The 518,457-nt window shown below is 41.7% G+C and overlaps 6 protein-coding genes and 10 non-coding genes across 25 annotated transcripts; 11 read left to right on the forward strand and 5 right to left on the reverse strand.

The window, feature by feature from the left end:
• Positions 1–58,160: 58,160 nt before the first annotated feature.
• LOC117754004 (partitioning defective 3 homolog) lies at positions 58,161–400,980 on the reverse strand. Of its 5 annotated transcripts, XM_034572611.1 has the most exons (25): positions 400,486–400,979; positions 363,598–363,699; positions 291,711–291,882; positions 266,293–266,465; positions 262,282–262,419; positions 241,505–241,614; positions 240,315–240,398; positions 235,784–235,909; positions 233,056–233,277; positions 231,560–231,729; positions 227,219–227,358; positions 226,603–226,731; positions 213,516–213,704; positions 212,469–212,639; positions 199,994–200,141; positions 188,218–188,404; positions 178,550–178,698; positions 174,893–174,931; positions 168,480–168,713; positions 164,698–164,932; positions 145,297–145,425; positions 136,060–136,362; positions 77,806–77,923; positions 69,691–69,812; positions 58,161–61,537 (listed from the first exon to the last, which is right to left on the reverse strand). In XM_034572611.1, exons 1-25 carry the CDS (start codon positions 400,603–400,605, stop codon positions 61,108–61,110), a joined length of 4,140 nt encoding a protein of 1,379 aa, XP_034428502.1. In that variant the 5' UTR covers positions 400,606–400,979; the 3' UTR covers positions 58,161–61,107. The 5 variants fall into 5 exon arrangements, with proteins under 5 accessions (XP_034428502.1, XP_034428504.1, XP_034428506.1 ...); XM_034572613.1 differs by lacking the exon at positions 174,893–174,931 and having other exon boundaries at positions 77,806–77,920; XM_034572615.1 differs by lacking the exon at positions 174,893–174,931 and having other exon boundaries at positions 241,505–241,611; positions 400,486–400,978.
• trnaw-cca lies at positions 359,242–359,313 on the forward strand. The gene has a single exon. It is a non-coding gene; the product is annotated as a tRNA-Trp (tRNA).
• trnaw-cca lies at positions 362,323–362,394 on the forward strand. Its single transcript has one exon. It is a non-coding gene; the product is annotated as a tRNA-Trp (tRNA).
• Positions 367,671–367,742, forward strand: trnaw-cca. Its single transcript has one exon. It is a non-coding gene; the product is annotated as a tRNA-Trp (tRNA).
• Positions 376,536–376,607, forward strand: trnaw-cca. The gene has a single exon. It is a non-coding gene; the product is annotated as a tRNA-Trp (tRNA).
• On the forward strand, positions 391,690–391,761 carry trnaw-cca. The gene has a single exon. It is a non-coding gene; the product is annotated as a tRNA-Trp (tRNA).
• Positions 391,928–391,999, reverse strand: trnaw-cca. The gene has a single exon. It is a non-coding gene; the product is annotated as a tRNA-Trp (tRNA).
• Positions 400,981–405,020: 4,040 nt separating the features above from the next.
• On the forward strand, positions 405,021–405,092 carry trnaw-cca. Its single transcript has one exon. It is a non-coding gene; the product is annotated as a tRNA-Trp (tRNA).
• A 1,827-nt stretch (positions 405,093–406,919) lies between these two features.
• Positions 406,920–406,991, forward strand: trnaw-cca. The gene has a single exon. It is a non-coding gene; the product is annotated as a tRNA-Trp (tRNA).
• A 1,005-nt stretch (positions 406,992–407,996) lies between these two features.
• On the reverse strand, positions 407,997–408,068 carry trnaw-cca. Its single transcript has one exon. It is a non-coding gene; the product is annotated as a tRNA-Trp (tRNA).
• A 1,682-nt stretch (positions 408,069–409,750) lies between these two features.
• cul2 (cullin 2) lies at positions 409,751–423,992 on the reverse strand. Of its 2 annotated transcripts, none has more exons than XM_034572598.1 (21): positions 423,804–423,992; positions 422,746–422,878; positions 422,288–422,390; positions 422,107–422,201; positions 418,962–419,067; positions 418,660–418,742; positions 418,248–418,344; positions 417,431–417,541; positions 416,118–416,280; positions 415,871–415,995; positions 415,461–415,568; positions 414,622–414,681; positions 414,376–414,504; positions 414,190–414,276; positions 413,800–413,952; positions 413,203–413,280; positions 413,044–413,110; positions 412,184–412,386; positions 411,908–412,009; positions 411,690–411,806; positions 409,751–410,578 (listed from the first exon to the last, which is right to left on the reverse strand). In XM_034572598.1, exons 2-21 carry the CDS (start codon positions 422,862–422,864, stop codon positions 410,447–410,449), a joined length of 2,238 nt encoding a protein of 745 aa, XP_034428489.1. In that variant the 5' UTR covers positions 422,865–422,878; positions 423,804–423,992; the 3' UTR covers positions 409,751–410,446. The 2 variants fall into 2 exon arrangements, with proteins under 2 accessions (XP_034428489.1, XP_034428490.1); XM_034572599.1 differs by having other exon boundaries at positions 409,754–410,578; positions 423,433–423,906.
• A 509-nt stretch (positions 423,993–424,501) lies between these two features.
• LOC117753994 (cAMP-responsive element modulator-like) lies at positions 424,502–432,471 on the forward strand. Of its 2 annotated transcripts, XM_034572600.1 has the most exons (4): positions 424,502–424,631; positions 426,103–426,189; positions 429,673–429,817; positions 431,382–432,471. In XM_034572600.1, the coding sequence occupies exons 1-4, from the start codon at positions 424,589–424,591 to the stop codon at positions 431,524–431,526; spliced, it is 420 nt and encodes a 139-aa protein (XP_034428491.1). In that variant the 5' UTR covers positions 424,502–424,588; the 3' UTR covers positions 431,527–432,471. The 2 variants fall into 2 exon arrangements, with proteins under 2 accessions (XP_034428491.1, XP_034428492.1); XM_034572601.1 differs by lacking the exons at positions 424,502–424,631; positions 426,103–426,189 and adding an exon at positions 427,218–427,394.
• A 4,293-nt stretch (positions 432,472–436,764) lies between these two features.
• On the forward strand, positions 436,765–476,722 carry ccny (cyclin Y). Of its 4 annotated transcripts, XM_034572482.1 has the most exons (12): positions 436,765–437,466; positions 461,134–461,208; positions 463,085–463,105; positions 464,843–464,877; positions 465,022–465,045; positions 465,685–465,785; positions 465,926–465,961; positions 467,370–467,427; positions 467,787–467,906; positions 471,658–471,824; positions 475,109–475,271; positions 476,460–476,722. In XM_034572482.1, exons 1-12 carry the CDS (start codon positions 437,313–437,315, stop codon positions 476,574–476,576), a joined length of 1,071 nt encoding a protein of 356 aa, XP_034428373.1. In that variant the 5' UTR covers positions 436,765–437,312; the 3' UTR covers positions 476,577–476,722. The 4 variants fall into 4 exon arrangements, with proteins under 4 accessions (XP_034428373.1, XP_034428375.1, XP_034428374.1 ...); XM_034572484.1 differs by lacking the exon at positions 465,022–465,045; XM_034572483.1 differs by lacking the exon at positions 463,085–463,105.
• Positions 473,394–473,465, forward strand: trnag-ucc. Its single transcript has one exon. It is a non-coding gene; the product is annotated as a tRNA-Gly (tRNA).
• Positions 476,723–483,253: 6,531 nt separating the features above from the next.
• LOC117753934 (gap junction delta-4 protein) lies at positions 483,254–486,758 on the forward strand. The gene is made up of 2 exons (XM_034572481.1): positions 483,254–484,039; positions 484,216–486,758. The coding sequence occupies exons 1-2, from the start codon at positions 483,976–483,978 to the stop codon at positions 485,412–485,414; spliced, it is 1,263 nt and encodes a 420-aa protein (XP_034428372.1). The 5' UTR covers positions 483,254–483,975; the 3' UTR covers positions 485,415–486,758.
• A 7,815-nt stretch (positions 486,759–494,573) lies between these two features.
• On the reverse strand, positions 494,574–497,423 carry fzd8a (frizzled class receptor 8a). The gene has a single exon (XM_034572745.1). It carries the CDS (start codon positions 496,949–496,951, stop codon positions 495,206–495,208), a length of 1,746 nt encoding a protein of 581 aa, XP_034428636.1. The 5' UTR covers positions 496,952–497,423; the 3' UTR covers positions 494,574–495,205.
• Positions 497,424–518,457: the final 21,034 nt, after the last annotated feature.

Here is a 518,457-nt window from a genome sequence, read left to right on the forward strand (position 1 = left end):
TGGTTTATAAAATATGTATGCCAGTACCCAGTGGTACAGAAACCTTTTGCCAGCACAGTCTAAATTATGACAATACAAGGAAGCTGAGAGGGATCATAGCAGCCAGGAGAAATGAATTTGAGAAAAATAAAGTCGGAAATTTCTTGGCACACAAGAGGTTTATTCATCATTCAATGGCATCAAGCATTTATATAACACAGTGTAAAGAACATTTTGTTGAGAAACACATAACACCGCAAAATTACATTGTCCAGACTTTCATATTAGAAATAATGTGTTAATAAGATATGATGACATAGGTATCTCTTTGGACAGAGCTAAGGTCATTGCTTTCCTTTTCTCGTATTTATATTAAGCTAGACTATACTTCTTCTTCTTAGTTTGGTTTATTGTCGGGTGGAAACCAACGTCAAGGTGCATTACCGTCCGAACTATACCTTACACATCTCGACTTTAAAGGAAAGGTGTAACATTTAGAAAAATATGCTAATCCACTTTCTGGCTGCTAGTTAAATGTGAGATCTGTCACAGCCTCATGTCTGTATGTGAACCATGTAGCAGCTGGTTAGTCTAGCTGTGCAAAAAAGACACTTCACGTCATCCCAGGTTCAATTTAGCCCATGTATGTTATTTTAACCAGCGGCAGTGATGCTCAACACAGGTTAAAATGAACACTGTATTACAAATGCTAATGATATTAAGTGAGGATGATTAGCATCTGAGCTCAGTAAACCTGTACACCCCCCACTCCCAGACCCCCAAACCACCGATAGCATTTTCCATTCCATGTTCGCAATTCAATAGACATCCCCCATCCCTAATGTTAATTACCACTGATGAACATGTCAGAGGTAAGTCAGTTTTACATGCCTTTGTAAAATTTTGACAGAGGCACGACAGCTGTTTTAAACCATGAAAATAATGGAAAATAAAAACGACAATCTATCTGCCTGTTCTACACATCCTCAAACTTCCTGAAACCATCTGTAAATCAAGTGTAAATTGATGATTATTTATTACCTCTGCCAAGGAGGTTATGTTTTCATTGGCTTTGTTTGTGTGATGTTTAGCAGCATTACACAACTACAGAGCTGATTACCATGAAACTTGGTGGAAGGATGCAGTATGATCCACATCCCGTTTTTACCACTTTCTTTAACGTAATAGAAAGTGTTTTTGATGTTTTCCTCAAATTCCCAGGGAATAATCTATGGATCTAGATGAAATGAATCAGGCATGTTTAGGGGACTGATATATATAAGTATGTACAATTTTGTGCCGTTTGATCAATTTAAGGGGACTTTTGGGTCTTGGCGATGGTATGAGCTCCTCTCAGTGCTATTCTAGCTGCAAATTTGGAGCAGGACAGTGTTTGTGAGATTATGACCTGGCTCACATGGTCATAACAAAAGGGAGAGAAATGAAGTCTAAAAAATTATAAAAAAATATTTTATTAAGTTGAATCAAATGTTGAAGTCTGCAAGTAAGTAAAGTCAATGGCATGTGCAGTATAATAATAGCTCAACCCTAGTTTCCCTGTGGCTTGCGGCAGGTAATTATGCACAGCAAACCAGCTGACTTGTAAGGCGATGACACAAAATCACACGGATGTGCCCCTGAGACAGTTGGCCGCAAACAACTGACACTAACTCCGTCACCATAACACTCCAAAAAAAGTGGAAACATCACTACAGCCAAACAGGGAAGAGTCTGATGCCAGGTCACCAGCTATTTTTACCAGAGGGCAAAACATGTTGAATCTCCAAAAAACCCAAACCTGGCAAACAGAACCCGCAGCCAACACCAGCACAAAGCTTGAGTAATTCACCTAATCAGCATGCACAATCAACACCAGGGGCCTGCTCCTGCCCAAGGCACAAACAAACTTTGAAACAAAGCAACCTCAATGGTAGAGCCTTCATTTGTTATGTCCTGGCTGAAGTGGCCAAAACAAAACGGAGACACACCAAGGGTAACAATCAATGAAGGATTAATTCAGACGAATTAAATACCCAATTAAATGTTTACAGGATTGTGTGTGGAAATGGTTTAAATTAGTGGTGTGTGCAGAGCGCATGAGTGTGGGTGTTGGAAGGTGAAAAACAAAACATACGACAACGTAAGGCTATGGTTACACTTATACTTTTTACTTTAAAAACTACATTTTAAAAATGAAAACAATCCCCATCCACACAAGCATTTTAGCTCCACATCAGAAATAATCTGTCTGTATGAACACACCTGAAAACACACACGACTGTTAGCATACACCCAAAATGCCCATACATACGTTCCATCTAGACTCAAATATTTATCTTTTTTTTTATGCATCAATGCAGTGACAGACCATAATCCATTCAAATTTTTCGCCACCTTTTTTGTTTTAGCATGTTCCACCGCTAAATAATCCTAACCACCGCTGCTTCAGGATCAGGACATATGCAGATTAAAAGGTGTGGTCGTCTTTTGCTGTGTCAGAGTTTCCTGTCTGACTGTCCCTCCACACTCCCACTGACCTGCGCTCACTTTACACTTAAATAACATAAATATGAATTTAGCGGTTTTGAAAAAAGTTCTTAGAGTGAGTGATTAGAAAAGAACAGAGGGGCAGAATCTCATGTTGACCAGCGGAGTAATGTTCCTCGATGCTGCCAAGGGGGACCAGGCGGGGCCACCCTGATACAGTAAAGGCTAAAGATGCAGAACACAAGTCTAAACTGAACGAATGTGAAATCAATGTGGAGAGCACTGACCACTGTTTTGGACCGACTGTTGTAGTCTGATTTTTTAATTGACAACCTTATTTTGTAAATTACAGCACACTTGTAATAACAGTAGCAGTGTAAAATACTTTTTTAAAGCACAAAACATGAGGCTAGTGAAGATGCACACTACTCTAGTAGTCACACAGTTATGTAAGAATAAATCATGTATAGAAATAAAATTCTTTGATGCATCAGGTTGGACTGATATTCATTTTATCATCGGATCATAGCCCTTTGAATCAGAATTGAATTGAATCGTGAGTTGCCTAGAGTTTCCCACCCATAGCTAGTGTTTTTGTTAGCTTTAGGAAACAGTTGAATGACCAACTTACACGAAAACTAAATGGGTCTACAGTCACATGGCTACCAGTTAATATATCATTCTGTGTTGGCGTGGGAATTTGTCCCTCTACTTTTAAAGTGCCTCTCTAAGGACCAGTGCTCTTTTAAACAGCAGGACACTGACAGAAGAGTTTTTTGTTGGGAGAAATAAATTACAACCTCTAATTAGTCATACCCTGTTGATGGAAAGCCTTGTTTCTGGAAAGTTCCTCGTGAAAGAATGAATGAATGGACTACTGTAAACATCAACCCTCTCTGTACATGTACATTTCTGCCATAGAAGTAATGAGGGTAGGTGCAAGATAAACATATTTTATCTATATTATTATATTTTGTCTTCTGTCTACATCAGTGTACTTGCTGTGAGACCTTGATGCGGAGAGGAATAACAACCAAACTTCTTTATCAGATTCCACTGGGATATAAAATTAACATTACAAACAGTAGCTCCACAGCACCTCCTCCCTGTGCAGCCTCTCTGTGGAGTTGGCAGAAAAATAAGTACAGTCTAAGAAAAGAGAAGAATTTTCACCTTTGGGCCATATGGTAATTTGAATGATCCAACTCGTATCAGATCTGGAAGTGCATGCAGAAAGTGAAGTGAATAAAAGGGAGTGCCGGATCACAGACGATGTGAGAACGTGACACGGACTCTAATTATCATAAGCCATATGCCTACAGCCTGTGGAGTGGCCGCAAGTTAAAGAAAGATGATGACAAACAACACTGCACATACAAGCAGTGCCACCCCCTCACTCCTCTCCTTTCTCATTGGAACAACCCAGGCTGCCAACCAAATTAGCATCAGCTGGCTGATACATTTGTAATCTAGTCTGAGCATAGCAAACAATACAAATTGGATTTCTAATTCATCCTGACTCAGTTATGCAAAGTAAGAGTAATGGAGTGTCGCTATAGTAACGACTTTCATACATGGCAACTTTAATCAGAGAGGACAAAAATACCTTCATGTTCAGGCCTCAGCAGGAAGCGATATCAAAGTGGTTCACTTATTTGAAACTAGTTTCTTGTCTTAACTCAACAAAGCACGTCTGAACACAGGCTCACAACTTCATTCCCGCAAAAATCAAACCTCAGTTCGGCTTCTTGATGGGGAAAATACACTCGGCTATATCGGAGAAAATATTGGAAGAACGTCTACTGTCACTACTTACGACATTTAAGTTGTAAAAAAAAAAAAAGAAGCAAGAATTCGTCATAAGAATAGAGATATAAGTATTTGTGACATCATGCACCACAAGATGCTTCATGGCTATCACTATCGTGGAGCGTCAGCAGCTACTACATCAACCAGATTATCATTTGGTTGTCAAACATGACGATCCTCTTGGTCCTCCTTTAGATGATCATTCCACTTCATTCTCTTTCCTTAGACTGAGTGCCATAGAGGAAGGTGTCCTGTTGCAAATCCTTAACTAGCATGTATTAGCAGAACACTGGCATGATAAGGTAAAAATCGCTTTCCCTGTATGAAAAATAAAGAGACACTTGTATTTTGTATCTCTCTTCTGATATAAAACAGATAACCTATTAGTCAAAAATAAAATACAATACAAACTTTTGTAGAAAAGCAGATGAAAAAAACATTTTGCTGTTTCATGCTATTAACTCAAATTCATTGAGCACTCTTGTGACTGCCCTCTGGGTGAAATGCAGCTGATTTCACCACAACATAATAGGAAGTGGAAAGGCTCGAAACGGGCTCTGTCGATATGTACTAACACACAAAGAAAGTGACCATCTATAGAAAGACAACAAGTGATTGTCAAACAGCTGACTCCTTACATGTGCCCAAGGCATCAAACATTGATTAGTCAGATTAATTACATGATAACTTCTAGACTCTACCTTTCTGCAGCCAGGAAATGAAAACAAAAATCTGCTCCTGAGGCAAATTCACAATAACACACACACACACACACACACACACACACACAGACACAGACACACACACACACACACACACACACACAAGAAAGGAAAAAAAATCAATGTCAAGGCCTCACGATGCACACAAAACTAGAGGCCTCACTCTTTTGGTTATCTAACTCCCAAGAACAACAAACCCAATTAATGATCGGGTTTCTGGCTCCATTGAGCCATTTTCTCTGCCCGAGATAACCTAGAGACACCAAACATGCTGATAAATGGGCCATAAACTCCAATCCGCTAAAATAACAACACTGCCTAATGTGTCCGCTAGGATGCTTATCACAATGTAATCATTATTGTGTTTGCACTGAGCTTACAATGTAGGTCAGAACTCTGTATATCGTGTATTATGTTCATTATTCAGCTTTGCCTTGACATTGAAAGTGTTATATGGGTTCTCACTATAGCATTGCTGCAGCAGACTGCTGGTACGGTGCAGGTTCAAACATAATTTTCTTACTATTACTATTATCATTTTTATGGCATTTTGCCTTAAATGACATTCAGTGGAGAGAGACAGGAGAGGAGGGGGCAGTGAGAGGGAGTGGCATGCAGGAAAAGAGCCTGGGCTGAATTTCAATTTCAATTGCCTCAAGCCTTGTTATACCACGTACCTGGGGCCTCATTTATAACTGTTTGGTACGATTTTGTGCGTACGCCACTTCCAACGCAATCATTTGGATTTATAAAAACGGGCTATTTGTGCTCACATGACATAATTGTTCCATAAGAACCTTCAATTGATATAGATAGATAAAACAAATAAAGCAAGTTAAGGTAAAATAGCATAAAATAACAGAGTGAGTAATAGTTTTTAATAATACATGACACTGCAACTCTATCACCAAGTACGACTTAAGTTTTCATATAATGTGAGCGCAGTAAACGTGTCTGTGGTGTCAGGCACATCGAGCGCACAGGAGACCAAAAATAAATAAACTGTGTTCACCTTCAAACTTTCATTTCCAAAATGATGTCCCACACTGGAGGTCAGGATCCCACTGCCATGTGAAGTAATTGATCCGATTGCTGTAAACAGAAATACTGCGGTGACACTAAGAAGGATTAGTAGGAAACGAGTGGTCAGCGACTACGATGATTTCCTGGCCCATGAGGATGACTGATCAGCTGATATAGATCCTATAGAGCTGTGATCTTGGATCTTTGTGCTGAACTGACTCCAGTATTACACAGACCGACCGAAGGAACCAAACCATCACAGTTGTTAAAGCACCTTTTGGCAATAAACTATTTTTGTTCAATTTTATAATTTGTGGACATCACAGCTGTCTCAGAATGTATTAATCCTGCAGTTTTGGATGATTCAAATACATACAAACAAGAGAACATGTTCCCTCACATTCTGATGATAAATGAAATTATTTTTTGCCTCCACCTTTAAATCTGACCACTTTTTTTAATTTGAGCACTGTCATCTCTGTCTTACTCTCACTCACTGCATTAACAGCAGCAGCAACACTTTATCAGTGTATTTCATGAATGATATCAATGCTGTAGCCAAGCTCCTCGATTTTAGTGTCAGAAAGTTGCGCTTCTTCTTCTCATCGCTTGATGCCATGATTCACCGTAGAAACCCATTGTTCAGAAGGTCGATTTAATATTCATGAGGTGCTTTGCATCGAATGTGGGTGTGTAGAGGGTGGACTTTGATGCAGATCCGCGCACGGACATTTCCAGGTGGACCGTGATTTATAAGGGGAACATTTCCTTCAGGTGGACGCCATTTTCGGCCTTTGTGCACACTAACACTTTTAGTATGAATCCTACGCACTGTTTTATAAATGAGGGCCCAGGAAAGTCACGCCCCCAGACTTTTTGATCAAATGAATATCATAAATTTCAAGTGATGAAACGTTCTAAGATTTTTCATATACAGTTTTAAAATCAGTGTAAATAATGCAGCTACAGTGGTAATCTGATTTAACTTTCTATTGCTCATCATGTATTCCTTATGATTAGACCAGAGTGACCACTGCTCTGTGCATTAACAGGAATGTGTTGGGCTTTCATTTATTTGGCTTCTAAATGTTTTTTCCACGGTATCAAATTTACTAATATTATATGTTCCTGCATCACATCGTGGCACTTGATAAAAGAAGGGATTTCACAAGCAGCATAAACACACAGTAAACAGTACTAAAGACCAAACTTTAAAATTAAAATCGTAACTTTTACTGATATCAAATTTGCGCAACAATCGTGCATGTGATATTTTCCGTTTAAATTCGTTTTTTTCTCCGATATCAGTAATAAGCAAATGTAGATGGTATTATAATTATACTACTGTGCTATATTGTGAAACAAGGATAACCCTGCAACTCTAGTTGGTAAACTATGAATTACGAATATTTAATTAATAGCAAATGGTTAATTTTGTGGACACCTTCATCCATTTCGTTAAAAATCATGTATTATCCTACACAAATATTTGTATAAACCAAAACTAGCAATACGTGATACAGCCTTAGGACCTGAGACATTGGCAGTGCTTACATGGAGTAAACACACTGGTTAGGGAGAAGAGGTACAATCGTAATCAACAGGATATCCCTGCGGAGTTTGTTTAACCTAAAATGTTCCACTTGCCCAAACTCTCACAACTGATTCAGGCCATTCAGGCAATTTATTCAGCCCTGTCTCTCTGCCTTATCTCCTTTTCTCTGTAAACAAGACAGACCAACAAACCGTTGCTGACGCATGATTTTCTTTTTTGCCATTTCCTTTTTTTTGTCTCCTGTATCTTGGTTACATTTGTATACCCTTTTGATGAACACTGAAATTTGGGAGAATAACGATATGTTTTTGTGCATTTATTTAGAAGGCATCACTTTCTTTTTCAGTTACAACACACATAGCACTTTCTGATATCTGTCTTTGCTCCCACCTGTGGGACACACTGACAATGTGGTTCATGCTTCAGTGGCTTTAAGTAGTTTTTTCATCAGGCAGCGATACAAGCTACTGCTTCCACTCAGGCTTAGATCACCACAGACTGGTACCGTATGCGCTGCTCAGGGATTTTGAGTCTACATCATATTTCTCTATATTGCTTGTAGCCTTCCTCTCATTTTGTCGTGGGATTAATTCCTCCACATTGACCTCCCATTGACCTCCTGTACCTCGTAAAGATTCATGAACTGTAATGCTGATGACAACACCACATCCCTGCTGCCTAATCCCCTGATAGAGGTTCTTTCTCATTCCTTCTCTGACCTGATCTCACCCACACATATCATATTCATACACTCACAGATACAGACAGAGACTAAAGACAATACCACATACGGCACTGCCGGGACGGGAGGCTTAGCAATAGACTTGTTGTTTTGGTACACTTCAATTGGCAGCACTAAAAAATAGTTTTTAAAACTTGTTGATGTTGAGGATCATTAAAACCACTCTGTATAAAGTCAGTAGAGGTCAACCAATTAATCGGTTAATCAGCCAAATCATCTGCCACAGTTGGAATCAGCCAAGAAAGAACCTTGGGGCAATGGCTTTGGAGCCTCAACGAATCACAAGGGGAGGCTCCATTCACAAAGTCAACACCATTTTGAACCTGATATAAATTAATTAAAATTTCCTTTATATAAAACAGCTTTTTTGGGTAAATGATTTACAGCATTGCTGACAAGTGGCATTCATGTTATATCTGACCTTGTTTTTAGTTTATTTCTTCATACTGAAGTTGTCTCTCAAATAGAACCCTACAAATATAAATATTAAAACTGATACTTTACCCACAAATTTGGCATTCTCTCTTCCAAATAACCCATTCATTTATGATACAGATTCGCAGACTTTGGGATCCTCCTTTACCCCAGGAATATGCACCTGTAATGGTTTGTTAGAGTGGCATTTACCAATGTAACTGGACTAGCAACAGAGGACAACATATTTCACACTCCAGAATGTTCTGTTGAAATTATGAAAAAAATAAAAATGTATACAAGTTCTAATTATGCGTCTATGTATTTGTTCAATTACATATTCGTATGTGGACGTAAAAAGTAAAAAACTAAAAACATTGTGAAATAAAAATCCAGTCCTTTTCCTATTCCTGTAAAGAATCCTGATATTTTTGATGACTCATCAACACCAGGACTGAACCCTGCCTAACACATAAAACAGCATTTAACAGTAAGTAAGTGGTTAGCTCATAGTAGAATGTTTACTTGATTAACTTTTCCCCTTTCTGATCTAACAAAGCAATTGATGGAGGTATGGGTGGAGGCTAATGGTGCGCCACAGCTCCGTATTCCTCCATTCAATCTGCCATGCCTGTATTTGAGTAATCCAGTCAGGGAACCATTTGTTCAAATTCCTTTCATAGGTACACCTCTCCCACATATTCAGTTTCAACCAGAAAAAAAACACACCTCACATTACTGAAGGTTAAAAGGCAATGATCAACATGTCAGTATTAAACCTTTAAGACTCAGGGAATGTGGGTTTGATTGAATGGTGTGTCAGGCAAAATTAAATTAAAAACTACTTCAAATAAATGCTTTGACCCACAGTTACGCTAATATAGACATCTGCAGTGGTGAAATCTGTTTAATCGGTAAGACGTCAGAAGTCAAATGACTAAAAAACATGACTGGAACACTACCGGTGTAGAAGCCTTACCATATAAAATTTGATCTTTGTTAACAAGAAGACCTTCTAAATGCAAATTTACCACACCCGCCTTTAGGTAATCATACATGCAGTACATCCATACATTATTCTCACTGATTACACTATGTATGCATATATACATACATAATGTAGCTAGCTGGAATGCTGGTTTACTAACATGATGATTGACATGGTTAAGAGTCAGCCATATTATTATAATTATTATTCTTTTTAAATTAAATATTTCCCTTACCTGTTGAATCATTTGGACAGCTAAAACTGCAAATCAGTGTAATATGTCAATGATGAATCAACTGTCAAATGTCTGTGTCTACGATGATGACGCACACAAACAGGCTATTGATTCACTTTCATCACAGAAACAAGCATGGTGTGTGTGTTTGATTATAGTTTGCAATTACTGATGTGTATCAAGCATCCGCTGCTGCAGGCTTCTTGTGGCAACGGTCATGGCTGACGTTTGGTGCCTTGCTTATTCATGGCATTTATCCTTTTTACTGTCACTTAGGATCACACATGCACAATGCCATGATAGGTTATCCATACCATTAACGAACGATACGGAGACAACAGCTGAGAAAGACGCGGCTGTCTGAATGGTGAGACAGTAATGTGTTTAAGGGGAAGAGAAGAAGAAGAAAGGAAGGGAAGGGATCATGAAATGACAGCATGAGAATTGAGGCTCAGCGCTGGGATTTGTCTTACATTTCCCTGATCTTGTCCCCGAGCGCTCCCCGTTATCACCCTCAGAGGGGAGAATGTATTTTCTATTTATTTCATTTTTATTTGGGACTCTAGCTGGATATTTATATATTCATTTGTGCCACCATTGCTGTCTGAGAGGCGAGCCGTGAAGTGCATCACATTAAATGTATTGACATAAACAGCTCGGCGGGCGCATTGCCTCAGCCTTTGATGAGAGTTTAAGTAGGAAGCCATTGAGAGACTTATGGAGAAACGTTCCCATGGGATCAATAGATTAGAGACCTAACTAATCTCAGTGAGCTAGATAGCAGAGCTCATAAGGAAAAATGACAGTCATATCTGCAACACATGGTATGCCATCACTCCTCGCTGCCCTCAAACTGTAATTATTCCCCACGCTAATATGGGTCATGAACGAGTAAGCACAAGAAATAGCGTCTTGTTGTTTTCCATGTGTTTTAGTCGTGCTCTGTGCTCCCCTTATAGAATAAAAGCATATGTACTGACTTCTTGTTGCGTTTTTCTGTCCATGTCTTCATTTTGATACTTATCTTTTAAATGAGTAAAGTTCTTATGGAATTGAATAATATATAGCTTCTCTACTGTGCCAATATAAGATCCTGTAACAGAACACAAGGCTGGTAAACAGTAGAAAGCAGCACGGAGGCCAGTTACTATGTTTTGGTCATCTATAATATAATTCTCAAACAACGCAGACTGAACAATGTTTGAGTTCTGGTTGAACCACTTCCTCTACTGCCTCCTTGACATGCAATGATATCATCACCTAGGATATGGGGTTGAAATTAGCACGTCGATTCGCCATATTTTTTCCACCCAATGGAGGGGGGGGGGGCCGCAATAACCCTGGATTTCATTAGCACTCATTGCTGTCATTGGTTATGTTGAGGTATGAATACTGATGATTAATGGTTAGGGTAAGAGTATCAGGAAAGACAAATCTGAGGCATGGAAGGGGCAGATCTTCATAATCTTCAAAATACATAACGCTCTCCTTACTATGTAAAGTGCCTTGAGATAATATAATTTGGGGCTATACAAATAAGATTGAATTGATTGGAATTGATTGTCCCCTTTCGCACTAAAGACAAAGCCAGATGTTGTTGTTGCTCCTGAATGAGAGCTTCCACAAAATAGTGAGATATTACTAGTGAGACTGTACATCAATGATGCCATCCTGAAACGGTTACAAATGTCATTCCTGCATTATATCTTTGTGACATTTTTGCTATATTTAGACAAACAGCTCAAATCTCATATGAAGTGGATATTCATTTTTCAAAACTGAGAGCAGAGGAAAACAAGATAAAAAGGTAAAAAAAAAAACTGTACCACACAAGCTATGTACATACTGATTTGCCACAACAAAAAATTTAGAAAAAAACATAATGCCTTTTCATCAACACAATCAGGAAATGCTGTGAATTACGATTAGTTAGGGGTCACAATCATAGTTAAATACTGAGAAAATAAACAGCCACTTGAAACCATGAACCATGAACCATGAACATAGAGCAGTACACATAGAACTCTGGGGGCAAGCTCCAACTCCCAGTATCAAAGTCCTTTACTTTGCACGTCCATCATCTGCCATGATGATTGTGTGGCACAATGGTTTCCTAGAACTTGCATGCCTCATTACACAGAATCTAACTAAGGTGAGTTAGTCTCTAGAAGACCCTGGCATTCCTAAAAAAGTTTGGTTCTTTGTGTCTTTTTGTCTCTTTTATCCGGACGTGTCCTTTCCCCACACTGTCCTACCCCTCTCCTCTAACTGAAGTGGCACTTGGCTGACAGATCCAAGGTGAGGTGCCCAGGACAGAAGCCCAATTAGACCTATCTGTGGGGAGAGAACCTCTGCAGCATTCATCATACCATTTCAATTAAAGCCATCTAAGAAATGATTAAATAATCAGTTGCAGGCTAATGGAGCCGTATATCCTTGTTATGGGAGAACATTGGTCATCGGCATGGGAATGTCTGGCCACTGCCAGATGTCACACAGCAGTGCCAAACGAGTAAGACAGATGATAGAAAGGAGGGAGGATGGTAATGAGAGGTGAACAAAATGGAGTGCTTATTAAGCCAGGAGGGAACGTAAATGTGAATTAATTGCAGGAAAAAGTTCTCCATACATGATTTTGGCCACATCGTTAAACCCTGCGTGCATGCAAAGGCAAAATGATGAGGCCAACAGTTGAACATGCATCAGCGGACAGTGAGTGGTGACACAGAAAATGCTATGATAGTTAGTTTGTCTGCAGTTACGCAGAGCCCTGTCGCTGTCAGCCTGCTAGCTAGGGTACACAGCTCCAGTATACAGCTATTTAGCCAGAGGCGCTAAAGAGAAAGAGTCTGGTCTGTTGAAGATGGTGACAGACAGAAAGCGACAGATTAAAATACCTTTCTGCTTCCTGAAACACAAAATCTTGTAAATAACCATCTCAGTGTGTTTAATATTTTCCATCACCAAGGCTTAACTCTTAACTTGATTCTGAAAATAATTACAAGAATTTATTTTTTAGAGTGTGGCACATGATGCTCACGAGGGCCCAATATTCCACGGTTAATCTTCTTATGCTGAGTTTTATTGCAAAAACATCCTTCATTCACACACACACACACACACACACACACACACACACACACACACACACACACACACACACACACACACAGGACTGCTTTAAGAGGGGTTGGGTTAAATAGCCGTCATTATCAAGCAGGGTGGCTGTAGAATGGATGTGACCCTGGACAGCTTTCCATCTTCCTGCTCTACGACTGCACATTAATGGTTAATTGATGTCACAGGGGACTGCTGATCAAAGGCTTTCTAACCAAGCCCCCTTTTCAAGCATGCTCCACTGCTATTCTATTAGCAAGGCAGGCTTGCCAGACTAATGTGGGGGGCTGGGGTAGGGGTGGCTGTGGCTGGGGGTATGTGCGGGATTGGGAGGAGGTGGTGGTGGGGCTGAGGGGATGTTGTTTCCCGTACTTCTCTTCTCACCCATCTCCCTACACCCCTCCACACACCACCACCCTCACTCCCTCCTCCATGATAATTAGCCCCTGCCATACACGGACCAAAACACACAAGTATGCACACACACGCCCCGAAGCTGCCACTGTATCTGCAGCTTAAAATGCTTGTGTTCTGACAGCCATCAGCAGAAATAGAGGAAAATCTTATTTACCTTGCTGGTTTTGTCGGTCCCAACCTCCACTTCTCCCCCCTTCCATATTTATGCCACTTTCGTGATTTCTCTCCCCGCTACTGTCTGTTCATCCAGTGATGCTAATGCAGTAATCAGGTCCCTTTTAGGTGCTTGGCTACAATGATTGTTGTAGATGAATAATGCAAAATTAGAGGGATGGAGAAAAATTGTCAGTCAATCAAAAAAGATGCAGGGAATCCTCATTTTGAATCCACATTAAATAATTTAATATACATATGATGCTAAATATCAATACTGTATATGGGCTGCTTTGGCTCAGGAGGTAGAGCGGGTTGTCAGCTAACCAGAGGGTATGAGGTTCACTCCCTGGTTCCTCCAGTCTGCGTGACGACGTGTCCTTGGGCAAGACACTGAACCCTCAAAACTGCACCTGAAAGCTGTGTTGGCAGCATATGAACGACGTGTGATATAAAAAGCACTGTATATAGAAATGTTGTGTGAGTGGGTTAAAGTGACTTGTACAGTGCTTTGAGTGGTTAATAAGTCAAGAATACAGTCCAGTCATATGACACAATTTTGTTCTAAGCCTTTAGTTTTGGGTGGTTTATTATCAGTTCATGATTTAGTTTTTGGGTAACAAGAGCATGTGTCTCGTCAAAATAAGTGAGTGATGCCATGTTTGTTTTTTGCATTTGGACACCTCTCCACCATCTACAAAATAGATGAACTAATATGTTGGTGGAGGGGTCAACATCAGCATCTGTGAATTCTGTTACTGTTTGGATTGCAGTTCATTTGCATCTGCTTTTCCTACTCATCTCGCCATCGTCCAGTGTAGATTGAAAAATGTAAAAAGCCAGTTATCTGTGAAAACATTTAGTCATACCTAAAACTCTGCTCAAACTTCTAATTACACAAACACAGTGTGCATCGGCAAATTTCCATTTTTCACCTGGTGTCTGGGAAGATTGGTCTTCTCCTGGACAATTAATCCCTGAATCAGAATCCCTGCAACACCATACAACACAGAGGAAGATGGGTTTCTGAAGATGTAATAGTGTGAGTTTGGCAGGCAGCCTGGAATAATTAGTGTTGCCCTGGGTCTGAGTTACTCTTTGCTGGGCTCGCAGAACATTCCCACTCAGGCTCTTTGACTGCCAATTAACTCACACTCACACAAATGATCTTGCATGTGCCCCAAGCTATAATCTCTTCACAGATTGGAATGTACACGCCTCATTTCTGTGACTCTTACAGTGGTTCACCTTCTGATTTCCACAGTGTTTCACAAACACAGGTTTTTCTGTGATTATAGTTGGGAAGTGTGTCACATCACACCAAGGGCAGATTATGCTGACAACTTTTATTTGGTGCAGAGAAACATTATGAAATATTTGTAACATACTGACAAAGAAAGAAAGGGCTCACTGTGGATACACTCAATCAGCACACTTTTGTTTGCTTAAACCAGAGCCAAAACTCCTGCAGTATGTCAAGTGAGTAAGAAGCATCTAATGTTTGATGCATCCGAGCTTCTGGTTTGAAGGCATACTGTGCACTGTGAGAGCAAGGCCAGCAGAACCAGTTATGCATCACAGAGGAAGCAAGATAAACGCATCATCCTCATCGCTCTCGCACAGCGATTTCCCAGTAGTGGGTCTACTTGATGAAGTGCCAGATCCCCTCCCTGTTATTCTCTGTGCGCCAGCAAAGTGTCCACATGCATGAGTGTATTCATCAGTCAGGTGGCACAAGCCTGGCTTTTTTTCCTCTCCTCCTATTCTTCCCTCTTGCAGTTCCCAGGTGTGAATGAGATTGGGCTGATTTATATCTTTTGTTGCTGCTTATCAGTAAATTGTAGTGATAACCAAATGAACTCAGGTAATGCAAAAGTGCAGACACTCGGTGATTAAATATGTTGTTAGCATGCAATTATGTTCTGTATCACATTTGCAGGGCATACTGTACTAACTATAATACTAAGTCTCTACATGATTAATGAGTCACCCAGGATATCCTGGCCTGCAATTGAGTGACGTGACAGCCAAGAAAAAAGTAAAATATATTCATGGTGTGGACTACAAGAGCAAAAAGTAACTGCAGTAATCAAAACAAAGCTTGGAGCCACTGGCACAGACTGACATTTCTCTGTCTCCGAATCTACATAAACCTTGTTACTGATCTGTTTCTTTTGTTTTGGGGCCAAAGTGATTATGTCAACAAAGTCAGGTCCTCACATGCACCATACCACTGTGAGGTAAAGTGTTCTCTCTCTGTTTTTATCTGTCACATCCAAATCCATCCAAAATACCTATAATTACGCTAATTCCTCGAAACTGCAGAGATTATGAAAACATCTGATCCAGCCTCCATCCTGCCATTTTAGCCCACAATACCTCACATCTCCTTACATCCACATCAGCCACCATATCAACTGTGAACCCATAGTGCTGGTCACTTCTTAAAAAAGATTTATTTTCCTCGTACACGCCACATCGATCATTTTTTCATTCAGGGGCTACTCAGAAAGCCATCCAGGGTTGATTGAAAATGTTGAATGAAGGGGCCCTGGGATGAGAAACCTTGGAGTTCCTCTTACAGCACTTCAAAGAAGGAATTAACCAAATTAACTGGTCAATAGATGGGGACTGACTGCATACAGTATGTCAGATGGAGCTAATCATCAGCTAGAATAACATTTGCTGAGACAATGAGTCATTGCATAACCATTGGACTTTGTTGGAGAGTTTCTGCCTGTCAGTGCACGGTGACAGCCAGACAGAGCCTGACATCATGGCTGGGTGCTTTGTGGACCGTGTCACAAATGCACTCAGCCCTTTGTTCATACGGTGTAATGTACTGGGGAATGAGCAGCGTTTAGAAATATAACTGTAGGTTATGCTACATATATTTAGAACAGGACTATAGGTGTAATGTAGGGGTAAAACCATAGACAAAATAATAGGAACACTTCACAATACAAAGTACAGCATCTTGACAGGGAAGAGGCAGGTCAGCAAAGAATGTGTGTTGAAAAAGTGGTGCTGAAACCTGGTTCTATAAACCCTGGGATCCTGAAGTTGGTTTGGATTGTTTGTGGCAGAATTGATGCTAATAGGAAAGGTCTATGGTGCAGGACTGCTACTTTTCACCTTTACGATCAACTGTCAGATTAGATATAGGGGGTCTGTTGTTCCCTCTATTATTCAATGATTGATTCTCTGCACTGACACAGGGAGACTTATTCATGCAAAACAAGATAGCAACATGCACGCTATACATTGTTGCATTACTTGATTGCACCAAGCAATTCTATGTACAGTACATAAACTGTTTTTACAATTATTGCATAGTTTACAGCACATTCATGCCAAATTGATTTGAACTCTCTTGGTCCGTGCTGGAGTCGTATTTGATTTCCCACTACAAACAAACTCCACCGGAGTTCAGTTGGAACCAGACCAAGATTCACTTCCTCAGGCAGTCTCGGTGCATTGTTTAGTTCACAGGAGAATTTGATTAACACCCGACTAAAAGGAACCAAGCTAAAGACACAGATGCATTCCTAAGAAAATGCCATGGGTACATTATTTTTCTGTGCAAGAAAAGGAGCTTTGACGGTCCCACCACTACATTTTGAGGTCCTCTTCGTGAATGGTTCTCACCATTGTGCTAAAAGTCCTGCACTACTAAGACCATTTGCAGTTGATATTAAAATTCACCCATGGTAGTCAATGCGAAATACTTTTTTAACTAAGCAAATCCACCAATGGAAGTAAATACCCTGAAATGAACTTGATCAAAGTCTGGAATGTTGGTGGTTTTAATATGATTGAATGTAATGACTTGCAGCTTGGAGTGCATTTTAGCAACAAATATATGCACATAGTTTGGTGTTCGCTGTGGCTTTGTTGTGCCCTGAGGTCACAACAGAGTAGCACCTCAGCTACTCAAAAGGACCCTTGAACTGAACATATGCTCGATGCATATTCTTTCTTCACATTTCTATATCCCACAGCATCGTGATTATCTGTATCCTTACGAGTGTTCACTGTCTGTTAATCTGTTGCATCAATTACAGTATGTGCTTTAAATCAAGGGCAGCTCATTTAAAGTCGGTATAAATCATTGATTGCGTAAAGTACAAGTGTAGAGAAAGTACAGCTGAAATATTAGAGCGGGGAATGTACATTTCTGCAGCAATGACACCCTACTACCAACCCTTGTACAGTAATGTCTGCCTTTTGTGAGGTTTAATTAGACATGATATCTTAATTTGCACACAGATGTACCACAAAGTAATTATAGACTATTTTCCAAAGACTAAGCAGAACATAGAGAAATCCCCCAACTGCCTGTTGACTGGTAGAGTAAAAATAGCTCATTTGAAGACAGTGGAAGGCTGTCGTCTTTGAGTAAGACTTCTAGTGTGGCCTCTTGGGATGAGGCTCACTGCAATTTATCACAGCCACTAATTATTCATGTTTTAAGCCACTTTCTCTTACAGAAAGAAAAAAAGGAAAGGAAAAAACAGTAACAGGCAAACACAACAATGAAATCACCACTTGCTTGAGCGCTGACACGAGAGCAGAGCAATGAAAGCAGCATATGGCCAGATTCTGTGCTGCTCGCTGATTATAAGACATGTGTCTCATCCAGAGGAAAGAGAAGTCTTTTGCTAGTTAAGTGGAGTGTCGGCTTCCAAGTCTTGGTTATTCAAAAAGAGAAAAATATGTCATTGTGTGATTACTAATCCCCTTCTACTCATCATGCCGTCCCCGATTGTGGGCAATTCCAACTGTTTGCTAGAAGAAATGTCTTTTCAAATTGTATTAAGATGACCTCCACTTTGTGATAACAAAGCACTTTACTTTATCACAAATTTAGCTCAAAGGAAAATAAAAGAAGCAGAATGTGTTATTCTCTGTAGGAGCTTAACCAAGGGAAAAATAAGTAGCCGCTCTCAGATCCTATACTTCAAATATAGTGTTGTCAGTGTTTTCACCTTCATTATGTTGCAGCACATTCACATTATTCTAGGTCAATGGCTCAATTGAAGACCTATCTTACAGAGAGATCAGCAGAGGAGCTAATTACACTAATAGGCTCTGGCAAATGTTTGATACCGTACCACTATCTATAATCTAAGAGCTAATAGGAGACCACAAGCTTCATGTGTTTTCTTTTACTTTCATCTTTAACATTTTCTTCTACTAATTGTATGCAGCTCTAGTGTTTAGAATGCAGTTCCAGTTTTGAATAATAACCGTCTCTATTTCACTTAACAGCTAATCAGGAATCAAATTATAGCCTGCAGAAAATGTGCGCACAATGAGGTCCGGACATTCTTCTGAGTTTGCCTTTCACATATAAAGAACACAGCAGGAGATTCTCCGGTGCAGCATGTATAAAAGGTAATATAAAGGAAAATAAGAGTTTAAAACATTGTCGCTGCTCTTGGTGAGGAGGGAAGTGAATTAGATGCTGAACTCGCATTGTTTCTATTACAGCGGTTCCTTCTAACATTAGTTTAGGCAGAAAAAGCTCAAACTCTCTAAAGAGCATTACCATGTTTATATCATTAAACATTTTTCAAACTAAACCTGGAGAATGAACAATATTTCAGTGAATTGAGCTTCTGAATGATTTACTCACTCAGAAGCTCATAATGTGCAGCACTAGCTCTAATAATGCTAAGTGACCGAGGATGACAGCATCTGAGTGCGTTTCCACAGCCAGAGTTGACAGCTTACTGAAGAGTCAGTTTGTTGTATTACCATAGAGCAGAGTGACACAGGCAAGATAAAGTATAAACAAGGAAACATTGTCTTTCCCAATAACCTTATGATAGAGGAGGGCAGTGATGGACCTGTACATAATAAAAATGATAACAGGGGCGACACCAAGCTTGGAAGGAAAGAAAAATATCCATATTATAATGAGGCTAAAATTTCAGTCATAAAAATACAAAAAAAGGTCCAATTTTGTTTGACTTAGGTTAGACAACGATACACAAATCATGTTAGGTCTCTGCATTAATGCACATACAGAATGGCCTACGGCGTTAATGACTGAAGAACAATAACCTCAACTGTTGTTTCTGACAAAACAAAATGCAAAGTAGCTTTTTGAGGTCATCTCTGATATTACACATGCAAGAAAATCATTATGAATGTTTATCTAATGCCTCAAGGTAATAATTTTACTTTCATTGACATTTTTCATATATACATTACCTTTCTGGGGTTTTTTTTCATATTCAAGATTAGGTAAGAGCAAGAACCGTACTGTCGTTAAAGCCGTTACCCTGGCACCCACCTCCTGTTTCAACATAAACCTGCTTCTATAATTTTTTTAAAGAAATACAGTCTACCTATTCAGCTTTGCCTCTGCACACAGCAAACTATCTTGGCTTTCTTTCACAAGCTCACAATCCCAAGATTACAGGAACTGTATTTCACGAAATAGAAGCTGGTGCATGTGATAGCATGAGGTTTGTCAGGAGAAATAAACAGAGAGGCATATAGAAGAAGCCTGAAATCTATAAAAAAAATTAATTTTGGTACCTCTGTAGACAAACGTGGTAGTGTTTCCACTGTCACCTGTCGTAAAAACATCAGTCCAGACATCATGTGCATTTGTTTTTGAAAGAGTGAAAAAAAGACACACATGTAGTGAGTTCAGAACAAACAGCAAGAATACACTGCAACACCGCAGCTCTCTTTAGATTGTTTTTACTGTAATAAACATGAAACCAGGACTGTATCAGTTTACATGCTCTTGTCAGATCACTGTCTTTATCTGCTCCAAATACAAACTGAGAGAGCGATTCCTTGGTGCATGTATCAAAGTATTGTTTTGCATTTAATGGTTATTGTGCTGCAACATTGCTTCACTGTTGGCTGGACCAAAGTATAGAGGAAATGATTTGTTGATCATCAAAAAATTTGAATTTAATTTAAAAAAATTAAAATAAAATCGAATTACCTCAATCAAGAAGGTTATTTTTTACTCCTGTCTGTTTGTTTGTTTGTTTGTTTGTTTGTTTGAAAGCAAGATGCAAACTACTTTACTGATTTTCATGAAACTTGGTGGAAGGATGCAGTGTGTGCCAGGGAACAAATTTTGGTGCCAAACCTGGTCAACTTGTTCATGTTCCCTGTTAAAAGTTCCCTAAAACCTTAATTTCAGTAACAAGGACATCTAAACTGAGAACCCTCTGCTCACAGTAAGTCCTGCTCTCTATCACTGTGATTATTATGGAAACTGAACACTTAAATTAAGTATTGAAACAATATGAAACTTCCAATCATCTCTGAATATCTTAAAATGAATCACAGAATGTTGACACAACTACTATGTTGAGTATAAATAAACCATGACACAACCTAAACAAAAATGATATATCTAGTTAGTGTTGCAGCCAATAACAAAAATCTAAATCTACTTTAGGTATCTGGCATGACTGTAACTCGTTAACTGCTTGCATCAAGTATCCTCACATATGGAGGACCAGCATATTCATTTCAATACATTTCATTTGTTGCACCTACAATTTCAAAATTTGACCACTTAAGCACTATTAATATTTATATAAACCATCCATGTGACCTTTGTACAGAATCAAAATCTCCTGTTCCTCAATGTTGCCTATTAACTTAACCCAGTAGAATTATGGTGTTTTATTATCGGTGATCGGGTTGCACATGTGCAATCTGAATAGGATTCAACAGGTCCCTCTGAACAACCACGATCTCAAACCAATGTCATGGCTGCTGCACAACTATGGCACCTCAAACCCTAATGCAATAACCAGAACAAAATGTGATTATTTTTATTACATTGTGGAAAATGTTTAATGTTTTTATAACAATATTCACGGTTATTAGACGTTTCCGCAGGCCAGTTCCTGTCTAACCAACAGTCAATAAATAACTGTCGCAGCATGTAGAAAAATGCTTTATCTATCCCCTCTGTGCTGCATGTGTGGGAGTCCATCTGTTCATTTCAATAGCAGGCATCATAGACGCAGTGCTAGGATTATTGTACACAGTGACGGACAAACTACATTTCCAGCTTATCTTCCCAGTAGCCATTCATATTGGCTATTTGGCCAAGTATCCTGCATCATACCCAAGGAAATGATTAACCAAGAGGCCCAGTGATTGCCACTGAGATTCAAGCCAAATCTCACAAACCCACATTCATTTTAATTTTATCCACAAGCGTCACATGAGCATGGCTCCACATTAAAATTCAGCAATATCAACACCATTCATTCACTGAGTTTAACAATAAGTCAACAATGAGAATGTGGGGTGAATGTGCTTGATAGTGCACATATTCAATTATGATGGATTGAATGATGGCTTACTGAGCATAATGCTGTTGCTCTTCCCTATTGGGTTGTTTATTTTTGGCTTATTGTTTGCCGCCTGCGAGTAAATTGTTAAAGTGGTCTAATAAGCAAGATGCCATTCTCTCCTCAGCTTCAAAAACAGCCCCACAGCATGTCTTCATACAGTTGAAGTAATCAAGTGGGCAGATGGATTACAGATAAAACCCTGTTCAACACCCAGTATGTTTAATCACGTTCTATTTATCCTTCGATTGGATCTCTTGACCAGAAAAACAAAGAGTCCAATGCTCTCGATACCTGGGATGCACATGCCTTTAGCCTACATGTGCTGGTATGCAAAAATGTGGTCTTAAAAGTTTAAAAGCACCATCAGGAAGGCGTGAAGGAAGTTGTCTAATGGAGAAAAGACATGAGGGAGTGGAGGGGTGAAATTGCTTGCTAATGGCCTCTTTCTCCCAGCTGTAAGAGCTGCAGCTGTCTGGGGTTGCTGAGACAAATAGGGGTGGCTCATGTGGGGACCGCAGCATCCAGACAACAGCTCACATTTTTCCCCTGCACACTATTTGGCCACAACAAATTAATTCTGGACCGCTTGGGGAGGAGCGGCAGCCAGCTGGGTGTTGGCTAACAAACATGTAATGCATTTTCAGTGTGCCGAGCCTGCTCTATCAAGGAGATGCATGCATGATTGAAAAGTTGAGCAAGTTGAAAATACATTTGCTCCAGTTACATGAGATTCACCACAATGTGACCTAGAAATTATAGCTGTATAGCATAGAAGGAGAGGGGGGGGGGATTTGTGGGTGATTGGAATGAAAATGACTAGCATCCATCCAAACTGGTTAGAGAGACAAAATCACCCCTAGATGAACAAAATTAAATAACTAATCTCCGACCATTGCTAGCAGCACTGTCTCCAACTCATCCTTATAACCAGAGTGCTTGGATTGAATCTAGACAGACTTTGAAATGTGGCTCACTGGCAAGAAGTAAAAGAACAAATGATATGGAGGAAATCTACTTGGCAGACACAGAGCATAGGGCTATTTCTAGTGCAAAAATATATGGTTATTTAAAGTTCACAGTGGAAATTCCATACCCCAGGATGTACATTCAGTCCTACTGTTTTGTGATAAGTACTGCCACATGTGATTAGAGGTGGAAAATAAGAGTGAGAAGATTTTGTGATGGGGTGAATTTTTGTCATATGTAAAAAAGATCATAACCATGGTCTTATATACCCAGAGGCCTTTTTTGTCTTTTCATGTTGTTTCTTGCAAAACCAACATTATTAATCTAAACAAATTTTTTTTAAGATTCTCAAAGGCCTGAACGAAATGCCTTGCATTCAATTTTCAATTACTTTGATTTTGAAACTTCCAATATTGACTTTGATGGTGAATGTGATTAATTAATAACAAACGCAGACTTTGTCTGGCAGCTCTCACAGCTGACAATGGTTCTTTCATTTTTGACAGTTTACGGAAGACTGTGGAAAGTACTTATTGAGATGAATATTTTTGTACCTACGAGGTATTTTGCCCTCTCCAGCACCACTTCCTTGACCACAGAAATTTGACCTCAGTGGGTTTGGGCCTGGTGAAACTGTCATAACCTGTGTCTGTGTGCCGTCTCCAAAATATTTCTGTTTTGTTCAAGTAACTCAAGTATTTGAGTCAGCTGTTTTGCTTTCTCCGCAGAGTCACATAACTTAACATTTGGAGACTCAGCAGTGCCATCCACCACTATGTTGTTGCACCTGCACTGGGCGTTTGAGTTGCCTTTTCCATCAGGGACCAGAACAGATTCAGCCTGTTTCTGCATTTCATTTATATCTGAATTGCAATAAATCGAGAGCTCACTACAGTTAACATTTAATTTATCCACCTCCTTCTTAGTTAATTGTTTTCAAGTCTTGTAACGCTTTAATGAGCTAATCCACCTTTCTGCTGTGTTTTAAGCTGTTCTCCCTGCTATTCTTGCTGTGACCTTAGTGTGGTATGCTTGACTTAGTGGTTAGCTAGCCGCTAACTGCTGTCTGTCTGCCATTTGGGGAGAAGTAGCTAGTGTACAGTCAGCTCATCAAAGCACCTTTGCTGAAAACAGCTGCTGTAAAGAGGCGGATTAGACTGAATCAAAACCTTAAAGTTCTGTGCAATAAAAAACTAAACAAGCTCAAAGACATAATAGCTCTCCACATGAACGGTACAAACTGAAGAGATGAGTGATAATTCCCTGTTCATCAGAGGTGGTTAAAATGAAACAATTATTACTGCAGCTTCAACTATATTTTGTTTGTCTTACCCACAATCTTTCATGATTTTTCTAAACCATAACCACAGCCATATGGTTATTATACGTATATGCATAGATCTATCAAGAGCAGGGGTCCTAGACTGCATTGTGTAGTACAGAATAGAAATATACTTTTGTATTATTATATAGTAATATATCATTGTTCATCACATCACATGCCATGAAAGTCTCCAAAGCTGCTGTGTGTTCTTATCATATGTCAATACCTCCGCCACGTTTACTACCAGCCAGGAATTAAATACAAAATAACCTACTTAAAACACTGATAGAGTACCCCAAGGAATCATGGGATTCCAGGAGGTATATGCTATTCTTCTTGCTGCCTGCACAGACTCAATTATATTTGCTGTACACAAGAACAATCAACCTACATGCTTCCTCCTGCCAGTCATAAATGTGTTGTTGCCAATTTGTGAAACGTGAATCACAGCTATTGAATGTTGACTCCGGTCTGAATATCTTCTGTTGTGTTGTTTTCTGTTTGTTTCAAGACTGCAAAAATATCTGTATTTATTCACTAACAAACTGCTCGTGACCTAAATTAATCATGCTTCCTCTCATTTGGAAGAGAAGCTATACGAGCTATGACGGCCTTTGAACTATTCCTCCCAGACCAATGACTGGTTATTTATTCATCCATTCTTTTGAAAAGAGAGCTTCATTATCATCCCCACATCAGCCCGTCCCGCGAGAAGTTGCGGAGCCAAGCCGTCAGGATTTTGCTCTCCAGCTTCACAGGCTTGTCAAATTAAAGGGGTCTGCCAGTGACACTTTGAGGATGGCTCCCCAAAAACAGAGGAAAATGAATGAATTATGTAAGATCTTTTTGAATATTGCATTGCAGAGGAGGGCAACCCCATATGCCCACAGTTTTCAGTCTCAGAGAAGACATCAATTTGGCATCCCACCGGCACAATACAGCAGAGGTAAACTCATCCACCTCTTTTCTATTGCCTGTTATCACTGTGAGCAGTGTAGAGTTGGCCCCTGCGGCTTTTCTAAGACAAAGACTTTGGGAGATAAGCAGAAAGATGACGACACAGGGTGATTGAATGAAATCAGCATTTGGCAAGTGGATTTGGATAACATCAGAGGTCTATGGAAGATGACCTGGGTTCTGGGAAGTGTTAAAGAAAAATAAGATAAAGTGCCTTTCTGTTTTCTAACAACTTCTACTCCTTGTCCTGCTTCATTTGAGATGAGTGCAAATTCAATATTTGTTCCTGTTATTGAAACAGATGTGCTAAATAAGTCAGATTCGGTAAAGGTGTTCTAAAGACAAAAGGATCAGGGGCTAATTTAAAAAAGAATGGGGGAAAGCACAGTGATGTGGAACATCAAAATGCAGCAAACACAGCAGGGAAACCATAGTTTCCCATTAGAAATGAATAGAGGTAGCTTCCTTGAGACAGTAGTAAAGAAATACCCTAAAAACTCCCATTTCTGACTGAAACAAAGCAACTCAAATGGCTCCCTCAGTACAATATTCCACAATCTATTAGTTTTACTGCTAATCACTTTTCTCTTTCACGCTGTTGCCTTTATTGACCTTATATCGGTACCAGCAGTCTCCTGCTATTTCACTGTGTGTTGCGTTTCCATCTACTCCCTTCAATCCCTGCAGCAAAACAAAGAGATAATTGAATTGCACCCAACAGGCCACCTGATAAGTCAATCTCATATTCAGAATTCGTCATGAAGTCTCGCCGTATGGCCTGCATCCTTATTTTCTGCCCGGTAAGCCTGTGTCTAATTGTTATTATTATAATTACTAGAATGGTAACAGTTGATTTGCAGGGGACTGTGAGGAATGTGATGCAGCTGTTTTAACACCACTGGATTAAACGCTGAGACACGTTGGTGGTGAATGGTGCCAGTGATAGATGGTACCACCAGAATGGAGCTGGAGAAGCAGAACAGTGGGGTTTACGATTGGAATTTTGATTTCTTAATTATAGCAATTATACTTGTGTAATTATAATTAGTATTATGTGAATCTGGAGATGTTTTCAAAAGTAAAATAAATAACCCCGAGAGAAAAGTGAAGCTATCCATACCCTGCATAAGGACTTCAAGGAAGATGAGATTTATCTTCATTCTGACTTTATATCATAATGTATTCAAATATGGGATGCCATAATCCTATAATGGGCGTATAGTGGTGGAGTAGATAAAGTCAAACTGATGGGCGAGCTGAAAATGTGGTGGTGACAACTGCCAGCTATTTGAAAATCGTGCCTCTTTTTCAGTAAAGAGCTTAACTCCAGCCTTTGTTGTGATAAGGAAAAATTCAAAGTTAAATCTCAAAACAAGCTTTGTGGTCCAGGAGTCACCATGAAGAATGTCAGCCTGATTGTCTCAGAGGAGAATACGGCCCCCACATCATCCTTCATCTGAGAACCACAAAAAAGGCTCTCCAGACCTTTTCTTAATTATTTGAGGCTCTCTAATCAGCTGAGAAACTCTCTGCAGGATGTACAGTAATGGTAACCTGAGGTGAAGTGCATGCTGGGTCGCCAGAGGAAGAGACATGTCAAACAGAAGTTGGAGCAATGGATGGCAAACAATGAATATAAGATGTCTGGGGATGCAATAAATCTTAACTAACGCAGAGAGTTACAACCCTCTATCATTTAACAAACACTGAACTGGTGACAAGGAAGTCCTGAGCAATTAGTCATAAAGTGAGCACGTATTGAAAAACCAGGGAAGATTCTGAGGCTGAGTTGTCACACATGTCCACCATCTGCTGAGGACCCCTACGAGGTGCATTTAGACAGCTCCTGGCAGTTCCAGAGACACGCATGGAACTGGGCCTCTGCTGAGTGGCCATCAGTTCCCAACACATCTCTCTGGAAGTGCACACGCTCCGCTGTTTGCTTAAGTTCTCATTTGTTATGAATCCATCATCCCTTCTGCACCAGTTGCATGCTGGCTGGTCATGAACACGGCCCTTTAGTGCCAAGAGGGCAGAAACTCAGTTTGAGTCACACTGTGTGAGGCAGTGTGGATGTATGGATGCACTCCAGGACAATGGCAACAAATAAGTCTGCACAAAACCCAACACAAACACCAGCGCCAAAGCTGAGTGACTATTTGGAAACTGATAAGATTGATAAGCTATTTCATCATACATCTGCGAATCTAATCTTTTTTTTTCCCAAAATCTTTTTTGCGATGGATATTTTTCTAGCACAAACAGAAGTCAACAACTACAACTGCTTGAATCTGCCACTACAACTCACAACTGCTGTTTTTCAGTCACAAGTTCCACACACTCTCACTGTTGCACCAAAAGGCCAATAAAACGGGTTCTTCTTTGACTTTTAATTGTGGTTCTATGGAAATGCTGCTGTAGTTAAACATATTTCAAATTTTTATTATTGTCCAAATTTTGTCCATTATTCCCACCAGTAATAACAACATTGCACTTGTAAAGTTAATAGCTAAAGTCTGTGTACACCTTTAACCTACAGTTGTGCATGTAGACAATTAGGGTTATTCCTTATTTTCTGTGCACTCACCTTAGATTGTACCTAATCAGTTGTTTTCAACCAGTCTGATCGTCATCAAGTTTAAATAAACCGAAAATATCTTTCACCATATTGTAGATTAAAAAAAACTGCAGCCAATAAATAAAACATAATCTTGACTTTCATGTCATTTTCTGTGAGCCAATACTGACATTTATAATTTGCATATGAGTAATCAGGTCACTGTCCTATTAGCAGTATGTGCCAAACTGTTATGCTGTTGCAATCATAGCTGTGACTTCGCCTGTATTGTATTTAACAGGGATCTAGACCTCTTTCATTTTTTTTGTTCAGTAGCCTTGCCCACAAGGAAATCACTGGCGTAGCAAATCAGAGCTCACAGCATTAACACATTAAAGTCACAGTCAAAAAAATTAAAGGTTTCAAAACAGATGGTCTCATTTTATGCAAATGTTATTATGCAAAACTAAGCCTAGAGGCTTGGCTATTTTTTTCAGCCTTTTAATTGGCTAAGAGGAGAGAGAAGTGCCAGACGTTGCAGGTGGCAAGGTTGTCCCGCTTTTCTTTTGTCACATCCTGAGAGAGAATTGTCAGAGAATTTTATTTAGTGGTTTTTCCACCAGGGCCTCACCACAGCCATCTGTACGCTAAGAGGGGAGCCCATGGAGCTCTGTGTGATGCTGCAGCTTCTCAGAGCCGGGTGAACTGGTAATGTAGCACGTTTCAGCTCACGGCGGGGGCTGGCTCACCAAGGCAACAACGGCTGAGAATAAACCTTTGGTTAAGAAGGTGAGCATTATCCACCGTGCTCTTTTCCCTCCCCTTTGAGCCATGAACACTCTGAGCTGCTGATTAGCACCATGTCGTCTGGAGTATGTCAGGATAATTAGGAAATAAGATCTGAATAGTTCTTCACACGGAAAGGTCTGCTCAAGTTGCCCTCTTACAGACGTCACAAACATTTAGCTTGTGACATTGGCCGGCCTCTGGAAGAAAAAAAAAATTCTATTTAATTCAAATTTTATTTTACCACAAAGAAACTGTGCCTCACAGACATGGTTTACGATACACATACACACACAGTAAAAACACAATAAAAACACTTTTAAACACATAATTATTTGCCGCAACACATACAAGTGAGGAGTGACATCAGCTGATAAAACCGATCTTTCTTACTGGTATAAAGTGGGCTCATATGTAGGCATCAAAACACAACGTTGTGTAATGTGCAAATGAAGTAATCTAATTCAACAGAGGCTTGAGTTGTGGATTATTTTATTTTTGTTTTGAAGCCCACAGAATCAAACGATTTTGCCTCAGACTTACCTCCTAAGTGTAACTCTCGGGCAAAACAAACTAAGCAGCTTGCACAATACTACCTCATCAATACCTGATGAAATCCATTTGGTTGGGACAGTGATAAGATAAATATATTCAGAGGACATATGGAACTTTGAAGTCCTTAAATATATCACTCCTCCTATAATATTAAGAAAAGCTTTTGATGTTGGGTCGTCTTCCCGGCATCAATCTTGCTGAAAATGTGCTCTTCATCAATGGGAATAGGATATTGTGCATCACTTATCTTTTTTTTTCTCCATTCTTTGAAAAGTGTGCTGTTTGGGTATCAGTCATCTGCTCACCATGGGACCAGAATTACAGGAAATAGTGCGATTAACTGTTGGCACGCACTGTACACATAGGGACCATATGTTGAAACTGCTATGTCTGTGGTGGTAACTTCTTAAATGTGTTAGCACAGCACTCAGATTTTGGCAGTGCTAATATGCTTTTGGCTCTTGTAGATACACTTCTATTAGGTTTGGTTTTTCCAATAATGAAATCTGACTCTCCCAAAAATTTGCTCTTTAAACAAGTTTTCTTGAAATATCTTAGATGTTTTCAATATAAACACTTTTATGTTCAACATGGGAGAGAATGTAACAGAAGACATGAGCTGCTCACATGAGTCTGACTCTCAGCGCTTGCAACAAAGAATACATGAGGTGACACTAGATGCCATGATCTGTCTGTAGCAGGACCTGTGGGGCTGCACAAACAGGCCAGCAACACCTCTGACTATAAATATGTAAAATCCCTGGCATGTTCCAGTGTCCCTGTTGAGCTCTGTGAATCGTTCAGCCATCCCCACCTCCTCCACTCATGCCCCTGCTTGGCCTCTTTGGGGAACAGCCAGAGTAAACAATGTAAATAAGTCATGATGACTACAACTTGTTGGCATACACTCGCACAACCTGCAGCAGTTTTACATGTGGTGCAGGCCTACAGTCTAGCAATAGAGGCTGATCAGTTGAAAGCTGGTGCTTGGTAATGGATGCAGTGATTGAGTGCTTGACAGATTTTGGTATTTCTTGCCAACATTTCAGCCAATTTAGGGTTCTTGCTTTAAAGGTAAACTTTTAAGGTTTTAAAATCCTTTTATCAACAATAAATATTTGGACTGCAAGCTATAAAGGTTAGATTTAGGCCCCTTCTACACTACCATGGATTTTTTTGATATTTTACTCTGTTTATGTCAAGACAATGTCTGTCGCTTTGACCTTTTTATAAAATATCTCCATCAAGACGAGAACAGGTACTGCATACACAGAATTTTTGTTGTTTTTGAAAATCTGCACTTTGGAAAGATGAAAAAATCCTCTTTAGTGTTTTAGTGCCCACAAAGAGAGAGTGACCGTTTTCTCTGCTCAGGACACCAACACTCCACTCTACTCAGTTAACATGTTGAGATTTAGCTGTTGATGGACCCATGTATTCAAGGCACTCCTTCATTATGCGGTAGGGAGGGAAAGAATGACTTGAATGGTCGCAGTAGAGGGTTCATTTGAGGTTTTTAAGAATGGAACGAAGACACAAAGCGGACATGCGAGGGGGGATGATTAATAGTGAACTCCATTATTGAAAGGCTTCACTCATAAGATGTTCACATCTCCCTGAGGAGCCCGCTCAGGACTCCAGGCTAGGTTCACACTGTTCTGTTGTTTTTTTTCATTACCAGAAATTTCCTCATAACACCACGGCAGAGAAAACAACACCCCAGGGGCTGAGACGCAGGAGAACAGATGCTTTAAAACACCTATATGGCCTCCAATTAATCCTGAGAGCATGTTACTGATTCTGTTTTTGTTCTCTCAATAAAAACATGTCCAACCTAAAAGCAGGCCACTGACTATGATGATGGGAGCTGAATTTATTGTCACATTATTGCCCTTGTCATTGAGGTTTTCAAAGCAGTTCAGGCACAATAGCATATTTATAGTTTATTTTCAGTTGTGATAAGAACGCTCATACTAGTGTTTAAAACTTCAGCAATTAGTCAATTTCTAGTCAATCAAGATATTTCAACCAAGTCTAACTGTCCAGATGGTTGTTTTATTTTCCAATCTTGAATCTGAATTCAAATTACCCTTTTTAAAGACTGTTGGCACAATCATGAATAGGCTATTGGTTAAGTATACTGAGCGCTTAAACGACATTTTGAAAGCTTTTTGGAGCCAATGATGGATTGGGATGGATGTGGAGTCGACATGAACATAGCTCATTAAACACTGGGGTGAAAAGCTCTCAGCAGGCTCTCGACAGCATGGCTGAGCGGTTGCAGTCACCCCCGGCGAACCACTGGCTAGAAGCTCTGGTTAAAAGGAGCTACTCCAGTCAAAAGGTGCTTTATGTTATTGTATAGAATAACAAGTTAGTGCTTGCCGCAAGGTCAGGGGAAACAGCAGTGGATGTCTCCAGTGACAAATCACTCTCTTCACAGAGCTAAGAAAGGACTTTTTGTCTCCATCAATTCTTAACTCTGTGGCAGTATACAGATTTTTTAAATAATACTTATTTTACAGCTGAAGTCTTGTTCATAAAATGAGCCTATATTTAGAGGTCTTAAATGACTTCTTAAGTGTAAACGTGCAGCCCCCAAGGAGTGATTTTGCTTGTCCTAAATGCCAAAGTAACAAGTGATTTTGGCATTTAGCACTGACCATAAAAACATTTGTCTGTAAGTCATGTTGGCTTCAGCTCGCCGTAGTTTCTATTTGGCTTATTGTGCATGCACTAATGCACCAAGACAAAAGACAGCTGGTTTTTATTTCACTAACCTTTCTGCCTCCCAGTGGGTCTTATTAACCACATACTTACTGGTTCCCACATGACTTGTTATCAGGGTTTACATTAAAAATGAATTTGCAGGTTCTATCGGCTGATAATTTGTCATTAGGTTGTTGTAAACCCTGCTTTATCATCTGTTTAATTCTTTATGCAGATTGCAGGGTCACTGACCTTACAGGATGTGTCTGGCTGCGGTGAGTTAAAGTGACGTTCTTGGTAATTATGCGGTAAAGGCGCTAAGGTCAATTAGAGAGGAAATTCTCTGAGTGCAATTAAATTAATGTTAATATGTATTCTTTGCTGCCTCAATTAAGTGCCTCAGCTGTCGGATTATTCTGTTAGGAATGTTTCCGAGTGGTTAAAGGAGGGCCATTTCTACCTTTACAGAGTTAATGAACACTTCAGCTCTGCATCAGTTAAAAGAAAACTGGTCTTTTTAAATCTGAAATCTGTGTCTGCATCGTTTAAAAAAAATACGATGATAGAAAAAAGGATCAAATTTGACCCAGATGGACCAATAAGTGACACATTCTAATGGGCAGCAGGAAATGGGCAGACCATCAGTCAGCCAGAGACAGATAAGTGAGGAGCAGGTAATGGGAGGAAGCCCGCGGCAGCTGCCGTTGGTGGTGATATCTCTATGGAGCAGACGTAAAGCTTGAGAGGATTTGGGAGACAGTGCTGGCTGGCAGGAAGGATCCACACTGAGGGGATAGATACTGTAGCTGTCTCAGTGGCTAACAAATGTCTACTGTAAGCAGTTTTTAAGTGTTTGTAAATGAGATGGATTGAGTTTTTGGGAGATTTTGATTTTATTGCACATGACAAAAATCTGTTCCTCCACCTAACAAATGCTTACGGTGTTTCCAATCCAGACTGATATCTTACTTTAATCCACTACGACACATATTAAGGACATATCGACAAAAATGCAGTCAAGTCTTGAAAGGCAAAAAATACAACCCACCTTCCTTGATGACTGACTGTGACTGCCCTTTCTCTGACAATGTGTACCACGAAAAGTCAGCCAAAGCTCCAGACGGAGGGAGGAAGAGCTGTCACCGTATCCCTTATCATCAGCCACAGCATTGTGCACGTCAGGTCTCACGCTCTTTTCATTTCTTCCACCCTTTTTTTTTTTTTTCCTTCCTTCCTTCCACCTTTGCTGTTTTCCCCTGGTATTCAAGTCGTTTAAGCAACGCACATAATCTTCAACCACCCAGCCAGCCCTAAGCCTCAAAGAGCCACCCAGATATGTGCAGATGGAGGTGAGCTAACCTGTAACCGTGGGCCTAAGGCGATAATCATTTCAAAACTGTGAGGGGAAATGGTTTTATTAGTTCTGTAAAGGTAACGTTTGCCTTATCACGCCTAGCAGATGCATCAGAGAGAGGGACGGGGGAAAGGAAAACAGGGGCAGGGGGAGAAAGAAAGAATCAGCTGATAACAGTCCCTCCCCAGGGAAGGATAAGTAAGGAATTAAAAAAGTGCTTCCTTCAGGAGAAAGTTTAGGGGATTAAGGTTAGGCGCTTTTCCCCTCTGTTCCCCCTGCACCTCATCCTCACCTCAACTCAGCCTTCCTCCTGCACCAGCCAGCTGTTAACCCCTGGAATGAGCTTTTACAAGCCTCACAATATGATTGACAGACACCTCAGGGTCTAACAATTTTCCTTATATTTCGATACATGTGACTGGATGGTATCATGTTTTCCTCATTATCTCTTGTCCTCTGTCTGTTTTACTGACCAGTGGCAGCAGTTCATGACACTCCACCTGCCTTCAACCAAAGCCCCTTTCATGTTGGAAAGGTTTCCATGATAGCTGGCCTAAATTGAAACACCACACCCACAGTTTCAAAGGCCGGTCTCAGCCGGTTTATAGTTGACCTGTGGGGTGATTCAGAAAGCTTCAATTGATGTTTTATGGGGAGCATGGCCCTCTGTGCAGTGTTACAGCATAACTGCAATATTCCACTCTGGAGACCTGGATTCAATCTCTGACTGCAGCTCTTGGCATTTGACAGTTTTTTTTCTCTGCTGTTTCAGTCTCTTACATCAGTCCTGTGTGCACTGGTTCGAATTTATGTGCGACTCAAAATTGTTGACTTCTGCTTTCATGTAAAAAGTTTTATGAAGTGGTTATGGAACATTTTATTGTTTTGTTTATTGTTTCCATGCTTAGAGTGAACCAGCTATGGAAAGGAACATTTTGAGGTCACAGTTCTGAATGTCTTTAATATAAATGCAACAACAGTAAAAGATAGAACTTTTTTTTATTTAATCAATATCTGTCAAATAGCCATTTATTTTTCAACTGCCCCTTAGCAAGGATAGTCAGATGGCTACTATGAATGGGTTGAGCTGTAATTGCAGGAGGAAAACCAACCAATATGTAAAACAGGAAAGGCAGTGGACAGTGATATCTATGAAAAACTGGGCCTCAGGCCTCTGTTTCCTGACACACGTGTAGAGCTGTAACATTACACAAAGCAAAGAATGTTTGAAAGTAACTGCAAATGTACTCAAGTGTGGTACGTCAGGGCTACAGCACTTGCACAGTTCATTAAACGCATGCGCAATAATTAAAAGAAAGAGACATTCTTAGTATGATAACACAGAACATCTGGGAACACACAACATGACGTCTTAACACTTTTCAGCTTCATGAATCCCAACAGGCATATAAGTAAAGTGTTCAAAAGAAAAAATGATTAACTAACGATTCATACTGGGGTTTTTTCCCCCTTACAGTCATTCCCAGCCTGGAGGTCCGGAATAGTGTAAATATGCCTGGTTAGATTTAAAGAGGTTCTTGGACTGATTTACATTACATTTTCTTTGGAATTAAGTGTTCAATAGAAAGTTTGCCTAATGTTACTGCCCAACACAAAGTAATGGTGATTTGTATTTGATGTACGAGAAAATGTATGAATGCCAACCAATTTGATTTAGACGTAGCATGAGGTCATCTGATTATTGTGACCCAGTGCAGATGGAGGTGAACACAGACCTGGTGTCACCTATTCTACCGACAGTCCTCCACTCCTCCCACATACTGAAGGAGAAGACTACACGGGACAGACACAATGATCTAAAATTAACGAGGTTGTTGTCACAGGTCATACAGGAACCTCCATCATGATGGGAGGAAACCATATGATTGGCTAATATCCAATATTTCATATAAGACCAATACGCTTACTGCACATCAGAAAAACTCATACACTTGTCAAACCTCCAACCACAAACTTTTTTTGCAATCACTTTGAGTACAATTGGAACTATGAGCCTGCTCCCTGTGATGACTGATTGTCAGTAGCCATGTACCACTGACAGTGATTTCACTTTAATGGCTGATTGAGCATGTCACCAGTCACACTATAACCTGCAGTTTGAGATGCTGCAGGCCGAGTCGTTTGACAAGCGCGACAGCTGCTGTCACCCTCAGTCAGAGCAAGAACATCCAAGCAATCAGTTGGAGATGAAAAAGCATCGGTTTCCTGTGCACCTGCACATGTAGAAACAGAAGAATTCAAAGTCTACAACTTTGCTGAGGTTGGAAACAAGTGAAAGAAAGATGGGGGGGGGCAAGTTCAGGTGATCTATAAAATGTATTCACAGCCAGACATAAAGCAGAGGTTATTCTCCTGAGCCCCCCTCCCTGCACGGAATCCCACCTTTAGTGTTTAGCTATGTTTAACATTCCCATTATGCTGCAGGGGGAAGATAACTTTCGACCCACCAATCTCTCTTTTTCGCTTTCTTCCTCTCAGTCTCTGTTTTCGTCTCTCAGAGGCATAGAGACTGTTGCTATCTGCAGCTTTAATGTCATAATTAATTCCCTGACACCCTTGTCATCTCAGTAGTGTAAATTATTCTGCTGCATGCCTCTAGGTATTAGTTAACACTCTTAAATTAGTAAAGAAATAAGGTGAAAATTAAAGGTCTTTTAGCGAGGCAATAATTGGCAGAAGAAGAGTAAAGTCACTGACAGATGAAGTTGGTTTGTAAGATTTGTTATCAAGATGTTCTCTAATGTATACCTAACTCTTTGATAACAATATATAGGCCTACCCTGCATTTAAGACTTGTTGCATGAGAAGTCACGAACATGATATTGTGTTTCTTATTAAAAGGGATGAACTCAGATTGGACTGTAACCTGTCCACTTTCTGAGATGCTATTATTGCAATTTCCAAACAAGAAACATGGTCATGGATCATGTCTCAGCTACACTTGCTTTCATATGGAAAACATTTGTGATCGGCACATTTCAAGGATGTGCTAAATATTAAAATGATAAATCCAGCATGTGTGAGATGCCACTTTGTTATGCCAAAGGACAGAGAGGGTCAGTGTTCCGCATCGTGGTGCCCTGACACTAATACCCTGAGGTTGACAGCGAAGTCTGGAGATTCAGCAAATCTTTTGTAAAGTCCAAGAGGCCTGTCAGATTGAAACTAAATACATAAAGAGTTCCAGTGGGTGTTTTCGCTTCTTGATCTTTATGTGCATGGCAGCACAGATTCAATAAAATGTTTTCAATGCTAGTTTGTTTAAATGCACAAAGTGAAGTCTCTACACAGACTCTCAAATGCACATCCCAAAGTGAACCCCGGTCGTGCTCAGTGGGCAGACATATTAATTAAATCAGAGGCAAATTATTTCTTTGCTTTGCTGTAGCCATGGACACTCCTGACTAGGAGCAAATTGAATGAGAACTGAATGTACTCAAGGGTTGGATTGTAAGAGAATCCTGGAGGGAACATCACTGGTAATCTGAAAGGAATTCCTCCAATTTTCCACTCCCAGTCGATAAAGGACTTCATTTCAGCAAATGTTGAAGCATGTTGTGTTATGTGGGGGTTTGAGAGTCGTCTACCTACCACTCAGGCACACAGGGCCCCAGCTGGACCATGTTTTATGGCCCACCATCCAGCACAAGACTGCTGAATCTCGCTTGCCATGATAAGGCTTACTGCTCAACTGTTTTCCCTTAATTCTCACCATTTGGATACCCTTCACCAGCATCCAAATCCATCTTCCTAATCCTACCCCACTTCCCGTCACCAACACCCCCCTTTGTCTCTCTTTGCTCATTTATTTGTGTGGCTGTCTGGTTGCTCTCAGATCAGCAGTGGTGGAAGCTTAGCAGCAGCAGCTAACCTTAAGCCCTCCACATGACTCCTAGTCTGGAGGAAGTGGGGCTCTGCATCAGTGGTGGAGGAGTTTCATTGGCTCTGGTTCTTCCAACTTTCAGTCACAATCCCTCTTCTGTCTCACATGATTGTTAGCGTGACAGATTTAGCAACATTCTTTGCTGTGATTCCCCTTTTTAAATTTTCCCTCATTTTGTACTAAACTGATAAAACATAAATGATTACAACTTGTGTTTTGGGTTGCATCTTGTAGCTGTCTTGGATTACCTTATCAATAACATCACTGTTCTCTTCAAGAAATACTGGAACACATTTCATGTATCGTGCTGGAGTTATCGGCTGCCACCCAAATGTTGTCAGCTTCATATTCAAACTGAACGGAGAAGGAGCTTTTCCTGTTTAAATATGCCAGTTTAGATATACTGCCCAAAATATTGCTGTTAGGAGGACCCTTCATACCCTGTGTTCTAGAATCAGTGGAGTATCCAAGTGATGTCGGCTCCTCATTTTCCACCTGGCTCTGACTACCTATGCTGCCGACATAAAGGTGGAGCAGCAATGAACCTCCCGATTCAGTAGTCTTGTGATTTATAAAGAACAGCGAAGTGGAAAGAGGACTAAACAATCCCGTCCTGAACAGGCTGTGAAAAAGTTCCTATTGTGAGCATTTCAGCATGCAGACATAGGCATTATGTACAAAGTATTACTGTGACTCAGTACAGCCTCACAGCAAGGTCCTTAGTCTTGTTTCTCTGGATTAATAAAGTATCTTCTTCTAATGTATTGGTGGAAGTGTGGAAAAACATTGCTCACACCACAGGTATATGCGTAGGGAAGTATTTTGTAGGGTTTAGCATTGATTGACCCAAGGTGTCATTCTTAAGTGAGGTGTGAAAGTCTTCATTTCAATCCTATATTTCTACTCTGTTAAAAAATATAATGCCATATTCACTATAATCTACGCTCCACAAAAACACATTGACTGCCCAATGTCAATACTTGTTCTCCGACACCGAATGAGTTCCCCAGACATTTCACTAATCAGTCCACTCACCTACCTACCTATTCTGTGATGATAAGATACTTTCTGGGTGCCGTTTATTTTGTATTTAAATGCATACACAGAATGTGACTAATAAACTGATCATGATAAATAGTGGCAGAAATGTCACAGCACTTCTGAGCTCTGGACCGACATTACATTTTCGCTTGGATATGTTTTCACAGCATAGCATATGCTTGGCAGTGGATGGAGACTTGGCTCTGTTGCATCTTATTCTGTGTCAGTGTCTGTCACAACGTCTTTGTGTTCCCTCTTTCATTTTTCTGCTCTTGTACTAGATGTTGTGGACACGACAGCTGTCAGGGGTGTGGGGCGTCTTAAGGGAAGACGTTCACCGCCCACTCCTTCCATCACTGATGATAAGCACTTAGAATCCTGGAGTGAAATCAAATCAGATAGCTGATTCCCTGATAATCCTCATATGTCTATGTACATGTCTGTGTGTACAGTCTGTACACTTGCTCTTCTGTGTCAGTTGAGTCTGTTCGTTGCTCTCTCTCTCTCTGATACATTCTGCTCAGTGTAATAGAGAATAGCAGGTGGATTGGTGGCCCACGCTTCTCGCTCTAAGTTTAACCTGTGAGATTCAACACCCCCTGAGGTGGTGTGACATGTCTCTCCCAATGGGTGCCTGCTTAGTATTAATAAACTTTGGTGGAAACTAAACTTGTGTCAGTAACTGCTGCCATCAGCGATATGACTGAAGTCAGCGTTCTTGTTCTCTTGCAATTCTCTTGATATTGTGGCATGGCATTTTCTCATATTTTTGTTCCATTTTAATGATTTATTTGGTTGTTTTTTCATCTATTTTTGCTCCGTCTTCATTTTCTTCACAAAGTAAAACAATTTGCTTCTCTAGAGCAGAGCTCTATGGAACCGCGGCTTACAAAGCCACAATAGCACATTTTTAAACAAAAAGGCCTTTCATTATATGCCATTCATAAAAGACAAATATACCATGAGGGAAATATAACATTAGAACATGACTCATTTTTATTCATACAATTTTTATGAATCTTAAGTCACTAAAAAGTTAACTTAAATCTACATGATTGTGATATTACAAAGGTCTTCATATTTTTAAATTAGTTTTAAAGTTTGAAAAAGTTGAAGGTGTGTCTGCATGTGACACTGACCATGTGCGATGCCACCAGTTCAAGGTATATGTTGGAGACCTTTGTTGCATGCTATCTTGTACAGACAGAGATTGTGCATAGCACAAAAAGCATTGGTATAATTCTTAACGTTAGAAACAAGTGAATTCCATTTAGCTGAACTCATTGCAGGGTTCTGCTATTCTGGCTCACAAGTGCCAGATGAGCCTCGTAGAGAAGACAATACCCAACTTATCTATACTGTGAGATAAGGTTATTTTAGCAAATGTTGAAGCATGTGGCTCTTAATTTAATAAAAGAAAATGGGTTATATAGACCATATCCATGAAAACATTACTTACAGTTTCCAAAACACAGCAGACACAGCAAAACACAGCAGACACAATCAATACTATATTACATTATTGTAATTAACTATAACAATATTGCCAATAATAGCATAAATTACAGATCTGCTTATGCTATAAACTGCAAACGCATTGTTATGTGTATTTACACATTATAACTCTGATCTGGATAAAAGCAGCTGTATGACAAGGTGATCATCAGTTGTTGGTGGACACAGATCACTTTCAGGTCTTTACTATGCCCCCCACTAATTTAAGGAGTGTACTAGTCGTTATGTTCAGTAACCTGGCCTGCAAACTTAAATATTATTCTCTGAATTATAATTTTTTTTATTACTTGTTTCTAGTACCTAAAGAAGCATTTTTTATTTGCTCATCCAAATAAATTTTTCATATTAATCCAAATCTTTCTGGAACAAGTTGACCTCGACAAATTGATATATTTAAAGGCACTGACAGACTTTAGGAGCCAATTTTTCTGGAGGTAAATACCTTGAGACATTACCCACAGCTCATTGTTGTTTATAAATGCTTTCTGTGCGGCAATGGCACAATTGCATATGTTTTCCAGAAAGCCAATTAACTGTTCAGCGTATCATCTGTATGAAATATGAGGCCAGCTCATCAACCAGTGAGAGAGAAATAGACACAGTTCACATTTAAATGAGAGAGAGAGTGTGATGCACAATGGCCTGGAAGTCCTGCACTGAGCCATTTCCTTCCCATTTCCTTCCACCTCAGTGGGCTTCCTGACGTCTGACTCAGCCATCTCTTCGAATAATGGCAAGGAAATCATCTCTATTCCACTCAGGAGAGACAATTGAAAATACAAACAGACTCCGTAGCTTAAACTGTGTCCGCGTCACATTCCCTCAATGCTTAGACAGAAGGTTTGACACTGAAAGAAAATGTGTGTGCATCTGATTTTTTTTTTTAACTCATTTAACTAATTCAGGTAAAATCATGACACACAAACACAGCAGTAGGATCTGCTGCATGACTGTAATGGTAAGATGTTAAGACATGTCTAATCTTCTGAATCAACATTCCAATGTTCGTAGACTCAGCACTGAGTATGTAATTCATCAGTAAGGACTTTGATTTAGCTCCTTCAAATACTGATCTCACTTCATTCGCTGGAGTGAAATGCAACACTGTGTGGTCGTGCAGCTGAGAAAACACAAGAGAAGGAAAAAAAAGTTCAGCTGTTGAAATTAAAGGCTGAGATGCACATAAAAAAGTCCATGACATGCTGTCTTCATGGAATATTGCTATACTTAAAAGTAAATTATCACACCTAGGTGGTTTAATGTCTTAATCACATGGGGCAATAAAACCTTTATAGGCCTCATTAATCTAAGACATTCAGCTTCTACGTTGAAAGTCCTGTTAAATATCACTGTTTCCACATACTGTACCCCCAAGCCAAGACAGTAAGGCCATTTAAAACAGATTTCTTGTATAAGATGTACCTGCTGAACAACACTTCACAACAAGCACTTATCTCCACTGCTTCTTCCCATTTCACTTTCCATCTGATCCCCATTTCCTTTGGTCATCCCTAATGTTCCAGTACTTGTCCTCGCAAAATAATTACAAAAAGCCCAATGTCACCTGTCAGGGTGGTCAGGCCCTTTGCTGAGAGTATGACAGCCATCTTGTCCCCTCACTCCTCTATTTCCATTAGCGTTACTGGTCGTTGTCACTGTGGGTCCACTCCAGGGTCAGGGCCCTAAACTATGGGCTGTAATTGCAGAGTGTCAAGCACTTCAGTGCTGCTGCACCCACCTAATGAATTGTCACCCAGTTTAATATGAAATTACATTAGGGTGAGCCGTAATAGATTAACAGGGTTTGTAAGGTTAGTCTCAAAAGATAATCCATTTGAAATTGCTGATTACCTGCCTGAAATTATTATAAGGAACATATGAAGTGGATTACTCTGCCTGTGTGATACAATCTGATCAGCTATCACTGGATTACTCTGTGTTAAGAAGAAACGAATGCTAATCTTCATCCTCCTTTAAAATGTATTATCATTAGTTTAGCCACATACAGTGGCTACAGAGGACATTGGATCTAAGTTTGATAAATATTCTTAATAATATTCAGGAAAAACTCTGTCTTGTCTTTTAGCATGTGTAAAGTATTCCTATATATTATTTTTCCCCACTCACATTCTGTGAATATATATATATATATAGACAGACAGAGGACAATGAAACTTTGTATCCTGATGATGTTGGGTATAATAATCCTAATCAATCTAATACACCACGGCTCTAATTCATGTAAGTATCCCTTCAACACTGATTCACTCACTAATGTGACAGCCCAAGGCCAAAAGGATGACCTGCCTTTATTTAAAGCCATTACATTAATAAGACCTTGCTTCAATTAAAGGATAACACCAATTAACATCTGAGCCAACAGTTTGTCCAGATTATATAAACCACTTTAGTCAGGACCACCTTAGTCCAATTTAATATGGTTTCAATGATTGCAATAGTTATATTTGGTGGTATAGCTCTGTTCTGAGACCACCCTACCTTCCACGAGCATGAGTGGATCCACGTGCATACGTGGATCACCTAAAATAGGGAGAGAGCACTTCCAAACCCTTAAATGAGCCTTTATGGAACGTGAGGCAGCGGGAGCGGCAGCTAAAAGACCCCGGGACAGAACAGAGCCGGCATCAATGACAACACATAATGCTCAATTAATTAGAAAGGTGAAGAGCAAAGTCCGTGCACCCGAACAATGACTTCTTTTGTAAATCACCAACAACCATGGTGAGAAATTCTGATTGGTGGAACAACTCCACGATATATTGCGCCAAATAAATTAAAGTTTACTTACCAATTTTGTTCAGATAAAAATGAAACCATGCACATTTTAGAGACACATGATGTAGCATTTTAGCTAAATATATATTCTGCATTTGAATGGTCATCTAGAAAAACACGATATAAATACAGACCATTTAGCATTACATCAGCAAGTCTCTGGCAGGCTTCAGACACATGAATTATTTACTGTTGTTTTTGTCAAGTTCATGACAAACACACGTCAACCTACAAATCTGACAAGAACCCTGTTATCAACCCTAAACAAAATGAAAGTGAAGAAATTCACACATGCAAATATGCAGCAGACCAACAGCTGACTGAACAAGCAGCAAATATAAAACAAGAGAAATGTCATATCAACACACAGCTTCAGTGTCCAGGCAGAACTCAACATCAACAGCATCCTCACAGCAGGGAGGTGAACACTCAGGGACGTTCAGCCATGAAGAGACAAACAGATGAAGAATATATCTGACTCACGTGTTTATGCTGAAGTGCTTCTCCTCTCTTCTCCTGGACATGAAGAGCCCACTTCACTTAATGTGCCTCCACGTGTTGCTGGTGTTGTTGTGTCATCACTCCCTCAGTGCTCCACACCTGCTCTGCTAGCTGCTAGCATTAGCAACAATAGCCTGTTAGCAACAACCGACCATATAACTCTCTACACATTTTTCTACACATTATTTGTTGTGAGGCTAAAAATCCACAAGCTTCTCTACTCGCCTCAGTTTGTTTCCCATCGTCCTGACTCATCATGGAGACGCTTCCTGACTCACCCACTGACTAACTGGTTCACCTGTGTGCACCTGGAGAGAGGGCAGCTGCAAAACCACGTCTGACCACAAACACTGAGCAACATGGATTTGTCATTACAGCCCAGAGGGGCGCTGTTTCACTCGTGTGCAAGATTCTTCTGGGCTTTTGCATTTAATCTCTTTTGTGTTTTATCTGATCAGGAACCTGAGTCTGCATCATCATCATCATCATCATCATCATCATCATCATCACCATTATCACCATCATCATCATCATCATCATCATCATCACATCATCATCACCATCACATCATCATCACCAACATCATCATCATCATCACCATCATCATCATCTTCATCTTCATCTTCATCACCATCATCATCACCATCATCATCACCATCATCTTCATCTTCATCACCATCATCACCATCACCATCATCATCATCATCATCATCACCATCATCATCATCATCATCTTCTTCGTCATCATCATCATCAGCATCATCACCATCATCATCATCATCATCATCATCATCTTCTTCATCATCATCATCATCATCTTCTTCATCATCATCATCATCATCATCATCTTCATCATCATCATCATCATCATCATCATCTTCATCATCATCTTCATCATCACCATCATCATCACCATCATCATCATCATCTTCTTCATCATCATCATCACCATCATCATCATCTTCTTCATCATCATCATCATCATCACCACCATCTTGCTCTCCACTCTCCACTCCAGCTTTCCTTACTAATTCTTTTAAATCAATATCACTTTTTACTGAGTACAAAGTTTTTTTACTGAGCCCATAGTTCAGTAAAAGTCAAAACTAATAGAACTGATGACAAAATCTAACAAAATGAGATCCTCGAAGAATGAAAGACATCCAGCCTGAAAGTTTGTTTGACACACAGTTGAGGCGGGTCGTTCAAAATGTGAAAAATGAGTCGTAATAACTGCTTTGCTTCCTCATCTTCACAGAGCTTCCACCATAAATAATTCTGAGTACGGAGGCCTGTGTTTCACCCCCTCCCCAGTGAATCAGCTGATGCATTTTTCATTGACCAGGGGCTCCATTAGACATGCTGATAGATGTGTCTGACACTTGAGGCGTACATTTTCATTCATCCACGCGGGGATGATTATTAACAGAGATAAGCAGAGTGAAATGACACACAATTATGCTATCGAACCCCCCCTCCCACACACACACACACACACAACCAGGTTTTGACGGCAACCATATAGCATTCTGCACCTCGAAAGCCAAGCAGACAAGCCAGCTCTGTCAGGAGCGCTGACCTAAAATCAGAGATACATTTCCGATATGAATAATAGCAGGCTTAGTCATATGTCTGGCGACGTAACCCATCATTATTCGAGCCCTCGACCAGTAAATATAGGAAAGTGAGCAGCACTTATCATTGTGACAACACCTCAGCTTGTGTACTCCTAATTTATCAAACAGCGGGATCTAAAAGACGGTTATCTATTGACTGCCTTAGAACAAAACAATTTTCTTTTGTGTGAGGCAGGGAAAACAAGTAGTAGAAGGGAAATTACAGACGTTATTGAGTTTTCAGTTATCCCTATCATTCTCTGTGATTTCCCTTTGTTCAGTAAACACAGTAAGAATGTGTAAGTTCAGAGTTGTTGTTCTGTGTTGTTCCCGAAGGAACCCATTCAGGTCTGGGCCCAATCAGTCAGTCCAAAGCCTTATTGTACATTTTTGTAACACTGCCTTCATGGCGCCAGTGTTTTATTTACTTTACTTGTTTCTCCACTGATACAATATCCTTGTGTTTGCAAGTAATAGCTCCAACAATTTAAAGTAAGCAGTAATAACTGAATCTGTGCGTGCAGCAGCTAAACGTCTTTGCAGATACATTTTCTAAATGACTCCGCTGTGAATGCATCAGTAAATAAGTACCTGAGTGATGGTCCACGTTCAATATGTGGAATGGACGGAGAGTTTATCATCATCCACACCGAACAACAATCATCACATCTTACACTTAACTCTCCGTCCCCCGATGTTTACAAAACTGCATGAATGAACTCCATTTGAAAAGCCATTCCAAATAGATGCTCTTATTGATCTGTTGTTTTGCCACATAATTATCTGAGATGTGTTGTTTTAATGGACCTTGTCCAAGCGTGTGGGTCTGTACTTACAGATGACAACATTATTGTGTAATTATTCCAGCACAATAAGTCGGACATAAAGCACAGTGCTCCCATGTTGCCATGTGTAAAAACACTGAATTGTAAATTTTCGAATCGATTGTTGTTTTTTTTAAATCCAAACACTAATTTCTGTTTCCAGTGATAACATGTTTCCATTTACGACTTACATGTTAGGCTTTATCTCTGCTGCGCTCAACGAGTTCTATTCCACTCAACTTTCTGTGTATGTGCCCGGATCGACACGCCAATCAAACGGTCCCCACTGACTCTCAATCTCCCAGCCTCCCTGCCCCGGGCTCTGAAAACGGAGAAAAGCCGTCCCGGGGTCACGCCGCTCCGTGTTCTCATTCACGGAAACCCCACTGCTGTTCTTTTCTCATTACCCACGAGCCCCGTGTCTGGGCAAACCCCCCCCTCCCCCTCCCCACAGCGGCATGCCTCAGCCTCGGGTCAGAGGTCAGGTATTATTGAAGTTATTTTTATTTCCTTTTTTTTTCTCTCTCCTTCACATCCGTGTGTCACTGCTACTGTAACCGTGGATAATGTTGTTTGGTTGTGCTGTGGTAAATTCTTCAGTGACAACAAGACTTCATACATTTCTGATTTGTATGCCCATCTTCAAGAAGCTGGAGCCGGGTGTCATGTCCTGTGACTGCTTGAAAAGAAAGTCTTATTTATTCAGAAAGAAAAAAACTTGTGCAGAAGGAGGGATTAATACCAACCATGCAGAGAGGGAGAATGAATAGGCTTTTGTCAGAACCCAAGTTCACCCAAACATCTGCAGGGAAGAAAAGAAGTGCTGCCATTTCACAAATTAATAACATGCACTACAGTACAAACATGGAAACCTACAGTATATTCTCTAATGATTTTCAAATGGACATTCAGGGTGACACATTTTTCTGCACTGAAGTCACAGGCACAGATGATAAATGGAAAAACTACACTGCAAAAAGAATTTAAGAGTCACACTTTACTTGGAAACAGATAAAACAGACAGAGCGTACGCTCACGAGCTGAGACAATCAAACTGAGCACCACTTAAACAACAGTTTGCATTCATTGTCAGTCTTGCATCACAATCTATGCATTCAGCACGCCCGCCCTGAGGCTACGAACAACTGAGGGGCCTTCAAGGTCTGGTTTCTTCAGGAGATTTAAATAAGTGCACTTTTTGCACTGGCACTGAGCATAACAGCTGGTTTTGAACATTTCCAGTCTACAGCTTCCAGAAATGCTGGATTCCAACATGAGCTGTCATCATGTCACCTCTCATCTATGCTGCTTTTAAACTGTCAGCCACGGCAAAATGAAAACTTTTCGTGGATAAAGAAACAGTGCACTGGTCACTGCATGCACATAAACACCATGCTGATGGTTTGATTAATACCACTTCATTTACACCTACCAGATCATGTGTAGAAGATATATCACCTCATGAGGCTGCTTATATCAGTGCTATTACCCAAGACAAGCATTCACACAAAAATAATAGTGTCACTTGGCTACAGAAATCCTAAAATCTGCATCTTCTCCAACTTGGTCATGTGAGAGGAAACAGAATTATAACAATCACTCATGTCAATCGTTGTGTTGCCAAAGAGCTATCTATTGTTATTGTTTTGACAAGAAAATGCAATTAGACTGGTAGAAATTATTTTCAAATATTTTCCTCATGTTGAGGGAAAGGGGGGGGGGCACATATCAGAAGAATGTGGAGCATCTTGTTAAGTTATTCCTTAGTTTACGTTTTACAAACAATGACGTACTTAATCTTCTGGCACATCCCCATCACATTATCATGAGCACTGGGAAGATTGTCTAAGAAACAGTTCCCAAGAAAGAACTACCGACTTGGAGGAAATCGCCTGTTTTGTGGACGAGGAAAAGTGGGCGACTTCATATAGTTGGTTGCATCTGTGATATTCAAAGGTGTTCTACAAGAAACAATGAGAATCATCAAGGTTTTGGATCCAGAAGAAGTGTAACCCCGGCGAACATAGGTTCTCCTTGCTGGATATTTCCCAATATTTTTGTTTCTTTTTCGCTAAACATTATGTCTTTCTCATTAAGTTACGAGTTTATTCTTGTAATATTATGATTTTCTCCTTAATCATGACATAATTCACAATATGTCAGAAATTGTATTTCTTCAATATGCACCTAATTCTCCATCATAGGCTGAACATCTTGAACCTCAGATCGATTGTTTTCTGCTTGGATACTGTACATTCTTCATATCTTGTGAATACAATAGCATTGTCATTAACAGATGTTATACCTTATCAACAATACCACCTCCATCTGACTGTACATTAAATGCACTTGTTTACTTTTCTCATGTTATTTTCCGCCGTCACATTGGTTAGCAAAGTGAGCAATTCTTTATATTTGGACAACAGAGACCTGTGAGATTTAATTTAACAAATGTAAACATTCATGTTTATGAGGTTAAGATTGGTTTATACTGTGTAGTCGTAAAGCTAAAGTAAGCATCTATAGTTTTATTGTATATTACACAATAAAGAATATTTATCGGCATGTATTTGTCTCTAACTCCAATATCCTGCACCGAACACACAAGGATTTAACACAGGATGTGTGAGGTGGACCAGCCTTGGGCGACGGCCCCCCCTCGCAGCATCTGTTGGTGCAGATGTAAGGTGACAGTAATCAATACTGATTATTAAAGTGGGAACACCATCTCTAGTGTGTGATTAATCTTCATTCCCCCATGTTTACAGAGCCTCTTCTGGCCCATTCGCCTCAGAGGGGGAGCGTTTCCCATTATCTCTCCCCAGAGACGGGAAAAACAAAACAGCGTCACCATTAAAAATACTCACTGTCACTGTGGAGGGAGGCAGGAGCAGGTCGCCAGTGGGATGGAGCCCACGTGTGATATCAAAGCACAATGTCTGCAAAATATCAGGAAACGGGAAGATAAAGAACGTGTGGTGAAGATCTAAAACATACAACTGGGAAAAACCTCCCTCAACAGTGTGTACACAAGGATGGATCGCACGAGAGTGCACCACAATGACTGCTCTGCTGTTTAAAGCAAACTGGTTTGTATGATGTATCATCTGACCACGTCTGCAGGCCGTGTTTAAATCTGTTCTGAATGGAGAGACTGGCTTTGTGCCCTGCCTGCTAGAAGAGACACACACAATGTTCTGCAAGTGAAGATGACACCATTAACATGACAGTTTTGCCTCAAAGACAATTACAGCGTTGCCTTTGTTTGCATATACAAAAAAGTAATGGAGTTATGTGTAGAATAACAACAAGTTTACATCTCCAAACAGGTGGTCAATGGCTGTGTAAAGCTGGGGTTAATGTTGGATTGAAAGTTACAACCCTCCTGACAATGGAAAGGTGTATCAGCAGCTGTTTGATGGTCTGACAAGCAATTTGGCACCAACTTGTCAGGTTCAAGGAGAATTACAGGAAACCTCAGGTGATACAGTTCTGTTACTGAGCAGCTTCAGCTGAAGCGCTTGGGAGACGGGAGGTACAGGTTGTGCCACGACCAAGTTCTGCACTTGGATCATTAACAGCACTGGCATATCATCCCCTTTGTGCAGGTGGGGCTGAAGGCCCAGTCGGATCTAAAGACCCAGGGTGGGCTGCTTGCAACAGCGAGGGATTGGCTTCCCGAGATCGAGCAGCAGCTGAAATTCTCGGACATCACTGCAGTTACCACACAGGTAAATGAAGGAAGTGGTGTTGCTAGTGCAGATTGTACCTTAGAAAGACTGGATGAGGAAAACTAAGGAAAGAAAACGAGCAAAATATCCTGACAGGGGTAACAGAGTGCCGGAGGAGCTCGCTGTGAGCTGGTGGAAGTGGGATGTAGGAGCTTCACATCCCAGTCTCTATACATCAGGTCCTGGCTCCTTTGTGTCTGTGGGCTGCACAGGAAGCCACAGAGAGGTCTTTCTCTGGCCCTGGGTGAAGAGGGGGGGTGAGTGGTGGAGTGAGATACTTGGACACAGGTTGTCCAAGTATCAGTACAACTGACATTAACAAAAAAATTGCACTTTGAACAGAGAGAGGAACAAGAAAAAAAAAGCACAATAAGAAAAAAAGACAATAAGATAGCAACAACGAAAAGTAAATCAGTTAATTAGAAAGAAACACCTACATATATTGGTATGAATGTTTATTATTCAACCAGAAAAAAACAGTACAGTCCAGAATCTTATGTATACAAGCTCTGGGCCTTTTTAAGAATGAGTGATGTTCTCAGCTCCATTCAAGAAGTTGAAGAAGAAGAGAAAAAGAAAAGGAAAAAATGTGAAAGAGTGTATTTATATGTTACTCTTGAATTGTGGAGAAACCCAGTTATCCAGCTTAAGAAAAAAAGGGAGTCCACCTTGCCCAAGAATTTGTGCTTGTAGGAAATAATACCAATGCTGCATTTCATGTAAAACAACAAAACCACAGACGTAACATCCAGCCAATAACCTTGCTCTTAACGAACTAACGTGTGTCTCTGTACAGTATGTTCCTCCCTGAAGTTAAATCCTGTAACCTTGCCGTGTAGCAGCTACTGTGAAACAAACAATTCATCATCCGTGCTCCACTGCATCCACAATCAAATTCAGATTAATGTTTAAAACCAACACAAAACAAAAATCAAATTAGAGTCACTTAGAGTATGGATTGTTTGGTTTGGGGGCATTTATGCTACCAGGTCAATTAAAGGAAGAATCAATAATACAATAATGAAACAATAATGGAAGTTTGGCATCGCGTGGAGGAGAAAGTAAAACAACCACAGGCTGATGATGCTAATCAGGGATATACAACAAACACTCTGAGCAGGTATGAATCATGTATTTACAGTGAGGAGGTGGGGGGTGGGGGGTGGCTGTGTGCAGATGTGCGTTTGATATGCATCACTGGCACAACATTAACATTTCTGGACCGGGTTGAAGGCTCCCGGTGCCTCTTGTCTCCATCGCCTGTGACTGCAACAGATGGTCACCCCCTCTCTCGCAGGCTCCACCCCCCCCCCCCCCCCCCCTCCCTCAGTGCTCCCCCACAGGTGTCACACTCCCACTCCCCCCCACCCTCCTTCCTCCATCGTTAAATAATCACCAGGAGCAGCCTCACCCCCCCACCACCCCTCCTTCCCTTGTGGTTGTCAAAAAAGGAATGGCATCCTTCCTCGGTTTAATCCGCTCTTACTCCTCCTCTCCTCCGTCTTCCTGTTGAGGGGCCTCCCCCCCCACCCTCCCGTCACTCAGCACCTGCGAGGATCCCACCGAGAGCAGATAAGGCCTCCGCGTATAGCTCCCTCTCGCTCCCTGTAAGTGGGGGGGGGGTGGGTGATGAGGAGGCGTGGGGAGGGGTCAGGTAGAACAAAGAAGGGGAGAGGGCGCACGGAGACATTGGGAATTCTTGACAGCTGTTTCATTCGAAAGGCAATCTCCTCTCCTGGGTGCCATATCTGAGAAAGACAGGTGGGGTAGAAAAAAAAGGAAAGAGAGTGGCTGCATTCTCAGGAAGGAGGAAAAAAGAAAATAGACGAAGATCTTTAAAAAAGTTCAGAGGATTAATTTGACACAAGGCAGAGAGGGTGGCAGGAGCCAAAGAGGAGGGGAAGAAAAGGAGGAGAAAAAAGTGCTTTCTTTTGTCAGAGTAATTGCTCTCAGCCAGTCTAGTGTGCAAACTGGGGGAGAGATTATGGGATTTATTCCCATGTAGATTTTCAATGGAAACGCTTTGCTGGAGCCTTTCAGTTTCCTTCAGCAGAACGTGTGGCCCTGGATGTTCTGTATAAATACATAAATACATAAATACTGTGGAGCACCATCTCTTTTATTCCCAGGGACGGTGAGGCGGCGAGAACACACGGGTCAGACGTGCGTGTGTCAAGGCAAACAAACGACATCAATGAAATGTCAACATGTCAGCACAGTATTTATATTTATATATGTATAGAAATAAATATATACATATATATATATATATATATATATATATATATATATACTGTATATAAGAAACAAGCCTTTGCCTATAGCTTCACAGAATCCTAATCATCTTTACAGTTAAAGGTGGATGAAGCCGGCGCCTGCGAGAACGATGGAAACACCAATTACAGATGTTATCACAGCAGCAGAGGAATTCATTCATATTTGATGTGGAAAACACAGAAACAAGTTGAATTTGGGCGTAAAGCTGAGTGCGGCATCAGAACGGCTGCACATATTTGCATTTGCTGCGCTACTTTGTTTACCAGCAAAACTTCAAACAATGCATTACCATTTCAAAGCCGGTCAAGTGTGTGTAATTCCTTGTCCACACATAGAAAACAAGATGAAACTGTGTTTGTCGATTGGATTTGTTTATATATTTACATGCTAGCCAGCGATCTGAGAGTGCAGCTATAAACTATCAGGTTATCGTTGCAGTGAACTTGTGGTGACTCTCACACGACTTGTATAATGTGATGGAAGTAAATAGTGTTGTGGTAGAGGAGTATGAGGAGCGGCCCCATGTGGGACAGATGCAGGCCATTCTTTTTTTTTTTTGAAGAATCAAAGGCTCCCGGAGCTAGAAAAGAAACTTGTGTGATTCCTGACGGTTTCCTTCAGCATGTGTCACCAATCAAACAGCCCTCAGAACACCTTCTGTTTTCAATCTGGCTCTCTGATGGGCTGCTTGAAAAGTAGAGGGTCCTGGGTGTGTGTGTGTGTGTGTGTGTGTGTGTGTGTGTGTGTGTGTGTGTGTGTGTGTGTGTGTGTGTGTGTGTGTGTGTGTGTGTGTGTGTGTCAGCGTAGAATGTTACAGGTCCCATTACCTTCAATAGTTTAAGCTTCTGTTTGCGCAACATTATCTCTAACAGCAGCGTATCTGTACATCCCCTCAGTTACCAGCAATAAGAACGAGAAGATGGCCGAGAGCCTTGTTCCTGATTTGCCAGTCGCCGACAAGTTGAGCAAGTTGCCTACAAACCCTGACCAATCTGAATTTACCGTCAGTCGCCAGTTACTATGTATGAACTCCTCAAAGACGCGATTAAAGAGGGTTACAGACGAGTCGCAGACACATCACAGAATCCGATCTGATTTTCAACCTGCGGGAAATCTAGTTGGAGTTGGCACAACACAAGTCAATCAGAGAATCGGACGGGGTGAAGGTGGTGAAGGTTCACATAGCGGTGAGGAGCCGTCGAGTGTAAAGGACAAAGTATTACAAAGTGCAGCTTACATTAACTTGACATGGAGCTCGGATCAGGTTCGGACACAACAAACAGAATGTCTGTCAGGCTCGGTTAGTTTTCTAGTGGACGCGGACGGATTTAGACAAAAAGAGAGTCTGGCCCGAGCAGCTTTCTATTCTTCTAATGTCCACCAAAGAGTTTCACCTCCCCCACCCTGATCTGTAGCAGGATGACAAAGAAGAGGATCAGTCCGACTCACTTTCTCTTCTTGTGTGTATGTTCGGGATTAATCATAGTTTGGGGACATGTCAGGGTTCTCCTGGTGAAAGACGGTGTACTGTGAGACCCTCTGTCACCAGTCAGTCATGTAGCGTGAACTTAGGACTGTAAGACTCCAGGTCAGGAAGTCGTGTAGTGTGACCTGCAGTGATGACTGACTTTGAAAGTCGTGGGGAGAAAGAGTTTAATGGAACATTTTTATTGATTTAATGAAGTTACATCATAACCGAAGCAGAAACCCAAAGACTGCTTCATGTGCCGTGACAAAGGTTTCATGGCGACCTCAAATCCCACTGGAGTGTAAATAAAATGTTCATGTAAAACATCAAGCCCGAGCTTTCACGAGGCGGTGACTCCTGGCACATGTGTAGACTTGTTATCTTGATTGTTCCTCCTCGTTTGTGGGGAAGTCTTCTCCTCCCGACGCCTTCGGGGCTGTGGCTGGTCCCAGGCAGTGTGTGACACTCCATGGGTGGCATGATGGGAAATGGCCTCGGGTTAAATTGGCGCAGGAAGAGGAAGTCTATCTGGGGACTATACTGCAGCCCGGTTTGGGCCAATTTTGGCCCTGAGAGAGGTAATTTCACGGTGTGCATTGGGATCAGTAGCTGCTGGGCTGAATGACCTTCAGGTTGGTGATTAACATGGGCCACAAATAGACACACACACATCATGGACTTTACACAAGTAGGTCACCGGGTGGCTCACTATCACTGGAGGTACAAGAAATATGTGTTTTTATTATGTTTGTTTAGTTATAAACACTAAATATTCACTTGATCAGTTCTTTAGTCAATAAAATGTTTTAAAAATGTGAACATTCATGATGTTGTTGGAGCGCATGGTGATGATATTATCCAGGACTTCAGAATATTCAGTGAACTGTTTTTCAATGAGTGTTTACACCGAACGCAGATTTCACACGTGATGTGTTTACATACAAAGTAGAATAGATGCAAATTTGCGTCATTTGCGACACAACAGACGTGAAGTTTGCGTCATTAGCTTCACTTGCTCAAGTTAAAATATTTGAAAACTTTGCCAATCAAAAGCCGATCAGCATTTGGAATGAAACTCACAGATCCTGACACCATCAGCAGGTCATCAACCAGCCACTGGTCAGCCTCGGGTAGCGCTGGAAACAACAGTCCTCCAGATGCAGCTCCTGGAGCAGACGGTGAAATTCCCCGAGCTGTGTGCACCTCCTGATGAGGAGGAGGACCCACACACGACAGCCCTGACTTCTCTGCTGTTTCCACAACAGGAACAACAAAGCACCTGTAATCACTTCAGCCAGTCGTCCTCCTCTCCTCTTTTCAGAAATAGAACGGGTGAATATTCCCGAGTCGGGTGAACTCACATTGCTTACAGTAAACACAAAGGATCCTCCAGCCGAACACAACGCAGACATTCACTTCACGTTCTGTGTGAATGCACCATAAGAGTGAATTTTCTTGACCCTACATATTTTTTCTTTAAGCTTTAGGAGTCAGTGAGACTCTGCCTCTTAGAACCTGACAGGGAAGAGCTTGACCTGCAGACCTGGAGTAACCTCATCCCCAACAGGGGCTGGAGTTCGGTTTATACATCAAGTGTTTGCATATGTTCTGTTTGTTCAGCAGGGACAGTGTTCATACATTTTGACCCTCACCACTGGAATGTGCAAATTCCAACACTCTCATCACGTGCACGCTCACAGCGATGCAGACAAAGAAAGCACATTGTGGTCACAGATGTTCACTTCATCGCCTGTCTTTCCATCACTCGTCCGTGGTCCGTCTCCAGTGTAGCAGCTTAACATCTGGGAAGGCAGCCGGAAACGGTCTGGCCCATAAAATCCTAAAGAATATGGCTAAATATGAACTTCTAAAAAAAGCTGACACTATATGTGAGAGCGAATACCTTTGCCAGAGCCCAACTGTACCTATCTGTGTCTATGAAACCACATTCAATTCCACTAGATCTGGATTTTTATTTGGACCTGCACTTCATAAAAATCTGTCTCCTAAACATGTCTGGTTTTTCTCATCAAATCCATGAATCACTCTCTGAGAAATTAACGAAAATGTAGAAAAACATCACATAATGTTGAAGGAGGTGAAAAGGAATCTGCAGCTGATACGGATCCACATCAAACATTATGTCCTGATCCAGATGATCCTTGGCCAAGGCTTAAATGCTGTGTTGCTTTTGTCTTGACTGGATGAAAGATGAGCATGAATCTTGAAATATGTTAAGTTTCTCCCAACAGATGTTTAAATGTGTCAGAGGGCCCGACACAACAGAAATGTCAAAGTCCAGATATAATCTAATACAAATGGTTATGACAAGATAATACGTTCTGTCTTGAGTCAACTCTCTTGGAGATGGACCTTCTCTCTTCCTGAGACAGTAAAATCATGCAGCTTGAATCAGTTTGATATATTTTCCATGTTGTAGATAAAGGAAAAAATCTGAATTATCCATCCATATGCAACAGATTAAAGTCTGAAAAGTTTACTCAGCTCAGTTCTGGATGACTCCAGTAAACTTGACTGTGTCACAGGTCAACGTACAGGACGACAGCCTGAAAACCTTCCTCCAAATTCTAGTAATATGTGGCCATAAAAACAAATTCCAGTGGAGACAAAATGTCTTACTATGAAGGAGGTGAAGCCATCTTTTATTCTGGTTAACACACAGTATAACCTCCCTCTGTTCCTTATCATCTGGTTGACTTTTGTATTCCATCACACACACACACACACACACACACACACACACACACACACACACACACACACACAGCACGAGAGTGAAAGACATTAGCCCATTACAAAGACCGGCCTCTCTTCAGACACACGCACTCACCAGATGTTGCCCAGAGCTTTAGGGAAGAACCTCCAGGTGTGTGTGCGTATCTCTGTCTGTGTGTGTGTATGTGTGTATGTGTATGTGTGTATGTGTGTGTGTGTGTGTGTGTGTGTGTGTGTGTGTGTGTGTGTGTGTGTGTGTGTGTGTGTGTGTGCGCGTGTGCGCGTGTTCATGTCAGCCCTCCACAATTGGCTTCCCCGTGCATCTGCCAAGATTTATGACCAGAGTTTTTCCGACAACAAAGTCGGCTTCCTCTTTTGAAATCCCAGTGGGGCAGCGGATCGTGGATCAGAGGAAGAAGCAGGTTCTTCAACCTAAAACAGGTGAGTCCCACTCTTGCCTCACCAGCTGAGCAGAGTGTAAAAAATGATTTCCCAAATCCCCGGGCTCCAGCGTTTTTTTTATCTCCGGGCAGTTCACACGGATCCCATCTGTTCCTCATATCAACATACTTGCACTTGCCAACGCAGGGGTCTACTGGTCTGGCCTGCAGGGGTCAAGCGGCTAAAGTTGAGTAATAAAATCAAACTGGGCCCACTGACGGTGTCTGCTGTTGATCACTGGGAATCTCTGAAGGTTTTCATTATGGAATATTATGATGGCGGTAAAGCAGGAGGGGGAAGTTAAAGAGGCAGCAGAGCTCTTTGGGTGTGAGTAATGATCGGACGGAGCCGGGCCAGAGACAGCTTTACTGTTCCCCGCGGCCTCAAAGGGTTCAGGGCAGAGTACCCACTCAGTTACAGGCTGCGTTGTGTATCATGCTGGAATGAAACCTATTGTGTTTTGATGGGTTTAGATCACCTCCATGAATATGATGACGGAGGTTACATCTGTGATGTCATCATTTGACATCACGAGGAACTCACTTCTCCAGACGAACACATTTTATTGTCTATAAATATATTCTCACTGACCTGTTGAATGGCATTATAATGCTCCTCAGTTAATACCTTGTATAGCTTGAAACACTCCCATATCTTCCAATGAACCATACAAACCTGGTACTGACCAGATGAGGAAACCAATCACTCACATAATGAAATCCTATATTCTATATCCACACAAACAAATGTGTTCAAATCAAGAAAGCCAGAGATCAAACGAGAAACTCCCTCAGTAGAGCACAAACCTCTGCCGAGGCCCAGCCGTCCTCTTATGAAACCTCATTTAACCTCATCACTAGATCCAGATTTTTGTTTGGATCTGCACAAACGCATAAATATCAGTCCGTTTTTCTTTTTTATTATTCGCCGACAAATCAACAAAATGTTGAAAAACGCCCTATTTCACAATGTTAAGGCCGTGAAGAAAGAATCCTGGATCCGCCCCCTGATGAACAAACAAACAGACTAAAACAGAACCTCCGTGGCAGAGGTCATACGAGTGACAAAGGCACAATCCTGACTTTGTGTGGAATGACAACACGACATCATTTTCAAATACGTCATTTCCAAAATAAATGACAGGGCCCTGTGGTTTTTGCAGTGTGACTCAAACAGGAAGACGCAGAGCAGTCACCAGGGACTATTTTTAGTGGCAGATTAACACACATTTGGTGCTCAATTGAGTGTGTGGGGCAGAGTCACAGTGTGTGTTGGGGTGAGTCAGAAATAGACACCCCCTGTGTTCATGGTAACGAAGGGCAAGTGTAGCTCATCCATGTGTTCACAACTATGATGCTAAATAATTACTAATGTTCTAAACGTATAATAATATATTATTATTAGAGGCAAAATGTCCCCCCCTCTCCCTTCACCTTAATTTCACCCTCACCCTTGAAGGTGAGACACATGAGTGAAGGTCCGCATGTGTTGACTCGTACATTTCCCCTCTGACCAGACAGATTCTTTCAAAGACCTCTCCCTTCCTCTGGGTGAGGAGCGATTTGGCAGCAGTTCTGTGATTCAGGCCGAGCGCCTTCTAAAATCGTCCGTTCCCCTGGAGTTCCACATCACTAAGTGAACTATTGTCTTTATCACCATCACAGGACGTGATTAGGAGTCGAGCCACGGCCTCCTGAGCAGCTGTTAGGGACCTGTCAGGCACAGAGATAACAGCGATGGAGGGACAGGGAGGATGTGTGTCTTCTCGCGGAGGTTCGACTTGTTTTTACATTCTTGAAGCTGTGAGATGACACATTCATAAAATCCTCACTCATCTTATTTCAGTTTTTTTTTGCTTTAAGCAGCTGTAGCCGTGAGGAATGAGCTGTCGATCGCAGATGACTCAACGGTTTTGAATTCTTCTCGTTCAAACACGAACCTCAGAAAGAAAATAGCCAACTTTAGTGATCAGGATGGAAAAAAATAATGAAATGAGTCATGCAGGAAACGAAGCAGCAAGATTTTCATTACTTGCCTTCAATTATGCATCTGCTGGTTTGGTGTCACGCAGAGAAACTCTTAATGATTCTTAAAGCAACACAATCAAGGGAAGTTATTGTATCAAGGATTGAAAGCACCCTGGATTTATTCATTGAAAAAAGTTCATATTGTATGTACAGAGAACAGCAGACACGGCTCTTAATGATGCACTGTTGTAAAAATGGAAATTGCACTATGCTTACATATTAGTCCTCTTTTACCACCATAATACTATACTGTGGATGATAAAAAAACAATGAGGGATGGTCATAAAAATGTAATGAAACAATAACAATATATTTCTCATTCCTCCCAGGATTAAAAAACAAAAGATTCTCTGAAACAATAACTTTACGGGAGGAATCCATGTGTCACAGAAGTGCCACGCAAACATTAATTACACAATACAAATAATAAACGTGTATTATGGGATATGAACACATTTGCATATGTGGAGGAAAAAACTCATTAGATGTTGCAGACGGTTGAAGGACCCCCCCCCCCCCCCCCAAACACAGGCTACATCCATTCTACTACGTTTTCATTTGAAAATGGCGTTTTCAGACTAAAACAAACAGTCCACACAAGCTGGACATGCACGTGCCCGTGTTTGCTGGAATACCAGCTCGTCTCCCACACATGTAAACAGTTGTATCATTGTATCAAACACAGAATCTAACTGCACAACAGCTTTCAGGAGAAACAACAGGGTCAGTAATGCTTGTAATTTATTGTCCATGTTGTGTTCTACATTGGTAGCTGAGGTTAATGCCGGTCGGGGGGGTCATGTGATAGGAGCCTGACGAATCAGCGAAGGCTTTGTCATGATCAAAAAGACCCAATCAGCAAACAGCGCTGAGTGTCTATGTCATCGTTTCCAACCATCTCAGTTTCTGAGCATCCAGACTCAAACACAGTCCTACTGTTTTTATGCTCGTGTTGACGTCACCTGCAGCAGCGGTGATGCATTTTCAAACACAAAGCAGCAGTACGGATGTAGCCAGTGATAAAAATACACATTCAAGTTCATCCACACAAACAGAAAAAGCCAAACATGACGGATCTGACAGTCAGAGGAAAAAGCAGCCTTGTCGGTGACCTCCTGTTTGTGGAGCAGACTCAGAGGAATAGTTGTGATTACTCCATTGACTGAATCATCTGGAAGGTCAGGCCTCCCATCTCCGCTCCCTCCCACTCCTCTGCTCCACTCCCACTCAGCAGCCAAGTGGTTAATACGGCTGCCAAGACATATTCAGAGACATATTGGAGCATCCAGTTACTGGCAGCGTGCACAGACACTTAAACACATGTCCACCTACATGAACACACACACACACAGTGGAAAATTGGGAGCTGAGCAAACACACTGCTACTGTAGATTACTTACACTTGTAAGTGTGAGGAAGCACATACACAAATGCACACTCTTTTTTCAGCACTTGTGAAAAGCAAAGCTCCTCCGTCATAACAGTTCTATCATTTCTATCAAGTTTTATTTCCTAATTATGATCTTTATCCTGAGCCTACTAGGATTCATTTACAGTATATTATCCTGGTTACTACGACAACAGCATTCTCCATTCACCTGCCTCTAAGCAGGCTTCTCTGATAAAACAGTTTTCTTGGCTTTGTGTAAACATACTGAAGGGAAGCATTGCACCAAAACTCAAAGTGAAAATGTCGCCAGACGAATTAAACCCAATTTTGACAATTACCCCAAATTTTAACATTACCTTTGCTTTTCACACACACACACACACACACACACACAGGGTCGTACACATACACTCTCACCCACACTTTGAAAACTGCACCAATCCCTATTGATTGAATGATGAGTGGTTCCTTATCAATGGACATCATCAGGAATGGAAAACAAAATCAGCTCCATTGTACCCGGCCTGTGGCTAGGCTGCCCCACACTGAGGCCCCCGACTGCAGAGCCCATGTGGTCCCCCCACCCCCCCCCCCCCCCCCCCACCCCATGTAACCACCATGATGAAATATTCAGTGAGAAACCGCTCAGACACCTATGAGTCCAACAAGGCTTCTGTTACAGCCAAGTCAGACTGGGGCCAGAGCCCTGCCAGCAAGGTCGCTGTTCCTTACCCCTCGCCGCACATGACAACAAACAAACACAAAGGGCTGCATTCATTTTTAATGAGGTACGTTAACTAATAACCCAGACCTGACCCCATTTATCCTGCTGGATTCCCTAGGTCGGGGGGGGCAGAGATCTTAAGCTGTTTTCCTCCACTGAGAGTCTGGTCTGGTGGTGGTGACGATACAACGAGAGAGAAGAGCAGAGATAAAGCAGCGAGCGGAGAGGAACAGAGGATTCAGGATTATCATATTAAACACGGGTTGGATGGGAAACCAAAAGGGACGTTTCTCCGAACAGAGGGGGGTTGAGTGGTCATGGCCGAAGCCCAAGCTCTGAGTCCGCGGTTCACACAAGCTGCGCTAACCTCCACACTGTGTTACTGCATGCTAACTCCTGCCAGCATGTACACCCACATACACATGTACAGTAGAGGCAGACAAAGTCCCCGTGAACAGCAGAAATAAGCCTGACTCACACAAGCAGGTTTCCCACTGGTTAGAACACTTGGCTGGGCTGCGTCATGTGTTCAGAGTCATGATGTGGTTCTGTAACCAGTTGCCCTCAGCTGTTATATCTGTTCTATTGGGTGTGTGATGGATGAGTCAGAGCTGCAGATCACGAGCCCAGACATGGGGTCTGTGCCTAAAGAAGGTGAACAATCAACGATCAATGGGTTAAAAGGCACTTATACACATATATGATCTTTGTGGACAATAAAACATCTCAACTCATTGGATACAGCCAAAAAGGATTCTTAGAATAAAAAACATCTTTTTTTAAATATCAACATTATTTATCAACAATCCCATGAAAGTCTCAGCATTATATATAAAAAAATCATGTATTGCCCTCTTTGCATTTTTCCCTGTTGATGTTCTCTAGAATCAGTCCTAATCTTGTAAGTACTGTTACGGGCTCAGGAGTAAAACGGCCTCCCTTTCTCCGAACCCTGAAGCCGGCTGAGTTTGGCGAGCTGAGAAGGCGACGGGGGCACGTCCTGTCTGTAGGGGCCCTTGGATTGAGGTGGGGGCTGCACTGGGGCAGAGCCAGGGGTCTGAGCGTGGTCCCTGTTGTGGTCATAGGTGCTGCCGCCGCGCGGTTCTTGTGCGGGAGGCGGCCTGGCCTTGCTGGCCTCCTGCTCTCTGCGTCGCTGCTCCTGCCTCAGCAGCTCCTGAGTCTCTAGGAGGACGCGGGCGTTGAAGCTGGACGTTCCCAGGTAGCCGTTATGGGATCCCTGCACAAGGGAGTTGCGAGGGTTCTCCTTGGACGTGGGAGATTTCTCAGCTGGCAGGTACACCTTGTCCCTTGAATCCTGGGACACCGTGCTGGGGTTCTTACGAGGCGGCCTAAACACACAGAGACAGGGAAAGAGTCAGTCTCCCTGTTGAGAGAGTCACCTAAACAGCACCTGATTCCAAACGGAGAAGAGGAGGGCAGCAGTTACCTCCGCTCAGAAAAGATTGCTTTTTTTCCTGCTTTGCCCCTGGGTCAGCACTATTGAAGGGGATTTCAAAGGAAACTGCACTTCAGCAGAGAATGTGACCAATTTCCACATTTTGTGAGATTAAAAAGGGTTGTGGTACCGGCACTGAGCTAAAATCCTGAAAGCAACATGGTCGGAGAGAAGCTGTAGCCCGCACACTGAATCCAGTGACATAAAGAGCCAGACATGAAAGAAGAAGGAACAAATGGAGGAAACCTGAAACACCCACAGGGCTATTAGTTCCACATTGTAAACAATCACAAATGTTAAACTAACGCTGAGAAAAATGGCTGCTCTCATTCATTGAACTTCTTTATGGAGATGCAGACGGCTGCACTTACAGCACAGACAGAGTGATGGCAGGCCTCGTGGCGTTGTCTGCCTTCTACGCAACATCAGTCTGCCTGCCCCGGCCCGGGGGGCATCGAGATTTGTCCAAGGGCCAGAAAGGCTGTGCTTACAATAAATATATAACTAAACAAAATAAAAAATTGGCAAATTAATTTAGTCTGAAATGGCCTATTATTGCTTGAATATGTTCACTTTTTTACAAATCTTTTTAATCTTAAAACCAAGAAGGCACTTCACCGAGGAGTGATGATTTGAATTTGTAACTCAGGAAACGTAATTGCCGACTGCAGACCTGATTGAAAATGTTGCAGGAAGCAGGAAGAAGCTGTTTGTTGTTTGTCAGGCAAGAAAAAGTGTCACTCTCAAAGAGCCTAAAGCAGAAAGACATGAAAAACCACTGCTATAAGGACGAATGATCTGGTAAACACAGATTTATCATGTCCACTAAAGCAGTTTGCCTTGTGTGCATTCAAACAATTACTGTTGGAAAAGGAGACAATATCACAAAGAGTATTTTACGCCACCCTTGAAGTTTTAAAGTTTTAAAATGCTGTTGGCCCTGTTTTTGTGTGAAAACTGCAGGGCTGGGCTTCACGACTCGAATACCAGCGGTAAATGTAAAATTGTAAAACTGGCAGGCACATGCCAAGTGTACATGAATATCCAAATTTAGGTGTAAATAGCATGAATGGGGATTGTATCTGATCTAGCGTTAAAACGCTTGTGTGGACGGAGATCGTTTTCGTTTGAAAATGCAGACAAAGAGTCATATGTAGACAAAGAGTCATGTAGACAAAGAGTCATACCATGAGCAGTCAGAGGCTCATTGCACTTTAGGAGCTGGATGTTCCGATGCCAGCGTAATTATTCATCTACTTTAACTGAACAAAAGAGGGCAACAAGTGCATCTCTTCAGTCTGTCTGGTTTCTCACCAAAATAACAAACCATTTACCGCTGGGGAATTTGAAGGAGTGCATGGTCACTGTTCTGTAGGAACCTGCTAGCAGCATATCTATGGACAGGATAATTGCCCCTGTTAAGCAAATACCTCTGTCTGCTTCAAGTACCTCCGGCTGGTACCACGTCAGACAACACCCGGCGACTTGCACTCGATGGGTTCAAGGAAGCGCAACACATATCCCTGGCTACTGACGAGTCCACTGACCACACTGAATTTCCCAGTTGTCTCTTTTTGTCTAAACTTTAATGGATACGATTTCAAAGGGGAGCTGTTGGCTTTGATCCAGCAGTAAGGTATCACCTCTGGGGACATTTTCTTTGGAAAACTGAAGGTGTTAGTTAAAAAGCAACGTCATTAGAAAAAGTCAACCCCAATCGTTGTAGATGGTGATCCGGCCTTGGTCGGCAAAAACAGGGTGAGTTAAGAATCACAAAACTAAGGCACTTCATCATCTCATTCACCAAAGTGTGCTGCATGTCAAACTTAGTGGGGATCTCAAAAGAGGTTATGAGCAAAATAATAGAAATAATTAACCTCAACAGAGGATATTAAAGTGTGCAGCATCGACTGTTCAGCAAATATGTGCCTGAATCTTAAGCTTCTAGTGACCTCTCATTCCACGATGCCGCAGCTGGCTGAGTAAGAGCGAGGCCTTGGAGGCTTCATGGGACTCAGGGATAAAGTTATGGATTTATTTGGAGCAAAGAAATTCAAATGAGCAGCTGAGCACCTGCGCATTGTGCAAGACAGAGAATACACGTGCAGTGCTGCATTTTTCAGCAGACATTTTTCCATTTGAATTCAATTAATCAAAATGCAGGAATGTAGCAGAGGGTTGATCCCTTTGAGTTGGGTTAGGGAAACGTTATCCATTGGATTGGAAACGTTAGCCATCTTCATTTGTTGAAACCAGAAAACAACATATTTGGAGCTCAAGGACACAACACACCGCCTTCACCTGCCACCTGCCCCAATGCACATCATGCTCTCTCGTCCATTTGACTCTAAATGGGTCTATAATTTACTAAATTAACATCATGCTGCATTGAGGAAGACTTGGAAGTAATGATTGAGACCATAACATCAGTAAGACAATGTTTGCTGAGAGACTAAATCAAGTGAAAAAAAATGTCTCATTCTCTCATAGACTATGATAGAAACAGACTTATTTTTGCAACCAGTGAGATATTATTTGATAAAATACAGGTTTCAAGCCCAAGTCTATGGAAGAGACGGAAATAAAAGGTGCTCTCCAAGGCGATGGAAGCTTGAGAACTTTTTTTAGTTGGTTGGCGTAGTCTTCAAAGTCACTGAAGACAGTGGCCATGTATGTGCTCACCAGGTCAACTTGTATGAAAACTACCAATTAGCATGAGAGGGACTCACTGTTAACAGCTCATTCAATTGATTTTAAACTAGGTTTGTGTTTAGTGTGAAGTTTGTACCTATATGCTTTCTTCTGAATTAAGAAACAACAACTTGACAATATCATCACTGACATTTTCATATGGGTCAAACTTCAGCATGACGGACACATTTCCGCCTCAGGATTTTGTTCATGGGATTCATTATTAAATGTTATGGTCTATTTAACGTTGTATTTGATGTGCAGATGTCTTGCAGGAAGCCCGCAGTGAACTATTCCATTCGACTGACTCTTGAAAGAAACGTTTTTGGCAACTAAGTCCTGTCTCTTTAATTTATTTATCTTCAGAGCATGTTGTCACACAAGGATGGAATTTGCTCTGATCTTTTGATTTTTAAGAGCTGTTAATTAAATCAATTCCTTCTTTCTCTTTCTTTTAGTTTTGGTTGTTTATTATGAGTCATGGTTATGGTGCATGTGAAAGAAATAAAACAAAAAGTTAAAAACAAGCATATGAGAAAAAACTTATAGAAGAAAATGATACATCAGAGCTTGTGGAAAATATAAAGGAAATGTTAACTACAAGCAGATGAAAAATATAAAACTAAATGTTAAATCAAAGAATGTAAAAAAAAAACGTGAACAATGAGAGCTAGTTGACAGCCACTACCCCACACTGACACAAGATTTCACATATTGTCTCTCCTACAAAAAACTAACCCCCATGCTTCCCTTCTCAGAAACTAGCCCTGGATAGCTGTCAATGAAAACTGCCAGTTTTGGGGCTACAGTGTTAATGTTGTTCCTGCAGTTTTAGGATCCATTTAGGATCCATTAAGGCCGACCTGTGACAGTGTCTTCTGCGTCAAGGGTGCTAAAAGAAATCCCATTCACACCTCACTGCTCCATTGTGCGCTCAAGAAGCTTTTGAGTTCACGGTGCACAAGGCGGCAGATGGAGACAGGGGCCCAGCATGCTCTTAGACCGAAACACCTGCATCTCTTCTCTGACCGAGTCTCATTCCAGAGACGCTGAGGGGAACCAAAGACAAAAGAGGCTTCTTCTCGTGAAAAAAAATGTTTTCTTTGAAACTGAAACCTTAAAATTGTATACTTTACGACTGGGCCAAAAATAAAAATAAAATAAAAGACGCAAATAGTTTTACCGTAGCAGAGACGATGCAAACAAACACTAAAGGTGAGCAAAATGTAAATATACGTTTAGTTCTTCAACGGGAGGGATACCGAAGCACATTGCAGCAGAGTTTTACAGACAAAATCCTCAACGAAAATAACAATTAAGATGATTCAGACCCAGACGATGTTCCCGCTGACCCCCCGACCAAGCCTCAGTCTGGAAGAGGGACTAGGGAAACGATTTACAATGACATCCAGATGTTAGAGCTATCTGATGTTTTTATTTCATGTCTCTATGTACTTCAGAAGTTTTTGTGAAAGATGAAAAATCTGTCGCCTCTTCAGAAAACCCTCAGGTTTTAGGGATCCGTATTTAAACAACAGGTAGGATTTACAATGCGTTTCTATTTGGCACCATAGGTCTCAATGCAGGCAAAGCATGCTTCAGTTGCATTGTGGAAAAAGTAGACGTCTCTATTTTCTTCTTTATTGATACTTCAACAATTCCACTTAAAACATTTTCTCTCTATGTCTGATTTAAGTCATTCTGATCGAGCATTTGAGGGTGTTTTTTTCTCTCCAGTCTTCAACCTTCTTGCTCATTGTGGGAACTGTTTTTCTAGAATGTTCAAGGTCTCGACCTTACTATGTGAAGTGTTTTCAAGATAATGTAAGTTGTGATATGGTGCTATACAAATGAAAGTGAATCGAATTGAACTAAAAGAAGGCCTTCTGACAGGAAGGGAATTGTATGCAATTATCTACTGTACATGTGTTGCACAAATACATTAGGTTGTTAAACTCTTTATGTGTGTGTGTGTGTGTGTGTGTGTGTGTGTGTGTGTGTGTGTGTGTGCATGAGGGTAATTGGCAGAGGGGCAGCTGTAGGGCCAGACTGCAGAGAGAGCCCCACCACATGCTCCATATCTGGGTTTTGCTGTCTGGGCGAGCCGCCACACTTTTACACCCCGGTTTGGCGTACAGCAGCCAGCGCCGCTCACGAGGGAGCCGCTCATTTAGAAGCGCTGGACGACTGTTGCACAGGACTGCGATCTGCACTTCCACAGTGAACTTTTAGATTTCAGAGTAGATAAGAGAAGAAGGGGGATTCAAGGGGAAATTCTATGGCGGCAATGAGGAAAGAGCAGAAATGGCATTGTTCCACAGGAATGTAACAGTGATTGATGCGTCAGGGGAGCTAGTTCTCTTATCACCTCCACTCCTGCGCCAGAATATGTCACAAAGTAGATTAGTTACATTTACAGAGGGAGGGGATGGGAAAATACATCATGCCAAGGAGTGGGGTAAATTTAGAATGACAGAACATAACAAACAAAGCCAGGAAGTTGGCTCGCAGAGAAATTTTGTGGCTGCTGTGTTTCTTTAAAACAGCTGGGAAGAATCAGAGTTCATGAGAAGGGGGAGAAAGCAAGCGCACACACACACACACACACACACACACACACACACACACACACACACACACACACACGCTCAGATACAAATTGATTAGAGGAAAAAAACAAATGCATGCATTGGCCAATGGAAAAATCATTTCGATATTATACAAATAAATTGTTAACAAACCTGGAATAATGTTTGCTTTACCAGCGTGGAACACTTTTGTTTTGGCTGAGGAATGCAAGAGCTGCACGGATATACGCGAGAAATCCTGGCAGTTGGGGCCACAGTTAAGAGTCTTATCTTGACCACATTCGTGCGTGTGTTTGTGTGCTAGTGCGCCTCTTTCAGGCTAATCAGTGGTCTCTCTTTCCTACTAACACGCTCATTCCTCTCCCAGCCCCTCTCGCCATCCGCTGCCTGTCTCCGCTAATCCTGCTCCAACAACAAGCCTTCATTAGTGCTCTTCCAGTCCTCACATCCCAGACAGCGAGCTAAGCCTGGCCGTCATCAGATAACCAGCCACCATGGCTTCTTCTGGAACTCTTTGGGAAGAAGATATTTTTGTGAGTGTTTGAGTGTGTGTGTGTATGGTGGGGTTGGCGGTGGTGGTGGTGGTGGGGGGTCCCATTTTGGCTGAACGGCTCACTGGTTAGGCTTCCTGTTTTGGAAGAGAACGACAGGATGAAGGGGTTCCAAAAGAGAGGTGGTTGGCGTTTGAGAGAATTGTGGTTATTAATCTGTGGATGTAGACTCCAGCTCCTAAATGAGCAGCCGTGTTAGACACAAGATCTATAAAGCCTTAGCCAGGGTCAAAGGTCAAGCCAGAGCTCATGCGAGTCCTCGCTAAAAGACGCTATGAGATTATGAGAGGAATGTATATCAAAGGCCACCCTCGCCCGGCTTTTTGGCCAGCGAGACGAACTTTCCCAAGAGAAGCGACCCGCGGGGAGGTGGGGGGGGGCTGGAGGCAACTGTCACATCACATGAGATGCCAGCAGATAACACCTATGAAGGGAATGCATAGATCGGTCTGGCTCATACAGACCACATTGATTACGAGTCTATGTGGATCACAAATCCATAGCTTTAGACAGGAACATGCTTTAATCGACCCGACTGGGACTGCTCAGAGAGAGCAGAGCAGCTAAGAAGAAGTGACTGCTGTTAGTGGAGGGAAAGATTGAAATCACAGGGGAAAAGACTCACTCCGGCCAAGAGATTGAAAAGACCACACACGTGTGCTGTATATACACACATTAAGTGTCCTGTCTTTGTTTAAACTGGCAAAGCAGCCAGCTAAAAATAAATATGACTTCACTTTAGAACATACTGTATATTTCAAAACACAAAAAACTCACACTGGACTTTTTTCAGTGTGGAAATGTTTAATGAGAAAAGGAAATGTTTGTTTTATTACTAAAATTAAATCTCTTTGTTTGTCAGTCAAAGTATAAAATCTAAGACTTCCCCCTGAAAGTCGAACAATCCAATCAAAAGCTGGTGACCCCTCAGTCTATTCTTTAAGTCAAGCATAGTTTTCTTTTCTTCTTTCTTACGACTTCATGAGGACATTTCTGTCCCCAGACGTCCACTGCAGGGTGAGCGCTCCTCACTTTCATGCTGCTCTCTCGGGTAAAATCATTCCACTACGTCAAGTCATCCTTTCCGCTTGGTGAAGATGTCTGCGTCTGGACCCAGGGTCAGTCTGAGAGAGACGGAGGCAGCTGCCCAGTCGGGCTCAGAGATAACGTTATTTTCTACCTTCTGCTAAGAGGTGCTGGATTTACAGCTCACAACTCCATACACTATAGTGTCTGGCTTTTGTTTGATATATAGTGTCGACAAACTGTCACTGTGAGTGTCCCACCAAATCAGGTTCCAAGATATGGCCGTTCAAAAAACTATTGCCTGATGTTTTACATGAAAAAAGGACGATTCAATGAATATTCATATTGAACAGCCTCATGATATTTGACTGACACATTTTACAGCCTTAATAGAATCAGCACCTTCGCAACTCTCTCTTTAAACATGTAAAGCTTTAAATATGGAGATGTTTCACCAGCAGTGGTTGGTTTTGCAATTTGCATCGACTAAAGTGCTTCAGAGGATCTTTGCAGACACTTTACAGAGCGATGGTAGGAAATGCAAATACGGCTACTAAACTCCTTCTCCCCGCAAGGCCTCCAGACGTAAGATATTGGATATAAGCTTTCTTGGCATCTCTTTGACTAATATGCAAAGGAATCGAAACAGGAAGATGGAGAAGATAAAGAGCAGCAGTTGTAGCTCTGAAATCATCAAGCTGATTTAAGGCGAGAGATTGCCAAGAGAAAAACCCTTTTAAAAACAGGATTTTAGAGCTGGTGATCATAAAGGGAGTGTTGGAAAGAGAGAGGAGGGGGTGGGGGTTTGATGCCTGTGACAAAGTCATCACTCCCTCAGGGTCAACATCGACTTAATGAAGTTTGAATATCAGTCAAATAATTCCAAGCAATCACATTAAATGATTGAATTCAAAGAGTTTTGCTTAGAATAATTTAAATGAGTTGAAAGTGGCTTTGTGGCGATTTACTTTGTAGCCAAAGACATAAGATAAAGCACGTGTCCAGGAACAAAAGAGGTAAAAGGCACAAATATGAGGAAAGGAAATTGATGGAAATCGAAAAAGTCAAATGAAGAGGTTGAGAAAGGGCAGGGAGAACGTGATAAGTCAAAGACTGGGCAGGGAGAGAGAGAGAGACGGAGGCTGACAGGCAGGCGGTGACAAGGAGGCAGAGGAGGAGGGATGTCTCACCGCGGCAGGGAGCTGTACTGTCTCTGCGCCTGTTGGAAACCGTCTCTGTCCTCTTGCTGCTCTTTCTGAGTCTCCAATTTCACAGAATGACGTCCGCTCTGCATCTCTGTCCCATTGCTCACCTGCAACATCAAATCAAACAAGACAATGCACAGTTAAGACACAGAGAGACATAAAGCCAAACATTTCACTCTGTGGACACACTCATTACATCCAAACCACAGCAGGCTTGTTTGCACACTCATATACACACACATTCTTAAATGGTGGAATATATGTCCCTCGGCACAGCAGGTGGTTTGACAGTGTGAGGCCTCCTGTTGTTTCTGGCTGCCCTCAGGGAACATGTTGTTAGTGGCTGTGAATCCATGATGACAATGACACTGAGGAAAGCACCTGAGCTGGTGGAGGGAAAACTGCCTCGTAATCCTGTTGAAGGCCTAATTTATAGAGAGTTTTTATCATTCTATCAATTATAAATCCTTGGTTTATTAGAATGCCAGACAACACACTTTGTACTTAAATTCTTTATGGGGAAGAGGAATCTTTCAGTACTGTCAAAGAGTCATAAATAATTAACATTTAAAAAATTGGAAAAACCTTAGAAAAAAGTGTGATTGACTTTGAGAACTACAGAAGGACTTGGGTTATCATGGAGGGTCATCCAAGAATAAGGTGCAGTGTTCATATCTCAAATTCTTTATATTAGCAAGAAGGTTCCAGGTGAAAATCCTGGTTGGGCCGGGGTCTTTCTGTGGGGAGTTTGCATGTTCTCTTTGCCTGGGGTTTCTCCAGATACTCCGTCTTCCACCCACAGTCCAAAGACATGCAGACTGGAGTAAGACCTCTCGCCAATTGTCAGATTAATCATTACTGTACCACACAATCAAACTATTGTCTATCCTATTCTGTTCTTTTCAAATGAAAAGAAGCAAGTGGCATTGTTGTTTCTCAGAAGGAAATGGGTGCTAAGAAAAGCAGCTGTCAAAGCGAAATTAAAATCTATGTAATCCATCTTTTAATCAACACTGCAGCACTGAAGATACATCTATAACTATAGATGAGTATAACCATAGTCTCTGCCTCATTCCACAGATCTGAGTGAGATGTGCCTTGATCACACATCACAAACCTGCACCAGCATGTGTGCGTGTGCGTGCTTGTGTGTGTTTGTTATCTGATCATCGGCTTGGTTGACATGGAGATATCATCTCCCTCAACGCAGTGAACTGCTAACGAGCTGCCTGATGAAAGAACATGACAAGCCAATTAAATGGAGGCGAGATGAGTAGGTGTCGTGAGCGTGGCTTGACCGAGCAGCAGTTTTTAAGGCTCGAGTGGTAATGTGGTCGGCAGGTGGGGGTGCGGATGTTTATTCAAATATTATGTAGTATTTCTCACTACTTTACTGGTCAGCTGAGTTTTGACAACGTTCAAAAAATCAAGTGTTTTGTATCTTGGTTGGAGACCTTTGTACATTTTGAAAACTTTGTGTTACTATGTGTTTGTGGGGTAGAATAAGGGTAATGGTGCATGTTAGAATGGATCGATGGGGTAGAGGTGTGTGGGCGTAGGGAAAGGCTGTCAGCCAAAGTGTCTTTGGAAACATCTTGTGTTGTTCAAATGGCTGTTTTTCTCCTCTCACGGACAGCTGTAATAACAGTGCAATTACATTTCACTCAGCGTCAATAGCAAGTCCTCTCTCGAGCCCTCCAAGACGTAAAAACATAATAGTATTCCATGTGGGTGAAGTGAATTGGACTCATATGTTTCAGGTTTCTGCAGCAACAACACGTTTCCCCCCCAGTTCAGAGAGTGTGGCGCACGTAAAAATCAGATGAAGTGGAAGGGAATCGGAGAAATTGTTTTACTGCGGCCAAATGGGGTGGTGAGAAAATAATTAGTCACGAACGCTGAAAGTTTTTAAATGTGATCTGAAAAAGAAGTGGTGAGGAGTCCGGGGGGGGCGCTTGATGCTTCGGTTGAGGTGGGTGACACCAAGCCAGAGAGAAATGCATGAGAAATATCCAGGAGAGAAAATCTGTCAGTGTAATGGTATTATCCAGGGAAGCAGAATCAGATTATTCCATGTTAGGCCTGGAATACAATGCCACATAAAACATGACATTTGGTGAAATCAAATCAAAGTGACGTCCCTGTTCGTTTTTATCCAATAACGTGAAAAATGATGTCTATACAGCTCGCTTTTATCCCCCTCCCCCCTTGTTTCCTCGCTGGTGTCACCGACAAAGCAGGGACAGGTAGGAAAAAAATCTCCACCTGTTAAAACATGGGAGCATTCGCAGACGGTGAGCCAGGAGGGGACATAATTATGAAAATTATTTGCAGCTATCAAAAATCCGGGAGCAGGAAAGCAGCTGGCAGGGAGCTGAGCTTAGAAAAGTTCAAAACATAAGCAAGACGGCCAAGGTGACATATTTCTTTGCTCTGACCTTTGAGATATCAAACCAGGTTGCTGTGATGGGTCAGCACTGGTTTTACCGCCCACATTCCTCATGATGCTGTTTGTAGGCCACCACAGAGGAACTGTTTTTTTTTTTTGTTTTTTTTTTAATAGAGCAGCCGTGCTTTTTACCAACAGGCATATGGAACACATTTATGTTGCTAATGGGCAGAGAGAATGAGAAGAAAGTGAGAGAATGTTAGTGAAACACCACATCCTGACGAAGGCCCAGCTGGATACTGATTCTCTCTTAAAGTCCTTGTTTTGGCCCAATTCCGCCAATTTATTATGAGCAAGCCCCGTCCATTTGTGGTTGCGAGGGTGTGTAGCTCTGGGCAGAGAATCCATCTGAGAGCAAGCAGTGTGGTCCCTGGCCCAGGAAACTGAGCTGAATTGGTTGTTGGACGGGCTATCGCCACATCACTGAAGGACTCACACAACACAACACAGCACGACAAAATGTTGTGGTCTCATTTTTTGCAGGGGAGATATCTGTGTGGATGAATGTGTGAGGTAAAAATGCTTCTCCCTCCATTATCTCTTATCTGCTAACACAGTTTTGTATCGCTTATAAATCGACTGCGTTAGAAATGCTGGATGTGTTTGCATGTGTACATATATGTGACTGAAGGTGTGTATTTTCCCTGTGAATTGGCAGCAGGGTTGAACAGTGAATCATATTTTTTTTTATGAGGTGTTGTTCAAATGTTTTGGCAAGAGCTGTAGCTCATGGCAGGTGCAATCATGAGATCAGTGCACCACCACACCTGCTACTTGGACAACACTGACCAGCACTTATCTGGAATTTACTCATGCAGCCTCGACAGATGGTAAACTAGAGGAAGCCTGACAAAGGTTTGAATGAAATCAAGAAGATTAACATAAGTAGCAGAATAATACAGTAATGAATCACAAGAGTAACAAGACTGCTGGATTTTACATTAAGTTATGGTCCAGATTCACTTCAATTATAAGAAACATTTACTTTGTAATAATATCTGTAAAAAATGTGTGTCCTTGTTTCAGTCTTGTAAGTACATTACAGAAAAAAACTATTAAAGCTCGGGTTGGTAATCACGGAAAAACTAGCAAGAGCAGGCTACAGTTTAAAATACGCAATATGTACATCCCATCCCCTCAGATCAGCACTCTGAGCTACGCCCAGCAAAACACGTGAAAGGTTGGCTTGTGATGACTCAGGTCATGCGCAGTCAGAGCATGAGCACAGTGTGTGACCAATCGTTTCATTAGGACCATTTGTGTTTGCTACAGTCTTTTGAAGGCCACAGACACCTGCTTTTCTTCTTCTTTTTTAAACAACTTTATTTATTGATGGCGATTGCGACATGTCGAGGATTTCAACAAATTTGTTTCAACAACTTACCAACCCTACCTCTATTTTAAAATATCTTTAAATTAGCCTAAGTGCTTTGTGCTAAACCTCTCTAGCTCTGTGCCACCTCTTGAAAAGCTGTTCACTTGTGATCAGATCACCCAAGACAGATGTTAGTACCAGGTCTGATCAGGGCCCTGTTCAGACCTGAAAGACCTCAAATGCGTCAGTGTGTCTTGGTGAGTTCGCACCTGTACTTAGATCAGTCCACTTGTTATCAGATCAGTGAGGATGGATTGATAGAGCTCTATCAGCAGCTAGTATCTCACAAGACACTACATGTATTACGTTGCTGCTCACAGCCAGGAGCTCACACTAATTCAAACCCGTTGCCCCTTTGGAAAGTCAAGTGACTGCGGCTAAAAGTGGCTTATTCTTCACATGATCACATAGGAAAGATTACACAATCTCAACAAAACAACCACCAACTTAAAAGCACCAGATTCAGAGTGACCGGAGTTTGTGCAAACAGAGCAAATGCTTGTAGAAGCACGTATCCTGGTAGCAGGAGATAGAGCGATAATAAAATCAAAGGAATTCGTATAAATAAGGGCTTTATGAGCTGCTGTTGGTGTGTTTGATCCAAGGTACCAGCATGGCGCTCCCACTCGTCTGTGTGGTCATGCTTGTCGGCCCTCCAACGCAACAGCACAAATTGATTTTATTGCCTCAGTCAAAGAGTGAGAGAGAGAAAGCCAACTCTTTGGAAAAATACATCCAGTTTTATGATGAACATCTGGAAATCCCTGCTCACAGAGCAGCAGTTAGGGAGGGAGAGAAAACATGCCAGCTCTAATTGTGTACTTGGGGCGACATGATAGACAGGGCTTCCTGTGTCCCACTCATTATTCCATTAAGGAGGAGCTGGGGCTCGAAGGCTGACCCCAGCATTGTCATTACAGGCGTTCACAGCAGACATACCTGAGCTCAGTCTCCAACACCCCAGAGACAAGCCATTTCAATATCCAGATTTTTCTTCTTTTAAAAAAACAACAAAAGTGAAACATATTTAAAGGGGAATCTGTAGATGGTGACCATTAAAGTGAATCAAAATATTACTCTTTATATTGTATTATTTCACCACCAGGTCCATTTAGTAGCTGTTTTGCAGCTCTCCAGAATTATTAGCTCAGCCAAGGAGGTTATGTTTTCACCGGCTATAGTTTAAACGTTGATTTGTTTGAAATGACGCCACATTATCAACACTGATCATCACATAATGATCGATCAGACATATGTGTAAACTCAGTCTGGGTAAAAACAACAGAATGTGTAAACTTGTATGTAGAGCCGGAGGAGATGGCAGCTGGCTCGATTTGGCCCACTTCGGTTGGCACAGTGCACGGTGCGAATGATAAAGACACAGAGAGGAGCAGTACATCACTGACAGAGCCAGTAAAAACTGTAAAAACATAACTTTTTTACGGTTCAAACATGTATGAAAAGACCACTGAAAATGATCACTGTAAGTGGACTTAGAGGAGCTGTGCATGGCTCCCTGGGTATCTACATCGGACTAGGTGGCGCTGTGGCCGGGCTGTGCACCTTCTCCCTTGGGCTGTGGAGCTGTCCGTGGTCCCTGCATCCATAGACAGGTGGAATTTTTTTTTAAATAAAACCATGTTGTTGGAATGGAAATAATGCATTTCATTTTTTTCAGTGTCTGCATAGGCTACTCACTGTATGGGGTCTATGTTAGCAGCGAACCCGAAGCGTTTTTTAATTTATCGCAGGTCATATCGTCATCGCAATATTCAACGTTATTGCATATAACATATTTTCCTAATATTGTGCAGCGCTGAGGCAACATTGTTTTCTCTGTAATGTTTTAATTCTCAGCATCTAGAAAAGTGATCAGGTGATTTTTTGGAGAGAAAAATATACAGAACAAATAATACAACATTAAAATACTTAATTTCTGTGTGAAGGCCATAACATGGTGACCTTCAGTGCAGGGACAACCTGCGCACAAGTGCAGATATGCAGATATTAATGTGGAAGACATTAAACTGCCGTCAGGAACATCTTGCCCGAAACACTTTTCACTCAGTTTACAAAAACTGGAGGTCACGGAGATGTTTTCGTCACAAAGGACAACATTTTGCAATGATGAAGAGTGAATCCACAGTTTGACTGACATCATATTCTACACAAAACATATCTGTAATAGGCAAGAAGAGAAAACAGCTACAAGGTTTGTAGAGTCGCTCAAAACTCTTTTTAAAAATGAAACTGATGTCACAAATGCCTCCACCTACACTTATGAAACCAACATTTGAAAGGTTCACTCTCGAAGTTTTAACGAGTTTTCAATTTCATAATCACTAAAAATATACAGACTATAGGTGAAGAATAGTTTGTTCCTCTGATGTATTTTTATCTCTTCTTCCTGCTCTTACACACACTGTATCTGTATAATTTTTCCCCTCCTAAATCTTTTGAAATCCAACATAAATGTGTCACCTCATATTTTCCCGCCTTCTTTTCTTTTCATACTTTCCCTATTAAATGATTGCCCGTCTGTCTAAAATAGATTCATATCCGTTTTGCTTTTGGATGACACTAAGACAGGATTTCCCTTGAATTCATCTAATCAGTGTCAACACATAACATGGGTACGGCTGTATCTTTCCTAACAAGCTCTGCCATTGTGAATCCTTGTTCAGGACTAAAATAACATGAAAGAGGGCTAATAAAACAGACTTCAATACTCCAGGGCTGGCCCTATATCTTCTTACCCGTGGAATAGCAGGGGTACGCTCAACAATGTCAACAATCACAAGCAATTAGGAGCTCAGTGGCTCAGAGAGACTGTGGAGTACTGAGCAAACAGTTAACATCTCAGTCTGACAGCAAGAGAGAGAGAGAGATTAAGAAAACAGTGCAGTAAGATATTCGTCTTTCAGTGGTTTTCAACCATGGGTAGGACTAACACTGAAGCTAATCCAGAGCAAATAAGGTATTTCTCTGTGTGAGAACTTGGAAGGAGGGAACGTGGTGGGGAAATATGCTGTTATGTCTGAAATAAACTCATTTAGACAAGAGGTAAAACAGCAGAAAACGCCTGCCACTCCAGAAACCCATTCAATTGGCCAACTGACACCAATAATTCTACGGGAAATTTGATGCCAAATATTTTTTTACTTTCAAGGTCTGACATTTTGACCCATAATTTAGAAAACAGCTCTACTTTTAACCATTTTACTTCTGTAACCAGATGTGAAATGTCAAAACACAAAAAAGCAAACCCTTTCTCAAGCCATTAGAACAAAAAAATATATACAATACCTACCTACCTTTAATTTGTTCCTGCTTGACTATATGAGTATAAAAAAATAATAAAGTGGAAATTAAGTTTCAACTAATAAGTTTACTTTGAACAAACCACTGTTTGCTAAACAGTAGGACTGCATGTTACAATAATCTGGGAAATCACTGGGTAAAAGGATAAAATAAAGTGTTTCTTTACTTAAACTCCAGGCACAGCTAAAGTTTTCATGCTCAGCAGGGAAGGATACCAGATCAACTCTGAATTAATTAACAAAGGAATTAACTTGATTACATTTTTCCAATTATGAGGAGTAAATCCCATTGTTCCTACAGATCAATCATGGGAGAGGAGAATGGCTTAAAAAATTTTAATTCAAAATTTTTTAATTTAAAAATCCCTTTAATGGAGTCTGATGAAAATTAAAAAGAAAGAGTGCCTGAGTGTCATCAAATTCTGTCGCCTTACTTTGCAACAGAGTCCCAAATAGTCACTTGTTTCCCTTGTTCATCTCCTCTCTGCCTTCCTGCCGTAAGTGAGTCATATTTTATTTTTTACAAATTACCATTTTGTTCCCAAGGTTGGATCCCGAAGAGAAGAAAAAAGAAACTGCTTGAGTGATATGAGCCAGATACAGTCAAACGATTGTGGCACTTTCCACAACGAATGAATGCTGAGTTTGTTGTTATATCAATTATTATTAAATTTCACAAAGTAACATTGTCATTATAGTTTGTCCCTGGATGCAGGAATGTCACTGATGTCTGTAGAGATGTATAACTAAACACTGTATCTTTTCTTGACAATGCAAGAAACTCATTTTCCCTCAATTTTTAACATTAACATTGCTCAGAAAGTACAAATTGACTGGAATGTTTTCTATTGCTGTGTATTTGATTAAATTAACATGGTAACAGTGATAATCATCAAGAACCAATCAATCAAATACCAATAAAAGTTTTCTAGCACTGAAATGTGTTGGACACTCACCCAAGATGGGTCGATACTATAGGTGTGCTCATGGTCCTCAAGGTCCTCATGTATGGCCTGCTGGAACTCGTGCCTCAGCCTTCGTATCCGGTCATGGTTACTGGGAGCCATCTGACTGCTGTGGAAGAGAGAAACAGGAAGTAAGTTAGCGGGACTAGTCATTTCGAATCCAGATGAAACACTGAGCGGTTATTTAGAGGGTAATTTTCCAGCAAACTTCCACTCGGAAATAACACCTGGCACACCACTCTTGCCAGCATGCTGCTACAGATGCTTGTTCATTTTTTGAATAATTCACTTGACCACCCGAACACCCCTCTAAATTGTGTAGAGGATCCCCTTGATCTGACAGTCATTATTCCCTTTTGCATACCCGGCTGACATCACTTTATGCTTTTCTTCCTACACTCCCTCTCACCATCTATTGCTCCTTAACATCCCGATAACTGAAAGTGTCCCTTGTGCACCATTGTGAATGATGCATATCCCTTTTAGACTGCAGGAGAATATTGGCCTTTTATGGTACACAGTCATTAAACACTGTGGAAAACCCTCATTTACATCCCCTTCATTAAAGGGCTTTGAGGGGCCTGTCAATAGGAATCAATAGCCTTCCTTCAGCTTCATCAGGCTCTCCTTTTATCAGCAGCTACAGAGGCAGCACATGACAAAATGCATAATTATGATCAGACAACTGGCTTGATAATGGGCCTGCATTTATGCATACCACAGGGATGAAAGTGACCAAAGGTTAGGAATTTGTGCTGGGAGGGGATGGGAGCGTGGGGATGTAGGGAGTGGGATAGAAGGAAAAGGAGATAAAGGTAGGAGGGGTGTTCTTGGGTTTGGTGCTGAGGGAAAAAAGGGAAAGGTTAATCAAGAGCATGTGAGACAAGGGGAAGAAAGGAACTCAGCCGGTGTGAAGAAACCAAAATCGCCAGAAAGACAAAGAGCAGAGAAGCCCTGGTGGGTAAAATAAGGGGATAGGGAGAGATATAAAGCTAAAAACATTGTCAAAATGGACACTTGACTCGAGGACCTGTCACCCTGTCATTGTGCGTGTCCTCGGGAGTCGCACTTACAGGTGGCATGCCAGCAGTGGAAATGATTGCTTGCTTGGGCCCAGTGGATTCTGGGCACAATTACGGTGATAATTGCAGATTAGAATGAGCACATCCTTCTGATGATAATGGGCACGAAGACATGCTGCCAATCAAGCTTCATTAAAAGCCACAATAAATAGCAGCTCATAAATGACGCGAGGATCTCAGAGCATCCCCCTGAGTAGCACTTGGTGAAGTGTAGTTATCTTGTTATTCGTATTGCCTGAACAAAATCAATTGTATTAGTTATACTCCATTTGATTCCTATAGCTTTATATGTGTGGGAGTGCATTAGGCCTTTTATGTGGATGTGGGCAATTAAGTGGCTCACTGGGGTGTGAGGTGCCTTCTGCTTTTAGGCTGTGGGGTGATGGTGGAGTCCGTCTATTACTGTTCGTAATGTTGGTAAAAGAAGAGCTTCTGTGCATAGACTATATGTACAAATCTATGACAGCACTTATAGGCTAATAAAAGAAGAAATTTCCCTTTAAAATGTTGTAACTAATTGATAGACTAAGAAATAGCAGTTTCAGAAAGAGCTCTACATCTATTTGGTTTCATCTGTTTGTTATTGTCATCACCCGACTGCAGGTTTCTCTTAATATGTTTGCCTAAGCTTTACTGTGCACACACACAGCCATGCAATTGAGAAGGAAAAATTAAAAAGTATCAGCAATTCTGAGTTGATTCTGTTTATGTTTTCTCCTGCTAATGCATATTCTGAAATACAGGTCACCATCATCCCTGCTTGCTGAGAGAGAGAGAGAGGTCTGGTGGAAAAAGACCAAATATAGAACTGGAAAGCCCAATACATGCAATTAGCTTAATCCCTGAGGCTGGTCAAAGAGAAGACGAGGCTGACTCCGAACAAACAACCTCGTAAATTTTTAACTTTGACCCTCCAGGGAGGGTCATTGCTAGCATCAGCATCTCAAGCAGTCACGACCCGGCTAGAGGAATCAGGGGGTGCAGTGAGAGCCAGCTGGGGATCCAGACAAAGACATTCAACCCAGGCTATAAACAAGACTACGTGAGTCCATATACACTCACAACATTAGATGACCTATTGCCCTTCTCTCACCCACTAAAGCATCAAGAAAGAGGAATGGCCTTCATCGCTCCAGTATGTGGTGGATAAGTGGTGGGGTGTGCACTGCAACAAGATCAGCTGAGACAAGATCTCCAGAAAATTAAAGAAATAGCAGCACAGCACTTCATATTATTTCCCCAAGAGCTACAAATGGAAATTGCATCAAATATGGGTTGGGAGTGGGGGTGGGATTTAACTTGGGGTGAATTTGTCATGGTAGTTCAAAGGAGGCCTGTGCAATATCTAGATTATCTTTAGGGGTGTCCTCCATCCAGCATGGGGGGAGTTGATGGGATTCTTGGAAAGCACTCCATGTAATTATCCAGTGTAAATATATTCATATGGAAAGAAAAAAGAGCTGTAAGATAAGCAGTGACGAAGGGCAGGAATCTACCACAAAGTGGCATCAGAAGCTGCGCTATCACAGCAATAGTCGACAGAAGGCCTGTCTTCATTCATAAAGAAGATGGATTCTGCTGCCTTCCCTGAGAGCTCCTCAGAGCTGGGGTCCCTCAATGCATAATTAGTCAGCATGATCGTTGCTGATGCATCAGGTGTCACTTCTTTCCAGTTCCCCCATGAATACATCAGTGTCTGTAATAGGCCTGAAGAACAAGAAGTGTGAGAAAAGATTGGGGGGAAAACCTGGTAGCAGTTTATGTTTGAAGATCACCTCAGCAGTTAGGATGGATGTGTCCATGATACCAGCAGTATAAGGCTATGAAGGGATAGGAATGAGCACTGCTCATCACTTTGCTATAAGCCATGTCATGTTTATGCTTAAGGGAAAATGTCTGCATCATGATCGTATGAGTTTACAGGGCTTAATCCCGCTGCAGTTTTTTTCTTATGAAAGTCCTCTTTTTAAAATGTAATTCAATGGAAAATAGGATACTGCCCGTAAAGCAATTAAAAAACATGGGGGAGATAAAGTATCCATATGCCACAGAATTTTCACAGCCAGCATCTTCATTCGGGCCTGCATAATGAGGTCTGTTCAAAATTCATTTGTGTGTTTGCAGACTGAAATGTCAGCACATGGCCTCTCAGGGTGGCAATGCTGCTCCCATATGCATGCAAACATGCCCACGCAACGCAGGCTGCAACACACAGACGTAGAAAGAGACACAAAGACGACGACACACACTCACTATCTCACTTTCCCCGTCTCCTCACTTTACAGACACTCATATTCAGTAAAGTCACACTACTGCTGTATTTACAGATTGGGTGAGAGCTTATTCTGAGGGCTTACCGGGTGAGGTGAACCTGTGAATTCACAGGCATGCAGAGTCATGTCAAACAACAAGGATTCAGGCCTGTTTGAACAACAACAGACTCTCCACTGATCTCCTCCCCCTCCTCCCGCTGCTGCTCCAACTCATCCTTGTCTTATTTAGAAAGGATTAAAAGTAGCTGAAGTTGGGAAATACCATATAATACAAAAAAAAAAAAGAGGCAAGCTCCCTGAACTTGTTATGAATGTAGCTTTGTGACAGAATCAAATGTTAAGGTTTTATTCATACCCCCTTGCAGGGTTACAAGCTATAAAGCAACTCCTTTATTTGGGCATTTGTTTAGTAAAAGGCTATGAAAGGGCAGTTGTATGAATATCTCTATATGCGGACATATGTGTGACCTCCATCCCACCTGTGTTTTCAAACCTGACCTGTGGACAGGGGTCATGAGCCCTCTGAGGCAGCAGTTTGAGGTATGTGGATGCCTGTCTGTGTAATAGTCATCCCTTGATCCGGGAGGATTTGGCAGATGTCTCACACACCACAAGGCTTAGGCCAAGGATGCATAGTATGCCACAGTCCCCCTCTTCGCTTCTGTTGGTGGATCAAAGCCACAGAAAGTCTCGGCATGTCCTATAAACATGCAACTGGCCAATAAAGGAGTAATCCAATCACTGAGAGTGCAACATGGGTCATATGAGCATACCTAAGGCCAGGGGCCAATCCCAGCCAATCAGAATGGAAAACACAGAATGTTATAATCCTGGAGATAATATTTCATGATATGAAGTTTGACAGGAGTTGTCACAGACTTGTTCATTTCTGACTAAAGTAAAAAAGGCTGAACTGTTAAGGCTCCGGTCTGACTTTTAAATCAGGCGGTCTGTTATTTCTTATCTGATCACTGTTGATTGAAATTCTATCAGATTGTCTGGTTTCTTGCTCTGGCCCCAGTATCTCAATGCAGCAGATGAGGGGGCAAGCTTCTTAAGTTTGGGCCCTTTGGCAATCTCGCATCAAGTCAAAGGCTTAGCTCATCTTTATTCCATCGCCCTGTGGACTTTCATTTATTTCAAAGACACAGAGATGGGGCATTTTTTTGGGGAGATGGACAGCCTTTGGGACCTACTGCGATGATTGAAAAAGATTAGATATGCATTACCGCAGGTCATTTTTGAGGCGGGAAAGGGACAAAGATAAAACATTTTTTTAGATCCTTCAGAGGAAATCGGCATACATCGGCCAATCGGCTGTGATTTCTGCTGCAATCAAATGAAAACAGTTAAAGCATATATTTCCTTCCACTTTCTGCTCTCTATATCCCAGCTTAATAAAAATATCCCAGTTCATTCTTGCCTCTCCTTCATTTTTTCCCTTTTCGTTCCCATGTGTTTTATCTCTGAATGCCTCGGTCCTCCTCTGTGGTAACAAGGATAGGTCATGAATTCCCTTCTGTCTTCCTCATCCTCTCCCACTAGCCTGGTAAGTGACAGCTGCAGGCCGGACAAAGGCCTGATAAAACCATGGATTTGTCAGGCTCTGACTTCACCCATGTCCTCCTGTGACTGATGCACTGACATTGGCGTCTCGCCAGCTGAAATCCCCACTTCTAGATGGGGGCTCTTTCTGTGAATGTGTGTGCATGCATGTCTATCTATGGTTCCTTTCAGACTCCATATGGAGTTCTCGGGGGTCCTCAGAGGCCATCATCTGGGCTGACTGCCTAGACCATGTTAGTGACGTGACTGGGTAGCATGGAGCTCTGATTAGCAGGGGAAAGAAGCAATTTGTGTTGAGCTGCTCCCTCCTCCAGACTGTCCAACATGACTGGCCTCTGGTGGGCCGTTCATCTCCCACTTCCCTGGAGTGAGAATGGAGATATAGCTCTGCCCTGAAGGGAACCACAGAGGATTGTCCTCTAGGAAATGCAGCTCATAGAAAACCAAGAAAAGGGGCAGGCCTGTGGTTATCCCTTGGTCCCTTTAGAAATACACACCCTTCTGTATTTCAAAAGGCCAATTTTCCCCAGCTCACATATCCCCTGCCACCCGGCCTGGCTCAACTTCACCCCAGTTTGCTTTATTACCACAAAGACATGTGCTCCAACCACTCCTTCCTACATGTCATATATATCTTTCTCACTTTCATTCTTCTGTTTAAGGGAATTGTCAAACTACAGGTGCAAGAGAGCAATCGGCCTGACAGCTGTCTACATGTGAGACACCATCAATGCCTTCTGCCCTGCCTTCTCTCTGGCAAGTTTTACGGCTTTGGTTCCAAAGTAAACGCACTTTAGATGAGTAACAGTATTTTTGTTTCTGTGCTGGGCAGTGCGATTGGTTTATTCATATTCGGAAGAAAAAGAGGTGTGACTTAAAAAACAAAAAAAGGAACTGAAAATAGTTTTTGTTGTTTTAAGACATGCAGAATGTGGTCTTTGGATTTAATGCTGAAGCGAAAGAGGCCTGGATGGCAATCTACAGACAAATGAAATGACAGGAGGCAATGTCGTGGCAGAGCCAGCTTGATGGCCAGAAGATTCTAGTAAATAAAAGTTAAAAAATTAAAAATGTTAATGCTCAGGTGCAGTTCAGAAATGAACCAATTATTCAACTGATCTTGTGAGGCAGATTGCAGCTGCTCTAGCTCAGAGTGAAGAACAGTGACAAGGTCAGGGTGGCTGTCCATTAGAAGTGAATGCAATTTACAGAGGTTGAAAAATATATTTTACTGTAAAATAAAAAGGCTTGAAATGTTTGACTGTAAAAATGTGGTCATGTGTGTTGCTTGTATTATCATTTATCTTTAAAGGTAAGAGCAAACCCAGTAAATGCTGTATAATACATTCTATGAAAACTCCCCACAAGATTAATTTAGCTATTGCATCAAATTCAATCGAGGGCAAACCAGTTTACATCCAGCGGTACCAGTGTTATTTTCTGAGTGGCTTCTTCTGAGTGACACTGAGACGCTTTCATACAGCTAACACGTTGTACAAAGGGGGAGGCCCAACATTAACATGGAGTGCATGATAAGAACTTCATCCACCTCTATTGCTGGCAACTTATCTATATGTTATTTTCTGGGAAGAGAGGAGCGAGGCGGCTCCTAACTGACAGCTGCGTCCATGAAGAAAGAGATGAACTTTGAAGTTAAAGCCCCTAATCCTAGTCCATTGATTCAGAGGCACTTGCTCACTCTGAGAGAGAGAGTTGGGTTTGGAGTATGGCTCGGACTGTGTAATGCATTCACACAGTCAGAAACACACACACACACTCACACATGCATGCACACACATCAGAGTAAGTGCCACTTTGTAATGAGACAAAGCTGCACTGCATGCTGATGATTAAAGCTAATCATGTGTTCACAAGTTGCAAAGACAGACAAAATTAATTTGCTGGATCGTGCCCCAGACCCTTTAATGCTGCAAATCTTTGATTTTCAAAGAACCATATAAACAGCAAGATAAAACACATGTGACAGCCCAAGTTTCATAACAGGGTGAATAATTATCTTCAAATAAAAAAAATTGTCCCCTCACTGCAGTGTTACAGTGGTTTATGTTGTTCAGAGACATCTGATGAGTCTACATTCTTCTGCAGGGTAAGCAGAGTGACGAGTCAGTCTTAAATAAGGTGTGAAGGCCACAGGATAAAGTATCCGTCTAAACAGGTTAGCTCAGCTTTTATGAGCCCATCAGGCTTTAAAGACAGCTTTTACGAGATATCAGCTAGCTAGACACTAAGAGGGGAAAAGCGAAGTGAGCTGGGGGTATACTATATTACTTAGGTTTCCAGTATACTCATTTATGGACCCTGACACCAAAATACTTGGTCTAAGTATAGGTTGGCGCCGTGAAATATGAAATATATGGTTGCTGCATTTTGCATTATGTGACCTCAAATGAATTCCCCGTGAGACTGATATGTTCCAGTGACAAGTCACCTTTGCAGGTTTCTCTTTTGAGTAACACTCCAAAACCCAGAGAGGGAGAGACGAGACTTTGGAAAAAGCACAAATTATTGTCAGCACTTGGAAAGAGAAGCCAAGTAGATCCTGTGACAAGTTTGTCAAAGCAAGTGTTGATACTGTAAATGCTGATGCCACATTTGAAGCTAATAAACTGCAGAAGGAAAGTGAGTCAACTGTTGTAAAATTAACGAGAAAGAAAAAATAATAAAAAACCTGAAACCAATTAATTCTCTGAACTGTGACGTATAAAAAGAGAAAACTGGGACACTTCCTGTTGTTCATGTTTCTCAGTCTTGGTGCACTGCCACAGATACAGTCTCACAATCATCTCCAACCTGCTAAACCAGGTCCAGCTGAGCTCATCACAGCTGTGAGATCCCACAACCCCCACCCCCCCATCCCCCGCCAGACCTCTCCTTCCCACTTGACTTACTTTTTTCACTTTGCATTTCTGACGCTGCCTCATCCCTCAGCCTCTCCCGTTCTGGAATTGTTAGTGTGGCACAAACCGGCACATTTCTTTTTTTTTTAAAGTGCAGTGTACCAGTGCCTCGGCAGGAAAACAGACAGTGTGGAGGGATGCGATTCAAAGAAGTGAGTTCCTGCTAAAAAGCTGAAATGGGGTGAGATTTCACTCAAATAAAAATAGTTGAGGAAATCAGCAGACAAACAAATATTATCAAGTGCACTTTTCAAAACAACTCATATTTTAAGTGGTGGTAAATTGACCTTCACGCTTAGTAAAAATGTCATCACACACAACACTGTAATTACACAGTACGTTGCCTCTGGTCAACTTTTTACGAGTTTCAGATCATTTCCAAATTAATGATTTACTCACTATTTTTTTTTTTTTTATATCAACCTGCAGGGAGTTGAAACTGACAAAGAAAATAGAAAGAAATAATCAGTTAGAATTCGTCTCTTGAATGTCTGAGCCTTTCAAAACCAATTGGACGTATCCACACAATCCCTATTTGCATCTGTGTGGTGATGTAATGATATTGTGCTGTGGTTATTTCCAAGAATAAAAGCCAGCATGATATTCATTGTGTTTGAACAGTATTCCACAACTTTACTGTTTATTCTCTGTTAACTGATAACACTATTGTGTGATGACTGAATATCAGTGGTTGCCTGCAGAGCTGGAGAAACGCATGATGTTGAAATGTGACGCTACATTATAAGCTTTTAAACACTGTTATGCTCCTTTAATATTCAAAGACATCAGCATGTGAATGAGCAGGGAATCAAGAAGGTGATGAAGGTGTTCACTGACCCTCTCTTTGCTTTTCTTGCACGTTGCTTGAGTGACACGTGATATTTAATGAACGGCTAATATTAGATTTCAGTTGGGCCTGGGCAGAGCTGATGCATTGACCATATATTACATATGTGCTCAGAAATGTATTATTAACATCTGGTGCATCATTTTCAGGAGGACTGCATGGCTGATGTGGAAGGTTCACTTCTTCACTGCTGCATTCAGTGGTCACACATGCATACATTTAAAAAAATATATATATCTTTTTTTCCGCATCTAACAAGCAGAGCAGATATCCTGTCTTTTATTAGGGCACTGAGGTCTCCCAGGTTCACTCTCCAAGGCCTGCACCACAAAGTATCCCCGTTTTACGCCAGCACGACATCACACAGGGCTGAATGCTGACAATCGCTCCCCTCTCCAAATGTCAGAGGATGACGCTCAGCGGGCAAGCTGTGATGCATGGGTAAATAATTCACGCCAGGCCTTGGTCGCTCTACTCGCCATCCCGTACTCAAGCAGCCCACAAGTCCTCTCCTCCATGACCCCCCGTGCAGCTGCTACTTCCTCTATACATAATTAACGAGGAGGCACAGTGTGATGCCCGTCAGTCAGAGTGGTGCTAGGGCCAGGGCCACTTTAAACAATAACAATATTGATAGTGGGTGTAATAAAGCAGAATTAAAAAGATGGGCTACTGTGATTTTTTTGCTCCTGGCGCAGCTGGTCCCTGCTTTAAGTGGCGAGGAGAAAGGAAGGGGGGGGGGGGGGGGTGGTTTTACTTCTAGGGAAGGGATACATGTACAGAAAAAAAGAGGGGAGGGAATAGAAGTAGAAGAGGGGAACTGTTACCCCCCTCCCTCCCGTCCTCAATGGCTGCTCTTCTGTACTCTCCATTACTGGATTAGGTCCTGGAGTCCTCCTCTGAAAGCCATCGGGAGGGAAGAGGTAGGAGGTCAGGGGTTATGACCTTTAGTAATGGCCACGCACACAGACAAGCGTAAAGAAGAAAAGATGGAGATGGCAACATCGTTTCAATTTAGGCCATCAGTGTTGTGTAATAATCAATATGTCGGTCAAGAGGTTGGCAGTCACTGACAGATGGAGAGACAAAAAGAGGAAGAGTGAAAGGACAATAATGAGAGAATATGAGGTAAAAACACTAATTAGTGTTCATATAAGAGTAATTTGTCTCCTGTCTTAATACATAGATGAATCATAAACATCAATAAGTGATTAACATAATTAGTTTAACACAAATAAAATCTACTTTTGAACAAGACAAAATATGCTAAAAGTAGAAATTCTTATTCATGTGAAAATCAGTTGGAGGCTGTTGCACAGACATGAATGTGACCCATTGCAGTCATTCCTGTTTGTTTTCATGCTTTTCAAACTTAGTTTGAACACCTCTCAAAACATGCTAGAGAGATCTGTTGTGTTTTTTTTTCACAGTGAAATCACTTCCTCAGCTATTTCCTTTACACAAGGGACCAGCTGATCACCCTGGAGACCAGGACAAAAGACATGCAACCGAGATCTGAGGATGAGGAGGAAGAATGATGCGACAAGGAAAGAGAGCTGGTTCCAGACAACAGAGACTGATGGAGAACAGTGTATCTTCCTTCTCTCATCATGGGCAATGCAAAGATCACTGGACAACAAGATGGACGAGCTGACGGCCCTTGTTCAGAATCAGATTGTAGTGTTGTGTGTTTCACAGAAACATGGCTACAAGGAGATGTTACAGATCCCATTACTGTCATAGACCGTTTTCAGATGGTTCTGGAGGACAGGATCTGCAGCTCTGCAGTTCTGCAGCCCAGACCATGAACTGTAGCTGTGGGGCTACATGCACAATACATATCTCACATCAACACCTCAGTTAACCTGGCAACCGTGTGTGGCGTCATCTGCCCTGTTACTACGTCATGATCTCAGGGGACTTAGACAAGACCCTCCCCACTTTCACTCAGTTTGTGGAAAAGAGTAGTCAGCATCCTGAGCCAGCTGAGGCACATTACTTTTTGCACATTTGTATTTGAACATTTTCCTACTCACTTTATTCTATATATGGTGGTTTTTAATTTCCCTAATTGTGTGTTATCGCAGTGGTAACAATGCAATTTGCTGTCAGGATCATTAAAGTTTATGTGACTCTGGCTAGAAATTGTTTTCAGTCTTTATGCACGTGAGACACATTCACATATCAAACCCACTGGTCTTCCTGACAGGTGCTTTACAATGCTGTAATGCATTTGTATCAGCCCATAAATTCACAAAGTCAAATCAGTGAAGAAGAAACTCTGCCATTACTGCTATCACCCATCAACCTCCAGGAGCCTTACATATGTTAATGCCCCTTCAACCTGTGACCCTCACATTCATGACATCATTATCAGCCCAGCCAGACATAATGTTGGCCTGTCACCGCTATGATCTATGGTCACAGTGGCTCTCCCTCTTAATGAAGCCATTGCGCTGCCTTAAACTGCTGAAGCCGCGACGAGCCTGGCATAGCCGTCGCTCAGCTTAATGTGAGTACACATCCATCATCTTACATCAGGCATCAATCAATCAAAAGCCCCCATGACAGCTGGTAGCCCTGCACCCCCCTCACAATGACCACCGTACACACACACACACACACACACACACACACACACACACACACACACACACACACACACACACACACACACACACACACACACACACACACAACTCATTGGCTGTGATTATGATCTCAATTATCATCATGACCGCAGGCCAACACTTCCCCTGTGACCGACATGCTAATCAGGAGCACTGGCAGTCAATAATCAAGGCTCGGAAAAGGCCATTGGGTACAGAACTGGTCAAGTATAATTATATCTCTTAATGTTAATTGGCCTAAATGAATAAGCTTGGACCTCAGGAGAAACTGACAAGATCTGGAGGGGACTAAAGTCAACTTACAACACTACACGGTAAGTGGTTCGATTTTTATTAAACATGCGCATGTATTCAAAAAGCCAATCCTGTGACATGGCAGCGAAGCCATGATCCTAAAGTGTCTTTGTCCTCCCCAGAGATTTAGAGGGTCATAACTTACCATGTCCAGTCTTACCAAAAGCTATGAGGTCAGCTGTGACAGGCTTTTAGTCAACAAGACGGTAACAATGGCGGAGTTCTCCGTGCACCCACATTCTTATGCACAAACAACCCCTCCCCCAAGTAGCAGAGGCAGCAGCTGAGGTGGGTCCCAGTGGTCTCCTGTCCTGTTGTTTCTTTTCAGCAACATGGATTTGAATCTAACTTGACTGGGCTTTAGTTTCTTCATGTCTGTCAACAGACAGCTAGTGTGGATGATATTGCATCTGTCTCTTCTGTGCAGGCGATTATTGGACTTCCCCAAATATGAGCAGTTATCACAAACCAGATCACAGTGTAATCTCTTTTAATCCTCTGACTAAACTGCTTCTGAGGCAGAAAAAACAAGAGCTGCAAAGAGAGGGAGGGGGTAGAGATGAGAGAAGGGCAGCAAAAAGAAAGAGAACTGCACAGAAGCAGAGTCTGTGTCCTCAATAACAGACATCTATCTAATTAACCTCCTCCACTGAGAGGAACTCCTGTCTGGCATTTTAGGAGTCATGAAAGGATACTGCAGTTTCATGAGAGGGATCAGAGTGGACATCACAGCGATAAGAAAAAATAGATAGAGCACCTCTTATGTTATTCTATCTCATAACCCACTTCCTCCCTTTGGCAAGGCTATATGTTCATGGGTAAAAACCCTATAAGGAGCCACATTTTAAATGTGACAGCAAAGCACTCAGCCAAGCTCCTAATGCACCTTGTAATGTCCAAGAGAATTATTCAGGCCTGGTTAGGTGGCTGACTTTGGTGCTGGGGTTTAAGGTTAGACTGCAGTTTCAGTGAGGGGAGCTGAGAGACACTGATGACAGAACACTGTCACCTTCAGGTGGTTTAAGGAATGGGTGACAGGGACGACTTCTTGTGACGGCGCTCCCAGAGTCCCAGACGAGTCAGGGAGGATTAGCCACAAAGCGGTCATGGGTTCGCCCACAGATGGTGACCGTGGTGGCTGATGTGTGAATGAACGCACCAGCGAGTCAAAACTACATCTGCTTGAATACACACACATGTATGCGTGCACACTCGGACACACAAAATGCTCATTATCCCTAAACTCCAGCTTGGGTTGGAGGGTGGGAGGTGGGGGGCATCAGAACAAAAGCATTAAGTAGGAGTGAGCCCTTTAATTATGGGCCAGTGTTCGCAGAACTCTCAATGGAGCTGAGAACAATAGAGGTCTTTGGTAATGCTCAACCTGCTGAGTTAACACATATTCTCCAGGTATGACAAAACACACACATACACTCACACACACACACAAAGCCACTGGCCATGCCATGGAAATGAAGCAATAATTGCCTCGTTGGTAACTGAGAAGTGAGTGGCCAGTCTGAGCGGAGACAGAAATATCTGAAGCACATTAATTTAGCTTTCCTCTCACACGAGAGCCAGTGAATATCCTATTATTTACCATCATCTCCAGCGTTTGATTTAAACCTACTACTGTATGTGTACAGTACTTACCTGAATATATGATTACTAAATGAATTTTGAGTGAGTGCAGAAAACAAGAGGAAATTAGTTTATTTCACATCATTTTTCCTTTTACTTTTTGTATTCCTCTGTGATTTCTTGTGAATTGCTAAAGACCATAAACGCCTCATATAATGCGAGGCCATTAAAACGCACAATTCCCAACAGCTGTACGCTCTGTAATAAAATGTTCTTCATGGCTTAAAGGATGGTAAAGACATGATACTAAGTGAGTAAATTGGCTCTCCTATGGCCTCCCAGTGTGGCAAGGTGTCCGGGAATGTGGGTCCGTGTACTGAATGTGTGAAGGATGAGACCTATAAATAAATGGAGTGCTGATGGTGACCATATGACCGTATGAGAAGTGACAGCTTTCCCTGTCAGTACATTTGACAGGCTTAGGGATAACTCCACATGCCTGGCAAATTGGATTGGAGCTCTGGTGGCTTTGCAAAGGGAAAAAAAAAGATGAATCCCTCCCTGCCTCCTTCTTATCCCCCCCCTCTATCTTTTTCTCCCGCTCACTTTTACCCCCCATTTTCGGGAATTCAAAGAAGTGAGAAATGAGCTGGTAATGGGTAACAGTTTCTATTTCATGTTTTAAAGTCTGAGCGGGAGGCCGGCAGGGGAGCTGATAAATCATCACTGGTGCAGATTGAAAAACATTATCACCTATAAACAGTCCAGCTCCCTCCCCTTATTCCATGAGAGCACTGGCAAGGTGATCTTCTGAAGAAGACGGGGAGAAGGACAAGAGAGCAGGCTTTTGAAACTTCTGACAGCACGACAGCGTCTCAAGGACACCATTGGGTCAACTGAGAAAAACAACATTAAAGAGACTCAAAATGGATACCTTCAACAACACCTAACATCCCAAGAGTCAGGCGTCTGCACACTTCACACTAGAGCCCAATTCAACAACAACAGGAGACACTTACTGAGAAAAAGAATGAAATCAGCCCGACAAGTGGTATCAAAATGTTCTCAAAATAGCTTTAACAGGCCAGTCAATATGGCAAAGCTTAACTTATGCCATACACGGGGATCTTGTAAAGATTAATAAGATGGGAGAAGAGAGAGAAAAAAGTACATTGATGTGTAAAAGAGAAGCAAAAACTTCAATGAGCAAAAGCAGCTGGTGGCAGTAAACAGTGGTTGCCAATTGGCCAGCGCTCACACAACGCTAATCTCCAAAGCAGGGCATGGTTACCGTGTTAAAAATGTAACAAGTCAATTTAGCTTCCAAAAGTCACTTTAACATAAGTAACAGGAGGGACTGGGTACTTTTTTTCTGGCACTTTTGGATCTGATATTAGAACATTTTATAGGGATTGAATGAATGTTGTATCTACAACCAAGAATGTATTGGCTTAACCAGGGAGAATAAAAAAACATTGACAAATTTGTCTCGATAAATGACTAAATATCAAGATTTACTCAGGAATCAAAAGGAAAATCTTTAAAAATCCATTCACAGCCCACAAGGATAATGGTGTTTATGTGCTTGTATGTGTCTGGCCCATCATGCCGCTTTCTTTTGAGAGCGGATGAAGCTGGGTGACGTTTCTGCTCCTCATATTGTAGCTGTGTTTATTGTAATATTTCTTTAGAAACTGAAACCCTGACATTTTACGTCTGGTAGGTTAGTTTCCTTAGCAGAAAGACATATTTGCACAAGGTTATCACAATATTCCCCAAGTGGGTGATTTCCAAACTTAAAAAACATGAATTGGCTATTGCTCCAGTAAATCCAATATTCTTGACTGCCTGTGTAATTTCAGTAACAGCAACATTGCACAACAAGTGCTAATAGCTTCACATGGCAACTCCTCTAAAGACACATTCAGATTAATTTCCTGTGTTGAATGGGGATAGATACACACGGCAGGCTCACTCCAGACATGTGAGGTACCAGGATATAAAGCCAAGTTTATGTGGCCACGTTTAGAGGAATGAGAGCTTGCCACATGCTCTGGCCATTGTGCTCCTTCAAGAGTAAAATGTATGATAATGGACTCGAGACCTTTACTTTGCTCGTCAACAGCGCAGACGGAGTCATCATATAGTCAGGCTGCCTCCCACACTCATGTGCACACATGTGCAGAAATATGAGCATGTGGATGGAAATGTGTTCTCAGAAATAGCTTTTGACAAACACAGAAACATAAAATGTTCAACTCATGCATTCATGCACAAGATTCCATAATCTCCAATGCTCCTGTCCAAGAATAAATGGTCTGTATTTCTCTAGAGCTTTTCTAGTCTTGACCACTCAAAGCACTTTACAGTACAGTTTTGTTATTCACCCATTCACACACATATTCATCCAGTGCATCAATGTGTAGCTTTCTCTGTCACACATCTCTCACACTCTGCCAGCAGACCTGTCAGGAGCAATTTGGGGTTCAGTATCTTAAGGACACTTCAGCAAGAGGCAGCCTGGGATCAAACCACCGACCTTCTGTTTAGTGGACGACCCTCTCTATCTTCTGTGTCATAGCCAGCCACAAATGAATAGACAAGCACTTATGCCCAAATTGTCTATTTTACACGTTGATTACAACATATCTTATTTGTTAAATCTGTACAAAAATCTGTGGACTTTAGAGGTGCTGGTCAGTTCATTTGATTACATTAAAAAGGTGAAGCTGTTTCCTCTGCTTCCAGTCTCTATGCTAAGCTATGCTAACTGGCTGCAGGTTTACATTGAAGTGGCGGACACAAGGGTGGTTTCGATGTTCTCACCTTACTTGCAGCAAGTGGCAGGAGGAAAAAAGTTTCCAAAAAGTCAAACTCTTCCTTTTAAGTTAAATGCATGAAACACGTTAGGAGGCGTTTAACACATAGCACACACACAAACATGCTCTCACTAAACCAGGCTGGATTAATTTATATGAACAAAGTATAAAAGAAAAACACAAGGACAACATTGTCTCCTCCAGGCAGACACATGTCTACCCAACCTCAGCGTCTGATTTCACATGGCCGTCTCAACGATCACACGTTACAACGTCTGAGATTGACAGCTGCTATCGAGAGCCAGAGATTCCTGCCATTACAGAGCCATCTCATCCATTTACTTGCAGATCAATGGGGCAGTTACTGAAATGGCCCTCGGAGCAGTGTGTCATCCAGCCCAGACGCTTTAACCGCTTCGGTCGTGCACTAACTCGCTCACCTGAACCCTTCTGTCTCATCAGGGCTGTCCTCTCTCAACTGAGCTGTTTGTTTTGGGAGATGGATTCTGAGACAAGACCCCGACCCGGACCAGTGAGTCGCTTTACAGTCTGATGGCAGCGGCCAGACGGGCTTTTGTTAGCTGGTGTCTCTTTACAGCTGATTAACAGGTCGCACGGAAACAAAGTCACATCATGAATAAGTGATGAATCCGTGTGGACACTGCCAAGTTCCCTTTTAATTAAATTAAGTCACAATTCAAAATTAGAAAAAAAGAGAGAAGAGGGGAGAAAAAATTGACTCCCCTCCTCATTTGGACAGGAAAGTTAGGTACGATTGCAGCCTGGATTAACGACTCATAATAAATATCAGTGATGATTCTTGCTGAGGCTTCATTTCAAAGTCACCACACATCGAAGGAGACTCAAACTGACTGAAACAACCACACAGGGTTCAAAGGAGCCTTGGACAACACTGTTTTTTGCATAGCTCTTTTCTCACATGCACACAAACACACACATACACACACCCATTCTTTTCAGGATGGACTTACTGAACGCCCTCCAAAGAGAAGGAATCAAATAAAGCCGTCAGTAGATGGAGATTAAAAGAAGTGCTACACAGTAAAAATCTGATTTATGGAGCTCAGGCCAGGTTGCTACGGGGGTTTTGGAGCCATGGTAACCCAGTGAACGGGGAGGTCGAAGGGGCGCTTGAATAAAGAGCCGTAGAATTGGGAGAAAAGAAAGGAGACTTTTAACCTCTCACTGTTCACATCTTTTCGTCAAGACTGGAGCCTTTACCAGGCTAATGCATAAAGGTAGAGTTTCAATAGAGGGGTCAAAGTCCTCTTCATAAATTACGAAAGCCTTTCTTTTTGTTTCCATTCAGGCCAGAACAGATGAGACAAAGACTTAAATGCAACAAGTTCATGATTTTAACTCCATGGAAATGGCTCCTTTAATCGACATCTTCATTTCTGTTGCTCTCTTTCCATTCCCTCCACCTCTCTCCACCTCCTTCCCTCCTCCATCTCTCCACAGTCCTTTATTGTCAGTCCACTGCAGCCAGTCTCAGGCCAACCGGCCTGTGAGGCAGTCCTGAGACCCACCGTGGTTCGTGGTGTGTTGTTGTGTTCTGTCTGTGGGGGCAGTCCTGTGCCATGCTGCTGTTTCCGGGGCCAAGGCCCTTTACTATTGTCTGCTGCCATATGGAAGCCAGCACCAACATGGAGATAAGCCTGTCCTCATGCTGTTCCCTGACCTTCTCAGGCACCCAGCTGGCACTAAATGCAGAAATAATTATTATCCCAATTACCCAGGCCAACTCTGTCGCCTCTTCTCTTTGTGTGCTTATAGGGTGTGGGGTGGGGATGGGTGGGGGGTCCTCTGTGGAGTGCCGGGGCTTACGCTGGAGGAAGGTCCCTCACTAAAACTAAGAGGTTTATTCTCATGTTAGCCTTATACAATGAATATTAGCTTATTACAACATTACTACACGAGCAATCATGGGCCGGACCACACCCATCTTCATACTCTGGCTGAATTTTGATCTAAACTACACACTTTTATTGTTTTTTTTGGTACTATCTTGTATGTATGTGATGCTATACTGGTGATAAAATCTGTCCACATACATATAAACACCTGCCAAAGTACTCTTAACCACTTGTGTTGTAGACAGACACACACACGTGCATGCACATGCCCACACACACGCACGCGCGCACACACACACACACACGCAGACTCAAAGTGGATACATTTAAAAAACAATCACGAAGTACTCAAATATATTAGCATTTAAATTATGCAATTAAAATGTTGCAAGAGTGTTACAGTTTCTGTTTAATAATACTATTTCATTTAAAAAACTCTTTTTAAGACTTTTACACTTGGTTATTCCAGTATGAAGCCCTAAACCACAGTAAGAGTACCTAATTTGGCACGGTGAATAATGCTTCAGGAGTAGATTAGTAGTTAGGTGTCCTTTGACAACTCTATATACAATGATAATTGCTTTTTCCTCAGCACCTTCTTCTTGCAGTTTGGCTCAAAGGTGACTCAAAGTCCACATGTTTTGTTTCATTTTCCTAATTTTTTGTTTAGTTTAGTCATTTGGGTGGAACAGGTGTAGTTCTTAGTAAGAAAAGAGCAAAGTGTCCATATTTTTAATTGTGACATGTTGATTACACACTGAATTTCGTCCATAAACCTGAAACAGAGACATGGTAAATAAAGTTGGCACCAGCCTTTAAAACCTGCTACTTTCACCTCCCCACCTGCCTTTAATCAGTTCCTGGTGCTCACTGGGGCTCGGGACACCAGGGTCCGAACAAGAATGCTCCACAGATGTGCCAGACGTCCAACTGCTGGAGCATCGGTGTCATGAACCCTGTCGGGCATGCTGAAAGATGGATGGACAGACATGACGACAAGTGCAGAGCTTCAAAGACTGCACGGGCAGGAAAAGGGGGGAAACTCTAGTGGATTTTGCTCTCTCACAATAGATGTGTTCACTGGATGTGGAAAAAGCCCCCTCTCCCCCAAACTACCAGGGTAAACAAGCCCTCAGAGAAAGTGATGAGGATGAGGAGCCCTCAGTGGCAAAGCAATGTGTAGCATGATGTGTATAAAGAGTAGTGTCTTCCCCTGTGGTGAATACTTACACCAAAAATGAAAGATGTGAGTTGCTGCTGCAGATCCATACATGAAACCATAAATATGTGATGCATCCATTAACCCTCAGCTCTGTAGCAAAAGCCAGTACATAATAAAAGCTGTAGAAAATGGTAGGTGAAGCATACAACAAAAACATTGAAGGCATCATTACTGCCAAAACAGCCTGAACCATCAGCTCATCTTATCTCTGCACTTTTATTGCTTTCCCTCCCTGCGGTGAAACGCTAAAGCTGCTGAGGATGTTGCTGATTCCTCCCTGAAGATTTTTATCCGTACTGAATGTCATGGGAACTTTGGGTGCTCAGATCACTTTAGAAAACTGTATTTTATTGTGTTGTTTTGCTTCAGGCTGAAAGCTCCACAGAAGGAGGGTGTGGGGACAGGGGGGTGTAATAACCATGCCAGAAGAAATGATCTCACTTATCCTGTTGGGATCTCAGTAATGTTTCCAGTTGATAGATAAATAATAAGGAAAATATCACAATTTGGGGAAAAAAGAAAGGGAGGGATTGGCTATGACTGCAGACGAGGGACCAGCAGCAAGGTAAAGTGAGTGCACGGAAGGGAAGATTACCAGTGGAAGCATCATGGCGGCATATACTCCACAACATAAGTCCCATTGACAAGAGATGAAACCACATGGGCATACATGCCAGAGCAGCGGTAGTCCAGTTCGACTCCCAGTATTCAGATGTTTTACTGGATGTTATTCCCCGATATTTCCTGTGTCTCTCCACTCTCTCTTATATATACAAATAAATACTGTTAAAAACAGAGGGACACGAAATGAGTGAAAAACAACCAATGAGGGGAAACATCAGGCAAGCATTGCGTGAACATCGGTGGGACTGTCCAATGGTGGGTACAGGGTTGCATGGTCAGACTGGGAAAAAAATCTGCCGTGAACTTATCTTCCTGCACTCCGAATGACAGGCACACAGAGAGACCTGGTACAAACTGACATGGTTGGTCAAACCCTTAAAACATCATGGGGAACAGGGCCTGCCCAATGCAGTGGATGCAAGGGATCACTTGCCCTTTGGGGAGTATCTGCAGATGGTGCAAGTCCTTTCTCTGCATGTTTGCTGTCATTTTTCAGCACAAGGGATTTATTTGGATCGATGTATACTTCGAAATGATGTGTCATGTAATGATACCTTCCTTTTAGCTTAGCTGCAAACCCAAGGTCCTCTCCTCTATCACTCTAGTTTCAAGAAAAAATATATAAACAACAAAGTCTCGCTGTTTTTTGCTCTCTTGTGTTTTGGATGTTGTGTTTGTTTAATAACATGTTATATTATATGGTTGGTTTTACACCAGCTATTAGAAAGTGAACCCACTTCCACCCTGTATAAGCCCCTCTAGATTCTGTGATTGTGTTGTCGCCTTGGCAATGCAGGACCATGAATCTAGGGGTGGAGCTTCTGAAGGACCACTGAATAAAGGGGTGGAGTTCAAATATCTGCGGTCTTTCTCCAGAACCACTTACTCCATCTTTAAACAATTTCAGTGCTGAAACTGGGACCAATACTTTCCCATTGTGAGAAATCACTTTCTGACTTGTCGTATCAAAGGGAATGACATGAAAGAAAAGAAAACAACGCACACTTCGGTGGAGTAATGAAAGTAACGGCACGTGGATTTGAAGAGATTAGCCTGCCAGCACTTACATTTAAATGCCTCTATCTGGCCTTGCCTCACTCCATCACATAGAAAATGTTAAGAATGAAGAAGGGAACAGCGGGGTTGATTAGTTTGGGGTTGGGGATTAGGTCTAAGCAAAGGAGCTTTGAGTTATTTAAATCTGCCCCCTTCGTCAAGGTGCAAAGCCACCGGCGGGAAGGTGCATCATGACTTATTCCAGTGGAGTGAATGAAAAGGCAGGAATAAAAAGCACCAGATAAGAGACTCTAACCTGCTACTCGGCAGCATTTATTAATGCGGTTCAGGTAACAGCTTCAGAACAAGGAGAGATGGATTAGATTGTCCTGTGTTGGCAGTTGTGGAGCTAAAGCAGAGGCTCCATCCAACCAGGAAAGCCGACGGTCCACTTTTAATTTGGGGGCATCTCTGTGAGAGGCCACTCAGTCCGGGGTGGTAAGGTGGAGAGGATTTGCGATGACATAAAGTCACCTTGAGTGAAAAGAACAGCGCTAAACTGCAAATCATGAGCACTGCTTTGATTTTAAAGTTAAAGAAAAAAAAAATACAATATGAGCCAATTGTTTGCCAATCACTTGTCACGTTAAACATTAAAGAGTCTTAAGAGTCTAGGCCTGTAGCTTTTCATCTACTCCCACCCTTAGTGACTGCACACTAGGGCTTTCTTGTCTCTCTTGCTTTGCCAAGACTGTGATCTTCTCCCTGCGTGTGTACGTTTGACTAGCACTGCCGCGGGAGAAGATGGGAACACTGACCTCTTCACCATTACATCCCCCACAAAAGATGAAAATGGCTCCTATGTTTCTGATTGCCACATTCTCTTATTAGTATATCAGGGACGGATGGAGAGATGGTGTTAAGTGTGTGTGTGAAGGGAGAGTGGTGAGACGGAGATGGGAGATGGCTCGGCGTCTCAGCAGGGGTAGCAGCAGAGCCATCAAAGAGAATCCCAAAACCACTCATCTCCCGACACTGACGAGACACTGCAATAACATTCACTAACGCTTAGAAATGCGTGTGTGCATGAGCCTGTTAATTCTAAAATCCATCGCACAAAATTACTTCTCAGAGCGTCTGACCTCCATCTGTCGGGTGCTGCCGGTGCCATATTTGTTTTTGTTTCATCTGCTAAGAATCAAAGACCGTAATCCTGCTGAAATGGGCGGCATGACAGACCGTCTCAAAAGAAGAAATATGCAAGAATCATTCTGTGTCTGTGTGAGAGAGACTTTTATGGGTGAGTGTTTAATGCAAGAAGAACATCCGGGACCTGACTTGACCCCCAACAGCTGGCTGCCCCACTTTCTGTCTGCTTATACACACACACATAGTCACAGTTACACATTCCTAGTATCTTACACTGACGTCCCAACAGCCCCTCAGCAGACAATGCCACAGTCTGTCTACAGTACTTTGATCTGAGTCTATAATGCTCAGCGTGTGTACGCCAATGTTGGTCTCTGCCTTTAGGGGACGCGCCTAGTTCAGACAGAGTTCATATACAGTAATGCCTTTGCTGTCATCACCTCCTCCTGTCTGCCGAATCGTACCCTGGAGAGACTGAAGTCACTAAACGATCCAAACATCTCCCAACACTTGCTGACGGCACTTTCTGGCCTTACCATAAAAGCATTCAGCATCACCTGCTGATCAGTTAACACATTGAAACTGAGCGCTTGTATGAGTGCCAGAAAAAGAAAACACAGTATCAACTTAATATACCCAAGCTAACACATACGGTGTCAGGCATCACAATAAGTGTTGGCTATAACAAATTTAGTCTGTTTATCCATGTGAGGTGAGTCATAGCAGGACACAACCGATTCTATTTACCAATCAATAGTATATTTAAACCCTCACCTATTGTCATGAGAGTGAGATTACGACCACAAGCACTGGAGCGGAGCCGCTGCTCCTTCACATTGTGAGGAGCAAGTTGAGGTGGTTTAGATATCTGATCAGGATGTCTGCTTTGTGCCTTCCAATGTGGACACATCCAACTTTGAGATTGTGCTGGGGTAGACTTCGAACACACTAGAGAGATTATATACATCTGGCCTGGGAATTCCTCTGAGTCGACCCCAGGAGGGACACGGAGAGTAGAGTCCTGCACAGGTCCATTTTTGCAATCCCGGATCCCCTAATATATCAAAGAATTTCTAGAATGTGCCGAAAACTGCTCTGTTCACACCAACAGTACTCATACTTTCAGGTGAGGATCAGAGGGTGTGGTCAAGTCTAACAAACATTGTTTTACTCTCATGCCCAGTTTTACCTCCTTATTGGCTGTCAGGAGTGGAGCGATGGCTTGACTGACCTTTCACACTTCTGTGTGACAGTGATTGCAGCAGCATAGGATGAATGAGCTGAAATTCGAAGGGCTTAGACAGGTGGAATGCTTCGAGTCTGATTCAAAGAGAGCTGGCTTTTCTGTCTGCCAAAATGTCAAATGGCAAATCTATGTGGGCATACACACACACACACACATTGGATGTACGCACGCATGCACACACCCACATCCACACACACACATACACATATTTTGTCTGAGTGAAGAATACTGCATGATATTTCACTGGCCCTGACAGGGCCAGAGAGTGAAAAGATTAGTGTGTTAGCCTGCGAATGTCAAGACCGGGCAAACAAATGATTTTGATATGAACGCCTTGCCGAGTCATTTTTAGAATCTGAGTTTGATGGCTTTAGAGAGCAGTTTTCGATCTTATTGCAGAGGTTTGCACCGGCAATATTAAAGTGTAGAGTCTTTTAAGTTTGGACAGTTTAATTTGTGCTGCAATGAACTGCATGGATATATTTCAATCTTCTTATCAATAATGGGGCAAAAAAACAATTTTTTTGTAACTACTGTGGCAAAACACATGACAAAGTCCTGTCATGACTTATTGGTGAACAAACATGGATCCAATGTGGTGTGTATTTTCTGTCGCTGAACAGACAGTCACAACAAAGGGCCACTGGAGTTACACAAAAAGCACAATTTCTTTCATTCAGCAGCTACAATTGAATGTCTTTAGCTGATTGCTTCGATTGATCACGCAGAGCTTTAAGGAAGTCTGCCACAGAACAGGCCTCCATTGACTACTGCACATGGGAGGGACTGTGCAGCATTGGTGGAAATAAATCATGTGTTAAAATTATATTCTGATGTGGGGCCTTGAGTGCATATTGATTCGCAATTATTTGTACTAACAGTGGCGGGGGAGGGACAATGCCATCCATTACTGTGTGAAAATAGGCAGGGGGATCAATGCGAGTGGAATAAGGATTGTGGTGAAAAGCGTGGCGGCCATTCCTCTGTCGAAGGCGATCATTAGCCCAAGCAGAGGAGCGAACGCTCTCTGCCATGACCATGGCTTGCCTTCACAAAGCTGACGGTAAATTACATTCCATTCAGAGACGAAAAATTGACCTCACTACTCTTGTGATGGCACAGGCAGCTTCTCCGTGTAATAACAGCGTCTCTGGACTCAGCGCAATCATCCATTGTTTTCTGCATTTTTTCATTTTGATGTGCCTCTTTCTGTGCCACAGATATATTGTCACTTTAAGAGAAAAAAGGCAATGGGTGATGTTCTCACAGACACATGAATGAGGTGATGTCAAGATGACCTGACATTGGAGTTGCAATTTCAAGGTAGAAATTAGACAGAAATTAGGTCACACACACACACACAGAGCCATGGAGGAAGAGCCGGTCGGTTCAATCCCTGGCTCCTCTAGTCGGCAAGATGAAGTGAAAAGGTGAATATGACTTGTAGCGTAAAGTGCTTTGTGTGGCAGCTAAGACTAGAAAAGCGCTATATAAATGCAGTCCATTTACCATCACCATGGCAGCCAGGTGTTTAGGGTGTTCATGGTGGTCTGATGTTGTAAGAAACACATTTAGTGTCTTATATGCAAAGATAACATTTCCCATCACTTAGACCAATGTGCTGCATATTGAACTGCACTGGCGAAGATGTCAAGGTAACAAATAAATAGCACTAATAGTAAAACTTGACTGTAAACTGAGTGAGATGCAGATTAAGGGACAAGCAATCATCTGACATCTCATTCTTTCCAGTTTCTACAAATTAAGTTGGGGGTTCTGCAGAGCAAAAAACAGTAAAACAACCAAGAAAAATTACCTTCCCCTTAGTTACAAAATAGGAGAACAAATGTGAACTATCTAAACACATTAACCAAAGCCTACGGGCCCAGGAAATATAAACTTGCTTAGCTACCCGCCGTGGACACATTCACCCACACACACACATAAACACACACACACACACAAACGCACCAAGCAAAGAAAGGCAATCTCATCCTCCCATTATAATTTGATAGCTCAAATTGTAGCAATGATTCAAGTGTGGTCCTGTGGGTTTTGTGGATGAGCCCACAGCCTGTTATTTCACCACTGGGCACCAGGGGATGGGAAAGGATGCTATTGCAGCCAACAAAATGACCATTAAATCACAGGCTATGAAGCTACTCTAGACTGTGAAAAAGCATGCACCTCCAGCTTGATGTGTCAGGTGCGTGTATGTGTGTGCATGCAGTGCTATCCCACCAATGTGCAATGTTACCTGCGTGTCTGTGTGAACAGGTGGAAATTGTTTGTATAAAAATTGTGTGGAGACGCACCTGCCTTCCTGAGGTGTGCACTGTGTCAGTGCAAATTGTGTGGCATTGTATGACAGCTGAAGTGCAAATTGTGTGTATACAAATTAAATGGATGTGCATGAAGTGGAGCCGGTGTTCTTTGTTCATCTCCTCCTCAGATGGTAGAGGTCATGAGTATAAGCATGGTCCACATGCCTCACATCATTATATGAGACACATTGTGTGTACATGGTTGAGAAGGTGGTTCCAGGTAGTTCAGGGGCTATGTGATGAAATCCATATGTTTACAGAGTAACTGTGTGCAATCCAATACATAATGTATGTATCTATTGGCCATTGGAATGCGGATTTCTGTGCATGCCTGTACATTTGTATGTGTTTGACAACATGACTTTATCTTGCGTCACACCCTGACACGACTAATAAAACCACCAAGTGTTTGTGAGATTGGGCTTCTGGCTATACAGTGGGAGCATCTACACAAGTTATTATGTCCCTGAATGGATTCATTCAACTAACATGTCTCTATTGCACTGTGTGTAAATATTTACTATTCTACACTACAGGGTACTATAAAAACTGAGTACCAAATGTTACCGATGCTGTAAATGACTCAGGGGTCCAGAGCTGGACATGGGCCTGAGAACATGATAGATATTATAGATATTTGCTCAGACTGAGCTGTAGTCCAGGGGCCTTGCTGTGAGTGAGAGCTACTCCAATGATCAAAGTGCCAATTATTACCCATGTTCACAAGTAACTTTGAGCACACCAGGTCCTGGAGAAGCGATATTTGAATTCATATTGAGCCTCTGCCTTGATGTGCAACGACAGATATATTGAGTCAAAGAGCAATGTGACATGTCAAGTGTTTTGGCTGAAAGGTTAAAGATGATGCAGTTCCTCCATGACAGCCTAATTTCAACTGCCTTTGTACCCTAAAGTAGGAAGACGCTCCAACTGTGCAAAGGCCGTCCCTCCCTCTGCTTCAGGAGCTACATGGACTGACTGTAGGAGGGCAGCTCTTTCTGTGATGGGAATGTTTTGAGTCGTTACCATTCTACTACAGAGCTAAGCACCCTGCTAGGAGCTGACATATTGGGGATGCAAGACTTCCCCTGTGCTCAGCTGTGCAGAGCACTTTCCCAATGTGTGGCTTTGTAGAGTAGTATTGCCTAGGCACATTACAAACACAGGATCGGGGGGTATGGCCTGTGATGTCAGTTGCAGCACTTATGGAGGACAACACAAGTAAACAACTAAGCCACAGGTAAACTACTGGGGGAAAATACATATAAATAAAGTCCACTGAGTTATTTCAGCCTTACCAAGGAAACAAAAAAATAAAGATGTGAGGAGTCAACTCAACAAGCAACAACAAATATGCTGAGAGCAGGAGCAGCTGATGGCTACAATCTACCACCTGTGCCGTTCATGATAGCTACCAGAGGCCAGGCATTTTACTCAGCAGCAGAAAAGAAATACCTGGATGCATCAACAACCCCTGCTTCCCTTCAAAAACAACATGGTGTGAATGCAACAGCTTGTACTGAAGAACACCATCTAAAACAAACATTTTGTACCCTCATCTCCAAGACATATGTTTTTTTAAAAACGACTATTGAAACTTTACATAAAATATGTATGGTGTATGATTAGAATAAAATAATCATACTTGAAGCATTCAAATCAAACAACTCCACTATAGACTGTAAGTAAAGATGGACGACATGACAACTGACCAAAAGTGAAACCGAAGCGTATTGTTTTATCCACATGGTGACTGGCTGCAGAATAGGTAATAAGTTAATAAATAGGAAAATGCCAATCTATGAGGTGAAAGGACACGTTAAATACTTTTTTCCCCTGAAGATGTTTTCTGTTGTTTCAGGTAGTTTGCTAGTGGTTTGTTTAATTGCAAATTTTTCCTCCAAGTTTGGTTTTAATTAGTTATTTGATGCTTAAAAAAAAGGGTAAAACATCCTGATTGAAAGCGAAGACTGACTCACGATTGGTCAAGCGATCAATCTATTGATGGGACCTCACTACTGCTCTTCAATCCTCCGATACTGCGCAGACACTCGCTCCAAATGCGCAAGATAGCAGCATTAGTATCCAAGATGTTTCTAGATTGTGGGAGGATCTGGAGACGCGTCGTCCATCTTTGTAAACAGTCTATGGACTCAACCATCGACTACAGTTGAAACTTGAATACTGCTTAAAGGTTGAAAGAGTCAAACCACACAGTGTAATGAATGGCAGATCTCGACTGTAACTTTCACATCAAAGGCTCACAATAGGACATTTGAACTGTGGATATATCTCGACCCCCCCCCCTGACTCTGCTTTTTGGAAAGGAAAAGCTTAGGGAGCACAGGAGAGGAAGAAGGGAAGGGAAATATAGAGAGGTAGAAGCTTGGCCTTATCTCCTACATGCCTGCCTACCTCCAGAGGAATGAGCTTGAGCGTTTTCAAAGTGCTGGGGTTTGGCGCTTGTTGCTGCATTACTGTGTTTCCAATAGACCTGTGTGGTAAAGCTGAGGGAGAGGGTTCGTCTGAACCAAGATGTGTCAGTGGCTAAAGGAGTTGTTCAAGTATAGCCCGTCAAAGACGTAATTTGTCAGTTCCAAGGCAAGTCCAGCTGTTTGAGGGCGATTTCAAATAAAAAAAATTAAAATAAATGTTCAAGACCTCAAGTATGACTAGAGATATAATTCTACAGACAACAAACCCTTCAGATATATCACTTAGCATCTTTATCACTATAGCATCTTGATTTAAGCATAGATTATTGACAGATTCAGACCTGCAACTAATTGTTCAATGAGGACAAGAAAAAGTATTTTCAAATATCTTCATAACACTGAATTGTTGAGTCAGCATCCAGTAGAAGGGGGGACAAAAATAGCTCACAAATGCAGTGAGAGAGTATATATAATGACCATTAGATACACAGCAACCCCTTTGCACAGGCACACACAGTCACACGGACACAAACCAGAACTGTGCACAAACCTGTTTAGCTTTTCCACCCATTTTGACAGGGCTGCCATAACCTTTTCCCACACTCTTAATTTTCTTCCCTTGAGTCACGAGATGAGTTTACTCCAATCTCTTAAATCCCGGAGTGTTAGCTCAGGAGAAAGAGGGGCTGTCTCTTAAAGTCCAGCTTTAAATGACATGTGTGTAAACAAGGAGACTTCTGGCTTTTCTCCAACAAGAGATGTGATGCCATAATTTCTCCTGACAAGCAAGGCTTCCAATAGGCATTTATCTAAACAGGCTGGGGGAACAGCACACCAGTGAAAGTGACACATGTTAAGACTCAGCATAACAAAGGCAGCCGCGCTTTGGGAGGGGGGTGTAGGGGTTGACAAGTCAAAGGTCTCCCTCTGTGAGAGCTGACATGGTAAGGATTAAAAAAAGAAAATTGCATTAATTAAGCTATTATGGGGGGGCTCGGGCTGTGACTTTTGACTTTGGAAAAGAGGGAAAGTGAATCAGCAGCCCATATTTGGGAATGTCCATGTGTTAGCCTGTCAGGAAAGAAATATGCTACAGGTGGGAGCCATTCGGCCATTCTGCTGGTTAAACTGGTTTTGTCATTTTCTGGGATCAGATGTTGAACGAAAGGGAGTCATGTTCCAGACATAATTTGTCCAAACACAAGATTAAAAGTCAGTCTTAGTTGTGGCCGGGCTGATGATGGAAGCAAAACGAACACAATACACATAAAAAAAAAAACAAAGAAACAAAAAAGAAAAGTTAGACACTTGAATCCCTATTACCCCCGGACCACCTATGCAGGAAGCGTAATTCAAATGTCGGCTTTTGTTTCTATCACTGCCACCCATTCATATGGGATTTAATTCCCATAAACAGAAACCCCTCTAGTTGGAATAAATTTTCATTACAGAGATGAGAGGAAAAATAACAATCTTTGACTCACAGTTATAGAAAATGAAAGATTGTATCTCCTGGTGCTAATATTCTCCTCACAGTTATTATATCGAAAATGAAAGCTGGAATGTTGGAGAATACAAAACAACTGTATTTGCTGGTGAGTTTGAGTTACCAGGGGCAATTGTCTTCAAAGACGCCCAGTCACAAACAACAACAACAGAAACAAATACAAACTGTATTATTATTCACAATTGGCAAAATCTCTATTTTGATATAATCTCAAATGAGATGACATTCATGGTAACGTTAACTCTTGAAGTAGATCTACAGTAACTGACCAAATAAACTCAACTTCATGTGTACGTAGGTATTTTAAAAATTCTTCTGTTTACTAATACCTATACGTTGAAAGCAGTGACGATGGTGTGATCAATTTTCACTTGACCAGAACTTTCCGTGCGTGTGCATCAGTCTGACAGCAAAATGTGTGTCTGTGTCCCTGGGTGCCGGCTTCTGCTGCATCCCCACGTCCCCGGGGAGTCGCCACAGATGCATAAACCTGTCGGCTTTCATGATCGGCAGGGCGATGCTTGGAGACTCACAGTGACAAGGCTCACCTAGATTCATTAGACCTCCTAGGGACCAGATCCATACAGCACTGCAGGCTGGTGTCACTGCTGGTTACCCTGACACACACACACACACACACACACACACACACACACACACACACACACACACACACACACACACACACACACAGAACAACTGCTCCAGATGGGCAGAGGACCTAAATCAATCTTGATTTGCAGACCACCTAGCACTCAATATCAGTCAATGCATGTCAAAGAATGTGACAGGAATTGTCTTTGACTTCTTAAAGTCTGTTAGGGTTGATATTGTCACAGCTGGTAAAGGTAAATGAGAAAACACCAAAGCGACAGGGAATAAAATGGCAGCAGTGATGACATACTTGCAAGAAAACTAGTTTTGTTTTCCGGAGGTAAAGGCAGACTTGTGCAAAGTGGGGCTGTTTAGCCCAGAGGGCAGAGAAGAAGGCTGCTAAAAGTCTTCTGACGAGCGGTGGAAATTTGGGTGATGAAAAAAACAGCAGGAGGATCATCAGCCAGTACCTTGAAGATACCCATAAGCAAAGCATGTAAACTGTGCCATTAGTAGTTAGTATACAAGGCAGCATAAAACTAAGTATGAAACTGTACCAGTGTAAAGCAAAGGGCATGCCTGCACAGTACAGTTTCTTTGCATAAATAAAAAAAATACGGAATAAACAAAAAACAACCAGAGATAAGATATGTGTAATGACAGAACTTTGAAAAAATACAGCAAAAATATTTTCCCTTCTCTGGATGAGTCTATGTAAGTCTCTCTCTCTCTCTCTATCTTTCTCTGTGTGTATCCTGGTGCCAGGGTTGAGGCAGGATGGGCAACAGAGCTGGCAGCCATGCTAACCAACCCCCGACGTGTGTCTGCTCTGATTAGATGGGGCTTCTTACTACGGTGTGCCAGGAGCTCTGCCAAAGATAAAGACAGTCTAACAGATGTTCCCCTTATCTCATGACCAACCTCAAGCCCATCAACTCCTCAACACTCACAGGCTCACACAGACAAAGATACACACAACAACAACACACACACATCGAGACTGTGTGCTATTGTTGAATCTCATTCTGGAAGAAATCGGGCCTTGCACAAAAATCTTTTTTCAATTGCGGACTCTAATTTAATGCAGGGAAAGACACGCACGCACGCACGCACGCACGCACGCACGCACGCACGCACGCACGCACGCACGCACGCACGCACACACACACACACACCTCCAGACTGGTAGCTCCCCTTGGCAGAGGAAGGATTTCAGCTCCGCCATCCCTCTGCCTTCCTCCAGCCGCATGCAGTTAGAGCTGAAGTGGAATGTTAAGGTGGCTTTGAAGAGGTGTCTGCTTCATGTCAACCCGACACGACACACTTATTGTTCTCACCATGCATGGCTGACTATATTATCTCTCTCTTCCACACGCCACGGACAAGAGAGAGTTTAGGAGACGGGGGTGAGGTGTGGGTGCAGAGAGAAAAAGAGACAGAAAAACAGTAGCAGACGAAAAGAGGGGTAAAAGAGTGGAGGAGGCTCTAAATCAGGAGACAGAGAGATCATGGCACAAAGACAAGAAGCACAGCACCGGGGCCCCCAGGGTTTGGGGTCTATGTGTAGGCATAATGAGCGCAGCCAAACATATCCAGCCTCATTAATTTCTTCTATCAAAGCCACCTTCTACGTGCACCATGCTGCCTGTTTCTTCTCCTATCTGAGAAAGTTCTCACTTGTCAGCTAAGATCAAAGGAGTGCTGGCTCGTCGAAGCGTAAGCTGCAAAAGACACTTTTCTTTTTCCGAGCATTGGGAGAAAAAAAAAAAAGGATTTCTGATCGTACATTTTGCTTTCTGCAGGCAGAGTCTGGATTTACGAACGACGGCTAAGAATATTCCCAAACATGCGGCGGGGAACGAGACTGGAGTGAGACTGTGCATCGCAATGCAATATTTATGAAGGGCATCTCCATATGATGGTAACAAGGAGAACCAGTTAGAAAAAATAGTACCAAGGGTCTCAAATGGAAAAGCATAATCAGACTGGAAGAAAACAACACCGTCCTCCATGATGTGAAAAGTCAATATGCCAATTACTCTCTGTAATGAAAGTAAAAACATTCAAACCGTCAGTGCAGCAATATACAGCAGGGAAGTAATAACTGAATGAATGAATGAGAATGTGTTGAATCCTGTGCAAGGAGAATTTAAACTCAAATTCATTTGAGACAAGTTGCTCAGGGTCTTGTAGCTCCTTTCACCCATTTGCATCAGTGTTTTGCCTTTTCTCAGCAATTAAACACATGCCTCATTATAAGATATTTCTCAGCTGAACATCAACAAGCCACAGCCAGTCCTTTAACGCAGTTACATTTCATAGTTTGCTCTGCAACGCTTTTTAACTCTTTATTGTGGCCTCCGTTTGTAAAAGTGGACGGGTACACGTCTCAGGGCATCTTAATTCTTTGGTTACATGCTTCTCCACACTCTTCCCACAGTGGCCGGACAAGGTGGTCATTGTAGCGCTATCTCCATCGTGTGCTGAGGACAGGCCCGGGGACATCCATAACCACCAAAACCTCCAGACCTTGGCATTTGGTCTGCCCTCATGTCCTCTGTTTGTGCTGGCCAAACAAAGCCAGCATTGATTAAAGAAGAAAAAAAATATTCCCCTGCTCTGATAACGCTCGATGTTTCACATGTCAAGCACAGTCAGAAGTTTCATAATGTCAAGCACAGAGGCAGCTTTTGTGGCTCGAAGCTAAACAAATAAACAGAAGTTCCCAAAAGCAGAGGAAAGAAAGACATGCTTTGTGTAGCAATCATTCACAATGCACATGCTGTTCATTTGACACATAACTTTGACTGGTTGATAACTTCACTCATTAGCAGACAATGCCAGCCAATAATTTTCAAAAACATGGAAACCAGTGGGGTTGTACTGCGTGCCATCTACAGACAATCAGGGATTCTTACACCACTGATCTTATCACCGGGGCTCGATTCAACTTCTGCTGTTATAAAAGGTCCCAGTGGAGAATGTGGCGTATCGCTACTTGCTCGTGTTCCACGCTAATGAAGAAAAATAAAGAAAACATTCCCTGAATGTGAGGGTGAAAAGTGGAGAGGCCGGTGAGTGGTTGCCAAGTTTGTGTCATGTCCTATCTCGGTCTGCGTGGCATTTTATCGCCTTCTCGGAAAGAGGAGAGTGTATGATAAACAACGCTCTTCTTCTTGATATCTCCCTTAACCAACTTTTTTTTTGCCTTCACTTTATCTTTTCCTTCATCTGGACGCTCACACACACCAGCAAACACACACACACACACACACACACACACAGGCACGTACACACACAGTTGCTAACTTGTACAATTAATACATAGTAAATAAACAGTGAAAACTTTTCCATTGCAAAAGTTATTGAGAGCCAACTGATACTTTCAGGTAATGCAACCACAGAGAGAAAAAATGAATAAAGACAGAATAGTGTTATATAAGAATCTAGGTTAAAGTCAAAAAGTGATCTGCCTATAATTTGACACTGCTGATGGCAAAGCAGGTACGAATAGGAAAAGCACAAAGGAACAAAGCCTCATTCTCTTTGGTCTCTGCCTGCTAGACTTTCACTTTCATAAAGGTAGAGCTGTGAATTCTGCAGACAGACGTAAAGTTTTTCTTTTACACAGTGGGGGCATGAAACAAAGAATTCACAATGGGGGCTGCCAGATATGAGAATGTCAATGTGTGGGCGGGGAGGTAACTGGGGAAACTTGCCATACCGCACTTTTATCAGGGTTTCATAATGAATCAAATGTGACGGTCTTAAACAGGGAACTAGGGTGGAAGAGAAGGTCATTTCTTTCTTTTTTTAAGTTTGTAGGGTTGTCATTTAAAAGGTGAGCAGGGGCCCACAGCTGCACAAATTAAATTATTTTATTTATTATTTTACTAATAAGAAATTAATTAGAGGATTCATTATTTTTAAATCTGATTTTGGTTTCTTCGATGCTTTTTAATAAATATAATTTGGGAATGTTATATTCTTATGTCAAGAAGATTGTTTTACACAATGCATGTATTAACTAAATTTTTCACACATATTTGCAGAGTATGTCCTCATTTAAAAGTAATAACCAAGTCAACTCCAACTTATGTGGTGGTGTGTTTCTGGCTGTGGAACATTAGGGTTCCTTATTCAACAAGTCCAATTAGCAATAATTCAATTTCTGCTCAACTTCATAGAATCTCCTTACTTTGAATTACAGTAGTCAAGCCGGCTGTTGTACTTTGAGCTTTAACTGATTAATTGTTTTTAACCCAATCTAACAGGAACAAAAACAAACTGTTCAGCTGTTGACATGAAAATTCAACTTTCAAAACACTTAATGTTGTCCAAAAATTTTGATAATCATCAATTAGATCGGTGTCGGTCAAGCCTTGTCATGTGCTCAGCATAAGCATTTTTTGCATGTGTAGGGGTCATTCCAGTAGCTCTCAGACACAGATCAGTCAGTGAGGTTCTAAGCTGGGGCGGGTCACTCTCAACATGCTCACTTTCATTGAGCCGTGGACCCTCTAAGCAGCCGTCTCAGTGTGGCTAGTGACAGAAAATGTCAGCAAGCCACTAATCCCTGTTTAGCCTGCGAAAACAGAGACAAAGGCCTCTGCGTCCCTCTCACTCACTCTTGTTATCCCCCTCGCTGCCAGTCCCTCTCTCACCCACCCAGTCAGCCTGTTGCCTCCTCACCGCTTAGCAGTCCTCACACACACACACACAGACGCACACACGCGCGCGCACACACACACGCGCACGCACGCACGCACACACACACACACACACACACACACACACACACACACACACACACACACACACACACACACACACACACACACACTAAGGCCCATATGGAGAGCCCTGTCCATTGCCATTGTCTCTCAGATTATCTTCTCTCTCAGCACCTGGTAGGGGAGGAGGGATTAGTGCGCCTCCTAACCGCTTTAAGAATGCTCTCTACTCTTTGACTCTGCCCTGCCACACTTCCTGTTTTGTTCTCCCTCCATCGTGGTCAAGCACCATATGTCGGACTGAATGAGGCTTATCCTTGAGGGGCAGCCTTTGCATGTAGCACTGTTCAGCTCGATGCTGGCATGTGTCGAGATGAACGGAGCAGGAGGCAGAGATGAATGGGTCTTGGGCTCGGCTACTTGACATTCTCACACACAGGGCCAAATGTTACAAAGTTGCACCCGAGCCCTCTGCTTGCGATTGTGCCAACAGTGGCACGTTTACCCCCATGATAAGATTACACTGCGACAATAGGCTTAGTGATGTAGTGGTTCAAATAAGGGATTCTCATCCATTGCAAAGTTCTGTCTCATAGTTTGTTAAAAATGACTTATGCATAACAAACTATTCTTTAAGTTGTCGTTTAAGACACTAACATTTAGTTTAGGTGTATATTTATTTTAATTCATTTATAATTTTATAAGAAAACAAAAGGTTGTAACTTGTCTTTATATTTACCTAATGATACAATTTTAGTTGCTGAAAATGACCCAAACTTTACACCTTCATAGGGTTTGCATGCGGAGAGTGACAGTGGTGATTTAGTATGTGCGTATTACATTTACCACAGTTTGTTTACCCTTTGTGACTAAACCCACAACCAAGGACGATATTCAATACACGCACAGATGCTGTTTTGTAAATCACTTGCTTTCTGATAAGACGGCCTGGCAAACAAACACTGGAGCCATTGTGTTACTGAGGTGAAGCCACCAAGGTCTCCAGATAACCTTGTTTATTCCACTGTATGTATGTTCCATATAATATGAAACTCTGCTACCATGACAGCCCTGTGAGCTTCACAAACTGGAAATAAACATCACTCTAAAGTTACAATCCTGCTTTGCCAATGCTTCCAGTCATTACCTTCTATCTACCCAGAAATCAGGGCCCTATTTTACAGAGCGCTATCTGGGCCGTAAATTACGTGGAGGCAAAACAAAAATCAATAATTACTTTAATTGTGTTAGGCTAATGTGCAGGAAAGCCATCTACGCTCACATCAGCTGGCCTAGCCAGCACGCAGGCGGGTATGAGTCAGATAACGGAGGATGGCTGTGTTATACCTACGGGCTAATTACGAGCAATTCATCAGACAGATGCTGCGATGACACTTAATTGATTTGAGAATTAATAACAAGGGATAAAATAATTCTGCTGCCAATGTGATTCTGCCGTCATGGTGCGTGGCCAACACTGAGACGCTCCACATGCTGCGGGGTGTTTCTCCTGATCAGATTGATACTGTGGAATAAAACCCCGGTAGAAGACTAAACACTTGATCTCACAACTTTGTTTTTGTAATTTTGTTGTTGTTTTGTTGTTCAGTTGCCATGTAAAATGCACAGGCAATACTGCTGTCACATGACATTCCTGAAAAAATGTCCCAGTTGCCCGCTGCCAAAGCTTTTAGCATCTAATAACCATGTTATTTTGCTGTCTCTCTGCCACTTAAAGAGAGAGAAGGCAGTGGGCACCATGCAGAGCACATTGTGAGAAAACACTACTGCGAGGACCCTTGTCAAGCACTTCTCTCACAAGCTCCTCAGGGCCTTTTGGAAGGGAAAAAGAACTAGGTGAGGGAGGGAAGGGAACTAACAAAGAAAGAGTGTTAAAATAGAACTAGTTAGAGGCATGAGTGGATTCAGAGGCAGCAGCATGCAGGGCCGGGGCCAGCAGGGAAACATGGTTATGCCACTGCAGTTGGTTAAAGGTTGTAGCCAGGTATGGAGGGGGGTGGCTATGCTGAAGAGCAGAGAGAGCACGAGGAGGTTACGGGGTCATGGGGGACTGGAAATAATGAAGAGGAAAGCCTCATTCACTTCCTTGGTTTAGCCTTTGGCCTATAATGAGGGCTCTTGACACCGGGGAGCCCACTGATAGGACACATTTGGCAGCCTGGCAAATTGACCTGGGAGCCTGATGGGTGAGTGACAGCTACTCCTCAGGGCTCCTGAGTTTCCCTGCATGCATGTGTGTGTGTTTATGTGAGGGAGTCACACTGACAGTGACGGAAAAAGAAAGTAAGATGGAGCGAGATGGAGGACGAGGTGACAAGGAGCTGCTGCTGATGAAGAGAAAAATGCACTAACCTGCTCTGGGAAGGTAATTGTGGGTAATTTGGTGCAGGACCAAATTAGAATTGAGGTTCAAACATCGAGATGGTCTGGACCAAAAGTGTTTACCAGACAGGGTAATTCGATATTGGTGTGGCCACTGATGCGTGTGTGTGTGTGTTTCTGTGAGTTTGTGCATGCCTGTGTGTTGCTGTGTCTCAATCCATAAATGTATTTTAACCAGGGCTCTGCCTCTGCTGCTTGATAGCTGTTTTCTGAGAATATGAAAATAGTTTTGTGCAAAAATACCACAGATCTTGGCCACAGATTCAAGATGTTGTATTTTCTGCCTAATGCAGAGATGCAGGTAACATAAACAAATACATTTACCATCCTTGTTTTTAAACTTTGGCTTTTACATTTCAATCCACATTGTTTTTACTATAGATTCAAATTTTAAAGAAAACATTTTAAGGTATAAAGTTGTGGTGTCATTTTTTGATTTATAATAAAAAGTGATCAACATAGTTCTATAGAGGAAGTTACTGGCTACAGATATATGGTCATACAGTTTAATCATGTTGTCATTCAGTGCTGATTTCCTCTTAAACTGTACATTTCACTTTTGAGATGAGATTTATATTTCAGTTGAAGACAGGGAAGATTGTGAGGTATCATTTATGTTTTCTAGTTCACTGAATTCCAATGAGTTGTACTGTAATAATTGCAGTAAGAAAATGAATGGTAATTATACAAATAGCGATACACTACATCAATCCATTGTCTTAGTTCAACCCAAAACTTGATCTTTTCCAAAGGTGAATTTTATTTTGTGTTCAAACCTGACGAAACCGTGACCTTTCAGTAGCCACATGTTTTTTACTGTAACCATGACGACAAGGGTCTGGCCTGCCCGCCGAAGACACTTTTATGGTTTGTATCAGAGATTAAGGACAAACAGTCCATGTCAGTATAGGTTGGAGGACTTGGTAAACTTTTTTTGTACAAGTTATAAAAGAGCTATAATGTGAATAATAATCATGAAATTTGGTCTTCTTGTTTAAATACTTTGCAATTATGGGGACATGATTATTTCAAATAGTCCAAAATTGGATATAAGAAACAACACTTAAAGAAAAATCTGTAATTTAAACCTCACAAGTTCCTGTCTATGAGTCATTCTGTTTGTCCTGCATCCTCCTCTGTCCAGAATGCATCACACCTTCAGCCCACACGACCCCAGACTGATGAGCTGTGATGTTTGACTAGTGGATCAAGATGAAAAGGAGAAGGAGATTTTTATTTTCTCTGTCTTTACCAAGGGGACATACATCAGTCCGACCCAGGTGTAAACACTGACTAACAGTCTATTTATCTCACAAGCCAGAGAGACCCTAACCTCGCTGTTACTCAGCTCATAAAATAGACTTCCAAACCTGCAGGGCAGACTTGTACCTGATGTGAAGTATTTAGATACTGTCACGACACAGTACCCTGAACGGAAAAACTATATTTTAGAGCGAGACCAGCCTGAGTTCTTTAAAAAGCTGGCAAGGCAAGATTGCATGTTCGAAAAATTTGCTTGTCTTATCAAACTAAATCACACACTGGCACTGCAACAAAGCATCCACTCCCGAAAAGTGAAACACTGTAAATCCAATCTACGCAATATAAATTATGTTCTAAGGTAACGTTCACTATCTGTAAATATATAAACTCCTCCTAATCCCACAAACAATCTGAACATCAACAGGCTGTTCATGGAAATGTTGGCCTTCCTGGTTTCTTTACAGTAGGTGGAAACATTGCAGTTCATCTAGTCTAAGACCATATAAACCATCTTAATGGACAGTTTAGTAAAATAATTATAAGCTGGTGTTCCCTGGTGGTGTAGAGGATAAGGTGCCAACCATAAACTACAGCATTAGTGGTTAGCATCCAGCCAGGGAACCCCCCACCAGTGAGTTCAGACTCTGTGACTCTAAAGCTCCTAATGATCCACAGAATCTGACACTAACCACAGGTTTAGCAAAGTACAGCTTCGAACAACTAACCTGATCTTTAAGAGTAAAACCGGTGGAGTTCCTCCATTTGTTTCATCTGTGTTTGTTGGTGGAAGAACCCAGTACATTTTTGTGCGGATCTGGATCAGGGGAAAATGTTTTCACTTTCTTCAAGATTGTGAGATGGGTATTTTAAACTTTTTCGTTGATTTCTCAGAGAATAATATGGATTTTGATGAAAAATGTGTAGAGGACTGATATTTATGAATGTGTGCAACGTAGTGCAGATCCAAATACAAATCTGGATCTAGTGAATTTAAATGTGGTTTTATAAGGGGACTGTTAGGACTTGGTGGAGCGATGTGCTCGCTAGCCCCTTATCCACTAGTCAAAAAACCCACTAAGACCCGCTAATATCTGGCTTTTGTCTGCAACTGGAATGGATTCAATCAGCATTCACTCCTGGGTCAAATTACTCTGTAGTAGACACAGGTTTTTAGTAGTCTCCGATCGGCAGTGATGGCAACATGAAACCCGGGCGAATGCGCTACTTTGGCAAGACAGCGAGGTGAGAGAGCGCATCAGTTGTCAGTGCATCTGTGACGTTGAACATGACGCACTGGGGGATAATAACAGAGCGGCAAACTCCTCTACTTGCAATGGGAGAGAAGTCAATGGCTTTATCCATGTTTCAAAAACCCACGTATACCTGCTAATTTTGGTGTAAAAGATGCCATTCTAGTGTCTTTATTAATCCCTTTTATATTGTTTGATGCTAAGAATCACAGGCTCGCTAAACATGAAAAGTGTTGGGTGAACTGACAGCCCTTTGAAATGCTGTCTAGAAATATCAGAAGTACAAAAGGTAACCTTGGATTGTAAAAAGTAGCTGCCAGCTGATATTTAATCATTAGGATCAGTGAGACGTATGATGCTATGAGCAGTAGTGACGCAGCCAACCTGTAGAGAAGACGACACATGAAAGCTCCTCTGCTGTGTTTACTTGCTGTCATCACGCTGCAGGCACACAGCCACCTCATTAACATCTTCTGCATGTCCTGTTAATGTGCCAACGTGTGTGTTTTTAATCTCGCTCAGATAGTGGGAAAACAAAGCAAAATCTCAAGAAAAGGGAAGCACAGGTATTTTTCTTTTCTTCTTTTTTTTGCCAGAGGCATCGATTCAAATGCCAGGACACAAAAAAAGAGCAATAAGCGATAAGCAAATAAAAAAGAAAGAGGATAGTCTCACATGTATGTGAGCAATAATGACACAGTGGCAGCTCTAGTTTATATGGCCAATAACTGTGTCACAGCATCATTGAGTCAGCCGCGGGTGAATTATAGCCCCTGTAGACTCTATTGCTGCCATTTTTCCTGAAGTCTCCCCGAGGAGCAGCACTGTCCACATGTCGACCACATTCTTCTGCCCCTGGCCTACATGACTGTGGCTGGTGGACGTGTGGAGAGTTACGGTGATGGTCGCGGGCTGTTGCTCCTCATATCTCCAATGGTTGTTTTAAAGACAGACTGATGGGAGTGATGAGAGCGGAGGGGGAGAGGTGGAGGGAGGCGGTGTTTAAGGAGCGTCTCGGTGGAGAAGAAGGGTTGAGTTATAGAGCGTGGTGGAGACTGGAAACACCTTGCACCACTCCGCTGAGGTTGGATGAATGATGGCATGGGAGTCTACCGCTGTGGCCCCGACAGGGAGGTGTGGGAGGGTGAATCGCTCTTCACTTCCATCACTCTTGCTCTGGTGGAAGGTGGAGATGCACTCGCCCGTGTGTGTATTCACTTCTCCTGGGTTAATCTTTGTCTTTTTGTCTCGTTCACTTCTTCTCTGGTCACTTTTATTTTTCGCTCACCTGCTGGTTGTAGTTATTCTTGCATTTTTCATTCACTCATCAGCTCTATTTGTGTTCGTATCTCTCCAGCTGTCTCTCTTCTCAAGTGACCACCCATTATTTTCCTTTACTCCATCGCAATACTGGTGAATAAAATAGTGATTACATAATAAAATTTAGCCTTCAACTGCCTTTAAGTCTTTGAACTCAGGTGACATGACTGTCTATTCGGTTCAGACACAAATAGAATATCCCCCATCTGCTGATACAGTCGGGTAGTCTCTCCAATAAATGTGAAAAAAAACAACAATAAATACACTTTTAAATATAATTAGTTCTTTATAAGAACCATATAAATTAGACGCAAACCAGTGGCTTCGCCCTTGATGCTGCTTTAGCTCTTTTAGATTTCCCCTGAATGAAAGCTAACTGCTATACGGTTAAGTTTGTATAGATATTTCAAATAGTCACTTCCTTTATGTAAAGGTGCCTCCCATGACTCAATGAATTTTTAATGAAAATGCATATTTTAACTTTGCACCACATTTCTGAAAGTACATGTTACTTATATCAGTCTGTGTGGCACTGGTCTATTGTAGACATGTACAATAAGCAAAAAAAAAAAACTACACAACTTCAAATGGCTTAAAACCAAACCAGAGGTGTTTCAATACTGATACCAACATCACAAATACCTCCAATACTGATGCTGAAAACTACGGTGGGGCATTGATGAGTATGCAAATGTATGAGATTCTAGAAATCACATCTCCAAAACAGCAATTGCACAATACTCCCATTGTTTTTTAGAGTGGCAAAGAAGAAGTGATTTCTGGAAGTGTAGCATTAGCTGAGTTAGCTAATATATCAGCAATTTGGCAATATTTCACGCCGGAAAGTCCCACAAGTAAACCAGCAACGTGAACCAAATGCAGTTTCAAGCTATTTAAAGCAAGTAATTGTTGTGTAATCCTATTTATTTGTGTTCTTGAATGAAATATGGTTTAACCTGAGACAGGCCATACAACAATAATAACAATCATCACTTCCACTAGGGTTTGCATATAGCTATTAAGAGACTTTACATGTTGTTAAATGCACTGGTATCAGAACATCTCTAAACCAAACTGGCCAAATGATTGGGTTTCTGAGGAGCCTCACGCAATATAAATAATAATATATGGCACGTCTCACTCTGACATGTGATTATTATACCATAAGCTTGTAAGGAAGAGGAAGAGAAAACAGCCAGGAGTTTAAAGGGTTTAACTCGATTCCACAAAAATGAGGTGGCTAACTTTAAGCTGGTCCACCATCTTATCCCTGCCTCTATTTGATGTCTATTCGTCCACTCACTCTCCTCCACTCATCTGTCCTTTGCTCTCAGCCCTCTCTCTGCCCGTGCGAGGAAGTGACAATGACACAGCACGCCATCCTGATTACAAGGTTAAGAGACACAGACGTAGAAGTCACACAAACCGTGGCAGCGCTAAAATGGAGATGACGTCTGTCAGATGCGGCCGTAATCCAGTTTATAATGTGTGTGCTCGCTGACAAAAGCATGAGCAGGTCCAAAAAATACACACACACACACAATATGCTTTTTCACACACATAAAGACATGCTGGAAACAATTTCATTAGCCAGGACATTTTGCTGTCTGTCTGCATTGGCCACCTCCAGATCAGCACATCGAATAAGACAAGACATGCGTGGGTGTGTGATTAGGTAGGGGGTTCATCCCATCTCCCTGAAGTCCACGATAAGATGTCGACTCTGTGTGTGTGTGTGTGTGTGTGTGTGTGTGTGTGTGGGGAGGGCTGCTCACCATTGGGCCACCAACCCAATCAAGTAGCAAAAAACACTACTTTCTCTTTTCTCTTCCCCTGTCATCCTTCTCTTTTTCTCATCTCCATCCTTTAAACTAAGCTGATTAAAAGCCTCCCCAACACCACCGCCGCTGACGCCACTTCCAGCCCCCCTACTAACCCACAACCCAAACCACAGCCCTACGGCAGCGCGGGACAGCGAGGGGCCCTCACTGCTTTTCTGCATGAATATTAAGTGCGGGATTTGTGTCACGGGTTTGAAATTGGAAATCACAAGTTTGACTAATCAGCTTTGGAGGTTCCACATTCAGGGGTTCGTGTGCGTCTGAGTGTGCGTGCGTATGCATCTCTTCCCTCGTCTCCAGTGGCAACAGAGAGCCATCCACACACACACACACACACACACACACACAGGCTCACCACCACCACCCCTGATCCTGCTGCGAGTCAGAGTGCTTATTCATTATTGGGGCCAAATACACCCCCCGGCACACACAGACTCCCCTCCATCCCCTTCTACCCCTTCAGTGCATTCACTCCCACCCACCTCTCATTTAAAAGGGACCCAGAAATAGCCCAAGAGGCTATTAAGAAAAATACAGCCACAGGAGGAGGAAGCTGTAGGGGTTTACAATCCAAAGCCATTCAAGGGTACACTCCAGCATCTCTCTCTCTCTCTCTCATTCTCTGTCTCCCCCTTGTCATCCATCCTTCTCCCTCGCTCTCTCTGCCTCCCTTTGTTCTGATGATTCAGTGCTTTAGTGAACATGCTCATTATGGCTTGATAGCTCGGGCTCGTTCTCTATCCCTTGCATTGGTGGAAAATGGGGAAGAAAGACGGAGATAAATAGAGAGAGATGAGGAAATGGAGGGTGCGGAGTGAAAGAGCGCAGCAGGAAAAAAGGAGAAGAAGAAGAAAAGGTGAATTCAGTCCGAGAGAAAGGAGCATTAATGAAGCAAAATTAAAGAAGTGGAAAAGTATACATTCTTAACAGTCTCACAATGGAAGATAGATTCAATTGGAGGGACATGACCGGAAAGATGTTACAACTAATGATAGAATCCTCATTTTCTATTTCTTTCCACTGAAGGTACCATGACCTTTTCTATACTCTGCTCATACTTTCAACATATTGCTCATGTTGTAGAAAGACATGTTATTTTCAAGAGCAACATGTAATCCATTCATCTTAATTCCCTTCCTTCGCTTCAAGAATGGAACCGTTTTTATGGTCTGCCTGTTCTTGCACAGTTTTGTAAGAGATGCAAATTATAGAGAACATTCAGAGGCATTATTGATAATTGGAATTGTATCAAATTGAAATCATTTACATGCTTTTACCAAATGTCAAACTGCTCTAAAGAACAGACATGTTTTATATAATGTGGGTTTTCAAATGCTCAAAGTCTGCTGAATGACTCACTGACTATATGCCTTCCTGAGTAAGTTGAATGTAGCGATGGGCCATGATGTAAGGGAGAGCTGCTTTAAGAAATACTTCAGGTACCTCGGCCAGTGACGAGATGTCTAACCTCTTTATGACCTCACAGGACTGGATGAATGATTCCACGGCTCTAGTGATATATGCATTGATATGTATGACTCAGGCTCGACTGTGAAACATATGTCTGTTGAGATTTACTGTCATGATGCAGACACATAGTGAGACAACAGGCATAACGATAGATTACCCATGAGAACCGTGTGTGTCTGCCTACACAGCAGACATGTTTGATATGCTCCAAGTGCTATTGTGTCCGTTTTTATCAGTATAATCAGGTTATATCCTCCACATCTGATCACTCAGACCACATTGGGAGGTGTTCTGGGACGCATGTGGCTACATTCATTTAGCTGTGTGAATGCGAATGCGTCCTGGGCCACATGTGAAGGACCTTCTAAGCTGACATCCTCTGATCCACTACAGTTTCATAATGAATCAAATGTATTTACGTGCTTCTCAGGGCTCATACATTGATTTGTTTGTGGTCACCGCTGCATTATCAACTATGATCACCACATGATTGATACTTTTCTCAAATTGATAAAATCTTTCTCCCAGGAGGGCTCAACCTCTCTCTCTCTTTGTCGCTTGTGCCTACACACACACACACACACACACACAGTGACATTGGTCACATCTGTAAACTCAAAAAACAAGCTGGGTCTTCTGGAACCAAAATTATGTACGTGATTATTTGTGTCTAGAGCGCGGAAGTAAGATCCGACCACAAGGGATCTAAGGAGACACATTCAGGACGAATTTTACTGCCAGGTGTGAACAGACAAAATTAACTGTGTCTACTTGTGATCAGATCTTTTAGGGCAGATGTTAGTACCAGGTCGGAACAGGGCGTTATTTAAATCTATTAGGAGATTGTCATTGCAGCAGTCCAAAAATGTAACTTTGACGAATAGGTAAAGGTGGCGAAATCTGAACTGTGATAAATAAACAAACAAACTAAATCAAGCTCATGTAAACTGGTTTTCTTATGTAAACTGAAGTGTACATATCTGGTAAACTTCTCCAATCGGTTGGCTGACAGGAATATAAGGTACAGGCCACAGATCTTCTATCCATGATCTTATCTCAGGGGGAAGAGGTCCCTGATTCCCCTGATCCCTGATCCTCTAACTCACTACAACATTAACGACCAAATTGACCATGTTTAAATCCCCGTCAGCTGTTGCTCACGATGGTGAAGTCGTACATCTTTAAAATGACATTAGCTCAATACACCAAGGAGTAATTCTATAAACGTAACTTGCTCCAGTCAGCTTCATCATCTGAGAACCACTTTGTTTCCAGTCAGAACCCAAGGCCCCACTATCCACCACTCCATTAAAGTCGTTCTGCACAATCGTCTCTCATCCTGTTGTGATACATTATGAATAAATGAAAGACACTGACTCACTGAGAATGGTAACACAAACGCCTGCTCTTAGATTTGACTTTGTCCACAAACACACACACACACGAAAAAAACTAATACAATGCTCAGCCATAAACACATAAACACAAAACCATAAACTGATTTGAAATAATAGGCTTTATCACCTATAGTCAGCTCTCGCTGCCATAAAGAGGATGAACCACGACTTATGAGAAAAGGTCATAAAACCAGCGTGGATTTTAATTGACATCCTTGACTAGCACTAAAACATGGCCATTATCCAGGGTAAAACTGACTGCAGGTCAGGCTGGCAGTGAGCTTTTAATGATTGCCATATAGCTGCAGGATGGGGATTATTCTTTATGTTTAATCACGGCAGACAAGACAAGTGTTTCTGGGATGGCGTCTCTCACCGGGACACTTACACACATTCAGCCTTTGAAGCAGTAAAGCTAAAGGATGGTGGAGGGAGCTCACGGCCACACAGGTGTTTTTAAATGGTAATATCCAACAATATCACAGATAGCTCACATGTATAGTCATGCAGAGATCTGAAAACGGCCCATTATGAGTAACTATCATATTATATTTTATTCAAATTCATACAGTAATGAGGGTTGCGTCAAACTTTGAAAGCACTACAAGTACTGGTATTTAACAAGAGAATATTAACTGTTCAGTTCCAGGCAGGATAAAAATTGGAAAGAGCAAGGCAGACGAAAAGTAGAGCTTATTACCAGGGACGTAAATGGCATTTGGTCGAATCAGTAAACCAATTAAATAGGGCTGACTAGGTTAAAATGCCTGTGGTTATTAACTTTCCCAGTAATTTCTTCTGGCATAAACAAACTCTACCGACAACAGTGGGCAGACTGTAAACTGGAGGATGCTTGTGCGATTTCCCTGAACACGACTATTTTTCTTTGAGAACAAGCCCGACTCAAAGACCTTTGGCTCCATGATGATCCTTGATGACATCATGTGCCCATTACAGTGCACGGACAAGACCATGTGCAGCCATTACTCTATTGCAAGGGGCTAAGAGCCTTTTTACTGGCATGCTGATGGCATTAGAAAATGTGTGGTGGCCCTCATAGAGTTTTATTAGGTCCCACAATGAGCTCAAACAGTACTGGCTCAAATGACCTGACAAAGGACATGTCCCATTTTGCCAGAGGGGTCCTAAAGTCGAGTCTAGGCATCAAGCGTAGCCTGTAGCCCCAAGCCTTTCACTGGCATATTCTGGTTTAATTCCAACCTACCTGCGTGGAATGAGGTGGTAGAAATCAGGAAATAAGCTAAGTTCACTGTTTGACCCCAGGTTACACTCTACTGACATGCATGGAATCAGAAACTGTAATGTAAGAAAAGGTTGTGGCTGTCAAACAACATGAATACGGCGGTAGAAATATTTCCTTTTATGGAATCTAAAAGCATAAACATGGCTTTATTTCAAATTATGATATATCCCACACTTCTCGAGCAGCATGGCAGCTAAGCTGTCAAATGCACCCCCACAACCGATATACATCCGCATGCAATGTTATCACCGTGTTGAATTTACAATGGACTGCCGTTATACCAGACAAATTACTGTTCCAGATTTATTGTGAGAGGCTTACTTTTTTCCGGGACAAATTTTGTCGGAAACGTTCAATAGAATTCACAAAATGTTCACACAAAAAGCAGAAAAAAATCATGCATGTAGTGTGCACTATTTCAGTACCTCCACACGAGTCAATCTCAAATGTTGGAAGGAGGCTTAATACAGATGGAATGTGTCACTGGCTGGTCTTGTGGATTTGGGATGTATTCACCCATTCAGCTCCCTGTAATTACAAAGGCTCTTGCTGAGATCCGATTTGCCGCCGGGAGCTTGTTCAAGGCACAGGGATTGGAACGACAAAGGCGTAGTCTGACAAAGGAATATGGATACTGCTCTTAAAACAGAGAGAACTAATTCTTTTCTGTGCTGAGTGCACAGGCTCGCTGGCTCAGATGTGGGCAAGGTAAATTTAATTATGTGCCCTGTACACACTGGCTGGCTTTAGATTAGAATGGAGCAATGTCTTGTTACAGTTGTACCCCAGCGACCAGTTACAAACGAATGTTCAGGACACAGATTGGTCATTTATGCAGGAGCCACTGGTCAGTCTGAAAGTTTGGGCCCCAAGTCTACTCTCTATACTGTATAGTGGCCTCCTCCAGTTAAAATGTTTCTGTCAGTCCTGTGTTAAGGGAATGACAGTCATGATTTAACACCATAACTGCCAATAGCAGATATTTTGTGCTGTTCAAAATTGTTGTTTCTAAAGCGTAGTTAACAAAATTTTGAACGGCCCAGAAAACATGCAGGGAGTAATAACAGAGATCTGAGGGTTGGCAAGCTGCTTGATGTTTGGTGGTCCCTGATTGGTCCTTAGACAGCATGCCGCTTAGGGTGCAGGCAAAGAAATGAAGCGTGAGGATGAAATTGACTTCATGGAGCGGAGACTTGTGCACGTTTATTTTTGGAGCAGCTCATATGGTGGTAACATGGTGCGGTTTTGGGGATTTGCAAGTGTATTGAACAAAAGTGTCTTCAGTTATCAGATTATAACCTTCATTTCAACTGTGTTTAATGACACTATTTTTTAGCATGTATCTCGGCTCTTTGGGATGGCCTGAACATAATTGTGGCAAAATTAGATAAAAGTAGAATTTGCTACACATATTACAGCGTTATAATGCAGCTGTTTCAAGTGAGGCATCACTGAATGAGGGCTTTATTCCATCTGCCTAAAATCTGTAGTGGTTTATAGCATTGAAGATAACATCTAATTTTACATTGTATTTTCTAGCCCTAGGGGGAACTGACACTAACTGTCTATCTTTAATAATGATTCAGGCTAATGTTAACTTGATACAACAACAAATCCTTTCTTTTTGTATTCAAGTTATTTTCCTACTTTTTTTTTCTTGGTCGACCACAACTACTTTGCCTTAAGCCGTTTTCAGACATTGGGTCAATGGGTCCGGACATTTTCTGGACTTTGCCTTTCACATATGAAAAATGCAGCATGCGATTGTCCACATCTGATGTGTTCACAAAAACAGGAAAATGCCCAGGGCGTTCAGGTGAGAGTATATTGAATATTGAATAGTTGAGTATTGTTGTCTTTTTAAGTTGACATCCTCTTCAGTGTTCCCTATGTGTATAGGACCTCTTTTCCATCCAAAGATATTTGTATTCTTTTTAAAAAATATGCACTTTTGCGGACATTTTCCTGCTTTAGACGCACGTGGGCTCACTCTGAAATTGTTGGGACATTTCACTCGGGGGCAAGCACGAAAAGATTTAGAAAATGTTCGTATTCTGTTAATGTCTAAAAGCATGTCCTCTGCTTTGTAGTTGCATTTAGTTCTTCTTTGGGCCAGTTTGTGCTCTCAAGTCAGACTCACAGTGAGAGGGGAAACCCCAAACACTCCCTTTTGGCTCTACCAGCTTTCACTTAATAGTAAACAATGACCTTCCTGGGCTCACTTCACTTGCTTTCAAACGTCGATTAGCATCCCTGCCTGACACGCTGAGGCCTCTTTCATGTGTATGTTTGTGTTTACATTTGCCGTGACGGAAGAGTGTGATGGAAGCACGGTGAGCCCGATAAGGAGGCATGAGAGTCATCTGCTTGCCGACACGGTTCATAGTGCAAACTCACGCTCTGCAGTCACCTGCCTCTCAATCACATTCCTCACCTGATCTATTTCTGGAGCACCTGTGTGAGAGTGACGACTAGCAGCAATGAATGCTGGGATGCTGTGTTAGTGGAGAGCACCCGTGATTAGCTCATGAAATTAGGTTATCTATCATGTGAAAATCAAGTTTCTAACAGAGAAAACCTCATAGTCAAGTAACAGTCACACTACAGTGTGTGTTATTCAATCAAAATGGATTTCTCAGTAGATGAATTTGGAGAAAAGTATACATCCCCAGTTTGCTAACGGCATGTTCTCTGTTTGCTTTCTCCCAATTAGTTGCTGTGACATTTTCAAAACAAATAACCAAATTCATTATAAATTGTAGAGGAAAACTTGCCATGCTTGTCTATTTGGTTAATCTCTCTTTAGCGCAGTAGTCTTTTACCCTGTCAGACATCAGCAGCCTTCAGGAGAGTTGAGGCGGGGATTATTTTGCAGATGCTGATTACGAGGAATTGGATGCCCTCTGGTGCTGATCAACGAACGAGGCTTCAGCAGCCCCATCGGCTTTGTCAGTGTTGGGCTTACGATCTGTTTTGCTCCTCTGGATTTGAAAACCACCGGTTTATCGACTAATGTTGGCAAATAACTGCTGCTGATATTGGCTGCTGGACATTTTTACCAGAGAATGTGGCTAAGCTAACGTTACTGATTGTCCACCCACTACATGGCAGTGTATGTTCCTATTGATTGATGTAGATTTCCCAAAGTGATTTAAAAGAATGAATGCTGTATTTGAAGATATCCTCCAAATTGTCATAGGCTATAACCCATAAAGTAACACTTTGTATTAGGGCAGTGATATTGACCATTAACTAGTTGCTTGTTTTGCATAGTATGAGCATATAGACACTTTATCTTTCATTTTAAAGGACGTATTCATGATGTATGGGTCATTGACGTGATGCCTATATTGACGTGACTGCCTGACCCTATTCTACATCCAATGGGCGATTACAATTAAAGGTTTTCCCTCAATAACCTCCCAATTACTGCTTATTGATATTAAGTATGTAAGCTGTTGTTTAGGAATCACAATGCTCACTATTGGTCTTATAAATTAGTAGTACCACAGGAATACTACTTCTCCCTTAATAAATATGGTCTATTCTTATGAAACAAAACCCAAATAAAAAGTATTTATAATGTCCAAAAAATGTACCTTAAAATAAAGAGTTATAATTTATTTGTTCAACCTTTGTGCTAGTTGATTTTATCTGTACTCAAATCTCCTGCATTTCCACTTCCCATTTTGTTTGCAGGGGCAGGCCTGCCCTAAATAGCATGCTTCCCTCCTTACCTTTCATCTTCACAGAAACATTCCTTGGGCAACTGGTTGCATGTCTACAAGCCTTCCAAATTGAAGGACATTGATGAAATACATAGGCTACTGTACATGCAACCTTAATCAGTTTGATCCACTTGATGTAGAGTTGAAGGTGAGGTGGGTCTATATTTCCCTCTCTCTCTCTCTCTCTCTCTCTCTCTCTCTCTCTCTCTCGATCTCTCTCTCTCTCGATCTGCTTTCAGGCTGTTTGCTTTCTTAAATGAACGTAATGGTACAAACGGAGGATAAATTGCCTTCTTGTGCTCCATCTCATCACATCCATCCCAGAGGGCCCTCTCCGAAGCGGGAGGGTATAAAAAAATGAAAACAGACCAGGAAAATAATTCACTTGCTTTGCCTGGGAGATACACATTGCTATCTGTGTAGAACCCCAGCGATAAGGCTGATGTGCATTTGGTGCATTAGGCTGCCTGCACTATCGCCACAGCACAGAACGGGATGCGAGTAGAGGTCAGAAGTCAGTGCACAAATGAGTGTATTGGACTTACACCCTCATTTTGTAACCCATCTACAGGGTTTACATGGGGGCTTTACAAAGCTGTATGGGGACTGAAACACAATCTACACAGGTTTACCAGGCGCAGGATATGTCCTGCAGACACCGGTAACAGCAGCTGACCTGAAGACTCACCCCAGCTCATTTATTACACCGACAGCTCTCTCAACAGGGGTGAACATGAACTCTTCCCATTACCTCAGTGTCCCTTTTTTATTCTCAATTAGAGCCGAGGAAGGCTCTGCTCCAGACATTGACTGTGACACTAATTTCACACCCACACAAGGATACTCAGAGGGAGTAATGGAAAACGCTGGTGGATGTCAAAGACAAACAAAAGGCAGCACCAAGACATGCTGCCATGGCTCCGGGAATAAAATGGGATGTCAGCATCTAAATCTTGTTTAGCTTGGTATCCCACAAGCGGTAAAGGAACTGGATTCACCAGACAAAACACCCTGGAATAACAGAGATCCTGATAAGTAAGTAAAATGTAATTAGTTACCACTAATGTATGTGTCTCATTAAAGCAAGCAGTTCCTTGATGATAGACGTATCAGTTTTATTCCCTTGGGAACTACGTAAAAATGTTATTAGGGACTTACGATATGTTATTAAAGTCTTAACGCAGATGCGGGGGTCATAAAAGACTCATTTGTTTACCAATGAATTATTGAGAGATAGCATTTAATCAAAGCTACAGATGTTGCAGTCAGAAAATGTTGCTAATCTCACTTTGATTGCATTCAAATGAAAATAGAGACAATAAAAATCACAGAGACTGATTGTTGATTGCAGAGTTAATTACACATGCCAAACAAGAGACAGCAAACAATAAAAAAGTGATTACTTCAGATTGGCTCTGTGATCATCTGATTGAGGTGGAATTGTTGTTCATAAGAACTTGCTCTCCATCTGCATTACTTTAATGGAGTCATCCAGTGGTCCATTCAGACAATACAGCTCAGAACTAAACCAAATGATTATGCAACTGTTTTGTTTTCTAAAAAAACATGATGAGGATAATAAGAAACAAGACAAAATGAATTGTTCTTTGTGATGATGAACCAGACAACTGTGTGAGAGCGAGCAGAGGGGTGTGTGTGGGTTGTTAACTGCAGCGGACAGCTGTAAAAGACTCTTCATCTGAGGTGTGAAGTATGTGTCTCTACATATTCCCATCTTCCAGCCTCAAGCCCGTTTACACAGCTTGTTCTCAAAGGAAATGTAGCAACTTCATTCCACCTCATCATTCTGTACAAAAACTACAAACATAATAAAATGAAATAAAAATACAAACAATGAATTGAATAGTGGGCACAGGAGCATTGTTCTTTGATGTTGGCAGAAGAGACAGTCGCAGAATCAGACTTGACATTTTTCCTCCAGGGCAGTTCAAGAGCCGGTTTGTAGCCAGTGATAATCTCGAAACAGTTCCCTTTGTTTTGACAGCCAAAGAGCCGTCTCTCTTACAGATAAAACTGGTTGGACTCTGGCACCAACAATTAAAAGCTTAGAAGGATGGACTGCTGGGGGCGGGATTATCATGACCAACAAGACTAATAACACTGACCGAAACATAATTATGATAGTTGTTTAAAAAACAAGGCTCTTGTGCGTAGTCTGATCGAAGATAGAATATTTTTAATTAGGATCCGTCGTGTTTGGATGCCAATGTACATCTGCAAAGCCAGCAAGACTTGAAAAGAGACGCTGTAAGATGACGTATAGAGTGACATGTACAGTGACGTAATGATTTGGCTTTATGGTGGCTCAAGCCCCTGAAAAAACAAACTAAAAAGGTTTGCAAGTTTAACGTATCTGAACCAGCCCAAGCAGCAGCTGGCGCTAGATGACAGAGACGCTGCTGTATGACATGTCACACCTCAGATTCTGGAATGTCTAAAATCACACAGTGGGGGGCAATATGCTGGCTTGTTTGGTTCAGAGTAAAGAAGTAAAAGCAGCAAAAATGTGGTCCCTCTAAAAGGCAATATAGTGGTATCTCTCTATATAAGGGGCCTCAGAGTGGTGAGATGACAACAGCCAGGGTAAAAATCCACACAAACTGTCTGACCTTCCATTACCACTGGAAATAACCTTATATTCAAATTTCAAGACAATGCAAACTGGATGTTTTGACTGAGTTTTGGTGCAGCTGGAGCAAGGGGTGGGGGGGAATACCCCAGTGGGTGTTTCTTTGGGTGTTGGGTTCTTTTTCTCTCCCTGCTCTCTGTCTGTCAGGCTCTCTGGAGCTGCTGAATTGCACAGGACTTCAAGGACTTTGCACTGCTGAGCTCCGTGAGCTCCATATCTTTTCCCCGCTTCCACCCCTGCTTCCCCCACAACGCTTCCTCTCTGTGTCTCTCTGACTCTTTCTCATGCCCATGCTCTAAGGAGCTTTAGAGACTCGGCTGGGTAATGGGAGCAGCAGTCAATCAAATTGCTGTTTCAAAGGTGATGCTTTGTTTCATGCTTGCTTCCCACAAATCCCATCGAGCCTGGCACCTGTCAGGTTGTCGTGGTGAAACCCAGCATCCAACGCCAGTCACCCAAACCCCACGGTCTCTGGGCAGATGGAGGGTTCGACTTGTCAGGTGCCTGTCAAGAAAGGAGGTCATTCCATTTTGCTAGGCCTACCTTTTTTTAATAAGGTGAAACCAGCAAAATAAAAAAAAACCTGAAAAAGAAAACACTGAGCTAAGTTGTTTACGTCTAGCGCACTTTCAAGTAAACTCTGTAACAGGCAGCGCTACAGACAGAGCACAATTCATGCTACAGGTTTTAGTCTGTTTACTTTTGCTTCATAAAAGGTTTAACAAAACTGAACATGAATAAATCCTAGGTTTCCATTGGTGCCCTTCTGTTTTACTGGGTCTGACGGCACTGTCAAAACACAGCTGGTGCTGCCAGCTCTAATAACGTGGAGGTTGTTAATAAATTGTCAAATAAAGTTCTCGTTCTACCGTGATCACAGTAAAACCTGATATGGAAAATGGACAGGATCTCTGGCCGCCCAGAGTAACCAGGGGTCCTCGTATCTCCGATGGTTTATAAGCTCAGGTCTGACTCATTCCAGCTTTACAGTCCCAGTGACCTTCCCATTAGGGCTCCATTATCAAAGATCTATTACAGGAAGGGGAATATATTTTGCCAGCTGCAGCCTCTTCATATAAACTGTAGTGGACAAACAAAAGTGCGGCTTTGAAACCCTATGCAAGTCATGGGTAGGTGCCTTTATAATGGCATAAAATGAATGCACATGTGCATAAACACAATAAAAATAGTCCAAGATGCAAAACTATAATGTACAGTTACTGGCAAATGCAGGCATTTGGACCCCACCTCCTCTGAAAAGAAACACCTCCCCACATCAACTGAGGGGCCCCTAAGTATCTCTAATTACGTGACTGGATCAACAGAACCTTCTGCTGTTTGACTTAAATGTTGTGTTTTAATGACGGCACCAAGGACATATAATAAACAAACCAATGGGATTCCAGACTTGTGGGTGCACAAGCATTGTCTGATGTCTTTCCAGCTATGCTAATGTTTGACTAGATGGCTTTTAGATGAAAGACTGATTAGTTCAAGCGTCGTCCTCCTCCAACACACTCCCTGTCTCTGTTCAGCGTTTGGTGTTTTTCCCAGCAAAGACTGAAAAATAAAGGAAGGCTGTCAGCTAATTTCAACTCAATTTACTTCCATTTACTTGGTCCCTGGAACCAATTTTACATGATAAGATTTGTGAAGTTGCGCCATGCTTCTAGAAGTCATATGATAATCAGGAGATGGCTTCCACCATGGCAATACCCCCATATAACATTATTTACTATGCTGTAGTGGAGACTAGCCAGCAACAGAGAGCTGGGTATTTTCTATAAGTGTGTTTTTTTAATAATATACAGAATACTAACAAATCACGTAATACAATGGTTCCACTCACGTAATATCTTCTTAAAGTCCTTTTGGAACTATTCTATCTGTTGGCCATTGTGTATCAAGACACATATTGATACATTACAGATAATAGAGTATTGACAATCAGATCATAGTCTGACGACTGTCTGTCATATTTGGTTTCGCATGTTAAGTACTATCAGGTCTGTTAGAGGGTAATAGATGCTGTCAGATCTCTAACTCTACTAGAAAATAGCTTAAACATCCCTTGATGGGACCATTAAACTGACCCTTTGATCAGAGAGTGATCCTCTGGGGAAAGTTTTCAGAAGCAGTGTCCAGGTCAGAGGTAAATGCTTCTCTTTCATAGTGAAGACTGACTGACAGCCAGGAATGAGCAGCCTTCCCCGAACAATCCTCGTCTATTTCCTTTTCCTGAACCTTTAACCGGGACGTTCGTGCTATCTGTACGCTCAGGAATATTAGGTTCAGGAGAGGCAGCAGCACAAAAAAGTCATGGGTCTCTACATGGAAATCAAAAGTTCTGCCACCAATTTGCTGTCTTGTTAAATAGACCAGTCAGAAATGTTTGAAAATTCTATTGTGTTGGCGCTTTATAGTAAGAAAGTTCCATTACGTTTAATTTATAAATGCAAATTATTGTTTGTATTTGTTATGATAGACAAGTGATGGGAGTCTTGAATCTGAATGTTTTTCAAGCTCTTTTTTTGCTAATCGTAAATAGAAAGCCTCTGAGCTAAATAAGAACCAGTGCATATTATTATACCTCAAAGGCAGCAAGACAAATATTACAGGCATACAGCCGGGCTGGTATACAAGAGATATGCAAAGCAGCGAGAGGTGCAAAACAAAAATGCAATGTTGAACATGCAGTGCATATTTCAAATCAAATAACCCTCGCAACAGCTAATCCTGTCTCTGAAAGTAAAACTCACTGCGCACTGCGCTATCAATACTAAAGGCTCAGACTCCAAACTAAATTTAAGCTTGTATGTATAATTAAAATGCAACACTAAGCTTTTTATACTGAAATAAAACCAGTGAAGGTGAGAACTCACTATTACCAAGGAACTGCAAAAACAAGAGGGGGAAGAATACAAAATAATTACAATTTTTTTTTTTCATGTTATGTTATTTGTGTTTTGATACCATTGGTTTTCAGAGACAGCCTCATGAATAGTATAATGAACCTCCAAAAGTCCCAAAATATATGTTAGAGGTAAAACAAAAAACAACAGAAATATGAAACTGCTTTCAAATGGTCAAAGGGAATTTGAATAAACCCCAGCAACCAAAACCATCTGATGTTATATTTTAGAAAGTTATACCTAAAGAAACAAAGCATCTGTTTAAAATCAGAACTTTGCATAACTCTTGCTTTTCCCTTCATTTCTCCTAGACAGCCTCGAGCAGCCTGCTATTAATATTCACTGTTAGGGTAAGGCTTTTATATAGTATCCCCGCACAGTGCTTATTGACATTCCCAGTGAGAATCAATAACACTCTGTCTATCACTGACCAACATCTTAGGGTTTTTTTGATCTAAATATACAGGCTGAGTGTATCAGCTTGACTTATTTTTTCAACTAGCTGCCAGAAGTCTCACCAACTCCTGCTTTGGACGTGGGATAGTTTACAGATAGTTTATAGAGTTGCTATGATACAACCAGGCCATCCTGAGGAAACACGTGAAGGTATAATCTTTGACATATGGATCAGTGACCTTCACTAAGCCCCAGCTGTATTGGCACATGGATTTAGCCAACATTCAGAGAAGCCAGATAACCTTGTCATTACTGTCATGGGCGAGCTACAGGATGGGGATTTTACATTTGTAAATCCTTCTAAAAACAGACACGCGCTCTCATGGAGCCGCTCTGTCTTCATCGCATAGAGTAACTCATAAACTCCACCCCACTGGAGCCTAGCAGTAAAAGGTCATGAGCCCCCTAGTGACAGCTGTCAATCACAGGAGATAGGTATTAAGCGAAACATTAAAAATAAACACCCTGAAAGGTTCTGGTAACTATGGGGATTGTGGTCTCCTGGCATCTCACCACTAAATATGACCTATATAAATTACATGCAAAAACAACATGGATTTGTGAAACCAAGATGTGCAGCGTGTTATTGATAATGATTTAAGAAAGATGAATTGTTAGAGATGGATAAAAAGCATATTAAAGTTGACATATGAAGAGACTGTAGGTATAGTAATATTAAATAATACTCTCTAATACTGTTCGAGTTTCTTGTACCTAGATAAGTACAGAAAACACAAGGAGCCTTGTTTGCTGAAGACAAGTCGTGACAATTAGAGTCTTTTCACACCTGAAAATCTGGACCATGGTGTGAAATAAGGTTTGTGTCTTTGATATTTTAGTTCGGAGTGAACTATAAATGAATATTTTGTGGAGTTTTGTTAGACTTGTTGCAAAGTTGCAGAAGTTTTATGAGGTGAATTGTAAGTTGTAATGCTGTAGTCTGAATTTGAGAATTTAACAGTTGGCAAAGCATGTAATAGGCTAAGTGACTCCTACTCACACCACAAGAAACCCTGTTTGCTGAAGCTAAAAAATAGTGAATAAATAAAAACATACAAGATGACTTCTCATGCTCTGTGTGGTGTTGTTGTCACATCAAATATGTTCGTGTCGACATGGAGGTTATGAGCGATGCAACCCCGCAGCGACAAGGAAGCTGAACTCAGAGATGCAACGTGACTCTCTGAAAAAGAGGTCTGTTATAGGCTGGGGAGGATCACCTGTGATCCAAGGATAATGAAAAAATACGCTGCCTGATATTAAATTCTAACAGATGGAGAATTACTGAGAGGCTTGGGGTGTTGTTTTACCTTGTCTGTGGATTCTGCCCGCTTGTCTTGTGGGAGAAGGCAGTGATAACATGGTGTAAAGTTCATTGTTTTGAATTTGACATGTAAAAGTAAACAAATACTGTAATGTCACACTACGGCTTCTATAATATAGATGTGGTGTAAAGGAACATGAATGCTGCAAAGCACAAGCATCAGGGACCTTTGTTGTATGGATGAATGGAGAACATAGTCAATATTCTTCAACAACGCCTGTATATTAACTATTTGTTGGCTGCTCCTCACCTGTCTGGAGCTGCAGGGCGTCCATTGCGAGGTTTGTTGACTGTGGCATAGAGAGCTTCCAGGGGTGGGCCGTTGTTCTGAGGGATCAAGGGAAGTTGTGGGCCCTGGGGACTTTGAGGGAGATGGTAGGGGTGACTGTAAGGGTCCATGCTGCTGCTATCTACCGACGAGTCTAATGATCCGATGCCAGCGTAGGTAGGATCTTCATCTGAGCTGAAGGTGCGACTGACGACATCTTGGATCTCGGCATATTCCCTCTCTTTGGCCTGCTTCTCCCGAAATTCCCGCGTCTTGGCCTGTATTCTGTGATAAGCACAAGGAAGAGAAAAAGTGTGATAAAGGTTTTCTTCAATGGTGAATCATCTGGCAAAGGAAAATACACAGACACCAAATCAATTTCCTCACTGGAACGAGCGAGGGATTTTAAACTCAAAACCTCTAACAAGGATATTATCCTTTTGCTTTTCGATGCCTTTGTCTTTGCCAACTTAAATTAGTGCAAAGTATATAAAATAGGCCAGAATTAATCTGTTCTTCAACACATCTATGATTTTTAGGCAGTGAGTTGTTTAGTGTGATGCTCACAAAGTGTATCTACAACTATTGTTCCAGCTCTGTGGATGGAAAAACATTCATATATTTCTTTTATAAGACTGGAAACATTTTCATAACGTTTTCACAGGTAACAGACAAATATGATAACTTACAAACTGCATGCATTAGATTGTGGCGAATAAATGTATCTATTAGGAGAAACAAAGAGATATTTAATGGTATTTGAGGTATTAACTTGTAAGTGAATAAGATACACAGCCAAAAGAGATAGGGCAAAAAAACCAAAAGGTCGTAGCATAATATTCCATTCAAGACTCAGAGAGGCTCAAAGCAGCTATAAGTTTAATCTTAGATTTAGATCAGTCCAGACTTGAGAGAGGCTCACTTAAACTTCTAAAGTAGCTTTCATGTCTGGTAATAGGTAATAAGGATAGAGAAAATGAACTGCCCCTGTAGTTACAGACACCATTTATCCTGCTTTTCCATCTATATGGAAAGAGTTTGTTGGTTCCTTTTCGCACACCTCATTTTGAGCCCTTGGAACATTTTGAACATGTATAAGTTAGTTCAGAACCAAAAACATTGGTTCCCAGCTGGAACCACGAAGTAGAATGTTTGTGAACAGTGATGACATCAATGTGCGCGTCATATTCCACAGTTTGAAAAGCGCTTCATTGTGCTTTGTGCAATGCCCTAAGTTGATGACACGTCCTTGATTACAATGGTTCCACTCAAAACTGTTGGAAATGTGAGCTTGTTCACTCGATAGCACCAGGGTTCCAAGAATCCTGAATGTAGCTGGTCCAAGAACCAGATCTAATTAGGTGCAACAGAGCATGCAATATTATTCAAATATGCAGCTTTCCATGAGCCATTAGAGGGCTGAGATATGTGCACTGATCTTATTCCACAGGTCCTCGAACAAGAGGAGGTGGGAGGGAGACAGTTAGCTCTCCTCATCCTCCATCCCACGCCTTCCTCTCCCCAGGACCACTTCCACACAACAGAGCCTTTCACAGGACCTTTCTCGTCTCAGAGAACGGTTCCATGTGAATGCCCATCTGTCCGCAGCTAACAAGACTCAGTCATGGTCTTGCATGTGCTGGCATTGTAGGAGACGGGAGGTGGACATTGGGGAGTGGGGAGAAGGGCTGAGGACAGGCGGAGAGGGGGGAGTTGACCTCCTACTGCGGTGACCCTGGCAGCAGCCATCAGACTGCTCACTGGTTCCAGATGTTGTAGTACCGCTGTAGGGTAACACACATCCACACACATCCATACAAGCACGCCACCTCCCACTATTCCTAGACTTCCCGATTACCTCAGGTCATAGCTGACCTCTGACCCCCTGCTGCTCTTCACAGATGACTGACAGGCTTAGAACAGAACTAGAATCCCCCCTAGCCTCATTTTCTCCCCCATGTCTGTGTATTTTAATAACAGTAATCACATTTCAAACAATCACCATTTTTCAGTGCCGGATTAACCCGATTCCCACATCTTACCCATAGACCGCCTTGTTTATTTTTAGCCGTCCAAAATCCCATTTTCTCAGCATTATCTCCACAATGAGATTCTGATGGAGGCCTGATGCAATGTTACATTATATGCAGTCATCCATAAAGCCTCTTAGCCTTTTTCCTGTATTTCTGCATTGTTTCAGACCAGGTACAGTATGGAAATGATCAAATCACATCACAGCTGTGCACACCCGGTGTGGTCTTACTTTAGCTTGTGCGGTCAAGAAAGAGAACACAGGCCACACAAGGAGGAAAAATCTAATTCCCAGAAGCCCTTTCACCTGCCATCTGGCTAAAGTGATGTCAGATCTCTGCCAGAAAGGACCAGACAATGATGTTACCACAGGTTCACAGAAGTCCACTGGGATCTCAAGACCCTCTGGCGTTTTATGGACTAATCTAATTCATAAGAACGCCGATATTGACATTTGGGATGAGATAATGGCCTCGGCTAGACTGGCGACATGAGGCTAAAAGAGAGAGAGACTTCTCTTTCAGGGCTCAAGAGTCCGACATGGATAAAGCTAATAGGTGCATTTCAATAAAAGGGTATTAACAAGCAAATGCCACAGATGTGACTCATGCTTTTGTCATTAGTGTTGTTACAGTCAGAGCCATCCTGTGTTGTAACTAATTTGCTTTTATACATGCATCAACTTTCAAAATAAGCTTGCATTTCCTCGCAATGACACCCATCACATTTTCAGGGGAGAGGTCATGGCCCTTTTGTAAAACAAACCTTTCTGTCCGTGTGTTTGTGGAGAAAACATATCCACAATCCTAACCTGTCAATCTGCTGTGAGGCCTATGTTCTGGCTGTCAGACAGAAATGCTGTATCATACAGTGTTAAATTCCAGCCTCGGCCAGGTAGCAGCGGGTCTCTGTGGCAAACTGCCATTGGAACGCTACATTCAAGAGCACGTTTTATGCTGCAAGTGTCATGATGTGTCAAGAATGAAACAATAAATCAAAATGTGTCTTTACATTTAACAAAGAAAACCAGCATTTTCTGTTGGTAAACGGTGAATCCAACTGACTTTGGTGATCCGGTTACCTTTCATCCAGATGTCCCATTATGAAAAGGGGAGCTATAAACTACCATAAGATCCACGATAAGGACTGTAAACAAATGTTTGTCTCAGGTACTTGTTTTTGTCAACCGATTTATTTGGTTTTCCTTTTTGATAATTATCCAAAACCATGATCTTTTCACAACCTTTACCATCTGTTTTAAAAGCTGAAACCTAAAAACACCTGTGATAAAACACTCCCACTGTGTCCAACAATCCCCCCCTCCCCCCTACGACTTTTCTGTGCTGTAATATGCTTATTAGCTCAAAACTTTCACACCAGCTAACTGCTTTCTTCTTGGGCAACCTGCAACTGCTGCTCCATGTCCAACTCCTCTCCTTCCCCCACTTTCTCCTGAGAGACCACCCCCGCACTGTACCATATATATACTCCATTAGCCAATTAATGGCCCAGCATGTTAACACCGAGGAAAGTGCTGCCCACACTAAACACATTATTACTCTACAGCCCCAATTACTAGCCATTTTCCTCTCCTCTTTTCTAACCAGACACTACAAGAAGAAGGGACACTGCAATTTTGAATGCCGTAAACTTGGGACAATTATATTTCAAAAAGGTGATAAGCAGCCCCGCTGTGGATATCATTTTTTTATTTTATAAATGGAACAACATCTGTCTATCTATTTATTTCAATTTTCTTGACAAATGCTCATCAATTTGACATCAAAAGTGGCGGGTTTACCACAGAGGTGCATTGTGAACTGCAAAAGTATTTGATGAGCTGTTCTCAACAAAGCTTCAAACATCGCTTTGCTATATAGTTACTGATGTGAAATATATATAGTATAACACTGTATCTGTACATTAATCCTCGCAAACCAAGTTGTCTACATGCAAGATTTAAGGGCACTTTTATTTTCTATTCCATTGTCATTTTCACCCCTTTTCACTAACATCGTATTTGGTGCTAAAAGCAACGCCTAGGATGAGAGACGCTAATTTCATGTCTGTCTTTGCATTGACTTTGTATGTAATTTAGACACAAACGAAACATTTGCGTCGCATCATTACACATTGACCCCACCACATGTTTCTGTAACAGTTGATTTAAGTGAAGTTGTTTGGATGATGCTCTAAAGAAATCTACCAGTGAGATTAATGCAGGCCAAGCAGTCAGACTTTGAACAGACCCTGCAGTACTTACACAGATGTCAGGATGAAAGATACTTCCAGTATTACATAAATAATTACTTGGTTTCTTTTGTGTCTTTTTGTATTGTCAGTGCTTCACTCTATATCCGTACAAAAAAAATTAACCTCACATCTACCTTTAATTAAAAGATGAATAAAAAAATACAATGCTTACTCACTCCTTCATAACAGTGCAGTGGAAAGGCATTTCCTCCTGGCCGGAGAGTCTAGACAGACTAATGATGAGGTTTTCAGGGCAGTAGAAGTTCAACGACTAATTCAGCGACTGACCATGTCTTCAAGAAATTCATGTGTCTGCCAGATGACATTATTCTTTCTTTATCCTCCAAATCCCTATTCCTTTTATGTTGTATTTGTAATTATACTCTTGCAGGGTTCTTTTCAATGAGTGAACGTGAAAGCAACTGCTTTAACTCATTCTAATGGTAGAATGTGGGGCCTGGTGTAAACTGGTAACAACATGTCAATCTAACCTCAAGCCCTTCTGAATAAATCTCACTGTTTATCCAACAGAGCCGTTGTTTTGGACCAATGAAACCAACAGACTCCTCCATATGTTTGTCAATGTTTAATCTACCCAAAGGAAGGCCGGGGGGGGGGGGCTGTCTGTATTCTCAGACACTCATTTTGAAGTCAGCACACTTAGAGGTTTGAAAGCCTGCCTCCTCAATATGCATTGTTACCATGGTGGATGAAACAGAATGTATTTGCACTCTTACTTTCTCATCCAGACGCCTTGAATAGATTTTTCTTTTCAATACCCCCTCATCAAAACATGGTCTATTGTTCTGAAGTGCAGATGGAGGGCAGAATGATTCTGAATCTAATCAAAGTGCAGTAAATGACTGCGCGCAGCTGTCTGGGCAGAATCACAAACCTCCAATAGCCCATCTTTTGTGTTGACACTTGGCCCATAACAGCATAATGTAATCACAAAGATAATTGTGCATGTTTCATGGTTTCAATTCACACTATTAATATTCACATTAACTTGCTGTAGGTATCCATGTAATTACAAATGTAATTACACTTCCAAATAAGCCAGTAGTAAGTTCCTTTGAACTCACTATGCAAATGAGAATGAAATAGGATACTGAAATAATGAGATGGTTTGACAAAGAGGATTGATAATGTTGGTGCCATGATCACATGGGACAGAAAAAAAGAAAGGAAAGGATCTGCTTTTTAGCCCTTTTTACAATGAACATGGTATGAGAATCCAAGTATCCTCGGCACAAGGTCAAACATGATCCCTGTGGGTGTTGGACTCCCCTAGGATTGCCCTTTGTCACCAATTCTGTTCTGTGATTTTCATTTGCAGGATTTCAAGGTGCAGCCATGGTGAGTGTGCTGGCTTGGGAACCTCAAAACTGTGTCCCTGCTTTTTCTAAATAATGCGATTCTGTTGGCTTCATCAGACCGTGACCTCCAATGTGCACTGGCGCAGTTCGCAGCCGAGTGTGAAGTGGTCGGGACAAGCAGCAGCACCTCCAAGTCCAAAGGCATGATTCTCTGCCAGACAGTGGATTGCACTGGGGTGAGTTGTTGCCGCAACTGAAGACATTTAAGTACCTCTGAGTCTTTTTCGTGAGTGAGGAGAAGGTGAAGCATGAGATGGGCAGGTGGGTCGGTGCAGTGTCCGAGGTAACATGGGTGTTGTACTGGACTGTGGTGAAGAAAAAACAAAAGCGAAAGCCTTCAATTTACCAGTCGATCTACATTCCAACCCTCACCAATGGTCATAAGCTCTGGGTAGTGACTGATTGGGAATACAAGCGGCCGAAATGAGTTTCATCAGTCGGGTGCCTGGGCTCAGCTTAGAGAAGAACTGCTGCTCCTTCATGTCAAAAAGAGACACTTAGGGTACTTCGAGCATCTAATCAGGATGCCTCGTGGGTGCCTTCCATTGGAGGTTTACTCGCCCATCTGGGAACAGACCTAGGAGTAGACGTGGAACTCGCTGGAGGGATTACATATCCCATCTGGCCTTGGAATGCCTCAGAATCCCCCAGGAGGAGCAGGAAAGTGTGGCTGGAGAAAGACTGCCTTTGTGACCTCGAATATGTGTAAGAAAATGAATGAAAGAATGGTATACGAAAACAACTTCAATAAAAGACCCAATTCTCGATCCATGTTTGTCAAAAAGGAATTGTGCTGACCGATCTTTGAAATACTGTTCAGGTTTTGTTTGTCTGGAGTCAGCAAGAAGTCAAACAACAAACAACAGGAAGCGGGTCACTGTCGAGGGAAAACAGGCAGTAATGTGTTCTACTGTGGTCTGGGAAATGGGAACAAGGAGAGTGGCAGTGGAGTGCTGGCCGCTGATTAGAAGCCAACCAGAGCCATGCAGATAAGAGAGAATGGACATCATAATCAGCTGCCACAGAGACATACAGAGAGAATGAAGTACAGTTCAGGCCGAAAATGAGGAGGGAACATTGTTAGGTTGTCTTTGTGTGCTCCCCACTTTGGCCGGAAAATATAGTTTCAGGGCTAACATGTGCAGAGATAAGTCAGAGAACGATAGAAGCTCCACCAACACCACCTGCCCTGTGTTTCTTTCTTTCCCTCTCCTCTCCCCAATGGCCCTGCATGAATGAGGCAACAGCCAAAGAGAGGGCTTCACTCCAACCACCCAGGGTCCAATCAGAGAGCTTGTTGTCTTCTCAGTCCTCTCAACATGAGCCAATCAGGCAGGGCTGTCTTGGGTGCTGTCCACAGGCATAAAGAACCCAGAGTAAAGGCTGCCACTGCTGGGCTGAACAGTGATTAAGATCAGCCTAACCACGGGCTCTAATGCTGCTTTGATGAGACATGAATCAACCAATCAGAAGAGCTGTATACAATCTGCCAACAAAACAAATGCCTCTGATAACCACTACATCAGGTCGATGAACTGCACTGTGCAGTGGTAATTAAGTCAAAGTTTTATGCACTCAATTCTCTATCATCTTTAATGCTGCCTCCATAAGCAGCTGACAAGATATGAATTAGAAGAACATTTTCATTAATAATAAACAGGTCAGGTCTGTAAGGACTAAAAATGGCCAAACCATAAATTGCATGAATCATATCAAGGTCACAGTTTTAAATATATGACTATAGCTCCCTTATTGCAGGGCAAAAATGGCAGGTTTTATGAATTAATTTGCCTCACCTCTTCCCTGACTCCTATTTTGAATCACTAAAAGCCCCTGTCAAACCGTCTGCATTAATTAATGATCGCTAATGTCAGCCGAGCTGGGGGTTTGGCTGCGGCCCATCCCATATCGTGCTGACACATTGTGCTGGCTTGACGATTGCCAGCTTCGGGAAACCCGTAACGGACCGATCCATAATTTCATAAACGCACTCTGAAATGGTCCCGTCTCCGTGGCAGCAATGCAATCAATCTGAGTGTGTACCTAAAGCGGAGACCTACGACAATTAAATGTAGCACCCTGGGAGTGTAATATAGTAGCGCAACCAAAAAATACAAGACGTAATGGATTTCTGAGCTGTCGTCCTGCTGAACTCTAATGCTTTGAATATCGACTTGGCTTCATGGCAGGTTGGTTTATTATTACCCACCAGCATTTCCCTCAGGATTCACTTTCCATTAACTGAGGGACAATCCTGGCCTGACTGAGTGATGGGATTTTGGAGCAGGTACAAAAGGAAAGAATTAGGTTGCCCTGGTTGGGACTGGAGCTCACACATGCAGAACGGACACAAACAAGACAAGGAATGAGAATGTGCTGTAAGACAAAGTAGTGCACAAAGAAATTGGTTGACAGCGGTGAAAGAAGAAAAGTATGAGCAAGATTTAAATTGTATGTGTGTGTCTGTGTGGGGAGGGGGGAGTTGAGGGCATGTACTCTACATATCTCATGCCCACCATGCATCTGTGTTGATTCTGCTGCTTAGGATGACAGTCGTCTGGGAGCTGCTCAAAGGGGAGAGATCTGGATGGAGAGCCAGGCGCACTGGTCTCCAGGGTGCACTGAGGGAAATATGTTGGGCCCTCAGCCAGAGGGGTCTGCACCCACATTTTGAGAGGACCTTCATTGCAAGTCATAGTTGAATACTGAAACGAAATGTGCTACAGCTTTTTGAGCGAGGCCTCCAGATGTTCTATTCAGCAGGGAAGAGGCCCTTTCTGAGTGTTTTTTTTTGTGTGTGTGTGTGTGTGTGTTCACACTTGTTTGTGTTTGTGGTACCGTGCATTTTCAACAGCCATCCATCCTTCTCTCTCTCTTCGCCGTAAGAGGGAACGGTATCAAGCCCTATTGTTTCTATTCAATTAGCTGTCATTACCAACGGCAGTTTGATTACTGAGTTCATTTGGCTGGTAGAGAACAATGGCAGCAGCAAGCTGTCTTTTTATTCAGCCTGCCACCAATATTGTCTTGCCTGCTGGAGAATTAAATGGGGCTTGTCTTTGAGGGATGAGGTGCACGCGGCAAAACCAAAGCTTTTGCCTTTTTCTTGTGGACGTCCTGATGTCCGCAAACACTAGAGGACACAGAGCCAAGAGGGCTGGATAAAAAGGAACAGCATATTCTTGAACGATTAACAACCTGGTAGAGCTGCAGGAGAAGACAAATGCAGAGCTACATCGATTTCGCTATTATAATGAGCACCATTCAATCATGCCAAATCCACAGGGGCCTACGAGCACCATTAGGAGGTCAGTGCCTCTGAATGGCACAGGCAACAACAATCCATAAATGATCTATTTAATGTACTGATATAAAAGAACGGGACATTTCACAAATTGACATCTGAGTGCTTTCCCAGAATTTCTCGACCTTGCGCCACCATTTTGTTAATTAGGTAGTTTGCTAATTTTCCAGTCAGCAGTGTCTTTTTCCCCCCTTTGTTCGGCCGGGAATTGTTTCGGCTTTTAGCGAGCCAAGGCTCTGTCTGAGCACTCACCTCTCCTGTTCCAGTCTCATCCGCAGGGTCTCATCCTCTGACGCCTGCATGTCCTCCGCTTTAGATTTACTGGAGCTCTTCCTCTCCATCCTGTCTCCTGGTCGCTCATCCTTCCGGTGCTTTCCAAACCTGAGTAAAAGAGGAGGGCACACTGGATTTAATTGAGGCCCAGGCTTTAATAATTTCAAACGCAATATCGATTATTTAATTTTTTTTCACAACTGCATTTCTTGTCCTTTGTCCAGGTTTTTTATTTGAAATACTCAGTAGGAAATTAAAGTGTCAAACTGTCACATCCTCAGTTTGGGTTTGTATTGGCGTGACAGCTCAGGAGGAGTCTCCATGGGCACCCATTTGTTATCTAATGAATAACTTGGCCTTTTTCAGATAAATGCAATCAAAATGCAGCAAGCCATATAAAAAGATAACTCCATATAGCAAGTTCCCTCCCAGACAAGACTCAATCTAGCATGGCATGCAGTGTTAAAAGAAAGTCTGAAGCAGACTTTTTTTTAGAGATGGGGCAGGCTCCCCATTCCGTCCCTCAGCTGCAGAGTTTACTGAGTGAGAGGAGCAGTGACAGCTCATGATTTAGTTTTGAGCGTGGAGGGAACAAACTACCTGCAAACGGGTGGAATGTAATGTAATGTAAAAGTGGAGGAAACCACCAAACTGGCGGCATCATTTGTAAGTTTCTAGGCGGTGTCACCAACTTCTACATTTTAATGACAGGAGTGACACGCCGGTTGCGGTAAATCCGTGACAGCCTTACTGGAGGTGAGAATAAGTCAAGCCGGTGATCGCAAATTCCTCTGGTCAGCCAAGCCTGCCGCTCGGCAAATGAATGAGTGGAGTCCCTGGCTGTGTGAGGGGTGTGAGGAAATGATGATGATGAGGAATGAAAATAGAGGGGAGGCATGCAGTTGACAGGAGTATGGTGCATTTACAGGGCTGCACACTCACAAACACACGGATAATAAATGGACAACTCCATAGTCTGACTCCACAATATTACTCACAACAATGTGCTTGTGGGTAACACTAAAATCAGATGCCAACTTTATACATGTGCACAGAATTTAGGGATAAAGGTTAAAATCTCTGATGATACAGAACAGGAAAGGCAATATCGTGAAAGTGTGATGTCATTTCCTGCTGCTCCACAATGGGGCCAGCTGTGGAGGAAGTCCAAAATGGCAGGATACAGAAAAAGGATGTATTAAAGACAGATATCCAGGAAGTGCACACGGCGGTCATTTTGCACATGCAGAAGCACATCTGCACACCATATACAGTAGACTCAATGTCACTGTATCCACTAAAATTCATGGTGAGCGGTTCTCAATATATATATATGGGTTTATCTGATCACTATATCTTTATATGTTGATAACCTATGAAAAGTGACATTTGAGGGATTTTTATATGAAAGAGGCAAGAGTAGACATGATTGTTGCACTTAAGGTTATTGTGGATGCTTACAAACTGAGTAAGGTTCAACACATCTTTTCATCACTTTGGTTGGATTAAGCACAAGAGGTTCAACCAAATCCGACTTGGAGTAAAGTAAGTCGAAATCTTAGAAGAAGGAATGTGTGCAACATCATTGTTCAGGTTCAACATCCCCAACCGATGGGTTTGGAAAAGCTTTTCTCAGTATTTCATTACATCTCAAATGAAAAGCAGAGAACGAGACACTCAGCCACAGTTGGAGAATATGAGGTAACCTGGAGAAAAAACAATATATAAATCCTACTTGGGAAAATATTAACATAAATGGCAAAATACTGCCTTTGGAAAAGCTGAGAATGTTTGGTTAGAAATTGGTAAAGGTCAAATATTTACATGAACTGAAATGCTGAGCAAGAAACCTAGCATTCTGAATGTGGAACTACTTAAAGTGTGCACTTTAACTGGCTCCAAATGTGAAAACTCAATTTTAAAAATGTGAGGACTGCAAACCTTGTGCTTTTGATTGTTGACTTATGATTGTCAGGTTTGTGGAAACCAGGCCACCTATATGAACAAATGTGATGATTGTAAAGACAGGGCAATAAGAGAACGTGTACGGGCACAGGGGCATGAGGCCGCAAGTGAAGGAAATTCAATAAATCTAATCACAGCAAAGGGCTGGATGTTTATTGAGTGTTCATATTGCATAAGGTAACGCTGTGTACTCGCACTGCACATAGATGTCGATTACGATGTTCCACATGGGATTTTTTATTTTTTGCGGTCCCGTTCAATTCCAGGCAGCGGCACAGGAGAAAGCATTAAGCTCTGCAGTCTCCCAGCCCCACGCTGCTTCACTTTGAGTTTATTTATACCTTCCTCGTAGCTGAGCTTTATTTGACAGTTTGAAAACTTTCTCTGAAAGCAGGAAAAAATCACATCAGACAAGGTTGACTTTGGGCCAGTGGAAGTGAATAAATTCACGAAATGGGAGACTGTTTCCCTCATAGATGTTTATTATTCTACTTTACATTAAAAGCAACCAGGAGCTTTGTGGAATTGGCTTCTCTGTGGTAGGGGCTGCTTTGGAATTGTAATCTTTTGAATGGGCTGTGGCCTGGTGGGATATCCGACTTTGTGGTTGTGCAGGGAGCCCAGGAGAGGCAGAGGGAGTGATATGTGGGTTCCTTTGTAGCACAGATAGCATACATTACCTGATTAATTAATCAACAAATGGCTCTACTAAGGCATAAAACTCCAGGCTCGGGCTGAGAATGCTAATAATAGTGAACCTGCTATCTATCACCAGGGCAGGTGACAGCTTCCCTCACCTCACTTCAAAGACTTTCATTAACTTCCTAAGGAAAATTCACCTCCTTCTATTCTTCTTCCAATTTTTACTCAGTCTCTTCTTATGCCAACCCACCGAAAAACACAAGATAACCTTAGGGGAGACAAACTTCTGCCCTAAGCACTTTTTGTCCTCATTCTGGATCGACATCAGTACGGTTAGAGATTTGTCATAGTGAAACATATTGGCGGATTAGACTGAGCAGGATCCTGGGCAACTCCCGTATGAAAGGCTATTCCCCCATCGCCGGTGGCTTGAGTAGCAGGTTCCACATCAAAGCAGAGGAGGAAAGGGACAATCCTACCAGGGCTATTAGACGGCTCTGGGACACGTGCCGGTTTACCAACATGGCTCTGCCCTTCCTGTTGAAACCCCTAGTCCTGCCAGTGGGGACTACAGGGGAGCACAGGATTATCCACCACACCTTCAATGATGCACAAACCGCAATGTAATATTCCTACACTCAACACTTTCTTGGCAGAAAGAGATCGGAGATCAGAAATCAGGGGCATCAGTGTTTGTATCAAGTACAAACTACTGACTTTCAACCCTGTCTCTGAGAGATAAGTGTCTCGTTAGAGAAATGAAGGGAATCGGATTGAAAACAGGAATGATTTTTTGGTTCACCTCGGTCAGGAGGGAGGAAATAAACTCAGCTGTTTCTATGGCAACTCTTGAGCCAGTATTGGCACCTTGGCATTAATTAGGACTGGCATCAGGATCCTTGTATTGAGAGTGAGGTTGTTGAGGCTTGATAATAAGATATTGATTGGCAGCAGCAAGTCCTGGATAGAATGACAATGGAGTAACTACACTGCAGTTTGGCAAAGAGAACTTCATTTGACCTAAAAGACTGACCAGCCAGTTTTATTGCAATGTGGCTGCACAGCATTAAAACTACAACCCAGAAGTCTGGATGCCATTGTTTCAAATCATTTTTCATTGTGAAGTGCAACAGCTAAGTGAATTAAGTATATTATGAGTATACAACTTGTAACTTTGGGTGCAAGGCGTCTCTCAATCAGAACAATATAACAACAGACCTCGTTTGATGACATCGTGAAGCAACACTGAACAATGGGAGTTGTTTTCTTCAACACCATTGCCAGGAAAACCAAAGAAAAGACTGACTAACTGGTTCACAGTGTGTTTTTCCTTTGTCATTCATAACATAGGTCTAGTAATTTTTAGACAATCTACTCAATAATTGTTACATATCATATCATTGATCTCAATCGTCCACATATTAGCTCTTTCCAGAAGAAAGTGGATCTTTGAATCAAGATTATTAACATGAATGACTATTTGACTTGCATTAGTAACTATTTAAGCAACAGCTGGACTTCCCCATTCAAGCAGGTGAACAATGATACGCCATTTACCTCCTCAAAAAGCTCTGATCTTTTTCTGCCTCAGTCCCCCGGACCAAAGCTCTGTTTAATGATCCGTTCCTAAGCATCTATCTCACTGTGGCGGACAGCAGGTAAGAGTGATGAATACAGAAATGCAGAGGGGCCCCTCAAAAGACAAAGAACAGAGGTGCAGAGAGATGGAGATCGCAGAACCACCTGGGTAGAGAGATGTTTAGTTAAGATTAAATGAGTGCAAACACACAACAGCTGAGTAAGATGCTGTGTTGATCAGAAGCATTGTGATATTCACACAGAAACCAGATATGATCTTTAGGCTTCTTTCCCAGCTCCAGCTGATTTGTGCTATTCATCATTGTTTGGTCTTGATAATGTCTGATTGGTCATTAAACCTCATTTAGACACTCGAACACGTGTCAGCCATATATAATATATGCTTTATTAATGCTGTGATGGCCACTGATGCGATGAAACATTGAGAGTGAAATTGAAGTGTTCAATCAAAGTGTCCTGGGTCACACATCAGCTGACAGCATCTCATAAAACTAAATGTTTTTATATACTGATGCACATTCGGCATACTGTGTTATATCTGGTTATACTGCATGTATTCTAGCTTTACCTGAAAAGAAGTCAGTAAATATGTACTCCATTCAATATGATACATCATCTTATATCACTGAAAACAGAAGGGTTTATACTACTAGCAGTCGGTGCCTCATACATCATCTTCATTGATTTTACAGGGTAATAATACTTCAAGGCTGCCGCACAACAGTGTAGAGTAAAAAAAAAGTCCAGGACAGAATTTCCAAACAGTGAGAAAAATAAAATTATGCAAAGCCTCAAAGCCTGTTTGATTGTTACAATCATTTAATCTGGGAAGCAGATTTGAGAGAAGCAAATCTGTTTTGACATCTTCTGAGGGGAATTTTGTGGTTTGCTCACAGGAAGTTTCTGACTTAGGGAGCAGGAGCTGTCTATTCTTTTCTCTTATCTGTGGTTCTTAAAAAGTAAATCCATTGATGCCAGGGACCGAATGGTTTAACCCTCACATGATGCACTCCTCATATGAGCTGTTAAATCTTCTGGCATTATTCAAACCTGCAAATGGAACAGGTGAGCCAGAGAGGAGGGAAAAAAAAGACTGCATCTATCAATTTGAGTAAGTGATGAGAGGATAATTTCAAGGGCAGACAAAAAAGAATCATTATCGTTTCTGCTCAGCGGACCTGAAAGTTAATCCAAATCTCCCAGGGCGATGTCCCCTGCAGAGGCCTGATGTGGTGTCTGAGCCCCCATCCCTCCAAACCGTATTGGTTGCTGTGGGGAAGTAAATAAATAACCATGCCTCCACCCGCTGCATTTCATTGTGACCATCCGTAAAGCGCCGCAGAAAATACACTTTTATTCAGAGCCGAGAGACAATATTATCCTCTTATTGATAGCAAAAAGTACACAGCAGAAAGTTAAGATGAGCACAAACACACACACACACACACACACACACAATGCTCCTTTTCTATCTTCTCACCTCCCTGTCAAAGGCAAGGCCATGCCAATATGAAGAAGTGCATGATTTCTACACAGTGCAGCACCGAGGGCAAAACCCTGACAGTGGCATGTAATTTTAATAGCTCCTTGTTAGAAAAGGTGAGGCTGTCGGATTTGTCTGTCCTCCTCGCCAGCTAAGTGTTGTTGCAGCTGTGGCGAGTAAACATTCTCTTCCCGGGGTGACACACACAGACGCCTTGTAAAAAAATCCAATAAGACAGTCAGAGAAAGAAAAAGGGAGCAAGAGTGTTTTTTTCCCCCCCTCTTCCTTACAAATCGCATTGTGACCCAGCGATCGTTAACAGGCATTAAAGGGACATTCGTTATCGTCGAGTGGCCTCTGCGTAACGTTGCCACCACCGGTTTCCAGGGACACCGACCCCAGAGAGGTATGGGAGGATATTCTCCCGTCATTCCTCCAGCTTCAAGCTCAACGCCAGCCGATTATCTCCTTCCCCGCGGAACTCATTATCTGCAACCTGTAATGTCAGTCAGCGCATTCCCTGCTCAGCCAGACCTCTTTTGAACCAGAATCTACAATTTGATGCATCTCTTAAGGAAAGGAAAAGGGTTTTAAGAGTTTTAAGAGAAAGTCTGCAACCCGAGGTTCATCAGAGAATGCGTAAGATCTGAGGATTCACCACCGTGGGGGGGAATGTGTCTTCAGAATAACACAACTCTTAATGCAGTTGCACATCTCACTGCCTTTTAGAGGGACTCTGCCTCTTACAGGTCACAGCAAGATATGACATCTCTGTGCTTTCACTCCATTGGTCAAGGGCTTGCACACACAGAACCAATTGATTTCCACCCGGGGGGGTTGGGTTGTTGATTGGCTGCAGCTCTGGAGGGAGGCCAGCCCTAATTCTGCCACCGACGGTGTGAAAACAGTGGGTAGAGGTGCAGGAGGAGGGAGGATGGGAGTCAAGATGGTTCATGCCGGGTGGAAGAGTGGCGTGTCCCGCATTGTGGAGGCATGACATGCATTTATGCATGACATCAGGCCGTGCCCCAGGAGGGGGACAGCGCCACGGGCGAGATGGAGATAAAATGATTCTCACCAGAAACTTCTATGACTCTTCGGTCTCCCAGCTGAGCAAAGAAGACACCGTCACGTTGGAGAATTCTCTGTTTCAGTGTCGCTCTATGTGTTCTTCCACCATGTCAAAACATTGAAAATGAAAAACAATTTCTGGGCGTACGAATTGCGAGACAGATTATTGTATTTAAATGACTCTTTAAATTATTCTTTTCAACCAATATCACTGTCCCATCCTGTTTACCATAAAGAGGTTATTGTATGGAAATGAAGATTTTCTGCCTGATATACAGATGCATAGAAATTGCTGTATCGCCCTTTCAAAAGAATTGTTTTCATCCTTACATATATATTTTTTCCCTGCTCTGTCAGTCTGAATTTTCTTATATTTCTGTTATTCTACAGCTAGGTATTCTCCGATCAGTTTTTCCCCTCTCTTCACACTTCTCTTTCAGAATTTATCTTTCTGGCTTACTTTCGTTGGAGCCAGTATGTGTGTCCAATCGCCTGATCAACAACTGCATTCCACCACTTGTCTAGTTGTAAGTAGACATAGATAACCGAAGACAAACAGAGTCTTTTTACACCACCACCAACCCCCCCCCCGCAGGAGGAAGAAAAAGGTTTGGACTAAAATAAATGTATGCGTGTGAAGAATGGTCAGTCACAGAGAGCCACAGGGCTATTTAAGGGTGGTATCCCATCCTACAGATACTTCATTGTACTTCCATACTGTTTTTATGTGTGTGTGTGTGTGTGTGTGTGTGTGTGTGTGTGTTTCTGTGTCTGTGTTTGTGCGTGTGTGTGTGTGTGGAGGAGGGCATGGTAGATTTTCAAAATCAGACTTAATCCGCTCTTATTGAAAAAGGTTCTTTATAGCCACACGGACCAGACAGAACACAGACACAGAGCTGCAGCGACATCCAAGATGATAGAATTACATCAGAGTGAATGGCTAAAGATGTTCTTCGCCTTTAGACTAACAACTTTCAATATCAAAGCAATGTTCGATGTATGAGTGTGAGTATGAGTGTCTATAAATGTCCATCTATCTATGAAAAAGTACTTGCACGTGAGTGAGGCTTATGTGCTGGGAGAAAATAAGCATTAATCACTATGTGTTGCCAATTATTCATATTTAAGCAAAAGCAGGTGCACACAAGGATATGCATGTGTGTTTTATCTATATGTGTGTGTGCTTGTATATCAAGGGACAGCTTGGCTTGTCCATATTTCATAACAGCCTGTGCAATACAAAGGAGGAGGCCCAGCCCAACATGATTGCCTTTAATGTTTCACATAAATCACAGAGTTGTGTGTGTGTGTGTGCATATGAGAGTGGGGGGGTGGGGGGGTTGCACACACTCAGAGGAACGCTTCAAATGCCTGACACCACTGATTAAAGCCTCTCATTACAACACAAATAAACAGTCCAAACACATTCATGCATCCATCTGTTAAAGTGTATGAGTGTGCAGCGACTTTCTGTAGGACAATTTACATAGAAACACTTCAGTGGCTCTGAGGGAAGTTCAGGTGAACTTTGTTGGTGTGTGTGTGTGTGTGTGTGTGTGTGTGTGTGTGTGTGTGTGTGTGTGTGTGTGTGTGTGTGTGTGTGTGTGTGTGCATTCCAATTATTCAAAGTATTTAGCGATGCACGATTCATGAAAAAAACGATTTCCACGATTTCCTCGCTTAGAGATGAAATCACGATTAACTCTCAAAGTTTTTTTTTTCTTTTTTCAAAATGAATGTTAATTGCACTCAATTGACCTTGCAAACAATATGATTGAGCCTGACCCGTTATTATGGATTTTCAGCTGATGTTTTCTTGGCCTTTACAGCTTCCTCACATTGCAGTTTGTGATGACGTTTAGGGTGATTGTATAAATTTGTAGTGTTGTGGTGTGTTCCTGCCACGATGGCAAAACACAACTGGCAGTGTACGTGGTTTTGACTTTCATTGTCTTCTCGGTCGAATTTGTTCGTGGCCGCTGACACAATATCAAAACACACCACCACATAATGATTTTGTTTTGAAATGTATCTTTCTGCAACTCCTCCTGAAACCGCTCGCTCTCTCACTTTACCTTTTACTCTGGTCGACACACACAGTCACAGACACACACAAACATTGTCATCGCACACATCAAATCCTCAGACTGGTTTAAAACGTAATTTGGTCTTCGTGAACATAAATGAGGTTCAGGTTTATATGCATACAGAGCGAGGACATGAGCTCCGATCACTATTTTTCACAGTTAAATTCAGGTTGAAAATTACTACTTGGTCTGAGCAGGGCCAGATTATTTTTCTGTATGAGCACAGTTGGGTTGTTTATCTTATTCCCAATGCATTCGGAGGTGTTTTCTTTGAATTTAATTTCATTGATTTTTTTTGTCCTCAAAGAAACTTTTCTCTGCTTCTCCATCACTCGCTCTCTCTCTCTTACTGGTGGCTTTCTGCTGCTGTCGTTGGATAATGCCACATTGTGATTGGTTAAGGGATAAACTAAGGGCTCTAAAAGGCAAATGAGATCGCATATGGATGTGAACCGAGATCAGGATTTTATTAATCATGCAGCCCTAAAAGTTCTGTTCTGTTATTTTAGTTGCTGATGTTTTGTCCTTAATAATTCTGTGCACTCTCTGTCTCTGACTTCTCAAAAACAGACGTACACAAAAGCCTTGAATAGCTACAACCCATGAATAGTCAAACACACACATTTGTTCTCTCAAGGCCATATGCAGTGCATGTACACTCACAGTTGGATAAAGCCTAACCAAACTGGCAATCCCCCACTTCACCCCGCCCTCCAAGTAGGGGTGCAGGAATATTGATGGGTGGGGGACGACAGCGCTGTGGTTTCTCAGTGGAAGCAGTGGCTCAGGCTGTGACCTAGATACAGTATGGCACACTGCATTCCTAATGGGCCATTTTGATCACTGCCACTCAGCGAGGCTCCTGCTGCACGCCGCAAACACAAAGATCTCAGCATTCAGCAGACACAGCAGCCAAAGTCTGCTCAACTTTCAACAATGGCAGCAACTGTGGATGTTAAGGTACCACAGCAAGAAAAAAAAAAGGAACTTGAATTTGAGGGATCGCTGAAAAATTCCCACTGATGCGTGGAAAATCTACAGGATAAGAATTCCACTGAAAATATATTTGGTGTGTATTTCGAGCTCCTCTCACCTGCTAGAACTTAAAACCACCAGGAGATGATGGTGAGAGGAAATAGCTTATGATTATTGTCATGACACAAGATTACCTAATAAACATAATAAATTAATCGTATTCATCAAGCCCCTCTCCTTGTCTTTTCTGTTTTGATTATCCTTGCGTCTTACAGTTGTCTCCCAACTAATTTACATGCTGATGAGTTTGGAGACAGATGTGATGTGCAACACTCAAATGCCTGATTTCCGAGATTTCCTGCCTGAGGACAGGGGAGGGGAGAAGTGAGGCAGATTTTCTTTCTCGTAAACGTCAGACTTTGAAATACAAGCATGGACACGCAGCGGCCCAAGCGTTGTACTGGAGTCCATCGGCGAAAGGAGACAGGGGAACTGCTGATCCGTGATATACATCCCTCCCAGCATTCAGAGAGCGAGACGGGAGAGGTCTTTCTGTCAATGCCACAATGAATCTCCAGGGCGGCTGAGAAAGAAGAGGGGCGAGGGATATGGGTGGATATATGGAAAGAAAGACGGAGGGAGTGACAGTAATTGTGAAAAAAGTGAGGATGAGCGAGAGCAGGGATCCCAAAGGAATCGAAGGGATAGCGACCGTATATCACGAGCAGGATTAGATAAATAATGCTGCACACTCCTCATCTGTCTACTGGCCTTGTACAGTTGGATGATTTTACAAAGCAAAATAAATCAAAATAAATATGAGAATGAGTCCATAAGTACGTCAAATTAAACATGCAGCATACAGCAATTTCCAAGTGAAGAAATCATTTATAAAACCTTTGTGCAATGACTGTAAAGAAAAGAGACAGCAAGTTCAATAGGAGGATTTGCAGCCTCTACTCAAACACAAGGAGCGTTTTACCTGATTTAAGTGTTAATGATTTACAGCACAAAAGGAAGTTGCTTTAAATCACAGGAAGAACATGTGGTTTTGGGAAAGGTTCAAACGAGTGAGTTTATGATCAATTTACTACAGTATAAAATACCGCTGGTTTAAGATTGAAACAACAAATCAACTATGGTGTCATCAAAAATACAACCACAATGATACTGATATACCAAGAGAATGTAAGGACGGGTCTTTACGTTCCACATGTCTCCACGTAGCAATGTCTTTAACATTCTCGCTTTGTACAATATCCACAGATGACAACTGTGAAATATGGTTGAAGAATGGTTGATTAGGCAACAAATATACTGGCACTGTGTTCCAAGCATCACATTAGGACCCAGAGTTACAATCTATTATTAGCTGACCTCTTGTGGCCGTAGAAAGAAAGAAGGACGTCAGGTGGTGTCGTACATGGAGCGAAGTCCACGTTAAGAGGAGGTTGCCGAGGAGGCTGCAGTTGATTTCCCATGCGAAAGCACCAGTCATTGTTGTTTCTTTTCTAACCCTAACCCCTAACCACGAACATTCAACACATTTAATTGCATGTTTATTATCGAATCCATGATGATGAGGTCCAGTAACCTGAGGGAGGATTTATGTTATCCCAAACCACAATCTATTTATAAACACAACCGTAACTTCTGTGCTTACACCTAACCACACTATCACAGTTCCACAACTTTAATCGCTTGTTTGTTATTACCATGACAACATACGCTTGTCATGGTAATAATTTTTTAGGTTTGGTGGATGGTTAGGATTAGACAATCATTCAATTAAAGAGAAAAGGATCACGGTAAGAGTTAAAGCCTATTTTATAATTTTTTACATCACTCCATAAAGGACAAGCGAATTCTGCTATAGTCACTCAAAGTTGGGGTTGGATGTAAATCAGAAGGGGCAGGAATAAACAATATGGATGCTATTCCTCTGTAAATTGGTACAAACAACAGCTCACACATCTTGTTGTGGCGAGGAGTGTCCAATTAGGAATCCTTTACGACAAACATCGGGAGCAATGAAATCCTGATGCAGCCATGAAAAGAATCTCAATGTCTCTGACACGCTCACTAAAGACAGAAAAAAAGATCAGAGTAGGAGTGAGAGGTGGAAAACCGGGAGAGAAAAAACAGACAATTTCACTTTACATGCCGAACACATGTCGGAGACGCTGACAGAACAAGAGGAGTATGGTTGGTAGCTTTAATTGGTTGTCTTTGATGGAAATCAGAAGTGTGATTCAACATCGATTGATATTACCTTTGTAATTCAAAAGCAATTTTCCCAGCTTATTTTCATCCTGGTCCTCACTGTGATTGTCTCTCTCCCACTACCCATCCTCTCACTCACAGGTTGGGGGTATGCACACATCAGCAGGTGAGAACTCAGTGGATAGGAAAGGTCATTTCAGCCAAAGGCCTCCATTTCATTACATGCTAAGCCTGAGAAATGGGTGAGCAGACTAGCAATGAGTCCTACTGTAGCGGGCAGCACGCTTCATTTGCATAGCACATGGGGGGAAATAAATAGGTTCTCCCATGTGCATTTCTCACCTCTGTCTCTGTAATATCAAGCATGCTTTGCATCTCAAAGTCAGCTTATACTTTACTTCCCTCCCTTCCTTGGACCAAAACATACATTTACTGTGATATTGTTTATTACAAGACGGCATTAGTGATTCATTTGCACTATTTAGAAAGACAAAATGGGATTTTGCCATTCTTGGATCCTTGTACGTGCTCTTAATATTTTCTCATTATGGTTCGCCTGCACCTGTCCTCTGAGAGTTGACTCGCATTGGAACAGTCTTCTCTCAAATTGATCAAAGCGATCCGCGCAGGAGCGAAAAAATAACATCAAAGTGGATTCAAAGTGTCTCAAAGTGTGAAAGACAAATATCAAACAGAGAGGGAGGAAGTTTAGAAACAGAAGACGGTTTCTGTTTGGAACATCAAGGTTGATAAAAGGAAGAAGGATGGAGACAGAGGGAGGGGGTTTAGTAAGGGAGTGAAAAGAGAAGAATGAGGAGAGGAGAGGAGACAAGGACAAACAAGGATAGACGAGGAGAGACGAGAAGAGGAGAGGAGAGGAGAGAAGAAATGAAAAGAAAAGAGGAGAGGAGAGACGAGAAGCGAGGAGAGAAGAGACTAGAAGAGGAGATAATAGACTAGAAGAGGACAGAGGAGACGAGGAGAGGAGAGAAGTGAAGGGAAGAGAAGAAGAGAAGAGAAGAGAAGAGAAGAGAAGAGAAGTGAAGAGAAGAGAAGAGAAGAGAAGAGAAGAGAAGAGACGAGGAGAGATGAGAAGAAGATAAGAGACAAGGAAAGAAGAGAAGCGACAAGAAGAGTAAAGAAGAGACGAGGAGAGAAGAAGAGAAGAGAAGAAGAGAAGAGAAGAGAAGAGAAGAGAAGAGAAGAGGAGTTTGCAGGGTTTCCATGGGTTGGTGTTGGTGTGATTCCACTGGGGTTGGATCATTAGTAGTCATGGGCCTGGTAGAGTATGGAGGGCTGCACTGCTACACTTAATTTGAGCTCTTTAATAACACACTTTATGAATTCAGTCATGTTTGCAGCCCTCTGCCTGAGACACAGCGTGAGAGACATCGGTGGATCTCATTTCAGGCCAACAGGATTTCAGATTCAATTAACTACACCGTGCAACACCACCTCTTCACACGCGCACACACACACGCACGCGTACACACAGCAGCCTCCCCACGCTTCAAGGTCTATCTCAGAGCACTGCGTGATCATTCTAAATATAATTACTCTGGGGCTGTCTGATGGGGGCCCAGCGCTGCCCAATCACATTTACATCGAGTGGCCAAAAGCAGAGGAAGTGCGGCCGGACAGCCAGACCCCCTCAGCCAGACCCCCTCAACCCCCCCCCCCCCGTCGGTCATGTCTCATTCGTGCATGGTGGTTAAAGTCACAGAGCAGCCTCACCTCCCCCTCCTTACTCCCATCACTCAGCCTCACCCCACCAGAAATTGATGATGACATCTTATTTTTTGACACCACACACAAAGCTGTACCTGGTGCACAGAAAGAGTTTTGTTGTTTGCTGTTTTCCTCTCCCCACGCGGCGCTCTGTGACGGTGACGCTAATCTTCTCAGCAGGGCGCTCTGTTGCTAGTTGTTTGGCCCCCAGCTGGGCCTCTTTGGTACATGATTGGCATGGGAGTAATGGGATGTCACAGTCAGAGGACATTTTGTGCTCTTTTGTTTTTCCTGAGAAGTTAGAAAAGATGACCCTCTCTCTGCAGCGCGCCCTCAGTGACATGATATTTCTTTTTGCCGTGCAGCCATCTAAAGGTGACACTGAGGTACGACTGCACTCGGCAGAGCTGCCAAAGTTCATGATTGAGGTCTCACTGAAATATTCAGCCATGACAGGAAAAACTTGCAGCTCACATTCATGTCACCTTCTCCACTTTGATGTCAAATGGTCAGTAGCACATAAGTGACTCTAAAGCCGACAGGAAGCCACTGTGTTGTTCACAGGTACTTAAAAGGAGCGACTCCTTTCCCACATGAAGACGAGAAAAGCAATTTCTGGAGCTGATGTTTTTTTTTCGTCACAATCCAACGTCCATGATACGTTCCATTGTTATTTTCTTTTTAATGTAATTATCTCATTACTCCGATTCTTCTCATCACCTCAGCTGCCAGTCAGTCTCGTTGTCAGGCTCCAGCTTGACGCTGTGCCCCACGCTTGCCTTTACTACCTCAGCACAGACATGATGATGAGTGAGGCAGAGCAAAGGAAGAACAATTATCATTTTCTCTCAGATTACATTCAGCAGATGTCAGAGCCCACATGTGGAGGCGGCTAATTGCTGTCTCCAAATCAACTGTGGTATAATGCTGCAAGCATATGTGAGGGTGTGTTGGAGGAGGTGGAGGGGACGAGGGGTGTATTATATAGAGGAACGGTGTATGTTGATCCATCAGGCAGCACGCTCTTGGCTCTGAGTGAGTGTGTGTGTGTGAGTATAAAAAGCCAGGCTAATACGTGTGTCATGTCGGTGTACTAATGATCAAACCGGCTTACCCGCCATCAGCTGTTCACACCCACACGAGCAGAAAGAATCACATGGCATGAAGACACGGAGCGGCATGGAAACACGCTCACTACCTTCTCTCGTGCTACACCCAGATGAGCTCCATGGTTTGGTATCCATTTTTTAAGGCATAGTCATGCAACCATGCAAACACACACACACAAGTGCTCCTAGCATGCTTCCACACTGCCCAAGAATAATAAAGATTGAAAGATAGAAAGCATCCCCACACTTCATCTTTCACTGCCACTGCTACTTTCCTTTCCAGTCCACACCCCCCCCTCATGCATCGCTCCATGTAGCCTTGAGTGGGGCTGCATCCGCAGGGAGGAGCAGGCAGATGAGGTCCCAGAGCAGTGATGTAGGGTTGAAGGGTGGAGGGTGGGGGTTGCAAGGCTGTCACACCGAGCTCCAGTGTCGGTTGATGGCTCGGCGTGAGGCATGCCACTTATCAGATTGGTGGCGGGGGGAGTAAGAGTACGTGTGTGTGTGTGAGGACCACTGAGGAGCAAGGGTGAGATGCCGGAGCCCAATAACAGATCTAAACAACACAACTCGTTTTATTTATACATGTGCACGCAACTATGCATTACACACTCACGCATGTGCTCATTTACATGCTCCTTGAATCCGCTCACGCTAACACACACACCCAAAAGGTAAAAAACTATAAAAGAAAATCAGTATAGATGCTCAGTCCCCCTCCAGGCGGACAGTAGCACGATGCCGTGACTGCCGCTGTGAAAAGCTCCCTTCTCTTCTCATTCTCCCTTTCCCTTCCCTTCCCTTCGCATCCTCCTTTCCCACTCTCCCTTGGTGCCCCAGTTCACTCCAGTGCACACGGCTTCTCACCCAATCCACCCCCTCCTCCTATCTGGCCCCCGTTCCCTGTCCCAACCATGCTTAGCATTTTTTGCAGCCTTTACACTACTGTTTTTCCTTCATGCTACTGTTCGCTTTTCCTACTATATATTGCATTTTCCTCACTCTTGTCAAATACACATTTATACACACATAAAAATAATTTAGACATAGAAATATGAACATGCAAACACACGCACGCACGCACGCATGCACACACACACACACACACACACACACACACACACACACACACACGCACACAGTATATCAACATTCTGAAGACAGAGATCTAATGAGCCTATTTAACTCATAATTATATCAATTTTCACATTGTTCTAACAATTGAATACTCAGACATTTAATACATGATCTGGAGTGTGTGATTTTTATGTCCTTACACACACATCAACACATCCAGAGATGGGAGATGGTCATTGATGGAGGAGGTCAGTCAGTCACGAGCAGATAAACAACACCTCATTAGGCATTTTGAAGGGAGTCTCGCAGGCTGAGGCTGAGACATCATTGTCTGCTAGCATGCTAACAGCGCCCTGGGCAAAGCTCCCAACCTCTAAATAAAACTGATAGAATCAGAAAGTAATGATCACATGTTTTCCACTAGAAAGGAGATGAATAATCACATATAGTGGTTCAGGGGATTATATCCCTGCAAAGGCAGACATGGACGCACACTAATAGATGCATCTAACATACATCCCTGAAATAACAGTCAGTTGCCGAGGGCAAAATTTTTATCCTATGGATGCACGCACATATCCATTCATAAGATTATACGTAATCCATTAGTGGATGGTACAGGACTGTGTACCAGGCTGCCTGCCATCCTAGAGGCAGTGCACTGTGAATCCAGAGACGCATTGAAGCCAGGCTTGTACACTGCAGTGTCTTTAGCTCTGGGCTTTAGGCAGTCAATTTTCTTTCCATCATGCACTTGCACACTTTCAGTCATTCTTGCACTCACAGTATTTATCTCACTCTCTCCATCTATCCTCACTCTCTATATTAGGCCATCCTCCTTTCCCCTGGCTCTAATGTTAATGCACTCCCAATCAGACTGTCCATTAAGCGGACGTGCACTACACGTTCATCAGGCCATCCAAAGGCCTGCATGCAAATGAGCTCAAATTGCAGCGCGCTGCAAACTCTTTGAAATCTCCTCAGAGAGAGAAGGTGAGTGTTGAGACATGCCTGTGTGAGAAATGCAGGAAAAAGAGGGAGCCTGCCTTTCCATTTTATGCAAATGAAACCCTCGGAGACAAGCATTACAAATGATTAACCCAATCAGCTGTCCTTTTGATGTTTCCATGCAATGGTGAGACAGGTGAAACTTGCTATAATGTAAATTCTTTCAGTTGTGTGTTCAGTCAGTCAGCCAAACTCTTTGTGATGAACAGGAAGCCTTCTGCTTTTCCAAAATCATCATCAAAACTTCTGCAAGCATTTCTAAATAAAGATCTTTCACTTTCACCTTCTCCTCCGTTTTGACCGCTAAGCATTTCAAAATGCTCCACTTTGTTCTTTGGAAAAAAGTTTGTTTATTTATCCAGTGCGACACATTCACACTCACCTCAGTTATTTGCCAGGGAACGGAGAGAGAAGTGAGAAAGACACATTAGATGTGTGGGTGTGAGAGCTGTCATAGATTTAAGTAGAAAATTGTTTCAGGTATCAACAAGGAGAATGAGTAAGAGAGAGAAGCAGAGACAAAGCTTGAGAGTCGGAGAGACACCCCGGTACAGGAGGCTACCTCTTTGCATTCAGGAGGCACAGGTCCTGGTGGTAAATGCACGGAGAAGGAGGTGAGTGTCAGCGAGGCCTGCCACATGCCAACTCTTAAGTGGCAGTGGCACTCAAAGATAATGAAGAACGATGATGAGGCACAGGGCCCACGTGCACAGCTAAAATCATCAAGCAGACGGCCATCGGGCTGAGCACACAGCCCCTCAAAAAGGTTTGCCAAAGGTGCAGATTGCATGTCGCAGAGTGTCAAACCCGTGGCTCAGATTTCCTCTTTTGTTCATTAATGCAGAACATTTCTGTGCATGCACTCCTGTGAACATATGTGACCTGGTGTGCAACAGCATGTAGGAGCCATTATGCATTTACACCACAGGATGCAAAGACAGTCGGGTAAAAAAAAAAACACGTGTGAAAATAATAGAAGATAAGCAAGCACCCCACATTCCTCAATCGTGACCTCAAAACACACTTGTCGTCTTTATTGTTCATTACCGAGCCGTGCGCCGCGATACGCTAACTAATCCCATTAAACTAATCCACATGAAAACAACTTACGGCACGATAAAGGCCCGCACTGCCTCCACCATTAATTTATTCCATATTCAAATGTGCACGGCATTGAAATAATTAATGTGACTCCCACTAATTTTCCTTGTGGCAGAGATACTGAATGGATACCCGCAGGATGTTTATTTGTATCTTGAGTCGTTTTGCATGTTTCTCTTCCTATTGTCTTTGTACTTTGTATGGTCCAAAGCCACGTAGGATCATTACTGTTGGGTAAAGGTCTGTTTTTACCCATCAGTGCTCTGTGGCAGTTGTTTTATAACACAGGCTGGAAGATAGCAAACACAACATTAAGCACAGCCAGGAGTTTCTTTAGTCGGACGCATTCACAACAACACAGCAAGCTCTGGAGCATTGACGTTTCTGCGGAGATCATGTGTTTTTGTTTACAGCACATCGAAACCGGCATTGATGTGCTGCTTGAATCTCGTCTTACCGAGTTGGCATCTTCGTTTATTTCATCTCATGGTATTTATTTTCTTTCTGGTTTTTTTTTGTTTTTGTTTTGAATCTGTCATGGGCTAGAAATGTCATCAACATGCCCATTCACTCAGGGTGAATCCTTCGTATGTGTATTCTCACATTGACTCATTCAGACATTATCCAAAGTTTTTACTATGGGGGCTGTCAGGAGCAACTGACATGGACGTTTGCCTTCTCACATACAGCCCCTCCGGATAATTTCTGGAGTTCAGTGCATGTCTGAAAGCATCTTAAATTTAATGACTTCCAAGTAATAAATATTACAATCTGGAGGAATCTCTCTTTGCCTCTGAAGGTAGTCGGCCTCTACAATTTTCCAAAGCATGATGAGAAAGGTGCTGAGAATACCGATCACAGGCAAAAATCCCAACCTGCAGTGGATTCTATCGTTTCCAAAGGTCTTTTATCCCCAGAACCGTGTCACAGCTCCCACATTAGCACCCATATGGGCCCCAATACATTGTCTGATGCTTTACAAATGGCTGAGCGTGTTTGGATAGCAGTGCTGCTTATGTGGGCTTATGAATAAAACATGTCGCTCCTATTAAAAATAATCTGGTTCAAAAGTGCCAGAGGCCCTTGAGGTCAATAACCCCCTCCTCCCCCCACCCTCTCTCTCTGTCTCACAGGGTTCAAGGAGAGGGGTCCCTGATTAGCACCAGCAACATCCTGAGAATGCATTCAAATTCTGTATGATCCAGTTGCGAATGCGTTGAGTGGAATTAAATAGAGAGATAGCGGTTGGCGCTCGAGGCACGACAGGGGCGACTTGTTTAGCAATTTGAGGCGAGCGCCGTCTCGTCCTTACCTGAACATCTCACCCAGGCCCTTCAGCATCCCTTTCTTCGCTTTAATCTTGTCCTTGTCTTTCTCCTCTTTATCCCTCTCTGGTTTCTTCTTCTCCTTCCCACCAGCCATGTCCCAATCTTTCCGTCTGTCGTCTTTGGATTGGCTGCCGTTCAACCCGGGACCCACGATGAGGTCACCGCTGGTGGACATCGACTCGCGACCAGATCGGGAACTTCCCTCTGTGTCCTCGTCCACTGGATGGGAGAAATAAGAGGGTTGAGGGGGAGTTGAATAAATAAATTGGAGGAGAGAGAGAATAGCACCAACAAACAGAGGGAGAGAAAGAAAAAGAAAAAGTCAATAAAGTCAGACAGAAACTTTAACTTTAACAGCCTCATTTGAAATCAGCACACAACAACACCACTCAATGTTATAAAGATACACTTCTTTCCTCTTGTAATATCACATAACCCATTCAAAGAAGTGGCGTCTCCCACAAGGTATAGCAGCTTTGAACAAAACAAGCAGAATTCATCCGTCTCATTAGAGCGGAATATATTTACATTGCGCACCCTTTGAGAATAGTATTCAGTTGAACATATTTTCACTTAGCTGAGAGCCTCAAGTTATTTTAAGTGTGTACTTTTCACACAGCTCACAAGAGACTTCTTTTTCCCCCCTTTTCTGCTGCTTTTCATACAAGAATGATAACGGAAGCTGTGATGTATCGCAGGAATCTGGTTCCTAATTTACATGTCTGGAATTGCATCTCATTTCAACCCAGACATAAAATTGAGATTAAAATCCTTAGGAGATGTAAGGTTGATTAAACTCAAAGTTTCCATCACATCTAATCAGAACTGATGTGCAAAATGTAATTAATCTGTCAGTAATTATACATTTAAATAATCTTGAAAAAAGGCTCCTGGGGATCTTAATTGCAAATGTGGTGCGCTCCACAATCGGCATAGCTCCTGTCTGCACTGTATCTCTGACTCCGAGGCACGAGGTAGATGTCCTTCAGATTACAACTTATTACAGTCTTGCATGTCGCTGTCTAAGTTCTGCCTTTGATGGAGGAGAGAAACACGCTTATCGTGAGGGAAGAAGAGGGAGGGGAGACCGTGATGGATTTTCAGCATACAGGATGAGGCAGACTACGGGAAGGAGGAGCCGCTGGATTCACATTTCAAGGATGAACAGCGGGGTTTGTTTTCTCTTGTGATCTGTGGCGCTATCAGCTATTTCTTTCAGCCGCCATCTCACAGGGAATTACTGAAATGGAATCTCAACATGAGGCAGTGTGTTGCAGGAATAGAGAAGAGAAACTTGCAGCTTAAACCTGCTCAACTATGCAGCTCACCGCCACACGTAGCCCCTCCCTCCCTTCTCTCTCCACCTCCACAAATTTGTGAGCAGGTTCTGGATGAGGATCCGTGTTATCACTCAATCTGCTGCCTGCTTATCATCCACTTAAGAACAACGGCAGCGAATAGCAGCTGTGAGCTTTGTCTCGCTATGTAAATGAGGGCTAATGTTGCTACTGCTGAACGATGCCAATCTGCAGATAACATGCTAAACATTGTAATCCAGACCCACCCAGAGGGCAGCAGCCAAATGTGCTTGTATATCTCTATGTATGTGTGTATACATTTGTTTGTGACTATATAACAGGTGGGCTGAAAGGAGCGCAAATAAAAGGGAATACTCTATTTTTACACTTCAATGCTGTATTTGACATTTTCCATTTAATTCAATTCTTTCAGACACAATGAGACAGAAAAATAAGCGACGTCCTTAAAAAAAACAGAAAAGCCTTTATCACTGGACATCAAATGTGAGGCCATCTGCAGCAATTTAATGGAACTGAGAAGAAAACGAATTGGCTTACAATTTCAAATGACAGCGGGAGCATTTACGAAAGCGACAGGAGACAAAGATAATTTGAAAAGACAGACGACTGCAGGAAATATTTAGTTACCTTTGTGAAACTTTCCTGCTTTAATAATCATGGGCCTAAGCTGGCCTATCAGTGAAGGTGACGGGGGACAGGTGAAATACAAAAGAAGGGATTTTTTTTTTGCCCTATGCGGCAGCGTTTCCTTTTCTGTTTCCTCCAACGATGCAACACAACACAGCACAAGGGGAAGCGCATTTTGCCCAGCAGGATATCTTAAGGGACACATTTTCTTTAGGTGATGCCACATTCTTATTTTATGTAAATAAAGTCTGGGAGCAGAGGAAGGCAGAGGCTTATCTGTCAACTTTGACTATTAACCTCAGTGACGAGCACAGACTGGCTGCTTTTATCTAAATTGAAAAACAGAGTTATTTGAATATCATGAGGGAGAATGCAATATACCGCGGCAAGGGAAATCGGCTGCTTTCCCCATTTTTCTTTGCCGAGATAAGACTGTATTTAGTGGCACGCTGACAGAGCTTATGAGAACAAAGCGTTTCAGGCAAATAATTCTCTCTTTCTCAAATGTCCCCCAGCTCTTTTAATGGAATCCTTTAATGGTGAATGGAAATTTATATCTGGTGATTACTCTTGTGGTGTTGCAGTATTATTACCTGTCGCAGGACATAAGACGGCTGTCTCTCAATATCCAATGCATGTCTTTTTGTCATCAAACACCAAGTGGGAATGGATATAAACACTCAAACAGAAGGTGGCATTTGTTTTCTTCTTCTTCTCTTGCTAAGGATAAAGTAAGGTAATTTTGGTTTCAGTCCCAGGGAAGAAACGCAGGAAAACAAACGTGGCAAAGTTGTGAGGTATGACTTGCCAAAACTAACTGGCACACACTGACAGAAGTTAATTTAATTTCCAATAATAGTTAATGTAACTACACATACACATCACGTGTGAAATAGATATGCTAGGGCACTATTGTGTGTGAGTGAGCAGAAGGAATTTTTCCTTGCATGCACTATGTTGAAAAACATGGCAATGCACTAAGATGATCTAGGCTCCAGGGAAAACATGTTGCCACATTCTCTCACTATTGCACTAAACATGAACTACAGTACGTGAATATTAATGAGTGTGTGATGTTGATGCTCATTGCAAATGTGCTTTGTGACACACACACAACTCTCCAGCAAGGTGGGATCCCTAACCCAGTTTGCTTGAAGGGTGAATCCATTCTGAACAGACTCTGGTGAAGCATTATTGAGCCCCCCTATATTAAGAAAATCTGTCTTTAATTATCTACTATTCTACAATATATAAAACAACGTTTTCAACTGAAAATGATTTCTGTCAAAGCGTTTTTGATCTGTATTATTTTGAATCACCATGCATACTAAAATGCCTGGAAATGCATATCACGTGACCACAAATCTACAGATGAATGGATCTATAGGCCTGAATAATACCTTGTCTCCTAAGCATGTAAAATGCAGAATTAACTACACAACAGCTATTAGCAAAGACAACAGGGGTGCAACAGGGATCATCAATGCTTATAATTGATTATCCAAGTTAGGTTCTACACTGGAAGGTGAGGCTAATGCCGGCTTTCTTCCAGAAGTGGATCATGTATAAGAGCCTGACAAATCAGCCTCACCGAAAAGACCCAATCAGCAAGCAGTCGTGTCTATGTGATTGTTTCCAAACATCTCACTTTCTGCCCGTCCAAAACGCAGCCCCGGAGTTTTCAAACTGAAACGGGGGGTTTCCAGCCTTCTCTGTTTGAGCGGCACTGAAACTCCAGAGTAGTTTGGATGTATGGAGTTGATGTGCTTTCAAATGAAAATGTAGCAGTGTGGCTGTAACCTCAGTGTCTGAACACTCACGTGTCTCCATGCTGTTCTCTTCTTCTGTGCTCGGGGCACCAGGATTCTCATAGGATTTGTCAATTGCAGCTCGAAAGCTCTCGTTGCAGCCGCGGCTCCTGATGATCCGAGAGCGCGGCCGATTGACGTTGATCTCGCTCTTCATCGACAACTCAGCAACGGCCGTCTGGAGACTTTCGAGGGAGCTGGACTTTTTCAGGCCCAGTGCGGGTCCGACCTCTTGTTCCGCAGTGCCTATGGAAAGAGGACATTGTGTCACTGAGGCCGACAGACTAATGGTGTGTGACTCCAACTCTCCCACAATGGCAGCCTAAACCCTATCATAACAGAGCTCATTGCATGTCAATGAATCATTTACGTTTTGCTAGTTTTGTATGGGATGATGTTATGTGCCGTACTTGGCAGGCAAAGAGAAAAGTGTGAGTCTGGCAATTAACATGAAAAACAAATGATGCCATTGCCTGGCCAATGAAGTGTGTGAAATGAGAACAGAGTATTACATCTTCACTGAGACATTTTCCTGTGAGACTTATAATTTAGCCTTTGTTCTTAAGTCTTCCAGAGTGAAATCTTATGGCTGAAACATAATACATATAAATGACACCTCAAATACAGTAATATACCAAAGTGATTATAGTGTTATACTAAAATATTCCCAAAATGTTTATATAGACTGTGAACCTGACAAAGCTCACATGGGTGGTCCTCGCTCGGATTTCTCTCTATGAGAGAGGAGGGAGAAACAGGGAAGGCACGTAGACTAAACAAATCCAAGTGCATTCATTTCTAACACTATTCTTTTGTATTCACTGGCTCGTCTTAGCACAAACAACATCTTACAGCTGTAATGTTTGGCTCTCTTTCTAAGGCCTTTGTGTGAAGAGGATTTCAGAGACCAAAACAGGAAGAAAGTACCATTAAAAAAATTACATCCAGATCTGCTAACAGTTTTGTTTTAATAAGCCTGACGGGAGAAAACAACAAAAACAGTGCTGACACAGGTCACCTACAGAACAAACTACAGCGTGGAGCCTTTCCACTGCATTGTCATCATATGTGTATTGCCCATAGAAACACACAACACACCTTAGTATCAGCATTGGAATATGATTTATGTATATTTTAAACCAGACTAGTGGTACACACACTGATAAAGTATAACACAAAAATGTATAAGTATAACCATTCAGAAGCAATTGACAGGTAAATTGTTCCCGTGATACAAATGAAGAGCTGTTATTACCGAAAATATTTGTAAATGAGCTGATTAGAGAAGCTCATACTTGTCATATGTCATCGAGACAAAGTATATTTTTTAAGAGGGCCAGCATAATGCTGCTATACAAGCTGGTGGGCCAACTGTGTAGAAAGCAAAGTGAATGTTCATCAGTCAACCTTTTCAGCTCTGCAGCCAGGCCCTGAAAAGCTGTAATTATTTTCCCAATGCTTGCCAGGGGTTTGTTTAGGGTATGTCAGTGGAGCGCGACTCAGGTATTGGTATTTCATTTTGTTAGGGAGCGTCTGTCAGTTCCCCGGAGCTCTTACCTTACCTGCCAGTTGGTAAACAAACAGCCCGGTTGATTTTCTGTCCCCTTAATTCTACCTTGACTCAGCGTGCCGCGCGGCACTGTCAGACATGACAAGATGGTTTTCAGAATAAGTGCAAGTGAAGCCTTGTTAGAATACAAACTTCTGCGCAGGAAAGTATCTGTAATAACGGATAAGCCCTTGATTCAATTACTTTAGCAGGCTCACTGACTCTCTGAGGACGCAGCACATGTCAATGAAGTCTGGACAGAGCAGCATTGTTTCTTTACGACTCCCCGTGGAACACATAGACCCTCCACTTGTAATGAGTGCGTGCTGCTGTTTCCTCTGTGGCTTCATGTGGTGTAAATTAATGTCTCCGACAGCTCTTCCTGTTGGTTTTCAATAGCAAATGTTGTTCTGAGGCCTTGTCTCTACCCCCACTGAATAGAACACACACATGCAAACATTGATTGTATATGTTTGTATGACTTTGCCCCATGCAGGGACTTCTCAATAGGCAGAAGAACACAAACCCAGGACATACGCACACACTAACATCAACAAGATCCTCGACATGTTTAAAGTGGCCTAAATGAGGCATGACCCACTGCTGCTAGGTGATCACAGTGGATCTTCAGATGGAGGGCTGCATGGCCAAACACAGATTAGGCAAAGAAAATAAACCCCCATCACTGAAAGGAAACAATTTGCTGCCGCAGTAGAGAGTTGGTTTCAGTGCATGAGAGATTGAGACAGGAAGAGAGGCCATGAATACCCAAAGGTTACAAAAGCAGGGTATGATGAGTGAAGAGCTAAAGAAAGAAAGAAGAGCGTATACTGGCAGCACTGCGCAGAAATGTATACATGCTGCCACTGTTATCCTAATTTTACTGATGGCAGCTTGTCTCTGTTGTTGGCTGAACGCCTTTGCTGTTTTCTTCTTGATCCCTTAACCAAGCAAACCTGCAGCAGCATGCTCATGAATAGCCAGCTAATTCAAACATTCATGAGAAAAAGCAGTTCTGACTAATTCCCCAATTCAGTCCTGTCCTTTTAAAGAAACATAGTATCCACACTACTTTTGGGACCCTTCTGGTCAAAAAGGCATCTGTCTTTTAATGCGTTTGCTACTTATGCAACCTTATTGTTACAACTACAGATACCACTGGCGTCAACACTACTCTGGAATTTTACAGCGCAAAATTGAGACGTTTGGAAACGCTGTGGACTCTGTTTTAGTATCAAAACTCCGGGGCAGCATTTATGTTTGATTCTGCATTTTACAAAGTTTACATGGGTAGGAGACAATTTATTATTTTGATCAATCTGTGTACACCAGCATACAAATGCTCAGAGTATGTGAGTGGTCATGTGATATGTGCTATGAGGTGTGTTAGTATGGGCGAGGATGAGAACTGATACAGAGTCAAAATGCTTGGTGGACAGAGATAATTTGAAAACGTAGTAGTATGGATATAGCCTAAGGGTGTTCCTCTGTCATATATAGATCTGGTGTCAAAGAAGTCAGATGGGCTGAAAGGTCAGCTGTTAGTCTGTGGTGTTGGGTTCCAGGGCTGGTTAACGTATTGTTATTTATTTAACACACCATTTTCTCTTCCTTTTTGTCAATGTTAATACAAGTGTGCAATCCCCAGAGAGCCTGGACGGAATCCTGAAAGTACCATTCAAAATGAATGAACACCAATCCAATAACATTGCATGCCATTTAGTAGTAAGAGCATGTGTGTGCCTTCAGGCTGCATTAAACTGTAAAATGAAACTTAACTGTATACTACAAATGTCTGAGGGGGTCAAAAGTTCTCTGTTTGCAGGACGAGAAGATTCATTTTACTGCTTAGCTCCACAGAGGAGGCGGACCATTTCTGATTACTATGACAAATTTTAATGCCAGGGAAATATAAAAAGCCTTACGAGAGCAAGAGAACGCAAGTAAAAAATAATGTAATTCATTTGTTCAGAGGGAGTAATCTCATCATGTGAAGGACAAGAGAGGACAGTCTAAAGACAAAATATATTACAACGATACATGGGCACAGAGGAAAATGCTGTAATTTTTCATACTTTGTGGATAAAACTCGATCAACCCAGTACAAATGCCATGTAAATTTGGGTTTTTTTAAGCTTATGCATTAATCCTGCCAACAGCAGACGAGCAGAAGCCAGGGTACATGTTTGACACAATGGGATTGCAAGTTAGAGGCGCACAGGATGCAACAGTTCAAGGGAACACAAATGACATCTGCTGTACTCGGAAACAGGGAATTATTCTCCCGCTTGGTATTCCGCACCATGATCCCCCTTTGCCATTGTTTCTAGTCGTGGTGGTGAATGACTGAGAGAAGCAGAGAGACAAAGAGAATGGCAGAGCGAAGCAAAGAGAGAGAGTTTGCCCACAGACCCCGGCTGCCTCAAACCTGCCTTTGTTTTCATCAGAGGCAGCCCTGGCTCTCCTGGGAGAGTTTGACGGACAGCTCTCTGTATGCCAGTCTATTATGCGATTCCTATCACACAACAGAAGCCTCGGTGCTGTGCTCCTCATCTCCCTCTTATTCAGAGGGCTGAAAATACACATTCCCCCACTGCATACAGACATGAGCTTGTCTCTCCCCATATGTCTGGAGGAGAAATGAAAATCATCATAATGAAATACAAAAAAGAGAGACAATTAAACCAAATATGGGGGAAGTGCACGTGGAACTTTGCCATGGCCAAAGACAGAAATAGCCAACGCGCTGGGTTCTTTAGCCAGATTAAGGGCAAGGACAGTTAATTGCAAAAGATCCATTGCCATTAAACGTTAGAGAGGAGGTATGGCAAACTCGATGAATAAATCAGCAGCAGTTATTACAGGGACAGGAGCCCATAGTATAATTAGAGCAGCTAAAACTATGCTCCCCAGCCATTATTCACCACAGGGCCTTGCATGTAAAGATCTGTGTACAGACAGGGGCTCCATTACACATAATTTATTCAGAGAGTAAGGCCTTTAAGCAGGGCGGTAAAAGGGTAATTATGTTAAAAATAGCCTCCAAGGTGGTCGAAGGAAGGCCACGTCCAGGTATCCTACTGGAAGTGAGGCGTCACTGGGTCGACCGGGCTCCTATGTCTCTGCCAGCTGTGGATCATTAACCTGACAGAGGACGTCCTCCGTACGCTGAACATGTGTCACAAAGGAATCATCCTCACCCGGACTTGTGGCTAATATCTTAATTATGGATGTTGGACACTGTCCAATGGTTGGGTGCTTTTGTCAACCCAATACTTTTACTTTTCCCTTACTTATCACTCTCCAAGTAAGTCTAGTGGCTTAATTAGCCAAGCAATGATTATGCAGGGGTGGTAACTTTCATGCCAAGAATGGCAACGCACTGGATGAGCAGCTAGATTTGAAAGTAGGGTGAGCTTGAAGTGCCCGTCCCTCATTTAACACTGTTGGCCTATCAAGCTGTTTTCAGACGTGCACTGATTTTTGGGACATTTTCACAAAATATCAGTTACTCAAGGTCTTTTCTGGAACTTCTCTTGCCAGCCCACTAGTGAAATGTTTGAAACATTTCTGAGTGAGTCTATGTGAGAATAGAGCAGGGAAATATCTGGAAAATGGGTCAACTGGTCAAAAAAAAAAACACAAACACCCACTAACTTCTGGCTTTTGTCTGCAATGGGAATGGATAGTCGACATTCACTCCTGGTCAATGACTCTGCAGTAGACACAGGTTTTCGGCAGTGATGGACAGGTGACACCCAGGTGAATTTGCTAATTTGGCAAGACAGTAAGGTGAGAGAGCACCTCAGCTTTTGGTGCACTTGTGACGTTGAACATACTGGCAATGGGAAAAGAGTCCATCGCTTTTTTAACAGCTTTTTACCTGCATTTAAAAATCCTGCATATACCTGCTAATTTTGGTGTACAAGAGGGTTAGTGAGTTAGAAAGTAAGAGGGCGTGTTGTAAGACGTGACATGAAACTGGAGGAATACAGATATCTCAGGATGAGCTGCCATACACGGTGAAGACGCCGTCGAAGATGTCAACTCGGAAAGACAAGCAGATTTGAGAGGCTTTGGCAATAAGTGCCAAAATTCTCAGTTCTGATGGAGTTCAGCCTTCACCAGTCTCTTAATATTTGTCTTCAGCACTTTTCCAGCCTCTTATAGAACGTTTAGGATTTCTTAAGATATAGAGAAAGTTGTTGTAGGTTTGCATGTAAGTAATGACATATCTAATATGGGCACAAATATGATTTTACGTATCCCTGAAGACAACAGTTGATAAGTATGCTAGTTTCATAATTAGTGCTCTCAGGGAAATCACTCAAAAATGTCACCTCATGACCCAACTATCAGCTCATTCTGTGTTAATTTAATGGATTGGATGTCCTCTAATGTGCTGAAAACTAAGCTCAAACCTGCCTGACTATGATGGATCAAATGCAGTGAGCTGAAGAGGCCAACTGGCAATGGATGTCTCTCTTTTGCAAATGCCACTCCACTGCCTGGTTTCCTCCAGCCCTGCACAACTCCTGCAGTAATGGGTGTTTTCTTCATCACCTGCACTGCAGAACGAGCACAATGGCACAGGTTCCCACATTAGTTGCCAAGTCTCTATTCAAAGCCATGCGACTCCCTCTCAGCAAAATGAAAACCGTCTTTTGATCAAGCTGCAATTATCTGGAAACAACTCTCTCCTCCATATGCATCTACAGGTGCCAAGATCACACAGCCAATAATGGTTGGTTATGTGCAGGTTATGAAGACAGAGTGGGACTGTTTTATCTCTATTATTGACCTAGCTGAACAATCATAATGGTCCATTGTAATGATGGGGAAAATGTATTGAGCTTGTCCCTACATGGTTGCTTACCTCCGCTGGAACTCCTGCTGCAGTTAATCTCATCTGCTACTGTTAAAGAGCATAAACAAGCGAGAGTGGTTAGAGGCTTCTGCGCCAAGTCATTTAACACATGCAAAGCACAGACAGAATCAGAAAGTGCAGGCCGATACAGAACATTTTGAGAATAGGAATATAAGTGGAGAAGATATTACATCCCATGCACAGGCCTGTCAATCATGAGGGCTTACAAGGCTGGAATGTGCTAACCTATTACTGCCAGCCGCAGCACCTCACGTCTCTTTCTTCCCTCACTCAGTTTAGTTCCCACGTCAAAATGGGATTGAACTGCGGGATGTCTGACTAGTTTAGCATATTTCGACAACGATGGGCTTCAGTCACGAAATCCATCTGCTGATGTAATTTGGGAGCACCTGGAACTGGATTAGAAGGAGGGACAAAGATACCTAGTGACAGGATAAAATGAGTCTGTCGGGGATGGCACTGTTGAGCATGTTAACATCTTAGTGAGGTTGGCTTTGAAAGGAAGGGACAGCTTTATTAGTGTGTTAATGAAAAGCAGGGGAGAATGCTTACACCTTCTACTTCACAGAACTTCCAAAGACAAACTTCTCAATGACCAACAGTGAGGCAAAGATGAGGCTTAAGAGAAAACGTTGGCAATATGTTCTTTGGCTCATTTCATTTTTTTGCTCTAGTATACATTATCTATAGGCCATTTTTCATTGTGGGGCTTTGATGTAATAATTTCATTAAAATAACACTACAGCAGTGTGCGCCTATGAGATTAATTAAATGTATATTCTATTAGATACAATCCATAATTTGTAGATTTCACTTTGAACACAGACTGCAGAGCCTGTGTCACACTGCTTTCTCAGTTTGCCTCAGTCCCCGTCTCCAACTGTTCATTTTTGTCCTCGTCCATTGACTTACCAATCACCTTCAACCCACAGATGTCCCCAGACATTTGCTCTGCTCTACTTATTGTTTAGCTGTAATCACCTGAGTGATTTTCCTTTTTTCTGCTGCTTGTGTTTGGATTCCTGTGGCCTGTAAGTGTCTGCCTGTGATCGTTTATATTCGCCCTCCAGTGAAAATCAAGTTTTCACCATGTCCCCCTTGTTCATTTTATATGACAAAAGAGAGAGAGAAAGAGAAAGAGAGAAATATCTATATTTGATATCTATATTTTATATTATAATATATATTTAAGGAGTCAACGTATTAACAGCATGACTGCAGAGTTACCCTAACTGGAATATAGCAGTGCCAAACATTTGCCTCCCAAATAAAACACTGCTTCCTGTGGCAAATAAAATCTGCAGTGTGGCAAGTTCAACTTTGGTGAACTTTAACCCACGATATTAGATTTGCATTTCTGTATTTGTGTCTGTTCCCTAACGCTGCAGTAAACAAATGCCAGTCTGAACAAAGCTGATTCAGACAGCGAGGGATTGTGATGTCACAAACCTAAGAAACCAAACTTGTGAACTAGCGGGTGCGGCTCAGGAACTGGAAAATGCTCCTCAACTGCAAGTAGCGCTGTGAGGGTCGGGATACTGGGGGGACCATATCAGCATATTCATAGTTCCCAATCACAAAATGAAAGAAGAAAGGTGTAGTTACATTTAAGTCATTTTAAGGCAATTAGGGGAGTTGTTTAAGACAAACCTTTTTAGTATTTAAATTTGAGGAACAAAGAAGAGTTTTAGGGGGTGTAAGTGGAGTAGCATTTTAACTTTACTGCAGCAGCCTGTGTTGTGTTTCTGGTTTGGATCCTCCTTGCCTGTGTTGCACCAGCAACCCAAACAGTTTGTGGTGAATGTAGTGACTGAAACATTTTTCTCCTCTGGGAACTCATGTCAGTTACTCAGAGTTATTATGTGAGGAACAAGTGAGTTATTTCCTTGCACCATCTGAACACTGTGATATTCTCAATGATGGATTATGATTTTTTTTATTGGGAGGGAATTCTGTCGGCAGGATATTTCACAATTCAATTGAGCCTCAACAGAAGTGAAAGGGAATGTGATTTTGAATTGCGTCTAACAACACACACACTAATCTGGAGATCTGAGATGTAATAGGGTAATAATAGAGATGTGTAAAACATCAATAACACTGGTCATCCCAGGAGCGAGGTATTGCCTCATGAGCAAATAAACGAGTCTCCTTTGTAAATTCAAACGCTGTTTTCTCGAACTAATCAAATTCAAAAATAAATGCTGAGGCCACTTTGGCTCGATTAAGAAGCTTTTTTGATTAAACTTGATGATAAAATGTGCATTTGCAGTAATGAAAACTATCATGGAGTGATCTCTGCTTCCTGCCCATTCTACTCACTTCCTGCCCTCAGTAATACCCAATTATATTTCAACACTAAGAACATAATGGTCTTTTTTTGGTCAACTAATTTCTCAGTGAAATCTATCCCATGACCAGTTATCCTCTTTCTCCAAAGAGCACTTTCCGGGAGAAGTTTGTTTTGGCTGGTTTCATTTAGAAGTAGAGAAGTTCTGGAGAAGCAAACAGAGGCTATAGCTAATGCAGGAAAGGTGGAACCCACAGAGTGCAGTGGCCCGGACCTACACGAGTCTGGCGGAGAGTCAAAGGTTTCTACAGGTCTCTGGGCACCTTGTGGAAGAGAGGTAGTTGTTATCTGTTATGATTAGCCAGTGATCCGAGAGAAGGCAGCGGCTGCTTCAGCCACAGTGGGAGAGGCTCAGACAGCATTTTCTTCCCAAGATACAGGCTGTTTTTGAATGTGTGTGTGTGTGTGTGTGTGTGCGTGTGTGTGTGCGTGTGTGTGTGCGCGCGCGCGCGTGTGTGTGTGTGTGTGTGTGTGTCTCGCCAGCCTTCCCATCCCCAAACAGTCACTAAAAAGGCTATTGTTATTTTTTCTTGTGTTTTCAACCATGCTCTGCTGGACAAAAGGCCATGGGATGTGGAAGCCAAACGAGGACAGGTGGACAGGTGATGGCTGGACTTGTCACACCAAAGGTAACAAAACCCGAGATATTGTGTTCACTCGTTGGTGTGGGACTGTTTGTATTGATGGTGTTTATTGTTGTAACAATTTCTTATGTTGGTCTTTTGTACGGGTCACTATTAGGATATCAATGAAGATTTTTACCCAGTTAAATAATGTATATTAAAAAAATATCATTAAAATAAACATTACAAGAATAAACTGATGTGCCTGCAGACACTTACTTTGCAGTAAGAGTTAGCACCCAAAATTTAAGGTGCATATATTTTCGGGAGATTAGATGCTAGGACTTTGTCGTAGCAATGTCGTAGAAAATTGATGATGGTTTTGTGATATAAAAAAAAGACCCAAACTTTGACGATAAGAAAAGGAATACCTCTCTCATCTCTGTATACTACTACTAATAATAAGAATCAGCCACCTAACTCGGCACACTGAGCTCTAGAAAACAGGAAACAGATAGCCCTGTCTATCCTTATGTCACAGATTCTGAATAGCAGCACCTTTAAAAGGTGGCATGCCCCAAACTATTGCTTCATTAGCCTTTAGCTAGTGGTTAAATAATAAAACCCTAACCCAAACTGGTGAGAAAGAAAATAAGAATGTTTGATTCAATTTTGAACAGACTCTTGAGTCATGTGTTAGATGTGTTTAGCATAGCGTAGCGTAGCATTTACCTAGATCCATGCTCTTCGACTTGCGGGTCTTCATGATCTCCAGCTGATTCGCATTTTCATACTGTTTGATGCGTTTTTCGGACATACTCTGCCGGCCAAAGCCCTCCCTCTGGAACGAAGCGTCAGCGTCTGCATCCACACTGAGCGAGCTGCCGTCCGTAGTGAAGAAAAGAGAGAGAGGGAGTGACAGACACAAAAATTAATATTATCACGTTTCCAAGAGTCAAACAAAAAGCATACCTTTTAATCCACTGATTATCCTAACAAAGAATATTTTATAATAAAGTAGGGGGTATCTATTAATATCAAAACACACACGCACGCACGCACGCACGCACGCACGCACACACACACACACACACACACACACACATTCTAGTATATTCAAGGACACCTGCATCTCTTGCAGGGGAGAGGAGGCCTGGCTAAGATGTGTGATATTCCAGTGAGGTGAGGGATCTCCGGGGTCATGGCCACTCAATAACCCCCCTCCTCCAATACGTCTGGAGCGATGGCAGGGCCCGGCCCACCAAAGCACACTCTCTATGAGATCCTCTATCTCTGTCTGGATCTTAATTGAAAATCCAAGGGGAGCGCGCGTAAAGGAGATTCAGAGGTGGGGGGGGGGGGGGGGGGGGGGGGGGGGGGGGGGGGGGGGGGGGGACACGGGTATCTGAATGCAGAGGAGTGCATTTACAATTAAGGTGCGAACATCTTGCCATTCGAGGGGAGACAGAGGGGAGGAGAGGCGGTGCGCTGCAGCGTCTAATAAATGTTAAACGCATGAGAGGACGCTGTCGCTGTTTCTTTTGTTCTGTTGACGATCATACATTATAATCATTAAAAGGATCATTGTGTTGTCACCTCGAGAGATCCTGAATTCCTGCTTCTTACAACAGAAGCTTCATCAAGTAATCTGATCTTCCATGATACTGTTTACAGCTTGACGATGTGAATATGCATGTAAATGTGGAGTAGAAGGGAGGGGATCCGTTTTTTTTTTCAGTGTATCCTTTCTGCTGGCACTTGTTTGCATGCAAACAATTCTTATTTGGGACGTCAACCCCATTTAACGAAAGAGCTGCTTCATGTGTCACCAAGGAGCTGGCGTCAACGTGTCACTTTGCTGTCGACCACACCTGACAATCCCAACTAGGATCAGACTGCCTCAAAGGATCAACTCCAGCTGACACAGGATGAGAGGGAGGTGGAGCAGGAAGAGGGGAATGACAGCACAGATGTATTATTCATTTATTCATCATCCCTCACTTTTCTCCTCTCATCATTCCAAGCCCACAAAAAACAGCCTGCCCTCTCTCTCCCTTTTTCTGTTTCCGCAAATGTCATCTGTCGGAGCGTGACTGAGACGATGCAGACGAGAAAGGACGTATTTTCAGCCTGAATTTAGATTTCCCTCGCTCTCGCCAAGATTATGTTCCTGGGGAAACTGAACACACATAGAACATAGAAAAAGTGAGAGGCCAGCAGGTGGGATCATGCCTAACCCTGTCACGCAGATACAGTTAGTTGGCGAAGGTGTGAGAGCAATTACAGTTGGGATGAATCAGAAACCAGCTTGTCTGAGCAGCAGTGGTGAGAAGTCTGTGGGCAGTAAGAGTGACATTTAGAGGGACGGCCCAGCAGAGGTGCAAATTCACTTGGTAGGACATCAGATTTGCCGGTTTACGTTAAGCAGCCATTTTGACATTGCCTCTGTTTTACTTTGGTTCACACAGAGAAACATCCAAACACCCAGGTTGGGATCCAAGGTAACCTGGGGGGGTCTGAACTAAGGTCGGAGTAAGCATGAATAACCATGTAGCCATGACTATAATATGCATGAGTAACTATGTGTATTTGAAGAGGTGGCAGTCACCCTCTACACCACTGCTTCCTACCCTGTACTTGTCCCTTTAGATATAAGCCAATTCTACCTTTCTTAGAATATAATTACTACTTACTAAATTTAAAGCTATTTAACACAAATGTGGACACATGTTGTGCTACTTACTCTACCAAAGCATTGAAAGGCTGGTATTAATCTTCTAATCTACTCAAAGCTGGCACACAGATTCACAGCTTGTACAGTCCGTTAATAGAAATCCAGCACTCAGTTGCAGACCCTGTATATTCATTCTCAACTGGCAATTAATTTTCCAATAGAAATGCTTGTTTTAATGACCCTGCTTTGAAACTCTCTGCTCTGATCCACATGTTCCTTAAATTCAAACACGCAGAAAGAAAATCCATCTTAAATAACCATGGATCTATGAAGTTGTCCCCCATGCTGGACTTAGATGACCACTGAATTGTTCACTCTGGTCATATACTTAATGAAAAATGTATTGGACGGATGGAAATGAGAAGTATCTTGACCATGTGACTGCCCAGACAAGTTAGATAATCTGCAGAGTGGCACAATTTCTTCCTCAGACCATCCATCTTTGTCCAAGCCTCTGGGGTATTTTTAATAGTGGGCCCAATCCATTTGGATAATACATTCTCTCATCTCTGCTTCTTTAAACAGTGTTTAAAAGCAATTTTCACCATTCCGAGCAGATGCGTTCCTCCGCGTTCCAATTCCTCCCATCATCTAAAATTAACTAGCCTGAGGATTGCTCACAGGCAAAGCCACAGCTTTAACTTGCATTTTACATCAACTTGTTCCTGTCTCCCTCGCAGGAAGCTAAATGTGTCAAACTGCACATCGGCCTTGTTGCTAAGTGGTGTGTGCTAAAAGCCGTCTGCGCTCACAATTTACCCTGGTGACTTGTGTTTTTCAAATTCCTTTTCTTCTTTTTTACTTGCTCTCCATGCTTCTTACCCTCATTTAAAAGTGACCCCGAAGAGGTAAGTCTCAAAGCATCTTAGAAAAGTGCAGCCCAGTTTGATCGACTAGCGGGGGGGCTCCGTGCATCCGTCTCAACGCTTCAGAGTGGGGCCAAGAGGTGCAGAGTAATGCTCGGTAAGGTGCTTCTGAATTGGTCCTTCTGAGGTTTGGAAAGGGGCAGTTCAGCATGAATGCATAGCTGGGCCACGGAGCTTGAGGGTGCCTTCAATCATTGCATAAAGCCCTGCATGAGAAGTTGGTGCAGAGCTCTGTATTGCTGGCAGGTGCACCAGCGCACACGAAGCAGTGGAACTATTTCATATGTTTTGGAGGGAAAAGAGGCGAATGGAGAGTTTTCTTTAACCCCTTTCAAAATGTGCGTAAACATGAAATTCATGTCAGATTTTTATTTCACTTGCTTAATTGCAGCCATAAAAGATTAAAGACTGTAAAATAAAATTGTTCCATCAGTGCCACACAGACGAGCAGCTGCACCTGCGATTTGCTCTAATTCCCTTTTAACTGTGATGAAGTTGAAGAGAGAGAGAGAGAGGGAGAGAACGAGATCAATTAAGACTGACTCCTGTGTCGACCCCTCATTCATTTCCTGCCTTGAGTTTCGCTGACGTCTTATCCAGACTCCTGGAAACAACTGCGAGCAACCAGGCAGTGAGATACTCTGTGTGGCAAGAGTGTGTGTGGAGGTTACTATGGCATCATTCATGCTGAGATTCACCTGCACCCTGTCACAGTGAGGCGATGTAGGGCAGACACACACGCGTAGTACACAACCTGAGAAGGTGCAGATAAACACGCTCAAGGTGAGCACAGAAACGAGCGCATGTATGACACGCTTGTAGCAAGGAAGCACCACTGAGACATAGTAAATATTCATAAAGCAGGCGATTAGCATTTAAGGAATGCCTGCAATTTCCGCGCGCGTGTGTGTGTGTACTACATTGTGTTAAAGTCACTGCAAACTTAAATGGACATTTGAGATTAGCCAAATGATGTGTGTGTGCATGCACTACATGCCTGTTTGCATTCATATGTACTTATGCTGATAGCTTGATGGGAAAAACACATGTTTAATAGAGCACTTGTGATTCTTAGTTACATTACTGATGATAGAGACTATTAGGGAGTCAACTGAAGTAGGCAATCTGCCTGCAGTGTTGGTTTGCAAGTTTGTTTGTTCGTGTCTATGTGGACCTTTTCCACTTTATATGTTAATTTGTGAAATTGTTTACCAGCCAATATGTATCTAAACACTCGTGAGACCAAGTCTGTCTGTGCAGCATGAACAATGTGTGTGTGCTTGTACTTCAATCTTGGATTCAGTTTTACAGAATGGGATTGAGGACATTTGTTGCTGGTCCTGGGGTTATTTGAGATGGTTAAAGGGCTAAGGGGTGTCCACATAAAGATGGAAGTGTGTGTGTGTGTGTGTGTGTGTGTGTGTGTGTGTGTGTGTGTGTGTGTGTGTGTGTTCGCCTGGAGTCCTGTTCCATCTCCGCTGGTTGACAGACTGTGTCATAGCTGCATGGGAAATTATTTTTCCACCTGTGACACCTCACAAAGACAGAGAAGGACTAGTTCTCTCTCTCTCTTTCTCACTGTCTCCCTCACTGTCCGTTTCACTTCTCTCTCACCTCAATGACAATTGGCACTTATCCTCTGTCAGCCTCGCTCAGATTGACAGTGCCCCCAGTGGTGCAAGTGGGGTAGTAACTTTTCTTTTTTAAGGAGGTTACTTTTCCTTTCCAAGCTCATTTGTTGTTCTCTGTCCATCACACCTACTAAAGTCAGAAATAGACATTAGATAGATGTTACAACATTTAACTCACTAGATGTTAGGATGTTGTGCAGTGTTGTGTTAAGTGTTTTTAGCATTTGTGTTGAAAAATCTTTGGGAATGGGGTATTGTGAGTTTATAAATTGCATGGTATTTTGTGATGATTATTTTTTTGTAAGTTCTTTTATATTAAAAGTCTAAAAATCATTACAATTCTGGGCTTACCCCCGTAATTTAATTCTAGGTAGATTTAAAAACCTTCAAAAAACCCAAAGGGCTTCCAACAGGGGGTCGGGCAATTAAACCAATCAAACAATCAATATATAATTGAGCAAGTTGCGCTGAATTAATTGTAATTTAAGTAGCATTTATCCAATTTTAACTGTACTTGTCTCCTTTCCTCCTGCACTTAGTAAAACATTGAGGTGGTCTGCGGGGCAGCTATGATAACAGTGGTTGGTATGGTAATAGTAGCCTGTGTGCCACGGGCGATCTGTTAGTAGTTAGTTCCCGACTCTCAGGGATGTTGTGTATCATTTCCTAAACCTCAGACTGATGAGCAAGCTGCGGACACCCCCTGGCTTATTTTCTGCACATCAGTGCCAACTGACTCACTGCACACTCTCACCCCCCATCCTCGTATAAGTGAGAAAACGGTGCGTTCATGACTTAGACAGACACAGACTGCTACGAGAAGGTGCGCTAACAGCAGAAACAAGCCCTTGCAGGTTTTTCCTTGTATGATCAATGATAGAGCCCAAGCCTTCTACACTGTACAGTGATTATGTGGGGGAAACTGTAAACCTCTCTGTATATAGCACTGTGTATAATTAAATAAGCAAACAGGGATCAGGCTAGCAGTGCTACCATGTATTATGTATTTATTATAAGTTATAGGACATTGTAGATAAACACTCCCAAGTGTTTTGGTCTTTAGAAGCCTGAGAACACAGAAAGCTGATGGGAGCATCTCTGCAGAACAGAACATATTTAAATGATAGTTTTGAGGATTAGAATCTCTGATTTCTGACGTCCCTATTTGAACTGTTTATATAAGACAAAGAGTTCATTATTTGCATACGAGGCGTAAGTAAAGCTTGAAATGGGCTTGGACCCAGGTTAGTGAGAACAAACACACCCTGCAACTGCACTTCATCAACATCTGGCACGAAAACCCGCTGAATCTCTGATGAACCTGCATGTGTTGCAGTGTAGGAGCTGTGCACTAAATTGTGTTTCGGACACTGCACATTGCATTACTGAGGGGAAAAAAGCCCTTTCATCTTCTTATTCATCCAAATCATTCTGCAAAGCCACTATATCTGCCAGTGTGTCTTATCTGTTTCATTGTAAATCATTTAGACACGGCCCTTCCTGTTTGGCTTGAGATTCAAACTTATGAGGGAGGAGGTAAGACACGGCAGAGAGAATTAATGTGACGGGTCAGGACCCACCGCTGCAATGAACTAAGTGCAGATATGCAAAGTAATAATTTACAGTCTTTATTTATCCAGTGGAACCTGACGTAAGACACATGCTGGTTTACATCACTACACTGGTCCACATTCACACAGCCTTTGACCCTACACACTGACACCCTGGACCTAAACCAGTATCATCTTTTACAGCTGCCTGACAAAGAGCCACAGCAGTGCAATCAATTCAAAGGCATCTCAAAAGTATCTCCGAAGGGTTGGAGGTAGAAACGGCCTCATATCAAAAAAACACTTTCAATAAGCTCCACAAAACCAACACCTTGCTGATAAAAAGTCTATAAGATTAATAATACTAATAAAACAGTCTGTAATACAGCAGCAGTAAATAAAAGCTTGGGTATCCTAACATTACCATTTTAACAGAGGTATAAAAGTATTTGTTTACATAATTTATAGTCCCTTTTTATATTCACTTGAGACCTGTAGAGCTGATATGGTGCAACTGTGGTTCATAACAAAGGAACAGCTTGTAGTGCCTACAAGAGAAGGCAGAACAGGCACATGCCTTCTCACAATAAAACTAAAAGGCAAAGGTATACAGATCACACACCCATTAGATATTGTCTAGGGATGTCAAGGAAAAAAGTAGGTCAAGTTATGTCTTGTGAGAAATGGGATCCATGCATTCAACAACCATTCTTCTTGGGGGCCTACACATTAACACAGCAACACACGGGCTGTGTCATTCGCTATAGAAACGTGCTGAGAAAAAGAGGAGAATCTCCTTAGCTGTTTAACAAACATGAACTCCGGAGAATGTACGTATTTGGCACCTAATTTTCATCCTGAGATATTTGCATTGTTTTTAGTTTTTAGTTTTGCGTCTGTTGTGTGTTAGATACATCATCAACACGCGCTTGCGATGAATCCTCCGAAGAAATAATCTCCTGCTGTATTCCCACACAGACCTACTTGGATATTCAGTTCGTTACATGAGATTATTTGGAGTTGCAGGTCTGAAAGCAGTTTTCTCGAGGAAGCATATTTAGAGATGTATATTTCTAACTTTGTATGATATTGAATGAGATGAAATCGGATGAGAAAAAAAGCAAAGGAAGATGAGTATATTAAAAAATACAAGCCCCTTAATAGATTTTTGTTGATTTTTGTTGAACTACATTAGTAGTTCTTTACCTTTATCATAACCACTACCAGATGCTGGAATGACCTTTTATTACCCCTACATTTATAGAGAGATGTAAGGCAAATGAAATTAATTTAAACAGCGAACTGGGCCGCTATTCAAAGCGTGAACAAAGTCACATACATCACTGGTGCCAAAGAAAATAAATAAATAAGGGAAGTAAAAGCGAAGAGAAAGGAAATCTAAGTTTTTTAAACTCCACTGGGTCAAAAAAGGACAAGAAGATAGAGAGAGCCTGAATAAGAATTATTTTACAAGCCAGCCGGCCATTTTTTTTTGTGTTTTGTGTATGCACTGTAGGTGTATAGCTGTGGCCTTGGCGAGGCGCCTCCCAGGAGGGAGTCTGTATAATACTGGAGGCCAGAGGTGAGACTTTCATAGCTCTGCACAATACATATTCAACACGTACAGGGCCCTGGCTGCACTGTTGCAAGAGCTTAATTAAAAAGTAACAGTTCCAATACATTGGAGGCTGGCTGACCCACATCCCCTGCTGGCTCGGTATACTTGTTAATGCTAGTGTGTGTGTGTGTGTGTGTGTGTGTGTGTGTGTGTGTGTGTGTGTGTGTGTGTGTGTGTGTGTGTGTGTGTGTGTGTGTGTGTGTGTGTGGAGGGATGTTTGGGGGAACTTGAAAAGGAAAATGAGAAACAGTATAACGGTATAATTTAGTCCGAATGTGGATACACACCACTTGATGTGTTTAAGCAACTGTTAGAATTGGTGATCTTTTGATATTATGTGTGTGTTTTTGTGTGTGTGACTTTGAGGCCATGAAATATTTACATAACCCAAGGCGGAGGTATGTAGCACACTTCGGCTTGCTGTGGCACAAGGTATGCATGCATATGTGTATGTGTGTGTGTGTGTGTGTGTGTGTGTGTGTGTGTGTGTGTGTGTGTGTGTGTGTGTGTGTGTGTGTGTGTGTGAGGAGGCCTGAGTGTGGTTCAGCCATATGCTGTAAACCTAATCCACTATGACAAACCTCTGACATCATATGAACAATGAGCAAATCTACTCATTCATAATAAATAAGAGAGAGAGAGAGAGAGAGAGAGAGAGAGAGAGAGAGAGAGAGAGAGAGAGTGTCTCCAGGGAAAAAGAAATAAAAATACTAGAAAGAAATAAATAAAGAATCTAAGCATCTCGTGGCACCCGTCATTCCACCTTGAAAACACAACACAACCAAAACGTCAGGTCGTGGTTGTGTTGCTGCGTGACTCACCCAGCCAATCACAAGAGAGGATGGCAACCTTCATATAAAAAGATATGACTCATTCTGAATAGAATCAAAAAATGAGAGCTAGAAACCAGTAGGTGAAAAAGCAGTCATTCAGATGAGAAAAAGAGGACATGATTGGATGTCTTGCCCTGTGATTTCCTGTACCTGAACACTGCAATTATACAGGAAATGCCACATGTAATTTTAGAGTGGGTGATTGTACCTGAGAGTGTGGCCAGCTATAACTTCCTGTCTTAAAGGCAGCCTTTCACTGACAGAAATACAGAGTTTTTGAAAATCACATTTTTAAACATAAGCAGAAAATGGCTATGTGCTGATTGCACAGTGCTAAAATTTTAAACCCTCCTCCTGCAAACTGTCGGGGTTCCTCTGCTTAAACGGGTCCCTAAAGAGACTCTTCGTTTCCCGACAGGGTTGATGAGCGCTGGCTCCACATTTTATTATGAGGTACAGATATAGACTGAGTGGGGCACTGAAATCCCATAGGTGGTTGGGGTCTGGGAGTTGAAAGTCGAGTCCCAGAGAGTTTTTTTACTCATAGTCTGACTGCTGCTGCTAAGTCATCCATTATTTAACACACACACACGTTTGTACATCTATCTTAGTGAGGACACTCATTGGCATAATGCATACCCTAGCCCCTTACCCTAACCTTAACCATCAAAACTAAATGCCTAACCTAAACCTAATTCTAACCTCACTCTGTAGGTTGTAACTCAAAATGGTCCTCACAAAGACATCTCTACAAGTACAAACACACACACACACACACACACACACACACACACACACACACACACACACAGTGTTACACAACTGCGATAGATGTGTACCCACATCTTGTGATTCCAAATACAGCCCTAAAGCAACATTTCTTAACTTTCTCATAAAAAACCTAGTGTGTGATGTAAAAATAATATTTGCTGGTTTGTAGTCAGGTAGTCTGGTTTGTACTTTCCTACTAAGAAAGGCTGTCACTCGTAAATCTGGGAAATAACTTGGAATAACTGAAAATGTATTATACTTAATGTTTCTCATTTCTGGAGAATATTGAATCAAGAGATGTTTTTTTAGTTTTCTGGATTAGAACGAGAAACACAGTGACAGTCCTGAAAGTCAAACCTCATATACAAACGTGTCATAAATAATTCAGCCCGCTCACCATTCATTCTGACTGGGCAGCTCGTGGATCCAGGACACCGGGTTCTCTCCCACAAAGCCCATATCATCGTGGGAGCTGGAGGATGATTGGTCGGAGAGGTGGGCCGGCAGTAGGGGCGGCCTATCGTCTTCGATCATCACTATGTCGTCCTGTGGCATGTTCACAGTGGGAGAGAGCTGGTAGTTACCTGAGAGAGAGAGAGGGGGGAAGAGAGCGATTCAAGATATGCTACAGATGATTGATTAAGTTTCTTTATCAGACAACATGGCATCAATGGTCAAGAGTTTTTAAGCCACAGAATGAGAAAATTATGTCCACATGCTGAAGCAAACTCCTCCACAGACATAACAACTTTATCTTACTTTATTAATTAGCAAGATAATACTGTAAACAGAGATAATTGTGCTGTGGAGTTTTCCTATCAGGACAAGCCTGAAGGACAGAGAAAGTTTTCAAACAGGAAAAGGTGCTTATCAGGTGCATTTTTGTAACGCTGCATGCATACAAAGATGTTGCATGACAAGACCAAACGATAGCTGGTACATTAAACTCATTAAACACACACAGGTTGTCAAGGCTGGTGCAAATTAGGACAAAGTGACCATGAAGACTCACTATAACATGACCTAATGTTTCCTGTCTGGAGTCCAGTCTCTTAACGCGGCAGCCAAAAGTTGGAAGAGTTAGAAGTTGGTAATCTATTCTCCTTCTCTCCTCTCCAAGGACAAATATGAGCAGGAGAAGAGCTGGCCTGATCTGTATTCTGTCTCGGCCGACCCTCCCCACTGAGGGCTTCTTTGAATCGCTCCTTCGCTGCTCCTCAGGAGTCAAAGTCAATGGGGAATGAGTTGAGGGCGGCTGGCGCTCGGCAGCACCAAGGGCATGAGAAGGGTTGTTCAACGGCATGAGAAGTGGCATTACAATACAGAGGTGGAGGATTCACTCTGCAAATGAGTGATGAGCGCATGTAGTGTGGATATACAGGCAAGGAAAAAAGGGGGGGAATCAAAGTCAACATGAGTAATGAGGTCTCAGCCCCATCACACACCTGCTTACGATTAGACAAAGGTTTTCAGAACCGCTGAACTTCCTATGGTCTTTGCTTTTGTTTGCATTATAGCGAGAGTCATTTTGCAAATTTAATAGCTCAGGAACAATTGTGTGTAATCACTAACAGCAGACAACAATATTTACCCTGGCAGGATCCCAACTCTGAGAGGCATTTAATTTCACGGAGGCCCCGACGAATGATAAATGCTTTTGTGGAAGTAAATCAGAGCAGCAATCAACACAGCAATGAGGTATAAAGTTTAGTTATTTGCAGATAAAAAATAATTTAAAGGAAAAACACTCGACTCGAGGCGAGGACACACGGGGGTGGGCTTATAAAGATTGTCTCCAACAACAAACAACAAAAATCAAATAGATAATTTGCATTTTCTTGGTTGTTTGTCATAATAGTCAAGAGTCTTATCACTGGCATAGAGCAAAAGAGATTTATTACACCTATTACTTTAGGGAAATATGTGTACTGTATCAAATGCAGCGTTACAGTGGATAGATTGAATAACATCACCAAGACATTGGTTTACTAAATGTTTATTTTTCTTTAATCCTAATGAAATAAAGCTCTTCTTCAGGGTAGGTTAAACTCTTTTACACCTGATTGTCTGGTGCCTTCTTGCTTTGCCGCCCCCTGACTACAAACCTTTACCAAAACCTGTCCTTGTACTTATGTATCTATCTTTTAATTAACTCTGGAAGCCTCATCCCTTTGTCCATGGACAGCCTCATCTTATCCAGTTAACATGGCTGCCAACACTGTACAGGTGGAATGAAGGCTATTTCTCACTTGGGCCGCTTGACAGAGAAACAACCGTTAATTGAATTCTCCCTGTACTGTAAATCAGCAGGACTGGAGTCGTGACGGTGAGAAACTCCAGCACGTGGGTGCGACTGAGCGAGATCTTTCACTTTCACCTTCAGACACAGGCAGATCAATTGGTTGGAAGTTAAATCAGAGCTCTGTGACAGTATTCATTATTTATCTTAAATCACATAGTATTATTATATCATTATTTCTGAAATGCAATTTGGCGTGTAAGAAAAACAGTAAACAGCAACGGTTTGATCTGTACGACGAATATTAGGACAATATTAAAAAACTAATCAGATAAACTTGTAATATTACGAGAATAAAGTTGTAATTTAATGAGAAAATCCAATTACAAGAATAAAGAAAAAAGATTTTGGATTTGGAAGCTTTTAATAGCATGCAGAATCAACCAACAATAGTCGTACAGCCGCCCACTCCCAAACAATTCCTCCCCCGTTAAAGAGACTAGTTCCTCTAGGTCTGTGTTATCCTTCAGAAGAAACTCAGTTTCTTGCACACTCTTTACGAAGTCCTGATAATATGCTGCTGATGTGCCAAAAGATGAAGTATTACGTTCTTTGTGAAACCTAAAGAAGCCTATAACTCAACAAGATACTCCACATCCCTCATTCTAACGCAGGTGACAGACTGATTTTCTGATAGTCCCCGTCTAAAATGACAAGTAGCCTAAAATTATGACTTAATTCTTGTAAAATCAAATCCTTATTCTCAAAATATCATGTCATGAGGCCCAAATACACCGTGATTGAACTAAAATTGATTGAATGTTTACTTAAACATAAGAGGTAATTTTCTATGTCCCAACAGACATTATGATGTACTGTGTAGAAGTTTGTTAAGCAATTGTGACCCTTTTTTCTTCTTTTCCCATTTATACAGAAAAACTAATTATGATGATATCTACACCTGGGTAAAAGAGATATTTACCTGTGCAGTATAATAATTACTATGTCTGTATGAATAATGTCTATGTGGTTTTTAGAATCTTCATTCTGTTCTATACTGTATATTCAGTGAATGTTCTTGCTCTGTGTGCTTCAGCTCTATGCAGTGGTTTAGGTTTGACCTCGGAGTCTTTTTGCACATCTCCTCTAAGTCAGTCCCCAAACTCTACACTTGTCGTCATTGTTTCTGTTTTACAGTCAGTTTGGGAACAGTGCGGCGAGTGTGTCAATAAGAGATGCCCTGCGGTTGTGTGTCCACAGGGGCCGTCCTCATACCAGCCTTTCACTTTTCTTCAGCTCTCAGTTAGAGTTACCTTTCAATTGCATCAGCCACACTGAGAATGCCACTACAGGAGAGACCTCAGTGCAGTGGTAACATGACAGGATCTTTGTACGAGGATTAGTTTGTGTTTCAGATGCACAACACAAGGACAAATAATTTCCTTGCATTCCAAATGTGCACTCTTAAAGACAATGCATTTGCACATAATCACCTTGCATTGACTTACGTCAGCAGAGCACTTTTGTTAGAGGACATAGTTTTAATTAGAAAGTCTGAAAGCTTCCTTCTGCCAGCTTTATGAAATATTTCCAGTCAGGACCTTTCGACCCAAGTGGCCAGCACAGCAGATGAAGAGCTGCTAAGAGCGTTTCACTTCCCTCTTTACTAAGTAGCTAAAGGACACACGCGCGCTCGCACACACACACAATAAATGGCCAGTGGACAGGTATGGTCAGGGCCATAATGAGGCTTTGGGAGGTGAAAATAATTAGAGAAGCCGCAGCACTTGCTTTTCTGCAGTTGTTAGCATAATAAGCAGCAAAGGAAACCACCCACCCTCAAGACATGTTGTTGAATTCAGCAATTTAACTCTGAAAATGAATGTCCAGCTAAACTGGGACAATAAAGCAGGCAAACCTTAGACTGAGTGGACGAGACCGAAAGAAGGGGACTCGGTCTTTGTTTCATGAGGGTGGGCTGAGGAAGATGGAAAGCAAAAGGCAGAGTGGAGAGGAAGGAGACTTTTCAGCACCTTTGGTGGTGTTATGGCTCAGTGAGGTGCAGATGGAACTGCTCACTCGCTGCACCAATGTCTTACTGGCCCTGCACAGTCGGCAATGAAAGGAAAAGGCCATAATAGTACCAGCAGAGACACTCCAATTCACATCGCCAGCCAAATCGACAGACAGCGTGTGTGTGTGTGTGTGTGTGTGTGTGTGTGTGTGTGTGTGTGTGTTTGACCTAGACATGGTGACTTGGCTGGTGAAAAAGCTGACAGTCAAGTCTGTACATCCTCAGTGCCTTGTTTGTAGTCTTACTTTACATGCTTTGAGTGTTGTCTCTGTTGGTTACATAATTACACTAAGAGAAAATCATCTGAGCATATTGTCGCTGGTAAGTTGGAAGCAACTTTTCCCTTCTCCTGCCAGAGCAAAATAACCACAAACATCTAAACCTGAGCAGAGTGAATGCAATTACTGTTTTCTGCAAACCCCAGAACCACTATCTTGGCTGGAATCAAAATCCTGTTATTAAGTCTTTGATGACTTGGCCATTCTAAAAACACTGGGGCTTTTCATGCGCCCAGTTTGTAGGGAATGAAAACAAATGAAAAGAGATACGTGAAAATCACATTGCCATCACAAATGGATCAGCAGTCACACACATATCTTTGAGACATGTAGGAGAGGTCACTCGAGGACACATTTCACTTGGGTTAAGATTAACTGTTCACGGAATCTGGTTCTTCCACAAAGGGGCTTTTTGGTGTTTTTTTAAGAGATCGTGATTCATGCTTCCCATCAATGCAGCAAGAGTTCTCGAGCAACATGATTAGGCCACTAAAATAACTGATATTTTGGATATGGATTTTTTGTGGCACAAATGTAACCCTATGTCACGTTAAGCATTGTTGAGCATGCACATGACAACATTTACATGGACACTAATATTCCATGATAACCCCATTAAGCCAAAAGTCTGAATAACACACTGCCACATTGTCTGATTTCCTGTACCCGAATAAGGTCATACTCAGAATAACCAATAATGGCATTATGACATGGGGAGTATTCCGACCTTTGTTGCTTTTGTAGACATGGATACTCATACCAGTAAAACAGTTTGAAAGGGGTCATAATTTGACATTAATATGGATAATGGTTAACATGTGAATACATTAATTCAACACAAAGTAGATTTTAATTTGCTCAAGCTAAATACGTTTTTGCTAAAATATACTTTAACTTTAAAATAGACTTTTCTGTGCTCCAAATCTGTAATTGCTCAGTCAGGAATGAGGAACCAATATAACACCTAACACTAAGGCCTTTGTGACACTGTTATGAATTATTACCCATTACCTTGGTATCCACAGCTATAAGAGCAAGAAGCATTTGTTAGATGGGGTCTGTAATGTAGCTATACTATTGTAATGTGAATGATTAACATATCAGAGTTAACAGCTGAAACGTGTTGTCATGTAAATTGCATTATTTTTAATATTAGTACATCGTCCAAACCAGAAAAACTAGCAAAGAAATGATTTTGCATCGTTTGACACTTACATCGACTGAGTTGGGAATTTATTATCCCATCATGGTGTTTCCATCCTATCTGTCTACTCGATGCATATAACTTTGATAAGTGCAATCACTACAGTGGAAATCCCATTACTACCACTGTACTGGAGCACACGCATCCCCCCCCCCCCGGCAAGCCGTGCTTAGCGTGTGGAAGCTATTTCATGATATTGAAGCAGAGATGTTCCTCCTCCCTCTGGCAGAGGGTGAAGACAGAGACAGATGGGATCTTTGGCTCGAAAGGCCACCTGGCTGCATCCATCCAACCAGATCAGAGCTTCACTCTCTTCTCTCTCTGCCCTCTGACCAAGCGTTGCCCGTTGAAACATTGAGCCGTAAGGGGAGAGGTCACACTAATAGCCCCACTCCATCTTCTTTCTCCTACATGAGTTTCCTCAATCTTGGCCCATCATACACTCTCAGTATTTCTTTTCCTCTCTCTTCTCCGTCTTTCTCCCTGCTTTGGTGACACTTTGGCCTATTGATCTGCCTGGAGAAGGGATCATTAGTTGATCCACGCTGCCACAGCAATCAGACCCATGCATGGGTTGCAGCAGGTAATCACCATAAGTACACACTGGTGGAAACAAAAGCCTTATGCTCAACAGGGGACACTGGTGCCATTTTTTAACAGTCTCCCAGGGAATGTCCTAATCAATGCAATTGATCAGGACATTTAGTTGATTGGGTTGATGACAGTGTCTCACTTCCTTGTTGAGAAACTCAATGGCTACAATCAGATGTCTATGAATGAGGACGCCAAACACTGAGACTAACAAGAGACGGAGTTAATCATTTCCCTGAGCCCAGGAGCAGAGCATTCACCAACACTCTGTGACTGTGTGCTGTCATATATAACGGTCCCTGTGACCACATATCGACAAAATGTGGCTATTCTTACCGTACGCTTGGAAAACTGATTTGGTGGCAATTTGCAGCAAAAATATCTCTATATAATGTATGGAGGCCACTAATATACCTAAGATAGCATTGCTTCCGGCAAAGATGATCTCCAGTACGGCATCAAACTAAACGAACCACTTCTCTGGCATATATTAGCATAACGAGGCTAAAAGTTTTTCTCTTCCAGAGATCAAGTCAGTGTTGAAGGAAGATATGCCCTCCTGTCCAACTCGGTTATTAAGCATTTAAATGCCATTTCAGGGAATTTGAAAAACCACCTCAACCTTTCAACACAAGCACCAGCTGCATGTGCTATAAATCCACACTAAAGGGAAATATACTGTTCACTTGATGTATTATTGATCAAGATACATTGACGCTAGAAGCACTTAAACACTTATGTAATCTGGTAAAAAATACTGGAGCAATAAAGTGAGCAATTGCAAAGTTGTTATATTACTGCTATATTTATTCTTAAATAAAATTGCTGTTCAAATTACTTAGACCATTGTACTTTATTGCGCAAGTTCAGTATAGAGATTAAGACCCTGTCAACACATTTTAACCAACCCCTTCCACAGGGACATTTTGAAAACATTGGGGAACGTGTATCCATGATTACATGTAAAACAGAGCTTTTTGGAAATGATGAAGTCAATGCTTCTTTCGCGCATGGTGCTTTGTGTAATGAGCATGTGCCAGAAACAACAACAACAATGGTGACTATATACCAGTTTCTCTAAGTTTGGTTGGTTAGTTTGCAGCTAAATTAGCATCACTGCTCAACATTACAAGTGTACACAAGCGTCTGCCCACTTATACCAAAGCTCACTGAGCATGATCGCAATGTTCTTTTCTTTTAAATAACAGATCATTGATGCAGACTATATCGCCACCTAATGGTCAGGCATACTTGTGAACATTTGTCGTTGTTTTTATGTTCTTGTCTGGATGGAGATATTTCTATAAAAACAAAGGTCATGTGGAGTTTCTTTTTTTAAAAGGAGGGGAAATATCCATTAAAAAATTATCCCCAATACTGTCAACAAGGCATTAGAAAAGACAACGAAATACCAAATATGGAACATAATCATTGTCAAATAAGTCAAAATTCTGTCCTATAACAATATTACATTGATCAATTTTAAATACAGCATTGCAGACCTGAGTCCTATTTTCTGGTTAGTCAGAATTCTGTTCTTGTATATTTCAGAGCTATGTTGGAATTATGTGAGGTGACAGTGAAATATGGGTAAGGGAAGGTTCCTGTGTAACATTGATGCCATTTTTCATACTGAGGCATGCTAATAGCACTCTGCACATCGAGTTAAGAGCGGTCACTCTGCCTCATCTCCTGCATCGATGGCTGAGTGCACAGAGAGGATGAGTCTGCAGACTGAGAAATACTGAAGGTGAGAAGACAACAGGGTCAATTCCTGGGAACACGGCCCCACTTTAACACCATTAGGGAAGACTACAGCATCTGGGGACACCCTGGAGTTGCTCTGTCTATGTGAGGGTTTTCTCTTGTATTTACATCCTATTTGAAAAATATCTTTCTATGCATGCATCCATCCATCTTTACTGCATATTGTTTGAAGGTTGCACAGGGAGGACTGGAACCAATCCCAGGTCAAGAGGTGGCCAGCATCTTGTAATAAGCAAAATACATAAAACAGATTCAATAATTATACCTATAAAGAATGTGTTGTTTCTTCTAGGTGACAAATTTGGGATTTGGGTTCGGCTGTGTCAACAGGATTTTGCACCTTAACGTGCACTGCATGCGTTGCATCCTATGAACATCTACTTTCCTGTGTGACAACAGCATGAGTGTGCTTGGCTGGTTCCCACTTCCAGCCTCGCATCCCACACCTCCTTCACTCCTGTGCCAGTCCTGGGTGAGCATTCTTAGTCAGGCCAATAAGTCACATCCACAGAAAGCGTCAGTCTGCGGGCCTCAATTTTCACCCCAGCGTGTAGACCCCGCATCCAGTGGCACTTTTCAATTAAACAGGACGGAAGGCGAAGCCGGGTGTGATGCTAACGACCTTTGTGTCAAACCTCGGCTGTCACTGACACACTGTGTGCACGCAGGAGATTTCACTCATAGTTCCTTTTATTTACCTCTTCTCTCTGTTTTTCCTGCCTTAAAAGAGAAATTTCTTTATTCTTCCCCCACAAAATGGTCAAAAGGAGTCTGGGGCTGGAAGGAAAATAAGCTTCAGGAGCTTGTTTCATTTGAGGAGGGATTCAAGCAGAGTGTACTGTACTCTTCACCACCTTTGAGTTGAGGATTCAGCCTGTGGCCATGATGCTACACCTCATGGTGTGTGCATGTGCGAAGTTAAAGCTGACAATATCACAGCATTTCATGGCTTACTGAAGCAAATGGGGGATGGAATTGACTCAGACTATTGATTCGGTGAATGTGTTCGCCAACAAAACACACAAACAACAGATATTTCTGAATGACAGCCCAAAACACTACAGGGAAGATCAAGTGCCCTTACAGTCAATGTGATGGTACTTTACCAACATAATAACACCTGTCTCCTTTTTTTTATGAGATTTTGCCATGGTTGTTGCCATGGTAATTATAATAATTTCCCGAACAGGCGAGCAGATGTAAAGTGAGATCAGGTATTCATAGGACACAGCGGCAATTTGCTATATTTTAACAGAAAACAGAGAGTGTAGCAATAACAATCATAGTTTGGCAGGAATATGGAGTTTACAATTTCATTATATTGACTTGCTGCCACATGAAATGACTCAAAATCAAAGTCAGGCGTTAATTCTACAGCAGAGAAACCACTCCATTACATTTACCTCTGTGTAGTGGTCCATTTACAACAGCACAGGTAGTATAATGAAAAACAGACTCAGAGGAGAGGGGCTGATTTGGTTAGAGAGTTCCTTCATTGTCTTTAAAGAGGTAAAAAGCCTGAGAGTTCTATAAGTAAACACTATTTGCTCTGAGGAAAATATACATCCCACATCAGTGGGAATTGTGTATAACCTGATGGAGAGGTTGTACGTGAGTGTGCATGTGTATGTGCACACAACTATGTGTGCGTACTGCAGCATGTGTGTCTCAGAGTGTCCCAAACTCCACACGTCTGGCCTTCATGATTCAGTAATTTAGCTGGTCTCGATACTCTCGACATCAAGCTGTCAGTCAGGCCCTGCTGGCTGTGTGCTTCCTGACCTTGCAGAGCCGATCTCAGCATCTGTCCTCTAACCACAACTGTCACATCTCACACACCAGGCAATATGTCTGAGCCCATCTGAAATAATATATAGACGGAGATATAGAGGGGAAACAGCTACTGTCAGTCGAGGCTGCAGGAATTTACCATCAACACTAGTGGAGGATAAGTGAATGGTATATTATTACTGTCTCAATTCTTATTATTTATGTATTGCCCTGATTAAAAGTAAATGCAGTAAATGTAGTACACAGACATTTTGGTTTGAAGTGGAAAGTTAGATGTGTCATGCACAGCGATGCTCTTTGCTTTCAAAGTGAATTTTGTGACATTTGATCAAGGTTAACAAAATCTTAGCTCAACGTTGTCAGTGAACAAGGTCACTTTGTTATAAAAAAACAGACAGAGACACTACTTTTTTCTTCCAATTTGTCTTGAGATTTATCTGCTATGATTTAATACATTTTAGGAATAAAACAAAATGCATCTTCATCTTCAGTAAATCAAGGATGTAAGAGAAGAAAAGGAGGACCAGATACACAGATACTGGAAAAAGCCAAAATTTGACTGTGTCTGAGCAGCAGTGTCCTGGATTTGACTTCATAGGTGCAAAATTCTACCTCAGTGCGGCACTGTTGTGTTGCTGTGATGAATACAAACTCATCCCTGGTTGCATCAGAAATTGAAATAAAAGAATTTGTGTCGGTTTAAAAAGATGAGGACCTGTCACAAAATATCAGGCGGGTTAATGAGGGCGCGACTCGGAGACAGCCTGAAGACATAGAGGAAAAGGAACTGACATTTTCTTGCTGCAAGACAATCCGAGTCAAAGATCTGAGGCTCCTCTGAGCTTCGGCTGTGATAACTTAGTACTTTAGCACCCACTCCACCCCCACCCCTAAAACTTTTCCGCTTGGCTCATTTGACTCCCACTCCGCAGGATGAGATGAGCGCTGGGTACCCTTGAAGTTTCAATGCCAAGAAACTTTTCCATCAGTGCGCCCACAGTTGCCGCTTATGATCACAGCAGCATTCTAAAAAGCCTGCATCGGAAAAGCAAGTGGAGTAAATAGGCCAAACTGAGAGGAAAACCCAACCAATTCCAGAACATTTGATTTGGGATTGAGGACTAACACATGATGAAAGGGCAAAAAAAGAGAAGGGGAGACAGGGAGACAGAGGGAGCGAGTGTGTCAGGGGCAAGCCCTATTGATCTGGAGGCTTAATTAACCATCAGATGCCTCTGACACAGGCTCTGATCTTCTATGATCAGTAGCAGAGTGGCACCACACTGGGGGGAATGGTTGGGAGAGGATGGGAGAGAAACAGGAGAACGAATGGGAGAAGGGTGGAAAGGGACAAAGTGTGGATCATTGACAGATTACAAATGTACTCCATCCATGTGGAGGAGGTGGAAGTGGTAACAGGGTGGGAGGTGAAAGGCGAGAAAGACTGATGACATGGAGATCATGGGGAAACATTGTGAAAGGCGGAGTTGGGAGAAAGGAAAATGGGGGAATTGGGTAAAAACCTCAAGAGGAAGACGAGAGACGGAGGAGAAAAAGAGAGGCAAGGAAGGTTAAGATAAGAAAACAAGCATCTGAAAACCTACTGTGTGTGCGTGTGCTTGGAAAAAGGAGTGGCTACATGCGACAACGCTGCATCATCCTTAACAAAGACTACCCTCCCTACAATGATGCAATTACCTTCGCTGTCTTTGTGTATGCATATGTGAAAGGTCTGTCGATGTTGAGATGACAGCGGCGACAGGCCGAGGATTGAATTGCCAATTCTAATACACTTAGAGAGCCGAGATCTTAGCCCGCTGATGTCAACTGGGTAGAATGGGAATTGACCCGAGTGCAGCCAGTTGGGAGAGGATTGAAGGTGGGGAGGATTGGGGATGACGTTAATCCCTGAGAGGTTTGGGTAGGGAAATAGCATAACCTGGGATGCAGAGGGCGATGAGGCGAGATGAGGCTTTGAAGGTGATGCTGACTGAGGGGTTTAGTGGAACAAATGTAGCAGAGGCACTGCACAAGGGATTGGGTGGATGTTAAAATTAATCATCAAACGTTAAGTTTCAGACAGCACCGATTCATAAGGAAAATATACCCACTGACCATGAGGTTAGCAGGTTAAAAACACTTCCCAACTTGTTGAGTCATCTTATCTAGCAGTAGTTCAAAGAGACACAGTGGGAGAATGAAAAGAATCCCTGCTAATAAATGACTCACCAATACGTCCCATCACATTAGTGCGTGGTGTCGAGATGTTGTCAAAGTCCTCGATGGTTTCGTACAGTGAGTGGGAGATTCGGCGCTCGTGGTTGTCCAGTAGCGAGTTCATAGATTGTTCTAAAACTGGAGGGCTGCCGGGGGCTTCCTACAGAGACCAGGAGAGAGATTAAGAGAAGATATTAGCGTTCGTTAGTAGGTGCCAAACAATGATGAAGCATTTCAACCCATTTCGACCAGCTCCAACATATATGCATGTACTGTATATACCTTTATCCCATTTGTGTGTTTCTCTTTTAAGACAAATGTCATAGGTTTCAAGAGATGCAACATATGAAATACATTGTGGTTTGCTGAAATACTCCCTGGAGAGGAAAAATGCATTATGGGAAATGTAGCTTGGTGGTTTTTAGCGATCGTAGCATGCAAACAAATTTTAAAGGTACGTTTGGCTGACAATCTAACGAACAAAGCTGAGGTTTCTAAGCATTAGATCTTAATAGGTTCAAGAAAATTCATAATTCATGAACATATTAATCCATGTGGAATAAACTAAGACTAATACGAGGATCCAGTCGTGTTTTGATCATTCCTGGAACATGTGTTGTATCACTGTAATAATCATTACAATTGTCACACAGAGAGTCCAGAAGTAAAATAAAGTTAAGCTATATAAAATACTTTTTTTTTATCTTGCTCCACTGTGAGATTTTAACAGTCACTTACAGATTATGTTTGCAGTGTATGGCACCATCTATACTGGAATGTAGCCACACAATCACATTCACACACAAAAGAAGACATGGTGTCTGCTACAGTATGGCTCCTAATGTGATGCCATCGATACTCTGAAAACATGGAACAGGGACTTCAGCATCCGACTTGGCTTACATCGGAATTTTCTGGTTCACCAGTGTGAAACGGCTCCGGCAGAAGTCTGAGCTGGATAAAGCTCCATAGATTTCCCATAGGCCAATAGACAGCTGTCTCTAACAATGAGACCAAGTAAATGGACCAGTGACATTTGCCATGTGGTCGATGTGCTGGTTATTGAGCCCACTGTACACTCGGTGCACGTGTCAGTCTTGACAAGGGGACATGGTTTGCTGTTAGTCTTTGGGTTTGGGACCACTGGGTCCCAAGTACAGTGTCCAGGTTTCAAGAATCAATAGTCTGTAAAATGTGATATTTTGTGGTAGAGACGATGGCGCTACCACAGAATGAGTCAGGGAATGGAGAGGAAAAAATATCTCAAATCCACGTGCGGAGAGTTAAAGAATAAAGCTTGGGCCGTGGCCTTATTTCCCATAATGCTTTACAGCAGCCTTTGGGCAGCCGGGGAATCCACTGGAGAAGAACTCCCTATACATGACCTATTACAGACAGCTCCCTCACAGCTAGATAGTCTTTTGTAGTTCAACTCTGTATCTCAAGCATAGTTTAAACTAGGAGGCCCTGGCTAATATTGATCTCACAACACTCCACTGGCTCCTGGCCAAGAGAAAGGGGAGTAAACAGCAGGAAGACAGGAGCACAGGAGGAAGACGAAGAGAGAAGAGACTTCCCGCAACCATTGTGAGGAGTGTTTGGTTAACGAATGTAAAGAAGAAAAAGAAGAATTGTGGGGGTGTGCGAGCTGAGGCCAGGGTGCAGTGTGGGTGCTGTCAAGTCGCCTTCTTGTGGGAGTAATGCGTCCTGGGAGATGCATACCAAGCTAGAAGGACTTGCTGCCTGTTTAATATAAATGAGAGGTTTAATGAGGTTGGGAGCGCAGGACTTTATCTGGACGGTGTGCTGATAAGAGCGAGGGGTGAGAAGGGAAAGAAACGACGTGTGTGTGTGAGAGAGCGTGCATGTGTGTGAGTGAGCGTGCATGTGAAACGGGGGGGCTGGGTCAATTACAATCACAGGCACAGCCACTGGCAGCCTTATAATAAAAAGCATGTCCCTGGATGATTCTGACTCAACAAGGTTCAAATTGTTTAAATGAAGATTTATTTTACTCACTTCTCTCTCGTCTACTCAACTCGCCGGACTTCAGATCTGCTTCAGATCTGTGCGGCGACTTGTCATGAGCTAACAAGAAGTAAGATGGAGGGTTTCAGATAAGAGGTAGGGAAATGTATGGACACGGTGGAACAGAAGGCAAGCGGCTGAGAAACCAAATGATATGAAAACTACATACAGGGCGCGTCAAGTGGAGTAGATCTCTGAGAGACACTTGTGTCACCGTCTGCCTCTATCTCTGACAGCCGAACAGGCTTATTCTAAAAGTATTCATTGGATTCTATAGCAAATAGACTTTGGGAGCACTTTACATACAGGCAAAATGGCAGCAATTTAATCTTTGTGTATCCAGTATTAATTAAGTCTGCTTCTATGCATGCTAATGCTTTAGCACACTGTGAATGTTTACTGACGTGTTAATGTTTACTGACTGGCCCAACATTGCATGACGAGCTGTGACATTTTTATGAAAAATGTGCACCCGTTGCTGTCACCCGTTAATCAGTCTTCAACACATACCTCTCTTTTTTCATAGGGTAAAATATTCAGATGCTCAAGAACATTATGGTAACCTGCAACAGAGGCAGCAGGTTAATAAAAGGGAATGCAGAAGAAAACAATGGTGGGAAGCGTTAGCCATAGCCTCGATTAACCACAGCATGTCATGAGGTTATTTATACCACATGATGAGAAATGACTGGTTAATCGAAGAAGGCTGTAGATTGTGTCTCTGCTCATGTTGGGTGCAAACGTTAATGCACTACAGTACTCTATGACTTCATAATAACATCAGGATGATGTCACTGCTACCATATGATCCTATAATTATTTTTCAATATGTAAAAGCTTCAGGTCATGTCTATAGTCCCATGAGATCCAGAGAAAACAGAAATAATGTATTTTTGAACTATGTATGATCTAATTTTCTGACTTCATGATGTCACTTATCATGTGACACTGTATGAGGAGGAATCATTGTCTGATCAATATAGAATTAAGATTATGAAGTTATTTGTGGATGTGTATATTGGAAAACGTGTCCCTCTAATATAATGCTTTTGGCTGACCTAAATTTATGACCCACCAAGTCAGAAAGTTGATTATCTGGATAATAAGTAATATTCCCACCAAATTTTGTGAAAATATGTATTTATGAGTTATTTGGTCCACATGCAAAAACACGGGGTGCAAACAATACCCTGCTTGTGTTGTATTGACGCACTGGGTAATAAATCAACAAACCCATAAAAGAAAAAATAAACCGCCTTGTGTTATCAAAGTGTTTAAACTGCTGCGGTTTCAATCCCTAAACAAAAGTAGCACAGAGTAAAATCGAGGATCATATTTGTCCAAAAGTGGATGTGTTCCTTTGAATCTAGTGTCAATGATGAGATTTGAGTCCTTTCTTAGCCCACTTCTCATCACCTCATCATGTGCTTAATCTGTCTTAATCTAGTCATTTTCAGAGTGGATTATTCTGTTGACTGAGGGAGAGGGCAGAGCACTGTGACTCACACTGAGCCCAGTCGAGATCAGCTGCTGCTCAGTGAGTATAGACTCGTGAGGCATCACTGTGTGTGTGTGTTCAAGATGCTTTTACATTATGTGTGAATGTAGCAAGAGGATGTGTGTGTGTGCATAACTGTATTTATATGCATGTGTGTGTCTCTGTAAATGCACTTGTGGTAAGTGCAGACTTGTGCACAAATGTTTTTGTTTTTTTTGCCAGTGCATCAGCATCTCCCTGACCTTGGAAAGTCAGTGAAGGAGAAGAAGCTGCGCGTTGACAGGGTTGGTCTTAAGCTGTCAACTAAGGCTAATAATATATAGTCCATGGCCATTTCCTGGCCTTCTATCCTGGTCTCAGCCTGTTGCTCTGGCCCTAATCCAGTCAACCTCCACTATAATGCTGTAATTACAATCCTTAAGCTGCTGCATCCTGCCACAGGCACAACTCACCTCTCTGCTGGCTAGATTCCCCACTTTTATTAGCTTCTCACATCCACCTAGAGCCTCGTCTAATGCGAGGGCTTCCCTCACAGGTGGACTCCCAGGTGTATTAGGAGTTCTTGGCAAAACTTCAACTTTGAACAAGCAGGAAATGGGAGAATAACTCATATTTTAATGTTCCACCAGCTAACGAGTACAACAAACCATGTTGAAGCAAGACTTATAATCTACAGCCAGGCTATCAGCTCTGTAGAGGAGCACAACTGTGAGGCAAAGGCTAATATAACCACCCTTATGTGATAATATCGCTAAGATGTTGATTGGCTCTGGCTTTCTGCCTAACCCTGTGCTGTTATGATCTGCCCCTTCTTGTTAACTTCCTGTCATTATCGGAGGATTCAGACGTACAACAACGTCGGCCGGTGGAAAATCCCACAGTAAATGTTTATTTCACACTTAATATTAATACTTTGTAGAAATAAACTTGTTTGCCGCAGTTTGGGATGTGCTGCTCTGCTCGTATTTACATTTTTAAGACAGGTCGGGCTGTTCCTGCTGCCCTCTCTGCTCTGCAAGCACAATGCATGATGGTAGATATTGCTCAGTTAGTGACAATCGGTTGTACACTATTTTTCATGATGCATAATGAGAAACAATGAGTGCACTATATACGGTATAAAAAAATTAAACACTAAAAAATGCCGAACTCACCATATAGTGAACTATATAATGATTAGTGAGTGATTTCGGACACAGCCTGTTTTTTTCCCCCTATCAGATTTCCATTCACCTGTGTCTCATTAGTTAATTTGTCCACAGTGAATTTGTAGCCTTGAGTTTCCTCTTTTCAGTTGCCAGAACGTTATGTTTAGTCACAACTCCCTTGACGATCTGATTCCACATGTTTTCCACAAAGGGCAGAGGTAAAATCCAAGAGCAGACGAAGCAGCTAGAGAAGAAGATCTGAAGCTGGTGCGCACACAGGAAATGTGTCAGAGTGCAAGTGCACAGTTTGAGCACAAGCAGAGCAAACCGAAGCACAAGCAGAGGCTATTTGAGTTGGAGCGCAGGGTTTTGCTGTCTGCTGCTCTCAAACTGAAAGACTCGCTCTTGAATAAAGATAGGAAAACAGCCCATGTCTGTCCATATTGACCATTTTTGGCACATAAGTATTGCAATAGCATCATATACCACATTACATATACTATGTAGAGAGGTGAAAGGGATATGAATGTGTATGATCATTCACATACAAGTTTTATTTTGCATAACAACACGTCTTCAGACACTAAAGCACACACTTCACCTTTGCAGTCCTCCACCGAGCTGAAGCAGCCCACTCAACCACCAGATTCAATATATTATTCTCTCAATTGGTCCCATTGAGTTTCCCCTGCTGCTCCTAAACGAGTTAGTCCTCAGAGAGTCGGCCGGGAATGAGGGCCCGGCAGCACTGGAATTGCATTTCTGTTGCTCTGCGATCTACTCTCCGCAATTTAGTCACTGCTTTATGACAAACTGCATTTCCCAGAGTGCACTGCTCCCTGCCCTGGCGCTATCCTCTTTTTCATGAATCACTCCCATTCACTATGACAACAGGGGAATTGCAGCTTTTCGTGGTCCTGATCAGACTGGACTTGTGTTCGTATTATGCTGAAGGGGTGGGGTCACCATAGATTCCCATCCCTGTCTCGTGCCTCTGTTGTGGGCCAGCAGAAGCTCAATGTTTTAAGGTCTCTCCCAGCAGTGGTCAGCTCAATACTAATAAAACCATAATTTACTCGGCTGGGACTCTGATTGATAGCTCTCTCAAGGCTCTATCGATCAGCCTTTCTCTCATGCGAGTGAGTGTCTTTTGTTAGGGCCGGCCACTTCCTTCCCCCTTGTCTCTTTGCATAAACATTCTCTTAGTGACTAACGGCAACAGTATTGGAATGAATCACAAACACAGGCCATTGGCATGCTGAGCAGACTGTCTGCTCCTTTAGAAACACAATAAGCTGTTATATCTACTCACTGCACAGAGTTAACTAAGCTACTGTGACTGAGAGCCTCGATGAAGGAATAATATTGGGGTAAAAGCATGGGATAGCATCTCTGCTGCTTTGATCATCCTGCTGTACCCCCTGCTGCTCCTCATCAATAATAAAACAGCGTTCTAGCTTACCCATTACCTGACCATGTTCCATAATGGTGCAGCTGTAAAACACAAGAGAGTAAGGTAAATTATGACCTGTAGTCCACCGTCATTACGAAGCAAATGGCCACACATAAAACAGCACTTTTAAAGGAATTGCTTTTCTACTTCTTTCTACCTCATTATATGTAAATTGCATTATTTTGTTTCCACTTGCTGCTTTGTGTTAATATTAACTCATGTCATTGTGAAAACCTAAAAATGTGTGTTAGCCCCCCCACCTCCCCCTTCACGCTGACCTGTCATCCTTGCGCATCATGCTGTTATAAGCCTGTCACATTCCTTCAATTTAAAGTACTGACGCTAATTAGCTGTCATATATCAAAACCTCAGCAGTGTCATCAGTGATTGACGTATTTGTGGTGGATTTGATGAGGAACAACAAGACACCAGTGGACATTCCTGTTAATGTGGTACCATACAGTGGCTTGAGGAAATGAGAAAACAGGAAACCAGAAACCTGTTCCTCAGGTGACTAAATGCACTGGAACACTCTGTGGTTTCCTGTCCCACATGGCATTTACATAATTGGGGTTGCTGGACTGGAAAGTCTTTCAAGTGGTCAAATGAGGGCAAATTTCTTTACATAAAAGCTTTACATTTATGTCTTGGGGTGTTCTTGACGGAGAGCTCTGCTGAGACAAGCAAAAATGAAAATACCGAATGTGGAAGTTAGATATATCTTTATTTCAATAAATGGAATCAAACAAATGGGGAGGATCACTGGTGAAGCGGAGAACATCCTTAGGCAGAAGCTCTGTCTCATGAATTATCATGAGAACTCTAGGGCTGTGTAACACCATGTAAAAATAGTACCCCGAGAAATTCGATGTGTAGTATGAGCGAGGTAGTTTGCTGGCAAACGCAACACACCGAGGATGAGACAGGTTTTGTGGTGAAAGTGTGTTTTTGTTGCTCTGATTAATGCAGTGTTTCGCTGGCAAGCTGCAGTAACACTGTCAGGAAGGACCAAAAAATAAGAAAAACACAGTCGATGTCTGCAGAAGATCTCTGTCATGAATAACATCAATTTCAATTTCAAATGAGAGATGAAACCCAGCCAAACATGCTTATCATCAGCCTGTCTGCTTTTAGATGCCGCTGTGATAAATACTGCTTCTTAGAAATGTCATGAACTGCTGCGGCTGCTGCAAATACAAACATTCACTGATCCTAAAAGTTCATAAACAGGAGAGATGAGAGGGGATGCATGTTTTATGAGCTCAGACTTATTTATTCTAATTGGAAAAACATTACCTTGAATTTCCCACTCATTAGCTGCAATTTAAGTTCTCTGATCATCACCTTTTATATTGAAATAAGTTTTGATGATGTCTCACAGTATGCCAATGTCTTTTCTTTCACCCTAACAAGTGCAGTGCCCGTTCTAAACATGCCTGTTTAGAATGGGCTGTTTACTCAGGTAATGGTGGTTCCATATTTCTTTCTGAAACAGTAAAGGTGATGAGCAGCAATTGAAACATGCTAAGAAAAGACCGACTGCAGGACTCAGTCCACAGAATTCTGAAGCCGCGCCTCCACTGCTGCACAAAGTGCTGTGCTGTGATGCTCTGCTCTAATGATCGACAAAGTCACTTGTGTTGATGAGTTTCAACCACTGCTGCTACAGAGCACTGGTCACACGTTTATTTACTGTAAATCTTATTTTTATTGAACGTATCACTCGTCCAAAATCGCACCAAATTCCACATGGCACTTCCTTGGGCTCTTAACCGTACACATGCCAAGTGTGAGGCTTTGAGATGAACAGGTCTTGAGATATGCGTTGCACATGCAGACGGACAGATTTCTGGAATAACTAGATAGATGATAGTTCATTTTTCGATGGATGGAAATGTTTTAAACTAAAGAAGTGAGGGGAAGAAATTTGAATAATCTGTATTTTTTAATAACCTACATCAGGGTAATAAATGAAAATACATTGAAAGACTAAGGCCACATAAAAAAAAAATAATGGAAGTGAAATTACTTTTCATAAATTTAATTGCTTAAACACATGTGCGCGTACATTAGTGGAACTCAGATACAGATGAGAAATTATACAGTCTCTGAAGCAGCCATGCAATTACAACACTTCAAATGAATTGGCAGTGACCAATCAAATCGCCTGATTATCTGGGGCAGAATGGTGGTTTTTCAAATGAGGGGTGGGGGGGACGGTGGCAAAATTAATTGTTCTGGTACAGAGTGTGTGTGTGTGTGTGTGTGTGTGTGTGTGTGTGTGTGTGTGTGTGTGTGTGTGTGTGTGTGTGTCTATCTGTGTATGTGTATTGACCATATTCAAATATTATTAACTGTACCTATCTTTGTTCCCTGTTGGATTCATTATTAACTGTAATACAAGGTGTTGGCATCAGGGCTAGTTTCTAAAAGCAGTTTTTAATCATCTCTTCTGACTTTGGATCTTGTTGCATTTGACTTGCCACATCCTCACTCACTTTTATGCAGTGGTTGGGTCAGAGTCTTCCTCGACAAAATAAGATTCGTACTTTAAAACTTGAATTGGGGCAATGAGTGTAAGCACTAGTCAGATTTTGCAACAGGCTCATGAGACCTTCTTGGTTTTTGCTACCTTCAAAATATCCTCGAGCTAAATCTGAAACGCTGCTGTGTTAGGCTTGAATACATCCTTGGTAAAGCCAAAGGATTTTTATACATTTTTTATTCCAAGGTCAGCGAAATTCCTAATTTTTACCTGAGGCTGCTCATTGCCGCTGCTTTAATGGCAGCAACAATAGACAAGTTACTCCAACTCAGATGTGGGGTTAATCATGGGCCGTCAGCAGCATGAGCCAGAGTATTGAAACACCTGTCTCTGCCACTGTATGAGGATGGATATCACTACAAGTTCTGCTGAAAGCAAATGGGCTTCTGGGAGACCTTGGTCTGTGTGTGTGTGTGTGTGTGTGTGTGTGTGTGTGTGTGTGTGTGTGTGTGTGTGTGTGTGTGTGTGTGTGTGTGTGTGCGTGAGTGCGTGCGTGCGTGCGTGCGTGCGTGCGTGCGTATGAAAGTGTTACAGTGCATTTCACATTTACGTTAAGGTGTTTTATGTTTGTATGAATATATTTCAGGATCCTTTTTGTCAAAAACATTTTCAATTAAATAGAAGAAACAAAATGTCAGTTAAGCTCCTTTTCCACAGGTAAAAAAACCCACCAACACCCACTAACTACTGGCTTTTGTCTGCAATGGGACTGGATACAATCCAGTAAGCTGTGATGTCAAATTACTTTGTAGACACAGGATTTTATCAGCTCCGTCTTCGATAATGGAAACGAGACACGCAGGTAAATGCGCTAATTTGGCAAGATATCTGCTGTGCAGTTTTGCAGACATCCACCCAACCAATCTAGAGTTTAAACTACCAAGAAGCATCCAGCTGCTATGCTCTAACAGAGATGATCACACTTTAGCCCACAGGACCAAGCGATGATGAAATCAATGCAATTTTCATGGAGTATGGTGGCCTGGATATGCTGCACCCATCTAAGTCCTCGCCTCTGATGCATTAGGCTGTACTGCTCGGCTCCTCTCCCCCCCCCGAAGACAGTGATGGATCTGATTCATTTCAATGGTGGCCTCCAGTGCTCACTCCCATTCGGCTGGGTGACAGTGGCAAACTGAGGCTGGCTCCCCACAAATCTGCCTGCTGCCTGGTCAACACAGCAGGGCAGGGGGGGGGAGGGGGGTGGATGTAGCTGCCGGGAGCTGGCGTCGACATTTAACTCCTGCTTTTCTTATTTGAGGTTTACAACTGACCTCGAATTATTACAGTCTTATCTTTTCTTGACTTTTAGTTTTCAAATTCTCACTCTCACAACCGTTTCAACGCTTCCTGAAGACACTGCAGCTTAAGTAATGATTGCCTGTAATGGGACTTTAATGGATGAAATCCAAAATGCACTATTACATCTCACTTCTCCTTTTGTTTCACATACCCTCAATCTTTTTCTGCAACATCATCAATTAGCCGTCTCATAGCAACTGATTTTGAAATAAATGTCACCTTATATACAAACCTGTCAAAATTTCTCTCTAAATCATCTCATCAAATAGATCAAAATTGCAATAAACTTTAATGTAAAAGTGTCATTCTTCATCCGTCTACCTACAGAGCGATAATGCAATGATGAAAAATATATATTTTCAGTGTTTCTCGAGACGTGTTTGTCTGTGACCCTAGCTGTCTGCTCAGTGTCAGTCTGTCTACCTGTCTGCCGACTGGTGAGGGATTAATGAGGACAGGAGAGTGACTGGACCCAAGTGATAGAACTCACTGAACCTTGGGGCTAAATTTTCCCCGGAGGGACATGTATCTTCTCCCCTAGTGTGGAGATGGGGAAGGAGGGGAGAAGGGATTAAGGCAGAATGAAAAACGGGGGCTGCGTTGGAGGGACGAGTTGCTTTAAGTACCACTGAGACAACAAAATATAATCCAGGAAGTCTGATTTATGGAAAAAAAATGTCATGGATTTGAAGGATTATAGGATGCCACAACAACAATGCACAGTGATTTATAATACCGGAGCCGTAAAATCCTATAAAAGTGAAGGATTTTACGGCGACAATTATTTCAGCTTGCGTCGAGATGATCTTAAGGTAAACATTAAATATGACAATACAAGGGAATCGAACTGTGAGTGTGATGTTACTGCCGAAGTTAAACTTTAATGAAGGTTTGTTTTGTGTGTTTTTGTTTCCCTGTGCTTTTTGCTGTATCTCTCTCTCTCTGCACCATTGCTTTGACAACACAGTAGTCTCATTCGAATGAATAATGGGGCAACATTTTCTCTTTCACGCCGGACTTTTGTGTTTCTAAAAGCAGCCTAAAACACAAGCCCTGGGATGGAGGGTTCATGGCCATGAAATTAAAATGACAGACCTGGAAAGGAGGGCTTGACTGTATGGATTAAAGTTAACAGAGAACAAAGCAGTGAGAACAATTCTTTTTTTTATTTTTAAGCTTATTTTTATAGCACTTTCTTGACAAGGTCACAAAGTGCTTCATAGGGGGATAAAAATAAAATAAAATAAATACAAATAAAAATACAAATTGAAAAATGTGAATAATTGTTTTTAAATCTACACAGAGGTCAAAGGTTGTTTTTTTAAAAGATAAATTATAAGAGCAGCCCAGAAGCTGTACAACGTCAATTTGAGTGATACCTGTGGAAATTCAACCTGAGTCCCTGGTTGTGTTTATCCCAAGTTCTACCTGGTACAATGTGGGGCACAACAAGTTGAGGGGAAAGGAGGTGAAGATTAGCATTGAAACAAATAGAAAAACAAGCCGACGGGGCACCGGGGGGAATGATGTGGTGAAGAAGAGAGAGACACAGCGCTCGGAGGATGAGGGTTAGCGGGGAGGGTGAAGGGCAGAGTGGGAGAACGGGTCTCAGCGTGGTGCTCCACACTGACACACAGCCACAGGACACACGCTCCAATTAGAGTCACAGCAACACTAATCAAACCTGATCTACAACCTCTGGCTGCAGGCGGACTGGACGTGTGTTGAAGTATTTACACTTGAATCCACACTCCTGAAATACAGTCACACTGCACTTGGCATTTTACATTCAGCTAAATCATGTTTGCGTTCGCTCGAGAACGTGAAAGAGTTTAGTTTTTCTTCAAAATTAAATAAATAAACTAGGCTGGGATTATTTCTGTGTCACAAAGGATATTTCATAAAGTTGAAATCCCCTGGCTTTCAATATTCTTCACTGTTGCCTCATGACAAATATCCACCTAAACGCAATACATATTCCTTTATCTGCCTATCTGACAGTGTTATTTTGCAGGCCTGTCAATCACAACTCAGTGAAGTGCTTCTTAGATATCATATCAAGGCCCACCGTGGGAAATATGAGACATATCACCTATCTCACACAGGAAATGGGACTGTTTGAAGATTTGCATGGTGGTGTGGTCGTTTCGTAAAGGTCCCCCTGTAGCTATCTCAAAGCTCTAAAAAAAAAACTATGGGGGACAGATTATGGCTCGTGGCAAGGTAGAAGAAAGCCACTCTCATTTATCATTCAGTGCAGCTGAATGTAGTCATCCCTCTTCTTCATTCTATATGTCTTCTACTTATACACGCACAGGATTTAAATTAAAGTATGCATGTGCATGTTTGTTGAGTGTGTATAAAGAATATGTACGATATACTGAATGCATGTATAGGAAGAGTGAATTGTATTAACAGCCTTTTAAAAATCAAACAAAGGCAGACCAAAAGTCCTTGTGAGGGGAAATGGTCCCTAGCACCTTAGTGTGAATCCTCCCTCTCTGTTCGGTTACCTCATTGTTTGTGGCCACCCGCCGAGCCACGATGAGCTGGATCATCCCTCGCTTGTTGCCCTCGACAGACATGGATGTCCGCAGCGTCTCCATGGCCTCCTGGTTGGTCTTCCCGAGCAAAGACTCTGCGTTCACTGCAATGAGCTGGTCATTGACATGTAAACGCCCATCCTGCAGAAAAACACACAGGGGAGAGTTAGATCTTTTTGTTAGTTGTTTATGTTAACATGAATATTCTGAAGCAGCTCTCGGGATCACACAGACCTTTTAATTCAATAATATCCCAAAAGACTCTGGGGCAAAACAATAATCTTGTATCCCCATTAATCCCTAACGATGATGTATTTTTTATGGTTTCAGAACCATATAAAGATAAAGTGTATGAAACCACCGGTATTTATGAACACTTGAATTAATCACCTGATTCAAATCTAATATAATTTTTCAAGGCAAAAGTGAAATATTACAGAATGGTGTAGGGCAATAAAACAATATCAATAAATATCACAATATAATTTTCATCAATAGCAATATAACAAATGTCTCAATACTTATACATTGTGTAAGCACAGAGAGGAGGTTTAACATATAATTGATCCACCTCGAATTTGTAAAATGTTTAGCTTTTTGTGTGTTTGTCATTTTCTGCTAATAAAGATGAGTTTAAAACCACATCCTCTACTCATACGAAAAACTTAAAGAAATGAAATAAATAATTATGATTTTGACATTTATCGTGATGATTATCAATATTGACTGAATTTAAGATTTTATCCTTGGCCATGTCGCCCAGCCCTTTTAACAGAACATTGCTGCCCCAAGGTAAATATTCACAACATGAGTCTAATGCCACTTATAAACATCATGTGACCACTTAAATATCACAAAGACACTGACTTTGATATGTTTACATGCAGCAGCAGCAGCTCTACAGCACAGTGACCCATCTGTGTACTTACCTGTAGGTCCTTGTCAAAACCATGAATGAAATCAATAAAATCCATCAAGGAATGGTCAGAAGATAAGTGAGTGGGAGTAGTTACTTGCCTTGCTAGCAGCCCCTCCGTTTATAATGGACTTCACAAAGATGCCCAAGTCGGCGTGGTTCTCCTTGGAGCGATTGCCTTTGACGCTGACACCTAGGCCTGCAGAGCCTGAGTCGTTCAGTGGGATCTCAAAGGTCATGAACTCTCTCGAACCGTCAGGGGTTAACACCATGTCGTCTTCCTCTGGCTGCTGAGGGTAGTGAAGAAAGAGAGAGATGTCTCTATCAGATCTGTTTTTATTCTAAATCAGTTGGGCATCAAAAAGACCAATCATCTCTGCTGATGATGTGCTAATCAATTATTCAAGTTACATAGAATGGACAATGAGGTTTTTAGGCTGTGATCGTTAAGCTTTATAATCAAGCTATAGCAAACTGTTGCTGAGCCCCACTTTTACATTTGAATGCCTGTGAGAAGTATCTAACCTTAACTTTGGTGAAGAGACAGAGAAACAAAGAGACTTAAAAAAAAAGAGGATAGTGGAACAAAAGTTGAAAAAAGAGCAGGGATGGGAAATGACAAGAAAATGGAAAGCGAGCGGGAGACAAGATAAAGAGGCGTAAGATGAGGGGAGCGGGAGAAGAAAGCAAATGGGTGGCAAGCATGTCACATACTGTATCTCAGGGCTGTCATCGTCAATTGGCCATACTGTCTAGCCAAGCGCTGGTAATTCCTCCACCGTCATGAGCTCGGTTTATTAACAGTGGGGACGGCGGAGAACTTTTGAAACCGCCAGAAAGCAATTTGATACTCAAACAACGGCAGCTTCCTTTGAACAACAGCCCTTTGAAGGATCATTTGTGACACGTTAAGAATGTGACCTTCTTTCCTTGTGCAATCCTTTATGGAAAATCACCATAGTTGCCTTTTGTTGCAGGGGTGTGCTGCAGATCCTCAGTACACAAAATATATTTTTTTTATTTCAGCTGCCAGAGAGGTGTGAGAGAGAGTGTCTAATAGGCAAGGAGATCAACTGAGCTGGAAAATAGTCCATCAAACATCCGCTGCAATCTCTTCTCTAACTATTTTCACTGGTGTCTAACAAAGAACGTCTGGAACAAGTAACCAAAAGAATAGTATTTTATGTCTCACTTGCAGCGGTACAGAGGTGGGAGAGAAAGCTAATAGTGTAGGGAAAACACAGGGGGACTAGTATTTTCTTTCTTAGGTAGAAACAAGGACAAAACCTGGAAAGGACTTAAGGATTTAAAAATATTTTCTATTTAAAGATTGTTGCTGCTCACGCACACTGAACATACGCCTGCCGGTGTAAACAAGCATGCGCATGCTGGTGTAGAAAGAAGCATTTGCTGTTGGTTGCAGAAAGAGCATAGGGCTACAAATGAGAAGCAGCAATGGTGAAAGGTAAAATGTTAAATTTAACTGCACAACAGCTGTTAGCAAAGACAACAGGGCGAGCCCCTCTTTGAAGTGATTACTCCTGTTGCGTTCTACACTGGTAACCGAGGCTAATGCCAGTTGTTTTCTTCCGGACGGAATAGGAGCCTGACAAATCAGCAAAGGCTATATTGAGACAGAAAAGACCCAATCAGAAAGCCTTTCTGAGTGTCTATCATTTAAAACATCTCAGTTTCTGCTCGTCAAGTCTAAAACACAGCCCCAGAGTTTTCAAACCAAAACAGGGCTTCCGAGCTTTTTTTATTCAGCAGGAAATTCTGAAGTAGTGGGGACGCCAGGTGTGTCCACAGGACAGGAAGTCTCAGAGCTCGGCTGTACTACTGTGATTGGCCAGATTGGTTTACTGTACATGAGTATTTATTGCCATGGCAGCCAAATCCACATGATTGGAAATTAACCCCAGGAACCCACTGCAAGAGCTTTAAATAGACTCAAATCAATACATGCGGTTGCACACGCACGCACACACACACACACACACGGAACCAGATGGATGGCAGCCAGGTGTGTGCCCTTCACAGCTGCTCGGATAAAGAGTGAAGCCGAGGAATAAGGGAAAGATACAGAGAATAATATGTGTTTTTTTCTTTTTTGGAGGATGAGGAGTTATTAGGATGCAGTGGTGCGTTCAGGTGAAGGCTCTTTTCAACACCCTCTGACTGAGCCCCTATTCTCCAGACGGACCTTCTATCTGCCCCCTTTTTCTTTTTCTCTGTTTTTCTTTCAGACTGGGAGTACACCTGTCTGTACAATCTGCCAAGTGGGCTTTGTCCCTGAATGGACTATTAGTGAATTCAGACCGCTGGAATTCATTTAATTGTGCTGCATTTCAACAACTGTAGCGGCTTTATTCGAGAAATCACTGGCTATAGTTAGGAAATAACCCGTTCCTTTCCCTCAGACAACAAAATGGAACAAGGGGGATAGAAAAAACAACTGTTGAAAAACTGTTGTTAGGGGTAAATATAATGCATCTTAAACTTCCTATTCCTGTCTAGAACTTGTAAATATATGTAAGAATTTATATCTATACAATCTATGAGCGTTTATATTGGAGCACTCTTAACTAATGGGTTGTGATAATTTGGTTTCCAATGCAGGCCCCCTAGCAACACAGCACAAACATACACTGAAAGGAACTCCTGTGGATGAATAGCCTCATGCGTCATTGGCAGGATCAGTCTTTCTCTTTAATGAAGATGTTTTTATCAAAATAAAAGGTAAATATTGGCTCTGAGTTAGCTCACTGGAGAGGCTTTTAGCCCTACAGCGGAAGATGCCGTACACCGGATAAAAAAGAGTACTTTGGATGGACCCCATCTAAGCCTGTGTGTGCGCGCGTACTTTTGCACACACTCTCTTCCAAAATTATGACAGAATAACCACCCACTCAGAGCTGTGTTCCGGGAGTAGCGGGCCGAGGCACAGAATGAGAGAGCAGTGTAACATTTCCATCAGACAGGACCAAGCGCTTCTAGCTAAGAATGAGTTTGTCAGGCTGCTTGACAGGCCTTGTTGCAGCGATTCAGCTCTGGCAGAGCTGGATTCAACTGCCGCTGTGCTGAAGAAAAAAGGCAGTCAGCTCATTGTTCCGTGCTCAGTCCCATACATGTACCTGAGACAGAGGGCTGACAGTAGATGAAGTGATGCAAAAAAACTGAAAAGGTTGCATGCTTAAATCAACTTCAAAAACACCAGGAAAAAGTTCCATATGAACTGATAACTGGAAGATTTGGTGTTAAACATTTTTCACAGGTACGGTCACTGGAAGAAAACCTTTTAGGAATTCCAATTGTCTCATAAACAGAAAGGACAACATCCTCCCCAGAGAAGGAGCACTCACTAATGATGGCTGAGTGTCTCTCACCTCCACCACTACGAGCAGCTGAGCCAGGAGCACACTTCACCTGATCCAAGTGGGTTTGGACACATACACAGGGCAGTAAATGTTTCTACAGCATCATTAAACATAAGTTTGGAGTGGTGGACTCGAGTGGTGAAGGAGCCTGTGCCATTGTCCATCTTCTACCTTTCAGGAAACAGACTCATCTGCCCTCTGCCTGAACTCTTTGTTTTGTGATTGCAAAGTAATTCTTCAATCACATTCAGCTTGTTTATGGCCATGGCTGCTTCATAGTGAGGACGTTTACCAACATCCATGAGCTTCACCATATTTACTTCTGTTTATGTTTTGCTAAATCATTCTTCAGAAGACATTGTATTCTGGTGTCAGCCTGAGATGATTCACCCTATTTGACTATTGTCAGGTCATCTGTTCCCTACATGAGCTTGTAGTAGGGACCTACTAAACCTACTAGAAGCTTCAGCAGGCTGTTAGCACCCATTTATTTCATTGATCCAGTTCATGGAGCCCAGTAGGTGCAGAGGGTCTGTTTTCACACATGCTCATGAAACAGTTCATGTGAAATCTTCCAAAAAGTTTTGCACACATTTTCGTGCATAATCCTATGAATCGCCCTCACAAACCTCTGCAATGACACTGATATTCTCAAACAAAATGGCAGAGATCTCTGTGTTCTTGATGGAAAAGTTAATATTTTAAGAAACTTTCTGCACTAAAATATGTTTTGATAACATTTATCAAAATAAAGAAATGTCAATTTTTTTTCACAATCTTTGTTTAGTGAATGTTTGTGATCTTTAATTTGTTAGTTCTTTATGTCATGTCTATGCTGGTTGCTATGCATGTGTCTGTTGCTATGAAAAGGCCCCGATGCTTTTAAATCCATCAGTTATTGCGTGCTTTGCGTGTAGCTATACACAAACATAGTAAGTGCAACAGTTGTCGTAATGTATGCAGTGTGAGATTTGTAAGTACTCTTACAGTGCTGCATGACAACCTGCATCCTAAGAAGCGACCAGGAGAGTATGTAGTTCACATTCCATCATAGAATTTAAAGTTTTTAAAAAGATAAAACTAAATCTAAAAGATGCCCATATGTAACTAAAACGGTCCAATAATAATTTCTAGGGAATAAACTGGTGCACTGCTGTAATCATTAAGGTCAAACTTATTACTACCACTTTTGAGTGGAGTGCCTGTAAGAAGCCAAGAACGTCTCCTTTCTGCTCTCTCTGACTCAGCCATGCAGTCACAGTCCATTATGCGATGAAGTCCTTTATTAATTAACACTGTGATGGGGTAGCTCCCATTCATTACAGTCCATTGTCTGGGCAGGGGACAGTGATAGAGGCAGCATTGGAGCAGAGACACAAGCAGGTGAACCGAAGAGGGTAGAGAGAAAACATTGCTCATTACTCTTGCAAAAATATCCCGCCTGCTTAATCTGCCTTTTTGTTTTGTTTCTACCTCACTAAACTTGTCACGCACTAACAAGGAAGGTGTGTTAAATGTGTTCAAGTGTGTGTCGGAGAAACATTGCAACAGAAAAAGCTAGAGTGAGATACAAGAGGGAGAAAGACAGAGAGAGGGAGAGAGAGAGCGCAAATGAATCACAATTAGTTCTATTCACACAAAACTCGGAGTTCTCCGCACATCACTGCCTAAAACAATTAACACTGCTGGAAACTTCTTTCCACACTTGGCCCAATTTGGCGACATTAAAGGTCATTGGAAATGAATTAAAAAAGGCTAAAAGAAATCAGCCATGTATGTAATTGCAAAAGGGGCGTACGCGTGATAAGTATTGTAACACAAATTTCTTTGGGTGCTGTTTCTTCTCATAACATTTTCTGACAAAGGGATGGAATATTAAACACCTCTCAGCCTAAAGCAAAACGCAGGCTTTTTCAGGTAAAATCACACAAAACTGAAGGTCACAGCGAGCAGTGGAGGATCTGAAGTATTTGTGAACTAACAACATGTGTTCTTCAAGATTTAGATTTAGAGTCAGCTCTGACAATCTTGAAGTGAAATCCACTGGGGATGTTCTAATGAGAAAGCTCATGTGGCTCATTAGCAGAGTAATTTCAGTTTCTATGAGGGCATCTGAGGCAAGATATGTCTATATCACTGCAAATGTTTTGAAGTTATCAGACCCTGAGTGGAGCAACCGAACGGAAGCTCGTAGGGGGGTTGACTTGATGCTTCTGTAGGCGATTTAGGAAACAATTACATCCAATCAAGATGAACATGAAAAACAAAAGGTGACTGTTTAAGTCTACTTGGCAACTGGAAATGTTTGCAAAGGCTTTTCAGTGGATCCAACCTACAGACGCACATCATGAACCAGATGCCTCTCATTTCACGCTAATGGCGGATAAAAAGTACTTTGCTATGTCCAACCGCACACGCACACTTCAACCCATTATGTGTTCTGGAATTAGATGCTGGATCCCCCTAGGGAGAGTAACTGTGTCGCCATAAGTGGCCTTTAACTACCTTGTTTATCGGCATAGCACAAGGCTGCGGTGTGCCCTCCCGTTCTCCGCCGTGACAGCAAGCATAATTATGGGAACAGCTGCTGAAAAGTGCTCGACGGAAAACAGGTGGTGTAGAGAAGACGCGCTCGGAAATCGTTAACCAGGCTGGCATTGTCTTCAACCACACTTGGCAGCGTTCACTTTAATCACGACAGAGCATGTTTCTGAACTCTGCACTTTGATCAAAAAACCCTCTTCTCCCGCAGCCAAATTAATAATGTAGGAATTCAACTCATCAGCATCCTTGAAATGGAAAATAAGATGCAGAGAAAAACAAGAGAAAACCGAATAAGGAAAATGAAAGAGAAAAGGAGGAGGAAAGTACAATGTGTGTGTTTCTCTACTAAAAATCAAAGAGTAAAGCAAAGTATGCATTTTATAAAGCTTTCATGGATAATTTGCCCCCAAGAGGATGCTCTCTGTAGATGTGGAAGACATATTTATGTGCCATGGTAACACATTGGAGTCCAGATCACCATGTTCTCTCATTTCAGTCATTTCTAAGCAGCGAGTGGAAGAGAAAGTGACCTCCAAGATGCATCTGCCGCTGCCAAACTGTTCTGAAGAGCTTTGCAAAGTCACAGATGCGATCACTGATTGCAGGTTGCCAAACCTCAATCCTACACAACTCCTTCCAAAGGCTTTTAGAGCAATTCCTGTAATTTGACTTCACCTGAGTTCCAACTGTATTTTCAGAACAAATTTACCAAGTAGGGGTCAGCCAACACTCGACGTTTGTAATAGCAGAGCAATTTCCTGATTACATCCAATTACATTTGAGCAGCTGGTTTGTTTTTTAAGTTGTATCATAGGGTACAACTGGGAATTCATTATTGAAGAAGTGTGAATACTGGAAAAAGGTTGAAACATCTTAAATTATCAGATCCACACGTAAGAAATTACTCATCTCCTCGAGTTGTTTGCCAAGTTTTACTAAGGTAAAATATCTGGCTCAGCCACCTGCTGTTACATAAATAAACTCCTTAAGAGACAGAGCAGAAAATGTCTTTCTGCAGAACTTTATTAGCAAAAAGTTGCAATGCATTACATCATCTTTATAGTGAGGCTAAAGAGCATTACTCTAAGAGACATCTAATTATATTAACACCAGAGATGTAATTCTTTGGCATGACAGCCGATACCACGTAGCTTAAGATAGCACTGTTTATCACCACTTCAATGTAATACCCTCAAAGTGTTATCTGTGCAGTTATATATCTGAGAAGGCTACCGCTTTGTGGGGAAGGAGTTCAAGAAGATGTAGGCCATCTTATCTCATCTCTTGTATTGTTTTCAGAGATTCCATATAATATCAAAGCAAAGGGTTGAAGCTCTGATCCTAGACGAACTTTATTAAGAGCAAGGACCAACATGAATCGATGAACGGCGCTTACTGAGAATATTATAAAGGAATTCTGATGTATTTTGTGACACTCTTTTGAAGCAGGTTGTGTATCCGTTAAGACTCATGCAGTGCCCGTACTAAAAATCCCTGTTTGCCTGTCCTGTGTTAATGCTACAGAGCTAGTTCAAAAGTTCACTTGTCATAAGTGAGTCCTCAAGTGAGTCCTCCTCAAGCAGTTCTACAATATACTGTCACTCAGTTATTGTTTGCGTGCTGCACGTTGTGTGCAGAGCTTTTTATGTACAGTCTATGGTGCAGAGTGAAGTTTGTATTCATCCTGCCTGGTTTATCTGCAATGAAGATTTTATTTGTTTAGTTTGTTTTTTGTAAAATGAAACTGAATTTGCTTTATTAATGGTCACATATGATCTGGCGGCGAGTTTGACTCGTGGTTTTACCGAGTTGCCGATCACTGGTGTAGTTTATCCGAGGATTTAGAAGAAGACATTTTCAGCTCGGTCCACAGAGTGAAGGCACACTGCCCCGCCCCCACTGACTGCTACAGAGCGCTGGTTGCCTGTTTATTCATTTTTGTATTAATATTGAACATTAACAATATACAAGCCAAGTGTGAAGCGGATAAGATGAAAGGTTCTTCAGATATGTGTTCCACATACATACAGACCGACGGCTGTTTGTGGAATTAGTAGGTCGATGCATCCAGTTTCAGACATGCTTGATAGTATTTCAGTTTGGATTTAGTTTTTCCATATTCTGCTTAAAGTTTTTACTAAACTGTCAATAACAAAGTTGAATTCTACGTTAAGGAGTAAGCGGAAGAAGGAGGGGATGTGAACTTGGCTCGGACTCAACTAAAATGTGTATCATTTAGTTGCTTCCAAAGACAGGGGATCGTGTTTTGTTTGCCTGGTATCAATTCATTTCTCCCTCTACCGACTCGGCAAATGGATCTCAGCAGCGAGAAAATCAATACGGCGTCCTAAGTCTGTTCCTGTCTTTAATATGGGCACAATCTTGAATGACAACCTCACTGTACTGCCGGTGGCACATCAAGAACCAGCTGTGTAACACTGTTAGAAGTATGATTAAGAAAAAAGAAACCAAGATATCATCTGCTGTGAATAATTGTGCAGAAGCTACGCAACGCTGACATTGATTGCTTCAACTTGGAGGAGAAAAACAATGGAGAGCTTGTTTGGACTGAACCATTTCGGAGAACCAAATGCTTTTATTTGCACTGTATATAACTATTTCAAGATCTTGTATAAATAGCAGTATTTTAGCTTAAACAAATCTGGAGTAGTTCTGAATGCCTCAGTTGCATTCAGCTGGTAAAAACGGGGCAGGGAGGATTTAAAACCAGGCCACCGGGGTTGGCACTTATGAAACAGGCCATTAGTCTGCTATAATTGTCAGCAATATTGTCACGCATTTGTCCTCAGCATTCGCACGAGCCATAAATTTGGCTGTCACATCAATCAGAGTCCGGAATTAATTGCACAATTAAGATTCTTATTGCTTGGCAGATATAGCTACTAATGGATCAGTGACAAGTGTGATATGATCATAAAGAGGGGTTTTAATGTACTGTTTGATTGCTCTTATGTAGTCTGCAGTGTTACAACATGAAGCTTCACGAGTCCATTTGTTCCCGACAGTGCATAGTCCTATTGGATATAAAAAATACTGTTTATGTGGGGGTCACAGAATGATGTAAGGGTGAGCACTGACAACGTTATTATGGTACAAGAGCATATGTGACTAATCAAAACCCATATTGTGTGTCATGTTTTACTTGGGGTGGTTCAGTATTTCTGCTGTTATTTAAAATATGATTAAAGCATGACTGAGAATACGTGTGTGAGTGTGTGTGTGTGTGTCCGTAAGACAAGGAGTGAAACCTGTGTCAGCAGCGATACTTACAGGCTAATTCACTTATGCCGCAGCAAGGGTTTTACAGTGAATTAAAATGATTTGTCATGAGTGGGGACGTGGCAGTATATCTCCCTCCACTTATTGTTTATGTCACAACAAACTGGTAGTCGCAGATTATATTTCTCTGCCTTTGTCTCTAAATGGCACCACAACAGGTGAATGGATGTGGCACTCCACCACTGACGGCAGCGTGTGGATGGACATCATTCTTTGGACTCTTGCCACGGCTTGTTGCACAGTGACTCGTGACATTTGACTTAGTTATTACAGGAAAAAGGGAGCTATGAGAACTCAATCTCCCCGCCACAAAGCCGGTGAAACGTGGACCAAAGGCACAGCTTTGCTCGCAGCTGTAAGCACAAACAGCGCTGCACGCTGGGAGATAAATGTCTACAATAAATAACATCCGCTGGCTATGCGTAGGAAGTGTGCACTACATACCATGTGTGTTTTTAAATGTTGTGCTTGTTTACGAGCAAGAATGAGAATGTGTGTGTGAGTTGTAAGGCGTATGAGGTCATGAAGAGAGAGAATGGTGCTTTGGGAGACAAATGCTTTTTAATTTAGGTGCGAGCTACACCTCACTCCAAACAGCCCATATTCTAATTATCTCCACAATGATTACTTTTGGATTACAGCCACAATTTCTATTTATTATCCATGTATATTTTTTGTCTTGCTACCTCTTATGTGTCCTGTTGGACCATGTTCAAACTACATTGATCTAAAAAAAGAGGAAAGGTATGGATCACTACAAAGGTTTGACGCAGAGATCATTTATGTAGATGTTATCTCAAGACCACAAAGTCACCACGTATCTTCATGAGTTTCCCCCAAGACTTCCTACTCACTCATACCGGCCCCTCTGATGATACAAGTTTCTGTCTCCAAACAATTACTTCACAGCGATTCTTCTGACATCTCTTCAGTCTGTTGTAATCCTGCATTGCAATCGCTGATTCGACATCCCAGAGCTGTCAAGTAATGGAACAGCACTTCAATAGACAGGTGACTTTGTTCACATGGCCATTGATCAGAGCCTCCTACCGAGTCTTCAGGTTTCATGTTAAGTTCTAAGAGAGAACGCTGTACTTTATGTCCCTACTCGTCTCGTCTCAACCTCTTTGAATGAACATGTCTTACTGTCTGAAGGTCACAGGATGTATAATACAACAGAAAACCAAATATATGCACAATTCCCTCACTCCCTCTAGTTATATTATAGAATAGACGGCGTGAGATCAAGAGAGAAGAAAGAGGTTTTAAAAAACAGGCCTATTAGGGAAGATTACAGAGTTCGGTAAAGGTTAAAGCTGTACTACTTCTCTGAAACTACATACGTACGTCTCCAAATGGATATTGATATCCTTGGAGTAGAGCGGTGTGCAGTTGCCACACAGACAAAGACAGGGGGAAATCACAGAGACAACGCCCCACTTCACTCTATTGCCATTTAACCTTTTTCTCTTCCCAGCGAGTACATGTTTATTGACAGGTATTGAGAGCTAGTGGGATTGCTGCTGAAAGCATGTCAAAATACACCCCGACCGTGGTAATTAAAGACGCAGCGCAAACACGTTGGGGGGGTAAATTAATTCCTCTGGGGGTTCGTGCTCTCCGCCTGGCACACAATAAAACATCTAAACAAAGGGAAATTTTCAGCTCTGACATTAAACATCAGCAGGCAAATGTCAACTAGACAGGAAAAAAATCAACAACGCTCCTTTCTATTCTCATCTATACAGCTGCCAGTGTGCGTGTGTGTGGATGTGTGTGTGTGTGTGTGTGTGTGTGTGTGTGTGTGTGTGCATGAAGACAATACTTCTTTGACAGATACCGACAGTTCTCTGGCACGTCACTCAGGCTGCATTTCAAAACGTCATCGTCACATTATCATTCAGGGAATTAGATGAATGACGACATGTAAACAGTCACCTATACATGTGTGGTGATGTGTGTCCTTGCACGAGAAGATTGTGTAGCATACATGCACACACACACACACACACACCGACAGTGTGACTGAGGAGGCAATTACCAAGCATGCTTTTCCACCATGCTTTATTTGCAATAACTGTCATCGGCAGAGTCTTGGCCTCCTTATCTGATTTTTATGAACATACTTGCAGGGATTATTGAGATTTGTGAGAGCACCGCGATGAAATGTGAAAGTGAGAAAAAAAGAAACAGTAAGGGAGAGCAAAATGCTAATATTCGGTGGAACGTGATGAAATATTAACTATCTCTCACAGCATGTAGAAGTTGGTCGGGAGAAGAAAAAAAGAAAAACACAGAGAGAAAGAGATTATTAGACGATGTTTCCATGATGAGCTTTTTTCTAATCCCGTCATGCCTGAGGAGCTCAGAGAGTGAAGCCGTCAAACTCTCACACCGCACAACTCAAGAGTCGACAGGCCAGGGGCAGCTGCGCATTTTTTAACACTCCTCACAGCATCATTCAGCAGCTGTGGAGCATGAATCAGATCACTGCTTCTCTCCAGTTAGCATTTGAGTGTCGGCTGTGCTGGTTAAAGATCAGTTTCAGTGAGTTTACGGTCACATGTCAGAAGAGGTCAGTGTACAGTCGGGAAGAAAAACCCTTTTATCAATAACAATAACATCTTATAAGATTGTGCAAGATTCCTGAATTCAATGATAAGAATTCTGGAGACTTCTTTAATATGATTGGGAATCGTAAATGTGATGATTAGTGTAAAGCTTCAGACCAGTTCTAGTGTATCTAAGTTTAGGGGGCGGTGCTTTTCTTACAGCACATTAGCGGAGTAGAAAGTGTCTCAGAGGGCCATTACTCTGCACCCTGAACAGCTCCAACAGCGGGGTTAACAGCGCAGGTGCCAGGCTGAGTAGTATAGTGTAGCAGTGAGGTTGGCATCGGGGGCCTCTGGTCTGCCAAGGTGCAGTGACGCCCGAGCCTGCTGTCAGAGCCGCGGAGCGCGGGCCGGACGAGGGCAGTCGCCTCACCATCTGTTGCACGACAGCCAAAGTCACCCTGTATGTAGGCTGTGTGTCTGAGTACGGAGTGTGTGTACGGGGGAACGTGTTCATGTCAGTGTGTGTGTGTGTGTGTGTGTGTGTGTGTGTGTGTGTGTGTGTGTGTGTGAATATGTACAAAGCTCAATTGGTTTCTGTCAATACACATAATTTGAGTTTGGTGTGTGTGTATTACTCATGTTGTGGGGACCTCAATCTGGGGACATTACGGGGACTTGTCTTGACAAAAAGCAATTCCACAAAATTGTAATAATTCAATTCTAAATTAAAGACATGTTTTAAAGTTAGGTTTAGTGGTAGGCTTTGTTGGTTAATCAGAGTCTCCAGGAAATCAATATAAGTCAATGTAATGTCCTCTGAAGTCATGGAGACGCGTCTGTGTATGGGTCTATGGGTCAGTGTGTGTGTTTGTGTGCACGTGTGTGTGTGTGTGTGAGAGAGTAATTTCATATTGTGAGAGCTATGTCTGCTTTTGTACATCACTTGCTCTTGTTTGTGAATGTGTAATTTGACTATAGTCTGTTTTTCTATGCACTTGTACAAGAGTGCGCAGTGCACAGCTGCACAAAGAGTGTGAATGTGTGTGATTATGCCCACAACTGTGTTCTCTTACTTCACACTTTTCTTTTAAAAAAATTTTACAGAACAAAGGAGAAAAGAATATAAAAAATATCTGTGCAGAGGTGATGGACTGACGGAGCAATGGCACATCAGTGTTGCCACCATGATAAAGAACTCAGTCCATGGACTGACCACATTTTCATGATCCTGGAAATTTGCAGGTGTGTGTATTAAGCCAGATACTTAAATTATAGTTCTCCTCCAGTATCAAATACATCGCGTGTTAAGAAATGTAGAAATACCATCATCCTGTAATGTAATAAGATATCCTTGTTTTTCTTCATGGGACAGCAGTAGTGAAAGCACAAGATTATAAGGTGATTGAACTGACCACTTCTCTGGGCAGCTGGGAGTCCTCCTGGCGCGTCACCAGCAGGTTCACAGTCCCGCCCATGGGTGTTGCTCGTAGCAGGGCCACCACCTCTTCCTGAGTCTTACCATTAAGGTCCACTCCGCTAACCTGCACACACACACACACACACACACACACACACACACACACACACACACACACACACACACACACACACACACACACACACACTTAGGCAAAACTAAAATCAAAAAGCTCTCAGACTTTAACGGGGGAGAATCTGTGGCCTCCTCATAACCTTTATGCAGATGACTGTCTGAGCCAGTTAGAGTTGGAATTAAACGTGGGTTATTGCCCCCTAAAGTCAGCGGTAGCTGATTTTCATGTCAGTCTGATTGAAGTATAATCAAAATATTGTTCCATCTAACCAATTTTCCTCTACAGTTCAAAGCTGTGTTATAGCCATAGGGAACGCAGTGTATTTGACTTATTTCAACAAAGCTCAGTTAGATTGAATTTTGGAACAAAGCCACATCATCAAAGAAGTAATTAGTGTCTGAAATTACATACAATCTCAAAGAGCCCACTCGCTCAACACTGCGTAATGGTTAGAGGTTAAAGAGCGCCGCCTCACCTCCAGCAGCCGATCTGCAGCTTTCAGTCGGCCATCTTGGATGGCAGCGCCGCGAGGAAGGATGTTTTTGACGTAAATGGGAGCACTGCCGCCGATGGGGACGTCTCTGGATGTGATGCTGAAGCCCAGACCCTCTGGACCTGGGAGAAAAACAATCACTATTAAAGTAAAAAAATGAAATGTGATATTTTACTGACCACTGTTAACAGTTTTGGTCTCGCCACATAGGAGTGAAAGGTCAGAGGTTCAGAGACTGCTTTCAGTGTTTTACTCTTTTTCGCAGAAGTGCTTGAACCTGGGCAGCAAAATTGAGATTGTCAGTCTACATGCTCTCACACCCTGCAACCCCAAAAATATACAGGTGAAAAGGGTGAAATAAATAAAGTGCTTGTGGTTATGTTTGGCAAAGTGTTACAGCAGCTTCATCTGAGTTTGTAACTGTCAACAACAGATGATTTGTTTCTCCTAAAAAGCCACAAAAACCTAAATGTGGCTACTGTTTTTTCTCAGTCTGCAGATGAACAACTTTATCCAGTAATCATTATTGCTCATCAAAGTCACAGGGGAGCCTTATAAAATGTACCAAGCTATATATTACGTGACTCAGAGAAACAGAGTAGGCTCTTAAAACCATTTCTGTAAGATCCTTTTCATTTCATGTCACTGCAACATGAACAACCACTGCACAGGGATTAAATTATGGTTCTCCTCCTCTTTTCCATCCTCAAATTTGTCACTGGTTTGCCATCAGGGCGTGTCTCGCTCAGGTTTTTCAGGAAGTAAAAATGAAAACATGTCCCCGACTCTAAATATAGTGTTGACGCTATGAACCAAAATTGAGTGTTTGTGATACGTGCATGTGGACTGTAAAGCCACTCGTGTACATTATGGTCAGATTAAAGAGCAGTTATTGACCAGAATAAACAGAGAAATGAATGAGTATGGATCAAAGAATGCATCAAAATGCTGTTCAGTATCCTCTTGAAATGTAGAGCGTTTCACCTAAATAGCACAAATACTGTTTTCTAAATCATCTGTGTAGCATGTACTCGATAGTTTAACCAAAAGCTTCAGACTCTTCGGTACAATGACAAACCAAGAGGCTGCGTTCGAATCGTATCTGGGTCAAGACAATCTTTCATACGTATGCAGAAGTTTGCATAATGTAGACAGAAGTGATCTTTACATTTACATTATAGTTGTTTCTTATTGATGCATCCTTGAGCAAGAGCTACAAGCCTTTTTTTAAAGTGCATTGAGTGGTGAGGCTGAATCTGAGAAAACACTTCAGGTATCAGCTGTGCAAAGCCATTTGCCGTAAGGTTTTAAGACTGACCTTTAAGGTTCATCAAATGAATATGAATAGCTGGTCTGGAGGAAGTAAGCAAATACAATAAAGGATAAATAAGAGGATCTCAGGGCTGACCTTTTCTGCTGACCAGACCCAAATTTGTCAAATAAAAGCAAGAAATGGTTTCAAATGTCAATCGGGGAATGAGGTAAACCACATAAATTGTGTTTGTCTGTTATCTTTGATGGAATATTAACAAATTCAACAGCCTTGCTCCTTAATGTTAATAGATGGACATAAGGAGCAGTGTTGCAGAGATGAATTCCACCGTGCATAACCCAGCTGCTGGTGTTTTTCGCAGTGGAGCGGGGAAGTGGTGTTACGTGGTTCAGTCGAGGCTGTTCTGATGGTAACAACAGTGATTAGTATTCATGTCAAAGTAGCTGCTCATTTCACAGAGCTGTCAGCACCTCTGACGGTTCATCATGACCTACTTTTCCCAGTGTGTCTCTCCAGCAGTCTGTCGAACTTGTCTGTCGTCTCGCTGACAGTGATGGCGTTGATGAGCGAGAAAAGGGAGAGAGAAGTGCGGATGGCAACTTTCTCATGGCTTCTGCACACAAACAAACTCGCGGGAAAGGTGATGAAGAGGTTGCTTATAAAGTCAGAAAGTTGAGCTGTTGAAAGTTGATGACATGCTCTGATCTCTCCGTCAATGCAGCGATGCAGCATGATAACTATGCAGACCAAAATAGCTGCCGTCGTTAGTGTTGAATGTTAAATCTGTCTCTATGAGCGACTAACTTTTATTACAAGGTCACATAGGCTGCCATGACAATCAGTACTCTTCTCTCTGGAGTGATACTCAAAATGAAACCACAGAGTAAAGGCCCTTTCAGACAGGACGTGTCTCTGAAACCCATCCTGTTCAATGGCGTACGTGGCACAAGGAGGGTTTATTCGCAGCAGCGAGGGAAGCACAAACGCAGGTCACCAATGTTGAACTTTGACCTCTGCACAATATGACAAAGATGTGCGTCCAATAGAAATGAAGCATCCAACCAGGCACAATGGAGGAAAGGCTGAGTTTTTGAATGCGGCTCGAGAGGAAACTAACCAGAATGCAGCACCATGCAGATATGGAAAGCTGCACTGAGTTTGTGTTACACTGGTTATTGCTTTTTTCCCCCTGATTACAAAAAGCTGAATTATATTAATTAAAAAAATTATTAAAAACCAGTACAGCCAACATGACTGACCCGACTATCTTAATATATATTGTCTGATCCCGGCCTGGCTCATTTGGTATAACCACATTCTAGTGTGTGTCAGAGGAATTATAATTATATAAGTTTGAGACACATAGAGATTTTGAGTCAAGTGGGCACATCAGGTGTGTTTCAACAGTCAGGTAGCTTGTTGTTGGTACACGCACACAGCCTAATGAACAGAATCAAACTCCCGCCCATTGTATGATCCTGTAGTTAACTGTCTCCGATCAGGTAATTAGCAGAATGCAGCTCTAATATGCCGGTAGTAATTAACCACTGGCATCTTTATTTTGGGTAATAGAAGAGCAGGATAAAAGTAATTGTATCCCTTTCTGGATTAGTTGGAATCTTGGCTCCAATAAGGCAATTAAATAGCAAACATGAGGAGAGGCTGAGGCACATTAGAATGAGTTAATGGGCTGCGTATGTCCTTTTCAACTGTAGACATTTGATTAAGGCACTCTTGTTAATTCGCCATGTGAGATGTGCTCCTGCCACTCGGAACTCAGAACCATTTAGGCCGAATCACAACAGTTACAAAGTGGATCAACAACAAAAACAGCTGAACCCTGTCTAAAAGTACATTAGTAGTGATAGTAATCAAATGGAACTGTCAAGATGAATTTCAGAAACACATTTAGAGCCTCTCAGATTTTAGTGCTCAGATGAATTTCCGATTCAACATTTTGGAAAATAATTCATATCCTGTTAACGTTTACGAATGGATTGAAGTTTACAAGTGAGGCACATCCGTTCCAGTAAGCACCATTTAAATCACGAGCAACAATCTCAGCAACAACTTTGAAGAATTATGAGTAGTTCTGAAGTAGATCGTGATGCAGTGTGGCTAGTGAAAAGACAATAAACTACCGGCACAGGTCTCTTGCTGGAGCTTCACCAACATCTTGGCTTGGTTTTCTCTGGAACCAGAGACTGGTGTGCAGACAAAAAGAGAGGAATTCTATCGCATTAAAAACAAATAAATAGAACTTGCACTGGAGTGCTTGGGGACCTTTGCCAAAGATATTAGAGTAGCTTGTGACTGCTTCTCCCGTGAGGTATGTTGCATTTAGCCTCTGCTGCTGCCCTCACTTGCCGTTCTTTTCCCCGAAGCTCAGAGCTGAGGCCTCAGAGTCAGCTTTCAACTAAACATCTGCTCCCTCCGACAGGAAAAAGAACCAAAAAAAAGGAGAGAGATAGAGGCGTCCCCTCTGCCCTGGTTCATTTCACAACCAACTGCTCGTCAATATGTGTGAAGATAGTGAAGTGATGGAAATGAGATGGGGCCTGGCAGTAAATCCATCACAATGGCTGGCGAAGATATACAAATGCTCCAGTATCACAGGCCTGTCCACAAACAAACCGACCTCAGCCGGAGGAAGACTGATTTCTGAATATCAGTAGTTCAATTTTCATTCCACAAGACCACGGTGATCCAGCCCTGTGCAAGAAGCTCAGTCTTTCAAGATGCGGTTGATCTGTGTTTGCATTGGGTTTGCACTGTTAAATAAAACCCTGAGGCATGAAGAGATTTCTGAATATTTTCGGGGAGATTAACAGTATTCTTTATTCTCCCTGAATATGTTGTTTACTCTAGAGAAAATAAAGGCATACGTATGATGAGACGGCCCTTTGTCCCCCTTCACTCAGGGAGGGGTGGGGGAGTAGGAGGAGAGACAAACCTCTGTTAATCTTTCCATTCGATGACTCTTGCTACTTGCTGCAGATAATCACATTGTTTATTTGTAACCATGCATTCCTGTTACTGCTGGTTCTTACCTTTCTTCAGCTGGATGTTGAATCTGTGGCCTTTGTTCTTCAGGTATGAGCTGTTGGCGGTGTTTGTGCTTATTCTGCGCTGCAGGGAGGGGGAGGGGGCTGACGAGGTCCTAGAGATGGTGTACCGTCGGCCTGGCTCAGGGGTGCTTCCTGACAGGGGGCCCTGGTGGCTGCAGGAGACAAATATCAGGGTTTGAGGAGTTTTTTACCAAAAATAAAAAATGTCTAATATGATGGAAAAGAAAACACAAGCTTTGATCCTTTGACATTTCCAGCATGATGTTTTGGTATTTTTTGCATTAATATTATATTTACTAATAGTAGGTCATTTAATTTCAATAAAAAACAAAACAAGAACAGATGTTATCATCATATTATGGCAAAATGTGATATGCAGAATTTTGTTTTTACAATAAATATTAGGAGAACTTCAAGCCCCTATTTGGAATAGTAGTGGTGGTCGACGCAGTTAATGAAAACTGCAAACATTTAGCCTGGATGAAAGTTGTCCAGACAAATGTTTATTGGATGACAGTGGTTATTTTGTGACAGTTCTGATAGCATACTCTGCTAATGGGATTCAACCATTAATGTCTGTGTAATGTCACTGGAAGATAACGGTCCGGATATAGCCATTATCTGTCAGGCTGCTATAATATCCAGGACTATAAACGTATAGACCTATTAGACAAACACCACATGTTTATCTTTCTGGAATTTGTCCAGAGGCATTAGAGAAATTAGTTGTGACTACAGGTATATAAATGCACTTTTAACAAGATGATCGTTGGTGTGGGCTCGGAGGTCTCAGGTAGAAATTCTTATTAAACTGCTCTCTTGGCTTTTAATGTGTAGCTTTTAAACTATGATGGATTCACAGTGAAGATATTATGGAGAAGTCCTTGACTGGTGTAATTAAGAAAAAAATTGGCAGGCATAAGTGTGGCAGCCTGAGACTGTTTAGATTTAAATGAATGTTTTTTTATTCATCCAATCAGTGGGACTACTTTCTGGACCATGCAGATCTAAATTCAGGAAAGAACGGGACAGCTGCGGACAATGCCTCTGGATTTGAGACTTTTCACATAAACACACTAGAAAAAAACATGATTGCAACCTTCTGACAGCAAGAAGAACAGCTTCTTTGTTTCTTGTGTTTGGCTGTATAACATGAAAAAGTGAACAAAAATGTCCGTGTAACTGCTTAAAAAGAACAGCTTACATGAAGGACTTGGAAATAGTGCATATATCATGACATACAAACAGTGCAAAGTGCTCAATTTACTTTCCTGGTGCATACACATTTTTTGGCTAAACATGGACATGTGGTTCATTCAGACCCTGTGGATTTGGACAGTAATGAATTGGCCTTTACTTTCATTTTGGTGGTGTGTGATGTGTCTTTCAGCATCAGTGCAGGCTGTCTTAACATCTTAACAACAACAAAATGTTTTCTGAGGACAGCAAACACATAAGGCAACAAAGGTCAAACATACTTGTGGTTATGTCCAGGGTGTGGCCCCGGTCTGGACGCCGGCCCTCCGACTAGACTGGACCTTTCGCCTGGCCTCTGAGAGCCTTGGATAAAGTAGACTCTGCTGGATGGACTGAGTGCGCTCTGTGCTGACAACAGCTCATACTGCCTCTTCATCACTGCCGGAACCACATGGAAGAGGATGAGCGGGGCGCGCATCGCTTGCTTGAAGATGTTCTGGGCACTGGAGGTGATACACAGAAAGTGTGGAGGTCACGCAGAGAGAAATAAATTAGCTTTAACATGATAAGAGATACAAGTATAATAATGTACTATCATAGCTTGGCAGATGGTGGGATAAGGAAAGGCTGTGATGTACTGTATGTTGAGAGGTGATAGAGGGAGTTGAGGTTAGCATAGCTAATCGCAGGGCTACTCACTGTGCAGCAGCAGAGAACAGAAAGTACATTATCTGTAATTACCAGCATCAAGACAGGAAGGAGATAAGGATGGTGGATGGAGAGTCGGTAATGAAATATTATATATAGTGCATCCCTGTATGTAAGTCTGTCTGCAGTGTAGTAGTATGTGTGTCTGTTTGAGTTTAGAGATGAGTGTACATAAGTTGACTCAACAATCACAACAGACATGATGAATCATGCAACAGGGAAGCTTTCCAGACAACGAGGTTCCAAAGTGAGCAGACAGATGCTTCATTCCCTTCACACTAAATGAGAAAGAAAAACCAAAACACACACTGTTGGTCTCGTGCGAGCTTTAGGGGCTGACTAAGCCAAGACAAGGGCTCAACACCACTCCCAGACATACAAATTGTTTAGTCTGGGTTGCCGGCGGCACTTAGCATATAGATAGGCTTGCCATGAGCAAGCCAGGCAGCAGCATAAGAGGTGTGGTAGATGTCTGGAATCCAACAATCCCAACGCCTGCTTCCAGACCCCCATTACCACACCAGTAATACCGAGCTGATTCTATCCAAATGATAGCCGCTAAGTTGCTTTCGCTACGACAGGCGGCGCTTCATTCAAGAGGTGTCACAGAGGCGAGACCTGAATGTCGTATCAAGGCACTTCTGAGGGATTTGGTTTCTCCTTTCTTTATTCTTATGCTAATTGACTAAAATCACTCACATGTGCACACTGAGATGTGATGACTGAGTGACTATGTGTGTTTGTACACAAAATGTTCCCACATGCACATATACACTGCCATCACTCCAATAATCAGCCTCCATGCGAGCCTGATTGAATAATAAATTACCCCATCAATGCATCATTACATTCAGTTAGATTAAGCGCCTCAAAATATTTACCCATGCAAAACAATCCAAGGAGATTAGACTATCACTTTAAAATGTTGCTCTCTGCGGCACACAATCAAGTCGAGGGGGGGGGGGTGATGATGATGAGGGTGCGATGCTGGGAGGGGTGTAGAGGAAAGTTTAGCTCCTTCACCTAATTTTCATGCAGAATTACAAACATCGTTTGCGTCTGGGTGCTGGTGAGGAGTTTGTGTTTGACAGAGGAGGGTAAGTGCGGAACGCTACAAAACATCACTCCCCAGTGGATTTGGTTTGAAAGCCTCTTTCACAGTAGAAAAGGCTCGGTAGGGAAATTGGAATGTTTACTAATGACAATAGCATCGTATTGAGGAGAAGAAAAAAAAATCTTTGAGCCTGAGCGGCTTTGTGCACAGTCTGGTGAACACATTAGCATAATGCGGAAAGGTTACCGGGGTTTTACAAGCCGATGGAGTCGGTTATATGATGTTAGGCGTGCAATGACAATGATATGAGTAGTTGAGGACAAAGTTGGTAGTTTCTGACTCCACTTCTGAAAGCAGAGGATTTCCAAACTAGATTTCTGTCAGTCATTGAGCAAGGTGTCCAGCCCAGTGTGATTTAAGGCTGGACCTTCATTAGAAGGAGGCCAGGACTTTTCTTCCAGCCGAGGAGTGAACGATAAGAGAGAGAGCCAGGGAGACCACCTCCATATACTGCCTCCAGAACACTGCCTGGAGGACAAGCAATCTATTTCTCTGCCTGGCGCACGCGCACGCACACACACACACACACACACACACACACACACACACACACACACACACACACACACACACACACACACACACACACACACACACAGGGGTGTAGATAAGACTATATAGCTCAGCGTCACCGCATGCGTGTGTCAGAGGATGTCCAAGAATGTGTGAGGGTGGCTTTGGATAAATTGGGGTGGGGGTTGTCCCAGGATTATATCTTCATTCCACTTTAGGAAATGAAGGGGAGCAATGAATCGATACAAATGAATCGTGAGAAGCGTGTAGGTGGTTTTAGATCAGAGGGCGAAGTGGTGATGAAGGACTGCAGGTCACTGAGACCTATTTCAGGAAGGCCAACGAGTCGGTAATATTTCTGCTTTATTGTGGCGGCTGTGTGGGTGTCACGTCTCTCTGCAGTTTGGGTTGCACTTATCAACAGCAACACTATTTACTGTCACTGCACTTTATGTCCAACACAGCTCCTTTAGTGTGAACTGTATCACGCTGTGAACAGTGGTTCGAAATAATAGTGTGTGTACATCAAATGGAAATCAAATGGTTTCCAGTGCACTGTAAAGTTTCTACTATAGGAAGAAGTTCACTTCACAAAATGCAAATAAAACGTGCAGGATAATATAGTAGGGAAAATATGTTACAATCGACTATGCAGGACCAACTTTGAGGCTTACTGTTCAAAGCGAAGGTTGCGAATGTCTCCCTGATTTATCTTGACGATGCAGTCGTTCTCCTGAAAGAGACGCTCCTGTTCAGCTTTTCCTCCGTGCTCCAGGCGTTTCACCAGCAAACCCTGAGTCCTGCAAATGATTACCCAACAGGTTACAGATAAAACATCATCTGGAAGCATGTCAATCACTTCACAGTCCACAGTCACATATCAATACAACGAACAGCAGGGATCAAGTTGCAAGCTTTGTCTCCTGCATAAAATACAGTGGGAAGCGACAGTATAGAAAAGAAGGTGTGAGGGAGGGATACATTAATATTACTATGAATGTGTCAGTTCTTACGATGTTTTATACATTTATAACTAGTGAAACAAGCATTGCAGTATTTCCCACATAATTAATTCAGTCTATGACTGTAACCTGCACAAAGGTCACTCCCACATGCAGCAGATTCTGAATGACAAGTTCACAGACTAAAGAGTAAAATATATTCTAGCATGAGAGAAAGAACTGCACTGCATGCCTCAACTGCAGCTGAAAATATGATGTGTGACTGCGTGGACGGTAATAATGTTATGGACCAGGCAAGCACGCGGTAGCTCATGATAGCTATAGGTCGAGGAAAATAGTGCACTCACCAAGTTAGAGATCTCGTGTTATCATGAGAAGTGTAAAAATAATTTTGTCCATTATGAAACTTTGGCAGGACAAATGAAAATATGGTGGGCTGCCACAGTCGAGATAATTATTGGAAAACACTGCAGTGGAAGCATTTTTTTCGTATTCCATCAGTGAACAAGTCATGAAAAATAATCAGTTCTACAGTTGTGATACTTTAAAAGTTCCCCACCAGTGAGTGAGTTTGCAAAGTAAGTTTAGCACATTTGTCGTGTGCCGTACTTTTTGTGCTCCACTGTCAACAAAAGTTAACTTTCAAAACTGTAAGCTTGGATAAGAACCTGCATTTTCCTGCGGCCTGGAGAGTTGATGTATTATTAACTTAATTTTAAGCCGCTGTCCGGCCCTCTGTCCTCCGCTCTCTATGTCGATCTGGGCAGGTCTGAGAGAATGACAGCATGGGTTGTCTCAGGTAATCCCGACCAACAGCTAAGAGACCATCTTATGCCTTCGGAGGAAACACTGCAGTAGCCTTCACTAAGACGAGAGCCGGCAGTGCTGCAATAAATACCTAAGCAGTAGCGCAGCAGTGCTATCTCAGCAATCCCTTAAAAAACGGCAACCTTTACCTTCAAATGTGCCGTCCCTCTCTCCCGCCTCTAAATAAATACATCAGTGAGCTCTTTGGGGCTTTAAGTTAGACCCTGAGGATAAACACATGAAGAGATCCGATGAGCACTCGAACAGCAGAACTACAAACTCCATGGTTCTCTAAGGCGCCAGACGCATGAGGATGCAGGTTGACTCAATGCGTGCAAACTTTTGATTTCCTTCTATAAACTGACAAAAGGTGTAGAGGCTTACTTTTGAGAAATAAAAAATAATGATGGAATATATCAGAGCCAAAATCATTAAGAAGCCAGGAAGACGATACAGATATTTACACTGCAATCAACAGTTTTGCTGCGGCAAGGACATCAGCTGCTAGCTCTCAGTTATTTCCTCTCAAGTCAGTGGCCACATAAACAACAGCACATTTAAATTGTGACCCTGTTTACCATAGACGTCAAGGGCAGATCTGCGGAGCTCTTTAGCATCTCAGCCAAACAGGGCCACTCTCAGAACATTGCTCTAATTGGCTGCATAATGTGGACATCCACGCTCACGCCGCAGACTCGGCTCGGCTCCTCAATGGGGGTAAATGGTTCAGCATTAAGTTGAAATTAAAGATCACAATAGGCCCTTTCCTCTTCCTCCATGTCTGAGCCAGTGTTGCCAGGTCGGCTTAAGTGTGTTGAACAGAGAGTAATTGCGAATCGGTGGAAGTGGACATGATTGTGCTTTATCTTCATAAGTGTTGGCAGCTTGAAAACAAAGTATAGCGCGTTTAGATTACAGCATGGACACACTCTAATGAGTTTTGATATGGTAGCAGGCCAGAGACAGCGGATAAGGGAGTTACTGTTGATCCCTAATCAGTATTCAAAGCAGCAGTAGGGAGGATTGTTGTAAAGCAGCATCTTTTAGGGATTTCAGGAAGATGATGATTTCATAAAAGCACCATTATTGTGATGACTGTAATGCACTGCCACCCTCTCAATTCACTCCTGCCTCACTGATGGGATTTTTTTTGTAGATGCTTATCAGCTACTTGGGGAGAGCAAAAGAGCTAAAGCAGAAATCTAAATGGCATTTCTCATAGGCTGCAAGTCAGTGAATTCATTAGGCATCTGTTATAAGCACAGAGTTTGTAGTTGAAGGACTCTCTGCAGACTCTGGAGGAAAATACTGTGAGCGTTCTACATTTCACAATAATGGCTCTACTCCATCTTGTGGCTGGGCAGCAGTGCTGAAAAGAGGATTCGAAGGAGGCCACCTGATCTCATCTACTGCCTATAATCAAACGCAGTAATAATCCAATCATGATCCATTTATGTACGGCAATTATGTCCCTAGTTTGTTTACAATTGAAACTGGTCATGGAATGAGAAGTTCATTAAGGAGCGAAGAATGCATCTGCGAGCGCTGTGTACGTGTGTGTGTTGTGTGTGTGTGTGTGTGTGTGTGTGTGTGTGTGTGTGTGTGTGTGTGTGTGTGTGTGTGTGTGTGTGTGTGTGTGTGTGTGTGTGTGTGTGTGTGTGTGCAGTATGTCTGCACTCAGCCCTCGGAGTAGATTAGCACTGCTCACTAACCATTTGCATGTGTGCAATAAGAATAGAAAAGCTCCAGGAGTCTATATTGGAAAAGAGTTGTACGGTAGAAGTTCATCTCCAGTTGCCTGTGTATGTTTGTGTTAAACTGCTTTCAAACATGCACTGAACTCCGGATAATCTCCTGATATTATCCAGAGGGGCTGTATATCACAACGCAAATGTCCGAGTCAGTTGCTGCGGACATTCTCCGGAGTTCTCCTGCTAGCCCCTTAGTAGAATCTCAGAATGAGCCCATGTGAGAATACAGCAAGAAATCCTTATGAGGAGAATTCATTTCACGTCCTGCCTCTGCATGCTGCACCACCCCTCACCTGAACGCATCGGATATTTCTGTGTTGTCAAAGCGTCTGACCAGACAATCTCCTAATTTCTAGTCTCTAAGCTCCCTCCTGCAGTTGTCTTCCCCACCTGCTTGGACCTAACTTGATGTCTGAGCAGTGAAGCAAAATGCAGACGGCCGCTGCTGGAGCGCCTGCAGTTGCTTGTTTGTTGGCTGTCTGACCCCTGTGTCCCTGGTCTAGACACTAATGACAGCTCGCTGAGCCAAATGCCTCTTGTCCTAGTGCACAGGAAAGAGCTGGGCCAGGCCATTAGCATCATCCCACTGACCAGACGCTGTGTCTTATCATGTCTGAAGTTAATTGAAGGCTCTGATAGCTATTAGTGCCGGTCTTAGCTGATGGTGAAGAAATCTACTAGCCATGCAGCATCACCGCTATTTCAAAATGTATTCTGATTTTGTGGGAATATGGAGTAGCTAAAGGATAATAGCATGTCTAATAAATTGTTGCATTTGAACTTTATCTAAGCAATGTTGCTCACTGGAGTTTAATAAACGCTTCATTTAGTTTCTCCTCTGACTCAGGATAACTCACAGCTGCTGAGAGAGTCATTCACACAGGGTCAGAGCTAAATATAGTTTCATGACACTTGCTTATAAACAGCAATGGGATTAGTGTCCCCAAAGAAATGACATGCGGCAGTCTTCAATGACAGCCATCCTCACTCCCTGAAATGTCATCCCATTTCATCTCCTCACTCTGTCTTTTCACCTCAGTCCCCTGCCTCCCTCTTCTAGCACCGAGCAGTTGCGTTCACCTTGGTGGCGTGCCAGTCCCTTGGCTTGAAGCAGGGATCCGTGTCATACACAAGCTTTTAGTTTGATTACATCGGGCCACTTCCTCTGTCCCTTTTTATTCTTGAATAACCATAAACTAGGACAGAAGCTCACGAGCTCAAAAAGGCACAAGGAAGCAGCTTGAATCACCTTGAAGGCAGAGTGGACACTGACATTCGTTAAAATAAAAGAAAAGCATAATAATAAGTCTTGGAAAAACGGTGCAGTCAGGAGCAAAACTACTTTCATCTGTTCTCCTTCCCACTGGGAGCTGTGGGATGTGAGCAGCGGTGGGTATTGCTGTGTCGTTACAGCAGCAGGACTCACAAAAATAAAAATAAATAGCGAGAAGAATTGGAGTCAATGAAAAATACAGCCTAGAGTAAAACATAGAAAGAGATGAATAAGACAGAGTTAGAGAAAGTTTGAAAAAAATGTGTAAAATGATGAGTAAAAGCAAAAAAGAGAGCAACATCCACTGGGCTTCAATACAAAAGCTGCAGGAGACATATTGGCTGGAGGAACGAACTGGCTATTGTTGTACACTAAGCTGCATTGATTTCCAGATTCCTCTTCTTTCTCTTACCTGACATCCTGCGTACTGAAAGGCACGACGTGGATCCCCAGGGGCCCTCCCTCATTGGACACCTCGACCGGCTTGAGCATGCCTCTGCAGGACGATGATGGATGTGGCCGAGAGGACAAGGGGAGAGAGACGTGCATGAATAAAAAATAACAAGAATGACAAGAAAATGCAGAGAAGCAGCGTATAAAAGACGAAACAGTCAAACATGACAAGGCTGATGGGGTGTGTGTGTGTTTGTGTGTGTGTGTGTGTGTGTGTGTGTGTGTGTGTGTGTGTGTGCGTGTGTGGGGGGGTGCAGCCGTATCGGTGGAGCTGCATTGTGTTGCCTATACAAAGTCATCCATTACAAAGTCGGGCTGTTGGACCTCAGGGTCGATTGGGGACCCAAATGGAGACTCCAATTAAGTGATTAAGATCAGACTCGTGCTAAAAGAGAACAAATTAATTGAAAAGGTGTTGAGAAGGGAGGGAGGAGGAGGAGGAGAAGGTTTGTTTGTGTAAAGACAAAAGAACGGTTGATGCAGATGTGTGTGATGACTTTGATAGGAAAAGGCCTCGATGTATGCTTCTGTTTAGGAATTTAATAATGGTGTTCTCACATATATTATAAGATGAATCAAAGATAGGTTAGGTCATTTCCTTTTGAATAAATACTTTAAACATTAATACAACTCTCCTTTTATGTTGTTGACGTGCTCAGTTACCCGCAGGATTTATTGCACTTCTGTGAGAGGGAACCCTAACTTGTGACTCTCTGTGGTTTCTGTGTTTCTTCCCCCAGCTAACATTTTTCTTCTATTAAAAGTTTTATTTCCCTCTAGTCGAGGGTTAAGAGCCGAATATGTAACACCTTGTTAAGCCCTGTGAGGCAAATTATGATTTGTGCATATTAGCTAAATTAGTTTGCTTGATTGAAATACTTTTAAAAAATCCTCCCTGACCTTTTAAACATTTACAGCTGTACGGAAAATTTTCAGATTTATTAGTTTCTAGAAAAACAAAAATGTGTAGGCATCTGCAAAAAGACAAACAAATAAATAATCTTGCTGTGGGGGATGATGAAGACCAGTACAATCTGCATGGCTGAATATCAGAAGCTGTATGTATACAAATAAATGTTTTATGGGTATTTTTTGTGGAATTCCCCAAAATATGGTTGATAGATCGTTGGTGGAAGGTGGGATACTCACTCTAGACTTATCCCTTGTGACCTCTCCAATGACGAGTCAGCCCTCCCTACTGGCTCTATCCGCTCAATCCTCCTTTCCTGTTTCCTTTGCTCCTCTTCCTCCTCCTCCTCCTAAAAGAAAAAAAAGAGACAGGATAAATCATTAAAACAAAAGTAAAAAAGCTCACACTCTCTGTGATTATTTCAATTTGGCTGTGCTTGCATCCCCTCCTCTCCTGCCTGTGTCTCTCCACTGGCTTTTAATCCAATTACCTGCAGGAACAAGTAACAGTCTCTATTTTAAATTAAAAGAGACGTTCAGCTCAGGACAGACTGGGGCCCTGGCGCTGCGGCTGAGGCCCCCTTACCAAGCCAAAAACCTCAGTGACTGTCGTGACAAAAGTGGCACTGATGAATTGCTCTTGCTCGATCAATCAGGTCTGGCCCGGGGCGTGGCACAGCAACTGTGTATTCGCTGTGATGCGATGAGGTCCTGAGTGAAGTGTTCGGCACTTGCTGCCATTTTTTCTCTCACTCTCTTCATTTAATTTACTCATCTTCCTTCAGGGCCATTAGGCAGCGGGGCTGGAGTGCCACGGTTTTTACAGGCAAGCCAGACGTCTGACGACTTAACTAGGCTCCGGGATGAGACAGCAGAATCATGCTTTCCTTAATGGGGGATAGAAATCTTTATCTGAGCTGGCTTTAAGGGGAGGGTACAGCCTGAGCAGGGCACTTACATGTAGTGATGACATGCTATTTGTAGAATAGGGGGAGACATATTTAATATGTCACAAGGTTCATTTCCAACTAATCATCATCTGTTGAGGGTTAGTTAGAGAAAGAGCATCAACAAGTGAGAAGCACGCTGAACATCCGAGTATATTCATTTAGGAAAGAGAAAGAAATTTCAATTGTTGCTTCTACTCCTGTTAGTAGCTGCTGATCCGTGTGTTTTTCTGCATGTGTGTGTATGTGCTTGTCACCATCCAGACAGCGCATCATCTCCTTAGGAGGGTCTGCCGAAACGCTTTGTTACACACTGCGATTTCCTCCACCCTCACCCCTCCCCTTTCTCTTTCTCCCTCTTTTACTTAAATGTCAAGCACATCCAGATAGGTCTTGTGCCTTCCTGCTTTCTTTATGGAAATGGATTCAATCCTTTTCAGAGGCCAGGTTATCTTTGGCGACACGCAGTAGTGGGGCAGAGAGACTCCGTCCCCCTATTTATTTATTAGAGAAGGGGGGTAAGGTGCAGTGGGAGCATGGAAATTTCATCAGCGTTCTGCCTTAGGAGACCTCGACTCACCCCACCTGTCTGTTTCCCTTCTCTAACTGTCCCGTATGAAAATGAGTCAGTCAACCAGCCACCCCACCTTTAATTACATGTCAGTTGGGGTCCTGGGCTCCCTGCAGAGAACTTCTTCTTATAATGCTCTTTATGAAAACCCCTCAGGTTGGTTGGCTGAAATTTCTCCATACATATATATATATATATATATATATATATATGCTCAGTACAAAGGGCCCAGCCACATGCGGGAATCCATAAATAAAGACGGGAGAGCAAGGAGTGGAGAAGGCAGGTGAAATTGGAAACGCAGAATAAATATAAGACCTTATAATTATATGTCATAAGACAAGATTGGCAGAAGCAGAGGTATGAAAGCTGCAGGAATATGTAGACTTTGGTAAAGGGGTGTTGGTGCTGAACATCTTCGTCTCATTAGAAAACAGAGTGATCAGAGAGGCGAGCTGTCTCACAGTGTATCATCAATGAAAGTGACACATAATTAACTTTGGTGACAGATGCTCCCAGCAACAGTCTCCTGTTAATTTGCTCCTGTAGGTGGTTGTTTATGTGACTGTACATTGCTTCCTCTTTAAGCATCTTTCATTGCATTTGTGATTATTACCATATTCCCACTAATTACACAAACGCCTGTCCGTCTGTATTTGGAACGCATATCTCAAAAAACGTTCATATTATCAGCTTCACACTTGGTATGTGTATTGCAAAGAAAGTGCAGTGCACAGTAAGGTGAGATTGGGACATGCGATATGTTCAATATAAATAAAAACAGGCAATCAGCGCTCTAAAGCAGTCAGTGGGGTCAGAGCAGTGGGCCTTTAGTCTGTGGACCGAGTTGAACGGGTCTACGTCCTCGGATGAACCACAGCAGTGGTCAGTAACTCAGTCAAACTGTGGGTAAAAATGACTGACAGATAGATTTGATAATCAGATTTGATAATTAGATTTGATAATTAGATTAGATGATTAATTATATTTATATTACCATACCAGACTGGCAAAGACATTCACGGATGGCAACAACAAACATTTGCTTCGTTGCTGTGATACTTCAAATCAAGTTGAATTACAGAGCTTTAATTTTAGAAGTTGTGAACTTGTGAAGATTGTGTCGTCTGCTTACCAGATCTCTGAAACATGCAATGTATGAAAAAGTTACAGCAGTTATGTAAATCATTCAAACATAACAGACAACAAAGTTGTATAACTTCACTCTGCACCATAGACTGTTCATAAAAAGATCTGCACACAACGTCCAGCACAGAAACAATAAAAAGTGACAGTATATTGTAACTGTTTGAGGAGGACTCACTAATGACAAGGAATAATTCTGAAGTAGCTCCGCAGCATTAGCACAGGCCTGTTTGCAATGGGCACTCCTCTAGTTAGAGCAGTGAGGTGAAGGGATCCATCAGTTGCACCAGGCCAAAAGCACAGTGCAAACAGGTGGAGTGTGTGGATGTGACAGGTAATAACCCGACGGAACAGCAAAAGAAGGTATGAGAGCTGCACAAGAACAAGGTGATATTTCTATTCAGGTTTGAAAAACTGGGGAGAAACTGTAAAAAAGAAAAGAGGGACGTGGTGATAAAAAAAACATGAGTGAGCAAGTCACAGTGAGCTGGCAATGGAGCAGGGAAAAGACAAAAGGAAATTGGGCAGAAAAAACAAACAAGGGGGAGAACTGCAAAGCCTCATGGTTAATATCTTTGCATTTTCAAAAACAAGCGGAAAAATCGGCAGGGTGCGATTTTCACTCAAATTTATCCTAAAGTGTTTTCTCCTTGAAAGATGTGCAGTGATCCGTGTTACAAACCCCTAACTCAGATATTGACTTTAGTTCCAAGGACGTCTGTGGAGCAGTTGAATGATGTTGGGTACTGGAGCAGAATCATCTCAGGGCTTTAGGAGGATTTGTAGAGTTTTTATGAAAAATGTGCTGAAGTAACAGAAACATATCGTTATATTGTCTCGCTAAAACAAATAACACTCATCTTACACTGTACTGGCTTTGGTGGCGCTTGTGTTTATTTCTCGGGAATGTGCTCAGTCTCTGAACAACATGTTTCAACTGCCAATCGGGTTCCAGCGCCAACAGAAGCACACGGTCCACACATGACACTGGATTCACGCGGCAGTGCTTCAGTGGCCACTGGGGTTCGTTAGAGTCACAGTGGGGATATTCACCCAGCAAGGGCACAGCGGCTTCATTATTTCATACTGTGTGGTCTCAAATGTCTGAGCTTTCACCAGGCTAACACATCCCACCTCTACAGAAATATGATTAGAAATGACTTGTTAAGACTGACATTTCTTGCAGGGAAGTCCTGACGAGTAGCTACCGACTTCCCAACAGACTGACTGTCGAGTCAGTATCGCAGGGGTCAGTGTCTCCTTGTGACCAGGAGTGGAAGAAGTCATCTCTCCTTATATTCACTGCCAACTCACTTATTGACTGTGACCAAGCAGAGCACACAGTGACAGCAGAGGAGAAACAGCCTCCAATTCTCTGGGCTCCTTCACTCCCTCTCTTCTCTCTTTCTTTATCCCTCCATCACTCTGAATCTCTCCCTTTCTCCTTCTCTAAAAACCCTCCATTCCTTCCTCCCCTGAGTGCTTTTAGCACCCTGTTGATCCCTTGGTAACCGGTGGAGTGGGGAAGCAACACAGCGTTTTAACTCCCGAAGGCACTCAATTCTAGCTTTCTCTCTCTCACTTTCTCCCTCTGCCTCCCTCCCTTCCTCTTCTCTGCCCCACCTTCCATGTCATAGGGAGGGCTCGGAGTCCTGATCTGTGTCCAGAAACCTACCAGCCTGACAATGAAAGGAAGCAAAAGTAAGGGTTTGAGGCTTGGCCATCTGACAGCTGTTGCATTAGATTATTGAGGATCATATAAGAGAGAGAGAAGGGGGAGGGATGGCTGCAAAGTGCAGAGTCTTGTTACCTTCAGATGGACAGAGGGGTTAGAGTAGTGAGAGAAGTAGAAGAGGAGGAGGGAGGGAGGTAGCAGCTGTCTGCTCAAGAGAGATGCTGTATGTACACACACACACTCACACTGTAACCCATTGCTCAGCTCGAGGGTTGGGGCAAAGGGTGTGTGTTGAGGAGCTGTCAACCTCCATCAACCACTGTCCTTAAGGACACCTACTGTGTGTGTGTGTGTGTGTGTGTGTGTGTGTGTGTGTGTGTGTGTGTGTGTGTGTGTGTGTGTGTGTGTGTGTGTGTGTGTGTGCGTGCGTGCGTGCGTGTGCGTGTGTGTGCCTGTGTGTGTCATGCCATTAGCCATGGGCGAGTACAACATGTAGCTGCTTGGGGATACGAGGGAGTGAAAGGAGTAGGGGGGTTCCCTCCTGAGCGTATCTGTGGCGTCAAGGGCTTAACAAGGACAGGTTCAAAGGTCACAGCAAATGGTGTGTTACTGGCCTCAACCCCTCCTCTAGAGCCGAGGTCCACATCTGTGTGACGGCTTCATGTGTGGAACGGGCCTCCCTGTTAGACGATGTCACATGCTGAGCTACAATGAGCTGTCTGTGGCGAGCTGAACAATGGTGGCAAAAGAACAGAGTATAGAAAAGTCTCCAAATCAACAAGGGTGCATGCGAGGGTAAAGGAAACAAGGAATTCAACACTATTTGTCAAAATGGTTGCTGAAATATTTACAAAGACTGCCCTCCCTCTTGAATTGGCCAGCTATAAATATAAAACATGAATTATGCGATGTGACGTACGCCTCTTTTGAATATATATAAAACAGGCCAAAGGTAACAAACCTGGCTACAAACATGTAAAAATATTCTGCTTTCAGTGAACAGAGGTGTAAGTGAGAGAAAAAAGCAGGAGTGGAGGATTTTCTCCTCCGTCACAAAAGGTTAAGGAGCCATAATTGTACCCTCATTACCTCGAGTTAATGCAGTTCGACTAAACACTGTACAACAAGACCGAACAGGACTTCACAGCACTGCTGCATTACACAATGGCATTGACATACAGACAAGCTGCAGGTAATAACTTCTAATAGTCCCATTAAAGTTCCGTTGACCTCACAAAGCAATTATCAATACTTAACCGGGGCCAGAAACTCGCTGTTTTCAATCAGCTGTTAAAAGAAGCTTTATGGCTTTGGACACAATGTGAACAGCAGATGATCCCAACGAGTGTATGTCAAAATATAGAGCAGCAGCTGCTGATGGATGGCGTATCCACGATGTAGGCTGACCTGGTCATACATGTGTCACAATTTGCCATACATGGATTATTCTTCATGTTACAATAGGCCTTCTATCCCTCCAATCCATCCCCTTAGAGAAAACTGTCATTAGGAACAAATTAGGCCCCAAAATGGCCTCAGTGATTAGATTGGACATGACTGTTGCACCCAGACGACTCAGCCCCACCCTCTGTGCAATCCTTAACCCTTGATTCCCCAGCAGCCCATCGGACTCCGTGGCCATTACAGCAACTAATATGTCACAATCACTAAGACTGTGAGACACTTATTTACATTTATGTTGGGGATAGACAAACAGTGTAAAAGGCTGGGCGAAGAGTTAATCAGTTAAAGGATGATGAATGTCATAACGACCTCTTTTATCCTACCCACAAGTTCTCCAAATGGCACTAAGTGGCTGTCAGCAGAGGCAAAAACTGTTTCAGCATCCTTCATTATCTTCTTTATATTGTTATGATCTCAAGGAACACGATGATGTAAGCTAATAGTTATTTCAATATGTAGCAATCCGGATTTATTGTGTTGAAATGAAGGGAGTCACATGGAATATGCAGCGTACCTACTGTATTAGGCCTCCTTTCTTTGAATGTTTTATCTATTTGGCAAACTATTAGCTCCACGGTGCAGCACAAACTGTAGATGTGGAAGAGAATCAAAGCAGTGACCTGGTGACTCCCATCTCTTGCTTTATGCGTACGTAAGGGAGAGAAGGAGCGAAATATAGAGGGAGGTTATGATACTACAGCTCTGTGTTTGTTTGCCAAAGAGAGGAGACGGAGCGGCGCCTGTCCTCTGATGAGGACATGTGTTGTCTTTCATATTTCACACCCCACACCCATGGGCTCCAGCCTCGTTCAAAGGAGAGCACTTGCATTCCAGATTAGATGTACCATTCCTTTTGATAATGAGGAGAGGGAGTCAAATTTGTGTGTAAATTGTGCACGGCGAAGACAGAGGAGTGGGAGCTGGGTATTAGGAACCTGTTTTGAATTGAGAGCATTTCCATGAATGCAGCTTTACAGAATCAAATTAATGCTTCCACTTTATTGTATATAACAGGAAACATTCATCTTCTAGATGGCAACACAGAAAAAAAATATTCTTATGTTTTGACCTTACCTGAAGAATAAATGAGAAAAGTAGAAATCTATTACTATTAAAAACACATTTATGAGCCTACTGTTTTATATAAGAATAAAATGAGGCTTCATCTTTTTATTCATTGAAATATCTGCATTCTAATATCACCAAACACCTTCTAATCAACAAAAATGTCCAGCCTCCAAATCTGTCCCTCTTTGTTTTCTTTTTGGAAAGATATGGTTTCTGGCTCGTAAAACTTTAGGCTCTGATGTGGATTCACTTGAAGCAAATTACAGGGACAGACAGGTTCCTGATGCTGTTAAGCAAATTAGATCAGAGACGTGAGGCTGCATTTGTCCACATCAGGACAGAGGGCGGCAAGACGTGGAGGGGTGGGGGTGGGAGATGGACAGCGCTGTTTGTTTGACAGGCTGACATTTGAAAAAACGAAAAAACCCACCTCTTTATTTTTACTCCTCTCATCGTCCCTTTTTTTCTCTTGTCTACAATATTTTGTCTCTTCTTCTGTCAGTGGGAGACTCGCTGTGTGTGGAATACATCATCTGTGAGCGCCTGCTTCATATCAGTCCTGGACTGATCTATCAATGACACAGCTGCCTATGCCTTTGCCCACTGCATCGTTAAATTGCACTTTAATTAAATTAGGCCTGCTAATTATGAGGGCTTAAATCAATCACCAGGTCAATAACACAGGCCCAAGGCGGACGGAGGGGCCCAAGACTTTTTCCAAGCCTCATCAATAACAGCGGCAACTGGAGCAGACCGCTCCTGTACCAGAGAGCCGGAGGTTCAAACGGGTAGGAATTACTGTGAATTGAGTTATCGTCACCGGCTTTTGTCCAGAGCACTTCTTACTCTTACAAGCTCTGTGAATAATGTTGTTTGAATACAGTGGACGTGTTTCAAAGAGTTGTGAATCTGCGTAGCTTTTTTTTGCATTAGAAAAGCCCTTCAAAGGGGACATTTGAAGCAGATTTAGAGTTTCTGGTGCATAAAATATAGTTCAAAAGGGATATTATGACTTTCCAGACACCTGGCTCAAGAGTGGGGACGTGATTCTGAACAGATAATCCAGGGCGGTGAGTGCGCAGCCCAGCTGAATCCTGGGTCTTTACCCATGCATTAAAAGGAGCTCTGTGGTGCTTTTCACAGATTAATCATCATTTTCAGCTTATTAAGTGGGAGGACAGTCTGCTTTCCACTACTCACAATGTTTAATCCATCTTTCAAACTGTGAAGGTCAGTGAGTGAATGTTACCCCCGTTGAAATAATAGCGGCTGTTTGAATTTCAACAAGAGCCCCTGTGGTTCGGGTCTGTATTGTAATTAAATACATTTTCTTTTTTTTTCATTATTTTAAGTCGCCCCCGCCTGCAATTGTGTGAGTCAAAATCAAACTGACTTATTGAGTAGCACGGTGGCTGCCAATAAACTACACGTGCTGCACTGCCAAGTTGTCATATCAACTATTTAATACGATATTTACTGTGATGCAAATGTATCAGCGAGTAATCACTGGGGAGGCGCTGGGAAAGAAAATAGGAGAGCAGCTCTCCACTCTAGAACCTCATTCGTCTCCGGTTGTTTTAACACACTGTGACCTCAAAACCTAAATACACTGAACATGAAGGAGGAAGAAATGATGACGAGGGAATGAGGGTGAATGATGTTGAACAATGAATAATTTAGTGGAAAGTAAAGCTTTGGTACACATTGCAGCAAGTTATTAGAGGGGGCGAACGGCCCATTCCACAGATCAGCGCTTGTTTGCTGCCTTGTTTGAGCAGGTGGGGGTGGATGGAGTGTGGGGCGTTCATCGGTATAGCGTCGTGGGAGCGGTGTGGGGCGAGGTGGGATTGGAGGGGGGGGGCACTTTCCATTTCATTTTAATTGGAAGTTGAAATCCTCGGATAAGGGGGAGACAGAAAGCCATTTGGAGGAGACCTTGTTCTCAGCTGGGGCTAAATGAAGAGGGCCGTGCGGAGATGGGGGGGCCTGTGGAGGGCCAGTAATGAGGAGAGGTCCCAAAAGACTCCAGCACGGCCACGGTAATCTAGTGGACGCGGGACAGGTGGGGCAGGGTGTCGGAAGGAGGCAGGGGTGGGTGCTTTTGTGGAGAGGGAGGGAGAAGAGGAAGGCAAAAGAAGGGGTGGGGGGGGGGGGGGTCATTAAATTAATTATATAAAAGAGACATTTTTGGGGTTTGTGTTTGAGAGTACCCAAGACGGTCGGGTCTCGTCAGGCTGGGTTCGGACAAAAAATCTGAAATGATATTCAGGGTGGGTTTGGTCACATTGGCTGGGCTATGTAGGACAACATCAGGTCAGGTTCGGACAAACAAACCTAAATACTGGTGCGGGTCAGGCTCATACAGGTGCTGACAGACAATTGCGTCCAGAGTTTGTGTGTGTTGAGGCTCTGAATGCGATGAGTGTAGCTTACAATTATTCAAGGCATTGATTGATCAGAAGAGTTGGCTGATAGGAGTTGATGATAATTTACTAGCTAAATACAACAAGTGATTGCAATCACTGATGAGATAAGGACATGGGGAAATCTTCAGTGTTTTGACAAACAAGATAGATCGGAGCATTGATTGTAAATTTGTAACACAAATATTGTACATGTGTAGACAACCACTCCAATACGCACACCAAACACACTAAGGGTAGATAATGTAGGCGCCCTTACATGTCAGAGCATCTGTTCGTATTTCAGCCAATCACATAACAACATCAGCAGGAGTCTCACCTTCCAACCCCACAGACACATAAACCAATTCATGTTTCTGCGCTGCACCGTTTTCTAAATGGGAAAGGCTGTCAGCGTGGTACTGGTTGAAATCATGAATACATGAGAATATCAGGGTATGTTGTGATGGAGCTCAGCAGGGGTGCTATTCTATGCAACAGCTCCCATAGCTGGAGCATGAAGAAGAGAGTGAAAGAGAAAATTCCAATACAGTGGTGCTCCTTGCTAAAACGACACCATTAACATGATCTAGGCTGTTTCAAATTCAATGGGATTTTACCTGTTACTTTTACGTGTTTTCCTGCAGACGATCTTCATAAATGTACAATAGGTTTTCAAATTATTTTCCTTAGATATTGCAGACAGTCGTTGGTGGCCATTTATTTCACTGAAACATGAGGAATTTAAGTAGCTTGAGATACAGGAGGAAATCTATCACTGGCAACATCATGTTACCTTTATGAAAGTTTCTGTCAAGCATAATATGATTTGTCTTCCAAGGTGCTGGATTATTATGTTGCTGAGAAGCTCCAACATCCAAGATTTTAGCTTTAGGTGGCAGAGAAGGAAAAAAAACTAAAAAACATTTCCCTCATTCTTGTCTTTGGGTCGTTCCATATGCAACATTTAACTCTGAGGTGTCACAGCCACCTGACACCAGGCATTTTAAACTATTTTGTATTTTCCGGAAACTGCAGAATAATACTAATTTACATTTGGGGAGAAAAATGTGACACAAATTTAAGGCTTACTTTCATATAGATGCTGTCTGAACTCTCCATCATACTTCATACATCAGTCATTTACTTTTCTCAACCTAAACTTACAGGGATATTTTTCCAAAGTACAATAATGATGGTGGATATAATGATCAAGACAATTTTCCAGAACATTTGACAGGTGATGGACACACTTGCTTTACTGGGTAAAATTACAACTATTATGCTTCTTTACAATTCGCAAGCTTAAATATTGATATTAAACTAGCTAGAAATGGTTCAGAATCCAAAACAGAGCAATATCTATGAATCCAAATAATACCTCTTAGCAGAGTGGCAATAAGTGGCTGGCTACCATGGCTACATCTTTATGGAAGAAACAGAAATGGACTGATTGGCCCGCAACCATCTCTCTCCTCCTCGCCCTTTCTCTTCAGAAGGTTTCTATTCTTCCGTCTCTTTGGCTCTGAAATGAAACCACCCCATTCCTCTCCACTCGTATCCGACTGTGACCGCTTTTGTTCTCCAGCCAATGCAAATTAAACGGGTCCTTTCGTCCGAGATAGCAAAGCAGCCCATCTCATGTTTCTCTCTTGCCGCCGAGATGTGGATGTTTACTGTCGGTCGGGGCCTTATTACATTCCTGCAGCAACTTAAAAGCATTGCCCCCCCACCAATGGGACCTATAAAACAGTGAGAAAAGCCTATTGTGACAATGGAGCTCATTGTGTCGGAGTGAACTCATTTGGCACTCAGTGGAAAGGGGAATTGTGAGGCATATTTTAGAGAAAGCAGGGAAGGAAGGAGAGGGTGAGAAAGTAGGGAGAAATCAAATAAATAGGAGTGAATGGCTTTACTCTGTGGGAAACGGGGCTCTGTCAATCACCAAAGTCCATCTGGAATAAAAAGAGCTTCGCTTTTCGATGTGGCTGTTGCAGAATATATTAATCGATGGCTTTGTCACTCTCTTGTCTTTTGAGTTGGAGAAAGGTTTTGGTGTTGATCGTCTTAAAATTATATTTTTAAGGAAAATGATCTCCCCTAGCTGAGAACCAGAGTTAACTCGACAAGAAACACTGTCCCTGAATATTGACCAGGCTCCTCCTACAACATGACTCAGCACTTCCCTCCAAAGCCACTGACACTGACTCCTCTGAGGAAGGCACATTGATTCAACTTAAAACATGCAGGAAGATAAGAACAAAATGTTTTCACCTTCAGAGACAGTGATAACCTTTCCCATCTTTGTTCTTTGCTACCCGAGCTGCTTGGATTCCACGCCGACAGCCCGGCTTTATTCCCCGAAATCATTATTGTCTTCAGCTAAGGTGCCCCTGCTCCCTGTGATTTGTGGGTAATGAGCTGGCACCCCCCTGCCCGTGTTCAATTATTCTCATTGAGAAAGTGATTTCTCACTCCACAGAGCAAATCGGAGAAGGCAAATGCGTGAACGCTAATCAAGAATTAACACATTCATAACCAGCAGTGCAGAGAGCGATTGCCGCACTGATAGTGTAGAGGTGCTGGACAAAAATAGGGGGGAATAGGAAAGAGGAGGGTAAAGGGACAGTTGAGAAACAGTGACGGACGTTTCCACTGTCCATGGAAAATCCTCCTCTTCTAAACTGTTTTGAAGTGGGAAGTAAATTAGAATTGAACAAAACTTCAATTAAGTAATTAACCACAGAGAAAAGGAACCTAAGACCTTTCATATTCATATTATTTAAACTACTGAATAGCATGAGGACGTCTTGATTACGTTACTCTAACTTCTGTTGCTCTAACTCTTTTTCAGATGCCTGGAAAGAATACAATTCTGAAGATAAAAGTCCCAGGTTTCTTATCTCTGAGTGAATTTTTTGCATATAAATAATCAAATTTGAAAGATGGCATAAAAATCTCCTTTCAAAAACAACGCTATAAGCCTTCTGAAGCTTGTATTCGCTCAACTTTGACAGTCTAGTCACACACACAGCCTGCAGAGCAAGACAGGTTAAACATTTTCAGGCAAGTACAGCTGATAGAGAAGAAGTGCTGGCAACTTCCAAAAATGTCTACCGCCTTCTCTCCTGTTCAAACGAGATAAGAAGAGAGACGTAATTTGCACGATTTTCAATAAAGAGTCAGAACAAACAAGACACGTCTTGTTTCAAGGGTAAGGCAAGGGCCAACGTGACAACAAACTTTGTTGTGGGACAAAAGAAGAGGCTGATTCCCATTTTTGAGGTAAAGCAGCATTTTCAGCCTTGTCTCTGTCTGTTAGTCCCTTGCCCACAGCCTTTTCACTTACTGTCCTTGGGAATTTGTTTGCTGTGCTATGTGTTATGTTTTGAAAGTTGTTCTGAATCGCTAAACACTTATTTATATCATTCTCTGTCACTACCCTGTGTGTGTGTGTGTGTGTGTGTGTGTGTGTGTGTGTGTGTGTGTGTGTGTGTGTGTGTGTGTGTGTGTGTGTGTGTGTGTGTGTGTGTGTGTGAAGGTGAGAGCAGAGCCTCTGAATGCTATGGACACTGAGTCAAGAGAGAAAAGCTTTTGGGCAGAAAATCTGGTGGATGGTTAACTGTTGTGGCCTCAATATGAATCTCTCCCTCACACGCACGCACGCACGCACGCACGCACGCACGCACACACACACACACACACACACACACACACACACACACACACACACACACACACACACACACCATGGCCCATTGTGATTATCACGGTTATGAAACAAAGATGTTAAGTTAATAATGAGATGTTAAATTGCCTTATTTTCGTAATTGCTCGTTTACAATCTATTTTCCCTGCTGGGGAATGAATCAACTAAATGATGCCACCAACAGTGTGTGTTACCTGCTCACTCACTCACACACACACACACACACACACACACACACACACACACACACACACACACACACACACACACACACACACACACACACACACACACACACACACACACTTATCTAATGACAGAATGACACTAAATCTGGATTGCATTTTGTTGCTGTGGGCTCTTTGCAGGGTTCTACACGCAGCTGGTGGCAGAACACATCTTTATTTTTTTTATTTAAGTAAAGTTGTCAAATATATACTTTGCTGTAAATGAAAATCCAACGTATGCTCAGTCCCAATATTTTCGGAACAGTTTTGGGTTTTTACATCGCCTAACATTTAGAATTGTGGCAACTGACTTGACTTCTACATTACTGTAGAAAAATATCATGAGTGCTAACAGGTGGATGCTACAGGACAATATGAGCAAAGTTGCTGCTCTGTCCTTGCATAACATAAAAAGCATCAAAATCATGAAAACAGAGAGTTTGATTTTAGAAAATAAAAAAAATAAAGAAATATGGCAAGCACAGTAGTGGATGAAGTATTCATATGCATGCAGTACTTGCAGACTGAATGCGGCAAGTTGCATGAACAAACAGCTTGTCAAAAGTGTGAGACCAGAGAACCTCGACATATGCAGCACAACCCATCTTTTTGACTTATTTATGAGAAAGATTTGCATTAAATTTATTCATATAATTAAAATAATTTTTGAAATACACATTTTTTGCAGTGAATAGAAAGAGAAATGCAAAGAAGAATACAAATAGAGAAAATACTTAATAGAGAAAACACACTGCTGTGTGCTTGGAGTCATTGTTGAATACACAGCAGCTCCTACTGGTCAGGTTCACAGAGCTGCAATTAGACCAGACATGTTGCGTATATCTTGCATGTATGCAGTTTTAAGTGATTTTTTATAGACTAAACAGGCACACGAGCCCTTTCATGTAGGCCTCTGACTGTTTTTGGAGCTGAATGTGCTTCCTGTGTGTTTCAGGGAGAACTGAGAGCGTCTGGAGAAATGCAAAGTCCTCTCTGCAGACACGAGACACCACGACGGGCCTGACTGCACTGCTCTGGAATGTGGGTTTCTGTTTTTCTGTGCACTCTCCTGCACACGGCAAAACCCCTCTACCTGCTCTTCGTCAAACCCTGACACAGATCTACCCGAACATAATGCACGGACACATACAGTATGAACACTTCACCGCACAGCACTGCACGGCGAGGGAAAGGCGGAGGATGAGTGAGGATGGAGAGGTGAGCTCATGTGTTTCTAAGTCATTCAGAGAGACAGTAAAAGACAGGAAGAGAGACAGAACGAGAGAGACCTATAGGGAGGGTTCGGAGGTTGTTGCTGTTTTCTCTCCACGTTCAACTGCTCTAACTTTGCCTGCAGCTTGCCTCAGTGTCTGCACACTGTGTGGGCTTCACCAACAGGTTAGTCAGCAGAGTAAACTCATTCACTAAACTCACTCACCAACCACAGCTGAGAATTAAATGCTAACTTTTGTGCAGATGTGACTTGCTCAATGATTTTCCAAAGTATTCTAATTTATACAGCTAGTGCAGTGCCCATAATAAACCTGCCTGTTTGAAATGGGCTGTTTTCATTGCCTGCATTAATGTGCCAACGCTACCTCACATTTAGTGAGTCCTCCTCAAACAGTTCCACAATATACTGTAACTTTTTATTGTGTGCAGAGCTTTTTATAAACAGTCTATGGTGCAGAGTGAAGTTAGAAAACGTTGTGTTCATCCTATCTGGTTTATCTGCAATGACAATTGCTCTGGGGGGCTGTTTTTTTTTTTTTTAACTAAACAAAATATGATCATCTGTTCAAGTTTGAATTTTTGACGAAACTGTTTTTTTTTTATTCATATACTGCATGTCGGCTATTTCAGAAGTCTGACGAGCAACCGTCAATCCTCAGATCTTAGTTCACAAGTTTTCAGACAGAGAGACAGACAACCATTTGGGGAATTAATATGTAGATATATTTAGTCTTTTTGTAGAGCTCCTACACTTCAAGACTTCAGTTAAGTAATAATAAGCTTGTTTTTGTTTTCACATTTTTTTATCTGAATCTTGAAATAAGGCCGTTTAGTCATGAACAAGCAAAGAAGCTGATTTGTATGCAAAGGGGAATTCCTGTATTTGTCAATGTGTGTTTTTCTGTTATTTTTGTTCATTCTGACTATTATGCAAACATTGGAGATTTTGTTCAAGACTTTATTTTATGCATAACCTAGAGTTCAATTGAAAATCTATACAGAGAGTCGTCCTTTGGAAATACTCATTAACTGCTATAGCCAACGTAGCAAAGAGAATCTGAGATCAAGTGGCTGCTGCGCTACACAAACAAACCAGACAACAAAATGTGAATAACTAAGGTTGACAAATACTGGGATTAAACTTTAAAGCTTGAGACATTTCTCTGAAAGATTTACAAATTTAAAACATTTAATACATATTCATAAACCTGGGCTTCCTTTGTAACAGCCACTAACTGTGCAATAGTAATGCTGCTCTGTGCAACTGCTGGCTTCTGACTGAAGTGACAGAGGCAGAAAAAAGGACAGAAAACTAACATTTTGTTGACAAGCTCACAAATGGCAATCTGTGTTTGTTTGCTGAGAAGCGTTTGATGTGGGAATATAAAAGCAAAGGCGTGTGTTCACACTGCTCCTCGCTCTCGCCTACCGGCTTGAAGTCAAACGGACTCATCTTCTTTCAACATGTTGCCTCTGTGATTTAGCCGGGCACCTCGCCACTTTGGGTTTCCTTTAAAACTCGCCAGACAAGGTGTCTCATTTAGACAACAAAAAGAAGGAGGCACTCCGACAGCTGGAGTCTTGATCAAAGATGTCTGATCAGAGCTGTTTCTACTCAGATATGTTTTTGACTCTGTTATGTAATAGTTTGTTTTTCTTTCTTTCTGTGTCAGTATATCTCTCTCTCTTTAAATAAAAAACAGTTTGGAACTAAATTTTCAAAGCAGATTACTAATAAATTAATAAATGAATTCAGACCATATTAGGATACTTATTAGTTATATTTATAAAACCCCAAAACTGAGCTTTCAGGATAAACTTCAAACATTTCTGTGTCCCTTGTGTGAGCCATTCTGACTGGGTTGAATCTAGGGCTGCACAACATTGTAAAGAAAATGATATATTATACTTTTTCCACAATACTTCAATTTATGCAGGATGAAAAAAGAGGAATTTTCTCCAGATGACTTGAATACCTGTTTTTGGTCAACATAATCTTTTCTGTAGCCAAAGAAAACCATTAAACTACAGTTGCTTTTCTTTTTGGCAACTAAATCTTCAGTTTGTCTCCTGTTGCAGGGGCTGCTGTGGTTGTTTGATGAACTGATCAGGAGTGAATTGTGATTGGTTGTTGGCTGTCACTCACTATAGCAACAAGCACTGTGTATACCCCTTATATCGGAGTACATTTTGTTATATCAGACACACTTCTCTTGTAGATTAATCATGGAAAATTAGAACTGTAGGACTGTTGTTTTTGTATTGAGCACCTAAAAAGGTGTATAATGACACGTTGAAGTTAATTTGACGTTGCACGTACTAATTTGGCAGTCCTAGGTAAATTCCTCTGTGACTGGTGTCAGTCCTTCCTCTGGTGCAGCTCATGATAACGGCCTGTGGTCCCTCTTCAAGGCTGCAAAATAATAGTGTGGAGAAGCACTCAGCCAGATCCAAATGTGTGTAAGCATGTGTGTGTGTGTGTGTGTGTGTGTGTGTGTGTGTGTGTGTGTGTGTGTGTGTGTGTGTGTGTGTGTGTGTGTGTGTGTGTGTGTGTGTGTGTGTGAGGCTGAGTGGGAAGGCTCATTAGCATTCATCAGTAGGATAACAGGCTGGTTAATGTCAGCTGTTTATGTAAACAATAACTCATAAGGCCTTGGCATTCATGGGCTGATAGAGCATGCTTTTCTCCATGGCACAGTTGGCAGGGTGCGGTGTGTGTGTGTGTGTGTGTGTGTGTGTGTGTGTGTGTGTGTGTGTGTGTGTGTGTGTGTGTGTGTGTGTGGCTGCTGAAGCTCCTTAGAGAGAACTGTTTGACACCAAAGGGAATTTATTAAATGGGTGAGCTAAACATAAGACACTGACTAGAACAAGATGGCCTTGTGATCGGTGTGTGTGCTGAACATATGAGAATACTGCATCCTACAAAGAAAGCACGCTGTGTAATCGGAAATAAATCCTGAGAGAACCACTACTGCAGCTACAGTTGCCATTCTGCAAACCACTCTGACTTTATTACCTCTGGGTTGTTGCGGTGACGACTGAATCACAGATTGTGCGGTGTCGTGCATCCAACTTCCCCAGGAAGTCTCTGGTATTTTAAGAATAGACATCACATTCCTAATTTATAGCAGGGGGTGGGAAGGTCTGCTTAAATATAAATGCTGAACTAAAGCACTTTAAGAGTGCACCAAATGGTACCTGGCAGAACAACCATTAATGGAAAAGATTTGATGAGGGAGTGTTTAAAATCCAGGTCCAGTAAGAGTGAAGAGAGAAAATACACATCCTAACACATTTAAACTGTTTTCAGACATGAACTCCGAATATCTGCACAATTGGGACTTTCTCTGGTGTTTTTCTTTCTTATATGAAGAACTCAGCAGAAGATTCTCTGCTCAGACACGTTCACAACAAGCACATAGGGAACGGGTCAATGTGCTGTTTGAATGTCATTTACTTCTTCGGCATCTTTTATGTGTATGGCTCCTCTTTTTCATCCTGACATATTTGTATTATTTTTGTTTCTTTTAAGTTTTGTGTCGATCGTGTGTTAGAAACATCATCAAGACACCCACTCGCTCGCAGTAAATCCTCTGGAGAACATGGGCTCTCGGACATTATCCAGAGTCTTTACTAGGGGCTGACATGAGAAACTCTGGAGAATGTCCGCAGCAACTGACTCGGACACTTGCATTCTCACATACAGCCCCTCTGGATAAATTCATGAGATTACCAGGATTTCAGTGCATGTCTGACAGCAGCTATATTAAGTAGTGTGTGCTTCATTTGTTCCAGTGAAGCGAGAGAAATGAGTGTGATGCCCGTTTTCTTTGCTTTTGCATTTAACTCATAAAGAAGAACAATGAAGTACAGCAGATACATGATCCATGATAAATAAACAAGTCCTAATTGATGTGATTTTCCCTAAAACCTTGGCATATACAGTGTGAGCGTGTGTGTGCGCGTGGAAACTCATTATCTCCGTCTGCGTTTTAGCAGTGATCTCAGTTCTTTATAATTAACCCACTCTGTGTATTTTTATCTTACAATCTAACAATCCGATGCTGCTGTGCTGCCTGTCCATCAAAAAGACAAAGGAAGCAAAATATCAAAGTGTCATGTGTGGGAGGGAAAAGCAGCGATCAAGGCTGATATACAGTGAGTGACAGAAAAAGAAACAACGGGGCAATTAAGTGGCCCTTTGAAACCTACACTGTGTCACGTCTAATGAACGGATTTGTGTTTTTGTGAATCATCTTGTTCATATAGCTTTCACAGTACAAAGACTTAGGTAATTGCCATCCATAAATTCTCATACAGAGATTCTCCTGCGGTTATTCATCAAATTTTACAGGCTGATGCTTCTTTTCCTACTCTTCAGATTTTTGTACTAAAAATTTGTAATTTGAGCATTAATCTGTAAAATCTATTAAATAAATTATAAAAAATAAAAGTAATATTCTAAGTGTTTAACAAAAATAATGTTCATAGTGTTCAAGTGTGTTCTCTTACATCTAATTAATACTTTTCTTGGTAAATACACTTTATATTGCTTGCAAAATAAATTTGTTAAATGAAAAGATCAATACAAATTTCTCAGCATATGAATGTGTGTACATTTGTATCAGGTTCTGAGATGTTACGACAAATACCCTCTCTTATTGTGGCTGGATGTACAATAATGTTTATTAAAAGGCAGATATCTTGAATAAGAAAGGTGTGTTGGAGGACACTCATCTGGATTTATGATGGACGAGCTTCAGCTACTAAAGTTTTATGACCACTACAAACTAACTACTGTTAATTTTCTTAGTCTTCCATTATTTCAACTACCAATGTGTGAGAAGATGCTACAGATGCACGATGAGGCAAGGGGGTGTAATAACAAGAAGCTGGTAGAGAAAGTGTCTCAGGACCCTAGAAATTTGTTTGTATTTTGTGGCTTCCTGTTCAAGCAATACTGCATTCTTATGTTGCACTAAAAAGCTTCTTTCTAATTGTATTATTATGATTTGTCTCATCTGCAAAGAAAAACTGGGGAATCAAAATATTTCCTCAAAAAACATCAGGAAGAGGAAGGCAGTCAAAACTCCTAGAGACAGATATTACTGTAACCTTGACTTTTAAGTGACAAGCCGGGCAAGAAAAAAGAAAGGAATCCATTTTCGGAGATTTGTCTGTGAAACAAGCCATCGGACAAAGGTTCACTAACTTGAATCTCAATAAAGTTTTTTATATTTGAACTCTTTTATTACTTACTTGCTGCTACAGTTGCTCTTGCATTCACTGAACTCTAAATCTTTCACGCCTTTGCTCTTTCCTTATTCCGTGGCATGAAAGAGAGATCAATTAAACACCTCCTACATGGGTCAGATCCAGTGGCTGAGGGAGCGATCGGCGAAAGGCAAACTCCTCACGTCGAGCTCAGCGTCTCTGACACCTCCCAAGGTCATTCCTGTTCTCCCAGCAGAGAGCCTCTGTCACTTTTAATAACTTTTAAAGGGAACTTTTTTTTCGCTCCTCTGACAGGCTGACGAGCAGAGGGACCAGTCACGGAGTGAGACAATCACAAAGTGCCGACGGAGCGAGGAGGTGTAAAGCAAGGAGACAAGCTGCCAATGACTAAGACTGTACAATGTTACTTTATAAAAAAGTACTGCGACATACAACAGAATTACACTTGTAGCATGAAATCTGATATCAGTCAGTGTTTTAGTTTCTCGTTGGCTTAGGCAGTGAGGAGTGAGTGTCGCTGTAATCACTGCTCTGTCATCTGTCTTTACTGTGGTTACCTTGTTGTGACACTATAATAGGATATGATACAATATGACACAATGGAGGATGGTATGAAACATACCAAAATAGATGATCTGCAGATAGATGGTATAAATACAGGTGCCAGACAAGTCTACTCATGCTGCCTTAGGGCATATGTTAAATGTTGCTGACACTCAGTAAGATATTTCATAACAGGAACATGGCTGCTGAGTGGCTGAGAACTATTCTTGTATCCATATAATAACTGCCTGACTTGGTACTCTACCTCCACAGGAATTCACAGATCCAACTTTTTTCTCCAAAGACCAAAACCAGTAAATCTTCCAAGACTGACTAATGATTAAGTAGCAGTGCTCTGTTCTATCTCTGTGTAGAACTCACAGGAATAGTTGCTATGCTAGAGAGCATGAAGCTATGGACTGCTGTGGCAGGTCGACAAGAATATTTTAACCTTTTTTACATATTTAACCCATTATGACCAGATGCTTGAGGAGGAGGACAAAGAATGGGGTGGGGGGGATCTAGGCAAGTTTTCCAGCTTTGTTGGTTTGAGCATATAAGTGTTTTTAGTTCATGTCCTATCTGCTTCAGAGGCCCCAAGACATGTACATTTTCTAAACGTTGGCAATTCCGTCAGCCCTCCTCAGAAAACTCTCAGGTTTTAGGTGGTTGTTTTCACATAATTCTTATGTTTTAAAGTGAATTTCTCCTCGGTGCCTTAGGTCTTAATGGGTTTATACCAAGATAATATATGTTGTGATTTGGCACTGTGAAAATAAAATGTAATTGAACTGTACCTGGTCCTGTCTGTCTAGCCACTGGTCGACCATTGGATGGTTGGCGCTCAGGGAGGATCTCGTCATCTCTCTCTGGAACTGAGTGGACCAGCCGCTCGCATCCCGTGGAAGACTCCGATAGGCATGAGCTTCTCTGCCCTGCGGAGGAACAGAAGGTGTTGGAGAGATTAACATCACTGTTTGAGTATGACACAGAAACTATTGTCAGGAGAAGATTGACTCACACTTACATTGATCATACCACTGCTGCAACAAAGAAATGACTAAGTGCATAATCGCCTTTTGGAAAAAATCCTTTATCAGCAATTTCAAAGACTGATCCATCCTCTGTATTTTTGGCCTGACAGTTTTTTGGATTAGCGCTGTCTATCCCAGCTATGTGACAGATGCTTTGTGGTGGATGTTGGTTAGTTTGTCTTGGAGCGGTGCCACACACCGATACTGCGTTGTTAATACAAGGCTCACTCCATTCCACCCTCACCCCTAACCCCTCCCCACAGCTAAACCTGAGCCTCTAATAAGAGGCCTTTTATAATGAGACAGACACAGCTGAGCTCTTACATTACACAAAAAGCACCTTCTAAAAGGCTCCAGCCAAGGTAGTGTCAAACACCAGCTGACTTATTATAATGGCCATAAGCACAAAAACACACACAAGTACACTCGATTACACTCCAGGCCTGATGGCCTTGGCTTTGAAATCACGGTGATTAAAGGTCAAGGTGGCTAAAGATGTGTGAATATAAATAAAAGCAAATGAATACTTAAAATCACAGCAGAGACATTCACTAAGACAAACAAAGAATAAGAATCATTTAATGTTTGATGAGTTATGAAAAAGAAGCTAAAGAGTGAGACAGACAGGAGTTTAGATTTCTTGAATGTTATATCGGTTATATCTACACGTTACTCAAAGGGGTTTCATAGTTTTACAAAGAGGTTGGTTCAAGATTGTGAATCCAGATAGAGGTGAAACTTAGGCGCACATGTGTTCTCTTTGCTGTTTTTCCACAAATGTTTTATTTTTCTTTATTGTTGTAAAATGATTTTTTCTGATAATAATATGACTTTATTCTTGCAATATCACAACTTTATTCTCGTAATTTTATGTTTCTTCTTAACTACGAATTAACTCTTGTATATTAGAACTTTCTTTTCAATTACAACTTTATTCTTGTGATATTACGACTTCATTCTTGTAATCTCAGAGTTTTCTTTTCTTCAACATAGCCCTAATGCTCCATGGTACGATCCAAAAACAGAGAGTGAAAGAAAAGGAGACAGATCACTATCCCTTGCATGCTGTAATAAGCCATGTGTGTTTTAGTGCGGTTGAATGTGGCATGACGGGGCCTGAGGAAGCACTGCAGACAGGACTGTAAAACTCACCCGGACATGTGGGCTCAACTGAGACGGCCCCTGATAGCCATCACGGCCTCGGTCCCCCACCGCGCAACACGCCGCGACCAAGGACCTCTCTCCACAAACTTTTATTACACATCAGATCATAAAATGCGGAGAAACCCAGATAGCAGAGAAGTAACAGTAAATCAACAAGTTCATATCCACTGGCTAATCCCTTTAGTTACTGCTAAGCGTGGAGAACTCAGACTATGAGGTATTGTAAAGTCATCTGGAGACGTGATGAGTTTACAGTGCTACCTGATGACTGAGGATTCCCACTGGCCTATATTGTGGAGATTTAGCAGAACTGAACCTGACTCAGCCGTAACTGAATTAAATTGATCATGGCTGTAGTGTGAAATGATGCCAGACAACAGAGAGAGTCTGTGTATGGTGAGTATGTGGCTTGTATCCATTTGGCAGCGCTTATCACTGATGTATGGTCCCTTTAAGAACAATGTGAGCGCTAAGACATAAATATATCACAGTCAATGCAATACCTTCAACATCTGTTGCTGATTACATAAAAATAGACTTTATCTTGGACCCGTGGCGAATACGTGACAGTTGAAAAAGAGATACTGAGGATTACGGGGACTAAGACTCAGTTTTTATTGAAAAAAAATCTAATAGCCCTGTCAGAAATTGTACAATAAAAATGACAGCCTCCCGGTGTTAGCTCATTACTTTTCATACCGGTCGCCAGTGACAGGAAGATGACTGAAATTGATTTAATTCAGATAACTGATCACCTGCCTCAGATAGGAGTCAAGAACCTAATGGGATACGAGAACATTACCTTCACTCAGGCCCTGTCAAAATCTTTGAAAAAAAACGTATCTAGAAATATTATTTTAGTCATAAATGTATGAGAAATTCTATTGTCAATCACATCTCAACTTTACTATAGTGGTGGATCTGTATTTTCTTTAAATCAGGAGCCGTAAAGGGGCCACATTTCTACACAGAGGGGCCGATTATATGTCCAATATCCATGCAAAATCCTGATTCAGTAAGGTGCACATTTCATGTCTTGTTTATTGTTAGCTCTATAGCTTTGAGCAAAGCCACACATCACTGAATATATTAAAAAATTTGTTCGAGCACAATGTGGACTTCAGACACGCCTAGAAAATAAACATTCTCAATAAATTGTCATATTTAGTATTGTTAATAAGTGACTATTTCATTTAAGAAAATGTTGACAAGGGCTGTTCAGCAGCAAATACAATTTCAGCTTGGGCCATTGCCCCCCTTGCCCCACCCCTGGATCTGCCCCTGCTGTAATAACAAAGTATGTTTTAAGTTGTCTTTTGAGTTATCCAGTAGAGTTATCCTAACCCATTTTTTTAATGTAATTTGAAGTGTCATGTCACAGATGCTGTTGTAATATGATAATATGATATTATTTGTTTGTAGTTCATAAATCCCTGTTGTGTGAAATCTAAAACCCCAAACGCTGCTTATCCCTCAGTGCAAAGCAGTCAGATATTAATATTTTGCAGAGTGGAAGCCAAAGGGCAGCGAAAAAGGGCCTAACTGCATTAAACAGTCAGAAAGAGCATTAATTGACACTCATGGTCTTCTGCTTTTACATTTCTCCTTATCTTTGAGGCACAAACATTCTTACATATTTGCCAAGTTTGACATGGACCAATAAGAAAGCTTCTCTGACAAAATGAAAAGGTCTGACAACCATTTCACCCCAAACTTTCTTCTCCGCCCCCACAGCAGTGTGCTGTTACATTGTCGTGGCTCTGAAAACTAAAGTGTCTTTAAATAGGATTATCATACGACGTTCTCAGACAAACTAATCACATGGAGGGTTGCGATGTCACGTTCTCAGCACTCAATCATCTCTCTCTTTTTAACCTCCCTGTTTCATCGGGAACATATCTCTTTCTTTGCAAGAAGTACAGGTCTATCAGCACCACATGGGTCGGACATTTTAGAAGTTAATTGGCTTCCCTTCTTTTTTGGAAGCCGCGGGGAGGAAAAACCTGAGCTCCACTTTTTTAGGATTTATAATCAGAGGCTTAAAAAGCCACAGAAAAGGTGAATTTCAAACAAACGGAAAGTGTTTAACAATCTGTGCTCGTCTTTTTGGAAGACAAGAAAGGGCGTTATCAGAATGAACTAGTTTCAGATAAGGACTATCTATGCCACTGCTGGATATCTGCGAGCAGGGCAGCACCGGTTTCATATGCCATGGTTATTTCTTTGATTCGGGGTGCAGAGGAGAGTGGGAGTGAAAATGAGAGAAGAAAGCTAAGTGAGGAAGTTAAAAAAAGGTGGTTGCTGGAGGTTAGAAGATTTCAGAGAACATTATCTCTGACATTATAATTGATGCTGCTGCAGTATATCTGCAGCACTGTGAAAAATAGCTTCAAGGTAAGATACAAGAGAATCAGTATATGCTGCTGGATTCAAAATGTTATGCAAAGTTATTTTTGTGCTTTGTTGAGTTTTAATTGCCTTTTAAATTGACACCTTTATAACAAACTTCATATTACGTAGTAGTTTTGGAGTATTTCTCTAAATAGCAGTCAAAAGTCAAGGTAAATACACTGAGCAGATTTATATGTTAAGTTGTATGTAATATGTTACCTTTCGTTCCAGACTGCCAGTGCCAGTGCTTGTGTTTGGTCTGTGGTTGTGCTTTTGGAAGCCAGCAGTTGTGGACCAGCGACTTGGGTTCTTTCTGGACGGTTCGTCTGGACCGACTGGGACCTCAGCGGTCAGGGAGGGATCGCTGCTGGGACGGACGTGGAGAGGCATGTCTGTGGAGGGGAAAGCAGAGCATGAGGAGGGTGGGAAGAAAAGAATATGAAGGAGGGGAAATAAGTAGGAAGAGAAAAAAAGAGTTACAGCAACAACAAACCACTTATTGCTTTATCCTCTTACAGAGCGGATCACTTTCCAAGTCAGTGTTCCAACAGTTACACTTTTCTGCTCTTTCTGGCCACAAGCCCCAACAGTCCAGCTGAGACATGGGAAGTGGTGATTATAAGGACTTTTGTGTTTATAAAAAGCCTACTGAGCCCAAAAGGAAACACTACAACTCAACTATGAAGGCTAGGCTTGGCGTGAGTCCTGCTATAGTGAAAGAAATATAATGTCAATTCAGTTTTAGCTGGAAAATTACCCAGACAGCTATGAAACAAATGTGTGAATGATCATCGAAGCCTTTGCCCAGCATGCCCACTCTAAAAATAATCATAATTGGGGCAAAATTGCACATACGAGTCAGGAATGACTCTCAAGATAAGGGTCATTTACAAATACCGCACTAGCAACTGAAGCTGATACTGGACAGTTTCCAAGGAGTGAAACCGAGTCTCAAAATTACCCCAGCAATCAAACCACTAGAAGAAAACTACACAGGAAACACCGGACCGTATTACAGCTGCCAATCTAACCAATCGACAACTGCAACCTGGTATAAAGTTCCCACATTTGATCAGAGCTGCCAAAACAAGTATAGGGAATGAAGTTGCTCCTCACTTCACACTCAGTTAAAACATTCAGTGAGAAATCCTGCTGATGTCTGTTACACAGGGAAGACTGTGAGTAGAGTATATCTGTGAGCCGTGGTGTGAATCATCTTGATTTTCCCAAAAGGCCATATGGATTTGTTTATGACATTCTCGCAGACTGCGCGTTTGCACACGTAATTATGCAAATAGTTGGATAACCACCTGTCATCCATCGGCGGATCATTGCAGTGAGCATATGCCGGTGCTAAGCTTCCATCTGATACACCAGAGACAAGTCTTAGTGGTGGAAGCGACGCATTTTAATCATGGCTTACACCGTGCCGCAACTCATGCGTATTTAATGCTGTGACAAGACTGTGCAGTTCTGAATACAACTGTAAGTGTTTCTTAAGACCGCCTGCAGAGTAGCTGGGGACGTAGATGGTATAATTATGTGACTGAATCCTAAATATAAAGGTGAGATTAACACATGTTTGTCAGTACCTGTATATTTCAGTCAAAAGAATCACACCTTCTTGTTATTGTCAAACAAATACTTCCCTAAACCATCTTTTTTGACCAAAGTAAATCCTTCACCTATACTTCTTCTCATAAGTCCTGATCATGAAATATTCCTCCGCCTTCGCTCCTTCATTAATATTTCACTTCAACTTACTCCCACTGTTTTATTCTCTTCAAGCCGATAATTCAGCGGTCAGGACTCTAACCCTTTACTTTAACGTTGCAAATTCATGTGGGTTAGGGGCTTATTTTACTATCACCCATTGAGAGTCACTCTGGTTGCAGACTCACTTGTCCATTTTGGACAACTCATAACCTCTAAATATACAACCAACCTGTGTCATATATGTAGTGAGATGAATCGTAAGGAGGTGGAGGCAGGAGCTGTGGTCGAAAATTCAAGATTAAAATGTCCTATAACTTTTCCTTGACCTTGATGATAAATGTTGCGGTCAAGGAAAGATGTGAAAGAGAATTTACAAGGACTGCTGTCCTTATAAAATCTAAGGGACAACTGCTGTGCTGAGAAAATCTGACTGCTCTTACAGTGGATGTTATGACTCCATCAATGTTGCTGCTGCAATAAATTGTGGGATGATATCATTGCCTTTCCTTTCACTAGTGCAGTGTCAGCTCCAAACATGCCTGATTGGAATGGGTTGTTTTCTTGGCCAGTGGTAAAACTGTCTTTCTGAAACTGGAAAAGTCACCTGCAGTTATCGAGCCACGGCAAGAAAACACTGGCTGCAGGATTCAGTACAGATCCCTGACGCTGTACCATCGCTGCTGAACCTAATCACCTGTTTATCAAAGTTAGGTGATAAACAATGTCACTTATGTAAATATGTCACCCCTGGTCACCTGTTTATTCAATGTGTATTAATATTTAATGTATTGTGTGTCCAAATTGCACCAAATTCAACACTGCACTTTCTTGGGCCCTTAAAAATACACATGCCAAGTGTGAAGTTGATAAGATGCCACACAGACAGATGGACAGACAGACAGAGTTTTCTGAAATAAGTAGATAGTAAACAAAGGATGGTCCATTGTGCTAAAGCAGATAAGAAAGGAAACACTGAAGCACCCTTCGTTAGAATGTGGAGAATCTGACCTTCTGTTGTCATGCCTGCCACATAAATACTTCCTGGTCACTTCACTCAGTTAGGAACCTTCCTGAGCAAAGACTAGGAGCATCCTGGGTATTTTGACTGCGACCTGACACAGAAGGCCCAGGTGAAACTCATCTGTTAACAATGGCTCCGTTCCATTAGATGCTCTTTAACCCATGCCAGTGAGCGGCCAGGCACAATACCAGGAGCCTGACACTAGCTCACCTTAATTGAATGCGGCCATTTTATCAATTACATGCTATCACATGCCAAAATATCTGCTGTCTATGAACATTCAACATTGATACATAACTGTTAGCATCTTTTCCTAATCTTAAGTGTGCAAGTTAAACAACCCTAACTATTCCTTTTTAAATAGTGTCATGGCGATGAAATCACCTATGAAAATACAGCATGATTGCCTTGTATTGCCTGCAATAATATTTAAACTGTATTTTATAAAAACCTTATTTTTGCCAACTGGATTTCAAAATGTTTCAGTCTCCTTTCTAAAGCATGAACACCTTTTTTTTAATTTTTTTTAACAAATTGAAAACAGAAGTTTCAAATATACATTTTCTGAGTAACCTGAGTCAATATGTTTGTATTTCTCATGAGGGAAACATTGCTGCAAGGTCCGTTCTTGTGCAGTAATAGGTAGCTTGTAAAGCTTCCCCAAACAGATAAAGTTAGACCGAACCTCTCTGCACCAGTAGCACACCAGAAGCTTTAAATATAGTCTGTATTCCTCTGTTACAAATGTGTTTCATTTGTTTGGACCATTGTCAGTAGACTTACTCAAAGGAGGCTGGGAATTGAGTAAAGAAACCCCAGCTAGAAGCCAGGCAGCCAGTCGTTGTGCGTTCACTCCTAAATTGGGTTGAAGATTCAATAATGGCATTTAATAGACTTTGCCCGCTCTCAGTAACGGCTGGTTCACATCCAGTTCAGGCCTCTAGTGACGTTCACCTCAGACAGCGGGGGTAATTAATGTCTGGTATTATCCTACATGACAGCCTGAGACATGACACACACACAAATACAGCAAGGAACGGACTGAATTATACCCTCAAAGAAACATTGAGAGACAAAAGAAAGAAACTGAATGAAAAATAGCTCAAAGACAAATTTGAATCACTGCGTCATCTGGACTTTTTCCAATTCAGTGAGCCTCCTTATGATTAAGGACTTTGATGTTATATAATAATATACTATGGCTTAATGCAGCTTTGTTGATATGTGTGTGCTTCTCTGTGCATAGGGACACTTGTTACACTTGTTCCCAGAATATCTCAAAGCTCAGCTCTTACTGGACATCGATCTGGGACTATGGAACCCATCACAGCATCTATATTACTTTATGCAACATGATTGCTTCCAGATGTAACAAAGCAACATGTCCGTCACTATTTATTTGTTTTAAATGTCAATCATTCTTACCAAAAATACACACAAAATGAGTAAATGTAATCAAAATACTGTAGATAACACAAGTCAAGAGAGTCTGAACTTAGAGGATATTATTTTAATGTTCAATTTACAAAACTAGATTAGGCAACTCTGCTTGACAATCTCATCGAATAATCTCATGTTTGCTGATTATGCATTTCCTTCAAGATTACAAAACCTCACAGATTAAGGTAAGTAGATTTATAAAAGACTTACTCTGTGTGAGGGAGAAAATGTGTCCTCTGCATTTTTGGATCTATGCTTACACATCAATTTATTATGTCTGGCTGTTTGACGATGCTCCTGGCATCTAAACATTGACAAGATTTTATTCAGTGAGGTCCTCTTTTTAATAAAATGCAATTCCATAGGGGGAAGAATGCTTACAGATTAACATATGATAAATAAGAGAGCTGTTACCCATTGTCTGCTTGTTTGTGTGTTCTCTATAGAAGGTCACAATATGAAGATTCTCTCCACTCTCCATTCTCCCTGACCAATTTTCATCTACTTAATTTGTGAAGGGATTACCCCGGCAGTCCAAAGGGTTTGCTTGGTCCCACGTTTAATAACCGGAGCTGCCACTTCAGACCGAGCCAGCCATCGATCCAGGCTGAAGCGAGAGCGAGACCACTAGAGGGGCGGCGGGAGGGTGGTGGCTAATAAGACGAGGCCCTAATCCAGCCCCCGTAGTGAGGGATTATGGCCAGGGCGCAGGGTCATAGAGATGTACACACACTACAATTCACCACAGGGGAAGGTCAGACTCTCTGGGGGCTATTACCTCGTATTGTTCCGTCCTTTATTTATCTTTCACATTCACCTTGTTTGGAGGAGAAATATATGAGTGTGTAAATCATTGGGGAGAAAAGCATTGCCATTTACACACAGCAGGAAAGTCAATATTAAAGTCATTTAGTTAGTATTAGATTGCAGCATCTTTCTGACTGGTATAGGGTTACTCAAATTGATCAATTGGATTGGCACACCTGCTGTTTTTTGTTGTTTCAATGGCTTAAGGATCTGCAAACAGTTTGATATACATGAGGAAGGAACAAACATCTAGCATTAAAACCAACAACATGCACCGACTTCACCAGCAACAAGCACTGCTATCAGCCAATAAGGAAAATAAAGCCAGTTAGGGACTTGTTGAGAATTTGTAACAGCTGTAGATGAGTTTAGTGAACTCACTATTGAGGAGGTGAGGACATTTCAGTGCAAATCCAAACATGTCTTCAGTTCTCGTTCCGAAAAATCCAATTACAACAAATGAAGCTGAACTAGATGTGCCTCATACCAGTCAGCAAATGTTTAAACAACGACCGGTCTAACAATCGCTTGCAGTGGCCAAACGATGAAACACCCATTCTAAGTGTTACAGATTTGAAATGGAACATATGCACAAACCATTTTCCATGATTCAGGCACTCATTTAGGAAAAAAACGAGACCCTATCCAACTCTCCAATTTGAAACTACAAGCCAAATACTAATAATAGTCCAGAGCACAGTATGTGTGGTCTAATCAGCGATGGGGAGATTTAATGTTATTGGCTGAGGGGAGGTAACTGTCATATATAATCAAGTCTGTTCTTTAAACAACGCCTACCTCACACCAAGTGCTCGACCATAACATTTAATTTACCGTTTACAGGATGCTATTCTTCTTTATGATATGGCACCATTGTTTCTTCTGAGGTCTACTTGATGCCTCCTTGTTGTTCGAGTGTCCCTTGTAGATTTAGATGCTCAACCGGTCGAGGCAGATGACCGCCCACATTAAGTCTGGTTCTGCTGGAGGTTTCTTCAAGTTAATGAGGGAGTTGTTCCTCTCTATAATTTTAAGGTCTCAACTTTAATATTAAAAGTGCCTCGAGATAATGTATGTTACAAAAATAAAATTGAATTGAATTGAATATTAAAAAAGAACATTCCCCCTGTCAGCTTGTGTCATGTAACATGCTCATCACTCATGTTTCACTGCCTGATGATGACCCTCTTCAGTCCTATCCCAGCTGGATGATGTGGTAAAAACATTTTCTGCAGGTTGCACAGTATTAAAAAAACATCATATAAACTACACATACTTTCATTATAATCATCACTCAAGTTGGTCATAAAAAACACCAACCTGTACAGTTACATCCACCTCACTCCACCTCCCCACATTTTCCTCAAGTGGCTCTAGTAATACAGCAAAAAAACAACTTCCAACTTAGTGGTGAGAGACATGGGGGTCAGCTCTAATGTATTAGCTGTGGAAGTTTCCAATCACTGAAATGGCATGAAGTACAGAAAGAGGGTCCTTAGTATACCTGGAGAGAGGGGAGGGGCCCGCCGTCCTGACTGGCTGCCAACTCAAGGTAATGGAGCTTCTGCCTCAGCATACTGATAAGACTATAGAGAGGACAGGCTAAGGATAGACTTTGTATCAGTGCGTGTGTTGTGTAAGTGTATTTATATTCTACCTGTGACTTAATTACCATATAGGGCTTCAAAAACACAAAACAAGAAACTAGTTTCAAATTGGATATGATCTAATATACTCAGAAGAGCTAATAAGAAGTTGAGCAGGAAAGGTTTGTGTAAGGAGTCAAGTGAAAAAGGTTACTCTTGGCTTTTTGTTGTCAAACTCTAACTATTCCAGAAAGAGTGTCTTTCTATTTTTGTGCTGACGTTCAACAATAATACAAGGACAAATCCACAGCAAAAGAAGAAGCTACTTGAACCGCACAAAAACATTTCAATAAGTCAGAGTCAGGGTTGTCTCAACTTTATTTTTCTTCAATGGAAGACCATTTGCTTCACCTGAACAAGCTGATGCATGTTCACGTATGAGATTGCAAATAAGTCTAGAAAAATCAAGAAGAACTTAAGCTAATAATAATAATAATAATAACAATAATAATAACAGAACTACATCGGGCTCGAAGCTGCAGTTTTGTGGATTGAAACAGTCAAGAATGATGCTCCAGATGTTTGTGGTCAGCTGTCAAATGAAATGCACATTCTCTGACACCACTGATTAGGGTGACACCAGAAGAGCATGCTAGAGAGTTAGACCCATGAGGAGCAGTAAAACAGCAATTTGTTTTCCGATGTGCGGATTCACCTTTTAATCAGAAAATGAGGGGTCGGCTTTGGGAAGTGTAGGTGCATTTACACAATTACAACATAACATCTGCAGCGCACTGAACATTACAGATAATAACATGCTATAATGCCTCCACAGGGGGAACTTTCCTGTTAAGTGTGGGCTAAAGGTTATGGAATAAATGAGGTCAGGTTTTCACCACCAAAATTTAAACATAAAAGTGTGCATAAAGTAAGCAAATATGCATTATCAGCCAACCAGGGGTGAATTCAGTCTGGTGGGTTTTTTCTCTCGTGGCCCTCCAGCCCTGTCATACTCTGAGTCTTTGCTTTCACATCGAACTGATTTAAATATAAATGCCATGCGACCATGGCTTCATGAAACATCTAAAAGCTATTTTTTCTGGGCTACTTTGAATTCTTCAAGCCGGGGCCAGTTCAATGTCTGAATAAATTATGGCACTGAGCCATTTTAACTTTCTCTCCAACCACGACTACATATTGATGTCCCTTGTGTGCAGCGAGGGGGGATTTCCACTGAATACACCCTGACCTGAATCATGCAAGGGGGAGAAAAATGTTCCATTTTGGGGGGAACAAGACAGTTCTGGAGTGGTGGGAACCAGGACTGTGGAGAAAGAGATGAAATATGTAGACTTAAGTAGGATGCTGATCAACCGAAGGCTAAACAGGGTCAAGAATAGCACTCAAAGTACTCCTGAGAAGTGTTTAGCAAACTCTAATCTGATGTAATGTCAGATGGAGAGAAGAGACAAACTGTGAATAAACATCAACTGTTGACCTTTACTCAGAGTGGAAGATGAAATCCAATAGATGAATGGAAAAACACTTTAAAGCAAAGGAGCAGTTATGAAAACAAAAGCCCTCCTCAGCCTAATTGCCCTTCTGTCTATACATTGTGTGTGCATGTGTGTATGTGGATGTACGTTTGTAAAGAGCTCTATGTGTGACTATGTGAGCCTTTGTGTACATGCACATAAGTACATCAAAATGTATTGATTTTCGTGTTTTCATGTCCTCTTCAATTCTGAGAAATTTAAGATGTAAGCATCTTGTAGCTGCTTCTGACTAAAACAGCCTCTGCTAGTTTCTCTTGTGTTTCATATTCATAATAGAAAAACAAAATCAATACACTTGCATTAGTGAACCATGATAAAATGCTGCCTCTCTCTCTGGGGAAACAAAAAAGTCTGTAACTCTGTGTCCTATAGTTAAAAAAAAAACATCAACTCATATGTTACTGTTTGTCATTTATCAGTTCACCTTTCAGCTGGTTCATGCTCAAATGACCGTGTTTGCAGACTGTTCACAAGTTCTCTGGTGAAGATCTCCACACAGCAGCTTATTTGGCAAACTAACCTAAAATACTATTTGGCCTTTGCAGGAAATAATATCCAGTTCTTTTTCAGGTTGATTAAAACTGATTTCTGTGCCACTGTGAAAAACAGTGCTGTGGTCATCTCTCCAAAATTGACTTTTTAAGGCTGAAGTGTCAAGGATCTGTCAGTGGCTCAGATGTGATGAGATCTAATTGATCTCATCCCCTGTGTTCAGGAATAAGTAATTCATTCACAGTAATTCCTATGTACTTTACCATTCAATAAAGAAGCCACCGTATACCCAGTAAGTGATAATCCGTTCCGAATCAGTCCTATCTTTCATATCAAACTTCACATGTCAATCATGGCAGTGTTGGTGTTGGTATGACGTCCTATCACAGTCTGTGAGTCAAACAATAAGACGGGGGAGATCTGTATTCCCACTGGGTTTCTGAGTGAACCATCCTGTTTTCATTTTGAACAAGAAATAGAGGGGAGCAGAAACAGATTCTTTCCTTCTGACAGAAAGACAATACAGACTATTTACTGGGGAGAAAGAGGAGAGGATGTCAACCTTCCTCGAGCCCTCAGAGATGAGGCCTCCAGCAAAGCAACAATAACACCATTATATGAGTGTGTGTGTGTGTGTGTGTGTGTGTGTGTGTGTGTGTGTGTGTGTGTGTGTGTGTGTGTGTGTGTGTGTGTGTGTGTGTGTGTGTGCGTGCGTGCGTCACAGTCTCTAGGTAAGGTTGTGGTGGTGGAAGAGAGGGAGTTCACTCGCGAAATCAAGCTTGACTCATCTAGGTCGAGGCTCTTCTCAGGCTGAGATCCCAGAGAGCAACACAACTAGTGAACTTAAGAGTGTGCATGCATACGTGTTTGTGTGTTAGCATGTGTGCACATATGAGTAAGTGCAAACTTGCACATGATATTTATACTGACACTGGTAAACACTGAATCAACATTTGGGGCTATGATTATGCAAGATCAGCCCTTCTTCTCCTTAAATCCAGTGGTTATCAGATTAAACCTCCTGTTACTGTTTTTTTACTTGAATAGTAACGTATTAATTTATCTTGTTATTCTCCAAACATAAAAATATAATAAAGAAACGTGGTGAAAAAATAGGTTCAGGAGCCCCATCACAACTCCCCAACTCTATCCACACTTATCTACACCCAGGCCTCCCCAGACAGTTGCTAATCAGCAAAACCAAACAACCTCCGGCAAGCCCAGGAACAGGTCCACAGCAGCACCTTCCGTGTAAACACCATTTTGTGTGTTTCTCTATTATGGCCTGTCCAGAGGTGCGGGCTCCTGGAGAAAAAGGGGCCATAAATCTCACTCAGCCCGATATGTGGCCGAGTCAGTCATGATTAAAAGCACTGCTCTGAAAATATCATGAGCCAGGAGTCGTAGAAGCTCGGAGCAAGGCCAGAGCTACCGTGCTTGTCACAGTTTGGGATTCAGTTTAGTTGGGCAAACAAATCTTGACTTGCACAGATTATTAAAAAGCTACTACTGCTGGAGCTCTCCCAACCAAAAGCTATTCTCACCCCTAAAATCTATCTTCAGTGTGAGCGATTGCCTTAGTCAGCGTCAGGGGTGGCAGTCTGTAAAAAATACTGCAATGAAACCTGAACAATTCCCTGAACCCTGAACAACTTTATTGATATGGATTCCAAAGGTCCCCCCAGTGCCCTGTTGTAGTCTAAATATAAAGAGGCTTTTACACTCGAGTAAGAAATAAATTCTGAAGATATGATATGAACATTAAAAAATTTATAACAGCAGGCAACATGTTATCCACTAGCTATAAAAAAAACTGCAGTGGTTTGGAGTTGCAGTATGCTCACATGTTTCACACGTATGTTCTGGAAAGATTTCTGAGGCTGTACATGCCCCGACCATTCATCATCCTCCTTAACCCAAGGTAAACACATACACAGTACATAAACTCTAGTCCATCTATAATATTACTGTTGGCGCCACTGTCACAGAGAGCAGATTGCAACATGGCTATGACTATCAGCCTGGCTTCTGTCCAAACCCTTGTCTCAGTGCTATGATTAAGGCAGAGTAAAACACCCAGTTGTATTAATAATAAGTTGGCAAACGTCATTACTCACAGATCTAAAGGAAATGATACCAACTGAATGTTCGACTTAAACCTCAAGTTCCGGAGCTCTCTCCACCATAGAATGACTGGCCAACTGGGAACCACCAGAACAAATCCAAGTAGGACATCAACGGACCGTAAAAAAAAATCCACAAAGTTTTGTGAGCAAACAGACTTTCTCCAATCTGAGGTTTACCTTTGTTTTAGCACAATTTCTATTGATCTTCACCATCTTTGCCTCCTCTGACAACGAGGTTATTTTTCTTTTGACAAGTGAAGTTTCCAGTTACTCCGCAGTTGTTCCACTTTAGTCATTTCCACTACCTGAGGAAAGCTACTGACAGCTACCGGGGAAAAGAAGAGCGCTATCCTCATTCCATGTTGTGGAGACGCAGATGTTCGACTATGTGTCCATTTTTGCTTAATTTTGTATCTGTTGGCAGACAGAAGTGCAAAGTGAAAGGCCAATAGAGAACCAATCTAAACGCAGAAGGTGTCATGATTTGTTAGCCATCACCTTGTGCAGTCAACATTTACTTAATGATAACATTTACATAATGATAACAAGAAGTTCAAGAAAAAAAAACTTGCCTGTTGCCATTTTGAATGAAATGTCACTTTTCTAAGCTGTTATTTTTCATTTGTACATGTACAAAATGTTGTGAATAATAATGCTAAGGTGCAAAAAAAACACATGGGTCAAACTTTGACCTTTAACACAAAGTAAGAGCAACTCAGACCCAATATTTTAATATATTTCATAATTATGACAATGGTGTTATTTCTTCATTTGGGCAAATTGACTCTTTTTTTTTATACTTCTGTTTTAAGTGCAAATACTGGTGACGAAAAGCAAAGGCTCACAAACGACACGCCTCTTCCAAGTTGTATCCTCATTGTTGACTGTTTGTACATGACGACAACTTGAAGACAGCACAGTTAGCTTCTCATTTTTACTGACACACATCTAGTAAAGTAATTAACACAGCATGTCTTCTGCTCACTATGATCGCTGCTGTCTATTATCCAATATCAAAGAACATATACAAAATGTAATAAATATAATTTTAAAAAACAATATGGTAAATGGTCTGTATTTTGAGGGTGGCTGTGGCTGAGGGGTAGAGCGGTCGTCCTCCAACATGAAGGTCGGCAGTTCGATCCCAGTCTTCCCCATCTGCATGCCGAAGTGTCCTTGGGTGAGATGCTGAACCCCGAATTGCCCCTCACAGAAAAGAAAAAGTGCTGCTAATAGATGCACTGTAAGAATGTGTGTGTGAAACGGGTGAATGGCAAACTGTACTGTAAAGAGCTTTGAGTGGTCATTAAGACTAGAAAAGTGCTATATAAATACAGACCATTTACCATTTATCGAGCGCTTTACCTGTCGTGATGACATGGGCTGATTATAAAATGTAACCTTTATAATGTTGTCATGGTGCTATCAATGCTTGAAATCCAACAATGAAATGTAGGTCAAAACCGACGCCATGGGTATCTAGGACATCACTTCCATAACCAGCCTTTTATAGCAGTGATTATGTGAGATGCTTCTTGTGCAGCAGGATGACAGAATGGTCAGGTATATTGTTGTTTGCATCACAGGTGTAATATATGCCATGTAAATTTCATATGTGATAGTATATAAAGTTATTTAGAGACATCTCCACAGCAGCAACAATAAGAGTGAAAATTACTGCATGGACTTACAGCCTATACAAGCCACTAAAATGCATTTTCCACTGTGGTCAACTGTGTCTTTTCAGGATCACTTTATGAAACAAAGTGTTGCTTCTTCTTTCTCTAAACAAGTTTAGATAGTAACAAATTTAATTGTCACAGTCGATGTGTGAGCAGAAACTGGAGTCTGATGAGTGAGTGAATGAATTTCTGTTTCTGGCAAGTCAGACAGCATCTAAAGCATGGAGCTCATTCCATTTGCAGCTTCCAGACAGCACGTACACAAAATCCATATCGCAAACATTTCAGCTGCAAGAACAACTTCTTCCTCGGCTCTGAACAAAAACATCCTCACACCAGCTGCTCTTTTCAGAGAAGATGACAAATGCAAACTTTCACCAGACTCCCCAACTTTTTCTGGACCCTGTGATGATTTATTGGGGAAAACAGAAAGTTATTTGGTGGGAGAGATGAGAGGAGTGCTGCGGGAGGAGTGATATGGGCAATGGCCTGGCTTAAATGTGTTGTTGAATGAACTGAGACATTTCTAGTTAAAAGCTGCCTGCTGGGATTCACCACTGAGTACATATGCTAATCAGCTAAAACAGCTCTCACACACATAAATCTATTTCTGCTCAGATGCACACACACATACACACACATACACACAAACACACACAACAGCATGTATGAGGTTAGACTAGTTTACATGCAAAAAGTCAAAGCACATCAGAGAGGCTCTCTTTCCACAACAAAGAGCAGAATAGACAAAGAACTCACAAACTCAGCTCTGCAGAACTTTTACGAGAACTGTGCTTTTGCATGAATACAAAATCCTAAGAAACAGATGGTATTGTAATGTGCAGACTTTGTGTTTTAGATATGCATCACTCTGATTAGTCACAAAGTATTATGAAAGCACGTGATGTTTTCATGGAAATTTGAAAGATTTAGAAAACGTAATGTTTTCTAGATAACAATATAGTGTAATTCGGTAACAGGGTGGCGCCGTGAGTCGGAAGAAATGTCCTAAGTTTCACTGATAATAGAGATAATGACAAAAGCTCATGAAATCAATGCTCAGATAGTGGGGGAGTCGTGATTGGACGGGAATTATATGAGAGTCACAGTGAGGCTAAGAGGTTAAAGGTGCTATGAGTTGCACTTAAGCAACAATATATTATTACTACACTCACTCACTTCGTGCTGCCAACATACACCACTAGGTTAGATTACACAGATTTAGGTGGATGTCTTATGGAGTAAAACAGATTACTTTACAATCTAGAACAGGGAAGGGGCAATGTTCTTTCAGTACAAGGAAAGTCCAGAGTTTCTTGCAGTTGTAAATGGAATAAGTGAAAGGTCTTAACCGAGGTCAAACACTCATTGCTTAGTCACAACTTGACCTCACAGTGAGGTGCAGAGAATGATGAAATATGCCAGTAACTTTTCAGCAATTGCAACAGCACCTGAAGTACTGAAGTCCGGAGGATGAGTTGAAAAGCATGAATTTCGCCAGAGTTGCCTCTTTCACAGGTGTCTTGACACAGACCCTTCCACTTAAAAAAACTTTTTAAGAAGGTTCGGCATATGACTGACTCTAAATTGTGCCGTCACGCTAAGATGGAACTTTGGTAACTATTTTAGTTCTTGACACATGAAGGTTCTTGTCCTTTGGACTTGACCCAACATGAATCGGACCATATTGGTCTCGGTTAAAAATGGCATCCCAAAGGTTTAGCACCAAAAGTTTGAGGTTAAGAAAGTTTCAGTGGAAGTGCAGGGCTTTGACTTGGGATACTGGTTGTGTACCAGGTTTAGACAAAAAGCACACTTAAATTAAGGTTAATAAAAGATTGTAGTTTTAATTTGTTTTAATTAATATATCTTGTGAACTATTTCTCTATTTTACATCATACCCAGACCATCCCATAACCTTAAGGGTAATAACCCAAATTAGTTTGCTAGTTTGCTTTATAGAATAGAGAACTAGAGAAATAAGTGAACTGAACCACTTACATTAGAGATTAAGTGTGTTTAAAATTTAAATTTCACAGTTTGCAATGTAAAAAAACATTGAAGTGTCACTGAAGACTAACTTATTCGGTAAAAGTACTTACTGACAGGATACTCAAAGCTTTTTCTAAAATAAAACCCCAACGCTGGTTTATCCCATTTCTTTCTCTACCGTGAATGCTGACTAGATCGGTTTAAAAATATATAGAAATTAGTTAGGCAAGATTTAAGTGAGATTAATGCAACTGTTTTTTGAATCAAGGACTATTCAGCACGTGTGAACTTACTCGCAGTACAGCTTGAACCCAGTATCCATGGATCATGTCTTGATTGGAACTGAAGGTCACTTGATCGGCAGTCAAATGCACTGGGCAGTGCTCCAAACACTGTTCTCAGGCCCCACTAGGGAGATACTGTTAGTCCGCTAGTTGTGGGTTTGATCTCTGCTACTTGACAAAATTCCACATGACAAAGGCAATTTGGGCCAGCAGGCTTTAGGAAATGGGCAGGAATTCAATCCCACATGTGAATCTGCATCTCCTCTGCTTGAATAAGACACTAAAAACCAAAGCAGCTCCAGGGTGTTTTCCTGTAGCTTACCAAGTGCTGACAAGTCCATGTAGGAAATGAAGGGATGCTTCCATTGTGGGTATCAATAAAGTGTTATTATTCTAGAAACAGATGTGATGGTATTATGCTATGATGAAAAACAACCGGTTTGGAAAAATACAGGAAAGACTTGCACACAACGTATGATTATGAAAGAGTTTGCTGCTGTGGGGGAGTTAGTAATGTTTTCTCTCTCTGATTCCTGTAGGAACATGAAGCATAGAAACACATATCAGTAATTAATCAATTATCAGATCTATGCCAAAGCATCTGTGTCATTATCTGCTAACATTCCAGACCTAGAGCTTTAGTCCAATTAACCAAGATGTGGTTTCAGAACTTTTGCAAGCGTAGCATAAAGGAAGTCTGCAGGGCAGTAACTGCATATTGTCAAATTAATTTGCCCCTAACGTCAAATGGTTGGCAGAGACCATTTCATAAGAAAAACAATAAATCAAGCAGGGTATGGACAAATGTTGTTGTTTCATCAAAGCTGTGATTGTGAGCCAAAGAAAGTACTCTTAAAATGATTGTGTTTTCGGGAACATGGGAATATGGTCAGTTTGTGTTCTTGGATTTCCACAGAGCTTTGGGGTGGACTGTGTCTTTGTGGATCTGATGAAAAACAGGAGAGGGGACAGACTTACTGTGGCTGTGGTCAAGGAGATATCTCTCCCTCTCTCAGTTGTATCATCATTCATGAGACTTCCGCACATATCCATTGGACAGTCTCACTTTTTTTTCTCCATAGATTTGACTATATTTTGTGCTACTTGGTGAGTGATACTCTATTCTGAAGTATAAAGAAAAAAATAGTGTCTGTCACTGCTGAGATCATTTCAAGTGTTACCAGTAAAGATTCTTAAAGCAAATCCCACATAATTAATATTGGGGAAATGCTTTGTCACTGACTCTGTTCAGACCTGGTATTAACATCCATCCTGACTGATCTGATATCAAGTGGTCATGAATGCATTCAAATGTGTCCTGAGATACAATCACTCAGACCAGGGTCTGGGATGCATGTAGCTATATTATTTTAACAGGATGAATGAAAATGCGTCCTGGTCCACATATGGACTGCCTACTCAGCTGCCCTCCTCTGACCCGCTTCAGTTCCATAATGAGCCAAGTGTATTTTTACGCTTGGTAGTGCGCATATGTCGATTTGTTTGTAGCCACCACCACAATATCAACACTGATCACTAATGATTGATACTTTTCAACATCAGTTGGTCTTCGGGAACAAAAATGATGCCCGTGATTATTTGCATATAGACAAGTGATCACAGAAGACACATTAAGGACACATTTTCATACTTTAATGCTTAATTTCCACTTGTGATCGGATGTTAATACCAGGTCTGAACAGGGCCACTGATGGAACTCTACTCGAAAACTGAGATGACTTGACATGTTATAGCTGCAGTCACACAACTTGTTATGATGAACCATTGCTGGAGCATGTCCACATTTCTATGTACTGTGTGTGTGTGTGTGTGTGTGTGTGTGTGTGTGTGTGTGTAATTTGTGAACACATTTAACTATAAAATGTCAACACACAACCTACACAACACACAGCAATGCTTCCATGTTGTCTGCATGTGCATCACCAGGTGTAGATAAATGCCTTGAGAATTGAGAGTGTATAAAAACACACGTACTGTGCGTGTTACCACATGTGGCTGCTGCCTGTGCGTGCCTCTGAATGCTTCCCTCACGTGTGCTTCATAGCAGACAAACTTCACAGCTGACCTCCCCATGGAAGAGAATGATCGGTGTCGGAGCGAGACAGGGTGGGAGGCTTTATACAAAGGGACTAATGAGGTGGGTGGAGGACTCGAGGGGATGTTTGCGGGTCCACAGAGATGAAGAGCCTGGAGACAAAGAGATGCTAAACACCCCATAATCCTTTGAGGACTTATCGTGTCAAGACCAGGAGCCATTGCCCTTGGCCAAGTGTGACCCTCTTTTGACATGTCATAAACGATGTAAATGAAACACCGCAGACTAATGAGAGACAGAGAGGAAAGAAATAAGGATGACTCTCTGTTAGCATTACTGTATATTTATAGTTTAAACATTTCATGTTTGAAATGTTTGTAATTTGAGTAGATGTGAGAGCTTGAGCAATTATGCTAATTATTCTGAGGTATAATCACTGCAATTAACATGAGTGCTAGAGTGATGCATTCTCAGATAAAGCCTAACATATTTTTCTTATCTCTTATTTTTGTTCTTTGTCTAATTGTTCTGCATTTTTGTTAAGAAACACTTGCACATGAACCACACATTCAGTAACAGTGGATTTTTTGGGAGACATTCTAGGGTTTTGTATGAGCAAATCTGTTGCTGAAACAAGTATGCCAATAAACTGCTGATTGAAACTACAAGCATGTTTCTCTTGGTTTTCCTCTTTGCCTCGATGAAGGAAGACTGAAAAGCAAGCTCAAGGATTTGATGTAACAAATTAGGCGAAATGTGACGATGAGTGTAGGTTCAATGGTCCTCTGAGATTTCATTTATAAATCAACTCCGGAGAGGCCTGTAGTGAACGATCAACTCCTTCAGTAATATTAGCAGTTGAGAAATAAACAGAGTAAACCAATTTGTACATTGTTCGTGTCAAGATTATTGTCATTTTTGTCTTAATTTGGAGGCCTTATTTGTAACTTGACAAGATAATCTTTGTGATATTTTTGTGATAACAAGTGAGAAAAACATGTGAACACCTATTCTTAGTCTCTGTCAAAAACAAGACAAAACAAGTTCGAGGACTCGTCACCTATGCAATCACATTTCCTGCTAACACATCCTGTGTCTGGAAAGTCTCATTCCCTAACTTATCGCTCAAAGCAATGCCACTAGGAACAGGATGTCTTCCAACATGACATAAATATGTGAGCGTTTACATAGTGGATAAACTTTAAGAGTCCATTGTTGAGTCAGACGTCGACAAAGACGCCATATTTTACACTGAACAGGCAGACACATAATTCTGCTTAATGTCTTTCTGCCATGTGTCTGTGGTACTGAGATGACCACAGAGTCAGTGCAAACAAACTTTGGCTTTCCTCCCATGCTCCCTGTCATGGGGTTATAGAAAGTCATCATTCGAGTCTGTGTCTTCATGTCAGAGAGTGTAAACGACTTTATTTCTCAATCAAGACCTCGGTGCTCCTGTGTTGCTTTAAGTGTGACACAAGTGACCCACAAAACTGATCTCAGTCCAACTCAGGAAGTAATAAAGCAGTCATCACACACACACACACACGCACGCACACACACACACACTCCACATGATACAGCTGTCGAGCTCCAGCTTTATTGGGATCCTGGCAGATGTAATAATAGGAATAGTACTGGTAGCACACTCCCAGTGGTGCTGAGTGGAGACTTTGACCACTCCAAGCACTTCACACCTCATTACCAAAACACTGTCTTCACCATTTAACAGTGCTGGCGGTTGTAATAATTAGCTATAATAAGCCCAGTATGATATTACAACAGTATGAGTGTTTTTATGACTAATATTCCCAGTGACTGCAGAATGAACGCCCACTCCTCAGCAGTTTAAAGACCCACCCTGGGCACCCCTGCCTCCCTCCCCATCTACAAGCAGGAGTATGATTAAAAGTTGACATAACTAATAGCCTCTACACTAAGTCAGGTAGAGGAAGGCAGTTCACACTCTCATGGGGACCTGTGGGGTTTAAAAGTGCTTTCAGCTTGCTAATGATGAGCTTGCTATCTCAACATTCTCATTGCCGAGTGTGTACTCAACTCCGTAGCTACTTTGAGAGGTGTTATGCACAGTTGGAGTGGCTGTGGTTTGTTGATGAATAAGGGTTGAGTATATGAATGAAGATCCACTATGATGTAACCACACAGAGTATGTTAGCTGTCTAAGTCTTGATCAGTAATTCACACTATATGTCTTTCTCTAACTCTATGTCATTCAATCTGATCCTCTATATCTCTATTGGTAATAATCATGATTCCTGCCTGATAATCTTTTTAATTCATATTTACAGGTCAATAAGAACATGAGTGCCTTGCTTACATAGCCCCTTTTAACACTAATGAATGAATTATTGGAGAAGATATAATACATAACTGTGAACTTTTTAATTTTCTTGTTGAATCACAGCTAAATAAATTCTCCATTCATGCTCAGTGTTAGCTGAGCAGATAAGCCTGTCGTGACAAGTGTTCCATGACACTGGATAGTGTCGTGGCAGTGGAGAAGCAGAGTCCTAAAGAGAAGACTATTTCATCACGAGTGCACAAAGCCAAAACTAAAAGAGAGAAAGAAAAATAAACAAATAGAAAACCTAAGAGCACCAGCTGAAAAACCGTGGCGTGTTCCTTAGGGCCATTTTGTCAAAAATGTTGTTGTATTCCAGCATGGGAGTATTGTTTAATTCCTCTGTATTTGGGAAAATGATAATTAATAGGCTATTGTGTGCTTGACTCAAACTAGACGGCTTGAGGATACTTTGGGTGATCTGATCACAAGAGGACAGCTTGAAAAATGAGTTTCAAAGCACCCAAGATGCATTGACATCTGATCATTCAGACCACGTTGGTAAATGGTCTGGCCCACAAACGGACATGTTCATTTAGAAGTGTGATGTGTATATTCAACTACGGTCCTCTGCATAGCTGGAAGTATGTACTCATTTGTACTAATTTTGAAAAGCCCAATGAGATGAATTACAACTGTGTCAAACATCTTTGGTTTGCCTAGAATACGCAATAGACCCAGGCTGTTTAGTTTTGATTTCTTCTGTTATTTTCCATCAGACAAAACACGGGAAAAGCACCGTTGCCTCCTGCTGGTTATAATAAACTACACTTTCATCTGTGAAATGAATTGACATATGTTCTTATTTGTATATAGAGCAGGGAAGTGAGGTCCAATCCAAATCAATCAAGATGCAGAGCTGTCCAGTTGAGATCAAATCATCTAAGTTAACATTAATACTAGATAAAAACAGGGCTACAGACTCAACAAAGTTTAATGCTGATACATCAGTCCATAATCTATACGATAATTCGTGCCTGGCCTTGTCCCATGATCAAATAATTAATCGATTAATAGTTTCAACAGCAAGCTTCTAAGAACTTACCTGGTGATGAGAGAAGACAGAGGGGTTAACCGTCAGACGGGACCAATCAGATGTACACCCCCACCGTTATCAACTCTAAGATTCTTGCGATATCTAAGCTTTTTGAAGGTACTGTGTCACCGGCTCACCACTGAAGTGAGAGATTAAAGAGGTAGTTTTGGACCAGAGACAGTTAGACAGAGAGAGGGCAGATGAGACAGATAAGTATCAGTGCCTGATATCAGACCTATAGCTGCTTGTGGTTCCAAACCTAAACCTGGCATTTTATCTATAATGGGCAATCACAGACTTCACAGACAGAATTCACCCAATCCCACTGAAGACCCCACAGTGGAGGGGTGGTCCACTTCTTACGCTGTAAATCAATCTGAGATAGAGCTCTTAAAAAGACAAAAATGCTGAGCGAATGATTCGTACACAGCCCAAGAACAAGTCCAAATGAAAACAAATGTCTTATTTGAGCAGTTTTTGTGCAACATTTTACAATCACTCTACCTTAAATGTTGGTTACTGTGAACAATGTGCACTTATATCCTGTGTTGGCAGTGTCACTGTGCATCTCGTCCGCTGTAGTGACTTTTATATGGCCTTGGCTGACTGCAGGGAACCCGCTCAGTGGCAGACCACTAAGCCAAATTGATTAGATGAAGGCCCTCCTCTTCGAAGGTGTCCACACTTTCCCCCCCACAGGCAATCTCTCTAATGGCCTCCCAGCAACCCTGTCACTGCAGAGCTTCAAGGACCAAGGGAGCGGAGATTCAAGGACCACAGGAGCAGGTTCGTGGAAGAATGGACAATTCGTCATCAGATTGGTCGACTTAAGGGTCAGAAACACTAGAAGATATGCTTGTGTTGTCTGGTGTTGAAACTTTGAAAGGTGGTCACATTGGAAAAGGCAAAATGACAAGTTATCTAAAGGTGTTTTCGTTTTGATCTGTACAGCAGCAGGGGTCAATCATAAAAACTATCACTGCAATCACTGTGATCTTCTGCTCATGTTTTGAAGCCAGTCCACATCGATGTCAGTGTAGTTTTGGCCTGTTGATAGCACTTAGGCCTCTCCCATTTACTGATTGTGTTTCTTGAGCAACTGCAATTGAGCCTCTATAAAAACCTAGTGATAAAAATCCTCACAATCAAGGAACAATCACTAAGAGTAGTAATCTCTGAAGGTCGAGATGCCTGTGGAAGAGGCAAAGCCCAAAGCAGTGTTTATCATCTATTGAATACCCTATTCACACTTGTAAGTGTGTGTAGGAGGTATTTCACACTGATCCTTAAGCAGGTCCATGCCATATCATTGAAAGCCACATATTAACAGCATAGATTCAGTCCTCTAGACAGGATCGTGCATTAGAAAGTGGGCACTTAAGGCTGTGAACTCTGATCATATACTGTGACCTCAGCACTGAGTATAAGACACTGGTGATGAGTGTTGATTTTCACATTAACACCAGAGTACCCTCTACATTTGTGCCTTTCTATTTGTCCATGAGTTGGAGAGGCAGGAAAGTTAAGTGATCTCAGTTATCAGATCTGCCCTCTAACATTTTATTTCATTAATCTGAGCCATAATGAGGTATTAAAAAGCCGGCCGACTTGCTGCACCTTTTCTGTCACCCAGGACCACATGTATGTACCTAAAATACTTACTGCCAGGAATACAAAGTCAACTACTGGTTCAAAAAGAAGGACCACAGTAAAACTCTTTGAGAGACATTGAACAAAGTGTTCACTTCCAAAGCTACAAGCACCATTAAGATCCAGCGTAATTTAAAGTTTCAGACATTTTCTCTTACTTCTGAAAGATAAAAAGTTAGTGGTGAGTAGAGGCAGAGGCAGCTCTGGCGTCTGCATAATTACGGGAAAATTACATTCATTATTGTAATTTACAATTTAGCAGTTTGACCTGCATGTTAGCATGGAAATCTAAAATGGTTTCCCAAGGCAGAGGAAAGGGAGGGGTGGAGGACAGGAATGAAAACGGGAAGGAGAGTTTGGGACTTTGGGAGTTGTAGGAGGAGAAAAAACAATCAATATGGCTCTAAAAGATGATGATTTTAAATAGCCATAATTCTCTGCCTCAGAGCACAGCTGCCAAGGGCGCCGCTGCTACACTTTGATGTCTGATATACAATATAGCTGCCAGTAATTTGCTCATCTGCATCTCTAGATGGACCATAATCTCCCTGTCCATGTATATGTGATGCCAGTCAGTCTGTCCTGTCTTAATGACTGGCTGTCTCTCCATCTCATAAAAGTTGTATTCAATACACACATAAAACTTTGATGTTACCTTTGGAGTTGAAATAGGGACGTGAGTGGGTAAAAGTCAATGTGCATTATACATTATCTCCAGGTAACAAACAATGCAATCTCACATTTATCTTGTTGGAAATACTGCTCTTATGTAAACTACCACAAAACTGAAAAATCATTGGCCTTATCTGTCTGACCGCCTTAATCAGGTCCAAACCACAGCTTCTCATTCCCACCTTTCTTCTCCACTGTCACTATGCTAATTGCTAGAGATATACCTATCACCATGGCAGTATTGTATTTCTTGAATGCAAGATGTGCAATTTAAAGACCATGTAAGAAGGAGGCTTAGAAGTGTATTTGTGTGGGTGGGTGGGTGGGTAAGACAGAGCTTTCGTAACACTCCCTTGAGGCATCAGAATGGAAATAACCAGTGGCATAACACGCTTGCCACTATAAAAAAAACAATGTCCTTGTATGAACCAAAGATAATTAAGCACATAAGCACTTTTTAACCTTAATCTAAGGTTAAAAAGAAAAAAAAAAGAAGATGGGAGGGATTGGCGTAAGTGGTGCATTGCCTCTGTTTATGGATAGACCTGTTTGAGAATGTTATTGCCCACTTTCACAACACACAAACTCTTCTTAGACAGTCATCATAATGTGAATCCACCATGCAAACATGCTAAGAGATAGGGTTTGAGCATAAGCACCAGAACAATGAAGCAAGTGGAGCAAATGCATCCTTATTATGCAATTAGGGGGAAACTATGTAGTTTTCCATGTTCAGCAACTTAATAAAACAAATAATTAAAAGGAAAATCGCAGTTTTTGGAACATCCTTTGAGTTGGTTCAGCACAACCCAAGACTGACCCATCATGCTTTGGCTATTAATCCACTCAAAGCCACTCCATGATGAAATATATGTATCCTGCACACGCACACACACATTCAACCATTTTTCTGAATAACTTGGCTACCGGCTTGGTTATTTAACCACTATTGTGATGCTAGAACTGCTTTTACAAATTTTAAAATTAACTCATCATCATCCATTGGTGGCATTTATCTCAGTACCATTGGTTATTAGTGTAATTCAGGTATTGTTGTGTCAGAAGATACGTTGCATTACATGAAATCAATAAAAACTAAAAAGTGTTTTGAGAAGATGTAGGTTAATATCATCTGCTTTTGAAGTTCTGAATATTATTATGTGACGACATCGGGAAGTGATGCCATGAGAAGAGCTACCACAATAACCTGGTTATAAAATAAACAAAGGTGTGTGGCCATTTTATTCATCCAAGCTGTTTGTGATTTGTTGCAGTTGCAATTTAACGAGGTTAAGCAGGATTCTTTTTTTCTCAGGGAGGACCCCCAGACCCCATCATTAATTATGTATCCCTCAAAGTTTGCTCCCCAATAACCAATCAGCCATGGGTTTCAGGGTGTGTGCTGAATTGGGATTGAAGCAGGAATATTGCCTTGTTCAGGGACCTTTAAAAACTCTTCCCACACAACCTTAAATTTAGTTTTTTCCAATGGAAGGATATTTTATTGAAATCCATACACTACATATGAACAGCCTTAGAAGCTATAAATCAGTACTGGATAAGCTTTGTTGGAGTGGGGGATAAAAGAGACCAAGTTATTGTACCTCCTTCAGAAACCAGGTCCATGTTTCAACTGTGGGTTTGTTTGAACCGACTTGACAGCAGGTCGGATGGTTTCTAACAAACCTGAAACATCAAACATATCTAGATTGAGAGAAGCCAGGATTCGTTCTGAGGTTAAACCAGGAGAGTTAACTCAACTCTTCATTCATGTGCATGTGGGTGAGTCCTTGCTCATCTGTGAGTCCTGGCTTTGAATGTATTGGATGTTCTTTACAGTTTAAGACGGCTCTGCGTCAGATCACTGGTTCCACTTCATGGGACGTGAATATGCCGACATGAGCAACATCTGAGTCACCGACTTGTGTGTGCCATGTGTGAGTCTCCAACTTGCTCTTGCGTGTGTGCTCTTCTTCATGCATGACTGGGTATCCAACTGTGTCTCAATTGCTTCCATTGTCTCAGTTTCTACCTGTCTGTCTAAGTCAGTATGCTGCCATTCCCTGGACACACTGCACAGCCTTGACAGACACTCGACTCCGCACAATACTCCTGAAGCATGTCAACTAAAACCAATGCTGGCCAGTAAGTTGTCAAGTAGGAAAAGTTTGTTGATATTGTTTCAGTCACACTGTCCAGTTTCACACAAACCAAAGCTCATAAAAAATGCCCCATGACTCATGTGCGTAAATTTAGTAGACATGTTTTGATAACCTCTAATCCCTCAGTCTTCAATCCAACATTGTGACTGCCTGGGAGAAACTTTACTGAGGCTTGGGCAAATATTTTGCAGCATCTCTGATCTCTTAATATGTATCTTGCTCAATAAGAGTCAGTTAAGCTTGACTTTACAAGAATAAATGTCATATCTGAGACTATTAAATCTTTGTGGTTTGATTTCCAGGTAATGGCATTGATTTAGAAAAAAGCACATTGCAGTTTAATTTTAATGATTCTTTTCCTACAGTTGATTTAGTTTCTTTGCTCTGCTATACCTCAAACAGCTCAATAAGTAAGTTGTTAGTTATAATATTTAATAATACCATAATGATGATAGTAGGAAGAGAGATTTCCATGTGTGTTTTGTGTATAAAGCAGATCTAGGTGATGTAAATACTGTGAAAGTATCAAAACACATAATCCACAGAAAAAAGCTTGTATTCAAAAACTGATGACTCATCGCTGCCAGATGACCCAGAGGTTTGCACTCGCACCAAATCCAGCAGGAACATTTTAGTCTGAATTTGATTGGCAGTTTGGCTGAATTCTACACTGACTGTCCATTTGCATTTACTGGTGAGTTTTACCAAGCTACAGTAATAGTTTTCCATCCATTTCCTGTAGTTAGCCTGACTGCATGTGCTTCAGTCGGCCAATAAAAATAGAGGCTCAGACTGACATAAAACACCGTGATCATGCTAAAGCTCCAGAGAGAAGTGGTAGAGAGGAGGTGCAAGACTACAAAATCGTAGTTTTTAGCACAAATAGATGTCAAAACCTCAAATACGACAGCAGAAAGGTGTAAATTATGGAACATGCACTTGTTAGCCAGCCATTGGCTTTGAAATAATTCATGACAATATTTATCGCTGGACTCACTGGATCGCAGGGCAGACTGAGTGACCTCGATCTCACTGTTGGTCTGGTAGGGCTGGAAGGCAGATACCGAACTGATGTCACTGTAGGGTTCTGGACTCTGTGTTCCTGTAGAGCTGGCGCTGGTACCGTCACCTCCATTGTGAGGATCCTGTTCTTCATACACAGCTACGAGCTGGAGAGAGAAGAAATAACAAGCGTTATAGGGGGATAAAGACAGAATGAAATATGACATATTTAGTTTTCTAATTTTAGGATTGTGTATGCACATACAGTACATGAATGGGTGTTCATTCTGTATATACTGTATTTTCACAATAGGGTAATGTTGCACAAAGTATATCGGCCAAGTCCCTCAATCATGATTTAAGCCTGCAGTGATGTAGTGTGGGATGTTCCGGGTTGCCAGGTTTGGCTCCCACAGCGCGTACACGGCTTCATTTCCACAAAGGTGATACATTGCCATGTTTCTAAGGCAAGATAGGGAGAACTCCCCAAAGAAATCCCATAATTATCAGTCTTACACACACATTGCTCATCACTACAGCCAACTCACCCCCTTCATGTGAGGGAGAGGGAGAGAGACAGCAGTCTGGATAATGGTGTAGAAGAAACACTACACTGCGTTTCCTCTTTCACCAGGGTAGAGTAAATTAGATCAGCCAATCCTGATTTACTACATACGAGTCAAGGCTTTTTCTTAGGCTCCTGGACTGAGACACAAACACATACACACGCACACACAGTTTTCATTGGCAACACAACCTGTTACTAAACCTCTCACAAGAAGATTAACCTCTTATTCCTTCCAAACAGAGCAATCGTACAGCAGCAGCCTGATCATCACCATGCTATACAGAACAATAGTATGTATATTACCGACTTGAGATGAGTTCCTTTTTATGTCTTTGTGCTACCTGCAAATCTATTTAATGGAAGGGCATGGATGTGGAGAGAGCAACTAACAAAGAAAGCATTAGTTGCCAATGGGAGCAAACAGCTTTTTGTATCCGGCTTCGTATTTGTCTGAGGGTAAAAATAGCACAAGTGCTTTTCCATGTATTTGCTATTTTTCATCACCCCAACACAGGGAAATCTGCATATAAACAAGTTTAGAAGCCCCTCTTCTCCTTTTTTGATTTAATTCATATGCAAGGGATAACGCCTATGTGTGTATGTGTCTGTGTATCTGTATCTGAATTTATGCCTTTCTTTGAGTGTCCCGATGTTGTTTACTGTTGCCGTAATTTACTGGGACATCTCTCTCACCAGCCTTGCACAATTAAAGCAGACATTTCTTTTCCTAAGATCTTTCCTCACATCCAAATGCCATCTCTGAGACGTACCCATATCACTGAGCGCTTCACCCATTTCACTCTAATCATGTTCATTTCCGATCTTGAAATTATGTTCCTCAGGTTGTAAGGGTTTATCAAAAATTTGTTCAGTGTAGCTGAAAGGCAATCAGAAAGAAGAGATATCTGGTGCTACAAAATAAGAAGGCTTTGATATAAAAATCAGGCAAGATGTTTTTAATGCTAAATCTGTGCTATGAACACATACGAGAGAGAACGGTAGAACCCAGAGGGATTTAACCTGCCCAAGTGTGCGAGCCAATGAATCATTGTGACAAAGTAATCAGGCCTCCCATTCAAATATATTGGTGGGAGTATTTAGAAACCTGACAAGGCCTCTGCCTGCCAAGCTGCCCATTTAGAGAAGTGGTGAATACAGTTGTTGGTGTCGCGGTGAAGTGTGATTCATTTTCAAATACGTTCCAAATTCCTCTAATTAGGTCCACTTTGCAATGCAATGCACCCTTTCACCAGACTCCAGAGCACTCAGTGGGTATCTAACATACAGCTAAACTCATCCACACACCCACCATTCCAAAATCAAATGGGCCTCCATTTACCCTGCATTCAATATTTATGGGATACTCAAAGTGCTTGTTCATCCCCTAAACCCAAAGAGCCATGGAAAGTTCCCACTGTTCATAAAACCGAGGACATTTCTTGTAAGCAGAAATGCTGAGACATCAAACTACCCATTAGTCATCTAACAGAAACGAGGATGATCATAAGGTTTACATGATATGATGGTTCAATTAATCCACAATCAAAGTTTTCAATAAAATATTAACGTGCAGTTGAACTTAAAATAGATTTGAAAATATTTGTTTACAGCTATTGATGTTGCTGTATTTCATATTTTTACATCAAATATTTAGGACTGATGCAAATTATATTTATATTTCACTGAAGTGAATATTTTCACCAACCAAAAGTTTCTCAGTTTTAAGTGTGTTCAGTTTATTTACCAGGTCCAGTTATTATGCTTACTGAATTACTATCTTCAAAAAGTATCAGAATAGCTTGAAGACAATTATTTGGACTATGACATGAATAAACAAACACAGATGGAAGAATTCATCGAAAAAGACAAACATTCTTGTTTGATTTACACACCTATCAATTCATGTCTGCAGAGCATCTATTTAGATTCTGAGAAGCACCCCATGTAGACTCTTCAATTTGTTTTCCCTCTCTGAGTTCTTTGCTTCGCCATCCTGTCCTCTGTCTGAGCGATGGAGAAGTGGGCAAACTTGGCTGGAGGGAAAACTGACGCAATTCTTGCTGTTGACGGGACAGAGCTCAAGAGGCAACACGGCGAAACCCATCATAAAAATGCTTCCCCTCCATCTGGGAATTGGTCACAGCCACTTAGAACTGAGACGATTTCACGTTTCCATTTTTTTATTCTCACACTTTCCCCCTGTGGCTGCTATACAGCGGGCGTCAAGTTGTATTCAGAAGTTTTTCAAAGGGAAGAAAAGGTTTTTTTTGTGATGCACAGACAGGAACGGCATGGCAAATTTTCAAGTAGCGTGACAGGAGGGGACCAATAAAAAAATATTTTAAAGAGCCGCTGAATAACACGATAATACAACCTGCAATAAAACAAAAAGATACATCATAACTAAAGGTAGAAAAAGAGAAAATCAGGGAGGGAAGGCACATGACAGGATGTGAGTTACAGAGTGCAAGTTTCCAGTCTCAGGATAAACTCTGGCAATTTGAAAAACCTATTTAGCTCCTACCTGCTTCAGTTGAGAGAAGCGAGGAGAAGAGAAGAACCGACTGAGTCTTATTTCATGGGCCTTTCTCTCTCCAGCAGAGAGCTACAACATTGCTGCTGCCTTAAGCCCCTGGAGCAAGGCTGACACTCATCCACTCTCAGCCAGTTCCACTGACTGTCACAGCAGCTGCCAATCAACCGCTATCTACCTGGAAGCCTGAGGGCTGCTGGATAGAGGCAAGAGCAGAGGATGGAGAGACATGATGATGAAGGGGTGAGACGAGACGGAGGAGAAGAAGAAAAAGGAAAATAGAGAGAGGAAGTCAGATGAAGCAGGGTATACTTTGCAGCCTAGGTACAGGCGGTATTTGGGATTCAGCATTTCCATATCTGTAACGGAGAGAGCAGGGAGACAGGGCACCGAAAAAACAGAATCTCAGGGATTCGTTTCATGTTGGCCCCCTTTGATCTGTTTCTGGCTTTTGGCAGCAAGGGTGCGGTAGAAGAAGAGAAGGCGAGGAAGCAGCTGAGGAGGGAATGAGGAGATGTTTTGACAACCTCTCTGCTCCCCCCCTCCTCCACCCCTCCACCAAACACACCCATCCACTTTCAGAACCTCTGATCTGCAAGGAAGCCCAGGCATTAGGATTGGCACTGGTACAAAACAGTCGTCCCTAGCGTCCACCAAACGTTCATAAAGCAACATTCCAACAACACAAGACAATAGAGGTTATTAGCAGTCATGGGGCAGCGCTGGCAGTGCCACCAGAGACATGTAATACCTGCACTGTGACGCTCTGACACTAATCCATATCCGCCACAACAGCTTTTTCACAGCCGAGTGGATGGGACGGGTGACATGAGTCAACCCGCGGGAAACCTGTCCCCTCAATCCTCACCTTCAATTAAAGAGCAAATCCAAAGTCGCACCAGGCTACATCCTGCTGTGAATATTTATTGCGGCACAAAGCAAACCTCAGAGACAAGATTATTTATTCATTTGTCTGTCGGAAGTTTTTCTTTTCCTTTTACATCCAAAAGCTAAAAGTCAGTGCATGGCTAGTAAGCAGAGATTATAATTTAAAGAATAGACAGATATGCCAAGTTTATTGAGCTGAATTTACTCCAAGGGCCTCTACTTGTATGACTCTTTAAATCTATCTTTTATTTGTTTTGAGATGAAACAAGAAAGGAATAATCAGTGAATAAATTGGTGTAGTGAATGAGTTATGTTAAATTATGCACCGGCTTTCACATATACCGTCAGATTTGATTTCCTCTCTATCATTTAACATCATTCTACTGCAAGGGCACCAGGGTCACAAAGGTATTACAGGTACAACAGTGACAGTGGAAAGAGTGAAAGCCACTTGCTCCACCAAAAACAAAATAAGGACTCTGAACTTCTTGAGTAATAGCCGTGAGCCACTATACTTCATTCACACGCCAGCCATCTATCCATCCATCTAATCACCACCGTCAACACTCTCCATCTATCAGCCATGGATCCATAACACATTCATCAAAGAGTAAGATTTTTTATCATTTATGGGTATACAGACAGCTCAACTCAATACAGCCCTCTTACGACCCACTCTTTGCTGTATAGACAGCATACATGGTGCTTTAATTTCCCTTAAATGACACGTTGACAAGAATGTGACCTTTACTTTCTCATCACAACGGATTAACCCTCCTCCTCTTACTGTAGAGTTATCACACAATATATTCAATATTTAATAATTTCCTCCTGTCCATTATTTCTCACACGCAGTCGAGTGAGCCAACAAAGTGCTTAGTGCTGTATTTTTCTCGCTCATTAATATATTCAGAGAATAGGTTTGAAGCATCCGCCCTGCCATCACTAGCATTCCCGATAACCCTCAGATGGCACCTCGCAAGACTCCAGAAACATATGCATATTTCAGGTGCTGTCACATGGGGTTGATGCAATGGAAGAATGCCCTACAGTCTTGCGAAGACAAGACCTGAAATGATGACACACACCACAAAGCTAATGTAATGTGTAAAGATGCTGCAACACATGGAATACATCCTTCCGTTTAGTGTAGTGCAGTGGAGGAGGGTGGGGTGGTTGGATGGCGTGGGCTTACTCTGGCGAGCAGAGAGATGACAGGCTTAAAGCAATATAATCCCCAAACAAGCAAACGCAAGTCCTCAGATTGGTTTACGCTGCTGTTCTCGCTAAAACATCAAATCATCATTTATTTTACTTTTGAAAGCAGAGCATCTCGCGTCATAGATTCACTGCTGGGAGCAAAAATAACACAAGGTAGGAGAGGTGTTAAAGAAGGAATGGGTGAAGCAGCAGTGAGAAAATATACAGAGCAAGCAAAGTTCAGCCAGATTAGAAACTCATCCCTGTAAAATCCACTCGGTCAGGTTCTCGTCCGTGCCTTTGAAGATTTCCTCCTGTGTTGGAGGAAATGAATTCACACACATCAGGGCACCCTGCGCGAGCGCTACCTATGCAGTGCTGACGGAAGGGAAAATCCCTACTACACCCCTGTCGCATTCTGTTGTGTATATTAATATCTTATAACCCGTGGTCATATGTACAACTCAACACTATTCAGCCATGGGAAATAATAACATTTCTGTTGAAGGCACACAAAAGACCTTTGCAGTCGGCAACTTAAGAATGAGAAGAGGAGAGGAGGGAGCAATGGAGGTAAAAAAATGATGACATATTCATGAATGCAATTAGAGTGGGTGTCCATAAGAAAGCAAGAAACATGATGAGCATTTTATGACCTTGATGGGCTAAATAACCATCAGTCCCTCGACACTAATTAACACTGAGCAGACACATGAAATAATGCTGAACTAATCTTGCTCCATCAACATGTCTACATTTTAAAATGTAATCATATTAATTATCTGATGCTATTCTCCGTGAATAGATAGGTATTTATTTTTACTTTCAATTCATTTGGCCACAGCTTTCACAAATATAGTCCAGAAAATATAGTTACATGGACTTTACTTTAAGTTGCCTTGAAGGACGTTTAATACTTTTAGGTTGAATGAACAGAAAGAACTGGCTGTGCTTTTTGTAGTCCAATCACTTGTTTAAGCATGTATTTATTTTACTGCCACCCTTTATGCATTTTTCCATCTAAACAGAGTTATGTTGGCATCTGGAGGCTTTCCACCATTCCACCATTGTGGAATCACATGTATGCCTTGTGTTAACGCTTGAGAGTGGGCATGTCTGATACTTGGTGCGATCGTCATACCAACAACGATCACAGTTTTATACTCGGGACACACAACATAGCCGTCTTTGGTGCTAGCGTGCTATGCTAGCTGTGCATGCAACTAAAGAGAAGTACAAGGGACACAACCAGCTGAACACACCAGGTTCAAAAATTGCATCTGTCTGGCCCAATTCTTTTGTGATTCGGCAACTACTTAGTACGTGTGTCTGAAATGTCACACCCCATATCCAGAGTTTCCTGATCAGCTATAAACACCACTGTAGCCATGGTAACAAAGGCATTGGTTCTGCCGTACCAATTTGAGCCAAACTAGTCGTTAGGTGGGACTATTACATGTTTTCTGGGGGCAAAGATGCTTCATGGAAAAAAGCCAGGAATTTAAATGGGGAATTTTACCCTTTGCAGGAGAAGAGTTTTCTCATTCTGCTGCAGACTTTGGCCTTTGTAACTTAGCAGAACTTTTAGATGCACAAAAAAGCTATACGACAAAGTAAAGAAGATGGAAAAACCCGGAAAGAATAATAAAGGCACTGAATGAATGCAATGAAGCTACCTGTTCCCACTGTCTTCCTCTGGCCCGTCCCCCACCACACTGCACACCCAAAGTAAGAATGCCTTTCCTCCCTATAGCCTTGATTCACATGCAAAACAGCGGCTGACTCTCTGTCTCGGGGCCAAATTCAAAAATACAAACATACACAAATATCTATACATGTCATGAGTGCACCAACACACACACACACACCAACTGCAAATAAACACAAAAGCACAAAAAGTCACAGTTTGTGTATTAGTATTCCTCTCCCAAGGTGATGGCATTAGAAAAACCCCGATTCTAACTGTGCTTTTCAGAGGGAAGTGCCCTTCAATCTTTCATTGGTTATGCAAAAAGCCAGGAGAGAGTAATTAAAAACTCCACATTCAGGGACCTTGGCACAGAGAGAGAGAGCAGGCCAAAAGAAAAAAGGAAAAGCTTCAAACATTTAAGGCCTCCCTGTGGAAAGAGATGGAGGGAATGAGGAGCAGAAAGTAGAGTGGAGCAGACAGAGAACGACGACCGAATCCCGACAAGGCCATGCATCCTCTGAAGTCAAGGTGGATGGAAATCAGTTGTTTCATACCTGTAACGAGGCCAGATCCGATCATTAACCAGAATTTAAGCTTTAAGATTGTTGTCTCATGCAGGCCGACCTTAACTGTGTAAGTATTATCTGTCTCAGAGCATTTTTCAAAAGACTAAGAGAAAAGGATAACACCAAAAGTAGGTATGCATGAAAAATATCATGAACATGAGCTTTTTTGACAAAATACACAAAGACTGACCCAGAAATCTAAATTTCCTACTTTAAATTACTTTATTATGTTATATTTGCCTGTTAGGTTTTAGTTTAGAGATCTGATTATTAAATGTACACAGGGATCAAATCTAAATTGAAGCTATCACAATAAACAAGAGAAGAGTGAATAGTGTCTGCCAAACAATCCTGTTTTAACCCTTTTTTCCCCCAGATTTAAGCACCAACTCCCAACCACTACTGTTCATATGAATATGACATAAGAGATTCAGGTTAAAATTACATCTCCCTCCAGGGTGGCCTTTGCCCCGTCACCTGGGATGTCCCCAGGTGAGCTGCCTGATTGCCCGGGGCCATGGACCCACAACAGAGGCCATATTTATGCACAGACTGATTTATATGCAAAGAGAATTACTTTGAAATGTAAATAAATCTCAAAACAAAAACCTCAGTCAGTGTGACTTATGAAAGCAGATCATTAGTAATAAATTCATTATTTCATGTATTTATATTTATGAACATTTTAAAGAGTATTCTAGTACAAAGAAGCTTTGGAATACTCCTTTAACTTCTGTTTGAAAATGAAACACAAAAACACAACAAACCACTATTAAACCCTTTTCCTAAACACGGGTAAACCTGTTAAACAAAAGGCGATTGAATCCTTTCCTATTGCAAGTAGACCAGTTTGCTTTAATGCTTTTCTTTTCAAACGCACTGGAAAACAGGATGAGTAAACAAGAAAGCAACATGGAGGCCAGTGAACATGTTAAATCAGTTGACCTTTATATCTTTTACTTCAGTCTCTCTAAACTAGCTGCAGACTGAACGATGTTCGACCACTGCTTGAACAGAGATATTAGTAGTGGAGTTTGACCAGTGGGAAAAGGGCTTTACTGAAGGGTTAAGTCCCTACTGTCTAGAAATTAAGCAAGAAAAAAACTGCTGATAATACTAGTAGAGTTTACTACCAATTTCTCTTGCAGTCAGTATATCACAACGAGGCAAAGCAACACACACAAACACAGAGTGGTTACTATATCTCTCCTGGTCCTACAGCTGAGCAGCTGTCAGTGTTGTGCCACTAAACCAGTGAGCTTGTCAATGAGCCTGTTCAGGGCCCAGCAAGACTACTAATCAGTTGGTAAGTATAACAGTCGACCAGCCAGTCAGTCAATGAGCTAGTGAATGAATTCCAAGCTATTTAACCATTCAGCCAGTCAGCCACCCAGTGATCCAGTTCGTAAGCTGGTGTGTTAGCTCGAATGTCTAGCACCTAGTACACCAGCGAGTCAATGAAGTGTTCAGGCCAGCCACTGACCGAGTCACCCAGTCAGCCAGCAAGGAGATGGCCAAGTGGAGCCAAACGCCCCTCACTTGGCACTAAACTGAGCAGAGGCTGAGCCAACATCTACAACACACACTTCGACACATATACACAAGAACACACATACTAGCCAGTGGGGACAGTGCTGTCATTATCTGCCATCTGCAGGCCTGAGTGGCCTTAGCCTGGAGGGAGAGGAAACGGAGAGGAGAGGAGGTGAAGCAGGGAGAGAGCATGGTTGTCGTTATGTGTGTGTCTGTAGGGGGGTGCACACACAATGTGAGAAGTGACACTCTCGCTAGCGCACCGAAAAACATGAGAAGACAACAAAGAAATGGCTTTGTGCCAATAAGGGAACAGACTGGCTTGCTCTGCGAGATAGAAATGTACATCCACTTCATTACAAGAGAGCAGTTGCAGCCGTGTGCTTAACAAGAGCATCCTGAAAGACAAAGTTATGCACTATGTGAGACACAATTTCACACACAGACACACACGAAATTGTGTCTCACATAGTGCATAACTTTTACGACAAATCTGGAGTGACAATGTAAAATACACTTGTTTTTCCTTCCCTTTAAGTGCTGCAGTGTTGTGAATTTATAAAAAAGTGTAAGTTCATTTCTTTTTTCAACCATTGTATACATTCGGTCGGCTTTGGCTCGGGAGGTACAGCAGGTCATCCTGTGACCACTAACTAACCAGGTGGTTCAATCCCTTGCTTCTCCACTCTGTATGCCTAAGTGTCCTTGGGCAAGACACTGAACTCCAAATTGCCCCTGACAGCTGTGCCAACAGTGCGTGAGTGATGTGTGATAGAGACAGTGCTGTACATGGATGCAGTGTATGAATGTGTGTGTGACTGAATGGATGGCAAAACCGGTCTGTAAAACATTTTAAGTTGTCATCAAGACTAGAAAAGCACTATAGATACAGACCATTTACCATTAGATGATGTGTTGTTGTGTGTATAGTTACATGGTGAACTGAAGCACGAGGAGATCAGTGATTGCAGACATTTAAGCAGGGCAGGCAGGCAGGACGTAGGACGGTTCTGTCTGAAGACAGCAGGAAAATTCCGCACCTGAGATTTAGACTGAATAACAAGGACATGAGTGTGTTTTTCTGCAGCTTCTGCCGTCCCATGCTGTTTCTGTGGCTGTGGCCAAGCGCATCACTTCACAGAGCTCAGTGCCTCTATGGCACTGAGGTTTTGGCTGTGGAGAAGTGTGTGTTAGGTTGTGTTGCAGTCAGTTTCACATGGAGGCAGACTTACATCCTGGAATATAAAAGAAGCCTCTTGGAGATGTGCATGCACCTTTCCAGAAGTTACAAGCTGACTTGATAGTACTGTAACAAAGCGAAAACACCAGAGGCTTTGCTCATCTGTTAGAGTGCCATAGGTGCAGAGGAGTGAAGGCTAGTGAGAGCTAGTTTCCTGCATTTGGTCTTTTTAGTTATTTCTGTGTATCAGAGGTGACTACATCACAGCCTGGCTCTTTTCACAGAGACAAACAGAGCTGCACCATGTTTGCCAAATAATACTCTAATACCAGCAGCTTCTGGCTGACACATGAACTCTGTCAAACAAAACACTGACACATAAAATCAACTCAACGCTCAGTGTACCAGTGTTTGCTATGTGTGCACTGTGCAAGCCAACCTGACAGTACAGTTCACAATTCAGGCACGACCTTGAATCAAACATTAAAAGAGTAAATGGGTTTCATTTTTTTGGCCTTTTATTACAAAGGTGACACATTTCAGAAGGTCCCTCACTCCTCTCTGTTCTGTTGAACACAGGTCCATCTCTTAACTCACCCTCTCTGTCCTCTCCAAATAGAAATGTGTGTCTTAGCAAGGCAGCTTGTGCCCTCTAGTGCATGCCACTCTCCACGTACCTTGCAAGTAACTGCACTCCCTCCTGTCAGCCTACCATTTCTACAAGCTCTGGCAATGAAAAGGAAATGTGGCTATGACATGTGATATCCCCCATAAATAGATGTCAAGGAACCTTAAAAGAAAATCAGGTTTTACAAGCATAGATTCGTGTTACATTCAGATTCCTGTCAGAGTGTGTTTTTCCAAATCTACAGTACGTTTTACGCGGGAGAGAGATGTCACAGGATTCTGTCTAGGCAAGCGAGTATTCTGAGTGGATCTGTGTGAATAACTCCACCAGATGACTTAAAGAACAATAAATCCACAACTGGATAGCTTATGAACAAGCAACAAATTGGAGCGCTCCACTGTTAAAACAATCAGTGACTCAAACAAATGTATCCGTACACACGGTGTGAGAGAAGGGACACAAGGACATATTGCGTCCCACCCTTTGCATAATGGGCGGTTACATGATGGGGTGGGGTGCATGTCTGGGGAGTGCTGCTGAACTCCCGTAACCTCAATTATTCAGCATTAGTCCCTGCTATTGATTTCCTGTTGGATCGACTTACTGAGTCCCGAGCATTGGGACAGTGACATGCTATAGCCTTCCCTGGGAGGGATCTTTAGGAGTGGATGGATGGATGCGAGTCTGTTAGTGGGAGAGAGAAAAGAGATACAGATCCACGGGTGGAGAGTGTAATTAAAGATACCCCTTATTAGGGCTGTGATGGATGAAGATGTCACAGCCTAGTGGGCTAGTTAGTTAGCGGGATGTGGGGGGACTAGTTAGTTTGAATCCGCAACCTTGAGGAGGGAAGGTGACATTGCGTAGAGGCCAGAGGGTTCCCATGATTAGAGTTCCTGCTGAGGGAGGAACAATATTTATGTTAGAAAGGAAAACTCTGTGCCTGTAAGATATTCAGGGGAAGACTAATTGTTCGAGGATATGGGGTATTATTACTAGACCTGTGGTTTTTGGGGGAGTTGGGCCATTTTCTCAAACATCCATCAGTGCCCAAGCAGACCACAGTAAAAACAACCAACATAACTGTGCCAGGCAAAAGTCACCTTGTGTCTCTCACACTTGCTAGAACAATCGGATGTGAAACGAGGGACATGCTGACAACACAGGAAAACAACCTGTCTTTGATTAAAGAGGACTATCTTGCTTTCCCTTTCTCTCTCCAGGTCTAAGTAGGTCTTGTCTTCTTCTTTGTCTACCTGGCCGCATGATCCGACACGCGTCCAAATAAAACAGATGGCAGGAGATGCCTTTCTGCAGTTTCTCCTTGGCCCAACCTTGAGAAGCTGTGCAGGGCCGAGCACAGCACTGATCTGGTTTGGAGGTTGAGGACTGGAGGGGGCAAATCAGAGGCTCTCAGCGCTCGCCAATTCTAGGAGGCTGAAGGGGGTGAGAGGTTTTGAAGTGTGGGGAAAGGCGAGAAAGGGCTGGAGTGAGCAGCATTTTCGTTACACACAATCTAATGTTGAATTTCAAAAACTCATTGTATTTAAAAACTAATTTAAATAGCTGTAAAAGTAGTTGTTTTTCGATGCAGAACAACTCATTTGAGAATGAAAAACTTTGATTTCAGGATACTATCCATATTGTTTGAAGTAATTTGAAACTTCATCTATATACAAGAGGGTTAAATCTGAACATTTGTGGATACTTTTGGGCTTTGGGGCAATCAGATCAGATAACATCACAAGTTGGATCAGTTTCAAATTGTGGTAATAACAGTAGTCTGTACTTTACAATGCGGAAGGCTTGGAACATTTAGACAACTCATTTTATGTACAGTTTATGTGCTACTCTATTGTAATCTATTGTATGTTGGTGGATGCAGTATGAATAATCCACATTACTTTACTATAGTCAAAACGTTTCACAAGTGCATCAAAGAAAAGAGAAATAATCTCAGTGATGAAGGTAAGATTATTAACATTTAGGAATTGAGCTAGCGAGCTTGAAATAGCGTTGTTTTGAGTGGCCGGTATTGTAAGGGAGGCCGGTGGGGGGGTGTTTGCAGGGGTGTGCGGGGCAATGAGGTGAACAGGGCAAGTTTAGGATCTTGGCAGTGAGTAGTTAGCTGTCGGCGATTCGGCTCCACCTCTTAATCAGCACTTAATTGACAGTGTTGATGACAAGTCCAGGCCGCAGGGCAGACCACAGCGACTGTTTACTACGGTCTCCTCTTTTCTCTGCAAACTGAAGCAGTGCATTAACTCTCAACACACACACTGTGTACCTAACTGAATGTGTCTACAGTATAGGTAGCACTGCATTGATGTTTGTGTGCTTTTATGTATCAGTGCTCGGAGGCCTGTTCTGAGATGGGTTCATACCTGTCAATGTCTGCTTTGCAGTTACTGTGTTCAAATACTTTGGCAACACAGATCTGTCATAATTTATTGGTGATGTTTTTAATGTTTTATTCAGTCAAGAGCACAGATCAAAAGGAACCATAATTGCAAGAAGTTACCCAACTCATCCAAACATTGTCAGGAAGGTCATAGCGGATAATTTCTGTCAAGACTTAGCCCTAAGTTCGAGACTCATCAAATAGTTATGAGACTATCAGCCTGGAGGCAAAACTCACTCTGATACACAACATATAACTTTGGCACAACTTGCTGCATACGGAAAAAGAAAAAAAACATCCAAGTGTTCGTACTCGCCTAGAACTCAAAGGGCAATACCAAAGAGATTTTCAGCTATGGGATGAAGAGGGAGATAAAAAATAGCTAGATAGAGGGTTAAAATAAAGATCTGCACTTCACAAGATGGCAGAGAGCCCGTGTCTGCTCACACACAGTGGTTTGAATGTAAATCAGCAGGTAGATCATGCTGTCAGACACTTTCGGGGGGGAAGAAGAGAGACTGTGCACTTTCCTAAATTTATATTCTCTACTCTTTGTCTATCCAAACTTCATCTTCCTCTCTTACTCCTCATGATATTTTTGCTCTTGCCCCTGTTCACTCTCTACACATAACAATGTTTATCTCCGTCTGTCTTTTTCTTATTCAAATATCAAACCTCCCCGCATGTCTCCTTCACATTACCATTCACTTATCATCATCATTGCTGGCCCGTCTGAAGGGGTTTAACTTTTATTTTAGCGACCATTCATGGCAGAGTTCATCCTCAGAATATGGAGAAATAAATGAGATTCTGCACTGAACCTTTAGTTCATTTGCAGTCCTACTAATTGACATGGCCCGAGGCAGTCAGCTGCTGACACCGAGTAAAGGACCAGTAATGTAGAGTATGTGTGTGTCTTACTGCATCCCAAACTGGTTTTGGATTAAAAGTTGGGTTTTGGGGAAGTACTTGAAAGAAGAACAGATTAGAATAAAGGCTAGTTTATGCTGCCATTATGTACGAAAAGGGGACTTATTTCACTGCCCACATTCATGCACCCTTTACATTGTCATGGTTGTTCAGCAATAAAACCACTAAAGGGGAGAGTTTCTGACAACATCATGTAGATGCCTGTAGTTAATAGCATCGTGTCCTATGATTGTCTTGCTTGAACTATTCTTTACACTGCCCCCCATGATTTCTGGTGGTAGTGTTCTGGTTATCTGTTTCGCTCGAATCCATAAGCTTTCAGAAGACGTGTACAAATACAGAATAAGTGAGCACAGACTACGTATACAAGACTCAGTCCGTTTCCATATATGTATCTAATGTTGAGCATAAATGAGACTAAAGTGTTCCAGTTTATGTCTTGTGCTTCAGATTATGGTCACTGTCCGTAGAGGCCTCACCTGATTTTTTCTTAGGTTCTTTTTAAATGGGTATCTGATGATTCAAGCCTTTGTGCAATAATACTTAGGATGTGTTTTTACAGTTAACAGCTGCATACACATTTTAGCACAGATGTACAGTATCTCATTCCAACCAAAATTCTCTTGATCAAATCAGACTATGATGTTTACTATCAGAAACTGAAGGAGGCGAGAAAGTAAGTTACATACATACAAAGAATGAGCTTGACACAGAAAGAGAGTGATGTTCATTCTCCCTCCATCCCTTCTAAACACAGGGGCCAGTGTTGTGGCCAGAGGGACACTGCCCTGCTCTGTAGCCCCACCATGCCAACACCAGCTGGAGATCCAGGTTCCCCTCTGATGTACACAGCTGCAAATCCCCTCAGCCATTCTCAAAGGCTCCTTTGGAAAGTGGAGCATGCAGCTGGAGCCAGAATGTCAGCTCTTCCAGCAGGTGGACAGCTGATCTGCGTAGAAAATAGCCCTTGGCAAACGGGGTAAGGCAGCAGTGACTTGAGGTGCAACAAAAAGCCTCCCAAGAGTCTAATCTCCCCCTTCAGAAGATGTGTAAGCTGCGGGTTTCAAGGAACAAAATCAGCAGATTTCTCTGCAGGGAAACAGCCGCCTCTGACACCTGTGACACAGGGAAGCATTTTGAATTCTAAATGCATGTAAAAACCTGTTCATACTTTGTTGAGGCAACAGAGAACATGAGCTCTGGGAAATAAATCTTTATGACGATATTCGAAGAAAGCTGTTAAACAGACACGGAAAATGCCAGCGTTTGCTTTTGAATAGTATTTGGTGCTGGTATTTCAAACACTGAAAATGTTGTTAAATTTAGGTTTGTTGGAGGAGTCATTTAAGAGGCACTGAACTGGGTTGATCTTCAGTTGTGCTTCAGACCTGTTTTTGTTTCCCTTTTATTTCAGCTCCAGACTTGGAGTCGAACAGGTCCAAGATTTAGAACGAGGATAATGTGCTATTTGGATTGTCTAACAGCAATCACTGCCCAAATGTTTTCCATAATAATGCCTCCTAACAGACATCAAACAGCATCTCCGTAATGTCAGAGTCATCTAAACAGGCAATTTAAGCTGCATTATTTCCCTGGCCCTGTATCTAAATGGTCACGGTGGGATGCAGCGAGGCAGCTCAGACGATTCTTTTAGGGTAAGGGACGAGCAGAGGTGGCCAAACGTGAGCTTTCCATGAGCAGTGTAACCATGTTTCCACCCCCAACTCATGTTTTATAGACGATTTTATGAATTAATTGTGTGCAGGAGGATGACACAGGCAACCATGGGTGAGTAAAAAGAATTTCCCCTTAACTTAGAGTGTGTGGGTATGAATGTATTTTTTACCATGTCCAACTGTCTGTGGAAAATCTAAAGCAGCTCACTGTAAACCAATTCTAGCTTTCAATGTGAAAAACAGCTTAATAGATTTTAGTTCCAATTTAAGTTTAGATGAATGATTTAGATAAGAGACACATATATAATTATAAAATATGACATATACTGTCATTAAAAGAACATCATTGCATCAGGCATACCACAAGAACATGTGTGTTTCTGTGATTCGTGATGTGTGTGGGTGTGTGTATCTTTTCTCCTGGGCAACTTAATGGAGAACATAAGCCAGAACACCTGTAAACAAGGCATGACAGCACCCAGGCCACATCATGCTATTTATGGGCCACATGCACCGTCCTAATTCACCTTTCCCCTGTTTGTCTCCTGTTAGCAGTCCTTCAAACCAATTAACACCTAGACAGCCATTCAGGTCCAAACGGCTGGATGCAATTAGAATAAGGAAACATGGCCACTTATGGCAGGAAGGGGATTTAAGACACTGGGCTGGGAATTGAGACTACTGTTAGTTAGCCTAATGATTGGGAGGTAGACAGTGCTGTTAATTGTGACTGAAAGCTGAGCATAAGGCTTGGTGGACTCTTTGGCCCAACCTTTGTAATTAGGTGCATAAAGTCCTACTGAAACCTTTTTTAATGAAGTAAGACTTGAGTGTAGTGGAATTCTGTTTCAAGATGGTGTTTTTTATTCATTTTAAGAGTCCCAGGAGAAAAAGCTACTATGGCGGCACTGGACTCTGATCTCCAAAGGCTCTGCCCTATCCGGATTATCGCTATGTGGTACTGGCGCCAGTGGTTTTGGTTTTGACCAGGTTCCCAGCGTTGCCCCCTTGAGCGAGGTTGTTTTAGGCGCAAAACACACCGGTGCTGATCTGGATAACAACCGCCGACCAACATCTGAAAATGTGTCGTGGAAATGTTACAGTACAGCGCGCAGCTTGACTCTTCGTGGAGCGCTTTGAAGGCAAGGTGCATTTTCACATGTGCGACAAAGGTTTTAACCTCAAACACATTCCATTCTTTAAGGTCATGTGCCCTTATGTGGTGCCATTTTGCACACATTATACTGGGTGAGATTGATCACACAAGAGTTGCATTCAGCAGTCACATCCAGTGGATACTGGTTTGTCATTTGTCACAGCTTGGAACATCTTATTATTACCTCGCAAAGGAGATTATGTTTTCTCCCATGTTTGTTTGTAAGTAGGTTTTTATGTTTGTTTGTAGCATTGAACAAAAACAACCAAACAGCTTTCCATGAAACTTGGTGGAAGGATGCAGTATTGGTCAACAAAGAACCCTTTATATTTTAGAGTTGATCCAGATCATGGGGCGGATCTAAAATTAGGACATTTTTCAACATTGTCACCATTTTCACAGGGAATAATTCATGGCTCTTGATGAAAACATCAGTTAAATGTATGGAACTGATATCTATAATGGTGTGAAATTTTTTAAAGCTTGATTGAATTCAGGTCTTGTCCAATGTATACACTCTGAGTGTTTTAGTTTTAAAAGTTTTACATTTTAATTACATTGCTCAAAATCATTTTAGCCCTTTTTGTGATGGTTTTTGTGGTCTTGTCAGTGTGTTATAATTTTGAAATGTGTTTGGATGGATGCCTCAAATAAAGTAACCTAATCTAACCTAACAACGATTATACACAATTTGTGTGGAATTTGGCACCATGTATCCTTTGACTGTCAGATAAGAAACAACCCGAGAACCCCTCTTTGACATGCAACAAAAAGGAGGAAACCCCAAGAATAGCTTTCAGAGAGGAATCCCTTTTACAACTGGACAGTGATAACAATAGTTACATTTAAAAAAAGAGAAACAAGATGACAAAATTTGTCTGAAATTTAAAATTACTGTTATAATTCAATGTATAAATTGATTCCATATAAATGTCTGTTCTCATTTTATCTGACAAGAGGGTGACAGACATGAGACAGGGTTGAACTGGGCCATCCTCCTCATTTCCCTCTGTGGGCCGTAAATTATTAATTCCGAACAGAGGCCCATACATACAGCTTAACTATATGACGAGCTAATGAGGGCTATTGATCGAATAATTGATTGCTTTGTGCAAGGACTAACTGACTGCCCACTGCTCCATTTGGGCAGCTCATTACTTAATATGCATTATTCAGAGCTAACCGCTAACCAGTGGAGACTGCAGGATCATCTGAGAAATGGATGTCAACAAGAATATAATAGCAGAGTCGGGGCAACATCAAAGCCTCTATGACTCTTTCAGTGCAGTGAATAAACACACCGCAGCAGAGTGGTAAGAGCAATACAGCGACTGCCAGGTTTGATTTGTCAGTTAAGGACACAGGGCCAGTAAAGTCTATTTATTCGACCTGCTCTTACCCTGTTGTCAAACTATAACCTTGGCTGTAACTTCTCATAATCTCTGCACCGCTTTTATTTTTAAATTGTCTTACCCCGTTGTTTTATCCGTTCTTGACTATCCTGGCCTTTTAATCCCAAAAAGATTGACAGATTCAACAGCACAGACCTTTGGCCTGCACAACTTTCCTTTTCAAATAAGAGATTACAGTGTGGTTGGCTTGCATCCTCAAGAGGCATCAAATAATGTGCTCTTTGAGTTTTTCCCACAGATTTAGAGGTGATCCATAACAAACGTCTCCTCTTCTCCTTGTCCGGTAAAAGAACCCACTAAACACCCACACTCTGACCTGTACTGGATTTCTGGCTCACGTAGGGTTTGGATTGCAACACAGTTGGCTGACTCGCCACTAGAACTTGGATTGTGCTCACTTTACATACTTCCTGTGAGTGATGGTTCAAGAAACACTTACAATGCAGTAAAATTATTCCTTTAATACTGCAAATCTCTGATTAACGCACACAACAATGCAGTCTGCTTTCTAGCTGCATAACAAGCAAGGGTTGTGAACCGGTTGCCTAGCCTAGTTTTCGTAGCCCTTTTTCTATTTTCTGTGTTGCTATCTGACATGCTTCCATTCCTCAGTAAACCATGTGCACTGACCATTTGACAGAGATGACAGGAGTGGGATGCCCTCCTGCTTTCCTTTTCAATAAAACAGCACTTTGAGGTCTCTCTGAGATCTTTTTCTGAGAACTGTAGACACACAGTATGAAGAGGAAGAGCACGGAGGAGGAGGAGGGAGAGAGAAAAAAGAGAGAGAAAAAGAGTGCGAGAAAATGTGACTATGATGACATACCGTGGAGAATATAAGGGTCTCCGGAGGGAGCTGAAGCCGCTGAAAGCGTCCAAGTCGACTTCCTGGAAAAGCAACCTGCAGCAGCGTGTACTGTATGTGAAATGGTTCAACAGGGGCTAACAAGCCACGGTCATACTGGGGTCATCGCAGTGTGGGCAGTTCAACTTTCACTTCTTAGCTTGACCTTCTTTTTCCATTAAAGCTAACTTGACTTTAGCTGTGTGACACCGTGACTCACTGTAAATGGAGGAGCTTTTTTAGTCCACATTTCCTTGCAGATTGTGCCAGAGCAAGGCCATGTCATGAGAGTGATGCTAAGACAGTTGATCTAATTAAATAAATGTATAGTATGTCCATATGCACTGCGAAGACGCTCCAACACTATTTTGTCAAAAATGACAAGAGCTTTCTTTTTTCGTACAACAATCATTACATGTCGGGAGATTAGGAAACAATGACAACTTTAATGCTCTATCTTCAAAAAATGTATGTTCACTAAAGCCAAGTGTGCTTTAATTTCTCTCTTACTTTATGTATCCCATCACCATTGTATTCACAAGAATGCAGCACTTATCTTTTGCATATTCCAATCAACGTCGGTGGAGTCAAAGAGTGTGGCGGTATATTTGCTAATCAACTGGAGAAAAATACCAGACTGAAAGCAAGAGAGGACATGTTCAAATATTAGAGTGATGTGTCTCTCCTCATGGAAAGCTTGAAGGGTACAAGGACAACAAAATACAAATATGTATCCAAATGAAATAAATAAAATAGGAGATGTTATACCCCTCAGAACTGCATAACTATATTCTGGTTCTTGGAGAGGACATTGCTTTGTTAATTAAAAGTTGCATCTCTGTTTCCTTCCCCACAGCTTTATGTGAATGACTATGTCCCCTCAACAGCTGGATGCCTGGCTCTCCTGCATGTGAGGACAAACTAATGTAACAATGCAGGGGTCATGGGAATGTGTTCACTTGGTCTTTAGGTGTTTCCACTGGGACAGAGCTAAATGTCTCGATTCACTGGCAATCCAAATTCTTTCTTCAAATTATAGGGAAGCAGAATGCAAATTAGAATTTAAAATTCTAATTTGGCCCACGTGCTCCATATAAACATTCATTTTAGAATAGTAATTGTCCTGGAAAATGGCAACAGTAGAACACCAAATGTCAGCATAAGAAGCAAAGCTTCTGCTCTTTATGTCGCCTTCCCTGTTGTCTCAGATTCAGTGCTGGTTTCCTGCCAGTCCCTTACAATTTTAGGCGACAGACACAGACACACGGGACACTCACTACAAGCACCTGGAACCATACCCCCGTACCAACGCCATTTATGAGCCGGATTATCCATAGCCCTCCTGGGTCAGCTGGGACACAAGGTCAGGGTTTGTCACTAATGGGGCCCTGTGAGTGCCAGGGTACCAGAGCTGTGAATCCCCCAGAGAGGCATCAGTCTGAAGGGCCCACGACTCTAATTGGGGGAGCCTATGTACATAAATGACAGATTATGACCTATAAATGAGAATTTATGTGACCATTAGATGTGTCGGGTGATCCCGGCAGAGATGGAGAAGTCGCTCATTAACATGCATTCAGAATGCCTGGCTCTGCCTAATTAGCCTGATGATATGCAGGCTACAGACATTTACTTGTTTTCCACCCTCAGACATTTCAGGCTTGTTATTTTGATGCGCTGGTTTGCAATCAGTGGGTGATATGAACTCTTTGTGGCTTAACTGCATCCGGTAAATATGTGGAAAAAGCACAAAGAAGCATCAAGTGCAAGGTAAGAAAACCACTGCCAGTTATTGTTTTGTGATAGCGATTCAGCTTTAACAGTTTTATGAGACAGGGCTCCCTTGACACCCTGAGAGCGGATGAAGGGATATTTACCCAATATTAAAAAATCTTTGACTTGATATATCCGTGGAGAAGGGATATGTCTACAAAAACATTAAAATCAATGGGCTTGTCCAAAGGTCTGCAGTTGAACGGTAATATCTGGGAGATTGATCGGTGTGATTAGGGATTTGATGGCAGACTCAAATATTTGCACATCAAGTGGCGGCATTAGTGCTGTGATATTGAGTGGTGGTGGTGGTGGTGGGAAGTGGGTGTCATGGGAGGAGAGAGAGGGTGATTGAAGATAGAGAATGATGAAGACGGAGAGAGGGAGAGTGCGTGTTTCCTTAGTACCTGCATCAACAAAAAATAATTACTGGTTATTATACAGTAGTGTACATGTTGGTTATTATATACTGCTTTGCTTACAGGCTAGACAACTCACATCATCATATCATAAATTATAAATTGAATGTGTGAATGCATAAGTTGTGTGTTTTTAATAAATTGCATAGTGCTTTGCCAATATTGTGCGTGAACATCAGTCATGCCAATAAAGTTAATGAAATGAGCAATATTGAATTGAGAGATGTAGTGTGTATTCATTAAATCGTGCAAAGATAGGCCAACAATGTGTGTGTGCGTGTGTGCGTGCGTGTGTGTGCGTGCGTTTGCGTGTGTATTTGTGAGTGATCGAGACAGTGGAAAACCCCCCCATCTACGCTCCTCCCTCCCTTCATCTCTATTGGTTCTGCCTGTTTTGATCAGCTCATTGAAGGGTCGTCTCACAACGCATCCCACACTGTACACAATGAACTAGTGGTGACAGACAAAAGGTGCAGCTAACAGCTTTTAAAAGACTTGTACTCCCTTTTTAACTTTGACCTTGTTTCCTCTCTGTAATGTGACATAAGCGATCAAAAGCGTAAAAATGTGTTTTCCCCCAAGGAGGGAATTGCTCAAGATGAAAAGATTAACACAAAGAACACATTTTCTTAATCTTATTCAGCATGTACAGAAAGGGAAGTACACTTTAATATATGGATCTAATTAGGGAATGCATCCAATTTACAGTGAGCAAGCACTTGGATACTAAGAAAGTCAAAATGAGTGATAGAAACATCGGTGTCTGGGGAAAAAGAGAGCGAGAGTAAAGGATGGAAAGTTTAAGAGGAAATAATGTGTACTACAGGAGGAATCTAATTTCAATGAACACCAAAGGAGCATTTTCATGTCGGGTGTAAAATGTAATCGGCCAAACTCAGATGCAGACAGGAACAACATTACAGTTATGATCTCAAGTATACAGGGAGTCTTTCTTTATCTCCTCTGCTCTCTCTTTCTCCCTGCCTCCTCGTGTTTCTGTCTTTCTTCAGCTAACAATGCCAGAGTGTTATTCTCGCTGAGAGGGCTGCTTGAGTTCCCGTCGGGCATGAAGGCGGCAGGGTGGAGATGGAAGTGGTGACTGTGCGAGACGCCGACAACGGGCCAGCGCGCCTATTAGGGAACTTCACAGCTGGCCCTCTCTCTCTCTCTCTCTCTCTCTCTCTCTCTCTCTCTCTAACACACACAACCACACACACACACACCCACACACACACACACACACTCACAATGGTTTTCAAGAGACCCAGTGAAGCCTGCTGGTTTGAAGGAGGAGAAAAGGGAAAGAAAGATGGTGCTCCAGTTGTCCTCTGAGCTCCCATTAGACACATCTAAAAAGCTGCTCAAGAGGTTGGATGAGCGGTGGGCAACAGCATCCATGAATTAGAGGAAATGAGTTGCAGGAAGAGGATGGAACAAAGAGAGTAGATGCATGTTTGCGTATGTGTCAAACCCAAACTGGTGTAACTTTACCCCATTGTTTTGGTTGAAACGTCTCTCCCTGGAAATTCAAAAAATGCCTTGACAACGCAGTGCTGGGAGGCGGGGCGAAGACACATCTACCTATAAACCCCCCGCCCACCTTTTGATAAGAGGGTGTTAACCTTTTCAAATATATATGTATGTCACAATTTAGAGACGTCCCAAAAGGTTGACTCTACATAAACATTGGCCCTGAAAGGTCACATACATTTTAATAAATTTGGTAACAAACGTGATTAAAACCAATATTAATGTACTTCATCAAAGAACAGTCATATAATTCAGTTTACAGCTTAAAAAAAACCTTAAGGTTAGCGTCTCTTTAATAAGATATGTTGCTGCTTTAACTCTGTCAGGATGAGAAAAGAGTTTGCAACTTTCCACACTGATGCTGACTTTGTAATATTGCACCTCGTGTTAACTTCAGGTTACAGAGAGAAAGCGCTGCACATCAGAGAGATCAGACAAAAGGTAAAACAAAGACAAAGAGGCTTTTGTAAAGTTGTGTTAAGCTGAGTAAAAGTGGCTCCTTTGTGTTTTATGATAGTCTCCAAGGTGCTGCTCTAATTTAGACTGAGAGGTGCCACAGCTTTCACCCTGCTGGCAGGAACTTGAGGTGCCATGACACTGAAATACTTTGAATACATTACAGTACCCTCGTCACTTTGCCCTGGTATTATCATATCTTTCACTCTTTCCCTGCATATCATTTACAGCAATGACACAGGGGAGATAGGTTCGTATAATTTTATATGAAGAGTTTGAGGTTGTAAAACAAGACGTCTAACCTGACTGCAAGGAGGGTCGTAAAGTCCAAAGGAATTTTGTCTCATAAAAATCGGAACATTTCTTTTATCTTTATTCTTTTAATTTACAAGATAATGCAGGATCGTGTTTATAAAGATGGACAACATGAAGCCAAAACATCTCAATCACCACCTGGTGGTCATATATCCATCCTCCTCCATGTTAGTGGGGCATGGACCAAAAATGTTCTTAGGTAGTTCTTATCACACTGATTTATCATCAAGTTTGGTTTTAATGAGTTATTTGATGCTATAAAAATGGGGTGAAATGTCATGATTGACAGCTGAGACCGACTGGCAATTGGTCAGGCACATGTATCAGTGAGAACTCAATACCATGGCTCCATCCCCTGATCGCTACAGTGCAGACCTTGGCTCTAATTGTGCAAATTCACTCATTACCTATTCACCACTATACCAGTGGAGGGGTGGGTGAAGTGTTTGAGTCCACAAAACCCTTTTGGAGACTCAGGGGTAAAAAGCGTTGCAGCCAAATCCAATACAATTGAAGTGAATGGTGACCAATTCTTCACACGTGAAAAAACAACAGAAAAAAAGCATGAAATGCCTCCATTCAAGCTCTCGCCGAAGGGTGCGCAAAAACATGGTGTAGATGGCGCTGTTTTTTTTAATGTCGGGGCTTCCGGACACTTGGATGACACCACAGGAGCAGTATGGAGGCATTTGATGGTTTTTTTTCTGTAAAAGTGGTGCCCAGTTACTTCAATTGTATTGGATTTGGCTGCAAAGCTGTTTACCCCTGAGAATCCAAAAGTGTATTGGGGACTCAAACACTTCACCCACCCCTCCATCGGCATAGTGGTGAGTATATGATGAGTGACTTTTCATTTTTGGATGAACTATCCCTTTTATGATTACTATTATTTGCTTGTTGTTATTCTGAGGTGGACAGTGGTGTTGATGACACTTGTCTAATATTACTCGCTTTCGGTGCCTATAAGCTTCTCAAGCTGTCTAAGTGCTATACAGCTGCTTATGTGGCCATTGACTGCTCGCCAACAGCAGATTCTCCAGTGGTTTGTGTGAGGTCCACTTAACGTACAAACTGCTGCTGGAAAACAGCCTGTTATGCTAAACAGATAGTGGATGGGAAAGTCCCAGTGAATGTGGATGTGTCCTCTAGTTAATAACTAGACTGATAAAAACCTGCAGCTTGTTTGGCTTGTTTCCTCAGAACACTTTTAACTCGATAATTACTATGTCATTATTTCAATGATAAGGTATTAGTTTGATTACTATCAACAAATGAGGCTTTTACTGAGAGAACTGACCTGACCTGAGCCAATGGAAATGTGTGGAACAGGAAAAGGACATATTGTTTCAAAGAGAGGAAAGCTGGAAACATCAGGTGACAGAGGGTGTTGACGCTTCGTAGAGCCATCTGTTCTAACATGTGTAACTTCTTGAGTAAAGAGATCAAAAGGTGGGTTTAAGGCTGTGGTCGAGCGGGTCGTCCACTTACAAGAAGGTCAATGGTTCAATCGCTGGCTCGTCAAGTCCTGTACCAATACTGAGCCACATATTGCCCCTGATTGCTGTGCGAGAAGTGTGTGAATGGCGTGTCAAAGGTAAATCACAGCATATAGTAGTGCTTTATAAATGGGTGTAAATGGGTGAATATGGCTTGTAGTTTAAGTTGCTTGAGTCTTCAATAAAACTAGAAAAGCACTTTATAAATACAGTCCGTTCACCATTTTAAAAACAGCACGAGTGATGGCTGAATTTAATTTTAGTTTCAGGTTTATTCTCCATGCTGCTCAATGTGAAACTGTCATGTCTGACTGGGACATGATGAATAGAACGGAGCATCATTAATTCTATTAGTTACACGACGGTGTGTTAAAACGTCTGCTGTGAAAAAGCCCAATACAGCTGGCATGAGAACTCAAGCATGGTCTCATTGGTTCGACTCAATTAACTTGGCAGTTATTCAATATTGATCTTTAATATACTTCAACATCAAGTGTGAATCAGGTGGTATTGCATGTGGAAAATAATGTTAATGTGTGTCATACAGCTTCTGTCTACGCCACCAGTATCAATAAAATTAATTTCACATCATTTTGATCTGAATCTGAAAGTTAGTGAAACAATCTAAAACAGTTGGCAGACTTCCTGAAAGAAAAACATTTTATTGCTGCTTTAGTGCCGCCTTGTTTCAACACGCTGGGAGAAAAAGCTGTTACCACACACAGGCTAATCATTAAAATGTGTGTGACGCAGCTGACTAATAAAAGCAATGAACGCACATACTGATGAAATCTTCTCAACTCATTGTACTTTTTTAAAGACAGCAAGTGATTGTTCCTGTACAATCATGTATTACTTAATCATAACAAGTAATATGATTTATTGAAGTTTGGAGACTTATAACATCCAGCTTGTTTAAGAATGAGTATCTGTGTCCTTTTTAACTTTGATTGACAAATCATTTAATTATTTTTTTCATTCCTTTCTGTGCTTGTATTATAATAACAGTTAATCTTGTTTTGCCTATTTCACTTTAATAATGTACAGATGAAACAAATTAGAGGGATATTTTTGGGGGATATTCAGCACAAAGTATGTTTTCCTGTGAGCCAGCTTCCAAGCATGTGTACTTACAGTAAATAGAGCAAACATCTGCAGGAATGTGGAGTGCATGCCTGAGTATTAACTCAGCAAATGATGCATGAATTAATGCAATCGTGCATTGACTATATGTTAATATCATATATACATTTATGAATAAGTATGTATATGTGTGCACCTGTGTGCACCTGTGTGCACCTGTGTGAGGTCTAAGTCTCTCTCCCTCTCTCTCTCTCTCTCTTCACTGAGCCTGCCTCCCTCGACCTGCTTGGCCACCTCTCTCATCACCCAACTGGGATCTCTGTCTTCATGGAATCCTATTAGACAAGGCCTGCCTCCATCTGGATCCAACACTGACAGCCCATTCATCAACACACTGCTGTCTCACACCAACACACACATGGGCCCGGTCTTCGGGGAGTGGGATGAACAAAGATCCCATAATTATAATTAAAAAAACAGTACACAGGCCGGAAAGAAGGGTAGAAGAGTTTGAGCTGCGTTCCCTCTCAATGTTAATGATGACCTGAGTCTTGGTGCGAACACAGTGATTAAAGAAGCTTCTTTGAACAAGGAACCTGAAATAACTTACCTGGTGGATCAGAAACACAAACAGACAGGTGGCGGCAGGAGCAGCAGCGAGGCACCAGAAAACAAAAGCAAAGAGAGAAGGATGGGTTAATATCAACACTCCGTCCACGTGGGGTTTTGAGTGAACAGTGCAAACACAATACAGCTGAATAAAAATCAAGGTTATGTGGAAAGAGACTCATCCAGTGAGACAGACACAAATAAAAAGCAGGATAAACTCACAAATGGATGCAATCCTACTATCAGACCAAAAACACAATGTTTATATATTTATCCATATATATATTTACTTATTTATCCACTTGTGAGTTACCCCGTGTGAGGACCAAGCCTACAGTCATCATACACAATTTCCCATTTCACAAACACCTTATTTTCAATAACTCACCGAAGAGCAAGCGGAAAGACCACGTACAGTAGTGATTATCACACAAACACACGTTAACGCAAACACACACACACACACAAATCACCAGCAATACTATTGGCAGGAAAGCCGTGAGAGGCTGATGGAGTGGTTGTCTTGGAAACAGAGACTGGCACAGGTTATTATGAAGGAAGAAATGAAGGGTGAGGGGGGTGAGTGAGGGCCACAAAGCAAAGATCTGCGGCAAGACGGACGGATCGTGTGTGTATGTGTGTGATGATTACATAGAGGTTCACCTGCAGATAAGTTCCATTCTCTCACTACCTCCACCATTAATAATTCACATAAGACAAATAAATCAATAATTCAAACAAATACACAGACCTACAGCTGGGCCATTTTATATTCTAATGCTACGTGTGCTACAAGCTAATTTACAACTGGTAGAAAAACTGACTGACAATAGGGAGAGCTAAATAAGGTTGGATCATAACAAGCACAGACCAAGCAAGAGACTGACAGCTGCCCCCCATCCCCCTCCGTTTCCCCTCTCTCCCCATCTTTACTCCAGCCGTCTCCCTTCAGTGGGTTTGTAGCCCCATGGTGATTGTTGTTGGCCTCCTTCTCCACTCCCTCTCTCCATCCGCTCTGCTCTCCACTCCCTCTTTCCTCCAGCCCAACCCCACTCTTATAGAGAGAGAGGAGAAAACAAGTATCCAGGCAACACAACGTCACTTAGCGGGAGAAGACGAGAGGAGAAGAGAGGAGAGGAGAGGAGAGGAGAGAGAAAACCGCATTGTGATGGAACCAAGAATACAGATGAGACCCTATAAAAAGAGGGGATGAATCAGAGGAAAAGCAGGAGAGATAGAGTGATATATCCTGTACAGTAGAAAGGACAACAGAGAAAAAGAAGAAATGAGGATAAAATCAATCTCTCAAGATACTATAACACATGTCCAGTGAAAAGGACAGAGTATAATAGACCAAACAGGTGCATCTACAGCATTAAATAATAGAATGGTGACAGATAGAAAAAGCTTAAAGGGAAGGGGGGAATATTAAATATGAATTACAGGTGTGAAATTATCAGTTTCATCTAATTCAGGGGTGAAATGAAAGAAAATGCCACAGATGAGAAGTGTTTTTGTTTCTAGCTGTTTTAATCTCATTATTTCAGGTGTTATGTCAGTGTGATATCTCATGCCTTGACACAACCACCCTGCATTAATCAAGCCATCTACACATTAAACCATTAGCCTGAAGAGTTGAGGCAGCAAACACTAAAAATACTTGCAACCAGGCAGAACTTTGATAGTTATGCAACACAGACTTTATTCCATAAGCTGATGTCTTGACACTATAGTGCCATTCGGAGCTTTGAGAAGGAAACATGTCTTGTCAAAGGGACATTACATCAAATAAAACATTTAAAATTCAGTGCTCAGTATGTGACTATACAGCTCATATAGTTGTCAGCCCTGTTCATATCGTATAGTGCGCAGTATAATGTAAAGTAAATTTCCTACAGAGACTCCAACAGAGCCTTGGAAAAGGTTAATTTCCATGCAACAGAATTTGGGATCTGCCCAAATTCTGTTGCATGGAAAATAAAATATAAATGTACATAAGTAGATAAATATCTTATCAAAGAGAATTGAAAAAAATCAAAGGATTAATAGCACAACATCAAACAGACCTTCTCTAACCCGTATTAGGTATAGAGACAAATAATGTGGTTTAACTGAAAGTGCCAAAGCCACAGCTTTGTCCGACTCCATTAATGGCTAAACACCTAACAGTGAAAAGAAAAAATAACCACAGCAATACACAAACGATACAACAATATCAAACTGGTAAATAACACCCATCTATAGATAACTGTAGGAGAGATTTTGACAATTCAGTGGCTGTAAAACATTAAAAAAAAGCCACTGATCTATGAGATGTGTAACCCAAAGAAGCTCTTCTAGTTTAACTTATTACAATGGATTAAGCTATTACAATGATATACATTTTTAAATGATACATGTTTTAGGGTTACAACAACAAGTTTTGAAGAACATTACCACATGCAAAGATTACAACATATAGTTGTTGGTCAGTTTCTGAGATTGCGACGTAATTGTAGTTCTGTTGAGGAGTTTGAAAATGAAACCAAAGAGAGAGAAACTTGACCTCTCAAAGCTCCACATCTGAAGTTGTGTCTCTCCGATGCTTGCTAAATTTAATTTAATCTGTTCCCTCTTGATATTAAAATCACAGTTCAGTGAAACAACTGGATTGTGCAGCAGCTTCCTGCTAAGAACAGCCTGTACCTGACTGTTGACTCACTGTGCATTTCTGCCGATGTAAAATTGGTAGTAAACATTGAAAAAAAAATTGAGAAAATACACGGAAAATTGGAAATTATGTTAATTTCAGTGTGTCTGGAGGCATTTGTGGGGTGTTTGTAAGAGGGCAAGCTGCGCAATAGATAAGGTTCCAGAAAAGAGGGTTTTCCTCGGCTCTCCAAACCCCTCAAGACACACAGCGAGATGGCAGTGGAGGAGAAGGAGGAGGGAGAGAGTAGACATAAAAAGTTTTTTGTTGTGTGTGTGTTTACTTTCATCTGGCTTTTATATTCAGCCAAGAAAATAAAGTTTAATTTCTCCTATTCTCTTCTTTTCTCTCACAGTGGTAAAAGTGTGGATCCCAGCATGCCAAATAAAGTTTGCTGATGATGTGCAGGCCCTTCTGGGATATAAACATTATAGTTCAATAGGCAGAGAGACATGAAGAAACTGAGCTACTGGAAAACATACCCAGCCTGCTGACGATTCGATTTGCAAAAGATTTTTCACACTTGGCCCTTGCAAATCCTTTTAGCAGTGCTCTGCATGGGATCATGGTGCCAGACTTGCACATGCAAGCACACAACGTGTCCCTTATGACAACTGAATGATGACATTTGATAGAGCTATGGTAACTCAGCTCCAGACCCAGGTCATTTGTGACACATACGAACACTGTGAAATGGGATGAATAAGGAGGCTATTGTTACTTTGAAATGTATTTCACTACAGATTACAGAATACATGCGCTTAAAATATGTCTTACATTATTATTACATGTTACAGACTGAATGCGGTATTCACACTAATTAAAATTGGACTGAACCCAGGAGTCATGGCAAATCTACAATTCCAGAGAAAATATTGATTTGCAACAAATCCTCTTAAAATATAAATATTACCAGATAATGCAGTTTTTACCTTCCCAGTTTTCTGACACCAGGTCTTCGTAAAGCTTACAGATACAGAGCAGTACCACTGGTATCGTGGGGAGCAGTGTAGCCAAAGGTTTAATAAAGACAACCACAGGACACAAGGAGGAAATTCCATCAATGGTAGACTTTTTTGGAGAGAGAGGTTGGACCACCTCTGTTTACAACATGGCTGCTTTTGCCTCTTAGTATAATTACAACCTCCTCCTCTACAACCTCTCGAGACTCTAGTGGATGTATTGCTTAACAACAATCCCAATGTAAAGGAAGCATGGCAGTATGTGGGCAGTGACGGTTACATCTTTTGAAACAGATGTATCTCTGCTCGTACATAAAGGCAGTAAATGACCCTTAAGTGGATAACTTACTCGGCAGGTGATCTGACTGTGTTCAACTTAACTACAGCTAATTTTAAACTTCACTTTAAAAGTAATTTCTTTATGTAATATATTGATTGTAATAATTTAAATGTATTCTGGTTATCACCTACTTCTATTGTTTTTGTAACTGAATCCAGTCACTCATACATATGTGTCATGTTTTGTGTTCAAGGTAACAGGGTTTTCTGTTTATTAAGGAGAAACCAGGTGAGACATCCGACCTGCTCGACACCAGGATCTGCTGGGATGTAAAACCTCTCCAAACAAAGGCGGTTTGCGTTCGTCAGACCACTGTTTTTGCACTGTTTGACAAAATGACACAAAATCACATGCATGTCCGGATTCAATCTGCAATCACACTGAGCAATCAGTAGAAAGCTGCGTTAAAGCCCTGTGGGGAGCAATCTGGGCCATTTCCAGGCAGCATCTCCCACAGACACGTAAGGAATAAAAAAAGAAAAAAGCTTTCCGCAGAGGAGCTGAGCTCATTTTGAACACATAATTGTCCTCCTCTTCCCCTACAGCCTCATTACAGCACAATCTGATTACAGGGTGGAAAACAAAGGACGAGGATGAAAAATACCATCCACCATCGATGAGGTGCATGCTGCTCTATTTGTATCTCTGTCAACTTTGGACTCGACCCTCCCTTCCCTGCTCAACGTGGGTGTGACTTTAAGCAAGCTGGGAAAAGTCGAACTCGTGAATGCACAGTTTGTGTTCATTCCAGGTGAAATTGCATGTCACATCCGTTTGGGTTTCACAACGTAAAAGCATAAATTCTCATCCCCGGTGTCAGAGCCGTCGCAGCTGGAGCGGAGGAGTGGCAGGATCCTCACAGGGCCCAACGCGGCTGTAACACAAGTCAGCCCATTTTCTGTGTATGACAGCAGCAGAATGAGACTGTTTCGGCTCAGTTACTGCGCCGACTATCAGGTCCCCTGCTCCCGATGAGCAGATTTCATTGGCCTCTATTACTGGGTCAGGCTGTGTGTGGCGGTGGCAGTGTGTGTTTGACTAGGCAATAAGCCAAGTGTCACTGTCACTTTCATCAGCAGAGACTTTCTCTCTCTCACTCTGTCTTTTTCTTTGTCTCTCAGTCTCTCAAGGACAGGCTTGAAAAAAAAAACATCCAACCCCCAACAAGGCAGGGCAGATAGGAGGATCCAGACTGAGAGTAGAAAGGAGCAGGAAGCTCAATATACAATGGATTTTCTTCAAAATGTTAAAGCCCATTTGGAAAGTGGTTCTCCAGATACCTTGTATTCCACTAACTCTGACTAAGCAATATATTGTAAGACCTCTAAGACTCTGTACACAAGATGGTAAACGTGCATTAAAGTCTGTATTCAAGGAGGCATATGGCAGCCAAATTCTCCAGAACCTCCAGATGGCCAGGACATGTCAGTCTTAAAATATGCTACAACAATATCTGTGCTGCTGCTTTAATAATCCAAAGACCCCTTGACACTGAACAAAAAAACGACTAACACCCTCTAACACCTGGCTTTTGTCATCAGTAACAAACCGTACAATCAGCGTTTGTCCCCAGGTCAAATGACTCTGGGTATTTATTTTGCTGTTCTAGCTCCAATCAGTGCAATGTAAAATTATATCTGGGTGTAATTTTTGCAACAATGTTATGACTTCATGCATAATGCCCATGTGAGAAGAGAGCAAGAAAATGTCTGTAAAATTCACAGCGAGCGAGTGGGCTTGTTGATGATGTTTCTGAAACAGGACGGACGCAAAACTGAAATAAAGCCAAATTTCAAATATATATCAAATATCTCGGAAAAATAGTTACTAGAAGACACATGACGAACAGGACAACGAGATCCGAGAGATTGTGCCGTAAACAAAAGTCTCCTGAATGGAAAGAAGTCAATCACCTTTTTAAATTCTGCAAATTCTTGGTGTACAATAGATTATCTCTATTTAAACAACAGAGTAAAGTAAGCAGGGCTCCAGAAGATGGACAGGGCAGCATTGGGCTCAACGCTAAAGGTTGCATCTCTCAGATTTGCAGTGTGTGCATGCCATAATGTGACTTTTAGAGAGAAGGCGATATTGAAAAAGAGTCCAGTGTTGCAAGTGCATGTGCACCCATTTGACTCTGAGTATTAAATTTATGTGCATGTTTATGAGTAAACAAGTATATTGAGTCTGAGCACATCACTACATCCGTAAGGAATTTGATTTGAATGAGTGGAGCATTGCAGAAGCACCGAACACTCTCCAGGGACAAACCCGGCCCTCAGACGCTGCAGTATATCCATTACAAAAAAAGACACAACAGATATACACACTCACTCTCACTCTCACTCACACACACACACACGAGGCAGCAGTCTAACACTGTAAGTGCAGTTGTTTATCCAGCCAGTAAAGTTACTTCTGAGACTCTACTCTTTCCAGTCTACTCAGCAATAACTTATTATCAATGAACTTCAAATCAAAACTAAAAAGTCAAAATATCTATAATCCAAAGCAGGCTGGATATAATTTATTCCCATCACCTAATAGGAAACTTGATCCATAAATCGTAACTGTTTTCAAACAGTCTCACTGCCATTTGGAGCTGTCAATGTGAAAAACTGTCCGTCACAGCTTAACAGTAACGTTTATTGTAAGGTGTCACCACTGTGCCATCAGCGATAAGAATGCATAGAGGCAGACTGCCTGTCTAATAACTTCAGTTACTGCTTCCCTGCTCTCTGAATACGACAAGCAACACCAAGAAGCTCAACCTTTTCATTTTGAAAACTGTGCCTCTTAAATAAACAAGCCGCAGTAATATTTCAGTGCTTTTCTTATTCCATCCCATCCCCTCTGATCATCAGTCCTTGTCCACTTCCATTAGAGCTGTTTCATATCAGAGAATAACAATATCTCAGTGACTGTGCGGCTCACCGCCCTGCCAAAGAGCTAATCAATCTATGGCCTGTCTCTCCTTAGGTGGACTGATCGGTTGGCATTATTCTCCAGTCAATTACCTCCAGTGAGAGAGGCGCAAGACGGAATGACAATGAACGCTGATGAATGCCACTCAGGGCTCAATTTAGGCAGCCGGGTTGCCGTCCCCAAGCTGGCAGTAAGACAATTGGGTCATCTAATGGGTATTTATATGAGCTCCCCCTCAGCGACCAGCTATTTGTTACAGAGAGAGGTTACTGCTGGAATGGACTGTTTACCTTTGATGTGGTTGTTAGCATAAGGCCATGGTGGAAGGCCACAGTGTGTATGACAGACGCTTGTGTGTGAGCAAACATGGATGTCGATGCACATGTGAATGCATCTGTATTCTTAGTTATCTACCAATTATTTCTACAAACATCTGTCTGTCTGTCGCTTGGCACTTGGCATGTGTATTCTTTGGTGTTCCTGGGAAGCGCTGTATCAAATTTGGTGCAATTTGGTTCAATAATAACAAAAAGGTTATAAACAGTCCACCAGTATCTGTAGCAGTCAATGGGACAGGGCAGTGTGATAACAGTCAGTCTGTGGTCCGAGTTGAACATGTCTTCTTCTACGTTCTCGGATTAATTACAGCAGTGGTAGGCAACTGGGTAAAACCACGGGTAAAAATCACAGCCACATACCTTTGATAATTTGATTATTTTAGACTGACAGAGACATAGATAGGGACTAACTCGAAATGGGTGCTGATCTCCTTCATGGCAACAACATTCACAGAACCACTTCCTTTTTGGCAATATGTTTTCAAAGTAAAAGCTAATTTACTTTGTTGCTACAATTCTTTATATCTTTTATTTTGAGAAGTTGTAAACTTGTGATAGAAGATTGTATCGGTTGCTTAACAGACCTCTGAAATAGCCGACAGGAAATTCATGAAAATATGAAAGCAGATAAGTAAGTTAATTTAACCCATATATAAGCCATTAAGAGTAATAAAGCAAATTCAGTTTCAGTTCATGAAAAGCATTGACTGTAAAATCGTTGCCAGATTCACCAGGTAGGATGAACACAAAGTTTTCTAACTTCACTCTGCACCATAGACTGTTTATAAAAAGCTCTGCACACAGCGTGCAGCACACAAACAATAACAAGTGACAGTATATTGTAGAACTGTTTGAGGAAGGACTTACTAATGACAAGAAATAATTCTGAAGAAGCTCCAGAGCATAAAAAGCGGCCAAGCAAACAGCCCATTCCAAACAGGCATAAACCTGCCTGGGTATTGCACTAGTTCTATAAATACATATTCATCTCCCGCCCTTAATATCAGGAGTCTGTTGTGGCAATCAAATAACTATCCATGGCTTGAATCTGACTTGGTGCATTTAAACTACACACAAGTGGGCAGTAACAGCTAAACAGCTGGTGACACATCAACACATCATTATGATGCGTGCGCGTGTGCAAGATTAAAGCGGCCCAAAAATGGCAGAGCAAATGTGAGGGTTTAGGGAACGAGCAGACCGCAGACATGGTCTACTGTTCTGCAGGAAGATGATGAGAAAAACACTGCAGCACTTACACGAGATGAAAAAAGGAAATGAGGAAAAAGAGTAAGAAAAGTCAAGAGGGAGAATGAGCAGGATAAAAAAGAAATAGACAGACACTGTATTCATAGAAACAGGCCCGAAAAACAGATTTCAGTGGAAAGTGGAAATAAAATAAAAATGGGGGTGGAAAGAGGAAGGACAGGGATGAGAGAAAAATTTAATTTAACAACAGCAAGGAAGTGTGATATAGTGTGATTTCCAAATTGCTGTGCTTCGTGGTCATATCTATCCAACACATTGCTGTTTCACTGCAGTTTGGTTGGGCAGGTACAGAGAGAGCTGGTCGAGGTTCCTGGTCAAGATGCAGCTTAGCTAACAAATGCCAGGACTAAGTAAACAAAAGTGAGGAAATCCCTTTCGTTGATGTGGTCATTATTGGCTCTTTTATTGATGTACAGTTTATGAGAAAGTTCTGCATTAGAGAACACAAGACATTTGAAGAGGCCATCGTGGGGTTTGGGAAGATTGATATTTCTTTTCTATTTTCTGACATTTTATGGACCAAGCAACTAATCGATTAATCAAGAAAATAATAGAGAGAGTAATCGATAATGAATGTTAATGTTAATCACAGCCCTTCAAACAACCAGACCTCACTACTGTTGCCATTCCAATGGGACCAAGATTAGCCAGTGATCGCCAGTTGAGGGTCAGAGCCAGACCTAGTGACGCATCTGTAGCTGACTTCAGATCAGAAAGTTGCATTTTTAAATCACATCTGGAGCAAAGGTTTTCACTGTACCAATCTCTGTTGTAACAGCTCTGCCATAATTTGTCTTCCTGCTGGATGTGTTTGCACTAAAACACAGCGGAAGAGAATCTTAACAAACAGCAGTCTCATATTGAAACATGCAAAGTATAAACGTTCAAACCCTTTCAATCGAGTGATAAAATGTTTCCACTTGAGATGATCCAACAACAACAATCATGTCTCACTGAAATAATTTCCTGTGAAAGAACAGGTGCCTGTGTTTTTCTCTCCTCTGTTTTTGTCTGTAACACAAGGTTCTTTTGTGTCTTTGTGCAATAATATTTTTCACAGTCGTATCTACCTGCCACTTTGACGTCAAATTTCCTGTAATCCTAATAACAGATGGCCACAACTGTCCAGCGTGGCCCGATTCCATCTTCTAAATTACAGCTTTAGGCAAATGATCTACACAAAGGCGAGTTATTCAGTTACAACAGCTAAGGTCTAAAATCCTTTTAGTATGCACATGGTTTCTGCTCGATGTTCCTATGGAGGCTGAGAGAGGTTTTACGGCCCTAAGCTGGGATCATATTCCCACAGTTAATTGGGCCTGACAAGATCTACGTGACTTCAGTCCTTTTTTTTTCTTTCTCCACTTCAAGTGTGCAGCTACTCGTATTTTGCATGTCTTTCAGTACAGGTTAACAAATCTCTGGGCACTGAGAACACACAGAGCCAGGATTCATGGCAACATAAGAGTTGTACTCTTAGAACTTCCTCCTTTGTGCCCTGCTAGTCTTATATTCCCTCTTCCTCTGCTTCAGCACCTCTCAGACAAGCCCTCGCTGACCTGACCCTGGGGTGATCACATTCAGCATGTTACCCATCTGACCCTCTGACCCACTAAAGCACTTCCTGTGGGCCTAGGCAAATAAATTTGGTTAAAACATGTGTAAGGAAATACAAGGAAGTGAGCTGAACAGGCTGTTTGGATTTCCTAGGACAGAGCTCAATACCCTCTCTGTGTCTGTGTGTGTGTGTGTGTGTGTGTGTGTGTGTGTGTGTGTGTGTGTGTGTGTGTGTGTGTGTGTGTGTGTGTGTGTGGTCTCGGTATTACTTGTGTTATGGGGACCTTTAGTGTATAGTGTTTATACAGCATAACATACATTATATGTTTATGGTGAGGACATGTGTTAAGTTTATGTTAAGGCGAGTTAGTTTAAGTAAAGGGTTAGGTTGAGGTTAGGATAAGAGTTAGGCAAGACCTGAACTCTGGAGAATGTCTGCACAGAGGTCCAGACTCTCTCCGCAGTTTGCCTTTCACATATGAACAGTGCTGCAGGAGATCCTCCGGTCAGATGTATTCACAACAACAAGAAAAAATATCTGGTGGGGGGTGGTGCAGCATGCAGGAGGCAGGACGTTATGTATATATTTCCACTGAGATCATAAATTATTGTTTTACAGTACAGCAATAATGCACCGGCCCATATGAAGCTTTGGTATCTCATTTTCTTTTCAAGCTATTCAGGTATTCCCTTTGATTTGTTTGCATCATTTTTCCGTTCGTCCATTGCTTGATTGAAACGTCATCAATATTCCCACTCGCTAATGGTGAATCCTCCTTCTGTATTCTCACATTAGCTCACTCAGACATTATCCAGAGTTTTCACCACAGGGCCGGTCGGACAAACTCCGGAGCAACTGACTCAGAATTTGGCTTTCCCATATACAGCCCCGTCTCCAGAGTTCAGTGCATGTCTGAAAGTAGCTATGGAGACCCTATTGTGTGTGTGTGTGTGTGTGTGTGTGTGTGTGTGTGTGTGTGTGTGTGTGTGTGTGTGTGTGTGTGTGTGTGTGTGTGTGTGTGTGTGTGACTGACTGGAGTGTGGATAGAACTCATTCACACACCTGGGCCTCATTCAGCGCTGCCCTGCCAAACACCCGTGACGTGCCTTGAACACAGCAGCATCATGGGAAGTCTATATTAAGCACAGCGCTGTGACAAGGTCAGGGCGCGCTGTCGAGCTGAGACAGCGACAGACAGATGAGGTAAACATGCTATCTGCAAGCATAATACAGCTGAATTAAAACAGACGCTAAATGAATAAAAACATCAGTGCGCTGTAATTAAACACACTTAAATAATCAAACTTCTGCAAAACTGGGCTTTGATTGACATGAGGATGAAACACCCACACTTCAGTTGTTACGAGCACCGATAATTAGTCAGTATGTAAAAGCACAGTGGGGCCATTATAAAACCATATTTCAATGCGGGGAAATGAAAAGAATACCTACTCAAGTCCACTGTAATGTGTTTTTCCAACATGTAACACTGCTGAAATCAATTCAATCAATCACAGGAAACTAATGAGAGTGTAAGACAAGCATATTTCATGACATGTCTAAATACTTCTTAGTCTGTGGAATAACAGGAGAGCAGGGAGGGGAAGCTGTTCCCAGAACTGAAAACTCCCTGGATCTGGAATATGGGGCGTTGATATTTTCTTAAGTAGGCCTCGGGGATAGCTTTTGAAACCATGCTTGATGTAGGATTTTATTTGGCTTGGAATAAAAGCCCTCCCTAAGGTGCTCCCTCTCCTATAGGTTGGTTAACCCTGCCTGACACACGCACATATTTAAACACGCACACACCAAACATTAAGTAGGTTATGATTAATTTTCTTTGTCATAGTCTGCCTATAAAACAAAGTCAACTGGAGTGAGTAGGGGCTTTCCTGCGTTCATTTTAGACTGCACACTAAATCATTCATGGCTATTAAACAGTGCTTGTGTGTGTTTAAAATGTTACTCTCAAATATGAGAACCCACACACACGGTCTGTACTTTCACATAATGTCATTCAAACTATAACCTGACATTTCCTCTCTATTGTTGCTTTTTAAATGGACCTGTAAATAACTGGGAGCACAATGAAGGGACAGTGGCCAGACGCTTAATGAATTCAATTAGTCAGTGTCAGGCCGATTAAGAGGTCTGAATGGAGGCATTGTCACATCGTAGATAGGACAGTGTGTGTGCTTGTGTGCATGTGTGTGTGTGTGTGTGTGTGTGTGTGTGTGTGTGTGTGTGTGTGTGTGTGTGTGTGTGTGTGTGTGTGTGTGTGTGTGTGTGTGTGTGTGTGTGTGTGTGTGTGTGTGTGAGGGACAGAGCCAGAATCCTCGGCTCTATCAGTCAGCCAGGCAGGGCCTTGCACTCCGGCCCTCTCGCTCCATTCATCAAGCACCAGTGGTCGATCAACTACAGAGTAGAGGTGTGTTTCATTTTGTAGGTGTGTGTCCCTGCACATGTTTCTGTGGGTCTGTGTGTGCGCAGGAGGCCGTGTGTGTTTGCATGCCAGCGGCTCATTATATCTCTTTGTACCAAGACACTGCGCATCTCAAAGTCGGCGACGCTCCCTCTTATCTCAACAGCAGGCTGAACGCTTTGAAACCGTCAAAGGCCTCCTAGATCCTTTCTCAATTAAGAGTAACCTTTATGCTGGAGGATTCAAATCCCACAAAAGCTTCTTGTCTGCTTTTACACTATGTACAACAATAGAAATTGGAGGCGCCGCACTTGTAGCTGTCAGATGCGGAGTTTACATGGTGTGGTTATTCTTTTTTCTTTTCTTTTTTCGAGGGTAGGCCCAATGGGGAATCGACCTTTTCTCTGAGACGTCTGAGTAACTTAAAAAAAGCAAACAAAACAAAATGCCAAGCAAAACACACATCATCCACGCAGCTTCCACACAGCGGTTTCCTGATGAAATGATGCAACAACAAAAAAACTGCACATAAGCAGCCTAGTGAAGCTCATCACAAGGGGACGCTAAAAACTAAATTTGTGTGAAGAGATGGAGCGAAGCATGCAGGGTGAGATAGTTCCTCTAAGAATTCTCCTTTATTGAAAAAACTTTTAAACTCACAATGAGAGAGAGAGAGAGAACATTACAAGCTGAGCTCAGGTATCTATTACAAGGGTAAGTTTGCATTCATACACCAGCTTGACTTGTAAGAATTAAAAAGACTTCTCAAACACCTTTGGAGTGAGAGAAGAAGCAGTCGTCGTTACGGATGCAGAGATAATGAGGTCGTGGTTGAGGGAGAAGATTATTCATTTTGAGTGAGAAATGAAACCGTCACGAGTTTGTGCACTTGTTAACAGTGTTTATCACGTATGAAAACGTAACATGTTCACTACTTGCTTGGTATCGTACCCTTCCTCCTGAAAAGTGCAGGAAACGGGTTTGATGGTGTTGAGGAAACTGGAAAATTATGAGAAAATGCAGGGGGGGAAAAACTGAATAAAAGATTTGGTATATATTAATGCTTTTTCACAATAAAATGTAACTTCTATATAATAGGTTGCAGGTCATTAATTAAACTTTTACTCTTTACTTTTCATTTCTTTTCTATTTTACTTGATTAGTTTTACCCTGGTGTCAAGTCAACCAATCATTATTTTCATTACGTTATGTTTTGTCTGCGTTTGTGTTTGTTAGTCTGTTAGTTACGATTACGACAAAACTACGGAACAGATTACCATGAAACCTTGTTGGACGGATGCAGTATAGGTCGGGAGAGAACCCATTACATTTTGGTGCAGATTCAGAACGTGGGGGAAAGATCCAGGAATACTTTGTCATGTTATTTAACGTTGTTACTAGATAATGTGTTTTTCAATATTTGTTGATTTCTCAGAGAATACTTTGTGGATCTAGATGATAAAAATCTGACGTTTAGGGGACTGATATATGATTGTATGCAATTTGGTGCAGATCCATTAAAATTCTGGATCTATTGAATTTACAAGTGGTTTAATAAGAGAATTGTTGGGCCTTGGTATGACCTCGCTGAGTCCCCCTCTAGTTTACTTTTGTAATTGATTGATAATTATTTGAGGTGTAGTTAATGTTTATTGCGATTTCCCAGAGCCATAGTCAACACCTTCACATTACTTGTTTGTTGCTTGCCAACAGTCCAAGAATAGATTATATCCGATTCACATTCATAAGACAAAAAACAGCAAATTTACATTGGAAGTCAAAAGAGTTCTATTTTGAAAACTGAAATTATTAATGACAATCAAATCTTTATTTAATCAATAAAGGACTGGTATATAAGCATTTGCATTAGCAATCTGTCTACAAGTGCAGTAGATGTGTGAAACATCCTTCACAATGGTTGGTACTGTAGTCCACCTTGCTTTCTGAGCACTGAGAGGTTTGAGTGAGCCTGTCAATTGTGACTTGAGAGGCTTCATTCAAGGTTTCCAAAGAGGATGTTTTTTCTTTTATCTGGCCATCTGCTCCTCTGACAGATGCTGCCGTTTGCACCGCGCCAGGAAACTATAGTCTGAGATGCTCCTATTGATGGGTTCAGCTTGCAAAGGAGAGATGAATCAATTCTCTGCGATCGGACGCTAACAGCAGACAGGAAGTGAGCACTTGGTCCGGGCTGAGGGCTTCACTGACGCTACTCTATGTTTATCTCTATGAAAGGCTTCTCCTTTCACCTCCACCTTACACACACACACACAGACACACGCAGGTTCGCTTGGGCCCAATCCCTGATTGCATCTGGCTTGTCATCGTCAGCAGCCAGCTCGGCTCCTCGGGGGCCCCTGGTGCTCTGATGGAGCAAAGCAGGCTGGCATCCCCCCACTATTCACTCCTTCACAAGACAAATTTAATTTGGAGGTGCAGAGGACTGATAAAACCAGGAGACAGCATTTGGGGCAGAGGGGGAGGGAGGTAATTTGATACCTCCCCCTGACCCATTTCACCTCCTACACACACACACACACACACACACACACACACACACACACACACACACACACACACACACACACACACACAACTCATCCCCTCCATACCCTGCATCCACAGACAAAGACATCCTTTTTTTCTCCCCCGCTCTCTGCCATTTTTTCTGTTATCAGACAGATGACAGGGGGAAACCAGGGAGGATGAGCAACACCGTACCTCCGATGTGTTACCTGTGGAACCTTCTATCTGTGCCGAACAATAACATGCCATATACAGCAGCTGTGTGACACATCTGTACTATTATGTGTTTGAAAAAAAACATAATCAAAAATATAAAATAATAATTAATATATTTATATGAATAAAAGGTGTAGCCTATTTTAAATGATCGATAAAAAGAAAGCGCAAGTTATACAATAGTATACACATTTTTAGCGGAGAATAAAACACTTAATGTTTCATTCACATGTATCTTTGGATAATATGGTGCTGAAATAATGAATTATTAAACCCATGACTCAAATTATATATCATTGCTGAAATCCTTCACAGTTTTAATCAAGCAAAAATATCACACATTTCCTGGTTCCACTGATGAGCTCAGCTTATTTTCTCTGCAAAGACAATTGGCGAAATAAAATATTGTAAACACATCACTTTATTTTCTAAGAGCATGTGATGGACATTTTACTGGAATTTGCTTACAACTGAAATACCAGTGTGTAGAATTTAGGAGGATCTATTGACATTTAATACAATACTGATGATTATGTTTTCATTCGTGTATAGTCACCGCAAATTAAGTATTGTTGTGTTTTCGTTACCTTAGAATAAGCCTTTAATATCTACATGAGGAGCAGGGCCTCTTGCGCTAAACCATTTTGCACCACCATGGTTCTACATTAGCAAATAATGGACAAAAGATGTCTCCTGATTGGACTTTTCATATTTTTATGTTACCTGAACTGCAATGTTTCTCCTACATGCATCGAATGGGAGAATAAAAAGGTTGAAACCAGTGTCTCTCAGCAGCATTGTGAGGCTACTTGCTCCAGGCGTGATGAAGCGTGAGCGTCCACAGATGTTGGCAAGATTCTATCTGAAGAGTCTTTATTGAATAAGCCAGAGACCAGAGTGAACTGTCCGGAGCTGAAGGTTTTCACAGGTCAGTGCTCTTCTCCAGCCCTGAAGCCACAAAGGTCTTTAAGCCACCTGCAGCTGGGAGATGCAAGCTCAACATCAACCTAAGGGTGTGTGTGTGTGTGTGTGTGTGTGTGTGTGTGTGTGTGTGTGTGTGTGTGTGTGTGTGTGTGTGTGTGTGTGTGTGTGAGAGAGAGAGAGAGAGAGAGAGAGAGAGAGAGAGAGAGAGAGAGAGAGAGAGAGGGGGGGGGGGGGGAAGACGACAGAAAGGGCCAACAAACTAGTCAGCGTGTGTGTACAGGACAGGTTTATTTTCTCTGAGCTTGACCCTTTTGCTTTCTTCACATAGACAGGTGAGAGCTGCAATTATCCTCGAGCATCTCTTGTACACTCAGATAGCTCATAGCTCGCAGACAAAAAACACACACACACACTCACAGTTTTTAGTCCCCGCTTTATTTTAACATCAGTCAGATCATTTTACCATGCCAGCTCTCCCTGCCAAACATGTGAATGGGCACCAACCCCCCTCCCCCATACTCCCAATGCCCAACAAATCTATTATTGAAGCTGCCATAATTGCAGGGGGGGTTTCATCCACCAATATCAAGGCTCCCAATGTAAAAGGCCTTTAAATAATTCAGAAAAGAGGAGTCCACCCCACTTTGGGATGTGGGGGACTTCTCACATGATGAGATCATGTTCCCTCGCAGAAGGATGTGGGGGGGGGGGCGTGCTTGTGCATATATGTGTGTATATATGTATATATGTGTGTTCATAACCTCGTGTCAAGTGTCAGCTGGAGTTGTGTAAATAAAAGAAGGCACAGCAGTTCATTATGAGATGTGTCGTCAGGGGAAGTGACAGTGCTGTGACCTCCTGCGCTCCTCGATTTCAGTTTCAACACCACCTTCATTTATTAAGTGTGAGAGAGTGTGTGTGTGTGCGTGAGTGTGTGCAAATAAACAGGGAAAATAAACGGGGGGAGGGGTAGTGCTCATTTGTATTCAAATAAACTTTAGGCATCAGCATATACTGTGATTACGGGTTAGGCAAATTGTTAAGCATGATTGATTGTGTCTCATTGTTGGAATAATGTGTGGTCTGTGACCAATTGATTGTGTCTCGCTACACTGAATGGCTCATCTGAATATTAACGACCTGCTACTTGTGTTGGCTGCCATGAAATGTCATCAAATCGTTCCTCGTTTTGAAACGCAAACAATATGCAAGGAGTCATCTGATCCTCGTCCGCAATGAATAATGACGATGCAACTTTGAGTGTGCGATGAGACCAAGTTTATACATCTCAACTCACACTTTTACCACAGGTGTTTAACATCTGGATTAGGGCTGGGCAGTTAAACACTATGAATAACAATAGCAATAGAATTTACATCAATAGGAATATAAAAAATATATTGATATTTTTACAAAAAATGTTTACTGGTTTGTTTACTGAGTGATTATCATTCTCTGCTCATAAAGAAGAGCTTAAAACCACAAGCTTCACTCAAATAATAATACAAAAGTGAGGTTATTCTAATGTATCTAATTAAATTGTATTTATCGATTGTCTGTATTGTCTGATTGCTGGTTGTACAAAAAATTGGGATAATAAAGATTTCTTAATAATTAAACAAAAAGTATCAATATCAACTGATTTGAAAATGTTTATCTTGATGAAAGATTTTGGCCATATGGCCAAGCCCTAATTTGGATTATCATTTATTCTGTTATCAAATTGTGGATACAAATTATATTTCAAATAAATATTGGGAAAAAATAAAAACAAATCTTGCAAATTGAACGATGAATCTCCCAACAGCCTTTAGTTTTGCATATAATAGATTTAATGCAATAATAATAGTAATAATAATACTTGTGCAAGTTTGTTCATGATGATGAACCTGTTAAAATGAACCATCTCGTTTTTGAGGGGTCCTAATAATAATCATATCATAATAAAAATGCTCTAACTGGATTTTTTATTCTGATATATAGTCCCTGTTTCTACAGGTAGGGGGCTACTTTGTTATTATGGGGTTAGGGTTAGGGTTAAAATATTATATAATTTCCATGTTCAGTTAAAACAGACACAAGCAAGAATCTATTCTATTTTGAAGACACCAAGTTTGTTGTTGTGGAAGTTTTTGTAGACTAAGCTTTTTATGAGCAGTATAAGTGAGATAAGCACAGACAACAACCATCTCGTTTTGTCCAGCGGAGTCTAAACACGAGTCAGACATTTGATGGCTCGAGTCTGCACATTCTCAGCTTTGATGATTGAGATATCAGGGCTCATTTTCCAGCATTCATAGGAAGCCATTAACTGCCATTCATTTCTGTGCTGTATCATAAACAACTTCCACAGTGCAAGACAATCCATCACAACTGCTCTGTTCTTATCAGTGTGCTGAGTTAGAGCATTTTCATGCAATTGTGCACATTACGTTTGACTCTGCTTACTGTCAATCACAGAACACAGACAGGAAGTGATGGATTGTTGCCTCATGTACTTAGATATCACATGCACTTGTTTGTTTCTGAGGTGAAACAACTCTGCCACTGATACACCTGGTCCCCACACTTTTCGAGTCGCTAAAACTGAGAAGTTTGGAAACGCTGACACTCACAGTCAATTGCTGATTGGGTTTTTTCGGTCACAACGTAGCCTTTGCTGATTCGTCAGACTCCTGTCACATGACAGGAGGAAAACAACTGGCATTTGCCTCGCCTTCCAGTGTAGAGCTCAACATGGATAATCAATTTCAAGCATTGCTGACTCTGTTGTCTTTGCTAACAGCTGTTGTGTAGTTAAATTCGACATTTTACACAAGGATACAACTGATTACATGTGTAGGAGACAAGGTATTATTTAAGCAATTCCTGTTTACATGAGCATGGGCATGCCCAGTGTACGTGAGTGGTCACTTTGATGTGCGTTTTCATACATGTTAGTATATGTATAGTTGTGTGGACAGAGATCATTTTAGTTTGAAAACGCCATTTTAAAATGAAAACACAGTACATATGTGCATGAGTAAAAGGCAGGGAAACACTCAAAACACAGCTAACTCAAAATGATAGTTATCATTATTGATTCCTACAGGACAACAGAGTTGTGCTTGAATCCCACCTGTCGTCATGTTCCTGCTGAAATGTTCCTGTAAATGTAACAATTAACAAGTGAGGCTGCAGCACCCACCGCTTGTGATAATCCTTCCCTTTCTCACTTGTGCTCTCGGTAACAACAACACCACAACCACTTCACTGAAACTATTAAACATAGACTGATGTGTAAAGTCAGGTAAATGACCAAACAGCCAAACTTCACCAGGCTTTTACAGAGGCCATCAGGGGAAATCAGCCTCCCTTAGCTAATAAACAGTAATGACCTGCTTCCCGACACGTCTCGGAGCCTCCCTTCGTGTCGGCGTGGTGATGAGGACAAAACAGCGGAGCCAGCAGAAAGAAACTGTGCCTGGGGTGGCCCGGTAATTACTGTTAATTGGTTTAACATGGGGATGGGTGGAAAGAAGGATGAGAGAGGGAGAAGAGTGGAAGGAAGGATTGCGCTCTCCCTCCAAGCACTCGCCACAGCTCGCATGATGTGATAGTGTGTGTTATCACAGCTCTCTATCAGTAGCATTAGCTAATGTAGAGGAGTAGGGAGGGGAGGGTAGATATCAAGGTGGCAAGAATATAAGCTGTCTGGTAAACAAGTATGAGCTGGTACGTGCACGATCATATATAAACACAAAAACACATGAATTATGCAGACTAACAACCAGCAGGGGCGCACAAGTACAACACGTACATTTACGTTAAAAAAAATCATAGTACAAAATCTGTAGACGTAAAGTGTATACACTGAATACATTAAGACATTCACACACACACACCACAGCAAAACACACACACACAGATTACACAGAGCCTGAGGGAGGCTGCTCACCCAGATAAGACAGGCAGTCTGAGGGCCATTTACGGCCATTTGATGCATAATGATCCTCCTATCAGTGGCTGTGTGGGCAGAGAGATGAGGTGTGGAGTATTCCCCAGCATTCAGCTCCGTGCTAATACCTTGACCATAACCTCATCAACAACCCCTGGACATCTGCACAGTGCTGCACTGTAATCTGCCTCAGAGACACACTGAGAAACAAAGAACAAGAGATTTTTGGGGAAGATGAAAGAGACACTTTGGTGTGGGTGTGCAGATAAAAAAACTAAAGAGACGAATGAGAAAATGCAGCAGGCATGAGACCCTTAAGCTACCCACAGGACAAACTCCTTACTTGTGTTGTATGATTTACATCACTGATATTCAAACTGAGCTGACCTACATTAAAAAGAAAATATATGATATTTATTTTGTTTTTATTGAATTTTCGCTAGTATTTTTCGATTCCCAACCGTCCCCAAACGACGACTCTGTTGAATGTCGCAGGGATATCCCCAAGTTTGTTGCATATCAACACCAGACAGTTGTTGACCAGACATTAGGAACAATTGCTCCTCCCTAATATAAAGGAAACTGTATATAACAGAATTGTTATTTCTGAAACACAGGATTAAAATAACTGTTTAATCTATCTTTTCATGTCAAGTCATGTATCAATACGATAAGTATGGGTATCGATAAACAATGTGGGTATTTGTATCATTGGCGATAAAATCTTAACGATACTCATCACTAATTATAGGTTGTTTTTAACCCCTAACTTTTAACTCTTAACTGATCACATTTATGCAGTGAGCGCTTATGTTTGCGGTTTCACATCAGAGGATAATCAAAGCTTTGACTCGGACATGATAACACACAATCTTCACACAAGGTAGTCAGATGCACTACCTTTGCAACACAAGGTCCTGACAGGTAAGCAGCTTATGGAAAGTGAGAGCACCAGTGCACTGCTGTGGCTGATCAACACGTTCCCACTTCATCTTCTCCTTTCTCTCAGGCTGCACATTTGAGTATGAGCGAGAAAACTCTGGAGAGTTCTCTTGTAAGGAAACACAGTTGTGTGACCAAACATCCTGAAGGATTAATGAACATGTTGCTCGTGTTTTGGAATAAACTACATCATTGCATTATGGCATTCTGCATCATCAGAATCCCTGTGCGCGCATATAAATAGTAGTTGAGGTGCAGAAAGCTCAAGAGAAGCTGTACCCTCACTTAAAAATGCAGTATTACATAACAATAAGGTTTTGTGACAGGACTCTCACCTCAGTTTGATTTTGTTTCATAAATACCAGGTAGAATGAAACGGTTTTGTAAGGGAATCACCTGCATTCACTCACATTCATAAAAATTCTCCCTGTGCGCTCGTTGTCTGTTTTATGAAGCGAGTCTTCCCATTGGATGCATGTGTGGATACATGAGTGAGTGTGGTGGTGCTTGTGGGGTGTAGCTCCACAGCCGGTGTGTATGAGACTATGAGCATGAGAGGGAATCATCACAAGTGGAAAAAAAGTTTGAGTCTGTGTGTGTCTTCACCAGCCATTAGATATGTATCTGAGGTTGGAAACAAATAAATGTACTTGATGATACTCCCATTGATCAAATATTGGCTTCTTACATTTGAGAGGCAGCAGTTGCGGTATTTGTGGTAGTGGAATTAACAGACAGCCTAAAGCCACTATGTAATTATGGCTAAACAGAACCACACCAGTGTGTATTTATTCAACAAATGTTGTAATGATGCACAAAAGATGTTTACACATCTGAAGCCTTTTGCAAAACCTACTGCATCATCACTAAGAGAAGCACCATTTCATCCCAGTTTCTAATGTCTTTCAATTCAGTCAAGTGCCACACACATTCACACACACCATCGTCCTATTCCTGAGTAAAATAGGTTGTAAGCGCGGCCACCACTGACACCATAAAGACAGGACTCCTCTGCTTAGTTTTATGACTTCTTCAATACACGCAATCAGCCATAAAATTCACCCTGACACAAGTGAGCCCTACAATAAGGCCTTCATGTGGAGGGCAATAAAACACAGCCACCCCGGGCAGAACACAGTAAGTTCTCCTCAAGTCGATTTAGGTCCCAGTCTCTCTCGTTAGGGACGAGAAAAAGCAGCAGCAATGTTTCTTTTTTTGGGACAACGGAGTCATCTAGAGAATTGAGGGCCATCGCGATTCAGAGCGGTGAAATCAGCCGCTGTAAAGCACGGTGTAAGGCTGATGGGTAAATAGAACAGGCCTGTCTGTCAAGCAGACATGCAGAGGGATGGCCATAAAACAGCAGCGAGTGCAGGGGCTTCACTTGGTGCCGTCACAAGGACAAGAGAAGCAAAGTACATAAAAATATAGAGCAAGAGATTCGATTTAAGACCAATGGTTTTCCACTGGCTTTTATTCATATTTGAGAAAAAAGCTGAATGTTTTTACGGCAGTTGATTTCGTTATCAAACTATACAGAACAAAACGTGCCATCTTAGTCCTCCACATTGGAGTATGGCTTCATAACTGTAGAGTCAAGAGGTTAACACATTATAAGCTGAGGCCATTACATGAGCACTATCATCTCAAGCCCCATTGGGTTTAACAGTCTCAGGTAAGTCACGGAACATGTCCCCATCGTCGATATAGCTTAAGGACCATGTAAACTTTATGGTTTAACAGCTTTCGGACTTCATATCAGCGTTAAGTAGATGTATGTAGAGTATGACGACAGATTGTGGGTCTGTATTTTGTGTCGACTTGGATTTGTATGACTGCCCTTAATCACGGCAGCTTTAAAGAGTCACACTCTCGTGTCAACCCTGAGAAGATCTTTGAATGTTGTGTGTCTTAGTGTCATTCACTCTCAGCATGGGGTGAGTGATGTTAACGGCAGCACAACTTAGTGTCAGTGGAGGTTACGTGACTGCACATAACCTTGACTGACACGGTGTAGGTGGTATAAATGGTAAATCCTGCTCTGCTGCTCCTTTAAATCTGCTTGGCACACGTGTGTCTCTTCATTCTTGCAGAGTTCTTTGGCTTCAGCTCAGACGTCTTTTAAAAGGCTTCTCCACAGCTTCCTCTCTCTCTCCCTCCTATCTATCGACAATCCTCCCTCTCCTCATCTGTAAACCTCGCCAGCACAATGCAGGTTTTAGCTGGGATGAGAGACAGTGGTGATGGCTGTTTGAGTTCATCAACAGGGGTATAAGCCTGAAAGTTTACCAGCGCTGGGCCATTAGGCTTCCAGTGCGTAAGCTCTCAGGGCGGTGTATTATCGTCGATGAGCGATGCTACAAAGATGTGTACGGTGGGAGTTGAGAGGCAGAAGGCTTAGGGCTTTCAAGTGCTGTAGATGTGGGGAAGTTTTTCGAAAGTACGCAGAGTGGAGATTTCCTCGCAGAGGGAGGGAGAGACAGTCTTACACTAAAAGGGATGAGTTGAAGGACTAATGTGTAAACCGTCTGCGTGACTGATAAAAGTGATTTGTGCTCCCATCCATGTCTTCTTAAAAGTCTATGAACAGGATTGACTCATAGAGGAAGGGCAGTCTGCTGAGACCCTTTGGATCAGTCAGGGAGAAACACAGAGAGTCCAGAAACTTTCGGAGTTTGAAAATGTGACCAAATTATCAGTCCCCTAAACATGACAGATTTTTTCATCAAGATCCATGAATTATTATCTGATAAATCAGGGAAAATGTTGAACACATCCTATCTCGCAATGTTGAAGAAAGTGAAAAAAGAGATTCGGATCCGCACCACAATTTAATGGGTTCTTCCCTGACCCATAGCACATCCTCCCACTAAGTTTCGTGGTAGTCAATGTTGTAGTTTTTGTGTAATCCTGCTAAATAACTACAAACTAAATATAATCATCTTTGGGAATTGATTAATGTGCAAATCGACAAATAGTTAAGGTGAGCGCTTACGGTACATATTGATATTTTACAGTATGGCTGCCTCAAAGCAAGTTGAACTGTACAGCGCGCCTGTCCCCATGGCAGCCAGGCTTCACGTAAAGCATAACTGCTGATACACAAGGAGAATCCAATTGAAGGTATTTCACGCATGGTGCAAGGCAAGTAGCTGAGGAAGATGAGGAAGATGACAGTGGATAATAAAAGTTCTTCCCTCCTGTCAGCCTGTGAAGAAAGACACTCTTTCCACATCGAGGTGACGACAGGAGCGAGGGAGCATGGCTGCTATCTGCTTCACGCCTCTTACGTTGCTTGCGTAGAAGACACGCCTGAGAACTCCAGCACATTAGTGGCTTTCTGTGTAAAGCTGAGCTTTTTCACATCCCCAACAAGTTTGTTCAAGTTTTCAGCGTTACGGCAATGTAATTTTTAACTTTCCAAATTCATTCCGCACACATACCTGCGTGAAGCATGCGCCTCGCAGCCTGGAGTTTTGAGTTACTCCTGCTGTGATGAGAAGTCCCTCAGCTTGGCTTTGAAAGGAATCTCTGAACATCTACAGAGCATGAAGTTCTCACGATGTGGACCGGTGCTGCTGAAAAGCCCATGTCTTCATCGTGTCTCTGAATACACATGCATGGTTCAACCCCAGGGAAATGTGATATTCTTGATATGTGGAGAAGTGTAGGACCGTGTTTTTGTCCCTGAAACCAAAAACTGACTTAAATGTTCTTGAGTAAAAACCCCTCTTACCTCACTTCTACAATTTCGGAATCACTTCAACGTCTGAAACCGTGACAGAAACTAGTTATCTGCACATGATCTTTAGAGGTGCTCAGTCAAACGGACACACCTCATTACATAATATCAACCCTGTTAATGTGGAAGGGATTTTAAAGTTAATTCTGAGAGTGACTCCGCAGTGGTTTCCTGCCTTTAGAAGAATTTGACACTGTTCACTAGTCTAACTATATAGGCTCCAACAGTGCCACAGTGCCCCCTGCTGCATCTGCAGAGAAGTGCAACCTGGAGGAAGCCATAAGTCAGAGACATAACTGTAGCAGAAGCTCCCATTTCAACCAGTGGATCATTCTGACACCCTGGAGAGGTGATTATACTTCTTCTGATGTATGCTGTCATTGAGTGAGTCAGTGTGGGATGAGGAGATGTTTGGTATAGATCAAGATTTCCCTGGTGTCCCTTCAGTGTATGTGGTTTTTTGTACTCTGTGTTTAATGGGTAAACCAAAGCACAGACAAGTTTGCACCATTTGTGGTAAGAAAGGGAGGCGTTTAAGATGACATTGATATTCCATATGATGTATCTGGTAACGTTTTGACGTCTGTTCTGTTCTATTTTGTTTTGAAATGTCATGTTTTACACTGAACGTGCTGTAAATAAAAGCGGTGTGTGTTTACACTACACTGCTGAAGTGAATGGTTTATCATTCAGCTGACTAAAAACTGAAAAATTCGAAAATCAATAAATGTCATGTGCTAAGGCATATGAATAGCACATATTTGCACAGACCCTTAACGATGTGGTTTGCTTGGTTTTCTCTTGTACCATTATCACTGAACAAGTTTTGTAAATTAACCAGTTGTAAAGCAAAGCTGGAAACTTTCAAAAGGGAAATGATCCACCGACACTTTGGAGATGAATCCACAACCACATAGAAAATGATATAATCTATAATGTGGTTGCTCCAGTAAAACACAAACAGTTGCAAAGACTTGACAGGAATTTAGCGACACAGTGTGTAAGTATCAGTATCTGTATTTTGCCATCTTTCTCATTTTATCTGCTTCTAAGAAAAACAAATCATTTCTAAAGGCTGCAGTTCTACAATTTATTACACTGTGTGGCTTCTACCGTACAGTACATTTTATAATGCAATGTCACTTTACTCTATTAGTTCATGTTTTGGTTGTATTCTATAACAGTATGCTATCGATTCAATATATGTATATATTATTTTCTATACAGCACATGTTTCACGGGAGTTTTAAATTTTCTGTCATGGGTGGTGTATTTCAAAATGTCATCTCAGCTTTTGTCCCCTACCGCACATGCAGTATACACACACACACACACACACACACACACACACACACATACATTGTACTACAGAAACCTAACTGCATCCACACAAACATGTGCACCCAGACACTTAGACACATCCTAACCTAAAGCAAGAGAAATGCAGAGTACACAGAAAAAAACAGACACTTGAACACACACACACACACACACACACACACACACACAACAGCTTTTCTGTAACTTAACAAAGTGCAAACTCTGGTGCTCGGGTGAAAAAACAAGGTTGACTAGAAAAACTTTTGAAGCAACAGAGACACAAATAAAATTGTATGATGTTAGACCCACTTGTGGAGAGATGTAAAAGGCAACAGAGGGCACCCCCCCCCCCCCCCCAGGCAGCTGAGGACAATCCACCGTCATGGCCGTCATCAACAGCACAATTAGAAAGCAGGACCCAGCTGGTGGACTGGACTGGACTGATGGGGGAAGGACGATGAAGAAATGAAAAACAAAAAGTGGTGCAGATGGCTTGTGGAGCGAGTGGATATGCTCAGCATAAAAATGACCATTCGGACAAGTCATTTATTTTCATATGCAATTAAAACACACTATGTTTGTTGCATGATATTAAGGTAACTCCTCATGTTTCGTCTGTGACAAACCATCCGTGGCAACAACAAAATGATGAGTGAATAAAAAGGCAACACAACGCACTGATTTGCATGAGGAACAACAACCCTCGCTGCTTTGTCTGAGCCTTGTTTAAAAACTGATTTATCTTCCAGAGTGTTATAATATTCTACCTCTGTGCTCTTTTTGGAGGAAAAGCCGTGTTTGCTTTATGACCCTCTCCTCATATGAAACACTACTGCCGAGGTAAATGCTTTACAGTTCACTTTAATTCAATTTATTCTGCCTCCCAAGTAATGTGTGGCTAAAATGTTGCTCTGAATTTCTCCTCCCTCTGCAGCAAAACTCATTTTCACACCCACATGACAAAATATTAACTTGGGCTTCAGAACCAAATGTCACAGTTATTTCTTTGTCAAACTAAATCAGGGGCTGGTTCTACAAATGTTGTGTTAAGACGTGCTGCGGTGAGAGGAATCTCCTGGCGCTGCTATGCAGGTCTCAGGTGCCACACCTGTGCTAATAGGACTGGTAATTGGACGAGTGCACACACACACACACACACACACACACACACACACACACACACACACACACACACACACGCAGACTAACACCAGACACATCAGGGAGTTATATGCTTGGCTCAGGGTGAGGATTGTGTTTGCGTGTGGAAGCAGTGTCTCGATATAAACACGCTTTTATATCTATATCAGATTAAATATTAAACAATAACTTATTCATCTTAAATAGAGATGAGACGGGTAAAGGGAAAAGGGTGAAGAAGCTCAGAACAAAGACTGAGCGAAGATCTTTTAACTTGACAGATGTGCAAAAGCATTGTCAGTGTGTTTTTTCATTTTTCTTTTCCTCGCAGTCTCTCTCTCTGTCCTCTTTATTCCACCCTCCTCTTCCACATAATAAGCGTGTAGGCAACATGTTGAATAATATATCAGCATGTGTTGTTGATGGAGCAACCTGGATTCAGGTCTCAGCGTGTGTGTGTGTGTGTGTGTGTGTGTGTGTGTGTGTGTGTGTGTGTGTGTGTGTGTGTGTGTGTGTGTGTGTGTTTCTACGCTTAAATTTATGTTTTCTAACATAAAATTGTCAGTATCTCAAACACGCACAACATTAAACTATGAACACTGCCCTCTTCCACTCTATATCTAACACGTGCTGCACATTAACTCCTCTACTGTTTAACAACTTGATCACACACACACACACACACGCTCCACTTCCAGTCCATGGTTTGTGAAAAACATGTGTCCCATCTGCACGCTCCCACAGAAGAAAACAGGCGTGCCCCAAAATCAGAAAGGTTTCTTGTGGTTGTTGGTCATGACGATGTGTTCCTCAGTTGCTGTTCAAAGAACCATATTTGAATGTGGCACATCTGTCGTTGTTATTTTCTGCCATGAATTATTAACATGCTGCCATCGCTGGCAGCTGCAGTCGCCATTATTTCACTTATGAATAGAAATAATGAACCAAAACTATTTCTCATAGCTATCAATGATACATGGTGTTTGTGCTATTGAAGCTTCAAGCTCCTCGCGATAAAGAAGAAAAGGAACTTACAATGTTGTCACCCCTGTTAGTTGGTTGGTTGGTTTGTTTGAAAGAAAGATTACAGGGGGCAGATGTAGGAATTTCTTTTCACTTTCTTTAACACAGGGAGAGTATTTCTCAACATGTGCAGCTTGATTGAATTTAAGGGGACTGTTGGGCCTAAGGTGGAGGTATTGGCACTACTGAGTGCCCTTCTAGTTTTAAAACGTGTCTATGTGGTGTAATAGTTACTTAAATTAACTACATATACTTGGTGAAACATTATATAATGTATTAATTGATTCTCTGTTCCTTATCTTCCCAACATAAGGAGGTCAGAGGTCAGATAGCACCTTTGAAGCTGGTCTTGCCTTTGTAAGCTGCTTTCAGAATTACAGTGAACTCCAGAGATTCTCGACATTTTCTCCGGTGGAGGTGAATGTGTGAACGCAAATGTTTGAATGAGAGCCTCATGTTTATCTGCGGACATTCTCCGCCTGGCTCGCTTGTATGAAGTCTGAAGAAAGTCGGGAGAATCTGATGTGAGAACCCAGCAGGGGATCCCCCGCTGGATTCACAGCGTGCGAGTGGGGGGACACAAAAAAGAAAAAGACAAAAAGAAAACAAATATCTCAGGGTGAAAGCACACATACATACACATATACATAGAAGACACAGACGAAGATGTCTAGAGAGTTTGTGACGATAAAAACCGACACCAGTGTCTGGGTGTTGTAAAGAATATCACGTGATCTCCGCAGCAGAATTAATAAATCACTTCCTGCCTCTGCTGCTCCACCTCTCACCTGAATAATGTGGATTTGTTGCTTTTGTGAACACGTCTGTGCAGAGAACCTCCCGCTGCGTTGTGCTTGTGTGAAAAGCAAACAGCGTGTATATTCTCCGGACTTTATCCGCAGGTCATGTCTGAAAACGGCTACAGTGACCTCAATTCAGAATGTTCTTCAGCTGATTGTTTAAAAAAAGACTCACGGATCATTAAAGTACACAGGAAATGCATATTATATAATTTTCTGTTGCTCATTAGTGAAACGTTGCCATGGAAATACAGAAATAAAATGTTATGTAAAGAAACCCCAAAATATCAAAAGAGACAACTTGAATACCTGATTAACATTTCTGTGAAGTTTGATTTTTTTAAATCCGAAAGGTTTTCTTGAGTTCTGCACCGAAACAAGACAAGATACACTCTGATCACTACATCTCCCTGTATTCAACATCGGGGGGATGGTAATGGTCAGTGCGTCGAAGCTGAAATAACAACGGACATGTTTTAAAACATAAATCTCAGAGTTGCAATTAGTTTAAAAAAACCTTTGACGATGTCTACATGTGGATTTGGTTAAATGTTTAGTGGTTGGGAACAGAAAACCACATCCAATTTTCTGTTTCTGTTTGAGCTGCAGAAGATTAATTTCCCTAATGTGGAGCCTGAACTCACTCACTTTTACTTTAGCAGCGTCTCTTCCCATCTTCCCCACTTTACACATAATGTAACTGTCACTTTCTGCACAGTAAAAAGTCTATAGTCGGGATGAAGAGTTTTCTTTAAGAAGCCTTCTGGTAAAAAGTAAATGACTGTTTGCGTGTGTGTGTGTGTGTGTGTGTGTGTGTGTGTGTGTGTGTGTGTGGGTGTGGGTGTTGCTGTGATCAATAGAGTCAGCTCGTCTGTGTGCAGTTCATTCACTGCCTTGTGATCAATATGGGATTAGAGAGGAAAAGCAAGGTCTGTCTCTTGCCTTCTGTCTCATCTCATGGACTGTTTAAGAGCTTATGAAGACAAAGCAGTGGAGGAGCAGAGAGTGAACAGCTTAATGAAGACGATAAAGAGGCGAGGACGGAAATTCCAGTTGTCATAACAAAACATTCAGAGCAGAAAGCGGTGAGTTTAGATGCTTCCAGGAGAAAAATAGGCCACACAAGACATGCACTGACTGTATGCGCATAAAACAAAGCAGAGACTTTTATCTAATGGCCATGGAGAGTGTTGTTTGTGTGTCCTTTGGGAGCGTCAACAGCAGGTGAGGCCACACACACACACTTTCGCTGAGTGAATCAGGGCTTTTGCAGTTATTGGCCCTAAACAATAAAATAGAGAGTTACTGACAGGGGACAATACGGCACATCGCACGTGATTTGTCTTCCTCTGTGTAAAGACAGACAGTCACACTAATGCGTGTATACAGGACAGAGCTTCTGGCACAGGAGAGCAATAATATCACAAACCATCGTGTGTGTGTGTGTGCGCGTGTGCGTGTGTGTGTGTGTGTGTGTGTCTGATGGATGAACGTCTTCAGAGATAAATGGGTGCCTATTATTTCTGCCTTATAGGAAAATTCCCCACTGACTTCTGAATAGGAATAGCATGCCGTCTTCCCAAACCCACGCGCACATGCCCGCACACACACATACTCACATAACGAGCTACAACCCTAGGCTGTGGTACATCTGTTGTTGAAGAGACATAAGGCATTCATGCAGGGACTCTCTCAAGATTCCCCATGCAGTACCACACACACATACTATACGCACACACCCACACACCCACACACACACTGTATGTGATGAATGAGCTTTTTTTTTTTAACACTGAAGGAGGACGTTGTGGTGGTGGATTCTGATGAAAATTCCGCCTAGAAAATCCCTTCTGGATACAACCATGGCTGCACACAAAGACACACACTGAGACACACTCTCTCAAATTGGCCCACTAACCTTCAGATACCCTCCACCATGAATACATAGAACTCTTAGTATTCTTGACGTCTAGCACGGGGACACAGTAGGACACAAAAACAGAGACAGAGACAGAAGGTTTTTCCATATTAATGTCAGAGACGACTAATTTGCTGTTTGTCCTCGATAAACTTCAAAATCTGAATTATTTATAATATTGTTTAAATTAAGTTACATTGCATCAAATTAATAAATATTATGTGCATCATTAGCACAATTATGAATTAAAGCAGTTGTATTCAAGGGCTGCAACTAATTTTTCTTGATTAATTGCTTCATTGTTTGTCCTATTAAATTGTAGAAAGCCCAGGGTGGGGTAAAAATATTAATGTAATATATAATCATGTTTGAATATACTGCTTCAAGTATAAAGATGGGCGACACGTCTCTGCTTCCTCCCACTACCCAGAGATGGAGCTAAAGTACCCAGGATACGAACACCACCATCTTGTGCATTTGGACTCTGCACAGTAAAGATTGGGGGATGGAGCCATCAATGGGAAATCAATGGATCCCTAACCAATCAGAAGTCAGTCTCAGTTTTCAACTATGATGTTTCACCCTGTTATTGACAGCATTACCAGAAACAAAAACAATAATCAGTGTTATAAGAACTACCTAAAATGGCAGAAACCATCTTCAAGGAAAATGTATTTGCTTTTTAGTTTGGCCCATGCCCCATCCATTAACATGTAGGAGGCAGGGTTAATGACCTATACTGCAGCCAGCCACCAGGTGGCAATCAAGACACTTTGGCTTTTCTTTTAGGGGGCTGACATATCCTCTATCTTTATGTATGTGACAAACAAAACAGCAAATCCTTACATTTGAGTAGCTGTTTGCCGTTTAGTTTTCTGTTGACCAAGTGGTAAATACACTCATGTCAGCTTTCCTGTAATTGAAGAAACCGTGGTCTAGGAGCAATAAAAGCAGTGGTGAGACTAGTATTAGTATTTGAAGCCATCGCCGTAGGAGCTGTATTAGTCACCATAGAAGAAATACTGTTTCTGACATTTTCCAAACTTTCCATCCTGCCAGGAATACAATTCTATGGGAAAATGATACGTTCTGTGTGAAGATCTTGAATAATGCCACGAAAAATGTAACTGCTGTTTGAACTGACAATTTTTGCATTTGATATAAAGAAGTTTGCAGCACTTCGACTGCGTGTACATCACATGGACCAGCACATGGACCAGCTGTGCAAGGAGAAAGCATGCAGTGCTTCAGCATGTGTGTAAGCCTCCAGTGTTCTAGCAGATCTGAAGAGGTCTTTAGCGCTTTCTCATGAGAAGTGAGGCAGTGAGGGCACAGCACCGCGGTGTTAGAGGGGATTCAGCTCTCTGACTGCTACAATATGCCTGTCTGAAGCTCTCCAAACCAGGCTTAGCTTCGCAGGCCCTGGCACCGCCTTCCTACCTCCTTGGGCCAGAGTCAACTTCAGCTTGGTACGACGCCAGCCGCCAACGCCAGACTCAGCTTAGCTTGTGGCAACGCTTGCACTCCACTTTCAGTTTCTCCTTTCCTTCCTACAGTATGCTTCCTTCCTTCCTTACTCGGATGTCTTTCATTATTCTCTCTTGCATTACTCATTCTTCTGTTGCTATTTTCCACTTTTCTTTGCTTCTTACTTGCTTGATTTATCTTTCTTCATTTACTTGTTTTCTTCCCTTTACATTTAAACACATAATAGATGTATTTTTGTGGGTTCAGGTTGACTGCTCATGTATATGCAGAAGTCTTTTTCACCAAATCCTTCTTCTATTAGCGTTGGTCACAGCTATGCTAATTACTACAATATTTAAACCAATATCAATAACCCAAATAGCCTGGCGTATATATCACATCCGCTGTAATAAATTGACCCAGTTTAAAGCAGAGCAACGCCTTTCAAAGTCTATTTGAGAGCCAATTTTCAAACACAACCTTGGAGTGACTTTGGATCTGTGAGGGTAATTGTATATGGTTTTGAGGGAAGTAGTCAAGTGTACAAAAAAGCCACTCATGGTCTGGAGACTCTAGAGACAAAAGCTACACCGGGATACTTGTCATGCAGAAGAGCCACTCGCTTGGTTTAACAAGGAGCTGAGAGGCAGTAGGGTGAGAGAGAAATTGGTCTATATTCAAAAGAATAAGCAATTGATGGTAGATTGAAGTTTTCTGTTTAAGGCTGCACTTCTTTGATTTTCTTAGAAGAAATTTCCAAGCAGACGGTCGTAGTTTGGAGCCACATGGAGAATGCACTGTTGCCCCCATGAGGCGAGGTGGGGAAGACCCTCATGAGGAGATTCCTTCCTCTGGAATCTAACTGCAGCCACATTATGACACATAATGATAAAGACACATAAGGAAACTCATTCAGTTTCCAATTGGAAACCAGGGCGACATCTCATCCCGTGTCTCTCAGTCTGATGCCTCCTGTCCTTTGTTATCTTAGTGCTCATAGGTACATCCCTCTGGGGGTCTTTGGAAGGGCGGCGGGATCTCAGCAGGGGGCCTGTATCTGTCACGTCAGTTTAAGGCCTGTCTTGTGGCGGCTGACCCAAATCCACCCCCGAGGGGCGACACCAGGCCCCTCCTCAGGACCCCACCGCTGCAGATAATAGGCTCGTTTGGCAAAGTATCCAGACACTGGAACCAAAGCAGTCCTGACAGCTGTCAACCAGGACAAACATCCTCTTGCATGACACACACATGCACAATATGAGGATGATAGTGTACATCTCCACTATAGCGTGTGTATGATTGTTTTTACATGTTAATATCTAAACTTTCTTTCTTTCTGTGTGGGGTCCTTCCACTTTTTCTCATTTTGGCACTGTCTATCCACAGCTCTGGTTAAACACTCTGGCATTTCCAGACAGTGTTCCGGCGAGTCGTCGCCATGTCAGTAGCAATTTGGCGCGTCGGCAGAAATCTCTTCCTGTAGGGGAGCTGTCATGGAGGAGAAATCAAAGACACCTACGTGACTAGCTGGGTTGCCTTGGAGCTGAAAGAAACACTTGGTGACATGACCTGATTTCACCCGTTTTAAAGGAAACCGCAGCAGAAGATGGAAGAGTCGCCTGCTGCTTTGCAATGTGAAGTTACATCGTTCTTACCCCAGGCACAGGGATGCATATGTCACAATGCATATGCTATAGAGCCGAAGCTGTGGTTTTGTCGACAATTATGGTTCAGTGTCATCTATACGTGTGGCTCAGGAGGTCTACATCAGTAGCTTCAGCAGGTGGTCATGCTCAATGTTCAGGGCTGTCTGGTGACCTTTGTTCCAGACTATCACCCTCAGACTGTCTATACACACAGCACTCTAACCTACAGGAGCCCTGAGAGGTATGTGTAAAAAAACGTTTTGTCATGGTTTTATTGTACATTATTTAAAATAACTTTGTATTTGCATTTTTATAGCACAACAGCAAAAGTGTTACAAAGAGGGGCAATAAACACAAGAATACAAAACACATAACAGCCTTCCTCTTAGATATAAAATAAAACTAAAGAAAATCCAGAAAATAACAAGTGTAGTGAAAAAAATAGAGCTGAATTTGAACATTGGTCTCCCAGGTGGCAATCCTGTGTTTAACCCATTCATGGACCACAACCTGCCCACTTGACATCCTAAAGACTTCCTGGCAGAAAGCTATCAAATTATTAAAATGTGTTTGCAGCCAAAAGAAAGACATAACAATAATGTTACATACTTTGCTAACACAATATATGTAGCTTGTGTTTAGAGTGCATGGAGAAATAAAACCTGGAAGTAAACATGTTGTATTTCTATTGGGTTAAGGGTGCACTTCAAAAAGTTACTTAGAGTAACAGTAAGTCTTTCATGTAAAACACAAGAGTGCACTGACCAACACACTATGGAATTACAAACAATAAAGATCTGTGGTTCTCTAGAGCAGTTACACTGACCAGCTCCCCACAGTGAGGGATTATAACTACATAAGTGGGAAGGAGGGATTTGCTGAAAAAAGAACAACAGTGCTGAACAAATCTACCCCAGGTAAGTGAAGTTCAAAAACTAGGAGCCTAATAAACAAGCAGCAACAGACAATAAATCTAAAGCCCCATAGGAAAATGAAATGAAAAAGTGCTTGTTGCCGCCTGCAAACCTCGAGGCACAGCATCGGAAGTGAGGATAAATTCTGTTACAGCACTTAGTCTGCAGAGCCGACTCTGGTCCTTACAGGCTAATTACAGCTGACTACAGCAGGGTGTTCATCTGTCAGGATATACTCTTTGTGTAGGCATGTGTGACTCTGGCTCTGCGTTCGTGTGTACGCGCCGGTGTGAACATATGAGTGTGATGTCTCATTTATCAGGGAGCTCTTTAATATTCTCCATGCTGGGTTCAGACATGCGTGCTTGCGTGCACGTTCTTCCCCTATCCCTGCATGGGTAAACTATACCCTGCTGTGACCAGAAGACTGTATGTAAAGTAGATGACATGACAGCTACCAAGAGTTAAGCCAAAACATCTAGACCGCCCCCTGGTGGCTAGCCAAATTATGATGGGACATGGACTAAAGTAAAAAGTCTAAACGAAACCACTGTCATTTTATATTCTTATCACAATTATGTATTTTCAAGTGTTCAAGTTACTGATAAATTGATTTTGATTACTTATTTAATGATATAAAAAGCAGGTGATTGACTCTTATGACTGGTTTGCATTTAGTTGGTTGATGTCTCAGTGTGACCTCAATATAACAGCTCCACTCCACGATCACTACTGTGCAGACTCTGGCATCAAACGACATCAGGGCAACAGGGCGGCACCCATATCCAGGATATATTGGCTTCATTTTTGTACATTGGGAGGAACTGGAGTTGTCCATCCTCATTAACAGTCTCTGCTTAGCAGACAGGTTATGATGATTGTAGTTCAATGGGAGTTTATTAATAAAAGTAACTTGCTTCACAAAAATCACTTTATTTAATAATGTGTTCTTGCTCCAATTAACCAATGCAAATTGCTAACTTTAATACAGAAATTAATGAATTATATTTATGTAGGAGAAAATAAAGCAAGAATTTGCTGGTTCTATCGTGCTGACTATTATTTCACAGATATTCAACATGCACCTTTTTATTAGTTCCCCTATCATGTTTAGTGATTGATACAAACTGGTAGGTTGGGCAGTGTGAACAGGGACATGCCAGACAAAGTCTGAGAACGCCTGCATTAGCAGAATCCAAAGATGTAAGAACGTTTTGATGGTTTTTACTTACTCAGACTTTATCATACTGTACTGCAAAAAAAGGCTCTATGGATCCATTAAAATATTCAGGAAGTACTTCACAAGGCAGATAACTCATGCCAGCGGGTTGTAGAGATGTAGATTATAACTTATATATTGTTGGCACTATCCGGAACCAATCACTGCACCTTAGCACCGCACGTGCCTATTGTTTTTTCTGTATATATTGTTGTTTTATGTCCGATTTGTTGTTATGTCCAAAGGCACCAACCACACCAAGGCAATTTCCTGTATATGTAAATATACTTGGCAATAAAAAGAATTCTGATTCTGATTCTGATTCTGAAATACCGAATAAATCCACGATGTGTACGGTGAGCGCATAACACTGTCGGAGTGATGATGGTGAGAGACAGACAACCAGACACAATAGTCTTCAATCTGTGCCAAAAGAAGCTGCATTCACACAAATATACATATACGCAAACACATGCGCACACACACACACACAGACAAACACAGTAATTAGTCTTTGATTTCCCCCGGCAGTGTTCTGGTACCAGGGGGCAGCTGCTGGTACCCTGATTTAGCCTTGGCTAATTTCACTCACGGCTTGATCTCGACCCAACACAGGTGCCCAGTTGGCACCCGACCGCCGTTGCCATGGCAATGCCAACTTCAGGGGCCAAGAAAATGCCAATTGTTCAAGGAGCTCAACCACAGGAGCTATGGATGTACTACTCATTATACACAGACCATATTAGCACATGTAAGAGGCAGTCGGTTCAGTTCACCTTCTACATTTGGTATTTTCCCCCACATAAATGACATGTGTCTGTAATTCAGAGGTTAAATAATAATTTCTAACAAAAATACATTTTCTATGCAGCAGATACAATACAGGTGCTACTGCAGGTTGCTATAACTTGGGCTTGAGTGCCTCACTGTGGTGGACAAGTGTCACTGCAGCATCCATCAGGCTTCATGTCCATGCAGCATGCACCTGCTGTGAAAACACACAATACTGAAGAGCTGATTCAGGTGATTCAGGTTCTGGTAGAATGGGATTTCTCTGTCGATCACCCGTGAGAATTCACCCTTCATCCCCTCAATCATTAAACCCAGGGGACGGATTTGCTTTAGCTCACCTCTGTTAATGAGGGAGATCCAGACTACACGCACTCTGGGGACCCAGCTAATCAGCCTCACTTATTTGTTATCAAGGTCCCTTCGGACAAAATATCCAGACACCAACTTGCACACTAAGCAAGCCGAGAAGCTGGATGAGGCTCAAGCAAGTGTACAGGGTTAATACTTTTGGAAGTGAGGAGGAAACAAAGCACTAGTCATCACCAGAATGATAATGCACCTTGACATGCGCCATTTTATCAACGTATTCAACTCAAAAAACTACTGCTGCTGAAATAAACATTTTAAGCATGAGTAGTGTGACTGAACATCATGGGAGGAGAGCGCAACGTTTACACTGAATTTCCAACAGACGCACAGACTCCAGAAAAAACCTTCCGCCTGTTCTCTTCTCCAGTGAGATCAACTGCTACGTCGCACTAAGATCAGACAAATAAGTCCAATCCATCAAAAGCCCAAACTGCAATGACCATTAAAGTTTAATCTTATTAGATCTAATTGCCCATATCATGCCCATTTCATTGCATTATAGTCTCATTCCAAAGCATATTGTGGTTTCCTTAGCTCGGGCCATTATCTAACCAGGAGTCATTTTAATTGCCTTATTGCCATCTGGTTATATGGATGAAGCGTCCGTATCACAGCCATTCTCAGTCATTACACAGCTATAAGTTTTTTTCACACTGAATTAATTTTCTAAAGACTAACCTCAGGCTTTCTGCTCTATGTTTCCATCGTCTTCCTCGTCACTAGATTAACTGAAGCATTTGTATGACGTTACTTCTCTTGCCACGGGGCTCATTCAGCCCTGCTAAAGACTTAAAAGGCTAATTGTAGAGGCGGGGAGTTGCAATAACTATTATGTATCTGCACACCATGCATCAGCTTCGCACAGAGAGCCAGTTGTGAAAAAAAACAGAGGGAAAGATCTTTTTTTACATGTTTTTACTCATAAAAATAAATCATGAACCACAGTGGGCTCATATGAAGCGGCTGTTTCATAGAATAGTTAGTCAGTAACTTTAATAAAGCAATTTTGGAACTTTTTTTAATACAGTATTAGCAGGAATATTTCATCTATTTTTTAATTGAATTCATCAAATAGCCAGTGTGATGTTTTTTACTCTGGTGCCTTGTCCTCTCCTCATGTGGACACATGGGGGATACACGACAAAACAAAATGTTAAATTCCAATTAACATGCCAGAATGAAATCCCTCTTTCAATACTATGTCTGGCCCCATGCCAGGTGTACCAAAATACTTAAATAAACTTCAATAGTGTTTAATAGGAACTAATCTCAAAATGCAAAAGCATAATGTGCTGTCAACATAAAAATAAATAGGTGGTCAGAATATGCATACTTGTCAGCCAAAATGATTAAATGCAAACTCTACAGTTTGTCCCTGTGAAATAATAATAAAAAATAATTTAACAGCAGCAGTGATATATAGACAGAGAGATGGATTCATCACTAGTTTGTCCAGTATTCATCTGTATAGTTTTGGTCAAACCAGGCCAACGTGGAACCATCAATAATGCTACAGTCAAATGAAAAGCATCTTAAATAACTAAGGTGATTTGGTAAATCAACCCTCTGATGATGAGTAAAAAACACGACCATTGCACAACAAGCTCATCAGCAGAAGAGAGAAGAGATACATCCTGAGTTTGTAAGAAAGAAATGCACTTTCTAGATTTGTCTAGATTTAAATAATGTCGCTTAAATAATGTTCAGATATTGTCTTTCCAGATAAAACCCCAAATGAGCTGTTCCTACACTAATCTACCACTTCCCACTTCAGTCCAGTTGGTGGCAGCAGTGTACCAAAAAGCTTGTGACAACTGAATATACTAAATACAAAATATCAACAGCCACCTGAAAGGCTATAGACTAACACTCCAACATACGCTAATATTACATTACAAGTAAAAGACGTAAAGCTCTAAACAGTGTTAGGACATCATGGAGTGATGAAGTAAAATGACCTGGGCTGAATTTACAAGTAACTGTGATCTGAGCAAATATGCACCCAAAACAATCAGCACTCATCAGAAAAGAAAAGTAGACATAGAGTTAAACTTCACATTAGAAGATCAACACAAACCAAACCTCAACTCAACAAATACACACTCCCATATTTGTTGTGCAGTTAAAAAAGAGGTGAGATCATGGATGTGAATATCTGTGGAGCGGAGACAAACAGGCTGCAACACGCAGCTCTGTGACTGAAAATGAATCACAGCATGATAAATCCAACTGCTGAACCACGGCCAGATTTTAACAGTTTGGATGCTCCCAACTGTGGGACTGAAACGTGCTTAATGACAGAAACTTGCAAAGGGAAAACAGTAGTTATTAACTCCCCGCTGCTCTGTTTTCTTTCCTCGTTACTGCAGTAGACACACAGTAGATATGAGATCTTCATTTGCACAGAACAGTGTCAGTGACAGAGCTTATTATACAGTACCATCCTGTTTACTGTATGTGTGGTGAAGTATACTATCAGTACTGATGATGTCTGATGTGATGACTTGTGAGACGGGGCTGCACTCTGTCTGAATTTTATTCATTTTTCCCTTTGATGGAAAAGTGAAGTGGAAAAAAATCATTAAAAAAAATAATGTCTCTGCTGTTGCTACTGTTTCCAGCAGGTGAATGTCAATGTGACATTTTGTTTATGAAATACCTCATCATGGCCTAAAGGTGAGTGGTTAGTCGATCCTGTTCAGACAGTAGCACTGATTCTTCCATGACACTGTAAACACGTCTTTTACTTTGTTTTGGGTAGAAGAGTTTTACTTGTTGAAACCACAGTTTGACATTGAGTTGAGATCATTAATTTTGTTTCCCTACAATTTAAATTGTGCTCAGACTTGATGAAATGGTTTGATCTGAAAGTTTACTCATCTCAATTGTGATATTATCTTGGCCGATGGCTGTTTTGACTAATGTTGCAGAAATAATCTAAACTGTAATCTACCTCACTATATCTCTCCGGTGCCAAGCACGTAACTTCACAAAAGCAAGACAATGGCGAGGTGTTTTCCTAAAAGCTGCGATAACAACTGTGTGTGCTGCTAAATTACAGCTGCACAGGCAGACATTCACAGGATATGATAGTTTGCACGGTACAGGGCCTGAACTGAGCAAATCTGGAATACTACATTTTTCTTTAATCAAAGGGAAAGATGGGAAGCCAAACGGTTGGAATAGTTCTGCTCTGCCATGATGATGATGTGATGTAGGTCAGAGAACCAGCTCAAGTGTGAGACCTCGTGGCGCAACGGTAGCGCGTCTGACTCCAGATCAGAAGGTTGCGTGTTCAAATCACGTCGGGGTCAGTGTATTTTGAGGTAAAGAGGACCACACACACTCCAAATGATCCATCAGCTGTGTGAAGCAATCAGTATGCTAATCATGTGTGAATTACAACAGCCCTCTCCGGCTAATAACGTGGTGTAAATGAAGCTGTTTCTAGTCGAATTTGAATGTCGGGGCTTACGGACACTTGGATGACAGCACAAGAGCAGTTTGGAGACTTTTTCTGTTGTCATTTCACATTTGAAGAATGTGTCCCCAGTTACTTCAATTGTATTGGATTTGGCTGCAATGCTGCGTATTTTTCGGTGAACTATCCCTTTAAGAATGAGCATTTAACTTTCTGTGTGTGTCCCTTGTTTCATGCAAAATGGAAATAACATGACGTCTCCTCCTTCCATCATTCTCACTAATTTAAAAACACATTGGTGCTCCATCCCCCTTCCATCACTTTACACTCAACTTTTGTATCGTTTTGAGTGCACCATGCAGAAACCAATAGTACACAGCTTGTTGCCATACTTGTCAGTATATGAACGCACACAAAACAGCAAGTTTGAGTGTAAGCTAATTGAGACAGATGCAAAAGAGTTTGTCTCGCATGTGTGGGGATGAAACTGACAACATGTGGATCAACTACACAAGTACAGCAAACTCTTTCAGCTCGACCAACAAATAACAGAACAACAATGAATTAACAATATATAAATAGCAATAGCGTTTTTTGAATACTGCTGAATAATGCGGCACCAATGGATACTTTAAATGCTTTTGAAATTACTGTATTAAATTAAGATATTGTGTCGGCTAAATGGATTCTTTACTTCACATTATGTAATAGGTAACTTAAATACTAGATTCTGCTCAAGGCTGTAAACAATACAAGAAACCACACAGGAAAGTGAAAAAAACACAAGTCAAAAATAAAATAAGCCACATTCAGGTAAGAAGAAAATCGTTTTATGTTTTAACCATGTAAAAGTAAGAAGCCTGGGTACATTTTATCTATGAGATCACCAAAGACCATTGAAAAAAATACCAGCATTAGGTCAAGCACAGGCCCCGAAAGTTTGTGGAAAAAATGTGTGACGATTCTGAAACTGAGATAGAAACTGTGATACAAAGATATGATCCGACCCCTGGTAGAGAATCTTCACACTCCCACTGTGGAAACACTATGTCCATAACAATAAAAGCCATATGTTGTCCTTTATGGGTATGGGTTAAAATGATCAGGCCTGGTTAAGCTGAGTGGATGCCGTTGTGTCGGTTGGTAGATTAGATAGTAAAACATGGATGGAGGCAGTGACTGATTCAAAGAACTGGACAGACTGGATTTACTACTACAACTATATACACATAAAAAAGGCAAACACCCACACTCTGAGATAACAAGCACAGACAGATGGCTGCTCTGCTGGTGTAAAGTGAACTGTTCCAGCCCACATTCAGCTGAGCTGCCATTCACTGCAACTCTCAGAAGTTTAACTACGGTATGTCTGTCTTGTAACCAGAGGGTTTCTGTTTGTTTTTACACTGACTGGTATTGTTGAGGGTTTGTTATGTATAAGGTATAAAGAGCAGTAGAATAAGCTTTTAAAAGTCAATATACAACTACACTGATGGGATTTATAAGAAAAATAAAGAAAAATAAACTGTTATTGGGCCTCTTATTTGGTCTAACAAGAATGTTAAATGTTATCAGAGCAATGGAATTAAATACTCTGATAAGAAATGTAATGAGGCCAGTCAACCACAAGGGGGAGCAGGTATTCACAGCATCAGATGGATAAAATGAAAATATACAGTATAAGGCCTACATGTATGTGTCAGATTGCTGTTTTCATTTAGATTATTTCCTTCCTTCTTTTTTATTTATTCCTTCCTTCCTATTTCTTTCTTTCTATTGCTTCCTTTCTTCCTTTCGATCCTTTCCTTCCCATTTCCTACTTCCTTCCTTCCTTTCTTTACTCAAAACGATTACAGAAGATAGATGATGAGAGCAGATGAGAAAAAAATAGTTAAAATGAGATGAGAGAAAGTGTTTCAGACAGCAGGTGCAAAACAATTGCTCTCACCACTGATCCCACCTGGTGCGTAACCATGGCACCTACCATACAGGCATCATAAGGTGTGTGGATGCACATGCACGCATACAAAGTCAGAGAGCATCTATAATTTTCAGCCATGCAGACCAACAGCTCAAATCAACACACAGCTCAGTGAACTGCTCCAAATCTCAGAGCTGTGCTGTTCAGTGTGAAAACACACACAGGATATGTTTTCAGATTTCACAAGATCACAGCAGACGTCAGACATCAGGAGATAGGAATCGAAGATGGCACTTTCATTTCAAACCTGAACGTTTCATCACCACTTTCAGGAATACATTATGATGAAGCTTAGTTATCTGTGAAGTGATGAGACCACTGTGGATAAATGATCCATGTCAAACCTGTCAAATCAGGATTCACTACAGTGTACAAAAGATTGGAATAAAAAAGCTGTCTGTTAAAATCTAGCGACATCTTTGTGCTGTTCATTTGAGGATTTTTGTTAACGTGGATATCTGTTACACAGAAAGACAGGAAGATGATAACAGTTGGGATACTTTTGCTCTGTAAGCCGTATGACGTCAACCTACAGATCATTATATTTCTTTCCCTACAATATAAAACTGTGCTCAGACTTGATGCAATGTTTTGATCTGGCAGTTTAATCAGCTCAATTGTGATATTATCTTGGCCGTTGGTTATTTTGACTGATGTTTCAGGAATGAGCAACAATGAAATCTACCTAGCTCCCTGCTTATCTCACTACTACAAGGGAAGTAACTTCAAAAAAGCAAGACAATGGTGAGGTGCTTGCCTGTAAGTTCCAAAAACAACAGTGTATGCTGCTAAACTACAGCTGTACAGGCCCGAACTGTGCAAATCTGACTCTATGTTTTAATCAGAGGGAAAAGACAGGAATAGTTCTGCTCTGTAACCAATGTGATGTCAGCTGAGGTCAGAGAACATGCACAGGTGAGAGACCTCGTGGCGCAACGGTAGCGCGTCTGACTCCAGATCAGAAGGTTGCGTGTTCAAATCACGTCGGGGTCAGTGTCTTTTGATGTAGAGAGGACAAAACACAACCCTAATGAAATGACATCCATTGAACCTGTGCTGTCAGCTGTATGTGAAGCAGTGTTGACACATATCCATGGCTGGTGTACACTCACTAGAAATGACCACTGCAAAAAGTGACCTCAATTGTCTTTGTGCTTGTACAACTTTTTCCTTTTAGTTTTGTGAGAAGATCATTTCAAGTTAGCAACCATGTTTTCATTCACTGTGGAGTAAATTGGAGCAAACAGCGCACTGTCACCCACCATTCACTTCATTAAACTGGTTCAAAATAATCATTTAAACCATTTCCCACTTACACAGACACAAAGAGGGGGTACAGCTCATTAACTGGCCCAACATTAAAGCCGCAGAGCGAGTGACTCAGGTGTAGTCAACACTGTTCCCATGGGAAGGATGCAGTGGGACTGTGGGTAATCATTTCCAGCTGCTCTAGTGGGTGGGGGTGGGCTGTGTGGCATCACGCTGCTTCTGAAGAGATTTTGCCCACACACTCTTATACTCGCAAACTTTTTAAACACGGACACACTTCAAAGTGAACACAGCAGACGAGACTGTATCATTCTACCTTCCACAGATATGAAAGCTGTGGAGAGGTGCCAACAGGTTGCAGTGATTAAACAGAGAACATGGTGGTGTGCAGTAGCAGCTTAATGTTTTGTAATGTCGTAGTAATCACGAGACCGTAAAAGCAGGCAGGTGTAATCATGAGCTCATGCAGTGAAGCTCTCTGTAGTGCTGCCAGAGATTTACCTCAAAGATTCAGAGGTCGAATACTAGAGCCCGACCGGTACAGATATTAGGGAGTGTATACACACATATGAAAAAAGTTGGCAATTATTCCTAAAATGTTATCAAACCCATGTGACAAAAAAATGTAATTGAGGCTTGATATATTACAGTTCAATCATAAACTTTAAATGAAAAAGAAAACACAAATACAACCAAATATATAGAATTTGAATTGATAAAATGAACGCCAATATCAATATGTCTGTGAAAGGCTTCTATCAGCTGATATTATGAAAAACTGATAAGTCAGTCAGGCTGTATCAGATACCATCAAAGGTGCTTTTGCACAAAGAAAAGGTGAATGGAAAGAGACTGGAGAACAAACAAATAAATAAAATATGCAATATATCACTTCTCTCCATTTTACAAACAAACACACAAACTTACCCTGTCTTTGTCGTCCACTACGTCACACAACATATCATCCAGGTCCAAAATGCCCCCATCTCCATGTTCCAACCTGTGGACCTGCACCCAATAGCTGACGTCCTGGAAGAAGAAAAAAACAGAGAGAGGTTATTACACCAGTCATCAGATCATGTTTATTTGCGCCATATGGACTTGCAGCCTTATATAAGTAAACATGAAAGCGTTGCCAGGCCAAAGGAATGAGCAGCTTGTGTCTCCTTAAGAATCAGCTGATCTAATCACAATGTGCTCCATGTAATGATCCAGTCAGCTGGCGCACAGAGGCTCTGACATGGCTCTGGATTTACATCATGATGGCAGTTATGAAATATTTTAATCCCCTGCTGGACGGCCTGCAAAATGAGCATATGGCTCCAACCTTTGTCCATGTGGGAGCAGAAGAGGAAGAGATGTGTCCAATAATGCCAAATGTCCCTCTTTTTGTTTCCCTGGTAAAAGACGCTTCTTGAAAAATTATAAGAGATTTTAAAAGTAAAAAGTCTTTGTTGGGAAATATATTTTGAGAGGGAAATTATCAGATGTTCAAAGCAGCTATAGGACATTTAGTAAATTCCTGTTTCGACAGTCAAAGATTCCACGGATGTTGGATATAAACCAATAAAAAATCTCATTGTCTTCATTTGTCCTCTTCCATGGGCTTTAGTACTGAGGCATGATGGCCCAGTCAGTCAGCTGGGTAAAGAGCAACCACTCAGCTCAGTGACTGTCCTTCCTCACTCGCCATGTTAGGGAAGAATCTCCTCACTCTTTTGTCTCTATTTTGTTCTCACTCCATTTCCCTGCCTCTATTTCTTTTCCTCCAAACTGAGCTGTCTTCGGGTCTGTGGTCAAATGCCTTCATGCACGGCTCTGTTGTACTGAGCTCCATTGTGGTTCACCAGGCAAAATGGTCCAACTAATGAGGGGAATGACTGTGTGGTATTTTCCTTCCTTCTGAGGTTAGTCAGAGGGAAAAGATGGCAAGTTTATCAGGGAGCGTTCTCAAAAGACAAGACAAGAAAACGGAGAGAAATGGTGATATTAGCAGTTGTATTATTAAGGCTTGAGAGAACAATGCAACATGTTGGTCATGATAGAACGATACAGAGAGTACTACGGCTTTTTGACTGGGAAGCAAAGCTGGAAAACAGTCCAACCTGAGGGGGAAATGCTTTTTTTGCTACATCTACACTATAACACCACTACAAAACACACATAAACCCCAGAAGAAGACACAGCATAATTGTACCATCTCTGGAAATCATTACAAACCACAAACTGACCCTCTGTATCAAACAGGGGGGAACATTTAAATTTTCAAATGCTGACTCGCTCCATGTCTGTTTGGCATCTTCAACCAGACTTGTTCCTCAGATGGATTACAAGAAGCAAAACATCATTCTAAGAGAAGCTCAGACGCAAAACGTAATCCCAGATTCACCCTTGCGATGGAAGGAAAGAATTTGATTTTGACAAATACTGTTTAGATTAGACTTAAATCAAAATGATGTAGAGGGCTTACGTCAATGTCTCCCAAAGACCAAAAGCAACACTGCAGAATTCCCAGTTTAAAGACTCGTCATTATGGGAGTATTAGCAGAGAATTCCTCACTGACTGGGAGAGGGATGGAGTTTGTGTTTTGGGGGATCATTTCTTAATACTGTGATGTCAATATATAACTAATGCACACACACAACAAATGTTTTTTTTTCTTCTGGTAGATAAGTAAGACTTCCAAGGAAGATACAGCTGGTCATGTTAGCTCATCAGCTCACAAAAATCCCCATGGTCCTTGTTTTGCCTCCTTCTTAGTATCATTCATCTTTGTCTGCAATTCTAAAGGCCTGTACGATATAAAACTCAAAACATCACTATAAGTGTAGCTTAGCTTTCTACAGCGATTCTCTTGAACTATGTCATTATTGTCACATAGATCTTGGAATATCATACATGATTAATATCTGGTAGAGGGTTGGAAACACTCCGAGTTTGGCAGTGGCTTGAGAGCAACCAAAAGTGTTCACTGTTCATCCATCATATTTGGCACATACTGTATGGGCTTAATGAAATGTTGAACACATACCAGTAGAAAAAGGACTAAAGAGAAACAGGGGGAGCAGAACCTCCCAACAAAGAGTGCATTGTGACAGAGTCGTTTACATTACTGTGCTATACAGTACAGTACAAGTGGAAGGGGAGGACAGCAGTTGATATAGTGTCAACACACTCAGCAGTCAGCCTCAGCTCAGTTTCTTAAAATCATCCCTTCCACTTAATTCAACATGTTACACAAGAATCTCGCACATCTATCATCTCTGACTTTTCATTAACTCTGTAACTGCATTTCTCAAGAACTACAGTTTTTTATTTTCTCATACATGGTTTCAAGCACTTTCACAAAATCTGAAATCACATCCACGCAGCATGTCTACATTTCTGTTCAAGCACAATTAAGTCGGACACATAGACTAGTTTGAATAGACCAAACTTTCCCTTGAAGCTGGGCACCTTTTCTGAAAGATTACGGATACAGACGAAACAGACAAAACCGAGCAGCAGTACCAGTGAGTCTCCACTGTATTATTTCATCGAGAAGGGGACAAAAACCACAGAACAAAAAGGATCCAACAAGAACAATTGTCCAACACAGCTTTGATACACAATTTGAGCCAAGCATGTCTGGGGAAATCTCTCCACCACACTGCAAGTCATCTTCCACACAGGAAGAAGAACCTGTAGAAACGAGTCCAACCTGAGTTGATAGATGATTCTCACCAATCTAAAGTTACATCAGTGTTTTGTGAAGTGTTACTTTTCACCCCAATGATGAATTTAAAGTTGAATTCCCATGTCAGGTACAAAGTGTTTGAAAGGTTCGTCACAACGCACAACTCTAAATGACGCCTTCCACAACGCTTCAGCATATCATCATGGACCTAGGATTGCAATGCACATCGTCTGACAGTCAGTGGGTTTTCCATGTCATGATAAAACCACGGGCTGCCAGCTCGGCTATAAAACCTAAAATATGATACTTGACAGGTACAGCAAAAATACTGTGAGTACTTGAGAACTTTGTAACCGCTACAATCTCATTAAGATCTTATTACAATAATGTCATTACATAACTAAAGTTTTTTTCTATTAATGTCACTCGAGTCAAGAGCAGATACATTTCACTATAAAGTGCAAATGGAAGTAGCTTGAAGAAGCACAGCACAGGAGCGTGCTGGGTTTCACTTTAATGAGTTAAAAGTGAAGAGTACTTTGCATAGGGAGCAGGAAACCCTCAAGGGGGGGTGGAGTATGTAAATAACATGTGAAACAGAAGAGCATTTCAATTATTTATAAAGAATATGGATAAAGTAGCCGGGTGGATTAACATGCAGTTACAGAATAATCCTTGCCATGTTGACACTAACAGATCTGCAGGTTTTAAATAAATAACTTTTGTGTTCAGCACAGTAAATATGAGTAAACATGCATCGTGTGCCGGTGAGTATTGTCCACTGGTCTTATAGCTGCTGCCCCAGTGACCTGTTTGGTCACATGTGAGCTTTACTCATGCATTCAAACACAGAGTGAGAGCCATACCAGCACCCGTCTGATCAGGTATCCGCTTATCTGATCCAGTGTAGAAGGTGAGAGAGAACAGACAGGTAGTTGTTCTCTGTGCCATTCACACAACACACACACACACACACACACACACACACACACACACACACACACACACACACACACACACACACACACACACACACACACACACACACACACACACACACACACAAGCCCAGACAATAGCTCTCCTCACCCCATTACCAGAGTCTTTGTACCAGAGTGGGTTGCCTGTTTCTGTCAAAGACCACACAAAGACTGGTGCCCCGGAGGAAACTGGGAGCGGGTGGAGGGTGATAAAAAGAGTGTGGGTGAGAGAGAGAGTACATGTGCCTGTGTGTGTGTTTTACGATCGCTGCGTTATCCCCTGCAAGTGCTGCTATTCCCACAGGGGTAATCTGAGTGGCTCGATGGACTCCCCAGCTGTCAGGATCTCGTGGCGCAACGGTAGCGCGTCTGACTCCAGATCAGAAGGTTGCGTGTTCAAATCACGTCGGGATCAACACATTTTAATATTCAGGGGAACCTCACTGCAGCCACGTACTTACACTCAGTCCAAGCTATAGTCATAAACAGACTTAGACTGTGGATTACCTTTGTATGACACACAATTAAATGAAGGTAAAAGACAAATGCCAGTCACATATGTGGGTTTTAGTAAAGCTAACACACAGACATGTTTCCCATGAATAAGCCTTGGGGAATGTCAAGCATTTGGAGATGATTCTAAAACGATAATAGAGTTTTACAAATTAAAGCATAAGCAGCAACAGCTTTACAGATCAAATGTGACCTTGTCTCTTATCTTCATAAAATGGTATAAATAAGCTCTGTTGTGTAAACTGAATAAGTGATAAATGCGATAAGTATGCAAGCAGATGACAAATGAAGAGTCATGCAGATGAATCATTATCTAATCACTGTTTTAAATGCAGCATTGAAGTGCGATTTAATCTGTGCAGTTAAAGGAGGAAATACATGAATGCAGGAATTCTAGGTTTTCTATATATTAAGATACATTCAGATCAACATGGTGCGATCAAAAGGTTTCTTTTGCACACAAACAGAATGCAACAGGGTTTATCTGCATGCAGCAGTTGTGAGCAACAACACCCATGAATCAGTATTCTGTTTTACGTTGTGAGCAGGAGTGCAGTATGAAGGATCAGGAACATTATGACCACATTTGAAATTTCACCAAATTGGAGTACAAACATCTAAATCTGTGTCAGACTCACATCAAGGATCCTCACTGGTAAGAGGTGCGTCTATGGCTGTGAACCAGACACTGAACAGCAGTTTCCACAGTGGAAGAACCTGCAGTATCTGAACCTAAGAAGGTGCATCAGGTCAGGAGTGCGACCAAGAGCACACTCAAAATTTTGTGAGGACATTCACAAATGAACTGTGGCATGATGGCAACTTGTTGACTTGTGTTGTGATGATGTGTGAGGTAGCAGTCATCACATTTTCTGAACTTCTGGTTACTATTAGAGAGATGTGTTTTGGATGATAAGAGATGAATGTAAGTGTAATGTTATAGTGGCTTTTGTTGGGTTGTCTATATGCTTCAAGTGATGAGATGATCCAAACACCAAAAAGGTCACTTAAAGAAGACTCTCAAATCTCCAGACTTTCACCGCCTGAGCAGAGAGCTTAGAGATCACCATTAGTCTGTGACCTCTGACCTTTAGGAGCACAGGCCTCACTATGAATCATCAGCTCAACCCAGTGGTTCAATCTCTCAACCTCCCACTTTTAGTTTCTACTCGGCAGCACAATAATGACTGTGATTTATGGAGTGTATTTTTTCTTCTGTGAGTCAGAAACAAAAGTGTCACAGCTGCCACGCACGCGCGCGCGCACGCGCACACGCACACGCGCACACACACACACACACACACACACACAGTCCCTGGCTCCTTATCTTTGCCAAAGTGCTATCAGGAAAAAGTCAAACAAATGCACAATAGAAGATATAGGTCAGTAGCAGGCTACTGCTTCTACCACTGTGAGGTCACACGTAGTGCAGTTTACATTTAATTATGCACTAACACAAAAAACTTTCTTCCTTTAGAAAGAGTTTGTATTTAATTTTTTGTTCATTAGTCCTTACATATTAAATCAGCAAAGTCATTACAGGATAAAGTTGTTTTCTTATTCAGGAAAAATAATTAACATCACTGATATATTATCAATCTACCTAATCAGGGCTGAGCCTGGGAGTGTGTAGGCTACATACGCAAACCTACTGCAAACTCACATAAACACACACCTCAATCTATTTTTGCACTATTCCGGGTTTGCACAACTCATATCCTATCTACTCTGTCCTTTCTGACTAAGTGTTGTGTACTTACATTTCACTTGAGTACTTAATATGTACTTGATATGTTAATATGTTGTGCAATTTTTATGTTGACACCAGGGATAAGGGAAAAACAGCATTTAAATCTCGTCTATGTCCTGTACATACAGCAGAATTGACAATAAGGTTGACTTTGACTATGACAGGAGCAACAGCAGCTGAAGAATTTGCTTCAATGAAAAACAGATAAAAGCCTTAAATAAAGATTATTGACTGTAGAAATGTCCTATAAAAAACAAATACAAATTGAGGAATTAAGGTATCACTAGTAGTCATACAGCCCTTGTCAGAATTTACATATACTGACAATTTTAATTCATAAAGAACTAATTACTGGTTGTTTATAAAAGCCACACCCTGTTAAAAACGTTGGTAATAGAGCATCGTGCAATGGACAGTGTGCTGGATTATCTACCTTTGGTTCTCTGGTTAGAATTTTTATCCTACACACCAACACTCTGCAAACAAGACAAGTTTGCTGGTTGACATTATACATCTTGTCTCAACAGTAGTTGATTTTCCAGTTTAGTTTAGTGCCCTGTGTTTGTTTAATCCCAGTAAAATAGACTGAATGTCCCTTCTGGGCATAGCTATTGTTTCCTAGTAGAACATCACAGCCCCATACTGTGGATAAAGTAAAGTCTGACTGTGTGTACGTGCACTATTGATGCCCTGCACACCAAAACAACCACAGTACAACACTGAGAGAGACATGACACCTTGCTTTACACATAGAGTAACAACTCCCCACTGCACATACACAGGAGCACAGTACTCAGCATGACACAAAGAACTTGTACTGGAGACTCAAAAGTCTTAATGACCTTGATGTCGTACTGCAACTTAGTTAATTGATTTTCCTGAGACAGTCAGAAAGGGACAGATTAGGAGAAACAATATAATATCATGTACAAATGTTTTACTTGCATCACTACCTGACTTAAACTAACCTTCTAATCACAACTCATCTTAAGCCAAATCATTCATATTGTATATTAATATATTGCAAAGTAAAACATCACAAAGCTGAAATATTTTTTCGCCTCCACTTAATGTAAATATGCAAGATAAATTCATTTCGAGTCAATTCAACAATGTCAAGTTTTAACTTTCAGATAATATGAGGTCTTCTAAATTTAAATAATGTGCTGAATGAATGTCGTGCTGATTCACTCAACTCATTAAACTAGCATATAGCAGATTTCCCATCATGCACTGTTTGAGAATTCAAATTCTCCCAAAGATATTATTTGTGTCTTAAATACATTTTAAATTAAGTCACTTAAGAACTATTTAAATAAATTAAACTGGATTTACAGTGATATTGTGACACAACTGAGAAATCCAGTACATTTTTAGAGTTAGATGAGCATAATTAGTGTCTCCACAAAACCTCACTCCATTAAAGGATGACCCAAACTTGTTAAAAGACAGTAATTACTATGTTTTCAATACAGTCGTACTATTTTTAGAAACAAGATAATCTAAAAGACCAAAAGAACCAAATGGAAACAAGCTAAAGTTCCCACATAACTGGTGAAAACCTTCCTTTGTAATAAGAAACATAAGTCAACTACTAGATTAATGGCTCTGTAAAATGTATATGTTTGCAGTGCAGGCAAATATGAAAGGATAAAAAGACATATTTCTTTTGGCCAACAGTTTACATCTCCCCGCCCTGTGCACTACAGCACAGTGGCAGTACTGGTACCAGAGAGGTTAGCGAGGGTTCGAGCTGGTAATTCAGGCCAGCCTGTCAAACACAGAGCCAATGCAGCAGCGTCTTGACCTCGAGACCCTCCAAATATCTGCCACACCTACACACACTGAGACAGAGCAGAGACGACAAGATGCCAATTCTCTGGAGTCTAAAGCTGCCACAGAGAACATCCTGTCAAAGCCACGGCCCCTGTTTACAAAAGTGACACCTGATTTTCCAAGCTTTGAGATTTAGCACCAGTTTTATGCCTGGATAAACCTCTGAAGTCATCTCCCCGCTGTGTGATCTGCTTGAGTATGGGATTTAAAGTCCCTAAACCGTGTTTCTCCAAGACTACAACTTCACATATCACCCCTCATGATAAGTACAATGTGGAAAGCTGAGCATCTGGTCTGGATAAAAAAGAAAGCAGGCCGCAGTGTGTGTGTGTGTGTGTGTGTGTGTGTGTGTGTGTGTGTGTGTGTGTGTGTGTGTGTGTGTGTGTGTGTGTGTGTGTGTGTGTGTGTGTGTGTGTGTGTGTGTGTGTGTGTGTGTGTGTGTGTGTGTGTGTGTGTGTGTGTGTGTGTCCTCACAGGCCAGACATGCTGCCTCACAGCTCAGCGTGAGCTTGAACCACTGCTGTGATGAAGGTTTCACCAACAAATTAAAACAGACATTATCACAAGAGGATCTCATTGAGCAGATTTCATAATGATTCATCATTAAGCCAATTAAAGAGTAAAACTTCAGACAGGATGTGTGAGAGATTAAGAAGGATGACAGATTAAAAAATAACATAACAATACTGTCATGACTCTGGACTTTAAACTCCTGGATAAAGAGTTCTGATTATGGACTCTTTCAGTTATTTGACTTGTACCTGTGTTTCCTTCATTCAGTGTTAAGATTCTGTTTCATTCTGGGTTTCATTCTGTTTCCTGTTTTATTTTGAAATTCTGATCTACCTCGTGTTTCTCTTCAATTTACTTCCTGCCTTTGTGTGTTTCCCTCCAGTTGTGTTGCCTTGCTTTGTTTCACCTGATTGTCCTGTGCCACCTGTCTGTAGTTTGTCATCAGTTCAGTTTGTATTTAAGTCAAGTCCTCAGTTCTGTCTTTGTCGAGCGCCTGTTCAGTTACGGTCTTCGTCTCTGCCAGGTTTATCTCCGGTGTTCTCAGGTGGTTTTTTCCTGCCTTGTTTTTTCTCCAGTACAGTTTGAGTTTTGCTTTTGTTTCCTACTGGGGCTGCTCCCTGTTTTGTGTTTTTTGAATAAATTCAGTTTCATTGGACCTGCCTCCTGCCTTGCTCCTACATTTTGGATCCACCTGCTCTCTACACAAACCTTGACAAATACAGCAGTTTGCAGTATGACAGAAAGAAAGAAAAGGAACATCTGTTCGTGGATTTTAAAGTTTTTTTTAAAAATAATAATGAAAAACCCTAATGGAGTTGACAGAAAACAATTACGTGCATTAATTAAAAATTGATAAAAATGTAAGTGACTGTAATTATGCATGATTGGCAGTTAAAGTAACTTTTTAATGAGTCACTTACAAACAAGCACATAGATGAGGACTGAGACACAAGCTGTAGTCAAATCTCAGTGTGATTTTACACCAACAAATAGCATGTTGGCCTATATCTTAAAATCATGTTTATGTTTGTTAGCAACCTGTGCAGTCCCAGGATTGGTAGCCTGTTTGGGCAGTGAGTCAGTTTGATCCATTGTAAGACAAGTGTTCAAGTGTAGAAACAACAAGAGGGCTTCACACACACACACACACACAAACACATGTACTCCTTACGCACATTTACTGTCTTGGATCTGTAACTTTTTGGAATATGGGACGTGCAAAGTAACATGCATGATTTGTCAAATGGCATGCACTCGTAAAAAAAACATCTAAACCCATCCACTTCCATGAAGTTAAATAAGATATAACATAATTTATCCAAGACTTGAAGAAAGTCTATGAATTGTTCTGTAATATGGAAATGGATAAATGGCTTATTTACACCTACAAATTGATAAATCTGAATGAATAGGTGCCACTATTCTTTCTCAGATGCCAAACTGAAGCATCTTCTGAAAGACACAGATCTCTTGTGTTAACAGGACACTGTTCTCTCGTTGACTCTGACCTTTGACCTCCTCTGTATAGGAGAAAGCAAGAAGACAGTTTCCTTAAGGGCCATTAATAAAGAGTATATCTGTCAGCTTCAAACACTTTCACAATCAACTGACAGAGGGTGAAGGTGTCGTGTTACTGAAAGGGCATTTTAGTCTCAGACCCTGAGGGAGACGTCCCATCCAGGCCATCTGCTCAGCCTGAGACTGGGAAGAGGAACAGTCAGATTTGGTGCAGATGTGAAATATCAGCATAAGATGGCTATAAATTATCATGACGTAATGAACAAGTGACTTTCATGGTCTGTGTGTCATTTTTTTGCAGGCTTACATGCAGGGAAATGTTAAGGTTCATTTAGGGAAGACATTGAGAAGCGCAGACGGGCCAGTGCAAATAGGCAACAATATAGAATTATAAAAGACTATGACAGATCATTGACAATCACTGAGTAATAGAGTGCAGCTCGGACCACAATTTTTTTCTCTGAACTGGACTCAAAATTAGCTGCGCCCGACCTGAACCTGACAGGCATTCTGTTTTTTGTATCCGAACCCGACCAGAGCCTGAATTTCATTTCAAAATGTTTGTCTGAACCCAGTCGGACCCGTCCAGATCGGGTATCCACATTCTACTGAACAACAGAATAAATCCATGTAATTTTAAACTACTGAAGCAAAGAAAATCCTGCTTCGCCTGCCAGTTGCTACTTGAACACTGTCCAACATTGGCTATGAAATGCTGCAAATGACATTGAAAGTCAGTTTAGTCCCTGCATGTTAGGGCCTGCTGCTTCAGTTTAACAGTTTGAGCACTGCAAGACTCTTTGTCTACTTATAGAAGCAGCAGTCAGCACAATTTCGGCACACTTTTGTTTATTATTACATCAGCACAGAGGTTATGCTTGCCAGATGGGACCTCTAAATGAGCCAAGAGAAGCAGAGAGCACAGGGCGAATGACCACGAACAGACACAGCGGAGATGTCACGACACAGCTCTTTCAGAGTGCACATGTGGAACACAGATCAGTGTTTTGTAGGATTTGTGTTTGTATGTGAAGGAGCATCCCGGGATCTAAATGTGGTATGAACATCATCATTTGCTACATATTGTGTCCTGTTCATAGTCCTGTTCATGCTGACAAATAGTCAAACTACAATCGTATGGTATCTCTGGCAACAGGAATAGACTTCAGTCAGTCAGGAGAAGCGCAGGTGACACACACCTCTGTCATTGTATCTGAGGGATTGTGAGCCATCAGGATGGGTGATATGTTTGGAATGTGAAATACTATATGAGAGGAGTGGGCCATATTCTGACTGATGTGATCTGCATTTTGCCAGGGAACAATACATCTGATTACACTGGTTAAACAGTCTGTATAGAGCTGTAACGATTCTGAAACCAACATCATGATACAAATATCCACAATCTTCAATCACGATCAAGATAGAGAACAACAGAACCGTGATGCTCTAACTCACTGAACTATAAATACTACAACGTGTAAATCACAAAATGATTATTCTATTCTATGTTTGTTTTCTATTTCATTGTCACCTGACTTCTTGTGGCATGTGACTATTTAGGTCCAATCACGTTTAAGTGATCATGCCTGCACTTAACATTCATTAAGCTAATAAAGGATAATAACACTCTTGTTTTCACAAGAGGTATCAAATGAATGACATATCCCCCTAAACCCACAAAACTTGAAAAAGCTGACTGTTGGTGCTATCACAGATACCTGAAGTTGTTATGTTTCTCTCGTGAAATCCAAAATATTAAAAGACAGACTTAACAACTAGTTTCATGTTCTGACAGTTCTGCTCTTGAAAAAAATTTCAGATGGACACACTGATCACTATATCCCACCACATCATATGCCGGGAGGAATAAAACCAAGATATTTTTGAACCAATCTGTGGCTCAAATATCAGGGTGTGAAGTGATCAGTGGATTTGGATCATTACACCACCAGTGTGTACTCAGGTATTCACCCTAAACCCCCTAAAAACTACTCATTTCTAAATACTAGTTAAATATAGTTTTGTGACCATGTAATATGATCCAACAGAACATGTTGAGTCCAGAAACCCTGACGCACAAAACCTGTTTGTAGTGAGGAGTGTGTTGGTCATGGTTCGTGGAGAAGCAGCAGAATGTGACCATGAAACCCTCTCACACACTTCCCACTGGAGGGAAGAGTTTCCATGAGTGTGTGTGAGTGTGTTAAAGAACAACATATGTACAGCAGACATTGAGATCACAGCAGTGTAAAGACCAGCAGAAGGGAGTGGCGTCTCGTTGGGACGACCCACATGTTGAGACAGTGCAGCGTGCTCACCACATCTGTGCTGCAACTGCAGGGCACAAAACTAACTCATGTGCCCACTAAAGAGTGACCACTTTCACACGCAGCTGGTACAGCGCACTCCTTTCAACTGTAAAATAATCTCACATGTTCACTCAACATGTGTCCAACATGTCACTAATGCAATACAGCTACAGAAATATATGACTACACCAAAGACTCAAACCATGATAATAATCAGCTGGTGGGCCTTGGAAAGTTGATCCACCACAGCCAACCTGGAGTCCACACTGTCCACTTAAAATATAAATATGTATTATGGTAAGTCCTACTATTACTGATGAATTTAGAATATTAAAGCAAGCTTCATGGAATATGCAGGAATCATACTATATAGTGTAGTAACTTCACACACCACAGAAAACCTACATCACTTTATTTACCACATTTGCATTCAAATCTTGTATTTCAAGTTTTTAAACAGGCACTTCCAGGGAGTCTGCTGTAAGTAATTTGTTAGGTTGTTAGGTCAAGACTCAAGTCATGCAGCTCAGTCACACAAAGTAAAAAGCTGGGGGGTTGAAAGACAGTTTACAGCTCCACCATGGAAACTCACACATGTGACCAGTCTTATCTGACTTGACCAGAGTAACTATGCACATTTCCAAGATATTTTTGCATTTTTACATCTAAGGCCTCAAAAGGTTTCGTCATTAAATCAGTAGCTGACTAGAACCTTGTTTCCATTAAAGAGGAAAATGATAAAAAGATAATTATTTTGAGTGAGCAGGACCTCGTGGCGCAACGGTAGCGCGTCTGACTCCAGATCAGAAGGTTGCGTGTTCAAATCACGTCGGGGTCAAGCTTTTAAGACATAGCAAACAAATACATCAGCAAGGAAAAGCAATACCTCAAGGCTTTGCTCATGGTAGAACCTCAAATAAAGATCACATAAGTTATTTGCAAACTTGGACCACATATACTCTGGATGCTGCTGATTATCAACTTTAAAAGTTAGATGTTTCATATCTGTATGTAAAGATATTAGGTTCATCTTAAATCACTGACCCTAACATGATTTGAACACGCAACCTTCTAATCTGGAGTCAGACGTGCTACGGTTGCACCACCTCTTGAATCATACTTTATTATGATGATTCTAAAATTCAATGTGTCTGTTTATTATTTATGTGGGTCTGCTGTTGTGAAACTGCAAATCACCTTAAATCTGGGTGCTGCAAGGAATTGTGTGACCACGTTTTCTCCTTTTATATTGTGTAGTATTAATAACTGTATTATGCGCTACGGGAGATAAGAAAGTCAACCAGCTCTTATCATGGCTGCCACTTAAATACTTAAGATCATTTCATCCAAGCAGGAACCCTCCTAAGCAAAAAAGACTGAACCCCCCTTCTTCATCATAACTCTTCTTGTTCTTTTCTGATAACAGATCTTGTGGATGATCTGACAAAAGGCAGAGCTGTGAAAATGTCTTGTGCTGTGAAAGCCACAGCTGGAAGTACTTTACACCTCCATGAGCATTAAGTTAACCAACGTCAGTCAAGATAACTATCAAGAAGGTAAAGAGGATACTGTCCATCAACAAGAAAGATATGGAATAAGAAATTAAATCACTTTCACTATTAACTGAGATGATATATCATTGGTCATTAAGAAACCATGCTGCACTTTTTGAATAGATTATTATAAATTGGCTTTTGGTTAAAAAAAATGTTACAGTCATGTAATGGAAATGTTTTTTAACACAATAAACAGCATTGTCAAGAAGTTTCCAATCCAACAGAAACTACTTATTCTTCTGAATCTTTGTCAGGAAAAAATACACACAGAGACAGATAGAACAGGGAAGGGGCATGAAGAGAGGAAAGTCATTTTCCAAACGATCACTGTGGCAAACATCCAAAATCCACAAACACTGACATCTGAAACTCTGAGCCACAGAGTTACAGAGCGATGGACTCAAAAATACATAAGAAGTAAACAAAGGGAGGGAAAACTGTCTAAAGAGAAAGGGAAAAGGAGAAAGAAAGCCCAGATGTGGGGTTGTATCTGTAAGGAGCTCAGCCCAGCAACTGCTGGACGAAGAAACATGTAGGGCGCTGAACAGAGGAATTACAAAGGCCAATATATCAAGAGAGGAATGGTGAAAGAAGAAGTCAAGTGAAGTCAGGTAACGAAAACTGAAAATATCCACAGGGATGATCCTGGCGTGCACAAATACTGCCGTGCCGTGCCATGCTGTAACTGTTGGATTTACTGGTATTAGGCTGAACTACTTTATGCTAGGTCTGCCTGATAAACTGCAAACTGGGGGGGTTAATATTTGATCAATCTTTCTTTATGTATATAAGCCAACATCTTTGTCATTGACACCTCTACACTGCATGGGTTACATTAACACTGCATATAATACACAATAGAGATTCCCAAGCTTTTCAGCCCCTAACCCCAAAAAATAACCAGTGCCAGAGACTTGTGACCCCATAATGATATCACCGCCCAAGGTTGCAATGTTTCCTGTGGTGCTATAAACTGAGCTACTGTAGCTGGTGCTAACCTATGGAGACAAAGGAAGTAGATTGTTTAGCTTTTGTAACAATTATGTTTTTTAATTGTTTTTAAATTGTATTTGATTTCTGGAAATTGTCCTGCTGCCCTCCCTTTGGACCCCTTGTTTGGGAACCAGTGATATAAAGTACATAGAACTGTACATGCCCACTTCAGTCACCTGATTTCCATTTTTTCTACTGAGCAGAACACATTATGTTATAATATAAGAAGTCTTCCACATCCAGTCTTCCCCTAAGCCTACTTCCCCTAAGCCTACTTTACTATAGTATACTCTACTATAGAACATAAACTGGAATAATGAGGTCAAACATGACTTACTTAGCCATTTCAAACCAGCCGGGTCAAACCTCATGTCCACATGCCACACTTACCATTGTGCACAGCGAACAGGTACTGTGTCTCACCATTACACCTCCCCACTGAGTGACAGAGGAGTTTGCTTCTTGGCTGGGGAAATGCTCATTGACCCTGCACAGGAAACAGGCGACACATAGGAAAAGTACTTGAGCCTGCAGAGAAGCAACATCAGTGTGAAACTTTCATGTAGACTAAAAAAGACAGGGAGAGGACACTGAAGAGTGAAAGTGAGGAAGAGGGAAAGGAAGGAGGTCAAGGACTAAGGATGTGATTAATATATTCATGGGCAGAAATAACAAAGAGAGGAAAAGAGGAGAGTGAGGGCAGCCAGTTACCTCGCATGACAGTGGGGTCATGTCTCACTGTACATATCTAGACTGTATGACTAATTCAAACCTCTGTGGGAGACACAGGAGTATAAACTAAAAATCTATCTAACTAATCAGTACCTGTTAACCTTCAGTGGATGAAACCAAAGGACTGCAGCTTCAAACAGGAAGCCTCTCTGAACTCAAACCTCTACTAATTGTAAACTGACCAAAACTGTGCAAAGCAAAGATTTGAGACAAAGTCTCCCTGTCAAACAAACACTAACAGGCAGATGGATGAACCCACTGAAACTTCACGGGCAGACACATAAACGTCCTGTTGTAAAACTGAAAGTGAACTCAGTGAAATGGAGTAATGCCTTCAAAGATCAGAGTTTAAAATGACTATGCTTCTTTTTACTTTCTTACTTTGTGTCACTTTCTTCTCAATTAGCCGGGCTGATAATAGACTCGTCCGCCAGCACCTCATTGAAGAAACTGTTAAGTACCAACTGAATTGCTTCTTGTTTGTTTTAAAATCTAAAAGCCAGCCAAATGATGTGTCATGCAAACACAGGTAAGAGCATGACGTAACCCAGATGAACTGAAACCAGGCCAGGATTGTCACCAGGAAGTTGGTGAGTCTCTCTGGGTTAATGAACTTCCTAATGTCCTCTTTTCATTTTGGAACAGAACATAATATCCTGGTTGAATAGAGATGCCTCACACATTATGCAGATGTCAGTCACAACTATTCAGTCAAATGCTGCTGACTACTGCGGTACGATAATTAATTTGCCTCTCTGTACTTATACATTCAGCAAAAGCTACCAAATTCAATCCTGTTTTCATTTAGTCTTGCTTTCAGACATTGGGAAATCCAGCTTATTAAACACACATTATCAAGTCTGCTCAGATTTATTGAGATCATAAAGAATTATGGGATAATTACTGAATCATCTCCTCCCAAACTCATGAGAAACTATTACTTACTATACTATGATGTAAAAAAAAGGCTAATTCTATTTTTTCCAGATGAATGCAATCTGCTTCTGTATCATGGCGTTTCCACAGTGTCAACTCTGAGAGCAGCAGTAGGAAGAAACACACATGGCCAATAAGCAAGTCAAATGTTTTTCTGTTCACTGTCTTGACACTTGGCAGCATAAACGTGTCCAAAGCCAAAGGCTGACAAAGACACCTGGCTCACACACACTGTCAGCAGCCTGGTAGTGTAAGTGTGCAGATGAGTTTGCTCGCTTAGTGTCGCTGAAATAGACTTCCAGCATTAATGTCATCATTCCAGAGTCCAGACTCATCAGTGTGGCTGGTACTAAATGCTGGAATACAAAGTGAGAGTCTGAAGTCACATCAGATAATTAAGACTGACGGACACCAATGCTCCTTTTTCCAATTCCCTCCAAAACGCAGGGTTATTATTTGTGTCTAGTAGGGCTGGATGATAAAAACAATATCAATAATAAATTATTTATTAATAAATAATCACATTGTAATTTTTAGCAATAGCAATACGACAAATGCTCAATAAATATTGATATAATTATTCACTATCCGAACACAATGGGGAGTTCTGACACATTATTGATCTACATCAGACTTGTAAAATGTGTTTGCTGTTTATCAAGATATTAAATCATCAACCTTCACTCAAGAGCAAAAGTTTCAACTGTAAATAATGTGACATTTATCATAAAATTATCATTATTTTCTTGGCCACATTGCTTAGCCATTGCATCTTGTATGCAAGACATACCACAGCCTTCTGTTTATTTGCATGCATCTATTTATGTGTGCCTGCATTTGCTTAAAGCTGTGCATATGACTTTTGACACTAATACAACAGATAAACACTCAAGCCGTCAACACAAAGAGACACAATTCTTTAGGCTTGTCTCACTTCTAGATTTTATGATCATTCCACTCACTTGCCCTGTTGCTGGGGTAAACAAAGTTCGTCTCCAAAAGAGAGAACTCCCTAACCTGAAGAACAGAACGCATCCTCCTTGTGGTCCTACTTTGTGAACACGCTGATTTTCCCATGTTGCCCTTCTAATGGCAACCGACTCTTCCAAACATAACGGCATTATATTTAACTTTCAGGGAACCCACCCACGACTAATGAAGTGTCTGTGAAGAGAAGATTGGTGCTGTTCAAGATGTGCACTAAAATAGAGGGTTTGCATGTGAAATGATCAGTTCTCCACAGCAGTAGTTTAAGAATTGAAACCGGACAATCCTCCAACCTACCACCGTCCTATCTGCTTCTTTCTCCTGTCTACTAATGGACTAACCATGCAACCTTCAAAGCCTCAGAATAATGCACAAATGTATTCTCATGTCTCAGCATGATCAACCATCATGCGCTTAGCTTTTATTTCTTCATGTTTATGTACATAGTTACTAAATGTCTCTGATGGCTTATCAACATAAAATCTGACATTTTTAAACCTATGATACAATACACAATCACCTCTCAATAGATGAACTGTGAGCCACAAGAAAAATAGACTGGACAAAAAGATGATAGCCGGAGATTAAAGGAAGAAAAGAAAACAAGAGACAGAAGCAAGACAGAAAAATACAGAAGACATGAGTGGGCAGGATCTAAATGGAGGATAGATTAAAACAGAAAGGGGTAGAAGAAAAGAGGGAGGACAGGAACTGGAGCTGAGGAGAAGGGAAGGAGGTGGAGAGAGAATAAAAAAGATGTTGAAAGAACGCACCAGAGGCTGTGCTGCAAGGTTAAATCTAATGAGCTCAGTGTTTTTATCGACAAGTAAATTAGGAGAGTTGAAATTTTCACACACACACACACACACACACACACACACACACACACACACACACACACACACACACACACACACACACACACACACACACACACACACACACACACACACACACACTAGGTAATCTCAGGACCTGCTGATGCTTGAAACAAGACTGTAATGTAAAATAACCTCAACACATCTCATTTTCTTTGGCTGTGCATGAAGACACGAAGACACTAAGCTGACCTGTGGGATCACTTCAAAACATTTCAGAGCTACAACTGTGAAAACATAGATGATTCCACGATTCCAAGTCCCATGGATTTTACTTCTGTAGCTTTGTTGTTACTGCATCCAGTCTATTCCATTTTTAAACTTGTTTTGCCTACGTCTCGTTTACTCTATGATTTGCCATGACATAATGCAAACACTCCTCCAACCTACAATTGCAGTTTAACTGCCTGCCCCCCACCCCCCACACACACACACACACGCACTGCTCCGTGCCCTGCCTCTGTCCAATACTTTCAATGAAGCTGTTCTCATTAACGTCAGTGAGTGATGGAGGAGAGCCCCATCGATCTCTCCTTGGGACCACCAGTGCTGAGTGCCGGGTGTGAGAAGAGAGTCACTGAAGAGGAAAAATGGCCATGTGTTGCCCCTGACTTCAGAGTCACAATGCGTCTCTGGGTAGTGGCGGTGGAAGACCTCTCTGCATTCTAGTTAAAAGGGTGAAGAGCAACTGTAAATAATGCTTCGCTGATCCAGATACTTTAAAGCAGAAGGACTTATGTGGCACTTTGAGTGTGTTTACCTCCAACTGTCGACCCATGCTGTGTATCTTTCAATAATTAGAGACCAATACAAGAACCAAACACCTCTGTGTTAAAGAACCGGTTTTGTTTCCTTCTATCCTTATCCTGTTTTTTCCTGGATAAAACTGACTCGGATAAAGCAGGACATTGAAACAGTTTGTCAAACTTAAGGTTATTCATCCAAGGCGGCTCAAAACTTTCAATGTAAAGACTGTCTTCTGAAACTAAGCTAGTGATTACATGTAGATTGGTGTAACACTGCTAACATCTACCCCAAAGAGGGTTGTTAAACAATTTGACAGCCATACAAATCAATTTGTTGAAAGGTTTTCTCCTCCTTGACTCCAAAACTGAGCTTAATACGGTAGCATACTTAAGGAAGACCTCAAATCTGGCCCTGGATCATCTGAGAACTTTTTCATGAGAACGCTGCAGGCGATAGACAGAAACAAGGCGATGAAAGTTTGAGTGGCTGGAGGAGGGGTGCTGGGAAATCTATTTGGTTGACAGACAGTTGAAGCTGACAGTAAGAAACCGGCTCGACCAGGTCATTCACCTACACCTGAAAGCGCATACACAGACACACACGTAAACACACACCCACGCACTCTCTCCAGGCTGCTATAAACACATACTGATGACAAACTGTGTATCTGTTAGGAGGTTGGAGTGTTTGACAGATGTGCTGTGCAGATGGGGGATGTTTACACACCCTTGCTTTGTAGAGGCCTTCACAGTCATTAGTATATGAGCAGAATCACACACAAATACCTCAGAGGGCTTACTCTGTTAGTACGGTACACAGTGACTCTGTGGTGTAATGTGAGCTAAGATACCTAACACCCACTGCTAATCGGCCTCCTGCAAATAATATCAACTGGGCTGCTGCAGCACCAGTCCTTTCTCTGAATATGAATGAAAAAGCAAAGACAGTGAAACCTGCAGTTAAAGCAGCAGTTAACACAGACAGCTTAATATAGAACTGTACTGCTTTACTTGTATAGTTTAGGCTGAAAGTTTTACTACAATACTTAGAAGATGTGGACCACTTTTCGATACGATTCAGGTGCATGCAATTGATATGAAATGATATATGCCAGGTTCATTTTTATCAACCCATAAAAAGCATACACTTATTTTGCAGCCTTTAATTTCATTCATTCATATTGCAAGGTGTCTCATGTGCTTGGCTGTGATGATGTCATAGGGTCACGGCTGGGAAGACGATGATACAGTGGCGAGTGTTGAGCAGCTCACGTGCCTACATTGGTTGAGAGGTCCGTAAACTCCACCAAAATGGCCTGGATATATCTATTTTATTGTATATATTCAAAACAAATTGTATTTAGAAACATCTCTCTCTCTCTCTTCTATTTTTCAAAAACAAAAAAATCCATGTTACAGTGAGTTACAGTCTTAATTGAATGCAGTAGGTGCACTTCCATTCCTTCACCATGAGCTGTCAGTGTGAGCTATCGATGTGAGGGATCTGTTTGCAGGAAACAGATGCTACTTGGAGGCTGGCTGCCTCCCCCAGGCATTACTGATCCCTAATCATAGGGTGTGAGATGGTTGGTCTGTCAGTGGCAACTCAGCATCCTCACAGCCTCAGAAAAGTGAAGGGCAGAGACGCATCTGCTATCAATGTACTGTAACTCTTACCCTATAGCAGCAACAGAATAACCCACGCCGATTCCTAATGACATCGTCACGTCTGGCTCAGTTGTTTCTCAATTGCTTCTGGGCAGAGGTTAAGATACTCTAGTAGGCTACGGACATTTACTATTCATAAGACAAAGCAGTCCATTTTCTACCCAACATCAGGGAAATGTGAGCTGAGCTAAACTTGAAAAAATCCTGTTTTAATAAATCCTGACTACACACTGAAAGTCAAGACAGACTCTTGAATACACTGTGACCACCTATGAGTTCTTATTTAAATAGCTCCCATGCCTTTCAGCCGCACTTCCTTAGTCTGTACCGAATGACCCCGTTTCATGGTCCGAGCAAAGACTAATCATCCCACAACATGTTCTGTTAGCAGAAAAAATGTCTGGGCAGGAAATTACTCTGCACAGATAAATCCACAACTTTACATATTCATCTGTGAAATTCTTCCAGCAAAATGTCGGTCATCCAAACCAGACGAGCTGCAGAATCATAATGTAATATTAACTTGAAATGTGTAGGCCAGTACTGCTAAGGGAAGAACTTGTATTTGGTGCATCGTTTAAATGTCAACCTTCTATATTTTACACTTGACCTGAACATCAGCACCTACAGTATGTTTCTATCAGCCAATTTATACTAAATGCACAAAGGCCAGGAATCAGACATTTTTTACTTTAAAAAACATTTTGATTTGCCAAAAGGGAGAAGGTGTAGATGTACTTGATTCCTTAATATGAATATATGTCTTTACTACTATTTAAAAAATTGAAGCAGCACAATATCACAAAGCCAGCAACATATGTGAGGATAAACCCAACAGGCCAAAGGCAGACTGAAGCGATACAATAACCTTTTTTTAAGAGTAATGCATCCTCGCAGCAAAGCCTGCATGTCAGGAAATGATTTTTTGTGTTTGATGGGGTCCTTCTTAGGTGTTCCTGGAATGAACTTCAAACCATTCAGCACAGAATTGCTCCTCTGGGCACATGTCAATTCAAATCAAAAGTATTTCAGTCAATGCGACAAATAGGCTGAGTCATCTCTGAATCATTCTCCCCTGAAGAATTTGGTAGCCTTGGGCTGCAATCACATACCGTAACTGTCCTTGTTGAAGAGCAATGAAGAACTAGGTCATTTACTCCATGCAATGTAATGGACAATTTGTACTTCAGTGTTGAAACCCAAGGCAGAGAGTAACCATGATGCCGTACAGCATATGCCATACACCATGGTCTACGCTGCATACTGATGTAGACCATGGTGTATGGCTCATCCGCTTCTCTCAGTGGCCAGACAAGAACATTAAAACTCACCCTCTCTCTGCCTCATTCAGTTCAATTGTAACACACATTATCTCCTCCAACATATAAGATTCAAGATTAATTTTACTGGGACATTTTTCTTGGGCTCTTCACTTTATTTCATACAGAAAATATACAAATGTGTTGATAAAAAAGCATGAGGCAGCAACAGAGCAGCCCCACCAAAAACAAACGGTGTCTCTTTTCTGCATTGCGGGCCCTTTTAATAGCTGACATTTTGACATGTCATAGGTTTAAAAAATTAAATGAAGTTTTAGGGTCATGGTATTTTGCATTCTGGCTCAGTGTCCTTTTCTATTACAGAAAAAAAATAACTGATGTTCAACATTCATCAGCCCCAACTCCAACATGATCCAATAACTTTCAGTTTCCATTGTTTGAAGTATAAACGTCTGTAAACAGAAAATGCTCACAATGACGTACACCACTTGCGTAAGCGCTGTCTCAATCCAATGCAGAAGTATAAACCAGGCTTCAAACTACAGCCAAGGTCAAACAGCAGTGCTCGGTGCTACAATAATACCACACAGCACAAGCTAGATGATGCATACTTTTTGTAGCTCAAAACATTTCAACAGTTAAAACCTCATCAGACATTTTGAGGTTGGTCAAAAAATGGGATATGACATAAGACAGACAACGGGATCACTTAGCAACTCGATCACCACTCGCTTAGCTGTCGGTAACATTGCAACTACAACAAAAAAACTGACCTCATATGCCAGACGAGCCAACAATCCATGATACACTTGGCCAAGGTGTAAATATTTAACTACTGTGTGCCTGTTGCAATTATACCAAACAGTGTATACACATCTCAAGGAGTTCTAAAGATAACAGAGCTTTAACTCATCTTTTTGAGAAACTAAAGAGAGAGAGACTGTCTATGGTGTAAAACTGTGAATACCACGTTATCAGAATCAGTGGCATTGAGTTTGAGCGCCTCTATACCATTGCTACAGTCCTTGATCAACCAAGGTGAGAACATCTCAGTGACACATTCCTCAGGTTCCCCTGTGTGTGTGTGTGTGTGTGTGTGTGTGTGTGTGTGTGTGTGTGTGTGTGTGTGTGTGTGTGTGTGTGTGTGTGTGTGTGTGTGTGTGTGTGTGTGTGTGTGTGTGTGTCACTCTCAGCTATTGGAGTATTTCTTTTTCAGTTTTATTTCTTTTTTTAACTTTAACCTTTAACTTTTTTTAACTTTGGCCTGAATGTATTTATTTATTTGTTTATTATTTTGCAAAATGAAAACAGTTTCACATTGTCCTTTAGTGTAGGATGGCTGGCATTATTTATGCTAAATCAATTGCTTGCTATGAGCCCAAACCTATGACTAATCAAAACAAGAATTATGTATAACCTACAAAATGCATAAAATATTTGTATATTTTTATCTTCTCACAACTGTAATTTCCCCTTATTATTGATGTATTTGTGATTGATTCTGATTTCTGGATATAAAATCTGATTGATATCGGCTGACACCGCTTCCAGCAGTTAGTGACTGGCCCCAAAAATCCTGATTTAAGCGCCTTTAGTTTTTAGACTTTAGCTCCAGAGCACAAAACCTGTCAAAAACTTTTCTTTTGCATTCCTTCACAACAAAAAGGCTAAACTAGTAGCAAACTTTCCCTGTCACCCTGTTCATATGCCACTGCCTGACTCAAAATAAATCAGCCCAAGTGACTGTAATATCCCAAAGTCCAATATCCCAGTCCCGCCAACGTCTAAGCCCTTCAAACATCAAGGATTTAATTTTCTCCTGTAGGCCTGAGCACGCCTTTTCCATTTCTGTCTGGATGTTAGAGAGGATATCTGGGTGGGCAGATGTTTGGGAAAATCCAGACTAACTGCTTCATCTTAATATATCAGCCAAAACACAGAATATATGAGGACAACTGCTAAATGAAACAGTAATCGCAGGTGAATTCTGTATTTTTGTGTCAATGTAATATCCTATTTCAGATGCCAACAGGCCAGTGTTATACAGAATAACATTGGTTTATTTCCAGAGGTGCAGAATATGAAAAAATAATGGAGTGTAAAGACAGATAATATATCACAGAGAGGAGGTATGATTGATTTGGCAAAGTGCTCTGAGCTAAACATGTGACTCATCGCAGAAATTTAACAGTTATTTTACTCGCCAACATAATAGATTCCAGATCAGAAGGGAACGGTTCATTTGCTCAATAGATACACAGCTCTAAAGATACTAGTCACTTCTTTTTGGCAAGATTTTTTTCAGTATCATGTAAGTTAATTAGGCTTAACTGCATTGGGGGAGCTGCTGTATCAACAGCATGAAAAATTAAGCTCATGCTGATAATGAATACTGAATGAATCATGATAATAATATCCTTAAGCTAAACCCATTTAAAACACGAAAAGGGGGTTGAAAAGCCCTTCAGAATAAGATATTTTACTTCTTTTACTTTAGGTAGGCTATTCGACACATCGGTCGCTTGATTAAAAGGGCATCAGGACATGATGTAGCCTAAATCATTACAGTTAGTATAAGTACTAAAGGGTAAGTGAGTTCACTGATACCAAATTACAATGATGTCAAACAGGCACTGAATTAACATTGGCTGATAGGGTTTAGATTTGGTGGGTTTTTGATAAAAGCTCAGTGCAACTACTGACAACCGCATTTATTTACTTTATGCATTGATAGAAAGGGCTTTGTGTGCATAGTGCTCACGGGTTGAAAGACCCAGGGTGCATTAGAGGGATCAAAAGCCAATGACAGACAAAGCCACGAGAGCACAGTGATTTTATATATGATTTTTTTTTGTGCAAATCGTACAGGGTTGTTCTGAGCCTTCAAAACAAATATAACAACTCCTGAAGCAGGAAATGCAATTTAGCAAATAATTCGTTATCGTAATTAAGTTTTTAAAGACGGTTACTCTGGCAGAGGGTCTGCCCTGCGTAAATGTTGCTGAGCAAGGCACTAAATCCATGTGTAGGGGAACACCACAGGCAAACAACATGTAGCGTGTTACACATAATGTAAAACACATCTGTGTTTACTGAGTCTACACAAACCTGGCAGTAAAAACTCCTCAGGGAGTTACACATTTGTCAGGCTTTTGTCAACGTTGAAATTATAACCTGTGCAAAGAAAGTTGTATGACAGGTTAGAAAGCGCAGAGGATTGAGAAAGACAAATTACACGGACAGATACCCTATCTGACCCTGTTTCCTGAGGAGGAGATGGGAGTCACGCTGGGCAAGATAACACCCAGGATACACAGGTCAAAGACGAGCCAGAGGGAAGCTAGCTGCCAGGAGATACAAAATCAACCGGCTGCAGCAGCATGTGTAAATGCAACCAGCGACAGTGTGTAACAAACTAAGTGTTTTAAAACGACAACAGTAAAATAAATGTCCATCTAGTGGGACAGAGGTTGTTGCTCGCAGTAAAACAAACAAACAAACAAACAAAGAATTATCACACGCTGGCTTTAGCTCAAAGCAGTCTTTTAGCTTCTCTCAGCTAGCACATTTGTAGCAACAGGCTGCTCGCTCAAACACAGCAAAAATAAGTTAGCCTTTAGCTAGCTAGCTGGTGAAGAAAGGCGACACCTAGCAAGCTAAAAAGCCATTTATTTTTCACAGTATTAGTGGAAAGAATAAAGAGCCAATATTTCACTTACATGTGTCAGTTGGGCAGAAAAACATCTTCAGGTGAATGTAGCTCTGTTTGTCCTGGGTGTGTTGTTTGCTAACATGTTAGCCGTAGCTAGTTTATGAAGCGCCACCATGCAGGAAAAGCACAGCTGTATTGAATTAGGTTATTAAGGGCTGCATTCCATTTAGCTGTACTCACTTGTGGGCCTGGTGTAGTGAATGCTAGCCCACTGTCATGCTCACTGACACAACTAAATGGAAAAGACACAGTAAAAACAATTAGTCCCACCAGTAGACCGTAAATAAACCTGGGGTTTCTCTGGAGTAAAATGTTGGTGTCTGAATGTTTAGTGTTTTTGCCAGTTTGACTGTCAAACCTTTTTTATACTCTATATAGTGCACTCATTGTTTCCCACAATGCATCATGAAAAGTGGTGTACAACCCATGGTCACTACCCTAGCAATATATACCATCATGCATTGCGGGGGAGAGACGAGAGGGCAGCAGGAACAGCCTGACCTGTCGTTTAAATGTAAATACTCCAAAGGCTCCAAATGCGCAAGATAGCGGTGTTTTAGCTTCCTCACCAATCATCCATATTTGAGTCCTTTTATATGAAGCAACAAAAAAATTGTTTATATATATATATATATATATATATCAATAAATAAGTCAATCATGCTTGTGCTTGAGCTCAGTGCTCTGTAACTACAATCATGGCCACAGAAATAAGCTGTTGACAAAACAGTGGATCACACCCAAGAGGGCCTGGCATGGCGTGCATGTTGAAACACTGTGAACCACATAGTTGGCCTTTGCTACAACTTGCTCAGAGCCTGATCCAGCTGGAAGCACGAGCTGTCATCTCACGGAGACGTGGGACGAGGAAACCTAGAGGAATAACACAAACTGCTTCAGAAAGTTACAGCTAAGTTATTGATTAAAAAACTGAATTGAACAAATCTACATAGTAACCTCTTGTCAATACACACAATATCGTTAACCCTATTATGCAGCCTTAAGGAGCAATATACTTTTAATGGATAAGTAAAGCAAACGTATTTGGCTATCCACATCAGAGCTGCTGGTTTGATAAGGTCAACTTCAGTCCATTCCAAGCCAGCTAGCCAAGTCAAGCATATTATATTAACCATAAATTATTGTCCCACAACACTTAAACAAGGGTGGATTTGAGTTTTAGCTTTGCAAACATCTGTCTTCAGGCTCATTGATCAGAGATTAGAAATAATCTCAGTGGTAAATCTTGATATGCAGAGTCAAAAGAGTTTTTTTTCTTCTGGCGTAGACACATTAAAGCTCTCTGCAAAAGTAGCACCTATCTATTTCTTTCTGCAAACAGAAATGCTGATAAAAGTTGTCGATCACCCCAACTGACCTCTCAAGTTCATTGTATATTCAAACTTCTGAAACCATTAACGTTTCCTGATCTGCAAAGCTGCTTCCTTGGCTGCATCCATTGATGTTTACCTCAACCAATGTGATTATTTTTGCCATAAGAACAGCTCTGCCTCTGGGAAATGACTGTATAACTATAACTGGGATCCATAAAAGCTAGGAAAAAGAGCATCTCTTCAGAGTGCCAGACATCGGAGCTTCCCTTGACTAAAATATGGAGCTACAGCAGCCTATACCGTTAGTGAATGGAAAAGTAATGTCTGTGTATTTTAAGAGCAGAAAAAGGGGGCCTCCATGTTAAGACATGTAAAGTGAAGACAGTGAAAGCTGTCAAAACAGCCTTTAAGAATGTGTTGGGAAGGGAAGTGCTTCTCCATATTGCCAGTATTAGCAAACACAGTGTTGGACCTTTATGCCTGAATGACATTTGATTTAACAGCTTGATGCCTTACTCAGTTGTTCCATTAATATAATCTAAATATGGATTACTTTGTTTTCCAACCCATCCACTGGCATCAGCAGCTAAAACTTATGTTATTATATTCGGTCATGAGCCCATTTTTTACTTCTTACCCTACAATAGAAAAGGTGTTGGGTGGTTTTCTAAAATCAAGTCAGTTAACTGTCAGAGTTACATGATTGGAGTTTAATGGTAACCTTTTCAAAAGCCTCCCCGTTATTCTCTGGTGACTAATCTATGATAACAACTGGGAGTGTAAGAGTTGAATGGTGTAGGGATGGAGTGAGGTAGGGCAAGCAGGAGTGATAAGACAGAGAGATGGAAAGCACAAAATCAAGTGGTAAACTGGCCGTGGGTCTGACTGCAGTTTAGAAGTGTTATGTATTCAAGATGTTAAGATGCACGATCGCTTTTGGGTAAATAAGAAAATGGATAATAGCGAATTATGGCATAAAAATAAATCTTGTTTCAAACACCTTAACAGCACTTTTTTCTTGGAATCATTCAGTGCTGTAGCCTTTCCACATAAAATTATGATGACAGAATTTCGTCTCACAATGCATGTCTTTACTAGGACCTCGTGGCGCAACGGTAGCGCGTCTGACTCCAGATCAGAAGGTTGCGTGTTCAAATCACGTCGGGGTCAGAGTTTTAGGAAATATCCCTTAGTGTACAGGTAATATGAAATATTTGACTGTGACAGTTCATCATCGGCAGACTTCACAATATGTGATGTTAATTTGAGATTCTCCCCTGAAGAATATACGGAGCTTTGTTTTTTTGCCAAATGCTATGGTTATGTCTTAAAAGCATGACCTCGACGTGATTTGAACACGCAACCTTCTGATCTGGAGTCAGACGCGCTACCGTTGCGCCACGAGGTCCTACACGTTCACATTCTCATGACATGTAGTGTTTACAAGGAAAACCAACATCTGTTCTCATGATTTTTCTTCGATGATAAGTCAGTTCTCGTTGGCTAATAGCACGTGATGACTTCTTGTTAAAAGGCTGTTAAGGTGATTGAATCAAGGATTGAAGTAATTTCTTACGCCACAAAAGCTCTATACATCCATTCATCTGATGATCTGTGGCAATAAACTGTCTCAACAAAACCTCCAATCAGGATTTTCTTTTAGTTTGCCACAATGTTTGCTTAATAAAAAGTAAAAGGGCCCCTCAAACAGACAAAATCCAAATGTTTTGTGTTTATGAAGACTAAACAAAGACCTCTTCCCTTTTGAAAATACAGACACATAAGGACATTTTGGTGGCTTTCCTAATTATCTCTGAGGTCTGACATTACTGAAGTTATGAGGGGTAGGCGAAAACAAACACACATCTAACTTGTGCAAGATGACGTGCAGTGCTTTGGTTCCATTATCCGGCTTCTAACGGTTCAGGCTAATGATTACCAGGATTATCTGAACCAGTGAGTTAACAATACGAAGTCTTGACCAACACAAGGCCGTGTCTAGGGAGAAGCTAGCAGCTATCAAGAACTCATGTTTGATAAGTCCCCATGGTCAGTGGCACAATATCTCAGCAAGAAAAGACACAAAGAACACTCACAAATACACTCACATAAACACACCCAGTAATTCACTGTGTTCTCCCTCTAACATTGTTTCAGGTCCTGCTAAATCTGTGACTGTTTTGACAACAAAAGGAATTTCTTTCATTTAACTCCAACAGTGGTGGATAAACAAAGCAAAACCATAAATTAAACACAAAAATTTGTATCAACTATTAAAACCACATTACCAATGACAAGGGGAACAGACCCTGACCCAGAAATCCCCAACGCAGAATATAATATATGGAGCTGGAAACCCAGGCACGCAATGGCTTGGCATGGCTATGGCACACTCAGACCTTGGCAGTTACCATTATGGCATGTGGCCTGCTTGCATTGCTGAGAGTAGCAGCTACTGCCAGAAATTCTCCCAGCTTTGTGTGCAACACTCAAGCCCAATGCATTCAACTGAGCGTCCAGTGTGGCAGATGCTTTGTCCTCGGCAGTCACAAATCTTTGCATGCATGCTTGTGCCCTCCCTACCATGTGCCTTTCTGTAGACCTTCTGTACACCTTTCAGTTTACAGCCCTGAAGTCATCTTAGCTTGACCGTGATGAGAGGGAGTCTGGGAAAGATATGAGACTCATGGAGGTGTCATTGTCTTTGCTAACAATCAAATGAATACTGAAGTTCAAATTACAGTCAAAGCCAGCCAGAGCCTGTCAGCCAGACGGGTTGCATGGAAGTAGTCTCATACTCTCTTTGACATTGACCCGTATGCCTAGCCACGCAACTGTACCAATGTCAAACCAGTCTTCACATGTTTGTTGTACAGTGACAAAATGTGTGTTGTATTGACTCAGTAATCCAGTACACTGGATTATACATGGAGCCCTATGAGGTTAAAGTCCTTACTTTGAGGGCATTAACATCCAGTTTTGGTGAACAGTGTAGGAACTGTAGACCTTTTTGTACAAACACCCCAAAATTAAATATGACTGATAAACATGAACCTAAATGTAGTAATCTTAGTTGATATTTCAATTCCTTAGCAGTCTATCATTATTATATGTACATAATAGTGATAGACTGCATTGTATATAATATAGAGCAGACACCTTCCCTGGTGAGGGTCTGTCGGGCCTGTAGTAAAGGCAGCGTCATTTGTTGTGGGGTTGTTGCCACGTCAAGTGACTTTCAGAGTCAAGAACCCCCCAATGTTCGGCCTTAAAACACCTCGGTCCCCTTTCTGTATGTTAAAGATATTGGTGCTCACCAATCCTGGACTGTTCATGTAATGTGAACGGGAACATTTTCAAACACTTTTAAAACTGAAAGTCAACACTTAAACCTTGTAGTCAACGGTTTCATTTCAATTCCACATGTGTTTGTATAGAGCACCCAAAATAAACTACACTGACTGAACTATACGTAGAATGACACAGCTCTATAAGATCTCTGCAGCAGCATTTTAGATTAGTATTTAACTACTGGTCTACTTCTGAATAGACTACCATTTACTGTCACCATAGTATACTGCTATATAAATGCTTGACCAGCATCCGTGGGAAATTAGAGGCTATTTTGCTCTGCACAATTTGTGTCCTGCAAGCGCCCCTGCTTGTTCTCTTACTGCTGCTGGAGCTATGAATTACAGACCCTACCTGAAGTCCTGTCCTGATTTAACATGTCCTGTTTCAAGAGCCAGAAGCTCAAAGTATTGAGTAAATCATTTCAGTAGGAAGAGTGCAGTGCATGCTGGGTGATGAACATCTTTTCTGGATGCTTGGGCAAATTTCAACTTGTGACTTTTTGGAGGGCGTGTGATGTTTTACTCTAAGATTGGCGGGGGAAAAAGTTCCACTTAAAGGTGTTAGCACAAAAGAAAGGATGATGCTAAGCCAGCTGGAAGAAGAAAGAAGGGAGAAGAAGGGGATGAAGTAAAGCAAAAGATCAAGATACAAGTAAGGGGAAACTAATTATCAGAAAAACCAGAAGAAAAAAGAACAAGAGGATGAGAGGTTACTGAGTCCACACGTCTCTTCTTCTTCCCCTGCTTTGTACCCTGCTGTGGTAGAAAATGAACTCGAACAAAAATCACTGCTGCTTGACCACAGCTGAACCATAAACCTACTCGTGCTCAGTTACCATCAATCACATAACATCCCATCATCCTACAGCTCCTCTTCATCACGTAACCAGTGAGTGGCTGATTGTAGTGAGCTAATGAGCACAGACAACCCTTCCAAAAGGTACTTCCCGCTTTCTCCATTTGCAGTGTGTTTCTGTAGTGCTGCACTGGCAGAGGCTCATGTTAGGTCCTCGCCTAAGAATAGATTAGGATGGAAAGACTGAAGGCAAACAATTCCCAGAGGAGACAAATGGTGTTTGAAGCACTACATTTGAAAGCAAACTGAGCTGCTCATTCCATTATAGCATAGATCTAAAACATGCAGTTAAAAACTTTCTAAATTACAATGCTGCCTGTTCCTTCTATAAAAAGGCCAAGAGCCTCATGGTTTCAACTCCAGAAACAGATGTAGCCAACTGGAAGCATTTTTCGTAGTCGCTTTCCCTAAAAATGAACTGGTTTGAAACAAACACACAAGCAGATTCTAAGTTGCCCAACTTTGTCGTGCAGCAGAAAAGTGTCTGTCCTGACCTCTTCAACTGTGCTGAATGAAGCAGATTTCCCCTATTTCTCACCACGCAGAACTAAAAGTTACTCAATACCCAATTTGCTTTGAACTGACAAGGAGCCCGTGAGAGACGAGAAGCCTGAGAATAGGGGTCAGAAACTGGAAGTTTGCAAGTTGTGACTTTTATATTGTGGGACCAAAAAGCTGAAATGCAGTTTAGTGCAGTTCTTGGTTTTCCATTTCTCTCTGTGCATGTGTCCTGTCGCTGTATATCATTTCCTTTCCCAGGTACCAAGAGATTATTCACGTTCCAAATTTCATTCTTTGTTGTGCAATTTTGAATCAAGGTGGATGTAATTGCACTTTTTGACACTGATAAATACAAAAATGAAAAACTCATGAACTATGGATGGATTAATTTGCTGGAAGTTAGGTTTAGGACACACATTGACCTGGTCTGCCATACAGGAACATGTGTGATCTGACACAAGACAATAAAACGCTTCAAAATGCAACCAAAACTTAGACGGAACATGTTAAATATTGACTTTAAAGATGTAAAGTCTAGACAAATTATAGAAATAGTCCGACATGTATTAACAACACGATTTGCTTTCTCGCCAAGAGCTAGATGAGAAGATTTCATGTCAGTTTCATGTCTGTACTCTGCACTTGGCATTAAGACTGGAAAAAGGATGAACTCCTTTAAATCATGAAAATGAACAAACGGCATCATAGCTTATGGAAAATGTTCTAACCTTATTCTTAGAAATGTTAGCATTTCCTGAAATTTCCAACTTTCCCATTTCATCAAGCTCTTGCTTTTCAGCTCTTTATCACTGACTAATCATATGCTCATATAGAAAGCCTGCAGTTAATAGAAGTGTAAAGGAGTAATATAGTAGTTTAACAGGTAGATACAGTGCACAGCATACAATCTGATGGCTCCTGTAAATACCTGTACACATCGATACCTTTGATTCCATAAAATCAAAGAATTCTAAATGTTCCATCATCTTAGTCTTATAGTTAGTTTCATTATTTCCACATTATGGACACAGACACTGTTAAGTCGACTGATGGGCTTTTACCATTTTATGATGTCACATGCATGTGTACGGGCTGGGAGGGGAGATAATTCATTATTTCATGGCCTTGTCTACAGACATGCAGGAACCAGAGCGCACATGCTCATCATATGCTGCTGATGTACAGTCAAATAAAAGAAAGGATGGAGCTATGCAAACTTTGTTTTCATGAACTGTTCTCCACTAGATATATTCTGCATCTGTGTATTTTAACAACTTGCCTGCGCTGTGACATCTCTGCAAGCCTGCATTTGTGGAATTTTGGGAGGGAAAATGGGCAATTATGCGATTTAAGGCTTCAACCTACTTTTAGGTGGAGTAGCTGTGGGAAAGTGGAGGACAAAGGGATCTGGAGATGCAGATATTTAAAGAGTAAAAGCCACAAATTATGGATTAGGTGGAGACTGTGTGTTTTCCTGTGCTTTTGTTTTATGTAGCTGATAGTGTACAAGATGTGGGTGGGTAAAGAGCTGAACCTCCAGGTCACGTCCTCGTGGCGTTTTGTGTTTTTGCCAACAAGACAGTCCGGAAAGAAAAAAAACGTGGTGAATACTCACTTATTTCTTGACTGGCCAAGGGCTAAATACCATAGCCTTGTCAAGAGAAAAAAACAGGATGAGAATGCTGAAAAGCCGTTTAGCATTAATCCTTCATGACTGTGCATACTGTAGCCCAGATTGACTCTGAAGTTAATGGCACTTGAGTGGGTGATTGATGCTGCCTGCCTCGTCCCCTCTGAGACTGTGACAGAGCCGTCAAGTGTCCCCAGAGAAGATCGGGGAACATACTTGGTACAGGGAGCTCAGGGAGGAGATTGCGTCTATAGATCACTGATGTTATTGGCAACTATAAGAGCAACGAGTGCAAGAATAAAAGGCATTGAAGAATTGTCATGTCGAATACATGCAACATATGTGTTTGCAAAGCAGTGCAGGTTGTGCATGATAAGAGGTGGATAAAGACATTAGAGTCAAGCAGAATGCAGGTAGAGGTAAGAGAACAGTCTAATTTACATTAGCATCTAAATACCGGAGCCCGACGGAAGCCAACGAGTATGGCCGGGTTCTTTTTTTTCCAAATTTTGCAATAATATTCAGGTTTGGGTCAAGTTCAGTCACGTTGTCGAGGCTGTCATCTTATTTTTTTCACACTGCACATGCCCGTAGGAACTGTGGGGTTTCTATAGAATTTTTAAGGTCTCGACTTTGATCTTGAGATAATGTAGGTTATGATTTGGCACTATACAAATAGAATTGAATCGAGGACAAAATCTGGCTCTCGGCAGGTTCAAACACAAAAAAACAGAAAGCCTGTTGGGTTCTGTTTGGGCTTGGGTAATTTTCTCTCAGGTTCGGTCAGGTTCAGGCAGAAAATTACTCCCCGCTCATAAACCACATTAAAAAATAATTAAAAGTGCTGGTGGAACAGGGACAAAGGTCAAATGAACCCATGAAGTCTGGTTTATGTTGGCTGAGCTGGCATCAGTCAACCAGTGCAGATGAAACCACTTTTCCACCTGTTCCAAAGCCACGTGAACAGCTGTGACAGGATCTGTATGATAGTCGTTTGTTATGATTTTAGCATGACTTATAAACAGTATATAGTTATGAATATTTATAATAATTAGGTACCCGTGGCTTTGCAATTTTAGAGATTTTCCTTAGTTTATCAAAACATTTTAAATAGTTAAAGTATATTAAAGGATGACAGATGAATGAGATACCTGTGAGTCTGTATAATTTCATGTCTTTCCTACATGTCTTCGGTTTATAAAATGTCAGCGTAAACACAAACTGTACCACAACTAATAGTCTGCAATGTATCTGTGTTTTTTCCTTGAACCGAATGAACCAAACTACAGATATGTCAGACTGAGGCTTATGAATTTCACTTTCCTTTGCTCCTCTGTTTTTCATGCTAATGGTGAAACACCTTAGATGACTGCTGTCTTATATAAATGTATCTGATTAACCTGCGTTGCTTAATAACAAATTCTGATTTGAGCATTCAAACACATACTGTATATGACAAAGTGTCTGCACGCCATGGGCTGTAATATTGCAATGACTTTTAGGAAGCCATGATGGTTTTTTTTATTACGTTGTAAACACAGCCATAAAAATGCAACTTTTGCACTTTTAGATTAGCATTTAATGCACGTCTATGTCGCTGTCAGCTGCAGGAGTGCATAAATCTCCAGCGACCTGTGTGTGATTACGTCTTCCAGTAGTCCAAAGGTCTTGGCCGGTCTGCGATACCGTAGTTAGTGTTGAACCGGAGCCAAGCGTTCTCCAGAGGGAAAGCCTACACTTCTACATTTACAGTACCGCTGCATGGATCAATGGACCAGTCGCCTCTGTTCTGCTGAACCACGGAAAACCATTCAGCGGGAGAATGTGTGTGTGTGTGATTGCTGGTGTGTATCTAAGGAGGAAGTGCTCTTCAAGAATGAGTGTTAATGTTGACCTACAGTGCTTTACCACTGTTTGCACTCAGTGGAAAAATTTACTGAGTTGCAACAGACAATATTCAGCTTATCCAGCTGCTGGCTCCGTTTTACTTTGAAAACTCCAGGGCTGCGTTTTACTTTGAAAACTCGGGGGTTGCTTCTTAGTCTGGACAGGCACAAATGGATGAAATGATGACGTAGACACACCCAACCACTTGCTGATTGGGTCTTTTCGGTCACGTAGCCTTCGCTGATTCGTCAGGCTCCCAGCATTAGCCTCAGCTACCAGTGTAGAACACAATAGGTAGAAAATAATTTGCAGGTGTTTTTGACTCAGTTGTCTACAATGATACAACTGATTACATGTAGGAGACGAGCCATCATTCGAGCAGTTCCTGTGTACACTGGCACGTGCATGTGTAGTCACATGATAATGCATTTTCAGTTGTGTCAATATGGACGGGGATTAAAACTTGTACGGAGCCAAAATGATGATGGAAACAGATAGTTTTAGTTTGAAAACCCAAAAGAAAGCATAGTAGTATTAACCATGGACATGTACGTGTGACTGGAACAAGTACAGAAGTTGCAGCGGACATGGAACACGGAAAGGATGGTCAACCCTTTGCTGTAGGCCATTCTCGCTAGAAAGAAAAAGATTCCAAAACGTTTTCCAAAGTTTAAACACTGACAAGACAGCAATACACACATGGGTCTAAAAGCTGCAGTATAAACACGTCTCCAATGGTTTTACCACCCAGTTGGAAGGAAGAGAAAGTACTCTCGGTAACCTTGGCAACACGTCCAAACTTTAATTCATTCATTAGTCATTTACTGAGCTTTAAGTCAAACCCACAGAGGGAAAATAAATCAGTGTCCTCCTCAGTGCTCGTTCAAATTTGGCTCAGGGGTTTCACACACTCGTGCCTTCCATCATTTCATAGGTAAAACTTGGATGAACTCAAAACCTGTTTTCTAGTCTAGGCGTGTGGCTGGAAGGGTAGAGAGCACAAAGCAGTGTTTCTCCATCAGTAGACAGGATACTCATTATATATGCATGGGTATCTCCAGGTGACGTAATTTGAATATAAGAAACTGGACTTGCAGGTTCCACCTTTCATCAAAAAGCCTCATCCTGAAGATTCAAGGGACTTGTTTGCCCCTTTTCCATAAAACTGATCAGGTGTGTTGGGATGTGAAGACTACAATATCCAGATATTCACAGTTTAAGAATCTCTTAATGAATATGTCTGTGCCAAATGCCTGTTTTCAAATATGGATGTTCTGGTTGCATAGATGTTTTGACTGTGATGATATGATCTGCCGTTACACCACAAACAGTCCTGGCTACTTTGTTCCCATTTCCCTGTCATTGCTCAACACTCACTGGATGATCTCTGCGCACTCACGCGTACTTTCCCTCCACTACAACTACCACTGACTGGAAGCGATCCACGTGCACATCCCCCAATGCTCTCCCTCCACTGGGGGACCCCCCTCTGTCTCCTTCCAGGGGGCAGCCTGCCGGTTCTCCTCAGCCCGCTCTCTCCCTGCCTCCAGCCCGGGTGAAAGCGCCATGTTGAGGCGCCAGAGTGAGTGGATCACGCTGCGTGCAGCTCCGCGCACCCCGGAGGGAGGAAACGTTACAAAAGCAAAGCGCGTGGGGGGGGGACTTACCTTCGCTATCGCCTTTTTATACCTCATGGCCGCCTTCTCGATGAGGCAGTGCACTTTCATATTCCCATCCCCGCACGGAACGACCACACGGGTCTTCCCGAAACACACGGTCACTTTCATTCCTCCTCCGCCGGCGCGTTAATCCCAATGAGGAAAAAGCCGCGTCAGAGCGACAAGAACCATCCCCAAACTGTGCGTAAAGGTGAAAAACTAGATCCAGCAGCTGTTGTGCAGACGCCGGGGTGAAGTTATCTCTGTGTCCGAGCTGGAGGAGAAGGGTCCGGAGTTAGATCCACTGCTGGGTGTCGTCCTCCCTGCGCCGCGTTGACTCACTCGCAGAAACTTCCCAACTAAACCGCCTCTCTCTCTCTCTGACTCTCCGCAGCCGGAGCGCACCGCTGCACTGACACACACACACACACACACACACACTGCGAGTGCGCCCACATGTTGGAGCACGCACCAGGAATGTTCCCAGTGCACGTCCAGCACCGTGCACGACGGAGCTGGACGACAACCTGTTTGCGTCGCTTTGCCTTCACATCACAGAAGTTGCGTAAGGCGCTGCTTTGTTACCTGCATGATAGATGTGTGCTGGAGCATAGGAGCAGTAATGAAACACCTCATAAATCTAAATCCAGTGTGCATATAGGTCTTTGTTGTGACTGAGCTAACCACATTTCAATTTCAATAATCTTTTATCAGTGCTGATCATCTAGATTAAAGAACCACAGAGACATTTAAGGTAATTTAAATAAGATCTTTAACATTTAAGTAACAGCCGAACAGACACCCTGGGGTGTTGGGGGTCCTAAGGGTGCAATAATAACCCTAATGATAATAATCCTGTCCTAAATGTTATTCGGGGCTATCAAAGTGTAAATTAAGTATCTATCTGTCTGTCTATCTATCTATCTATCTATCTATCTATCTGTCTGTCTATCTATCTATCTGTCTGTCTGTCTGTCTGTCTGTCTGTCTGTCTGTCTATCTATCTATCTATCTATCTATCTATCTATCTATCTATCTATCTATCTATCTGTCTATCTTAAATGCACCTGATTTAGTTTTGATTCTAGTTATATTAAGGAGACACATGTTGTTGATCTGAGGGCTGTAGTAAGTGAGCAGGTCAGAAATGTATCTGGGAAACTCATCATTAAGGGCCTTGCGAACAGTAAGGCCCTTGAAATTCTAAACTGTAACTGGAGGTAGAGACAACAACAGAACAACAGGACCCGGCTCAAGATGGTTCAGACCCGATGAATATCTACCTGTGATCTCACTCTGGAATCACAGTGTCTCATTCATTCTTGAGTTTGGGAGTTTTGGTTTAAAACCCCTGATCCAGGCTCAGGTTACACACTGCAGGTCTTTTGCAATAAACATGATGCAGGTATGACTGCACTTGGATGTGATGTGTCTGTGTGACTACCTGGGTGAGTCAGTGCTTGAAACTTCAAAACAGATGTTGGATTTCCGAGATAGACTGGAGAGTATATGTGTTATGTGCTGTATATAGTGTGTCCAGGCCAAAGTCCGACCTGCATTTGACTGAGCTACACGTTCAATATACTTATAGCAATAAAGTATATTAATGTCATGCAGATTTCTTAATTATTGAACTGTAGTGCAGGATAACACATGAGCCCAGGGCTGGATCCACACTATGACCCAATTCACTGATAAAAGCTGCAACCATTCTTTTGAGCTTCCCTCGCTCCCTGCAGCTCCGATTCTTTATAAGCCAATGTCGTCCAAATGAGTGAACATGAACACAACGGCAACATCTGCAGACCCCTGTCTATACCACAGTCTCTCCATTTGAGATATAAGTGGACTTTAAATATTATTATCCTGCAGAAGTGTTTTGCTCAACTTTCAGTGCTGACTTTTTGAATCTGATTGTTAGTTTGGTTGTTTTTTCCTGATTTGATGGAGTTACAATCCATAGATGAGTGTTTTGGTCATATCCTGTCTTAGTGCTATCTCCTTTTCATCAGGGCAAGGTTCCTACAATTAATGCAATGTGTAGTTCCACAGTTCCTTGTACCTTGACCTGTAAAGGTGCTGTGTCGGACTCTAGATTTGTCTCATGTCATGTCCATGTGCTTCAGGATTTGCAAAGGGAAAAACTAGATCTATTCTGAACTCTTTCCACTCCTCAACTATTTGTGATCAGGGCAGTCCACCATGGCAGCTCCTGCTCCCACAGTTTCCTGAGTTCCATATAACCAATGCTCCCCCTAGTGACAAACAAGGAAGGAACACCTCCCTAAATAGCTAACTAAACATGTTGATGACTCTATGAGATATTTCGTCACATTTATATTCCTGGTGTAAAGTTACATCTGTTTTCCTGTGCTATATGTGTGTATTAACTGAACAACAACACCTGAAACCACTGATACATGGATACAAATGAGAAATGTTTGCATAAATCCCCACAGCATATTTAATAATCTGACATATTGTCTGTCAGATGAAAGTTTTCTTCACATTTGACAGACGATGAAATGTCAAGGCAGCTTATTTTCATCTTTTTTAATCGTGAACATCCCTGAGCAGGTTAATGCTTCACTCCTGGAATCAAGCTCATTCATATGATCCAAAACTGCTGTTGTAAAATGAGTGCTGAGCTTAAATTGTAGTGTATCCACTGCACATCAGGAATGTAGGGAGGAGGAGGAGGAGTGAGACAGAGGTGAGAACAAAGAGAGGCAGACCCGGGGCCTGAGAGGGTCTGTGCTCCAATGATGGAGCGCGTTTTGTGTTTTGAAACTTTAAATTTCTTATTTAATAATAATAATACAAAACTAAATATGACATGAGAAGAGCGTTTAGAGTAGAGAAGATGAGAGGTTTTAGAAAATTATGGGTCTTTTTCCAGACCTGCAAATCTTTGATGTCAGTGTGATTTATGAGGCAAGACACACAGAGTGAAGTAAAAGTTCAGTTGGTGTCACATGCACAGTTCTCTCTATCTTTAGCCTTCGCCAGCTCCTTCTCTCCTTTCATCCAATCACAAGCAGACATGCTCGCCTTGAACCTGTAAGCTGTCAAGGTTTTAAATGTTCTCCTCTCCCTCCGGTGATCCAGCTGTGAGTTCACAGTCCCTGAGCGACCCAACTCCACCACTGCACCATCTTCCTTCAACGGTCCAATCAGAAGCCTTCATGAGACGTCCCATCTTCGTGGCTCCATCCCTCATCATCACAACCAGTGTCTGTAATTCTTAGGACTTCCTTCCATCGCATTCACCTTTGCGCCAAAGTCTGTCCCTCTGTTCTCTACTAATTTAATTCCAATCTAAATGACTTAGACATTCAATAATATGTAAACCATATGACTGTCCAGTTGATAAATACATTTGTATAGCAGCGAACATGAGAACCTGTCTAGTTTTGTGTTTCCAATGTGCAACAAAATTGTGATTTTTCTTTTTTCTTTTCACAAATTCCTCCTGATCATCAAACCTAGAGAAATCCAAAATGTTCCATCAACACATTATCAGGCTTGTTCTGAGTAGAGAGAGGAGCTGCAGAAGTAAGCAGAGCACGCTAGTACCTGCATCTCTGTGTGTATGTTGTAACTCACTGAGCCATCTTGCCTTATCTTACAGAATCAAACTTGTCACAGCCTACATTTCTTTTTTCACTGTCTTCCATCTGCAGACCTGCTGTTGCTCTCCATCCTGCAGGGCACAGCTTTGCACAGGGTCTGCTGAGGAGTTAACTTCCCTGGGGAATCAGACCTGCTGCCGTAATATCCTCTTTTAAAACTCTTTTAAAAAACAGTTTTATAAAAAAGCCTCTGATTATAATTGTTCTGTTTATTCTAGACTTTTATTCATTTCTTAATCCATAAGCTTCTTTCCATTTTTTAATTGCCTTGAAATTATTTTGTATATTCTCCATCTTTACATCTTCGAAGCACTTTATAATTTAGTTTTTAAAAACTCTCAAACAAAGTTTATGATTGCTATTGATTATTAGTTCCATGGCAGATGTGCTGCAACAGGTCACTTTGTACACAACCCCTCTGTCATCACACACTCACCTCACCACTGGAGAATTCAACGCTGCCTTTACATTAGATTTGTTCCTACTTGTGACACTTGCTGCAACATCTTTACAGCCGTCTCCTTCCACCTGCCTCTGTCGATGGTGTCTTGAACTCTTGTTATTGTGGAGCATGGGGAATTGGCCATGAGCTCAGGGGAAGATGTGATTTATAAGCTGATTTAACGTCACATAAAAGTTGTAACGTACATGCAGAGATGATTTATTGTTGTCTCCTTGGTCGGATCCTCATCTTGTCTTACACACACTTGCAGTGCACGGAGGAGGGGTTTACAGAAGGGGAGGCTATATAAGGGCGGGATTTAAGACTATATGCTCTACCACACCAATCCTGATGAGGTGTTTTGTAGCAGTTTAACCACTGATAACTGTATGGAAGCAGATCATGTGTTAAAGGAATAGTTCAAGCAAAAATGTTAAATATTCCAGGAGATCTCTGGTTGAGGAACATGTGACCTTGTGGCGCAACGGTAGCGCGTCTGACTCCAGATCAGAAGGCTGCGTGTTCAAATCACGTCAGGGTCAGTGATTTTGAGATAATCCTCACTTATGAGACAGTGTTGAGCAGTTGATGTGCTTGGGAGAGATGCTTTGTCCACCTGCACATCATAATTACATGTTCATTCCTGTGATCAGGCTGAAAGGTAGCCATCCTCTTTAAAGAGATAGTTCACCCAAAAACAAAATTTCACACATTATCTACTCACCACTGTGCCGATGGGTGAAGCTCTTGAGTCCATGAAACACTTTTGGAGTTTCAGGGGTAAACAGCGTTAATGAAACTGGGGACCAATTCTTCAAACGTATAAAAAAGTACATAAAATGCCCCCCTACTGTTCCTGGAGGAGGATAACAGCGATGAAGCTCTACTCAAAATCACATATACGATTGATTTCTACATCTGCTTTTGAAATAGTTTTAGTTTCCTTGCAGAACTGTAACAAAGCTATAATTACATCTGCTATCTTAAGATTCTGTGCTCTCAATCTTTATCTCATCACGACGTTGGGAGGGAGGAATGACATCAGTGTTTGGTACCTGCTGTATTTTTTTCTCACGTACTCACCATTATTTCATCTTTTGATCTTCTTCACCAGAGGGTTTCGTGTAGATTTAGCAATTAATTGATGTTGAAAAGTTGCCTCGGTTGCAGACACAGCAGAGCAACAGAAATCCCACTGAGCAGTTCCATCCAGACAGATAAATAAAGTCTAATGTAATTTAAATCAAACTTCTGATAACCATCACAGTGTGGTGCAAAGTAAAGCATGTGCATGTATCTCAATAGCGACACTAGTTATCGTTTTCCTTATGTCTCCCATTAGCAATTGTCACTACAGCAAACTTGACTTTATAATTAGAGATAATAGAACCATTCCTAACTCTAACCCTGACTATTGCAGCAGCACATGAAAAACTGAGTTACACATCTTAAACCTCCAATGGAAGATCAGTATCTGTTCATGTTCTGCTTTTATTATTTTATCCTTATACAGTCCAACAACTGACAGGCCCCACCTGCAGGCTGGATTACAGAACTGCATCGTGTCTTCACTTCTTCTCTCCAGGAATCATCTTTGTTTGGATTAGGCCCAGAGCCTTTAATTGGCGTGTTTGTGGGGATTGGTCGCAGCGTGTGCACTGAGCGCTGAGAAAGGTGTTAGCACAGCTTCAGCACTCTGATTTCACGGATTAGGGGAAAAGCTGCCAGCTGCTGTTTTGCATATTCTTTCCGTCCCGCGGTTCCTCGGACCCCCTGAAGTCCAACAGCGAAGGAATACAAACACATTCAGAGTGAAAACATCCTGATATTTCACCTGTTGTAGAAATCCTAGTATATTCGCAGCCCAGACAGCCCCGTGTTATTCCAGATGTGTTTCTATCTGCATATTCCACTCATCCTGAATAATAGTAGATTGCACATGACATTTGGGTAAAATCCAGATATTTCAAAAGAGGCATGAAAGTAACTTTTGCTCAATGTGACGATAACAGCAACAGGCCTCGATGCAACCCCCAGTTCAGTGATTTGATCCCAGTCAGAATGAGGCTGGAAATGATGGTTGGTTCTTGTTGAGCTAATTTTTGTTAGTGTTAAAACTATGAAATTATGCAAATGATGTGACTTTGGACACTAAAAAAATAATAACAAACATCATAACAAACATTGACCGATACATATAAACAGTTCAAAATGTTTACAGCTCATTTTGTGGATAATCCTGGCTGTTATATTTGCTGATTTGGATTCTTCAAACAACATATTGATCAGTTGATTAACAGTTTGTGTGTTGTGCTGTACTCTTCTCACATCTGTCACTAACCCAGGAGACCTCTGTACAAGGAACATGTGACCTTGTGGCGCAACGGTAGCGCGTCTGACTCCAGATCAGAAGGCTGCGTGTTCAAATCACGTCAGGGTCAGTGATGTTCAGACATTCCTCAATTATGTGAGTTGAATTGCTTTGAATAAATTCTTTGTCCTGCACATCATCATTACATGTTCAGGGGTAAACAGTGTTAATGTAACTGGGGACCGAATCATCAAACGTAAAAAACAAACATAAAATGTCTCCATACTGCTCCTGTGATGTCATCCAAGCCCCGACATTCAAATGCGACCCGAACACCATTTTTTAATATTCACTGTTATCCTCCACTTGCAGACATTTAAGCTAACATGGTGTAAATGATGCTGTTTCGAGTCGACTTTGAAGCAGTTACTTCAATTATATTGGATTTGGCTGCAAAGCTATTTACCCCTGAAACTCCAAAAGTGTTTTGTGGACTCAAACACTTCACCCACCTTTCCATTTTCCATTGGCATAGTGGTGACTAGATAATGAGTGCATTTTCCTATTCGGGTGAACTATCCTCTTTAAAGCAGTGGACATTAAACAGCCAGCCACATGTTTGTGGCTCCAGCAGGTTCCCTCCTTTCATGCTCTGCTGAGGAATTTTGTGTATAAATTCATGTTTCGATTAACTGACTCAAAAAACCATGATTATAGAGTCTGTATGTGTTTTAATCCCAGTAGATTGATGAAGTGTGATGATTGTATTCTGTACTTTTCTGCTGAATTTTGTAATTTATTTATTTATATATTCATATCTTTATACTGATATGGGCCGAGGAGTTTGAAATAAATCTTTATAAAATACAGTGTGTCATGTCGCTCCAGTGTGTAGATGAGATGTGGATTAATAACATTTAAATCTAGTCAGAGCCTTTTTTGTGCTGTGATGAGGTTGTTAGACCGACCACGCCTGCAGAGCTCCATCAGTCGCTGCTGGTTATTTATCATTAGAATAAAGAGAGTGGAGATGTGTGTCCACTGAATCACCAACAGACTCCATGTGCATCAGTAGAAGATGTATAAACACATGTTGTATCAGTGCAGCTGTTGTGAAATTCAGGATAAAAAGAATTGACCCCGACGTGATTTGAACACGCAACCTTCTGATCTGGAGTCAGACGCGCTACCGTTGCGCCACGAGGTCCTAGACGACTTCCTGGTTGGTGCACACAATATATAAATGAACAGTCAGATGAGTTTTAAGTGCGATTAGACATGTTTTATACGATATTTAGCGTTTCAGTTGCGTTCAGTTCATTTCATTAAAAAATATATGGTGAATACGGAGAGAAAACAAAATGGTTGTCAGCGCTTTTTGCTCCTGGAACCAGCTGATCCAGCACGTTGTGACTATCTCCTTCACAGAGGAGACACATCTGCACACAGGACAGCTCAACAGCTGCAGTTACCTGGCAACACAACCTCGCGCCGGTGACATGCGCATGTGCGAGTGACGTCACGATCAGGTGCTGTAATATGGCGCGTATCGAAAGTGAATTCAAACTTGTTTACACCCTGGAATCTGTTTATTAAATAATCCCACCTCAGAATTGTTCACTCGTCACTTGGGAACGTTTAGATTTAATGATTAATTCAATGTTACGGTGGATTCAGGATAACGTGGGACACCTCAGCTCCAGTCTGTTTACTTCCTGTTCCAACAGAATCATACTTTTAGTTAGTATGGACATCATGTGACTGAAATCACATGACTTCATGCTGGTGATGTCACCGAAGGGGGCGGGGCAGGTGTCAAGCAGAGGCTCCCCCTCTTTTTCTAACGTTTTGCAGTTGTGCAATATTTACATTGATTAAAAGAAACAGTTTTAACATAATGGAAAGGTGTGTCAATGTTTAAATTATTTATACATTAGAAAATGTCTGATAGAAATGAAGGGAGCAGCAATGACAATTGAAATGGAGAAGTTATGTCAGTAATCAATACAATATAATATGCAATATATATATTAGAAAAATAATACTAACACTACCTGCAATATTACTTTGTTTTTAATGTGCAATAGTACAATGTTTAGAATCATATTATGTTTAGTATCATGTGCAATATTCCATTTTACTACTTTCTGTGTAGAATTACTTACTGTCTCACGTAACTTATTTTTATTAGGCGCTGGTTCTGCATTTACACTTTATAGTTTTACTTTCTGTTATTTTACACTTCATACTTTTATTTTCACTTCACTTTCTTCTTATACCTAATACTCTATTGCTTCATTGTACTGTTACTGTGTTACTGCTGGCACAAGTTCCTCCGTCAGTATTAAAAAAAGTCTAAATTTATCTTATCTGATCTTATACAGAGAGATGAATGTGGGGAAATGTTTTAATATTTTACTTTTAAGGTCCTCATCTATGATGTTGGGTTTAGCAGCATGTTTGTGGTGTCACTATTTCACATATGTAAGCAGCATACAAACAGCAAATAACATGTTATAGCTTTAAGAAAATCTAAGTGTTTAATAATGTATTAACTCATAAGTAAAAGCTTCTGTATAAACATGACAAAGCATTAACACACAATTCTAAAAAAATAAAAACAAGTCTTCATTATAATTGAAACACTGCATATCAATAGATGCTGAAATATTATGGAAGTTAAGTTATTAAATCATAGTTAACTCATATCTATGTTCTATTAATAAATGTTAAATAGCAGGGAATTAAAAGTTATATGCTACCAATTGGCAACTATGATCTTTACTGTACATGATTGTAATGTCACAGGAGAAAATGCAAATGTGTGAATAATAACATTTCAGACTCAGGGTTTATATTCACTGACAAACAAATATGAAACCAGAAATGTTTAAATAAAACCCTTCAGTGTTTTTATTTATTTATTTGACAAGCAGCATGATCATGTTTGTCACACCTCATTTTTCTTTACATTTGAAAGTAGATACAATAGTAAGTATACCAGTTTTATTACAATATTTTTTTTCCTAACTTCAGTACATTTAACAAAGAAAGAAAAATAAACACACGACAACTGCAAATGTGAGAAAAGAAAGCATGTTTTTTTTAATGTGAAGCCACCAATGTGTCATTGATGTCACAGCTAACTTTCCCCCCCGCTTTTCTTTACTCTCTCCTTTATTTCCGGTTGTATGTTTATCAGCTCTTTCCTCTCAAAACCGCCATAGGCATTTTTCTTTTTCTCTCGTTTGACGCACAGGTGCGTGGCACTGGTGATGTTGTAAACAGCTTAAAATCAGAAGGTGGGTGGGGGCTGGGAGCAGGGCCTTATGGGTGGTGGCGTCAGCCGGCTGTCTGACAGGACACGATGAACGCTCTTGTCGTTTTTCTTTCAAGATGGAGGCACCAGTCCTGCTTTATTCACCGTGCGGCGTCACAGCAGACAGCGACAGTCCAAAACCTAAATGAATGAATGAGCCTGTTCTGTTGCTTTGATTATTTTTTCATCTTTTAAACCTGTATCTGCCAGTCAGTCACACAGGTGAGTGTTTGTGTGGAGGCGGCCCCATGGCTCAACCCCTCTGTCTAGGCGACGTAGCTGTACTCGTCTGCCGACGTCTGGCTCCGCTCGATGTACTGCTTGTCGATGAGCACCTCAATGCACTTCTTGATCATGCTGATACTGGGGTTGAACCTGGCTTTGGACTGATTGATGACCTGCAAGGATTCGAGAAACAATAGACAACAGTTATGTAGGATGCAAACAGGGAAATAAAAATACTGCAAACAGGGAAATAAAAATACTGACACATAGATCTACTGCAGATAGAATCACGTTTGCACACATTTTTATTTTTACATATTATAATGGATAACAATAATGTTTTTTTAATTAAAGAGTCATGTAAACTGGAGTATTTACTGTGTGCTCCGCTAATTTTCTCTGGGGCTTGGTCAGATTTGGATGGGAAACTGCGGCCCGAGCTGCAATCTACAGTATTACTGTAGCTAAATGCTAACCTCAGCACGCTAATGTACTCACAATGAAAGTGCTAACGTGTGAAAAAAGAAGCATCTCTGTGGGTTTAGAGTATTTGTTGCATTTAGACTTAATATTTGTCCCCAAAAAAAATACTAATTAGGTTATATGATACTAAAAATAATTGTTAATTGGTGCCATAATGCTTCTAATATGATAGTTACTAAAAATCCTATACATCTTACCATTATGAGTTAACCTTAAAAGTTCACAAAGAGTGTGAGGCAGTAGTATAGAGGGTGACATGGAAACGAAACTACGTGATAAACAAACTGTAAATATGCCTCCATCACAGTGAAGAATCCCCGTGCATGTGTGTGGGTTGTAGCTGTCAGCTGACTAAGAGGCGATGCATGCACTGCTAACATGCTCCAACATGGTCCCAGGAGTGGAGAACATCATTCCTAACTCAACCCTCTGTCACAACAGTGTTTCCTCACCGCCAGGGAATTTACCCCTCACATGCCCTGTGCATGAGTCGCTCTATACAGATTCATTCGTGCACATGATCAGTTTACGGAATGTCCTCTACCTGCATCTTCTGATCACCTGTTACTTTATACGTCTATTTAAAGAGAACATTTGTTAGGCCAAGGGTACAAGCTGTTTTTGTGCCCTGGCCTCCAACCACCCTCCAATACAAACCTAATCCCAGCTCATGTTACCAAATTCCCTGTAAATCCTTTTGAGTGGCACATGCACGAGCTATTCACCTGCTCGTCTCCATCAGGGCCTCAAATTATGAAGAAATCAAGGCAAAGGTCTTAAAATGAGACGGCTTCCACTCACCTCCTGGATGAGGGCGTTGTGTCGGAGCACCTTGCGAGCCTTCATGATTCTCACTATAGCAGCTTGTAAATACATTTTGCGGTCCTCGTCTACGGCGCTCCTCGTCTGCTCCATTTCCTAAAACGTCAGACGAGACATGTGACACGTCGGCCTCGCTGCCAAATAACAGGGTAACGGTGAAACTCGAGGAAGGATTTGAGAAGGACGGATAACTGTACCTGTGGTGTGTCTTTCTGCATGGATGTTGTGATCTTGAACTTTGTCCTTTTACTGGTGAAACTCATATTTAGTGAAAACGTGGACTCTGCTTCGATCTCCTCCTGAAAGAGGGGAAGACATCCTGTGTTTAAATAGTCACCTTTGCTAGTGGGTGGGTAGGGATGGAAGGGGGACACATGCCACACATTCTCTGGAACATTAACACGCCAATTCAGAATTAGATGTCAAAACTCTGTGGGATCTACTGAAGATTAGTTGCACTCGGCCGTTCGGACCTTTTGCGAGTCGTGGTTGAGCATCTTGACGTCCAGCAGGGACTTGATGGTCTTCTGTAGCTCCTTCTCGTTCATCTGGGTGCCGTCCTGCAGCTCCTTGTGCGTCACCGTCTGGCTGTTGTTGAAGGCCAGCAGCACAGCCATCTGGTAGGTGGTCACCATGGCGACGTACGGCTTGGACAGGTAGTTCATTTTCACCTCACCTGTTGGTGGACGGGGGAACACAGTTGAAGGGTGACACGCAAAACTGAACCATCTTACTTATTATTCAAATCTAGAGCTTTAGGCCTGCGATATACTTGCTGTTTAACCAGCAGCGTGGGTCATGTTATTGTTCACGTATTTGCTCAGCTACTGCGTGTGTTACTGAAGGATTCCAGGAGAAAACCGCCATTTGTTGCTGATGTAATGCAAGATTTGTCTTTAAGAAAATGTGTTTGTGTTTAGCTCCATTGATGCTCAACGTTAGATATGTATCTACGTGTACGGAGCCTTCTGTCCGTACTCTGCGCTAATTTTGTCGGCATTTGTAACTGACTTAACGTAGCGGTACCGCAGAAAATCATGGGGGGCAGTGACCACAGGACACGAGGAAGAGACATGAGACTGGCGGAACTTTGTGAAGAGAAACTAGACGCATGTATATGATACTTCACCCGTTACTGCAGAACAGCTGGGAGGAGATTGGAATTGGAATTAAATGTGAGTTAGACAGTAGTGAAGCATTAGTGGAAGACCGTAAGAGTCCGCTGCCCTCTAGTGGATGTATTGCTTGACAACAATGCCAACAGAAAGGACTCATGGAAGCACACGGGCAGTGACGCTCCTTGTTCGTCAAGGCAGCATCAATGAACCTTTACCTGTGCAGAGGTAGTGCAGCCAGGTCAGCTTCCTCCCACTGAAGTGCTGATTATAGAACAATTCAAACTGTAAAAGGAGGAGAAGACAGAATTGGAGTTAAAATATGCCCCTGTAATCCATAGGAACCTACTGTCACTAACAACAACAAGCACACTCACCATCTGCACGCTCTTCTCTAGCTCTTGGGGGATGGCAAATGTGGAGGAGGGGACGTGTGTGAGGGGCCACGCTCCAGCCTATAAACATATTGTACATTCAACATTACACAATTATACTGAAACACATAGAATGTAATGGAATCACATGTCTGTGTGCAAAGTTTAACAGGTAAAGAGAATCACTGCAATTTCAGTGTGAACTGTTCCCTTCAGGCAGGTGATACTGAATATGTCTTAAGTCCCAATGAAATTAATAAATAACTATTTACAGATTACATTCTGTGTCTCTTGGTAAGTCTGTTTCTTTCCTATCCTGGCTGTTGTAAACGTCAATCAATATCTGTGACTTTTCCTTCCATGGCTTCATGTTTTTAATCGAACACATTTAAATAGTCTTTTGTGTCTGTATCAGTTGGGATTTTAAAGGAGTAGGTTTCAGGACTGATGCCTCGTTGTGTGTTTTTCTGCATTTCTATCTTTGTGTTATACATTAATTGTATATGTCTTGTGTGATCTTTAGAGGAGCCCATGTATGTTAATGGCTATAACTTTGTGGCATTAGAAACAAACAACACTTTCCGCCTCCGTCCTCCTCACCTGTAATACATAGATCTGGAAGCTGATGCCAAGGTCCACCACCGTCTCCTGCGTCTTGATGAAATTGTTGAACTTGTTGTTGAGGTCGGCGCTCACGCTCATGTCTGTGTACATTCTGTGGAGTTTGCTCGTGAACTCGTAGCCACACGCTTGCTGCAGGATGAGGAACAAGGAGCAAGAATGTGGAGGAGTATAAAAGAAGGGAAAGAATAGGAGAGAGAGGTGTGGAGAATTGTATGAGCATGTCTCTTGTGGACGGACAGAAGATCACAAGCAAGAGTCACACCTGCGTCTTGGACTGGATCCACCTCTTACTTAAGTTTCAGACACAATGAATGTTCTGCCAGACATTACACAAGTCTTAGTTTATACATACACCTTTAGATTTACCTTTAGTTTGTTGATCATGGCTTCTTCTGAGTCCATCGACAATGATAAACCATGTATTAACCGCTTTGCTAGCATTCTGGCATAAAACTGTGGGAATCAAAGAGAAGAGTCAAGGTCTGTAACATCAGAACGTCTCAAGATGTTAAAATACTAGTATCAAAAAGCACCGGGGGGCCTTCTCGTCACCTTTTGAAAGATGTCCTTGTCGTCTATGTACTTGAACACTGTGATGAAACTGGTCAGTTTGTCCTCCACCTCATTCTCCGTCATTCCCTTTGCAGATTTCTTCAGCAGATTGTCACAGTATTTCGCCAGCTGGAAGGAGACACCAGGAGGGGGACATGACCCGGTCAAGGCACTGTGTACAATAGTGTGTGTGTGTCTGTGAGTGTGTGTGTCTGTGTGTGTCTCTCTGTGAGTGTGAGTACTCACGAGTTCAGGGGCTTTACAGATGGACTTGGGCTCCCTGAAGTTCACCACAGACGTCAAAGCCTGAGAAAGAGAAAAATCAAACAAACAAATGTGTTCAAACTCTATTTATTGTAAAAAATAACAAGAACTTAATTATACTTTGTACACATTTATCAAGGTTTCTGTCGGATTCAATACGTTATATTTGAGTTTCTTCAGAAAAGGTTTTTTTTAATGTCAGGTACGACAGATATGAAGGAATACCAGACACATTTACATTGCCGCCCGAATTTGTTATCTCGCAAACTACCAACAGACACAGTAAGTTTCCACGGTGACTCCCACAGCGAAGCCAAGTGTACTGGTATGAATTCTGACGGGGGTGTTTAGAGACTCAGTTCCACATTGGTCTTGTTTGTAGTTTTATTACAGCGTGCCAATATCGCCATCATTGAGAAAGAACTACAATACATGGAGATATTACAAACTATACAGGCTGGCAAAACACTTCTTTTTAAAAGTTAGGACAAATTTTTAAGTGCGACCAAAGTAGTGTTAAATGAACATTAACATAATTAAAGTCTAAGACCAGTGTTTCCCATATATCATCTAGACTGTGGCCATCTGTCATATAATAATTTTACCACCAGACAAAACTGAAGTACGATATATTTTAACATATTTAAGATTTCAAGTATTTAAGGCCTAAAATGTAGCTGATTAAATTTGATTATTTTTGAGACCCTGCAGAAACCTTGATATATAACAGACTATGTACTGTGAAAAGGGAATTTTCCAATAACATTACTTTAAACATCTAGTGACCATTATGAGTAAGTTGTTCAATGATGCTTGAATACCTTATCGAGTGCACTCATGAAGTGCTGATCTCCATTTAAAACTGTGTTGATGAGCTGAACAAATTTACTGTGAACCTCCAGCACTGACTCCACGAACAGGGTTGGCATCTGGAGTACACAGAGGAGAGACGGAGACAAAATTGTTTTACACGAGTGAAAATAACTGGACAACCTCTCAATCCCTGAAAAACTGAAAAGATCACAGTTTCCCTCGTCATTTTATAGTAAAATTATCTAATTTTCACTTTAAAGTTGAAGCAGTCCAACAACCTGAGCTCAAAGCAAAGTAAATACAGTAACTCAAGAACAGATATTTCAAGCTCTAACAGGTACCGAGAAAAAAACGACAACACATGATTGTGTAAATGCAAATGTGCAAGTAGAGGCATGCACGCTGCAGCACCACTTACGTTTTCCTGAGAGAGGTTACTGGTGCCTCGGATGCCCTCATTGTGAATATGAACCTGTAGCTCCTGGATCATGTGAGGCAGCCCATTGGCCACGGCCCGCAGCAGGGTGTACATGTTCGCCATGTCTGGACAGAAACAACACCATAGTTTGATCTCAGCTCTACAGAGAAACGTGTGCACTACATGTTTTACTTCTTTCATTCATGCAAGATAGATATAAGGCAAGAAAGGACGGTGGCAGACTTGCCTTCTCTCTTCTCCTGCCGAATAATGTCCTGGCACTCCCCGTGCAGGAACTGCAGGTGATCGGCCACCATCCTCTGCTGACATTCGTGGATGACTTTGGCGTAGGAGCTGGGGTGCAGGTACTTCCGACATCGCACTTCTTCATCTTTCAATCGCCCCAAAACCTGGAGGAGAACGAGAAAGGTGAAAAAAAGGGGCCAAATAAGATAAGATAACTTTTGGTTTAATGTCAAGACCCCTGAATCAAATTTAACAGGATGGCAACAAGGCAATTATATATCATGTCCCCTTTTTTTAGAAGAAGAAATGTAGTGGAATGATTTTTTACTTTCAAAAAACATTGAATCTTTGTAGAGTCAATGAATGATGAGTTATGAACGCATGCAATATATATATATATATATATATATATATATATATATATATATATAAATCACATCTATTTTTTCATTCATAACCAATTTGGAGAACAAGAAAAGGTGGTGTGTTGCTGTCTTTAGCTTTAATTTGAGTTTTTAACTTTGCATCCCTCCCTCTGGTATGTAGGATAGGTTTAAAAAACACGGTCAAATCCTAGCTGTCGATTGTATGAGGCAGCATTTGTTATTTGTTGATCTCCATACAGTCTTGAGCACAATGTAAACGAGGATAACTAAATAAGACGACGCAGAGAGCTGCCTCCCTACTGCCGTAAAACTGGGTCAGATCAGCAACAGTGTCTGAGCCTGTCCCGACTGGATGAGACCGCACTGTACCATAGAGTCTATTGCTGCTCTCTCGCTGTCATACGTTAGATCAATGCTCATATGAACCTGTCAACACAGTGACAGATCAAACAGGAAGGGAAAGTACACGGCCCGAGTGCCTGGTAAAGCTTTGATGATGATCCTGTTTACAGGCTGGAGGGATGAATCTATCAGAGAAATCTGATTATTGCTGATTTGAATGAATGAAAGCGGATCACGGAGAGAGAGAGAGAGGGAGAGAGAGTGAGTAAGCATCAGTCATGGCAGATGAAGTTGCCCAGAGGTCTGTGATCGCAGCCTTAGCGGGTTAATAGTCCAGCTAATACTCAGATTAAAACCACCCTGATGTGACACACACACACACACACACACACACACACACACACACACACACACACACACACACACACACACACACACACACACACACACACACACACACACACACACACACACACACACACACACACACACACACACACACACCTCAAAAAACTGCCCTACATGGCAGTTTGAGCCACATATCCATACATTCCACATACTTGGATTATGTCTCCATCTGACCTACCTTCTCCATATATTGTGAGCAGTTGGATTCTTGCAGTAGATTGGAGGCTTCCTGTTTGTAATACTCCCCTGTTTTTGACAGAAATGGCCCTTCGAAGATTTCCTGATAAAACTGCAACGCGGGAAGAAGGATGTGGTACACATGGGATTTAGTACACATGAAAACGCATATGGCATATGAATGCTCAATAGACAGTACAATTTGTGGATTAGGGCTGACACTTATTCCAAATTTTAACGGAGGTGGGGGGGTTATCTTTCAGTAAAATAAGTCAGTAGTGTTGAGTTATTATGCTTTGAAAATGGAGGACGTGGGGAGGGTTGCTCAACCTTCAAGTTGCAGTTTCAGTCTCTTCTTATGTCAATCATCGGGGACACGACACAACCAAAACCATCCTGAGCAGGAAATCGTGTAACCAAAGCATCTGGACGTTTTTTGGGTTCAATGCCGTAGAACAAAAGTAACGCAAAGTAACGATCGAAGATGGTCTGTCGTCTCTGTGCCATTCAACTGCTTTACAACTAATCCATCTCCCCTCTTAGCAGCAGCCGAGGAGGCACCGCAGACAAGTGTTCCACCTCCTCTGACTGCACACACGCGCAGTGGGGTATTACAATAGATTTGAAAGAATTGTGTGTCGTGTCAAATTGGTTCCAACTTAATTTTTGGGAAAAAGTGTCAGCCCCATTGTGGATGATGCAAAACAATTAATATTTGTGGCTTTGGATTTTAACGTCAATGCTGTTTGAATGAAGAAAAACTCCACTTCAACAAACACCAAACAAATAGTCTGAGAATGTAATATTTGTTGTCTCACCTTTAGTGGAAACTTCTTCTTGTACTGTTCAACATGAACAAAGGAGTTGATGACCCCGTGGATTACCTTCTGGTTGGGGTTCTCTCCACAACGATCACTGGAGAACACAGGGAAGCGGCTGTTAGTCATGAATCTTTTACAGAATCCCTGAGCACGGCCTTTTTTTAATACGGTGGGAAGTACAGGTTAAACACAGCAGCCCAATTAGACTAGATGATCAGATATTAATAGTGTAGGACTGGAAATCAGACTTTGCACTAATGAAATCCAAATTCGTGAAATAAAGAGGACTGCACGAGCTACATCGTTTATCTCTACCACTACAATGAGACATTAATTATGGATTCAAGATAAGGACAAATGGATTTTGGAAAATAAGTGTCTCGTGGCTCCGCCTGTGTGAGAAACATACTTCTTGATTTCATTCAGCAACATCCGGATCAGGACAGTCTGCAGGGGCTCGATCATTAGCTTTCTCCACATATCTAGCGCCAACTGCAACAAAAATAAAACAGCATATCACAGTACGGCAGACAACCCTAGAGCAGATCAGTGTAGTTGGGAGGTGTGATGTGAAATCTTGACCTGGGAACTGGATCCCAATGATCCATAGCTTCTTGGTTTGTATCTAACAAGTTTGGTGGAAGTAAATGTGCAGGAGAAAAGGTTTATACCAGCGTGAGTGAGTGAGTGAGTGAGTGAGTGAGTGAGTACCTCTCCAATCTCCATGAGAGGCTCATTCATGTCCACCCCTCCATAGCCGTACTGTAGGTCTGCTTCTGTGAGTTTGTTCTTCTTGATGAACTGAGTGTTGAGATACCTAAAAAGATGGGAAGGGGATAAAATATCAAATGTATCTCACAGAGTTGAAGTGGACATCATCTAATGTATCAAGTGTGTGCTTCAAGAAACACTAATAACATAACAATACTGCCGCCAGTGGCCACCGGTTGCAAACTGAGTTCAATGACCCACAGAGGTGATGTGAGACGCTCATTCTTTGGTTACTCACTCTGTGGCGTCAAAGTAATAAAAGCGAAGCGACTGTCCAGGTCGACTGAACCACGGGCAGACATGAAGGCATTTATGGAAAAACCTTTCATTTTTGAACATCATAGTGAAAATGCTTGTTTTATAACACACTGAACACTCTTTGAACTAAACATCTTTTTCTCACTTGACTTGACCTAACAATAAAAATTTGTTTTTGATAAATATTACCTCTATATTTTCTCTGTAGCACCATTATTTGTCAACACCACACTGTAAAACTTGCTCTGTTATAAGTAAGAATGTGTAAGTATTAAAAATCAAAGTACTCAATGCAGAAAAAACTGTGACTGTTGTACTATCATATATTACATAAGTTATTAAATAAATATATAAAATGCATTTCATTTAAAGGAATAAATAATAAATCTATTACTAGGGCAGTTTTTTGCCACGCCCATTTCAAATGACACCAGAATACGTATGTATTCGCTTCAGATCGTATTAATCTATGACCAATGACACTGACATTATACAGATACAACAACCTTGTGTTTTGATGGTGTAATCAAACTTTGACACCACACCACGGTCACACCGTGTGAGGAAGTAAGTGGCTGCATTTGGAGGTGGGGGCTCTTGAGCCACTTTGCCCCGCCCATTTCAAATTACTCCAGTATACGTACATTTTCACCACTTTTGAATTTTCTGCAAAGTTTGGTGAGTTTTCAAGCATGTTTTGGCCCTCAAAAAGGCAATTCATTTGGCAGACAATAAGAATAAGAATAATCATATCAATTTCAATAGGGCCTTCCCCACTGTTGGTGCTCGGGCCCTAATTAATTGATTGCTATGAAACGGATCATTAATAATTGTGCATTTATGTAAAAATAGGTTTTATTGTTATAGTTGCATTGAGGTGGAGCTCTTTAACTATTTTGTATTCAACTGCAACTAATAATTATTTTTTTATGGATTAATCTGCTTATTTTTCCCATTATATTATATATATAGTAAAATATCTACACCGACGGCAGGTGTTTTCATATGGCATTCCAGACAAAGGGATATCCATCAATAGACTACCTATAATTGATATTATTTAATTATATATTATTTCCTTATATCAGTTTTCATGCTTCAGTGACACAGAATTGATTCCCAGCAGGCGTTGGTAAACAGTGGTACTGATGGGTTGCATTCATGATTTTAGACCCAACATTAGTACCAAGCTTGTTATTACAGAGATCAGCTGATACAAATACTCTTAATTTCCAGTTAAAAGTCCTAAGTTTATTTAACAAGCACTGGTAATTCATATCAGTTAAGGTTATTCAGATAATACTAACAGAATCTGTGAATTACGCATCTATATTTTTGATATAGTAACCAAAATAACTTTGTGCTACTTGGAAGTTGATGGAAGCATTGCAATCAGTAACACCCAAGACTGCAGCTCAATGGCGCACTCCAGCACATTGTTTTGGTTTTACAGTCCACATGTTTACTGTGTAGTTGTCTCACACTGCGCTCATCAACCCACAGTAGGTAGCTGTTTCTGACGAAATACTCTGGTAAACCCAGTATGCACAACCTGCACAGAACCACATCACATAGCACACAGACAAAGTTAAAAGATGCAGCAGCTGAAAGAACAGACTTACTGCAGCTTTGACGGAAAGACAAGTGTCTGTCTCGCTGGACGTTTTATAAAAGCAAACCCGAGTATCAATATGAGGAAGGCTCATTTTGCACTGACAATAATTTGTGTGACAAATTCACTGATGTTGACATTCCTACAATGAAAGTGTGTTTCAACACATCTCTGGTGTAAGTCAGCAGCAGTACGGAGCCAAACACCGTCACAGTTCGGAGGCTGGCTGATACAGTCCACCTTAAATGATGTCGATGTCACACCTATACCAGACACACTCAGACTCATCTGACGTTTTGACGAGCACAATACACCAGCAGCAAGTGTTAAATGACAGCTATGACATAGAGCAGCGAGTGTTGACCCTTGAAACCTGGACAGCATAAGTGTGACTTAACATTTTAACAGTGTGGTTTTATTGCAGTTGACGCCTTGTGTTTCACAGTGTACTGACACACAGTAGAATGAATACAGAGATCTGTTAAAATATAATAAGCAACTTTCTATTTTAAGAACTGAACGTTGCTATGTCACCGCTAAAGCCAAGAGCCTCGCTTTTTCTTTTTTGCTCACGCTGACAATAATAAATGACAAAGTAAGTATACACGGGCAGTCGGGTGGAAGTACACATAAAAATAGATCTGAGCGCTCTCCAAGGGTGTATTGATTTAGAATAAATCAGGACACATCAAATGTCTGCAGACACTTCACACAATACTTTCAAGAAGTTAACAAAAAGTGTAAGACGGAATATTGTGGCTTGGGATAGAATTAGCACACTCTGCATTTATGGACCCTCACACACGAAGACAGCTTGAAATAGTAAGTTAGCCCTTCTAAAGATCACCACATATATCTTATGGCAAAAGTTATACATAAACGACACACAAAGACAACAACCAGCAGCCAGTAGATAACAAACATATATCTACTTTCGGCACCAGGTAGCCTTAATTCTTTACTTTGCAAACAACACAAAAGGACAACTTGCATATAATTGTGCATTTAAGGAAAACGTGTCCTCATATTGTCAGGCTATAAACTGAGAATAAGTCAATAAAATCATGAAACTGTCAAAGTGAAGTTCTGCTGTATTTTGCACAGTTTTCAACTTGCTCTTTACAAAAAAAAAAAAAAGGTGGAGTAGAGGAAAGACCATACTTAATCATCAGCATATAAAGTGGGGGAAAAGGCCTTAAGAGGCATAAAAGTTACCTGTACAAGCAGTCCATGTAATCAGCTCCTTTGCTGTACTCGTCCCAGTATCTGTGGTACATCACTAAAACCTGCTCCTCCGAATCTAGAACTTTCTGAAATACACACAAACACGGAAAGTGTGAGGGGAAGACAAAGTGTTTTTCTTTGCGGCCACTGGAGACCGTCTCTGAGTGCTTACCTTGTACAACTGCCGAACATGATTCTCAAGAAACACCTTGGTCTCTGTGTATAATCTTTCCCCCAAAGGCTCTGGGTACGCGACACACAAGGCGTAAATGTCCCTGTTGTGACAGTTCAGGATAAATAATAGGGATGAACAGGATGTGCATATACAGTTTATAAAGACGTGGTGCGTTTCTAAGTTGGTAGTTTCCTGCAAATAAATAGTTAAAACCGTAACTCTAAAAAAAAATTATACTGACATTTAAAATATTCAATATCAAAATTGTTATCTAAATATCTAAACTAAGATGGATAGTGCATGTTAGGTGTTTAAAGTCAAATATATTAAGCTTCACACAAATGCAGGCCACTTGATTTACTGTAAGCAGCCATGTGACTTCCTATCATCAACACTGAACTGAAACTATGTAGTAGTTCAAATTTCTATTATAGAGCAAGTGCTTCAAAGGATACGAGAACCGATCATTCCACGTGGCTCTCTCCACATAGTCGAGCATCACAACAGCCTTGATTGTCGTCAGTAGCTTGTTCCATGTCTCGTCGAAATCCACCACCCGCGGCTTTAGGGACATTGTACAATTCCACCCTGGGAGAAACAGAAACACACGGATACAAGAGTGAGGACACACAACAATTGCTATGGAAACCAAAAGTGATTCTAAACGGGGAGTTTTATGATTCTTTTTTTTTTCAAAATAAAGGCTGACATTACAAAAGGGTCGGGAAAAGAGCAGAAATCCAGAGCAAGTGCACTGCACAGCTGCCGGGACATACGGCGAAGTGAACATCAACACAAACACGAGCCCAGTGATAAACAGCCTGCTTCAAAACAGCTGCTCGCGTTACAATGGCAGCAACAGATGAGATCAACATTGTGCTCAAGTTCACGGGGGCAACACCAGCGAGCACACAGGGACAAACCACCAGCCGGCAATCCCGTGTAATCTACCGGGGGAGACCGCTGCCCGGAATAACATCCACCAACTTCTACATGTGTGTCAGGCAAATCACAGATCACCTGCCAGGGGGAGAACCGAGGCCCTGTGTTGTCTCTCGTCATTCATACCAGTTGGTTTCACGTCAGAGAAAAACACAGCAACATCATCATTCACACTTTTGCTGGCTCGCCGCTCCACTCACGCCGATCTCCGCGTTCCACCGGGGGAGCGTTAGCGTTAGTCAAAGAGCAGCCCTCCGCCAGTCATGATACATGCGGCTAAATTAAGGATACTAGCTTGCGGGATGCCAATCCCAAAATAGGATGGCTAGCTACGAGGGCTAACTAGCTCCCAGCTAGCTAAATGCTACTCCTTCCTGCTCGGGTCCCCCAGCAGTTTCAAGGCACCAGCTAGCGGCTAGCAGGGGAGCTAACGGCTGCTCGGCTATCGCTAGCAAATGGTCATCTTCTTTTCATTTGCCGCACATTAGCGCTGACAGCTCGGCAAGACGCGGCGCTGCTGCCGAGCGAAGCGGGCGGCTGAGGCTAAGTGTGTACTTTGAAGATCACGTACCTCTGAACAGTATTTACTTGTTATAAAACTCAAGTTGCTCCGCTGTCACAGGCTTGATTTGTCTCACAGGTCTCCCCTACCTCATGGCCTACACCACTGCGCTACACGGTGGGGGTGCACTGAGGACAAACCCAAATGAGCCGAGCAGCACTTTTGCTCTTAGTCTTCGTGAAGTGCCATTGAGAGATCTCCATTACAAATCTTATAAGTGATTTTTATGTCTACCGCAGATATTAAGGCCAAAAACACTCGAATTCAAAACATCGGAACACCCATGTATTAGTGGTATCGTCCAAAACTACGGAAACCTCCTAGCAAGTGAGTTTTAATAATATATTAATATAATAATAATAAACCACAGACTTTCACCGGATTTTAATAAATTTTGTCACTGGTTTAATTTAAAATGTCAACATTTTGACCTCAGTTGAAAATCTGCTAATTTATTACTATTATTTTTAAGTTCTGTAAAATGTTCCCTGAAATCGACACCAATTGTGACATGACTTAAAATATCAGCTCATCATTCAAATATGTAATAGTTATAATGTGAGTAATGTGCCTTAAACAAACATAATCTTTTTCGAGAGATATTACATTTCATTATTCAATAGGAATAAGTGGTAGAAATATCAGCCAATCAGAATCGTTGAAAGAGAGACTACCCAGAGTTCCCCGTGGTTACCTGCTCGCTAATATTATGCTAACGACAGACGCAGTTTATAATAGTTTGTCTCTGTTTATAACTAAAGCTTAACTAACTAACGTTTTTTTGTATTTTGTGAATGTTTTTGTTTTCTGAACGTCGCTCGTGGTTTCTCCCAGCAGGTAAAACATAACAGTTATAATGAGCTATACTGAGCTAGCCAGCATGTAGCATGAGATCGTCACTTTATAGCAAAAATGTCAGTAAGCTTGACCGAAATTATCCACTGATCCTAGCATTGTTATTATTATTATTATCGATATTATTATTATTTTATTTGGTGCTGTTGTTATTATTCCAAACTTCTATATCACGTTTCATGGAGGTTAGTCCAGTTCAAAGTGCTTCACAATTGATGGATGAACCAAGAATTGACGTGAACAAATAAAAATGCTGTTGATGTGGTTCCATAAAATCGAATTTAAAATCTATAACAACAATGACAAAATTACAATAAATACGGGAAATAAAAGTCAATAAATGGGATAAAAACACAGACCAATAATATCAATGTAGAGATTAAATTGAATACAATTTAAAACATAGAGGTAATAAAGTAATATATCTATTAACCATATTTAATAAAAGGCCAGGCTAAAGAAACTTCTAGTTACTCTCAGGTCCTCAGGTATATTATTATTATTATTATTATTATTATTATTATTATTATTATATTATTATTAAATATCCTTGATCACCCATTATCTATACTGCTTATCCTTTTTAGGGTGAGATTATCTATCTATCTATCTATCTATCTATCTATCTATTTATCCATCTATCCTTCTATTTAGCTGATGGTGTTGTCAACTTGACAAACTTAACCAACAACTAAACAAGCTTTACCTAATAACCACAGGGAGCCATCTAAGGCCAGTCTTTGTTGTCCACTTGTTTTTCAAATGGGAAATTACACTTTCAATATTATACTGTTTTTCTGCTGGCATAAGTTACCCACAAAATCAATGGCTGATGATAGAATTTTGTGCAACTCACAGACTAATACCTTCAGCACCACTAAGCTGTTACGGATCTAATATTGCTACAGAAGCTTTTGCTCTTACTAATAGTACTACCACTACTTGGGCTAGAAATACATAATACCAACTATGATAATTACAAAGCAGCAAGTAGAAAGTGACTACTGAAATAATTTAGAGCTGCAGTCACAATTTATGACCACTAGAAGGCAGGCAAACATTTAAAATCACCAGCACCACTTTGGTTAACACAGTTTTTATAGGTAAATTCACGTCCAACAAACATAGATCAATGTTATCATACAGCCATGGTTCTGTTCACTAGATCAATGTCACTTCAGACAATTTATACATCAGAAAAGTAGTCCCACAAACAGGGATGCAGTATAATGGTATTTACATATAGCATTGCATACAGATACAGATTTTAACACACCATTTTAGCGGAGTTTGAAATGGTTATTCATAAACTATACAAAATTAAATCTATATCATGTAGTAAAAAAAAGTTGAAACGTTAATATCGCCCCATAAACGCAGCATGGGTTGTGTAATTTAGTAGCCTAATTCAGTAATATTACACTTGACCTTTCTTTTTCTCTTACCTTCCCAGTGATACACATTCAGCTCCATCCTGACGGAACACAGACGCTGCAGGATATGGTGGTGGTCAGCAAGCAAACACCACAGCCTCTACCTGGTAACACTCACACACACGTGTGTGTGTGTTGTAAAAGTAACACAACAATCACAGTTGTTGCTTCTACCAGGGCAAAGATGCTAGTGACTTTGCCCTTAATCTGATCTCAGAGCTTTATCTTGCAATTTATGAATAATATCGTAATAAGTAGATTGCAATGTTTTACAGAAAAGAGAGTAGAAACGTTGTTATTGCCATGATTGCAACCAACCTTGTGTACTACCAAGTATCTGTGTGTACAAAAGGGCCCACATATGAATTGAAAGCCCACCGAAGCTAAAAGGTATGATAGGAAGAGTTGCTCAGGGTTTAATGCATCATCTCTGTAAATATCAGGTGAAATATTACACTGATATGAAGCTAAATTAACCTTCAGAGTAAACAGATCTAAATCACATAGTATTTCACACTTAATACTTATTACTTTTACTAAAGTCAGTGTCTCCTCAGATGGTTGAGACATTATACAGAACATTTACAAACAAACATGGGACATCATCATATTCTTTTAACACAATTCGGGTTTTTACCTCTATAATGCCTGTAGGGGGCACCACCTCCTTGAGCTTTGAGTGTGAGGTGAATCTGCTGAGAGATTATGTTTTGCCGTGACAGTGGATAAATATACAGTATATACACACTGTGGTAATACAGTACACCCCCAGATATACAACTTCTATTTCTAGCACTGAAAAACACTGTATGTTGGCAAATTTCTGGCTCACACAGCAAAGTTAAATTCTTTAAAAAGGTTGTGTGTTTGTTGAAGTCCAAATAAAGCTCTGCTGTCTTTCCATTTTCAACAAACCATATACACACACACACACACACACACACACACACACACACACACACACACACACACACACACACATATATATATATATATATAAATGCACTCCTCAGTGTTGTGCTCCAGTCAAGCTCAAGAAAATTTCTCCCCAAAGACAAACATCAGAGCCCCTGACTCATAGCGCTGTGTCAAGGAGAGAGAGAGAGAGAGAGAGCAAAGCATACTGTTGACATCAGGAGGCCAGTGATGTCATGCTGATGTCAATGCCTCTAATTGTAAATTGCACACATAGCCGCGCAGTTGGCTGTGGTCACATCTCAGTCAGAGAGGAGACTCTGAAGGGAACACTTTCTGTTGGAAAGCTTGGGGAGCAGATAGAGAATGGCTGTAACTGGGGATGAGACAGAAACAGGTATGTTTGCTATCATCTCTTTTCCTTACTAACTTATCTAAAAATCTTGTTTTATTATTTATTAAAACATTCTTAGATAGTTGAAATACCGAGTAGAGTCACTGGTTAGTATTGTGGGGGTAACGTCAGCTAAATGAGGAGTATTTGAATTTGAAAACAGCTATTTTGCGATTGGCTTTTCAGTCATGACATATTTATTTATGTTTTTCAGTAAATTTCTCCCAAACCAGCATTAAAAAAAGCAACAGTTCCTCATGATAACATATTGAGCAGCCTCCGCTGAAATAAAGCAAAGGATCCGTTGATATATTACTTTCATTTTCCACTGTCCACTGAAAATATTTCCACTGCCTCTGCTTGTCCTTTCTCGCTATTTCTCTCTCTCTCTCTCTCTCTCTCTCTCTCTCCTTCAACACGCCTGCTGCCTCTCTCTCTCCCTCTCTCTCACTCTTTCTCACTCTCTCCCTCTCTGTGAAATGCTTCAGCGCTGCCCACTCACAGCACATAGCAGCAGTGGCTGACGTCACTGCTTTTCCTGGAACAGGCCCCCCCAGCAACTACATGTAAATGTAAACCAGGGAATACGATGTGCGTTGACGTCAGTGGCTGTGCGCGCTGTGAGAACATGCAGCTCCTTTTTTGTGATTCCGACATGTCGCAGAATTAATCATTGGCGTGTTAGAATGTGAGGGGCAGTGAAGGGAAGGAGACGCAGATAAGAAGTGCACCATCACACACTTTCATATCACCATATTTTGTTGATTTAGTTTGGGAGAGGAGAACTGTGTGTGCTCACTTTATTCTTATTATCTGTATTTGTTCTAATTGTCTAGTCAACAAAGCCTCATTTGACACTAAAAGTTTCACAGCACAGAATCCTGGGATAAATAAAACTCGTAAATCTTGAACATCTTTATTGTATTTAAACGACAGTGAATCAGACTGACTTTAACTTGGAATCAAGAAACATCCTCTTGATTTATGATCATATGAGCGAGAGGCTCTGGCTGAAAAATGGAAAACAAAACATACTGACAAGGTTAAGAGAAGGATTGTTTAGGCTATGTTAGTCTTATCTCGCACTAAATTGAAAATAATTGACGTACTGAATGACATGGAGCCAGTGCACCAGCCCATAAATGTGTACTAAAACGAATAGTATCTAACTGATGAGTAAAAGAAGTTATCAGATATCTGGCCTGACACGTAATGAAAAATCTGCATTTCACAACAACAATATAATTGACGAGTATGGTATGCTTACAACATTAACCTAATTGCCAAATGATATTGGTGAGGTGAGTGTACTCTCATATTTCCCACACATCCTAATCTATTTGAATTGGACAAACACCAAGACACATATTTACCCTGCATGCCAGCATAGCAGAGCCAGTAGAGTAGTTTTCACCCATCTGTCTCTCTCTCTGTGTGTGTGTGTGTGTGTGTGTGTGTGTGTGTGGTCCAAAAACCAAAGTTTTCATAATATCTCTGCAAATAATATTAATAATAACAAAGTTACAAAGTGCTTCACAAAATACATGGCAACAAACAAACAAACAAATAAACCAAAAAACTAATGAGTAAAAATAAAAAGTATCTAAAGCTGATGTTGACCGGAAAATGATTCCCCATTAAATGATGTTATATGATAAGTGGTGTCATGAGGAAGTCTTGATGATGTCAGAAAATGACATCATTCAAAGTGTCTGCATCCCACAGGACTATAGACGCACGCAGCCGAACGCTTTTATAGATTGTATGGCAGGAATGACGTCATCATGACATCACTGTGAAATCAGACAATGACATCCTCCAGTAAGGTTGTGTTTCAAAATTTGCAACCAAAACGATTAGAGACACGATTTACAGCTTATAAATTAACCAATCATTTGTCATCACATGCTTTGACAGTCTGATGCTTTTCATTCTCTATTTGTGTTTAAATAAACAAAATAAAGTCATTTTACAAAGTGTTGTCAGGTAAGTTTTGCCCCCTAAAATTGTAATGTAATTTATTTTACAGCTGATGACTATAGTGATTTGCTGTTTACACAATTGATTGCGTTATAGAAGGATGCAACAGATGTTTCCAACAGCAACTTTCATCTTTTACTTAGTCATCAGTTTAGTTTGACTGTTGCAACCCAGATTAGTAAATCACTGGTTTGCACCTGGTTCAGTAGTTACATAGGAAGGACTCTACACACAATCTTTGTGATGGATTTACAGACCCAGTAACCCTGTCATCTGATGTGTGATGTGATGTTTCCCCCAGGCTCCACAGGTGACTTCACCGCCTGCCAGCTGCACAAACCCAGCTCCAGCCTCCCGTACGGGGGGGCAGGGGCCAGCGCTCATGGCTCCAAGAGATCAGGAGAGGACGTCGTAAAAAAGAGAGCGCTCCGCTTGATGAAGAACAGGTGAGGAGAAGTGTTCGCACTTATGAGAAGTCAGCCATAGTGACATTAGCTGTTGATATTAGCTATATTAGATATATCGGCGTCAGTGAATATGGTGACTCATGAATAACGTGTCCCCCTTATGGATAAATTCCATCCACCCATTATCTATAGTGCTAATCCTTTTTTGAGGTTCTCAAGGGGTCAGCTGGAGCCAATTGCATATCGCACATTACAACATACAGACACAAACAACCATTCACTCCCACATGGCCACTTACTGTCAGTTTAGAGTCTCCAATTCAAATTAATTATAAAACATTACATGAAATTGCAGCATAGAATCATCATTTTGATCATTTTGGGAAATGCGCTTGTTTGTTTCTTGCTGAGAGCGAGATGAGATGGAAATGGAGGAGGAAGGAACAGCCAGCAGCTGATTAGCTTAACTTAGCATAAAGACTTCAAACAGGGAATCCATCTACTGGACAAGCGGCTCCAGCTCACTAAGGAAAACCTTGTATTTCATTTGTAAAGACCGTTTGTCTCAGATCTAAGATTTTTCCAAATCAGGGGCCATAAAGGGTCCACACAGAGGGGCCAATTATATGTCCAACATCTATGCACAATTCCTGATTCAGCAAGGTGCACATTCAAGTCATTCCCTGTTTACTGTTAGTGCTTTGGCTTTGAGCAAAGACCCACATCATTAAAAAAATGTAGAAAATTATTCCTCGTCCAAGTAGATTGTTTACTTCAAAAAAACTTAGAAAATCAAAACATATTTATTGTTAGTAAATGACTAGTTTATCAAAAAACTACTGACAGGACACGGTCCAATCACTGTGTTCATTTCCATGTGTTTCAATATAGTGATAACTCGCGCACTTACCTCTGGATCCGCCCCTGCATTGTCTCTGGTTTTATTGTCTCAGTTTACACAGTCCTTTCAAAAACACATTCAGAAGACCATCGCCAAAATAATCTGTGTTATTTTGTCAATGAAAGTCTCAAATGTTAATATCAGTATTGACTTGGACACCCTATGTAAGGGCCTAAATACCCTTCTTCCTGTCTCCTTTTCTGCTGTGTCTGCTGTGTAATACTCTAACACCATGTGGATGACAATAATTGCATGGTCCTGATAAGATCCACAACCTGTCATCATTCAGCTTCATGATTCTCTTCCATTCGCAGCCTCAAACTGCTAATTCTCACGTTACCTGCCTATTATCTGCTCTGTAACATATGTTTGGAGTGTGAGTGAGTTTGCTGTCATGATCCACTGTTAGGACCTTGCAGACTTGTGTTTGCTGGAAACAATATTGTGTCACTGCTGCTGTTGCCCCCTACTTTTCTTTGTTTGCATGTTTTCCATCCTCCAACATGATAATTTAACTATGATCTTCACTACTAAATCATTGGCTTGTTTCTTTTTTGGCTTCATGACATCCTTTTTGTAAGTCTCGTAATGTGACGTCTTAAACCGACTCAAGGACAGAATGATTTCTCTGTTGTATCTTGGAGAAAAGCCCACGGTGTTGTGGCCTCCTTTTTTCATGGTTACTGTTGTTGTTGCTTCCAGGGAGGCCGCCCGGGAGTGTCGGCGAAAGAAGAAGGAATACGTCAAATGCCTCGAAAATCGCGTGGCCGTGCTGGAAAATCAAAACAAGACTCTGATTGAGGAGCTCCGAGCCTTGAAAGACATCTATCGACACAAAATCCAGTGAATCCTCAGAGCGGCGGAGGATCCTCGATTGCGTGGAGCTGTGCTGTCTGTTTCTGCGGGATGTCTTGAGGGACTCTGGTTTTGCTCATGTACAAACACTCACATGAACATGCGCTCGCACAAACCTCTTCTTGTCTTTTGCTGTTAAATAGGTTTACATGATGATGTCAATGTCTCTGGCTCCGAATCGCCTCCGCGCCACAACCAGCAACAACAAGAACTTTGTTCCAGGTCAGGGTCATTGTCAGTGAGCTTATGTCCCTTTGCACAGGGAGGCTGTCGGAGTGAGCAGGAGGACAATGAGGGAATATATGGACCGCCTGCCTTACTGAGAGAAACTGAAGTCGCAGCACTGGTCTGTCACTAACACCTATGCTGTAAACCCCTCTACATTTTCCATTCCTTTAGGATTAGTTTTCAAATTTGGCTTTTTATGCTCTACTCTTTCAGCCGATCATTTTTGTGATGTGTATTTTGCTACGACCAAATGTTCAAAGAGGATCTGATCGTCCCCTAGCTGTGTTTTCAGCCCATTTCAGACATCCTAATGCAAGCACAGGAGTCAACACCCACTGATCCACCATATTTAACAAAGAGACAATTCCAGCATCTCTTCAATGACTTTTCTGCTCCTAACCTGTGGGATTGGTATTTATTTAGGCAAGTTCACTTTGCATTTCTGTTATAGTTTGTACCAAAAAAAAGCATTTGTGTTAATACAAGTAAGAGTTTATTTAGTTTGTTTGTATTTGTGGAAACTGTATTAAGTGTTTGAATTCCCTTTTCTTCATGTCATTTCACCAGTCTACATTAATGTGACTCTTCTTTTTTTAAATGACATGTTTGATGCTGAAATCCTGCTTTTATCTTCAGCGTTGTTGTTTTATTTCTCCTCTGTAACACAACAGCAGTTGTCTTGTTATCTCAATGCCATATTTTAAAGTCTTAGGTATTTTTCAAAATGTGTTTGCCTCAATAAAGTTGTTGTTCATCTGTCTTGACCTTGATACTGTAAAACCTGTTCAGTGTTAACCAGGGACCAAACCCGGAGCTACATCACTAGTTTTTTTTATCCATTTGCTCTTAACTTGAGCTTGAGGAGGAAATGCTATCAAAGTAGTTAAACCTCAAATTTATCAACGTATTCACAAATCTCAATATAGCAAGAATTAACACCAAAGAAAGTGCACGAGATGTAATTTAAGTAAAAAAAAAAAAAGGACCTTCTGTGAAACCTTCTTCCTGTCCAGCCCCGAACAAAACACAGGCGTCTTCCACACTGACAGAGAAGAAACTGTGTGGAATGTAACGGTGAGGGGGAAAGGAAACACTGTCCATGGCCGTAGACAACCCAAAATGAAACATGGCATGGTGCGTGGAGAAGTCACAGATTGGTTTGAATGCAGTGTGTGAAAAGCTTCCAAATACAGATCTAGTTTTATCTTATTTTACTTTGCAAGACAAAAGAGAAGACATTGACAAAACAATAGAAGGACAAAAGCAGTGAATACAGGCCAGAATGACAAAGCAGAGAGAGAGAGAGACTGTTGTTCTCTATATATAAAAGCAAAACATTTTTTTTATACTGTAAATATACTGAATACATGTATATACATGTACAATCATAATTTATCAGAGAGCATAAGGAGGGACTCTCATGAAAATATAATATAATAACAAAGATAATCTTAAAATAATTGTATAATGTTAATAATGATCATTATTATTAATATGACTGTTAGATGAGAACATGAAGAGGGATGTTCAAGAAAAACAAAAAAAACAATGATAATCTTTTAATTAAAATAATTGTATAATGATAATAATACAAATAATAATTACAATCAAATCCTATTATTACAACAACAATCTCATGACTATTACAAATAGTCTTGATAAATATAATGGGCAAAAAAATACAATAAGAAGAAGAAGAAGAAGAAGAAGAAGAGAAAAAACAATAAGTCAAATTAATTGAGAGAAAAGGTTAGCAGAATTAAGATGAAACTCAGGGTCTCCGGACAGCTACGTCCAGAACTCAAAACGCAATGTGTTGAAAATTTGGTTTTGGAGAGGCCTTCTATCTGTTACATGCAGTGAAGCAGTAGTACCAGCAGGCTGCGCTACAGCACCACACCTGATCTTGTAGTACAACAACCTGTGCAACCATGCAGAGAGCACATCTCCTCTCATGCATCCTCCAGCCTGTTGGTCTGAGGCCTCAGTGTGAGTGTATTGTGTGGCACGTCAGGGGAACATCTGAGTGGATTAGGCTGCTCCTCAGGTCTGCACTTTGTTTGCCTTGACCTCTGATAATCCTGCTTAATGCTGCGGAGAGCAGCCATTTTACTGGGACACAGGCAGAGCAAAGCCCCTGATGGATTTGTCAGGCATCAGTCAAGATCATGTAATTAGCTCCACACGCACACAACCACACACACAACCACAACCACACACACACACACACACACACACACATACGCACACACACGCACACACACTGCTACAGCACATAGCATCAGTGATAACCCATCTATTAGAGTAAGAACAAAACTATATGTATTCTTAGTTTATTGTTGTAATAATAACTGTAGATAAAGAAAATAATAATAATAATAATAATAGCTTATTGATGGGCCTCATGAACCCTTTTTGAATCCTGGAGAGTTTTTTCTTCTAATCTATTGAAAACAGTTTTTCTTCTTGATTTATTATCCCCCCTGACAAACTGTTCTAACTGTCTATTTCTTCCACAGTTGTAAACACCCACTTGAACCGGAACCTGTTCCATCACAGACACAGCGCTGTGGGTTTGGAAGATGCGTTCATGTGCTGTGGGAAATATTACATTGGGGGAATACTGAAATTTCGTTTTTGCAATTTTGACTTCTGCGAGTAATTCCGATATCTGTGTTGCACATTGGATCAACATAGTATACCTTTCTGTAATCCTTAAGATGTTCTCCGTACCAGAAGACAGAATGGAGATATCATACTCAGAGGAGACATGGCACAGCTTTTAATGTTCTGTCTGCCAAAAGATAATATTCTGCTTGATTTTGATAATTTGTGACAGGTCACTTTGAAATGTGGGACACTTAAAAGCCTAAATCACCTTGATTTATGCATGACAAGCTCAATATTATAAATGTTTAAAAAGCATTATGAAAAAATGACACGCTGAAAAGCTAAATAAGAAAATGTATATTATTCATAGAAATGACATTGATCCATATTAACATATAAAAGTCATATATTTTGTTTATAAAGAACCCTAGCCTAAATAAAGAAACTATAAATTCAATTAAAACACTTTAAGGTATTTTACATTTTTTAAAAATCTGTTCAAATTCAATCAACAGCAAGCAAATGTAACAATAACAGATTATTCATTCAGTAACTTTTGTATCCTCAGGAAACAAACAGTTGTTGCAGGTGAGAGACTCCTCATCGTTCACCCCGTTGTCCACTCCACATGTTTGGTGAAACCAATGGCTGCACACAAGACAGACTCTTCTTTGCTTTTTGGATCATCTCTGTCCTCGAGAGCAAACTGATTATGTGTCAGTTAACTAACCAGACAATCAGTTTAAACAGACAGGGACTGACTGTATGTACCATTAACTCCTGTCTGACAACTGCAAATCATCTGCTACATCTCTTTAGTTTATCTTTATTTATTACATCAAGAAGTCCCTAAATGTGTATTTCCCCCCATTTAGAGAATTTAAATGATGTTCCAGATTACACGATTACAAGCATGCTGTCCCACATTATCAATCATGTCTGATTAAGTGGAACAACTAAAAAATGTTTTAAACATTTCTTCTTGAATACATCACAAACATAATTTGATAACATTTAGGAACATTGCCTTGTTTATGACAGATTTATATCCTTGACATTTGAGAATCCTGTCATTGACCTTGTAATTTAATTCCAAGACCCTTTCTGTGACACTACCCCCATGAAGTCATGAGATTTCAGTCACATGATAACCATGCTAACCTTTAGAACAAGTTATGTTAACTAGATTTTGTTGGAACAGGAAATAAACAGACTGAAGCTTAGGTGTCCCACATGAACCAATGTCCAAGATTACCTGAATCCACCCTACGCTGTCTTTTTCTTTCAGTATGGTAAAGTGTGTATAAGAAAGAAGGAAATGCAGGAATACAGAGTCACTAGCAGAGGGTAAAAATGAAGTAGATACAATATGTGTTATACCTCCTCACTGTGCTTATACAATGCATACGCAATATATTGATGTGTATGATGGACTTTGGTTATATCGCTTTTGATGAAAATCACATTTTGATAATTATTGATATCCTTTTGTTTTGTTGCCTGGTCCAGAAGGTCCAGAAGTTTTAAATAAAACTGTGGCAAATTTCTTTTATTGTCTTTTATTCTCTCAAAACATATTTTAACTGAACGAGATGGTGAGGAGGACCTGCTCTGTGGTGAGGATGGAACCAGGCAGTGATAGAGAGGAGGATGAGAGTAAACTATAATCCATCATGGACAAGCGCTCTCATCCGCTCTCTACTGAACTGAGGCAGCTCAGGAGCACCTTTATGCCATCAGCCATCCGACTGAACAACACCACAGCTCCCACAGGCTAAGACTGAAATCCATAATCTTGCTGTACATATTGTATATTGTAAAGAATTTGGTTAAACTGCACAATTACGAAACTTTTATTTTTCTATTGCAAATAACCCCAATGATCAGAATTCACGATCATAATCCACAATCATGACCCACAATCCCGTTCCCACAAGCCATGTTCTCAATACAAAATCACAATCTACAATCACAATCCACAAACCACGATCATGATCCAAAATGGTAATCTACGATCCCAATCATGATCCAAAATAACGATCCACTATCACAATCCAAAATCATGGCCCACAATCATGATCCAAAATCTCGATCAAAACCATAATCCACGATCACGATCCAAAATCATGATCCAAAATCACGTGAATTCTGAAATTCCAAAATCTTCTGAATTCTGAAATTCCAAAATCACGATCCCAAACCATGATCCACAATCCAAGATTCCACCACGGAGGATAAATAAAGGTACATCTCATCTTATTTGATCCAACCGTAGTTGATTTTTTCATTCGGGCTTTAGTTGGTCAAATCAAATGCTAGTTTTTTTTTTTAACAGTGCGAAACCATTTCTCAACTATTTGCGAAAGCCCGACGTTACGTGTTGGCCCTGAACGCAGCAGGGCAGCGGATGTAGCAGCAGTCTTTCCCAGCAGAAACCAACCATGTAGCCGAGGAGAAGGTTTCTGCCGCTGACTCTGAAACAACATGTCCTCTCATCCTCCTGTGTCTCTGTGAGCTCGCCCACAGCCACCATGTGTCTGTGAGGGGGAAACCGGGAGCCGAGCACCGGAGCTACACGGCGGGGGAGTCGACACACAGACCGAAGCCTTGATACCTGCCCTCGCCTGGAGATTTGGAAGGGGACGCTCGGGTGGGCTCCTCCACTTATTAGCCGAAGCCTGACGTTTTATCTCCCCGTGTGTGTTTTTTAAAAATAATGACTCCATCTTGGAGCACGGAGCTGGGCATGTAACGCTCGCGGACACCGGGCACAGGGGTGGGGGGGGGGGGACAGCAGCTCGTCGTTCGCACCAGCTCCGTGTGTTACCGCGTTACCGCCCCGTTTTTTACGCTCTTGATAGCGGCGCTAGCGGCGCAGCCACCCCGGGGGCTTGAAGACAACACTGCCGGGCGAGGAGGAGCACAGCCGCCGCCGCCGCCATGGGGAACACCACCTCCTGCTGCGTGTCGTCCAGCCCCAAACACCGGAGGAACAACCACTCCAGGCTGGAGACGTACCGGCCGGAGCCCGAGCTGAGCCGCGAGGACACGGGCTGCAACCTCCAGCACATCAGCGACCGGGAGAACATCGATGGTAGGAGCCGGGGCATTTAACTCACATCCCCATTATCACCATCACCATCATCATTGTTATTAGCTGTGTGAGATCCCTCTGCAGTATTAACACATCATGAGAACTTGCAACAGCTGTGCAGAAGGACCCACCCATCCATGATCATTACACCAACAGTAACCACAGTGCTGCTGTTTGCTTCCGCTTTTTATGATGCATGTTGCAGATCAGCTGGTTTCTAGGCTGTCGAAAGTACAGGGGTTCCCTAATCCAACTCCCCTGCCATTTACTGCAGCTCTGATCTGAGAACGGAAGGTGGGTTTGACCGTTTTCAGATTCACTGCCGCCTTCCTCCGAGCGGATGATAACAACAAGCGTCCAGGTCGGTGCTGCCCTGAGCCCAACCTGGGGAATTGTGTGATCTACTTTGTTTGGCTTGTTTGTTGCAAAAATAAAGGGAATCTCTGTCTAAGATCAGATCAGATAGTCCTTTATCAGTCCTACGATGGGGGGGGATTCACAGTGTTGAAGCAGCATTAAGGGAAAAGTGAAGGAATGGTCTGATCACTCAAAGCATGTCACACTACAGCTTTGCATCTATGTGCAGCTTTCTTCATAGTACATCACTCATACACTGATGGCAGCTGTCAGGGGCAAGTTTGGGTTCAGTCTCCTCCCCAAGGGGAAGACCGGGATCGACCCTCTGACCTGGTTAGTGGACGACCCGCTTGACCTCCTGCAGCCGTGCACGAGATAATTTTCTCTAATCAACCCGTTTTTTTTTGGTAAGATACAGCAATATCTTTTTTTGTTGGCGTGTTCAATCTTAATCAAGTCTGTGCTCGTGGTAGAAATACGTCAGGCACATGATTCGTTGGTGCCCGTCTCTCTGTGATAGGATTAAACTCGTGTAACAACATGTTCATTTCTGGCAGGTGGATTTGTGACCTTTGGACATTACCAGGCGTCGGGCCAAAACTCTGTAATCGAAGAAGTCCTGAGAACAAACAAGTGTTTACATTCAGGATAGGAAGGGACCGTAAAAGATCGGATGTATAATGTCAACAAAATATAAACAGTATTGCACATATGATATTGGAGTTGCACAGATAGAAAATGATTATTGCACAGTTGAATTAGTTGGAAACCTTGAATGAGATAGATATAGGGTGCATGCAGTCTACAGGGAGCAGTGCTGGTTGTACAGTGTGACAGCAGCAGGAAGGCATGACCTGTGATACCTCTCCTCCGGCAAACCACTCCAAAGAAGATGGTTGATGCCGCAACAGAGTCATAAAAGGTCTTCAGGAGCGCCCCCTGTACTCCAGTGACCTCAGTCTCCTCAGTAGATACAGTCTGCTCTGGCTCTTCTTGTCAAGTGCAGTGGCATGATCAGTCCAGTCCAGTTTATTGTTCAGGTGAACCCCCAGGTACTTATAAGAAGTCACTAACCCTCTCTCCGTTCCCTGGATGTTCCCCGGTGTCGAAGCTTCACAGTGGCTGGGTCAAATCCACCACCACTCTAGGGTGTTGCCGTTATTTTGTAGTCCAGCAGAAGAAGTTTGAATGGGTCTGACGTAACTCGATGGCTTGACCTTAAGATTGCGTCACCTCCGCTGTGTGTTGGTGTGTGTGAAAGGTTGGGGCAGCTTATTGAAGGGTGAGTGTAAGTTTGGGTTCCAGTGGGAGGTGATGTGATAATGATGGGTAGTGTTTATGACAGGGTGTCCACTCACTTCCCTCGAAAGAACGAAATAAGAAATGACCGGCAACACATTGTAACCCTCACTCACGCCAGCACCCTCACGTTGTGACATTTGCTTTACAAGTTTGTATTTGCCTGAGAAGAAAAAAACGAGGAATTCATTTGTGAAACTGATTTTAGCTCATTAGATGCAATCACCAGTGTTTCACAATAGATGCTGTGATCTGTTGTGCATCATTGACCAGGAAAAAATTATAAATTCCAGTGATTAGTGAGGAAATGGGAAGTAGAGGAAGATGGAAGATTATCATCCCAGCATGCCACCACTAACAGGAAATTACCAGCAGCCTGAGAAAATGTGCAGCTTTGGAGAACATGACACATGACAGGAACTAGTCCCGATGCTAGTTGTTGGGGCAAACCCAATTCAGGCCCCGGCACGTCACCCGGGCTTGGCATCGCATCGTCTCAGCGCTCAAAATGAGTCAGGATCATGGCTTTCGCCGCACAGTGCAGAGCGCAAGTTGATACAAATAGCTCCAACCGCCCCTCGCAGGGGCGCCATGATGTCGGCCAAAAACAGGTCAAAATGCCATTTGGACTTATGTCTGTCTCACTTTTCTCTGGCGTGGCAGCTTTCCTCCCACAGCTATATTGCTCAGTGTAAATGATGTGCTCCAAAAAGGGCCAGTCAACCTCGCTGTACTCCTCCCTCTGAGGATTGGGCTCCCTGGAGTGAGTAATCAGGGAAAGCCCTCAGGGTCTGAGCTGTGTCTTGTTCAGCCACTTCGTAATTGATGGAGTAGGCATTGAATGAGTCCAATGTGGGTTGGCCAGTGTGCTGCTTAAGGACGAGCTGGACATCTCGTACCCATTTTCTGACACTTATTTTGATGTGGTTCGTGGGTAGCACCCGGCTAAGCAAAGTATCCCAGATCCTCCTTGCTCCTGCTCCTCTTGGGGTATGGGGTAAACTGTATGATCCCTCCCTGCATGTTTAGGGGCCACACCGGGCTGGTCTCCTAGTTGGAAGTGCCAGGAATACTTCCACAGGGAGGTGTCCAGAAAGAATCCTACCAAGGTCTCTGAGCCACCTTAACAAGCTCCTCTCGGTGTGAAGAAGCAGCAGTTATCCCAGACACCTTACACAACTTAAGGAAACTTAGGTTTCGTTTCTTGTATCGACAATTTCATTTTCACTCTGGATAATCTACTGAAGTTATCTGGAGGGGCTGTTTGTGAGATTGTGAATGTTCGAGTCAGTTGCTGCGGACATGAGAGTTTTTCCTGCCAGCCCCCTAATAAGTCCGGATAATGTCAGAGTGAGCCCACGTGAGAATACAGCAGGATGATGCCCAGAGATTCACTGCTAGCAAGTGGGTGAATTGATGACATTTCTAACACGAATGTGAGACTGTAAAACAATTCCACTTCCAGATCGGTTTGAAGCTGCTCATGCCAGAGGGATGCAGTGCTCATTGCAGGTTTAAAATGAATCCTAAATCATATGGGGAAGAAAGAATGTTAACTGCATCATATTTATAGTTTTGTGAATGTACGGCCTGTTACTGTACATCACTTTGAGAATTATTCTTTTGCCGTCTTGTGAATGGACGAGAGTTAAAAAACACCAACAAGTCCAAACACAAAGCTTTGGATTGTGTCTTACAACGAATGTAACAATGGAAGGAAAGGGAGAGCAAGAACAGGCTTCAAGCTGTTTTTTAGTGTTTATCCTACGTAGCTGTTTACGCAAGTCTTAAGGTGTTCACCCTTTGACCCTGTCCCTGGACGCCGAATGGCATTCCACAGCCATATCCTGCGGAGTAACACGGCTCGGTCCAAGCAAACAAGTTGCACATTGTGAAGGTCATCACACCCAAGTTTGGCCATAGCAAAGAGCTGGTGAAAACTCAAGTACAGTGTGAACAGTAAATAAGGAGCTTTGATATGTTTCTTATGTTTGGTTCTTTTAGAGATAGTCACCGTGGTGGTCATGTAGCTTTTGTGTTTATTTATTTGATTTGGTTCAACCTGAACAAACTGCATGGTCTTATTTACATTATGGTGCATGAATGCTGGTGCTTGTCTTGTGCGTTTACATGTGGACACGTTGACCATGTGATCATAAAGCCTCGAGAACTGCTGACAGTGATGATGACATATGTGCACACAAAACATACGTACACACACACACACACACACACACACACACACACACACACACACACACACACACACAGAGTTCATTGAACAGCTTTCCTCTGAGCTGTCTTTCAAGTGGCGCCGTTCACAAATCAGCAGCATAATCTGATTTGCCGGAGCAATTCCTCGCTCTCTCTATACATTTCCCCTGTGTTCCGATGCATCACTCAGTGATAGAGGCTGGAGATTCATGCCTCTTCTGACAGCTAATTTGTCTGTATTTATGCCTGTTTGTGTTCGGCCTGTCACGTTATGTAGGTTGTACTTCACAGCATGTATGAGCAGGCCAGTACAGGAGCACGTGTCTCTCCGGCACATCAAGGTGAAGCCCATCACTCGCTCCAGACTGCGATAAAGACATGTCAAATGCTGAAGGGTAGTTAAGTTTTATGGTTGCTATCACAAAGATTAAGTAATTGATTGCAGAGAGGAGGAAATGATTCGTGAAATACTCGTGCTCTCTCCGGTGGTTTGTGTGGTCATTGAGCAGATTCCCCCGGCAAGATGCTTTCCAGTCTAAATGCATTCAATATAAATGATGCATATGTAGTTACATAAAACAAAGTCTCTAAATGGGGGCTTTTGAGGTGGTGGATGTTGTCTGCAGGGATGTGGGTATAAAGGTTTTTTATCAGTATGGCTTCTCACTGGAGCTGTCAGGATATCAGATTTAGGGTGTTGTGATCTTGTGTTTTATTTTAATCTCTTTCTTAATCTCTCTTAATTATGCTCAAAAAACAAATTTTCCCATTACTGTTTTAAATTACCATTATAATTAATAGTGACATTGAATTAAATTAAATTTGCATCTTCCTCATACAACACTTGTGACTCAACATGAGCACACACACGCACTCTAACTGCGCTGCTTGTGTGTATGTCCCCAGCTGATACAGAAATGCGGCAGAGGAAATCATAGACAGAACGTGTGAGTTTCTAAGTCTGCTTGATTTTCATTTGTAGAAAAGATTTTCGGCTCGTAACTCTAGGCAGATGGACAGTCAACGGGAGAGAGTGGGAGCGCTGCGAGCCACTCACAGATGTTTCTGTGTTTCTCTGCTCTCGCTAAGATAGAAAGAGAATTTTGTGCGATCCCGTGTTTTGGTGGCATAGCTTTGACGAGAGGGCTAATGGGAGGTGGTGTGATGTATCGGTTGCATTTCTTCAAAATATGATGTTTTTCTGGCTTTTCCAGGATAACCGACCCGAGCTCAAACGTGATATCAATAACTCATGTTTTGAATAATTAGATATTATTCAATCGCGGGCCACCCATACCTCTCACAACAAATAATGTCTCTTAACCCTTTTCTAAAACATTTCAAATAGCTCTGCATGTGCTTGAATCAATCACATGTATATAATGAAAGAAAGATGTGCGAAAATAATTTCCACAGTTCTTGATCATCAACACATTTTCACTGGAGCAGCTTGCCAAGTCTTTGCCATTTTTAATCAAAATTTTGACTCAAGGTTAACAGCCTTATCTGATCTAATTTGGAGAATAAAAGGCTGCCTGAAATCCTATCTGGCAGTAGAGGACATAGAGGATGTTTAAAATAATAGAAGAGTAACATTAGAGGACAAGATCATCAGAGATTACTGTACATATTAACATTTACATGTACAGTATCTGATCTAACTCAATAAATTAGGTTCAGTGCCGCTGCAGCTCTCAGAAGAAAGAGGGACATTTTCTTTGCCATTCCCTCATGGTCGAAACAGCGGAGCTATTTTTAGCCTAATTTGATCAGAGAACGATCGGAGACCATTTTTGCACAACGGCTCTAAGTAAAGGTGAAGTCACAATAGGAGGAAAGGGAAAGGGACATGGAAGACAGCACAGATGGCTCCCTCACTCTGTTTGGGTTTTACTTAACATAGACATCTGTAAATGAGCAGTTGCTCCAGGCCCAGCATTTGTCTCAGTCTCATCAGTGTTAAAGTTAGTTATTTCTGGTGCACACACACACACACAAACCCACATATTGATGAGTCTTGCTCGCAGGCTAATTGAAATCTGGACATGGATTATTCATGCCTGGTTGATGAGCCTGGGGAGTCTCTGAACTAGGAATTCCAGACGAGTTGACCTAGATGTCGGGTGTATGATACTATAATGTTTTGATTGTTGATGAGGTGAAAAATACTCATTACTCAGTCTGGAGTCTTTGTCCTAGATCTAGAATTGTACATTGAAATTCACATTTAACTGATTATTTTTCCCTTTCCCATGCGTCACAGCCAAGTTTAATTTTGAAAATGGAACGAAATACAAATGACTATTATTAAATCCTACTTGCTAGAGCCATAATCCAACAGCACATTTTGAGCAGATAAACTATGATAACATGAATAATGTAAAATATCTGATCTTTGAAGAACATGAATAACCATGTGAATATCCTGTTAAATTATGCAAAAGACGACTATCTTTTCTTCATCATCTAAATTAATATATTCACATGTGCAGTTAATAGTCTTAAAGGGAGGTCCTCTTGTGTTCAGTCTGAATGTTGATTAAAATTTGTATATAAAGCTTGAAATACAACATTTTGCCAAACAGTGGTGGGTACTTTTGCAATATTCTTGCACATCCTCCACATATGGTACTTTTTTAGTGAACTCAGCCAGGAGGGGCAGCTCCTCAGAACACTTCAGAAAACCCCGGACTACAATTTAATGAGCTGGGCAGCCAATTTCACATTTTTGGTGTCAGCAGATAATTTGGCCTTTTCATGTTGTAGGTACTGGCTCGGAGTCAGATGAAGCCCGTGTCCTCCGAACATGTTCTGTCAGGATCTCACCCTGTAACTATGTCAAGTTCTGTATTTACCATAATTGTGACACTTTGAGTTTTTAATCAATTTTATTTAATCAATTTTATTCAACTACATTTTTAATGGATTTAATTACTTTGTACTTTGATGAGGATTTCACATCATAAATTTACATAAAATAAGCTTTTTGAAATACAACACGCCAAAGATGAAACCAACCTTTTTGGCTTCTGACGTCTTACAAACAACAGTTTGTGGTTGAGGAGCCCTGCATAAAAGATGCAGCAACACAGTTTGGGCGTGAGTCTCAAGTCTAATATTGAATTACCTTGGACAGGTTCAGGTAAAGTGAATAAACAAATAGCCTGCTGCATATTGCATGACACAACATTGAAAGAAATGCACTACAGCGAAAATCTGTATTGACATCAACCCTTGGAATTCAGTTTTTATGGATACACCAATCTGATACTTTGCTGATGGGTATTGGTCAGTGGTGACTCATTGTTTCCTCGCTTTCATAAAATTCAGGGTTTCCCTTCTTCGTTACATTCATTCATTCAGTCATGGCAGGCGGCTGACTCATCGAAGTAAACATTTTGAACTTGGGGAAAAAGAGCACATCAGAATGGTAACAAGAATCAGCAGATGAACAAAGGTCCCCGGAGACAAAAAGTCAGATTAGTTCAATGCTCTTAGAGAGCACAGAGACTTCTGCTGAGACATACACTAGACTTCAGAGGAAAATAATGAAATTCATTGCACATGATGGAGAACTAGACCAAAATTTAATAGGTTTTTTTCCTGGCCCATGTCTCATTCCTCCACAAAGTTTAAGTTCAGTGCAGATTGTTTCTGTACTTTTTGGTGACAAATAAACAGAAACGGGTGAGATCATAACCTCCTTGGCAGAGTTAAAAAGACTGTGGTACTTTTCTTTGATTTATAATTTTTACAGACGATTTGACAGATGCATTAAGCATACCCATGGAAAACAACTAAGCCAATTCCACAATGTGGCAAATATTGGCAGTAAAAAATTAATGTTTGACTGCTTTTAAAGTCAGTTTCTGCTAATAATCATGGCATCAATATTGATTTGTACCACAGATAAAAGGTTTTGCTGAGTCTTAGATGTTTCTCAGACTCCAACTGCAGTTGAATTACAGTGAATTACAGTCAGTGTAGTTGCATCTCATTCATTGGGTTATCTGTGCATGTGTATGAAATCCATGGATAGTGCGTTAAAGAAAAAATGGAAAGCTGTTGTCAGACCCTTGTTTTTTCAGAAATTTCAGACTTGTAAACATCTGGCAGCTGACCTGGATAACCACAGTACATACGTGCATATTACTGCTGGAGAAGCAATAGTGCAAGTGCCTTTGTCAAATACAAAATGCTGGTAGATGTTAAGAAATTTACTTATTTCTGATGCCGTCCTATCAATTCTACAACCTACAACCCTCTGTGTTAAAAATAGGAGACAAACTGGAAGCTTGCTCTTGGCTGCCAACCCATTATATTTGCAATAATACGGCTCGACTCGGCCTACGCTTGGGAAGATGGAGCTGCCGCCCACAAATTACCTGCTTGCAAGTTCTCACAGTGGCCCTGTCTCTGGAGAAATTCACATTGTAATGGTCTGCCATCCTGATTAAGAGATGGGAGGAAGCCTCTGGATCGCTGATCGAGAATAGTCATTAAAATAAAAGAGTTGTCTCTGTGTGGAAGACATGTCAAGAATCCATTCACTTTAAGTATAATTGAGGTGTAACGCCATCCAAACGTGTTATAGCCAGTTTGTGCTGTAAAAATCTTAGCTCATGTCAAATGGATCCTTCTTGTTGGGAGTATAGTGAGGAAAAGTGGGGTATTGGGTGTAGTCATCACTGTGACTGATCACTTGAGTTCACTCATTCAAGTTAAAGAGTTGACGGCCTATTTGCAGAATAATGTTGAAACGTGGAAACTTTTCTGTGCTTATGCCAGATTAAATGAAAAAGCCTTTCACAGTTTCATTAGAGGGTCACTTTCTTATCCTCAAATGAACTAAACATTGACATTGTGAAGGTGGGTAGTACATTATTTTAAAAGTAAATGCTGGATGAGTGTGTGGAATGTCAACATTTATGGGGGCTCAAGAGCCAAAGGCTTGTTAAAACAGTTGATGTCCAGCCATGTCCCCATGGAGCTATTAATAGGTGTTTTCAGGTCCGCCTTCATAGTTCTCTTGTACTAAAGGGAGTTTGAAAAGAGGTTTGCCCTTCATGTCTGGACTGTTTACTTTGGTCAAGATGCTGTTTGAGGGGATTCGCGAAGATTTCTGCAGTAAGGGATCATTTAATCTTTGTGTTTTCTTTATGTCGTTCCATTGTTTCGTTTGATCCAGTTAGTTTTGATTTGACATTGTATTTTACGGAGCAGAATAAAGTCTTTTGTATATGACAAACCTACGTTCTGTTGTCATCACCTACATTTGGGTAGTTTTCGCAAAACTTTTTTATTAAAGCGCATAGAAAAAAAGTAGTTATTCCATTTGAATGAATGAATGAAATGAAATGAACCAGTTCACTTTGTTAATTTTGTTGCCACTGTTTTGGTATTACTACCAGCAAAATGAAAGTTCTTGTCATTCAAATATTATATTGTCGGAGGTGACAAAGAAGCAATCTTGTCAGCCACTTCCACTTCTTTTTCTTCTTCTAATGTTTAATGCTGTCTCAACTTCCTGCCCTTGAAAGTCAGAAATATCCCCAAAATGTGTTTTCACACTGCAAACAATCTGAACATCAGTCAGTTTGATGCGAACTGAGACCTTGTCTTTTGTCAGGACCAAACTTTGGTCTGTCGGTCCGGACGGTGGATCAAGGCATCTTTCACTCCTTTGACTCCAAGGTAGGTGTGAAAGCTCCCTTGTTGGTCCAAGTCTTCAACTTGTTCGCAGTGTTTCTTGTAAGCTTGGGGGAAAAAAAACAAGAAATGAGTGAATGCCCATGGTTGAGAGTAGATTTCATTTGTGTTGCTGAATTTGTAAAATTGGAAATCAGCTTACATAATGCAGTCTGTCTATTTGCTTGCTGAAGTGATGCTTATCAACCGCACGCATTGGGAATTGGACTCGATGGCAATTAGATGTAGTGTTTGGGAGCTCAAGAGATCATCTGGGTGCAGCTGTCAGCGCTTCGCTTGCGTTACTGGAAAATGTGTAATGCGAAGTGGGAGAGATATTCTGTCATGATTTAAGCAGAAGGGACAGAAACACCGAAATTCTATAGAGGATCATGAAGTTTGCAGGGTTGATCTTTGTGACCATATTTGACCTGATGTTTGTGATTCTCTGTAACGATTAAATGAGAGATTTGCATTTATTACCTCATACCCGTTTTTTCCAAGTGAAAGAGCATTGGCCTTTCCCAAAGTCCTTTGGGATCAAATCAGAATCAAGTCACAGATGGTTTGTTAAAACTAATGATAAACTATAAAGCTCACAGATGGCATTACCATATGTTGTCCCTATGTCTTCCATACACTACATTGCCTAAACAGCAAGCAAATGTTGTTCTAACCAAATTGAAAGCCAACTGCTTTTCTCAGTTATCAATAGAGCATAAAACTCTTCAACTAATCTGAAAGCACATTAACTCAGATAGGTTTATGTCCTTTTAGATTCATAATTGTCAAACAGCAAGAGGATCAGTCAGTCATCTTCTTACATCAAACAGGATGTCACAGTGACAAAATTAGCGTTATTTCTAAATACTTCCTGTGTCTCATCAAACTCTAAAGTTAAATCTCACTCAAGAGAGATGACATTACGGAGTTCCATACTGACTCGAGGCCCTTTTCAGACCTCTGTCTCTGATGACCCGATCAAAAGCGGACAGCTCTGTAAGTGTGAACACACCCAAAGAGAGCCGATCACACAGACCACATTCTGAGGTGGTCTGGGACACATTTGGCCATATCAGTGTGAACTCTGCCTAGTCAGCTGACGTCCTCTGAACTGTTTCACCATGAACTGAAAGTATTTTTTCAACATTTATTTGTGACCACTGCTACAATATCGCAACAACACTAACCACTACGTATTGATTTAAAAACATATTTGTTCAAATAGGTAAAAAAATATTTCATTGTATAGCTGCACACAGTGTATTGATTCATTCAGCCCCAGGCTCTACTTTCTTTTGTCCTCCCTCTCTCACATACACTAACAAACCCATTGACAAAGGACCCGACTGTTATTGTCAAACTGGCTGAAAACAACATTATTTGGTACATGCTTATTTGCATATAGATTGATGAGGTCCCATTTCAAATAGTCAACAGGGACACATCTGGAGGTGGAGACGCATTCTAATGCCGGGTGTGAACTAACGCATGTAAAGCTGTCCACTTGTGATCAGATCACTGGAGACGCACGTTAATACCAGGTCGGAACAGGGCTGGAGAGGAGGCGATAAGAGAGAGGTTCACATGTCGGTTCTCATGACATGACATCAGCTCTACAGCTGCAGGCGGCTGTTGGGACTTTCTGCATGAGCTGCACCATGCAAATGAAGCAGCACACAGCTTATCCTCCTTTCGCATCCATTACACTGTGACCTAAAGAGTAAAGTCATTCACAATGGAGACCCTCTACAGGACACTGTTTAGCCTATTGCAATGTAATCTCATGCTAGGACCCAGTATTTTTAAACCAATTGATAAGTTTTAGAAAATGTAACTGATAATCAAATATTGTATCTTCACTCAGGCAATTGAGAACTGCCAACTGTCTGTATCAGCAGATGCTTTCCTCTCACTGATCTGAGGTTTTCACATTTAATCTTTAAAGCATTAATTCATGTATTAACACCAACATCTGCTTTGAATCCACATGTGGGCTATTTACAATCATATATGGCTCTCTCCTATAGCTAAGCATATGCTTCACACTCCGATGTTGTTTATGGGGACGAGTGGAGTCAGGTCTAATTCAGTTAACTGAGCACACAGCCATGTTGTGGTGGTTTGGTGAGCAGGTGTGGAGGTAATTACACGCTGCTGAATGGCTGCTGGAAATTGACCTTGACTGCCGGAATGGCACAGCAGCAGCCGATACAGTCGACAACAAATAGCTTGACCGGACACAGTAGTTCATCTCCATGGTTTGCTTCTGTGTAAATATTGTGCGGATAACGTGCCTTCTGTCATTTGCCGCTTGTAAAGAAGCATTGATAAAAAAGTGTTGTTCTTTTAAATGTATTTTAAATGTCACAATTATAATCCCTGAGATCATATTGTCATTGTTTTCTTATGGTTGGGTTGTGTTGGAAAGAATTTCTGTGGGCCTAAGATCTTTTGATGTCTGATTTCTGCTCATCAGTCCCTCTATTTCATCAAATTCTAATTTAGATTCCTGGAATTTTATTTAATTAAAAAGCCGTTATTTCTTTAGACTACTTCAAACTGGTCAATAGCTTGCATCACTGATATCACACATTATTATTCTGCTGTGTTTGCTTGTGTTTGGGTGCATTTACGCTTGTGTGCTGATGCCTGTGCATGCCTACATTTGCATGTGGGTACGTGTTGTGCGAAGATGTAAACACAGACAGGGTATGACAGAGCTTAGCACAGATGGCCTTCCTGTCATCCTCGTCTCCGTTCGCAGCTTGACACCGGATGAACCCCGCAGGGAGGGAGAGAGAGAAAGAAAGAGAGCGATTAGAAAAGGAGCTGTGAGAGGAGCACTGGGTGGTTCTAGTAAACAGTTTATAATATTTGTGTATCTTTTCTGAAAAGTACTCCATGTATGAACGTGAAGCAATTGGAGTCAGTTTTAAGCCTTTGTTTGCCGGTGCGTGAACAGATTGTAATGTAACCTAAGAAAATCTTATGTCAGATCTTAATCAGATCTTATGACTATTTTGTTTGCTTATAACAGCCTGTGGAGTGATTTCTATGTACAGTTTCCAGGAAAATCCAATCATGTGACGTATATGCTCGCCCAAGAGTTCTTCGCCTCAGTACATCTTACCACTGCCATACAGCACAACATTACTGTAGCTTACAAGTGGAGCCAGCTGATGTCAACAAAAACAACCAGCCTCCAGTGCAACACAGACTCCAACACAAAATCCAAATAAGCACAAAAAAACCCCAACCAAAAATAAGTTTCATTTCGTGAAGCCCGTCTGGCGAAGTGAGAATGTGACAGAGGCTGAGGGAAACAAGTGTCAACATCAACCATTGCTGGAGACTCAAATGCAGTCTGTAGACCTTTTTCAACATTCTCGCTGATTTCCCAGAGAATATTTAAAATAATAAAAAATGATTGATGTTGATGACAAAAATCTGGCATGTTTAGGGGACTGATATTCAAAAGTGTGTGCAATTTGGTGCAGATCCAGATAAAAATCAAGATCTATTAAATTTAAATGTGGTTTCACAGGGAGACTGTTGGGCCTTTGTGGGGGTACGCGCTCTACAGAGTGCCATTCTAGTTTCAACTGTTTTGTTTTCAGTTTTACACGACCACAGTGCGCTGGTCCAGCTCATAGCAAACTGTTGAAGAAGCTGAATTAAAATAATTAACCCTAACCCTAAAGCTGTATTTCCAGTGAGGTATTATTGAGTTTTTAGCTGTTGTGAGCTTTATTTTGTTATAAACAGGGTGTAACTGTATTTAAAATATAAATACTTTCTTCAATCTTCAAAATCCTTCAAAAATGGAGAAAAATAACTAGAAATATGTGAAGCAGTTTTTCTTTACTGTTTTTCTTTACTGCACTGTGTGTGTGCACCGGCCCTGACACCCGAGCAGTGCAGAAGTTTAACTGAGTAAATCAACATATTTACTGTAACAGGTGGCGAATCTCTTTACAGTGCAGTGTAAACAATGTCACTGCATCACAGAGCACAATTAAACTCAAACAATTAGCACAGTGTAGTGTAGAAGCAGGTGGGAGAGGAAGATAGAGAGATAGAGCAAGAAAGAAAAACACAGCGAGCCCTGCTGTCCGTCTTCATCTTTGATGGGCTTGCCTCCACCATCTGAATCGTTTCAAGCCTGCGTTGCCTAGCTACAGTGAGCAGAGGATGCAGGGATGGGAGGAGAGAGAGAGAGAGAGAGAAAGAGGGAGGGTTGGTTTATCGTTCTCATTATCGTGCAGAGTAAACGAGTCCCTGTCCCTGAACTGTTCAACACCTCACATGCCTGACTCACCTCCGTGTCTTACTACTGTGCTCTCTTTGAACAATGGTTGTAAAATCTATATTGGAGATAGGATATGACAGGTGGTTGTGTTTGGAATAAGGGCAGTGGAATAGGGGTAATGTTTCTGCTCTGCTCTTCACTGAGTTGTCAGTATTGTATCATTATGTATCCCTGTTCTTTTTTTTAACCAACATCGGAGCCCGTCAACCATCATCTGATGTTGAATTCTCTGGGGGCTACGGCCAATATTTTGGTGCTTCCATTGTAGACTCCACCTTCTCTTTGTCGTACACTGTTTGCAGTCCGACTAGCGATACCTTTTGTAGTTTTTTTAATATTCCGAGACATTTTAAATGCGGATAAATGAACAAGCCGATGACCAATGAATCTCTGTCAATGTGTTCCACCTCTTTTGCTCTCCACACAGCCTGTTTACCTGCGCAGGCAACCAAAGCATGCTCAAACCTGATTGGTCAAACTAAAAACAGAAACCGAAACCAGAAGGCTTCCGGCCCCAAAATCCTGTTCCTCAACTACAGATTCAACAATTTCACATGTAGAAATTTCTAATTAAACAGTCGAACATATGAATATGAGCAACATGACGTGTCATCAAGGGCAGCAGTGTTTCATATTGGGCAATGAGAAACGATATGAAAATAACTCTTTCGTTTTTTATACACAACTCTACAGTGAGCAGATGGAGGTGTAATAGCTGCCATTACTTTTTATAACATAACTGTAAATGAAATGTCAATAACAATTCTGAGTGTAGGCTCTCTGTCTTTGCCTTTGCAACAACTTTTCTTTTTCTCATCTCTCTGCCCTTGTAACATCATTCCCTGCTGCTACTTTTGTCCCCTTGGTATATCAACAAAGCTTCTCAGCACGTATCGAGAAGCATTTACAGACAAATAACTTGTTATAAGTTGTATGTGGTTTATGTGCATTAATGGTCCTTTTGCTTTGTTTCGCATCAGTTGTCCTTTTCAGAATAATCCTGCACACTAGTGCACAAAACTGAACCACCGTCTTGGTGGAGGTCTGATATTTACCTAGAAGATTTTCTAGTTTAAGGAGTCAGGTTAGGTCAAAAAGTGAGAACAGGTCCCTCTTCAAGGTTCGCTCATATATTATTCCATTACTTCTCCTGATGTTTTAGGTTTTTGCCAACGTGGAATCATTGCAGAATCACTATCGAGGTATTTAGACTGGAATCGTATTTAATTTTGGCAGCACAAGAAATGTAAGTGTAACCTGTGACAATAATGGATTGCACCTTTGAGACAAGGTGATTTAATGTAACCCTCCAACATGGACCTGTAAGGCTCTACCAGGTTTTTCCTCCTGTGAGTCCAGGATGTCTTCACCTCTCAGAACAGGACGTGGCTGTGCGGGCAGACAGGAGGTGTGCGTGTTTGTTTGCTTATGTATCCTTTACACTTTGACCTTTTATTGTACTTATTTGTGTGTGTGTATACAGAGCAGTGGGAGAGGGTCCAGATTTTTGAAATATCTCACTTACTATTGCATTCATTATATTTTACAAATATAAATAATCCTCTGAATGAATAAATGATTAATGGTCAACCACTTTGCTTCAGGTTGAACTATTTCCGGATCTAGTGGATGGATTGACAAATAATTTCTTAGAGATATTCATGGTACCCAGAGGATGAATTATGGTGTTCCTTTGACTTTTCCTCTTTCACATGTATTTTGGTTCAAACACTCTTTCCCAACATCTGGTTTAAATGGTAGCCAGCGTCAGGTCAACGTTTTGCTTTGACCTGACCAACATTTTTTATTTGCTTTTTGGCCAAATTCCTGGTAACATTGCAAATATTATACCTTTGTCACGGTGAGGTGTTGGCATGCTGACCTTAGCATTTGGCTCAAAGTACACATGTAACTAGCTTTACAGTGCCACTAGCATGGATGTATAGGCTCCTTATCTTTTGACAACATACAGTACAATATGTACTAAAGCTGAAGGTATAATGTCTGACTATACTTTTATTGTATGGATAACTCCCAAAGAGAACAGACACTCATCATAGTTTTCAAGCACATTCAAGAAGGAAAGACAGAATTACCCGCTGCTGAAGTGACCTAATGTGGAAGTGGAAGGAAACATTTTTAACTCAGTCCCAACTTGACTGGCAGGTCTTCTGTGTCTCCTCCAGTCTGTGGTATTTTTACCCTGCTCTCCAGTGGTTTTCACTGCCTCTCTAATGCCTCAACTAAACAGAATTTTCAAACAAGCACAGAGATACAGAAAAATACAATTATCCTTGGCAATTTATTTATTGTTCGTTAATCATTGAAGCATTGACTGACTTCTGATTCTACTTAAATATTATATTCTTTCTCTTGTTAGTGCTGCTGTCATTCTCGCAGTTATTATTAAGAAGATTATTCCATCCACAAGTATCTCTATTATTATTGCCATTATAACTACTAGTATGGCACTTGTTATATAACAGTAACACAACTTTATGGTCTCTCTTCCCTCCTCTCCTTTCCCCACCTCTCTCCCCCTCTTCTCTCCTTTGAATACAAGCGGTTCAGGCTGATTCTGTTTCTTCCTGTAGTTTTTTTTCTCCACTTCCCCCAAGTGTTAAAATCCTTGTGGGAACAATTGGGTTTCTTTTTATAATATTGATATCGACCTCACCATGTAAGTGCCCTGAGATAATGTATGTTGTGATTTGGGTGAGTTTCATTTAAGCCAAGAAAATGGGATTATGTTTTGTGTGGATTTCAGGTGAAATCTTTCTCAGCTCACTCCCCTCCATCTTCTTGTCCCCGTCGGCTTTTCTGTGATAAGAGCTCAGCTCTTTTTCTCTGCGTCTGCATCTCTGCACAGGGTTTGGTCTGCGTCTGCAATCAATGATACAAGCTCAGGGGTGGTTCAAGTTGCGAGGGAGAGTTATGATCGTGCTGCTGGGAGTTGTTCCATTGGTCTGTGGGTCGGAATAAGTTAAAATGAAAGGTTTATTTGGTTCCCATTCATTTGGTTTTGCCCATTAGTCACGTAACAGTATATTAAACCAGAAATTTAAATGACTCATTTTCAGTTTGTGGTCCGGATATAAGTGATAAAGCTTGTTTTAATTTATACCGTTCCTCAGTACTGAGAGGAATTCCTGATCAATCAATCAATTCCCAAGCCTGCCAACCTGTATGCATTTTGACATCAATGAATGCAGGTATGATTTGTCAGCCTAAATTATGAAAAAACTGATGACACTCTGTGAGTGTGTCTAATTGAGCAGGACTCCAGTATAGGAGTCTCACCTACTAAATTAATGTGTAATGTGTGTTTTTCTAATGAAAAAAAAATCTAAATTCTCTGAATCCATCTTCCTATATGTGAATATTTTCTGCTTTCTTTGCTCCACTAATTACATTAAAGTGAATATCTTTAGTTTGTGGCCAAAGCAAGACATCTGAGGAGGCCATTTCAGGCTTGGGGAAACCAGTTTAATATATATATTTTTTTAATCATTTTCTGACATATTATTAACAACTAATCGATAAATCAAGAAAAATAATCAACAAATTAATTGACAACAATAATCGTTAATTGCAGCCCTACTTATCACATAAATAAGTACAGATGTAAACACAGTAGCTGTATCATAAGCTGCTTGCACTGATTCTCTGCACTTTCTCTGGAGGAGGTGCATGTGTGAACGCAAATGAGAGCCTTCAGATTATCTGAGATCTTTCTCCACCTAGCCCTGTAGTATAAAGTCAGCAGAAAGACCAATGTAAGCGCACTGCTGGATATCCACCGCTGGAGTGGGTGGAATGTGGTTGATGGCACTTCTAACCCGCGACAGACGCAAAAAAGAAAACAGATATCACTGGGTGAAAAAGCAGAGCCATACACCTAGAAGACACAGGCAAAGATGTCACGAGAGTTTGTGGTTATAAGAGCCGACAACGGTGTTGATGTGCTGTAAACAAAATCAGGTCATCACCGCAGCGGAATGAATATGTTACTTCCCTGCCTCTGCCTGCTCTCACCCGGCTGCTCCAACTGATGCGGAGGATTTGTTGCTATTGTGAAAGCATCTGTGCAGAGAACCTCCCGCTGTGTTGAGTATGTGTGAAAGGAAAACTGCGGATATAGTCAGGACCCATTTCTCCAGACTTTATCCACTGGGAATGTCTGAAAACGGCAAAGTGACACAGCGTTAAATGCCATAACACAGATGAGACATTGCTAGAAAGGTGCAGAGTTAATCCCACAGCAGGAGCTGATAATATTACACCATCCATATCCCTGCTGTATTCTGCAAAGTGGTTTTCTGTCCAATGAGAGAAACACTTAACTGTATTCACCTGCCCCACACATTCAAACTCTATCCTTTTTCACTCACAGTGCCCACTGTGTTTGTTAACGGCGTTGTCTCTCACACACACACACACACACACACACACACACACACACACACACACACACACACACACACACACACACACACACACACACACACACACACACGGGACTGTTATCAGGGCCAGCTCACAATGTCATGTGGTGCAGAGGTCGCAAAGTTCACACTGTGATACGTATGAGATGAAGACCGTTTTGCTTTGCCGCTCACAGCTGCACTCAAGAGGCCCGATTTTACACTAGAGAGCCGATGGATGAGATTCAAGGTGAGATCAAGAGAGAGTAAATCCTTCAAGGTAGATCAAATCAAATTTATTTGTATAGTCCGTATTCACAAATCGCAATTTGTCTCATAGGGCTTAACAAGGAGCGACATCCTCTGCCCTTAACCCTCAACAAGAGTAAAAAACATAGAAACCTCAGAGAGAGCCACATGTGAGGGATCCCTCTCCCAGGACGGACATAAGGGCAATAGATGCCACGTGTAACTGAGCACATTAGCAAAATATCAGTATTTACAACATTGATTAGAAGAAAAAAGGGAAGATCCTCATACAACCTGAGGACGGCTTTGCTTTGCTCGGCCTCGTGCGCGGACCTCTCTGTAGAAACCTTGGTAACAGACACAACAGTCTGATCTAATGCAACACGACATTCCTTTTAATTGATCTATTTTCAAACACAAACTACATCTTGTGCTCTTTTCACAAGATGCACTGTGTGCTCCTTATCCGTGTGGGCGTGTTGCTTGATAGCATGCTGTTGACAGCAGGGCCGTGCCATGCTGTGCCCCCCCCCCCCTCTCCCTAAAAATCAGCCAAAAATCATCAATAGGCCTTCCTGTCTGGACTGATGTTGCAATCTGAGGGAACCCTCATAACAGGGCCCGAGTGCAGGCAGGCAGCGTGCCAGCTAACCGCTAACCATGCCAATACAGATGTCATTGTTCACAATGTAACCAACAGCAACATGAAGGGTGTCGGTTTCCTCTGCAGGTGGATGCAGCTTGTTGTGGGGAATGTTTCGGGGGGTTTGTGGTTGAGGCCCAGGTTCCCCCCGAACAACAAGTTACTGACTGTTTGATGTGTTGGACCTGACCAATAAACGATAAACAATTATACGTTAGTAGTGAATATAAATATCATTTCTTGACCATGAATCAGAATTAACTGTAAGCTAAATATCCAGTAGTTATTAAATGCCAGGAACCATTTTTGTATCTTTTATGATTCCTAACATTTACTCTAAAGTGCATTGTATCTCAAATATGCTGTCATTTTAAAACAGAAATTAAGAATCGCTGAACCAGTTTTGACTTTAGTATTAACATCTGTCCGGAGTGATCCGATCACAATTGGCCAGCGCTATGTGCAAGTCTGAACGCACCCAGCTTTAGCTGTGTAAACACAAATGTTTCCTGGGCCACATATGAAGCATTTTGAAGAACTGGTCAATAATTGTGTTATTGTGCAGTTTTTGACAGGACAATGTCCAGATGATAGATTTCCATTATTTGGAATGGAACATTTGAATGGGCATCGAGCTTGCATAAGGGAAACAGCTAGGAGATGAAGAAAACCATGTGGCAGAAGAAAAGTAGTGACTTGTAGCTGCTCTTGCTTTTGATTTTGTCCTTCGTCTTTCCACATAATAGGTGTGTTCTGCTGGGGAAGTGGTGGAAGTTAATCCACGTCTGTCTTAAATCTATACACACTGACCTAATCCCTCCCCTCTTTGTTTAGCCTACCTCCCTAACAATGTGTAACCGCCACCCCCTGCTTCGCTTCCTCTCCGCTTCCTGAAATGCAGGAAGTTGGGTGCTTGCGTCTCCCCCAGGTTGGAGAAAGGGAGAGAAAACAGGGGAGGTTGGAACCACACAGGAGGTCACTGACGAGGGCTGTGGTGAGGGACACACCCTGGGTCCGTGGACAGTCGGCTTCCTTCCTTTAAAAAAATAAAAAAAATAAATAAAAAAAACGTTACGTCATCCGTGATTAAGAAAGGAAAGATACTTTCAGCTTTCAGCAGTAATTTGTGACTGATTTTTGTGTTACTTGAGTCTGAATGCATCACTAGGAGTGATGAATGTAGTGGAGCAGTGGGCAACATCATTAAACCACCTTCAGTTCTCCTTAGCTGCTCTTTGCTTGTTCCCACACACCCATCTTTTATTCAGCACCGTGTCACTTCCTCCCACATCATGGTACAGTGTGCGTGTGCGTGCGTGTGTGCGTGCGTGCGTGCGTGCGTGCGTGCGCGCGCGCGCGTGTGTCCTTTGAGGCTCTTCAAGTGGCTCTCCAACACAAAAAGACAGTAGTTCAAAAGAGTTCGGACACAATGGCGATGGCTTGCGTGCGTAACCTGCAGTGTACTTTAAGAGACTCTCATTTTCCCCAGTTTCTGCCCAACCCATGCTCTCATCTTCAGTATTCTTTTCTCATATTAGTGTATTAGGGCTCGTAATATTCTGAGAATGAAGTTACAAATTCACGTGAATGAAGTTGGAATATTACAAGAAAATAAAGTAATTTTTTAAGTTAACTAGAATGAAGTCCTAATAGTACAAGAATAAAATTGGAATATTATAAGAAAAAAGGAGAAATTACAAAAATAAAGTTGTAAATTTACTAGAATAATTTTGTCATATGGCCATAATACTCCGTCATACTGTTCCCCTCCTTTTTTCTTTTCTCATTTCTGTTCGTTCCCTCCCTGTCAGTCACACTTCAGAACGGTCAGTCTCATCACTTTTCTGCTCTCTCGCCCTCGTTCTTCCTCATTGCCAGCCCGTCTCTTTTCTTTTGTCTCTGTGTCTTTCACTCTATTAGTGTAACTGGGTGTTGGTCCTGTCTGACCCTTCCGATTTCACTGACATCATCCAAGACACCAGGAAGCTGCTGACGGGGTCCACATCCCACCCTGCTCGTGCACATTGTCTTTTAGTTTAGTTTTATTTGTGCTCGCAATATTACATCTGGGCATTATCATAACTTTTGTTCCTGGGTTTGTAGATTTTAGAAGTTAATGCTTAACCCAGATGGAAACACAGTAACAATCTTAAGCTTGAGTCAATAAATGTTTTCTCTTAGGCTGCTCAGGATATTAAATCAACTGACCTGACCACCATAAAATCCAAGTTATCTAGTAGGGATAATACCAGTCCAGTGTTCAAACAACTGAGGCTCTGTTTCACTATCCACAGATATGAATGTGATGTCTTTAGGCTACAAAAACCTTCTAAATACCCCACTTTTCTTTTTAAACGTCTTGTTTATAACAGTAAGTATAAAAACTCCTGCTTGAACATGATTTGTCCGTTGGGGTTTAACCAGGGCAAATAAATGGGGCATAAAACTTATGCTGATACATTCAGTGGTTTTGCATCGCTGCCATCTGCCTGGTGACATTACTGTAGCTCCCTCCGGTTTGGTATTAACATGTCATCAGACAGGAGGGGGAGGGTGGTGTGTTTTTGTCCACAACTTTATGTGAATGAAGGAATGGAAAGAAAATGCAAACTGAGGCTATGAGATGAGAGAATTAGCTTCCTTTGTTACCGCACAGAATTAAATGATTTCTCATTTTCAGTATTTCATCATAAAAGGACATACATTTATTCCTTTAGATTAGCCTGTATAGGTTTTACATTCATTTTCCAATTACACACAGTAATTAATGGAGAAGATTAGCAGAAACATGCCAACAGATTTTGGACTGTAATGAGCATTTTCAGTTTTTTGAATTTTGACAAATATGAAGACAGTAAATGACCAGATATTGACAATAATTATTAGTGTCAGCTCTCAAACATAGTTTCACGTCATGAAATATCTGTTTTAATATCTGCCATGTCACACGTGTCAAACTTACAAACAAAGCTGTCCTAATCTGTCCAGTACAATAGAGAAAGTGAATGTTCGAACCTTAAAGCCTTAATTAGTATTTAATGCAGATGATTAGCTGTAAACTACTGATATATAAATGTTATTCAACATAAACTTACTATAAATTCCACAGATATTTTTGCTTTCATGTTTGATCCTGTTATTAGGACATATATTAAATTTCATTTCAACTTCCAAGTTTAGGGCAAAAATTTCCATATTCAAACGCATGCGATGTAGCGACAGTGGCGAAGAAGCTGAGCGCTTTGCTGCTGAAGACAGGGAAGGTAGTCCTGGTCTCTACAAGGCAGATACTGGGAAGAACAGTGTGTACATAGGCAACTGCTACAACTGCTGTAGCACTCAAACTGTCCAATTTTCAGAACGGTTGCATGTCCGGTGCTATAAAAATACCTTTGTCGCTCGTTATTGCTTTGACACGGTCTGAATTATTTTCAAACGGCAGCTTTAATGATGCGGGGAGCTGGGTTTGCACTGAGCTCATTTTTTCCTTGTCCCACTTATGTTAGTGTAATTCCCAATGTTAGTGGGACATCACTCTGGTGGTGCCGTTTCAAACGAGTCAGCATGTTCGATGTGCTACCAGCTACTTGTCCGATAGCAGCTGTCGGCTTTTGTACGATCCACTCGCCTTTGTCCGTCGTCATTATAGTGACTGTGAAACTGAAGTGTTCCCACACAGACCTAAGTGATGAGGGAGTTTCACACTCCTGATTGTCTGCAGTCACTATGACCACGAGCCGACAGCACATCGAGTCCCTCGCTAAAGTTGTCATTCGGAATTTGAGACGCACCCAAATAAGTTCTGCTCGGCTGCATTCGTTCGTTACATGTGCGTACCAAACCGAAAGGGTCGTACCGTAAATTGTCAGTTCGGATACATGTACCTTTACACCCCTAGTACAGGGCAAAAAAAACCCACAGAGAAGCTGACAACCTACAGTGGAAACCCCTTGTGTTATGTACCTGGAAATACAAACCTGCTGCCAGATGACGTCATGTATGCTCAAAGAACTTGTGTGTTGCAGTTTCAGCAGCTTGTGTCTTATCCCTGGGTTGATGCTGGCGGTATATGTGTGTTTAAATGTGTGTAGTGCTGTGATCTAAAACAAATCTATACCTTTCTGCTGCGTTTGTTTAAGGCATCGATTTACAAACAGCCATTTACACAGCGCTGGTGCAGCAAACTGTTGGCCGACAGATTGTTTTTCCATCCCGGTCTATTACAAGAGAGGTGGTCAACCCCTGAAGCCAGATCCCACGTTTTCAGCCTCAGAATGAAAGGTTTCAGTCCACAATGTGTTTTGGTTAGAGCCTTCAGCACCACAGCTCACACTCATCTGCTGCTATAGAAAGATCATGAATGAGCGACGAAACAAACTCTACTGTTTACACAGGATGCTGTTTGCAAATGAGTTTGGAATGGATCTATAATTTGAGAACTGCCTGTGAGACTTAAATGATCTTTCCTCCTTTTTTTCCAGATCTGCCCATGGAGTATAATCCCTCAGATCATCCCCGGGCCAGTACCATCTTCCTCAGCAAGTCACAAACTGATGGTGAGTTCTGCTCCATTTTATCCGCACCTTGTGTTTCCTCAAATCTCTGAACATTTCTTCACTCCTCGGTTTAGGAAGGCATTTAGTGGTATTTTAAGTATGATGAGGACAGTCGGATTTCACAGTCCTTGAAAGTGCCATGGGACTGGAATTACTCCACAGAAGAGAATGACTGAACACAGTAAACATGCAGGTTATTGGTGAAAGCAGGTTTTCTACCAGGCATAAACATGACCTGCTCAGACCTGATGTGTGTAGTCTAGTCTGACTAATAGGAATTTTTGGGTACGATGCCAGTACCAAGAGCAGGGAATAAAACATTTCTGATACTGATATAGTGCGGGAACATTTTTTGGCAATGATTCCTAAGATGTCAAACACAGTGACAAAGAAAGGTGATATAAGGCTTGATATTTAAATAAAGTGCAACACACATACAACCATATATAGAACTTGAATTACGAAAACGAACACAGATTTTTATGTAAAATGTGAACAGAAATGCACATCTGTTTGGCATTGTTTCATATTGGCGCATATCGGCAAACATCAACCCAGATGCCAGTATGTCCTTTAAAGGCTCATATCGGCCAATTTTTTATCAACAAACCGATAAATTAGTCTGGCTCCAGTGTGGTATAATGTAAAGTGATGAAAAGTGGCTTTATTTGAACCCCCACATTCATCACAAATAACCACAGAAATTCTTCTTACACTTCCCTGGACGCTCTGCAATACACTTACATGCACATCATAAGCAAGACGGTGGCTTGATGGTGGCTTGAATGCCCATAATGAAACTTCTGCATTCAGCTGTAGATGAATGAGGGATTCCTTTCACTCTGAGTCATTCACACCTGTTTCTATTGGCCTTCTGTTTTGGAGGATTCAATTCCTGTAGCCGTCTGATGACTGTATGAATGAAGGATGAAGAATCGGAGGAATGTGTTGCGCAGGTTTCGAGGACTGTGACATTATGTGTGTCTCATTCAGAGTTAATATCTTGATGAAATGACAAACAAGAACTGGTCTGTTAGAGAATGTGTAAACAAGGTTAGGGATTATCATGCAAACTGTCAAATTAATTCCACAAAGTTTTCAAATGATTAAATCATTTAAATATTAATGCTGCACACACAGTTCAGCTAATTACATTTAAAGAGCTCCGTGCCTTCCATCATCCATGTTTTTAATGAATTGGCACAGATCCTCAAAGATGTTGCAGATTCCACCTCCACAGCTTGGAAAAAAATCTGTAACCAATTCAGTTCAAGAGATGCATGCCTGCTACATCATGGGAAAGCCAGTTTGTTTCATTGATGCAGAGATTGCAGATGTGGAGCTACACAGTGGTACCATTGACCAGCATCCTGTAATCCACCCTAGAGGCTGCAGGCAGGCTGCCGTGATAGTTTCCTACCGGCTGCTTCTTCGTCAGATTTTCTGTGACTCAGTGGTTGGGAGTTTTGATCGTTTCATTATTGTACAGTCAGACAGAGAGAGACTGAGTCTGGAGCCTCCAGACGGACAGTAATATCACCTATCAACTGAAATGTGATGAAGTTGCTTTTTGGGATTACCTCTCAGCGAAGATTTGATCTCTTCAGAGAGGATTAATATTGTTGGAGTTCTTAGCCTGGAGGCTGATGTATTGATCTGATCTTAGAGGCTGAGACTCCATGCTCTTTTATTAGCCTTATCGGGCTGTTGTGTGAATGTTTGCCGGCCTACTTTCCCAACACATTGCACATAAATACCACATACAGGATACCACACAATGGGCTCATTTGTACACTGCAATCTTTATTTCATTGAACTCCATTGTGCATCTGTGTCATGAGCCAACGTACAGACAACTTGGACTTTTGTTTTTCAGTTGCTGTGTCCAACAAAAGAGGTAAGCATGACTGTGTCTGGTCTCAGCAGGCAGGTATATGCTTACTGTGTGTTTGGGCTTGACACTTCATGTGTGTCGATCTGTATTGTCGTCTGTCGTCAGGATATATATACATGTGCCGTCACTGCTGAGCTTCTGGTGTCTTTCAGCGTGTGTTTTTGTCTTTGTACATGCCGGTCTGTAAGTTACACTATTATGAATGGGGCTGCATGACTTACTTTTCTTGTCAGTAGCACTTTTATTACCTGAACATGAGGGCCATATTGAGGAGGAAAATTCTTGAGATTTCGTGAATAACGTTGTAATATTAATAAAAGAACAATGTCTTGATTTAATGAGTTTCTTAATGTTTTGAGAATAAAGTTGTGATTGAATGAGAAAAAACTCATAATATCACAAGAAAAAGGTCATAATTTTACAAGAAAAACGTCTTCATATTATGAGAATGAAGTCGTACTTTAATTAGAAAGAAGTCATAATTTAACAAGAAAAATTGTCACAAAATTACGAGAAAAAGTTGTGATTAAATAAGAGTCATATTATTGTGAGAATAAGGCTGTAATTTTAAAAGAAAAAGGTCACAATATTACAAGAATAAAGAAAAACAAAAAAAACACTTCGGAATAAGCAGTAGGAGTAACGGTGCTCGCTGGAGATCCACTCCCTCTGGATCTAAAATCTCAAACCAATCTCATTGTTTCCTCAAGTCTATGTGATTCTTTCTTTTGAATAGGACCAGTTTCTGAAACTTGATCATGTGGTGCTGATGTGCCAATGGATTATGTGTTTCGTTGTCAAACTTTATAAAAGTATAACTTAACAAGATGCTCCACAGGCTGTCTCCAGAATTTTGATTTAGCTGTGGTTTCAGGAAAATCTGCAGCCCTATTTATGATGTAATAGCCGGCTGCTGTTTGCTCGAAAGCAGCGCACACAGTCAAAACTGCTCAGTGGGGGGAAAAAATGCGTGCGTGCGTGCGTGCGTGCGTGCGTGCGTGCGTGCGTGCGTGCGTGCATGCGTGCGTGCGTGCGTGCGTGCGTGTGTGTGTGTGTGTGGGTTTGGGTGTCAGAGAGGTGAGAGACAGTCAGTACTGGGATATGAGGTGCCAGACAGCTTACAACATTACTTCTCAAGTTTGCTTTGCCTCCCTTTCCCTCTTGTGTGTTTTCCTGCATCTTAGAGAACATACACACACACACACACACACACATGGGGATACACATATGGACACACTGCTGACATACAGCTGTGTATGTGTGTGTGCCATATTCAGAATGACACAAAGCCCAGATAAGTGAGTTCTAAAAAAACTAAATAATCATCAAGTCCATTAAACAGAATTTACAGTGCAATTGACCAGAAATACATTTAAATACACTTAAAACACTTGCATTAGCACGGCCACTATGCTTGATTTAATTTGGACCCGTGTTGGATAAAATGATGAACGAGTTAATTCATTAGTTCGCCCTCTTTTTCACACTTTAAAACACAAATGTATCTGGAGAGAAAACCTTTTCAGCGTCTCTGAATATATGAAGTGCTACGTGCTGAAATTGCTTTGCTTTTGTTTAATGTACTGTAGAATAATTAGAGGGAAAAAACTGTCCATCCATTATTCTCTTATGAACCCTGGGTAAATGCTGCTCCCTGTCTGTCAGGGTGGTGTACTGCACTGACACTGAGCTGCTGGCTCCAGCACTGACACTTGTCCCTCCGTCCTTTTTTCTTTTCAGTCCGAGAAAAACGGAAGAGCCTTTACATCAACCACGTAAGTAAACTCAAGCACAACGTGAAAGTTAATGAAGCTCATTTGAGCAGTGATAAGATCCAACTGATTTCTTGGTTTTGTCATAAAATTGTGATAATTATGATTATGCTGGTGGTAATTTTTATGTCTTGTATTTTTTGCAAGTTCACACACATTTCGGAAAGCAAGGTAAACTCCTCAGAATAACGAAGCCCTTCTTTCACCATCATCCAACCCCACAGATTCCATTTATAGCGTCATGTTCAATAACCTGAAAAGATCTCAGTGTTCATATGTAGTTAAATGCCATTATTTAAATACAGTGAAATGTAGAATTGATTTCATCCAATAATGGTGAAGTTCATCTTTGCTCATTCCTCTTCAGGATATGCTGTCAGTAAGAATTTCATTTGGAAAGGAATAAGCACTAAGCAAGAAAAAACTAAATTCCCGGAGGAAATAGCTAATATTTGACTTTTCATCTAAATAGTCAAATACAAGTGCCAAATCCAGATTTCTGGGACTTTCATCTTCAACAACAAATTAATGCTTAATTCAAAAATTGGCACAAATGAGCCAATGAGAAGACAGCTCCTTTGTGAAAACAAGGTTAGGGGCTCTCGAAAGATGCACTCCACCATAAATGCCATTCCTGCATGCAAACATGTGAGATGCTGACGGATGAACAAATTAGTTTGTGGGCTTCCAGGTGGCCCACTTTTCATCGCCGTTCTCAGGCCTTTTAGCAGGTCTGAGTGTGACAGAAATAGAGGTTGACACGTGTGTGTGTTTGTGTGCGCGTGCTTTGTGTTTGTTTGCGAACTCCAGCATCACCAAGGCCCTGTGAGACGAAAGTACAGCTCGTGTTCCACCATATTCCTGGACGACAGCACCGTCAGTCAACCCAACCTCAAATACACCATCAAATGGTAATTTCATCTGACACAGCTCAACAAACTTGTTGTCTCATATAATAATTTTAATGTCAAATGATTAATTCAAGTGTTTTTCCTGGCTTTAGTTTAATATGCATTGTGATGTCTTTTTCCTTCTGTTTTTGTCTTTACAGTGTATCCCTTGCAATATACTACCACATAAAGAACAGGTATGACACATGTTTTCATACGTTCACTTGGCAGACAAAGCTAAACCTGAGCAGATAGGAGTTTCCCCTTGTGGCTTATGTTGAAATGTCAACTTCCTGACTCACTCCATTCCTCTGCAAAGAAATGTCGTCTTGTTTAAATGTGTAGAAACAATGGGCCTCATGCAAGAACCACTCATATGATCTTTTTCATGGATTGTATGCAGTTTGAACATGATACCAAAGTGAGCAACTAAACTTAAACATCATGTGGATATTATTCCGTTCATTAGATCATGATTCTAAAGGTTTATTTTATGATTTCATCAGCATGATGGGTTTTTTTTGGCACGTCAATGTTAGTTGTGCCCTCACACAATAAGAAACCTGGCTCAATGCTCTGTAGGGGGCAGCATGGGGTGCAGACACTTGCGGAGGCAAAGGGCAACACGGGTATAAGCCTTTAGAAAAGAGTTTGGAAACTACTTTTCACAAACCTACTAGCCCAGTCTGACAGCTGACATTTCGTCACACATTACTCTTCCTGCCGAGATGATGGTATACTTTTTAAAGTTGTCGGGGAGTGCAGAGACTAGAAATTTCAGGGAGTGTGCCACGCCAAGGGAAGCCCTTCTATCTGGTTGGCTGCCAACTCTCTCCCCATAGGAAAACAATGGCAGAGTCAGTGCGGAGCGATTTTTCCACTGATCATGTGTGAGCGGCTTTAGGCTCTTTGCGTAGGTTGCTTCATTACAATACCTGACTGAGTGTAGCGCCACCTGCTGTTTAATATTCTCTCATCCACCTCTGTGACTGACGGTCACTTTGTCTTGACTGCCTCTTATATAAGTCATGGGCCATTTTGCTTTTCAAAGATGTTTTTTAGCATCAAACTCGAATCCCATCCTACTTTTTTAAAATATCTCTTTCACAAAATTGCGCTTCTCTGATGACATATAGATAAAAACTAGAATCAAACTTTCCCTCATACAACTACTGACTATGCTAAAATGGTCTGTTTTCTTTACGTGAAGCGCCATACTGTGAAGCTCTTCATTTTTGTGAAGGATTCTAGCCTATAAATGGAGTGATACTTAGACCTGTGAAGTAGTTTTTTTGAATATGGTAATGCATCATAAACGTGCACCTCTTCATGAACATTTCGTATAGTTAAGAGAGTTTGGTGAATATGGATTGAATCACTGGTACGAACAAACCTGATGAGAAAACGAACACGGTCTTGAACGTGGCCCAGTGTTTTCTAGTCTGTTTCCACTGTTATTGGCAGGAGTCTTGTTGTCTGAAGTGCAGATGAATGCCCATAAATGACTTTTTGAACAGGCAATATCTGATATGAAATGAGTTTCACACCATCTGTTTTTCATTCCTGTCATGCTCTGATGTTCCTCCCCTCCGTTTGTCATTTCAGAGAAGTCGACGCAAGAATGGTGTTAGACATTTTCGACGAGAGACTGCATCCGCTCTCGGTAAGATACATTTCCATTATACCAATTTTCTAGAGTTGCCAGGATTCATCAAAAGACGAACCACACAAACAGATGAACAGCAAATAAGCTCACGCAGATCAAACAGTGGGGAAATCCTATCGTAATCTCCGGAGCCATCTGGATCATTCACATGTATTGTTGGTAAATTTTTCAGGGTTTCAATCTGAGGATTTACAGAACCACTCTGCTCGATGCTCTAAATCACACCATTCAATATAATACTCATTAATAAGCAAAATACTCAACTAGCAGCTTCCATTTTGGAAAAGATCAATTATTATTTTGTGGTATGTTTTGCATTCATATAATTTATTTGTCTTATCTTTTATTCATCGTAGAAGTCTGAGATTCCTGCTGATTATGAAAAACACGACCCGGAGCAGAAGCAGATCTACCGCTTCGTCAGGACGCTGTTCAGCGCCGCACAGCTCACCGCTGAGTGCGCCATCGTCACATTGGTGAGTGTCTATGTGGGTGAGTTTCAGTGCTCACACTAGGAGGGAGTGTTGCTTCCTGATTCTTAGTTTTTTCCTCTTTGGGGACTTATTTCTGTTGCCTCCCTCAGACTTTTTATTTCTTCTTCTGGATTCATATGAAATGCTCTGTATATTCCTCTAGAGTAGGTGTGTCTTAAGTTCTCACAGAAAATTGGGAAGTAACAGAAAACTGGTGGCAAGTTAGGAATTTAAGAACTTTCCTTTACCGTGTTGTTCTCCAAAGCGCAATGAATCCTGGGATAGGTTGGGCCAGGAAGGATACACTCTTTGGAGCCTTCATTTCTCGGGGATGAAAGGATACATTTGGAGGCCGCATTTGAAGGAGCCTTCAAAATGGGACCGTCTGTGTGACGCAATCGTTTTTCAAAACCAGCCTCCAAACGGATGTAGCCCCTGAATTGAGACGCAGCTAATGTTTTAATAACAAGTATCAAAGTCATTGTGCAGTCCCCTTCATACTGCACTGTTTTACTTCTTATTATATTCTTGTTTTTATGTTAAACAAGATAAGGCAGATAACCCTTAAAGTAAGGGAAATGTTAAAATAATATGTTGTTGACTCATTATGTACAATTTTCAGTTTAGTTTTTTTTATCTAGTGCGGACATCTTTTGTTACAGGAATTAGCCTCATCCCGAGGTCAAAGGTTAATTCCACATTTGAGCCGCACAGTGATCAGTTGATCTGTTTTAGCATCAAATCTCGTCTGTGATATTTGCTCAGAAATCTCGCCGTGAAATCATTTGGCTGTGGTCTGCTTGCACGGGGCTACTGTTTGCCGCAACATCACTGGCTCTGGATTCTTTGTTGTGCTTGTTTGTAGAGATGTGTGTGTCTGTGCAGTTGCATTCATATCACTCAGCATGTGGGCTGCTTCTCATTTCACGCGAGCTTTCTTCTGTCTGCTGCCAGATGAGAGTGTACATGCGCTGTGTGCTGGCAGCCTCGGGGCCACAACAGAGATAGCTTAGCATGGCCCCACAGGCACAAAGCCCAACCCAGCATGACCGGTCCAATTAGCCACCAGAGCTGTGCTAGCGGGCGAGTCAAACCAGACTGGTCTCATTCCATTCGTCTAAACCAGAAGGGACAATCATTTTGTCCAGTAGTCGCATGGTAATGATCCTCCAGCTCACCAGCACCTACTTTCCAACAGTTTTCTAGGTTTCCGTTCAAGTTTGAAAGTCACATAATGCTGACAGTTCTGCTGCTGTGCAGATTCAGACAGAATTATAAGTGGAACGCACAGTATCTTCCACTCTGCCATTAAAAAATACAGCGTCTCTGCAAACCAGAATTTTTTTTCTTTCAGACTTGTCAGCTGAGATGTCTAATCTTTAAGCTACAGTGAGCGGCCTGAATTCAGATCGCTGTTCAGCCTGCAGTTCATATTATTCATGGGAAATGAAATTTTAACTCCCTAATTAGTTCTGGGAAAAATACAAGAATATGATCAGATTTTAATCAAAGATATTTCCTGGGACAAGTGATGCATGAAATCTTTATGGACAATCACCTGCTCCACATGTTTTAGACTTGTCCCTATCTATCTAAGTTCTGGTCTGAAATTTTGAAATCTTTCAAATCACGTTCCACCTGATCGTCTAACGGCCCGGTTTTATTCCCCCCCCCCCCCCCCCCCCCCCCCCCCCCCCCCATGACCAACGCTAACACTTCACTGTTGCTTAATAGAATCATATCGATCATATACCCACTTTGAGCTAGACGACGTGTAAATCTTAAATGGAAACATGTATTGCTACCTACCCATAGCAGATGGATCAATAATGTTTTACATTATATCAAGTAGAGAAGATCAGATTTTCTGTGAAAGGCTCTTTGAGGAAGAAAAAAAAACTTGGTTACCCTGCCTGAACTACGTAAAGACCTTTACACTTATTCCAGATGAAGGGGGTGAATAAAGTTATAGTCCTATACACACACTTACACATGCAATGATTTTCTTTTACTGTTTTGTTTTGTATTTATTAGTATCATCATTATTGTTGTTGCTGCTTTTATGGTCCCAACTGTGTTTGTGTGTGCCTGCCTTTAATCAGGACCCAGTACATGACGGCCGTTCTATCATTTAGCTTTTATCCGTCCAGGTTTTGTCAGACGATATCAAAATTCGGTTTGAACTGAATATTACAAAGGTTCTCTATGTGACAAGTGGTCTGTGCGTGTTAGTTTTGCTTTGTTCTGGTGTTGTTTTGTTTTTAGCTCTGCTGCTGGGAAGGGACGGGTGAGAGGGAGGGATGGTCTATACACACAATATAAAGTATTTAAAATAATTACATAATAGAATTTAATAGACTAACTCATAATTAAATTGCTGAATTGAAATTTTTTTAATTACAATAATAACTACAACAAAAGTAAGACTAAAGGTTGGCCTGTGCCTGTGGGTGTGCACTTTGCAGACCAGTTTTTATGAAAACGTCTATGCAAACTTTGAGGTGTAGCCTCTATCAGCAAGCTTGACATTATGTTATCCCTGTGCAGCAAACCACTACAGCGTCCACTGACGAGAGCAAACTACAATGTGATAGAATACATTCTCTCATAGATCCTAACAAAACGATGATCAATGGATCTGCAGGATCAGCCTCTGTTCCGACTTGTAAGAAACAGCTACCTGTGGGTTTGAGTGCGCTTTGTGATCTGCACACTGTGGGAATTCTGGCTACTGAAGGAGAGACAGAGAAATGGGGAGAGAGAGAGAGAGAGAGAAGTAGAGAGATGGACGTGTTCGATCCACATGGATATTTTATGAGGAGCTCTGAGGGAAGAATTCATCATCTGCTGACATCTTGTTATTTTGGGTTTTATACCTGGAGGAGAAGTAGGCAGGAGAATGCAAAACAGTTCAAAAGTCTGTGAAGGAATGTCAGGAGGAGTAGAGGGTAGTTAAACGTGATAAGAACATAACATGGTTATTCCATAGAAAAATGATTGATGTGATTTTTATTATGTCATGTACTTGCTGATCTTTTGTGTATTGTGAAATTGTTCATAAAAAAAAAATCTAGCTATCAATCAATGGTGATTGACAGTTGTGTGAGTTGACCTGACCGACTCAGCCTGCAGGAGTTTTCAGTGTTAATCTGATGTCACATCTTAAACCGTATTCGGACATGAACTCTGCAGACAATCGGGTGCGGACACTCTCTGCAGTTTTCCTTCACATATGAAAAATGCAGCAGGAGATTAGAGTGAGGAGTGAGACGCATTCACAACAACAGGAACATTCAGGCACGAGTGACGTTTGGGTAGAGCACGCAGGAGGCGGGACGTATCGTATAATTGCGTTGCAGAAAGCACGTGAATCTGTTAACAGCACATCAGCGTTTTTATTACCTAAAGCTCTTGAATCTAGTCGTCTTTCCAAGTTGTCAAGTTCTGTATGACACATCTTTTTCATCCTCAGATATTTATATTCTTTTTGTTTTCTTTTCATTTTTGCTTCTGTCGTGTGTTTGCGTTCTCACGTACAGCCCCTCAGGCTGATTTACTAGAATTTTTCAGTTCAGTGCATGTCTGAAAGCAACATTGGTCTGATTTCATCACAAGATCTTGTTTAATTGTTGTTCTAATGCTGTGTTCAATCTTTTGGAAGAAAAGACCGACAATAAACAGGTTTCTCAGTTGTGTATAATCTCTTTAATGCTTCTTCTGAGTTACTTACGTGTGACACGCCTCTCTGTCTCAGGTGTACTTGGAGAGGCTCCTGACCTACGCTGAGATCGACATTTGTCCTTCCAACTGGAAGCGCATCGTGTTGGGAGCCATCCTCCTGGCGTCCAAGGTGTGGGACGATCAGGCCGTGTGGAACGTAGACTACTGCCAAATTCTGAAGGATATCACTGTGGAGGACATGTGAGTCACCGGAGACACACGTTTCATATCATGATCACAAATCATATTGTTGCTATGTAAAGGCAGATGGATTCAGCAGCTGATGATGGCTGTTAACAAACACTTACACATATTCTTTACAGGTTACATTTCCTCTTGTCTTGTGAAGTCAGGTGTATTTATATAGCACTTTTACAACAACCTCAGTCGACCTAAGTGCTGAACAGGCTTAAAAACACAAATAAAAGAATATATATTTAAAAATAATTAAATTGAAAATACAAAACCATTAAAACAAACATGAGAAATGATTGAGAATTCTAATATTGCACAATAAGAGATAAAATCAAGGTCTTAGAGTCAAATCAAGAAGTGGTCTGAGCATTTCGGATATGAATATATGAGCTCTTCCAGAGATTAGGAGCAGCCACTGTAAAGACCAGTCTTAATGTTTGAGCGTAGAGTTTGTGTCATCTAGAAGCATCAGGTTGGTCGACATCAGTGCAACAATAATTATTAATGTGGGGTATTTATCATAGATAATCACGTGTCTGTGTAAGGAAGGTGGCAGTAGATGTGTTTTATTAAACCACAGGACGACACTGAAAATGTGATTTTACTCATAATTACAAATACATGGATTTATATAGACAATCGTTCATTACTCATCTTCTATTGGTAAGTAAATTGGCTGCAGCTGATATTTAACTTAATATCTTTTGTAAGAGCTGATAAGATGTATCTAGTGACGTAGTAGCCTGTAGCTCTCAGTTGGAGTTGATTCATGTCTGGAGCAGGACAGTTTGTTGACCAAGTCAAGCACAAAGAGTGAATCATGTAACTTTTGTCCATGTTCTAAGTCAACAGTTAAAATGCAGTTCCTGCTACCGAACATTAATTTTGTGTCAAGCTTATTACCAGTTTTCTCTAAAAATATTTGTTTTCCCTCTATGTACTTATTTTCTTATCTATAGCCGCTTTAATTTGTGCTGCATACCCTAAGATCTAATGCTCGATTGCAATATTTAGAGTTGGCAGAATTTAAAGATTTAAGTAGCCTCAACTAAACTTTTTTGGGTCCAATTGGCCCAACTTTGCTCCCAGTCTAAAAAGCAAGTTATCTCAGTCCAGTTGTTGTTTTTTTTTGTTTTAAAAATAAATTTGGTTCGTGAGAAACAAGCCGATGTCAACAATAACCACTCAGTGCTGCAGTGGTCTTGTGATGGAGAGAACCGTCTGCAGTGGTTCCATCACAGCAGCTTAGCTCAAAAAGAAACCAGTGTCGGTCTGTGGGAGCTGCAGCTTCACATGACTGAATATACCGCACAATGTTTTAAATAAAGTTGGCACTGGAGTGAATACTGTAGCATTTTTTTAAGTTGTTTGAAACCGAGAGGATGGAATCCTGAGAGGAAACACGAGGTGTCCACCAGCTGGAGCCTGACCAGAGTAGAGGATAACGTGCGTCTCTCTCTCTCTCTCTCTGTGTCTGTGTGTACCTCCTCCTTCCACTCCTCCTTTCCCTTCCCCCTCTCCCAAATGAATTCCAGACTTTCCTTCTATTCGCAGTGAAAAACAGTACTTTACACAGCGATGGTGGTATAGTGGTGAGCATAGCTGCCTTCCAAGCAGTTGACCCGGGTTCGATTCCCGGCCATCGCAGTTACCCTTTTATGCTTAAGATTGTTCTTTTAGTCCAGCAGTTTACAGCTTAGGACATTTGTGCTTCAGTTGTAAGTGTTGCTGACCTGGTTTCATTGTTATTCTAGATGCTAGACATTTGTACGTGTTTTGTTTGTGTCTTCACCTCAGTGTGTGACAAACAGTCAGGGTCTTTTTATGCTGAGAATAGCCTGTGTTTGTGAAGTCTGCCTGGGTTCAAGTGGTGTTGAGTCACATGTATGGTGGTCTTGATACACTCAGGTTGACCTTTGCCCACTCGATGGTCATTTGTTGTGGCCACGAAACACGATGATAGAGGATCGTGACACAGAAGGTGCAGTTTACCCTTTGTTAAAGGATTTATACAGCTCATAGCTTTTATCTGTTCTTCTTGCACCTTTTACCTAAAAATAAACATCACTGATTCACATGATGTAAAGTCGCCGAGGTTAAACAGGGCTATTTCTTCAGAGGCTGGCCATAAAGAGATGCACTGTTAACGTTAGGGATCACTCTGAATACTAAATCTTCAAATGGAAGCTGCTGTGTGTCATAGTTACTGAGTGTTTCAGACGTGGTAAAAGCATTTTGAGCATGTGGGACCCTCCACTCTCTCCCATACGCCACATCCGTCTCAAATCCACAGGAATGTCTGTATCAATCTGAGGTGGAACATGATGCTGAAGACGTGTTGCCACTGATACAACCTCTGACCTCCTCCGCATTCATGCCCCTCTGTGCCAGCGGCTCTATATTCTTGTCCTTGGGCACAGCTGACTTACTGTAATCCACCTGTGTCTGTGAGAGAGGAGCCCGGCATGTGCTTCAGCTGTGCATGTGGGAGTTTACCGGACAATATTTAACCACCGATTTCTTTGGAAGATCAGTGTTATTTTTATTTTATTAGACACACAGCCCTTTACAACTCCTGCCTGTAAAATAACAGGAAGGGAGTTTAAGGAAGAATTATGCAAAGTGGAGAAACGGATGAAAATAGCAGAGTGAGTCCCACGTTGAGATAAAAAAGAAGCAGTGTTATTAGGCAGAATTTGGATACGGTGAAGTCTAAATATAGCTCGTCTGTTGCTGCATGCCTGTAAGTGTGCATGGGTGAGGTTGGGGGGGGGGCAGGCAGGAAGAGATGGATAGTGTTCTTCTTCTGTCGGTTGCAAAAATGCAAAAATGAACTGCTTGTGACTGAAGAGAATAAATGAAAGCAGCTGTCATCACGCAGCAGAGAGGATCACAGAGCTGTCGTGCATGAGGCAACGCATGACAATAGCGTTTATGATGTGGGATTAATTTTCTTTCTTACACATAATGCTGAGGGGCCTCCAATGCTCGGATATCGTTCCCTTTCTTTTTGAGGAAAGGCTTAGATTTGGTGGGCGTGCTGGGGATTTACTCAGTGCTTGTGCGTGGGTGCTGTGCACGTGAAGATAACACCCACTGTCTCTGTCTGTGTGTGTGTGTGGCGATGGATTTGCCAGGATGGTGTCAGGAGCACTTCAGCCTCTATATTTCCTCTTCAGTCTCTATACACGATTTCTTTGCAGACAGAAAGTCAATCTCAATAGACTCACTAACTAACCGCCTCCTAACTAAATACCTGATTTGTCAAACCTCCTCTCTCCCTGCTAAAGGAATGAGCTGGAGCGTCAGTTCCTGGAGCTGCTGCAGTTCAACATCAACGTGCCGTCCAGCGTCTACGCCAAGTATTACTTCGACCTCCGCTCGCTTGCTGAGGCCAACAACCTCAGTTTCCCCCTGGAGCCCCTCAGCAGGGAAAAGGCCGCGAAACTGGAGGTGAGTAGCACACACACTGACCCCGTTCAGGTCTCGTATTAACATCCGTCCAAAGTGATCCAATCACAAGTGGTCAGATTCAGGTCTGAAAGCACCCAAATGCATCCTGAGATCACTCAATCCAAATTCGAAGGTTGTCTGGGACACATGGCCACATTCTTTTTCACTGTGGAAATCTAAATCCGTCCTTAGCCGAAGGTCCGCCTACTCAGCTGACTTCATCTGACCCGCTACAGTTTCACAATAAATCAAACATACTTTCATGCATCTTAGTGTCAATATTGCGATTTGTTTGTAGCCACAATATAAACACTGACAATCACATGACTGATACTTGGTCAAATCTTCCTTCATAGCTGCGAGCATCCATTCATTCATTCATTCATCCCCTCTTGACTCTATTCGCCCTCTCTCTCTCTCTCACTCTCTCACTCACACCACAGAGTGACATCGGACACATCTCTAAACTCAAACTGGGTAGAAAACATTAGTTGGTCTTTGTGGACAGAAATGATGTACGTGATTATTTGCATGTAGAGCAGGGAAGTGATATCGGATCACAAGTGGTTACAGAGACACAATCAAGATGGATGTTAAGTCTGAACAGGGCCACAGAGAAGTGGAAGTAGATTTCGATATTGGAGCTCAGATCGGACAGAAACATAACGAAAGATGGGAAAAGGAAGCGGTTTGATCAAATCTGAGTCAGATTAGAAGCTTCCTGACTGTGAAATACAATAAACCAAGACCATCAGGGTAATTAGTATTTTGGAGAGCTTCAGCTCAACGCACATAAACACAGAGACACAAAGCACGGAGTGTGGATCCTCTGTTGGGCGACGGATGTTGCTGTGTAATTAGCTTCTCTGCGCCAACATCTGTCCCTCTGCCTTTCTGCACTTAGCATTTCAAACAGGTCTGAGACACAGTGTTGATGTTGGAGGATGAATCTGCCTGCTTTCTTTCACTCTCTTCATCTAAAATAGACTATTCATCTAAAGCAGACATTTTGACATTTCCCAGCAGCAAAGTACTGGTATAATTAATAACATAAATAATGGCTGCTTGACTTTCTTGTTCCAGAGCCGTTGTACTGTGCATGATGTCTGAATTGTACTTCAGTAGATTACAGATATTTGTTAATGTTACTAGTGCTTTCGATGACAACATTTTTCTTTTGACTTCCAGGCCATCTCACGGTTATGTGACGACATATACAAGGACTTAAGGAAACACGCCAAGAAGAGGTCAGTGAGCGCAGACAACCTCACGGTGGTGCGGTGGTGTCCGGCCATCCTTTCCTAACACCGGCTGCCGGCAGCGTGCGTCGGACGAGCACATAGACCTGTCACACGTACTCTGATCTCTGCCAAACCAGGTGGGCAGCAGTCCTGTGGACCAGTGTCTGGAATACACACACACACACACACACACACACACACACACACACACACACACACACACACACACACACACACACACACACACACACACACACACACACACACACACACACACACACACACACACACACACACACACACACACACACACACACACACACACACACACACACACACACACACACACACACAAACAAACAAACAATCTGGCACTTTTACAAGTGTGATTGCGCCCTCCCTGGGTCGTTGTACATAAAACAAGTCCCACTGGCTGCCTGCACTGAACCAAACGGAGCTGAGCTGAACCAAACTGAAGTGTGTGTGTGACTGAGAGCTGTTGCAATGAAGACCTGGACTGCAGAAAAGAAGAGGCGGCCAAATGGAAACATAGAGTGTGTGAAGCTGGTAGAAGAAAAAATAGGAACAAAGTGTAAAGTGGAATACAACTCATGACAGCGGCAGCAGCGTTTCATAATTCCCTTAGAGGCTCAACTGTTTTATACGGTTGATTGACGGGGGCCATGAACATTCCTTTATTTTTAATATTTCGGCTCGGTCTGTTTCTTGATGGCACATCTAAAACTTTAAATTCTCATTTCCTCACTCTTGCTGTTCTTTACCTGTTTATTCACATTTCCGTCCAGAAAGCTCAAACACACACAAAGGAGGGACGTGTACATTCCACTGTTAACTTTAGTGTACAGTTAATAAATTACCGGACTGCGTATCGTCAGCCCTCCTCGACGTGATGTCTCATTTACATCGTAGCCATTTAACCGAAGCTCTCATGCAGAGGGTGGATGCAAGTCAGTGTTTAGCTCAAGGGCGCTGTGGCAGGACCTAGGAATTCAACAGTGTACCGATCCAGTTGCAGAACGGTTTATCTCGACCACCATTCAGATTCAGCTTAAAAGCAATATCCATGCAGCACATGTACTTGGGAGAAGACAGACTGGACGACGGGGGGTCCACTACTCTGAGACATACTGTTGTACTTTCTTCACTGCCATTGTCCCAACCTGTGGTGCCTGTAATAAGCTAGTTTAACACTCCCCCCCCCCCCCCCCCCCCCCCCTTTTTCTAGTGGAGGAAATAAAGAACAAAGAACTGAAGTATTTTTATTTCTTCAACATTTTGTACGGTTCTTCCAGCTAACAAACAAACAAACAGCACAAACGGAATAACGACATTTAGAAGCCACTTAACGCATGATTCTGCAGGGTTGTTTTTCTTGATGTTCTTCTGGGGAGGACCGAAATGAAGGGAAATGTATCGAGTGACAATTCTGACAAACTTACAAAAAGATAGATTGTAAAAAATAAATAAAAAAGATCTAAATTGTTTCTGTACAGTGTAAATACAGCTCCAGTGTGCAAATCTGTAGACTGAAGTCGTACTGTTAAAAAAAAAAACACAAAACCCTTCCCCAAATAATGATGTTAGGATATTTATATTGGATCCGTTTTCAATGTACATGATGGGGAGGGTAAATATGATTAAAGTAAGTATTAACATTTAAATGGGAGACACCACTGAAGATTTTTCTGTCTTGTTTTCTTGTTCTGATGTGTTCACACTGCAGGAAATGCCATTTTATGTATCACATTCTTCATACGGTATAGATAGATGTACTGTATTGATCCCAAATTGGGAAATTATTGAAGTAAAAGGCACATTTTAATAATATGAATTCTTAGCCCCACTCTCTGTAAACATTGCCAGATTCATAGATTTCTGATTAAAGTAAATAATACCTGTTTTGTATGGAGTCCTGAATCTGACTTAATATATCAGGTTTCCAGATCGATGAAATATAAAGGGGTTAAATAAAAAAAAAAAGGCTTTGGAAGAACCTTTTGAGTAAGAGTAAATATGTTTTACATCTATTTTACCAACTGATTAGTGGTGAAGTAAAAAACAACTTTTACAGCAGTTGGTCAGTTTTGGGGCTCCACAGTTTTTTATTGGAAATAACTGATATTTTTGCTTTTTTTCTTGACATTCTTCACCTCAGAAATAGGAAAATATACAGGAATATAGTCGAGGCTAATCCCAGTAAATCTCGGGTAAAATCTCAGATTTAATTGGTTCATTTCATTTGAGTTTTTTGAGGATATGATTTGATCAGTGGGTCAAGTAATGTCTTTAAACTATAAACTTTACAATAGTGGTTGTTTGCCTTATGGTCATCTGGACTCACATTATTCTTGACTACATCACTGTATGCTTAAAAACATCAGTACATAACCTGGAGATGTCAACATTTTATAAAAAACTAAAAAAAATCAGGAAAAGGTCTAATTCCGAACAGCGTAGGCTCCTTCAAGCCTCTGGGTTATTTTGTGCATTTCATCAGCAACTTCCACGTCTGTGATTTAAGTCACGTTTCGTTCAGCTTCTAGAATCAGTCGGCCGGGTGTGTGAGATCTCCACCACTGACCAGCTGCTGTGAGAAGGGACAGACCAGTATGGACCGTCCTGTTCCATGCTTTGCTCTGAACCACTTGCACATAAATAAAAGTACATGAAAAAGGAGTCGGGACTCGGAGAGAGCAGCTGTCGTTTCACACGGTGCTTTGAACGAGTGGGGAGTAAAAGTACAGAATATACGTCTTTAGGAAAAGTAACGTCGCTGGAGTTGCTGTTGTGAGTTCAAACTGTGAGAGGTGTTTGAAGATTGTATATCCTATTTATTGTTTGTAAGTGTGCGTGCGTACAGCCCAGTGAAGCGTTGATGCCATGTGGTCAACTGTTCCGAGTCCTGAGATGGAGAATACCCCCCCCGACAGACCGTGGGTCCGTGGCGTCCTGTCTGATGGTTACTAGGTGTGTGTGTGTCATAGCCTTGTGCACTGAACTCTACCTCTGCATAGGGTTTTACTTCTCTCTCGGTTTTCCTTCCTCGCTTCAGTGACAAGTTTTGGATTTTTACAAATTTCGGCTTTGATCCTGACGGTTTCCTGTGCTAACGTCAGTCAACTGCTGTAGCTGTGACCTGTTTTATTTGTTTGTTTTTTCATGGGTATTTTCAACGAGTTGTACTGTATTCTGTCGTTATCGTCAGTGGATTTCTTCCCTTTTAGTGAGTCGGTTATTTGTTCCTGTTCTCAGTTTGCCAAACTCAGATCTCTCTCTTTCTCTGTGTTCTTTCTTCTTTGTATGTTTTTTTTTTCTCTTATGATTTAAAGAACTGCTCCCGATTCTTCTTCTCTTCTGAAGCAATGTTTAGAGAATCCTGCAAGAATTAAACTTTACATTCTTTAAATAAAACCACATGTGTGACTCTTGTTTTATCATAATTTCCAATTGGAAGAGGTAATAGTGACACAAACACACACACTGAGATCTCAAACCTTCCTCCATGGAGTTATCACAAATGCTTTCCACTTGGTCGCACAATATTTCGAGATGTTCTTCCTGTATTGTGCGACTGACTCAGCAGGGTTCCTCCTCCCACAGAGAACCATTTAAATGGCTCAGAGCAAGTGCTAATACAGAGATTACACTCTGCCATATTGTCACTCGGGGACACATTTAATCCTCTATATTAGCCTTCATTTGCATTTCAATCACCTCTCTGCTGAAGTGTTATACAAGTCAATTCAGCACAATGAAGAGGTGCTGTGGGCTTTTGTTAAAAAACGCTTTCCAATTTCCTTTCAGAGAGTTTTAGGAAGATTTGATCTCTTACCTTGGTTTGAGGACACCGGCACAACACACGCTTTTCTTCAGACAACTGTGAAGGTTCCAGATGCACAACATCAGATTGTGTAAAAGCTGCGAGGTTGAGCCTCAAATGTCACGACCATTTATTGTCAGGTTTATTTTCTCTAAAGTGACATTTGTGTCCTGAGGCGTTCTTTCTTGTCCTTCGTGCCAAATGATGTTTCCGTGTGCACATTGATCTCTCCACAAAAAAGAAGACAAAATCAGACACTGTGTAGAAGATGAATGGAAACGCTGGTCTCTCATACCATCATAAACAGTGGGTTGCTATAGCACATATAGGAAGCACACATAGGAATGCATATGTAAACTGCTTCAATTCAATGTAAAAAGAGTGGTTTTGTTGTGTTTTATATTTTGTAGCTGGTCATATTAGCAAACAGATGTCTAGTATACCCCCAGAAGACGTGTATCAACATTGTCAATCCTTTGGAGATGTGTCAGTGAATTATTCACTCTCCTTGTGCCTTTGATTTTGGTCTCCACCACATGCTGCACTACAGTGATAGAAACACGAGACACTCATTGAACGTCGGACTTAAATGAAGATATTAACAAGTGCCGCTTTAAGAGGATGAGAAATTGTCTGATCCTTCATAAAACCCATATTTTTGGCCATTTGCACATTTATGTACTTTTCATTCTCTCAGGTCGTCTGGAACAAGTCTGTCTGTTCCTGAGTCAAAAATCAAAAATGGAGAAGCAGCGTTCAGTTTTAATGCTTCACATATTCCACTATTCTCAGTTGTGTACAGTCGAGGAATGAAGACTTTTTGTTTGCCCTTTTTTTTTGTGAACAAATTTAGCAAGCTGTGCAAAAAGCACAGATGCTCAGTTATTTATAAAGATACACCCCTCCCTCTGGCAACATCCCACCCAATAATAAATTCCATGGGGTTATCATTAACATAAAATCCTCTGTAATGCAGAAAGACAGCAACTGTGTGAGCTCATGTTATATCAGGCATAAAATCTATCCAAAAATACAAGTTTATATTGTATAAAGGCAGCAATATATAAGACATCTTTAGAAAGGTGTGTGTGTGTGTTGCAGCAGCACAAGGTGTTTCTCATTGCCCTGTTAGCAACAATCAGACTGTCTCAAGCAGCTGAAGGGAACATTAACACTGTTCTGCACTAAATTACACTCTGAGGACGTCTGTGTGTGTGTGTCTTAACTTTACATGTCTGTATTGTCAAAGTATCTTAAATTAGCATTTTATTTGTTGCTGAGTGTTTCTGGAATGGTTGCACCTGTTGAGCCCCCCACCATGCTTAATTGGGCAGATGGTATGTTCCAGTTTAAGTACAGGCTGACAGGCCACAGGCCCAGTCACTGTGCTGTGGTGGTTGTCTGTTGTAAGGTTGTGGGGTTCATGTTTGTTCTTTAGTTCAGCTTTGATTTCAAATTGAGTGTCCTTAACCTTTATTGGGTTTGTTTTTGCTTTGACCCATCTTGCTGTAACTTCCATGAATTAAACGTTTCCTTCTCCTTGGAGATGCTCACTCTTAATGCTGGCAAGGAAAGCCATCATGGGGAAGTGGGTTGGAGACGACCCTCCCTCTATTTCTATGCAGAAATCATTGATATGTTTTTCATTAGTCTTTGTCCAGAAATGGAAGAGATGATTGGAGTTGTTGGGAGTAAATCTGACTATTCTGCATTCAAGTGGTCAGCAATTATCTGAAATGGAAGAGATGAGAACATGTACCAACATTGTTTCATTTCCCTATAATGTGGGTACTGTCCCTCCTTTACACTGTGGATCACTCGTGACATTTTGTTCTGTGTTGTGTTTTGGAAAAATCTCCAGTTCCAGTTCTACATTGTTCATTTAAATAAATTGCAGCACTTTTCTGGCCTATCCGCTTTGTGAATTTTAAATAGAATCCATTCCACTCCCCCATCTCACTTAACCCATAGCCAACCTTTTATAATGAGCCTGTTTTTTTGTTGTTGCTTAGAGCCAGTATGGAAGTGCTAACTGACCACTGGTCTGTAGTGATTATGAGTCAGGGCAACTACCTCCAGCCATGTGTCCAACAGAGACAAACCTTTTTCCATGAGAGAACTTACATTTTTACATCAGATTCTGGGTGAGATGTGCACTATATGAGAACCTCGTTTTTAAGTCTGATCGGTTGGAAATGAAGTTAATCTGTCCAAATGTCACATGTGAAATGGTAATCAAACTTTTCACACAATTCAAAGCGCTTTACAAATGATTGACAAAATATAGGATGTTTAAATATGTGTTAAACACTCAGTTTTAGAGACGAATGAAAATAAAAGAAATCAATAATTGAAAAGACCACAATAAAAGAAATATATATATATATACACTACACACTAAATAGGTGGGTTTTAGATTTACGGTTTTAAAAATACCAACAGATCCTCTGAGGGCTGTTCCAGTGATTTTGTAACAGCTGAAAGCAGCATCACCAAATATTTTGGTTCAGGTCTTGTGTAACAGCTAAAAGAGAAGAACCAGATCTTAATAATAATAATAATCATATCAATAATAACTTGAATTTATATAGCGCCTTTCAAGAGACCCAAGGACACTTTACATGTCTGTAAGTTCAAAAGAAATAATAAAGGGACCTTACTGATTATAAACGACAAGCATTTCTGATCAATTGTGTGGTGCAAATCCAGGTTGTTCCTTTTTATAAATAATAGAAGAAAATCGAAAGGAAAAGTAACAGGTAACCAGGGTAATAATTGGGCATCACGTGTGCTCTCCTTTTGGTCTTTGTCAGCACTCGTACGGCAGCTTGTTGAATGAATTGTAACTGAAGTGTGTCCTTTGGTTAGACCTGAAAGCATGCATCAGTCTAATGGGCTAATGTGGTTGATTTAATTATTAGAAGTACTGTTGTGCTTCAGATTAATGATTAAAGATGCCGTTACTTCCCATGATGTTAAACGATCATAAAATCGGTTCTTAACTCTCATAAACTGGAATCAACTTTACAGCCTTCTCTCCTTTCACGAGGGCTAATCCACCGTCTGCATATCTACACGTTACCTTGATTTATCACTGGAAGATGCACGCTGAACGTGTGTATCTGTTTTGCAGCGTCCGGTTTGAACGTGCTTGCCATTGTGCTTGAGAACTTAACACTGCCGTTTAGAGTGAGTGAGGAGGAGGCTCACTCCTCTTCTGTAAGGACGACCAGCAGCACCAAAATATCTCTGCAATGCCAGGACGGCAACATGCTGGAAGTGTGTTTAAGAATAGACCCACAATGGGGGCTCGCTCCTGTCTTCCGTTGTCTGAGGACAGACGGCAGTTGTCTGCAGGGTACAGAGGCAGAGGTAAGACAAGAGGATCTGCGTGGTCCAGAGGAGAGAATCCCCGTGTCAGACTGTCACTGGAAACCTTGTGTCCAACCTCCTGGAGGTTATTGTGCCCCTGGAGGTTATTGTGCCCCTGGAAACCACTCTGCCCCTGGGAAAGGGTAGATGTGGGAAGAGGAGAAGAACGATAGTTGGATAAGGTTTGAGCTGCTGGCTTAGTTTTCGCTGTGGCCTGGAACCTGAGGACCAGAAGATCAAGTGCGTAATCATGGCTGGACCAAGTGCTTCTGAGATCATCTTTATCTCAGTCAATCACAGCATCACTTTGATGGGTGAGTTGGCTTTCTGGCTTATTTAAATATGTCATTCTTGTATGATTTGTGTGCATGGAAATATTGAGTTTAAAACTCGAGCAATTTCAGATTATTTTTTTTGGGGGGCCAGTTTATCATAAAATCTCCCTAGTCCTATCAGAACATATTAAAATCCCCATGTGCTTTCCTTCCAGGGAAGGTGTGGCTCATTGTGATGCTCTTCCTCCGCATCCTGATCCTCCTCTTGGCAGGTTACCCTCTCTACCAGGACGAGCAGGAGCGATTCGTGTGCAACACCATTCAGCCTGGTTGCGCCAACGTGTGCTTCGATCTGTTCTCCCCCGTCTCTCTCTTCCGCTTCTGGCTGGTGCAGCTCGTCACCTTGTGTATCCCTTACTTCATCTTCATCATCTACGTGGTTCACAAGGTGTCCAATGGCCTCACCGTGGATCTGAACACCTCCGGTCACATCAGCGCCACGCCACTGTTCAAGATCCGTCACGAGCCGTTCAGCAAGAGGTCCATGAACAAGGCTCCTCTGGTAGCTGAGGGCTTCACAGGAGGATACATCCTACACCTGATGTTTCGGACCTTGCTGGAGGCTGGGTTTGGAGCTGCTCACTACTACCTGTTTGGTTTCTACATCCCCAGGAGGTTCCTGTGCCAGCATCCACCGTGCACCACCCAGGTGGACTGCTACATCTCCAGGCCCACGGAGAAGACCGTGATGCTCAACTTCATGCTTGGCATGGCTGCTCTGTCCCTTTCCTTAAACGTGTTGGATTTCATCTGCGCGATCAAGCGCTCAGTGAGGCAGAAGATCAAGAAGAAGATGATGATGGAGAAAATATATGAGGAAGAGCAATGTTTCCTCTCAGGCGGGGAAACTTCTAAGGGAATGGACATAAATGCTCCCCTGGCTCAGCAGGATTTAGAGGGGGAAGCTGGTCAAATGGGGGGTTTCCGGAAGAGGAGAGGTAGCGGAGGGGGGGCGCTCGCTTTAGCTCTAGAGCCACCTCTCTTGGAGAACTCCTCTCTTCCCCGGACTCCAGGATCCACAGGTTGCAACACCAACGGGAACAATGGCTATTCTGTTACCCAAGAGGAGCATCCGGAAAGGAACGGCAGTGAGGTGGCTCTCTGTCCCCCGGAGCCAATGGGGACGCCCAGATCCATTCGCGTTAGCAAGCGCAATAGAGTCAAACCGCCACCTCCCCCCAGACGGGACCTTGGGTTGCCCCCTGGGGCATCGGTGGGGCAAACTGGGGATGGTTCCCCGGCAGCAAAAACCTGTACCAGAAGGGTGGGTCAGTACACGCTGGTGGAGCTGGGTAGTGGTGCAGAGCCTCAGTGCAACGATGATGCTCAGGACAAAAGATCAGAGTGGGTTTGACTGCTTTCATTTCCAGGTTATTTTGAAACCTAGGAGTGGGGCACATGGATGTGAGAGTAATATGAGAAAAGGATTGAGTTAGCACAGCGGCAGCAACTGTTGGAGCCGACATCCTGCCCTGCTCTCAACCTCAGTTGACAACACAGACTGCGCTGCCACTCGGAGAATCCAGAACAGCAATTCATTCACCGAGACGCCTCGGACGTATGAGGCACACCATCGTAGCACATTGCCTTCGTTTCTATCCCAGTGACGCAAAACGACAAGAATTCAAGTCACGACTTAGTCATAACAAAACAGGTCAGGAATGACAGGACACTCGAGCCTCAAGTGTCCCTGAGCAAATCTCAACCTTGAGAAAATCTAAAAAGAGTGCAGTCCACCTGTTTGTCCCCTTGTTGGCTTTCCCCTACCACCAATGACAGACTGTTCATAAACAAAGGCAGGCCTTGACTTTTTCCACCTACACAAACACCCAACCCTACCATTGTCATTCTATGTGATACACCCAAAGACCCCCTCTGATGTGTGTGGGTCACAGGGGTTAATGTGGATGCAGGTAGCCTATGGGCCCGGCGCCTGGATGTTAAGGTGACCTTTCAGGAGGTCGAAACGAGAGACAATCATCCCGCTAAGGTGCTGTTACTGGGCTCGTGGAAGAGAATAGGATTCCTCCGTCAGCAGTGAAGGACACGACGAAGTCCCCTTAAAGCCAGCATAGGATCACAAAGCAATTACGCTCCCCCATAGGGGCTCTGTATTTATGGAGACAGCTTGTCACTCTATTTCAGGGCCTCGTGGAGCTTAGGAGGAATACAAGCCTTAACATACACTGACACTAGAAATAGAGCACGGCGGAGCTCTGCAAAGGAGCAGCGTGGTCTGATGCCCTTCAGGATGTCTGCACCCGGCTCGCTTTGGTTTCACTTTGATCAAAGCTCATTCGCTAATGTGGATCGGACACCTGCATCGCACTGACACATGTCGATCACAGACGTTACGATAACAATCGAAGCATATATGGCTTTTTGCTGAAAGGCTTCTGGGTTTGTCAGCAGTTTCTGAACATCCCGGGACTCTGACACTCCCACAGTAAATCAGCAGCATCACCACTGGATTGTCGCTCTATAGCTCAGGGGTCGGTCTTTGTGTAAATGGATAGCTTTTGATCTTCCTCCTCTTCTGGGCTCCTTTGAAGCAACACAAAAAGCTCCCGGCGTCATATCTCACCTGTATCCATGGAGCGCTGCGCCCAAAGAAGCTAGACCAGGGGGGGGGGGGGGGGGTTTCACAGTGACGCGTCTTCTGCACACACACCCAGTGTTGACTGTAAACGCACGACCTTACTTTCACCCAAGCTGGACTCTGTTACACTTGTTGATCATTGGTTTTCTGCACTCTAATATCTGTTGGTAGATGAACATTCTGGAAATGAGTCCCATGAAGAGCCATCAAGTGTTATTTTTTGTTGTAGTATATTATGTAGTAATGTGTAGTATATCATATTCCAATAAAATGTTCTTATCTTTCATGTGAAATTATGTATTTGTTTGTTTTCATGTGTTTCACCGAATGACTTCAATAGAAAGTGATATTTGTGTCATAGATATATCTTTTCATTAGAGTTATTGATATTCTATAAAAACTACTATGACATTGACGATGGCGTCATTTTCAAAGCACTTTAATAAAACTATTGTTTGGTCCAGTCCATCGTGCTGTGAAAGCTTCAGTACTGTTTGACGTCATGCTGCACTCCAGTGAAGCAAAGTGTGAAAGGCTGCCATGTTGAATCCAGTACTTGAAATCAGTGCCTCTGGTGTTGGGAGGAAATACTTAGAAATGTGAATATTTGTCTTCAGAAATCTCGGAAAACAAAAGTTATTAAAAGTTGGGGTGAATTATCTTTAAGCTCTTTGTTGAAATGCAGATCTACAGGTCAGACTGGGAACCAGGGCTGGATTCCCCTGCTGAAGGGTCCTGGGGCAAAATTTAACTGTGGGGCCCCATTCTTCCTCAAGTCCCCCTCAGGCCTCCTGTTCCACAGTCACGGAACCTTGTCACTATTAAACCCCAATCATTGGTTAACTTACTACATAATATATCAAAGAGCTTCAGTTGTTGCGAGTGGAATTTGTATTGCAGGTGTACATACTGTGAAAGGAAAAATAAATACTGTGTTTTTATTGAATGATTAGCTGAGATTGTTGAGTTTTTGAATTGTGGCAGATATGTTCATGAAAATGTTTTTTCAAATAAAATTTAAGAAGTAGAATTGTGTTTCTCCCCAAAACACATTTGCTGTTGCACATTAGTAATATATAAATGAAACTTTATATATGATTATGTAAGAGTGTCACATGTTCAGTCGTATTTACACAATCCCAAATGTTTCCATCAATTTTAAAACTGGGAGAAATGGTAAAGTGTCTGTATTTATATAGTTCTTTTATAATCTTGATGACAACTCAAAGTACTCTACAGTACAGATTTTGCCATTCACCCTTTCACACACATTCATACAGTGCTTCTCTATTAGAAGGAGCCATTTTGGGGGTTCAGTATCTTGCCCAGTTTATAGCAGAATGGGGAAGACTGGAATCAACCTACTGGTTAGTCGACGACTGCTCTATCCCCTCAGCGATAGAGAACCCCCAGGAAAGAAACCCACATGGGTGAAGCTCATCTCAACATGAAATATAGCACAGACAATAACACTTGGCATAGACAGTGGTGACAATATATGAACTGGACATTATCACATATAGAAACCCAACAGTGCAGAGGGTTCAAACTCTGTGTGTATCATGATTGTTGTTCAGAGTCCATACAACTGTGGAGGATTTGTGGATAAAGGATCTGTAGCGCCTCTTACTGTTCAAACAGGAGGTGAGAGCTAATTGTTTTTATACCCTTGTGATGGTGTGTTTGTGGTAAAGTGATTCAAAAGACTTACTTTACGTATAAAAGAGGGTACTTACGTTTACTCAAGTGGGTTTATGTGGTACATTTCTGTGTATTTATTTGTACTCTTACCAAAGGTAAAATGTTGAGCCCTTCCTCCACCGCTCCTAAAAACCTGTTGATTTGTACTGTAGCTTCTTGATGCTGCATAGTTTTGTTGGAAAGATTAAAAAAATCATTTTTCCACATTGATCATCCAGAACCTGAGTTTAGTGCTGAACGAGGAGGGACAGTGGAAATCTCTCAACCCTGAAAACTTCCTGAGTGACATGGGAGAGTTTGTCAAACCAGAGGCCTTCATGCCCTTTTCTCTGCAGGTATAAGACCCTGAACCTCAGTGTTTTGCTTTTGTGTCTCTTCACATGAAAAACTACACCTCAAGTTATGTGTGTCGCAGAGGGTCTGATGAAGCTCTTCCTCATCCTCATCCTCATCTTCAGCCAAGTTGCAGGACAGCCAGACTACACTCTTCTTTCAAACCTGACTGCATGAAGGTCCAACACAGTTTAGATGCATCTGCAGAATCAATGACAGTAAATTCAAATAGACACAAATGGCCAGTAAGAGTCAGTTAATACAATGTAGGCAGAGGACTGTTTGGTGCGGCTCTTACTGGATAATTACTAGTTGGCATTTGCTTTATTGTTTGGACAAATCCTCTCGCCAGTGTAACATGACATCATTTAGGTAACGACTCCCCCAAGTGGTAAAAGTGTGGTATTACATTTAAAGCAAAAAGTGTGTAAATGTATTAGGTCCCTGTGGAATTGTGTGTGTGTGTGTGTGTGTGTGTGTGTGTGTGTGTGTGTGTGTGTGTGTGTGTGTGTGTGTGTGTGTGTGTGTGTGTGTGTGTGTGTGTGTGTGTGTGTGTGTGTGTGTGTGTGTGTGTGTGTGCGTGCGTGTGTGTGCGCGTGTGTGCGTGCGAGCGAACCATTTGTAGTGACCTGATTTCAACAATCACTGGTCACTAAAACGTGATCTGATCTTCATCTATGTCACAAGTATAGACAAACACAATAATCATGTCTGCAGCAGGGTTCATAAATCAAGTGCTTGAGTGTATATATATTGTCTTTCACATGAACAGGAGGAGTTACAGTTTACATTAAGGTAGAGATTACTGTTGTCCCTAAAGACCATCACCACTTACATTTCACTCCTATAAATCAACACCACTCTCATGGACTGTGTAGTTTACTGTTTATCACACAAAATGTGTTTCCAATTTTATTTTTGTACGTGGACAATAACACAGAGGGATCTATTGATTTTACATTTTCATTCCACAAAATAACTCCACAGTATATAATAACAAAGTGATCTCTTGTGATTGTGAGTTGTCGCCGAAAAATCTAAATCACTGAGGTAAATCTGACTCTGTACATTTCACTTGAAAAACGTGTGTGTGTGTGTGTGTGTGTGTGTGTGTGTGTGTGTGTGTGTGTGTGTGTGTGTGTGTGTGTGTGTGTGTGTGTGTGTGTGTGTGACTGAGAGAAAAGTCCGAGACTGACCTCGGCCTTCTCCCAAACCAAACTGCAACATTCTCAGTGACATGCACCTCCCTCAGAAACTATAACCCTGCAGCCTGACGGGACTGAGACATACCGACCTCCTGTGTTTTCTTTCCCCAACATCTGGCGTCTGAAATGGCCAGCCGGGAATAAAGTGCCTGAGCTGCAGGTCAGCAGCCTCGTCATTAATCTAAACGGGTCACTGCAAACCCAGGGTCACTGTTATGCTTCAGAGAAGAAAGAATGCAACCATGCAAACTCTGGGGTTTCAGTGTTGTAATTCATCTTGCACTGTCAGATGCAATGTGGAAAATACGGAGAAATAATACAAACCAACTTCATGTTTACAAAAACCTAAATGTAACCACATGTTTACACTTTTAAAACTACATCTTTTCAGGTACATGCTGAGGTCGTGATGACTTTTTTTCATATTTAATTAACTGTGACCAAAAGGTTATTTTTAAAAACCAATATTCTTCTATATCAGACGTCTCTCCTGTTCGAATGTGTCATCCACAAACTTATTTAAATGAAAATGACACACACAGCTGTATTTCTCTTTTAACCCCCCCGACTGTGACCAAATACGTATTGTCTTCAAATATAGTTTTCTATAAAATGCTGGATGGCTCAAAATGTCCTGCAGCTACACACTGACTAGACTAAGGTTATGACTATTGGCCCTGACACAGTAAATACACCGTGACGCTCCTGGGTTCTCTATCCCAAACCGTTGGGATGGAATGTAAAAATCTTCACCTCACATCAACACTTTTGTCCAGTTGTGTCAGAACAGCTTTTATTTCCTCTCACTTGGATGAGAGATCTGTATGAAACACAATAAAATCACATTTATTCACTCAGTAGAAACCTAAACGCATAACAGTGATAAGACTCCGTTAAATAAAGAACAATTCATGATGCCCACAAAAGCTTCCCTCTCGTGTATCAGAGGGATCAATAGTATCAAAAGGCCTGACCTGACTATCACCCCCCCACTCTCCTGTGTCTTCCTCTCATCAAACGCTGACGTTAATATTTGATAGGCCGTGATGTCAGAGCACTGCTCCAGTGAGGCCTCAACGCCCGGACGCAGAGGACGGGCGAGCAGACGTTTCAATCAGACAGAGGCTGCATCATGAAGAGATCAATTCTCCGACTTGTGCTGGGTTTTGAGGGATGTGTGACAGTTGTGCAGCGGCAGCACCAGGCGGTGTTTGCCACAGGCCACAGCTGGTAACCGAGAACAAGCCCCAGCAGGATTCAGTTGTGTCCTGCAAAAGAGTCCCTAATAAACACAAACCATAAACTCAGACTTGACCTGAGCCATTACCAGTTAATACCCAGCACTTGTTCCAGCCCTGCCCTGTCTGTGAGAAGCACTGCTGACTTCTTCCCCTCATACTTTCCCCTGGAACACGGCACCTTAATGGAGGAAACCGCCTGTTACCTGTAAATTATAATGTTTGTGTGAAGGAGCTGTGACGGGACCTGCTGCTTTTATGTTGCTGGACAGTTGGTGCGTCTGTGGGGACGGAGTCAGACACGTCGGGAGTTTTTTATTTCATGACGTCTCCTAAATGTTAAATCTGATACAGGATCTTTTCAGAAAATGGACTAAAACAGAATCTTAACAGAAAACAAGACTTTGAATCTTGGTGTAAAGTTTAAATGTGATGTTTAAAAGCTGACGACAATTATCATAACCCCCCCACCTCAAGCACTCAATCAGCCAATGGGTTTCACAATGCATTTCACATATTCTACTTTGATTACTATTAATAATAATATTACATTGTTCATTACCATTTTTACTTTTATAGATTTGATAAAAATGTACACAATTAATATAGTTGAATATATATTTTTTGATCTGTGAAGACCTTATAGAGTATATTCATATGGCAATCAGAAATATGTAAACTTTCCATACAGGAGTTGCATAATAATAATTATCTTAATTGTCTTTATAAATGATTTTTTTTTGTACAGTTTAATTAATTTGATGCATGTTGCACATTTTATAGCAGTTTAAAATGTGAACATGAGGGAGGGACACAATGACATCCAACATGTCAATAACTTTTTAATGTTTTATAGAAATAAGAGGGTGAAAAGTTTGCTTCGATTTCCTTTTTCACTCTTTGCTGTTTCCCAACATTAACTGTGTTTTTGTCTTGGATTGTTGATTTAACTCCTGTGTCTCAGTTCATCTATGAATCAATCATTAGATTAGACAAGATACACAAATAACATCTGTTTGTTTTAGTAGCTTGTGTTTCCACAAAGTTAAATTGTGTTTAAGGACTTCTGCCCAGTTGTGGTGATGTGTGTTTGTCATGTTGTCAACATAGGATCAATTTAAAAAAGAATATAAATACATCTGCAGTAAATTAAGTTGGTTCATGAGCCTGTGTGTGGATTCCCTGAAATAAAACATGACATCAGCTGTAAATAAGAAAAGAAACACGAATGCTTTGTTTGTGATTTTCTTTAATTCGATACTGTTACGCTCCTCCTAAACTTACCTGAGCAGGTGGTGGGTCCACTTGGTCGTTCACTGGTCAGCATTAGGACAGAGCAGCAAGGTTCTAGTTGATTTATTTATTTAAAAAGATCAATTTTGTTAAATTTCCCAAGGTTTGTTTTTGCCCCTTTTTAATGAATATATATGTCCACATATTATCACATTTATCATGTGCAATATTCATAATATTAACCTTAAAACTCTGTGCAATGAATATCATATTTACATACCACTTTTGTGTATGTAATATAATATTTTCCACGTCTCTAACAGGCAGCATGTGATTTGAGGACGACACTTTTGTGATTTTGTTGTGCTTGCACAATAACAATAAAGTTCTTGATTCTTCTTCAACATCCTCTCAAAGATTTTCCATAACAACACCCACTGCCTTGTTATGGAGTTTATACTAATTCAGAAGCTATGCTGCTTCTTGCAGGTGACTTCACTGACTAGAGTCTTAAATCAGAGGTTCTCAAATATGGGTCCGTGGCACACTGCCAGAGATTCATCCATTAAAATGATCATGATATATGTGTTGACATAAACAAACTATTTTAAATACACATCTACAATCATTCTCACACGTTTCTCTCGTGGTGTCCTTTCATATAAAAAAAGTCTATGTCCAGTTATTCCAAGGGACATATAAGAGGGGGGTCCCTGGAATATTTTCTATCCTGGAGGGGGTCCTTGGCTGAGAAAGATTAAGAATCTCTGTCTTAAATAATGTAGGAGTTGGGAGCAGGAACAAGAAGAAAGGGAAACAGTTACACATGTCCCACTCTTACACGAGAGCTTTCAACGGGAGTGTGGAATTGTACAGTGCTGCTTCCACCACTAGATGGGGCTGCACATTAATGTCACTGCTGTGAGGCTAGCAGCCAGAGCTGGAGCTGCTCACTGGAGTAAACAACAACAACAACAACAACAACAACAACAACAACAAGCTGCAGAACTGGATGATGCAAATGTGACCGAGTGTCTCTTTGCCAAGCCAGCCAATGAGTGATGTTAATTTCTCATGCACATATTTCAAACTTGCAACTGAACATGATTTCAAACTCTGAAAACATGATCACAAGTAAATCCACACAAACACTGAAACTGCAGAGAACCTCTCTGAGGAGGGGACAAGCTAAGAAAGGCCTCTGCTCCCATCGTTAAACTTCCTTCCAGCACATGTTCAGTGACAGCGGCCGTGCACGGTTTACACGTCTGATTTACACTGAAAAGACGCTTCAGGGTTTCACATCTGCACAGTGAAAGAATAAAAGCAGGAACAAAGCGAAACAGTACAAAGTCCACTGTCACTATTGACCAGTAAATCAAAGACATCTCGGCGCCGGGTTGCACAGTATCATCTTATGCCAGTGCATTGGGTTAATTGGGACCCGACCAGATACATTTGTAGCAGAAAGCGCCTCGATTAGAGCCTCCTAAGATGTGAGATCATGTGAACAGACCACCTGTGGGGCTTTCATTGCTATTTCAATATCATTCATGTCAAGGCCCCTGCACTCACTGACACAGCTTGAGCCGAGGGGAAAAGATGTTTCAATTCAGGCCCTTCGAGAGAGAGAGAGAGAGAGAGAGAGAGAGAGAGGGAGAGAAAAAACCCAAACACAAGACGCAGGGGCTCTGGCAGGTTTCAGCTCTGACAAATCCAGCAAAAAAAAAAAAAAAAAAGAGGGTTTCCATAATGCTCTTTCAATTGTGGGACGTCTATCAAAGCGTCCAAATGGGGACGTTTAGGGGGAACCTTGGCACATCAGACACCCACTCCTAATACACACCACCTTTTATTCTGGGGGCCGTTAAAAAAGAAAGATCAAAGTTTCCTGCAGATGAAAAGGGTCCGTTCCCTGCATTTATACCCCCCCCTCCCCATTCACCCACTCCCTCTTTTTGCTAAATTAAGAAAGCGGGCTTCGGCAGGCATGTGAAGAGGACTCTTAACAATTATGGAGATGCTCCAAACGCAACCCCTGCCTCTAATTACCGGCCTGTGATGGTTTAAAAAGGGGGCTTCCCTTTTAGCCAGGACCCCCTCAAAAAAAGCTGCTGTTTGCTGCTGCTGGTGACCACAAGTAACCACAGAGTGCGCCTGGAACTGCATGATGGGAAACACACCACAAAAGTTCCACATGTTACTCAGATTCATCACCATGTTTTATTGTCAAAATAAAGGTCATATTTGCTTTCTCACAAAAAAGAGACATCTACACTTTGTACAAATTTACAATAGCTTATAAAGTTTTTCTTTTTATACACAAATGTACACATTTTTACATAACTTTTATATAAATACATTTTGAAATTACAAAAAACTGAAAGACCCGTAAAAAATACTTGGGCACTATCTTAAGGCTTTTAATTTAAACTATCTTTGATGTGATTGAATGATACAATGTTATCTGGCACTATGGAGATAAAATGGTAATAATAATAATTAAAAAAAGCCAAATGCTCTTTGTGTGAAGCTCCTTTACGGACCAAACTGTCATGTAAGTAATGCCCAGTTTGCGTAAAAGCTTCCTGCCTGTACCACTAATACATATAAACAGGGAGGAATTAAGCTCTGTGAATGCCAGGTACATTGTCTCAACAGTTTCTCTCCCCCCCAACAGAGGTGTGTGTGTGTGGGGGAAAGGGGTGAGGACAGGGGGGGGGGGGGACACCTCAGCAGCAGTTCATTACAATGCAAATTGGTTAAGACAGGGAGTGATGGGTTATCTCCCAAACGATTAGCAGTCCACAATAAGGTCGCTTTTGTTTTTACGCACTCAAACCTGGGACAATGGCATCTGCTTGGGACAGGACACGGAGCTCGCCGTGCCCGACCTCCACGTCAGGCCCGTGCTCACGTCGCTGTACATGGAGCCGCTGGTGCCTTTGCTCCCCCAGCAGCACCGCGTGCAGAAAGTCCTCCACGAGTCCAGGGTCTTGCCGGACCAGATCCACACCCCGGACGTGATGCCCACCAGAAGGCACATAAAGTACTTTAACATAAAAACTGCATAGTCCGGACTCCTGCGGTCCCGCTCCAGTAAACAGTTGGAGCAGTTGTGCGTAATCTCCCAGCTCTGCCTGTTGTGCTGCTCGTAAAAGTAACACGCCACTATGATAGTCGCTGGCACCGTGTACAGCACCGTGAAGATGCCTATTCTGATCATGAGCTTCTCCAGTTTGTCAGTTTTGGTGCCACCTTGCTTGATGACGCTCCGGATCCTGAACAGGGACACAAATCCGGCCAGGAGGAACATGGTGCCGATGAATAAATAAATCACCAAGGGGGCGAGCACGAAGCCCCGCAGGTTGTCCAGGTTCTGGTTCCCCACGTAGCAGATGCCGGCCACCGAGTCCCCGTCCACGGAGCTCAGCGCCAGCACCGCGATGGACTTCATGCTGGGGATGAGCCAGGCGGCCAGGTGGAAGTACTGGGAGTAGCTCGCGATCGCCTCGTTGCCCCACTTCATCCCGGCCGCCAGGAACCAGGTGAGGGAGAGGATGACCCACCAGATGGAGCTGGCCATGCCGAAGAAGTAGATGAGGAGGAAGACCACGGTGCACAGCGCGGGCCCCGTGGTCTCGTAGTGGATGTGCTCCACGTCGAACTCCCGGTTGCACGCCACTTTCTCGTGCCCGGCGATGAGTCGCACTATGTAGCCGATGGACACGAACATGTAGCACGCTGACAGGAAGATGATGGGTCTCTCCGGGTACTTGAAGCGCTCCATGTCGATGAGGAAAGTGGCGACCGTGGCGAAAGTTGACACGAAGCACAACACGGACCAAAGTCCTATCCAAAACGCGGTGAACGCTCGCTCGTCGTGCGTAAAGTAGGGGTTGTGGCACGGCATGGCACAGTTCGGGATCTGTCCTGTTTTGACGCGGTTGTAAAGCGGGTGACGGTCCGTGTTCACCGGCACCATGGGCTCCAGACACTTGCACCCCGGCTCACACGGCGAGGCAGGCGGCTTGTATTTCCCAGGCGCGCCGGGTCTGCCGGGCTTAGTTTTCGGCGGATTGTAACCCTTACCGGGGTGGTTGGTGGGTTTGGAGAGCACCGGGGACACTGTGGTGGAGTCTGTCCGATTGTAATCCATGCACAGGGTGTCGGGGTTGCCCTGCACCGGCAGCAGGTCACACTTCATCCTGTCCGGCCAGGGGAAGCCGTACTGCCGCATGAGGGGAGCGCAGCCCGCCCGGGCTCTCTCGCACACGCTCCGGCACGGCGGCAGAGGTTTCTTGTAGTCCTCCAGGCAGATCGGGGTGTACATGCTGCACAGGAAAAACTTCAGGTCCGGGGAGCACTGGATCTCGACCAGAGGCCAGAACTGGTGCACCTCCAGTCCCGCCTCGTCCTGCGTGTCGTGGTTGAACTGGTTGGGCATGTAGGTGTAGTTGTAGCCGATCCCCTTGCACAGGGGCACGGCTATCTCCTGGCAGGTGATCTCCTTGGCCGTGGTGCAGCTGGATCGGGGCAGCAGAGCGAGGGAGAGGAGCAGGTAAATCCCAAACAGGTCCATGGTCTCCGGCGCGGCGCGGCGCGTCCCCCCTCTGCTTCTTCTGCTGCTACGGTACAAATAAATCCTCTCAGCCGCCTGCGCTTGGCTGCGCTCCCGCTAAACGTTGCGCAGCGAGCCCATCTCGCTCCTCTCGGGATCTCGCACGGAGTTGCGAGCGATGTGCAAGCCGTGTTTACTTTGGGGGCTGATGATGATGATGAGGAGGAGGAGGAGGAGGAGGAGGAGAGGAGAAAACGAGCCTTCAGGGCGGCGAGCGGCAGTCAAGATGGCTGAGAGATGAATCCAGCTTCTCCTGGAGGCTGCGCTCTGTATCCTCTGGTGTCCGAGTAAAAAACACAAAGTGCTGCTGTCCGACCCACAAATAGAAAAAACCGTGGGGCCTTGTTTCTTTCTTTCAATAAACACATCGACTACATTCAGTCGGCTCGTCCCACCTTAGTCCTGGTTCCCATACAAATCATCAGCCTGGGAGACTGAGCGCTGCCGATATATACCACGGCCGGACTGGCTCCACCTCCCGGGGCCGCTGCTCCAATCACAGAGCGGCGGGGGTGGTGCTTCACATGTGTCAATCATGTCTTTTTCTTCTTTACCCCAAATGTTTTGTTATAAGGCTCATGATCATATCAGCTCGTAGCCAGAGTCTGTGGCACAGGGATGTGGATGACATGGAGAACACTGCGACGCATGGTTATGTACAGCTGATGATTCATAAAACACTCCCTGGAACCATATAAACCCATTTATATCATATTTAGTCAAAAACTGTTTTCAAAATAAAGTTCAGTGTAAGGTGTTTGTTTACAGATGTGTGTCAAGCACTGTGCTCTTGGAATAAAGTATAATAACCCTGTGATGAATTCCTAAAAAACAAAATCCAAAGATTAAAATCTATTCCAGATATTAAGATCATAATATTCTAATATTCATATTATGGTGCTACATATATAACTGTCTTACTGCTACAAGAACACCAGAAGATCTGTTGGTAAGAATTTTACGCACAGGATCTGTCAATAAGAAAATTACGCACAATCTCCCCCCTGCGACCACACTTTCTGCTCAGTGTCTCGTAACTTCCTCAAACACACAATCTTTGATAGTGCCACAACACAACAATGGTAACACGTACACCAGACAGAGAGAGGAAGCGTCTATAGCCTCAGATGATTGTTTCTGTGTGTGTGAGTGAGTGCGTAAGAGAGGCCAGTTGGGTAAATTGGCTAATTTGCGCATGATAAGACTGCCCAGGGAGCTGTCTGCGCTCGTTTTATTTTTTAAATGAGGTGCTAATGTTTCGTTTAACGCTCGCACACAGCTCCGCGGGAGGCGTAATTGCGCGAGGCAAAGACCAAGCGCGGCAGACTCACGGAGCGCGCGCCTCCACACGCACGGTTCACATGCCCACGGAGGCTGTGTGAGGATCTCTGATTCCACACTCATCTCATTGAACCACCTCGAGAAGGGTTCGGTGGAGAGTGGGTCGTTATTTTTTCCTCAGATTTAAACTGAACAGCAGTTGTGTGATTTGGCTTCAGGCACAGAAATGGTCCGTGTGATATTTGCAGTGGTGACAAAGTACATTTTATTCACATGCGACTTAAGAGCAATTGTGAGATACTTGAAGTGCACTTGAATTCCTCCACGTCCGGGGGGGATTTCTCCACCATAGGCTACACTTCAGAATGAAATGCTGTACTTTGTGCTCCTCTTTATCATGTCTGCCAACTGGCTTGACTTAATACATTTCACATATAAAACATATGAGCACACACAGATTAAACTACCCAAAAGTAAACAGTTTATAACTCGGGGGACACTTTGCTGCACAAAAGGTGCTTTTACTTTTGACTTTTTCCTTCTTTTACTCAAGTGATATTTTGCAGACAGGATCTTTACTCGCACTGCACTCAAACTAATAATCTTAATGTTTGTGTAGTAACCAAACAAAGTGTCACCACTCTGCAAACAAAGCAAATCATGGTCTTTTTCTTATCCGGACCGAGACCACCTCTTTCGTTTAGACAAAATTTTGCTCCATTGGTCTGAGGTCTGGTCTGAACCTTTCCCACCTGTTATTTTAGTTCGGACTTATCTGAAAAGTCCAGAGTTAAACAGAGTTGTGTCTCCATTGTAACATTGACAGCCAGTGACACCCATGGGAAATATAATAGTTCTACCAAACCATGAAGTTACGGTATACAACTTACATTTTAACTACACTAGCAACAAAATAAAAGGAAAGGAAGTCGCACATAATAATGAATTAGCTGTGATAAAACATAACTGACACGATAAGTGCCTTTTCATACCTTTTGAGGACATTTACCTTCTGTTACCCAGTAACTGCACGACTTGTACTTGTGCTGGACACCAGTAAATTGTCAAAATGTTTTTTGCTTTGAAAATATAAATTCCCAAATATCTTTCTACATAAGTACAACTCATATATGCCGGATTCTGCTGCAAAGGCTGACATCTTTCCTAATCATTTCATATCAGATATTGAACTCATGAGTTACTGATGCACTGCACAAGGATGTTAAAAATATATTCGTACGCTCTAAAAATATATTTTTAAAAAAAACAACAAAAACAATTGGGATGTGTAATTGATGCCGTGTTATCATGACTATCATTACTGTCTCTATCACAGACGGTTCGGGAATTTAAATGAATGCAGCTTCTGTTCGAACGAGGCGAGCGAGGCCAGACATGTGATCGGCACATCTGTTCGAAACTCGATATTCATTTCCCCAACAAGAGATCCCTCTTGTTGAACAGACATTTTGTCCTCGACTGTGAGCGTGCACACACACACACACACACACACACACACACACACACACACACACACACACACACACACACACAGTTCGTGCAAAGTCTGGGTGCTCGGAGGCCAATGTGTGGTCTTAAAATGCAACCGGTGTTAAAAAGAGGGCATCTTCCTCCGAGTTTCTCATCCGAGCAAAACGCAGCATCGTGTGCCAGGGCCGGGCTGGTGTTGGGAGTTCAAGTTTGGAGGTATTGTGTTTGGAGTGGAGCCAGGTCTTTATCATGTGACGCCGCTTTTCTTTTTTTTCTTTAACAGAATGAATAGAATAAGCCAGAGCGAGCCGAGCATCTGCTGAGCACAGATTGATTAAGTGACTCGCCGGCGAGAGATAACAAGGAGGGAGCTCAGTTAATGGCTGTTTGCTTTTGATTAGGAAACAAGAGTTCGGCTGGTGGAGGTATTTGTGTATGTTTGTGCGCACAATGGACGGCGTGATATTTCCTCCACAATAAACCCTGCTACTTGAGATGTGTGAAAGCCCGACACGTAATAACAGAGGGAGTGAGGGAAGGTGCTGGTCACCGTGTGGGAGAGTGATGGAGGGAACAGAGGGAGGATAGATGAGAGCGGGAGAGGGCAGTGTTTCTGTACAGAGATAATGATTTACTCTGAGGAAATCTCGTCTCCTGTGTGCAACGCAGAGCTGCACGCTGTGAGGAACCCCCCCCCCCAGATTAAGGCTCCATCCACGTTATCATTTTCAAACTAAAAAAATCTCTGTCCACACAAGTGTTTTGGCTTTGTTTCAGTTTTAATACCCGTCCAGACTAAAACGCCTGACATACCACGTGACCACTAACACCGTGCATGTGCGTGCCGGTGTAATCAGTCGGATAATAGCTCGTCTCCTACACATGTAATCTATTGTTTTATCGTAAAAGGCAGAATTGAACTGCTTTTAGCAAAAGCAACAGGGTCAGCTAGACTTGATTATCCTTGTTGCGTTCTACAAGGGGGGGTCTTGTGATAGGAGAATGAAAACATCCAATCAGCAAGCGGCTGTGTCTACGTCATGTTTCTAAACATCTCCATTTCTGCCTGTCAAGACTAAAATGCTGCGCTGGAGTTTTCAAACTCAAACGGGTCCAGCAAACGTCTCCGTTTCAGGCGGCTCTGAAACCACTTTGGACGTCAGGTGGATGCGTTGCAGAGTTGATGTGGTCTGGATGTAGCCTGAAGCCTCAAAGAAATACTCTCTGACCAATGAATAAAATCCACATCACATCGAGATCCAGAAGTTAATGTGTTCAGTTTAAAGTCCCTTTCTGTCCCTGGGAATCAAGTGCTCCCGCTGAAGAGAGGAGGCCCATCGAACGCGACTGCTCTCCAGATCCCGGCCTCAACTCGGAGATGGCGAGACGGAGATATGCTAATGCAACTTTATCTTGTAAAGGAAAGCTTGGAGGAGATTTATCCAATCTGCCGGACACAATTCCAAGAGCCTCGGTGGCATTTAGCGGGCTCGCGCTAACCCGGGGCCGCTTGTTAAGACTTCATTAGCCGTGTTTGCTCAGGCCTCTCCTCTCCAAAGGGGGTGGAGGAGGGCTCCCCGGGCTCCGGCCTCAGCCCCAACTATAGACACTCCATATGGGGCTTGTTTGCTCACGGCTAGCCTGGTAATCACTTTCAGGTGGAGCCGGAGTTAGGCTGAGGGGATTGTGGGGAGAGCAGGGGAGCTGAAAACCTCCATCCCCCCCCTCCAGCCCCAGCCCCCGCCGGCAACTCCTCTGTATTCCTGAGGTGACAAGAGCACGGAGCGTGTACCCTGTGAATTAGCTCACCTTGGGCCCATTACCTTAACAAACACAGCCGGCCCCTCCAATCAGCCTACTGCTGGGAGGACAGGCGGCCCCAGTAAATCCTTCCTTACAGCCACTGTCCCTCTCTGAGCGACCAGGGGCCACGTGTGTGTGTGTGTTTGCATGGAGAGTAATACGAGTGGACGCAACACTGGTCGACTTTACTTGAGAATAGCTGCTTGAGAACTTTAAGTGAATTTGACATAAGTCACCTAAACACATCGTAACCGTGTTTCCATAACCTCTTCTGCTTGTAAAGGGAGGCAGAAGGAACCAGAGGCAAAAGAATGAAAAGTATCCAAAGCTGAAACCAGAGTTCATTTGGGAGAGTAGAAAAATAATCTGTGTGTGTGGCGGAGCCCTGTTATTAAAGGATCAGTTCATCCCAGTTACAGGCATATTTTCTCATCTACCTCCAGACGGACCTCCCCATGCAGATAGTTCTGGATTCATTCATGAGACGTCCATCTTCCACTTCGGACCCCAGATCACGGACCTCGAAATTGGTCCTTCCTAGTTCTACTAAAGAAATAGTCAACTATGACAACAGGGTGAAGGTAACGGTGACATTTTTGTCTACAAATTTTTTCTCTGCAGAATTTTTTTATTTAAATTATTTTATTGCTGTGAGCACCACAAAGGCCATTCTGGACCAACACAGCTCATTATAAAGGGTTTATACGTTGTTCGTAGTGGCTTTATTAAGGATCAATAAATACATTCTGATGATTTCTAGATCCATTCTATTGAATCATGACAGTGTTTGGGATGTTCGATTGTGATTTTCACCACTTACATGTTAAATTTAATATTAATATTTAAATAATTTTTAATTCAAACAAACCAATTAAGAAGAGGAACACAGGCTGATCTGAAAAATGTTGTCCATTTGTCTCAGCTCAGGAACATTTGGGAACAACAAAATGGTTAAACACTACCGCCAAAAGGATTTTTAATAGTTTGGAACTGAATTATAAAGCACCAGTAAATGGTTCACTACTACTAATAAAGAAAATACGTACAATATAATGTTTTTAACCTTTATACATGAATGTGGTGGATCCATTCACCTCCATTGTGCTGGTGTCAGCAGAAATCTCAGAAAAAGAGGCATATGTCTAAATCAGCACAATTTATTTTTGTGTGTATTTGTCATTTAGGTGAATGAACCCTATACAAATGTGGCAATCCTCACAATGGGCCACGAGTGTTTTGACATAAACAGTGGAAGTGAGTACACGTTCCTAAGCAGTCACGTGAATCTGTTTCATAATGTCGCCAACATCTGGGGGGTGGGTTCTTCCTAAAATATTTTAATAAGCAGATTCACTTCTCACTTTCACGGCTAATTAAAAAACAACATCTCTTCCACACGGAGAGTCTGAATCTTTCTCCCGCAGCCAAAGGACCATGAGAATCTGGCCGGCCAGCAGAGGTCTGCTTCTCTGGCTGCTGGCGGCGGCTACTCGACACCCCCTGTCAGATTTATCTCCATTCTTGTAAAACAGCATGCGACTTGTTCTCTGTGACCAGAAAGGTAAAGCGAGCCCACAGAGAGTTCTTCTGCTCAGGAAACACACACACACACACACACACACACACACACACACACACACACACACACACACACACACACACACACACACACACACACACACACACACACACAAATAATCTTAAAACAAACATATTTAACCACGTTTACTTTGTTGTTGTTGGAAATGTTTTTGTTACAATTTAGTCCCCCCTCTTGCTTTTTGCTGAATCACGTGTCTTCATGTTGGTCAACTAAAGTGCATTTATGCTGTTTAGCATCAGGGTTGCTATTATTTCAATTAGTTTTGACACACTTTTATAAAGACTTTTAGGGTAGGGGCTTAAATGATTTGTATATGTGTGTGTTTCATTCATATTTTAACCCTTTCTGGAGGCTTGGGTTGCCTGTGTAGAAGACATAGAGAGCAGACAGAGCAGAAAAAGGGAGACAAGTTGATGAAGAAAGAAAGAAAGAAAGAAAGAAAGAAAGAGAATAATAATCTATCTACAATCTTCTTTCAAAGCTTCATTGGATATATTGCCATTGATTTTCAGAGAAAATGATCCACAGATGAAGGATCAGATCACGGCCAGCATGGCGCTGATTACAGCAAGAAGGCTCCTGTGTGGAGTTTGCATGTTGGGTTTTCTTTGGGTTCTGCGGCTTCCTCTTACAAACCAAACACATGCAGTTTGGGGTTAGGTTGCCTGGAGACTCTAAAGTGGGCATAGGTGTGAATGTGAGTGTGAATGGGTGTTTGTCTCTGTACGTTGGCCCTGTGTTACGCTGGTGACTTGTCCAGGGTGAAACCCGACTTTCGCCCAATGTCAGCTGGGATTGGCTCCAGCTCCCCCCACAACGGCCAAAAGATAACAGGTATAAATAATGAATAGGAGATCTCTTCAGCTACAGAGTCTATATGAATAATCTTGGTATCTATACAAAGGCTGTGCGATTTCTGCAGAGGTGTAAGCATCAGTAGGGTGAATTCAGGTGATTTGGGACATTGGGTAATGTGTTCGAACAAAATCTAGTCAACAGGACCTTTTCTTTAAGTTAGCATGGTTATCATGTGACTTCATTGGGGTAATGTCACAGAAAGGGGAGGGGCAAATGTCAATCAGAAGCCCTTGGAATTACTTGACATAGGGTTCTGACAAGTTTAATGTTAAGGATATAAATCTTTTATAAAGCGGACAATGATCCTAACCCATTCTCGTGCTGAAGTGTCCTTGGGCAGTGTGTGAGTGATGTGTGATGGAGAAAGTGCTGCACATAAATGCCTGAGTGTGTGTAAATGGGTGAAAGTAAATACAGATTTACTGTTTCAAGCTGATCCAGGGAGCTGACAGACGACATCCTCTCTTTCGGCTCAATCCCAGTGCCCGGCCTGTATTCCATTGGGCTCTGCAAGAACAGAACATATGTCAGATACTTCTTCCTAAATGTGTTCACCATTTCAAACTGTTCTAGGGTTAGGAGATTAAAATAACATCAACAGCTCAGGTAAAAGCAAAACAAGGCTAAAAATACCTTCAGCGACCATTTAGAGTTTTCCCAGGGCTGGTTCTCCTTGAAGCACCTACGGGTGTATTTTCCTGCATTGAGGAGGTGGCCATCTGGTTTGTCCAGGACATCGACCATGCTCCTCATCTGGAGAAGGAATATAAAGAATCACATCAGCCCACATCCTACAGGAAGACTCTGGTTGGGTTTGGACATTTATGTGGCGCAGTGTGTCAGAAGCTGTGCAGTCAAATCTAGATATACTACGTTACTCACCACCTGATACTCGGAGCATATACCAAACAGGTCCTCACTGAGGTACAAGTATGCCAGAAGACCCCAAAGGGTGATTGCTCCGGAGATGGGGGGGGTCAGATTGTCATCATGTTTATTTAAAACTGACTCAACAATAATTTAAAGCCGAAACACATGTCCAAAGATGAGCTTTGCAGATTGAACTGACAACCCAGTAAGTAACCCAGAGACTGCATCACCATCCTGCGTCTCACTTCAGATGTTCTGAGACAAGCCGAAGTCTATGAGTTTGACGCGGAATGGCTGGTTCTGGTGGTTAACCAGCATGACATTGTCTGGCTTCAAGTCGCTGTGGATGACACTGAGTCCCCTCAGGGCTTCTAAGGCCATCAGCAGCTGCAGGGACAGAGGAAGAATTGTAGATTAAACGCACTTTTGACCAGCGTGCAGATGTGTACAGATCAACAATGAACATGATTTAAGGTTTTTGAATATCTAAATCCTGAGTATACCGCCAATACTTGTATATTATAGAGTCTTTGTGTAAGGCCATGGTCTTTACCTGGTGCGCTGTTGGCCGTATCTCATTGACCGACAGTGGCATGTTCTCTCTGTCTCTGAGAAGCTTGGTCCAGATTCCTGTCCAGCTTCTCAAACACTAGACGGGTGTGTCCTCTCAGCTGGAACTTTTCATAGAAGTGCACCACGTTGGTTTTGACTGGGTCCGGAATGCTCAGGACTTCCAGCAGGTTGATCTGTGAGAGGGAACATAGATTAGAGACGACACTGAATCAGCAGTTCATTTATTCAATGAGACAAAATGGAACAAAAACCTTGAAGTGGCACTAAAAGACTTACCTCTCTTTTCGTGATTTCTTTTATGCTACTTTCTACTTAATCCGCTACATTTCAATCTACAAACGTGTACAGTGCGGTACATTTACTCACTTACTAAATTACCAACACACTGTTCATGTGTGTGTGTCTGAAGTAGTCTTACTTTGTTTGACTGCTGTCGTACAGTCGGCTGATCTTGGATCCGACGGCATTTTGAGCGAAAGAAATTCATCTTTTCCACACAAATTTCGGCGCTGAATCGTCTTCAGAAATATGTGTCGTTCACAGGTGATGAAGTGTGTTCAACTGAGGTCATGTGAGAATGTAACTGTTTATATACAGTTCTGTCATCCCAACAAAGATCAGAGCCATCCCAACATTATATCCTTTTAATCTCGAATTAGCCCTTAACTAGACCCTTTAATGTCATTTTTAAAACTTAATCTATATATGATTGTTTCTCATATCTTTCCACATCAGATATTTTCCAACTTAGATTTACAAAAGGGTTGAATATGTATTACACACACACACACACACACACACCCATATAATTGTGGGAGCTGATTTATTTTGTAACCCCTGTGTGTAACCAGAGACGGGACCTGCGCGCCTGGAACAACAACACATGTACGCCACTTAAACAGGTAGCCCTGCCATCTGGTTCCAGCACATGTGGCTGGAACACTTGTCTCTGGTTCTTGGACATGGTCATCTCCCTTCGGTGCTCGGCTGCTTGTCGTTCCCGCGGTGCACAGCGGTGGGACACTGAGGAGGGGCTGGTTTGTTTGCTTCGGGGCTGATCTTGGCCAGACTGCCGAGGGGTCGCGGGGGTCACAAGGTTTCTGTATTCATTTCAACAGGGAGGGAAGAGAAAGCGAGTCCTGCTAATTAGCTCATCTCATTACTATTCATGCAGTCTTTGAATACATCCTGTTCCACCTCAACCTGCTCAACCTCTTCTCAAGGTATTAATGTCTCTTCATGTCAACTGCTATAAGCTAAAAATCCAGTGTTTAGATCTTGCAGCGTCAGCCGGGACGTCTATTGAACTCTTTTTATTTTTTTATTTTAAATACAGTGATGGAAACACAAGTGTGTGAATCTGTCCTGAACTCTAAATAATCTGCAGGTTTCTGTGTTGGGAGATATTGTTCTCATGCGTGTGTAAAGCTTCAGTGTAATTCAGTCCCTGTCTGTGATTCACAAGCTGATGCTGTGAGTCAAACATAGGGGTCGTTATGCAATTCATCTATAATGTAGTTTAGACTAAGTGACAGCATGCAGCGTAATGCACAGGAACCCAAACCTCCATACATCCTGCAGGAGTCCTGTTCCAGGTTTGAGCTACAGTGGATGAAAGAAATATTAGTCAGTTATATTTATGAAATAATGACAGGGTGTAAAAGTTTCCATAATAAAACAAGAAAACAACACTCCATACAGGAGTTTGTAAATTTGTCCAATTTGCACCTAATGACACACCCACATGCCAAATGTGCAGCGACACACAGTTTAATACATGATAACAAACCAGCATGTTCAGATTCAAAAGCACCTTGTCTAGTCAGCGGGTTGCCCTGCAAATGGATCCCCATGCAGTTAGAGCTAACAGCTAATCAGGGGGTGTAATCTCTGTTTACTTTTGACAGTCAGAGACACAATTTTGGATCCCTATGACGGTGGTGAGTGTCAAATTTAGCCTCAGCTTTAATCAGAATAACCCCAGTTATGGCCCCAGATTCAAAGATACAGGTCTTTCACTTGAAATGCTCAGAATCATGTGATGCTGGTTTCATGGAAATGTGAGTAATGCTGGTTGGTAGAGGAAAGTCAGTCTGGTTTTTCCTCTGAAGAGTGGTTTTCACAGCTGAATGTCTGGACCACCAGCATCACCAAATTTAGGAAATACACTAGTTTGGGGGTTTAACAGTTTGAGGGTTTGAAAAGAGTAAAATGTTTCAACATTCCAGGCAATGGGCTTCATCTTAATCGAGAGAGAGTGTGGTATCAATCTTCTCATTTCGTTTGTCCATCGTTAGTCCTTTAGTAGTCAAAGATTGTCGAGCTTTGCTCCAGATAAGTTTAGACGTCTTTATGAAGTCAGTTTTCACCAGATATCTCTCTGAAAACACCCCTGATACATGACTCCAGAGACTCTACTTCTATGGATTGTGTGTCGAGTATTTCCACTTTTCCTCTTTAACGCCACGTTCCTCCCTGCTTCCCTCCGTCGCTGTGTGTGGCATACTGTGAAACAGATGGCGAGGGCAAGGATGACCGCCAGACAGAAGGAAGGAGGGAGAGCGAGATGCAGAAAACGACAAGGTAGGGAAGTGGGAAACCAGATCCAGGGGGCGAGAGACCGAGACGCGGCGAGGCAGCAGATGCGTAAAACACAAACGACCTTGTGGTGTTTGCGCCTCGTGCTCGGCGGGCTACGATCAAACCCTCCGAACTCTCTCGCTGTTCACACCACACGCTGAGCGACGCCCCCTCTTAAGCTACCCTGGGCATCCTACACTGCTCATTAACAGTTCGATTAATTTATGTAAACAGAGGCGTTATTTATAGGATTCATCTAGCTGGGCTAATCACTGGCTTTACATAGACGTGTGTATACGAGGGAAGACCAAGACTCCCCGAGGCCAGATAGTGGGACACTGATGACCTAATCTGTTACATGCTTCCCGCTACCTCGTCTCCCCAAGGACAGGAACCTTCACATAAGCACAGCTATATTGTTTCCAGCTAAATAATTCATACGACTTAATTAAAATTGTTGTTACCTACATTCGATGCTTATACAATGTCACGGACACGTAGGCCAGGCATCGGCTTACACTGTGGAATCAGTGCGTAAACAGGATGTTCGAGGCAAGTCGGCAGCAATAAGAAAAAAATGAAGGCCTCAAACATTTGATCTAGACATTTGTCATGAGAAGAAATGTACCAAACATATGGAGGGATAATTTGACCACAGATTAGCACACATTCATCATATTAACGCCTGAATGTCGACACTGTTCCTCTGTTATTTCTGCATGATATGCATATTTTCTGTTTAGGGCCTCATCTGAAGAATGGACCCACTGGGCTCTTGTGGTTAATCCTCCCTGGCAGATTGACATGTAACTTTGTGTACAGCATCAAAACATAGGCAGAAACATAACTCTTTCCACAGATTATACAAGTAGTTAGCTACAAAAATAAAGGCTAGCCTGATAATCAGAAGCCATTTTCAGATATGAACTCATATATGATGAACCTTTTTTGTCCAGCAACAGGAAAATATCTGGAACATTCAGGTGAGGGGTGATGCCTGGGTAGAGCGTGAAGCAGGCAGGACATGACGTACAAATTCTGATATGGAAATCGTGGGTTTTTGTGGACAGTACATGGACACACCGGCATTGACCCTTATCACCAAAAGCTCTCGAAACTTATTGTCTTTCCAATTTGACACGTTTGCCTTTGTCTTCTAAGAGTATGACAACTCTTTTTCATCCCAAGATATTTAATTATTTTTATTGTGGCTTCAGTTTTGCATCCATCGCATGTTAGGATATGTTGGGTATTTTACGAGGGGGGCTGGCAGGAAAAATTCAGGAAAATGTCCAGACTTTAGAACATTTCTGAAAGCACTTAGAATGACTTAGCAGATTAGGGATGGGCATAGTGATTCTGAGGTCTGGCACCAGGTGAGGAGAACAGCCTTTCAGCAGGAGACTGCTCTGTATAACACCACACGTGGAAACATTTGTGATTTGCCCTGTTTGTCCATTTCTGCAGGTTGGACCAATGTCATTTTGATTACCCTTCCTCAGAGGAAATGCACCTATAATCAATGTGGTGTTGACTCGTTCCATCAACTCATTCCAGATCCAACTGTGCAATGTGCAACAACACTGAGAGATAAAAGCTCCCACCTGACACTCTCTTCCACCTCGAGCATCGTGAGGGTCTCCACTCCAGCCGAGGATAATTGGATCAATTGAAATCACGGTGTTGCTGAAATGAGGTTAGAGGGCTGGACTGACACTTAGTTTTCATTCTCGCTGATTGCATCAGGCAGGTAAGGAACAGCCTAATAATGCCTCGACTCTCCAGCTGATGATGTTATCTCCCCTCGTGTAGACTCAGGACGTCTCTATCAGCCAATGACACCATTAAGATTGGCATCTCCCAACAATGCAAGTGTGTTTAGTGGGCTGCTAAGCTAATTGTGCAATCAGGCAGGATAAACATGAGGGTTGTGACCGCATTCTTATTGAGCTTTTACACTTGTTAGGGAGTTGCCTTCCAGCTTGGTTTGTGCGACCTGCTAGTTAACTAAAACAGCCGGAAATTGTTAAGTTAAATTTAGTTCATCTGCGCATAATCTTGGTAGAAAATGTCCCAGTCGGTTGCTACGAGGGAAAGTATTAAAAGTGCTGGTTTCCAAGATGGTAATTTATTGCAAAGTGTTATATTTGATGTATTCTGCTATGACTGCAGTCAATATGGCATAGTCTGATATTGACATGCTACTACATGGACAAATCCTGGTATAATCCTTCAAATTGGTTAGTTGCAGGCCTCGTAGTCAACATGGATACCAAATAACACCTGAAATAGATCCCCCCCCCTGTCAAAATATATGAGTTGCATGAGGAAAATGTGAGAAAATATAGAATAGAATTTTAGTAGGTTTCAATGTGCTGTGAAAGACATGTGAAGGTGAAAGGAGCACCAGAGGTTGAGGAGCAGGGGCACTGAAGTGAGCCTCCCCTGAGCTATGCTGTATGATGTCTGATTGACAGGCTACACGCTAAGCTCACCTGAGCCTCTGACCTCCCTTTTTACATCTACGTTGCTCTTCCCTCTGCTCCCTCGCTTCTTTTTTTCCATTTTTCTGACAGGGGGGAAACCTGAGGAGGGCCAGAGCCAGGGTGGAATGGCTCCAGGCTGCGACCTCCTCTAAGGGGGGTCACCGGCAAACAAAGGCCATTCAGGTAAACTGCTCTGAGCTGGCCCGAGACAGGCAGGCTCCCACTGAAGCTAATGCACATGCATTTGCACAGGCGGTGTCACCAGACTGTGCTGCAGCGAGCGCTCAGGGTGGTTAAGGTGTGGGTTGTTTCAATCAGTGAACGGCAAAGAAAAACAGACTTGAGTAACAGGTGAGTAAACACAATGCTCTGAAAGCCCCACTGAACATTCCTGAAATGACTACGCCAGTGTTGAAAATACATACAAAAGTAGTAATCCTCTTAATGGACGCTAATCTTGGGCAAATTCAGAATTTACAAACCACATAAGAGAACTTGAAAATCCCTCCCACACACTCTGTCGCTGCAAACTGCAGTTGTGGGCCACACGACTCAAAGTGCAAAGAATCAATATGCTTTGTGTTTGATTAGTAGCTCTTCAGCAAAGTGCTGCAGATGGAATGTTGATGAGTGACTGAGACGTCCGCAGTAATTGCGGCGCGTGAATTTCAACCTTTTAGCCTTATCTCATCTACAGAACTGGTCCGCTCTTGTCGTGGGACTTGAATAGCAACAGCACATACAGCTGATAAAAGAAATGTGCTCATAAGAACGCAGCTGATGACTCATAGGGGCAGCACCATTAGCAACACTGTCACAAATTTAGCAGGTCTGAGTGCTTGAGTTAGCATGTTCTTCCTTTTATTTGTGATTTTTTTAAACTGGATTTTCTGCTTTCTTCCTCGCCCCAAAGTAATGAAAGTCAGGTTTTAAGAATACCCCTGCGATTGCTTTTGATTCAAGACAGAGTTGGTCCATTCCTCCTATGTTAAACTTTGTAATAGAGTATTTCTTGGTCCACTCTGGTAACCTCATCGTCACTTTTTTACACTTTTTTGTAGACTTCAGATAAAATGTGATAAGCAAGCTTTCCGGGCTTTATGCTAAGCTAGGCTAACCTAACTTCCTGCTGCTTTGCTTTGCAGTTGCTTGTAGTCAGCAGCTTTTCCAGGAGCGACAGTTAGCTTAGCATAGCATAAATCCTGGAAAGCCTGCTGACTATAAAGCAACAGTAAACGGGCTTCCCAGGATTTATGATATGTTATGCTAAGCTAACAGGCTGCTTACTATAGGTGATTATAGAGAACGTAGGTGCATGTGTTGGTTTGCATTAACAGTGTAATGGACTGGCAGCTTGTGCAAAGTGTTTGCAGGTGGATAATAAACTACTCACTGCAATGAATCCGTTTTTTTTCCAGGCCATTGTGCGTCATTCCACCTCCGACCCATTCAGCTGAACTCAAAGAAAAAGGCTGTGACTCCTTCATAATTGACAGAACTGTAAAATACATCGTAATGGACCCCAACAGGTTCTCTTCCTGGTCTGCAGAGCTTGTGTTAGCTCCATTAACGTTTTGTTTCCCACATGAACGAGACTCTAGAACCTGCTCTCCTGTCTCAAGGGTTCTCTAAAGGCCACCGAGATGTTGTCTGCAGATAAACTGTAGGTCTGGATCAGCGTCTCCCTCTCGCCCCTCACCCATCTCTCCTGCCATCCCCCCTTCTTCCTCATTTCTCCGAAGCAGGTTTCACTCTTGTGCCTGTCATTCTTCTGCCTTTTGTATCTATGGGCCTTTTTGCTATTGAATGCTGCTTTCTCTCTTCCACCCCCCCCCTCCTCTCTCTCTCGTTCTCCCGTCTCCTCGCCTGCTCTCGCTCACTCACTCATTCACTCTAGGGCCTAATTATGAGATAGCTTCGAATAAATACATGTATTTTTTTTCCTCTCCTGCGAGGGGGGGAAAAAAACCTCGTGCTCCACTTTTTTTTTTGACAGGAGGTTGAATTCTAGACTCAAGGAGGTTTTATTCATCGAGGTTCCTCTGGATATCGGAGTGGTCGCTGGGACGGGAGATTTCCTGGGTGCAGTAATTGTGTCTCATTAATTCTTACTGTAATGCCGGGTAGCTAAACAGGCTACGCAATTAGGGGACTGAGCCCTGAATAGGCTGGCTAATCAGGGGACAAAAGCTGCGGCTCAGAGGCCATTAGGCCTGGAGGAAGTGCCTCCATTGTAAGGAGTGGTCCGCGATGCCTTCATCTTCGTCCAATGCGGGTGGGGGAGAAACCTTAGGGGGGTTCCTTCCACTTCTAAACCTTTTACTGCTCAGTTCATCATAATGTGGCGGTAATACCTTTAGCTTTTAGCACAAACAATAGCGCCCTGCTCAGGTTTATTCAAGATCATCATTTGATTCCCTGGAAACGACTAAACTTTAATTAATTTTACCGCCGCATCCTGTTGGACCCATTGGACTTTTAATGGGTGTGTTGAGATCAAGGGTTAGATCCACATAAAGTGCTAAAATGCCACTTTTAATGTGAAAATCCCGATTGGCTGCTCCTGTGGACGTCAAGTGCACCCACAGACACTTCCTTCCTCGCTGTCCCTCTTCCACCTCCCCCTGTTCGGTGGGTGCCCTAGCAGCCCCGCCACGCTCCTCCAAATTGTCGACTCAGGAGTCTACGAGACCTTTCTGCCATGTGGGAAGGAAGAGAATAGAAGATCCTAACATTATCTATCCCATGCTTTTCTCCCTCTCCTCCCTCTGTGCGAGCTTTATCTTTCATCCCTATTAATCACATCGTCAGTCGGCCTAGCCGGAGAATAAATGAACCCTCCTGGTCATTAAAATCAAGCATTGAATTATTGACATGCAATTAGCCTGCCTTTTTTTATACGGGGGGAGACACTGAAAACTTTCTCCACACTGTGGGAAGGGAGAAATAATGTAATAATGTGACTGCTGGAGCCAAACTGTGAAAAAGAACTCTAACATGCCAGAAAATTCCAACGCAGAAAATCCTATTTATCATATAATAAGAGCACTAAGCCTGGTTCCATCTCATTTAACTGAGTTTTATTCCCATAAGGAGTGGTGTCTTGCGCTCGTTATCGGCTTCGTTATGGAGGAGCCGGCGCCGGCGCCTCTGGATTATACTGTGGATTATGTTAATGTGTGCAGAGACACACACAGACACACTAACTAACATTTAAGTGATCGCTCCCTGCTCTACTTTGTGCTCAACTTGTTGTTTTCATTTAGCATTATTCAGATTCTATTATCATAATGGAACAGATTGATCCCCGTCTATTTGTCTTAATCCCCCATCACTCAAAACGCAATGATATAAATATATATTTAAAAAAGTAAACAATATTTTGGGGGGGATGCGCCGACATACTCTCTTTCCACAGTCGCTTCCAATTACAGTGACAATTGCCTTTGTAATTTTCTGAATAGCAGAAAAACTGTAACCGCGCTTGTTAGTCAAATACACATTCTGCAGCCTTTTCCATAGCAGCAGAGCAGGAGTTTGACAAGCTGTTTACGCTAAGCCTGAGTAAATCAAATTCTGAGTTTGCCTTCCCTCCCCAGTAATCTCATTTTGTTTACTCCTAGCGCTAAGTACATTAGCATCTGCAAGACCTGTCTGTATTTACTCTATTTACCCCTACTGTACTGGCTCGGAGCCAAGCGGCGACTAATGTTATGAAATGAGGGTAACCAGCTGTATATTCATGCACAACTCGGCGCCTAATCTGACACCGAGGCAGGCATCCAGAGCTGCAGCCGAGGAGTTTAAACTGACAGAAGATGTGGTTCTTGCTTGAGTGAATGGAGATATTAACGCCCTTTTAAGATGTAATATTTTCTCTCCCTCCTCCTGGGTGTTTATACGGGAAAGTGAGGCATGACAGGAAGGGAAACGGCAGGCCTCCCTCTCAGGAAACCCAAAGATAGACAGTAGGAAGTGATGGTTTGGGTCAGCTCATTCCGGAGTAGTTTAGGTAGTCTGGGTTTACATTTGGAAGTAAGAGAAATTTGAACTTTAAAGGAAAGAGGATGCTACTCGGTGTTGTCTTCTCTCCTCGCCTTTCACAGAGTGAATGGGGCCAGTATCAGATCTCATCTGTTGTGTGCGTCTTCCTGTTTGTCCACAGTTCCAGGGTCTGACCACGGCCCAGGTTCCCATAACCTACAACCTGGCCTCCACGCCTCATTAGGCAGCCTCATCACAGTCGAACACTGGCCTGTGGGGCACACAGATGCTGCGTTTACACTGTGACATCATGGGATCACAGCCAAAGAACAAGTTTAAAGATATACTACTCTGCATCCATATTACCCTCAACAAATTCCACATAGACCCAAACCAACACTGAGCGTCTCGTACTAAACCCTGATCTAATCCAGTAATGCACAGAGCTCCATTGTTGTGCACAAACAACGAACACACGTGTGCTATGTTGTAATCGGTGATGTTTGCCTTCACTACCATTAACTTCACTGCAGTTTGTTTTCAGTCAATCCCATTTACACGAGCTGACATAACTTGTGAGTGCAACTAATCCATGAGTGAAAATAATGCACTTGTTGGAGTAATAAACAGTCACTTAAGTCCTTGGCTGTAGAAGTTATTCATCTTGTTTGAAAATGAGAGATTCATATTTGGATCAAATTGACTTTGGTTGGGTGAGTCAGTTGGTGTTGGTCTTTTTTAAGAATTAGTTTGATGAAAATATAGAACATGGCAGCAGAGTGCAACATGTAACAAACAATTATAAATGCCCACCAGTGATTTTGTCTATGTATTTATTTAGATCCCCATTAGTTACTATATTGCAGAACAGAGGCTATTCTTCCTAGGGTCCCCACAAGTTTTCTATTCACTACTTCAATAACAGAGACATATTAAGGCACATTCATATCATTTATACAAACACAACGCACAAAAAACACAAACTTAAACCATTAGGACACAAATGATAAATGGTATAATAGCTCATGACTTCAAGATCAATAAACAAGTAAATTATATGAACAAGAAAGTAGTGCAATGCAGTTTCTACACTTTTTCTTGTGTGAACAGATAAAGTCTCAATCTTTTTTTAAACGTGTTGTGTTTTGTGAATTCCCGGCTGCCATTGCTCTGTATTTAACTTTCCTCCGTGTTAAACTAGGCAACAGGAAATGACCTTCGGATGTCTGCCAAGAAAAATAACGATGTCTGTCTGAAAGAAATGATAGATTGCTATAAAGTGTTTGTGGAGTTTCTGTTATTAGAATGTTTCACACTAAAGAATGACGCACCCTGGGTTTTACACTTAACCAAGCCAAATGATTATTCATCGTACAAATACTTGTGTTATATAGTGGCAGAGAAGTCTTATGTGTGCAGCTCTATCTTGAATCACCTGTAGCCTTCTTAGCAAACTACTGTTGGGTTGGACCAGACCACAGATTAACTGTGATAACACTAATACTTGCATTACTCATTTGATTAAATAGCAAGGCTGGAATTCTCGACATTGTTTTATCGCAGCAACGCCTCGACCCATTCAGCAGAGCATGAAGCCTGCAGTAAAGTCACAGTTCAAATGGTAGAGTGTTATTATTCCTTTTCCGTGTTTCATTTGAAAGTAAAGAGAATATTGCTTTCTTATCCACTACTTTCGTTGGAAGCGTAGAACAAACCGGAGCATGTTGAGTTTTAATTGAGCCCGATTTGAACATCCAGACTGAGAGTGGAACATAACAGTGGGGGAAACATCCAGTGGTTTCTAATGAAAATACAAGGATGGACATATGGATGTATTTTAAACATTTGGACGGAGACAGATTAAGTGTTTTCCCTTTTTCTAGACTCCACACCAAGCAAAGCTAATAGGCTAATGGTTGTACCCTCTCTTTTTTGTGTGTTGACAGCGATATCACGCCTTCTTATTTAACCTCTTTAGCATTTAAGTGGAAAAGTGCTTTTCCCAAAATGTCAAACACTTCCTGTTAGGGAGCCAACTTTCCAAACACGCATTCTTAAAATGTATCCACCAGTTAGTTTAAAAAAAAGAGAGAGATCAGGATAAGTTGATTTCACTAACTGCCTTAACAGTGAAAGAATCACACCATTACTGTTTAACAGCATGGTGTTTGTTTGACTGCCAGTGCAAACAAATGATTAGCAGGAGAGTTAACAAAGTGCTTTCTTTGACGCTGCAGACGTGACCCATTGTCTTGCTAATGCAGCAGGCGACTATGGACAGGCTACAGGCTACAGCCACACCAATAGGTTTTTAGTTTTAAAACACTTCACTTCATGCTACTTTATGTTTGGCGTCCACACTGTTGAGAATCTCTGATGTTACTTTTCCCCAATGCTGTTCCTCGTTTGTAGTATTTTCTACATCTAAGCAACCAACTGCAACTACACAATGTGAGCATGCATGTGCTGGAGTAAATAGGAAACAGTGTCATGTCATGTGTTTTTAAGGTGTGTTAGTATAGATAGAGATTATTTATAATAATGAGCTAAATATTCTCCCCGGCACTTTTTTTTGTTTTAACTTCAAAATGCCATTTTAAACTAACTGTAAATCCCCTTTTCCACTGGTCAAAAAACCCACTAACACCCACTGACATCTGGCTTTTGTCTGCACTGGGAATTGATTCAATATGCATTCACTCGACTCAACTCTGCAGCAACACAGGTTTTTATCGGCTCCGACTCTGATGGGCAGTGACTGAAACTAGATACCCGGGTGAACACGCTAATCTGGCAAGACAGCGCGGTGAATGAGCATCTAAATTGTTGTCACATTTGTGATATCGAACCTTACGCTTACCTTCCTCTTCAAAGCGGGCTTACTCACGTTTATAAAATTCAGATGATGTGATGGGACGGTGATGAGTCAGGGAAGGATTCGCCGTGACTGATAAAACATTGGTGTTTGTGTCTTAAAGTCTGTCTGCCTGGAGTTTTCAAACTAGAACGGAGCGAGCAGTGTTTCCAAAAGTCTAAATTTTAGGGGCTCAGAAACTCTGGGGCATGTGTGGATGTAGCCTAAATACACAACTGGCAGAATGCAGTTAATAAATAAAAATTGCCAAATTTGCACAAAGTGCTAATTCCAGAGTACAAACAGAGCTGTTTTAGCCTCCCAATTATAACTTTATTTACATTTACAGAAGCCAAGAAATCCTATTCCCAGTAGCTCCAAGTGATTTTACTTTGGTCATTAGTTGATTCCAAGCAGCAGTGTCTTCTCATGGATTGGTATACAGTATGTACACATGTTCATCCAGCTCACACGTTCTCCAGCGACGAAAGCTTGAAGAGGATTTCAGCACTTCATGCAGGCGCTCGATTGTCTCCCCATTTTTACGAGGATCAAACACGGTCCGACTTCTCGGGCTCATTGCTGCTGCTGCCGCGGCGCTGAGAAGTTTTAGCAATGGGAATATTTTGAGCCCTGCGGCCGTGCAATCTCTACATCCCAATGTAATTATTGGGGTAAGACATTCTCCCCCCCGTGGTGAGGGCCAAAGTTTCCTGCCGCGCTGCGTGGAGATTTGATTTGATTGAAAAGCCTGTGCTACATGGTGCGTCCTCGCCAGCTCCGAGGCCCAACACAGCTCATGCATTAAGCCCCACATATCCACATACAATGGCTGTTAAATGCATGACCACTTTCTCTTTCTCTGAATTACCTCTGCATTGAATTTTGAGAGGAAAGTTCCACGCGGTTGCTGCAGAAGTGCCCTGAAAAATTAAAATGCATATTAAAATTTGACTCCCATTTATTGTGAAGCTTTTCCATCTCTCTCCCGCCAGCTGAATCACATATGCCTGGGCTCCCCGGCTGTGACCGCATCCTGAGGTATCTCATTGTGTCTGCTCGAGGCATTTTACTTCACCACGTC

Source organism: Hippoglossus hippoglossus, chromosome 20 (genome assembly GCF_009819705.1).
Source record: "Hippoglossus hippoglossus isolate fHipHip1 chromosome 20, fHipHip1.pri, whole genome shotgun sequence".
NCBI lineage: Eukaryota > Metazoa > Chordata > Actinopteri > Pleuronectiformes > Pleuronectidae > Hippoglossus > Hippoglossus hippoglossus.

What these genes read in the sequence shown, in the direction of transcription:
- LOC117753994 (XM_034572600.1), top strand. Translation starts at nt 424,589, where the DNA reads ATGTTTTTGTTTTCTGAACGTCGCTCGTGGTTTCTCCCAGCAG. An exon ending in CTCGTGGTTTCTCCCAGCAG is followed by an intron (nt 424,632 to 426,102) that starts GTAAAACATAAC and finishes TTACCTTCCCAG; the next exon opens with TGATACACATTCAGCTCCAT. An exon ending in CTCCGCTTGATGAAGAACAG is followed by an intron (nt 429,818 to 431,381) that starts GTGAGGAGAAGT and finishes TGTTGCTTCCAG; the next exon opens with GGAGGCCGCCCGGGAGTGTC.
- LOC117753934 (XM_034572481.1), top strand. Translation starts at nt 483,976, where the DNA reads ATGGCTGGACCAAGTGCTTCTGAGATCATCTTTATCTCAGTCAATCAC. An exon ending in TCACAGCATCACTTTGATGG is followed by an intron (nt 484,040 to 484,215) that starts GTGAGTTGGCTT and finishes CTTTCCTTCCAG; the next exon opens with GGAAGGTGTGGCTCATTGTG.
- LOC117754004 (XM_034572611.1), bottom strand. Translation starts at nt 400,605, where the DNA reads ATGAAAGTGACCGTGTGTTTCGGGAAGACCCGTGTGGTCGTTCCGTGC. An exon ending in ACGGAGGGGCTGCTAGCAAG is followed by an intron (nt 212,640 to 213,515) that starts GCAAGTAACTAC and finishes GTTTTTCTGCAG; the next exon opens with GATGGGCGTTTACATGTCAA. An exon ending in CGCCCTGCAGCTCCAGACAG is followed by an intron (nt 77,924 to 136,059) that starts GTGAGGAGCAGC and finishes TCTCTTCCACAG; the next exon opens with CAGTCAGATGGCTCCCAGTA.
- fzd8a (XM_034572745.1), bottom strand. Translation starts at nt 496,951, where the DNA reads ATGGACCTGTTTGGGATTTACCTGCTCCTCTCCCTCGCTCTGCTGCCC.
- ccny (XM_034572482.1), top strand. Translation starts at nt 437,313, where the DNA reads ATGGGGAACACCACCTCCTGCTGCGTGTCGTCCAGCCCCAAACACCGG. An exon ending in TGCTGTGTCCAACAAAAGAG is followed by an intron (nt 463,106 to 464,842) that starts GTAAGCATGACT and finishes TTTTCTTTTCAG; the next exon opens with TCCGAGAAAAACGGAAGAGC. An exon ending in GATATCACTGTGGAGGACAT is followed by an intron (nt 471,825 to 475,108) that starts GTGAGTCACCGG and finishes TCCCTGCTAAAG; the next exon opens with GAATGAGCTGGAGCGTCAGT.
- cul2 (XM_034572598.1), bottom strand. Translation starts at nt 422,864, where the DNA reads ATGTCCCTAAAGCCGCGGGTGGTGGATTTCGACGAGACATGGAACAAG. An exon ending in TTGCTGAATGAAATCAAGAA is followed by an intron (nt 418,345 to 418,659) that starts GTATGTTTCTCA and finishes TGTGTTCTCCAG; the next exon opens with TGATCGTTGTGGAGAGAACC. An exon ending in TCTGTAAAGCCCCTGAACTC is followed by an intron (nt 414,505 to 414,621) that starts GTGAGTACTCAC and finishes GTCTCCTTCCAG; the next exon opens with CTGGCGAAATACTGTGACAA.